Consider the following 576,716-nt stretch of genomic DNA (forward strand, 5'->3'; position numbering starts at 1 on the left):
GACCCTGATAATCTGCATGGTACATATGCAACTCTTTGTAAATAAGTGAATAATTCAGGAACCAGGCTAATGATATCCTCTGATAAAAAGAATGCTAAAATAAAAGTATTATTGTATTTTACAAAGACAGACAGACAAAGCTGGTTTCAAGGCTCAAACCAAAAATAGTCCAAATTTAATTTAAGAATAGACGTACAGAGGGAGAATTTTTCTCGGTGTGGATTTTTTATGGATCGGAATCCATATGCTGTATGTAGCCAGAATCAATTTGTTTGTGTTTAGGAAATATATGGTATGGAGATCAGTCCTGTGAAGTTTGTTGACGGATGTTAACATCAACATGCCATCAAATAAACTCATTCACTGCTGTTACTAGTTTGAGGAATCAGTCCATCTCAACCACCTTGAATGCTTCATTTGCTTTGCTGAACATTTTAACACGAAGAAGGGGGTTATTGGTTTTGGCATACTGATGAAATACTCGGCCTCTTGGCAACTGCAGAGCATCCTACTCCAGAAATTGCATTATGCTCTTTAACATTCCAGCTGCAATGTTGTGGAAATTGTATATTCTGTAAACCCCAGTTAGCCAGGTGTCCTCCCAGCTACTCCTAATAAAGGAGTCTTGCCAACATAATAATAAAGTCTCACGATGCTGCAGCACTGCTTGTCTTTTTCCAGCGGCTCCATGCCTGCAGAGAAATGGGCTTTCTCAGGCTTAATTACGCCAACATTTGGCAAGAAGCACCTCAATATGTAGAAACCTCTTCTCCAGAAATGTGCAATCAAATTCTCTCTCTGAAAACATAGGAGAAACACTTCAGGAAATAGGACTGGGCACAGACTTCATGAATACGACCCCAAAAGCACGGGCAACCAAAGGAAAAATAAACAAATGGGATTATATCAAACTAAAAAGCTTCTGCACAGCAAAAGAAACAATTAAAAGAGTTAAAAGACAACCAACAGAGTGGGAGAAAATATTTGCAAAATATACATCTGACAAAGGATTAATATCCAGAATATACAAGGAACTCAAACAACTTTACAAGAAGAAAACAAGCAACCCAATTAAAAAATGGGCAAAAGAGCTAAGTAGGCATTTCTCTAAGGAAGATACCCAAATGGCCAACAGACATATGAAAAAATGCTCAGCATCACTCAGCATCCGGGAAATGCAAATCAAAACCACATTGAGATACCATCTAACCCCAGTTAGGATGGCTAAAATCCAAAAGACTATTAACGATAAATGCTGGCGAGGCTGTGGAGAAAAAGGAACTCTCATACATTGTTGGTGGGACTGCAAAATGGTGCAGCCTCTATGGAAAATGGTATGGAGGTTCCTTAAACAATTGCAAATAGATCTACCATACGACCCAGCCATCCCACTGTTGGGAATATACCCAGAGGAATGGAAATCATCAAGTCGAAGGTATACCTGTTCCCCAATGTTCATCGCAGCACTCTTTACAATAGCCAAGAGTTGGAACCAGCCCAAATGCCCATCATCAGATGAGTGGATACGGAAAATGTGGTACATCTACACAATGGAATACTACTCAGCTATAAAAACGAATGAAATACTGCCATTTGCAACAACATGGATGGACCTTGAGAGAATTATATTAAGTGAAACAAGTCAGGCACAGAAAGAGAAATACCACATGTTCTCACTTATTGGAGGGAGCTAAAAATTAATATATAAATTCACACACACACATACACACACACACACACAAACCGGGGGGGGGGGGGGGGAAGAAGATATAACAACCACAATTATTTGAAGTTGATACAACAAGCAAACAGAAAGGACATTGTTGGGGGGGAGGGGGGGAGGGAGAAGGGAGGGAGGTTTTGGTGATGGGGAGCAATAATCAGCTACAATGTATATCGACAAAATAAAATTAAAAAAAAAAAATTCTCTCTCTGTATAGTTTCTGCAACAATCCTTCAGAATAAAGTTCCAATGAGGCTTATTATTTTTTATGTTTCCATTTTTATTCAGTTTGCAAAAATCACCTTGAGAATTTGAAGAGAAGAGACAGATTTCTTGCATTTCAGGATGAAAAGTATATTCTTGGTCTTTGGTATGTAAGGCACTGGTATCACAAACAGCTTCCTCATAGAGTTGGCAGGAATTCAAACCCAACATGTAGTTATGGTCCTACTCTGGCATTTTTTCCAACAGCTATTCTTAGTCTTTCCTATTTGGTGAATAAACTGAAAATGATAACCTTATGTTATTGAATTAGTGAGGGTCCTCCAGAGAAACAGAACCAGTGTATGTGTGTGTGTGTGTGGGGTGTGTGTGTGTGTGTGTGTGTGTGTGTGGTGTGTGTGTGTGTGTGTATGTGGTGTGTGTGTGTGTGTGTGTTGTGTGTTGTGTGTGTGTGTGTGGTGTGTGTGTGTGTGTGTGTGTGTGTTGTGTGTTGTGTGTGTGTGTGTGTGTGTGATTTATTATAAGAAATTAGCTTATGCAGTTATGGAGGCTAGCAAATCCAAATTCTGCACTGTGGTGCAGAGTGGTCTGGCAGGCAGAGACCTAGGAGAACTGATGGAGCAGATAAAATGTAAAGGCAGTCTTCTGGAGAATTCCCTCTTGTTTGGGGAGGTCTGTCTTTTTCTATTCAAGCCATCAACTGATTGAATAAAGCCCTCAACTGACTGGGTAATTCCCACCCACATTATGGAGGTCAATCTACTTTATTCTAAATTTACTGATTTCAGTGTTAATGTTATCCAAAAACACCCTCAAGTTGGTACAAAAAATTAACCATCACACACCCACCCCTTATTAATTTTGCACCCACATACATCTTGTAAACTGTACTTGATATCCCAGTAGAGACAATAACAAGGTCATACTTCCACCTAACATGATGTAACTATCTGGTATACAAATGAAAACTCACTAACCCTTTCCCCAGAACAGGACACAAAGTACTTGGTTAATGTTCACTCTTCTTGATATACTGCAAATTAAATACTATGATGCAAAGTTAACAATATTTAAATTCTATTAAGTCAATGCATCTTACATCACCTGATAAGGGGATAAGAAAGGAAAGAAAACAAAGATACTTGCTTTACATAAATATATGTGTTTGTGCAAACAAATATACTCACACATTTGTAACAAAATAAGAAGGAAATATTCTTGAGAACTGTGACAACTACAGTCCTTGTTTTTATAACTGGTCATGTGATCATAGCTGATATTTATTACTACCTTCTTCCAGTGCCCATTCTGTATTCCCTTTGCCCTTAGCAAGCTCTTCAGCTGGCCGTGGTTCTTTACCTAGTGGGATAACCCAAATATTCATTCCTGAAGGACCTGGTCCATTAGAAGTCCTGCCTGATTGGGTCATTGTAGTTTTCCAATGACTTTAATCACAGGGTGTGGTAATACTGAAAGATGTCCTAGGAGATCTGTATTTCATATATACTCTTTCATACTTCCATTGCAGAATAGCAGTTCAATTTCCCCTTGGTAGTCAGGATCAGTCACCCAAACCAGCATAGTAACTCCCTTCCTTGCCTGTTGATTCAAAGGCATGAGTTGTCCAGAATGGCTTGGTGGCCATCTTAACTTTCAGCTCAATGAAATAATTATTATGTTTTGCCATGGAAGTATACCTTCCTTCAGAACTAAGAGCTCTAGGTCATCAGAGTATAAGGTCATGGGGACAAGAAGAACACATTTTGCAACTGCACCACCAGTAGTAATAGTGAGTAGTGCCGCTCCCATTTCCACCCCTTGATTCCTGGGTTTGTGAATTTTGGTTATGGGAGAAACAGCATCAAGTACTGGACATCGATTCAGGGCATATTTGGCCTCCTGGAGAACCTTGCTGCTGCCCTGAAAGGTATTTCCTACTTGGTGACATTGTAACTTAGTCTTTAAAAGGGAATTCTATGGTTATTTAAAGCCAGTTGCTTAAAACATGGTAAGACCAGTAAATTCCATGAGCATAAGCCTATTGCCTTACTTCATCTACTGTAAAGTGAGTTCCTTGATCAAAAGCAATACTGTGTGGAATACCATAATGATGGATAAAATATCCCGTAAGTCCACAAATGGTAGTTTTGGAAGGAACATTGAGGGCAGGGAAGGCAAATGCCTACACAGAGTAAATACTTATTTCAGTAATAAACAAACACTGCTTCCTCCATGATAGAAGTGGTCTAATGTAATAAATGTGCCACCACGTAGGAACTGGGACCATACTGGGGACTCAGTGTTGGTCTCTGCTGCTGGCAGATTGGGCACTCAGCAGTGATTGTAGTCAGGTTGGCCTTGGTGAGTGGAAGTCCATGTTGTTGAGGTCACGTTCATCCCTGCCACCATGGGCACTTTGTTCATGAGTCCATTGGACAATGACAGAGGTGACTGGGAAAAGAAGTTGACTGGTATCCACAGAACAGGTCATCATATCCACTTGATTATTTAGATACTCTTCTGCAGAGGTCACCTTTTGTTAAGCATTCATTTGGGATACCAATGTGTTTATGTTTCTTGCCCATTCAGAGAGCTGTACCCACATACTTCTTCCCCCGACTTTCTTGTCACCAATTTTCCAGTGAGGTTCCTAAGTCTTTGACCATCTAGGCAGACTAATGGCCACAGCCAATGATCAGTGTCTAATCACACCTGTTCATTTGTTCTACTAAGTAAAATTTAAAAATTAGGTGTACTTGGTGGGCCATGGTTAAACATATCAAGACTCAGTAGCAGGACAAAAGCTGCTTTTCATAAAAAGATTCTTTATCTACAGAGGATGCAGGACACAGCTCCACAATCCTAAGGGCCTGCACTGTGACTTACCTGCAGAAGTCTGCCATTGGGTCCAATCAGCATGTTGTCTGCCATTGGCAATTAGCACAGCATTGGATCTGTTAAATTATGTGGCCCAAGTGTCAGAACAGCTTGTGCAGCAGAGTGGTCCTGTTGCAGACCCTTCCCTTATTCTTGGTCCCATCCATAACTAGTAGCTTTTCAGGTCACTTGGTAAATGTGCCAGAGTAACACACCTAAATGAGGACTATGTTTCTTTCAAATTTCAAATAAGCTGACAGGCATTGCCCCTCTTTTTCGTTTGTAGGAGAAACCAGATACAAAACTTATCCTTCCCCTTAGGAGGTATGTCTTGACGTGCCCCACACCACTGGACCCCTAAAATTTTTACTTTGGTACAAGGCCCCTGAATTCTAGTTGGATTTTTTTTTTACCCTCTGACATGAAAATGTCTTAGCAGTAGGTCTAGAGTGTTGGTACTTGTCACTAACTGGATCCAAACAGCATAATATCATCAATGTAATGCACCTGTGTGGTATCTTTTGAAAGAGAAAAGTGATCGGGATTCCTGCAAACTAAATTATGACATAGGGAGAGAGAGTTGATATAGCCCTGAGGTAGGACAGTGAAGGTATATTGATGGTATTGCCAGCTGAAAGCAAACTGCTTCTAATGGATCTTATAGAGAGGCATGGGGAAAATATCATTTCCCAGATTGAAAGGTGCATACCAGTTACCAGAGGATGAGTTAATTTGTTGGAGCAATGAATTCATATCTTATATAGTAGCTAAAATTGGAATCACTATTCGGTTATGCTTATCATAATCTGGTGTCATTCTCCAAGACGCATCTATCTTCCACACAGGCCAATTAGAAGAGTTGAAGGAGGATATGATAAGAATCACCACCCCTGCATCTTTCTAGTCCTTGATGGTGGCACTAATAATACCTGAAATCCTTCCAGGGATACAGTATTACTTTTGATTTACTATTTTCCTAGGTAGAGGCAGTTCTAACGGCTTCCACTTGGCCTTTCCCACCATAACAGCCCTCATTCTGCAATTCAGGGAACGAAAGTGAAGATTCTGCCAACTTCTGAGTATATTGTCTTCAACTGTATATTCTGTAACTGGGGGAATAACCACAGGATATGTGTGTAGAACCACTGGGCCCACTGTGAGATGGATATCAGCATCTATTAATCATTTGACCTCCATAAGCCCCAGCTCTTACTGGTGGACCACAGTGATACATTTGGTCTCCTGGAATTGAAGTCAGTTCAGAGCCAGTGTTCACTAGTCCCCCAAAGTTCTGATTATTTCTTTTTCCAATGCATAGTAACCCTGCTAGAAGGTAATGGGTCCCTTTGGGGAGGCTGGGAGAATAAATAACTATAAATTTTTAGTAGCATACTCATGTTCTTCCTCAAGGGGACCTGGCTTCACCTTCATTCAAGTAGTCCTGAGTCTATAAACTAACTCAAGTCTGGGAATTGAGTAAAGGGATACAACTCTGTTTTTATGATCAAGGTTAGACTTTTCTCACTTGACTTACAACTTTCCTGCTTATACAGATCAAATAAGAATTTAGTGGGTTTTCTATTTCACTTTCAGGAAAACCATGATCACCTAGCCAATACCACAGGTGTTCCTGCATCAGACTATTCTGACTGCTGCTTTGATTTTGCCATCTATTATTATAACCATGTCCACCTTTCCTTTGGAGGTTGAGCACTGCCACTTGGCCCCTGCCACCTTGGAATCCAATTACTTCCATTCCATTTAGGTCTCCCAGTTGAGTGCCTGCACTCTCACTTTAGGTTCTGTCCTGCAAAGAAGAGCAGTAACAGAGCTCTTCAGGAATGTTGGGCACAAATTTCTCAGTGTTGATGAAAGCTGTGTCTTCTGGACATTCCCAGGGTCGATAAGTACGTCTTACGTGACAAATCCACTCTAACATTTCAATCACCCTCAGCCTCTGAATATTTCTCTGTACAGTAAACCAAGCAGATCTAGCATTTCTAACTCACTTCCTGTTAGCTACCTTTTAGTCTGTTTTAGCCTACCAACCAACCAAACTGTGAGAGCCTTTTTAGCTCCCTAAGCTGCAACATTAAATGCAGAAACTCTGCTTACTGTATCCATATCTATAAATTCTGCCTGATCCAACTTTATATTCCTTCCACTATTATTTTTTACTATTCTTTCCCACATATATCCCCCAGATTTCTGTCTATATCAATTAGAAAATTCAAGTAGTTCTTTTTGGAGAGCTAGTCCCCAAAGAACTTCCTCATGGATCACACGTCATTCCTCATTTTTGGGTATCTGCTGGAACTTGAGTCTAGAATCAAAGAGGAGTTGTGGAAATGTGTATTAGTCCATTTTCTGTTGCTCATTAACAGAATATCTGAAACTGGGTAATTTATAAGGAAATGAAATTTATTTCTTATAGTTTAGGAGGCTAGAAATTCTGTGGTCGAGGGGGCACATCTGGTGAGGGCCTTCTTCTAGGTGGAACTTTCTACAGTCTCCTGAGAGAGCACAGGCAATCACATGTCAAGGATGGCAAGAGCTCTTTAACATGCTCACTTGCTCTCCTTATAAAGCCACAAGTGCCACTCCCATGACACACCTATTACACCACAAATGGATTCATCCATTCACAATGGCGTAGTCTTCACAACCCAATCATCTCTTTATGGCCCCACCTTTCAACACTGCCACAGACTGGTTTTCCACCCTTTTAACACTGTTACAATGGGGACCAAGCTTCACTGACTTCTGCAGGATCATTTAATCTACAGCAGGGCGGATCCTGAGGAACTCCACATTGCCTTGCAACACTGATGTTTTAGAGGAAGCCACCATAGTTTCCTATATTCTGTATTTCTCTGCATTCTTCAGGCAATACAGAGTTAATCCCCTAAAATTAGAGTGGGGAGGCTGCTTCTAAATGGGAGTGATTCTTCAGAATATAGGAGCTTAATGTCGCCTGCTTCATCTAGTCTTCCCACAATTCCTTATTCCAACTTTCAGGATCCATTTTATTCCCAGTCAGTGCCCTCACTTTAATAGGAGACACCCTATGAGCCTGAGAATTCAATTTGCATCATAAATCAGTCACTCCTGTGATGGGTTCTAGGTTTGGTTGTCAGCAATTTCAACCCTGCAGCTGTAGGAGATAAGGGTCTCTTAGGCACATTAAAAGTTTAAAGAGTTTGAGCATTCAGCAACTGAGGAGTTGGGCAGCACCAGACCACAGTCAACTTAGTATTTCACCGGACGGGGAGAGAGGAGAAAGCATTTTTGTAAATTGTTTGCAGAAGCAGACAAAACATATTTGATTGGTTAGAGTGAAAAGTCCCTAGTTACAAATTAGTTGGTTGTTTCTAATCGGTTAAGCTTAAGTTTTGTTTTACTGTTCACATTTGTTTTGCTTATGTAGTAATCTAAAATTAGGGGCCATCTCAACCTAATGACCTCCCAATTAAAAAAAAAAAATTAAAGGAGCCAATCACATTATATTCATTATTTTGACAAAAATGTTTGAAACTCTCATATGCATGATCACTTGGATCCTTGCTTCTTATAAGTGTTTGATTAGGGTTATTCATTTTTGATATTGTGCATATCTGTATTGCCAGATCATGCCTTGGACTATCAATGCCATTTTTACTACTAAAAATTGAGTGTTTCGTGACTTTATATCTAATCAGATTTTAGAAACCTCAGAACCAATTCAGAAAGTTAATCTTTAATAATCTGTTCCTCTAGTACCACTCTGATAGTACCAAAATCTGTATTAGCCACGGTTCTCCAGAGACACAGAACCAACTGAATGTGAATGTATGTGTATACATGGAGACATTATAAAAACTTAGCTCATATTTATGGAGGCTGGCAAGTCTGAAATCTGCAGCGTTGGCCAGCGTACAGAGACCCAGGGGAGCCAATGGTGCAAACGCGTTCACAGGCAGTCTGATGAAGAACTCCTTCTTACTGAGGGAGGTGGTTGTTTTCTTCTATCCAAGTCGTTAACTGATTAGATGAGGCTTACCCACATTATAGAGGGCAATCTTCTTTACTGAAAGTTCACTTATTTAAGTGTTACTCTCATCCAAAAATATCCTCCAACTTAATACATAAAAGTAATCATCACAACTTCTATATTTTGAAAGTTATAAAAGGCATCTTGTAGCCCAATGAGCATGCTAATTTCTGTTGGATTCTCAAATCTGGTTCTTCTCACTTCTAATGCCTATCTTTTTTAGCTAGTGGAATTGTCTTTTTTATATTTTAAGTTAAAAATATTTTTCTTAAGAACATATTTAATAGAAAAAAACTACTAATAGAGATCACTAGTGGTAATTATGCAACAGTTTGTGTGTGTGTGTGTGTGTGTGTGTACTTAAGAATTTAGTGAACTGATGAGCATGCAGTTATAGATATATTAATATGGACATGTTTGTGGAAAAAGGCTTTTAACTGTAGGGGACAATAGCATTTTCTTCTGCCTCTTTCAAGGGCACCTCTTTCTTAATTCACTCATTAAAAGTTGACACTCTTTAGCTTTCTGTTCACACTGTACATGCCCAGGTTTCAACTGTCCTTTTATTCATTCAGAAAAGTCTAAGTATCTACTGTATGCTGGGTACTATAAGCTGGGCAAACAATGTCAAAAAAAAGGGGGGGGAGACAGTTTTTCTGCCTTGTAAAGCTTATGCATTAGAAAGGAAGACAGCAATAAATTTTTAAAAGTCATGCAAATGAATGTCCTTTCTATGAAGGAAAGGTATATCATGTTTTAACAGAATATAACAGAATTGTACCTACGCTGGAGAAATTAGGGAAATCGTAACTGAATAAACATTTTGTACAAGCAAAGATATAAATATAGTGTAGAATTTACTCACACAAAGTATTAGAGGAGCTCAGAAGTATGTTTCAGCAATGGAATAGCATGTGTAATATCACTGCAGCATTAGGATGTATTACCATTATGTTCTTATTTGCTATTATTTTTATTATTATTATCTTCCTTCTCTTTCTATTTCTACTTCTACTATTACTATTATCACTACTACTAGCTACATGTTTATAATTTCTAATCTATATCTCTAACCCATATGTCAAACTTGAGCTATAGATCAATATTTCCCACTTCCTATTTCTTGGACATTTTTATCTTGAGATAACATCCTCGGCAAGGGCAGGCCTAGCTCAGCCTTCCACAGGGAATAATTACAGAAGAACTTGAGAGGTGACTTGAGGAATTCTAGAGATGATGTGTGTATGCCGTGGTGGCTTTTTATGTGATCTCTGCCCAGCCAGGTTCATGGCTGGATTCCTAAATATTCTGAAAGTGTTTCAGATTCAGTGTGCTTTTACTATTGCCTAAGCAATGCAGGCTAATAAACAGAATGAAGATTTTGGAATCAGAGTCCTTCAATATGTTTAACCTTGCATAAGTTATCTTACCTGATTCTTCATTTTATAAAATGGGTATTATAATATCTGCTTCATGGGAGTGCTGTAAAAAGCAAAATAGATAATTGATGAATGTCACTTAGACCAGCACCTGGCACAAAACAGGCACACAAAAATGTCAGTTCTTTTCACTTCTTCCTGTTTTCACTGCTGGACAAAAAGCATGCTCTTCTTTTCAAAAAGAGCTCATATCTCATCCCACCTCTGTGGCCACTTCAACTGTATTCTTCATAGCACTTTATTAAACTTTCTTTTAATACATTTTGTTATTGTTATATGCTTTCCAGTCTGCCACCCAATTATTCGGGAAGTTTCTCAAGGGCAAGGCTTACATCAAGCACATTGTGTTATCCCGGTAACTAGTTCCATATTTGCCATCTAATCAGTGCTTCTTATTTGTTAAATTGGATTAAACAGCTTTCACTCACATCTTATATTTGACTAAAATCTTTAAGTGAATGGCATAAGCTCTGATACCCATGTTCTAGTTTGCTTTTAACATGTTTCATATATTTCAATAATTTCTGGACTACTTTCTTACTGTCTAAAATTAAAATCGTGTCTGTGACTACATTCTCTGTCCCCTCACAACTAATACCGTGACAGTGGAAGCCACTCTCCAGGACGGCCCTCACTATGGCTGTGAGGAGAGCGGACTTGGTTTGCTCAGGCCGTCTAACCGCACGTGCGGCTATAAACAAGTTACTACGAGTATAGTGCGCACGCGCGCCCTGTGCTGCTTGGCTGGTTGCTGCTATCATGGACGTTCGCTAAGGAAGGCAGCAGCTGTGGACGATTGGTCAGCAGAGCTGGCCTCTGAAGACTAAAGCATGTCCACTTTGCCGGGAGCTTTTTCTTTCGCTTACTTGACTCAGGACCTGCACAGGAAGGGGCAGAGGGGTCTGTGAGCCAGCCCCACCACACCCCACTCCAGGTATTTAAGTCCTTGTGCATTTTCCCGACACGTTGAATCTGGACTGGCCCTGTGACTTGTGTTGACTCGTAGAATGTTCCTAAAGTACTGCTGTGTGACTCTGGCACGTGGGTCTTAAGAGATCTGCAGTTTTTGGAGCACTCCTTCTTTAAACTCAGGTACCATGCTGTTTCAGGGAACCCCTGCAGCCACCTGGGAGGCACATGAAGGAAAATTGATCCTCGGCTGCTCTTCTGGCTGCTGGCCATTACTAACTGCCAGCTACGTGAGTGAGGCTGTTTTGGACCTTCTAACCTTTCCAACACCTTGAATGACACAATTTTAAGCAGGAGATCCTCCAGCCGACCCACCAAATTGTAAGAAATAAAAAATTATTGTTGTAAGCTACCGAGTTTGGGGATGATTTGTTATGCAAGAATAAGTAACCTAAACAGTGAACAATGCAATAACAATGGTCTTCCATAGCAGCCCTTCAAAATCAGAATGACAGGAATCATAGCAGCCATACAATCTGATTACCCATCTGATTCGGTTCTCTTTACTGCTTTCCTGTCAGATGGCAATTTAACCTCTGCTTCATCTCAAATTAGCCAGTAAGCTCGTTTTTGGATAACTTTTGGATAACTCTACTCAAATGCACTCATTTTCATCTGGAAAATCTTTTTTCCTGTAACTGCTGCTCATTTAGATCTATCTCTATGCCTACAGTCGACTATCATAAATCACTGTACTCCCCGTCACCCACCACATCTTTTCATTTTTGTGACTCGATTAGAGGTCTTTTGCTTTCCTAGTTTTTAACCTTAGAATATGCTCTAGTTGTCTACATGACTCTTAAAAGAGAAAATAGTTCTCTAGGAGTGGCCAATTGTGTACTGAATAGAATCAGACTGTTATTTACTTAGGGATAAGTGCATTAGTATGGTGCTTTATGCTCTTCAAAACATTCCACATATTAACTCACATGATTCTGAGGACAATTCTCTAAAGTAGGGTTGGGCAGTTCTTCATATCCTTGTAGAAAAAGATAAAGGAACTGAGACCAAAGAATGCTGAGAAACACTTTTAGACTGTAATCAGGGATTTCTAGGCTAGAGTTTTATTTTGTGTTGCTTTGATTTGTTTTCATCTTAGTTCGTCAAATGTAACTACATCAAATGTAAATAGGTGTCTGCCTCCTTGGGCAGTCATGCATCTGACTAAAAGCATGGATCAATAGATGTTCAAAATATTTGGAGGCAGACAACCAAAGGTTCTGGAATACACGTAGTAGTAGTTTCACCTTCATCTAGACTGAACAAATCATAAAGTAAAATGACCTTAGTATTTTACCTGCAACCTATATAAAATATAATCATTGCTTGGTGAGGGTACAGCTGAGGAAGAGTGTCTCTTCACTACTATTTCTTACCATTTGATGAACTAAGATGGAAACAAATTAATTCTTTCTCGGAAGAAAAAACACTCAACTTGTCTTCCTAGAGTTATCTTCTGGCAGTCCCAATTCAATAAATAGAATAAGATGTTCAAAGTAGATTTTTTTCTGGCTGTTAGATCATTGGTCATGATATCATGTTGTAAGGGAACCAAATGATTGCATATTAATGATGATTATTTAAGATGTATAAGAGACCATTTTTCATTTTCATACCTCAAGATTACCTGGACATGTGTATAAATACTGAAATTATAAAGATTAAGCAAGAAACATCTATCTAGTAAGTCTGGGTGGCTTTGTAAGTGGTGCAATCCAAGACAGTCATACATATGTAATTCGTTAAAATACTCAAATGCATATTTAGTTTTATAAATTCATCTATCATTTTAAATTTTAGCTCTTTCAAATTGCTTGAGCAATATTTTATAGAACAAAATAATGGAGTTTAATATTTGTAGACAAATAATTTTTTTTTACGTGAGGACTGAAATAATACTTTTTAGAAAATTTGGGGGGAGAGATTTGATAGAATCTTATTTATATTTTGAGAACATTTTCAAGAGAATATAAAAATTTATATTGTCTTATGTAAAGAAACTCATATAAAGCTATCTTGAACACCATTCTGTGTACCTGGGTACCTCTTTTGCATTTGGATAACTGAATTTTTTTTTTTTCTTCTGTCATGTTCACGTACTTTTAAATATTTCTCCATTTTTCCATTGCTTCACCTTACTTTGAGATATTCTTCTTTAAATTATTTTTCTGGCATTCTATAGTTTCTTTAATTGAACATATGGCCAGCTTTTACATCAGTATTTCATTAAGACTAGCAGATCACTGGCAAATCACCAGCTCAGAATGCCTAATGATTCCAAGCCAGCTCCCAATTATACTGTAATTAGTTTTACCTCTCCTCAATCTTTAATCAATTTTATTTTTTAAAAAAATGACAAGATTCAACACAATATTCAAATAATAGCCCCAAATCATTTGTGGTGTAGACAAAGTTTGGTGACTTCGCCAAACTGAATTGATGTAATGTGGGGAAAATGTGTTAATTAGTTAGTAAATAATGCCCCCATTCATTTTAGGAAAAGTTAAATGGTGTTCATATGTAGAAGTAAACGTTACACAAATACAGTGGCCTTTTGCAACCACTTTTAGATTCCTACTATGTAGCAGGATGTATATCAGGTGCTCTCAAACAGTATTGGATGTTATTTTTTGATATATCAAATAAGGACACTGAGCTCTGAGATGTTAAATGTGGTGCATAAAAGCACATAGCCAGTAAATGGCAGAGTTGAAAGTCAAAACAAATTCCTGAGCCTAGAACTCCACTTGTTTTTCTATACTTTCCATCCTAAGTAGAGGTCAAGAGACCTAGCCCTTATTTTACTGTTAAAGCTGTCAACTCTTAACTGGCTATGGGATCATCCATAAGACACTTAACCCCAAGCTTCTTTTGCATGATAAAGTAGTGTTTAGATGTGATCAATCTAGATTTTATGGAAGTGTCTTGGAGGATACAGCCTGTAGTGGTGGCCATCAACCATTTACTTCTGTTCCAAATGCACTTATCAGTTTTAGTTCCTGGGGCCCAACAAACTATTACATTTGAAGAAAGAATTCCACTGCCAATTAACAAAATCATGGATGATCCATTTTTGCATTTACTAATCATGCCCACTCTTCAAGGGCCAGTTAATTGTTAAATCAATGAAACATTTCTGATAGTGCCTGTTAGATGAAAACATTCCTTGCTCTGAATTACCAGAAATTTAATTCTCAGAGTATTTACCGTGTTCCAGCTAGTATTTTATAACATTTTTATTCTTATGTAGATATTCCCTAAGAATAGAATACTTATCTATTCTCTAAGACATAGAACTGACAACCCATAAATATTACTTGAGTGAACAAATGAATCAATGAATGATCACAAAAGTCTGAAACTAAATACATGTTAATCTGATTCTCAGATCAGTAACAGTTCTTTCTCATAGCAAAATATACTAGGTTTGCAAGTAAATGTGTGCTTTTAAAAATATGTAATTACATATTTCTTAGAATTTGGATTTAAAGTACATAATTTAGAAACAATAAGCTTAGGAAAGTTGAAAAAATGTCAGATACTTTATTTTTTATCTTAAATCCATACCTCTATTGGACAAAAATAAATGTAAAAGAACAGGAAATGGATCAATCTATTTTAATGGTCTCATCATAAATCACATTGAGTTACATATATGACATATATCACAAAATTTTCTTAAGACTGATTAAATATTATCAGGGCTTTTGCATTCTGTTTCTCAATGGATATGTATCTATATTGATTTCTGCATCTATGTCTATATGTGTACGTGTATAAGTTTACATACATACATATATGCATACATGTATATAAGTGTATGCATATCTATCATCTGTCTTATGTAGCAAGCCCACAAAGCTATTTCTGGTAGAACATGGCCGGAAGTCGGGTGCCCAAATTTACCTCGTTTCTGTGGTTGGATATCTAAGTTTTCCTGTATGAATAGATATCCCATGTCATTCCTTCATTCTTGATATCTGTAGCGCTGATGGCCATCAGCAACCATGGAGAAGGTCATTACCTGCTCTACATTGGATTTCACCTGCCTTGCTCAAGCCAGTTCACAAAGATGCCTATGAAATTTTTAGGGTTTCTACAGGAAAATATTAAGGAAATTGTTTCAAAGTCTTACAGCATCCAGATGTGTGTGTGGAGTGAACTGGGCAGCAGCCAGCAGCATTTGCTTTGTGGTTTTAGGGTCACACCCTCATGTCTCATCTTTGTTCCTTTTATTCTCACCTCTCATCACCATTTCCCTTAGCTTCATTCACTACTCCATTTCTTTTTCCTGGGGCCTACAATCTTTCCTGTAAAAGGATGATAGAAGACCAGAGCAGCTAGAGAAGAGGGCAAGGTGAAGGGTGGTTCAAGGTAATGATGGAGAGGAAGGTGAGGTGCTGGCCTTAAAGGAGCTGTAGGTCATGTCAAGAAGATGTTTCATCTGAGAAGATTGTTGCAGTCTTCAAATATTTAAACGAGAGCAGTGACAGAGGAGATTTTATTTTACGAGATAACTCTGGCTGCGTGTGGAAATTAGAAAGGTGCAAGGTTATTGGGAAGAAGAAATTGAAAGTCAAGGAGACTAACTGAAGATGTTTGAATGGAAAAATGGCATGACTAAAGGTATTGTTTAAGTTGTATGAGTGTAGGATTTCCCTCCCCCCTCATTGATCACTATCTTTTAACAATCAAAAATGAGGGGAATATGGCTAATTGAAATTTCAGGGAAGTCAGGTATCAGTAAATTGAGTTTTACTGCTTTTGTACCATCAATTTTCAATGCTTTTAATGAAATATGATATGCTGTTTTTGGAATTTAAATGCATCTATGTATTCAAACTGTATCATATTGCATTTTTCCCACAGATTCCATATGTAAAGCTTCTGTAAAAGTTCTTCTAAAAATGACCAATAATATGTATCATTTTTTTTCCCAGTGGAGAAACTATTAGCCCATTTTTATTATTGTTGTTGTTATAAATAAACTGTGGAATCAAGGGAAAAAATAGAGAATTAAAGCCCTCTTTTCAATGAATTGTAGGGCACTAAGAGCAATAGCATGTATTCCATACAAGTTTATTTTAAAAACACTTCTAACATCTTAATTAATTATCATCAGATTACACAGTATTCTGTAGTTTTCTACAAGGCAATACATAGCAGTAGAATCTAAATTAAAACTGAGATAATAAAATAGCCTGTCTTAGTCTGTTTTCTGCTGCTATAGCAGGTGACCTTAGGCTGAGTAATTTACAAAGAACAGAAGTTTATTTGGCTGATGGTTCTGGAGGCTGGCAAGTCCAAGAGCATGACACCAGCATCTGGCAATGGTTATCCCACAGCAGAACGCATCACACAAACAAACATATGAGACAGAGAGAAAATTGGGTCAAACTCATCCTTTTTATCCAAAACTCACTACTGCAAAAAGTACTACTCACACAATAATAGCATTTATCTGTTCATTAGGGCAGAGTCCTCATAGCCTAATCTCCTCTTATAGGCCCGCCTCTAAAATGGTGATTAAGTTTCCAACCATGATCTTTGGAGGGGGGACACATTCAAACCACAGCTTAGACATTCACAGTTATTTTTATTTTGTTGCACAATTTGAAAATACCTGAATATAAAAAGCAGATTAACCTTTTTTCCTCATTAAATGGAGGAAAAATAAAATCAATAAAAGCTATAGAATTTGTTTTTAGTCTTACAGAGATCAATTCTCTTACTGAAAATTTACAGCTATATTTTTCTGATTAAGACAATTGTAACCATACTGTAGAAATAAGCTGAAGTCAGCATGCAATAGTTCTTCTTGAGAGCTTAGGTCAAGTTGAATGACAGTTGTTAATAATACTAGTGGAAATCTCCCCGGAGATGGAGTACTGATAGCCACCTGTCCAGTAAGGTTAAAGAACAACTCCATCTGGAATCAGAGAGATGGACTTCAGAGTACCTGAATGTCACTACTAATCCAGAAAATCTCTTCTGATCTCACAAATGTCTTCCCCTGTTGTCAGACACTGAATATAATTTATGCTGCCTAGAAGTGTCACAAGAAGAAAGTTTGCTGTTTATTAAGTCGATGTTTACATAATTAAATTATTTTTTCCTTTCTTTATCTTTGCTGTATTGTAGTTTTACTATACTTTGGTCACTACTCAGATTAGCAGATAGAGAAACTGAATCTTGGAACAATTATAATTTTTTTGCTCCTCCAATCAGTGATAAAATGAAACAAATTTTTGTCACAAAGCAGAATATACCAAAAAAAAAAAAAAAAAAAAAAACTTATCTACCTGTGTGGAGTGGGACATTTAGACTCTTGTAATAATCTTTCATGCATGCGCTGCTCTATGTCACACTGTGAATGGTACAAGCTCCTATTTTATGATACATAGAATCGTTTATTTTTAGGCACAGCTCCCCACTTATTATTTTGAGTGCTTTTTTGAGCAAGATCTATGCTTTTTATTTTCATTTCACGAGTAATTAGCACAATGCTTCACAATAGTAGGTTGACATATAAGTTCATTTATTAATATTAACTATTAGAAAGGCACTGTCCTAAGGCTAAAGAATATAAAGTTGAAATAAGTTCTGGTACCTGTCCTCAAGCAATATAGGGTTCTCTGAGACATGTACAGACAGGATTATATTTCCATGACAAGAGATTTGCATATCCAGCCACAAAAGCCTGAAAATTGTACAGTCAATATTTAGGGAATGATAGGGAAGACATTCCAGAGCAAAGGCCAGCTGCATAGGGTGAAGAGAAGTTTATGTTAAATAGAATGACCCATTTGGAATTGCTAGTATACAAGGGGGAGCAAAGACATGTGAAGGTAGTTCTAAAAGATCATGGGAAAGTTAGAATTAAAAGATAATATAAATCTTTCTATGAACTTTTTGATGTATCCTTGTATATTGGCATTAAAAGTGGTTTAAGCAAGACTGTGATGGTTAGTTTTATGTGTCAGCTTGGCTAGATTACAGTTCCCAGATATTTGGTCAAACACTAACTAGAAATTGCTGTGAAGTATTTTTTTAGATGTAATTAACATTAAAATCAGTAGACTTTGTGTAAAGCAGTTTGCCACCCATAATATGAATAGGCCTCATTAAGTCAGTTGAAAACCTTAAAAAAAGATCAAAGTCTTCCAGGGAGGAAGGAATTCTGCCTCCAGACTCCCTTCTGACTTGAGACAGCAGCATTAATTATCCCTGGGTCTCCAGCTTGCCAGCCTAACTTGTGGATTTAGGATTTGCCAGCTCAGTCGCTTAGAATCTTTCTTTCTTACACACACACACACACACACACACACACACACACACACACACACACACACACACACACACACATCCTTTCACACACACACACATCCTTTCACACACACACACACACACATCTTTTCTCACACACACACACACACACACACACACATCCTTTTGGTTCTTTCTTTCTCTGGAAAACCTTGACTAACATCAAGGGTCTCCGTTGACCCCTCTTGTTTCAGTGATCTATTTGATTAGCACCCTCTTCTTTTTACTTTGAAATATATCTTAGTATGGCTGATACATTATATGAATAAGGGTGGCATAAAAATATATTAATAAAGTAGAATATTTCATACTGGACACTGTGTCTGGGGTAGGAGGATGGATATGGCTGCAAGAGAGATGAATGGAATAAGTTTCAGTTTTCTTGCTTAAGTGTCTGAGCACGTGCTTGTGTTTTTCACCAAAATAAGAAATAGAAGAAGAGGAGGAAGATTACAATTCAGTTTGAAACATATGAATGTGGAATTTCTAGTGGAGATCTACAACAGGCAATAGATAAATGGGGGAACTCAAATATGAGATAGATGTGGGGATCATTAGTATCTAATTGATAATTCCAATGGAATTAAATGGGTCCACCCATAGAGAACATATAGAGTGACTAAAATGAGGAGTAGAGGGCGAGTCTTATGGGAAACACAAACATTTAAATATAAATGGAGTCAGAGGAGATCCTGAAATGCTTGACAAGCTTCCAGAATGACAGAAAAAAAATAATAATAGTGAATTTTATCTCATAAACCAAGAAAGAAGAGCACTTCATCTAACTATGAGACTTTCAAACTCTCAGTAGTTTCAATCAAGCCATAGAAATAGAGGCCATATTTGCCTCTATAGCTCCAGGAGAGCAGGAATCATGATGATAGGAGGAATGTGAGGTGATAATACTTGAAGGTCTAGGGTGATCACCTGCCCCTGTTTGTCTGCCACTGAAGAGTTTCCCAGGGTGCAAGACTTTCAATGTAAAAACAGGAATAGTTTCAGGCAAACAGTGATGCTTAGTCATCCTACAAAGGAAGTGTCTTGCATGACTGTTAAAAGGAATAATTTTGAAGGAGTGAGAATTATCAGAAAAAAGCTGAAACTGCTGTTCTCCCCTACCTCCCCCATATCTCTGATTTCTCTGCATATACAGAATTGAAGAATGAACCTTCTTTCATCACTCAGTATATTTGTAATGACCCCGATTGTCTTGAGGGAGAGAAAGATTTTATTTAAAGCAAGGAGTAGTCAGTGAATATGCTGGTGCCATATAATTTTGTGTTGTTTTGCTTTTTTATTGGTTCACTGGTGGTCTAGATGGCTCCGTAGAATGCACTGTCAAGGAAGACTGCAGTGAGAGTTAAATCAGAGGGGAGGAGGTAGAAAGCAGCTTATGAGCAAGAGTGTAGTAGAGACAGATGACAGGAGTGACCGGAGTGACTCGCATTTAGAGAATGATATAGATGATAGACCTGATGGACGTTATACCATTTGCTATAGTTAAACTTTATGTTTGAATTCTTGTGTAATGACAGTTTTTCAACCTAGAGAGAGGAATCAGTGTTACTTATCAAGGCTTGATTATATATTCTGTCTCAAATACAGTAAAAACGTTGTGGTTTTGCTTAAAGTTTCACACAAAGCTTTTGTTAAAAGACAGAAAAACAGATATGACTCTACCACAAATAACCAAACCAAACAAACAACAATCAGAAACAAGTCACTCTGATTAATAACTCGACAAAGCTCAGTTTTGGCTTGGGGTTTTACCTCAGTACAGTTCCACAACAGGTAAAATTTTAGACTCAAATCAGAATTTAAGGATTTGTACTCATGCACTGCATTCCTTAGAATTGTTCAGGTTGAAGAAGCTTAATCAAGCTAACTTATTTAGGGCAACATTTTAAGGAGTAGTGGGGAAGTAAAGAAGACAGGAAACTCTATCAATGATTGTACAGTCACACCATGTACAAAAAATGTCATTCTAGATAAAACCTGAATCTAATGAGTCACGATTATGGTGACTCGACCACTTTCTTTTCCACTTACAGCTCTTTTCTCCCCCTACAACACAGCTCCCATTTAATAATGGGTTCTGCTGACTACCATCTCTCTTAATATCATTATTCTACATCACACCAGTGTCTGCTGAGTTTCTCTGAATTTCTCATATTTAAACTCCCTCCACCCCTACAAAAATAAACAAACAAAACCCACATATATCCAGCATAAGGAATTCCTTTATAAGAGAGGTTTTGAAACAAACCACTTCATAACTACAGAAAAACCTAGGTGCCTATCTTAAGTCCAAGGAGATATGCTAAGAGGAACAGAGTGATAAAGTTGAAACTATGATGAGCTGCAGTTCAAAAGTATAAGTATAAAAAAGAAATCTGTCCAAAGAATGCTTTGGAGATGATACTTACCTCTCTGGATAGAGCATTTGTAGTATATGTTTGCCTCAGATACATGCAGGTGTCAGTGGGGACCTAGGGTATACATGAAGTTGGATATGAGAGGATAGAGATCACCTGAGATTTGAGACTCAGGCATGTTTAGTCCAAATATAATGGGTCTGGATTAATGAGTTATGGAGTTGTTATGTTTTCAGCATCTTGATTGATTCAATTTTTATCTTTTTATCATGTTGTATATTTCACATTAACCTTGTCAATCATTTTGAGGCCCATATTTAATATCCTAGTTGGGCCATGGTGCATACATTTTACTTTTGCCCTAGATATCTACCTTCCATAGATAAGTGATGTCTGCTCTATACTTTCCTTTTTATTTATTTATATTTTTCTCACAGCTTTTTCTGGTATTTGGCAAATGAATCCAATTAATAATTCTTTTTTTTTTTACCTCAAGGAGGTCAGTGCTACAAATTCAGTATAATCGCTTTTTCCTTTATTTGTGTCTAATTTCTCACACCTATAAGTCCATAATCATACTCCCTTGGTAATAATGATAACAGAGTTGCATGTAAAATATGTAATTATTATAGCAGAGATATTATATAAAATCATCTCTGCCATATTTTCTATAATCTGCACAAGCAAGGTTATTCCAACAGCCCTTGCTATTTTTTTGTTTAACCTCTGTGATTAGCTAGAAAGAATAAATTACTCAGAGTTGGGGACATGACAGAAATAAAAAAATATATCTAATAGGCAATTTTCTATTAATTTTATATATGTATTCTTGACCTTACCCAGAGATGGGGGCAAATTTGTTTTAAAAAATTATTTCCTTCACTTGCAATACATTTCTCTTTAATAATTCACACACAAAGATGAATTTATGAGATGTAGTACTGAAGAAAGCATGTCAGCAGAGTTAAAATAATTATTCTCATTTAATTTTCAGCAAACCTGATTCAAAAGTAACAATTTGTTAAAACTTGTCGTGATTGGAGAGGGATACAATTGGCAAGATTGAAACTGAAATTCATTTTTGGATTTAGCATCATCATCTCAGGACCCTGTTATTCCTTGTAATCAAATCAGGGCAAACATGACAGGGTAAGAATAAAGATATTTAGAACAATAAGTGCCTATATAGGCTATATTATCTGACCCATGCCTTTATACATGTGTAGATTCATGGCCAGAAAGTAAAAATAACATAGCCAAATGTTATGTTTTGAATGTTTGTGTCCTCCCCCACCAAAAAAAAAAAAAAAAATGTATTTGTTGAAACATAAATCCCAATGTGATGCCACTAACAGCTGGGGCCTTTGAGAAGTAGCTGGTGTCCTTAAATGGGATTAGTACCCTTATAAAAGGGACCCCAGAGAGCTAGATAGACTCTTCTTTCATGTGTGATTACAGAGAGAAGACATCTGTCCGTGAAAGAAGTGGGTCCTTACCAGAACCTGACCATGCTGACAACCTAATCTTGGACTTCCCAGTCTCCAGAACTGTGAGAAATAAATTCTGTTGTTTATAAACTACATAGCTTAGTATATTTTGTTATAGCAGCAAAACAGACTAAGACACAAAGTGTGTAAGATAGGAATGTTTTTTAACTGCAGGTAACAGAACACCATTTATACTTGCTTAAACAAATGAGGGGTATTTTTGCTCACATGACAAGTATATACAAGTTAAATATTGGAATTTGTTACCCCTCTTCCCCTGGGTGACAGAGCCTCAAAGGATTACTCAAAGCACATCTCTTCCAAGCAGTGAGAAGCCCCAAAGGGGTTAATCTCCCAGAACCCTCAAGAGAGAGGCATTCCTTCCTTTTGGAAAATTAACCATGAATTGGGGTTCTCACCCTGCATTTATTCTCCAGACCAGGAAGTTACAGAAAAAGAACATAGGTGTGGTTATGGCTAATTATATTTTAACAGTAGAGACTGGTAACATTCAGTGAAACACTCAAGGTTACATTCCATAATGCAATTTGAAAAACATTAGGTCAATCCACCAACAAAAGCTTGATCTTAGCAAACATTATCTTTCCCGACAGTAATGCCCCAGTATCTTTACAGATTAATCAGTAACTTGTCTGTCCTTGAGCCAGCAACCTTGCTGTGCTACAATTTTTTATCTTACAACAGAGACTTTAGCCTTGGGAAAATTTCCTATCTATTGCAAGGTTAACATTTTTATATGTACTTTTAAAAAGTTAGGCTAAGGGCTGACCCTGTGGCACACTGGGGAGAGTGCAGTGCTGGGAGTGCAGTGGCGCTCCCACCGTGGGTTTGGATCCTATATAGGGATGGCCGGTGCGCTCACTGGCTGAGCGCGGTGCAGATGACACCAAGCTAAGGGTTGTGATCCCCTTACCGGGCATAGAAAAGAAAAAAAAAAGTTAGGCTAAACTTGAAACTACGGGGAACTAGACTCTGTGAAATATACTTGCTTTATAATATACTCCACAAAAGTCAATGCTGAAAAAGTTAACACAGGTAAAAAGAGCATCAGAAGGTTGGGATAAAACATAAGGGATGAAAAAGCAAAATTCACATGCTAGTTTTTCTTAAGTTCAGTAAAAATATATATTAGATGGTTGCTTCCTTTAAGGAAATAAGACAACTTACTAAGAACAGTTTTGAGCAGAATTAAAACAACATAAATTCCTTGTATAGGGATACCAGTACTTGGATATATAGCATTTCCTTGACTTTCTGTGGGAGATTCACGTAAATAAAACTATGGAGAGTTTCCTGTAAATTATTACCAGCCTTAAGTTCAATGTGTCATGATCACTAGCCCTGGTACCCAACAAAAAAAGAGCAGCTGCAGCTCCAATTTACTGCTCATCTCCTCTGCTCTAGGAGTATATGCCATCTTAATTAATACTTACATGTCGGTACTAGTATTCACTTTTAACAATTGAAAGCATGAGATCCTAGGGGGATTAATTAACCCAACGATATTCATGAGGCTAGGATTCTTATAGCTAATATAACCCAGGTATATCTGATTCTAAAGGCAATGGTGTTTTCAACTTTATCTTCATTTAAAGGAAAGGATATATGATGCTTCAAAGTGCACTTCAGAGACTTTAACATATTTTACTGCACCTTTAAAATAAATCATACATTATACTTTTGTTAACTAACACAATTCTAACATTGGGATTTTTAGAGAGAGGAAAAAAGATCTAGAAATATTGAATTACAACAATTAATCATTACCAAATAAAAGATTCTAAAAAGTATCATGTTGGTAAATTAAATAATCAGTACTAAAAGGCAGACCAAAATATTGAACTCTGTACTCAGAAACTCACAACCCTCAAACTTTGAAATTCTCTTCATACATCCCCAGAAGCTCTTTGCAATCCATTTCTTCCTTCTCTTATTGCCATCTACCACACTTTATTCTTTTTCTGAGAAAACACTTCCATCATAATCCCTTAGCATGCTTTAACTATTGGTTTTTCACACTGTTCAAATTGTCTTTATAGACCATTTCCTGCTGGATAGTCACTTTTCACTAATTTTTCCATTTCTTACACTCTTTTTCCACCTACTAGAACTTCCATTTGCTTGACCAACAGTTGACTAATACTTAGTTGAAGTTCTCAGATGTCAAGGTCTTCGGGACCTTCCTTCAGTTTTAAGACGTGCAAAGTGCTGTGAATGTCTGTTGTTCTATAATAAATAATATCACTTACAAAATAAATGGCACTCATAATTTGAAGAAAGCCTTTAAGTTGTCATTCCATATCTCTTAGCTGATATACTGTATAATTAGGAGTCTCTAAGTGCAATTCTTCAAAGAAAAGCTGGAAACAGAGCTTATATATTTGTCAGTGAGTAATACATAGTCCATTCAGCTCCCTTATGGTTAAAAAGCAGTCTGTTCTTCCCCCCAAAAGTGCAATAGACACTAGACCACAAGTCATTTGCTGAAACGAATGTGATCTCTACATGATTCACCCCTTCAAAGAGGCTTAGGGTGTCTGCCATGAGACGTTTTTTAAACGACTTTGTTTTTCCAGGGGAAATACATACTTTTACCCATGTACTATAATTTGAATGAGGCTGTTCTTACAAAATTTATGTTGAAACTTAATCCCCAGTGCAACAGTATTAAGAAGTGTAGCCTTTGGGAAGTGATGAAGTCATGAGAGTTCTGCCCACATAAATGGGTTTAGAACCCTCACAAAAGGGCTTGAGATTGAAGGGTGCACTCCTGCCTTCTGCATGTAAGGATGCAGCAACAAGCCACTGTTTTGGAAGCAGAGAGCAATTCTCCCCAGACACCACTGTCAGTGCTTTGATCTTGGACTTCACAGTCTCCAGAATTCTAAGAAATCAATTTCTGTTCTTTATAAATTACCTAGTCTAAGGTATTTTGTGACAGCAGTACAAACATACTGAGACACCACGTTGCCTGAACTCTTTAATGAATTTGAGTGAAAAACAATGAAAGAGAAAAAACAGCAGTTCTTCAGGCAGATGCCGACATTCTATTTATAAAACGTAAGCCACACGTATTACTTTCCCCAGGGGTCAGTTAATTATGGCCAACAATTACGAACTCAAATCTAGAGGAAGAAATTTAATGAGCAACTTGTTTCTTAAAAACAGTTCCTCTTTTGGTCCAACCATGGGAAGCTGTCTCAGATGCATGCTCTTAGATAATGTTAGCTGTCATGATCTTCACACATTGATGGGATATGGGAGAGATGCTATAAGTAAGATGTTAAATAAATAATAAAAATAATTTGAAGTAGCTTCGGCCCCACCCACACAATGTTATAAAAGAATAGCTCTTGAAGTATCAGCCCAAATGTGCCTAGATTAACTCTTTACTTAAATGTCAGTGTCAAGGTTATATGCAATAGCAAAGCCACTTGCCTTTACTCCTTCAAGACTTTTTTTTTTTTTGCAAAAGACATGTTCCTATCTGCCATCTACTCTTTTAATTTTGTTTCATTTATTTTTTTTCAAAACTCTCTTTTAAACCTTCTCTCTGATCTTCATAAAGATCCCTCTGAAAATTCAAAGCTATAATAATTATTTGCCTATAACTTCAACTATAGAGATCATATTAATGAGATTACTATAAGAATTAATTTATTATGTATCTATTATATATATATATGTATATGTGTATATATATATGCCTCCTTATTATGTTAATACTGTCACAAATAGTCAATATTCTTGCATAGTTACACTGTTGTCCTATGATGTAAAAAAGTAAGGACTTGGGGAATTAAAAAAAAAAACTTTTCTTATTCTCATATATATTTTACATGACATATTCTCTAAATAAATAACACCTAATATGTACTCTAATGTGAGCAAAAATATATTTTTTCTGTTATAAAAGCAACTACATGTGGATATACCTATATATTACAGCATTATTTACTTAGAGAAATTGTAATAATACATATAGTTAAGAATGTTTTAAATTTGGAATCACATATCAGTATATATAATTATGTATCAAAACTAGAACACATATCAGTTTTGTATTAATCGGGTTATACCTTTTAATGGGCTATTGGAATTTAACGTGCATGGTACTTTCTGCCACTTTGGGGTTGTCAAAAAAATGCATTGAATGAGTTAAACAGGCAAGTCTTTATTCAAGACCACTGCAGTGAGAGAGAGATTGAACTTGATTCTACTGAAACAAAAGTAAGGAGAGTTTTTAAATTCTGGAATGATCTAGTGGAAAATTACTGGGGAACATTAGGGAAGATATTGGTCAACGTGATTAGGCCATCTGTGTTTGCAAATTGGCACATATGAAAGTTAAGCCCTTATCCTCCCACAGAGACGAGAAGATAGGGGCCCTCCCTTTCTCGATGATTACATTACTTTTCTCTCTCTCTCTCTCTCTCTCTCTCTCTCTCTCTCAGGTCTCTTTTTCAAATTATTGAAACTTAATTGTACATATCTGTGGGGTACAGCATTTAATATCAATTACTATATACAATATGTGGTGCTCAAATCAGGATAATTAGTACAGTCAACATTATACAATGTAATCATTTTTTGTGGCCCTTTACCAATTTCTCACCAACCCCATTTCCCCTTCCCCCTGTCCCACCTCTATAATGGCTCCCAGGTCCCTGAGACAGCCTTAGGTTGTAAAACTGGCAAGAGGCTGGGAGAAAATTTACTTCTGAACGGGGCAGAGGAAGAGTTTACAATTACAAGTTTCCTAAAGAAAATGTTCTAAGAAAAAGGAAATCAGCAGCCTGTAGTTAGGAAGAAGTCTGCCTAAAGCTTACTCAAGCTGAGGGGGAAGTTGAGGCCATCAGCCATCTTGCTCAGGGTGTATTAGCCCTGGAGGGACTACTACATATTCCCAAATTAATCCTTCTCTGAAGTTGACCTGGACATAAATTCACGTGTGTCATCACCAAAATACAGACGAATATGAGAGTCAAAGTAAAACAAGTCTTGCTACACTCCTCTTTTATACAACCTGCATGCAGAAACCACAGTCCTTTCTTGCCTTACTCTCCCCCTCTGAGTTAAAGAGAATGTGTTTGAAGAACAGTCTATGGTGGATGTTTTCACCTTCAAAATACCAACTTACAAGCTACACAAATTTTAGAGACGTGAAGGGGTAGATTACCTGTTTTTACGTATAAAAACCCTCCTACTAGGAAAATGTAGTTTTTATAAAGAGGTCAATATCTTCCAAACAATTTTACTACTGTCATGTTCAAAACAATCCTAATGTGATCCTAATTGTCTCTCTTTTAATCATTGTTCACTTACTGAAATTTATGGAGGTATCACGAGAGAAACACAGGATCTCTCAATTTCATAAGTGGAAAAGACCTTAGAGAGTATTGGGTCCAACCAGTTTATTTATTTATTTGTGTATTTATTTTTTATTGGTTATGAATATCGTGGGGTACAAAGCTGATCATCACCACTCATGTGCAAGATGTGATGGCCAGATCCATACAGACAGCATGCCGATTACCACAAAATTGTGATTATACCCCAGTCCCCCACCTGTTATCCCTGAAATCCCTCCCCACCCCCTTCCCCCACTCCACTTTGTATCCCTAGGTCTGCTCTCTCCCTCTGCAAGTCCAATGCACCACTGTGGTCTTTCTTTCCTTCCTTCTTCCTCTCTTAGCTCCCACTTATGAGTGAGCACATGCAGTATTTATACCTATATGCTTTGCTTATTTCACTCAACATAAACAGGTTGTAAAAGAAAAAATAAATAGCCAGTCAGCCAGTTTATTTTAAAGATGAAGTACTAAGATAAAACAACTTGCTCACTGCATTTATCTCTTACTCCTCCTCCTACACACAAACACACACACACACACACACACACACACACACACACACAAACACTAAATGTGTCGGAATATTTTCATTGTAAATTTTTGTAACCCTAAATTTTATTATAATGCTATATCCCATAAAGATCAGTTTATACTATTATGATTTATGGTTACATTTTATTTAAAACTTCCATACTGTATTTTGCATGGGGCAGAAATTAGGATAAATGCTCATTTTAAATATGCTCTACATTCTGTTAATAAAAGATTAATTAAATATTTTAAATTATTCTTCAGTTACCACAACTTATATTATGTGGAAAGAATAAAATCACTAATGGATTTCATTCTCATTCAGGTAAAATGAGCTTTGTGACCTGGGCAATGAGAAACAGCATTCTCGAATTGCTCAGTATAATGAATTCATATGTTTCTGTACTAATGCAATTTTTAATTAGCCCTCATTTAAATTTTTAGAAAACAAGGCAGTCTTTATAAGTACCTTTTAAGAGAGAAACTGTCTTTTAAAAAGATATTGCATATTTGCTAAATCTTTTAGATTTTGTGGAAACAAAAATTGAATCATATTTTTCTGATTTAAACAGGTATTATTAAATGAATGTTTTTATGATTTAAACAGGTGTTTGCCTCCTCGCCCACCCCCAGTTCATATAAATCCTAACTGCCAATGTGATGGTATTAGGAAGTGTGGCATTTGGGACGTAATTCAGTCATGAGTGTGGAAGCTTCATGAATGGGTTTAGTGTCCTTATAAGAGACATGACTTATTCCTCCTAATTGTAATTTTGTACCCACTGGACAACCTCTCCCTGTTTTTCCTTCCCTTCTTCTCCCAAGTCACTGGTAGATACTGTTCTATTCTCTGTCTCTATAATATCTACTTTTTAAAATTTAGATTCTGCATATGAGTAAGATCCTGTGGAATTTGTCTTTCTGTGCCTGTCTACTATGATTAACAAAATGACTTCCAAGTCCATCCGTGTTGTTGTAAATGACAGGATTTCATTCTGTTTTATGGCTGAATAGCATTCCACTGTGATATACACCACACTTGTTTTTGGACACTTAGGTTGATCCCATTTCTTGGCTATTGAAAATTGTTTAGAAATGGATAAGACTAAATCATAGTGTTTGAGATGAATCCTTGGGTGAGAAACCTGTAAGGAAAACAAGGAACCCAGTGACAGACTTACATTAGGGGTGGGGTGGGGACTGGGAAAGGGCTCATGAAGAAAGCTTCTGGGGTGGTGACCTAGGTAGTAGTTACAAGGGTGTCTGCCTTATAACAACTCATTAATCATTAAAAATGTATTTTGTGTAAAAAAAGAAAAGAAAAGAAGAAACAAGAGAGCTTGCTTACACTTTCTGCCCTCCACCATATGAGGATACAACAAGAAGATGGCCATCTGCAAACCAGGAAGAGACTGGTTTGCAGACATTCAACCTGCCAGTACCTTCATCTTGGACCACCCAGCCTCCAAAACTAGGAGAACCAAATGTTTGTTGTTTAAGCCACCCAGCCTATGGTAATTTGTTATGGCAGCCTGAACCAAGAAAACAGGTAAAACTGCTATGAAGTATCTATAATTAACAATTTTAAAAGTATCACATAACTTATATGAAAGTAAAATAACAAGAGTCTTATGTATTAGGTTGTATTTCCCCATAATCAAATATTGGTTTAAAACAAATACTATACGATATTATACTTTCAAAACAGTTGTTTAAAAATTAATGGGGATGGATAATAATCAGCTACCTTCTACACCATGCCAAAATACACTTGGCCTAAACTTCTCATTAACATTCATTTCCAAAAAGTTAAATTATTCTCAACTTTTCCAGTTTTTTTTTAAACTTGAGACATAGATCGGTTAGTTTAAAAATAAACAAAACCTTCCTGCTGAACATAATACAAATGTGAGCATCACACTTATCTCTGAAATACAGCAAAATAAAATGTTTTAATTCTGAAAACAGATACTAATTTTAGATTCGTCCAGCTAATTAAAAAATATGGAAGTTTGTGTAGTCACTGTCTGTCTCTTTCATCAATTTTATTAGTACAGATCATACCATTTAAAGCTGATTCTTAGTATTAAAGAGAACTAACATTTCCAATCTATAAAAAACATTAACTCTTTGAACTTTTTTTATAAAAACTGAATTGATTGTACATATCTGTGGGGTACTGTGTTGAATGTCAATACCTGTGTGCAATGTGTGATGCTGTAACAGGGATAATTAGTATATTCAGCTTTACACAATGCAATCAATTTTTTTTGGTGGCCCTTTACCAATTTCTCACTGACTCTCCTCCCCTCTCCCTCCCCCACTTTTGATAACCTCAGTTCTGTTCTCTTCTTTGGAATATTCAACATATTATTGTGATTGTTGAATCTTTCTTTTTTTTTTAAACTCCCACTCATGAGTGAGTACATGCAGTATTTCTCTTTCTGTGCCTGGCTTACTTCACTTGACATAATTTTCTCTAAGCTCATCTATGAAAGGAAAACACTTCAAGTAGTAAGATTGGGCAAAAACTCTATGAATAAGACCACAAAAACACAGGCAATAGAAGAAAAAAAATGAGATTATATCAAATTAAAAAGCTTCTGCACAACAAAATAAACAGTTGACAGAATGAAAAGACAACCTACACAATGGCAGAAAATACTGCAAACTATGCATCTGACAAGGAATTAATATCCAGAACATACAAGAAACTCAAACAACTGAACAGAAAAAAGCCAAGTACCCTGGTTGTAAAATGGGCAAAGGAGCTGAATAGGCATTTCTCAAAGGAAGATATGCAAACGGCCAATAGACACAAAAAAATTCTCAGCATCACTAAGCATCAGGGAAATGCAAATCAAAACCACACTGAAATATCATCTCTCCCCAGTTAGACTGCTTATTATCAAAAACCAGAGAACAACAAATGCTGGTGAGAATGTGGAAAAAGGAGAACCCTCCTACACTGTTACTGGGACTTCAAATTAATGCAGCCATTATGCAAAATGGTATGGAAGTTCCTCACATAACTACAGGTAGAACTGCCATACAATCCAGCGGTCCCACTGCTGGGTGTATTCCCAAAGAAATGGATATCATCATGGTGAAGGGATACCTGCACTTCCATGTTTATTGCAGCTCTATTTACAGCAGCCAAGAGTTGGAACTAATCTAAATGTCCATTGATGGGTGACTGGGTAAGGAAAATGTGGTATATATACATGATGGAATGCTACTCCGCCATCAAAACAAATGGAATTCTGCCATTCACAGCAACATGGATAACTTAGAGAAAATTATGTTACGTCAAATCAGCCAGACACAGAAAGAGAAATACCACATGTCCTCACTCCTAAGTGGGAGCTAAAAAAAAAAACAAATAAATAATTAAAGATACAATAGTAATAATTCATTGAAATTTTAAAAGGAAAAAATAGAACTGAGGCTACCAGAGGTGGGAAAGAGGGAGAGGAAGGGGTAGAGAGGTTAAGGAGAAACTGGTAAAAGGGACACAAAAAGTGATTATGGCATGTAAGGTTGAATATACTAATTGTCCTGATTTGAGCATCACATATTGCCCACAGGTGTTGATATTCAATGTACCTTGCAGACATGTGCAATCGATTCTGTTTCAATAATAATAATAATAATAATAATAATAATGAAGGAAATGAAGTCAGACCAATCAGAATTTGATCTGTCTTTACTCTTATTAGTTATGAAAACTTGGGTAATGTTTTGTTCATCTCCAAACTTCTACATACTTACTTAAATATTTGAATAAGTGCTGCAAAACCTAACTTTCAAAGTTGAGGTGGGGAAATGAAAATAATTTAGGCAAGGAATATTAAGAATGTAGCATTGTAGACACCTATGAAATTGAAGCTTTTATTACCACTGTTAGATCGAAATTGAAATGGATAATTATTAATAAAATATACAGAACAGTTGTTGTTGTGCATGATTTGGATTATATTGATTGCCAGTATGAAGACTAGGTTGGCTATATTTTTGATATGGTTAATGTGTGTCCTGGTATCCTAAATATGGCTTGTAGAAATGAAAAGAAAAATTTATATGAAACATTTTCTTTACTTACTGTAAGTAATGAAGTTGACTTCTCTTGAAAGAATTCTTTTAAATATAAATTTATGAAATATTAGTAATGATCCCACCATGTGGAAATTTATTCTATAACAATTTTGATTACTTTAAATTTGTATATATATTTTACACTGGTTCAGTTGTCAAGTACATAGAAATTTTATATTCGTGTGTGTGTGTACGTACACAAATATTCAGAAGGTGGTTTACAGAATTTGTTTTTACTTATTCTTGGTTCATAAAGTATTCTCACCTTAATATTGGTCCAGGCAAAATCCCTTTTCTTATTCATTTGTTCAGTTTTTCCATAATATGTTAGGAAACAGTCATGAAATCATGAACACTAGAATATTTATAAAAACTTATGCTAATTTATAAGATCGACTCTCCTGTCTTGTTGTCATTTGTAATTTTTAGTCCTTTGCTTTCATTTTTATATAATTTTATCATGTCTACACATAGTCTTAAGCATTGGAATTTTTGGTTTTATTTTTTTAACTTCATAGAAACTATTTAATCTATATAATTTTATGTGACCTATTAATTTCACTAAAAATTATACGGCTAATATTGTTGCATGCTGCAGATAGTTTATTAATTTTAACTGCTGTGTAATATTTTACTGTAAAAATTTAGCGCAATATATTAATCTGTTCTCCTGCCAATCATTTTTTAGAATGTTTTCAGTTTTTTTGATATTTAAAACTATGCTGTTCTAAATATTTGCATAACTAGAATACATGTAATTCTATACATTGTTTTATCAACTACTGTTAAATTATTTTAATGTTTCCTGGTTTCAAGAAAATCCATTTTATAAATACACAAATACTTTAATTTATAAACTTACTTTGAGTATTTGTAACATACAGACTGATTATTGCAAGAATATCAATATGATGGAATAGGCAGTCCCCAGAATCATTCTCTCCACACCTGATCAATTTGCAACTACTATAAAACAAAAACTGCCAACCTGGGACCACTGGAGCTTGGGGGAAGAGGAGGAGAAACCTGAGGAGTTCATGAAGGTGGGAGAAGCTGTGGGGAAAGGGAGAAAGGACCTCTTTGACCTATTTGAGCCCTTGCCAACCTGGTGAGGGGGCAGAAGAAGTTGGAGCATGTGGAACAGGAGCTGGCAAAAACCACAGCTAAATCCTTTGTGTGAAGTTTCTCAGAGTTTGCATAGGAGAAGAGGGCTTCAGAGCACATCATACCAGACCAGAAAGACCACTGACAGGGTTTCTGTGGACCCACATAGATGTGAGGGGCCACAGCTGACTGAAGAAAGGAGACACAGAAAGCCAGTGAGTCATCATGAGGGACCCCTGCATGGCCTACCCCATGTGAAGTGTTTGGAGTGCAGGGTGGGTGGAGACTGGCCCTCTGGGGAAAAGTTGGGACACAGTGTGGGAAGCTGATCTCCCCTCCATTTGGCACAGGCCCACTCAGTGGACACTGGTCAGGGTGACAAAATTGCAGGGAGCCACAGTTTGCTGGACAGACTCAGTCTCAGACAAGAATTTACACATAGCCCAGGAAGTGATTAAAACCTGGAAGTGATTAAAAGGCCAACAATTAAAATCTAATCTGCACAAAAATCTTCCCTAGAGAATGAGCATAAGAGCAGAAATTTAGCTCTACCACAGGGCTCAAGTGCTTGTTCCCACAAGAAGATGCTCCAATTTTGGAGTTAAGCAAAGGATAACAAATTAGCTCCAGTGTAGAGTTTAAGTGGTGATGGTAGATAATAATGAGGAACTGAAGAAAACAAAAAACAAAAACACAGACTGGAGACAAAGCTCTGATATTAACAATTAAAGATCTAACACCACCAGTGAATGCCTATAAAACCTAGAAGAGGTAGCAGTTTCTTCAAATGCCCAAGCACCAGTGTAAAGACACAAAGATAGAGAAGGAACAGAAAAATAAAACACCATCAAAGGGAATAAACAAAGCACCAGCAATGGACCCAGAGGAATAATTAATTTATGAAATGTCTGACAGAGACAAAGGAAGAGATGGATGAAACATATTCAAGAAAATAAGGGCTGAAAATTTCCTAAGTATGGAGAAATGTGTTAGGTACAGGAAGCCCAGAGGTCACCAATCAAATTCAGTCCAAAGAAAAACATCCCAAGACACATCATAATCACATTATTAAAAACCAAAGGAACATAACATTCAATGGAGTTCCATTATATATCTCAGCATATTTCTCAGTAGAAACTGAACAGGCCAGAAGAGAATAGGATAATATATTCAGAGTGCTGAAGGAATAAGACTCTCAGCCAAGAATTCTATATCTGGAAAAACTAACCTTCAAATATGAGGGAGAAATAAAGTCTTTCCCAGACAAACAAATCCTAAGGGAATTTACCAGCACTAGACCTGCCTGCCAAGAAATGCTAAAGAGAGTTCCTGAGTCTGAAAGATGACTATGCTAAGGAGTAGGAAGAAACATTTGAAGGTATGTAACTCATTAGTAAAGTAAGTTCACAGACAACCTCAGAATACTCCAATATTATAAGAGTGGTTAATATACCACTCACACCCTTAGAATGGAGACTAAAGGACAAACCAAACAAGACATAAACATATACAACAACCATATAAGAGATAGGCAATATTAAAAGATGTAACTTGAAATAACAAAATGTCAAAAAGTGGGAAGAATGATGCCAAAACATAGCATTGGCTTTGTTTTTTTCTTTTTTGTTAGATTTCAAAGTTAAGTTGTCATCAGTCTCAAAAATTTGTTATAACTGTAGCATGATTTTGTAAGCCCCATGGTAATCATAACAGAAAAATTTATGAGATATACTAAAAATTAATAGCAATACACTGTTAGAGAAAGCCACTCAACCACAAAGGAAGACAGTAAGATCGTAAAAGAGAGAAAAAGGACCACCAAAACAAGCAGAAAAAAGTAACAAAATGGCAATAACAAGTCCCTATATATCAATAATAACCCTCAATGTAAGTGAATTAAACATCCCAATTAAAAGACACACAGTGGCTGAATGGATTACAAAACCATACCCAACAATATGCTGTCTACAAGAAACCCACTTAACCAATAAAGACACACACTGGCTGAAAGTGAAGGGATGGAAGAAGATATTTCACACAAATGGAAACAAAAAAGAACAGCATTTGCTATACCCATATCAGATAAAATAGACTTCAAGCCAAGGAAGGTTAAAAAAAAAAAATAAGAATAGCCATTATATAATGGAAAGAGAACAATTCAACAATAGGCTATAAGAATTCTAAATATATACACACCCAACTCCAGAACACCCAGTTATATAAAGCAATTGCTGTTAGACCTAATAGTAGAGATAGACTACAGCAAAGTACTAGTCAGGAACTTTAAAACCCCAGTTTCAGCAAAGGACATATTGCCTAGATAGAAAATTAACCAGAAAACAGTAGACTTAGTCACTACTATAGGCCAACTTGACTTAATGGACATTTATAGAACCATTTATCCAAATGCTGTAGAATACACATTCTTCTTAGCAGCACATGAAACCTTCTCTAGAATAGACCATATGTCAGGTCAGAAAACAAATTTCAACAACTTTCAAAAAATCAAAATCATAACAACTGCCTTATCTAACTGTGATGGAATAAAACTAGAAATCAAGAACAAAAGGGACACCAGAAACCATATGAATACATGGAACTTAGACAGTATGCTCCTAAACAACAAATCGGTCCAGGAAGAAATCACAAGGAAAATTTAAAACTTCCTAGAGATAAATAAAAATGAAAACACAACATACTAAAACCTATGGGATACAGCAAAAACAGTTTGAAGAGGAAAGTTTATAGCACTAAATGCTTACATCAGAAAAGAAGAAAGGGGCCAAACCCATGGCGCACTTGGGAGAGTGCTGCGCTGGGAGCGCGGTGACGCTCCCGCCGCGGGTTCGGATCCTATATAGGAATGATGGCCGGTGCACTCACTGGCTGAGTGCCAGTCATGAAAAAGACAAAAAAAAAAGAAAAGAAGAAAGACTTCAAATGAATGACTTAACATTACACCTTACAGAACTAGAAAAACAAGAGCAAACGCACCCCAAAATTAGTAGAAGCAGAGGAATAACAAAGATCAGGGCAGAAATGAATTAGAAAATAAAAAGAAAAAAATACAAAGATAAAACAATGTTGGCTTTATGAAAAGATAAATAAAAGTGATTAACCTTTACCTTGACTGAGGAAGAAAAAAAGAGAGAAGACTCAAATAAGTAAAATCAGAAATGACAAAGGAGGCATTACAACTGATACCACAGAAATACAAACAATCAAAGAGGCTACTACAAACAACTAACTGCAAACAGGAAAATCTAGAAGAAATGTATAAATTCCTGGACACACACAACTTACCAAGACTGAATCATGAAGAACTAGAAAACCTAAAAAGTTCAATAACTAGTAATGAGATTGAAGCAGTAATAAAAAGTCTCTCAACAAAGAAAACCCTAGGACCAGAGGGCTTTACTGCCAAATTCTATCAAACTTTTAAAGTAGAACTGATATCAATTCTTCTCAAACTCTTACAAAAAATTGAGGAGGAGCGAATACTTCCAAACTCATTCTATGAGGCCAACATTAACCTTATACCAAAAATAGAAGAAGATACAACAAAAAAAGAAAACTAAAGGCCAATAACCCTAAAAAACACAAATGTGAAGATCCTCAACAAAATACTAGAAAACACTATCCAACAACACACTAACAAGATCACTCACCATCATCAAGTGGGATTCATCCCAGGGAAGCAAGGATGGTTCAACATATGCAAATCAGTAAATATGATACATCACATCAACAGAATAAAGGAAGAAAAAAAAAACAATTGATCATTTCCATAGATGCAGAAGAAGGTTTTAGATGGAATCCAATGCTCCTTCATAATGAAAATGCTAGCTTCCCTGGTGGTCTAGTGGTTAGGATTTGGCGCTCTCATAATGAAAATGCTCAACAAACTAGGTACAGAAAGAATACATCTCAACACAATAAATTCCATATATGACAAACCCACAGCTAATATCATACTGAATGGACAAAAATTGAAGTTTTTTCCTTTAATATCTGGAATAAGGCAAGAATGTGCACTTTCTCCACTCTTATTCCACTTAGTCTTGGAAATACTATCTGGTACAATAAGGCAATAGAAAGCAATAAAGGGCATCCAAATTGGAAAGGAGGAAGTCAAACTATCCCTATTTGCAGAGGATAATATACATAGAAAACCCTAAAGACCACTAAAAAATACTAGGACTAATAAATAAACTCAGTATATAGTGTGAAGATGCAAAATCAACACACAAAAATCAGTAGCATTCCTTTATGCCAGTAATGAAATAGCTGAAGAAGAAATCAAGGAAGTAATCCCATTTCACTACCAAAAAAATGAAATACCTAAGAATAAATTTGATGAAGGAAGTGAAAGACCTCTAACAATGAAAACTATAAAACACTCATGAAAAAAAATGAAGAAGACAAAAATAAATGGAAAGATATCTCATGTTCATGGGTTGGAGGTGTTAACATCATCAAACATCATCATCATTAACATCATATCACCCAAAGCAAGCTGTATATTCAATGCAATCCTTGTGAAAATACCGATGACATTCTTCACAGAAATAGAAAAAAAATGATCTTAAAATTTGTATGGAACCATAAAAGACACTGTTTAGCTAAAGCAATCTTGAACAAAAAGAAGAAAGTTGGAGGCATCAAACTTCCTGACATCAAAATATATTCTAAAGCTATAGTAACCAAAACATCATGGTGCTGTCACAAAAACAGACAAATAGACCAATGAAATAGAATAGAGAGCCCCAAAATAAATCCACACTTATAGCCAGCTAATTTTCAACATAGGTGCCAAGAAAATACATTGGGGAAAGAAAAGCCTCTTCAATAAATGGCGTTAGGGAAACGATATCCACATGCAGAAGATTGAAACTAGACCCCTATGTCTCACCATACATGAAAATCAACTCTAAATGAATTAAAGACCTAAATTTAAGACTCAAAACTATGAAACTACTAGAAGATAACATAGGGGAAACACTACACAAAATGGGAATGGACAGGTCTTTTTTGAACAAGACTACAAGGGTCCAGGAAACTAAAGCAAAAATAACCAGGGGGACTACATCAGACTGAAAAGCTATACAACAACAGACACTATCAACAAAATGAAGAGAGAATCCACAGAGTGGGAGAAAGTGTTTGCAAACTACATATCAGACAAAAGGCTAATATCCAGAATAAGGAACTCAACAGCAAAAAAAAAAAAAAAGACAAATAGCTTGATTAAAAAATCGTCAAAGGATCTGAATAGACATTTCTCAAAAGAAGATATACAAATGGCCAACAAGCACATGAAAAAATACTATCACTAATCATCAGGGAAATGCAAATTAAAACCACATTGAGATATCATCTCATTCCAGTTAGGAAGGCTATCTCAACAGGTAATAACAAATAAATAACAAATAACAAATGCTGGTGAAAACAAAGAGAAAAAGGAACCTTCCTACATTGTTGGTGGGAATGCAAATTGATGAAGCCATTGTGGCAAACAGTATGGAGCTTCCTCAGAACTAAAAGTAGATCTACCTCATGATCCAGCTATGCCACTACTGGGTATATACCTAGAGGAAATGAAATCAATATATATCAAAAAGACACCTGCACTCCCATATTCACTGCAGGATTATTCACAATAGCCAAGAGGTGGAATCCACCTAAATGCCCATCAACAGATGGATGAATTAAAATAATAATAATAATAATTAAATTTAATTTAAAAATTAAAAAATTGTGGTATATGTACACAATGGAATACTACTCAGCTATAAAATAAATGATATCCTATCATTTGCAAAAACATGGATGGAACTGGAAAACTGGAAACCATCACATTAAGTGAAGTAAGTCAGGTACAGAAAGACACACATTGCATGATCTCATTCATATGTGGAATAAAATTTTAAGAGTGGTTCTCTCAGAAGTAGAAAGTAGAATCATGGTTACCAGAGGCTGGGAGGGGAAGAAGATGGAGAGAAAGAAGAAGCGGTGGGACTAATGGGTTTACAAAACTATGCTATCTACCCTAAGTGAATCACTGTGTAGTCTATGCATGTACTGAAACAACACACTGTACCCCACAAAATAAATATAAATAAAATTGAAAAAAATCATTTTAAGTGTCTGAGAATCTTATATAGTTTAATCTTGCTTTTATCTAATCTGACAATCTCTGCCTTTTAATCTGGGTGTTTAGACTATTTTAACTAAATGTACTTAATCATATGGTTGGGTTTAAATATATAATCGATAGATTTTTTGTTTGTCTGTTTTTAATATTTCTCCTATCAGTTTTTGTTTGTAGTGGGATTTCACTGCCTCTAAGACTTCATAGCAGACATAACAAGGAAGTATATGTATGCATATTAAACCACATATATACATATATATTTCTATATTTCTATATCTCTATATTTGCATATATAATAAAATAAACATTAGCACATACCGATCTCTCCAATTCTAATCTAGTACAAAGTGTTGATTCTAGCAACACAACCCAGACTCACTTTCTTATTTTTAACTTCCACTTCTGACAGTAAGAAAGTGGTTCTCACAAAGTATAATTTTTTTACCTATGTGTTCAGTCCTAGTATACATGTAAAGAGGTTTCAGAATTGGGAAACCATAACATTGTTAAAAACAAATTTAACAACAGAGTGTTAACAAGCATTTTTTTTTTTTTTTCCGTCTTTAGCTTTACAGTATCAAGTCAAAGCATTGTTTTCCAAAGTTACTTAGGTCAGTTACTTTGGCATCCTCTCCAGGAAGGCAATGCTGTATGTTATACTACCATACTACTGTTAGATTCATCTGTTATAGTCTGCACTCCATCCTGCGATCAACCTATCATCTTGGTTGATTTTTTTTTTTAAATTTTCTCACAGTTAAATTCATTCTTGCATTGTTAAATTTTAGGGATTTTGACAAATGCATAAAGTAAGGTATCCACCGACACAGTACCATCCAGAACAGTTTCGTCTCTTTAAAAATCCCCTTTTGTGACTCCTTAATAGTAAATATCTCCCATCTCTCCTATTCCCTAGAAACCGCTGATATGTTTTCTGTACCTGTAATTTTGTCTTTTTTAGAATGGCATCATACATGTCTTTTTGCTCTGACTTCTTTGACTAAGCAAAATGAATTCAAGCCTAATCTATGTAGTTGAGTGAATCAGTACGTCAGATTTTTGTTGCTGTTTCAGTTTGGCTTGTTTGTTTGTTCATGTTTGTGTTTTTAATTGCTTAGTAGTATTCCACATTATGATGAATCACAGTTTATCCATTTACCTGTCAAGGGACATCTTGGTTGTTTCTAGATTTGGGTGATTAGGAACAGAGCTGTCAAACATCCATATGAAGATATTTATGTGAACTTAAGTTTCCCATGCATTTCCATGGACACCTTGGCCTGGGATTGCTATGCTGCATGGTAAGAGTATTTTTAAATTTGTAAGAATCTGTCAAAGTTTTTCAGAGTGCTTGTACCATTTCCCAACCCCGCCAACAATAAATGAGAGTTTCTTGTGCTCCTCATCCTTGTCAGAATTTGGAATTTCACTTTTTTTTCTTTTATTTTAGGCATTTTACTAGCTGTGTAGAGATGATTATGATCTTTCTTCATGCTTATGTGTCATCTGTATTTCTTGCTTATTATAGTGTCTCTATATTTTGTCTATTTTCATTGTTTTTTTTTTTTTTTTTTTAGTTGAGTTTACCTGGAAATAATCTCTTCCAATTTGGGGCCTTTAAAAAATTTATTTAACAGTGTGTTTTGCCAAGCAAAAATGTTTAGTTTTGATCAAGTTCAGTTTTTTTTTTTTTTTTTTTTCTTTATGGATTGTGATTTTGGTGTTTTATCCAAAAACAATCTTTGTCAAAGCCAGGGTTGCACAGATTTTCCATTATGTATTCCCCAAGAAGTTTTATAGTTTTATTTTTTATATTCAGGTCTATAATTTCTTTTTTCTTTTTCTTTTTCTTTCTTTTTTTTTTTTTTTTTGGCAGGAGGCAGGGAGTGGCAGCTGGCCAGTACAAGGATCTGAACCCTTGACCTTGGTGTTGTAACACTGTACTTCAACCAACTTAGCTAACAGGCCAGCCTCTATGACCCATAGTTTATTAAAATTTATATATGTGAAGCCTGTAAAAGTTCTTATTTTGCATAGAGATATCCAATTGTTTCTGTGTTATTTGTTGAAAAGATTATCTTTTCTCCAATAAATTCCCTGTGTATTTATATCACAAATTGGTTAACTATTTTTCTGTGTGTCTATGACTTGGCTTGCTATACAAGTACTTTTCATTGATCTATGTGGGCTGATATTACCTTGAACTTAGTGTGGTGCCTAAGTACATGATAAGTTTTACCTGCGTAAAAGTCCATTCTTAGCTTTCAGGAGTCCATGCATACCTACACCAGTCACAGAAGGGTCTCCCCAAACTCTTGCCCCTCCCCGACCTGAAGCCTCCTGCTTATTACTTGATTGCGATTGGATTGAATGAGTTCTTAGTTTCCCTGGTCTAGCCTCAGTCTTAGTGAGGGCTTGTAGCCAAGCCTTGGGTTTGAGACATCCTCTGACTTCCTGCCTTTCTCCTTATCTAGCAGTCAAACACTTTGTTACATATGTGGTGGGTCTCAGGTGGGAAAGGATTTCTCGTACCTCCCAAATTATAGCAGACCTCTTTTTGGTAACAAATCCTGCTCCCCCCAATTTTTTCTCTCCTTTTTGAGGGACAGAGGATTTTAACTTATCTTCCCATCAAAGTAGTGGGTAGGGGTGGAGGAAATTTGTGGCCTAGAAGCAGGGGAGTTTCCTGGCCGTCTGTGCGGATGGATTTTGCCCCATTTCCAAAATTCTTACTGTGGTACTTAGCAATATTCACTGTGAAAATGATAGAAATTGAGCATCCCAAAGTTTCTCGTATCTTTAAGCTTAAGTTTTATTTCCTAGAGAAGAGAATGTCTCATGCTGTTCAGCTGGGTCACAGACCTTTCACACCCACCCTATGCTGGTTGTGAGCCAGGCAGCTGGAAAAAGATTCTGGAAGCCGTTGGGAAGTTTGACATGCTTTATTTGGATGCCAGCTCAGCCAGCCAGTGGATCAGAGCTGTTGTCTTTTTATACCAGAGTACATAATAGTGGCAGATAGCCAAAAAGTACATGGGCATACATGTGCAGTTATACCACTCTTGCATACTTACAACAGCCGTGCTGAGTCATGTGAGCCAGACAGGAGGTGAGGGAACCTGACCAGACTGTCTCCATTTTTTTCACAAATCCCCTCCCCCAAAATAAAAACTCTCACCTTATGGAAGAATTTAACAGGTGGCCAATCAATTGAATATAATTGTAGCATATTTGTTTAAACTGTGCCTTATTTAGATCACATTTTTTTGATGTTATTGAAAATGATTCCTTGATAGGTTAACTAAAAACTTTATTTTCCCTGCCATTTAGATACTTAGTAGAAAAGATAAATTAAAATTCTATTATACAGAATGAAAGCCAAACTGAGCAGAAAATGGAATTGTTTTGCAAAATATTAATTTTCAATTGCATAGTATAAATAAGTACTATGTTTTTATTTTACATTATATTTCTTATTTGATCCTAACTGCAAATGAAATCAACAGTGAGTTTTCCTACAGACACATAAGCGAATGCTATTACAATAAATAGTTTTAAAATATTCACTAATTTATAAAATTATTCACACTTAAACATTAAAAGTTGATTTTAAAAATACATTTTTTACTGTTTTATAGAATAAATCTTAGTGTTTTTCAATCAATTCACTGACAGTTTTAGAGCATTTAATATTTTATTAGCAGTGTTCTTATCACGGTGTTCTTACCCCTTCTTTCTTTCTTTCTTTCTTTCAGCAATGATGACAGCAAGCAGTGTCATTTCAAAATTATGTCAAGTTTTTGTTTCTTCCCATCTCTTGCCTCACAACTTCTCAGGAGCTATGCATCTCTTTCTCTCTCTCTCTTTCTCTCTCTCTCTCTCTCTCTCTCTCTCTCTCTCTCTCTCTCTCTCTTTCTCCCCCTCCCTCCCTCCCTCCCTTCCTTCTTTTTTTCTTTCATTAACTTTTGGAAATTCTCAATAATTATTTCCCCAAATATTTCTTTTGCCCCAGTTTCTCTCATACCTATTTCCAGAACTCCAATTACACTTATGTTATACTGCTTGATATTGTCCCACAGCTATTAGATGCTCTGTTCTCTTTCATTTTCTTTTCTTTTTTGTTTCAGTGTGAATAATTTCTATTGACGCCTGCTGTGTGTGATGACTTATCATTCTTCATCTTTGATAATTTTTTTATTTCTAGATTTTTTATAAAATCTTTCTTAATTTCATCTCTGCTCAAATTCTTCAGCTGTTTGTGAACATTGTTTGATTTTTTTGATAAATCCTTTAATATATTCACATATTGATAGTAGTTGTTTTGCAGTTTCTGATAGCTCCAATATCTCTCTGCAATCTCTGAGTCTGATTCTGTTGATAACTTTTTCTCTTGACAAGTTTTTTTATTATTTCTTGCTTTTTTAGTTTCTCATAATTTTTTGAGTGTCAGTTATCTTATATAGAAGAGCAGAAAAAGAGGTAAAATTTACCTCCATCTGTGGATGCTCAACTTCTGTCAGGCTTTTAATACGGGTGAGTTGATTCAATCTAGTCAATTTAGGTTTTGTTGTTGCTACGGTCACCTTTAATGCGTCAAAGCCTTTGGGTTCCTCCAACAGTGGGTTGATCATTACCTGTTACCATCTGAGATACAGTTTACTTAGTACTAGAGTCTGAGACAGAGAGTCTTGAACAGATCTTTTATTGAGGAGTGTTGTCAGAAGAAGGGAATGAGTAAAACAGGATAATGTTGGAGAAAAGGTGGGCAAAGATATGGTTTCAAGAGAAATATAGTGTATGATTCTGTGGGAGAACCTGGAGTATGAATTTCATGACAGGCACTGTCTTACCTAGAGACAAGCTGTTATATTCCTAACTGACTCAGACATTGGCTAGTGGTCACCCTGTAGGAAGAGGGCACCTACCACTGGGACAGCTGCATTTGCTGTGGTCAAGCCTCTGGGAAAGAGTAGAGTTGCAACAGCTGAAGAATGGATGCATTAACCAAATCACTTGAATCTAGTCAGGTCGCCCAAAGCATGTGATACACCTAAATTATAACCAAATTCTGTATTTATTAACCACAAGCACACCAGACAGTGCTTCAAAATACCTGAGTCCTATTCTACAAATGATTAGTAACAAATTCTGAGACTTCGGGCAAGTCACTTCTCTTAGCCATGATTTCCTTATCATAATAGGTGGATGAGAAAGACAACACATAATTTTAGAATTCAATTTGGCTCAGAGAAATTTTATTCGTTAAGAATATATAGTAGGTGCCTTTCCTTTATTGCTAACAGCAAAATGATATTGTGAAATGCAGACTCTCCCCTATGTAAATTAGCAGTGATTTGAAATACCATGATGAGATATTCCAAAATATGCTTAAGTAGACAAATTTACGCCTGCGTTTTTAACCTTCACATATATGTGTGTGTGTGTGTATGTGTGTTTATATATACATATATATATCTTGCAAGACATAAATAAAATCATCAAATCATCCTAAAAAAGTAAAGAAAATTAGTAAAAATTGCAAGTCAGGAGATATGTGGTTGAAGGAAGGGGATGATCAAGGAGATCGAGTTAGATGAAAGCATGGCCATTTTTTAAACTAATAGAAGTGCAAATTTAGGGATTTATAAAACATTTATAATTATATGCATTTTGGAGAAGGAAGGTTCTTAATTTCTCCTTTAATTCTTTTAATTTTAGAAATGAGAACACTAAGGTGAAAATTGTTAGGGATGAAATGGGCAGGAGCTTTGATGAAAACTGAAAGTACTTTTCAGGACTCTGATGAAATTAAAGGTGTCTGTTTTCTATTTTTCCAAAAATTTGGGTATGACTGTATTCTTAATCACTCTGGATTTCCTCAGCAGTAGAGATGGTCACTCTGGATAAACTTAGCTATCATTTGGCTTGATTTCAATTTTTACATTTCCCCTAATTTGTAAGTAAGATCTATATAGATGTATTTTTCTGGTTATCTATTGATAATGTACATAGGGAAGACCCAAGTAAAGCCTTTGGTGAAAGATGAAGGGAAAAGACATAATTCAACAGTAAACTTTATGTGGTCAGAGGCAAATATTGTAGTTTTTAAAAGGCCATAGAAACCCAAGAAGATAATATTACCCTATCAGATAAAGTTGGAAACAAAAATCACGTTTGCAGATACTCTCTCCATCTTTGCTTTACAAGTACTTATTATATGGTACAGGATAGGACTTCTTATGGTTATAGAACAGAAGAAACAATGGGGTAGATAATATACAATGGAAGAACAGCTTCTGATCCATAAGTCTTCCTTTTTTCTGAATCCTTCTTGAGGTCATACAAGACATCAATAAAATACCCAAGTATACCTCAAGTCGGACAGACGTATGTTTTATGCTATACCAGTACTCCAAAGTCTCACAGTGTTAGAAGAGGAAGGTAACTATCAGTAAGCAAGGAGGTTAAAGATTTCCTCAAGTACAGATCTATATGGACTAATGTAATAAATGTACACTATAATTTTTTTTTTCCAAATTGTTAACATTCTGGAAAAAAATTAAATAAATCACAAACAGTGAGATCTCTTTGGGCTGATCTGACGGGTGACATCCATAGATACAATACTCAACTCTAACACAGCCTATTTAACAGTGATTTTTTTTCTTTTGCTTGTTTTGTTTTATTTTGTTTTTTACTTTTATTTTTCTACATAGTCAACAATCCAATGTATCATTGAGTAACTTAGGAAATTGCACCTGAACATCAATTTGCATTAGAATCACATTTTTTAAAAATTTTACATATTTTTATTATAGGCTGGGTATTTTAACTTTTTATTTGATGAAATAAACTATTCCTCAGTCTTACTAAAGCAGTGACAATTAGATATTTTCAAATGACAAGTTTGATAAGTGAATTTGCCTGGAAATAGATTTGGAATCCTGAAAACAAATAAAAACTAACTAGAGCTTTAATCATAACTATAACCATAATTACAGTCATCCTTTTATTTCTATGTCAATAATTCTTTAGGAAAACAGTATTGTTGTTATATATATGTGTGTGTGTGTGTGTGTGTGTGTGTGTGTGTGTGTGTATAAAATATCAATGACTTCATTGCTCTAAAATGTATATTAACATCCAAAAGAGCAATGAAATTATTACACACAATATTAATATGACAAACATGACAAGAAAAATAATATATTTCTTTTTCATCCTTCATATTGTATTCATTCTCAACTATGAAATCTTTCAAATTCCTTCACAAAAATCAGTCTATTCCTTGTTAACTAATTTCTGTTTTACATATTTTATGTCCAAAACAATTCAATTGTGCCCTCAGTTATTTTTAAAGAATATTATGGAGTACAAAAAATGCCTGTATATTTCACAGAACTGCATTTTTAATTTTTAGTGACTATTGGAGATTGTCTAGTTAAACTTCTCATTTCACAGGGAAACTTGCAGGTTTGCTAGTTTTGATTTTTTTTCCCCCAGGGCTAAGGAATTTTGAAAACAACAGAAAAGGCAGATAATTGACTTCCTATATACTTAGTCCTATTGGAAGTTGCTATTCTGACCAGAGATGCAGAATCTCAGACATCACTTTAGATTCACTGAATTGGAATCTGCAATTTAGTAAAATTCTTGGTGATTTGTTAACACATTAAAGTGTTAGTTAAAGTGCTTGTTAAAGCACTTCTCATTAAGAAAGTTTTGGGATGGAATGAGATTTTCTACAATGGTCTCTGCTTACTTCAATATCCTACTTTACTTCTTGGCTCTAAAACAATGTTCACCAATGTAGAATGCTCAAATAATCATTCCTTTTCAGTGTGGGAGAAATACTAAATTCTATTGAATTTAATAGATGATTTTAAAGTTACATATAATTTTACAATAATAATTAAAATTTTAAAAATCTTATTAAATTTGTCATTCTCTCTTTGTTTCCCAAGATCCATTCTCCACCCTCTTGCCTTGCTTGTGTGCCATAGGGAAGCTGTCCTCTAGGAACAAATCATACGGGCTCTTTTTTTTTTTTGATTATTGTGTTTATTACTATTGTAATCAATAGAATTATAAATATTCCTTTGGTTGCCCGTGCTTTTGGGGTCGTATTCATGAAGTCTGTGCCCAGTCCTATTTCCTGAAGTGTTTCCCCTATGTTTTCTTTAAGAAGTTTTATTGTCTCAGGGTGTATATTTAAATCCTTAATCCATTTTGAGTTGATTTTAGTATACGGTGAGAGGTATGGATCTAGTTTCATTCTCCTGCATATCGATATCCAGTTTTCCCAGCACCACTTGCTGAAGAGGCAGTCCCTTCCCCAGTGAATAGGGATTATATCAAACTAAAAAGCTTCTGCACAGCAAAAGAAACAATTAAAAGAGTTAAAAGACAACCAACAGAGTGGGAGAAAATATTTGCAAAATATACATCTGACAAAGGATTAATATCCAGAATATATAAGGAACTCAAACAACTTTACAAGAAGAAAACAAGCAACCCAATTAAAAAATGGGCAAAAGAGCTAAGTAGGCATTTCTCTAAGGAAGATATCCAAATGGCCAACAGACATATGAAAAAATGCTCAACATCACTCAGCATCCGGGAAATGCAAATCAAAACCACATTGAGATACCATCTAACCCCAGTTAGGATGGCTAAAATCCAAAAGACTATGAACGATAAATGCTGGCGAGGCTGCGGAGAAAAAGGAACTCTCATACATTGTTGGTGGGACTGCAAAATGGTGCAGCCTCTATGGAAAATGGTATGGAGGTTCCTTAAACAATTGCAAATAGATCTACCATACGACCCAGCCATCCCACTGTTGGGAATATACCCAGAGGAATGGAAATCATCAAGTCGAAGGTATACCTGTTCCCCAATGTTCATCGCAGCACTCTTTACAATAGCCAAGAGTTGGAACCAGCCCAAATGCCCATCATCAGATGAGTGGATACGGAAAATGTGGTACATCTACACAATGGAATACTACTCAGCTATAAAAACGAATGAAATACTGCCATTTGCAACAACATGGATGGACCTTGAGAGAATTATATTAAGTGAAACAAGTCAGGCACAGAAAGAGAAATACCACATGTTCTCACTTATTGGAGGGAGCTAAAAATTAATATATAAATTCACACACACACACATACACACACACACACACAAACCGGGAGGGGGGGAAGAAGATATAACAACAACAATTATTTGAAGTTGATACAACAAGCAAAGAGAAAGGACATTGTTGGGGGGGAGGGGGGAGGGAGAAGGGAGGGAGGTTTTGGTGATGGGGAGCATTAATCAGCTACAATGTATATCGACAAAATAAAATTTTAAAAAAAAAAAAAAAAAAAAAAAAAGAATTATAAATATTCCCTTGAATGAATTAATGAATTAATATGCCTTACTATACTTAATCATGCCCCTTAATCATCCCTGTTTATATCAGGATATCACAAGAAGCCTTAGTTAGACTCTTATGTTACCCATCATCTCTTATACTCTAATTCCTCTAAGACTATGCATGTATGTTTATCTCTCCCTTATTACACTTCCCAACTTCCAAAACAATTTCCCTAGCTGGGAAAGAGAAATGCACCCCCTGATAGGCAGGAGATGACCTAGAACTCACAGCTAAGACCTGATGTTCTCCCATTGAACATAAAATAAAATCCACATAGCCTCAACTTCAGACAAGAATACTCAGTGTGACCAGATGGATAAAGAAAAAAACTAGACAACCCACAAGTCATGTATCAACACAGAATAAAGCAGTAATTTTGTTCAATACACCAAAATGGCTAAATATTCTTTTATACTAGCTAATATGAGTGCTTTTTACCAATCAGATTTAGCCTTTCTCTGCTCTTCTGGTGTTCTAGATAGGAATTATTAAGAAACCCAGTAAAAGGATTTGGTTGTTTTTGGCTTAAGGGTATTGACAATGGTCTCTGAACTTGAACGTCCATCCGAAACAGCATCCACTATATCCTCAGAACCTTCTCTGAACCATCTCTTTATGTTTGAACTGAAAATCTTAATCTCTTTTGAGTGCACTGCTTCCTCTGCAACTCCCTCACATGTTGTCTGACTTTTCTTCCCAAGTCTTTCTATCACTGAGCCCACAGTTGGAAAGATGTCCTTTTTGTTCTATATTGTCCCTTACAGACAATTCTTCCACCTCCATTAACTGACTCCAGCTTTGAATCATGTATCATGTGATTATTTCACCCTCTTCCTTCAGTTTTTCCATATGGGCCTCCTCGTGATGGCTTCAAGAAGTTTTGGAGGCTGGGAAGTCCAAAGTTCAGAGAACACAAATGGTGAGGGCTTTCTTCTCGGTGGGGTGACTCTCTACAGCAACTCGGTATCACATGGCAAGGATGGGCTGAGCAAGAGAAGATGTGGACTCCTAGCTGTTAGGATTCTGGTTGGATTTATCCAATTGGAAGGACCAGGTAGAGAACAGAAGATGAACGGTGGTGTTAAGGTATTTTTTTCCTGGCTCCCATTTCCTCTGTGCTTGGACATCAAGATCATAAAAATGGCTGCTTTTCTCTACAGTTACAGCTGCTGTTGGGCAGCTACTTTTCCAAGAATCCTGCTTCCTCCTGGGTCTAGTAACATTAGTTCATTCCTTGGTCCCTTTGGGGCTAGGAATGATTTCCTTTTCTGGTGTTTATGGTCCATGCTTACATCAACAATTTTTGCTGATTCCTTTAACACACACAAAATTTGTAAATAATACCTTCATTGTTTTCAAAATTCCAAAATAATCTCTTTCTTGCAAGGACTAATACATCTATCTTTTCTTGTTTATTTGCCTACTTTATAATGTTTTATAATTCATCCAAATATATGTGTGTGTGCGATATGTGTATGTACATACACTGATAGAGTAGGGTATGATATATGGTATATAGTCAAATATATTTAGAGATCTCTGCTAACATCATCCAAAGTTGATAATTAATATATTAAAAATTTTGGCCTTATAGAGAATTTATTGTTCAATAAGGGTAACTGAAGTCTCATACAGAAATGTCTAGTCAGTTAAAACCCTACTCATATTTTTCCTAGATAAACCTCATAGCATTTCTCTTATCCTTGTGATTGGCACCATCAATTGGTTGATTCTTGTTTTTAACAAAACATTAAGTAAAGGGAGAAGTTATACATATATGCATTAATAACAAAAGTAATGTATTTTAACTTGATTAACTTGTTAATTTTTAAACAAACATTTATCTGCTAATTGACAAAACCCTCAGCTTTCTTTCTCCATTTGGTGTTAAGAAAGTTGGCAGCCAGACTTTCTCACTCCCATCACTACCAGGAAAGAAACTGCCAGTAGTCAAGGAAATCAGTAGTCAAAGAAAATGACTTATTAAAACTGAAAGGGGGGGCCCTCCACCAGCAATTGCCAAGCCACTCTACTCAAGAAAGCACAGGAATCTACTGAACATGCAAATGGTAGGTGCATCCAGCTGATTTTTAAATGTCTCATTTTTTTATGAGTAAATTGATGGCCAATGATCAGCTCTTCGATAATCATGTGAAAGACAGAGGACAGAACAAACAGTGGTGATGATTGCCGAAAAGATTTAAACTAAAGGCAATGCTGAGAAGAGAAGAAAACCAAGAAACCAAAATCAAAGTCATCAAATAGCTTAGGCAAGCTACTACTGCATCTATGAAATGAAAAGAAATATTTAAAAATCTCATTCAGAGAATAAGCTTACTTCTTTAAAAGTAAAGTGAACTTGCAGTAATATAAACCTCAATAGAAGATAAAGGGAAGAAAATCTTTCAAAAAGAGAACATACAAAGAGTTGGAGTGAAAGAGAGAAAACAGGAAAATTTTAAAAAACTATCTAGGAAACCCAAAGTCAAATAATAAAACTATCAGGAATAGAAAACAGAGGAAATAAAGGTGAAATTTTTTCAACGAAAAATTCAGATATGTTATACAAAATTAAAGCACGTGAGTTTCCATACTGAAAGGGTCCACTCAGTGTTCAGTAGAATTGATGAAAAAGAGCTATACCAAAGTTCATCACTGAAATCTAAGAAAACTTGTGCCTATCGGGAGGTCGTAAATACTTTCAGCGATGGGAGATAGAAACAAAATACTATAAAGAGAAGATGGTAAGTCAAAATACCACCAATTTTCTCAAATAGCCAAAATGGAAGCTTGAGGACCATGAATTATTGCCTGAAAATTTAATGGAAATTACCTCCTATGCAGAATTTTTACCTAGCCAAGTAACCCAAACTGCCAGGACATTGTCAGACATGTGTGCTCAAAAATGTCATCAAGCAGACACTCATTCTCAGAGACTACTGAAAGGATGTGCACTGCCAAAATGAGAGAATATGCCAAGACAATGGGAGTCATGGGAATCAGAAAACACGGGATCCAACACAGAAAAATAGCTTGACGATGTTGCAAATGATAGTGAAGACAGATTATAGAAGAACAACTGTGTAGCAGGCCTAAAGAATTAAAGAAAGAAACTTCAAGAAGGATGCTGCCAAGTAAAAAAAAAAAAAAAGGAAAGAAAAAGAAACATAGATCATCTCATGCATTTGAAAGTATTAAAAGGTTGGGTATTAAAAGGAAATTTATATTTTTGGAAGATGAAAAATCAAACCAAAAAAATTAGCAGCTATTAACCCAAGAAATGGAACATATATATAGTGGTATATAATTTATCTTTAATATCTCAATAAAATGTAATCATTGAAAATAGATCTAATAAAAAGTATAGTAAAATACATTGACTACAAAGAGCAAAATTCTGACCTTCCTTGGTGAAAATTGTCATCTAACAGCTGTCTAACACTAAGAAACAAAGCAATTTCCATACAAGGGTTCTTCAAAAAGTTTGTGGAAAAATAGAATTAAAAGATAGTACAAATCTTTCCATGAGCTTTTTGAAAACCCCTTGTATTAGCAAGTTATTGAGAAATATATAGGTGAACTCCACAAAAGTAAAACGACTAAAAGCATAGAAAGTGGTTGCTTCTGGGAGGCAGCGATAATTAATATCTCACATATTTTTCTTCTGCTGTCATCCAAATACACTCAGTTGACTGCAACCATTACTGACCTAGCGCAAAATAAAACATTTTTAAACTACACTTTTTTACAATCCCAGATTTCAAGACCCCTACACAATTACTCAGCATCCGCATAACTAAATAAATAGTCGGAGCTGTTTAGGCACCGTGTAGTCTAGAGCACAAATTTTTAGTGAACTGTCAACTGTCAGCAGGCGTTATAAGAGTCACTGGAATAAAAATGCTAAAATCTTGAATATAAACAAAGGCACAGACTCTTCATTTTCTCTGGGCCTCACCTCAATTTCTACTCTTCCCACGTCTCTATTGTGACTCAGGCCTCTTCCCAAGACTATGCAGCTTCCTCAATAATTATGTTTATGTTTTAAGAATATGGTTTTCAAAAGAGGAGTTCTCAAAATGCTTCATAAAAAATCTCAATCATAAAATCTCCACATTTTCCTAATTTCAGTCAGTCAATGTGGCATTCTATAAATTTGTATTCTTTACTGAGCACTCTGTAGTGTGGGCCATGTAGTTTTCTTCTCTATTTAAAAATTCCCTACATATCATTTCTTACATGCATACTTCCTAATGTTATCTGGGAAGCCTTGGTATGTTCTCCCATTTGGATCTGAGGATATCATTCCTTTTTTCCCTATTCCCAACTCATTAACATATTTATCATTATAAAATAAATGACATGAATATGTCCTGATATATTCTGATATATTTCTGTTCTTTTCCTATTTCTCTGTCTCGTACCTGCTGTCTTGGACTACAACTTCCTAGAATAGAAGGTCATATCTTTATTCAGAACCTAGTCTAGACAACCCGCAGAAGAATTCTTAATATAGATTGATTCTTGCTGGTCCCAGTTAGATCTTCTGTCCCATTTATTTTTCTGAAAATTATTTTTTTTCTGTCAGTACTATCTTATATTGTTTGATATTTTTCATTGGGGTAAATATTTACCTTGATAATTCCTTAAAGTAGACAAACTGATGGGTGAGAGAGAGCAAAGCCAGGTAGAAGGTTTTGTTACACCTGATGCATATTTTCTTATAATTCTGGCAAAATGTATTAAATTATTTTACTATTTATTATGGATTTTTAAAATATCAGTTTTTTATCCAATATTAGATTGAGTATATGTATATGACAAGAAGTATCACAGTGACCATTAGAAAAATATTATAATATAAATGAATGACAAAATAATTATAACAAATCCAATGCACTCAGACTATAAGCCCTTTGTTATTGTCATCTGTTTTACTCTGTCATTAGACTTATGATTCACATTTGTTGAAAGGTGAAGAACACACATAATATAAAAAGGCAATCAAATGGAATCTAGATGATTAATAGAATGTAAGACATTTGATCGGACCAAGTTGGCTGGATTATAAAACGTCATGGGTAGACAATTGCATGACATATGAAAAAAGATGATTACCAGGCTAAAATGATATTAAAGACAATTCTGAATATTTTGACCTTTGCACAACTAAAACAATAAAGATAGCACTGAAAATTGTCTTGTTCTAAAATGGAAAATATGTCATTCAAACGGTCTGTTATCTCATGCCTTTATATTTCTATAACAAATTGTGCTAGATAGACTCAGACGAACAATTGAAACGAGGTTATTGTTTTTCATTAAAAAAATCATAATTCTGACTGCATGAAACTATTATTAAAAAATATAAACTATTGAGAATATGTTTAAGCTTTTTAAAAATAAATGAACTTTTTAAAGGTGTTAATTGTGCATAAATTTGTTCTTATTAAAAAATATATTTTTTGGCCATTTGATAAACACTAACCATTTTTCAGAAGAGGAAACTGAGGCTGAGAAGGCTAAATGATTATCCAGAAGTTGCACATTAAATTAGTGGGGCAAGAAACAACTAACCCAGTCCCCTGTTTCTTAGCTAGGGCTTATTTCTTCTAATGTGTTTGTTTCTCAAATATTTTTGTTACCGGAGGAGATGGCCTGGGGTGGTTGGATAGCCAACCTCAACCCACCCCGTCTGTCCTCTACCAGGTTCTTGACTCTGCCATAGGAAAGAATTCAAAAGCAGAGTCACAGTAGAAAGTGAAAACAGCTTTAATGTAAAGAGTAAGAAATACAGACTTTATAGGGAAGGTGTAGCCTAGCCCCAGAAACTGAGAAGTGGCTGCACCAAGTTTGATAAGTAAGAAATGCACCCTAAAGACAAAGGGCAGACTGGCTCCAGAGCAAACAGCCTGCAAAAGGCAAGTTTAACACACAAAAATAAAGTATACACACTTCACAGGTGAACTGCGGGCTGACTCCAGAGAGACCTAGCAACAACCCCACCTTCATCCTGGATTCAACTTTCATAGTTTGGCTATCTATGCATATTCATGTTATGTAATGAATATTCAACTAAAAGGGCAGTTCCCAGTCATGTAACAGGTGTGCGCATGCTCAGTTAGTCTCCTTTAGAGCATGCTCATTGGCCCAATTTCACTGCATGCAGTGAATACACTTAGAATACTGTAGGTGCTCTCTAGTGCCCTTAGTGGGAGGTCATTGAAGGGATAAACTCCTTTATACTGAGCATGCTTGGTCACCACGATTACACAAGTCTGCCTCCTGTTGCCTCAAGCTCCACATGCTGGTACCGAAAATAGGTGCTACAAGCAACAGTAGCTTGGGACTCAGAGGAGGGACTAGAGTCCTAGGGGAGTGTTTGAGACCCAGGAAAGTGTCCTGAAACTCAGGGGAGTGGCCTGAAACCGGAACCCAGTGAGACTGAGCACTTCCTATATTATTTTGAACATTTTTGTGAATTCATTTTTAGAACTAAAAGAATATATAAATATCTCTACCTAGTAATAATTGTATTTACAATATTTATGGATTAAAACTGTCACTATATGCAGTGTCATTCACAGTATTCTTCCATACTTATGAATTAAAAGATATAAAACTTGGACTTACATTTTATCAGAGATAAAAGCATATAATCAGAAAATATGTTATCTTATAACCTTATAATACTGTAATATTTTGATAACTTTAAGGGCTAAGAATAAAGAGCAGGAAAATATAGGAGAAGAAACAGAGAGCTCAAGGACAGCTTCACCAAAAAAGGAGGGAGAGCATTTCAGCAAAAACAGAAATACAGGAGAACGAGTGTAGTTGGGATCTCCATAGCATAACACACGAAATTTGGAAGCCATAGAAGATTGGGCTGGTGAAACAATCAGAACTTAGAGGGCTTTCAGTGCTATACATTAAAATATAGCTTTCTATATGAAGACAATGGGGAACAACTGGAGAATTCTGAGACTAGAACAAGATCCTATTTGGATGTAAGAAGCAACACACTCATGGCAGAGAGTAGGGCAAGAGTAGAGGGACATGAGAGTAGAGAAGAAAAGATAACAATGAAAAGGTAACGATGAAAAGACGATTAACATTTTTCAAACAAGGTATAGTGAATGCCCAAACTGATGCAGTACATGCAAGTTAGGACATGGTAGCATGAACAGATATCTAAAAACTGTATAAACAAGTTTAACCACTAATTGGTTTTTAAGATAAGCAAAGTTAAAAAAAAAAAAAAACTACCAATCAATTAATGTCTGTAAGTGAGATAAAATTCATTTGGCTACTATAAATATAGATTGTAGTTGCTCCTTGAATGTAGATCAATTCCCAGGAAGAATATAGTGTGATAAGACGTGTTTAAAATATAGAATCCTTCAAAATGTTGGCATGAGATGCATAGCAAAAGAGGAATGCACAGAGCAGATTTAGAAGTGGACAGAGGTGTATAACTATCCCCAAAAACAGAGGAGAAAAAAAATGTTTGACGGAGGAGGAACTGGTCAGTAGTGACAAATGTCAAGAAGTCAAGAAAAATGAAGATGGAAAGATCATCATTGGATTTCCATACCATGAATTTAGTGAGAATATTTTCAGTGAGCTGATGAAGTAAAACTTCTGGTTAAAATAAATCACTTAGTGAACAGAAAGTACTGAATTTGGAATTAATAGTGTAGGCTATTCTTTCTCAAAAGTTTTGGAGAAAAATGGGATGACATACTGAAAGAATTTAATACCAAAGTGGTCTATTTTGTAAAGGGAAGGATTCTCAACACGATTATATTCAGAGAGGAAGGATGTACAGGAAGATATTAGAGGTTATCTGATGAAATAAAGATGCTGAGTATTTGGAAAGAGTGTATGATCCAAATCAAAGATTAAAGAATAATTCTGTGATATCTGACTATCACTTCGAAGTCTGAATGTCTCTTTCTGTAACTTGGATAGATATTTGGGTGGTTAAAGGTACAGATAAACCAAAGGTTAAAATTACAGGTATACACATCTAGCATAGGAGTGTAACTGATAGGCTGTATTGTTTTTACGAAATGAGAAGGAAAGTGGTGTGAAAGAGATTGAGACAAGGTAGCATATTTGAGAAAAATCATAAGACTGAAGAATTAATGCCCTAGGAATGAGATAATAAGACTAAGACTGTATGTAGTTTCCCAACCCTGTTGTAATCCTGGGAGTACCCACATATGGGTGAGCAGAGATGTTTCAATAACATACTTAATTTAATGTTCTTAGGCTCAAGTCAATTAGTAAAAAAAAATATATTATTTTAAAGACAGAAACATTAGTCATCTACAAAGGTTCATTTCAAATTAACAAGTCAACACTAAAATGAAGTTCCTGGTACCAAGCTTAACAGAATTTTCATCTCGTTTTCAGTTATATAACTCATCCCTAATTCAATCAATGTATCAACTACAAAGAATTTTTTTAAGTATAAAATATGTGCATGACATTATTCTAGAGGTGATGTAGGAACATTTTAAAAAATTATCCTTACCTTCAAGATTCTCAGGCTCCAGAGCAGTAAATCATACAAGAAGAAGAGACAAATAAGATAAATATGTATTTTTCAAAATTCATACCTGGACTGCTAATTATAAATTGGTATAGAAGTTAAATCAAGCCTGAATAGTTAAGCACTTATTAAACTGTGAAGTATGAGCTGAAGTCTTTGACTTCAAGTACTTTGTATTATAAGTTAGAAGAAAAAATAAATACAATAAAATTATTTTTAACAATAGAAGGCAACACTTGTCAAGTGACAAATGACAGAAATAAAATATTTATAGTATGATCTGGATAATGTTGAAATAGGTAATAGTTGATAAAATATTAAATAAGTTTAATGTTATATGAGAAGAAGATGCATAAGTAATTAGACAAAAGAAGCAGATTTGAAAAAAAAAATATATATCAGGCCCAATAGACAAATCCATATCCATATAGTATAAGACTACGGACTACAGTTGAATTAAATATATGAATTCCTAGTTATAACTAAACCAAGATTACATTTGTGTTGACCCTTGCTCATGTGCAGATAATGCATTCCATACTATCATTCCTGCCAGCGGATAAATGGTGCAGGATGGGGCGATTGTGAAGTCAAGGTCTTAGGAAGCATGGAAGATTTAGAGCACTATTTGGAGTATTCCACTTAGTAGAAGGGATTTGCGGGGAAGGCAACATGAGTGAAGTCATCAACATTCAGGACTAAGAAATGGTGCCCCATTTACCAATAATAATAGCACTGGTTAAATCCAAGCATATGATATGATTTGCAGCAGAGAAAAATAAGATTTATTAGATAGGATGGTATATACAATGGGTGGCTTTGAATGTCAGAGAAGAGATTAGATTTAAGGTTATTAAAATTAAGAATCTACTAAAATGCTTTGGATTAAGGAAGTAGTAAAAACAGTTTGTCAGAGAATCTACCAACTCCTGGGGTAAAGGAACTTTTAAAAGTAATTAACTACACCTTTCACGGGAATTAAAGTGTTGTTCAGCATAAATTGGATAGAGGTGGAACTGCAAAGAGGAAAATCAACTTGGAGGATGAGAGAGTAAAACAGTGCTTTTATGCTTTGGGAACAGAATTATGTCAAATCAATGCAAAATTGAGAATTATGATAGATTATTAACATAACTTTCTAGTTGACTTTTAGGACATAGTAAGAAAATAAGAAAAAAGACACATCAATTCAACGGTGCCTTTAAACTCTCCAGAGAAATAAAATCAATAGGATATATAGGGAGAGATATGAACCAGAAGACTGACAATGGGAATTGACTTACACGATTAAGGAAACCAAGAATTCCCATGAAAGACATCTGCAACAGGGAGAACCAAGAAAGCTGGTGGTGTAATTCAGTCCAAGGTCAAAGGCCTGAGAACCAGGGAAGCTGATGGTGTAACTCCCAGTCTGAGGATGAAGGCCTGAGAACTTGGTGAGGGGTTGAGGGAACTGGCCTAAGTCCTGGAGACTGAAAGTCAGAAGCATCATTGTCTGAGGGCAGCAGAACACGGGTGTCCCAGCTCAAGGAGAGTGAATTCAACTTTCTCTGTCTTTTTCTTCTACTCAGGCCCTCAATAGATTGGACAATGCCCACCCACATTTATTATTTAGTCTACTGATTCAAATGCTGATGTCTTCCAGAAACACCCTCACAGACACACCCAGATAGCTGAAAAAGTATGCTGTGGCAATTACCTTGTTCCATCTAACACCCCCAAACCTCGTGGCTTACTGCAAGAATTTATCATTTGTCACAATTCTGCTTTGGACAGAAACATATTTCTTTTAAAATTCAACCTGCAAACTGAACAGTTCCTTCATGAGTTTACCACTCTTTTACCCTACCTTATCATAGACAGATCTAAAAAGAAAACAAAAACACAGGATGCTATCAACAGTCTGCCTGAAATTCCTCTAAACCGACACAGGTTCCCAACATACATTTATATTTTTAGTTACCACTAGTAACATTTTACCATTTTTTTCTCCTTCTACATGGGTGTCCCTTTTTTGGCCTCCAGCAGCAGTTTTCTCACTGTCCTTCTAGCCTACACTAACAATCTCCTTCTTAGTCTTTTGTCTCCATTCCTGACCAATCACTAAGTCAATGCCCCATGCTTTAGGTTTTTAAAATGATGGCACTAATCCCGATTTAAGGTATTTTAGTCTTCCATTTCTATGTAATAAGCCATCCCAAATCCTTACTGCTTAGAATAACAATTTATTTTATTCACGGTTCTGCAGATGAGCTGCTGATTCCTCTGTTGGTTTTTCTGGGAGACTCTCACTCTCACGTGGTTGCATTCAGGTGGAGTGTTGTCTGAGTTGGAAGGTTCAAGAAGGCTTCACTTAGGTGTCAGCTTTTTGGTGGCTGCCATCTGCTGGGATGCCTTATTTTTTTCTACGTGGAGTTCAGACTGTTTTCATTTTCCTCTCTGCCTCCTCACTGACATTCAAAAGATAGGCTTAGTTTCCTCAAATGTATCCATATTGCAAAGTACTAAATATTTCCCGGTATGTAACAGAGGGGTGATACCGTTTCCCAGAGGCAATTTTGAATATTTGTGGAGGCATTAATGTCCTCTGATAAGAGATGTTCCTGAGAAGTTACATATAGCAATTGCATATTTTTTACATATACATTACTTTGCTCATAGGTACTTTCAAGCTTCAGTTCTACATTGTATTGACATTTTATTATCCATGCTTTGAGATAGAGCTTATGTGCAATAAAATACAGCAACATTCAGCATGCAATTCATTGAATTTTATAAATGTACAGTCATGTACCACCACCGACAAAATCATGAATAAACATAGCTTTATTTTGACCTTGGAAAGTTCCCTCATGCACTTTTCTTTTCAATCTCTTTCCCCACCTCTGGTCTCTGGCAATCAGTGATCTGCTGTCTGCCACTTCAGTTTCACCGAAATGTTTGGCATCATCTGAGCCACATTTTTTTCAGTGGATCATGTATAGTGTGTATATTGTGGTGAAAAATAAGATCATATTGGGAAGAATCTTAAGTAACATGCTTAAAGTTTTAGCTTTACCTCAAAGGTAGTGAGGAGCTCTGAGTGCATATTTAATAAGCAAGATTCTTGCAGTTTGTGTTTCTAAATCTTGCAGAGGCAGTAGGGAGAACTGATGGGAGAAATGTGAGATGGGAAGTAGGGAGACCAGTTAGAAGGCTGCTGCTACAGTTCAGGGCATAAATGATGAAAACTGAACTAAGCCCTGGGAGATACTTAGCAGGGAGATCTAAACCGAAATTGGGGAAAATTGGATGTCAAGGGTGGAGTTACGGGAATTAACAAAGCATTATATCCAGAGTTTTGACTTCAAAAACTTGATGGATAGTAGAGCTTTTAACCACAGAAGTAAACAGAGAAGCAGGATTAAGGTACAAAAGGAGGATGAGGGAGCTGAACTTTGATCATATTTAGTCTGAGGTATCTGTGAAATATTCAGGGAAAACTAATCATTTTCAAGACCAAAAAAAAAAAAAAGTCTAGATCAAGGTTACAGATTTAGAAGTCATACATATATATCAAAAGCAGCATGATTTGGAGTCCTATTCTGTTAACAAAATTTGATGAAAATGTATTCTCTCTCCTGCATTTTTTTCTTGGTGCTAGAAATATTCTCCTTTTGTAATATCTGTACCCTTCTATCTGTTTCTGCTTGCACTTACCTTTTTCAGGCTTTGGTTATTTCCAACAAACAGAACCACTTCCTTCCTTAAGTTCCCCACCTAACACAGCTTAAACACTGCTTGCACACGTCTTTGCCCCTGCTATTCTTTTTGCTTACAAGGCCTTTCTACTAATCATTACTTGTAAAATTGCTTTCCATCTTACAAAATCCAATTCTAAATAATCTCTTCATTTAACCCCTTTCTGGTTCTTTCCCTACACAAAAACACATGCAATTTCTTTCTGTGAATCTCTTTATAGTTATTTATTTATTTATTGCTTTAAAAATTTTTACTGAGGTATAATTCACAAATAGGGAATTGAATGCATCTTCAGTGTGCAGTTTGACCTATTTTTTATTTTCTTCCAAATTTTATTTTGTCAATATACAATGTGGTGGATTATTGTGGCCAATTACTGAAACCACCCCTCTCCCTCACAACAACCTCATATCTGTTCACTTGTCATATCAACTTCAAGGAATTGTAATTGTTATGTCTTCTTCCCTCCTTCCCCCACCCCCCTGATTTTTTTGTGTATTTATTTATTTATTTTTAGCTCCCACAAATAAGTGAGAACATGTGATATTTCTCTTTCTTTGCCTGACTTGTTTCACTTAATATAATTCTCTCTAGGTCCATCCATGTCATTGCAAATGGCAGTATTTCATTCTTTTTTACAGCTGAGAAGTATTCCATTGTGTAGATATTCCACCTTTTCCGTATCCACTCATCTTATTATGGACACTTGGGCTGGTTCCAACTCTTGGCTATTGTAAAGAGTGCTGCAATGAATATTGGGGAACAGGTATACCTTCGACTTGATGATTTCCATTCCTCTGGGTATATTTCCAGCAGTGGGATAGCTGGGTCATATGGTAGATCTGTCTGCAATTGTTTGAGGAACCTCCATACCATTTTCCATAGAGGTTGCACCATTTTGCAGTCCTACCAACAATGTATGAGAGTTCCTTTTTCTCCACAACTTCACCAGCATTTATCGTTCACAGTTAACCAAGGATGTGAAAAATCTCTATAATGAGAACTACAAACCACTGCTGAGAGAAATTAGAGAGGATACAAGAAGATGGAAAGATATCCCATGCTTTTGGATTGGAAGAATCAACATTGTGAAAATGTCCATACTACCCAAAGTGATATACAAATTCAATGCAATCCCCATCAAAATTCCAATGACATTTTTCTCAGAAATGGAAAAAACTACCCAGACATTTATATAGAATAACAAAAGACCACACATAGACAAAGCAATGCTGAGCAAAAAAAAATAAAGGTGGATGCATAACACTACCTGACTTTAAACTATACTACAAAGCTATAATAACCAAAACAGCATGGTACTGGCATAGAAATAGACACACTGGTCAATGGAATAGAATAGAGAATCCAGAAATCAACCCACACACCTACAGCCATCTGATCTTTGACAAAGGCACCAAGCCTATACACTGGGGAAGAGACTGCCTCTTCAGCAAATGGTGCTGGGATAACTGGATATCAATATGCAAGAGAATGAAACTAGACCCATACCTTTCACCATATACTAAAGTCAACTCAAAATGGATTAAAGAATTAAATATACACCCTGAAACAATAAAACTTCTTAAAGAAAACATAGGAGAAACACTTCAGGAAGTAGGGCTGGACACAGACTTCATGAATACGACCCCAAAAGCACATGCAACAAAAGGAAAAATAAACAAATGGGATTATATTATACTGAAAAGTTTCTGCACAGCAAAAGAAACAATTAACAGAGTTAAAAGACAACCAACAGAGTGGGAGAAAATATTTGCAAAATATACATCTGACAAAGGATTAATATCCAGAATATACAAGGAACTCAAACAAGTTTAGAAGAAAAAAACAAGCAACCCAATTAAAAAATGGGCAAAAGAGCTAAATAGGCACTTCTCAAAGGAAGATATACGAATGGCCAACAGACATATGAAAAAATGCTCAACATCACTCAGCATTTGTTAAATGCAAATCAACACCACACTGAAATACCATCTAACCCCAGTTAGGATGGCTAATGTCCAAAAGACTGTGAACAGTTTGACCTGTTTTGACAAAGGTTAGCACTCATGGAACCCACACTCCTACCAAGGTATACAGTGTTTCCATCAGTTCAGAAACTTTCCTCTTGCCCATCCTCCTCACACCCTGCCAGCCTCAGGAAGGAGCAGTTGTTCTAATTTGTTTCACCATACAGTTCAGCTCGTTCTACACTTCATAGCAATGACTCCAGTGCACATTAGTGTCTGGCTTCTTCACTCATCATGCTGAATTTGATACTCATCCCTGTCATTGCCTGGATCAGTCATTCATTCTTTTCCATTGCTGAGTACTGCTCCGTTGTGTGGATATAACCCACAGTTCATTCAATCATCCTCCTATGTTTTGTGTATTTACATATTTATAGCCTATCTTTGAATGTCAATGAGGAGGCAGAGAGAAAAATGAAAACAGCCCAGACTCCATGTAGAAAAAATCAAGGCATCCCAGCAGACACCAGGGCTACATGTAGTCTTTGGCTGTTATGAATAAAGCTAGTAGGAACACTCTTTTGAGAGCATATGTCTTTATTTCCTTTGGGTAAATATCTAAAAATTGGAATTGTTAGATCATAGGGTTGATGCACATTTAACTGCCAGTTTTCCAAAGTGGTGGTAATATTTTGTCCTCCCAGCAGCAATTTTGGAGAGTTCCAGTTGTTCCACATCATTGCCAAAATGTGGAGATAGCAATATCCTTCAATTTATTTTTTTAATTTAATTTAATTTAATTTTTATCCGTAAAAGAAATCTTAATGTATTTAAAAGGACTAAGATCATAGAAAATATTTTATCTGACCAAAATAACAAAAGGAAATTTAGAGAATTCACAAATGTGTAGAAATTAAACAACGTTCTCCTAAATAAACAATGGGTAAAAAGAATAGTCATAGGGAAATTAGAGAGTACTTTGAAATAAAAATCAAGGTGCAACATATCAAAATTTATAGGATGGAGGATTTATATGCTTAGATGAAAATTTATATTTGTAAACACCTATATTAGAAATAAGAAAAATCTCTAATCAATAATGTAAACTTCTACCTTAAAAAAAAAAATAAAAAAAGAAGAGCAAACTAAACCAAAAGCAAACGTAAGTAGGAAATAACAAAGATTACAGCGGAAATATATGAAAGAGGAAATTTAAAAACAATAGAGAAAAACAACAAAACCAAAAGCTGATTCTTTAAAAAGATCAACAAAATTTGAAAACCTTTATTTACACTGACCAAGAAAAAAAGAGGAAGACAAACATTACTAAAATCAGAAATAAAGCAGGGGGAATTAATAGATTGTCATTATGGGTTTTTGTGGTTGCAAGATTTAGCTTCTTTCTCTTTCTTGCTTGCATTAATGTTCTACCAACGTGTTTTGTTCTTTCTTGTATATTCATGGTAGTGATTATCATTTTTCAGATTACAGATACAGGACTTCCTTGAGGATTTCTTGTAGGGTTGGTCATGTGGTGGTGAACACCTGTAGTTTTTGTCTGTCTGGAAAATACACAATTTCTCCCTTGTTTCTGAAGGATGCCCTTGCTGGGTATAGTATTCTTGGCTGGCATTTTTTTTACTTTTTCTTTTTTATCTTAGCATCTTGCTCATTTTCTTCTGGCCTGTAGAGTTTCTTTCTTTCTTTTTTTTTTTTTTTGTTTTCAATTACCAATATACAATGTACTTGATTTTCATGTCCCTTTACCAGTTCCTCTTTCCCCCACTCCTTCTCCCTCTCCCCCCATTAACATCATATCTGTTCACTTGTCTTAACAAGTTCAAGGAATTACTGTGATTGTGTCTTCTTCCCCCCCCACACCATTTGTTTGTATATGTGTTTGTTTATTTATTTTTAGCTTCCACAAATAAGTGAGAACATGTGTTATCTCTTTCTGTGACTGACTCATTTCACTTAATATAATTTTCTCCAAGTCCATCCATGTTGCTGCGAATGGTACTATTTCATTCTTTTTACAGCAGAGTAGTATTCCATTGTGTAGATATACCACAGTTTCCTTTTCCACTTATCAGATGATGGATATTTGGGCTGGTTCAAACTCTAAGCTATTGTAAATAGTGCTGCAATAAACATGGGGGTATGAGTATCCTTTAAACATGATGATTTCCATTCATCTGGGTATATTCCCAGCAGTGGGATAGCTGGGTCACACGGTAGATCTATCTGCAGTTGTTTGAGGAACCTCCATACCATTTTCCATAGAGGCTGCACCATTTTGCAATCCCACCAACAATGTATGAGAGTTCCTTTTTATCCGCAGCCTCACCAGCATTTACCATTCTTAGTCTTTTGGATATTAGCCATCTTGAATGGAGTGAGATGGTATCTCAAAGTGGTTTTGATTTGCATTTCCTGAATGCCGAGTGGTGTTGAGCATTTTTTCCTGTGTCTGTTGTTCATTCGTATATCTTCTTTTGAGAAATGCCTATTCAGCTCCTTTGCCCATTTTTTAATTGGGTTATTTGTTTATTTGCTCTAAAGTTGTTTCAGTTCCTTGTATATTCTGTATATTAATCTTCTGTCAGGTGTATATTTTTCAAATATTTTCTTCCACTCTGTTGGCTATCTTTTCTCTCTGTTAATTGCTTCTTTTGCTGTGCAGAAGCTTCTTAATTTGATATAATCCCATTTGTTTATTTTCCCCTTGGTTGCCTGTGCGCTTGGGGTCATATTCATGAAGTCTGTACCCAATGCTACTTCCTGGAGTGTTTCCCTTAGGTTTTCTTTAAGGGGGTTTATTGTTTCAGGATGGATATTTAATTCTTTAATCCATTTTGAGTTGATTTTGATACATGGTGAGAGGTACGGGTCTATTTTCATTCTACATATGAATATCCAGTTATCTCAGCATCATTTGCTGAAGAAGCAGTCTCTTCCCTGATGTGCAGACTTGGTGCCTTTGTCAAAGATCAGATGGTTGTAGGTGTATGGTTTGATTTCTGGATTCTCTATTCTATTCCATTGATCCATGTATCTGTTTTTATGCCAGTACCATCCTGTTCTGATTATTATAGCTGTGTAGTATACTTTTTAAGTCAGGTAGTATTATGCCTCCAGCTTTATTTTTTTGTTCAGGATAGCTTTGGCTATTCATGGTCTTTTGTTACTCCAAATAAATGTCTGAATAGTTTTTTAGTTTCTAAAAACTAAAAAAAACTTTCATTGGAATTTTGATGGGGATTGAATTGAATCTGTAGATCACTTTGGGTGATATGGACATTTTCACAATGTTAATTCTTCCAATCCAAGAGCATGGGATATCTTTCCATCTTCTGTGTCCTCTTTAATTTCTCTCAAAAGAGGTTTGTAGTTCTCTTCACAGAGATTTTTCACCTCCTTGTTTCCCTTTATTCCTAAGCATTTTCTTTGTTTTGGTGGCTGTTGTAAATGAGCTAGCTTTCTTGATTTTGTTTTCTACATGTTCACTGTTGAGGTATAGAAATGCTACTGATTATCATGTGTTGATTTTGTATCCTGCAACTTTGCTGAAATCATTCATGAACTCTAAGAATTTTTTTTTAGAGGATTTAGGCTGTTCAATATATAGGATCATGTCATCTGCAAACAGGGACAGTTTGACTTCATCTTTTCCAATCAGGACGTTCTGCATTTCCTTCCCTTCCCTGATTGCTCTGGCTAGTACTTCCAATACTATGTTGAGTAGGAGTGGCGGGAGTGGGTATCCTTGTCTTTTTCTTGTTCTTAAGGGAAAAGATTTCAGCTTTTCCCCATTCAGGATGATATTGGCAGTGGACTTATCATATATGGCTTTAATTGAGTTGAGACACTTTCCATCCATACCTAATTTGTAGAGAGAGTCTTTATCATGACTGAATGTTGAATTTTGTCAAATGCTTTTTCAGTTTTTGTAGAGATGATTGCATGGTCTTTGTATTTGCTTTTATTGATGTGGTGTATCACATTTATTGATTTGCATAAGTTGAATCAAACTTCCATCCCTGGGATGAATCCCACTTGATCACGGTGTATAATTTTTTGTATGTGTTGCTGTGTTCTGTTAGCTAGTATTTTATTGAGGATTTTTGCTTCTATATTCGTCAATGTTATTGGCCTGTAGTTTTCTTTTTTGTTGTCACATCTTTGTCTGGTTTTGGTATCAGGATGATGTTTGCCTCATAGAATGAGTTTGGGAGAGTGGCCTCTGTTTCAATCTTTGGGAATACTTTGTACAGAATTTTTATCAATTCCTCCATTAAGGTTTGGTAGAATTCTTCAGTGAACCCATCCTGTCCTGGTTTTTTCTTTGTTGGGAGACTTCTGATAACAGCTTCAATTCCATTTATTGTAATTGATCTGTTCAGATTTTCTATATCTTCTTGGCTCAGTTTTGGTAGTTTGTATGTGTCCAGAAATTTATCTATTTCCTGCAAATTTTCCAATTTGTTTGCAAATAGTTGTTTATTTCTGAGGTATCAGTTGTAATATCACTTTTTTCATTTCTAATTTTGGTTATTTGCATCTCTCTCTTTTAGTTAGCTTTGCTAAAGGTTTGTCAATTTTATTTATGTTTTCAAAAAACCACTTTTTGTTTCATTAATCTTTTGTATCATTCTGAGTGTTTTTATTTCATTAAGTTCTGCTCGTATCTTAATTATTTTTTCCATCTACTAATTTTGGGTTTGGATTGTTCTTGTTTTTCTAGTTCTTTAAGGTGAAGTGTTAGGTTGCTTGCTTGACATTTTTCCATTCTTCTGAAGCAAGCATTTAATGTGATAAATTTCCCCTTTGCAGTATCCCACCTGGCCTGTAGAGTTTCTGTTGAAAAGTCTGCTGTTAGTGTAATAGGGGCTCCTTTGTAGGTTACTTGATGCTTTTCTCTTGCTTCTTTTAAGATTCTCTCTTTGTCTTTAAGCTTTGCCAGTTTGACTATACTGTGTCTTGGAGAAGATCTTTTTGAATTGAATCTGTTTGGGGTTATTTGAGCCTCCTGGATCTGAAAATCCATGTCTCTCCTATGCCTGGGAAACTTTCCATTATTATTTCATTGAAAGGTTTTCCATGCCTTTCCTTTCTGTTCCCCTTCGGGAACACCCATGATTCAAATGTATGTGCACTTAAGGTTGTCTGATATCTCTCTTAGATTGTCTTCATTTTTTAAATTCTTTTTTTCCTTTTTTGTTGTCTGCCTGGGTTATTTCAATAAGTCTATCTTCAAGATCAGAAATTCTTTCTTCTGCTTGTTCTAGCCTGCTACTTAAGCTTTCAGTGTGTGTTTTTTTATTTTCATTGAGTGAATCTTTCAGTTCCGTGAGTTATGCTAAATTGTTTTTTAAGGTATAAATATCTTTGTAAATTTTCTCCTTTGTATCCTGGATTTTTTTTCTCATTTCATCATACTGTGTAATTGAGTCTTCTCATATTTCAGTGAGTTTCCTTCAGATTGTTGCTCAGAATTCCTTTTCAGCCATTTCAATGGTTTCCTGCTCTATAGGATGTGGTATTTGATAATTAATGTATGCTTTTGGTGGTGCCATGTTTTCTTAGGTTTTCATATTTCTAGTAGCTCTACACTGATGTCTGGTTATCTAGTAGAGGAGTTGCTTCTTCTGTTACGCTGGAGTGGGATATGGGGAGAGAGACATCTTTTTATTCTGGTCTCTGCTGGTGAATCTGTTTGTGTCGATGGAGTTGAGTGTCTGGTGGGCCACCTGCACTATGGCTGTGGCTACTGCTGTGGCAGTTTTGCAGCAGCTATGGCTGTGACAGTGGCTGTCGTGAGCCACCCTTGCCAAAGTGGTGATTCAGGATGCTGCTTGCCTACTTTCAGGCTGAGGGGGCTGCCATTGCCTCCTGCCTAGGGCCCCAGGTGTGCTCTATTTCTTCTCATTTTTTAAAATATTGCTTACTTTGCACAACTTACTGTCTTATAGTTAGTTATTACTATTTTATTAATTATCTGTATTATATTGTAGGCTTTAAGGATATAGTTTGGGCATTACACACATTTTCTAGAGAAGCACACAAATGCTTCTTTACGTGTGGAAGGAACTCAGAAACATCCACCAGTAAACATTGGTAAAATGTTTTGTTTATTTTACTTATGAACAAAATATAATTACTGGTCCTAATATGGTTCCCAAACTGAGATATCAGTTATATTTTTAAAAGACTATGACACCCACAACACTCTGAAATGAGCACAACTTGAATAGTTATCAAGAAGGAAAATGGGAATTCTAAATTCTGAATATTTATTTTTTTAAAAATGTAGAAAATGGAATACCCAGGTCCTTAAAATTTATTTCTTAGTACTTTATGGATTATTACTTGCTCAAATTACACAGTAGAAAGCAGAATTGTTAGTTTCACCTATTAGTGACTAATAAGTTAATTCTCAAAGGCTTATTCAGTTAGCTATTTTATTAACTTGATCTAGACATAATTTAGTCTATAGTAACTTGGACAATGGATAATTTGAGCTGTGCAATTTTTCATGACAAAAAGTCAAATTCAAATTTAGGATAACTGTCTTCTAAAAAGCCATGATTCAAAATTACAATTAGGAGCAGTGAAAGAAATGAAAAATGGATATTTTCAAATGCTATTGAGATGATCTAGAATTGTTCCAGAATTTTAAATAGTTATACTAGAATTTGTTTTGGTCATGAAAGATGAGTATTCTTGATGGTTCACGATATGTGTTAAATAATCAAAGATATGAAAATGAAGATGATCTGTAAATAAGAAAACAACCATTTGTCCTAGACCATTTACATTTTATTTTGTCTAGAGATTTGAAGGTAGTCCAGAGGGTTTCTTTCCATAATCCAGAATGCCCATTAATTGTTAAATATCTAAACCAGCTATGCAAACAACAAGAACAAAAAATTTTTTAAAATATATTAATCATAAGCCACAGTTTATGAAGTTAATGTTAGGGAAAAGATAAAGCTGAGCTAGTTTCATAGGATGGTAAAATGGGATGGAATAGATAGAACTGATAGAAGTGTTTTAATGTCAAATATCCTAGAAAAATATTGGCAATGCTTTAATATATAAAAGTTATATTTTTCTTTTTTCTTAGAAAAATGTTCAATCTTTTAATTTTTAGTAATATGTAAAGGCAATTACTGTATCCACTTTTGTTCAATTAATATGAAAAATTACATCATTTCTTTACATCTCTGTATTACAGATCTAGACATTATCCTTATCCAATGGTTTCTTTCTCTAGCTGAAAAATGGTCTGAGACTTGCCAATTGCAGATTGAAATAACAGCTGTGAATTACCTGCCTACATAATAGGTTTATATAGTCTAACTTCTTGATGTTCTTCCTAAACTGAGAGACAAAGAAAAAATAATTTTACCCACAAAGATAATAGGCGTTTCCTATCCTTTTCTTTCATACCAAACATCAGGTAGAAACATTGCTTTATTTCTAGAAGTATGATAATGACTCCTAAAATTAATTTTTTTCTGAGATTGTTAGAATTCATATCTGAAAAGTTCTGAGTAATTAGAAACAATGTGATTGAAACATAACTTCAGATTTCTGTGGTAGTATTCACTAATGGTTAGGGGAGTTTGAAATAACTAGTACATAATATTAATTATGCTTTAGAACATTTTATACTAACTCTGAAGCTTCCTGTATAATGCATATTGTTCAATTTATTTATCTTTCACTGTTTAATAGAACCATATCGCATTTTACAAAGACTCTGTGCTTCAGAAATATGTTATTATTGACTTAGAGTAGTCAGGTCTTGTTTATGAGCTCCAACTGAAAACCAAATATTCTCCTGTTCATGCTGCCCTCAATCATTAGCAGGTCAGCTTCTCTAGATGTGCCAATTCCATTACCTACCAAATGAGAATCATAAGAAATAAACTTGAATGATTATAAGCACATGACCTTATTATTTAGCTAATGTAAGCAATGTGTTTTTTCATGGCATAAATAAGTGAGCTATTATCATACAAAATTTGTTTTATAAAACGAAAAAGAAGAAACTGAAAAAGAATTTATCAAACACATTTTTTGCAGATATTCTTTTACTATCATTTATCGGTGTTTGTTAAAAGCTTTAAATTTAGTTTGAAAATGTCAGGAGATTTAGGTTGTAATCAAAGTATATGTTTTATTATTCTCATATTTCTACCAATAAGAATAGCAATTCTGGAGTTGAGTTATAGTCTCAGAGATAAGCTGGAAATAGTCTTTCATTTTTAATATATTTATACATGTTATATAGTTTAATAAATTCATTCGATTTGGTATGTAGAGCATAGGAGCAGGGGCCAATAGATTTGAATTGAACTTCTGGCTCTATATTTTATGTTTGCTTTGCTTGCCTTTTGGAATTATCAGACCTGTTTGACATGAATAATCTCATTGTCTGTCAGTACGATAAGATTCATTAAAGCAAAAACAAATGGAAATTCTATTTGAAAGACGGTGCATGTATTTTGGAGGAAGAGACTATGCAAAAGCCATTGGTGATGCGTAGTAGTAAACCTTATGAGCTCAGTACATCAATTTTGTAAACATCGGTAGAGCTATATTGCATGTTGAGAAACGTATTTTTATTTTAAATATGGTCCATAACAGAGCTACTCAAATTGTCTGTTCACTGTATGAAATTTAATAAAATTATAATTTAGATGCAGATTCAAAAAAAAATTGTTTCAGATTAACAGAAAAGCTGCAAAGATAGTGAAGAGAGTTACCATGTATTCTTTACTCAATATGTTCTTATATAATATCTTGTATAACTACTGTATACTTGTCAAACTGAGAAATTAACATTGGTGTACTATTATTAATTTATCTACTGACTTTAGACAGATTTCTCCAGTTTTTTTCACTAATTACATTTTTTTGTTCTAATGTCTTATCTAGAATACCACTTGCATTTACTATTCCAGTCTCCTGGGATCTATGACAGTTTTTCAGTATTTCCTTATGTTTATGACCTTGAGAATTTGAAGAGTACTGACTAGGTATTTTGTTGAATGTTCCTCAGTTTGTGGTTGCCTGATATTTTTTCTTGTGATTACACTGAGGTTATGAATTTGGGGAAAAAAATACCGCAGAAATGATACACCTTTCTCATTACGTTGAACTGGGAGGTACGTGATAGTAACAAAACTTATTACTTATGATGTTAACCTTGATCACTTGGTCAGGTGTTTGCGATGTTTCTTTTTTCTAAAGTCTCTGTTTTTCCTTTTTCTATATTCTATTCTTCCAAAGAAAGTCATCAAGTCCAGCCCATACTCAAGGGGAAAGAAATTATATATCACCTCAGAAAGAGAAAGTTTCTGTATATATTATTCGAAATTCTTTTTTAAGGAAAATTTGTCCATTCTCCCCAGTTTTGAGATGGGTTGATTGAATCATTTATTTATATAAGTATAGACCCATGAATGTTCATTTTATATCTTAGGCCATAAATCAACCATGCATTATTTATTTTGTTAATCAAATTATTCTAGCTTTGGCCATCGGGAGCTCTCCAGGTTGGTTCCTGTGTCCCCCTTGCATGACCCATCCTGGTTTTTTCTTTTTCTTTTTTCTTTTTTTTAACACTTCTATTAATATAAGATGCTACAGGCTTATCTACCCCAACCTTAATGTCAGCCATTTTTCCTAGTTTCTAGCCCTGTTTTTAAATATTAAGTAATTTAATCACTTTAGGTCTTTATTACTTCCACTGGTAAATAAAAATATTCTAATAAAATTCAGTGATCTTTGATCTTGTTTGAATCATAGGCCTTTAGGAGAAATCTAATAAAAATGTATGTAATCTCTCCTTGGAGAAGTACAAATACACACACAGTAAAATATTGTTGAAAAAGTTTCAGAGGGGTTAATGACAGTAAACCTTATCAATGAATATTCCGTAAGGATCTGCACAAAGTGATGCATGATGTTCTTTGTAACTCTAAAATTCACTCATTATAAAATAATTTCTCCTGAAATTGGTAAGAGGTCTGTACAATTTCAGATAAAATAGCATTGCAACACAAATATAAGTTTTGCCCACGTTAAATTGTGACTTTGGATAATTTACATAATTTCTGTGGACCTGTGTTTACCCATTTTAAAGTGGGGTTAATAATCCACACCTCAAAGAAATATTGCAATGTTTAACTGAAGAGGAGTATCTAAAATGCTCTGGAGAGGTTCTGCCACATGAGGACTCTCAGGAATTGGTCATTGCCATTGCTGCTATTGTAATGGAACACCAAATCCCGATTTTGTAATTCTAAAAGTAATTTACTTAAGACTTGATTCACCCTCCTGTGCACAAAATGGGATTTATTTTTACATATTTGAACCAGAAACTAGAAACTTACCTTTCAAAAATGCAGTCATACAGTTGTTAGAGGACTAGAAAATCAGCTTGTGCTCTATTAACATAAACAGCTCATAAACAGCCATTAGTGTGTGGTCCCACAGTGTACATTTAAGACCATGACCAAGGCTCTCCAACTGTTGAAAACTCTATCCCATTGTTGCTCACATCTAGTTTTTAGATGGCAGTTATTCACATTGAGTTACAATTTTCGCCCTTATAAATTCTATCCGGGAGTCCTATGTCCCCCTTCTTGAATAAATACTATAAAACAAATCTTTTTTTTTTCCTACATATAAGCACTTCATAAACAATGGTAATGTTTTGAAAAGTAATACTGTCATTTTTATAATAATATTCTGACAATGCTAATACCTTATTTATGATGACTTTTTAGCAAGGTAATATTTAATTATCAAAAGTTAGAGACAGCACATTATTTGTGAATCCAATGCCAGTCAGAGATAAAAAAAAAAAAAAAAATGTCATTAACAATCTCATTTCTTTTTTTTCTTTCTTTTTTTTTTTTTTTTGATGGGTAAGGGGATCGCAACCCTTGGCACGGTGTGGTCTGGACCACGCTCAGCCAGTGAGCGCACCGGCCATCCCTATATAGGATCCGAACCCGCGGCCTCGGTGCTACCAGCGCTGCACTCTCCCAAGTGAGCCACGCGGCCGGCCGTCTCGTTTATTTCTAAAGTGATATGTGCTATTTCAGAAATAATAAAGAGACTATCTGTGATGTTTAATTTATGTGTCAGCTTGACTGGGCCACAAGGTGTGCAGACATCTGGTCAAACACTTTTCTGTGTGTGTCTATGAAGGTGTTTTCAGATAAGACTAACATTTCAGGCAGTAGACTGAGTAGAGCAGATCGCCCTCCTAATGTGGGCTGGCCTCAGTCAATCACTTGAAACTCTGAATAGAAAAAAAAGGCTGACGCTCCTGTAAGTAAGAGGGAACTCCTTCCACCTTGCTGCCTTGGGCTGGGTCATTGTGTTTTTTTGTTTGTTTGTTTGTTTTGTTTTTTCTTCCTGCCTTCAATCTGAAACTGAAACATCAGTTTTTTCCGCTCCTCAAGTCAGCTGGCATTCAAATTAGACCTACCCCATGCAATCCTGATTCTCAGGCCTTCGTACTCAGACTGAAACTACATCATCAGCTCTTCGTCTCCAGCTTGCCAACTAGAGATCTTGGAACTTGTCAACCTCCATAACTGCATGAGCCAATTCCTTACAACGAATCTCTTTCCTCATATATCTGGAAATATGTGTGTATTTATGTGATGGTACTTGACAAAGTTGATTCAAAAATGGTATTAGAATACGAATCTTTCCATGAACCTTTCTGAAGTTCCCTCATGTGTTTTTGTGCATACACACATACATACCCATGCATCATATTGTTTGTTTCTCTGGAGAACCCTCACTTGTACACTATCTAAATTGTTAATATCTAAATATCTTCTTGATGATTAAAGGCAGTATTGTTGGGCACATTCATTCTAAATATAAATCAGAACTAAATAAGTGGAACTGTACAGTGCATTAGGGAATGTAGTCACCAAGTTGCATAACTGGGTCATGTAGTCTTTAATATCCAGGCAACTCATAATATCTCTCATTCCAAAAATAAATGCAAAGTATTTGCATATTAACTATAAAAAAGTAATGTTAAGCTAAATATGTCCAGACAAATTTATATGCACAGAACCACATAGATATAAAAAACTCTCACTCACTTGATTCATTATCAGATGGTGCTAATTAAGTTAAACTTCAGAACAGGTAATCAAATAAGAATAAAATTATGTAAATGTGGTGAGAGAAAAAAGTGCATTAAGTTTAAGATAATTATTAAGTTCTAGAATATAAATACCATCAAATCATATTTCCCATGGATAAATATTTCTGGTAGTTATGAATGAGTCATATACAAAGGTAAGAGATCAACTTCTGGTTTAAAAAATAGTATTTTCATTCCTGAAACAACTGCTGACAGCATTTTCACAGCTTAAACAATCTTCATATGGCTTATATTATATTCATATAATAAAAGGCACCTTTAAATGAACACTGGAACATTTTACTTGCTTTCAATCTCTTAGGATATTAGTGTACTTTTACTAGTCCATACTTACTCTTAGCAAAAGAATGGAAACATGAGCAAATATTTTATTTTAATCTTCTCCCATAGCAGTGAGCACAATTTTTATCAATATATGGTAAAGGTTTTCAAATATATTGTACTATTTTCCTCCAAGTTGTTTTTAATAAATTTTTTTTTTACTGCTTATAAATAAAATGGACACAGATTTATCATTTCTATAGGCAGTAATTCTTTTATTGGATATGACTAACCATACACCAGCTTTGATTAATTGTTATATAAAGAGAAGTATGTGTTCCAGATGGAGAGAACTCCTTAGGAGCAAGAGCCATGCTTTTTTTTTTAAAAAATGTTTGTTAATTGCGTCGACTTTCTGTGATACGTTTATAGCAACATCATCATTATAACATCAGTGACTTACAGACTTCTAAGGTACTGCACTCTTGTATTTGAATTCTCAACTTATTTGGCCTCTTTTGAACACATCCTTATTCTTAAAACTCTATTCACTTCCACACCCTCCTGATTTTCCCCTATGTATTAAATAATACCAATTTCAAACCTTTTTCTTCTGTAGAGACTATAAGCAGAGATCTCTCCACAATAAGATTTTTTTAGTGGTTTACAACTTGTTTCTTAGAAGAAATTTTATTTGTAAATATAGTGATTTTACAAATGTGTACATTAAATTATGAATATATTTTGTACCTACATTTATTTAATGAATCTCCAAATTTTAGCAGAGAATATAAATGTGTAAACAAAAATAAAACTGTAATAAAAATACATACATTAGTGGCATGGCCATGATTTTAATATGCTTAAGTGCTTCATGATATTTGCATTGCATGTCATTGTGAATCCATGTATATTATTGCTCACATAATGCACACCCTCACTTAGACATATTTGATCAGCTGGGTTATGTTCATACCTATGCTGTCAAATATTTATCAATCATCCTGTGCTATTAACAACAATAACTAGTGTTTTTCTTCCAGCATGGACTAAATAGTGATACCACTGAGATAATTACAGCTACAAACAACACGTTTGACCTAACCAACACAGTCATATTGTAGGAAATTAACATATTTCATCAAGCTTTAAAAAAATCTTTAAAATCCTTTAATAACTCTGTACAAGATTAATTGTAAAGATGTGGATCAAGTTCTGGTGATGCTTGGATAAGCCTGGCTGGCTCCTAAAGAAAACCCCACAGGGTAGCAGTTCCTGAGTGAATTTACTAGAGTTTAACCCCAGGCTATGCAGTTTGCAGGCTAAGAAAACCGATTTGTCATTACATGAGAGCAGATCCAACTTTGCTGAAGGACAGAGTTATTAACTTCTCTCACAGAGACTAATGTATGAAGGCCAGAATATCAATATATTAATTTACTTTGAGAATTATAAATTCCAAAGAGGGGAGTAGATGTTGGAGTTTTCCAGTCAGTGCATTCTCTGTCTATGGGCAAGATTGATGGGAGATGAAAATTTAATAGGCAGGTTGCTTAGTGAGCCAACATCCAGAATAAAAGGATTAATTTTAATTTTAATGTTTAATGCCACAGCTAAAGATAGTCTGCTGAGTTTATCTCCACAATAGAGATACACCTGCCTGCCACAAGTGAAATATTTGGACCAAAACATCTCTTCTCTGCATAATAATTAGTTGTAAGCTTCACAGTGTTCCCTCTCCTTTCTGTATTTCCAGTTCACCAATCCACAAATACTTTTTGATGGATATTCTTTCTTTAGCAACAACTGGGAGACATAGAACCCCTTTAGGGTAAATTTTTGTTATCCTGATTAGATTATTTATATATTGATTTACTCATTTTATTCTACTTTAATGATTTCACTTACCTTATTTTAAGACTCTTGATTAAGCTCTCAGAAGATTTCATGTTGCCTCATTACCTCAGTTCATTTGTTCTGCTATAAAAGCTATAACAAAATATCTGAGACTGGGTAATTTATAAAGAATAGAAATTTATTTTCTCACAGTTCTGAAGGCCTCCATACTGTGAACCTATCCCCTTAAGCCCTTTAGAAAGGGCCCCAAACCCATCCATGAGGTCTCCACCCTCATGACTTAACCACCTCCTAATGGCCCTCACCTCTTGGTGATATTACATTGGTGATTAAGTATCAACATATGAATTTTGGGGGACCCATTCAGACCATAACACCAATGGATTAGGCATTTACAATGGCATATGTGGCGCTGGGTCTCAGATCATTCTGGCCCTTCCTGTGCAGGCTAATTGAAAGAAGATTCCGGCAGTTTTATGCAAGGTAGACATACTTTATTCTTCAGATGTGAGCTTCACAGACATGCTTTATTTTCAGACATGAGCTCTGCCTCTACTCCACTGACCCTCCATGCTCTGCCGTTGTCTTCTGTAACTCTGCTGACCAGCATTTCAGAACAGTTACCTTTATACTTTTCATACACAATAATGGCCACAGCCAAGCATTACATAATTACAACAATCATACTGAATCAGTAAATGGGCATGCATGCACAGTTACACTACTTTTATAACTGTTTCTAGTGAACGAGCTGAATCTTGCCCATTTGTAACAGATGTGAGGTGAGTGAGCCTGACTAACCTTTTCTGCTTTCCTTACAGCATATGTTTCCCTTTACTCTCTCCTGTCTATGTCATTGTCTACCATTCTCCTTTCACTCACACATTCTACTTTCTAGTTCCTCACTGTCTTTAACAACTCCCAATGCTGTATATCCACTTCTTCTCCTACCATGACTTTTGTTATTTTGCAAATACCAATTATTCATAAACAAAAATACATTTAATGAGTTATGTACTGTGCCATGCACTGTGCTAAAAGTTTTACATAAATTATTAAAATTTATACCAAAACCCCCCTATGTGTTTATATGATTATTGTTCTCATTTTACAGATTAAGAAATTATGACTCAGAGATAATAAATTGCCTGAAGTCTCATAGCTGGTAATTTATACAACATAGATTTGAGCCCAGTCATAAGAATTAATACTTTCAATCACTACAGAAAATAAAATGTACCTATCAGTTTAAGATAGAGAACTCATAAGAATTAAATATTAAAATTTTACCATTGACATTAAAAACTCAGATAAAATAGATAAATGGCTCAAAATGAAAAAGATTAAACGTGTGAATTATTTTAAAATGAGTTAGCATGAATAATAAAAATAAACAATTCAACATGGGATTTATGAAATAAATAAAATGTATACTGTATGGTTGTAGTAGAAAATCTCTATTATAAAGAGAAAATACGTACCATGATTAATAATGGCTCTATTATGTCAAAGAAGTTATTGGGATCATAAAAGACATATCACTATTTCTTGTAACTTTAATGTTCAGCTCAACTTTCACTCTTAGATGTTATTTAAAAAAACATAAAAACATATTGTTACAATAGATGATCTTTTAGAAATCATCAGGGCATAGAAAGTAAATTAAAAAATCACTTTCAATGTTTTTACTGAAATCCAATATCCCATACTAGTATTTATAGCTGAATGAAGCCTAAAATATTTTTCCAAAAACACAGTAGTATATATTTTAATACATTACAGCAGACTTGTAAACCAATGCAGTCCCACCGGCCCAAGACCTTGGAGAAATTTAGGACTGAGATTGAAAAGCCATTTGTCATTCACCAAGTCACACAGATTGGCTGTATCCCTGTGTAGTTCGAGTGTGCTTTAGAGAGCAAATTCTGTTCATCACAATTAATTTGTAAAGACCTGTGGTAAGCCTTGTTTTTCTGTTTTCTGTTTTTTTTAAAGACAGGATGAAAATATCAATGAATGTGCTAAAAAAAATCTTCTATAACTTGGCAGCTACCTTCACTTGCTGTTTCAGGGCATCCACAGAAAATGGAAACATTTCTAACACAGGTAACCATATTTGGTTGTAGATCTAGTCTAGGACTAGGACAGTCCTAGCTGCAATCTGCCCATCTGCTTCTACAGGGAGATAATCATCAGGCAGGGGGTTCCTTTTAGCCGTGTACTCGTCGATAATAAAACGCTAGTGAAGTCTCCACATCCTTTGCGGGAGGAGTTTGTTCCATACCTGCTTCAGATACTGGTTCGCTTAACTTTCCTTTGTAAAGAAACTTGAGGAAGGTCGTGCAGTTTTGTTTGTTTGTGAAATTAATCTTGCCAATGATGCAGAGAATTCAAGGTGAGGACTGGTGGAGATACTGGAGTTTGAGGACTTGTCCTATGCCCTGGTTTATCTACTTTGCATAATACTTCACAGCGTATGCCTAAAAGCTGTTTGATCATGTGCATTGCCTTCTAACCCTCAGACTCTACTTATTTTGCATTGCTCAGTCCTATGGAAGCTTTCCCTCTCTATCCCATGCCTCCCATTTCCTGGGTTCTGTCCACTCCTCCTGTTGACATAATCGCATCTCAGTTTCCTTCAAGCCCTTCCTGCTTCTTACCAAATGTTTCAACCTCTTGAATCTGCTTCCATCGAATACTTTGATGCTGTGAAGGTTGGTGTCTCCGTCCAGCGCTATTGGCTCTCCTGGAGGTGGGAAGATGAGCTTCGTGTAATAGAGAAGTGGGGGACAAGGCCGGCCATGGTGGGAAGACCAGGGTCTCTTCTTTGTGGTGTGCCTGGGTTTCTCTACAATAACTATCATTGTGAAACATACTTTAATCTCTGAAGATTTATTTTATCTTCCAACACTTTCCTTATGATCTATGTGAAAAATCTCTCCTAATAATATCTTGTTGGTCCCATTTCTGACCAAACACTAACCCTGACTTAATTTCCTTAAACAGCATGTCTCCTTTTCCTTGCTTCAATTACATTACAAAACTTCTTCGATGACAACAAAAGGTGCTGGGCCCAGGTGACTTTTCTCTAGTAACTAAATATCTCTTTAACCAGAATATGAGACAGAAGAGGTAAAGGTAGGATATGAACTGTGACTGTCACATGGAGCTGCATGTGGCTTAGGCCTCTCACAGAAGAGCAAAGGGGTCCTGAGATGGATCCTCACAAGAGGAAATGTCCTGAGAACAAGTGATCCTCAAGCAATGAACAGAAGTGGTATGGCCTTTACTGGGTGCAGGAGAGAGAGAAACAGACTCTCTTCTTTCTTCTTTTAAAGCCTTCAGAACCATGCCCCTGACCACAATTTTTAATCCATTCACTACTGCATGGTCCTGCAAACTGATCACCTCTTCAGGGCTCCACCTTTCAATTACCATAATAGGATTTCCCACCCTCCTAGCAGTCACAGTGGGGGCATTTCTCAAAGGAAGATATATGAATGGCCAACAGACACATGAAAAAGTGCTCAATATCTCTCAACATCTGAGAAATGCAAATCAAAACCATACTGAGATACCATCTCACTCCAGTTAGGATGGCTAACATCTAAAAGACTGAGAACAATAAGTGCTGGAGAGATTGCAGAGAAAAAGGAACTCTCATCCACCGTTGGTGGGGCTGGAAAATGGTGCAGCCTCTATGGAAAATGGTATGGAGGTTCCTCAAACAATTGCAGATAGATCTGCCATATGACCCAGCAATTCCACTGCTGGGAATATACCCAGAGGAATGGAAATCATCATGCCGAAGGGATACCTGTTCCCCAATGTTTCTTGCAGCTCTATATACAATAGCCAAGAGCTGGAACCAGCCCAAATGTCCATCATCTGATGAGTAGATAAGGAAACTGTGGTGGTACATCTACAGAATGAAATACTACTCTGCTATAAAAAAGAACAAATTAATACCATTTACAAAAACATGGATGGACTCAGAGAAAATTATATTAATTGAAACAAGTCAAGCACAGAATGAGAAATACCACATGTTATCACTTATTTGTGGGAGCCAAAAATTAATAAATAAATAAACACAAAAACAAATAAAGGATGGGGGAAAGAAGACAGAATAACCACAAAAAATCCTTGAACTATTTAAGCTAAGTGCACAGATATGATGTGGGGGTGGGGTGGGGAGGGGGTGGAGAGGAATGGGTAAAGGGGTGTGAAAATCAAGTACAATGTATTTTGAGAAGTAAAATAAAATAAATTTAAAATTTAAAAAAGTACCTATGGCATAAGGTCACATATTCCTTTCAATGCATGTTTGTATGTGGGTGGTGTGTGTAGACACAAAATTATGTATAATAGATTATAGTATAGCAAACTACTCTTGGTTTTAGGAAAAAACATGTTTATTTGAAATTAAATTTTATACAATTACAAAAATTAAATATATAGCTATATATACTGTATATGAAACTACCTACAAAAATTATTTCAAGAACTGCTTTTGCTTCAGACTGAAAAATATTGTGACTATTGTCCCATGCCAATAGTTACAGAAATGCCCTAATATTCTTAGTCATTTTATAGTGTAGTAGTCAATGGCACCAGTAGTCTGGGCTCATAACTATTTACCTCCACCTTCTATTTTTGGTGTGACATTGGACAAATTAATTAACCTCGTTGAGTTTTAGCTTCCTCCTCTGTAAAATAATGATAATAATAATTCTGAAAATCAAGAGGGAATGCATGTAACAATTTACTTTACAATTGTGTGCATCTGGATTGTTTCCAGCTTTTCACTATTGTAAACACCACTTGTTAGGCATGTTTTTATGCACATCTTTTTTATTTATGTACTTAGCACTTATTTTTCAAAATAAAATTTTAGAGAAAATTAATGCATGTTTTAAAGACTTTTGATCCATATAGTCAATTGCCATCCAATTTTCACTCTCCCTAGCAATGTTCAAAATGGGAAATTGAAGTATAATATATCTTCAGTTAAAATATTTTAAAGTAGTTTTCAAATATTTTGAGTAATATTGTTTTAAATTTTAATATACATGAGGGGAATTTTTTAATGACCCTATTAGTCCATTTCTATTGCTTGTAACAAAATACCTGGAACTGGGTGATTTATAAGTAAACAAAATTTATTGCTTTACAGCTAGGAAGTCCAAGTCCAGAGAACATATCTGGTGAAGGCTTTCTTTAGTGGTGACTTCAGTGACAGTGAGGTATAACATTGTGAAATGGCACAGCAGAGAGAGCAAGACAGAGCAAGACAGAGAATGACTCTCCACTCTTTTCTTTTAAAGTCAGAACCACACCCTTGACCACCATTTTTAATCCATTCACTATGATGTGGTCCTGCAATCTAATCACCTGTTCAAGACTCCACTTTTCAATTACCATAATAGGATTTCCCACCCTCTTCACAGTCACAGTGGGGCTAAGTTTCTAATACATAAAACTTGGTGGACACAATTCAAGCTTTGGTGAATTTTGGAGGGACATAATTCAATCCACTACATTCCACTGTGGCCCCCCAAAACTCATGTCCTTTTCACATACAAATACATTCATTCCATGCCCAAGGTCTTAACTTGTTTCAACTCAAAAGTCCAAAGTTCAAAGTCCCATCTGTGATATTTAAAACAAGTTACTTCCAGGATACAATGGTGGGACAAGCATAGGGTACATACTCCCATTCAAAAAGGGAGAAATAGGGCAAAAGAAAGGGGTAACAGGTCCCAAACAAGTCAGAAACCCAGCAGGGCAGGCATTAAATCTCAAAGCTGGCAAATCAGGTTCCTTCACTCTATGCTTGATGTCCTCTGCACGCTGGTGTGGGGCTTGGATCCCCAAGTCCTTGGACAGCTCTGCTCCTATGGTTTTCTGGGTCACAGGCCACACTTAAGCTCTCCCAGGGCTGGCTTTCCACTCTGGTAGCTCCACAAGTCTGGGGTGTCCATGATGGTCCTGCTCCCATGACTCCACAAGGCATGGCACTGTTTGAGTTTCTCTGCTGCACCTTCAACCCCATGCTTCTGCTTGGCATTGCTCTAGTGAAGGCCTCTGTGACAAAGCTCTTCCTGTGCTCCCAGGCTTTCCCATACATCCATAGAAATTGGGGTAGAGGCTCCCAAGCCTCCACAGCTCTGGCATCCTGTGAGCCTGAAGACCTAACATCACGTGGATGCCACCAAGGTTTCCAGCTTGTATTTTCCAAAGTTACATGTCCATCCACACCTGGGGCCAATGTAGCCAGGGCAGGAGCAGCCAAAGCAGCTGGGGTACTGATGCTGGAAGCAGCTTCCCAAGGTGGCCCTGAGCAGTGAGCCTGTGGAGGGTGCCTCAGGCCTGTTCCCCAAGACCATTCTGTCTCCCTAGGCCTTTGGGCCTGCCGTGGAAGGGTTGGCCCCAGAGGCTTCTGCAATGTCTTCAGGGCCTTTTCCCCTTTCTCTTGATAATCCCATTTTTTTGGATTAATTTTCTTAGTACTACTGAATTTTTCTTCTGAAAATGCTCACATGGCCAGGCTGCAAATTTTCCAAATCTTTATGCTCTGCTTTCCTTTTTTTTTTTTTTTTTTTTGTCTTTTTCGTGACCAGCACTCAGCCAGTGAGTACACCGGCCATTCCTATATAGGATCCGAACCCGCGGCGGGAGCGTCACTGTGCTCCCAGCGCTGCACTCTCCCCAGTGCGCCACGGGCTCAGCCCTCTGCTTTCCTTTTAAAGTCTGGCTTTTTGCCATGCATTTGCCACCACATCTCAATGTAGGCTGTTACAAGCAGCCATACAGCTTCCTTACAGCTTTGCTGCTTAGACATTTCTTCCACCAAATACTGAGGTTCACAGCTCCTAAGTTCCAACTTCCACAAAGTCCTAGGTCATGGACACAATGCAGCCAAGTTCCTTGCCAGTTTGTAGCAAGGTTGATCTTTGCTCCAGTTTCCAGTAAGTCCCTTCTCATTTACATCTGAGACCTTCTCAGAATGGCTTTTACTGTCCATATTTCTATGAGAATTCTGGTCACCACCATTTATCCAATCTCTAAAACTTTCCCTGGCTTTCTTTTCTTCTAAACTTTGACCAGCATCTAGGCTTTTCCTAGCCTGTAGCTCCAAATTCTTCCAGCCTCTCCTCAACACCCAGTTCCAAAGCTACTTCCACATTTTCAAGTATTTGTTATAAGCAACACCCCACTTCTCTGGTACCAATTTCCTGTATTAAGTCTGTTTCTGTTCCTTATAACAAAATACCTGGAACTGGGTGACTTATAAGAAAATAAAATTTATTGCTTACCATTTCAGAGGCTAGGAAGTCCAAAGTCCAGGGAGCACATCAGGTGAAGGTTTTCTTTAGTGGAAACTTCAGTGATGGCAGGTGTCACACTGTGAAATGGCAGAGCAGAGAGAGAGCAGAGGGTGCAGGAGAGAGAGAAACAGACTCTCTTTCTTCTTTTAAAGCCTTCAGAACCATGCCCCTGACCACAATTTTTAATCCATTCACTACTGCATGGTCCTGCAACCTGATCACCTCTTCAGGGCTCCACCTTTCAATTACCATAATAGGATTTCCCACCCTCCTAACAGTCACAGTGGGGCTAAGTTTCTAATACATAAAACTTGGAGGACACAATTCAAGCTTCAGTGAGTTTTGACAGGACGTAATTCAATCCACTACAACGACTTAAGAAAAATGCTATACATTTTGGTTGATATTTAAATAATTCAATGATGCTGACTAGTTTTCAATTTACACATAAATTATTCATTTTGTTGACGACTACCAGAACATTGTTCAATTCCAGTTGGTTGTGCTATAAAAGCCTCTCAGCATGTACTTGGGCCAATTGTCCATAGTTGTTAGTGATTATGGGATCAGAACAGAAGACATATTTTAAATTTTACATAAACCAATAATAACTGTTAAGTAAATCAACTGCCAGAATTGTCATGGATTCTGGCATCTCATAACTAAATAATGCACTAAAGATTTGGAGTCACATGCTATTAGAATCTATTTATGCCCCTAGTCCCTTTGTTCCCATGATGGCTGGGAATTACAGATACTGATTTTATTAAATCTTTAGCCTTCAGGATGCATTCACTACAATTAGACTACCTGCCACTGCTTCCTTCTTCTCCTCCCCATCAATGTTTAAAACCACTTTCCACACACCAATCAAAAGACACATTACTTGAAAAAGCTTTCAGATTCAGTTTGGAACAACAAAAACATTTAATATGAGCGTATGAAATAGTCTCAATTTTGTCATTATTGCTGGTCTTTCCCCATGCTTCTTGATTTAGTGGTCATCATAAAATTTTAAAGTGAGTTGACTGTTTTATGACATACAGCACAGGTAGTAACTTCACTTTAAAGAGAACTCTTTAAAAGAAGAAACAACCAGAGAACCCTGAGACAGCCATTAAAATGAGTCGAACTGGAAAGTTTACACTCTTCCTGGCGTCTTCCTTTTCTGCTGGTTACCAGGTGCTAGAACATCTGCTCTGGAAGTTGTCGATGTCACACAGCAGCAGGGGAAGAACACTTGGTTTTCCATAATTGATTTTATTCTTCATGATGTGGATATCTGCCTCAGTACTTTTGTAGGAGGACTTAATGGAGTTTATAGATATTTTTTTAAATGCAGACACACGCTTACATTTTGATGCACTCTGATTGCCAGAGGTTGAATTGTCAGGGTAAACAGGAGGCTAATAGGGGCCAACCTTGTACTGTCAGTGCCTGAAGGGAACTAGTCAAGAGACCAAATAATTAGTGGTTACTTGTGCATGTCAGAAACTCTAGCGAACATACAGTCAATTATTAAATGAGTTTTGCCCCAGGTGAATGTACTTCAGTGTAGGCAATATGAAATAGCAATTGAGCTGATCAAATGCAGGTGTTTTTGCTGAAAAGTAAAATAGGGAATTGGTGGAGAACTGTGTCTGCAAGCTAAACCAAAATGATCATCAGCTTGACATGAATAAATTACTTACTTTTTCTTTTTTTCTTAAGAAGAAACTGATCAACTCAGCATGAATGAACTTCTTAAGGCTTGTCAGGGAGTTCAAGTAAAATACATTAAAATTTCCTATGTTACCATTGAATTGTTTAAAAAAAAAAAATAGAATAAAATAAAATAAACAATTAAACCAGGGCCTGCCATTTGGCAGCAAGCCACTGACATTTATCCTCTTCTGTTTGGCCTTCGACACGCTTGGCTGTCCTAATAACAAGCATCATTTTAATGAATCGCTGACTACTTTATTGACTGACCTCAGAACCCGGTCAATTCTTACTAGATTGAAATCATTAATTTGGGAAGTATGCATTACAGTTCAGACTAATACAAATTAAAAACATTAATAAGGACAGTAATAACATCCCTGCCCTCATTAGAATCCATCAAATCTGAATTGCTTAATAAGGCTCTATTTGTAAAAACTAGAAGGCAATAGCACTTAAATCCTGAGAAAATGAGAAACTAGGCAAGTGTATTTTAGTAATAGCCGTAGTTTTACCTGATGAAGCGCAGAGAGAAGAAAACACAGCTCCCAACTCATATAGTGCTGTTTCTTTGTTAGGACTGCAAGAGTGTCATGCCAAAAAATGGGGTCCTAGAAGAAGATTGTGAACTTATATCTGACTTGCTTAAGTAGTTTCTACCTTACTGAAATTTAAAAATTTAATGGATGAGATCTTAATCATCTCACTCTCTTAGCTGCACCATAGTGGCAATTTTGCTGTTTAAGAGAATATTTTTTTAAGGAAGAATCTCTTAGCTGGTGACAAAATAAACTGATTTTAGGCAAAACTAACTTGGAGAAAATAAACAGATGATCATTCAGTGTACTTTTAAACTTAATCCTTTTCATTTATGGTAAATGTCACAGAAAATTGTCCACTATTCTTTTTCTCAAAACTGGGAAGGAGAAAAACAAGATTTTATGACTAAATATTTTCAACCTCCACCTCTGAAATTTGTGTCTTGTCTGGGCTGCTTCCATCTAGCACAAAGATCAGTACATCCAAGAAGAATTCATTTAATAACAAATGAAAATATAGGGATACTTTAGAAATATCATGTAGAAGTTTAAAAAGAGAATATTTCAGAATTCTGAATCATGCAAATAGAAGATGCCTTTTCATTATCTTGAAAATAATTTTTAATCAATAACTAAAAAAAAGCAAAGTAAAACAAATAAAAACTATATTGTTATAATCAAACCTCAGTAATTTATAATAAAAGGAAATTCAATTCCAACACTATAGGCTTAATAATAAACATTTTTAATAAAATGTTGCTGTATTTTTATCAATACCTACCATACCTGCTTTGTTGAATGCAAGTAATATCTAGCAAAAGAATAATTATTATGAATAGAGAGTTCAGATTACTTGTGAAACATTTTGTTTTAGTAGAAAACAAATTGATAGTATTATCTGTTATGTATATTTGTTATTTTTAATTACAAATAGTATAGATCACATAAAAGAAATTTAGGAAGATACTGCAAAGGGTAAAATTACAAAGCATAATCTTTACTTTTACATGGATATAATCAGAAGTGGTGTTCAAGATATTAAATCACTAGTAAGTTAGTATAATTGAAATCTTTAAAACTGTATCTTATTTTTTATTATTTTGTATTTTATTTTATATTGTCAAATTATAGTTGCATATATTTATGGAGTGCAAAGTGCTGCACATTTCAAAATTTCTAATGTTCTCATCACAAAAAAATATGTTAAGTATTTGAGGTGATAAAATTGTGTCTTATTTGTATAATGAAGGTTTGTCATTGCCCAAAGAGAGGTCTGGCCTTTGCCTTCACCTTATGGGAGGTAATCTCTGGGCCCTGCAATGTTTTGCATGATAAGAGTACTTGGCTTTCTTGAGGGCTTTGGGTCATACTGGATAGTCTTAACAATGTGACTTCAGGTGGGTGTCATTTGGTATGAATCAACATGGAGACTAAAATCAACCATGTGGGCAATCAACCAATTAATCAATCAATCATGTCTACTTAATGGAAGCCTAGTAAAATCTCTGAGCATTGACATTTGGATGAGCTTCTCTAGTTGGTAACAATTTGTGCATATTGGTACACATCTCTGCTGGAGGAATAATGAGCCCTGACTCCAGGGTGAAAGGCCAACGAAAGGACCTTGTTTACAATCTTCCTGAACTCTGCCCTATGCAGTTCTCATTTTAGCTTACTTTAATCTGTATCCTTTCCCTGTAACAAACCATAAAAGTGGGTATAACTGCTTTCAGTGTGTTCTGCAATTTTCTCTAATCAATTATCGAAACTGAGTGTGATTTGGGGAACCTTTAGAACTTGCAATTTGTGTCAGAAGTGAGGGTAATCTTGGGGACTCTGGCCTTTCATTTTGTAGTTGGCCTACACTCATAATTTCTAAATATGCTACATGCCTTTAAATGATATCTATTTTAATGTAACGCATCCATAAAGTCAGTTTGATAATTTCTAAATTATTGTAAATTTTTGTCGGCTGTTTGTATGATATATTTGGACACAGCTGTCACTATCCCAGTAATACCCTGTTTGAGCTATGCTTTGGTATATGGAACTACTCTAAATTTTTAAAAAGATTTCTCCAAATTGATAGTCATTGTATGACAATTTATAAAATATAGAACTCTCTTAATATCAGCAATACTCATCATAATCTATCCTCTCTCAGCTTTAGCAGAACTAATAGCACTTGCATTAAAACTTTTCTACCTCTTACAATGTTGTCTGTGATTTTATAAGTTCCACATTTCTAGCATCAACATTATCATATTCCATCACAAATGTTTACCACACTGCATAAAAAATGAACCGTGTTACTTGTGGTGTAAGGACTGCAATTAAGATCCAGTATTATGTGCTCCCTCAATACGTGGTGAAACCCAGAGGGCCCTGAATGGCCTAACCACAAGTTTTCCACTGCCCTAGCAAAACAGCACAATTCCCACTTATCCCTGAGTAGTGTTTCTAGTTCCCCCAGCCTGCAAAGTGATTTTTATGTTAACTACATCCTTGGGTGTGAACCTGGGTGCACCTCTTTCTCTTGATATTGCAAAGCTTGCCTCTCAAATCTCTGGCTTTCCCCTCTGTTCCTGACTGCAGCCCCTGTAAGAATAGGTGACGGATAAGCGCTCTCAATCTCCTCTGTCTCGTATCAACTTCTATGTGTTTGGCTACCCCCATAAAACTAGAGTGGGAATCCCTACCTCACCAAGGATTAATAGGAGGTGATTAAAACAAAACTGCTCCTTCACTTTTAAATACCGTCTTTGGGCCTCAGCTTCTCATCAGAACAATGAGGATGATAGTAATAATTGTAGTATTAATAAGATTAATTATATGTTTGAAATTGTGCGCTACATAGATTGAACACTATATAAGCATTATCTTTCATTTTTAATAATTATGTTTTAATGCTCAAAATGGGTGGGCATTCAGTTGGTTTTAATAAACTGTAGCATTAAATGACAATAAAATTCAACTCACAGTAAAAAGGGCTGCCCACATCCTGTGTGTCTCCCAATCCCCAACAACCCCCAAAATCTTGTTTGCTACTAATGCTGATTTTCCAATGCTCACACTCCTCTTTGCAGGATCACTCTGCATCTGTATAATGCACCATTTGTCCCTCATTACTGTCTGTGGCTTCATTCCCAGTCTCCCTGGCTCCGTTAAGACAAATCTTATGTAGGCTGCAGTTTATATTAGTGACAAGAAGAGGGTGGCTGTGAGTGAGAGCTGCCTAATGGCACGTGGCCATAGTCTGTGGGTATGCAAAAGAAGACTGAGAATTTGCTCTCTGATGCTCTGTCATCACCACCATGGAAGACACTCCTTTTCTTGTATCTGGGTCTACTCCTACCATGAAGAATAACGGAAACAGGTGTTCAAGAACCATGTTGAGCTGGCCAATTCACAGGCATGGGACAAGAGAGAGAAAGAGCGAACAAGAGTCTCTGCAAGTTGGGACTCTTGAGGCTGCCTAACAAGAATATCAACAGTAAGAACCAGCAGTAGACACAGCTGGAACAAGATCCTGTAGGTCCCCTGTGTGGAGGTTCAAGAATTCTATAAAAATTTTGCCCTTGTGCTTAAATGACTAAAAGTTAAAACGTAGAGTGATGCAAAATAGTGACATTTTACTAGTTTGTAGAAAGATCTTAATGTATCCTAACAAAGTAAATTTGCTAATAAGAAAGGAATCTCCAAAATTTTGTTTCCTAAAAAGACCTCCAGGGTCAAGCTAGGACAGCATGTGGGTAGGATCACTGCCAGCAAACACAGCTGCTACTGAAACACTTTTTTCAGATAAAGGAAGATCACCCTCTGAATCATCTGAAATTACAACTCTATCACAATCTTGTATGTGTGTTTTAATTAAAGGTCCAATCGTTAGCAACTCTGGACATAATCTCAAGGTAACAATGCAACCATTCGAACATTCAAGTCAGAGAATAAATACCACCTATCTGTGGTTAAGAAAATAATAAATTCCAAGGGATTACCCACAGACTGCGCAATACCCCATCCAGGGTTATCATCTCCTGTCAGGTCTTCTCCGTGCTGTCTGGTGATAATGCACACAGCATCAGCTCTATTTTTCCCACTGTCTTTGCATTTCTGGGTAATATTGAAATATCATCAATGGGTTAAATGAAGGGAGACACTTTGGAAGGAATGGATGCACAAGTCGTAGTACTCTGAATAAGACTATTGAACCTAAGAGTGAGCCTATACCTTGAGAAAAGAAAATTGTATTTCATTGTGAAAGTGGATGCACAGAAACATAAGCGAATGTGAAACTTGGAAGGAGCCCAATTAAAAAATAGTGGGAAGATTTTCTCCTATCCCTAGGGTGGATAATATTGATCTGGGAAGGCCCATTGTGAGCAGGCATCCTTGACCCTGGAATCATAAAATAAATGTGTAAGGAATTGTACAATACATACAAATTTTACAAGATAGCCATAATAGAGCTCTATTGGTTTACTGAGAATAGTGTAAAAGTAAAGATATGTTGCCATATTATTTCAGAGAAATTCTGACCTAAGCGTAAAGGAACTTGCTTGCTAACAAAATAATATACATTTATTGTATCTTAAAGGATAAGGTTCACATCTTTTAAACTTGGCTTAAGCCACACATGGGGCATTAGCATGTAGGACAATGAGACCTTTAGTTTTAACTTTTTGTTAACTAAGCATGTTCGGTTTTACCATATTTTGTTGGTTTCTAATTGGGAAGGTTAACACTACAGGATATATGAAGCAAAATAATAATAATAGTAACAAAAACAACAAATTACTAACACATTTTGCCCTTATCAATTATGCTCAAAGCTCACACAGGTAATAGATGCAGAAGTTGGAATTCAAACATAGTACAGATGATTTTATACCTTGTACTTTTTCCACTAACCCTTGCTGCTTACCAAACAGTTCTATGTGATTCTAATCAGAAGAAAATGATATGTCCTCCTAAGTGAGCAAAAGATAAAGAAAACTATGGCATCCCTGAGTAAAATGGTAAAGGAAGCTAACTAGAATATATTTTAAGTTCCATGTTTTATATTGAAATCTAAATATGTAAGCTCAAAGATCAAATGCTGTCACAGATACTTTTTTATTTTACTGCCTAAATTCTTAATACTTTTGTATATACCTTTACAAAATTAAAAACTTATCTAAAATGTGTACTATGCTCATGATTTTTGGATAATTAACTAAGTTTAGATGCTTCAAAATTGTATACCTTATGAATTTATTTTAATTTGAGGCAGAATATAACTTCATCCAAGTAAAAATTGGAGCTTCATTAAAAATTTTCCCACAGGTTTCAATACTCCAAAAACAAGTATGAAATTTCAAAATTATAATGTGTTTATCATTTGTGGCCTCATTGTTTAATTTGTAGCATTCTGCATTTATAGAGGTAAATGTCAGTGTCTTCTTGTTTGCAAATGTTTTTTAAATAATTGCAATTTGATAAAAGGTTTAAAAGTGAAGTTTTTTGGTTCTCCATTCATTGAAAGATTTGATTAAATATTTTTAAAGACTAAAGTCAAAATGCAATCAAAATTTTAAAAATCCATTTGCAAAACTTCAGTGAAATTGTAAAGCATTTAGTTTGACTTACAAAAGACGATTTCAAAGGCTCAAAATTTCTAAAGTACAAATAACAGGCATCAATGAAAGAATGTGTTTGCTGTCATGCTGAAATATTTTCTCTATTCAACATCAACTTGGTCACAAATATTTTATAGTTCAGTGTTTCTGTGTACTTATAAAAATAATCACACATTTTGACAACTAAAGTTTCTACTTGGATTGAGAGAATATTGTGACTTGATTGTAATTAATGTTAAATTATGTGTGCACTTCAACCAAATCTAAGCAAATTTCTGTGTCCTAGGTTGCTTAATTTCACGAGAACATTGTTTTTAATGCAACACAATGCTCCATCAAACTGTATATTTGTATTATCACCATATAGGAAAATAATTTGATTTTTAATATTTGACTTTTTATCTAAACTTACAGTAGTATTGACAATGATGTAAGATGCATTAAGTTTGACTACAAAAAAAATTGCAAAAAAATATGGATTTTTTGAATTGAATTTAAAAAGCCAACATTTATTGGAAGTAAATAATTTTTCTTTGAAGTTTCCAGTTACACTGATACAGTTGATGAGACTAACACCTTAAGCGCCACCACATCACTTTTGTATGTGTAAAAAACAACAATAACAACAAACAGAGGCCATTCTCCCAAACTCATTCTATGAGGCCAGCATCACCTTAATACAAAAACCAGACAAAGATTCAACGACAGCAACAAAAAACTACAGACCAATATCTTTGATGAACATAGACACAAAAATCCTCGACAAAATATTAGCAGTCAGAATACAGCAACACATCAAAAAAATTATACCATGATCAAGTGCAAGAATGTTCAATATATGCAAGTCAATAAATGTGATATACCACATCAACAAAATCTAGGACAAAAACCATATTATTATCTCAATAGATGCAGACAAAGCATTTGACAAAATTCAACATCACTTCATGATAAAGGAATTAGGTATAGAAGGAAAGTATCTCAACACAATAAAAACCATATATAACAAACCCACTGCCAATAGCTTCCTTAATGGGGAAAAGCTGTTCCCTTAAGAACAGGAACAAGAAAAGAATTCCTACTCTCACCACTTTTGTTTAACATAGTATTGGAAGTTCTAGCCAGAACATTCAGGCAAGAAAAAGAAATAAAGAGTATCCAGATTGGAAAAGATGAAGTCAAACTTTAACTGTTGCAGGTGACATGATCCTATATATGAAAAATCATAAAGACTACACCAAAAAACTCTTACAGCTGATCAACAATTTCAGTAAAGTTGCAGGACACAAAATCAACACCCCCAAATAAGCAGCATTTTAATATTCTAATAATGAACTAGCAGAAAAATAAATCAAAAAAGCAAGCCCATTTATAATACTCACCAAAAAATAAAATACCTATCAACACATTTAATTGAGATGGTGAAAGATCCTTACATTGAGAACTGCAAATCACTGCTGAAAGAAATTAAAGAGGACACAAAAAGATGGAAAGACATTCCATACTCTTGGACTGAAAGAATCAACATTGTGAAAATGTCCATACTACTTAAAGCAACCTACAGGTGAAATCTAATCCCCGTCAAAATACCAAAGACACTCTTCACAGAAATAGAAAAAAAAGCAATCCTAACATTCATATGGAACAATGAAAGACCCTGAATAGCCAAAGCAATCCTGAACAAACAAACAAACAAAAAAAGCCAGAGGTATAACACTCCCTGACTTCAAATTATACTACAAAGCTATAGTAACTCAAACAGTATGGTACTAGCATAAAAATAGTCACTTGGACCAATGGAACTCAGACCAATGAAACAGAAAAGAGAACCAGAAGTCGACCCACTATAGTCAACTGCTCTTTGACAAAGGCAACAAGATCATACATTGGGGAAAAGACTGCCTCTTCAATAAATGATGTTGGGAAACTGGACATCCATATTTAGAAGAATGAAACTAAATCCTTACCTCTTGCCACATACCAAAAGCAACACAAAATAAATTAAAGACTTAAAAATAAGACCTAAAACTATAAAACTCCTAAAAGAAAACATAGGGGAAACACTTCAAGATGTAGGACTGGGTAAAGACTTTATGAGTAATACCCCATTAGCACAGGCAACAAAAGAAAAAATAATGGTATTATGTCAAACTAAAAATTTTCTGCAGAGCAAAAGAAGCAATTAGCAGAGAAAAGACAACCTACAAAATGGGAGAAAATATCTGCAAACTATGCACCCAACAAGAGATTAATATCCAGAATATACAAAGAGCTCAAATCAAAAGTAAGAAAACTAGTAACCCAATTAAAAAATGTGGAAAGGAAGTGAATAGACATTTTTCAAAGGAAGATATACAAATAGCCAACAGACATATGAAAAAAAAATGCTCAACATCACTAATCATCAGGGAAATACAGATCAAAACCACACTGAGATATTATCTTGTAGAGGATGCATAAAGCAAATGTACTTCACAGGGCCTGGTTTTCCAAAGCCTTGCAGTTTCAAATATTGACCTTACAAAAAAACAGGAAATTTTCCCCAGGCTATTTAGTCTGTGTTGTAAGATAAAGAGTTGTAACACAGAAAGGCTGCTGGTTCAAAGACAGACTAGTTACTGATTGATATGTAAAGTTACTGGGAAGCTGCTGGAGGGAGAAGGAATGTTTGCTAAAATCAAGCTTTTGTTAATGGATCACTTAATTCCCTAATAGAATGTCATCTGACTTGTTTTTACTGAATGCTACCAGCTTCTATTGTTAAACCTGTTAAAACTCTTCCTGTAACTTCCCGGGCTGGAGAATAAATGCAGGAAGAGAACCCCAATTCAGGGTTAATTTCCCAAGGAAGGAATGCCTCTCTCTTGAGGGTTCTGAGATATTAACCACTTCAGGGCTTCTCACTGCTCAGAAGAGATGGGCTTTGAATAATCCTTTGCAGCTCCATTATCCAAGGGAAGAGGGGTGACACATCTGTTGGGGGCAAAGCAACATTATCTCACCCCAGTTAGACTGGTTATTACTAGAAAGAGGGAGAATAACAAATGTTGGTGAGGATGTAGAGAAAGGGGGACCCTCACACACTGTTGTTGGGACTGTAAATTAATGCCGCCATTATGGAGAACAGTATGGTGGTTCCTCAAACATCTACAGACACAATTTGCCATATGATCCAGCAAGTTCACTGCTGGGTATATACCCAAAGGAATGGAAATGAACATGTAGAAGAGATACCTGCACTCCCATGTTTATTGCAGCTCTATTTATAGTAGCCAAGACATGGAACCAACCTATATGTCCATCAACAGAAAACTGGATAAGGAAAATATGGTATATATACTCAATGGAATTCTATTCAGTCGTAAAAAAGAATGAAATTCTACCATTTGTGGTAACATGGATGAAGTTAGAGACAATCATGCTAATGAAAAAAGCCAGGCACAGAAAGAGAAATACCACATGTCCTCATCTTAAGTGGGAGAAGGAAGGAAGGAAGGAAAGGAGGGAGGGAGGGAGGGAGGAAAAGAAAGAAAGAAAGAAGGAAGGAGGAACAGAGGAAGGAATGAAGGAAAGAAAAGAGAGGAAAGAAAGAAAGAAAAAGGAAAAGAATCACAATAATCCATTGAGCTTTCAAAAAAACAGAACAAAATTGTGGTTATTAGAGATGGGAAAAAAGGAGGGGGAGGCAGATTAGCAAGAAATTGGTTGAGTCACGAAGACTCATTACATTTTGTAAACATGAGTATACTAATTATCCTGATTCTTTCACCATATATTGTACACATGTATTGATATTCAAATCCATACTCCACAAATATATATATAATCAATTATATTTCAATAAAGAAACTATCAAAAAATAAATAAAAGAAGCAAGAGATGAGAAGAGATAAGTTACAGTAAAATGTGGGCATTGTTCCAGTCCTCAGGTTGGTAAATACCAGGCCAGCATATCATTTCTCTTTATAAAAAAAAATGAAAGAAACATTTTTTAAATAAAAAATAGTTATGCTTCTTGGAATTAAACATAAAGTTATCTTCTGTAGCTACATGTGTTAAAACATAACCTTCAGCTTCGGCCTTCTTTAAAAACCTACATACCTTGATGTAGATGCAGAGGTTTCTTCAGCACATTTGTGTCTTCTGGTTTTCATGTGTTAGTGAAATCAATATCGACCCCAGGGGTGGATGATAAAAGCCAGCAAACATTTTGTTAAAATTGCATGTTTATCATCAACTTTTTGAGAAACTACAATTCAGTCAACAATTTTTCATTACATGTGTACTTTCAATTTTCAGCTCATTGATACAGACAGGATTATTGTTAAACAACCAAACAAACAAAAAAGCATCACAAAATAAAGCAAACTCCCTGGAATATTGTTCTCTGTAACTCAAATCTATATCCCATCCCCATATCTCTAAATCTAACCAAAATTTCCCATTTTCCCACTGACCTCATCAATTAGCAGCCTGGAGGGTTGGTGCATTTTGCAGGTCACAGCATGGATCACACAAGCTCACTGGCTGGTACACTGAGTTGTGAGCAGGGTGGCAGCATCATAAACTTACTCACCTCTGGGAGCAGAGGTTAGCTGTCCCTAGCCATCAGAGTCCCAGAGTCCCAGAACATTTTACCAGCAAAGCACTTCTTGCTGTCCTTGATGGTGTGTAATTATTGTAATGATAGTATGAGTTTTTAGTAGTAAGATAATGGCAAACAATATAAATATTGATTATAATAGCTGAGACGTGATTTCAAAATCTATAATAAGAATAAATTGAAGAATAACGTTTTTTTGCCAACACATCAAACTTTAAATAAGAAATAAAGAATTGAAAATGGTCAACATTCAGGATAATACACGAGTAGATGTATGAATGTAAAAGTTACCATTTTTTTAGCATTAATCATAAAATAAAGAAAAATACCAATACTTTTGTCTAAATTTTTGCAGATAACTTAATAATAACACAGCTATGCTTAATTTATGTAGTTATGTGATTAAACTACACACCGTATTCCAGGAAGAAAAAGCCAGCTTTCCAAAAGAAGGTAATAAATTGAAGCAAAATTATGATAAAAATATAAAAAATAATATAAAGCCAAATGTGGCATCAAAACTCAGAATGCATAAGTCTTCAGTGGTTGCTATGTATGTTTAATAAATTAAGTTCTTGAGTTAATATAAAGTTCCAAGTTAATATAAAGATAAAAATAATGAATACGTATGGCTTCACATTTTTCACAAGCCAATGACAAGCTAGATTCTCTGGAGAAATGTGCCTCTTTTTGGTGTTAATACCAGTGAAAAAAGATTCTTGGAAAGCTACAGACCACTTATCAACGTTAAATATTTCCTCTTCTATGTCTTCCAATAAGTAGCCCAGATCTACAGTAAGTGCAAAGTAGCTTGAAACCAACAATGCCGGGAGTTAGAGTAAAGCAGAATTGATGGGTGTTTACCCTGTACAGAATACATTCTTATAGTTGTTAGCAGACAATAACTAACTAGGCTGTATTCATCAAGAGTAAGATGTATCATTTATCCAGTTTTGTCTCTCAAGCTAAAATCCAACACTACCAGGTCTGTTCCTTAAGTAAACATATAGGGACTTTTTGATATAGAGAATGTATAATGTATAACTTTGTAAAGATTAATTCACTGGAAACAATTGCTTCATACTCAACCTGTTCCAAGTACGACCCGGTAGAACTTGTGGTAAAAGCAAATAATTTTCTAAGAACACATTCATAACTAAATTATATAGAATACATAAAAATTTATTTCTATATAATTATATGTATATAAATAAATTTAAGAGCACGTGTATATATATATAAATATACATTGATATAAATTAATATAGCTGGGTATGTGTATATAGCAGACATAAATGTACATTTTGGTGTCCTATGGCATAAAGTAAGTTATAGAGCTCCTTATGTGTGTGTATGCGATATTTATGTATGCATGTATTGTGTATACACACGCACATATATTCACATGTTCACATAGAGAGTTTGTTTCCTTACAAGAGATTGGCACTGTTAAGGAAAATCATATCCAGTATATAATCCTGAATATAGAAACAAATGCATGAAGCATCCTTAATCAAACACATCTAGTTTACCCGTAGTCAAACATACACGGTACACACACTGATAGGATGCGCTGTCTTTTTCTCAGCAGCTGATGTGCATGGACTAGAACACGTCAACACATGGAGAGCTAGCTTTCAGTCTGACTGAGGGGAAGCTAACCCCACAGCTCTTTCAGGCTTCTGTTAAAATGGGAAGGGCATCATAAAGTTTAGTTGATGAATGCATTATTGAAAATGCTACAGTGAAGCTAACCTTTTAAGTAGTGTACCTTTACTTATCCAGGCACAAAATTTTTGAGAATATTTGGATTGGATATTTTGAAGACTATAGGAATGCCTACACCTTGTATTTGGTTAATTTATTTATTACTTCTCCTGAAAAACATAAAGGCCAATGTCTCAAAGTAAAGTCTTTAAGAGAAAAGAAGAAAAAAAAAATTATTTCGTATTTCTTAGTGTTTTAGTTGAATTCTTTAAGAGTTTTCTTGCTCTTCTGTGAAAAGAGCTCAAAACATACTTTGAAGTTCTGGAAATCCACATTGCAGATTCCGGTGCCTTTGTTACCATTTAAGTACCTATTAATGTGACATCCCAACTCTAGTGAATATACATTTAATCAATGGATTTAATTATTTATTGTCCTTCAAATGCATTTTTAAATTTCAGTTTTGAGTTTTCATTTGAAATTTGGTTTATAATTTTAGCTGCACTTTGCAATCCAGGTGCCAGGTAAAACCCAAGTTTCTAAACTGTCCCAAGATAAATGGATTTTCCTTTTGCATACAGTTAAAATTTATTTCAAATTGTTATTTATAGGTTGTACATACATTATTACAAGAATATATATGTATTTACAAAAATATGTACATTTAAAATTTTAATTGAGTTTTTATGACATAAAAAGAGTCAACTTTTCTACATTAACTTAATAGTGAAAGAAAATCAAAATAAGGCTAGGATCACGACAGTACTAGAAAAAAGAGCTTACTAAACCTTTGCCAAAAGTGGAGAATTATTTCCATTAGCTCCATAGAGCTAAATAGGAAGAAAAGGCCACATGGGAAGTGAGAAACAGAGACGGTAAGAGCAGATTTCAACTCCTCCTCATTATCTATCCCTGGTTTGGTAGCACAGAATTCAAATAAACATTTAGCAAATACCACTCCTCTATTGTGTCATATCATTTTATGAAGTAACCAGGAACTTTAACCAATTTTCTCACCACTGTCAACCATACGAAGAGTTAACTTGAGTCTTTGAACGGTAGAGATCATGCTAAGCACATCTCTCTTACTTACTCCTACTCTGAACTCTAGACACGTATTTAAAAGGCTTGTGAGATTAGATCAAACCCATTTGGATAATCTTTCTACCTTAAGGCCAACTGTCTGGGGCCTTAGTTATATCTACAAAATCCCTTTGCATAACACCAGGGAACATAGTTCATGAGATCACGGGGGCCATTTTAAAAATTTTATCACTATAAATTTTATATGTGGATAAAATCTGATAGAAAAAAAAAATCTCTATTCTTTGCCTAGTTTTGAAAACTATGTGTTTGTTCAAACATAGAACACATTGATGGGAGAAGCAGTCATGCTGCTGGGGGGTTAGTTTGAACCCGTCAGCAACACAGTGAAAATATACTGTAATGATTTCTATTGTTCTTTCCCAAAGATACATATGGCCTTTTATCTGGTTGCTATATTAATGGGAAATGGGAATACCCAAGTATTTTCTGAGGACAGTAGAACATGGACTCTTAGTTGATAGGAGTGCTGAAGAGCCATCATGACTCCCTGAGAGAGGGGAGGCATATGGAAGCCAAAAAATAAATTGAGTCCTAGCCTGTGTCTGATTTCAGTGTATCCAATGAGTCCTCGGACCAACCCAGTAGTTGTTTCCCCAGTCCATGCATGTTTATCTGAGATTCATAAACTTGGAAAGTGGAGTAACCCGTACAGTAAATTCTTGGCCTTCAGGATAAAAGTTTATTTGGAAAAGACCATGTAGAAAGCTCTGAAAATAACCCCCAACCAAGGGAAGATAGTAAATCAAAAACAACATCACACAGAAGGGGAGTTGTTGTGACTGGTTTCAACCTGAAAGATCTGAGGGATGCAGGGGTGATGTTTCTACCCTACGTTTGTTTAATTCACCTGTATGACCCTACAAAAAACATATTTGGGAATGACTACAGTCTACCATACTATCATAAGCTAAAGTAAGAAATAGCTGCTTTCAAGCTGAGGTCATCCTCTTCCCAGTCAGTCCTTAGCCAGTGGCTTAAGCACAGCAGAATAACTAGGGCCTGGGCATCCTGTTCAATACGGGACTTCTCTACCAGTAATCTTTGTTCTGCAGCTCTGGGTTGGCTGTGCAAGACTATGTTAGATCAACACTCTAGTCTGATGCTTTTCATACCCAATCCTGCTTCCGCCTTGTGTTATCTCTCACAAGAGTTAACCCCAATAGGTGTCTTGAAATACTAACTCTGTCAACATCTGTTTCCTGAAAAACCCAACTGAAGCAATAATAAGTAGTTGAAACTCATCAAATATGTTTCAATCCATGAGTCCGTAATGTCACACACAGAGAGTTCTCTCTGGTCTCCTTTGAAGGATCCCAATAAAGCAATTAAGTTTTGAAAGTGGTAAATAGAATGGGAAATCAAGCATTATTTTCTTGACTTTCTGACTTTAAATTTACATCAGTATTGCCAAATAGTTCATGAAGGGAAATCGTTTCATTATGTATAGAAATGTTCTATTTACAGAAATAGTCTAGCTACCAAATGAAAAATAAATGAGGACATTACCATTTTAATATCACTTTAATTAAATGCATCAAAACTGTTCATCAATGTGATAACAGCACAAAAGGTACAGCCAGACTTTACATGTCTCCTGATGGAAATATATAAGACCACCTATGAAGGTTTCCTGCAACAAAATCAAATCATATCTAATTGAGCCTCTAGCTATAACTACTAATTTATAAGACCTGTGGGAGTGATAAAATATGTTAAATGTCACCATGAATGTAATCAGCAGTATCCATACTCTGGTAAACTACAGAACAAATGACTCAATTTATTTGATAAATAAATCTCTATGAGAGGGAGAGAGAAAAGCAAGCCTGTATATATAAAGAGTTAAGACCACAGAACACTACCAGTTTCAATTTCAGTATATGGGCCTTAAAATTATTTGTATCATTGCTTCAAAATAATCTGTAGAGTTGAGTAGAGATAAAAGGAAAACAAGGATAGCCAACAGATGATTATTATTGAAGTTAAGTGAAAGGTATAAGAGGGTTCATGATACTGTTCTGTAGTATATGGTTAAAACAACACCTTGTAAGAATTTAATTATAAAAGAAGACAAAATCTGTTTCTTTGAGAAGATAATAAATCTTTATGGATTGAGCCAGTGTCATTAGTGCTATTAACTAACCCAAAAGTAATGGCTTTATAATTATATAAATATTGGTCCAGTGCACATAGTAACCCCTTTGGGCATGAATCTCTCAGTCTCCCTATATTTTTGTAAAATTAGGAACTTTAAAAAGGACAAATCAGCTGAATTTTCAGAGAAAGGAGGTTACTTCTGCAATATTTTTAATGACTAGAAAGTCCAACATCCTTGACTTTTTACATTTCCATGACCTTGGCTCAGCAAAAGCCATCTTGAAACCTAGCTACCTCTACCCTTTAACTCCCCACTATGTCCACCATCTCTTTCTTGCCAACTTCTCTCTCCACTCAGCCACTCCAGCCATTTCTTATCCTGTATCAAATCAGCTAAGTGTTGTGGGATAAAAACTGCACCTATTAGAATAATATATGTATATATTCATGATTACCAACTTCAGTGTTAATTACTGCCTGAGACTGTCTTTCTGTGTTTGTCTAGGACACTAAACTATCACCACTTCTTCACCACCACCATATCAACCCCATCCTCACAATGGTCAGAGTAACAGATCATAACATTTTCCTGCTTAGAAACTGTCAATGGCTTATCAGTCATATAAAATCCAAAGTGTCATTTATGGTACTATGTGACCTCTGGTTGTATCTCCGCCATCAACTTCTGCTATTATGCCCTCCTCTCCAGCCACATTAGGTTTCTCTAAATTTCCCAAGAGCCTTAAAATGTATTTGGAGTGTTCTTCCCATACTTTGTGACTGGATAACTTGTACTTTTCAGTTCTTAAATAAAACATACTCAGATTTCTTCCCAGTCTTATTCGGGACCCATAGCTTAGCACATTGACTCACCCAAAGTAGGTGTAACAAAATAAAGAATAAGATTTCCAACTAGAGAAGCAGGTTTTCTAGATTTATATCTTGGCTTCAACCATTACTAATTGTGTAATTATGCAAATTTCTCAATCTGTCTCTAAATCTCACTGTTTATATATGCAAAATGGTGATAATAATAACACCAATTATATAAAGTGATGTGAGAATAGAACAAGACAACACTTACAGAACTTTTAGAGCAATGACCAGCATCTTATAAAACACTTAATAAATGTCAGTGAAACAAAAATATTTTGATATATTAATGAGCTTACGAAAATACTCTAAAATTCCTAATTGTTCTCTTCAATATTTTTTTCCAAAGAAGCTTGTTACACATTTTCTCCTGTTGTTTTTTACAATTTTTATGCAACTCTCCCTTTGCAGGAGAGGGTAATAGGTATAAAGAAATAAAGAGAGATACAAGCTATGGAATAAAAGTACCTGCCAGATATTATTCTGTTAGTCCAACATGGGTCTTCATTAAACAAGACAGTTGTAATGTTATGAAGAAACCCAGTATCTGAATTCAGAATTTGCCAACATGTAGTTCCAAACACATGGCAGAGATGTTCCCAGGTAACTGCATTCTCAAAGAAAATATTCTAATGCATATAAATTGTCAGTTTGAAGACTGTGTGGGAAGATTTTTTTGAGCTGTGATTTTTCTGATGTTGCTTGTTTATTTCTAATATATTAATGGTCCATTTCCACATTACCATGCCAGAATACAGAGCATCTGTAGTTAGTTTTGCTTAGTAATACACAGCCAAACCCACCTTCTTGATCTTCAAGCTACAAATTTAACTAAATGATAGGTGAGGATATAAGTTTGGAATGCTCTAATATACCTATATCCGCTTACCATAATGGAGACTCAGTATATTGTTTTAAAAACATCTTTGTGATCACCACAGTATAGAACATTTAATTGCTTGAACATGAAATTTAACTACATGGAAAGGCCATCTTCCCCTTATTCATTAAGTAAAATCTTTCAAGTGGCAACTTGATCAACCTCTATGAAGTATTTTTTAAATTTCCTCTGCAAATTTAATTACTTTTCTTTGTGCCTATCTGGAAACTTAATCATATCCTTTTTAAAGCACATATTATGTTATTTTATTCTCATCTGACTGGAATATGAATTCCACAGAATCATGAATTTCCCATGACTAGAGGTTGAGAGCATTGAAGGAAGTATACTATAAATAAGTGTTCAGTAAAATTTATTGAAACAATGAGTGAATGTATGTGCTATTAATCTGTTCACAATTTTTACACTGTAGGGGATTCGGAAAATCAAAATTTACTACTCTTTTTTTCAATTGGTAGCTTATGACATTTAATAATGTCTGTATTTTTAATAAAACATTGTCAGCTAGGTTTTAAATTCTTGTATGATCATATACATGTGATTATATACACATGACTTTATGTATACACGATCATGAAGTGCAAGCTTAAGGAAGGAAGATTCATTTTCTATTAAAAAGATCAGTATCAGGTAACAAATATATATAATTAAAATACTGATAGCAAGATTGTAGAAATTTTCCAATTTTGGAAAAATTGTGTAATACACTTCTACATAAGAAAGAGATCATAGAAAAAATTACAAGGAAAAAAGAAAATGTTTTGAACTTAATAATATTGAAAATGTATCAAAAGATTGGAGTGTAGCTAAATGACCATTTAGAATAAAAGTTGCAGCTTCTAAAACAGTTGTTGTGTTCTAACGATCACTTTTAATTTTACATGAGTACAAGTAAGGCAGATTGACCAAAGGCAACATCTCTCAGACAAGTCACGTTTTAACTATCCTTTGCCAATGGTACTTCCACTTGCACTTGGAGATGTGTAACTGATTTTATCTCAGGTAGCAATGTGCCTGGCTAAACACTGAGATTTTATCACTAAGGAGGACAAAGATGATCAATGTTTGGGTAGGCAATCAGTTGTCTCTGCCAAAATTTCAACTTCAGGGAAAACAAAATATAGCATAATAAAGAATATGCAATCATATGTTAATTGGCTAGATTTAGTCATTCCACAGTGTATATATACTTCAAAACATCATATTGTACATGGTAAATACATACAATTTTATGTCACTAAAAAAAATTTAAAAGAATAAGCAATCATAATCTACAATGTAGTTTAAATGCAATAATACTTGTATAGTCATTTATGCAAACTGAATTTTTATTTAAATATAATTATAGTAAAAATATATTGGTTATGTTCAGGAATGTGAAAGAGAGATAGAATGACAGGAGCAGTAGAAAGGGTACTTTCCTCATCTGCAAATAATTAAGTTAAAGAGAAGGAAAATCCTATACAGAACAGCAGAAATTGGTTGGATAGAAAGAGAACTGTTTTTTTAAGACTTGGAACATTATTTTATATGTAAATTATGTAAACATAATTTTTTAAATATAGGATTTAAATTAAGAATATGTTCAACTGGAAAGTCTGCATAATATTTAGGATGTGTAAAAGATCATGTGCTCTCTCTTCCAATGCCTGAAGTTAAAAAGTAATACAATGTCCCATCAATAACCAGAAAAAGGAAAAGGATAAATCTCTACAAATGCATTTGCAAAGTGGAGGCAATGGGGAAAATATACAGAGAAATTCCTAACATTACCACTAATCCTGCCCTTATGAACAGTGATGTCTATAATATGCACACCTGAAAATTTACTTAGAAAAGGCAATAGGTGACAACATTTAGAGAGAGGACTTTTGCTTCTAGCCATAAATTTGTAGCTAAAATCAGGCTTGCCTTCTCTTAAAAAAAAACTGCAAAACTAGACAAAATACATGGAAAAATCTGTGTGCAGAGATTAGTTATCAGCCAGTACAGGATTGGGATCCCTGAAAAAATAAAAAGAAATGAAATGAGCCCGGCTATTGTCCTGGCTTGCTGCCGAGGCACCCTGTGGACTGCAGGTCAGGGTAAGAATCAAATCACAGCATGAGGGTCTGAGTTGAGGATATAGCATGTGAACTATGGGGAGGCTGGATCGGTGTACTTTACGGGCTATACTAACAGAGATATGCACAGAAAGATCTGTATGGGGTACCAATGACCGTTGAGTCTTTGGCTGAATGGCAAGCTACATATGTGTATAGTGAAAGTCAATGAGCCTGGTTAAGAACTATCACGAATTTATAAACTAACTAATTCTGAGTGCTCACAGAAGGCTCAGCAATAATCAATTTTTTAACCAGTTAGATTTGGCAAAAAAAAAAAAAAAAAAAAAAAAACCTTAACTTTTTAACATTAAGTTTGAAAACTTACATGACGTGGACAGTTCATAGGGCGGCAAAAAAAAAAAAAAAAACCTAACAAAACTGACACACGTGAAAATGCAAGTGATTTTATATCCATTTTAAAAACTGAAGAAGTTATAGATAGAAACACTATCAAATAAAACTCTTCCCTAGGTGTCTTGAATTATTTCAAGTATTTAAGGAAAATATAGTACCTTCATTACATAAATTATTTCAGAATAAAGAAAAGGAGATAAAATTTGTTAATTAATAGTATAAGACCAGAAAAACTTTGGTAGCAAAAATCAACAAGGACATTACAAGAATGGAAAATACACACCAATATTTCTCACGAACATTAATCCAAAATTATGAAATAAAATATTAAGAAATCACATTCTGTTTCTCTGATATTTAATGTGGTTAATATGTCAAGTCCAAGCATTCCAGAAATAAAAATTTTGTGTAATAATTGAAACTCAGCAATGTAATTCTCTTTACTTGCAGAATAAGAATATTTCAAAAGACTCAGAAAAAAATTGATAAAATTTGACATCCATGCATAATAAAAGACTGTTAGCAATAAGAAATAAATTTAAGAATATGTAAGAGCTCTTTCTAAATTATATAAAAAGTATCTAAAGACAACATCATGCTTAATGGAGTTGTGTCAGGACAGCATACCATTATCATGTCTATTCATCATCATATTGGAATTCTTAGCCTATGAAGAGGTCATGAAAAAGAAATAAAAGTTATTAGTATGCAGTAGAAGAAATAAAATTTCTGTTATTTGCAAGCATCATTATTTTGTACATAAGGAATAAAAGAATATACAAATATTGATAAAATTGCTAAGAGAATATAGGAAGAATACTGAAAAACAAGGTCAGCATCCAATATTAATTTTATTTTTTATACTAGAAATTTAAAAAATGCTGTGACATTTATCTTTTACTTTTATCTTTGAATAACCTAACTAAATATGTGCAAGATCTCTACACAGAAAACTACTTAGTAAAATAAGTTAAAGAAGCAGACATGTATCCCCTTCATGGATTGGAATATTGGAAAACTCAGTACTATAAAGACAGCAATTGCTTCCCAATAGAGTTACAGATTCTATGCAATCCCTATTAGAATCTGTCAGGTTTTTAATGAAAATAATAAGCTCATTCTAAAGTTATAAATAAAAGCATAAAATTATATATAAAATCAGGGCAATGTTGAATGATCTATACTACCAGATATTAAATTATCATAAAATTACAATAAATCAGCCAGTGTGATATTAGTGAAAGGTTAGACAAATGGCCCAATGTAACAGAATTGAGTCTAGAAATTGGTACATACACATTACTTAATTTTTGACAGGGCTGAAACTGCAGTGCAGTTGAAAAAAAAAGTAGTGTGTTTAATAAATTGCACTGGATCAATTGAATATTCATATAAAAAAAACATTAACTTTACTCCCCACATTACATTATGTCAAAATATCGTATTTTTCATGTAAAGATTTTAAAGAAAAATATGATGATCATTACTATCTTTGTGTTCTCGTGGCACACAACAATTTCTTAAATAGAACATAAAAACACTTACTGTGATTAAATTACTTACCCAATATTACTCTTAAAAGAAACTGGAAGTTTATGGACCACTATTAGACTTGAATAGAAATAAATGATTAGAATCATCTTATTCTAGTTACCTGACTATTTTTTTCCCCATAAAATTGCATTAAAGTTTAACACATATACAGAAAAGTACACAGATTATTTAGAGTACAAATTGCTGAATTTGGACAAAGTGAACATATACTTTAACAAGACTCCAGATCTAAAAACATGACCAAGACCCCAGGAACCCTTACACCCACTACCTTCCCAAGGATGACCACTAACCTGACTTGTATAAATCAATTTTGCCTGTTTTGTATTTTATGTAAATTGAATCATACATGATGCACTCTTTTGTGTACGGCTCTTTTCACCCAGCGTTATGTTTGTGAGATTGATCCATTCCATTTGTATGGGTATTTGAGTAGCTTTCAATCTCCAGTTTGTGGCTATTATACATAGCGCTGTTCTAATCATTCTAGCTTACATCTTCTGGTGAACATATGCGTTTTTGTGAGGTATATACTCAAGAGTGATGTGCAACAACTAATGGACATTTAAGTGGCTCCTACTTTCTGTTTATTATGAATAATGTTGCTGTAAATAATTGTGTACAAATTTCTGTGTGAACATATTTTCACTTTTCTTGGGTATATAACTGGGGTGGAACTGTTTGGTATATAACTCTATGCTTAACATTTTGAGAAACTGCTAAAATGTTTTTCAAAGTGACTACACCATTTTACATTTCCACCAGCAATATATGAATGTTCCAATTTCTCCACATCATTGTCAACAGTTGTTATTGTTCATCTTTTGATTATAGCCATCTTAGTGGGTTTGAAGTGGTATCTTATTATGAATTTTATTTGCATTCCCTAGTGGCTAATTATGATGATGTTGAACATCTGTTCATGGGCTTACTGCACAGTTGCATATCTTTTCTGGCAAAATGTCTATTCAGATCATTTGCCCATTTCTAATTGAGTTATCTATATTTTATTGTTGAGTAAGTATTCTTTATGTATTCAGTATAATAACTTATATATATCATTTGAAAATATTCTGAGTTTACATTTTCTTTCTTTTTTATTGAAACATAATCGATTATACATATTTGTGGGGTACAGAGTTGAATATCAATACATGCGTGCAATGCGTGGTGATGAAATAAGGATAACTAGCATGTTCACCGTCACAAAACATAATCATTCCTGTGTCAATTAACCAATTTCTCACTAACCCCCCTTTCCTTAGTTATCTAACCATTGATTACACCATTATTTTAACCTTTGGAGAGGATACTGCAAATAAGTTTTAATTTTTTTTACAGATTTATTGATGTATAATTGATATAAAGTAAGTTGCACATATTTAAAGTGCATAGTTTTATAAATTTGACATATGAATCCACCCAAGATAATGAACATATACATCACTCTGGAAAGTTTCCTTGTGCCTTTTTGTAAGTCACCTCTCCATTTCTCAGTTCCCCTGCGTAGTAATTTCTTTTGTGTTGCTTTGGCATCCATTTTGAATATGGGTATAACTTTCTCATACTAGAAGCAGGGCTTAGTAGCCCTTGACTTCCCAGTCCCAGGAATAAAGCATCAGGGGGAGAGAGAGAGAGAGAGAGAGAGAGAGAGAGCGTGAGAGAGCAAGAGAGAGAGAGAGAGAGAGAGAGAGAACAAGTGTGGATCACTTGAAGTTCTCGGGCAAATGCCTGGATGGTCAAAGCCCAAACAAGCCCCATGTTAGATCAGAGGTTTTGACTCCAATTAAAAATGATTTGTGTAACAACTTTGACATTCTCTTCTTCCCATCACACAGTGACAAGAGAAATTAATAAACTATTTTTTCTTGCTGCCAGCTAGATGTCTCCTCATTTGCTGGCTCAGCTGCAAGTGCATGCTCTCCTGGAGAATGATTATGTAAGAGCTGAGAATGAAACTTACAAAATCCCAGCAGACTAAATTCAAAGGATACTCTACCCGAGGCAGAGTAACATATTGCTAAGTACACGGGTCATCAGTTGTGCACTGCCTGCATCCCAAGCCCTTCTCCACCACCTAATAGTTGTGTGGCCTTAAGAAATGCACCTCATATTGTGTCTCTGTTTCCTCATCTGTCAAACAGGACTGATAATAGCACCTAATTAACAAACATTTGTGAAGATAAAATGAGTCAATATACATAAAGCAGTTATAGTGCCTGACACATAGTTAGCACAATGCAAGTAGCTGTTGTTACTGGAAGTGGCTGTTGTGATGCTGTTGACAGCATTTTTCCACAGGCGACACATAACTCCTGATCCGCATCAATGTTGATGAAGCACAAATGGATTTTAAGCTTTTGCAACAGCAGGAGTTTTTAAAAGTTTTTGCTATTATAGAGAAAAGAATGTTTTCGGAAAAGCATGTGTTCTGGAGAGGAAGAAGGCATCCAAGCAAAGCTTTATTGAAATTTATGAGTGATTCTGAATACAGGAGACAAGCTCTCCTTTTTCATTAATTCATGTTTTCATTCATAAAACGTCTATGCCCACTAGATGACAGGTACTGTCCTAGATTCTGAAGATAGAGCAGTTAAAAAAATAAAATCCTTGTCCTCATGGGGCTTCAGTTCCAGAGGAGTGACTAGCAATAAATACATAAGGCAAAAAAATTACTACGGAGTGAACAGAATAATTGTCAAATGGCATAGAGAGAAATGAAGCAGGGTACAGTGGATATGGTGAACTAGTGACAGAGTGGGCTGCTATTTTATAGAATAATCAGACAACCCTTAATTCAGTTTATTTTTGAGCAGAGCCCTACATACAAATGAGGAGAGAGCCATACTGTTATCTGGGGGAAGAGTGTTTAAGGTAGAGAGAAAACAAAGGGCAAAGATCGTGATGTTGAATCGAGTTCCATGAACAGTGAAGAGACTAGTCTAAAACTTGGGAAAGATGGAGAGTGGCAGAAGAGATTGGAAAAAAGATGAGAAACAACGACATGAAGGACATAGTATGTTTTTGGCTTTTACTCAAAATCAAATGGAAAGCTGTTAAGAGTCTTTTAAGAGGAGGAATGGCATGATCTGACTTAGGCTAATAAACAATTGGCAGAAATCAAAGGCAGAAGAGAAGACATCCAGAAAAGCCTTGCAGTAATCCAGGGAGCTGTTGCTGGAGGTTCCTAAGAAGCAAAAACTGTAGGTGCCTTTGGTACTGTGAAATGATGAAGGAAGAATAACAGAGAGGTGAACTACCACAGCCAAGTAGAGGCTTGCAAAAATAAATAACTCATAGCAGAAAAATAAAGAGAATTCCATTTTGCACACAGCAGATCTTCTATTCATGCTGTATTATTACTCTTTCCTGCCTACCTGCCTTCCAGTCATCCACACTTCTCCTCTGAGTATACTGGGATAAAATACAGGGGAATTAAGTCATGGCTTAGATCCTGCCCTCGAGATCCTGCCATAGTCCAGTGAAGGAGAGTTAAATATTGATATGTAATGACAATATAGAATGGTAGGCACCGTCACAGTGTTATGGAGAGCGGGCTTTCTTGAGCTATTTGTAGATCTCTTCGTGTGTTAGCACAATCTCTTGGCACAATTTTTTCCTTTAAAATGACTGACTCCATGTCGCAATATTTGTTGTCTCCCCTAGTTGCTAAATATACAAATAAATATCCAGAAGATCAGTAGTTAAATTCTACTAAACGTATATTATTAGATATATTTAATAGAATTTTGCTAAAACTATTCTGTAGATTTATCTATTAGTAGTCTATTAGTTATTTAGTTTGGTAGTTTTACATATCATTTATTCTGAGGTAGATTATTTTCTACAGATATTTGTCTAAGGAAATCTCATTTTCCTTCAATTTTGTCTGGAGCCCTAAGAGACAAGAATCACATCTTTAGTTCATTTTGAATTAATGAAAAAATACCATGTATTTCATTAATAACAAATAGCAATCACGGTGATTTTCATTTCAGTATTTCATCCAGACAAAGGCATTTAAAATTATTTCTCATATTCCACCATGCTCATGCTATCATTTTTCTATGCAAACTAACAGCTGCATGGAATAATTTTTCTGCAACAGTGTTTTTCCACAGAAATTACTCTGAGCTTCTTGAAAGAAGAAAAAATAACTCATGGGTGTTTGGATTCCTGACTCAATCATGGATTTATAATTTTCTTAAATGATCAAATTGTCTAATATTACAAACTTGTAATGAATTAATATTACTGGCCAACTTCCCCATTGGCACTATCAATATATTTGAGACTTCTCATTTTATTTGTAAAAGATATCCTTTAATTTACAAAATATACATACAATAAGCAAAAACACAATCTTTTAAAATATTTATTACATCCAGAAGAAGTACAGAAGAGCCAGGACCTTTTTGAGCATATTTTCTTCTCCTTGAACATTGTCATTTGCTTTGAGCTTAAATAATCTTACTCTGTGGTAAATGTAATAAGTTTTTCATTTATGAAAGAATCTAATGCCTGTCTAACTCACTAGCCTTTTTGGAACACACTTTTGGATATGAAGTTCCTTTTTTTTTTTTTTTTTTTTTTTTTTTTACTGTGTACCCTTTAATATGGAGGTAAACTAACTATGTGAACTGCCTGGTAACTGAAGGCATCTTAAGTATACAATTATTGAATCGACTTATACCAAATCCACTGCATTACATTTTAGCCATTCATAATGATTTTTGCAGAAAGCAGTTACAAATAAGTATTTTGGATTTTGAATTTTTATTTATTTATTATTATTATTTTTTTTTAGAATACAGCTGTCTCTTTATTTAAACCAGACATCAAAAAGATATATGCAAAACTGTAAATCAATGCTATTCTTCCCACTAACACATTTGTTTTAAAAAATAGTTATTTTAATAAAGATATGTTTATATTAATATGGAATCATTTATTTTTGTTACTTTTTAATTTTTTTATTATTTATTATTTATTTATTTTTTAATTTTACTTCTCGAAATACATTGTACTTGATTTTCATACCCTTTTACCCATCCCTCTTTTCCCCTCCCCTCCCCCCATCGTATCTGTTCACTTGACTTAAACAAATAAATACATAAACACACAAACAAATAAAGGTGGGGAGGTGAAGAAAACAGAATAACCACAAAAATTCCTTGAACTATTTAAGTCAAGGATTTTGAATTTTTAAAATTCTCTGGCTTCATTATTAATATGAAACAAAAATCTCCCTGAAATATAGTTAGTAATATATCAGTAGGTTAATAGGCATTGTGCTTTGCACACGAAATTATGAGGAAATTTTTTGCATTTTTCATTTCTAAATAACTAAAAATAAATTGAAAATGCCAAAAGGACAGTGATGTGTGTCTGAAAATAAGGACAAAAGAGGCTGTGATTAATAGCTGGTGGTAGATTCTTTCTTTTTTATTTTATCATTATACAATGTAAACGTTTTTTTATGTCCCTTTGCCAATTTCTTCCCCCCTCCACTCCCCCTTATCCTTTCCCTCCTCTAGTGGTAGATTCATAGGGTCTGCAGGGTAGCTTCTGAGAGGTGGCCTCTTATTCTGGTGTCATTTCTGAGAGGAAGGGCCCTTCCTAATTTTCTTTGTGCAGAAAGTATTAGGAATTTCATGTGAGTGTGCATCTGGAATATCATTTACCAGCTCTGCAATTGTGGGTATTCTTGTTCCATTTTTGAGTATTCAACATACATTCATGGTCCTAATAAATCGGTTTTGACTTATTTACACAAAAGTTATAATATTATTCAAGGAAGAAGAAAGGGAAGCTTTTTCCTATACTCCTTGCAAAAGTTGCACTGTCTCTCAAATTGCTTAAGGATCAAAATCCTAAAGTAAAACTGGCAAAGCAGTTACTTTTTTTCTCCTAATTCAATAGGCATTTCTCTTTTTTTTTCTTTGTTATTCACTCAGGGTTAGCATTTCAGCCTAAATTCAGTGCAGAATCACTATTCTGTTTGGTAAGAAATAGTTTATCCAATTCTTTATATTTTATTCATTTATTTTAATATCTGGAGAGAATATGTTAATATTAATAGGGTAAACGACTGATAACTGTCCCTTTGAAGTCATTTTGGTCAAATGAAACTTTGTAGTGGTTTAAAGGAAGGCACAGATAATATGTGTTGAATCTCAACTCCCTTCTGTCATGCCCCCGGAAGGTGCACTGGTGTTTTCTGCTCAAAGTTATTCTTTTCGTGGGCAGTATTAACAGAATTTTGCCTGAAAATTCTGGTGTACCAGTATCCGTAGTTTATATATGCAATCAGACTCAATAAAATTTCAGAAGTGGAATATTTGTCTGGTACAATTGTCAGGGCTGTGAAGTTTTGGCGCTGGCTTGGTTCTCACTTCTTTAGAAAATCACCAACTATAAAAGCCATTTCCCAGAAATTTTGTGCAAAAGTGAAAAAAGAAATGAGAATTCAATAGCAAGAAGTAAAAATAAAAGTCAAATGTCAGTGCCTTCATTTTTTAATCTACAGCCAATTCTTCAATTCTAACTGACTGCCTGTCTCACTTAAGAATCTACAGTTGAGTTAAGAACCCCAGTGGTCCCCAATCCCTTACCTCTACGTTTACTAGTGTTAATTTCTAATTTAGACCCAAGAATTGACTTCTCTGGACTTTCCTGGTCATAACAATAAGGCCTGTCCAAGAGTGATCACTCAAGTTCCTCCTTGCAACATTATAAATTTAATGAACAGATAGTTGGTGGAAGTTGTATTCTTAATCCCAAATGCTATGTTCCACATATTCTAGCTCTATTCAGAGCAAGAATCTGGAAAATAACAGAAACAAACGTGCAAAACAAAACAAAAAAATGAGAAACAAGATATTGGTACTGAAATACCAAGACATAAACAATTTTTTTGCATGAGATCAAGGAAAAAATATGTTAGGAAACTTTAGAAGGGTCATGGCCACTTTATTCCTGCATGGTCAATCTCTCAGTCAAAATAAATAGTAAAAGGTGGGCCTGGTTATTCCTTTTACAAGAGCCTTAAGAAAGGTCAAAAGAAGGTTAAACAGAAAGCACAGACTGTTGTAAATATATGCAGTCTCATAGGGTATTGAGTAAAGATTGCATGAGTTGAAAGTTAAAGTAGATGCAAAATTTAGTAAAGTTTAGTAGTTAACACTTGATCGATGAAATGGAGAATTACCATATCATTACAGCAGGAGAAAAGAAACAAAAAGAAAATTATAGACCTGATGGTCTTTGTATCTGGTTTGTATAAACAATTACTTCATATTTTCTGCAAATCTCTTATTATTTTGGCTTAGAAATAATTTGAGGTAGAATTACTGATTACAAATTCTTTGATCTATTTGGAATGCTAACATTTGTGACAATCAGAGAATGATTGGCTCCCTCTCTTTCATCAGCAGATTTTTAGCTATTTCTTAGGCTTCAGATCCTGGAACTATTTTAGAAGAAATTTTGCCTATTTTTGCTTTTACAGATGGAGAAATAAGAACACTGAGAAATTAACATACCTTTGGGCAATTAATTGAAGAGGAATACTATTGAGTTTTTTTCTAAGGCCAGGGTTTTTTTTCCATTGCATCATGACTCTTGCAATTACACCACACAGGGAAGTTGTTTCTTAGACTGTTTGGGGAGGAAACTTAGGAGATATGAAAGCTAAAAATCTGTTTGAGAAAATAAACCTACCATAGGTTTCAGTTGTACGTGATATCCAGACCATTGGCATATGCCCATCCATGCCTTTTCATTGGCTTTCAAATATATCCTGGAATCCTCAGCACACCATGATGTGCCCCTGGCCCCCATGGACTGTCCTCACTATTAAATCTCACTCTCCTTACCTATCAAATGTCCAATTAAACAGGACTTGTCATGCTTCTGATTATCACACTCCTTCATTTCTGTAGTCAACTCTAAACTTTCATTCATTTTCCACATCTCAATGCTACTTATTTATGGATCACTGCCAGATATCTTCACCAGAAGGACCCGTCTGTGCTTTGAATTTTCATAATTCAATCTGTGAAGATCTTTTTTATGATACATCTCTTCTAGTCTTCTTGAAATGAGGGTATGCATGTAAATGTTATTTTTTCTGCTAGTGCATATTAATGTGTAATAACAGAATCTGTCTCTTCAATATTCAAAAAGTAATTGGAAAAAAACTGTTTAGTAAATAAGAGATATTCTAGAAGTAAAATATTCTGCAATGTTATATAACGTGAGCCAAAATTTTAAACTGTCTTGTGATGGGAACATAGTAGAAACAGGTTACAGATATAGGAATTACTTCTTACCCCTGATCTAAAATGACTGATCTTAAAAATCTATCTAAATAAAATTGTCAATGTTAGTAAATAAAGAATAAAAAATTTTGAGGCAAATTTGTATATGAATATATGCTACATATAAATAATTATAATTAAAATTATCTATTAAAACACCTAATTTATAAAACATATTTATAACATGAAAACAAAATCATTAGGCCCATAGAAACCATATAGTGAAGTGTACAAAGCACTTATTAAGAGTTAGAAGACCTGACTCAACTTTGCACCACTTACAATTTTAACTTGTGCAAACAATTACACATTTAAACTTCAATTTCTTGAAAGGAGCAGAGCAAGATGGTGAACTAGAGGTGCCCAATTATGCACAATCCTTCTACAGAAAAGTACCAGACCAGAGAATGGACATCTCAGTACAGGAAAGAACATCAGGGGGAAAGTGTTGGAGGGCAGCAGGAGCCTAGTGATGACCTGGTGGAGCACAAAAACCAAGCAGGTTTATCTAAAGTAGAAAGAGGCATGCAGCTTTAGCCACCACCACATCTCCAACACCAGCATCAGCCAAGAGGAATTATGTCTTGCAGCAGAAAAAATCTGCTTGACTGTGAGAGCTTGACTGTGAGGGTTATAGTAGTAACCCTCCTCCTATTCCTGCCACCCCCCCCCACCACCTATGTCATTGTGTAGTCCCAGAGCCATGGCCCTTCTTCCCACACAGGAGTTTATCCTGAATATTACACACAACTATGTGGCCCACACAGGGCCCATCTGTCCATCTGCCCACACAGCCCCAGCTGCCCAGCCACATATGCAGCCCCAACTGCTGGTTTGGGCCCGGCCATCGAGCCACCCATGCAGCCTGAGCTGCCCCAGCTGCCCACATGGCCCACAACCATGTGTGCAAGCCCAGTCACAGACATACCTACAAGTGCCACTAGTTCTACTCGAAACTACTGAGTCCACCCAGAACTACTGAACCTACCCAGAACTACTGAAACTACTGACTCTACCCAGAACCAAAACTAAAACACCCCACCCAATGGGCAATATGTAACAAATCTACAGGAGGGAGTATTGGTAGAGATACCAACTTCTAGATCCAAGCGGTTCAAAGATCCCCAAACACATTCAATCCAAAAAGATCCTCTCTGAGGCACATCAGAGTCAAACTTTCAAAAGTCAAAACAAATGAAGAACACTAAAAACAGTAAGAGAGAAGCATCAAGTTACCTATAAGGTAATCCCCATCAGATTAACATCAGACTTCTTAGCAGAATCCCTACGGGTCAGAAGAGAATAGGGTGATATATTCAAAATATTAAAGGAAAAAACTGCCAGCCAAGAATACTATAACCAGCAAGGCTATCCTTCAGAACTGAAGGTGAACTAGCATATTTCCCAGACAAAAAAGCTGCAGGATTTCACCAACACATGTCCAGCTCTACAAGAAATCCCTAAGGAAGCCCAGCACCTAGAACTCCCACCCCCCACAAAAAATTATTGCTACCATGGAAGCATGAGAAAGAACAAACACCACTGGTAGAGTAGATATGCAAATGAGAACAAGAAAGAAACTACACCACACCACGCCAAAAAACCAATGAACGTCAAATCAAACAATAAAAGGGGAAGAAAGAAACAGAAGATATTTAAAGCAACCATACAAAAAGGAGTAAGATGATGCTTTCAATAACAACCCTAAATGTGAATGGTTTAAATTCCCCAATCAAAAGATACAGACTGACTGATTAGATTAAAAAGCTAGCCCCAATTATATGCTATCTACAAGAGACACACTCAAAGTAATGGTGAAGGGATGGAAAAAGATATACTATGCAAATGCAAACCAAAATGAGCAGGAATAAATATTCTCATACTGGATAAAATAGACTTTATGCCAAAACCCATAAAAAGTCACAAAAGACTACTACACAATGATAAAGTGATTTATTCAAGAAGAAGACAGAACAATCATATATATGCGCCCAACACCAAAGCACCAAAGACATATAAAGCAAACACTATTGGATCTAAAGAAAGAGATAGACCCCAAACTGCTAATAGTTGGGGACCTGAATACCCCTCTCTCGGCACTAGACAGATCATGCAGGCAACACATAAATAGAGAAACACAGGATTTAAACTATACTTTAGACCAATTGAACATGGCAGATATCTATAGAACATTTCATCCAACAACTATAGAATACACATTCTTCTCATCAGCACATGGAACATTCTCTAGGATAGAAAACAATTTAGGTCACAAATCAAATCTTGACAAATTTTTTAAAAATTGAAATAATTTCAAGTATCTTTTCAATCACAATGGATTAAAAGTAGAAATCAAACACAAGCAAAACTATGGAAAACATACAAAAATGTGAAAATTAAACAACATGCTCTTCAATGACCTATAGGTCCAAGAAGAAATAAAATAGGAAATCAAATAATCTCTAGAAACTAATAAAAATAAGGACACATCATATCAAAACCTGAGGGACGCTGCAAAAGCCATGTGAAGAGGGAGGTTTATTGCAATAAATGCTTACAGTAAAATAATAGATTTCAACTAAACAACCTAATGCTACAACTCAGAAAACTAGAAAAACAAGAACAATTCAATCCAAAAATTAGTAAATTAAAATAAATAATTTAGATCAGCACAGCACTGAATGAAATAGAGGCCCAAAACAATACACAAAAGATCAATGAAACAAAATGTTGGTATACTGAGAAGATTTTTTAAAAGTCTAGGCTAACTAAACAAAGAATAAGGAAGACCTAAATAACAAAAATCAGAAATGAAAAAGGAGACATTGCAACCAATACAACAGAAATACAAAGATTCATTACAGACTGTTATAAAAAACTATGTGCCCACAAATTTGAAAACCAGGAGGAAATGGATAAATTTCTGGACACATACAAACAACCAAGACTGGACCACAAAGAAATAGAAAACCAGAACAGACCAATAAAAAACAATGAGATTGAAGCAGTAATCACCAGTATCACCCCCACCCCCTGGGGAAAAAAAAAAAAACAGCCTAGGACCAGATTGCTTTACTGCTGAATTCTACCAAATCTTTAAAGAGTTATTAATACCAATTCTCATCAAACTATTCCAAAAAATTGAAAGAGAGGCAATTCTCCCAAACTCATCCTATGAGGCCAGCATTACCCTGATACTAACAGCAGACAAAGATAAAAAAAGAAAACAACAAGCCAATATATCTGAAGAACATAGACACAAAAATCCTCAACAAAATATTAGCAATCAGAACACAGCAACACATCAAAAAAATTATAAGCCATGATCAAGTAGGGTTCACCACAGGAAATCAAGGATGGTCCAATATATGCAGGTCAATAAATATGATTCACCACACCAACAAAATCAAGGACAAAAATCAAATGACTATCACATGAGAGACAAAAAAGCATTTGACAAAATTCAACATCCCTTCATGATAAAGATTCTCAGCAAATTAGGTATACAAGGATCTATATAGTATCTCAACACAATAAAAGCCATATACAAGAAACCCACTGCCAGTATTATCCTGAATGACAGGACCAAAACAAAGATGCCCCCTCTCACCATTCCTATGTAATGTAGAATTATATAAGTACTAGTCAGAGCAATCAGGGAAGAGAAAGAAATAAAGGGCATCCAGATTAGAAAAGATAAAGTCAAACTGTCCCTGTTTGCAGATGACATGATCCTATATATGGAAAAACCAGTAGACTCTACAAAAAATACTCTTAGTGCTGATATATGATTTCAGTAAAATTTCAGGATATAAAATCAACATGCAAAAATCAGTAGCATTTTTATACTCTAATAACAAAGTAACAGAAAAATAAATCAAGAGAAGTAGCCCATTTACAATAGTCACACACACAAAAAAAAACAACTTAGAAATACATTTAACCAAGATGGTGAAAGATCTCTACAATGAGAATAAAAATCACTGCTGAAAGAAATTAAAGAGCACACAAAAAGGTGTAAAGACATTCTATGCTCTTAGATTGGGAGAATTAACATTGTGAAAATTTCCATACTACCCAAAGCAATCTACAGCTTCAGTGCAATCCCCATTGAAATACCAGTGACATTCTTCACACAAATAGAAAAAAAAAACTCTAACATTCAAATGAAACAACAAAAGACCCAAATAGCCAAAGCAATACTGAGCAAAAATAAACAAATAAGTAGAATAAAGCTGGAAGCATTACACTACCTAACTTCAAATTATACTACAAAACTATAGTAACCAAAACAGCATGGTACTATCATAAAAACAGACACTCAGACCAATGGAACTCAGACCAAAGGAACAGAAAAGAGAACCAGAAATCAACCCATTTACAGCCAGTTGATCTTTGACAAAGGTTCCAAGCACATACACTGGGGAAAAACTATCTTTTCAATAAATGATGCTAGGAAAACTGGACATCTATATGTAAAAGAATGAAACTAGCCCCATGCATCTGGCCATATACCAAGATCAACTTAAAATGGATTAAAGACTTAAATATAAGACTTGAAACTATAAAACTTTTCTTCCCTATAGAAGAAAACATAGGCAAAACACTTCAGAATTGAGCAAAGACTTTACGAACAATATCCTAAAAGCACAGGCAACAAAAGAACAAAAAAAAAGCAACTATGTCAAGCCCAAAACTTTTGCACAGCAAAATAAATATTTGAGAGAGAAAAGAAAACCTACAGAACAGGAGAAAATATTCGCAAACTATGCATCTGACACGGGATTAATATCCAGAATATACAAGTAACTCAAACAACTTAACCGTGAAAAAACAAATAAACCAATTAAAAAATGGGCAAAGAAGCTGAACAGGCACTTCTCAAAGGAAGATATACAAACAGCCAATAGACACATGAAAAAAATGCTCAACATAATTAAGCATCAAGGAAGTGAAAATCAAAACCACATTGAGATATCATCTCACCCCAGTTAGACTGGCCATTGAGAATAAGACAGAATAGCAAATGTTGGTGAGCATGTGGGGAAAGGAGAACCCTCCTACACTGTTACAGGGACTATAAATTAGTTGAACTATTATGGAAGACAGTATGGAGTTTCCTCAAACAAATACAGATACAAATGCCATACAATCCATCAATCCCACTGCTGCGTATGAACCCAAAGGAATGAAAATAATCATGTTGAAGGGACACTTGCACTCTCATGTTTATTTCAGCTCTTCTTTTTTTTCAATAGCCAAGTGTTAGAACCAACCTAAATGTCTATTGATGAAAGACTGGATAAGGAAAAAGTGATATATATATATACACAACAGAATACTACTCTGCCATAGAAAAGAGTGAAATTCTGCCATTCACAGTAACATGGATGAAGTTAGAGAAAATGATGTTAAGTGAAATAAACCAGGCACAGAAAGAGAAATACCACATGTCCTCACTCATAAGTGGGAGCTAAAAAAAAAATAAAGAAATGAAAAGAAAGAAAGAAAGATACAATTATTGCATTAATGCATTGGTCTTTTAAAAGGAGAGAACAGAAGTGAGGTTACCAGAGATGGGAAAGGGGGAAGGGTTAGCGAGAAATTATTAAATGGCCACAAAAAATGATTACATTGTGTAATGTTGAATACACTAATTATCCTGATTTGAGCATCACATATTGCACACAGATGTTGATATTCAATGTGGTACCCCACAGATATGCAAAATCAATTATATTTCAATAAAAGTACATAAATAAAGTAAACAAAATTTTAAAAAATTCAGTTTCTTTATATGGATTTTGCAGATAGTATCACATGTCTTACAGACCAGATTTCCTGAAAACACTGAATAAATTATAAATTAAAATTCACCTATTACTTTATTTAACAAATAAATACTAACACTACTTTTAAATAAAGACAACTTCAAAAAATGGACATACCTGTAAACTTTGGTTCCATGCTACTTAATTGTATATAAAACATGTATGTTAGAAGTATAAACTGCTTTTCTGTCTCTCATGTCTCCTATGAACATTTATGGAGGAACCTCTATTACTGTTTTAGGATTTTTCTTCCCTAATATTGCAGTACGTCATTTTCATAAAAATCTCAAATTCCAACATTCTAGATAGAGACTCTGGTGCTAATGAGTTTGAAAGGAAGAATTGGTGAAATATTTATTATTCTCAAAATTATAGTTAAGTATTAATAATAATTTAATACCTACAATTGAGAATGGTAGAAAATTCATGGAAAAAAATAGATCCTCAGGTCCTCTTTCCAAAATTCATCCATTATTCAACAAAAATATTTTTACTTTTCCTTACTCACTCTTAAATGATAGCTTAGTATATTATCCTGTATTGATATTTATTTTCACTCACACTTTGGAAATATTCTAATATCATTTGGTCTCTAATTTTTTCTTTCAAGATGTTGGTTTTTAGGCTGGAGTTCTAACATTTCACTTTTAAGATTGACTAAATGCTTTTGTTATCTTCAAGATTTACTGGCATTTCTAAGTGTGGATTGATTTTTATTTTGTTGCTCAGAAATTGTCATACTTCCTAGATCCAAGAACATTTTTTTTTTCTTAACCTCATATCTTTTCCATTTCTTCACATCACTAGACTGCCTTATAAAACAGTTTTCAATATCTATCTTGCAGTGGATATATTCTTCCTTTGGATTCTGATCTATATCCTCTTATGTCTTTATTTTTAAATCTCTTAAATAATATTTATGGAATTTCTATACTATTAATTCTTAATCTGCTTGTCCTTTTAAAGAATGATTTTTTCCTTTTTATAAATGGTTTTAATTCCTTCTGTCATTTATATAATTCTTATAAAAGTAATAATTTTATATTCTATTCATATGTAAATTATTTTAATAAATATCTAAGTCTCCTATTTATCTGCTGACAGGAAGGTATACTGATTCTTTCTGTGTTTTAAAATATTTTGCTACAAGCTCCTCTTTGATTGGGATTATTTTCCTTCAGTTTTTCCTATGAGAATCCATTGTGCTTGGGCTGCAAGAGTATCTGTTTAGGATGCTTTTGCATTTGATTCATCCAGAAGCCCAGCCTAGATCAAATGTTATGCTAATTTTATGGCTTGGGAATCAGAAACAATGCAGAAGATCTAAACCTGAAAAAAAAAAATCAAAATAAAAGTAATATAAAACAAAAAAACTGTGCTCTTTAAAACTAGCTGAGAAATTATCAGTAATGCAGAATATGCAATTGTGGAGTGTGGTGAAAGCATTAATAAAAGCGGAATGAAATATGGATACCATTAAATTATCAGAACATGGTATGTTTAAATTAAACACTGAGGCTCTATTAGCAATATGTGTATATGTGCATGTGTGGGGTTTTATTCTGTGTGAAAATGCATGTGTACAAGAGATTTGTGTAATTTGAGACGCTAGAGGGAATTGGTAATTCTATAACAGTGTGTGTATGACAAAGTAGAACTGCAAACTTTACCCGTTATACAAATGGAAACCCAGAGATATCTCCAATGAGTATAGAAAGTGCCTAGAAAGTGATAGGCAAATAGTAGTTATTTATCACATGATTAAATTATTTAGCATAAGATTGGAATAACGTTAATTGCCTTATCAAATGATAGTGTGGCGGTTGTAAACTGCAAGGTAGTAAATACGAGTGTGGTAAAGTACCTTTCCCAACAGAAGGTGTGGAAATGGGGGCCGTATGTAATCCAGAAGTTATGGTTTAAGCAACAGCAAAGCAAAATTTACTTGCAAACTAAAGAGAAGGAGGAAAAAGGCCACAGTAGTTAAACACCGAGGTGAACGACGACGGTGGTCCATTAGTCATCTCAAATGTAGCGTGCTCGCTCTCTTTGGCACCTGACTTGGCTCTTACTGTGCATTGGATGTGGAATAAGCTTTCTTCACTTCCAAGTGAGGTACGCACCTTCTGGACAGAGACCCAATCTTGCAATGTTAAAGAGAGTGAAGGCACAGCATGCACCCTACATCAAGAACTATCATTGAGACGTGAAAAAAAAAACAGGATTTTTCTACTTAAGGAACCCTGATATTTTGGCACTGAATATGATAAGTGTATATGCTATCCCAGCTGCTAATGCTCAATATGATTGTAGATCTTATATATATAAGATATAATTTACATATATATATGTAAATTAGCTTAAAATGTCTTGATCAATTTAAGATGAGGGATATCCTTCATTGGAGGCAGTCAGCTCTTAGTGGACTGTTAAGATATAATCTATATACACTGTATTACCACCACATAATATATAAACAGAAACACCACAGACACATAACTAACGCACCAAACAGAGAAAAGTTAATGTTGAAATAGGGGAAAGAAGAGAAATAATCGAGGAAATAAATTACCAGAAGAATGGGGTATGAAATGAGTTATAATGCATAGATTGAGAACTAAGTTTTAGAGAGGACTAAGGATAGCCCCCTTTATAGGAGTTGAAAAATGGAATATTACAAAAGTTAAGTCTGGGCCAGATTGTGTGAACCCGAGAGATGTCATATATAACAGTTTTCACTTTTCTGAAGAGGCAGAAAAAATTCCATCAGCTAAAAGAGAGGGGTCAGGTGAGTGGAGAACAGTGGATGGTGAGAAGAGTGGAAAAGACTTTGGCACAAAGGACACAAGAAGAATCGGGTGAGTGGCAAGTAAAATAATGGCCCTATAAATTAAGAGACTATGAATGAAGAGACTGGTGCCAGTGAGCATGGTGATGACATTTTCTCCAACAAAACCTACTATTATAGGGTTAAGAATTAAGCAAATAGTCATGAGACTAAAGTTCAAGACCTTTATGTAAAGCTGGAATTTTTCACCTCATAAGCTTTGTCGAGGGTGAATGCAATTTTCAGCTATTTCATGAAACCCTGTGCATTACACACAGCCGAAGAAATAACCAGAGAATGGATTTATTATGTCTAATTATATTTTTAAATAATTAAAAATATCAATTTATTCATTTGATAAGGTATTTTTTAAAATGCATCATTTAATCCTAAATCTGCATTCTAAAATTTATACATGATTTTCATAAATACCTTAAATTAATTCTGAAGCTTCATATGACTTAGCAATGTAATATGAAATAGAATGGTAAACTCTTCTGGGAATAGAAAAAACATCTGTTTGTAACATTTTGTCATTACTACTTTTATACGGAAGACTCCACTGAGGAAGAAAAATGAAACTCTCATATGCTATAGAAACATCAGTGTGGTTCGTATTTCCAAAGTGTCATTTACGAATGTGCTAGAAAAATGATTTAGAGTAAAAGTGACAGATAAGTTAATATGGAGAAGTAAAATATTAACATATGCTTCAAATGGACTTGACCATGTACACAAGAGAAAATCAGAGAAAAAAAAAAACAAAACATTACATTCTCTAGGAAATTAAAATGAAAAACTTAATTTTCAAATAAGTTTAAAATGATTTCTTGTTTATTTTTACTTAATATGTTTTGCTACATATATGCTAGTTTGTAACTCATTAAAACTAGACACAATCTATGCTCTACACAATCCATGTTGATTCAACACACAGACCTACAACTACATAAAATTAACAAAACAACATTTGTATAAAAAAGTCATAATAGACATTTAAAATAAGCAAATATATTGGAAGAAAATGTTTTCCATCTTACAGATAATCAAAATCCAAATTTGTAGAATACATTCAAATATAAAACTGCAAAGAACCCAAACAGATAGATGGGCGTGGCCAATGACTACAAATTACAAAAGAAATACAAACTGCGTATAAACATTTAAATTTCCTTGTTCCCATATTTAGCAAGCGGCCAAAGGGCTGAGTAAAGGAATACTTAACAATATTGTAAGGGGGTACATGTACTCAGTATTTCTGAATGGAAATTTGGAAGGCCTACCAACATTTAAACTGTGTATAAACTTATACCTATCAATTTCTAGATAATTTCTTTTGAACAGAAATACTAAGTACACAGATCTTGCTTTTAGCTTCTTCTGTTCATGAGCATCTACATTGTATCAAAATTTTAGCTATTATGAATGAAGTGGCAAAACATTTTTATGCTAATCTTTTTGTAGACATAATTTTTCATTTCTGAGTAATTGCCAAGTAACATTGATGAATCAAAGGTACATACATATTTTAACTTTGTAAGAAACTGCCAAATGACTTTACAAGGTGCTTTTAAACTATTTCACATTACCATCACGTATGAGAGTTCCACTTGCGCTGCATCCTCTTCAACATTTAGTATTACTAATGTTTTCAATTTTAAGTATTTTGTGGATGTGCAATGGTATCTCATTTTTGGTTTTAATCGGCATTTTCTTGTTGTCTAGAGATTTTGCACATCTTTTCATGTAGTTTTTGCCATTCATATATCCTCTTTCTTAAAGTTTCTATCCAAGACTTTTGCCCATTTTTGTTGGATTTTTTGATATTTTATTATAGTTTCATAGGAGTGTTTTATATATTCTTCATGCAAGTTCTCATTTGAATATATGCATTATAAATATTTCTGTTTGTGGCTTTTAAAATTTTTTTTTTCTTTTTAATTATTTTCCCCAGCTTTGTTGAGGTATAGTTGACAAATAAAAATTGTACATATTTAAGGTATACAAAGTGATGTTTTGACATACGTATACATTGTGAAGTGATTACCAAAATCAAGCTAATTAATGTATCCATTACATCACATAGTTACAATTTTTTTTGTTTTTGTGGAAAGAACAAAGATTTGCTCTCAACTCTTCAAGTGTACAATAATACAGTATTATTAACAGTAGTCACCATGCTGTAACATCAGACCTCCAGAACTTACTCATCTTATAACTGAATATTTGCACCCTTTGACCGAAATCCGCCATATCTCCCACATGAGAAGTTTTGATGAAGTATATAGGTATTTTTTAGTCAATATTTGAAAAACTAACTGTTCATCAATATGGCAATGTGTAGAAAAGCTGCATTATATCCATAATATGGAAAATATGGAGCAATTTAAAATGATATAGTAGGTTTCAAGTACTGACATGGAAAAGTTTTCAAGATTAGGACAAGTAAAAAATAAGGTGATGAACAATACGTAGTCAACTACTCTTTAAGAGACATTTGTATATCTTTATGTGCACAACACACACATAAATGCAAATGTGTAATAAATGACATCCCAGTACATAAAGTTCTTAACAGTGGTTATTTCTGGGGAAAGGAATAAGATGGGGGTGGTATTCTACAACATAGTTTACTTGAGTGTTTATGTTATTGCCTGGAAATTTTTAGAGAATATTTTATATAGTGTATTTTTAAATACTGAGGAGTAAAAATTATTAAAATTATTATAAGATAGCTTAGTTAAAATCCAATGACAGAAATATGAATATATGATGATAGCAGTTTAAACACTTGTTATTTAAATGGATTTAATAAATACTTATTCTTGAAATTTCAACTATAAAACTTAAGCATAGAGGTGGAAATATGCAAGGCCTTTTTGAGAAACAACAAATTCTTTTGGTTGAGTAAACAGGCAATGAATCTTGGAAAATAGTTTGGGGTCACATGTTTATAATATCAAATTTTTTTTAATTTAATATAGTTCAAGTGTTAGGTAATACCATGTCTCAGTGGAAATCACATGTCAATTAGAGCTACACGCCATAAGAATGAATCTGACATTAGAATGCCCACTGGGTTGAAATAAACAAATAGTGAAGCAGCAGGGAGAAACTTCAGCATTTATAGTCTAAACAAAAACACAAACTATGGTGGAACCATAGAAAATTTTTAAAAAGCAGATGTGGTCAATGGAATGAACAGTGATGTTATCTAAAATGATGAACAAGAGAAGTTTGAAGAAGACTTGTAGGTAATACTTTATACTCATATATACAGTTTCTCATAACAGACATTTTTTTTTTTTCAAAAGCTACCAAATTCTGTTTAAAACTTTTTCTGTTTCCATATCTTAGTGGATAGTGGATGTCATCTTCTTGTTCAAAACAGAAATTATTGGAATTATATAAGATGCTTCTTCTCTGTTAATTCTATATCCAGTCAACAATAAGTCTTGTAAATTTTATAACCTAGTGATGTCTCAAACCTCTTCACTACTCCCTATAATCATTGCAACTTCCTAAAATAATGTTTTCACCACTTTTTGCCTAGGCAACTCTAATACCTTCCCTACTGTGTCTCTTATATCTACTGCTTCTTTCACTCTAATCTGCTTTCCACATGGTTGCCAAAATATTTTCTCTAAAATGCAAAACTGATTATGTCACTCTGAAGTTTATATAATCCCAGTGCCCCCAATATACTTCTGAATAATGTTCAACCACCTTTCAAGACTCTTTTTGATGAACTCTTCAGCTCGGATTTCACATCTCTCAGCATATTTTCTCTGCAATAAAGCCATTACAAAATACTGACAATTCCTCAACAGAATCTTCTGCATTCATTACTTTTTGTGATCTTCCCTTTGCTTGCAATGCATATCTTTGTCTCTTCACCAACTTATTCACCAAGATACAAGTTAGGTTATACAGCAAGAGTCACGTCTTCCACTCAGGATTTCTTTAGCTATTCGGGATCTTTTTTGGTTCTGTATGAGTTTGGGGATTGTTTTTTTCTATTTCTGTGACTAATGTCATTGGTATTTTGAAAGGAATTGCATTGAATTTGAAGATTGCTCTGGGTAGTATGGTCATTTTGACAATATTAATTCTTTCAATTCATGAATAAGGAATGTCTTTCCATTTTTTGTGTATGTCCTATTAATTACTTTTATCATGTTTTGTAGATATCATTGTAGAGATCTTTCACCTCATTGGTTAATTTATTACTAGGCTTTTAAGATTTTTCTGGTAGCTATTATAAATGGAATTGCTGTCTTGATTTATTTTTCTGCTAGCTCATTGTTGCTGTATAGAAATGCTATAGATTTTTGTATGTGGATTTTATATCCTGAAACTTTTACTGAATTCATTTGTCACTTCTAAGTGTTTCTTTTTTTGGTGGAGTCTTTATGTTGTTCTATATTTAAGATGCCATCTGCAATTTGATTTCCTCTTTTCCAGTTTGTATGCTCTTTGTTTCTCTTGCCTAATTGCTCTGGCTAGGACTTCAAGTACTATGTTGAATAAGAGTGTTGAAAGTGGGCATTTTTGTTTTGTTCTTGTTCTTAGAAGAAAAGTTCTCAACTTTTCCCTGTTGAGGATGATATTAGCTGTGGGTTTGTCATATGGCCTTTATTGTATGGATATTCTTTCCTTCTATACCCAATTTGTTAAAAGAGTTTTCATCATGAAGAGACATTGAATTTTATTGAACACTTTTTTTGCATCTATTGAGATGATCATATGGTATTTGTCCTTCATTTTCTTGATGTGATGTATCACAGTTATTGATTTACTTATGTTGAACCATCGTTGCATTCCTGTGATAAATCCCCCTTGATCATGAAGTATAATCTTTTTGATGTGCCTTTGAATTCAGTTTGCTAGTATTTTCTTGATAATTTTGGCATCCATATTCATCAGGGATGTTAACCTGTCATTTTCTTTTTGTGTTGTGTCCTTGTCTGATTTTGGTATCAAGGTGATGCTGGCCTCATAAAATGAATTTGAGAGAATACCCTCTTTTTGATTTTTTTAAATAATTACAAAAGAACTGGTATTTATTCTTCTTTAAAAGGTTTGTAGAACTCTGAAGTGAAGTCATTTGGTCCTGGGCTTTTCTTCATTGGGAGATTGATGATTACTGATTCAATCTTATATCTCATTACTGATTTGTTCTATTTCTTCTTGATTCAGTCTTAGCAGATTCTATGTGTCCAGAAATGTATCCATTTCCTCTAGGTTTTCCAATTTATCTGCATATAGATGTTCATAATAGGATGTAATGATTCTTTGTATTTCTGTGGTCTCAATTGTAATGTCTCCTTTTTTTATTTCTGATTTTATTTATTTTAGTCTTTTTTTATTGTTAGGCAGTCTTGCTAATGGTTTGTCAATTTTTTTTTTTACCATTTCAAAAAGTTCACTTTTTGTTTCATTGAACCTTTGTATAGTTTTTTTGGTCTCTACTTCATCTAGTTTCATTCTGATCATTATTGTTTTTTTACCTCTACTAATTTTGAGATTGGATCGGCAAAAAGCACAAAGCTGGAAGCTATCTGACTTCAAAATATACTGCAAAGAAAAACCACATGGTACTGGCATAAAATAGACACATGGACCAATGGAACAAAATACCCAGAAATAAGTCCATGTATCCAAGCTAACTGATTTTTGACAAAGGCTCCAAGAACATACATTGGATAAAGTATAGCCTCCTCAGTAAATGGTGCTGGGAAAAATTTGTATGTTCATATGCAGAAGAAACTAGACCCTTATCTTTCACCATGTACAAAAATCAACTCAAAATGGATTAAAGACTTAAATGTAAGACCTGAGACAATAAAAACAAAAGAAGACAATATAGTGGAAATGCTTCAAGACATCGGTCTGGGCAAAAATTTTATGGCAAAGACTTCTAAAGCATAGGCAACAAAAGCAAAAATAGACAAGAAGGATTACATCAAACTAAAAGGCTTCTGTTCAACAAAAGAAACAATCAACAGAGTGAAGAGACAACTGGCAAACTATTTGCTAACTATTCATCTGACAAGGTATTAATATCCAGAATATACAAGGAACTCTAACAAATCAATAGCAAAAGAAAAAAAAAAAAGATTAAACAATGCGCAATTGACCTGAATAGACATTTCTCAAAAGAATATTTACAAATAGCCAACAGGTATTTGAAAAAATGCTCAACATCACTAATCAACAGGGAAATGCAAATCAAAACCACAATGAAATATCAACTCACCATAGTTAAAATGACTATTATCAACAAGACAAAAAAAAAAATAGTAAATGCTGGTAAGGATGCAGAGAAAAGGGAACTCTTACACACTATTGGTGGGAATGTAAATTAGTACAGCCATTATGGAAAACCGTATGAAGATTCCTCAAAAAATTAAAAATAGAACTATCGAATGATCCAGCAATCCCACTGCTGAGTATTTATTCAAAGGAAGAAAATCGGCATACCAAAGAGATATCTGCATGTCCATTTTTATTCTGTCACTATTTGAAATAGCCAAGATATTGAATCAACATAGGTGACCATCCCCACAATGGGTAAAGGAAATGTGGTATATATACACAATGGAATACTACTCATCCATGAACCTGGATGAAATCCTGTTATTTGGAGGGCAGATCAGCTGTCCATACTGTGCCCCAGTGTTCCCCGTGTGGGCCCATCTCCCCCACCACCTGAACTCCAAATACTTCCCATGGGATGGGCCATGCACCAGTCCCTTGTGATGACTCACTGGCCTCTGAGTGGTTCCTTTTTTCAGTTGTCTGTAGTCCCTCACCTCTATGTGAGTCCACAGGAACCCTGGTAGTTTTCTTGCTGGCCTGGGAGCTGACAAAGCCCTCTTCTCCTCTGCAATCTCCAAGTACCTTTACACAAAGGTCACAGCAATGGCTTTTGCCAGCTCTCACTCCATGTGCTCACCAGGGCCAGTCTTGAAGTGGTCGGGACTCAAAAAGGTCGAAGTGCTCCTTCCTTTTTCTCATTGTGGCTTCTCCTGCCTCCAGGAATTCTGTAGGTTCTCTCTTCCTCTTCCCCTGAGCTCTAGTGGCCCCAGTTTGGCTGTCATTGCTTTTTAATAATTGTAAATTGGTTGATTGTGGGAGACGGTGATGCTGGGGACCATCTATTCCTCGATCTTGATGGGAAGTCTGGGAACTTATTCTTTTCCCAGTCTAGATTCCCTGTTTTGGCATATAAATTGTCATATTTTAAATGACTGATAAATATCTTGATTACATGAATAATTTATAAAAGGATACTTTCATTAAGTTGATCCCAGGCATATTCTGTAGAGATATTTCTAGAATTAAGTATTTAAATGTATAGATTGGCCTGTGTTGCACTTACACATCTCCAGGGACACTGGTATCTTTGCTGTTTCCTAACATACCGAGTGCACTCCACCAGGTGACATTTCTATCTGGAATGTTTTTCCTCAGGTTGCCTCATAGTTACTTTCCCTACTATCCCCCAATTTTGCTTAAATCTCACCTTTTCAATAAGAACCACCAATTATTCCTCTGTTCAAAATTTCAACCAGTCCTCTCCCCCATCCCAGCACTCTTGTCCTCCCTAAACTTACTCAACATTTCTACTTTTGTTTTAATTTTCCACAGCACATATTACCACCAAATATACTACATTTTTGTTGTTGTTGTTGTTATTTTTGTTGCTGTTTAGATTTTCCCCACCAAAAGATAAGCTCCATGAGGGCTGATAATTATGCATTTATAATTTTAGAACAGTACTTCATATATAGTCAATGCTAAATAAATATTTATCAATTGAATATATGGAAGAATCTCCACCACTTTAACCTCACTGGACTTTTTCCTGCTTATGTCATTCTTTATTTTATTTCTTTCTTTACCATTTAGATACTCCATACAGAGGAAAAATTACGGAAGTGACATGTGTGGCATTCAACATATAACCTCACTGAACTGGCTAACTTAGGGAATGCAATTTCCATTTTAGTGTTTCTTTGCACTCTTAATACATCTGTTTCTTTAGACATATCTATATAGAAAATATTTTCTTGACTATGTTCAATTATTTCCTTTCTGCAAAACATTGTACATAAGAATCTGCAACCACAACTTTGAAAGTAAAGGTTAATTGATTACCACAGTCTTAAAAAAAAAAAAAAAAAGAAAAAAAAACCTAACCAAGTGTGATTAGCAGAAGTCGTTGATAGCTTAGTGCAAAATATATATTTAAGGACTGGGAGTTTATGACCATATATTTACCATATGTATTAGGAGTTTTCTGAGATACCGAATAAATACTCTGAACTGTGCTGAATATAACTTTGTAAGATTTGTAAGTGAAGCTGGAATATGAAAAAGCTCTTGGAGATTGTAAATCTGAGGAAATGTTAACCAACTTGTTTACCATTCAAGCCTTTCAAAAGATCTAGTTTGAAGTCAGTTCAAAAAGGAATAGGCATTAACTAAAAGAAAATATTACACTGATAGAATGTGGTTTTGATTTTCATTTCCATGATGCTTAGCTATGTTGAGCATTTTTTTCACGTGTCTCTTGGCCATTTGTATATCATCTTTGAGAAGTGCCTGTTCAGCTCCTTTGCCCATTTTTTAATTGGGTTACTTGTTTATTCACTGTTAAGTCATTTGAGTTCATAGTGTATTTTGGATATTAATCCCTTGTCAGATGCATAGTTTGCAAATATTTTCTACCATTCTATAGGTTGTCTTTTCACTCTCTTAAATGTTTTTTTCTTTTTGTTTTGCTGTGCAGAAGCTTTTTCCACTGATGGTTAGCAAAGCAGTCATTTTCATTGCAAATCTGTGGAACTTAACATTCTAATTTTTGTGATTATGATAATCACCTGTAATGACTCTATTTCAAATTTAGCATAAAACACTAGTTTTAAACTACTACTTTCAATTCACCTCTGTTACTTTACTTTTTATTTTGAGAGCCAGGTAGACATAAATTTACTTTGGCAGCTGGTGAAATGTTCATAAATCATCAGAAGAAGGCTAATCAAAATTTAACTCAATATACCTGTATCTCAAAAGTAATAAGACTAGTACATGATATAAATTTCATATCACAGAAGAGCCAAATTAAAGCAATCTTGGTTAAAATGAGAACTTCTCTGCATATCCTTCCTTTTTAATCGATTTGAGGGATTGATTTCCTTTGAAAAATGAAATTTTTTGGAGCTTTTAAAAATTATTTTATGATGTGTTTACATATATCAGTGACAAATCCTAACTTGCATTACTTTAAGTTGTGATACATTTTATTTTAAACTAGAAATAAAATAATTGTTCAAAAGTGATTGTTCTGTTCATTTTAGTCAACTTGAAGAAAGAATGCCACACAAAACATAGCTTGGTCTTGGTGGTGATAGCTGGAGGAAGGTTCACTGCCTCGTTAAAGGCAAGTATCCTATTTATCTTATATTATATAAAAAATGGATTGAGGTAATGTGATTAATTATTTTGGCACATTGAACATCAGAAGTTGAGAAGATTTGCAACTTACCAAAGATTTGCACCTTCAAAGAAGTTTTGGAATGACCATGATCACGTAGAAGACTGTGCCTGTTATGCCAGTGTTTCAAAGGGCTGTTTTGAATCCTCCTCCAGAAAGTACAATGAAAGAGTTTATTTAAAACAAATGCTGGATGTTTTTAATTTTCTCCCCCTAGTTTTATCTACCAGTTGGAGACCCAAAATGACTATTTTTGAAAACTGATTGTCACCTGGGTCGGACTAATATAACTAATATCATAATACTGTCCTTGCAATTTATTGCCTCTTTAGTCTTGAGCAAGTCACTTTGGCTTTGAGTTTATTTATTGGGGATTTGAGAAAGACAACAATACCTAACTTACTGGAATGTTTTGAGACTTAATGAAATAATGTTTACAAAGTATTTGGAAGGGCAGAAAAAGTATTGTAGGGGCAGAAAGGAGGTGAACCATTTCCTTCCCATGACTCCTTTTATGAAAAGGGTTATGACTGTCACCCCTATAACAAAAGACAGGTTAACAAGAGAAAAAGTATAAATTATGTGTACATGTGTGCACAGAAGTCATACAAAATATGAAAAAGAAAGGGCCAGATGGTTGATGCTTAAATATCCTTTTTGCTGGGGAGAGGGGAGATGGGAAGTGTAGGAATAAATGACTTTCAGGGAAAATGAATAAGCCCAAAGCACAATGGCCTAGGACCAAGCTTCCCTGAGCTGTGGGGAGGAGGCTTCACAGGCTGTTGGTGAGTGAAGGGAACAGAGTATGTCAAACAAAGGCTGTCTTGTTATGCAGGCACTTAAAACCTCATAGATAGCAGCTCTCAGAAAGTATAGATGGTAGCCTGAGGCAGAAGTGTTTCTCTTAGACCTTTAAAATGTCAGACATTAACCTGTTTTTCCTGTGAGTTAATCTTTCCTAGATCCAAATAAGGAAGGGCCTCAGAGAAAGCCTGTTTTCATCTGCTGTTTACTTTGCTGTAGATATTCTCCACAGATGCAAGTCTTCCCCACAAATGATACCTTTTCAAAGCTATTCCTGTGTTTGCAGCCCCTCTGAATAGCCATATTGGAATATTTCAAAAAAGCATATTTTGGGGTGAAATATTCTGATTTCCTTCAGTACACTCCAGGTTTCTGTAAATAAGTCAATATATGTTAGCTATGATTTGATTGTAAGAGAATTCCTCCGCCTTTCCCCTTACTACTACCAAAAAAGATATAGCCCCATGACCCACAATGTCATTTTAAAAAGGGGAGGGGAATATTTAAACTCAAGCCTTTTGAAAAGACTTACTGATGAACTTTAAGAAACAAAAATCAGCCAATGTAAGGTTGATTCTACTTTCACTCTAGGGACGTCATTGATATAAAGTCATTGGTATAGCTGTATAACCCTCCTTGGCTATGTGCTTCGTGCTGTTTTTCCAAGCTACTGTTATGGCCCCTTTATAACATATTTTTTTTATTTCAATGCAGGAGCATAATAATCACTGTTTTGAAGATTATGCTATCACAACATGTACCCCTGAAGAGTTCAAATTAGTACAGATCATTTAGATTTTTTGTAGTTATTGAGATTTTTTTTCTCCTGCAGATGCTCAACTACAAACTTTGCTTTTCCTGGGAAAATTATCTACTATGGCAGAACAGATCCTTGGCATTCTCATATAGCACATTAACAACTGTCTCCCCCCTGCTTTTTAAAAATATGTTTCTGTCTTTAACTGTCTTGTGCAGAGGGTGAAGGTGATTCTCTCCCACATTTTCCCGTATCAGTTTCTCTTAAATTTATGTGCTAATCCACCAGTAGTTACATCACCATTATAGAATTAATTGTACTGCACCTAATAGTACAGTCAGTTATGCACAAGTTTCTTTCTTCAGTGAGATTGTAACTTCCTATGTATAAGGAGTGAATTAATCATTTTGATTCCCCTGAAAACAATTGGAAGTTGTCCAAGATACTGAAATCTGGGTGAAATTGTGTTTATATACTAGTAATGATAGGACTTGTGTATGGTTGATTTAGGGACAAATGTCAAGGACTTCATTCGTTATAGAGATAATCTAGTTCTAAACTCTGTTATATCTATTCAATTTACCACTATTAAGGTATTTTACCAGAAAATGTTACTGGTCATGAAGAGGATGGATGGATATTAGTCTAACAGCACTTGGGTGTCCTATTATGTACTTGGTATTATTGATGTAGTGACTTCCTCATTTTGGAAGACTCTTAAGATATGGGGCAGCAAAATGAGCATTGTGAATAGTTTTTGTTTTGTTTCTTAAAACCCACTCACTGTCTTTTTGGTAACTCCTACCAAACTTGTATATATCCACTTCCTCACTCAGTCTTAACAAATGTATATTGTTTAGGTAAAACTTTAGCCTTAGCTCAGGTACTGAGCGTGTCACGAAGGCTGTTGGAGTTTGGATGTGTTGCCCCACCAAAACTCATGTGGAAACCTGATCTCCAATGCGGCAGTGCTGGAAGCTGTTTGAGTCATGGGGGTGGATCCCTCTTGCATGGATTAATGCTCTCTCTGGGGGACGGGGGTCCTGAGTGAGTTCTTGCTCTATTAGTTCCCGTGAGAGCTGGTTGTTTAATAGACCCTGGCACCTCCTCTCTCTCTCTTGCTTCCTCTCACCATGTGATGTGCTTGTATAGCTGGCTGGCTGCCACTTTCTGCCATGAGTAGAAGCAGCCTTAGGCCCATGCCAGATGCAGCTGTCCCAGAATGGTAAGCAAAATAAACCTTGTTCTTTATAAATTACCCAATCTCAGGTATTTCTGTTATAGCAACACAAAATGGACTAATACAAAGGCCAAAGTCAATTAGATTATCATGTCCCCTCGATGAAAGAAAAAACTTTAGACAAATTAAATTTAACAAACTTTAACTGAGCAAGAAAAAAAATGAGTATGGAGGCTATCTCAGGGCTAATTTTAGTTTGATTTAATACACTGTTTATTATGAATAATTCTGGGATGGATAAATGGCCTAAAATGAAGCAATAAAAAAACTCATATTTTCTTTGACTGCCCCAACAGTCAGGTACATTCCCAGCTGGCATGGCATCTAAAAGAATATGAACTCTAAAGTTGCTGTGTATATTAGTCCATTTTTGTGGCTTATTACAAAATATCCGGGACTGAGTAATTTATAAAGAAAACAAAATTTATTGCTTACAGTTCGAAGTCTAGGAAGTCCAAAGTCCAGGGAACACATCTGGTGAGGGTCTTCTTGGGTAGTGGCTTTGGAGCAAGGCAGGGGTCTCACATGACAGAAAATGGTGGAGCAGAGAGAGAGAGTTCCTCATGCACTCTCCTTTTAAGGCCCTCAGGACCACATCTACTGTTCTAAAAATGGATCAATCCTCTCAGGGAGAGTGCAGTCCTCATAATACAATCACCTCTCCAAGGCCCCACCGTTCAATTACCATAATAGGATTTCCTACCCTCGGCAGTTACGGTGAGAATTAGCTTCTAATATATGAACTTTGGGGACACAATTCAATCAACCCACCGCACTGTGGCCATCTTGCTTCCTCCAAGGGAGAGATTGTTTGAAACTAAAGCCAATTCAAAAAACATAAATGCAAGAGATATAAAGACGAAATGGAAGAAAACAGATTAAGTGCCACATTTTTAAAGCCTTTGAATCAAGCCATAACTAAAGTTAGAACTGTTGCTAACCTATTCGGGTATGTTAACTAATAAATTGCTATTATTCTTAAGGCATGTTACGTTGGGCTTTCAGCCACTTGCAATTTATTAGTCATCACTGATACAATGATGTAATTAAATGTAACTGTTTAGGAAAGGGCTTTGATGTCTTTGGATCATAATTAGGTATAATAGGTTTATGATTTATAAACCCTATTATTAAAATCAATCTAAAGGGCTCAGACCTATGCGTCTGTGAGGCACAGTGTACCTCCCTCTCTCTTCCCATTTGTAATCGCAACTCATTGCTAGGAAATATGCTTGAAATTAGTATTTTTCCAGATACTAATGCCCTCTGAATTTAAAAGACTTCTTTTGACCAAAATGTCACAGTGACTTCACAATCTATATCATTTATTATAGCAGTCAGACATCTACAAAAGCAGCATAATGCATTGTGGTAGAAGCAAAATGTGATTTGAAACTGAGTGGATTTGGGTGTGAATTTCAATTGTACCCAATGGATATAGGACCAGAGATGTTTTAGTTTACCTATTTGTGTTTAGTTTCTTCATGTATAAAATTAGGGTAAAATATCAAGGTTGTTTAAGGTTGTATAAGGTTGTTTTATTGACTATATAGTACCATGTTTGTTAAAACACTAGCACCGTGTCTGAGATATTTTAGGTAAAATTAGAACCCTTTCCCTGTTGTTGGGATTAATTTTATCTCTTAGCTAAAGGACAAATTCTTTACCTTCTGGTTAATACTAACAATTTTCAGTGGAAGAAAAAAATCAAAAGTAGTTTTACTTCAAAGAAAGCAACATATATGCAGAGAAAAGTGAGACTCGAAAAAGATAGCATAGTTATATCTGCAAAACCTAAAATAATCATTGATAAAGTACCACTTTAATAAACTAGCAAGGTGATGTAATATAACAAAATTCACAGCTTTTGTATATAAAGACAATACCTTTGCAAAATACCTATGCAAAAATTTAACAAGAAATTTGCAAAAGAACTATGTTTTGGGGGGGAAAGACTCAACATAAAGAAAAAATGAATTCAAATTGACTTATAACTTTAGAGTAATTTTAATAAAAGTTTTTTTTTTCTGGAGTTAGATAAGTGGATTGTACATTATTTGGAAAAAAATATACACACAGAATATTTTTTAAAATCTTAAAAAACATATTGATTGGAGTTTGGAGTTGTCCTTCTTGGGTATTGTCAAAACAAAAACTTCATCAGATAAATTTAAACAAGCAAGGAAGAATTTGTTCAAGGATATTGCAATAGGGGAGCAAGGCCAGAACTCAGTGTGAGCTCAATTTTGATAAAACAAAGGGTGGGAGAGTTTCTAAGAGCAGAAGTGAGGGGGGTCATGGCCACTGGTGTGAAAGAAAGTGAGGAAGGAAAAAGGGAAGAGCTGATTTGAGAGAGTATGTTGCTCCAATACTGCAGCTTCAAATTGATTGTTCAGTCTCATGCTATTTGTTTAAAGAAACTAAATCAAGTAGAGCACTTGGGAATAGTCTACCTGGGAGAATACAAAATAAATCATTTATCCTCAGTTGTTTTTGTCTCCAATTTGCCAATGGCATCAATTCTCCTGCCTTTCTCTGTTGCATCACCTGACCACCTCTGGCAGCAGGAATTGAACCACTGGAAAGCCAGGGTCCCTACAAGTCCAACAAGGCAAGAGCCTGAGTAACAGTCTCCCTCTTGGCCAGGAAGAAACTTGGAGTTTCTTCCATATGTAGTACTGGAAACATTAGCCAAATTATCTCTCTATTAGCCAACTATTTTCGCAGATATAGAACAACACATGCCATGGCACAGACAGCCCCAGATGGCATCCAAAATAATTGAAGATAAGAAGGAGTTGTGTAAGTGATGTAGGGACAACTGGATAGTCATATGAAAAAAAAATTGGATTCATTCTTTACAGTGTAAAACAGGATAAAATTTAAACAGATTAAGAGATCTAAATGGAAAGATTGAAACCATAGAAGTAATGAAATAAAACATGGGTAGGTTTCCTATAATCAAGACAAGGAGAAAATTATTTATTATGATTTTAATCTAGAAAAAAAAATTAAAAAATTTGACTACATTTAAGAAAAATTTTCACATGACAAAAAATGAACAAAATCAAAAGATAAGTAACAAACTGATATATATCCCAGTGACACACTGGCAAAAAAAAAGAGCTCTTCTCCACCATTTTCTGCCATGCGAGATCCCTGTATTGCCATAAAGCAAACACCAAAGAAGACCCCCACCAGATGTGTTCCCTGCACTTTGTACTTTCCAGCTTCTAAAACTATAAGCAACATATTTTATTTTCTTACAAATCACCCAGTTACAAGTATTTTGTTGTAAGTAATAGAAATAAACTAATAGAGAAAATTGGGACCAGCAAAGTGAGATGTTGCTTATAACAAATACTTGAGAATGTGGAAGCAGTTTTGGAACTGGGTGTTGAGGAGAGGCTGGAAGAATTTGAAGGAGCAGGCTAGAAAAAAGTCTAGCTGCTAGTGGGAGTTTAGATGACAAGAAAAAAAAAAAAAAAACAGGGAAGGTTCAAAATGTTTTAGAGACTGGTTAAATGGTGGCAATCACATTTATTTATTTTTGGTTTTGAATGTGCTTTTGGGCTCTTATTCATGAAGTCTTTGTCCAGTCCTACTTCCTGAAGTGTTTCCCCTATATTTCTGATTAATAAATTTATAGTTTCAGGTCATATACTAAAGTCTTTAATCCATTTTGAGTTGATTTTGATATATGGTGAGAGGTGAAGGTCTACTTTCATTCTTATGCATATGGACGTCCAGTTTTCCCAGCACTATTTATTGAAGAGGTGGTCTTTGCTACAATGCATGTTCTTGTTGCCTTTGTCAAAGATCAGTTTGCTGTAAGTCTGTGGGTTGATTTCTGGGTTCTGTATTCTGTTCCATTGTTCAGAGTGTTTGTTTTTATACCAGTACCATTCGGTTTTGGTGACTATAGCTTTGTAATGTAATTTGAAGTCAGGTAGTGTTATGCCTCCAGTTATTATTTACTTATTTATTTTTTGCTTAGAATTCTTTTGGCTATTTAGGGTTTTTGTTCTTTCATATGAATATAAGGATCTTTTTTTCTATTTCAGTTAATAATGTCATGGGTATTTTGATGGGGATTGCATTGAATCTGTAGATTGCTTTGGGTAGTATGGACATTTTCACAATGTTAGTTCTTCCAGTCTAAGAGCATGGAGTGTCTTTCCATCTTTTTTGTTTCTAATTTCTCTAATTTCTTTCATAGTGATTTGTAGTTTTCATTGTAAAGATCTTTCTTTCACCTCCTTGGTTAAATTGATTCCTAGATTTCTTTTTCTTCTTTTTTTTTTTTTTTTTTTTGGTGACTATTGTAAATGGGCTTACTTTCTTGATTTCCCTTTCTGTTAGTTCTTTATTGGAGAATATATCTGCAACTGATTTGGGAGCATGGATTTTACATCTTGCAACATTATTGAAATTGTTAATCGGCTCTAATAGCTTCTTTTTGTAGAGTCTTTAGGTTTTTCTATACATAGGATCATATCATCTGCAAACAGGGATAGATTGACTTGTCTTTTCAAATCTGGATGATATTTATTTTTTTTTTTTGTTTGTTTGCCTGATTTTTCTTGCTAGTACTTCTAATACTATGTTAAATAGGAATGGTGATAGATAACATCTTTGTCTTGTTCCCGTTCTTAAGGGAAAATCCTTCAGTTTTTCCTCATTCAGGATGATATTGGTTGTGGGATTGCCATAGCTTTTATTGTGTTGAGATAATTTTCTTCTACACCTAATTTGCTGAGTCTTTATCATGAAGGGATGTTGAATTTTATCAAATGCTTTTTCTGCATCTATTGAGATAATCATTTGGGTTTTGTCCTTGATTTTATACGCATGGTGTATCATACTTATTGACTTGTTCATGTTGAACCATCCTTGCATCCCTGAGATGAATCCAACTTTATCATGGTGTTGCTGTATTCTGATTGCTAGTATTTTGTTGAGGATTTTTGCATCTATGTTCATTGATATTGGCCTGTAGTTTTCTTTTCTTTTCTTTTCTTTTCTTTCTTTCTTTCTTTCTTTCTTTCTTTCTTTCTTTCTTTCTTTCTTTCTTTCTTTCTTTCTTTCTTTCTTTCTTTCTTTCTTTCTTTCTTTCTTTCTTTCTTTCTTTCTTTCTTTCTTTCTTTCTTTCTTTCTTTCTTTCTTTCTTTCTTTCTTTCTTTCTTTCTTTCTATCTTTGTATGGTTTTGGTATCAGGGTGATACTGACTGGCCTCATAGAGTGAGTTTTGGAGAGTGACCTCTGTTTAAATTTTTTGGAATAGCTGAGGAAAATTGGTACAAATTCCTCTTTAAAGGTTTGGTAGAAATCAGCGGTAAAGCCATTCAGTCTTGGGCTTTTTTTTTTTTTTGGTGGGACATTGCTGATTACTGCTTCAATCTTATTGCTTGCTATTGGCCTGCTTAGGTTTTCTGTGTCTTTTTGGTTCAGTCTTGGTAGTTTGTATGTGTCCAGAAGTTTTTCCATTTCCTCCAGGTTTTCAGATTTGTTGGCATATGGTTGGCTGTAATAGTCTCTAATCATATTTTGTATTTCTGTGGTGTCAGTTATAATGTCTCCTTTTTCATTTCTGAGTTTTGTAATTTGGGTCTTTTTTATAAATCTAGCTAATGGTTTGTATATTTTGTTTATCTTCTCAAAACCAACTTTTTGTTTCATTGATCTTTTGTATCATGTTGGGGGGTCTCTATTTCATTTAGTTCTGCTTTGATCTTAATTATTTCTTTCCACCTACTAACTTTGGGATTAGATTGTTCTTGTTTTTATAGTTCTTTGAGCTTTAACATTAGATTGTTTACATGAAATCTTACTATTTTTTGATGTAAGCCTTTATTGTTATAAACTTTCCTCTTATACTGCTTTGCAGTATCACACAGATTTTAATATGATGTGTCTTTATTTTCATTGGTTTCTAGACATTTTTGATTTCTTGTTTAATTTTTTCTTGAACCCACATGTCATTCAGGAGCCTGTTTAATTTCCATGTATTTGTACAGAGTCCTGAGTTTCACTTTTTATTAATTTCTAGTTTTAATACATTGTGGTCTGAAAAGGTATTTGAGATGATTTTGATTTTTTTAAAAGTTATTGAGACTTGATTTGTGACCTAACAGGTGGTCTAAACACGGAGAATGTTCCATGTGCTGATGAGAAGAATGTATATTCGGTAATCATTGGATGAAATGTTTTGTAAATATCTGCCAGGTCCAGTTGGTCTTAAGTGTAGTTAAATTCCTGTATTTCTCTGTCTAATTGTTGCCTGGATGATCTGTTCAATGATGAGAGAGCGATGTACCCCAACATTATTGTATTGGGGTCTATCTCTTTCTTTAGGTCTAATGGTGCTTCCTTTATATATCTGAGTGCTCCAGTGCTGGGTACATATATATTTATGATTTTTATGTCTTCTTGCTGAATAGATCCCTTTATCATTATATAGTGGCCTTCTTTGCCTCTTTTTATGGTTTGTGGTTTAAAGTCTATCTTATTCAATATAAGAATAGCTGCTCCTGCTCATTTTTGGTTCACATTTGTGTGGTATATCTTTTTCCATACCTTCACTATTAGTCTGTGTGCATGTTTACAGGTGAAGTGTGTCTGTACAAGACAGTACATAGTTGGGTCTAGCTTACTGATCCAGTCCACCAGTCTGTGTCTTTTGAGTGGAAGTTTATTCCATTTACATTTAGGGTTATTATTGAGAGTTATTGTCTTACTCCTGGCATTTTATCACTTTTTGTTTGAATGTTTTAAATATATTTTTTCTTTCTTCCTCTTTTATTATTCATCTTCAACGTTCATTTTTTTTTTTTTTTTGATGTGGTAAGATTTAGTTTCTTTTTTCTTTATTAATTACATTTGTTTTTCACTAGTGGGTTTTGTTGCTTCTTGTGTATTCATTGCAGTGATTGCTGTTGTTCAGATTCCAGATGTGGGACTACCTTGCAGCGCTGATTGTGTGGTGATGAACTCATGGAGTTTTTGTTTGTCTGGAAAATACACTATTTCTTCCTGATTTCTGAAGTATAGCCTCGCTGGGTATAGTACTCTTGTCTTGGCTGGAAGTTTTTTGTTTTTTTTCTTTTAGTATTTTTGTATATGTCATCCTATTTTCTTCTCACCTGTAGAGATTCAGTCAAGAAGTCTGCTGTTAGTCTGATGGGGGCACCCTTATAAATGACTTGTTGCTTTTCTCTTGCTGGTTTTAAGATACTCTCTTTGTCTTTAAGCTTTGTCAGTTTAACTATTAAGTGTCAATTTTGAATTGAACCTGTTTGGGGATCTTTGAACTTCCTTGATCTAAAGGTCTGTGTCTCTTCCTATACCTGGGACATTTTCTGTTGTTTTTTCATTGAATAGATTTTAAATGCCTTTACCTTTGTCCTCCCCTTCTGGAACATCCATGACCCAGATGTTTGTGTGATTAAGGCTGTCTGCTAGCTCTCTTAGACTTTTTTCACCTCTTAAATTTCTTTTTCCTTTTTTTTTTTTTTTTTTTGTCTGCCTAGGTTATTTCATAAAGACCAATCTTTGGGTTCAGAAGATCCTTTTTCTGCTTGCTCTAATCTGTTGCTTAACTCTCAGTTGTATTTTTTATTTCATTGAAAAAGTCTTTCAGTTTCAAGAGTTCTGCTACATTCTTTTTTAAGGTATTAATCTCTTTGTAAATTTTATCCTTCATATCTTGGATATTTTTTCTCATTTCATTATGTTGTCTAACTGTTAAAATTGTGTCATATTTATATTGTGTTGTCCTCTCTTATCTCACTGAGTTTCTTTCAGATACTTACTCAGAAACCCTTTTCAGTCACTTCAAGGGTTTCCTATTCTGTAGGGTCTGGTACTTGAGAGTAAATTCTTTTGGTGGTGTCATATTTTCTGGGTGTTTTTTTTTTTCATATTTGCAGTATCTCTACCTTCTATTCATCTGGTAGATCAATAGCTTCTTCTATTACTCTGGAGTGGTCTTTGAAGAGAAAGACTTCTTCCTTTTTTTCTAGGCTCCTCAACTGACTCTCCTTGTGTCAATGAGGTCAAATATGTGGTGGGCCACCTGCATGGCAGTCATGGATTTACTATGGCAGAATGCTGTCCTTGCAGCAGTAGAAGCTGTGGTGGTGGCTGCTGTGGACAACTTCCATAGAAGCTGTACGAGGCCTCCCTAGTTGCAGTGGCACAGGGTCCTGCCTTATTTGTGGTTGGGGTAGAATGGGGTGGTGGCTTCCCAGGTTTTCTGCCTAACTAGAGCTTCCCTGGTGGCAGTGGCATAGAGTCCTGCTTTCTGTACTTCTGTATTTTTATTTTTAAAAAGAAAATAACAAAAACAACAAAAATGTAATAATTTCTACCAAATGAAGAGAACAATACCAATAGAATACAGCTAAAGGCTAGATCACACTAAACCCTGTCAATATCTTAAATAACTAAATTATAAATTTAACCTTTCTAAAAAGCAGTTAGTTAAATTGAAAAATAACTTAAAAATTTGAGTTTAATTGTCTGTCAATTTGGTAGTATAGTCATGAGGAGAATAATGTTAAAGTAACTGTAAAACGGCATTTTGCTTTTCCATATGTAGTGGTACATACCTTTATGTAAATAATAGCAATATTGAAATCTAAAACTACATTTCTGCATTCATAAATATTATTTGTAATATTGATATTCAATATCTCCCATATATTCTTTGTGTGTGTGCATGCATATATAAAGACTGCAGCATAAGGTAAAGAAATGTAGATAAACAAACAGCATAATCAAAAATTTTGTAATCTTAAATTATGAACTGAAAATATCAGTATGAGCATGTGATCAATTTTTTTCTTTCTAAAAAATTGCATTGTTTCTATGTCCCCAGACAGAAAAGACATCAGTAACAACCGAGTAACATTCAGCAACCCTCAGCTCAAGTCACATTAGCATCAGATTATGGTCTGTAAATACCAATTCCCATTAAAAGGAGCTGGTACCTTTTGGAAAATTACCTGTTTTTGTTTGTTTGTTCATTTTGAGCAGGATGTGAACAAAATGAAGCTGAAATGTTTTGTCTGGCTTGAAAGCCAGAATGCTATAAAGCCCTAGTGATGTCTACAGAGACAAGGAAATAACTTGAAAAGGCTGTCACTGAGAAAAGATGAGACAATTTTACTATCAAACATAAAAATAACTACAGTGAATAATAATCGTCCAAAAATATATTTTTTAAAAAGACTTCATTCGTGACTTTTGGAATTAATTAAATCACCAACCCATTATTCTGAAAATGTAATAAAATGAAATAATCAAACATTATGTCTTTCTTGTACAGACTATAAGAGAAACCAAATAGTTAACAAGGAAAATCCATTTTTTTTTTTTTTCTGGAAGGATAGTAACTAGTAAATGCAAGAGAGATGTCAGAATTAGAAAAGCAAGCCTTTCATAATCTATTCAGGGATGCTAAAATCGCTAAGTAAATGTTGACAGAAAACTTTACAATGGATGGATCAGATTGACAACATTTCAATCAATCTTAACATTATTTAAATTGGAATGACCAGAGTTTATGTGCCTCATAATGTGTTTTAATAATGTGTACATAGCAAATCCTATGAAGTATGCTTGTCAAAAGGAAGAAAGAAAGGGAGGCAAAGAGGTATAAAGGAGTGTAAGAAGGAGAAAGGGAGGGAGGAAATGCGAATCAAATAAATTCTAAATACAAGTTTATAGAAATTTATGAAATAAGACAATATGATAGAAGTCTACAGATGATATGATGAGCTAAATGCAGAATGCAAGAAAGATACATGGAGTGAAGAAAGCTGTCATATATTAAAATACTATTAAAGGAACTATCAAACCAAATGGGTAGACTTTGGATACTGATGTGAGAAAACCAACAGGAAAAAAAAAGTTTTGTGATTAATCAGAGAAAATTGAACATACACTAAACATTAGATGGTATCAAGGAATTATTATTCATTTTGTATTATGGTTATGTTTTCAAAGACTTGATTTATTAGAGACATAATAAAATATTCCAGAAGAAATGATTGGAAGGCGTATTTTAAAGCTTCAGCAGAAATAATGGGTGAGATACAACAAGAATTGCAGGTACTGGTATTTATTGAGGTTGGGTAAAATTATAAGGGGGTAGATTTTCTCTGTCTTTGTGTATATTAGAAAATTTTTATAATAAATTTTTAAACTAAAAATAAGTAAATAAAATTTAAATACCTGCAAAGTAATTGAAAAGACTGAATATCCTCAGAAAGTCCTAATTAAGTTACTAGGGGTGTCTTTGCATCCATGATGCAGAAAAGACTGTATTGGAGAGTAGGGCTGATTATTTGTCTAATAAGTTTTATGTCTCATTTTGTATCATGTTTATAAGAAATTCTTTCCTTTTCAGATTTAACTCTGGTTATAAGGAAGTAAAAGAACCTTCTTTTTGTTTCTTTTTAAAATTTTTTAAAAGGGCCACTGCCCTGTTAGCTCTGTACCTGTGATTTTAAAGGCATTGTAATTTAAAAATTCTTTAAACAAGGTTTTAAATTTGAAAGTGTAATATATATTACCTTAATATGGTTTACTGATAAGATGTTTTAATCCGTAAAGATATTTTAGTCATAGGAATATGTACATAAGTAATTATTTTCTCCTGTCATAACAGGCAATGGAAGTTAAAAAACCACAGGGGATAATGACTTTTGACCCATGATTCCAGGAAATCTGTTCAAAACCTATTTTCATTGATTCCAAAGAAAAGTAAAATCTTGTCTAATGCAGTATGAAGAACTATTTTTAAATCCAGTCAATAATAGACAGCTCCTTGGTTAACTGTGCTAAATAAAAGAAGCATTCTTTCAAAATTAAACAATATTATAGGGTTTATTTATCTTTCATAAAATAGTTTATATTTTTGTTTTATCTTTTCAGGAAACAGTTAAAATTGCATATTTCATAAATCTTTGGCACTATAAATTAACTGTGGAATGATTTAAACTCTTCACACTTATCTTTCATGCTTGTTACATTGTCTAATACTTTATTTTTCTCCCTAATTTCGCAAGACTTAGAAAAAAATATAGACTTTGAATTTAAACAAATGAAGTCACTAAATACAACACATTCAGTACTCTCCATAAGATATTAAATTCATATGTTATTAGAAAATTACTACTATTTAAATGAAATCATCATTTGTATAGATTTACATTGTTTTCCAAAAAAATCCTGTAAGAATATATACTTTAATGAACAAAAGTGTTTCTGTATCTTCACTGACTTTCTCCTGAGCTCTACACCTGAATATCCACTTGTCTAAGTTTTCCTCCAAATCAAAATTCTGCTTCCCTATAAACCTCTGTTTCTTCCTGAAATCTCTGCCTCTGTGAATGCACTGTAATGCTTCTACATGCCTAAAAGAGAAAATAAGTGCCCATCCTGTCATTTCTGCTATTTCCCATTCAAAAAAATTAAAGTCTCAGTCTGGTTAATTCAGTTCCTTGATCTTTTTCTGTCCTACTTAACTTTCAAAATGTAATTATGGCCCTCCCTATATTATGTCCATGTCCTACAACAAATAGGTTGGTGCCTCACTGCCAAATCATTCACTTATTCATTTAAGAAATATTTATTAAACATTGACTATATGTCAAGCACTATTATAGATGCTAGAATACAGCAGTTTCAAAAATGGACAAAAGTTCCTGCCATCGTAGACTTTACATTCTTGTGGACGTATAATAAAGAGGAAGTGGAAAAGAGGGAGGAAGAAGAAAATTCTTTAACATGACAAACCTTTAATGTAATTTCTTACTTTTCTTTTCTTGTACTATATACTTTAACACCCTGAAACTACTCGCCCATTTTAGCAATATATGCTTTATTTTCTCCAGTTACAATGCTTTCTTTTACTACAGAAAGCCCATAGCCATTTGTAGTAGATAGAATAATTCCCTCCAAGATGTCCATGCTTTAATTCCTGAAATGGTAAAAGAGACTTCACAAATGTAGTTAAGGGCTGAGACACAGAGATAGGGAGGTTGTCTCAGACTGTCTAAGTGAGTTCAATGTAATTATAAATCCCTAAAAGGCAGAATAGTAGAAGAAAAAATTGCAGTGTAAGAAGGCCTTGACTCATGGTTGTTGGCTGTGGTCAGTTGAATAATGGCCCCACAAACATGTCTTCCCCAGAACCTGTGAATATGTTACTTAAATGGGGGAGGAAAAGGATTTTGCTAGTGTGATGAAATTAAGCTTCTTGAGAAGGGAAGATTATCTTGGGTTATCTGGGTAGGCCCAATGTAATCCCATGGATTCTTATGAGAGGAAGGCTGGAGAATCAATGTGACAAGATGTGACAATAGATCCAGAGGTTGGATTGATGTACTTTGAAGACAGAGAAAGAGACTACAAGCCAAGGAATGAAGGCAGCCTCTAGAAACCAGTGAAGACAAGGAAGTAGATTCTTCCCTATAGCCTCTATGAGAGATGCAGCCCTGCCAACACCTTGATTTTAAAGAATAAGTTTGTGTTGTTTTAAGCCACCAAGTTTATGGGAATTAATTATAGCAACAAAAAGAAGCTATCACACTGGCTTCGAAGATGGAAGAAGAGGCCATAACATGAGGAATGTGACAGTCTCTAGAAGCTGGGAACGACCCCCACTGATAGCTAGTAAGAAAATGGGATTTTGGTCCTATATTCACAAGAGACTAAATTCTGCTAAAGACTCAGATAAGCTAGAAATTTATTCTTCCTTGGAGCTTCAAGAAAGCAACACAGCCCTAAAGACTCCTTGATTTAACTCAATGAGATCTGTACTGGACTTCAGACCTTTGAAACTGTAAGATAATAACATAGTGTTGTTTTATGCCCACGATACACCATTAATCTTCCCCCAAATTCCAACAGACACACACCACACACACACACACTCCACACACACACACACACACACACACACACACACACACACACACCACACACACACACACACACACACACACACACACACCACCCCTCTGCACCCTTCTTTACTAGGTGAACTTCAACTCATTCATCAGGATTCAACCCAGATATTCCAGTCTTCAAGACTTCCCTGTGGTCTCTAACCCTACAATCTAGATTGTGTCCTACTTGTGTTCCTCAGTAATGATCTGTGAATAGATCTAATATAGCACTTAATTTACAGAATTGCAAAACCTTCTTTGTCTGCCTTTCTTACTACACTTCAAATCTTCTAGGAACAGAGGCTACATGCCTTCTTTACTGCTGCTTTCAAAATTTCTAACATAGCAGTTGTCAGTTTATAGTGAATGAAAAATAAATGAATGTGTAGAATAATTAAAGAGATTTAATCAGCTTGCTTCTTCCAATACAGTTTTTAACATCATTCTATAGCAAGCTATTAATTATTTAAATATTTGATCTAAAAGTAAACTTAAAAATGCTTAGTTCTATTGTAAACTGGTAATGCTATTACTTACTGATTGGTCAACCTCAATGGTTGCCCTCTATTTCCATTATATAAATTTAAATATATTTACTAGTCTTTCAAGTTTTTCCGGAATTTCTCTGTATCTTCATTAGGCAAATGCAGTCCTCACAAATTCAAATATTTTCACTAGTTCTATCTTTATGTATACTCTCATATTTTTTCCTAATAACACTCATAGATCATTAATACCATCTCTTATCAATCCCTTTAGCAGTGACAGTTTACAACTGTTAAGCAGTTAATGATATATTCAGTATTTTACTTGTAAGTTTAAGTATTTAAATTTTGTCATTTCTATCAGAGAGTAAGCATTGCTTAATTTCCATAATACCATGGATATAGTTTTATTTGAATATAAGTATTATATTTTTAGCTTTATTTTTTTATCAACAAACAAATGAAAAAAGGTCTACTACACATATTCCATGTTTAATACAATTCAGCAGGAAACCATGTGATCATAAACTCAAAATTATTGAATAATACTACAGATACTATTATTGACAAAGTATTATTTGTTATCATTTCAAGGCTGAAAAAGCTTTGCATGAATTATCTCATTGTATACCACGTTTTAAATAAGTTACATTTTTCAGTTCTGGAAATAATAAAAGAGCTCCAGCCAAACTCTTATTTAACATTGAAATAATTCAACTTTAGGTATATGTGGAAGCTGCTATTCCAAAAGATACTCACGTTATTACTGCTCAAATACATTTTGGGAGTATGTTTCTCTAATGGATACAGTAAACAATCATTTTAAATGATTTTGTGACTTCAAGGATATCCTGTGTCTTAAACAGGCTCCGAGATGCACCCACCCTCAACTCCCTGCTTCCTGGTCAGTGTGCTCTTAATCCCAACCCACATTATATCAAGATTAGTCTGTGTGATCAGTGGACTACGCCTGCTGAAGTGCTGGTATATCCCCACCAATATTAGGTTATGAAATAAATTATGCAGATTCTCGCCCTCTCTCTCTCTTTTTCACTCTCTCTGGGAGAAGCCATAAGTATTAGTTTTTTATTGCTGCCGGAACAAATTACCACACATTTAGTGGTTTAAAATGAGTGGTTTAAAACTTTAAAGTGAAAAGTTTCACTGAAATTTCATGAGACACTGTGAACAAGAAACAACCAGATAAGACATTTCTGGATTCTTGACCCTGAGAAACTTAAATAATAATAAATGTTTGTTGTTTAAAGCTGCTAAGTTTTGTGGTGATTTGTTGTACAGCAATCGATAATTAATAAACCCAAAAATGCTAAGAGGGAGAGTTGGTATCTGGTTAAACTCATCAGCTTTTGAGATTTTCTTGAGGAAAAAATATGTTAGGTGAATTTCTAATGAGATAATATTTCATCAGAATTCACTACTTTGTCCAACGTTTTTAAAACATTTTCTATAATCAAATTAGAATACGAAATATCATGGCACTTATTTACAATTGTGTTCTTATGTTATCGCAATCAAAAACCAAAACAAAGCTCAAACTACCAAAAGTGTAAAATTTTTTTAAAAATTGTAAATTTTAATTCTGTCTGTTATTAATTCTTTTTTGTTGGGGGAGGACATAGTTGGTTGTACATATCTGTGGGGTTCAGCATTGAATATCAATACCAGTGCAGTATGTGATGTTCAAATCAGGATAATTAGTATATTCATTGTTACACAATGTAATCAATTTTCATGGTGCTTTACCAATTCCTCCCTTTCCTCCCTCCTTCTCCTTTCTCAGCCCTGGCAACCTCAGTTCTGTTCTCTTCTCTTAAAAAGTTCAATGTATTATTGTGATTATTCTATCTTTTCTTTTTCTTTTTCTCTTTGTTTATTTATTTATGATTGTTTTATTAGCACCCACATATAAGTGAGGACATGAGATATTTCTCTTTATGTGCCTGGCTTATTTCACTTAACATCATTTCCTGTAAGTTCATCCATGTCACTGCAAATGGCACTATTTTGTTCTTTTTTATAGCAGAATAGTATTCCATTGTATAAATATAGCACATTTTCTTTATCTACTCATCCTGTGATGGGCACTTAGGTTGGTCCAACTCCTGGCTATTGTAAATAGAACTGCAATAAATATGGGAGTACAGGTGTCCCTTCAACATGATGATTTCCATTCCTTTGGTTATATACCCAGCAGTGGGATTGCAGGATCATATGGCAGTTGTATCTGTATTTCTTTGAGGAAACTCCATACTGTTTTCCATAACGGTTCAACTAATTTACATTCCCTGTAATGGTGCAGGAGGGTTCTCCGTTCTCCACGTCCTCACCAGCATTTGTTATTCTGTCTTGTTGATAATGGCCAGTCTGACTGGAGTGAAATGATACGTCAATGTACTTTTTGATTTTCATATCCTGGTTGCTGAGTGATGTTGAGCATTTTTTCATGTATCTGTTGGCTATTCTTATATTTTCCTTTGAGAAATGCTTATTCAGCTCCTTTGCCCTTTTTTTAATCGTTATTTTTCTTTACTGTTAAGATGTTTGAGTTCTTTGTATATTCTGGACATTAGTCCTTTGTCAGATGCTTATTTGCAAATATTTTCTCCCACTCTGTTGATTGCCTTTCACTCTGTTAATTGCTTCTTTTGCTGTGCAGAAGCTTTTTAGCTTCATATAATCCTATTTGTTTATTTTTTTCTTTTATTGTCTGTGCTTTTAGGGTCTTATTCACGAAGTCTTTGCCCAGTCTTATTACCTGAAGCATTTCCCCTTCATAGAAGAACTTAGAGAAAATTATGTTAAATGAAATAATCCAGGCACAGAAAGAGAAATACCACATGTCCTCACTCATAAGTGGGAGCTAAAAAAATGAATAAATTAAAAAGAAAGAGAGAAAGATACTTCATCTTTATATAGGGGAAGACTCAGATCTTTTCCTCCCTCCTACTCCTTTCAGCTAGCCCTTAGAGTTTATCTAGTAACTCAGAATTAGAAGATATGCTCTTAAAGAATGCATCTGATTCTTTTAGTCTAATTCTAAAGCCAGCAATTAATCTTCCTTTATTAATGAAGTACTTAAAACGATTCTTCATTCTTTTGAAGCTGCAAAGTTTTAAGGTAAATGAGAAAATATTTGGAGAACAGAAGGACAAGTGTGATGATTATTTACCTAAAATAAGATTCCAGTATAGTAAGAATAGCTAATATTTCCTGAGTGTTATGAGCTTTGAACTACATTAAGCACATTACACATTTTTTCTCTCTGCAAGCCTTTCCCGTAGGTACTACCATTATTTTATATTATTTTATTTTATTGAATTAATCTAATTCCTAAGAGATTATTAAATGTCACAGGAAATATGTCTAGGAGCTGATAGAACAGGATTCTGACTAAGTCTTCCCAGTTACAAAGATTTTAGTACTCTCCTCAAATTAATGGGCATATTCTATGTGCTATCTGGCTTCCAACTCTAGGCAAGGAAGAGCTCCAGGGCTCAATATAATACACCAATTATAGCAGGTCACCACTAGTCAATGGCCTTTCCCATCACACAAACAATTTAATCCCAGTCAATGACTCTAGCATGGCCCCTGGCTGTCCTCTAACCTCATTTGTTACTACTTTCTCTCTCATGCCCACAATGCTCCCATCACATGGCTCTTCCATTCCGTAATATTGCCAAACTAAGTCCCACCTTGAGATTTTTGCACTAGCTGGTCCCTTACTCAGAGGGCTCTTTCCTTTGACCTTTGCAGGTCTTTATAGTACAGGTTAAGTCTTTGGAAGTCTGAGTCCAAAAAGAGAAAACCTTCTAAAACAAGAGATTTGGAAACATCAAGTCCGTGGCAGCCGGCGAAGAATATAAAACAGATCTAAGAGAAAAGTCTGCTTCAATGGAAAACTAAAACTGAAGATAATGTAGGCTCTCCATCTAGGATTGAGGGCTTGAGTTTGCCAGGATTATCCTAATAACTCAAAACTGGATTGATCTTGGTGCAAGAGCTATGCTACTTTCAGGTTATGCTTACCTCTAAGGTGCAGCCCTTTCTGCTCTCAGCCTAAATAACAGGGAATATTGTCAGTGTTTCCTCTCTTGATGGGCCTGAGCACTTTTATCTCTCTGGCACTTTAGACTGTAGAAGGTGAAATATCCTTTTAGCATACTTTTTCAAACTTAAAGTGATACCAAATGCCAGATTCATCTCTCTGGATATTGGATTTTGACAGGGTTGGTTCCTACTATCTTATATTTTTAAAAATTAATCAGTGATTATTGTGCCCCATTACCAAAACCTCCCTCCCTCCTCTTTCTCCCCCCTCCCTCCCAATGGGCCACAATAATCAACCACATTGTATATTGACAAAGTAAAATAAAAATAAAAATAAATAAATAAATAAAAATTAATCAGTGAGAGTAATTGTCCAAATACCCACTGTGCTAAATTCAGAAGGACTAAAAAACTAAATGTACAAAATACTTAGGAAAATGTCTGGCTCATAGTAAGAGCTATGAAATTTTAGCTTTTGATATTGATGCATTAATCGTGTGCTTTTCTGTTGTTGAAGCGTTTCTGTATAACTTCCATCGCATGTCCTGTGTAGACAGCACTATCTCAAAATAGTGTTAAGTTTAATTTTGCATCTCTCTTGATATTTCTATTTCTTTTCTTGCTACATTGGCAAGAAATTGCAGGAAGAGCATAGGTCCTAGTGGTGATTACACACTAATTGAAACATAGTAAGTGCTCGATAACTATGTGTGTAATTGAATTAATATGCTGCATTACATTTAATACCATGTGTGATTGGTCCCCAATATTTTTACATTTTGGAGAATTGTATTCACTACTTCTTTAATGGTGCTATTTTTGTTGTCTAACAGAGTGTCTGTCACATTTTAACTGTGGATAAATGTCAAATTAATTAAAATGTATAACAGAGTAACTATGAAGGGATTCTAAATATCCACTTAGAATAAAATATTTACATCAAAAATGTAAATTACACTGAAATGATTTCTTAATAATTTCAAGAACTTTTGTATGTGATAGAATTTTTAAAAACCTGATTTTCTAAAATTCACTTTGTTTTGATTTAAAATAAACATGAAAATAAGCTGATTCTTTTAGATACCTAACTTTAAAAAAATCTATGTTTTGAAAGACTTGGTTTTAAAATATATCCTCAGCTACAACATAATTACTTATAAATTATTATTTTAACCTCTAATAATAACTCCCTCTGCTTATAGTCCAGTTCAAATCCAAAAGAAGTTTCCTGGAAGAATGGTAAAAATAATTTTTTGCTCATTTCTTTTTCTATTTGAAACTGACTTTTGCCCTGCTTGGTTTTCTCTTGTTCCAATACGCTATGCATGTAGTTCTGCGGTGCACTGACTCTTAACCTCCAACTGGGAGCCAAGTGTCACATAAATAATTGATTTGTGCAGCTGACTTATAACCGACAGGATTTGTAGGTTTCATATCACTAGCGTAAACATATTATTTACTTTCTAAATCAGGAAATATATATTTGAGAGTAAGCCCTAAACATACTTAAAGATTTTATAATTTTTAAAATTAAAGATTTTATATAATAATATAATTTTTAAAATTTATATAATATTTAAGATATTTATTTACCAAATTTTGTTTTATTTAATACCATCTAAAGATATTTAGGTTGATTTACAAAGTAATTTCTTTAAGTACAAAACAACTTTAAACAACTGATGAGCAGCATAGAAATACATTCGATCATTCTAAACAATATTTTATATTTGCCAGTAGCTTTATCACAAAAATTTTGTAGCTCAGTTACTCTAACTTTGTATATTAAAATTTTATCAATTTGATTATATACAGATTCTCATTTGGTAGAATGTTGCACTTTTTATGCAATTATTAATTATATATGTATCACAACTAAGCCCAAGTACATTTCTTATCCACAGGTTTCTTAAGTTAGAGTATTGTTTGTAACAAAGAACATACTTCACCAAAAATTATATTCATATTATCAGCATGAACCAAATAATTTATGTTTAATGTGCTAATTCATTAAAAAAGTCTGATATCTTTGACAGATACATTTTTAAAACCTTTATTTTAGGAATTTGCCTCAGTAAATGTAACAATATTGAAATTAACTTAAATTGCCGTTTGAAGCTTCGAATAATACTTGTGATGATTGATTATGTGTCAACTTGATTGGTAAGTAATGTGCTCAGATATTTGATTAAACATTATTCCTGGGTGTGTTGTATGCTTTTAGGTTAGATTAACATTAAAATCAGTAGGCTGAGTAAAGCAAATTGCTCTCCCCAGTGTGGATAGATCCCCATCCAAACTAGTGAAGGCCAGAAAAGAATAAAAGGCCAAGCAAGAAAGACTTTGTTCTCTCCGCCTGACTGTCTTCAAGCTGGGACATTGGTCTTTGGCCTTCAGACTTGGATTTGGGCTGAAAATATCTCATTAGCTCTCCTGGGGAATTCAGACCACTACAATGCTGAAAAGAGGGTGGTATTATTTAATTACCTGCCAAATTTCTACCAATGGTAAAAGCTTTAATAACTATTGCTTGGTTTTTCATTAAGTGCATAAGCAAACCTGGAATTGAAAAGGAATAAAATTAATTTGGGACAAGTCATTTGATCTAAAAGCAAAATCTAAATAGAAAAAGAAAGGGACATTCAGTATTTACTTTCCATTGGCATAACTTTTATTTTTTGCACCCATTGCAGGCAAAAAAGTTGATAATTTAAAACATTGCCCCAAAATAGGATAAATAAAATAGTGGTTGAACCTGCTTGGTTCCCTATTTCACCTGAATGTAAAATAATTTTCTACATTCCATATTGCCAGTTAGTAACCTAGCAGTTTCCTGGGTCTTATAACTTCCAACAAAGGCCATGGCACAATTGATTGGTACACCAAACAGCTGACAGGGGCAGCAGAATCAAATAGTTATCCCTCGTTACTTACATCTGAGCATACCTCAGTGTTACTCAGATATGAACAAATAGGGATAACTAGTTGTTAAAAAGAATAGACTAGGGTAGAATAGGACTAAGAAGTGTTAAGTTATCCAGAACTTTTTTTATACAGATTGGAAATTTAAAATGAAGATCAACTAAACCTATCTTTGTTTATTTATAGAATAATATTAATAATGATGATTAAAATTAGTAGTCTATTAATACACTATGTGTCTGAACTATTTTAAAATAATAACACCTTTTTAAATGAAATCATATGGGACAGATGTTGAACAAGTTAGGATATTGGGGCAAGGCTGTTTATTTGACTTCTAAACCTAATAGGCTTATATGGTTTCTTATGTATAAAGAAATCCAACCTGAGCTATTGCAAGGACAAAAGGGGAATTTTATTAACAAGGTACAGGGGTGGCACCTAAATCAACTAGACATAGACATTAGGAATTAGAGTTGGAAACTAGAAGAATTCGGAGGGTGGGGGGATGAGGGGTAGGGATATAACCTGTCACATATTTTTTGCTTCTCTTTGTATATCTGCATTATTTTATCTTTGCTTTAAAAACAGGCCTTATCTGTTTTAAAACTACATCTTAGAAAGAGTGCACTCCACTACATCAGGATTGTATATTTAAGTTCCACTCATGTACAAGCACTCGCTGATTTTCTTTCAGTCCATGTTCCATAGTCCTGAGAGAGAACATCTGATAATTCCAGCTAGGTTTGTGTGCCCCCACCCCTATCCAACAACCAATGCCCACACCAAGAGACTGTGATCACACCTTGCAAGTATGACCAATGCCTGAAGATCAGGGTGCACTTTTTAAAGAAGAAGGGATATTTAATGGACTGGATCACTATTGAAAAAGAAGTTCCCAATTATACACACACATGTCGGGGAATTTTGAATCACATTATATTCATTGTATTACATTATAAAATTATAATATAATGCAATATGCATTATATATAATATAATTTATAACATAATTATATTCAAATTAATTAATTTTGAAGAATATTATATTAGTTTAACAGATCTCCCAAAACATTAGTCACTGTTTTTTAGAATTAAGTGCACCATGAAAATTTTCATCTTTTATGTAGACATGATTCTAAATTGGACTTTTAAACGAGTGACATGTGGACACCTGCTAAAATAGAGATGATCACTACAGTCAACTTGGGTTCAGAAAGAAAAATAATTTTCCAAACAAATTTGGCTGTTTTATTAGACAGAATTAATAAATAACATTAGGAATGATATTACAGATAGAAAATATAGCTAGGATTTGAGAACGTTTTCTCAGATGGCTTGGTAGCCAATGTAAAGAGATTTAGAATGCATAACCAAGAAAAATTTTAACAGATATATTATAGAGACCTCTGTCCATTAGTAACAATGATGAATTTTTCTTTTTTACATCAGATACTCATGAATTATATTTAGAATTTGAATTTTACAGTTAAAATTATAAAGAAAATCAATCTTTGCTATGATTAATCATAAAAGGAAATTGCAGGAATAAAAAACAGTGGTGTCTAGTAAATGGCCAATAATAAACATAATGGATGTAAATCCGATTGTTACTCCATAATGACAGGAAACATATGCAATCTTTCTATTCATTAAAAACATTCATTTATGCTACTATTCATATTATTTATTCAAATACAGTCAAGACAAAGACTGAAAAAGGAAAGCACTTTTTTCCTGCTTGCTTACTTCAACATTTTCTCTAATCACCTTTCAGTTTTTTTGTACGTTTCACTTTTACAAAATTTTTATGGACATTCGCTTGTCCTTAATCGGTAAGGACATATGTCCACCAGTAGTTAGTGTCAAGAATTTTACCTAACTTGATATCAGGTAATAATAAGGAGCAAAAGCTGTGTTTCCTGAATGTGCTCTCTCTTTACCAGGTATGGTAGAGGTGTGACTAATGATTACTGGTTCCTGCTGTTTCTTGCTTAGTTTGTTAATTAGCCCCCTCAGCTGTTCTCATTGTAAATGAAGGATTCCTAGTGAGGCATTAAACGAGGTTGAATGAATGGAAGATCCATCATGCAGTCTTTTTGAAAAAGCTCATTTACAGGGGAAGGCACCCTAGGTGGTAAGTAAGATTCAACAGGACAGCTTGTCAAAACATGGTCTGGCTTTGTTTGCATTCAAAATGTTGCAAGTCAAATCTTAGGGCCTGTTATTTGGAGTTTAGGTCCTTTTTTCCTTCACCTTAATGTGAATAACAATAGAGCAAAAAAGTCTGGTGATTAAAACATACGCATGTCAAATTTTTGAATTTTTGACTATAATACTACTTTATTATAGCAGATGCTAGGCAAAAAAGAAATTGTGTAATGTTGAAAAAACTTAGTCTGCTAAATGTGTTAGAAACAACTGAAAATTTGCAAATCTGCTCTAAAAGATAAAGGACTAGTGTGTCTTTGAGAAACTATCAACTCATTTAGTATGTTTTTGTGTCTTTGCTTGTTCTGTTTTTAACTACTTATAGCATGTTTCTTTTTGCTTCTGGATTTTGTGCAAATGCTGCAAGATTTTCTCAGTGGAATTGGGAATGGAAGATAATGCATATCAGAGCAAAAATTGCACCTAAAAAAGTTAAACAGGTAAGGAAGACTTTACTCAAGGTTATTGCAATAGGGGAGAAAGGTTAGAACTAAGTCTGAACTCAATTTCAATAAAGCAGGTGAGTCTGAACTCAACTCTGCTGAAGCAGGTAGTGGTAGGGATTTAAGGGCTGAGGGTGAGCTAGTAGAAAAGTACTGGAAGACATTAGGCCATCTGAATTTGCTGATTGACTTTATCGTTATGACAGGAGGTAGTTTTGCAACGTGTAGCAATGTACCCTCTGAATTTAGGCTCCTACCCTCCGACAGAAGCTGGTAGACAGTGGTGCTATCTCCTTTTATGATTACATTTCAAAATGATCGCTCCTAGGTCTTCGAGGAAGACATTCTGGGCTGTAAAACTGGCAAAAAGCTCTTATGTTTTTTTAAGTTTTATATATATCGCAAAGGAGCAGAAAAAAAAGTTACAAATATTCTAAAGTAAATGTGCAAAAAAAAAAAAAAAAAAAAGAGAGAGAGAGAGATCAGAGGCCCATTGTCAAGAAAACACTTTTCTGTAGTTTGGTAAAGATGAGGCTAACATTCAGGTCATCTTGTTCATGGTATTGAAGAAGAGTACACTGGATATTTCAATTTTATTTTTATCTTTTAATTAAAAATGTTAGAAATATATGGTCAAATTTTAAGATTCGTGAACATTTTGTGATGTTGATTATATTATTCACTTGTGGTCATTATAGTGGTAACTATTGTATATATTTCAATATTACAAAGTACTTAATGTTGCAATTTTCCTTGGAAACTTAAAATGGTAGAAGCTCACCTTATTCTGACAAATGCTTTGCAGTTATAAATAACTTCTATTAATTGGGATTATATTTAATTTGTTGATTATACTTAATTTGGGAAATTTATTTGGCTATTTGACATTTGGAAATATTATTAAAGGCAGATATTGTGTGTTAAATACTTTCTACAGTTAGCTTCTTTTTTTATTGAAACAGTCGATTGTACAAATCTGTGGGGTACAGAGTTGAATATCAATACCTGTGTGCAATGAGTGATGCCCAAATCAGGATAATTAGTATATGCACCATTATACAATGTAGGAATTGGTAAAAGGCTACGAAAAATGATGACAGTTAGCTTCTACAATAGTTGACCAGTGTTGCCTCACTTAATCATTATAATAAATACCATTCCAGATTACTGATGAGAAGCCTAGGCTTAGAGAAATTAAATCTTGTCCAAGGTTACAAAGGTAATAAAGAGAATTATCTCACTCGTCTTCAGCTTTCTTGACTACACAATACCCTGTCTCCACACACCACCTTCTTTCTTTTGGAATAGCTGAACTTTATATTTAGAATCTTAAAAATATATCTCAGCCCAATCAATGATAAAACACATCTAGGTTCTATGCAATTAAATTATTAAGACATGCTTCTTAATTCTGAATGCATTATCTGTCTCAAAGAATAGACTGATGTTTATCTTTACAACTTTTAAAAAGAGTTAAATTCTACTTTATGCTTAACCAATTAAAAAATATTCTCGGAGCATATTATAATAAAAATTGAGTACAAACTAAAAATTGCACTAGAATCTCACTGCTTTATTAGAGTAGGACAATCAGACCTTAAATTATTTGATATACAGAATCTTAAGTTCAAAAATCAGAAATCTTAAGTTCAAAAACTCTAACATTCAGATCATTTCTGGAAGACATGCAGGATGGTGGAGCAATTAGCATATGATCCAGACAATTTAACCTTTTTACATTAATGCTGTGGACATCATCTAGGTCTAGGTAAGACTCATGGCTGCTGTCGATATTTCTTTCTTTTACTGGTATAGCATAAACAATTATATTTAAAACTAGTTCAGAGTCAAGTATTCTCTCTGTGGACAAAAAAGGCATTCAAATTTGTCGAATGAAAAATATTTGCTCTCTTGTTGGCTCGTATAGATAAGTCAACAGATGGGAAAAATCACTGAGTAACTTCTTGGAGATTATTAGATATTGTGAATGCTTGAGAGCTGTTTGAACAAATATTCAACAATGTAGATATTTTAGAGTCACTAATGATTGAATGAGGATGAAATGAAGGTTATGTTACATGCAGCAATCAGCGATATGGTATTTATTTCTGAACAAATATATTATGTACCCTCTGAAATGAAAAGGCAGTGGTAGCAGGCTACGTGAATGCTGGAGAATTTATTACACAAAAACAAAATACGATTTGTGAAGAGGGAGTGAAAGTTTGATGAGCAGTTAGAATTAGCAGTTCTAAATGCACCTGTGTCTTGGATTGTCAATGTCCTCATTCAGAGGGCAGCCTCATGAAAACATTCGAATGGTCCTGAGTCTCAGTACCTGTTCCGTATTTTACTTCTAAGTCTCAATAGCTACCTCTTTTAAATAGTAATACATTAGTCACTGTCTCAGAGATTGCTTTGAGAGTTAAATGAGATAATATGTTGAAAGTACCTGGCACAGTGTCTTATGTATTGTTTTCAATAAATATCAGCCATTACTTTTTAATTTTTTGGGTGGCTGGCTGGTACAGGGATCCAAACCTGTGACATTTCTGTTACAAGGCCGTGCTCTATATTACTATATTGAATACAGATGACAATCTTTGTCTCAGTATTTAATAACATTTTGCAGAAGTTCCTTGACAAAAATGGATTTCAATCTGGCTTATAATATGAGGGGAATGTTATAATGGAAAGTATTTTTAAAATCATCTTTCTTGTTAAATTTCTATTTAGTTGAAACCCTATTTATTCAACTTTCTATGGGGCAGATCATGTATTCTTTTTAGTCAGTCTAACAAGATTTATGTCAGGAAATGTATACTAAATCGAAATGTTAAAATATGATGATTTTACCATAATTAGCCAGTTTTTAAAATAAGTCTCTGTTGGAATACTTTGGTCAATTTAGCTCCTCTAATTAAATGATGTTTTTTCTCTCACTGTTCGTGAAGTGTTACTTCTGTAGTATTCAGCAGTAACAACTTTAACTAGGGCACTTAAATGGAATACTTAACTATCCTTTAGACACTCTTTGTGTTTAAATAGCTAATATACTTCATACGGAGACCCAAATTCTTTATGATGAGAACTAATTAGTTGCATTTTCACTAATAGTTTCATATGAAATATTAATAAGGGGAATAGAAAAAAAGGAATTAAAGTGAAAGTGAAAACCTATTTATCTTATAGATGTGATAGATAGTATTTATAGTAACGTGGCTGGATAAAAATAGAATACTTGTGTAAAAGGAGTTTAGACTTGATTCTAAAAAGCAATGATAAGCTACTGAAAGATTTTCTCAGAAGAGTGACATAATATGAGAACTTTACTTGTTATAGTCAGTGCCCCCCTACGTAGTTACCATGGATGGGAAAAGGCACAAAAATGGTACCTGATTTTCCAAAAGTTTATGTGAAAACCAGCATCCCCATATTAGAAAAAATCACTATCTTGCTGTTGCTGTCACTGGAGGTGAATGAATTGACTTCAGTTCTAGTTTCCTTCACCTCCAGAATATTGTAATAAGAAATTTAAATATTGGAAAAATAAAACCATTCGCAAAGAATTATTAGTAGTTATTAAAAAAAAGTAGATGAAAAAGACATCTTATTCCACTAATAAAAATTAATAGTTGTTAAGAACATCTATTGTATTTGTATAATCTTTGATGATACTAATGAAATAAACATAACAAGGGATAATAATTTTCAGCATTATAACATTCTCTTATTTTTATACATAGTGTATGACTCTGTAGGACAGCTGTTTAGCCATATCCTGAGATCTTCCCATTCTCCCTTTATCATGTATAGTTAAGTATTATTTGTAAAATATGATGCAACAAACACAAGCACAAGCATTTGTTCCAGGGCTGAGCATCTGATGGAGAGGAATACCAAAAAAGGAGGACAGGCATTTGTAATAGATTTATGCCCATTTATTATAGTTTGTTACATTTCATACAAATTGACTAAACTGTTTACAAATTAACATTGTTTTGGATTTCCTCCAAGTTGCAGTTGATATATTTTTTCAATTTATGTACTATAAAATTCACATGGTGCTGTATAATTCTGTGGGTTTTCATAACATGTAAAGAATCCACCACAAGAATCTTGTTACAGGACAGTTCAATCACTCCAAAAATGTTCCTCTGCTGCCCCTTCGTAGTTGACACAGCTCTGTACCCAGTATCCTGGAAAACATTGTTTCTCAACCCTATACCTTCACCCTTTTTTTCAGAATATCATATAAATGTGATCTACAATATGTAACTTTTGTGGTCAATCTTCTTTCACTTAGCAAAATACAGTTAAGATTTATTCATGTTGTTATATGGATCAATAGTTTTATCAGTTTTTATTACTGCATGATATTCCATTGTGTAGATATACCACAGTTTCACTGTTCCATAGTTAAAGGGCATGTGGATTGTTCCAAGTTTGGGGCACTTATACGTAATACTACTGTTAATATTCACATATAGTTTTTTATATGAGCATAAGTCTTCACTTTCTTTTGGAAAAATATGTAGGCATGGGATTGCTGGACCTTAGGGTCAATGTATATTTAACTTTATAAGAAAATGCTAAAATGGTTTCCGAAGAGTTTCCACTGTTTTTCTTTCCCATCAGAAATGTATGAAAGTCCTAGAACTCAGCACTACACAAGCACTTGGAATTCTCGGGGTAGCTGTGTAGTAGTATTTCATTGTGGTTTTAATGTGCAATTCTTTAATGACTGCTGATGCTGAGTTTATGTTCACATGCTTATTTGCCATCTGTATATTTTCTTTGAAGTGTCTGTAAGATATTTTTCTAAATTTTTAATTGGGTTCTTTGATTTCTCATTTTGTATTGAATTTTGAGTGTTCTTTATACATTCTGGATTCATTGCCAGAAGTGTGGTTTGTAAATTATTTCTCTCCATTTCTGGTCTGTCTTTTCATTCTCATAACAGTATTTGTCACATAGCAAAGACTTTCAATTTTTATAAAATCCAGTTTATCATTTTTAATGAATATGTGAAAACTCTTTGGCGAGCTCAATAGGACAGATATTTTCTGCTATATTTACTTCTGTACAAAAAGTTGTACATTTTTCACATAGGTCTAGGATCCATTGAGTTAGTTTTTGTAAAAGTGGTAAGATATGGTTGAGTTTTATTATATTTAATTGCTTATGTTCAACTGTTCCAGCACAATTTGTTAAAGTCCTTATCTGTTCTTTACTTGACTGACTTCAATCTTTATCAAAAATCAGTTGACCATGTTTGTGTGTGTCTATTTCTAGGTCATCTGCTCTGTTCCTTGTACCACGTGTGCCTATTTTTTCAACAGTACCTTACCATCTTTATTACTATAGCTTTATGGATTTTTTGTTTTCTTCTGTTCATCATTTCATCCTTTATGTTTATTTTTCATTTAATTCCCCCTTCCCCTTTTTCTTTAGTTTCTTAAGGTACAACAACCAATCAGAAAAAATGGTAAAAAACATTATGTTTGCAGTAGAAATAAATACTATAAATTGTGTATTTATAAAAAAAAAAATACTAGGTTACAAAACAGATAAGGTCCAGACTTTCCATGGAGAAATCAAAATGGTTTTATTGTTGTGTATATACAGAATAGAATTTAAAAGAGGGCAAAATTTATTGAATTGTGGCTACTGTTTCAGCAGGGTGAATTAAAGAAGAAACATATTGAATAGAACAAATCCAAATACTTGGATAAGTGGGAGAAGTAGCAATCAGGAAATTGATGGCTAGGGTGTCTGAAAGATTACCAGTCCTGATAGAGGCATGTTGGTAAATGCAGAGGCTGAAACAGCAGTGTTTGAGTTAAAAATTCATGAATTTGCAGCCTCTTTCTGGCTTTCGGTAACTAGCTATGAAATCAACAGATGGAACAGAGAACAGCATCCGAGAAAGATAAGGGTGGCAAAAACTTGTGAGGGGCTTTTATTTTTTAATGAATGAAAACATGAGTGAGAAATAGAATTCATTATTGAAATAATCATACAAAATTCACTGTTAAGAGACTATGTCATTCTTTTCAAATTGTTGGCATGTGCATTATCTTTAAATTTTAGTTTCACAAATCCCCTGTAACACATTTCAAACTGACGGTGTTATGTAATTTTTTATATGTCACTTGATCTGTTCCCTAGGTTAGATATTTACACAGCTATCACTAAAATCTATGTCCAATTAACTTGTGGGGTAGTGAATTTATTTCACCTTACCATGAAATTCTAAATTTCTCAACCTAAATCTGTCAAAATCTGACAAATTTATGTATCAACATTTCCCTTTTAAATGTGCAGCACAGTGTATTTGGATTTTTAATTAGCAATGTGTTTAGGGGCCGGCCCGTGGCTCGCTCGGGAGAGTACGGTGCTGATAATTAGCAATGTGTTTTAACAACAAAAATTTTATTGAAGAAATTTTGACAATGCTCTTAATCTACTATTTGGCGTTACTCATATATGATTAAAATCTAACTGTTAATGATCATATTTTTCAAACTGATAATTCATTCCCCTAATTTCTACTGTATGTCGGTTGTTGCTGTTACCTATTTCTTCTCTTGCTCTAGATGCTGAACGGCAGACAGTAAACACAGATGTGCAACTAGTGACATGCTGGCATTCACCACTCTCATTTTCTGAGAAAGTACATTAAGTCTTGTTTTCTGTTAATAAAGGTGTTTAGATGTAATAACCTCATTATTGCTGGGCACTCTAATTCATCATTATGCTTCTTTGTCTTTCAAACTCTTTTCTTTTTTTTTTTTTGTGGATAATTTCTTTTATTTATTTTTTAAATTAATTAATTTATTTATTTTTAATTCTATTTTCTCGATATACATTGTGGCTGATTATTGCTCCCCATCACCAAAACCTCCCTCTCTTCTCCCTCCCCCCTCCCCCCCAACAATGTCCTTTCTGTTTGCTTGTCGTATCAACTTCAAGTAATTGTGGTTGTTATATCCTCTTCCCCCCCCCCCGTTTTGAGTGTGTGTGTGTGTGTGTGTCTGTATGTGTGTGTGTGTGTGTGTGAATTTATATATTAATTTTTAGCTCCCACCAATAAGTGAGAACATGTGGTATTTCTCTTTCTGTGCCTGACTTGTTTCACTTAATATAATTCTCTCAAGGTCCATCCATGTTGTTGCAAATGGCAGTATTTCATTCGTTTTTATGGCTAAGTAGTATTCCATTGTGTAGATGTGCCACATTTTCCGTATCCACTCATCTGATGATGGACATTTGGGCTGGTTCCAACTCTTGGCTATTGTAAAGAGTGCTGCGATGAACATTGGGGAACAGGTATACCTTCGACTTGATGATTTCCATTCCTCTGGGTATATTCCCAACAGTGGGATAGCTGGGTCGTATGGTAGATCTATCTGCAATTGTTTGAGGAACCTCCATACCATTTTCCATAGAGGCTGCACCATTTTGCAGTCCCACCAACAATGTATGAGAGTTCCTTTTTCTCCGCAACCTCGCCAGCATTTATCGTTCAGTCTTTTGGATTTTAGCCATCCTAACTGGGGTTAGGTGGTATCTCAGTGTGGTTTTGATTTGCATTTCCCGGATGCTGAGTAATGTTGAGCCTTTTTCATATGTCTGTTGGCCATTTGTATATCTTCCTTAGAGAAATGCCTGCTTAACTCCTTTGCCCATTTTTTAATTGGGTTGCTTGTTTTCTTCTTGTAAAGTTGTTTGAGTTCCTCGTATATTCTGGATATTAATCCTTTGTCAGATGTATATTTTGCAAATATTTTCTCCCACTCTGTTGGTTGTCTTTTAACTCTGTTAATTGTTTCTTTTGCTGTGCAGAAGCTTTTTAGTTTGATATAATCCCATTTGTTTATTTTTCCTTTGGTTGCCCATGCTTTTGGGGTCGTGTTCATGAAGTCTGTGTCCAGTCCTATTTCCTGAAGTGTTTCTCCTATGTTTTCTTTAAGAAGTTTTATTGTTTCAGGGTGTATATTTAAATCCTTAATCCATTTTGAGTTGATTTTAGTATACGGTGAGAGGTATGGATCTAGTTTCATTCTCCTGCATATGGATATCCAGTTATCCCAGCACCATTTGCTGAAGAGGCAGTCCCTTCCCCAGTGAATAGGCTTGGTGCCTTTGTCAAAGATCAGATGGCAGTAAGTGTGTGGGTTGATTTCTGGATTCTCTATTCTATTCCAATGATCACTGTCTCTGTTTTTTATGCCAGTACCATACTGTTTTGGTTATTATAGCTTTGTAGTATAGCTTAAAGTCAGGTAGTGTTATGCCTCCAGCTTTATTTTTTTTGCTCAGCATTGCTTTGGCTATGCGTGGTCTTTTATTGTTCCATATAGTAGAACTGGGTAGTTTTTTCCATTTCTGAGAAAAATGTCTTTGGAATTTTGATGGGGATTGCATTGAATTTGTATATCACTTTGGGTAGTATGGACATTTTCACTATGTTGATTCTTCCAATCCAAGAGCATGAAATATCTTTCCATCTTCTTGTATCCTCTCTAATTTCTCTCAGCACTGGTTTGTAGTTCTCATTATAGAGATTTTTCACCTCCTTGATTAACTCAATTCCTAAGTATTTAATTTTTTTGGTGGCTATTGTAAATGGGCAGGCTTTCTTGATTTCTCATTCTGCATGTTCACTATTGGAGAAAAGAAATGCTAATGATTTTTGTGTGTTGATTTTGTATCCTGCTACTGTGCTGAAATCATTTATCAATTCCAAGAGTTTTTTTGTAGAGGTTTTAGGCTGTTCGATATATAGGATCATGTCATCTGCAAACAGGGACAGTTTGACTTCATCTTTTCCAATTTGGATGCCCTTTATTTCCTTCTCTTCTCTGATTGCTCTGGCTAGTACTTCCAACACTATGTTGAATAGGAGTGGTGAGAGTAGGCATCCTTGTCTAGTTCCTGTTCTTAAAGGAAAAGCTTTCAGCTTTTCCCCATTCAGGATGATATTGGCAGTGGGTTTGGCATATATGGCTTTAATTATGTTGAGATACTTTCCCTCTATACCTAACTTATAGAGGGTCTTTGTCAAGAATGAGAACTGAACTTTATCAAATGCATCTATAGAGATGATCATATGGTCCTTGTGTTTGAGTTTATTAATATGGTGTATCACATTTATTGATTTGCGTATGTTGAACCAACCTTGCATCCCTGGGATGAATCCCACTTGATCGTGATGAATAATTTTTCGTATGTGTTGCTGTATTCTGTTTGCTAGTATTTTAGTGAGGATTTTTGCATCTATATTCATCAAGGATATTGGCCTGTAGTTTTCTTTTTTGGTTATATCTTTTCCTGGTTTTGGTATCAGGATGATGTTTGCTTCATAGAATGAGTTTGGGAGATTTGCGTCCATTTCAATCTTTTGGAATAGTTTGTAAAGAATTGGTGTCAATTCCTCTTTGAATGTTTGATAAAATTCTGCTGTGAATCCATCTGGTCCTGGGCTTTTCTTTGTTGGGAGCCTTCTGATAACAGCTTCAATCTCCTTTATTGTTATTGGTCTGTTCAAATTTTCTACGTCTTCATGGTTCAGTTTTGGGAGCTTGTGTGTGTCCAGAAATTTATCCATTTCCTCCAGATTTTCAAATTTGTTGGCGTATAGTTGTTTGTAGTAGTCTCGAATGATTCCTTGTATTTCAGATGAATCAGTTGTAATATCGCCTTTTTCATTTCTAATTTTTGTTATTTGAGTCTTCTCTCTTCTTTTTTTTGTTGGCCATGCTAATGGTTTGTCAATTTTATTTATCTTTTCAAAAAACCAACTTTTTGATTCGTTGATCTTTTGAATTGTTTTTTGGTTTTCAATTTCATTCAGTTCTGCTCTGATCTTAGTGATTTCTTTCTGTCTGCTAACTTTAGGTTTGGATTGTTCTTGTTTTTCTAGTTCTTTAAGGTGAAGTTTTAGGTTGTTCACTTGCCATCTTTCCATTCTTCTGAAGTGAGCATTTAATGCAATAAATTTCCCCCTCAATACTGCTTTTGCAATATCCCACAGGTTTTGGTATGATGTATCATTGTTTTCATTAGTTTCAATAAATTTTTTGATTTCCTGCTTGATTTCTTCTTGGACCCATATGTCATTAAGTAGAATGCTGTTTAATTTCCATGTGTTTGTATAGTTTCCAGAGTTTCGTTTGTTATTAATTTCTAGTTTTAATCCATTGTGGTCTGAGAAGATACATGGGATAATTCCAATTTTTTTGAATTTATTGAGACTTGATTTGTGACCTAATATGTGATCTATCCTGGAGAATGATCCATGTGCTGTTGAGAAGAATGAATATTCTTAGGTTGTTGGGTAGAATGTTCTGTAGATATCTGCCAATTCCAATTGGTCTAGTCTTGTTTAGATCTTGTGTTTCTCTACTGATTCTTTGCCTAGATGATCTGTCTAATATTGACAGTGGCGTGTTCAGGTCCCCTGCTATTATGGTATTAGTGTCTATTTCCTTCTTTAGGTCTAATAGAGTTTATTTTATAAATCTGGCTGCTCCAACATTGGGTGCGTACATATTTATGATTGTTATGTCTTCTTGATGGATCAGTCCTTTTATCATTAAGTAGTGTCCCTTATTGTCTCTTTTTATGGTTTTTAGTTTAAAGTCTATTTTGTCAGATATAAGAATAGCTACTCCAGCTCGTTTTTCTTTTTTGTTTGCATGGTAAATCTTTTCCATCCTTTCACTCTTAGTCTGTGTGAATCTTTATGGGTGAGGTGGGTCTCTTGTAGGCCGCATATAGTTGGGTCCTCCTTTTTGATCCAGTCAGCCAATCTGTGTCTTTTGATTGGGGAATTTAAGCCTTTTATATTAAGAGTTGTTATTGAAAGGTGTTGATTTATTCCTAGCATTTTGTTGGTTGTTTGGTTGTCTTAGGTGTCTTTTGTTCCTTGCTTTCTGATTTACTGTTTGGTTTCTGTGTTTGTTGGTTCCTTAGGTTGTAGATAGCGTTTTTGTTTGCTTGTTTTCTTTTCATGAATGTCATTTTTATTATACTAGTGGGTATTGATTTTTCTTGGGTTTTTATGGCAGTGGTAGTTATTTTTCAGGAACCAAACCCAATACTCTCTTGAGGATTTCTTGTAAGGGTGGTCGTGTGGTAGTGAACTCCCGCAGTTTTTGTTTGTCTGAGAAATATACTATTTGCCCTTCATTTCGGAAGGATAGCCTTGCAGGGTAGAGTATTCTTAGCTGGCAATCTTTGTCTTTTAGTATTTTGAAAATATCATCCCATTCCTTTCTAGCTTTTAGGGTTTGTGATGAAAAGTCTGATGTTAGCCTGATTGGGGCTCCCTTATAGGTGATTTGACGCTTCTCTCTTGCAGCTTTTAAGATTCTCTCTTTGTCTCTGAGTTTTGCCAATTTGACTATAACATGTCTTGGAGAAGGCCTTTTTAGCTTGAATATGTTTGGAGATCGTTGAGCTTCCTGGATCTGAAGATCTGTGATTTTTCCTATACCTGGGAAGTTTTCTGCCACTATTTTGTTGAATATGTTTTCAATGGAATCTCCATTTTCCTCCCCTTCTGGAATACCCATGATTCGGATATTTGAGCGCTTAAGGTTGTCTGATATCTCTCTCAGATTTTCTTCAATGTCTTTGATTCTTTTTTTTTTTCTTTTTGCCTGCTTGTGTTATTTCAAACAGCCCTTCTTCAAGTTCAGAGGTTCTCTCTTCAACTTCGACAAGCCTGCTGGTTAAACTCTCTGTTGTGTTTTTTATTTCGCTGAATAACTTCTTCAGTTCAGCAAGTTCTGCTACATTTTTTTTCAGGACATTGATTTCCTTGTACATTTCCTCTTTCAGGTCCTGTATACTTTTCCTCATTTCATCATAATGTCTAGCTGAGTTTTCTTGTATCTCATTCAGTTTCCTTAGAATTATCACTCGAAATTCCTTGTCAGTTATTTCAAGGGCTTCTTGTTCTATAGGATCTAGAGTTTGAGATTTATTAACTTTTGGTGGTGTACTTTCTTGATTTTTTGTATTTCTGGTATCTTTTTTTTGATGTTTATTCATTGTGGCAGGGGTTTTCACAGTCCACCGGTTTGAGACTAATGAATAAGTAGGATGTTGCTGTGGTTGCCAATTTCGTATGGCTCCCTCCGTGACTGCTCAGTTGGCCTCTAGTGCCTTGTGTGTGTGGTTGCCTCGGGTCTTGGGCTTCTCCGGGGAGCCACCTTTCTGGTCAGCTTGGACTCTGCTGGGCTGGTGGATCACGTACTACAGGGTGTGTGATCGCTGTTGAGCTTTCACTTCCTGTGCAGGACTTCTCCCTGTTCTGTGTGCTCTGGCCCAGGCTGTTGGATCGTGCAGTGGCGACCCCACCGGGTGTGTGGTTTCTGTCGAGTCTCCGCCTCCCTGGCCGCACGTCTCCCCACTCTGTGCACACTGTGCTGGGCTGGGGCGTGTCTTCTGCAACCCTCGTCTATCAGCTGGGCCTTCAATTCCCTGCTCGGCACCGCCTCGTCCAGGAAGTCTACCAGGTTTCTGCTAGGCACAGACGACCGGTCGCTCTGGGTGCCTTTGTAGCACTGTGTAGATCTTTCTCGGGACTTGTTCACCTTTGTATCCCCCCGGTATAAACCGAGTCTAGCGCCCGCCTGCAGCCAGCTCTCCGGCAGGTTCAAGCAGACCTGGGAACTCTCCTACCACACTATTCCCAACCAGAAATTCGTTAGGCTTTTTTCCGAACTGGTGGCCACAGAGATGGTAACTGCCTCCCAGTAACAGGAAGTTTACCAGGGGCCGGAGTCCAGGGTGTGGTGGAGTGACAGTCGGCCTGCCCGTACTTCCTTGCCCTCCCAACACTAGCCGGGGACACCCCACGCCACCAACCCACCAGAGAACCGCGGAGGGAGTGGGAGGGGAAGCCGGCCCGCAGGCTCTGGAAAGCCCCGTGCGGGGCCAAGCAAGTGGGAGGGCTCAGTGATGGCCGAGCCTGGCAGAGCTGCCCGGACCTGGGAAAATGGAGGGAGGCCCGGGGCGGTGAGTGGCCTGGTGATGCAGGCGGGAGTCGGGTGGGCGTCCGCCACCCACAGGACTGGTCCAGGGGTCACTCACAGGGTTGTGCCAGGTCGGGTGCTCACTCTCTGTCTCTGGTTTGCCGCCTTCCCCGTTCTTGGCCGCTGCTACCTCGGGCTGTTCAGTCGCGGCGCGGCTTGGGCGCTCCCAGGGATCTTCTTTAATGCCGGCCTGAAACCTCGAATCCTGAGTAGGGCAGCTGGCCGCCTTCAGCATGGCCCCGGCCTCCGGGATCCTGGCTGCATCCACAGCAGCGCTGGCGCCGTGTTCCCTGTTTCGAGACTCGCTTTTGCAGCTAAGAAACAGTTCTTTTCCTGCTCCACACTTCAAAGCTGTTGCCTGTAAGTGAGGCAGCCTCTCCTGCCGGGGGCAAAGTGGCGGTCACCCCCCACGACCGGCCAGCAGCAGCGGTCCTCCCTTAAGAGATGGCAAGAGGAAGGTCCACAAGTTTCCGGGCTGCCTGAGGCCCAGTGGCTGCCTTTTCCACCTCAGCTACTCCGCGCCAGCCACCGCAGCCGCCGCCATCTTGAAAGTCCCGCCATCTTGAAAGTCCCGTTGCTGACTTCTCTCAAACTCTTTTCTTCGGTGACTGAAGTCACTGTTTTTATAAAAATGATACATGTATCTTTTTATCAACCAAGACAGAAAAAGTACAAAATTAAAACAGCAAATTACTCAAAATCTTAACTACATACTAGAGTATTTTTCTAGAGTATCTGTGTGTGTTTAAGAACACAGAGCAATAGATGACCAGATGAATGAAAGGATGAAACGGACAGGTCCTCCCATGGCAACCACAGGAGATCTCGCCCAGACTTGTGACTTTAAATTGCATTTAATTTCTACAGACACCTAAATGTATACCTTTCAGTAAAGAGACCTTATTTTTCCTGATAAATGCCACCAATAATCCTAAATTCCCACAAGGGTTTCTTCTGAACAGCTTCAAATCCCTCTGGTCTCCTTACTTTATCTGTTTCTCACTTTCACGATACTTTTCCACAGTGGCAAGAATTACCATTAGACACAAAAAATCAGCTGCTCTTAGCCGCTTGCTTAAAACACTAGAATTACTTCCCATCACATTTACAATGAAATGTAACTCCTCATTGTGGCCTTGTAGCCCTACCTGATCTGACCCAATCACACTGAACTTGCTATTCTAGAATGATCCTGGGTCATTTTCCCTCAGGTCTTGGCACTTGCCCTTTCCTTCATGAAGGGTGTTCTTCTCCAAGGATTTTGCATGTATTAGTCCTATATTTTAGTTAGATCTGTGATAAAATATCAGTTTTGAGAGGAATTCCCTGTCTGTCCTAAAACAGCCAGCTTCATATCCTATTCCTTACTCCACCTTGTTTCTTTTCATCACACTTACATTTACTGAGAGTTATATTACATGACTATTTGGGTAATTTTCTGAGTGCACCCACTGTTTGTTCCTTGTATTTATAGACTTACCTGCAAAACCAAAGTGGAACTTAGTAGATATAAATAAATATTTGTTGATTGTATGAATTTAAAGATAGTCTAATCCACTGTTCAAGATATTTTTAAAATAAAAGTTATTAAATTAAATTTTAATTTAACTAAAGTACATGTGAATTAAAACAGTTGCTAAAATAAAGCTATAATTATTTTTTAAATTGAAACATATCAGTGATACATATCTGTGCAGTACAGCATTGAATATCAATACCAATGTGCGATATGTAATGCTCAAGTCAGGATAATTAGTATATTCAACATTATACAATTTAATCATATTATGTGGTCCTTTACCAATTTCTCACTAACTCCCTTCTCCTCCCCCTTTCCCCTATCTGGTGACCTCAGTTCTGTTCTCACCTTTTGTAACTTTAACATATTATTATGATTGTTGTATCTATCTTTTGTTTTTTATTTATTTGTTTATTTTTCAGCTCCCACTTAGGAGTGAGGACATGTGGTATTTCTCTTTCTATTCCTGGCTTAATTCACTTAACATAATTTTCTCTGACTTCATCCAAATTTCTGCAAATGGTAGAATGTCATTATTTTTTTTTGACTGAGTAGTATTCCATTGTGTATATATATACATTTTCCTTATCCAGTCATCCATTCATGGACATTTAGGTTGGTTTCAAGAGCTGCAATGAAGATGGGAGTGCAGGTATCTCTTCAACATGATGGTTTCCTTTCTGTTTGGTATATACCCAGGAATGGGATTGGTGGATTGTGTGGTGGTTCCATCTGCAGTTGTTTGAGGAAAATCCATACTGTTTTCCCTAATGTCTGTATTAATTTAGAGTCTCACCAACAGGGTAGGTGGGTTCCCCTTTCTCCACATCCTCACCAGCATTTGATATTCTGTCTTTTTGATAAACAATCTAACTAGGATGAGATGACATCTCAATGGGGTCTTGATTTGCATTTCCCTGACGATTAGCAATGTTAAGCATTTTTTCATGTATCTGTTCACCATTTGTACGTCGTCCTTTGAGAAATGTCTATTTGGTTCCTTTCCTTATTTTTTTTAAATTGGGTTACTTTTTTTTACTCATTATGCTGTTTGAGTTCCTTGAATATTCTGGATATTAATCCCTTGTCGGATGCAGTTTGCAAATATTTTCTCCCATTCTGTAGGTCGTCTTTTTATTCTGCTAATTGTGTCTTTTGCTGGGTAGAAGCTTTTCAGTTTGATATAATCCCATTCATTTGTTGTTGTTTTGTATTTACTGTGCTTTTGGGGTCTTATTCATAAATAATTCCATGCCCAGTCTTACTTACTGAAGTATTTCCCCTATGTTTTCTTTTAGGAGTTTTGTGATTTCAGGACTTATATCTAAACCTTTAATCCATTTTGAGTTGATTTTGGTATATGGTGAGAGGTACAGGTCTAGTTTCATTTTTCTACGTATGGATGTCTAGTTTTCCCAGCACTATTTATTGAAGAGGCAGGCTTTTCCCCAATGTATGTTCTTATTGCCTTTGTCAAAGATCAGTTGGCTCTGAGTCTGTGGGTTGATTTCTGGGTCTTCTATTCTGTTATTATTGGTCCGTTATGTCAGTACCACACTTTCCTTCTATACCTTCTATACTATAGCTTTGTAGCATAATTTGAAGTCAGGTAGTGTAATTCCTCCAGCTTTCTTTCTTTCTTTATTTTTTGCTCAGGATTGTTTTGGCTATTTGGGGTCTTTTGTTGTTTCATGTGAATGAAAGATTGAATGATAGATTGAAGTGAATGCAGAATGATTTTTTTCTATTTCTGTGAAGAATGTCATTGGTATTTTGATAGGAATTGCACTGAATCTGTAGATTTCTTTGGGCAGTATGGACATTTTCACAATGTTGATTCTTCCAATCCAAGAGCATGAGTGTCTTTCCATCTTTTTGTGTCCTCTTTAATTTCTTTCAGTAGTGATTTGTAGTTCTCATTGTAGCAATCTTTCACGTCTTTTGTTAAATTGATCCCTAGCTACTTTATTTGATTTTATTTGATAGCTATTGTAAATGGGCTTGATTTCTTGATTTCTTTTGCTGCTAGTCTGTTATGGGAGTATAAAAATGCTACTGGATTTTGAATGTTGATTTCATATCCTGCAATTTTATTAAATTTGTTTATCAACTCGAAGAGTTTTTTGGCAGAGTTTTTAGGATTTTCAATATACAGGATCATGTCATCTGCAAACAAGGACAGTTTGAGTTTGTCCTTTCCAATCTTGATGCCCTTCTTTTCTTTCTTCTGCCTGATTGCTCTGGCTAGTACTGCCAATACCAAGTTAAATAAGAGTGGTGAGAGTGGGCATCCTTGTCTTGTTTCTGTGCAGAATGATATTGGCGGTGGGTTTGTCATGTATGGCTTTTTTTGTGTTGAGATACTTTCCTTCTATACCTAATTTGCTGAGAGCCTTTATCATGAAGGGATGTCAAATTTTATCAAATGTTTTTTTGTCTCTCATGAGATAATCATATGGTTTTTGTCCTTGATGTTGTTGATGTGGTACATCCCATTTATTGACTTGCATATTTTGAAATGTTCTTGCTTTCTTGGGATGAATCCCACTTGGTCATGGTGTGTAATTTTTTTGATGTGTTTCTGTATTACGTTTGTTAATACTTTGTTGAGGATTTTTGTGTCTGTTTATCAGAAATATTGGCCCATAATTTTGTTTTTTTGTTGTATCTTTGTCTGGTTTTGTTATCAGGGTTAAGCTGGCCTCATAGAATGAGTTTTGGAGAATGGTCTCAATTTTTTGGAATAGTTTGAAGAGAATTGGTTTCATTTCTCTTTAAAAGTCTGTTAGAATTTAGCAGTAAAGCAATCCAGTACTTGGCTTTTCTTTGGGGGACTGCCGATTACTGCTTCAATCTCTTTGCTTGTTATTGTCTGTTCAGGTTCTCTGTTTCTTCTTGGTTCAGTCTTGGTAGTTTGCATGTGTCCAGAAATTATACGTCTCCTCCAGGTTTTCAAATTTGTTAGCATCTAGTTATTTATAACAGTCTTTAATGATTCTTCGTATTTCTGTGGTATCAGTTGTAATGTTTCCTTTTTCATTCCTGATTTTTGTTATTTGGGTCTTCTCTCTCTTTCTCTCTTTTTTTTTTTAAGTTAGCCTCACTAATGGTTGGTCTATTATGTTTATCTTCTCAAAAAACCAACTCCTACAGTTTTTCCATTAGTTATTGACTAAGTAGACTAAAACATACCTAACAAAGACTGTCAACATCATAAGTAATCATGCTTTTTTTTTTCCAAATAGCCCCGTGAATAATGTTTCTCAAACTATCTGTTCTAAGCACTTTTTAGTGCTTTTTTTTCTTTAAATGTATACTCCATAGAAGATTAATAATTTTGAAAACTACAATTAGATTAATTATGAGAAAAATGTGAATGCTCCTGGATTCTATCACAATGGCAGAATGCTGTGAAAGTTTCTAAACACTAACTCTCAATTTCTGTTTTTATTTTACTGTTACCTGGAACAAGAATAATATTCTCAGTTTGGCATCGGTCTGTGGACGGACTACATTTTGAGTAGCTCTGCAGTAGAGCATACTTTTTATTTGATGGGAAGGAGAAATTCAACTTGCTGCAAGGAATAATGTTTGTCCACAAATTCACAATGTATTTTTATGTTAGCTACATGAAAACACTACATGAAAACATCAAAAGTAAATCTTGATCCTGATAGATGATCAAAATGCTGCCACACGATTATAAAGATGGTAAAATTTTATGAATTGAATCTAATTAGATATATATCTATATATATATTATTTATATATTATATGTATCTTTATATGTATATTTATACATTATATATATATATATATAAAATGACAGGATACTAAACACAGTATATAGGGATAAATAATCATACATGGTGAATCTAACTAGAATAGGGGAAGTTTAATGATTCTGAGCTCAGGTACATAATTCATATCCCAAATTTTTCACCCTGTCTCTTTGATCTTGTTAATGTGACTTAACATTTCTGACTTTTTCTCATCTTTGTGTCTACATAACAGAATGATTGTAAGAAGTGAGGTAACTTAAAACTTCTTTCAAATTGCTTAATATTTATTAGATATTTCATAGTTGTCACTAATTTTTATTATTTATTAGGAAATGATATTTCCTAAACACCAGACAGCCCCATTCTTTACTTCCCTTTATATCACCACTTCTGAAAACAGTCATCTATATCCCCAGTCTCTTATGCCCTCCATTTCTTGCTCTCTCTCTTTCTTTTTGTCCTTGAAACATTCTTTTTCCCCATCCATTTGATGTTTCATTTCTACCTTTCTAGTGAAATAGCTTTTCACAAGGCCATGAGAAATGTCTATTTTTCCAAAGCCAATGATCTTAACATCTCTGTCTTCACTTCACATCTCAATAGCATTTGACACATCTGGCCACTCTCTCTTTCTTGAAATATTTTCTTCAGTTTTCCAAGGCACCTGACTCTTCTTTTTTTTCTCTATTTGTGTTTGTACTTCTCTTTATTTGTGTTATTTCTTCTCTTACATCATTGGCAGCGCCTTCTGGCTCCTCTGTTAACTCTTTCTCTTCTCTTCCAGAACTCAGACCTAGCTACACATTTTCACTGAGTGATCTCACTCAAGCTAATGGCTTAAACTACTACTTTGGAGACTTGTAAATTTATATTTTGAATGCTGCCAACTCCTTTGAGAACTATATTTGTATATCCAACTTTGTACTTTTTGTCCTTGGATATTTAATAGGGATTTTAAACTTAAATATATTGAGAACAGAACATTAAATTCCAACCTCTTTTCCCTTCCCAAACTCAGAAGGAAGAATCTAGTTCCTTTCCCAGCCATCTACACCATAGTGCATGTCATAACCACTCATCTACTGAGTTGTTCAGAAGAAAATCCTAAGAGTAATCTGTGGTTTCTTACTTTCTCTCAGTCCTTCATCCATCTTTTTCATGGTGATGTCTCTAGCGCCTAACATCGAGGCTAGTTCATAGGAGAATTCCAAAAATATTTGGTTAATGAATAAATGAGCAAATATATGAGAGATTCATACTGTTTTGATTATTGTACTCACTTTTGTTTATATTTAAAGCTCAGCAACCTCTAATATTAAGCAGTTAGCCAGCTGTCTGCCTCAAAGCCTTGACTATGCACCAAAGAGTCTTGTTTATGTAAGGAAGAAGCAAAACAAATGAAGTATGGTTGTATAACAAGCCAACTTGTTTCCCTTTAACACAGTCATTAAAGTTTTATAAATATCAGAATGGTTTTAAGAGGACACAAAGTTCTTTACATGTAGTCTCATTCTTTATACACTTCCTATTTTAAGAATTCAGATACTGTGGACTGTATCATTGAAAGCAGTTTTATTCTGACATAAATTTAATTTCACAAAGTATTGTTTTAGTATATACCTCCTTGTGTGTTTTTGTCTGCTTGTAGCCCATTCGCAAGCACGCTTTTCTTATATTGTGACATATATTTGAAATGCAAATATTTTGTTTTATTTTATTTTATTTTATTTTATTTTATTTTTTTAGGAAAGTGGAATTATTTTATTTTAGTTTCTTTAAATTTAATTTAATTTTTCTTCTCAAAATACATTGTACTTGATTTTCATGCCCCTTTACCTGTCCCTATATCCCCCACCCCCCCACCCCCATACACATCGTATCTGTGCACTTGGCTTAAATAGTTCAAGGAATTTTTGTGGTTATTCTGTCTTCTTCCCCCCACCCTTTATTTGTTTGTGTGTTTATTTATTTATTAATTTTTAGCTCCCACAAATAAGTGAGAACATGTGGTATTTCTCTTTCTGTGCCTGAGTTGTTTCACTTAATATAATTTTCTCTAAGTCCATCCATGCTTTTGCAAATAGTAGTATTTCATTCTTTTTTATAGCAGAGTAGTATTCCATTGTGTAGATGTACCACAGTTTCCTTATCCACCCAACAGATGATGGACATTTCAGCTAGTTCTAGCTCTTGGCTACAAATATTTTTAAAGTTGCTATCTATCTGTTGTCATTCTCTCTCTGGTTGGGTATATAGTCAGAGTTTAAGATAATTGCATAAAGTCAATTTAATATTATTATTTCCATGAAAGATTTCCTATATCTATCTGTCATGAAGATATTGGATATTTTTAAAAAAAAATTGAGTGCATTTTATCAGAAATATAAAACAAGTATGCCAGATGAGAGAAACTCACTTTCTTACTTGTCCTACCAAGATAGAGGAAATTTGGTAAGCACCTACTCATCGAAGACATGTAATCAGATACTACTTACTTTAATAACTCCTAAATTCTGGCTTAAATTTTTATTCACTGTAATTTAATATGAAAAAGTTATCCAGTTTTAAAATGTAATATTTCTTAAAACAAGAATTGGGTTTTTCCCCAATGTTTCAATTTATATAGAAGATAGAATCTTTTTTTGAGTCCTATTTTCATTGTCTTCCTTTTTCCCAACATTAAAATCAAATTTCTTGTGAAATTTCTATTGCTTGTGAAAGAGTAGAAATAGGTGAAGATTTTAGAATGTGTGAGTCTCATCTCCCAACATACTTAGATTGAAGAAGCCTCAAGTAAAATAACTACAGTAATGGAGTGGGGACATCTCTATTCTACCTTCGCAGTTAGAGCTTTCTCTGACACACTCTCTTAACAAAGGGACTTGGCTAAATCCAATGTGAGATTTTAGAAGCCATGTGGTCTCCACGGGCGAGGATTTTTAAACTCAATCTGATCGTATCCTTCTCAGTCTTAATACTTTGAGGGTAAACACAAACAATAAAATGGTAGAACTGAAAAAGGCCTCACCTTCATGCCTGAAAAGAGGTAGTATCTTTCTCCAACTGCTTGTTTCATTCTCTTTGGACCCCACTCTGATCTGTAATAACTTCTCAAAGAAAAAAGTGGCCTGGACCCAAGCCATAGCTAGTCATGTGGGAGAAACAGCATATACACATGTCCTATTAGAACAAAACCCTCCATGCTGCAACATAATAAGATTTAAAATTTTTGTTTCCTTCAGTTCTGACTTTGAAGAGTATCGATGCTCTTTCTCCTTCTAAGTAGATTAAAGACAAGTATATTACCATTCTGTCTCACAAGAAGTGATCAATTTCCTCTTTCTCCATCTTCACATTTAATCAGTAACTAGTTTGTTGACTGTGCTAAACACCTCGTCAATAAAACTTTATTGGGACATGTTTTACAAATCATGTAATTAACTTATTTCAAGTGTACAGTTAATACAAAAGTGTAAATTTACCGAGTTGTACAATAATCATCATAAATTAGTTTAAGAACATTTCCATTATCCCAATAAGATCCCTCATGTCCATTACATTTTAATCACTGTGCCCTTGTCCTACCTCAGGCAACCAGATCTCTTTTCTTTCTCTGTAGATCTGTCTTTTGTGGTCATTTAATATAAATAAAAATCATATAACATGTAAGGCCTCTTGTTTTTGGCTTCTGCACTGAGTACATTTTTTTTAGGTTCAGACATGTCATAGCATGTTTCAGAAGTTTTGGATTTTTAGAAAATTATATTGCTAAATAGTATTCCATTGCCTGGATATACCATATTTTGTGTATCCATTCACCAGCTGATGTACATTTAGGTTGTTCCTAATCTTTTGGCTGCTGCAGATTTATATAGGTATTATTATATAGGTATAATACATATGGCATAAAATTTATAATTGTAAATATTTTTCAGTTACATGTGGCCTTAGGTGCAGTTATATTGTTGTGCAACTCTCTTAGTAAGTTCCAGCTGCTGTAACAGAAATACCATAAACCAGGTAGCTTACAAACAACAGAAATTTATTTCTCACAGTTCTAGAGGCTGCATTTTACAGGAACATGGTATATTTTAGAAGTAGCATCACTAGGAGATAAACTATTAAAATATAAAAGGTTTGGGAACAAGTTGTTACGTATGTAAAATAATAGACAAGAATAAAATTCTTTCAGTTTACAAAATTAAATACTAAAGTTGCAATAGTAAAAATCTAATGCTATTAGTATAAGAAAATATGAAAAATGTATTTATGACCCCTACGTAGGAAAAATTCCTTATGCAAGATGGCAAAAGCATTAACAATAAATCAAAGTTAAATGATTGGCAAGACAAGACAGTATCACAAGGTTAATATGTAGCTACGGATCATGGAAATATGCTTGCAATTCATATACAGACAATCAATGTACAGAATTGAGAGGAAAAAATGCAAACAGTTTCTCGCATTATATTCTAACAATATGCTTCTGATATCAGAGGTGTGGGCATTTGTCCTCACCAGCAAGTGAGCAATCAATTCTGTAGTGAACACCAGCTGGGTGCCCTCCAATTCAATTCCAACACCGTCTACCTAGAGATAACATCAGATCCCACAGGTTGAGAGCTCAGTTCTCAAGACTCATCTTGCCTCCTTCAGGTGCCAATCACGTGCCCTAGGTTGTTTTACCTGTGCTTCTGATAAGCTAGCTATAAATTTGGGTTACCACAACACCCTCCTTGGGTTCAATTAGTTTGCTAGAGCAGCTCACAGAATTCAGGGCAAGTTTCTTATATTTATCAGTTTATTATAAAAGATATTACAAAGAATACAGATGAGAAGATGCATAAGGTGGAGTATGGGGGAAGGGGCTTTTATATCTTCCCCAGACACACCATCCTCCAGGAACCTCCACATGTTGAGCTATCCCAGAAGCTCTTTGAACCCAGTTCTTTTGGGTTTTTATGGAAGCTTTATTATTTAGGCATGACTGAAGCATGGACAACCAGGTAGAAATGTGATTAGATGAAAAGATTGTGACCTTATTCTGATGGACTGAGTGTTCAGCAAAGCCTGTTTGTTCAGATTCTTTTTGACTTCTCTGTGCAGCATTCCTTCCTCCCAGGTGTAGAGCAGAACCCCTTCTGAAATGGGGTCTTATGACCTACACTCAGACAAAGTAAGAGAATTTCTTTATGGCTAACTCAAAGATAGAAAGGCAGGGGAAGTACAGAGTCCTGCCTTGGGGAGAAAAAAGAGGAAGTGAAAGGAAGGCAAGAGACGATCAGAGAGTAGTCACTTAGGAAAAAAAGGCTATGGGAGTTATAAGCCAGAAACCATGGAACAAAACCAAAAAATATATATCATAATGTCATAAGAAGATATACAATATTCCTATTGTGAATAAATATAAGAAAAATCAAAAGACAAGTAGCTATGGATACAAGAAAGCAGTTTACATAAAAGCTTAAAAATCAGTATGAGTAAAGATGTTCAACTCTTCTGATTGTAGAATAAACAATTTTTTAAAGATTGAGATGCTATTTTTCAGCTACTAAATCAAGAAAAAAAAGAAGCCAAAAATGAAAGCTTGTATTTGTCCTGTGGAAAGAAATTGGTAATTTGAATACACTGTTGCCTGAAGGTGAACTGATACAGCTGGGGCAGGACAGTTGACAATGTGCATACTCTCAATCTTAGAATTATGCTTTGGAGGATTGTATATTAATGAAGCTTTCTTACAGTTTCATATAGAGATATAAACTAGATATTTGTTGCACTATTATTTGTAATAGAGAAAAACAGAAATAATGGAATTACTTTGCAGTAGAAAAGGTGATGAATAAATAGAGATACAATGAAATAAAATATGTAAGTTAAAAGTACTGATCTACACCTGTGTTTATCAAAGTAGGTAAATCCTGTATGTTACAGTGTCAAAAAGTAACATAAATTATACACAGAATATGATTTTATGTAAATTAAGCACAAAAATAAAATATTTTTATGAATTTATCTTTGTAGCTATATATGTACTTATGTGTTTATATATCTACCTACTGATTTAAGGAACAGATTGATTTTTAAAAGGTACAATGGTAGGATCTATAAGTAGCTCACTATAAAATTGGTCACTATACGATTGTTAACTCTGAGTGCTGGTAAATGGACAACACTTATTTTATTTCTTTTAGTAATTTCCAAAGTACCCTAAAATAGTTCAAATCATTAAGGAGAGTATTCGTCAATAGTACTTTTTTACTTAGATTTTAAAGGACACAAGTTGAAAAATACTGTTTCTGTTGTCTTTCAATTACAATATTTCATTCATAACCTTTGATCTTATTTCCTAAGTGAGCCAATATTTATAAGAAGGATTACTGAAATTAACAAGAAAAATCATACAAGCATACTTATTTGAAAAAAAATTACTATTAAGTTATTGTGAATTGAGTTCTGGCTTCAATTAAGATAGCTAATTTAGAAAAGAAGAAACTGTAATTCCTTTTTTATTTTTAAAGCTTCCATTTATTAAAGTCTTTATATTTCGGCTGTTATCCTCATCATTTCCATAATGTCACAAGCGTATTTTTTCTAGCAAAAGTCCTATTGTTTCACTTACCTATCGCAAAATTGCAAAGCGCTCTGTAACTCTGTGGCTTAAAATAACCATTTTATGAACTCTTAGTTCTGTGAGTCAGGAGACTGTGGGCAGGGCTTGCCTGGGCAGCTCTTCTTTCCCACATGGCACTGCCTGGTACCTTTCACTCCATTCCATCCACCTTCCAGCTGGCCGTGGCTGGACAGTCCTAGAAAGCTGTACTGTATATTGAGCTAAAAATTGTCTATTAGTTCTTTCCACTTTCTTCCTGTATATATTGTTATCCTATTCCACACATTGTTTTCATTATGTTTTCTATCTTCCATGTTATTATGGGTGCTGGTTTTACTATTTCTAATGTTAGAACAAAATTTAGAGTGCTTTTACCCAGTCTCTAATAGCAATTTTCTTACTGTTTTTCCAGCCTCCAGTACAAATTTTCTTATCAACCTCTGACCGTTCCAAAGATATAAACTTAATGCCACATATTTTAGATTTCTTTTACAACAGCAACCCACCTTTAACTATCAAGTTTTTTTCCATAATATATTGCTTTGTAACAAATTATTCCAAAACATAGTAGCTTTAAAAAAGAATCATTTTATTGACCCATGGTTCTTTGGGTCAGAAATGTGGATATGGCTCTGCTGATGGTTCTTTTGTTTCACATGCCATCAGCTTGGATTATGCACTTAGCTACTTATAGCTGGTGCCTGAACTGAAGTGGAAGGTTCTAGTAGGCCTACTTCACATGCCCAATTCCTTGATGTTCTTTCACAGCTCTTCTTTAACACTTTGTCTCTTTCCCCACATGGCTAGATTGTGCTTCCTCACAGCATTGCATTCTAAGAGTAGTCAGGCATCTTAAATGGTTGCTTTCTTCTAAGAAAGGATTTTCCATGAAAAGTGAAAGTAAAGATTTATATCTTTTAAAGTCCAGCCTCAGAGGCTAGCAAGGATCATTTCTGTTATATTCTATTGGTTAAAACAAATCACAGGTCTGCAGAATTTCAAAAAGGAGGGAAATAAACCTTGTCCTTTCAATGGAAGAAGGGATCAAAAAAATTTATATATTTGTATATGTATATGTACAATCCAAGTGACAACTTCACCCTTAAATTCACCCCCTAAAGCTTCAGTAATAAAAATTACTGACAAATTTAGATCAATAGGAAGAAAAGGCATCACAAATTTTATTACTTAACATACTAGGAGAAGGAGAAGCAAAGAGGAATCATAAGAGAGTAATGTTCCAATTTCCACTGGGGTACAGACATTATATACCCATATCCATAGGCAAAGGGGAGATGGGGGTATAGAAATAGAAGATTCTTAGGGGGATACAATGGGCCTGGAGAACATGCAATGGGCCTGGAGAACATACAATGGCTCAGGACAAAGTCTATATGACCTGTAAAGCAGACAGTGACTGGTAAATGATTTTCTTTAAAATACTGAATGGTAGCCCAGGTGTGTTGACAGACTCCAGTCTTCCATCCTGTGACACGAGTTAAGTTAATGACAATTCAGGGAAAGGATCAGAGGTAATTGTCGTCTTTGGTGGGCCCAGCCTTTAGGCAGATAAGGGAACAGTTTCATCCTGTGCTTTGGAGGGTGACAGAGGATTGAAAGACGGGACAGGCGAAGAAGGGTAGTCAGAGAGAGATCTTGAGGCTGCTTCTTTATTCCAGCATGTCAAAGCACCAAATTTTGGAGTAACAGCTTTTTGTACTCTAACACACACATGCACACATACATAATGTGTTAATCTTTAAGTGCTATTGCCTCTCTGTAGCATATGGACCTGTGAAGATTCCCTTTTCATGATGCTCAATTTTCCTCAAACGTGACTACCAAATTCTTTCCACATTTTTGCTACTAATCCTACTCTATCATTTTAGTTGATCTCTCTCCTCTTCACACTTCTTGTATTCCTCATTAATCTAATATTTCTTCCATAATATTCTTTTTATTTGGTGATCTTTATAAATTGGTGGTTTACACAACCTCTGATGTTCTACAGCTGCTTTCTTACATGCTTATGGGACAGTGTTATTTGAAATATCCCACAGCAAAATGCTGTGTCCTTAACTGAAATTTAAGCACATGGGAGTTTGTTTTTCTATACAATTACACATACATTATAAATCATTTGCCTGTGTTTAATTTGTAAATTAGCTGTATGTTTAAAACATAAAAGAGAAAAAATTTAGAAAAATTACAATAAAAGAAGAAAAATAATTATCAATTATTAATAATTATCAAAGGTAATATAACAAAATATGGAGTAGATATTTTAAAAAATATTCCTTATTTTCAAATGCATCAGGATGTATGTATTGAATATGTACTTTTCAATAGTACCTTAATTTTTTTAAAAAAGTCTCAAGGCTTAAAAAAATAAATGATGATATTAAAAAAAGGAAAAGAAATTGAGGCTTAACCTTATTGAAAAATATAGACATACAGCTTCTAGGTGTGCATATTCTGCAGTAGGGAGATGTTCTTCCTGTTCCAAGTAATCTAGCTCAGAATGTTCTAGGTAAAATTGTGGCATGTAGGTCATTTTTATATAAAATCTATTATTGTAGCAAAAATCTCAAAGAGCAAATTCGTTATGCTTGTTACTATTAAAGGTTATTTAAGCAAGTGTTCTTTCAAATTATAGTCTTTAGTGAATTAACATTTATTTTCAATTTTTAAAATCCCAGAGTTTTAATGAATACATATAAATGGCTTGCTGAAATCTTGAAAGTTCTTTGTGTACTATTTTATTCTTTATACTTTTATTTATTTTCATTGTAAGTATACATTACTTTGATAATCAGAAAACACATACACACATGAGGATAATATTAATTTTCCCATAAAGTCTTAAAAATCTGAAGCTGAAAGACTTTGGAGCCATCTATTTTGCCTCCTTCATTTTACATTTTAAAGATGATGTTTTACATTTTTCAGAAACAAACATGTTTTACTTACCAGTATTTTTATTAAATGTTATTTTTACTTCCTTAAAATCCAAGAAACTCAGGTTTTTATATTAAATGCCCACTGAGTATTGTATACATACTTTTCAAGCTAAGGGATTCTCACAGTTAGGTGGTAAAAGATATGGACTTATAGAAATTAAATGTCTAGATAGTCTGCATTTTGTCTGCTAGAAGCATACAATAACTCTGGAAAAGCAATTGGAATTTAAATAATTTGCACCCTTTCTCTCCAGTTCACATTTAAATGAGTTATTGACCTGCTGTCACTTCCTGCTTCTCAACCCTGACGGATTCCCTGAATTGCCCACAGATTTTTATGTCATCTATTTTTATGTTCTGCTTATCAAATAAAAGGACAATGACAGGAAAGTTGAAGTCACTCTGAAATAGTTAGAAACATGAGTTAAAGTTGGTTAAAGTGAGGTAAAGTAACATGCCTTTTTACCACTCAAAGCACTGAGGATTTACAGGTTTTTCTGCATGTTGATGCCTTATAGGTAGTAGTGTCTAGGAAAATTTCATGTCCTTTCACTTGTAAGAGTAAAAAAAGGACAAAATTTTCCCAGGAAGTAATAAGCGGGAAGTTAGTGGGGACATTTGCATTTGTCTAAATAATCCTATTAGACCAAGTTTCAGAAAATCCCAAAATCAACTTAGCAAGTTTCTTATCAGTTATTGTGTTTAGATTACCCCTTATAGAAAATGACTGTTTTAATATATTATTTTCAACTTGCCCTATTTATAATACCATAAAACTTTCTTTCTGTTCAATAAATATAGTTTGATCAACCGCCATAACGACAACATGCCATCAGAAGATACAGTGGATATCAGAAAGAGTAAAACACTGCTCTGCCCTCCACCTGTTAATATGCTTTTACTGATAAATTCAAACCATCCTATAAAAGGAGTTTCAATTTAATCAGATGGCTTAAGGTGATTCTCCTGATTTTTAATAATATTTGATCAGTACAGTCCAGTTACATGTTGACTTTTGAGAATGCAATTTCACATTGAAATTTTTAAGACCCATTTACATTTTTTTTAAATCTAGCTTTTGTATTTGTAATTGTATTTCTCATTACAAGATATCTTTCTTTTCACTGGGTTACCAAGCTAGAAATCATAAATGTTTGATAAAATTTTTCCTATGATTATTTAAATTATGCTGTATAACAAATGATAAGAGAAACTCTAATGACTGTATTTAAAAATTTACTTCCTCCATAACATTGTTCTTAGTATTAAGCTGAACACAATTTGAATCTAGGACGTCCCTGCCATGCAAAAACTAAAAATCTTTATATTGGGGAGACAATCATAAGTAAGATACAGGATGGACATCTTTGTCTCTTGCTCCAGAGTTTCTCTGCTTTCTCCTCACTGTTGTGGCATGAAGAAGTGCTGTGTTTGTCCTGTAGATACTTCTCTCTGAAGAATTGTAAGAATCCAAAGCAAACAGGACTTGCTGTTATGTATACAATATGTAATATGACTCTTGCTGGCTCAAGCACAAGGTGTCATGTGGGATGGATTCAGGGTTCAGGGATGGGTAGAGGACCAGCTGGAAAGTTAAAGAACTAAATTGAGCAGGAAGAAGAAATGTCTGCACATTTGTACTTTGCAGACTGAGAACTGACTGAATTCCAAAGGCAAAATAAGAAAACATTTGCACCATTATCCAAAGTCCAAATATGCTGAGAATCTGTTTGTTGAACTAATGGTAAGATTGGGTTAGTTTTGCTATAGGATAGAATTAGATGTAGTAGATGGGTTTCGTATGCAGAAAAAAAAGGGACCTGTGTAAGTGTCAAAATGTATGGTACATATAATAATTACCAAAAATGTGTAGAATGATATCTGATTTATATTCCATAATTTTATTGATAGGGGACATCCAAATGTTTTACACTGAATTTTAAAGACTGTGTTGGGTGTTTCTCATGATATACTTTCACAAAAACGGATAGGCGAAAAGTAGGCTAAAATAAGCTCTAGTTCTAGTGTCTCAGAAGTGAACTGTGAAGTGGAAAGAAATGCCTTGAGTATGATAGTAAATGGAGCAGATACCAGGCTCACCTCCCGGCCAAAGTTATCATCATCTATTTAACTCCTGGCCAGTGATTCATTTGTTTTTCTCTTACGAGGTTATTTTAAATTTGAAGTGGATTTTGTTTAGATGATTAGATATCAGGTTTTATAGATAACTGATATTTAATGACAGAATAAGTAATTTTAAAAGCTTAGTTACAGACAACCTTTCCTTTTTTGACACTTAAAATAAATTGTATACTATCCAAACAGCATACTATCAAGTTATTTTATAATAAAGATTGATTGTTAGGAAAAAAAGAGAAACATATTTTCAAATTTCAATCTAACAGAATTTAAAGAATTTGATAAACAATGCAAATTTACAAGGATCATCTCTGGATTACTTGTTTATACATTTATTTATTCATTTTTTGAAACAAGTATTAGATACCTGTTAGGTACCAGATATTATGTGAGTCATGGGAGACAAAAAAGATGAATAGGTTATTATCTTTGGATAAGTGATAGTTTATCAGGGAAAGAGAAATTTGTAAAGAATCATGGACAGTAGAGTGATTTATGACTAAAAGAGAAAAATTGTTAACAATACTGAGAGTGCACAAAGCAAAAAAAAGAAGAAAAATAAAAAAGCTGACATTACTTAGTTGAGAAGGAAGTGTGTCAGGAAAGGTTGAACAGAGATGGTAATACTTGAATGGGATCCTAAAAATCCTGAGCAAGTTTGCCAGTTTGCCAGATAAATATTAAGCTGAGCAACCAGATGTAACTGAACTAATTTAGTTTATGCAAATGGAGAAAATTGTGACATAATATCAAGGAAAATTCCTTTTGGTATGTAGGGAAAATTCGCAGCATGAAAGGATCCCTATTCTTCATAAACCCATAGCTAGAATAGTTGCACCTTTGTGTGAAGGGAAAGTGGAAATACACAAGGTCTTAAATGTCAGAAAGAACCTTAGTATTCATATACTACTAATCTTCACTTTATGAAGAAATATGCAAAATTAGATTATTTCTGTGAAAAGCCAGAAAATTATCTGTATATAAGATATATGATTTTGTAGCTTTTCACAGAAATAATCCATTTAATATTGTGGATTGTGAAAATTATTACAAAATTCTATAAGAAAATTTTAGTATATAACTTGACTAATTATTTGAGTGTAAGTCCACCCTATGGAGTCACACTTGAATATATACCCAAATTTTCTTTCCTTAGGCTATTATAATATAATATATAATACAATACCAAATATAATATTATATATTATATAACTAATATAATATATAATATAATATTAGTTATATAATACAATATATAGAATATAACTAATATACTATATTATACTGAAAAACACATATTTAAAAACAAATATCTTCCTAGACATTTATGTTGTTAAAATCTTTATGCATTGTGTACGTGCTACTTTAAAATTTATCCAGAATGTAGCACAGGTTCAAATTTGTGATAGCATAATTAATCTTAATTTCTAAACACTGACTATATTTTTAAGATTTTTTTTTATTATTAACCAAATGCTGACATGAAAATAAAAGATTTATTCTGGTAATTTCTTATAACTGTTTCTAATATTGAATAGACTAAATATATTAGATCTCTAAAATTTTTATTTAAATATTTGTCCATCTATGAATAAAAAGCACTGACTTTCTAGAAATAAATCAGAATATTTATTTTAAAATATAAACTTTAAAAATTACGGGACATTTATAGATTAAAAAACTAAAATTATCTTTCAAAATATTTATGGACGTGTTTAAATAGAAGTTCTTAAAAAAATAGGTTTTCCCACAAATTTAAAAAAAAAAAATCATACTATGTGAGGTGATGTATTTGTTAATTAGCTTGATTGTAATAATCATTTCACAATGTATCCATATCTCAAAACATCATGTTCTACACCTGAAATATATATAATTTTTATTTGTCAAGTATACTTTAATAAAACTGTAAAACATATAAAATAAAATTGAAAAGAAATATGTCAAGAATATACTTGCAAAAGAAAATAAACAATATACCTATTAAGAATACATGTTTCTCTCCATAAAGTCTTTTAAAAGCAAGCTCAACATTATTTCAAGAACCATAATTCTGAATCCATTAACACAAATCCCGTGATAAATGTGAATACAGATGAAGTTTGTTTATTAATTGACCAAATCAGTGGGGACTGCGAATTTCGGAGTGAGGTAGTTGGGTAAGTGCTAGACTTCAGATGATTTACTAGAAATTCAGTGTCTGCAACCTGCCTATAAATTTATAAGTTTAGGTTTTAAAATCTTTTGGATACTTATGCTGAATTTCTTGGGATAGATGCTTAGAATTGAGAAGAATGGATGATCATGATGAACTGATCTCTTCAAGACGCTGTTAATGTGCTAAAGACACGTGATTCCACATATTCACACTACGTCCTGGCCTACCTGGAAGAACTCTGAGAATTATCAGCCTTCGATAAACAAATCTCCGATTCTGCTTCCTTTGGAACAGTATTGCTCAAAAGAGAAACTCCTTGGCCACATTATGCCTGCAATTCAGTGTCCGCCTTTTTGACTTTGGGTTGAGTTCAGTCTGAAACTGCTCTTCACGGTGTCAGAAGTTAAGGGAATTTCTCCTGATCAGTATTACACAGGCTTCTCATTATATCCAACCATGTGTCCTCCTGCAGGATAACAACATGTCTCCTGAAGTGCTCCCAAAGGCCCCAAAGGAATTTCCAATGCATCATTAGGATTACACTTTAAATCTGGCTGTCCCACACAAAGGCTGAAAAATTGATAACCACTTGTTCAGCCATTGTTACATGATACTGAGGCTAAACACAGCAAGCAGGAGCTGCATTACAAAATAAAACATTTAGATTCTGTTGCCTTATTAACTGAAGAGTTCTTCTTGTGGTGTCTTACGGCATACAAAATATAAATTTAGCTAAAAAGTTACACTACTCAAATAAGTGGAGAAAACAATGAAAAATTTTTTTAATGTTTTACTTAAAAAGTCAGAAAACATGAAAGCTCGTTTTGCAGGAGTATACGATGCAAAATTCTACATCATAATGGCACTTTTTATTGTCTCTCTCATCGAAAAGTGCCCTTTCCCCTCACCCTCCTTACATTCTTCTTAAAATACCCATGTGACTAACATAAAGAGTGACCTCAATTTGAGTGATCAAATTGAGTCATAGGCAGCTTTTTTTCCTAGCTGTCTCTACATCTAAATCTAGCCAAATAATTAATTTTTCTCCCAAAGTAAAGGATTCAGCATGTTTTGCTGCTGAAATTTTGCAAGACCTCCAGTACAATTGCAATAATTTAAAAACCCTCATCAAATAAATAACCATCAAGTAAATATGCAATAATAAAATCTAAGCTTCTAAGACATTATTTCCCCATCTCTGTCCATCACTATCCTTCTTTTTCTTTATCTTTCTCCATTTTTCTTTCCCTCAAGCTCTCTTTCTCTCCATCCACACACAATTAGAAAACCTTCAGGTAAAGTATCTTCATTCCCTCTTTTAATGACAAATATAAAGTAAATCCCCAAACTAAAAGTCAATCTTAAAGCAACACTATCTTATCACAGTGCCTGATACACAGTGGATGTTTGATGTCCATTTAATGAATAGTAGATGTAGTTTACGTAGGGTAAAATAAGTTAAAGAGATTCACAAAAGAGGGCCATAGAAACTGATACCCTGCAGACATAGGCATCAGAACACGGAGACCAGAGAAGCACCTAGTTAACATTAATGGATAAATTATGCCTTGGAGACTATTTGTAGTGTTCTTGGAGATTATTTCTATTGTTTTGTTATTAGATATTTAACAATCAGTGCTTTGTGATACCTCTGCCATCTTATTCATTTTACTTCATTGAGAATGAATTAGTGTTCACTGTTGTTGTGGCAAACATTATATTTTCCCCATTTGGATAATGTCTGGAGGGATATTTACTATTACAAGTGGGGTGTTACCAACGTTTTGGGGATGTGTCAGGAGATGAGATAAACTAAGACAATAGTGATACATGTCTCCTTGGGTTGACTCATAATTTACCATTTTTATTTTTGATTTTATGAAGCTTTGCAATTTTTACAAATTCAAAAAACAGAGTCATGATGTATTCCTTACTTACTGCACCTTATCTGATGTCTATTATATTTCATGTTCTGTCATAATTTCTAAAGGTACTTAAAGTCATCATGAAGTTATATTCAGAAATTAGGTTGCACAGAGACATCTGCCACATGCCCATTCTGATACCCTCCTGCTGTACACTTAGGGCAGGCATTGTGCGAGACACTATGACCATGCAGGTAGCATAAGCTCCTGGGAGAAATACTGTTGCAGAATATGGAAAAAGCATTGTGGCCACTTTGCCAAACAAGGGAAAGGCAAATCATTCAATCGAGCCTCATTTTTATCATTCTGTAATCAGATTTATATGTAACCCTGGAAGCAGTCCTTCAGAAGCTAGTGTTATTCATCATTAGTATAAGAAGAAAAAAAGTATTGGCTATTGCTAAGAACACATTCCACTGGGCAATGAAATATTAATAGAATAAAGGACATACAAAGTATACATAATGACTAAATAGTGCTATTTAAGTAAAGAGAAATAAATCATCACAGAATTAAATATATTTATTGCCTGACTTTGAAGATGAATCTGCTGATCCCTTTGGATATTTGACACATCTATGCTTTGATTCAGTTTTTTTTTTTTTTTTTAAATTACAGTTGTATTTCTCATAATTCATTCCCATTCTTTCCCCCTTGATTTCTATGATGCATATTTGTGTGTATCAACCTGGGTTCCAGAATATAACTTATGCTCCGATAATAGAATATTTACTGGACCTCCAGCAAATATAGGATACACATTGGACCTTAATGAGATTGAACCACCTAACATAATCATATTCATAATGAAGTTGTAAACTCCTGATTCACTTGGTCACGTGTAGACACAGGTGATTTATCTTAAATGCAATGTAAGGTACAAGTATGTTGGTGTCTGTGACAGGATATCCTACTATTTAATATAAGAAAAGAAAAAAACAAAAACCACAAAGTAATAAGTAGAAAAGTTTACTTTAAATTGTGCGAAGAACTTGGATCTCACTTTTTTTACATTCCATAAACCAGATCAATAATCAATATCCCCACCTCTATCATTACATCTCTTCTTTTTGCACCAAAACAGAAAAAAAAGAGGCTGATGAAAGGGATAATAGTATTTTGTATCAGTGTCAACTTGAAGAAGGACGTGTAGATAGGGGCTTTATATGTACTTTTAAGAATACATAATTTACGCATTGAAAAGGGTCCAAAAACTACAGTTCTAACTAGCGTTTCATCCAGAGAACTATGTTTTGTAACAGAAATTGGTATGTATGAGGTACATCTTGGCCATTAACTTAATATGTGTGCAATTCTGATATGTAAATTTTGTTTCAATAAATTAGAATTTAAAAGTTTTAACTGCTTCAATTGCAGTTGACTGAATAGATGACCCACAGTGTTTTCTGTTTCTGCTCCACATTAATGGAACCTACCCTCACTTCCCTTAGACGGTGGCCAAGGAAAGAGCTGACACTTTCCACGGAGAACAAGATCTGTATAAGACTGAAGGGAGAGTCACAACTTTAAGTGGCCTTGCTCTGAAAAGCTTTGAGGTAGAGATTACTAAGCAAACACCCTGATAAAACTTGAATGTGACAACAACAACAAAAAAACTCTCCCTCTTTTCTAAATTTCTCCTTTTTTTTGAGTCTATCCTAGTTACTAAATCAAATATACCTCCAAATGGAATACAGTGAAAATTATTAGATATGCTTGTTACATCAGTTTTTAAAAAGCCACACATTAGACATACACATATATAGACACTGATCTTTATCAAAGAAGCAAAGACAATATAATGGAGCAAAGGTAGCCTTTCTGACAAATGGTCCTGGAACAACTGGACATCTACATGTAAAAAAATGAATCTAGACATAGACCTTTACACTCTTCACAAAAATTAACACACAATGGATTATAGAATTAAATATTCCCTGAAGTCCGCAGTCAGCCCAGTGGTGACCAAGCCAGGCCTGGAAGCCCCCGGGCTTCCCTGCCAGAATGCGGGGGGAGCCATAAGCCTCGACCATACACCTCCTTTCCCCTCCTACAACCCTAACCCCCTCCCCTTGCCCATCTCCCCCTCCCCCCAACTGCTCTGCAACATCTTAGAATGTAAAAATAATAATAATAAATAAATAATTTTTTTAAGAAAAAACTAAATATAAAACACAAACTATAAATCTCCTGGAAGGTAACAGGAGAAAATTTATATGACCTTCAGTTTGTTGACAACTTTTTACATTCAATACCGAAAGCATGATCTGTAAAAGAAATGATAAACTGAGCTTTGTTAAAATTAAAAACTCCTCTGTGAAAGATACTGTCAAGAGAATGAGAAGACCAGCCACAGACAGGGAGACAATATTTGCAAAACATGTGTCCAATAATGGTTTGTTATCTAAAATAAACAAAGAACTTTGAAAACAGCCTGATTAAGAAATGGGCAGAAGATCTGAACACACTTCACCAAAGAAGATATACAGATGGCAAATAAGCATATGAAAAGATGTCATTTTTAGGGAATTTCAAATTAAAGCAACAATCAGAAACAATTACACACCTATTAGAATGGCTAAAATCCAAAACACTGACAACACCAAATGCTAATGAGGATGGGGAGCAACAGGTGGAAATTTCATTGCTGGTGGAAATGAAACGTAGAACAGCCACTTTGGAAGACGGTTTGGTAGTTTCACACAAAAATAAACATAGCTTATACAATCCAGCAATTTTGCTCTTATGTACCTAAATGAGTTGAAAACTTATGTCCACACACCAGAATATTCACATGGATGTTTATAGAAGAATAAAGATTCACATTTGCAAAAACTGAGAAGCAACCAAGATGTTTTCAGGAGGTGAATGGACAAGTAAACTGGTACATCCAGACAATGAAATATTCAGTTCTAGTGGTGATGATTACACAGTGCATTATTTGTTTATGTGCTTCTCTGAGAAACAAATATAAAATAAAGTGCTTAAACTTCTGTTCCTTACCTCTCCCACTTTAGATATTTTCTCTAAATATTTCCCTTTTAAGATGAAAATTTTCAGACTCCTACCTTTTCCTACAAACTCTTCATCCACCATTTATCCATGGAACTTTTGTTGCCTGTACATTTACTTGATAGTATCTGTGTTCTGTTCTGTGATGACATGTAAGTCCTCTCACTTCATCTATAGGTTATTTACAAATTTTAAAAACAGTATATGTATATAAATATATATAGTAACTTTCTAAGAAACATTGTCCTTTAGTTCCCCATTACATTTTAATTCTAATTAGCTGTTACTATTTTTTTCTTTTTAAGACTATTTTTTATTGTTGTCCTGTACTCCAAATTATTTTTCTACCTCCATTATGAAATCAACATTTTTATTGACACTTCTTTAATTTTCTCTCTTTTGCTACTGGTGTTACTTGATTGAGGGTTCAAGGCAAAAATAAAGAACCCTGTTGATGTTTTTCCTACTAAGTTATTGTGGAATCTTCTTCCCTTCTGTAGACAAAGCCAGAGTTAAGAGCACTTACCTCAGAGGTGCTGACTCCAATACTAGGAACCAAATATTTCACTAAATTTCTCAGAGAAAGCCCCTTTATTTTTTTATAATAAACTAGCTGCTCTGTTCTCATGTCTAGGAAGGTGTGTATAGGATGGCTGAATTGTGTAGCTGTTCCATAGTTAGATACTTGTTTAATCCTCCTTTTTTAGCCCCACCTGCCTTACCTGCCTTGCCCATTTCCTGCACCTGGTATCCTGGGAAGTGGCTTACCTCTCTCATTTTCATCCCATCAACTTTAAGTATTCTGTTTTCCAGAAATTTATTGAGAATTCTCATCTGTGATAACCACATCTTATATTTTCTGTTTGGTTTTATGTGTTTATTCATTTTTGTAGTTTTCACTGAATGATAATGGGGTTTTAGAAGGGAGAGGAGACAAATGATTGCTCTCTAGAAATGATTTAAATAGAAAAATTTAAACTTTTATATTCTTATTTTGAGTAGAAATAATGTCAATCCAATTTACGTATAAAATTTTCTGTTGTATAAAACAATGTTTTCCCCATTAACTTCACTTGTCTCCTAAAAGTTATTTGCATCAAAATACATTCCTTTTAAAGTGATATTTTAAAATTAATGTGTACTACTTTTAAGTAGAATGAGATGAGTAAGGATTCTCTTGGTAATCAATTTACTTGGTGGAAAACAGCACTTCTGAAGTGATTTATTTAATTTGCATATTATTGTGCAATATTATAAAATAAACCTTGCTAAAAAGCTTTTTTCAAATATTTTCCCCAGAAGAATTTTGTCTACCTCAGGGCATGTATTCAATTTGGAGGTTTTTCTTTGCTTTCTTTATAACAGAGTTCATAGATCAAGTTGATGGACCATCAAACATTAATTAGTTATTATATAAACACACTTTGCAGCTGCATTTACTTTATAAACAAAGGCAGGTCAAATATGTCATCGCAAAAATGGGTCTACAGTAGTTGTACATAACCTGTACTTTATTATGCAGATATGAAAAATGATTTTGATAATGAATTTCACATAAAACTAATCAAGTTTATTTTCTGAACTCTGAAGAAAACATTAATTTGCCTTGTTATAGTAATCTATTTTAATGGGGCTTTTCAGAACTCCCTATATGGCTACAAATGACTTTAAATATAAAAGTCATCTCATGTTTCATGTATTTCTAGTTTTATTTTCATTAATCATTATGGAATCATTGAAGCACTGACATTTTTCTAAACAAATCAGCAGCTGAGCACATCTATAATGAAAAATTTGTATAAAGCTGAAGAGCCCTCCCAGAAAGGAATAAAAAAAGCAACTCCCAAGCATGGCAACTCTTTGATGAGGAAAGATTTAAAATGGACCTGTCAGAAGTCACTTAATGCTAGGTATTCTCAGGTCCCTGAAACTTCAGAAGAATTTTAAGAAACTCTGAGTCTTCATTGGGAAGAAATACTTCATTGGGAAGTAGGCCCTTCTAGTTCCACATCTGAAGATTCAACCAACTGCAGATGAAAATTATTCATAAAAAAAATAACAATAAGAAATAAGAAAAATAAGAAACAATATGTTATAACAACTATTTACCTAGCATTTACATTATATTAGGTATTATAATTGCAGTAATTTAGAGATGAATTTAAAGTATACAGAGAATGTGCATTGGTTATATGCAAATACTACGCCATTTAAAACAAAATATGGAGAATCCTCTGATTTTGGTATTCATAAGGGTCCTGGAACTGTGAATACAAAGAGATGACTATGTATGTCAGAAAGCCAATTGTCAGTGTAGCATACTGACATGTTTCCAATAGTAATAACTGGTCCATGATATTATGGCACTAGCAAACATGACCGTACCAATTCACAACAATCAGCTTCCTACTCACTTACTTGGGATCCTTTTGCCTCACAATTATTTTCTTTTAACAGAGTGATTATGGTTTAATAAAAATGTATTTTTGTATTTCAATTGCCAGGCCACTTGAGCTTGATTATGGTTCTGGGTCATTTATCTAGGACCTGTTTCTATATCTGTAAAATTACTGTTGGTCTACCCAGGTATGTTTTTTTAAAAAAAATTTATGAACTTTCCTTAATTATCATCAAAATTTTGATGACCCAGATTACATTCCAATTTTTCTTTGTTTTAGATGTTTCCTTTGTAACTTTATCAGCATTACAAAGGGGATTTTCCCAGAAAATAAAAAGCAGGGGGAATATGTAAGTTTGATAAAGTAATTGTTTTCAAATTGTAAATAATGGAGACAATATAATATTAAAATAGTTTAACACAATTATCCTTTCAGTGCACATTTTATTGTATACATATTACTACTAACAATTTTGTTTATGACTTAGAATATTAAATTTAGTGGCATATGCTTTTTGGTACCTAATGCAAATCTGCAGTGACCCAGCATCTCTTTTAGACACTGCAGATATAGTAATGCACAAATCTGATGCGGTCCCTGTCCTCATAGAGCATATACACTGTGAAGCCATATATTTTAGAAGTGAATTCTTTCCCCATGGTGTTGTTTTTACTCAATACTCTTATTGGCATAATATCTACCTGTCAAACTCATGCTTTAGGGCCCATCTTAAGTTTTATATCTTCTATAAAATAACCTTGAGTTGACTTTTCCTTAGCCCTTAAACATTCCTCAATATAAATTTTATGAAACGGTGTATTTTCCAATTGAGATGCAATATAGTGTAGAGTTTCAAATGAAGGTCTTGGAACTATAGTGGTCTAATTTGAATACTCTTTCTGTCACTTACTGGTTACATATGCTTTGGCAATATTTTATTTAACCACTTGGTAACTCAGGTGTCTTATAGATAAAATGAAGAAAATAAGAATATCTGCTTCATAAGAACTTGTGAGGATAAACTGAGTTATATATGCAAAGCTTGCAGGAAAGTGCTATTACAAAGCACTGAAGAATGTGAGTTGTGATTATATCTATTTTTACCATTTCTATTAATACTGTTATCATTGTAACACATTGTTAGATGGTTTTGTTCTCTAAGTAAAACAGTTAGTTGTGAGAAAAGTAATGTTTTATTTATTTTTTGTTCTACCAGCACCAGGTACGGTTCTTGGCACCAAATAATGCTCAAAAAAAATTTATTAATTTGAATTTAATTCTTATGTATATTAAAGTCAATGAGACAATACAAGAGGGAGGCAATGACACAAAGAAGACAGAAATATAAAAAACTGAATCCTTTACTTTGCAAGGTAGAATGTTGGAGTCTAAAAATAAAGAAAATACGGGGTCCTGGAAATTAAGAGGATGGTGATTTAAGACCAGCTTCACTGACCCTGATACATTAGGCAGACTTGTTAAACTATTGGAACCCAAACTCTCTCATGTGCCAATGGGGGTTTTAACAGAAATAAATTTTATTGTGAAAGTGTTTTACACCGAACAACAAAAAAGGGCAAAAACAAGCAAAAAAATCATTGTGACAGGATTCTTAAAATGTCAAAAAATGTGATTTTATTTATTCACTTAGCACATATTTATTAAGAATTTATAATACATAAAACAGAGAGTTGCACATCTATAGACACTGAAGGTGGATCTATCCATGACATAAAAATATGGATAAAGGTTCTGACTGACAGTCCATCTACTCCTGATATGGAAGACCCTCCCAACCCCTGAATTCATTGCAATTAGAGTGTATTCTTCTTACATGTTCTCAGGGCATGGATCTGCTTGGCCTATACTAAGCCTGACAAATATTTGTTCAATACAAGAGAAATAACATTTTTAATGTACTGATTTACTTCCTTGTATAGTTAAGCTGGGGACAAGTCTGCAAGAATATAAAGGATAGAATTAGGTATTTATCAATTCAGAATGAGATTAAATACTATAACATAGAAAATAAATGATTAATATAAATCAGAAGTAGAATCAGCTAAGGCAGTCTTTTCAGCTTACTGAAAACACAGCAATAGCTTAGTGGTATCCAGACCATGATCTCTTGGTAAGGTAAGTCTACCAATAAATCAATGGCATGAATATTTTGGTGTCATAAGATGAGCATCTAGTCAATTTGGAGCACACATTGTTTATTTGTTGTTTGAAATTACATATTGCTTCTTTAGCACCTGAGATCAAACTCAAGTATCCTGGGTATATAATACATTAATGCTCAGTTTTTGTCATATCTTTATGGCCACAATGACAATGCATTAGCTTTTTCTAGACACCATGATAGTTAACCCAAATAAGATTAACATAAAAACACAGAATATAGCATACCATCAGTTTCATAGATATTTGTTCCTTTACTAGCCAATCTTGGTAAAATTATTAGTACAGGAAGATTAAACTCCATTATACCAAAAGGCCATGTTGAAATAAGAGAGACTTTGTGTCTCACATGTAAAATCTATGTCATTATATAAAAAACAAAACAAAAACTCTGCACAAATATTGTATAGAAGTTACCTCTAAATACTAACAAATTAATAAAGGTTTTATAAATATGCAATCTGCTTAGGAAGTATCTGTGTTTTTCTTGAAAATTGGGATGTAGAAATGATGATGATGGTGATACAGCTGATAATAAAGATAATGATGTTGACCCCAAAATGCTGATTAAATGTAGAAACTTAAGAATAAAATCCAAAAGATATCTCTTTCTATAACATGTACTGACTGAAATGGCAATGCTTTAATAACAGGAGCAACAATGATCACAGTTTGAACAGGCATGAAATTACTACTAAATTATTTTTAATTTGGTTTATGACACAGTAAAATAAAACTTTATAAAACTGACCTATTTGAGATTATTGTTTTGACTAAAATAAGTAACATAATAATAATGACATTTATTCCCACTGCAATTGAATTTAGATATTTAGATTCTGAATAATAACCTTTTGTTTTAATATTTAATGTGATTTTTTCCCTTAGTTTTTTAAAAATTATATTTACGGTTTGTATGGGTGCCCTGAAATTCCATCTTTTAAGAATTCAAAGAGGACATTTTTCCTCAGTTATTTCTCCCATCATTATTATGTTTAGAAATTTCTTCTCCAACCTGAAATCTCTAAAGCGTCTATTTTTCAGTCTTTCTCATCCAAATAATTTGGTAGTATTTCCAAAATCCTGATCTGTCTCTAAAACAATTTGTTTATAATATTTTATTTAGCATACTAGTATGTGTATAATTTCCTATAAATACTGTGTTTATCCATTTCTGTCACTTATAACAGAATACCTGAAACTGGGTAATTTTTAAAGAAGGAAAATTTACTTTTTATTGTTCCAGAGGTTGGGAAGTCCAAAGTCTAGGGAACACATCTGGTGAGGGCCTTCTTGGTGATGGCTCTACAGAGATGCAGTGTGTCACATTGTAAATGTGAGCGAGAGAAAGCGAAGCTTCTTACTTGTTCTTCTTATAGAACCATCATAGACACACCAATGACCACCCATTAAATCATCAATGGATTAATCCATTCGTGAGGGTGCAGTCTTCACAATATAATCACCAATAAAGGCCCCATCTTTTAATTACCATAATAAGATTTCCCACCCTCTTAATATCCTTACAATATAGATTAGGTTTTCAATACATGAACCTTTGGGGGACACATTTAACTCATAGCATTCTGCCTCTGGCCCCTAAAGTTCATGTCCTTCTCACAGGTAAATGCATTCATTGCATTCCCAAAATCTTAACATGTTTCAGCTCAAAAGTCCAAAGTTTCATCTGTGAAATCAAACAAGTCATCTAATAGGCATAAGAGAAATTCTCATTCCAAAATGGAGAAATGAGCCAAAAGAAAGGGGTGACAGGTCTCAAACAAGTCTGAAACCCAGCAGGGCAACCATCAAATCTCAAAGCTGAAGAATAGCCTCCTTTAACTCCATGTCTGCCAGCATCCTCTGCACACTGGTGTGGGGGTTGGGTCTCCAAATCTTCGGGCACTCCACTCCTGTTGCTTTCGTAGTCTCAATCCATGCTTTGGCTCTCCCAGGCTGGCACTGCACACTGGTAGATCTAAAGTTCTGGAGTCTTCATGGTGGTGGTCCCACTCTCCTGGCTCCACTAGGAATGGCCCTGGTGGGGCTTATGTGCTGCAGACCTGACATCACATTTCCGTTTGACATTGCTCTAGTGAAGGCTCTCTATGGTGACTCTGTCTCTGTGACTGATCTTGTCTCTGGTCCTGAGGCTTTTCAATCCATTCTTTGAAATTGGGATCAGGGCTCTCTTGCACAGCTGTGGCATTCTTCTAGCCTACAGACTTAATATCACATGGGCACTACCAAGGCTTCCAGCTGTGTCGGGTCTGCCGCCGGCCGACCCGAACAGCCCTAGCATCGTTCCTTTCGGTGGGCGAGCAAATGGCCCGGGATTCCCATTTCCCTCCTGTCCCCTTTGGAAGGAGATGGGGGAAGAGAGCCGTGAAGAGAGGTGAGCACACCGCCGGCCCCAAAAACAGCCTGGTTAAAGGACACTCAGATGCAGCGGGGGTTCTGTCGAGCAGTTCCGTTTATTATCACACAAGCACTTGCTTTTAAAGGCAAATGGGGAAGGGAGGTCTTTTACATAATCTTATCAGCCTAAAGGTCAAGAGAGCATGCATCCTGTCTCAATGCCTAGCTATTGCAACCACGAGCACAGAAGCACGTATTTGGCCAATAAGGGCTAAGGCAAGGTTCCCGCAGACACCCCCACCCTACTTCCTCCTGGCGCCGTCTTAGGCTGCCACATTAATACGCCCTTGTGGGCCCATAATGGCACCGCTTGTAATGTCACTTAAGGTGGCGTTAGTTTTTAAGGCCCGACACAGCTGGTATCTGGTCCAGCAGCACATGGGGTCAATTTAGCCATGGATGGAGCAGCCAGAGCAGCTGGGATGTGAGAAGCAGAATCCCAGTGAACCTGTGAAGGACACCTTGGTCCTGTTCCCTGGAACCATTCTGTCTCTCTAGGCCTCTGGGTCTATGATGAGAGGGGCAGCCTCAAAGATCTCTGAAATGTCTTTAAGATCTTTTTTCCATTCTCTTGATGATTCCTCTTTTCTGTTGTGATCTCCTTAGCAAGTGTGGTCCTTGGGCTACACCATCGGTTTCCTCTCCCCAAAATACCTTTTAACTCTTTCATGGCCAGGCTGAGAGCTTCCAATTTTTTATCCTGTGCTTCCCTTTTAATTACAAATTTTGGTTTTACACCATGCATTTGTTGCCTTAACTCTCAGTAGGTTGTTAGAAATATCCACACAGCTGCCCAAATGCTTTGTGGCTTAGAAATTTCTTCTGTGAAATACCCTGGTTTATGACTTTTAAGTTGCACATTCCATAAAACTTTTGGGCACAAACAGAATGAAACCAAGTTTTTTGTAACTGTATAGTGTGACTTCAGCTCAAGTTTCCAATAAGCTCTTCCTCATTTCTATCTGAGACCTCAGAATAACCTTTACTATCTATATTTCTATCAGCGTTCTGGTCATCACCATTTAACCAATATCTAAGAAGTTCCAAACTTTCCCTTGTATTCTTGCCTTCTAAACCCTCACCAGCATCTAGGCTTTTTCTAGCCTGTTTTTCCAAATTCTTGTAGCTTCTGCCCATCACCAAGTTCCAAAGCTGCTTCCACATTTTCAGGTATTTGTTATGAGCAACACCCCACGTTTCAGTACCAATTTTCTGTATTTGTCTGTTTCTCTTGCTTGTCACAGAATACTTGAAATTGGATAACTTATAAAGAAATAAAATTTATTTCTTAGGGTTCAAAGACTGCAAAGTCCATGGGCCTGGGGGCACATCTAGTGAAGGCCTTGTTCTTCAGCAACTCAGCATGTCACATGGTGAGAATGAGCTGAGCAAGACAGAGCTAAGCTTTTCACTCGCTCTCCTTATAAATCCATGACAGCCGCACTCACGACAACCCTTTAAACCATCAGTGAATTAATTCATTCACAAGGGTACAGTCCTCACAATCTAATCATCTCCTAAAGTCCCCAGCTTTCAATTGCTGTAATAAGATTTCCCACCCTCTTAATACTGTTACAATGTAGATAGTCTCTAATACATGAGCTTCTGAGGGACACATTTAACCCATAACAAATAACAAGATAATTTTCTGTAGAATGTTCCCAATCTTGAAAAATTACACATAAACAATGTTTCCATTTGCTGGGAATTGCTAACTGTATTCCTCTCTTGAAGATTTGTAGTATATATTTCTATATTTGATAATGTAAAGTGTTTAAATTATGCTTATTCTGTTTTCCAAAATCATTTGGATTTAGAGCTTTTCCCTCAATTCAAGCCTCCTCCAAAAAATAGTTTTTAAAAAGTACTCCTAATGAAACATCAGAGAACACATTTGGTCATATAGTAGGTTTTATTTCAGGGCTAAGTATTCAATTCCATTGATCTCTCTATGAATTCTTCTTTGTTAGTAAAACTGTTCACTCTGTTTTAATTGTTAGTTGTATAAAACACCGTATTATCTCAGAGAGTATGTCTGTAATCACTAATCTTCCATTTTTAATTTGCTCAGTTTTCCCAGTTTATTTTCAATTTTATATTAATTCAGGAAACAAGTTCTCATGTTTCAACAAGATGCCATCAAAATTTTAATTGAAATTTTGTTAAGCCTTAATTAAACTTTGAAGGATTTTGATCTTTCTTTACTAGAGTATGCTATGCTATTCTACTTATTAAAATCTACTTTTACATTTCTCAGTGAACTTGGTAGTTTTCTTTATATAGTTTCTCTGTATTTCTTGTTAGATACTTCTGAACATTTCACATTTTTTATTAATATTGTGAATGGGATATTATCCTCCTTCCTATTATATTTTCTACCTAGTTATTGCTGAGGTATAAAAAAGCTATTTTTTTTTGCATATTTTACTTGCATCTAGATGTTCACTGGACTCGTTATTTTTAGTAATTTATTATTTTCAATATCCAAAGTTCTTTTGGGACTGAGGACATAATCATGATGACTGAAAAAATGATAATTCTGTCTTTCTAATCACAACTTTTCCATTTTTTAAAATTTCTTAATGCTGAAAACTTTTGAAATAAATAGGTAAAAATAGCATTATGTGACATAATTCTCTTATTCTCAATTTTTAATGATACACTTTCTATTGTTTTATCCTTAAATAAAATCCCCTCAAAAAAGTTTATAAATAGACTTCAAGAACTCCTTGAATGCATAAATTATTTGCAATATTTTGTGTATACATGCATTTTTCAGGGAGAAAACTCTTAACTTTTATAGAATTCCTGATGGTCTAGATACTAAAAAGGAGACTGAGAATCTCTGTATTATAAACATTTTACTCTTAGTTAGGAATTATGTTTCTCTTATGAAGTTATTTTAATTGATAAAAACTATATATCTATTGTGTATAACATGATGTTTTAGCTGTATCAATCAAATTAACATATTCATTATCTCACATAATGGTGAGAGCACTTAAAATATACTCAGTAACTTTCAAGAATGCAATACACTGTTACTAATGATAGTCACTGTGTGTACAATATATCTTTTGAATGCATTCCTTCTACCTAACTAAAATTTTGTATTTTTATTTCTTATTAATTTTAAAATGTTATGAATATATTTATAACTTTTATATGTATACGAATATATTTAGAATATATAAAGAAGAATCAGTTTTCCTTCTTTGAACTCTGCATTACATTAATGGATATATTGTTCTTAAATCATTGATTAATTGCTTGGATTATAGATGCCTAATTTTGGTGGTTTCAAAATATGAGCATGGTTTAACTCAATTGGTATATAACTTGATTTTTTCATGTTTTTTTGTCAATTAGATTTTTAAATTCTTTTTTTAAGTATTTCATTTTAGAATAGTTCTAGACTTACATAAATATTGCAGAAATGTTATAGAAAGTTTTGTATAGTACACACCCAACTTTCTATATTGTCAACATCTTACATTAGTATGGTAAATTTGTAACAATAGATTAACCAATATTGATACATTTTTATAAATAAATTTATTCTATATTCAAATGTCCTTAGCATTTATTTGCCAAATGTCTTCTCTTTCAGAATCCTACCACATCTCATTTAGTCTTTGTGACTCTTTAAGTTCTTTGTTACTATGACTATTTTCCACATCTTCCTTGTTTTCAATGACCTTGACAGATTTAAGGAGTACTGGTCAGGTATTTTGTAGAATATTCTTCATTTGGGATTTGTGTCTGAGGTTTTTCTCATGATTAGATGGGTTTGTGGATTTTTGGAAAGAAGACCACAGAGTTGAGATGCCACTCCCATCACATAATGTCAAAGATACATACTGTCATTAAGACTTATATTCTCTCCCTTTTCCATACAGCACTTTTTCAAAGGAAGTCAGTCTATGCAGCCCACACATAAAGAGCATGGGGTCATTCTTTATCTCTTTGAGATCAGAGTATCTGCAGAAATCATTTGAAATTTTTCTGCATAGGAATTTGTTTATTCTCCACATGAATTTTATTGCTCAATTATTTACTTATGTCAGTAGAACTCATATAAATTTATTTTATATATCAGGTTATACTCGAATAGTACATTATTTATTTTGATACTCATATTTTATTTTGTCATTGACCATTGGGGTTGGCTCCTGTGTCCTTGTGACATACCCCCATTATAATGTGTGTGTGTGTGTGTGTGTGTTAACACTTCTTGATACTAAAAGATGCTACAGGCTTGTATATTCCCTTCCCCAGTCCTACAACTAGTCATTTCTCTAGAGACTCCTAGTTCTTTTTATTAGAAAATGGTATTAGTAAACAAGATCTGGGTGCTAGGTGTGCCCATGACTATTAGGGTATTGTTGCTTTTAGGCCCTCTCAGCTGACAGATCAAGTAAATATGTGTGTGTGTACTAACACTAGTATACACATATCTGTAAATATTTCTATTTTTAATCATTTGTTTCTATGTTAAACTAAACATGAGTTCACACTTAACTTAAATCGGCCTCAGTCTATCACCAACTTACATCAGCTTCAATCTATTACCACATTGATCATTGTGTCTTCTCCTCTTGCTTGTCTGTATCCTACCACACCAACAGTGAGAAATCTGGCTTTGACCATGAACAATTTATTTACTTAATTTTTAAATTACAGGACACATGTAGAGTGGCCTCAGAATTGTTAAACTATTTCCCAATGGGACACAACTTTATCAGAGTATAATGCTCATGTACAGTTCCTTTTGTCTTTAGTCTTAAAATTACTGCTCATTTCCAAAATTATTTCAGTAAGTACATTTCCCCACTCCTTTCAGTGAGCTTATTTCTGTATTTTCATATTGGGATTCCCTGCTTTCCTAAATGATTTCTAAAATGTTTTCGTACGCTCTAGTTTTATTCTTTGTGCTGTAAAGTACTATGGATTTTCACTATAGCATAGTGTCATTGTCTACCATTACAGTATCATATAGAATAGATATCAGAACCTCATGTTTATTGCAGCACTATTCACAATAGCCAAGATGTGGAATCAACGTAGGTGTTTATCTTCAGATAAATGAAAAAAGAAGATGTGGTATATATACACAATGGAATACTACTCAGCCATAAAACAGAATGAAATCTTGTCATTTGTATCAACATGGATTGTCCGGAGCCATAGAGCCTGGCTGTTGCCTCGAGGCCTCAGAGCCTTGTCTGCTGTTATCTTCCATCCAACTTGCCATAGATAACAGGGGAATTTTCCGTTTACTGGAACAACCCGCCCTGTGGTTTTCTCAGTAAACCATCTGCTGCTCACTTTCTTATCTGCTGATTCCCTCCTGCTGGCTATAGAAGCTGTGACCTTCTGGCTAATAAACGAGACTTGATCAGAATACTGTCTTGTCTCCATTTCTCTCATCTTTTGTCCCATCCAATTCCCATTCCCCCCTCCAGGATCTGCACTGAATATCCCACGGGTCGGGACAATGGATGAGCCTGGAAGACATTACGTTAAGTGAAATAAGACAGATGCAGAATGATGAATATTGCATGTTCTCACTGATATATGGGAGCTAAAAAAAAAAAAGTTGAGCTTATAAAAATAGAGAGTAGAATCATGGTTACTAGAGTCTGGGAAGGGTAGTGGGAGGAGGGGATAGGGAGAAGTAATAGATACAAAATTACAGCTGGATAGGAAAAAATAAATTCCAGTGATCTACATTAGTACTAGGCATTTACATTTAATAATAATTTATTGTGTGTTTTCAAATAGCTAGAAGAGAGCTCAAATGCTGTCATCACAAAGAAATGGTAAACTTTTGCACTGATGACTATGCTAATTACCCTGATTTGATCATCACACATTGTATACACGTATTGAGATAAATTCTGCACCACATAAATATGTACAATTATTATGTGTCAAAAATTATACAGAAAGGCAAGAACCTAAAATAGCCAACAGAGGACTAAAGAAGAATAAAGTTGGAGTACTGGCACTACCCATTTTCAAGACTTCCTATAAAGCTTACTGGAGCTTTCTATAAATCTACAGTAATCAAAATAGTGTTGATGAAAGAATAGCACATAGATGAATGGAACAGAATAGAGTACTCAGAAATAGACCCATATGAATATTGTCAACTGATTTTGGACAAAGGTCCAGAGGCAATTCAATGAGAAAGAAAGATTTTCAATAACTGGATGTCCATTTAAAAAAAATAAAATAAAAAGAACACAGATACAGATTTTACACTTCACACAAATACCAACACAAAATATTTATGGACCAAAATAATAAATGAAAAATCATAAAATTCTATAAGAAAACATGGGAGAAAATCCGTGTGAACATAGGTTTGGTGATGAGTTTTTAGAGAGAGCACCAAAAGCACAATTCATGAAAGAAAAAACAATGTTAGACTTTACTGAAAACTTTTCTATCTGGGAAAAGCACTGGTAAGTGAATGAAAAGACAAGTCACATAAGATCGGAACAGATACTTCATCAAAGTAAAGGGGCAGGTAGCGAATGAACATATAAAAAGATACTCGGTATCATTTGTTATTAGGGAATTGCAAATTAAAACAACCAAGACATACTGACTGATTCAGTCAGAATGACTGAAATCCCGAAATTTAGCAATATAATATCTGACAAGGATGCATATCAACAAAAACTCTTATCATTGCTGGTGGAAATGTAATGTGGTATAGGTATTTTGATGCAGTTTAGCAGTTTTTTATAAAGCTAAATGTAATTTTACAATTCAGAAATTGTGCTGCTGGGTATTTACTCAACTAGTTTGAGAACTTATTTCCACACAAAAATAGGCACATAAATAGTTAGAACAGATTATTTATAAACACCCCAAATCGGAAGCAACCAAAATATCCTTCAGAGGTGATTGGTTAAACAAATGTGGTATATCCATACAATAGAAAACTATTCAGTGATAAAAAAAGAAATGAGTAATCATAACTTACAAATACATAAATAATTCATAAATGCATATTGCTAAGTGAATTTAGTCAGTCTGGAAAGGATACATAGTTTATCATTCTAGTTAGCTGATATGCTGGGAAATGCAAAACTACAGAAATGGATTAAAGAGATTACTGGTTGCCAGGGATCTGGGAGAGGGAGAGTTGAATAGGTAAACTACAGCGAGTTTTTCAGAGCAGTAGAATTATTCTATAAGATTTCTTAATTCTAATTTTTAAATTTACCTCTCCATCTTAAATTGCTTTTTTATATAAATTTTTACATTTCATGTCAAAGAAATCTATCCCTAATTTCTAACATGAGATCTATAAAAGGTTATATTCCTGTGTGGGTTATAGTGCCTATGTCAAATTTATTTGTTTTATCTTCACAGCTTAATTACTTTGCCAGACTTTAGTATATTGAATTGTTAATTTGCCTGTCCTTTGATATATTTATTAAGTCCTATTATTTTATCTAAATTATGACTTCTCATTTATTTTTGTTTTCCTCATGTGAGTTTTTTTCTTCCTGTTTAAATTTTTGATGTAGATGATGGATTAATTTATTTTTTTCTTTTATATTAAATATTGAAATGGTGGGGGGCTATCCATTTTTCCTAGAGCATATCCTTCAGTGCATTCCATAAACTGAGATGCATCACATTCCCATTATAGTTTTTGTTTGTTTGTTTGTTTTGTGTTCTCTCATAGACATTCTCCATTTGCCCCTCCATATCCACTCTCACCTTTCCCCTTGCTCTGCTCTGTGCCCCAACGTGGCTGATCATTGGGCATCCTTACCTTCGAGCTCCAGTGAGTTCAGCCAGTAGGGAAATACTAGCAGACAGATGGGAGGGAGGAGCGTGAGGCTGAGGGATCAGTTTCTCTGGATCTTTCTCTGTAGGGTCCTTAGGAGCTGAGTATATCCCTCAATCAAAACCGCAGCTTCTGCGTAGCAGTGCATTCCCAAAGAGACCCCTCTGTGTCCAGTTTCTGGTAAGTTCTCCCTCCCTTACAGTTGCAGCATGGAAGAGATTATGGTTCTCCTGATGGAATAGCATTGAACTCCAATACATTATGGTTTTCCTACACCCTTGTTGGGAAACTAGAACAGTTTAGTCAGGGCCCTCGCCTCGGGTCCAGTTGGATGTGGTTCAGCAGCCCATTGTAAGCAAATTGTGTGTGTGTGGAGTTAGTGCACATGCGCGCCAATGTGTCTTTTTAGTTTTGTTGCTATTCTTGTGTTCTTCAAAGAGAGAGAGAGAGAGAGAGAGAGGAGTTTGAGTGAAGTAAGCAGGCAGGAGTCAGCCTCAGGAGTCCGCCCAGCACAGCCATGCTTTCCAACCCACAGCTTCCAGGGACCTTTTGGTTGGTCATCTAGCTCATAGACCTGCGTGTGAGGGGTCTGGTGACCCAGTCTGATGTGTGAGGGATCTGGGGACCCAGGGTTTGTGATCCAGTCTGTGAACAGGCTTGAGGGGTCTGTGGGCTCCAGATCCAGCCCTAGCTTAACAATCGGCCCAGTCGGTGCAGGATTACCAGCAAGTAAAAGAGCCCGACAACTAGCGTGAGCATGGTTGCCTAGCTTTACAATTGGTGTCACGAACAGGATTAAGAGCTAGATAATTGGTGCTGTGAGCATTCCAGGCCTTAGCCTAGCTGGACAAATCTGCGCTCACTTTACAGATAGTTTTCCTTAGGGAATTCTTAGATTATCCCAGTTTGAGTGTGCAATCGTTGATGTTGTGTCACAGTTTTATCACTATTTAAAAATAAACTATTTTTAATAATTTTCTTCTTAAATCCAAAGGTATGTTGAGGGCGGTTTTGTGTGTATGGTTTTGTATGATATCACATTTTATTTACTCCTCATTGACTGAATGGTCTGAGTCTTAATTTTTGCTAACAATAGTTTCTTTTTATTGTGATTAGAACAGAACAGGAGTCTGTTGTTACTGCAATTTTTTTCTTTTATTTTTTTTAATGACTTAATTATGTTCCTTTTGGTCAAAGGCATGATGGACCATTGTAAAGCAACTAACTGCAATTGAGTCTGTCGCCACTGCCATTGACACTTGTCATAGTTTCCACTCAAGAACTGAGACCGTCTGTGTCAACATGGCTCAGACTAGACCATTGATCACATTATGCCAACATAGCTTAATTGTCCCAGGCAAGTTTTACCTGAGAAATATGAGATTTCACATCAACTAACTTTACTTTTTGCTTCAGGAATTCTTACAGATGGATTCACTGAAGATAGCAGTCTGCTTACCTGGTGAAACAGCTCACTTACCAAGCAAATTTTACTCATCAAGACTAGCTTCAAGACCTACTAGCTGGATCCACTTATGCTAAATTATTATACTATTAACTTTGCGCAATATCAGTCATCTCTCTGCCTTGAAAAATCTACCTCAAACCACTTCACCCAGACCTCAAAGTCTTATCTATCCTACTTGGGATTTTTCCCTTTGGTGACAACTGTGTAATCTCTAAAACTATTATTCTTCCTCATTGCAATGAGTGAGAGTAACTATTGTTTTAACTAATCAGCACGTAGTGATCTTTCTGGGAGTTCAGTACAATTAACCATAAGAGTTTAAGGAAAAATAGGACACCCATAAGACTAACTACAGAGACTGGAGGACACCGTTGCCACTCTCAACATCTGAAGCATGTGGAAATAGCTGAGACCGCCTCCCTCTGAGTGACCCAACTTGGAAGTGAGCCCTCTTGTTGCAGACAAGTCTTCAGGTGACTGCAGCTCTAGCTGACATCTGACAGCAACCTCATGGGAGACACAGAACCAGCCAAGCTGCTCTAGAATTTCTGGCCTACAGAAATGATAAAAGGTAATAGATATCATTGGCATTAAACAGTAAATTTTAGGATAACTTTTTACACAGCAATAGCTAACTAATATTAATAGAATACTACATATATTCTATATTTTTTGCTGAGTTTTATTGCTGCCAATAGTGGTTTCAATTTTTCTGTATCACACTTCATTATAATTAAAATTTGGTTTTCCTTCTTGAGTTGGTCATTCAGATACACAACCATCATGCCTTGAATTTTTGAGTCAGTTAATTCCACGGTGTAAGTGATCGAGTTGTCATCGATTGAAGTTGTCATTAACAAGCAAGCAGGCAAAAGTCCTTGATTCCGGAACAAGCAAGTGGAATTTTCAACACGTAATTTTAAAGGTGCCACGCATAAGCACCAATTTCTTTAATAAATCAGGCATTTTTACTGTTAAGAAAGTTCCACTGGTATGAAAGTCCTAGAGAATCTGAAAGTTAAGCTGCTTCTATAATTATTTGTACAGAGGGTTTTACATACCCTATCTTTTCTGATCTTCACAGCAGTCCTGTCTCTCCAGTAAACTGAGGAAACAGGATCAAAAGGGTGAGACCACTCTGTATAAAGTTTTTCAGCTAATAATTTGTGCAGCTGAGGTTTAAATCAGGGTCTTCTTTATAGCCTGTGATTTTTCTACACACTGCATTGTCTTTTATTTCTTTCCTTTTACTATAATACTCTACCTGTTAGAGGTGACTAATTGCCTAATGTTTGTGACTTAGAATACTACAAAGGTTTTCATGAATTTGGCTAAAGAACTTACGTAGTACTAGACCATTAACTTCATTATTATTATTGCTGTTACCTTAACTATGAAATAATGACAACTTGGAAGACAATAACACCTAGGTAATAATTAAAACATCAATAATTCTCTATCTGAAAGCTTTCCAACTAAATTCATAATCTGTAGGGAACAAATTTCATTAAATATAGGGCCTGAGTGTAAAGTTGTACATTTTATCAAAGAAACTCGATTTTGAAATGATAACCTAGCAACTGTTTATCAAAAACACTGTCTCGTACGAGACCTCTCTCATCAGGTGCACTGAGGATCTAGGTTGCCCTCCCCTAGGGCCTCTTCGAACTCTCCAACATCTACAGCACAGGCAGAGCATGCCAAGGCTGGCCTTTTGAAAATGTTCTTTGGGAGACTTTTATTTGACATTGCTGATGCCAGAGCATCAGTTGTTGCTTTGCTACCTTGGAGCAAACTCACTCTATACAGTAGGGAACTGCCGCTGTGCCCTCTTATGCTTTGTTAGGCTGTCAGAGGTAGGATGCCAACCCCCCTTGAAACATGTCAGCACACAGTTTTACTGCTATCCTGTAGTGTGGTCGTTTCCCAGCTAACCACATAGGTACTCAATTGCCACCTTGAACGTTCCTGTTGCATCTGGGATCATCGGTTTAAAATCTGTATATACACCTTCTATCTGAAGAGCCTGCATACAGTATAGCAGAGACAGTGACTTTTTTAAAAAAAAAATAGTTTTAGTGGATATAACTAGGCCTTGCCTTATGAATTAAAAATTAAAGAATACCATAGAAATTGTTATTTAAAACTGAGCATAATAAATTTTTTTATAGCTTCATAAGCATTTCTGAGAGACAGAAAAATGCTTAGGGATCTTAGTCTCATTTTTCAGCTCCAAATGTTTTAGGCTCCATTTCTTGCAAACATGTTGATATCCTCCACTACTGGAACTAATTGCAAATCAGGTCTAATTAAATCCCTCGCATGATCTCTAAACCATCTCTACTGTCTTCATGAGAATGGCATGTAGAAGAATGGATATATACATATAATTAGAAAGAAAAGGATAACATATTACAAATGAAAACGTTGGCTAAATGTAAAGCGATCTTTAAAATATTAAAACTTCCACATATTATTCAACTATATAAAATACATAATGCTAGGTATTTAAAATTTAGGAGTTTCTCAGTTTTGCTTATGTTTTTATCCTTTATATATATATATATATATATGTATAATATTATTTTAGAATGATAGATAAAGAGAAATAAAATCTAACCAGGGTAATAACACTTATTAAAGACTTATTTTTTTAAAGCAACAATTTTGTCTAGAACAATCAAAAAGATTCACTATGTCATTAAACAGACTGTTCTACTTGCATTGCTTTTTTTCTTTTTAAGAATTCTGAGAGGCAACTGAGAAAGTTCTTAATTACTAAATAATATGTAAATGACTACTTTGGAAGAGACTAACAGAAAAACCATAGTCTGAAGATAAATTCTGTGTAGAAATTTTGTGTGCTAACAAATGCATTTTGATATGCTTTAAGTTGGTTTCCTAAATATATTCGCTCAGGAATACTACACAAAAAGATTCCTCAATAGTTTATAAATATTACAAATTTGCAGTGATTGAGATAAGCTATCCTGAAAGGATGAAGAGTATGAATTAAATAGCAATATAATAGAAATCAACTTTTTTTTTCCCCAACTCCATTTGGAAACTTGAACTGAGCTAATAAAGTGCTATCTGTAGGGAAATCTTCTTTTTTTGGCGAGGGGGGGGGGGGGGAATCTTCTTTACAAAAAATTCTGCAGGGAATCTTCTTTACAAAAAGGTTTTTGCAAATGAGTTTTACTTTACCTTAAATGGGTTAAACATCTCTACATGCAAATTTGGGTGTTCTATTTGTTTACTTAGGAGAAGGATTGTTTTGTTGTTGTTGCTTTTGTTTTTGTTTCCCTGTGGCAAGAGTAATGAGAAACTTCAGCTTAAACTTCCTGAATTTTCATAATGTTAGTAGTAGAATCCAAATGAATCAGATTGGGGGATTCTCTTCAGAATATGAAAGCTGACAAATTTACTGTTTAGATATTTAATATGAGCATTGACTTATATTGCAGCCAAACTGATTCCAAGAAATAGAGTAGATCTCTTCTCCAGGGTCTGACCTGTTTCAAGTTAACAGTATTCCCAGAATTTCACTACCCTAATTCCAAAGAAGCTTAAATAATTGCAAAAAGGAAAATTTTACTTCATATTTTTATTTATTTATTTATTTATTATAATTGACAAACTATAATTTTACATATTCATGGCATACAATCTGATGTTTTGATACATATATATGTTTCATAATGATCAGGTCAGTGTAGTTAGTGTACCCATCATCTCATGCATTTGTCGTTTCTTTGTGGTGAAAACACTTAAAGCCTTTCTACTAGTTATTATGTAAAATACAAAACTTAACTTTTACCCGTAGTCACCCTACTATGCAATAGAACACCAGAACTTATTCCTCCTATCTAATCATAATTTTGTACTCACTGGCCAACCTCTCCCTGTTTTCTCTTCTTCCCCCCCAACTCCCCAGTCTCTAGTAACTTCTGTTCTACTCTCTGACTTTATAATATCAATTTTCTTTCCTTTTTTTTTTTTTTTTTTTTAGATTGCACATATGAATATTGACTTCATTTCCTTTGGGTATATACCTAGTAGTGAGATTGCTGGATCATATGGTAGCTCTATTTTCAAGTTTTTGAAGAAACTCCATACTGGTTTCCATAATGGCTGTACTAGTTTAGCCTCCCACCAGTGGTGTGCATGTGTTCCTTTTCCTCCATATCCTCTGCAACAATTATTTTCTTTTGTCTTTTTGATATTAGCCACTCTAACTGGAGCGAAGTGGTATTTCATTGCGATTTTGATTTGCACTTCATTGATGATTAGTGATGTAGAGCATTTTTTATATGCCTATTGGCCATATTTATATATTTAATCTCTTTTTGAGCAATGTCTAGGCCCTTTGCCCATTTCTCAATTGGGTTATTTGTGTCTTTCTACTCTTTCTTTCTCTCTCTTTCTTTCTCTCTTTCTTTCTTTCTTTCTTTCTTTCTTTCTTTCTTTCTTTCTTTCTTTCTTTCTTTCTTTCTTTCTTTCTTTCTTTCTTTCTTTCTTTCTTTCTTTCTTTCTTTCTTTCTTTCTTTCTTTCTTTCTTCTGCTAAGATGTTTAAATTTCTTATATGTCCTTGATATTAACTCTTTGTCAGATGTTACTTTGCAAATATTTTTTCCCATTTTGTATATTGTCTCTTCACTCTGTTTACAGTTTCCTTTGATGTGCAAAGAATTTTTGGTCTGATGTAATCATGCTTGTCTATTTTTGCTTTAATTTCTTGTGCCTTTGTAGTCTTATTTTAAAAATCATTGCCCAAACCCATATCATGAATCATGTCCCATATATTTTCTTCTAATAGTTTCATAGCTTTGTGTTTTGTACTTAAATCTTTAATCCATTTTGAATTGACTTTTGTACATGATGAAGGGATCTAGTCTCATTCTTCTGCATGTGAATATCCAGTTTTCCAGCACCATTTCTTGAGGAGACTATCAGTTACTTACTATGTGTTCTTTGTCAAAGATCAGTAGGCCATTGATGCATGAATTTATTCCTGGGTTCTCTATTCTGTTCCATTATTCAATGTGTCTATTTTTATGCCAGTGCCATGCAGTTTTGGTTACTGTAGCTTTGTAGTATAATTTGAAGTAAGATAGTATGATGTTTTCAGCTTTGTTCATCTTTTTCAGGATTGCTTTAGCTATTTGGGGTCATTTTTGATTCCATATAAATAGACGAAGGATTGCTCCTCTTATTCCTATGAAGAATGTCATTGGTATAATGATAGATATTGCATTAAATCTGTAGATTCCTTTGGGTAGAATGGCCATTTTAACAATATTAACTTTTCCAATCCATGAACACGGGTTATCTTTCCATTTATTTCTGTTCTCTTCAATTTCTTTCTTCATGTTTTGTAGTTTTCAGTGTAGAGGGAGGTCTTTCATTTCCTTGGTTAAGGTTATTCCTAGGTACTTTATGTTTTTGTAGTTATCATAAAAGGCATTTTCTTGATTTGTTATTCAGGTAGTTTGCTAATAGTATATAGAACTGCTATGACTTTTGTATGTTGAATTTGTATCCTGCAACTTTACAAAATTTGCATATTAGTTCCAATAGATTTTTGGTGGAGTCTTTAGGGTTTTCTTTATCTAAAAACATGTCATTTGTAAACAGGGACAGTTTGACTTTTTTTTTTCCCAATTTGAATGCCTTTTATTTCTTTCTCTTGTCTAATTGCTCTGGCTAGGACTTCCAGGACTACATTAAATAGAAGTGGTAAAAGTGTGAATCCTTATCCTGTGTTTGACTTAAGAGGAAAAGTTTTTCCCCTTTCAGTATGATATTAACTATGGGTTTGTCTTAAATGGCTATTATTGTGTTGAGATGCATACCTTCTATACCTAGTCTGATGAGAGTTTTTATTATGAAGGAATGTTGAATTTTGTACAATGCTTTTTCTGCATCAGTTGAAATAATCCCATGTTTTTTGTCTTTCTATTAATGTGGTATATCACAGTTATTGTTAATTGTTTTCTGTTTGCTTTTTAGATCTTTATTTTCTCTCTTTTTTTCTCTTGTTATTTACCTCGGCAGATTGGTAGTTTTCTGGGATGCTAAACTTTGTTTTCTTTCTCATTCCCATTTTTATATCTCATGTAATTTCTTTTACTTTTTTAATTTTTTCCTTTTGTTACCTTAGGGCTAATATAAAGTCTTGTCATTCTAACAAACTATTTTAAGCTGATAGCCACTTAACTTTGTATGCATAAAAGTACTCTGGACTTCTGCACACATACAATTTATACTTTTGTTACCTTAATTTAATTTGTACCTATTCTATGATCCTTAGGCACTAATTGTAGCTATTGTTGTTTTTTGATTACTTTAACTTTAAACCTTCATACTGGAGTATTGAAAACTTTACATATCACCATTATATCATTGGGATATTCTGAGTTTGAATTATGAATTTACCTTTACTGGTGAGTTTTTTACTTTTTTGCATTATTATGATAGTAATTATCATCTTTCCATTTCCAGTTGTAGTGCTCCCTTAAGCATTTTTTGTAACACCAGTCTAGTGGTAATGAATTTCCTCAGCTTTTGCTTGTCTGGGAAGGTCTTTATTTCTCCCTCAATTCTGAAGGACAGATTTGCTAGAAAAAGTATTCTTGGCTGACAGTTTTTTGTTTTTGTTTTTCTTTCAGCACTTTGAATATATTATCCCATTCTCTCCTGGTCTGAAAGATTTCTTTTGTGAAATCTGTTAATATAGTCTAATAGGGATTCCCTTACTTGTGAATTGACACTTTTATTTTGCAGCTTTTAGAATTCTCTTTTTGTCTTTGACATTTGAAAAAGGTCATAACCTGTGGTTATAATGTGCCTTGGAGAGAATCTTTTCGGGTTGAGTCTAATTGGAGACCTTTGCACTTCCTGAATCTGAATGTCCATTTCAATCCCTTTACTTCAAAAGTTTTCAGCTGTTATTTTATTAAATAATGTTTCTGAATCTTTCTCAGTCTCTTCTCCCTCTGGAACACATATTATTCAAACATTTGTTTGCTTAATAGTGTCCCATAAGTCTCATAGGCTTTCTTCATTATTTTTTATTCTTATTTATTTGTTTATTTTTCCTTCTTTTTTTTGTTTTTTGTTTTGTTTTGTTTTGTTTTGTTTCTTCTTTTGTGACTGGTAAGGGGATCGTAACCCTTGGCTTGGTGTCATCTGCACCACACTCAGCCAGTGAGCACACCGGCCATCCCTATATAGGATCTGAACCCGCGGCGGGAGCACCACTGCGCTCCCAGCGCTGCACTCTCCCAATTGAGCCATGGGGTCGGCCCTTAGTTTTCCTCCTGATTGGGTTATTTCAAAAGATGTGTCTTCAAGTTAAGAAATTCAATCTTCTGCTTGACCTAGTCTTTTGTTGAAGTTTTCAATTTTATTTTTTTATTTCATTCATTGAATTCTTTATCTGCAAGATTTCTGTTTATGTTATGATATGTCTCTGTTAAATTTCTCCCCCAGATCATAAATTCTTTTATAATTTTATTGAATTGTTTGTGTTCTCTTACATCCCATTGAGTCTCCTTTAGATAATTTTTTGAAATTTCTTTATACGCATTACATGTCTGTCTTTTTGCTTAGCATCTGTTACTCCAGAATTATTGTGTTCCTTTGGGAGCATCATTTTCCCTTGATTTTTCTTCTTTCTTTTGTATCTATGTTGATATCTGTGCCTCTAGTAGAGTTGTTGCTTTTCCTGATTTTGTGGACTAGATTATGTGCAAATGACATTTTCTTGTAGGTGGGTCTTAGGGCTTCTCTTAAATATGTTGTGTTGACTTTGGTTTTGGGTGGACTCAGTAGCATAGTATCTGTGCAGTTTCTTTGGTTGTAATCCTCTTCAATGATGTCTTCAAAAGCCTTAGTGACTTAGTATGAGGGGGTTGGTGCCAGTATCGGTACTGTTTTGTGGGGGGTGGAGATTCCAGGCTGGATATTAAGCCATGCATGTGTGGGTGCAGAGGGCCAACAAGTTGTTCAGTGGTCTCTCTGAGGTACAGATTTGCTGCTCAACTGGCTTTCAGGCTAAGCATGAGTACACAGCTTTGGGGCTCTCTCCCAGTGGGAGGTGCACTGCCTGACCAGCTTTTGGGCTGGAAGCAGTTGAGCATAGGCACAACGTGTGTGGGGAGATCAAGTAGCTCTGCAAAGGCCTCTCAGGGGAGATAAAGCTGCTGCCTGGCTAGGAGCTAGCACGTGTGGTTACCGCAGTTCAGGTGGCTCTATGGAGACCTGCCAGTGGAGGCAGAGCCACTGCTGGATCAGCTATCACACCTGGAGTAGGTGTGCACTGGTGCAAAAGGTCAGGGAAGCTCTGTGAAAGTGAGGAAGGTGAAGCCACCGTTCAATTAGCTGTTTAACCTGGAGCAGCATGCGTGAGTGCAGCAGGGCCTTCCAGCCCTGTGGAGAGTCTGCTGGATCAACTATTGAGTTTTAAGAAAGCCTGCAAGGGTGCATCAGGGTCCAGCAGCTACATGGAAGAGATGGATCTGCTGCCTGAGGGAGCAGGCATGAAAGGGTGCAACAGTGTTAGACGACTCTGTGGAGGACTGATAAATCACCTGTTGAGCCTGCAAGAATCCTGCAGGGGTGCAGCAGAGCCCAGCAGCTCTGAGGAGGCCTGCAGGGGGAAGCAGAGCCACTGTCAGCCTGGCTGTCAGGCTGGCAAGGCACCCATGGGCTCAGTGAGCCAGGGAGTCATGCAGGGAAAGTGCACTCACTTGGGGTGGACAGGTTGCTGCTTGGTGGCTTCCCCACTGGGCAGGCCTGCCTATTTGCCTTCTGGGGAATGCTGCATGAGTTCAGACCGTGGGGTCTTAGTCGTTCTGTGTGACCTAGGCTCCAGGCAGCTGAGTTTGTGGTCTGCAGGTGCCTGTGTGAATGTGGTAGAATAAAAGTGGGGCCTTGGGGATGGACCGGGTCAGTTTCCACTGGCCCCCAGTCCAGGACATACTCTAGCACTGGTTTCAGTTTCAAGATAGCACTGTGCCTTATCCACTTAGGTTAAGAGAGTGGGGGTTACTCTACATGGGCTTCTACTATGAGGCCTTGCAGCTGCACAAACTCCCAGCTACTCTCCGAACTGGGTGTGGGGACTATAAGGATTGGAGGACTCTTGGGCCAGGTTTGCTGGTAGTTGTGGCAGCAGTTGAAACAGCCACGTTTTTCCAGCCTACCTTTTCTCTGTAAGGAGATGTCCTGCTTGACTTTGAGCCAGTCCCTGTGGGAAAACAATGTCAAAGAGGCAGGATGCCCTGCTCTGCTCTCTGTGGTGCTATCCTGGTCTTCTCTGCTCCACAGGGATTTCATCACTGCCCTGATGCTCTGCAGCACACCTCTTAAATCATTCCAGTCAAAACATAGTTTTTTATCTTCTGTTTTGGTCCCTTTCTGTGGGGGAAAATTCCAGACAACTCTAGTTGGCCATTTTGCTCTATCCTGTAACCTCATATTTTGAGATGCATTCTTTCAGTTATTTTATTCTTATTATAAGATGTAATTTATAGGGTATATATGAGTAATATCCTGCACAATTGAATGTATATACTTTAAATAATAGTTTGTAAGCTACCCACATATGTAAAGAGCAAAGACATCAAAATTACCACTACCAGAAAATCACCTGACATCATTGTAAGTGTTCCGTACAATAAGCCTCAGTGATAACACCAGCCAGTCACTCATAGACTTGAAATCATCACATTATTCTCACTCAATCATTAGTACTTCTTGAGTAACTAAATAAGTGACATTTTAAATGAATGATCATATAAGTTTTTTTTTTCTTCCAATACTGAGAAGTAAACTTCTACTAGAGGGTGGTATTCAACAAATCCCTGTTACTTGGGGATCAGGTCTGGTTGCTTAGCAAGGGTGGAAAATGAAATGGTTACTCTTGATATGAAATGGTGGTGCAAAAAATCACAGAACAGTTCTGAATCTGGTCCTCTAAAATTTTGGGCTTAGAGGGCATGCTCCACTCCTAACTCTGTCCCACTTTTTAAATTCTTCCATGGAGATGGCACATCTCCCTCACTCAGCCAGTGTCGGGCCTTAAAAACTAACGCCACCTTAAGTGACATTACAAGTGGCTCCATTATAGGCCCACAAGGGAGTATTAACGTGGCAGCCTAAGACGGTGCCGGGAGGAAGTAAGGTGGGGGTGTCTGCGGGAACCTTGCCTTAGCCCTTATTGGCCAAATACATGCTTCTGCGCTCGTGAACACTGCATGGTTGCAATAGCTAGGCATTGAGACAGGATGCATGCTCTTGACCTTTAAGCTGATAGGATTATGTAAAAAACCTCCCTTCCCCATTTGCCTTTAAAAGCAAGTGCTTGTGTGATAATAAACGGAACTGCTCAATGGAACCCCCACAGCCTCTGAGTGTCCTTTAACCTGGCTGGTTGGGGCCGGAGGTGTGCTCACCTCTCTTCACGGCTCTCTTCCCCCGTCTCCTTCCAAAGGGGACCAGAGGGAAAGAGTAATTCAGGCCATTCGCTCGCCCACCGAAAGAAACGAGGCTAGGGCTGTTCAGGTCAGCTGGCGGCGGACCCGACAGAGTGGTGCCCTGTGTGAGGCATTTTTAAAACTCGTGGGTGAAAGGCGAGCAAGGGAGGCCCCCAGCTGCTCGGTCCTGAAAGAAGGTTGACGAAGGGTGATCAACCAGCGCAGTGGCCCCTGCAACCGCGGTAGTCGCGTGAAGTAATCCGCCTGCGTGTCAGGGTGAGTACCATAACATGGGGAAGTCCCTGCACTTCTCTGCCCTGTTGCTCCCTTTGTCCCTTCCTCACGGGGCAACATGGGAGGTGTGTGTGGAAAGAGTGATGAGACAGCCTGCAAGGCTCTAAAGTACATGTTAAAAAGCAGAGGCCTAGAAATATCTGACTAACGAGATTAGTCATGGGCTAGACCCCCACTTAGGGTTCTACCCAACCATCTCTGCCCTAAAGCTTTGCTTCTGCCCCGACCATCAGGAAGGGGCAGAAAGGGATTGGCCACAGTTCAGTGAGGAGAGAAAAAAGGAAACAAAGCTGCCAATGCAAGGCCCTGAGCCATTCAGTGATACCTATGCCCCTACCCTGTACCCTTCTCTCCCGGCATACTCACCCCGCCAAAGTTTAGCCGAAGGAGAGAAAGCAGCACCTGAAGAAGTGGAGGAGGCTAGCCCACCTTTAAAAACATCCCCGGCAGAGCCACAGGTTTTTCCTGCCATGGCTCGCTGGGAACCCCCAGCCGTCCGCAGCCCGTGGGGGAAGCAGCCCCTCAGGCCTATCCGGTCAACATTGCTCCCCGGTGGAAATAGGCCGGCCGCTTGGTACCCTTGGGAAGCTCATGACCTTAAAGAGCTGAAAAAGGCTGTCGCAGAGGCTGGGCCCAATTCCACATGGACAGAAACCATCCTCCAGGGCTTAGCACAACAACCCTGCACAACCCAAGATTGGAAAATGCTCTGTAAGGTTGTCCTCCCCCCAAACTTGTTTGTCAAGTTCTCCGCCTTCTTTAAAGGTCATGTGCAGGCAGAGAGAAATCAAGCAGTAGCGTTGCCCAATGCCACTCTGCTAGGTGTAAACGCTAGCCAATGTGTACGCAGCACTGTGGCAAATCTCACTGCCCCCAAAACGGAGCGGGTACCGGGACCGCCAGAATAGTCTTGGCACATCAACAGGTAGCTTCCCTTAGGGAGGCAGTGTACATAGATTTTGGCCGCTTGGAGGTGTCTACATCACATTTAAAAAAAAATCACTAACATCACTTTCTGAAGTTGTTTTACAGAATCGACGTGGACTAGACCTGTTGTTCTTACAGCAAGGAGGATTATGTGCTGCCCTATCTGCCTATAAAAGCAAGTGCTTGTGTGCTAATAAACAGAACTGCTCGACAGAACCCCCGCCGCGTCTGAGTGTCCTTTAACCGGGCTGGTTGGGGCCGGAGGTGTGCTCACCTCTCTTCACGGCTCTCTTCCCCCATCTCCTTCCAAAGGGGACCGAAGGGAAAGAGTAATCTGGGCCATTCGCTCACCCACTGAAAAGAACGAGGCTAGGGCTGTTCGGGTTGGCCGGAGGCAGACCCAACAAGCCAGGCCACTCATATGCCAGTCCTTACACAGTCTGTTAAGTTGGCTCTCTGAGCTTGATTTTCTCTCACCCCAGCAGCATACAGTTCTGGCAGAGTGTGGCTGAGCAGTCACAGATGCCATCTTAGATATTTCTAGCCCAGTCTAGAAATACACTGTGTCCCCCAGTGTCCCACAAACAGAGCACCGAAACTGCCCCCTCCTCTAATTCTTCTGTTTAAACCTGTTGGCAAGCTGCACCAATTCAGTTGAGAAAGATTCCCTTACTGTTGTTGGTGGAGTAGCAGAGATTTCTTGTCTATTGTCAGGTCCCTAGTAGTCTGGTTCTTTGTTTGGGTTAGGGGATGCACCCATAGTGGGCCCTCCTCACCTCCCTCAATGATAATGTCCTTCTCCTCTAACACGTCATTATCCCATAGGGTTCATAGTTTGAGATCTGTAGTAGTCCGCTTGTGTTGCTTATAACAAAATGTGTGGAACTGGGTGATTTATAAAGTAAATGAAATTTATTGCTTACAGTTTCTGAGGCTGGGAAGTCCAAAGTCCATCTGGTGATGGAGACAGTGACCCAGGGGTCTCACATTGCAAGATGGTGGAAGCAGAGAGAGCAGGAGAGAGCAAGACAGACTCTCCTCTTCTTTTAAAGTCCTCAGAACCATGCCCCTGACCACCATTATTAATCCATTCACTACTGCATGGTCCTACAGCCCAATCACCTCTTCAAGGCTCCACCTTACCATCCAATCACCATAATAGGATTTCCCACCCTCTTAACAGTCACAGTGGGGGCTAAGTTTCTAATACATAAAACTTAGACACAATTCTAGCTTCAGGGAGTTTTGGGGGACATAATTCAGTCCACTACATTCTGTCCCTGGCCCCTCAAAACTCATGTCCTTTTCACATACAAATACATTCATTTCGTCCCAAAAGTCTTAACTTGTTCCAACCCAGAGTCCAAAGTTCAAAGTCCAGTCTGAAAACAATACAAGTTATCTACTTCCAAGATAAAATGGTGGGACAAACATAGGGTATATATTCCCATTCCAAAAGGGAGAAATAGGCTGAAAGAGAGGGGTAACAGATCCCAAACAAGTCTGAAACCCAGCAGGGCAGGCATTAAATCTTAAAGCTGGTGAACCTTGTAACTTGACTCCATGTTCAATGTCCTCTGCACGCTGGTGTGGGGGTTAGGTCCCCAAGTCCTCTGGCAGCTCCACTCCTATGGCTTTCCTGGTCTCAGGTGATACTTTAGCTCTCGCAGGCTGGCACTGCACACTGGTAGCTCCACAGGTCTGGGGTCTCCATGGCAGTCCCACTCTCACGGCTCCACTAGACATGGTGTTGATGGGGTTTCTCTGTTGCAACTCCAACCCCACGTTTCTGCTCGGCATTGCTCTATCAAAGGTTGTCTGTAGTGATTTTGCCCCTGAGACAGATCTCTTCCTGGGCCCCCAGACTTTCCATACATCCTCTGAAATCTGGGTAGAGGCTCCCAAGCCTTCCCAGCTCTGGCATTCTGCAAGCCTGCAGACCTAACACCACGTGGACGCTGCCAAGACTTCCAGCTTGTATTTTCCAAAGCTGCAGGTACAGCCACAGTTGGGACCAATTTACCCACAGCTGGAACAGCCAAAGCAGCTGGGGTGCTGGTGCTGGAAGCAGCTTCCCGAGGTGGTCCTGAGTGGTGAGCTTTGGAAAAGGGTGCCTCAGTCCTTTTCTCCAACACCGTTTTGTCTCCCTAGGTCTTTGGGCCTATATAATGGAAGGGTTAGCGCCTGAGGCTTCTGTAATAATGCCATCAGGGCCTTTTTCTCCTTTTCTTGATAATCCTTTGTACTAATCCTTTGTACTAATTTTCTTAGCTAGTGGTCACTGGGCTGCACCATTGCATGCATGCTCTCTGCTTCTTAACCACATGGCCAGGCTGCAAATTTTCCAAATCTTTACACTCTGCTTCTGTTTTAAATTTTGGCTTTATGTCATGCTTTTGCCACCATAACTCAGCATAGGCTGTTGCAAGTAGCCACGCAGTTTCCTTAATGTTTTGCTGCTTAGAAATATCTTCCGCCACATACTCTGGTTCACAACTCCTAAGTTCCAACTTCCGCAAAGTCCTAGGGCATGGACCAAATGCAGCCAAATTCCTTGCCATTTCACAACAAGGGTGATCTGTGCCCTGATTTCCAATAAACTCCTTCTTATTTCTTTCTGAGACCTCCTTAGAATGATCTTTACAGTCCATATTTCTATCAGCATTCTGCTCGCCACCATTTAACCAGTCTCTAAAACATTTCAAATCTTCCCTGCTTTTCTTGTCTTCTACACTTTCACTAGCATCTGGGCTATTTTTTGCCTGTTCCTCCAAATTCCAACAGCCTCTCTTCAACACCCAGTTCCAAAGTAGTTTCCACATTTTCAAGTATTTGTTATATGCAACACCCCACTTTTCTGGTACCAATTTTCTGTATTAGTCTGTTTGTGTTGCTTATAGCAAAATATGTGGAACTGGGTAATTTATAAAGTAAATGAAATTTATTGCTTACAGTTTCTGAGGCTGGGAAGTCCAAAGTCCATCTGGTGGTGGCGGTAGTGACCCAGGGGTCTCACATTGCAAGATGGTGGAAGCAGAGAGAGCAGGAGAGAGCAAGACAGACTCTTCTCTTCTTTTAAAGTCCTCAGAATCAAGCCCCTAACCACCATTTTTAATCTATTCACTACTGCAGGGTCCTACACAATCCAATCACCTCTTCAAGGCCCCAACTTACAATCACCATAATAGGATTTCCCACCCTCTTAACAGTCACAGTGGGGGCTAAGTTTCTACTACATAAAATTTGGGGGACACAATTCTAGCTTCAGGGAGTTTGGGGGGACATAATTCAAACCAATACAAGATCCCAATCCTTGTGGGAGAGTATATTTATTTTTGCATGAGGCAGCTTTCAGCGCTGACTGTTGGCAACCATACAAGCCATCATTTCAAAGTATTCTTTTGCTGTTGTACTTTTTCGGACAATTAGTCAGCATTAGCTGACTGGGCAGCTCTAACTTTCCACTCCAAAGCTAAAGATTCCCTAACCTTTTCCAGCTCTTTCTGGGTTTGTAGTTACTTGTCTGTGCTGATTTTAAGTGCACAGAAAAGGGGTCAAGCCAGTGCTACTATAGCCTGTTTACTTTTTTCTATTTCCAACCACTTTGGTAAGAGTTTCCAGTAACATTTTGGCATTTGGAGGAGCATCCCCATATGTACACATGAGTCTGAAGAGTTCAATAAACCTAGCCAGGTTCCCATACATGGTGGTCTCTGGACAGACTGGGATTTCCCCCATGAACCCTGGATTTGCCATTGAGACAACTCCTCTGCACTTTCCTGTTTTGTATTTGGTCTTCTCCTGGCTGGTTCATAAACTGTCCGATGGTGAGCCAAAACTAAAGTGCCCAACAAATTGAAAAGGTATTTTAAGATTGAAAAACAAAGCAGGTACTTCCATGAAGTAAAGCAAAGAATTTTATAAAAAGGGTAATTTACTTACAGGCTGATGGATCAGGTGAATGATGACCCAGAAGTGTACAAAAAAGTTTTTCCATGCCACCTCCTAGTTAATCACAAGTTTATATAGGCAGTTTACACAAAGCAGTGGAAAAAGTCAAGACACAATTCTTAAGAAAGAAGCTAGTGTCGCTAACTCCAAATGTCTTTTTTTTTTTTTTTTTTTTTTGTCGTTTTTTCGTGACCAGCACTCAGCCAGTGAGTGCACCGGTCATTCCTATATAGGATCCGAACCCGCGGTGGGAGCGTCGCCGCGCTCCCAGCGCAGCACTCTACCGAGTGCGCCACGGGCTCGGCCCAACTCCAAATGTCTTATGACAATGATTACTATCTTGTGATGCAGGTATCTGAACCATTGTTGCCACCCTGGTACTAAATCATTAAATCCCTTCTTTGAAGCTGTTTCTACCTGTTCTAACTACCTTACATCTAGTTACCGGATAACTCTTGTGGGCTGGGTTCACACAAAGGACAGAGCAAGTGGTGAGGACTTTGAGATGGAGTAAGTTAGGCTCATGGTCTCAATGGTTTATTTCAAAAAACAACAGAGTAAGATAGTTAAAATACTCCAAAGAAGAAAATGTGAGACAACAATTTTATATTAAGAAAAATTGACCTTCACATATACAGGGTACAATCAAACAGCTAACAAGAAGCGTGATCTCAGAGAATTCTGTTCCCATGAATCCTCCCTAAGGAATTTACTGAATAAGCTGCAGACAATTAAAATAACTAGAAAGACTGCAATATGAACACTGGGAGAGAGAATATGTAGATACATGTACAACTTACACTGAATGTGGCTTAAAAGGAAAAGAATATGAATATAATGTCTGTATGTGGACATATGAAAAGGAAAAAATAAAGACAATATATTCAAATATAAAAAAACTTTTTATTAATCAAAATAAATGATGGTAGTATTAGTATCGTTATTTGAGACTAATATCATTTACATGAGACTAATATTGTTTATTTGGGACTAATATCATTTATATGTAAGGTGGAACTTTTGGTGTAAACCAGAGATGACAAATGCAATGTAAAAGAGGTTAAGTAAAAAGTCTGTAGTCTTGAATTTGGATTGGAAATATGAGAATAAGCTATTTATTTCCCAGCTGTGTCACTGAAAAAGCCAAGAAACAATGGGCCATCCCATAGCAGGTAGTGTCCCTTGCATTCTAGCAGACAGAATGCCATCTTCAAGTATCATTTTCCATTTGAAGGAAGGAAAGAAGGAAGGAAGGAAAAAAACAAAAACCTAGGCATCTTTGAGAAATAATTGAACCATTGTCTGTGATAGGAGATATACAAAATGATTCTGGAACATACTGATATACCAAATAGAAAGAAATCTCTCAAGGTTTACTGGGATCATATAGAAAGGACTAAGGACCAAGACTGAAGAGAATTCCATTAACAATATGGGAGAATTTAAGTTTCAATGAAATTAATATTTGAGATTTATTGAAACTACCAATTATGTTTAAAGCCATGAGGTTATAATGATATTAAGAAAAAAACTAAACTATTTTTTCATCTTCTGAATATGAGACAGAAATGATAAATTATATTGAAAACTGGATAAATAAAGCAAAGAAGCATTTGCTGTGCACTTCCTGTATAAACACAACTACTGGGTTACCCAATATTACATGAAGAAAAATGTCTTCTTATGAATTTGCATCAATTAATAATTTCAATTTTATTATATAGTTAGATATCACCATCTTCCAATTCCCAAATGATTTAATGGAACTAGGCTTTAAGCAAAAATTGCTGCTAATATATATTTTTAAGTGTGAACCAGACATCATATGCCCCTGATAAAAGAACACATCACAACCTGTAATCTTGCCAGTATGATTAAATCTGAGTCTGATCAAGCCTCTTGATCTAGCTGCCTGTTTGCAGGAAACACACAGAACAGAGAAACCTGGGGAAGTGTTCCTTGTGTATACAATCACAAAAATTCAGACTATGGGCAAATCTACAGGTCACAAAGCCCCTGGGTCTTCAGCAGATAAATTGCTGGGACAAGAAAAAGTTGGTGGGAGAATCTACAGATTAAAGAGATCCAAAATATATAGCAAATTTTAAAAATGGGCAGGACTAAATTACAGCATCCCAGAATGTACACTTGGGTGGTAAAACTATAAATAAATCAAAGGAAGTTTGCTGTTTTGGAAATCGATTGCCTGTAGAAAGAAGAAGGGGCTGTGATTATGATGAGGAATATAGAGGGGCTTCTGGGATGGCTGACAATATTATATTTCTTCATATGGCTGTCATTAATAATTCAGTAAACATTACTCTTTTTGCATAGTCTTCATTTGGGGTTTTTATTTTACAATAAAATAATAGAATAATAATGCAAATGTATTGTGCTTTTGGCTTGGTGCAAATGCAAACAGCTCAGCCCTAGTTTTCTTATACATTGTGTATCCCAATCCCATGAATTTATGTTACCTCTGGTCTCTAAGTTTTTAAGCTTGGGATCCTTGCCCTAGCCTTTCCATATGTTTTGATTTTTCAGAGTCTTGGTGAAATTTGTCTTGACCATCTGCTGGATAGAGAGTTCTGTCCTTTCTGTGACTGTGAAAGAGTGGTTATCTCCATAACACTCATATAGGTATTCACAATGAGTGAGGTAAGTTAATCTATCACATATGTCTGAAGATCTCAACTGTATTTAAACATCCTTATGAACAGTCTATATGTTTTATGCATATTTTATCGTGATAAATGGCTAGCCAAGTCCCTTCTACATTAGATATCTGTTAATTTCATTACATGAAATCTGGATGTCACAATGTCTGCTCATGGTAATGTATCAGACTATCCCCAAAAATAGTTAAATAGAAAGTATCTTTTCAAAGATATGTTCCCCAAATGGAAATTATCTACATACTTGTATATGTAAGCTTATTTATTCTAAAACCACATTAAATCTAGAATAATATGACATATTTATATTCACATATCTTCAATTTGAGTGTACATATATGCAATTCACAATTTACCAAAGTTGAGTGCAGAGATAAAAAGGTAACACCTTATCAATAAAAGCACAATAAACACAGACAAATGTTAATATTAATAGTTATAACAGAAAAAGATGATGAATATGTTTTCAAAAAAAGACAATGCAATAGAGAACTAAGATATGATAGAGATGACTAAAAATCAAGTTTTGTTGGAAAAAAAAGGGAGTATGAGTAAGTACACTTGGACTATTTACAAGTGTGCTATTACTAGTACAATTACATAGATGCTAACAAGAGACAAAAATGGGTTTAATATATTTAAAATATATTTCAAAGATGATTTAGAATGGTGAAAATGCTAAGTTGAAAAGAATTATTAAAAACTAAGGATAAACTTTACAATGGAAGCAAACTACTGAAACTAATAAAAAAGATAAAATATACGACATGCTCAGGATAATACCTAACCATAATAAATGCTCGCTAAAGGTCCCTGTTGTTAGTCATTATTAATAATGAAAAACATAAAATTTACAAGAGGAATTTGGTATTGGATTTTACTTTTGATGAAGAAAATAATGAACTAGAGTGGTTCAAGTTAAAGACAATAAATAAATGTAGTACAGGGTTTTCCTTAAACATTTATTCAGTTCTTTGATGAAAACTGCTTCTTCAGTAAACAGTGCTGGGAAAACTGAACATGAATACTTAAAAGAATGAAACTAGACCTGTACCTCTAGCCATATACAAAAATCAACTCAAAATGGATTAAAGACTTAAACATAAGACCTGAAACTACAAAACTCCTAAAAGAAAACATACGGCAAACACTTCTGGAAGTAGTAGTGGGAAAAGACTTTATGAACATGACTTCCAAAGCACAGGCAGCAAAAAGAAAAATAAGCAAAGGGGATTATATTGAACTACAAAGATTCTGCACATCAATAGCAACAAATAACAGAGCAAAAAGTCAACCTACAAAGTGGGAGAAAATATTTGAAAACTATGCATCCAACAAAGGATTAATATCCAGAATATACAAGGAACTCAAACAACTTAACAGTATAAAAAGAAATGACCCAATTAAAAAAATGGGCAAAAGAGCTGAATAGGCATTTCTCAAAGGAACTGATGCAAATGGACAACAGACACATGGAAAAATGCTCAACATCACTCAGAATCAGGAAAATGAAAATCAAAGCCACACTGATCTATCATCTCAACCCAGTTAAACAGCTTATTATTGAAAAAGAGAATAACAAAATCCTGGCAAGGATGCAGAGAAAGGGGAACTCTTCTATGTGGTTGGTGAGACGGTAAATTGGTGTGGCCATTATGGAAAATGGTGTGGAGATTCCTCAAACAGCTGCAGATAGAGCTGTCATACAATTCAGCAATTCTACTGCTGGGTATATATCCAAAAGAGTGGAAATCATCATTTTGAAGGGATGTCTGCACCCCCATATTTATTGCAGCTCTGTTTAGAGTAGCAAAGAGTTGGAACCAACCTAAATGTCCATCACTGGATGACTGGATAAGAGAAATCTGGTCTATATACACAATGGAATACTATTCTGCCATTGAAAAGAGTGAAATTCTGCCATTTGCAGTGACATAGATGAACTTAGAGAAAATCATGTTAGGTGAAATCAGGCACAGAAAGAGAAGTACCACATGTCCTCACTCATAAGTGAGAGCTAAAAAAAACAAACAAATAAGTTAATTTAAAAAAAGAGAAAGATACAACAATCACAATACTATGTTGAACTTTCAAAAGGAGAGCGCTGAGGTTACCAGAAGTGGGAAAGGTGGATGGGGAGGGAGGTAAGGGAGGAATTGGTAGAGGGCCACGAAAAATGATTACATTATACAATCTTGAATATACTAATCATCGTGATTTGACCATCATATATCGCACACAGGTATTGATAAAAAACTCTGTACCCCACAGATATGTACAATTAACTATGTTACAATTGAGAAAAAAAAAAAAAAGAAGAAAAAAAGGAGAGAACAGAACTGAAGCCACCAGAGGTGGGAAAGGGAGAGGAGGGGACAGGGAGTTAGTGAGAAATTGGTAAAGGGCCTCAAAAAAAAAAAAATAATAATAATAATTACCATGTGTAAGTGCATATACTAATTATCCTGATTTGAGCATCACATATTGCACACCAGTATTGACATTCAATGCTGTACCCCACAGATATATACAATCAATTATTTTTTCAGTTTAAAAAAATGAAGTTCTTAAAAAATATGTTCAGTTCTTAATATATTTTCTGATTTGTGAAACATAAAGAATTGAGACGGCTTTATCTGAAATGAGGAAATGTTAATTGAATGCACATATTGTCAATTTTCTGAAATTGAATAATTATATTGATTTATTCTCTCAGTTCAGCCTTACCACAAGAACAAGAGTGACAGTTCCTCCCTCCAGGATCCTCCTGGTTCTTACTTGCTTGCAGAGGGCCCAGTGATGAGTGTATTGATGGAGGAACTGGACAAGCGGAGGGAAGATCTGCTTAGACACAGGCCAGAGGACAAATATCCCCTCAATCCTTCTCAACATTTGGTAAGGTATCTCCTGAAGCAGAGGAATAAAAGATAGGCACCCATGCAGAGTAGATGACAGACCCGCACAGGCCTTAGATACAGATTTTGTGGAAGTGCATTTGGTTGTGTGAGTGGTTGGCTGCTCAGGACTTCTGGCCTTTGGGTTAGCCCTTCCTTCTTCTTTGCTAATCAGTTTCCTCTGGTTTTTGCCCTGCCTCTTTTATTCTTTCTCATGACAGGCCTAGACAGCCTTCCTGGGCATTTTGAGAAGCACCACATAGAGCTTACTATGATATAAGCCCAAGATACCCATGGCTGAAACCATTCATCCCTCTAAGAGCAGCTTATGAAGTGCAGTGGCCTGGAGGAGGAGAGGGTGACACTTGGACTCCAGGCTGGGAAAGTCTTTCACTCACAAAATGAGAAAAGAAAGCCCAAACAAGTTAAATTGTTCATATCAAAACAGGTGGTACTTTACATTCTGCCACAGGCCCATTAATACAGTTAAGGGAATATTTAATAATAATAATAATAATACACATAACAAGAAATTAAGTAGCAACATTTAATTAGAAAGAAGTTTTCCACATTTATGCACAATTACTTAAGAGAAACATATTGTATACACATAAGTTTACAATTTACAAAATTTTGACATTTTATCTTTATGATTATTTGGGAGTTAGAGAAGACAAGTGTTATTTATATATTCCTAGGTGGCAATACACGGTATTAATTGTTCCCAGTCAGACAGAGGTTTAATCTCCTATTTGTTCTTAGGAAATAATAATGGTTAAAATTTCTTGAGTATTTAATAAATTCCTGGTACTTCTCTAAGTTCTTCACATGAATTTACTCACTTAATTCTAAACCAGTGAAGTAGGCATTATTTTTGTATTTCCTGACTGATAGGGAAACTGAGGCATACAGAGATGAAGAAATATTTGCTGAATGATTTGGACCCTAAGCATCCTGATTGTAAAACTCCTGTTTATTAAGTTTATACTCTGCTTACCTTCTGGTAAATTGCTACCTTTCTGATCCTCTGTTCCCTTCTATACGATAACCTTATAGACCTGTGAGGAAAAACAGTAAGAGACATCATGTAAAACAGTTAACACCATGTCTGGTATTTAGTAAATGATTATTAAATAGTTGCACTATCATTTAGAAATCTAAAGAAATTACAACTCAAAAATTTAAGTTTTGACTTAAATTTAAGAAACTTACATGATGGAAAGTAGGGTAGCTTAGTCTAAAATCGTAGTCGTATGAACTAAAATCCGATACTCCAAATCATACTGAATTTTAACACTCAACATAATTTTAAGAGCAGTAACATGTTAACAGACAGGTGTGTTTGAAAGGGTGGCCGCCAGACTGACACCTCGATACTGTGAGAGTATCGGGAATTATGGTTTTACTTGTGAAACCTCACGTTTAGAGTGAAGCCCTACACCTACATACAGGCACGTATTTAAGAGTTGGTGAACTAATAGAATTAAATGTCTTGAGGCAGCATTTCTTTAGGTCTCTGCTGCCTCAGTTCACTGCTAGGGTCACTTACTATCTTTGATGTAAAATGTCTTTGACCCTTGCCTTGACAGTGTGGCCAAGAATGCTTCAGTATGGAAACCAACTGACTTTTTCCCAGGAAACACAAAATGCCCGAAATAAGTGCTTGGTGGCTTGATCTTTCATGTTATTCTGTTATTTCTTTTCATGGGACAAATGTTTTAGATATAAAGCAAAAGAAAAAAAAAGAAGAAGAAAATCAGGTTTCTATAGTAACAAATACATACTCTATTCATCAGAAAATTGAATATGTGACTTCTCAGGAAAGACAGCCAGAGCCAGGAAAGTCAATATTAGTAACTGGACATTAATGTGTCAGCAGTGGAAAGGTGTAAATCTCTTGGTAATAATGGTAGAAGAGAAGTTTTTCCAAATATTGCAGTAGCTATTTTGTTGCAGGAAATTAATGGATAACCAATGAGTCAAAGTAAGCCCACATTGTAAACCTGCCATTTAGGGAACTTTGGATTTTCATTTACGTGATGACCTTCAAAGTAATACAAGTTTATTCAGGATTTTTTGGTGTATACCTTAAAATCAGACACTGCCATGTATGTCATTCCTTAAGTTCCATATGTGTATGAATTCATTTGGGATACAGCAGTTAAACTTGTTAGTAGAGAACAACCTAGACAGGCACAACACCTAAATAATGTTTGGGGTTCAAAGCAAATCACTTTGCTGTTTGATTTATGATAGCATGCAGCAGATTGCTAAAGCAAGCAGAAATAATAAGATTATGAAATTAAAGGAAATGTGATACTCTTTAAGGCCATGACTTCTTTGTTGGTTTCTCTTTGTGGAGAGGATTGGGTGACTCAAGAAATTATAAAATAAAGCTATTACTATACATCTATTTTATAGTTTTTGTAAAAATTTATTCAGAATTTTGCTCATATGTTTTAAATCCAATGCTTTGCAAATTTGATATATAATAAATTTGGGGGGGGGGTTATTTTCAGAAAATAATATTTTTACAATTCCCCCCAAAATTGCAAGTCCTAGTAAGATTGATTTGCTAAAATTCGATTAAATTCAATCCAGCTATTAAATAGGTTCTCAGTATGAGACTAATTTTGTTGAGAGGCACTTAAATCTACAAAGTAGAAAAGGCAGAATAAAGAATGAAAAATGGAATTATTCCTTGCTTCTAAAAGCCAAAAATTAGCAGTGACAGCAAGAAATAGGTGTCATTAGCAATTTATGAGAATAAGATAGAATGAATCTCAGTGGTTGAATTGCCTCAGCAAGATATGAAAACATGAGGTACAATCTTTCCATGAACTTTTGAAGTACCCTTGTATTGTTTTGAACAAAAAAACTATTCCAATATTGTTTTCTCACTTAAACTTGCTAAGTAAACCAAGAAAAACTAAAGGCATATTAACTGATCAGGAAAAAAGAGAGAGAAAGAGACTGAAAAAAAATTTAAATCTGCCTAGTGCAACAGAGAGGTGTTTTATTTAAGGTTGTGCACTTTGCTGCCTGTCTCTGATGACTGATGTGACAAAGGATTGCTATTGAATTCCAAATTCCAAGTTTTAATAATGACCTACAAATGACAGTTGTCTTTGGCAGCAAAAGAAGGTTCTCCCCTGGTATTCTACACCTTTGGTTGCTGCCAGGTAAGGCTGAGGGTGCTTGGATTTAATGCTAGTTGTCATGGTTAATTTTAATGTATCAACTTAATTGGTCTATGGGGTGCCAAGATATTTCATTAGACAGTATTCTGAGTGTGTCTGTCAGGGTGTTTCTGGATGAGATTAACATCTGAATCAGTAGCCTAAGTAATGTAGATTGCCCTCCCCAATGTGGGCTCACCTCACCTCATTCGTTGAAAGTCTAAATAAGACAAAAGGCTGAATAAGAGAGAATCAGCTCTTTCTGCCTGACGGTCTTCAAGCTAGGACTTCAGTCTTCTGCCTTTGGACTCAGACTGGAACTTATACTAGCAGCTCTTCTGGCTCTCAGGCCTTCAAACTACAGATATCAGGACTGCTCAGCGTACACTAGCGCCATGATGATTTGAGGGATACAAGACAGCTTATTCAAAAGGTAACTCCATGGCAATTTGGGTAATTTAAAGAAACTGTGCCAACTAGAGTGTCAATAGTGTCATCTGTGGGCAAATAAAGAACCAACGAATGCCCGGCGATGAGAAATATCTGAGACTGAGGAAAAGTAATAAATATTTTAACAAATGAAAAATTGTGATATTTCATTTAAACAAAAAGAAAGAAATATGTTTTACTATTTTAATACATAGGGCGCTATATGGTAAGGCTGATATACAGGAGCTTAAAAGATTCATTTTGTTAAATAGCCTTCTCCTTCTTAGAAGTATATCCCAATAAAGTTGATTTATTTAGCAAAATATAGCAGCTTACATGCAAACAGGTATAAGCTGGGGGCGTATGAAGACAGTGCATGGCTGATTTTCAAATCAAAGAAATCTGGGGCCAAAAGTGAGAGTAAAAATAAGATGGTAGTCCTGCAGGACACCTCTTCTGAGATTACACCTGGCAGTTTTGCTCTATCTGTCTAGATTGACGCTGTTAAAGATGATCCCTATCGATTAGGAATTCATTTGGAATGAAATGCTCACACTGTCATACAGGAGAGCAGCAAGTCCACAGAGAGTGAAGCAGAAGTGATAAATCAGCTTTCTATCTTAGACTCAGTATCTGTGTGCTCTCTCTAAGTAAAATTGATGTCCTTGAAAAGAGACATGAATTTTGAATTACGATTCTTGAAACAACTACTGAAACAGGCTGACTTTTGCTTTAAAGAAACTTTCTTTTTTATTGCAAGCGTTTCAAAACAAACAATATGCTAAACAATGCACACAATGCCTACATTCTATAGGGAACATGAAGGACAATACGTTTTCAATTAATTTTCATTACTTCTTGAATACTTTCTCATGAGTCAGTGGTATTTTATTATTAAATCATGCAAATTTTGAAGGGAAAGCCAAATGATACAATGAATATTAAGCATTTTTTGAAAATTGGTATTAATAATTTTTAGCACCTACCATGGTGCCTTTACAGAATAGAAAATGAAAATGTAACTTAGCAGTTTAATGTGACAAATATTTATCTGAACTCCTACCGTATGCCAGATGCTGTGTAAGGTTAGACAGACAAAAATGAATAAGACATAATTACTCTCCTCCAGGAGCTAGGACAGGAAACCTAAGGGTGGGCACAGTCGTAAGGAGGACATGGAAATTCCTTGTGAGAAAAAAAATTAACCAGAGCCCTGGCCTGACTGATATGGATGTATTTCTTCTGTTTGGAGAGGACACATTTTCACTTGAGTCTAACAATTAACACCTTTTAAAACATACTTAGTCTACTCCATTTTCACATTTGTCATCCCTCAAACTCTGTATTTCAGACCTATGTTAGTCAGCTCAGGCTGCCATAACAAAATACTGTGCACTGGATGGCTTAAATAAAAGAAACTTACTTTTGAACAGTTCAGGAGGCTGGAAGTCTGAGAGGTTAGGGTGCCAGCACGGTCAGGTTCTGATAAGGGCTTTCTTCCTGACTTGCAGATGGCCTTCTCATGGTATTTCATACAACACAGAGAGAGAGAGAGAGAGAGTTTCCAGGTATCTCAAAACAGGTACTAATTCCTTCATGAGGGCCCCACGCTCATAACGTCATTCAACCTAATTATACCCCAAAGGCACCATCTCCCAATGCCATCCAACACTGGGGGTTAGGACTTCAACATAGGAATTTTTGAGGGGAGATGGTTTAGTTAACAGCAAGACCTTTTTCCTTACGGTTCCCCTGCTGTCTTCAGGGCTATTTTCTTTCTATTGTTCAAACCCTCAAGTTTTGCTTCTTTTCTTAGAAAGCAGTCAAGTAAACAGGCATTCTAACTTGAGCCCTAGAGCTAGTAAGTAATCCAAGGCTCATCCCTCTTCCCCCCCTCATATCATGTATGCAGCACCAGAGGTACAGAAATATAACGCAACTTTTGTAAAGTCACACATTTTTAATGCAAAGTAAGGACTAAGCTGTTTAAGTCCCAGCTCAGACTTTTGGGAGCTCTACCAACTTACTTCCAAGTGGAGGGAAGACTAATAGAAACATAGTTCCAAAGGTAAAAGTTAGGACTTTAAGTACTGAATTTGGAAAGCATTTAATGTTACAATTTCAAACATTTACAATCAAATTTCCAATATACAATGGTCATTCCCAACAATAGATAAAAAATAGCACCTTTGTTCCAATTTTCACTTTTGTGCATTTTCTTAGTATGGTTTTACTTGAAACAAACTGGGATAACTCCTGCCTGACTTCATTTCTAGCTTTTTAAGTACTGCCTATAGGGCAGGTGAAACTTCAAAGGGAGTCACTCTATAGAGCTATCAATGAATCTGAGAAAATTGACTCATGACGCAGATGGAGAAAATTATTCCAATGAGAACTGTTCAGCACAATAGAGAAGTGTGTCTGAAGCTGTACACTTAATATGCACTAGTTTAATTTAACTATTTGAGAATGGAAATAGGCCTAAATTAAAGATGCATCTAAACTGTGAGAAAGTTGAATATGCCAGACCAAAATGTTTGAGTGTATCTCTACTTCTAAGTAACGTAGGAGTAGCAGAGTCTATTCTAAGCCTATGCCTTCCACCTAGGAACTATGTGAAACAACGTCAAATTACTTTAGTTCAGTGCATCTCACCCTGGGGCCCAATCACAGATAGAATTCACAAGGATTTCAGAGTTCTGAGAGAATTTGGATATCTTAAAAAGCATTTATTTATCTCACAAACATCCAAGTGAATTTAGCATTTCCTTCAGTTATGAATGTTGGCAACAAACTATCGTAGTGTTAGTGGTATCTATTAATTTTCACTAGTCAAAATTACAGATATTTCTAAGTCATATCATAGCTGCTGCAAGTATCTTGAAATATTAATAGGTAATTACAGTACTAATTAGACCCATAATTATAGCTTATTATTTAATGAGCTAATAAAAAAGCAATCATATTAACATATTACATTTATTAGAATATAATCATAACTATATTTCAGTGTATTTCTTTCTTTTTATATATAGTTTCTTTTAATTTATGTATTTTATCTTGTGCATTTAAAAACACTGTTATGAGTTTGAGAAGGAGACTAGCAGGACATTGTTTTAGTTGTCAAAAATACACACATGCACATATACAGATTTGTACATTACGTTTCAAATATAGACATACCAATTGAGCACTTGTCCCAGACATTCTGGGGCCTCAGTAATGTGGATAAGTTCATTGGAAGGAGGAGGAGGCTGAAATGTAGAAGTAGAAACCAATGTTTCTGATACATAGCTCCTGAGTGCAGCTATGTACGTGTGGCACAGTGTGCACATTCATTTAGCAAACATAAATGTATTTCAGAGAGAAGTTTCTGTGTGAGGATGTCTAATCCAATAGGTGGGTTATAACAATAGGAATAAGGGTAGCAAAAAATCCTTGAAATGAGATGTTCTTGACAGAATCTTAGTTCTGGATACTCATCCTATTCAAAGAAATGACTCAAGCCAATATCTATTGGATACATCAAGATCTAGTCACTCTGACACCAGAAAGGAAAAAGAAAAGATATTGCATGAACTAGGTCCTGAATATACAATTGGTAATAATTTTAAAATACAATTCTGATTCTGAACGTGAGTCAAGATAATATTTATTGAGTGCAAACCATGAGCAGATATTGCCCTTTATATCTGTATTTCCTCATTTAATCATTATAATAATCACATGAGGAAGATTTTATTCTTTCCATCCATTTGACAGGTGAGGAATCTGAAACTAGAAAGATAAGTTATTTATTCGAGGTCATAAAATAGTAAATGGAGTTACCAGAATCAGCATTTAAATCTCCCAGATTCCAGAACTCATGGCCTTAATTGTTCTAACAGATCCTTTCCCAGGACCACAGATTCTTAGGCACCTCCAGTCTGAGTGGGAAGCAGAAGTGCTAAGCATAAGAAATCCAGGGGGAGTACAAATACTCTGGATTGACAAGATGGACAGACAACCCTGTACCATTAGTTCCCCATCCCCAGGAATATCTGACACTATTTGGAGACATTTTTGTGGTTACCAAATTGAATGGATGGTGCTTTAGTGGGTAGAGTTTGCTAAAGCATCCTACAGTGCATAGGACATTCTCCTTTTCCAAAAAAAAAATATTACTGTTGTTAAGGTTGAGGTTGACAAACCCTGGGCTCGCCCCATTTACTTCAGGCATTCCCCAGAAGCTGGTCATGCCTGCTAAAAATGGGGTTGAGTCATGAGAATGTTCTTGGCACATGGGGCCAGGCTGTGCCCATGCAGTAAATGCTGCTCATGTGACTACTTTGGAAAGCCCAAGTGCCAAGTGAAATGAGAACAATTAGCAGTGAACTCACTGTATTTAGCTGCTTTTCAAAAGCTTACAAGATTTGTAAAGGTTTTCTATCAAGAAATATAAAACTTACAATATATCATTATAGATTTTCAAGTGTTATCAGCCTTTAATACTCTCAGATGACCTAGGAGTCATCTGTAATAGTTATGCATTATCATCCTAAGTCTTATTTTCATACCAAATTACAATACCCTTTGAAAATAGGTGAGAAGCATGTTTTATTTGCTTTACTTGCTAACCAATATAATATGGAATTACTACTAACAAATTCATGGTTTTAACATGAAAATAACTAGGCAGTAAAGTTGTATACATTTTCTTTTAGTTTTATTCCATGTGCACAGCATTTTGTTTTTATTTTACATAGATGATAGTATTTTGAGTTAAGCTCTTTCCTTTAATCATAATCTCCTACAGGGTATGAATTTGGTCTTTCTCATCCCTTACGTAAATCTACAAGGATATAAATAGACAAAAGGCTGAGTAAATGCCATTCAAGTTGTAATCTGAACATTATATTTACTCTGTTCAAAAATTTTCATCAATGATAAAGAGCAAGCAATGATGTATACCTATTTGGCACTATAAGAACACTGTGAGCTCTTCAAGGCCTCGACTAAATAAATGACATAAAAATATGCATTTACTTCAGAACACAAAAAACAGCACTTACCAATCAAAATGAACTAAGTGTAATTAAATTTTAATAATTTTAATATTATATCAACTTCACTAATATTAACATAGTATTCATAAATGTGTTACTATAGTTGCCAAATATTTGTTAGTTTTTTTTTTTTTGCTTATCATAAATGTCTTTGCTTATAAAGAAGTGAAAAATATCAAACACAAGTTAAAATACATTTAAAGACCAAGCTGTAAAATAATTTTATTTTTTCCAGCAAAAATATATTTAGGAGGGTATAGTTTAAAATATTTGATATGAAAGCTGAAATTTAAAGTGTCTGTGTCCTCAAGGGTCTTAAAATGACAACAAAATGGAGCCTTTTGTTTGTTTTTCTGCCTCTTTTCATTATTTTACAGAGATTACCTCCTAAATTTACAGGAAAACCTAACTGATAACATTTAAATAACATCACCATCTTTTGCATATCAAATACAGAAGACACCTGTAGTCACAAAACACAAATCCCTTTCAAGTCCCATTGGGAATCAGAAAAACAAAATGTTTAGACATGATTTTCCTTCCTGTGGTAACCCTTATTATTTTCTGAGTCAAGAGCCAACATTTCCCATTGCTAACAGATAACACATCTGCGTTCACTTGATAAATTAGGAGTTAACCTTTGTTTCTTTAAAATTGGGTTATATTTTCAATCAGGGAAAAAATAATTTTGAGTGATGGGTCAATTATTACTGGCTTGTTTGAGTGAATATATTGAATGAAAATTAGTGTATTAAAATATTCATGTAGCTTAATAATTAAAGAGCTAGTCACAATGGTAGATCATTTATGTCTGCAGAGAGCCTGAGTTGATAGTCAAAAAAAAAAAGTATATGCAAATGTCAAGTACAGTTCTGATTTGGAATTATATCCAGAATGTGGACAGCCCTGATAACTTACTTTAAAAGATACCTTATCCCACCTTCCCTAGGAAACAGAATTTAAAACAATTTTAGGAAAAACACTAAGTGTACATGCTTTGCTGGGTGTTACAATTTTTCAGAGCAACGAGAGTTCAGAAAATACAGTGAATAAGTCAAGAATGAGAAGCAAAACAAGGGCACTCATTGTCCCTGTAGCCATTGCTTTAAGACAAGCTGCAAGGTGCACTGTGGAAGAATAGGGAGAAAATTGATGTGCCAGTAAACTTGCTCCTTGTTTCCTACTTCCCATTAGTCAAAATTTGCCACATGGATACTTACTGAATTTTCAGGTTGTCTTATCTTGCCTCTTTAGCAGCTACTGGGAAAAATGTCACCCTGCAAAAGTAGTAATAGCAGGAGAGACCATGGGCTCCCAGATGGTTGGCCTCTGGAGGAACAGTGCTGCACACATGGCATGCAGACCAGCAGCTGAGGGGAGCTAAGTTGCCCCATGTCTGGGAAACAGAGAAAGCTGAGAAAATCTGAGGACACGTACTGTAAGAGGTAGATCTTGTGTGAATTACGTCACTTAGTATACTTTTGTTGTGTGTGCAAGTATGGTGTTTTGTGTTTTTTAAAATAAACAATATGGAACAGTAGCTGCCCCTGAGAGAGGAACTTTGATGGTGTCAGACATTGTTAACTTTGAAAAGCCTTGTGGATATAGAGAGTTGATAGATAGTTGAGTCTGCCCTCAAGAGTATTACAGTATAGCTGGAAAGAAGGAAAATGACTTTTGAAGTAATAAGTGGTCAGGGATCACCAACTACTAAAATAGTAACATAAAGGATAAGTGCTAAAGGATTACTGATGACATAAGAGATGAATTCAAATGTATTAGGTAAGAACTTTTCGGTAAGCAAGCTACTTCACAGCAAAATGATTTAACTTATATGCTGTTAGGTTAACTATAAGCAAGGTATTTATTCAGTTGTTTCAAAGAGCTTAACCCTTCCAAACAGAGAAAGCCAAAACACCCAACAACTGCAGCACTATTATTCCTCATAAAAAAAATATGCTAATTGTGAATGGATAATTTTTAAAGGTAATATATCTACCCATTTAACAAAGGGAGAAAATGCTAATTTTTTACCTTGGTGTAAGCTTGGATTAGCATTTTTAAAAATATCTGTAATAGCCCACTTTCTGGCTGTGTTTTGGTACAACATTACTTAAATGTTTGCATATGTGTAGAGAGAACAGTTCATCCAAATAATTGTCTGACATATGTTTCCATGTGGAGGTTTAACATATAATTTAGGCCCAACTCTATGTGTTTAGAGGAAAAATTGCATATTAGCTTAAAAGTTATTACATTAATTCAGTAAATGTAAATCATTGATCTAAATAATTATATTTTCCAATTCCATCATTCACTTGCACACAAATACAGACTGGGAATGTATAAATTATTGCCTAAAATTTTCTCCTTGCTCTTCTGAGTAAATAGGTGTGTGTGATTCATATATATTATGTATTAGGAATCTATATAGAACATATATTAGGAATATAGTTATGTTTTTATAGAAACAATGTAATTTTTAACTTGTAGGAGATTTTGTTTTCTGACTTAATTAGGACTATATGACATCTAAGACCACAGGCTATTCCTAATTATTTTACAGATTTTGATTTGTAAATTTAGTTGAAATATTATCTAAATTTTACTTTTACATTGATACAATCTCTGAAACTTTGTACACATGTGTCACTTTTTAGTAAGGTAAACATTTACTATGTAAAGGCATATGCAGAAAATGTGACAAATGAACAATGTGCCTTTTGAAACCTAAACAACTGCCATGGGTTCCATTCATGCACGTTTTTTGTCTAGGAGTATTCCTGTTGTAGGTTAGAAAATATTAGTTATTCAGAAATTCTTTGTTGGGCTGTTGCTCAACATTCTCATACTTTTTAAGATGAATCCATCAGAAAGCTAAAATGTATGTGTGACCCGTCCTTAAAACAACTCCAGCAAAGATAACCTCAGGACTGTGATTTGCTTCCAGAGAAATAAACAATGATCACAATTAAAGCTTCGTAATAGCTTGAAGTACCCTGGGAAATCTTTTTGTCCAAAAACAAATGCTTTCAGAAAAGATGCTATGATCATAAAAAATCTGAAAGAAAATCTTTCATTTGTTTTTCTGTTTGGACAATTATAATTGTACCTAGATTTTTCTATTTGCTATTTAATTCTCTGTCATTCATTAAATTTTATTTTCAGAGTTTCCTCTCTACTGGGTTATTTTCAAGAGGCTAAAATAGTAGAAGAAATATTTTACATTAATGAAAATATTTATTAATTGAAAAAAAATTTGTGTATATATCTTTAGTTAAAGACGTTTGATACTACAAACCTTACTTTTTTTTTTTTTTTAGATTTAAGGTGATGGAGTGGGGAAGAATTTAGAGATGGTGAGATTAGTTGGTATGGGGATATTTTACATAGGATGCATGAAATTAAATGAAATACTTTACACTATGCACATTTTAACTATGCTTCTATATAAAATATCTGCATATAGTATTTATTTTTAATAAATTTTATTGTGTATACTTAAGGTATACAACATGATGTTATCTGATAAGTGTATATAATAAAATTAGTATGGTGGAACAAATGAACATACCCATCATGTCACATAGTTACCTGGTCATTCCCCCTGTGGCAAGAGCAGCTATCGTTTACTCATTTAGTAAAAATCCTGAATACAGTACACTATTAACTATAGTCTTCATGTTATACATTAGATCTTTGGACTTGTTCATCTTACGTATCTGCTACTTTGTATCCTTTGGCTTACATCTCCCCATTTTCCTGCCCCCCTCAACCTTTCCAGTACTGGTAACGACTGTTTTATTCTGTATCATCAGTGAAATGCAAATCAAAACCAAACCACTATGACTTAGCCTACTAGGATGTCGGGCTTTAAAAACTAACGCCACCTTAAGTGAGATTACAAGCGGCGCCATTATGGGCCCACAAGGGCATAGTAACGTGGCAGCCTAAGATGGCTCCGGGAGGAAGTAGGGTGGGGGTGTCTGCGGGAACCTTGCCTTAGCCCTTATTGGCCAAAATATACGTGCAATAGCTAGGCATTGAGACAGGATGCATGCTCTCTTGACCTTTAGGCTGATAAGATTTTGTAAAAAATCTCCCTTCCCCATTTGCATTTAAAAGCAAGTGCTTGTGTGATAATAAACGGAACTGCTCGACAAAACCCCCGCTGCATCTGAGTGTCCTTTAAACCAGGCTGTTTGGGGCCTGCGGTGTGCTCACCTCTCTTCACGGCTCTCTTCCCCCATCTCCTTCCAAAGGGGACAGGAGGGAAAGAGGAATCCTGGGCCATTCGCTCGCCCACCAAAAGGAACGAGGCTAGGGCTGTTTGGGTCGGCCGGCGGCAGACCCGACAGAATGGTTCCCCATGTGAGGAGTTTTTTAAAAAAACTCGTGGGTGAAAGGTGAGCGAGTGACGCCCCCAGCTGCTCGGTCCTGAAAGAAGGTCAACGAAGGGTGATCAACCAGCAGAGTGGCCCCTGCAACCGCGGTAGTCGCCGTGAAGTAATCCGCCTGCGTGTCAGGGTGAGTACCATAACAGGGGGAAGTCCCTGCACTTCTCTGCCCTGTTGCTCCCTTTGTCCCTTCCTCACAGGGCAACATGGGAGGCGTGTGTGGAAAGAGTGACGAGACAGCCTGCAAGGCTCTAAAGTACATGTTAAAAAGCAGAGGCCTAGAAATATCTGACTCCACGGCCACCAATGCCTGGCGTCATGTGGTGAAGGTGGCCCCTTGGGCACCTTCATCCAACTTGTTCTCGTATGAGACTTGGGACCGGGTTCAGATCCTGGCCAGAAAGAACGAGATTAGTCACGGGCTAGACCCCCTTAGGGTTCTACCCAACCATCTGCCCTAAAGCTTTGCTTCCGTCCCGAGCATCAGGAAGGGGCAGAAAGGGATTGGGCGCAGTTCGATGAGGAGAGAAAAAAGGAAACAAAGCTGCCAATGCAAGGCCCTGAGCAAAGTTTAGCCAAAGGAGAGAGAGCGGCACCTGAAGAAGTGGAGGAGGCTAGCCCACCTTTAAAAACATCCCCGGCAGAGCCGCAGGTTTTCCCTGCCATGACTCGCTGGGAACCCCCAGCCATCTGCAGCCCGTGGGGGGAAGCGGCCCCTCAGGCCTATCCGGTCAACGCTGTAAAAGAACGAAAAGAGGCTGTTGCCGAGGCCGGGACTTTATCCTCAGCCTTGCAGGCTCAGACACAAAACTTAACCTAAGCCTTCAAGGTGTTTACCGCCCTGATCCTCTCAGGAAACAATACTTCCCCACCCTTCAAGGGACAATGTTTTGGTTGCGGAAGACAAGGTCATTTTAAAAGCCAATGTCCCAAGGCTAAAGGCAAAAAACCCCCACGCACCACATCACAGGCAGCCCCCACTACTCATTTTCACCCCTGTAATGGGTCGGCACAATACAAAGAGCTGCTCGCTATACTCCTTGCCCTGCAAAAGGTGCCAGACCCCATTAACCTTTTTACAGGCAGCTTATATGCGGCCAATCTTCTCCCTGGGCTTCCAGGAGCCCACATTCACTGAGATTGTAATCCCTTCTCCTCCCTTATGATACAAGTAAGGAGTACCTTACAAGGCTGCAATAATCCTATTTTTGTTCAACACCTTCGGGGTCATCAAGGGATGCCAGGATTTCTAACCACTGGAAATGCCCAGGCAGACACCCTTGCCTCTCAGGGCCCTAAAATATATACAATAGATAGTCCTAGCCAACTGCACACTTTAACTCATGTAAACTGCTGAGGTCTACATGCCAGATTTCCAAATATACCTATTTCACAGCTAAAAAGGATTGTACACACATGCAAGTCATGCCTTCCTTATCTGCAAGTACCCCCCTTACAACCGCCAGGGGTCAATCCTAGGGGACTCAAGCCTAATGTGCTGTGGCAAACTGATGTAACTCACTTCCCACCATTTGGAAAACTCAAATATGTTTTTGTGTCCGTTGACACCTATTCACACGCGTGTTGGGCCACAGCACACGCAGGTGAAGCTGCCAAGCATGCAAAAAATCACCTGCTGCAGTGTTTTGCCACCTTAGGGCTGCCAGCACAAATTAAAACAGATAATGGGCCTTGTTTTTCTAGCAGAGCCTTACAAGAATTCTTAAGACAGTGGAACATTAAACATACTACAGGAATTGCCTATAACCCCCAAGGACAAGCCATTGTTGAACGGCATCACCAATGCCTAAAAAATCAATATTAAAACAAAAAGGGGGAGTCACCAGCCCTCATCAGCAGTTGGGACAGGCACTCCTAACTTTAAACATCCTAAATTTTTCCAAAAATGAACCCCTGTCTGCCTTCCAGAAACACTGGTCGGAAGTCTAAGTGTGGTGGAAAGACCCCTTAACAGGCCAGTGGAGGGGCCCTGACCCGTTGCTAACTATGGGTCGAGGGTTTGGTTGTGTCTTCTCCCTCAGTGAGTCAACCCCTATATGGGTCCCAGCCAAAAATCTTAAGTTCTTGCCAGACACCCAGGGTACTGAGGACCCTGAAGAGTTTATTGTTTGTATGTTTCAGACTGCATTATGAACCCTTTGTGGATGCTCCAAGTGGCCGCCCTCCTCGGACCGGGGAAGGTCCCCAGGAGCCAGCCAACCAAACCTGGGAGGTCATACAAGCCGCTTGGAGGTGTCTGTTATCACATTTTAAAAAATCACTAACATCACTTTTTGAAGCTGTTTTACAGAATCAACGTGGACTAGACCTGTTGTTCTTACAGCAAGGAGGATTAAGTGCTGCCCTCAAAGAAGAGTGCTGCTTCTATGCCAACTACTCTGGAGTGGTCAAGGATTCCCTAGCTAAGCTTAGAGAAGGGCTAGAAAAGTGCAAAAAAAGAACACGAAGCTAATAGTAATTGGTTCCAAAGCTGGCTTTCAAGTTCCCCTTGGCTCACCACCCTGCTGTCCTCCCTGGCGGGCTCCCTAGCATCTTGGGGCCTTATGCCATTCGCCAGATTGTGTCCCTTTTAAGGCGCAACACCACTTCTCTTGTAATGCTCACCCAGGTGGTAGAGGAGGTGGCCCATGAAAGCCCTGACAGCCCTTGGGTCAATATGGCCCTTCAAGAAATCAACGCCAATCTGTAAGGCTCTGCCCCACCCCCGCTTGGATGGACAGTCAATGACGGGTAAGATTTCCAGAGGGAAACAACCTAAGACAGGCACAGCCACCAGAGGGAATGGAGGCAAGGTTGGGAAGGTTAGCCGCCTCCAGCTGCCTTATTAAAACAGAAAGGGGAGATGTCGGGCTTTAAAAACTAACGCCACCTTAAGTGACATTACAAGTGGCGCCATTATGGGCCCACAAGGGCATATTAATGTGGCAGCCTAAGACGGCATCGGGAAGTGCTTGTGTGATAATAAGCGGAACTGCTCGACAGAACCCTCGCCGCAACTGAGTGTCCTTTAACTGGGCTGGGTTGGGGCCAGAGGTGTGCTCACCTCTCTTCACGGCTCTCTTCCCCCGTCTCCTTCCAAAGGGGACAGGAGGGAAAGAGGAATCCCAGGCCATTCGCTCGCCCACCGAAAGGAACGAGGCTAGGGCTGTTCAGGTTGGCTGGCGGCGGACCCGACACTAGGATGGCTATTATAAAAAAGATGAGAGATAACAAATGTTGGCAAGGTTGTACAGAAAAGGGAACCCGTGCATGCTTACTTACAGTAATACCTTGCATCAAGAGTAGAAGTAAGATTATACAATAAAGTAATGAGCAATATAAAGAGGCTAGCTCACTGTATGAGAAACTGCGAAAGAACACATTGACAAAAATCTCTGCTCTATTTCTATGTGTTTTAGAACACTTCTATATTATTTAACTTATTGTAGAAAATTTGACGTGTCTGTTGGCTGTTGTTTACCTTCTTAGGAAAGCTTAAGAAAGCCATAATTGAAAAATGACGGTAAGTGGGGAGACAAACTCAGTCAACCAGAGCAGAAAATAAGAGGTGAAGCTGGTGTGAATGGCATCTACGTGAAGGTAGGACTGCCCAGTTTCTCACATAAAGTATAGGCTCAATACAGTTCAATTTAAATTTCATATCAACACCACTTTTTTAATATGGTTGTGTCATGGGAAATATTTAGCATATACTGATACTAAAAAAATTGTCTATCTAAGTTCAAATTTTACTAGACATGCTTTTCAAAGCTTGCATCCCTACATAAGGGTCAGCCTGGTGGGGGGAGTCTCAGCCCAACCATTAGGAAGAGTGTGTCCTTTAAGGGGACATCAGACCACTGGGAGTCAAAGCCCATTGCAGGCAGGCTGCTGTGGGATATCAGAGCCATAACAGTGTGGGCGGGATGTCCAAGTGCTCAAAAACACTATTTTCTGAGCACCATTTTTTAAAATATTATTTCCCACTGAAAGGAACCAGGACTGTTTGAGAAATAACTGAAAAATACATGCTAAAGTGTTCTGGGATGTTGAACTATCAAGGTGGAAATTTCTTCTATGATTCATTAGAAAAAAAAGTCAAGCCTCTTTGTCCTGTATCTCTGATATTAAGTGATTAAGCTTGTGGTTATTTTACATAAAAAAGAAGCATAAAATTATATAAGCATATATAAAATTTGAAATACGTAGCAAATTGAAGGAATTCAGTTCATAAGAAAGCAATAAGTGATTTATGTATTTTAGATAGGTTCAAAAATAATGCTTAAATAGGTCAACAATATCAGTTGGAGATTTCAATATACTACTTTCAATAATTGATAGAACAACTGGAAAGACAATCAGCAGAGTTCAAGAAGACTTAAGCAATGTCAAACAACTTGACTTAGCTGACATTTATGGAACAGTACTCAATGACTACAGAATGCACATTCTTTTCAAGCACACATATAAAATTCTCCAAAACATACCATGTGCTGTGTCATAAAATAATATTCTCTGAGAGCAATGGAATTATAGGTCCACAAACAGAATTTTCTATTTGGAAATTAAATGACACACTCCTAAGTAACACATAGGTCAAAAAAATTCCAAAGGGGGATTAGAAAATACTTTGAGCTAAATAACAAAAGCATCATATCAAAAGTGATTGGAGGCAGTTAAGGCAGTGTTTGATGGAAATATATAGCTCTAAAGACCTGTCTTTTTAAAAAATCCCCCTTACTAAACTTATACATTAAGAAACTAGAAAAATACTAAATATGAAGCAAGCAGAAGTAAGGTAGTTAAGATTAGAGTACAAATCGATTACATACAACAGAAAAACACTAGAAAATCAGTGAAACTAAAATTCAGCTATTTGAAAATATCAACAGAATAGATAAACCTTTAGATAGACTGACAAAATAAGACAAGACAGAGAATTCCAAAATTAGAAATTAAAGAGGCATTGCTACTGAACCTACAACTAACTAAAGAATTTAATATCTATCAAATAACGTTTTTTTCAGTCTCATAACTTCAATATTCTGACATTCTCCCAGTGAACTTTTCATTGATTGTAAATGAATATACTTGTGTCGAGTTATTAAAAATGAGATGTGTACAGCACTTTAAATCATAAACTGAGCATGTACGGTCATGTATTGTCAATTGAGAGATTTTTTAAATTGATTTTAAAAGCTGAGGTAGTAAATATTCCATGACTGCTTTTATCTAAGATGGTTTAGAATGGCAGTCAGCTAATTCATTGAAAAAAACAGCTAGAGGTAAATTAAAAAAAAAAAAAAAAAGCATGTTCATTAAACATTTTATCTAAAGTCAAAACATAAAGGCACATTGATTTCTTAAATTTAGGAGTACATTCAAAGCCTTTTCTTTGTGCAGAATTGCTATTTAGATATCTACATATGACATGTTCATAATAGTTTGTGATTTATGTTTCCATTTATTTTATATTAGCAATCTACAGCTAAGATTAAAACATCCTTCTATATGTTCATAAATTTTTGTAGTTGTTGAATCACCCACACCAAATTTGACAGGAATGTTTTAACTACTCTTATTGATTAAGGTTTTTTCTAAGTATTCTACTTATTTTTCATAGAAGCAACTCTTTCTAGAAGCAACTCATATTTCATCTTTTAACATAATATATGAGTTACACAATTACAGTAAACTACTTCCAAAACAGGTGACTGTTGGTAACGATAGGACTCAACACATAGAACTGGATGTGCCTGGGCACAAGATAGTGATCTATTACAAGACAGTCAGTTTGTTATGGTTGTAATTTAGTATGACTACCTGAGAAAGGGAAACAGTTAATCCAGTGAACTGTTTAACTGGATGTCATGTCAACGAAGAGAGTGGATTGTACACATTTATCCTTACTGTAAAAATTTTCATATAACACAGATAAACAGAATCCTGCTTGAAATACTTCTTTGACTTCCCCCATCTCAAGACTTCTCTCACAAGTAACTGTGATCAGTTTGATGTTTCTCTCTAGACTTTTCCAATGCACAAGTGCACACACACAACACACACACACGTGCATATATGTTTTATTACTTTTTATAAAAACAGCAACATAAGTTATATATGTATTATTTTTTAACATTTTAATCCAATTATTAGGAAGAGTTTTCTTTTTGTTTATAGTTGAGTGTTAAATCTGTACTAAACACTATCTAATTATTTTAGCAATAATCTGGGAAAGAAAGATGAGGGCTAGAACAAGGTTTCTTTCTGTTTAGAAAGAAAAGGATAAAAGTAGTGACTATTGAAAAAGTAAAATTGCTTGGAGTTACTGTATGTCATTGGGTGATGGAGAGAAAGCCATCTAGGATAAATATGAAGTTTCCCATCTGGGTACCTGATAGATAATTAATTGAGTAAGAGAAATTGTATGATGCAAAGTTTGGTTGAGGAAAATAATTCTGTTTGTATCATATTGGATTTTACATGTTTATGGCATGTGCAAGTGGAAAGGCAGCCTGGGAAATGAGATAGATCTATGGACTGGTGATATAGCTATGGAACTCAGAAAATCCTTTTGCTTTGTCCACTACACAATGTTTTTGTATCTTTGTAAACATGTTTATGAATTCTTGTTACTCTATGTTGATAGTATTTTTCTGGACATTGACTAATGTTTCTCCTTAAAAGGGAAATGAGTTTAGTTTAACATTATAGTTATAGTAAGCAGGTTAAAAGTTATGCAAGTTTTAATCAAAAGTCAAGCCTTTCAAAGGAGGGTTCCATTGTGTAATGGTTAGCACTCTGGACTCTGAAAAGTCAAGCCTTTCAAAATTCAGAAATTAAGCATGTGGTTCTAACATACTTTTATAATATTTTTATTTAGATTATTGCACCACGTTGAAAATACTTGAACACTTTTACAGTAAAATATGTGAGCTTTAAATACTGTAGACAAAATCCAGAGCCCCCAAATGTAGATCTACCTACTGATGCCTCAGTTTTCTGAATTTTGCCATTAATATCAATCTCATCCCATGAAAACCAAACTATACATATGTCACATACAGATTGGTCTCTGACTTATATTGGCTCAATTTTCTATTTTTACTATAATGGAAAAGCAATACACATTCAGTAGAAACCATACTTCAAGTACTCATACAACCATTCTGTTTTTCATTTTCAGTACAGTATTCAATACATTATATGAGATATAAAACACTTTATTATGAAATAGGCTTTGCATTAGATGATTTTGCCCAACTTTAGGCTAAGTGTTCTGAGCATGTTTAAGGTAGGCTAGGCTAAACTATGGTGTTTGGTAGGTTAGCTATATTAAATATATTTTCAACTTACAATATTTTTAACTTACCATGGGTTTTTCAGGATGTATCTGTATATACACATATATAGTCCTTGAGTACTCTTTTTTTGTTTGTTTCTCCATTTAAATACTTATTTATTAAAAAAATATTTTAACTATAGGAATTGAGATCTGCTGCATACGCTAATTGTTCTATGAGGATAATTTAGAATCATTGGTGAACAGAGCAAGTGATTGTTGTGGCCCAGGCAATGTATGATAACTACTGATTTCATTGACTTTTATGTAAGCTTTTGCCTGCCTTACCAAAAGTTAATCTGCTTCATATGTAAAGAATCTAATTTAACATTAACATTCTCAGTAAGTCTATGATTCTACTGGCGTTACATTCTAGAACCACCTCTTTCAAAACCTGAAAATAAACAAAAACTTCAGAAAATAATAAATTGTAATATTTATTATGTGCTTAAAAGCTATCAGGCACTGGAGTTGGCATTCATTTTCTCTTTTATTCTTCTCAACAACACTATGGTGTAGGCAGTATTTTATCATCTAAGTGTGATGGAAATTAGGTTTAGAAAGTTAAATTTACCAATATCACACATATTGTATAAACAGTGTGGCTGGGCAATCCAACTCTAAATTGTGTTCTCTGAACCACTATGCTGTACTTCCTCTGCATGTGCATGTAAGTTTTGTGGAGAAAAACATTAAAACATTTTTATAGTTTTCTACTAAGAACAGTGTAGCTCTTTTTTTTTTTTTTTTTATGAATACATAGGGAAAGAAGAGAACAAATATATAGGAGTAGGTTTAGTAGGTTGTTAATGAATAAACAAATCAAGATGATTTGCAAGAAAATTCAGTTGGGCTTATTAATTTGAAACTAACATATAATTAATTTATCTTTTTACAAATAATTGTTTTGTGTGAGATTAAGCCTTTGTACATGCGTCAATCTATTTTACTCTATCAATATTCAAAAAGGTTTACTTAGGTTATTGTAAGAAGTGCTGAAGTAGCTGCCACTGTAAATCAGCTTTGTACTGTGTATTGTATATTTCAAGGTGATGGATTATCAGGTGAGAAATTATGATGATCACTGGATATCACCACTGATAGGCTAGGGTCAGTCCAAAGTCATCCAAATATCTTTGAACATTAATCAGTGCAAATCTCATAGACTAAAAGGTGAAAACTAACATCGCCAATTATAAATAATCACTATCTTATATAGTGACAATTTAAATTCATCAATAGGGAAGAGAAAGTAAAATACAACTAATATACAAAAGAAATTGCTGCAATATACTATCATTAATTGACTTCAGTTTAGTCCACAGTTTATCCCAGGAAAATTTTAGACAGATATTATAGGTACACAATAAAAGTTATATTCAAAGACATTACATCTCTATTTGGGTTTTCAGTTTTCAAGATTGAGACATTATTTACATGCAGTGAAATGCAGAGGAACGTTCGATGAGTTTTGAGATGTATATATGGTATACATACATGGATGGATGTATACTATATGTACACTATATATGTATAGACTAGTGTAATCAACCCCACAATCAACATGTGAGATATTTCCATTGCCCTACAAACTGTGTGCCCTTTTGTAGTCAACCTGCTGGCTTCCTTCCATCGTCCACCACTACTGCTACCAAACCCAGCTCCAGGCAACAACTGTTCTGATTTTTATCAAGTTACATTAGTAATGCCTACTAGAACTTCACATAAATTAAATCTTTTTTTTTTTTTTTTTTTTTTTTTTTGTGGCTGGCTTTTTTTCCCCAGCATAATGTTTTGTAGATGAATTCATGCTTCAAGCTTCAGTAGTTTGTTTTTTTTATTGCTAAATAGCTTCCCAGTCTATAAATTTACCTCAATTTCTTTACCCATCTGTCAACTAACATCTGGATTGTTTTCAGTTATTTTCAGTTGATCTATTATGAATAATACTGATGAGATTTTTCTTGTAAAAATCTTTTTGTGTACATACATTCTTGTTTATTTTAAGTATTTAGAAGTGGATTTACTGGGTCATACGGTTAATGTATGTGTACTTTTATAAGAAACTGCTAAACAGTATTCTGAAATAGTTCTATCATTTTACATTCTCACCAGCAATGCGTGAGCATTCTTGTTGTTGCACAACATGACTATTATTTGAGGTTGTCAGACTTTTAAATTTTACCTTTTCTATTGGGGGTGTAGTAGTATTTGACTGTGCTTTCGCTTTGTATATCCTGATGTCTAATTACATTGAATGTGTTTTTATGAGCTTACTGGCTCTTCATATATTTTCTATTGTTAAATATCTGTACAAATATTTTGTCCATTTTTAGGGACTGTCTTCCCATTATTACTTTTTTTCCAACTTAACTTCCATTTTTTTGGTCTCCTGAAATAATCAAATGTGATTTTCTTAAAATTTTTATTTTTATTGTAACATAGTTGATTATACATATCTGTGGAGTACAGAGTTGAATATCAACATCTGTGTGCAATATGTGATGCTGAAATCAGAATAATTATTATATTCGACAATATACAATGTCATCATTTTTTCGTGGCCCTTTACTAACTCCTGCCTACCCCTCTTCCCTCTTCTGGTAACCTCAGTTCTCCTTCTGAAATTTAAATGTATTATTGTGAGAGTTGTATCTTTGTTTGTTTGTTTCTTTTTTATTTATGTTTATTTTTTAGCTCCCACTTATGAGTGAGGACATGCCATATTTCTCTTTCTAAGCCTGGCCTATTTCACTTAACATAATTTTCACTAAGTCCATCCATGTTTCTGTGAATAGCAATATTTCATTCTTTTTTATGGCAGAGTAGTATTTTGTACCACATTTTCCTTATCCAGTCATCTGATGATGGGCACTTAAATTGGTTCCAACACTTGGCTACTGTAAACAGAGCTGTGATAAACATGGGGGTGCAGATCTCTCTTCAACATGATGCTTTCCATTCCTTTGTGTATATATCCAGAAGTAGAATTGCTGGACTGTATGGCAGTTCTATTTGATGTTGTTAGAGGAATCTCCATACCGTTTTCCGTAATGGCTGCACTAATTTACAGTCCCACCAACAGTGGGACTCACCAGCATTTGTTGTTCTCCATCTTTTTGATAATGTTGAGTCTAACTGGTATGAGATGGTATCTCAATGTGGTTTTAATTTGCATTTCCCTGATGCTGAACGATGTTGAGCATTTTTTCGTGTGTCTGTTGGCCATTTGTATATCTTCCTTTGAGAAATGCCTATTCAATTCCTTTGCCCATTTTTAAAATCAGGTTATTTATATTTTTACTGTAAAGTTGTTTGAGTTCCTTGTATATTCTGGATATTTATCCTTTGTCAGATGCATAGTTTGAAGATATTTTCTCCAACTCTGTAGGTTGCCTTTTCATTTTAATTGTTTCTTTTGCTGTGCAGAAGCTTTTTAGTTTGATATAATCCCATTTGTTTATTTTTCCTTTTCTTGCCTGAGCTTTGGGGGTCAAATTCATAAAGTCTTTGCCCAGTCCTACTTCCTCAAGTATTTCTCCATGTTTTCTTTTAGTAATTTTATTGTTTTGAGTCACTTATATTTGAATGTCACTCTCCTCCTCTGAACTTAGGATACACAATACCTAGCTGACTAGCTGTGTAATTTTAAATCTGCTTCTCTGATTCTCAATTTCTAACTTCTAAAATAGATATTTAAAAATGTCTCCTTTGTCAAATTTACCAGGTTGGTAAGTTTCAAATGAGAAAATATATGGAAAAATGTTTGGAAAAATGTTATGTTCTATGAATGTTTTTATTATTATTATTTTTTTTTTTTAATTTTATTTTGTCGATATACATTGTAGCTGATTAATGCTCCCCATCACCAAAACCTCCCTCCCTTCTCCCTCCCCCCCCTCCCCCCCAACAATGTCCTTTCTGTTTGCTTGTTGTATCAACTTCAAGGAATTGTGGTTGTTATATCTTCTTCCTCCCCCCCCCCGATTTGTGTGTGTGTGTGTGTATGTGTGTGTGTGAATTTATATATTAATGTTTAGCTCCCTCCAATAAGTGAGAACATGTGGTATTTCTCTTTCTGTGCCTGACTTGTTTCACTTAATATAATTCTCTCAAGGTCCATCCATGTTGTTGCAAATGGCAGTATTTCATTCGTTTTTATAGCTGAGTAGTATTCCATTGTGTAGATGTACCACATTTTCCGTATCCACTCATCTGATGATGGGCATTTGGGCTGGTTCCAACTCTTGGCTATTGTAAAGAGTGCTGCGATAAACATTGGGGAACAGGTATACCTTCGACTTGATGATTTCCATTCCTCTGGGTATATTCCCAACAGTGGGATGGCTGGGTCGTATGGTAGATCTATTTGCAATTGTTTAAGGAACCTCCATACCATTTTCCATAGAGGCTGCACCATTTTGCAGTCCCACCAACAATGTATGAGAGTTCCTTTTTCTCTGCAGCCTCGCCAGCATTTATCGTTCATAGTCTTTTGGATTTTAGCCATCCTAACTGGGGTTAGATGGTATCTCAATGTGGTTTTGATTTGCATTTCCCGGATGTTGAGTGATGTTGAGCATTTTTTCATATGTCTGTTGGCCATTTGTATATCTTCCTTAGAGAAATGCCTACTTAGCTCTTTTGCCCATTTTTTAATTGGGTTGCTTGTTTTCTTCTTGTAAAGTTGTTTGTGTTCCTTATATATTCTGGATATTAATCCTTTGTCAGATGTATATTTTGCAAATATTTTCTCCCACTCTGTTGGTTGTCTTTTAACTCTTTTAATTGTTTCTTTTGCTGTGCAGAAGCTTTTTAGTTTGATATAATCCCATTTGTTTATTTTTCCTTTGGTTGCCCGTGCTTTTGGGGTCGTATTCATGAAGTCTGTGCCCAGTCCTATTTCCTGAAGTGTTTCCCCTATGTTTTCTTTAAGAAGTTTTATTGTCTCAGGGTGTATATTTAAATCCTTAATCCATTTTGAGTTGATTTTAGTATACGGTGAGAGGTATGGATCTAGTTTCATTCTCCTGCATATCGATATCCAGTTATCCCAACACCACTTGCTGAAGAGGCAGTCCCTTCCCCAGTGAATAGGCTTGGTGCCTTTGTCAAAGATCAGATGGCAGTAAGTGTGTGGGTTGATTTCTGGATTCTCTATTCTATTCCATTGGTCAGTGTGTCTGTTTTTATGCCAGTACCATACTGTTTTGGTTATTATAGCTTTGTAGTATAGCTTAAAGTCAGGTAGTGTTATGCCTCCAGCTTTATTTTTTTTGCTGAGCATTGCTTTGGCTATTCGTAGTCTTTTATTGTTCCATATAAATGTCTGAATAGTTTTTTCCATTTCTGAGAAAAATGTCTTTGGAATTTTGATGGGGATTGCATTGAATTTGTATATCACTTTGGGTAGTATGGACATTTTCACTATGTTGATTCTTCCAATCCAAGAGCATGGAATATCTTTCCATCTTCTTGTATCCTCTCTAATTTCTCTCAGCAGTGGTTTGTAGTTCTCATTATAGAGATTTTTCACCTCCTTGGTTAACTCAATTCCTAAGTATTTTATTTTTTTGGTGGCTATTGTAAATGGGCAGGCTTTCTTGATTTCTCCTTCTGCATGTTCACTATTGGAGAAAGGAAATGCTACTGATTTTTGTGTGTTGATTTTGTATCCTGCTACTGTGCTGAAATCATTTATCAATTCCAACAGTTTTTTTGTAGAGGTTTTAGGCTGTTCGATATATAGGATCATGTCATCTGCAAACAGGGACAGTTTGACTTCATCTTTTCCAATCTGGATGCCCTTTATTTCCTTCTCTTCTCTGATTGCTCTGGCTAGTACTTCCTTGTTCTTATCATTATAGCAGCAATTTGCTAACTGTTCTAAAACTTACATTGTTTTGTTTTTCAGCAAGATGGCTGACTAGAAGCAGCCAGCCCTCACCTGTAATGCAAAAAATGTCCAAAGCAATAAGTAGATAGTCACGTGTAGAGTAGAATTTCTAGGAGAAAACAATAGAATCCAGCAAAACAGCAAAGGAAATCCCCCAAGATCTGGAAACTTGAGACAGCAACATAGAATGACAGGGAATTACCCAATGAAGACCTGCATGGAGACTGGAGAGACCCAGCACTTAAGTACTGGATCTTGTGCTTAAGTCTAGCATCCGTTTTGAATTGATTTTGTCATATGGTGAGAAGTATGGGTCTAGTTTTATTCTTCTGCGTATGGATATCCAGTTTTCCCAGTACCGTTCATTGAAGAGGCAGACTTTTCCCCAACATATGTTCTTGTGCCTTTGTCAAAGATCAGTTGACTGTAGGCTTGTGGATTGATTTCTGGGTTCTCTATTATGTTCCATTGGTCCAGGGTCTGTTTTTATGCCAGCATCATGGTGTTTTGGTTACTGTAGCTTTGTACTATAGTTTGAAGTTGGGTAGTGTTATGCTTCTAGCTTTATTTATTTTGTTGTTGTTGTTGCTCAGGATTGCCTTGGCTATTCAGGATCTTTTGTTGATCTGTATGAATGTTATGACTGTTTTTTGCTGTTTCCGTGAAGGATATCATTGGTATTTTGACGGGGATTTCATTGAATCTGTAGATCATTTTGGGTAGTATGGAAATTTTTACAATGTTAATTCTTCCAATCCAAGAGCATGGAATGAATGTCTTCACATCTTTTGGTGTCCTCTTAAATTTCTTTCAACAGTGTTTTGTAGTTCTTGTTGTAGAGATCTTTCACCTGCTTGGTTAAATTGATTCCTGGTTTATTTTTGGTGACTATTGTAAATGGTCTAGCTTTCTTGATTTCTTTTTCTGCTAGTTCATTGTTGGATTGTTTTTTATGTTAATATTGTATCCTGCAACTTCAGTGAAACCATTTATCAACTGTAAGTGTTTTTCAGTATAACCTTGAGTCTTTTCTATGTATGGAATCACATCATCTGCAAACAGAGACAGTTTGACTTTGTCTTTTCCAATCTGCATGCCTTTTATTTCTTTCTCTTGCTGATCACTCTGGCTAATACTTCCAATACTATGTTAAATAAGAGTGGTGAGAGCGGGCATCCTTGACTTGTTCTTATTGTTTGTTGAGAGAAAAGCTTTCAGCTTTTTACCCATTCTGGATGATATTTGTGGTCAGTTTGTTGTGTATGGCTTTTGCTGTGTTGAGATAATTTCCTCCCATACTTAATTTGCTGTGTACCCTTATCATGAAGTGATGTTAAATTTTGTCAATTTCTTTTTCTGTGTTTATTGAGATAATCATATGCTTTTTGTCCTTGATTTTGCTGATGTTGTGTATCACATTTATTGACTTGCATGTGTTGAACCATTCCCTACATTCCTGGGATGAATCCTACTTAATCATGGTGTATAAGTTTTTTTGATCTGTTGCTGTATTCAGTTTGCCAATATTTTTTGAGGATTTTTTTGCATCTATGTTCATCAAAAATACTGGCCTGTAGTTTTATTTTTTTGTTGGGTCTTTTTCTGGTTTTGGCATCAAGGTGTTACTGGCCTCATAGAATGAGTCTGGGAGAATGGCCTCCGTTTCAATATTTTTTTAATTGTTTGAAGAAAATTTGTATGAATTCCTCTTTAAAAGTTTGGTAGAATTCATCAGTAAAGTCATCTAGTCCTGTACTTTTCTTTTTTGGGAGACTGCTAATTACTGTTTCATTTTCTTTGCTTGTTATTTTTATGTTCAGGTTTTCTATTTTTCCTGGGTTCAGTCATGATGGTTTGCATGTGTTCCGAAATTTATCTGTTTCATCCAGGTTTCAAATTTGTTGGCATACAGTTGTTTGTACTAGTCTTTAATGATTTTTTGTATTTCTGTGGTATTGTTTGTTATGTCTCCTTTTTTATTTCTAATTTTTGTTATTTGGGTCTTCTCTTTTGGTCTGGCCAATAGTTTGTCTATTTTATTCATCTTCTCAAAAAACTCCCTTTTGTTTCATTGATTTTTTATATCATTTTGGGGGTTCTATTTCATTTAGTTCTGCTCTGATCTTAATTATTTCTTTCCATCTACTAATTTTGGAATTGTTCTTGTTATTCTAAATCTTTGAGGTTCAGTGTTAGGTTGTTTATTTGAAATATTTCTGTCTTTTTATGTGTTTATTATAACAAACTTCCCTTTTAAAACCACTTTTGCAGCAACCCACTTGTTTTGGTATGATGCATCTTTATTTTTATTATTGTTGAGAAATTTGTTGATCTTCTGTTTAATTTTTTCTTGGATTCATAGGTCATTCAGGAGCATGTTCAATTTCTGTGTGTTTTTATAGTTTCCAGAGTTTTGAATGTTATTGATTTTTAGTCTTAATCTGTTGTGATCTGAGAAGATACTTGAAATGATTTCAGTTTTTAAAAATTTGTTGAGGTTTCATTTGTGACCTAGCATGTGTCATGTCCTAGAGAATGTTCCATGTGTTGGTGAGAAGAATGCATATTCTGTATTTATTGGATGAAATGTTCTGTAGATATATGCCAAATCCAATTGGTCTAAAGTTTGGTTTAAATCCTGTGTGTCTCTGTTGATTTGTTGCCTAGATGATCTGTCCAATATTGAGAAAGGGGTATCAGGTCCTCTCATTATAATATTGGGGTCTACCTCTTTCCTTAAGTCTAATAATGTTTGCTTTATATATCTGGGAGTTCCAATGATGAGTGCATAAATATTTAAGATCACTATGTCTTCTTGCTGGATAGATCCCTTTAGCATTATACAGTGACCTTCGTTTTTGTCTCCTTCAATAATTTTTGGTTTAAGGTATATTTTATCCGATATAAGAATAGCTACTCCTGCTCACTTTTTGATTTCCATTTGCTTGGTATATTTTTTCCCATCCCTTCACTTTCAGTCTGTGTGTGCCTTTACAGGTGAGGTGCATCTCTTGTAGACAGCATATAGTTGGATTCAGCTTTTTAATCTAATCAGCCAGTCTGTCTTTTGAGTGGGGAATTGAATTTATTTACATTTAAGGTTGTCACTGAGAGGTACTTTCTTTCTTCTGGCATTTTGCTGACTTTTATTTGGATGTTTTAAATATCTTTTGTTTCTTTTTCTCCTTTTTATTGTTCATCTTCAGTTTTTGTTGGTTTTTGAGGTGGTAAGATACAGTTTCTTTCTCTACCTTGCTTTCCTTTTTATTCTACCAGTGGATATTGTTCTTTCTTGTATATTCATGGAAGTGATTATTGTTTTTTGGATTCCAGATGCAGCACTCCCTTGAGGATTTCTAGTAGGGATGGTTGAATGGTGGTGAACTCTCGTAGTTATTATTTGCCTGGGAAATACACTATTTCTTCTTCATTTCTGAATGATAGCCTTGCTGGGTATAGTATTCCTGGCTGGCAGTTTTTTTCTTTTAGTATTTTTAAAATATCATCCCATTCTCTTCTGGCCTGTAGAGTTTCTGTTGAGAAGTCTGCTGTCAGTCTGATGAGGACTCCCTTATAGGTGACTTGATACTTTTCTCTTGCTGTTTTTAGGATTCTCTCTTCATCTTTGAGTTTTGCCACTTTGACTATAATGTGCCGTGGATAGGATCTTTTTGGGTTGAATATGTTTGGGGGTCTTTGAGCCTCCTGAATCTGAATGTCTGTGTCTCTCCCTAATCCTGGGATGTGTTTCACTATTATTTCATTGAACATATTCTCAATGTCTTTTTCTTTCTCCTCCTCTTCAGGAAAACCCATGATTCAGATGTTTGTGCACTTAAGCATACCTGCTATCTCTCTTAGATTTTCTTCTTCTTTTTTCCATTTTCTTTTTTTGTCTGTCCTTAATATCAGAAATTCTTCTGCTTGCTCTAGCCTGCTGCCTATGCTCTCAGTTGTGTTTTCTATTTTGTTGAATGACTCTTTCAGTTCCATGAGTTCTACTACATTCTTTTTTAAAGTATACCTCTCTTTGTAGATTTCCTCCTTCATATCCTGCTGGATAGTTTTGCTCAGTTCATTGTGTCATGTAACTATGTTTTCTTGTATCTCATAGAGTTTCCTTAAGACTTTTACTCAGAATTCCTTTTCAGTCATTTGGTGGGTTTCCAGCTCAATGGGGTCTGGCTCTTGAGAGTTATTGTATTCCTTTGGTGGACTCATATTTTCTTTTTTTTTTTTCATATTTTTATTATTTCTACATTGATGTCTAGTCATCTGGTAGAGCAGTTGCTTCTATCACTCTCCTTCCCTGGACTCTGCTGGTGACCATCCTTGTGTCAATTCAGTTGAGTGATTGGCATTCCAGCTGCACAGCAGCAGTGGCTGCTGCAGCTGCTGCTGTGGCAGCAAACCACCTTCACAGTGGCAGTGGTTGTGGTATTGGCTTTGGCAGGTTCCCCACAGGGTAGTAGTGGTAGCTTCAGCATTGGTGGGCTGCTCGCACAGTGAAGAGGGCTGTCTGGTGGTGCCAGTGGTGGCAGAAACTGCAGAAGTTGCAGTTGCAACAGCCACCTGCTTGGCTATGTTGTCCAGACACAGCTGGGTTTACTTGCGGAGGCAGAAGCAGCAGCAGTAGCTGCACCTGCCTCCCTGGAGTTTGTGGTGTCTCCAGTGACAGCGGAGTTACCTCCTGGGGGCAGAAGAGGTGCTGGCAGGTTTAACAGCCTCTGACACATCTGGAGCATTCACAGTGGTGGGGGTTTTTCATGAGGGAATAGCTATGCCAGTGGCTGCAAATGACTCCCTCTCGTGTGGTGTCCTTGCTGTTGTCCTAGGTGGCATCAGGTTTACCTTGTGGGGACAGCAGTGGCAGCAATGGCTGGAACTGGCTCAGTCACTTCTGCAGCACCCTTAGCAATTACAGAGTTAATTCCTGGTGACAGCAGCAGCACGAATGGCTGCAATTGCCTCACTCACATTCTCAATGTCCTCGACAGCAATGAGGTTAATTCACAGCAGTGGCACCAGGTATTTTGCTTATGTCTGCAGCATCCTTGGCAGCCATGGGGTTAATTCATGATGACAGCAGCAGCATGGACAGCTGTAACTGCCTCACTCATGTCTGCAGCATTCTCTGCAGCCATGGAGTTAGTTCACAGTGGTATCCGTGGCACAGGCAGCTGCAACTGCCTCACTCAACTCCTCAGCCTCCTCAGCAACTGAAGGGTTAATTTGCAGCAGCAGCAAATGGGGGCGGTGGTTGCAGCCTACTCTCTTGTGTGTGCTTCGGAGTCAGAGTCTGCCATCCTAGAGATGGTCCTCCTGCAGGATTGCTGCTCTGTGGGAAGCTGCTCTGCGATGGGTGATGGTTCTGGGACCAGACAATGGCTTTGGCAACTGCGATGGCAGGGGCCTGGGGCCCGTTTTGCTCTTCTTCTCTGGGAGAAATGTGCCCTGGGCACCTCTAAGCTGCCGTTGGTCCTGCTTATTCCTGTATTCCCATTATGTTGTAGGAGATTTTTGTGTACTGTGGCTAGGTCCTTCATCGAATACATATATATTTCCTAATTGTGGTTTTCCCAATCTGTCTTTTGTTGATCTCATGTCCTGAAATCTATTTGCTCACCTCAATGTCACAAATATATTTCCCTTTGTTTACTTTTAGAAGTCTCATATTTTTAACTTCTACATTTAGGGCCATGACCCATCTCAACTTATTTTTCTCACACAATGTGAAATACGAAGCAAAGTTTTTGTGTGTGTTTGTTTCTTTCTTTGTTTTTATACAAATATTCAACTTTCCAGTGTAGTTTCTTGAAAAGACTTTACTTTCCCCAGTTGAATTGCTTTGATGTCTTAGATCTATTTCTAGATTCTCTGTTCTGATGCAACAATTTGTCTATTTTTATGCCACCACCCACATTGTTTTGAAATCAGGATGAGTGCTACAATTTTGTTCTCTTTTTAAGAGTTATCTTGGTATTTTAAAGTCTTTTAAATTTCTATATAAATTGTATAAAGAGCTTGACAATTTCTACCAAAAAAAAAAAAAGGGTGCAGAGCTTTAATTTGTATTAAATCTATTCCAATGCAAGAAGCTTTTTCTCCATTTTCAGATCATTTTTAATCTTTTTCAGCCGAGATCTAGTGTATCTTTCTTCAAATATACTTCATATGTGTGAGTTCTTTGATGAAATGAAAATGGAATTTTTAAAATTTTATTTTCCAATTATTCCTTGCTAGTTTAGAAAAACAAAAATTTGTCGTAATGTTCTGTAAGCTCACAATTTTTAACTTAAAATTTGAGTTGATATTTAGATTTCCTAGGATTTTCTATGTATGAAATCATAAATCCTGTGAATAAAGACAGTTTTGTGTCTTTCTTTTCAATTGTTACATCTTTCACTTATATTTATTCTCTTATTGCACTTTCTAAGACCTCTGATGAAATACTGAATAGATGTGATGAGAGCCGAATTTTTGCCTCATTTCAAATCTCAGGGGAAAGTGTCTAGTGTTGCAATATGAGAATAAAATGTAATCTATGTTGTATTTTAATTTATTTCTTTATGCCGTTTAGAGGATTGAGGACATTTTCTTCTATTTCCAGTTTTATGATAATTTTACTAAAAAAGAATGTTGAATTATTTTTAAGTACATTTTGTGCCTCACTGAGATGATTATATGATTTTCTTTTTTTATCCACTTAATTCAATAAATAATATTGATTTATTTTCCCATATTAAAACAAACATGAAATCCTGTGATAAACGCTACTTGTTCATGAAGTATTATTGTTTTTGTATGTTGCTGGGTTTAATTATCTAAATTATATAAAGGAATTTTGCATCTACATTCATGAGAGATATTGTTTGGTAATTTTCTTCTCCTCTAATATTTAAATGTTGTTTATCAAGGTTATATAGCTCTAGAAAATGATTTGAAAAGTGTTTACCCTATCGATATTTTCTGACAATGTTTTTATAAAATTGTTATTTTTTTTCTTAAATGTTTAATTGAACTCCCCACTAAAGCCATTTTGGCCTAAAGTTTTCTTTGTGGGAAAGTCTTTTGCTACAAATTCAATACTTTTAAAAATATAGGGCTATTTTAATTCTCTGTTTTTTTCCAGTGTAAGTTTTGATAATTTGTCTTCTAGGAATTTTTGAATTTTATGTTATCAAATTATACTGCCATAAAGTTGTTTATAGAGTTTTTTATAATATTCCTTTTTTATCCTCTTATTCCTTTAGAATATGTGGACTCACATGCTCTTTCATGCATCATATTGGTAATATTTTTTTCTTCTTTCTGCATCATTGTACTAATATTTAGCTTAATTTGCAAATATTTGGGGATTTTCCAGATTGTTTTGTTATCAATTTCTAATTTAATTCAATTTTGGTACAATAACATCACTACATAATTTTATATTTAAAAATTTAGTAAGACATTCTATGGCACATTAAATAAACTACTTTACTGAATATCCATGTACTATGGTAATAAATGTATATTCTGCATGTGTTCAGTTTATTGTCTTGTAAACACCAATTAAATTAATTCGTATGACAGGTGTTTAAATCTTCCCTCTCTTTTCTGATCTTTTGTCTGCTTTGTATTTGGTCAGGGATAGTAAAATTACCTTCTATAATTGTCAATTTATCCTTTCATTTTATTAATTCTGTCAGGTTTTTTTTGCTTCAAGTGTTTTTAATCTCTTTTAATTGATTCATACACATTTAGAATTATGATATTTTCTTAATTAAACTGGCCTTCTTTTTAAAATTATTTTTAATTTTTTAAATTTTTTTTATGGCTGGTCGTTAGGGGGATCTGAACCCTTGACCTTAGTGTTAAAAGAGAGCACTATAACCAACTGAGCTAACCAAACAGCCTTTGAACTGGCCTTTTTAACAGTATAAAATGTCCTACTTAATCTACAGTAGATTTATTCCCTAATATTTAATATAAATAGAACAATAAAATATTGTTCCATCTTTTATATTTATATATATTATTTGGTGAGCTGACCATCCAAATCTCACCTCCATCACCACTTTTTCTGATAGGTTGTTTCTCTCTTTATTGAGTAGTTAGAGTTGATTACATATTCCAAACACAAGTTCCTTATGAGACATGTGCTTTGAATTTTCTTATCTTCGCCTTACCTCTTTTATTTTCTTTATAGTGTCTGTTAAGATACAAGTTATGGGTCATGTTTTATATGTCATATCTAAAATGTTCTCCAATGTTTTTTTCCAAAAATTTTCAGAGTTTTATGCCTTACTTTTAAGCATTAGTTTCATTTTAAGTTAATTTTGTACATGGTATGAAAGAGCCAATGTTCATACTTTTTCTGTAGATATACAAATTTTTAAGCACATTTTAAAAATTGCGTTGGCATTTTGTCAAAAATCAAATGACTGTATACATTTGGGCCTTTTTTTTGGCAGTTATTCTGTGTTATTGACCTATATATTTAACATTGTCCTACCACTGCACTGCTTTGATTACTGTAACATTAATTTTGAAATCAGGGTGTGTAAGTCCTCCAACTTTGTTTTTATTTTTTCAAAATTGTTTTAGCTATTTTAGGTTATTTGTGTTTCTATACACATTTAAAAATAAGCTTATTAGTTTGTGTAAAAAAAAAAAGACAACTTGCTTGAATTTTGAATGGGATTATTTTGAAATACTACAAAATTGAAAAAAAATATTACTTTAACTATCTTAAGTATTCCAAGGTATAAACTGAATATGTCTGTCCATGTGTTTAGGTCTTTCTTAATTTCTATCAGCAACATTTTGTAGGTTTCAGTGAATAGATCTTGTGCATATTTGTAGTTTATTTCTCAATATTCCACTTTTTAATTATTTTATTTTATTTTATTTTAAATCCCAAATGTTTGTAGCTAATACAGAGATATGTGATTTATATCTGTATATAACCTTGTAGTCAGAAAAGTTTCTAAAGTCACTTAGTTCACGCAGCTCTTAAGTAAGCTTTCTTAGGATAATCTTCATACAAAATTATGTTGAAAGTGAATAAAGAAAATTTTACTTTTATGTATTTTTTAATTACTTTTTCTTTCCTTATTACATTGTCTAGGAGGTCTCAGATATGGAGAAAACATTTCAAAATTAGACAATGAGGAAAAAATTAGAAACTTTGTGTTATTATGTGTGTCTCTTAGAAGAGAAATAACATTTTAATAGCCAGGTATGGAAGGATAATTTTAGACAGAGTGAAGTGTGGGAAAACATAGAAGTGAGGGACAGGATGAGTTCTCTAGTTTGTTTTTAAGTAAGACAGAAATTGGAACAATGTGTCAATTCCATGTAACTTTCAGCCAAATACACTTGAAATTGCTGACCTCATTTTCACTAGTGAGGGAGAAATTATTCTTCACCACTATAGAAAATAGTGGGGTATGATGCTGAATAGAAATAGTAAAAGTGAACATTCTTGACTTGTTCCTGATTTAAGGAAAAGATATTTAGTTTTCACCAATTTTCATGATTTTAGCTGTATAAATATTTGTAGATGGCTTTTATCATCATAAATTTTCTTCTATTCCTTGTTTACTGACAGTTTTTAACATGAATAACTTTGGAATTGTGTTCAACCATATATCTGCATCTTTCTGAGATTATATTTGTATTTCTACTTTTAGTCCATTAATATGGTATATTACATTTATAGTTTTTTAAATATTAAATCAATCTTGAACTCTGGTTAAGCCCCATTATTTTCTATCTATAAAATTAAAATGTTATTTCTCTTCTAAGAGACACACATAATAACACAAACTATCTAATTTTTTCCTTATTGTCTAATTTTGAAATGTTTTCTTCATATCTGAGACCTCTAGACTTATGCTTGGACCACCTTTGAAATCATATAATCTGTTCTCTTGTTTTGTATGCATGCATATTTATGCATATTTTAGTTGCTCATTTGGCCCCCTATTTTCCCCCTTCAGCCAACATCCCTTCTGCTGTCTTCTGGTAATAGATCTTATTTTCTTCTTTTCTTCTTTTCGAGACACCCATCCTTTGAATATCAAGGATGAACATGAGATTCAAACCAATCAGAATATTCAGTATCTCAGACACAACTCATGTACGGCTGAACTTTAGTTTCTCTGTGCTTAGATAAGGGATGATAAACCTGGAGCTTCTGGGGTCAAAGCAATAACCACCTTAATTAAGCAAAGAGTGTTGGAAGCAGAGCTCTGGAACAGAAAACAAGACCCTTTCAGTATTATTATTTGAGCTCTGCATTCCATGTATGCCTGAAGCCAGATGTACCTCTCCCATCCAAGCTGGAAAATTCTTTCTATTTTATGTTATGGCCTAACAAATTTGTTTTGGGTTTTGGTTACTTAAAGATGTAGAGTCTAGAGTTAATAAGTTGGGGCCTTCTTTTTTTTTTTTTTTTAAATACTTAAATAATATCTCACACAGGACCTACATGTCGTGTACTAGAAAAATATATATTTAGTAGCATTAATAAATGAGAAAAATATTTTCATTTAATCTAGGAGAAGGAAATAATATGTGCAAACTATTATTTAATACTTATTGCCAGAATTTTACCACTAACCTGATAATTTTTAGTCCAGTAAAGTACATTTAAGGTTTTCTTTTATCAACTTCTTACTAACAGATATTGTAAACATTACTCTTTAAAATATTACCAACTCTGTTTTCTAGGAATTCTCTTCTTCAAAGTCAGATACTGCCTCTAGCTAATTGACACTGCTATCTTAAAATAAAGAGCATTTGGCTCATTTTTGTGTACTTCTTTTTATGCTGCTTTCTAAATGATAGCATCTATATTTGGAGGAGTTAGTTGTATCTTCACAGATTTTAGGATGTGATTTAAGATGGGGCTAGAGGCTAAATTCTTTACTACCAAGTCAATGTTATTATTTCTCCTGACTTTATTAAATATTTTTAAATATTTCATTTAAGGTATAGTTTGTATTATACTTATGCAAAAACAGTACCTATCATTTTGGAAGCATTTACTTCACTTTTAGTGAAATGCATAACAATATTTCTGGAGTTGTCTTAATTCAAGTATTAAATAATATTGTTAGAAATTTTATATATTGAGCTGGGTGCTAGATGTGAGGTTTCAGAAATGTAAACCCCCATTCTCATTCTTACAGTAAATATAAACCAAAATTAAGGCTAAGAGCAAGATAAACTGCACATGTAAGTAATTAAGGCTGACAATTCTGATTGTCATTGAATAGTGTAGTAAATCTGGAAAACATAATTTAATCCATTTTGAAGTAATTAAATTATAGAATTATTACTTTTACAGAAAGTAAGCATTTTTATTGTGATTTTTTAATAACATTAAATTTATCATCTTAACCATTTTTAAGTGCAATTTAGTCATGTTAATTATATTTCTATTGTTGTATAACAGATTTCTAGAACTTTTTCATCTTGCAAAATCAAAACCCATTAAATACGAATTCCCCACCCTTCCTTGGCAACCACCTTTCTACTTTCTGTTTCTACTACCTTGACTACACTAGATTTCATATGAGTGAAATAATACAGTATCTGTCCTTTTGTTACTGGCCAATTTTACTTAGCATAATGTCCTTGAGGTCCATTCGTGTTCTAGCATGTGACAAGATTTTCTTCTTTTTTAAGGATGCATAATATTCCATTGCATGCATACAGAGCGTTTTCTTTTATCCATTTATTTATCAATGGATATTTGGGTTGCTTCCACTTTTTCACCATTCTGCAAAGGCTATAATGAACACAGATGTGCAAATATCTCTGAGAAAATAAGCCTGTTTTGATTGGTTCAAACATGACTGGTTCACCCCCGTTTTAAAAAAAAGAAAAGAAAAAGAAAAAAGAAACCTAAACACTTATCCACTGTTGAAAGATATACAATGAACACGGACCTAGTGAAAAGAAAGACTTTGGAGAAAGGCTTTTTCAGTCCTGTGTGCAGACCACAATGATGACAACCTGCAGGGGTTAGAAATGTTCTAAAGTTGGCCACAGCCATAGGCATTCATATATAGTAAAGGGCTGCCTCGTATGGGAGATGGTGATTAAAAGCATCTTCCCTTATCTCTCTCAGTTATTCTCCTACAACCCATTAATGTCACACTATAGGCATACATAGTGTTATTGCCACACGAAGACTCAAGAAAAATCCACTCGTGTCACCTTTCTATCTCTGCTATCAATGTTAAAGATCTCCTGAACCTTTACTGTTAGGGCTTCTACTATGTTAGAGCTAGCTTCCTGCTATATTTATTTCATAGCACCTTTGTGTCCTCTGGTCTTGAATTTCTTTTCACGGCTATTACATAAGCTGACATTTATGGTTCTAATATATGATTTCAAGTATTTAAAATAATTGCATACAACAAAGCATAAATTAATGATTTATTCCATAGATGATGGAGTTTGGATGTGTCATCCCCTCCAAAACTCATGTGTAAGTTTTATCTCCAATGTGGCAGTGTTGGAAACTGATTGAGTCATGGAGGTGATCCCTCATGGGTGGATTAATGCTCTCCCTGGGGGTAGGGGTGATTAATGAGTGAGTTCTCGCTCTATTAGCTCCCGCGAGAGCTCGTTGCTAAAAAGACCCTGCACCTTCTCTCTCTCTCTTGCTTCCTCTCTCTCGCTTCATGTCGCCATGTGATCTGCTTGTACCCACTGGTTGCCTGCCACTTTTCCACCATGAGTAGCAGCAGCCTGCGGCCCATGCCAGATGCAGCTGTCCCAGAATCGTAAGCCAAATAAACCTCTCTTTTTTATAGATTACTCATTCTCAGGTATATCTGTTATAGCAACACAAAATGGACTAAAACGATAGACTTATCTTTTGCATGTGTAAAAATGCTCACCTGAGAAATCCTATAAATAATTTTCTTCACTAATCAAATGAAGCATAACATTTTAAAATAAAGGAGAAAAATGTGCCATTTTTCTTAATGCCGTTAAGTACAAGATATCATGCATGTTGTCATACTACCCTATGCCTTATTAATTTAAATGTTTGAAATAGCATTGTCAAAGGTCATAAAAGTAAAACCAGTCCTTTTCTCAACAACATATTAAGATTGTCTGTCTAAAACAGCTGCCTTTTCTACCCTAGTTTCATAAGTTTGGGAAAAAAAACTATTACATTTAAAAAATATACTGTCTCTTTAAGACATCTACCATTTAATGTTATAGTGTGTCTCATATAACTTGGGTTACATGATGCTTTTAAGAGATAAACAAATTAATTATATTTAGGTTTATTGCATATTTAATTTTCATACTGCAAAAATAAATGTGAATTTCATTATTATAATATTACCCATTAGAATTTAAGCTACATCTTAAGGACAGAGACTTTGTTTTACCAACTTCAACGTCCTGTATTGTCAAGAAGAGAGTGTATCAAACAGTAGCAGTCAGTGAATTTTTAAATAAATAATTTAATGAGTGTATTACTATGACTCAGAAATAATCTTTGCTGTTATTTTTGGCATATTATTCTATAGTCTATAGCTGGTTTTGCTAAGTATATTCCAAGTATCCTTCCATGTGAAAATTTCATCAGTTCATTATATGTATATATATATATATATATATATATATGTGAGGACATGGTGAGAAGCCACCATCTTTGAAGCCTGGAACAACTCCTCACCAGACACCAATCTGCTGTCACCTTGATCTTGAACTTTCCACACTTCAGAACCGTAAGCAACATATTTATAATGTTTATATATTAGCCAGTCAAAAACGCCTTATTATAGTAGCCTGGATGGACTAAGACATCCCACATCTCCATTTTCTACAGAAATATTTTATTTCATGATTTTTAAAAATTTGTAATACATACCACTTATATTGGAAAAATGGAAATATATAATATTGTGTTGTCAACTCTAGAATACTTTTTAATTTTTATCTGATATCTTAATAAACACACAATGGCTGCTCTCTTTTCTTTTCTTATCATTTGTAAACAAATTATAAAGATTGTCCCCATACATTTACACACTAATCTGATTAGTTACATTAAATAACTTTGTAACATTTTTGGTCAAATATTATGAAGAAGTAGCTTCTCCAAATTTAGATAGAATTATAGTGTAATAGATAAAGTCTCCTCAAAATTATACATGCTAAATATTTAAATGGAAATACACTGTGGTCCTTTCAAATTGTCATTTGTACTTCATTCCTATAGCTGATAAAACAATTAAAGGGACTGTCCTCCCCTTTCCTAAACAATATCATCAGATCTTCTTCCTACCCCTCGAGTATTAGAAGGCAGCTGCTCAGTTAACATCAGAAAGCACTTTTGGAGGTGGTCTAGTGGTATACCCATGTGTAAGGAAAGGAATTGTGGTAGTCACCCTGTCTGTCACTGGCTAATGACTACTCTCTTTTGTTATCTGAATGCAGTTTTTATTAAATGATATACCTTTATTTTAAATTCTGAGTTTGAATGAAAATAAATATTGTCAAAATTATCTGCATTTAGAGTTATTTGGTGATTTGAATTCAGAAAAAAAAAAAATTAAAAGTGGATGAGTAACTACAAGCATCAGAAAATATAAAATGTTTTATAGAAAGAAATACACTGTATCTGTTGGTTTTCTAGTGCTTCAGTAACAAAGTACAACAAACTGTGTGACTTAGACAAAAAAAAGGAATTGTCGTGCAGTTTGGGAGGCCAGAAGTCCAAAATCAAGGTATTGGTGAGGGCTGCTTCCTCTGAAGGCTCTAGCTAAGGATCTGTTCCAGGTTTTCTTCTAGCTTCTGGTAGCCTGAGGTGTTCCTTGTCTTGAAGATGGCAGTCTTCTCTCTGTGTTTCTTCACGTTGTCTTCTCTCTACATGTTTATCTCTAATGCCCAAATTTCTCCTTTTTATGAGGACACCAGTCATATTGTGTTAAGTCATATTGTCTAATAATCTCATCTTAAACTTCACTACATGTGCCAAACTCTTATTTCCAAATAAGGTCACATTCTGAGATACATGGGTTTAGATATTCAACATCTATTTTTGGGGAGACACAATTCAGCCCATGATAGTATACACCCTGGTTTAGCTGTAAATAGTGTGATTACATGGTCTTGAAAATGCAAACAATTAATATTGTTTTAACCGAGGAGAAGTAGTTATCTCCCTCCATAGCAATTCTGGTGAACCCCCAAGTGACTTCATGACCTGCACAGAGATTTGGTATATTATATTGTTGTACCAGGAGTGGGGAGTTGCCAAAGCACAAACTCTAAAATATGTGGCATCAGCTCTAGGGCCAGGTGGTGGGCAGCAAGAAAACGGTTACCAAAAGCTGGAAAGATGGTCATTTATGTTATGTAGTGGTGAAGTACTTGGTAATGCCTTTATATGAATGACTTGGAAAGCAGACCATGTACGAAGGAGCTTGTGACTTAAGGTGAAACGATTTGGAAACAGAATGTTAGTAGCAAGTCTTGGTTATTATTGTAAGAAAGAGATGACTTCAGAAAAGAATTGGCTAATTTTTAAGCAGGTATGAAAAGGAACAGAGAGAGTACAGGAATTCTTGGACTCAGAGGGTTGAAAGATAAAACTGCTTCCCATCTCCCACCAATACAAGATAAAACTGAGTTGGCCTTTGGAGACAATGCCAATTAGAAGTCATGGTTAGGACCTAATTAAGAGTGCAGCTGTCATAATCTTTTTAAAAGTTATTGTCTAGTAAGTCCTTCAAGTGGATAAAATGGCTTAGGAAAAAAAAGAATAAAAATATAGTTCTTTTTTTAGACACCTGACAGCCTTGTACACATACTTAAGCCAAGAGAGAAAAGCATGTGTCTGAAACGGTTGTGGTATGGTTATTGCCTCTTGGAATAAAACAATAAAACAATTTTTAAGTTTTTAAGTATTTTCAGAAGAGCTCGCAGCCCTGTATAGACTATCCCCAATTTGCAATTGTTCTACTTATGATTTTCTGACTTTACAATGGTTTTTTCAGGGTATTAAATAAATATTCTGCCATTTCTTTCTGCCCTACATGGTTTCTGAAGAGAAATTCTATCATTCAAACTGATTTACTCTGTTAAGTAAGATGTCATTTTTCTCTGTCTGCTTTAAATATATATATATATATTTTTTTTCTTTAGTTTTCAGAAGTTAATTATGTACAGCATATCTTGGCCGGTATTTCATTGGGTTATTCTGTTTGGGGTTTCTTCATCTTCTTGAAACTGTAGTTTTATGCCACTTGCCAAATTTGGGAAATTTTTAGCCATTATTTCTCCTAGTACTTTTCAGCCCTGCCCTCTTCTTCCTGTTTCCAGAACTCCAAAGACATAAATTTAGATTTTTTATTATAGTCCCACAGGTCCCTGAGAATCTGTCTTATTCTCTCTCTCCTTCTCTCATTTTTTTTAAAAATCTGTTTTCTCTCTTTTGAGCTTGGGGAATTTTTATTTTTCTTTATACAATTTCACAGATATATTTCTCTGTTACTTCCATTCTGCTTTTAAGCCTACCCACTGAACAATTATTCAGTTATTACACTTTTGTTCTAAATTTTCCATTTGGCTCATCTGTATATCTTCCAATTCTTTGTTAGGTGTCTACATTTTTGTTTCAAGCGTGTTCATAGTTGCTTGCCAGAGTATTTTCATAATGGTTGCTTTAAAATCTTTGCCAGGTAATCCTGTCTGTTGATGTTGGCATCTTTTATTTTGTTTTATTTATTTTTTTATCTGTTTTGAAATCTTCCTGATTCTTGGCCTGATGAGAAACTTTTTTTTTAATTGAAACTGTAAAGTTAGTACTTGTATTAGTCTGTTTTTTTTTTGTTGCTATAACAGAATACCTGACACTGGGTAACTTGTAAAGAACAGAGGTTTATTGCTTATGATTCTGGGACAGCTGCATCTGGTGTGGGCCTCAGGCTGCTTCTATTCATGGCAGAAAGTGGCAGGGAACAGACAGGTACAAACAGATCACATGGCGAGAGGAAGCAAGAGAGAGAGGGGGGAGGTGCCAGGATCTTTTAAACAACCAGCTCTTGTGGGAACGAATAGAGTGAGAGCTCACCCACTACCTCCACCCCAAGGGAGAATATTAGTCCATTCATGAGAGATCTGCCCCCATGACTCAAACAGCTCCCAACACTGCCACACTGTTGATCAGATTTCCATGAGTTCTGGGAGGAAAATACATCCAAACTCCATCAGTATTTTTTATTGTAAAATGAATTCTTTTTAGTGCACAGTTCCATGAGCTTTAACAAATGCATGCAGTCCTGTAACTACAAAATCAAGAAATACATGTCATTCTCCCTTCACCAAAATGTCCCATGCTGTTTTGTACTCACCCCTTCTGTTCCTCCCCTCCTCCCTAATAGCCCCTGGCAAATACTGATCTGGTTTTCATCCCTATGAATTTGCCTTGTTGAGAATGTCTGAGAATGTCTTATAAGTGGTATCATACACTATGTAGCCTTTGAATTAGGCTTTTTTTTCACTTGGAGTACTGTCTTTGATATTGATCCATGTTTTTGCATATATCAATAGTTTATTACTTTGTATTTTGAAGTAGGATAGTATTATAGGAGTATATATGAGCCATGGTTTGTTGATCCATTCACCAGATGAAAGGTATTTGGGTTGTTTTCAGTTTTAGGTAATTATGACTAAAGTCACTATAAAAATTTCATATCGGGCCTTATGGCCAAAAAAAGTTATTTTTCTTGAGTAAAGAACTAGGAGTGGGATTTCTTGGTCATATGGAAAATATATGTTTACTTTTATGATAAAGTTCCAAACTGTTTTCCAAATGTGTGTATCATTTTGCATTTCTACCACCAATATATGAGTTCTTCACATCTTCACCAGCACTTGGTATCGTCTGCTGTTATGTTGTTTTGTTTTTCAATTTTAGCCATTCTAATGGATGTAGAGTGGTATTTCATTGTGATTTTAATTCGCATTTTCCTAATTACTGATGACGTTGACCAACTTTTTATATGCCTATTTGCCATCCATATATCTTAGGAAAAGTGTCTATTTAGCTCTTTTACTAATATTTTTATAGCACTATTTTCATATAATTTAGTTTTAGGGTATTTTATACATCCTGGATACAAAATTTATATTGTGATTTTTTTCCATTCTTTTGTTTTTCTTTTCCTAATCATAAGTGTCTTTTGAAAATCAACATTTTTAATTTATATGAAGTTCAATTTGGCAGTTATTTCTTTTATGGATCCTTTTTCGTTGTCATGGCTTAAAAAAATCTTGTCTAATATAAGTTCATAAATATATCCCCTATGTTTTTTGTTTTCTCAGTGTTTTGTAGGTTTAGGTTTTCCATTTTAGTCTGAAATACATTTTGAGGATTCTGAAATAATCAAACTCATTGAAGTGGAGATTAGAATGGTAGTTGCCAGGGGCTGAGGGAGTGGGAAATGGCGAGGTATTAGTCAAAGGCTATAAAACTTCAGTTAGGCAAGATAAATAAGTCCTAGAGATCTATTGTACAGCATAGTCCCTGTATAAAAATACTGTATTGCATACCTAAAAATATAAGTCAGATTCTGAGTTAAGTGTTCTTATCACACACAAAAAAATGATAATTATATACTAAATAAAGAGGGCAGGAGGAAACTTTTGGATATGTTTATGTCATAGATTGTGATGATAGTTTCTCAAGTATATATGTATCTCCAAACTCTAAACTATAAAATTGTATATATTAAATATGGGCAACTTTTTGTACATATAATGGCTGAAAGGAAGAAAAAAGGAAAGAAACTCTTTCTGACTGAATGAAAGAAGTATATTGATCAATTTTGATAAAAAATTTAAATGAAAAATAAAATAAAATACATTTTGATGTAATTTTCATGTATGGTATGCAGTATGACTTGAGATTTTTGTTCTTTTCATATAGACATCCAACCATTCCAGCATCATTAGTTGAAAATACTATTGTTTGTATTTTCATCAAAAATCGGTTGCACCATACATGCATGGATCTATTTCTGAACTTTTTATTCTGTTCTATGATCTATGTGTCCATGCTCTCCTGATTACTATATCTTATTAGTAAGTCTTAAGAATCAGTTGGTATGAGTCCTTCAACATTTTAAAAATTAGTTCTATCTTTTCTAATTCCTTTGCTTTTCCATTTAAATTGAGTCATTTTGTAACTTCTGAAAAAAAAAAAACAAGCAAAAAAACCCTGCAAATAATTTTTTTTGAGATTTCATTTAATCTACAGATCAATTTGGAAGAGTTAACATCTTAACTATGTTAGCCCTCCAACACAGGAACAATGTATATTTTTCCATCAGGACTTTTTCAATGTCTTTTATTAGGGTTTTATAATTTTAAGCACAAAAGTCATAAAAGTCATCCACATATCTTGTTAAATTTATATATTGGTATTTCAGGTTTTTTGATGCTAATATAAATGATACTTGTTTTGTTATTATTTTTGTTGCTGTTTTTTTGTTTTAGTTTCAATTTCCAATTGTTCATTAAAAATTTACTTTTGTATGTTGACCTTGTATTCTGAGTACATCCTAAATGCAATTGTTAGTTCCAGCAGCATTTTTGTGTGAACTCTTTGGATGTTTTTATGTGGACAGTTATATATTCTATAAATACAATCTTATTTCTTTTTCTCAAATGATTGCACTGAGACCTCTATTACCATGTTGAATAGGATCAGTGAAAGCAACTTCCTTGCCTTTTTCCTGATCCTAAGAGGAAAGGATTAAATTTTCACATAAGATGTTTACATGGTTTCATACCAGAGGAGAGGGTATGGGGAAGCCTGATAACTGGTCTCAACCCATCCTGTCCTCTCACCAGGTTCTTGACTCCACCACAGGAAATAATTAAAGAGCACAATCACAGTAGAAAGTGAGAACAGGTTTAATGTCATGAATAAGAGATACAGATTTCACAGAGAAAGTGGGACTAAACTCCAGAAACTGAGCACAGCCCACATAAAGTTTAATACACAAGTAAGAAATACATTCACAGACAAAGTGCAGGCTGGCTCTAGAGTGAACAGCAGCCTGCTAAAGGCAAGTTTTATAGAACAAGTAAGAAATACACACCTCAAAGTGTGGGCTGCTCCAAGAGAGTAGGAAACAGCCCTGCCTTCTACTGGGATTCAGTTTCTATAATTTCTCTGTCTAATAAATATTCATGCTATCTAATGAATATTCAACTAAGGGGATAGTTCCCAGTTACATAACAGATGATGTAACAGGTTTGCACATGCTCAGTTGGTCTCTTTTTAGGGCATACTCCTTGGACAAATTCTATCACATGCACTAAACATATTCAAGAATATTCTGTGCTCTTTAGTGTCTCCCAGTGGAGGATCATTCAAAAGATAAATCTTCTTTACTGAGCATGCTCTGCTACTAGAGTTATATAACTCCTTTGTACTGAGCATGCTCAGCCACTAGGTTTGCATCAGTCTGCCCTTTGTGGCCTCAATTCCCTTGTATTGGTATAATTTCCTTGTGTGAGTACTTCGTGCTGGTACTCAGTTTCCTTGTGTTAGTACCTTATTGTAGGTGCAATAAGCAACAGTAATTCTCCTCTATGGGATGGCCTAAAGGAAGGTCTCAAGACCATGAGTAGTAGCTTGAAACCCAGAGGTGTGTCTTGTAACCTGAACCATGGAAACTGAGCACTGTCTATCTCAGTTTTATGTTATAATCTGTTGATACAGTGAATTACATTGAGTGATTGTCCTATGAAGAACCACTATTGCATTCCTTGGATAAAACCCCACTCGTCACATGTGTCACTATTTCATATTTTTTTCGAATGATTTTGGCATGTCTTTTCCTCAATTTGTTTGTTAAGTGTCTTAGAACTATTTTTAACATTGTAGTTGTAAGCCTCCTTTTTCTAGTGTCTAATATCAAGATAATTTTTTTTCAATTTACTAATTTTTAAGAAAAAATCTATTAGAATGTGAAAAAGGTAAAGGTGGCAAGAACAACCAAAGTGCCATGTTGAACAGTGCTGAGCCACTAGAAACATGCAATGAGTACTTCTTAAAGTTTAAAACATTGTTCACTAAAAACATGCATTGTTCACTATAAACAGGTTCAGAGAACCTCCTCAGAACCACTTACACTAGCCCCCAAGACTGGCTCCAAGTTCTTCACCCTGGTGTATGTGTCCTTCCATGGCATGGCTCGTACCTACTTCCACTACCAGCATTCTGCTTCATAAATTCTACACACCAGCCTCAATGCAGTTTTAGCACTCAAAACAGCAGTTTACACTTATCTTAATGTTTTCTACATTTCTTGTGTGTGCTCTGTACTGTTTCTTAGCTAATTCTTATTTTTCTTCCAAAACTGAGCAATGGTGTCTCATTGTCTGAAAAAAAAAATCATGATTCCCTTCTAACACATACACTCTGTATGTAATGGTGTTAAATATCCTATATAATGTGCATAGTTCTAAATACCCTATAATACAACCACTTTTTTTTTTTTTTGTCCTTTTTCGTGACCGATAAGGGGATCACAACCCTTGGCTTGGTGTTGCTTGCACCGCGCTCAGCCAGTGAGCGCACCAGCCATCCCTATATAGGATCCGAACCCGCGGCGGGAGTGCCACTGCGCTCCCAGTGCCCACTCTCCGGAGTGAGCCACGGGGTCAGCCCTAATACAAGCACTTTTTGCTTTTACTTACTTATCTGTGTCACTAAATTGTAAAGCTGTTAAGAGAGAACAAACAAATAAACGAAATAAGCTGCTCTGATTCATTTTATTTTGCTCAGGACCTAGCACAATACCAATCATATACACAGTGCTGAAAAATAAAAAGGTTGTGGAATGACTGATCGATTAATGACTGATGGCTTAATCTGGGTATAATTAAATTATACTGGTTAGAATTTTCTTAGGGATGCATAGTCTAGCTTATTGATATAAAATATAATCATTCACTTCTGGGATAATTATGAGTTTTGATTAGAAGAAAATTGAAAAACATTTGGATGAGACACTTTTCTAGTCATCTAAGATCTTTGAACTAATGTCAGCTTATCGATGTTGTTTTGCTAGTGAAAGGAGACAAAAAAAGTCTCTTCCAAAAATATTTTCAATATGAACCTTTTTTAATATGTAGAAAGTGACAGTCATGATTGTCATGGTTGAGGAATTTTAATACTGCTTCAAATTTAGCCTCGTGTTAAAAAATTTATGATTAGTTATTTTATGAGTGGATAGTAAAGGAAAACTGGACAACCAAATCTAATAAATAAAACAAATGTGAATCTGATAAACCCAACAGTATCTTTACATATATCTGGCTTTAAAAAATAGATAATTTCTTTTAGTCCTTTCTTTTGTCTGCTTTATTTCTCAGGACTTATCAGTGGCAGACATATAGCTCTCAAGTTTATTTTCTCTTCAATATTCTGTACATTTATGAAGATTCATTAAGCTCATCATTACTCTGTATTTATCTGTGTTACACATTCATTTCCAGGAGTAGATCCTTCTCTATCACCATTATTCTTTGGTAATTCTGTGTGAGAAAAATTAAATTATATTATGTTATATATAATAAAACTGAATAAATATATAATTCTAAGCATACAAATCCTAATATTATTGAAATACCTTTGTGCTATAATATTAATATTTACACTGGATTAAAAATATACAATTATTTCTAAATTTCAGATTGGCCTTTTTGTCTGTATATTTTAAATAGAGAATTGTCTAGTTGCCAGACATTATTAAGAAACAAAACCAATACAAGTCTCTGAGCATGAGTAATCAAATAAAATAACAAATTAAAATTGATGGCAATTGTGAAGCATGTGTAAAATCCTACCCTCAGAAATCTCTAAGGAATTTTTTAAGTGAATTGGAATATTTCCTAGGCTTGATTTTCAATACCGAAAGAGCTCTCCAATTATTTCAACTACTATTCCTATCATTATTTTTTATTTAACTTGGAAAAAATAAGCCCTGTTCCAAAAAGCATCTTTTTGATGAGGATAGTGGCAAGGACGGGATAATGGTGAGAAATCAAATCACATGTCATTTCTGAGATGAGATCTGTTTAATTAGCTTTGTAGAACCAACCCAGAGGCCCAAAACCATAAGGACGACAGCAACAACAGTAATAATGATAATATGTTGGTGGTCACTTAGGACTGGCATTTCGATGATGACAAATAAAAATAAAATTCAGAGCACTCTATTATGCAACTTGGCAAGAGTTTCTTCATTGTAATTGCCTGTAAACTATTCATATTTGTGCAAACACGACTTGATATGCTGGTAGCTACTTTTCAGACATAAATACCACATGTTCTGAAAAGTCTAAAACTGGTGGTATCAGCTTTCACTGCCAACTATATTTTCGCCCTCTGCCAAATCTAATAGTAAAATCAATTGAAATTGTTGCTTTGTTTGCTTAGCTTGTATAATATGTATGCTGCTTGAATATAAAGAGCATCCATTGGTCTACTAGGTATTCATACAAAATATGTCTTGTTTTTATTAATATCCAATGAAAGAAAACCCTCAAAAACCTAGATAAACAAGCCCCACTATTCATCAGCTGATGAATAAAATGTGTAACAAAATATCATTATGGATAATATGGAAAATTAAGATTTCAGAAAATTTTGAGTAGAAACCATAAACATTCATATTTAAAAATTTCAAACGATGTTTTTCTTTATAAGAGGTGAAGGCCTCAGTTTAAGAAAACTATCCCTTAATTCTGGATAAAATGCTTATAATATATATTTATTTCAGTCATATTAATATGTAACCAGTGCCTACACAGCTTGTGGAAGGTAGACCCCGATGCAGTAAAATAACTTGAATAATGCTTGACATATATAGCATTATTTTGCAAATATAAGTTGAATGATATTTATTTGAAATAGATTTCCATATATTTTGAGCTTTTCTTCAGGAGAAGAGCTACTTATCTAGTTAGATTTATATTACCATATATATTATTATATCCACTTCTCTGAGTACATTATGTAAGTGGAATCATACAGTATTTGTCCTTTTGTGGCTGGCTTATTTCACTCAGCTAACGTCTTAAGGGTTTATCTATGTTGTTGCTTGAGTCCAAAGTCCTTCCTTTTAAGGAGTAACACTCCATATTATGTATATATATATTACATTCTGTTTATCCACTCACATATCAATGGACATTTGATATAATGAATTGGATCTTGTTTTTATTTAAGGAGAATTTTAAATTTTGTTTCTTTTTCTTTTTTTCCTCACTTTAAGTATGTGTGTTTGAATATGGGTATTTTTCTTTTATCTTTGTGCTGGGTTTATTACTCAGAAGACATTAAGTAGAAATGTTGAGAAGTGCAAGATAAGAATAGAGGCTTTTCTGCACTGGATGGAGAGACTTTAGAGAGGAATCAGACCTCATAGTTCAGGGTAGGATGGCCCATTCTCAGAGATGCCGTCTGAATGAATGATGTCCACCCTGCCTTAATTCGGTGTCTTCTGCTTATTTTTATATTTAAAAACTTCTTTATGTTCTTTTATTTTTCCCTAAAAATAAATCCCTATTTATTTTTATGTTAGTTCTTTGATAGCATTGAAATAGAATTACTGAAATTTACATGTGCAGATCATAAAGGACTCTTACTTTGTGTCTATTACTGTCCTTACTGTGCTCTTGAGATTTAAATGGTACAATCGTTGGGAACTAAACTATTAGTTTTCTAAGCATGGTGCTATATAAAACTGCTTCACGTGTTATTTATTCTTTCCCTGGAGTCTTTTGGCTGTCTCTTCTCTCTGTTGATTGTTTTCTTTGCTGTGCAGAAGCTTTATAGTTTGAAAAAATCCTATTTGTTTATTTTTGCTTTTGCTGTCTCTGCTTTTGAGGTCTTATTCATAAAAATCTTTGCCCAGTCCTATGTTCTAGAGCATTTCCTCTGTGTTTTCCTCAGGAAGTTTTATAGTTTTTGATCTTTAAGTATTTCATTCATTTTGATTTGAATATTATATATGGTGAGAGAGAAGGGTCTAGGTTCATTCTTCAACACATAGATATACAGAACCATTTATTGAAGAGGCTGTCGTTTCCCTAATATATATTTTTAGTACCTTTGTCAAAGATCAGTTGGTTATATCCACGTGGGTTTATTTCTGGGTTTTCTATTCTGTTTCATTGGTCTGAACATGTTTTTTTCATGCCAGTACCAGGATATTTTGGTTACTATAGCTATATATCATCATTTGAAGTCAGGTAGTGTAATGCCTCTCACTTTATTCGTTTTGTTCAGGATTACTTTGACTATTTGAGGTCTTTTGTTTTTCCATATGAATGTTAGGATTTTTTTTTTTTTTCTATTTCAGTGAAGAATGTCATTGTTATTTATTCAGTTTTTTCTTTTTGACCAGTAAGGGGATCACAACCCTCAGCCAGTGAGTGCACTGTCCATCCCTATGTAGGATCCGAACCCTCAGCCTCAGCGCTACTAGTGCGACACTCACCCAAGTGAGTCATGGGGCTGGCCAAGAATGTCATTGTTATTTTGATAGTGATTGCATTGAGTTTACAGGTCACATGGGGTTGTATGGACATTTTCATAACACTAATTCTTTCAATCCAAGAGCATGAAATGTCTTTCCATTTTTGTGTGTCTTCTAATTTCTTTCACTAGTTTTTTGTAGTTTTCATTGTAGAGATCCTTCACTTCCTTGGTTAGAATTATTCCTACATATTTTGTTTTTAGTAGCTATTGTAAATGGGATTTCTTTTCCTGCTTGTTAATGTTGCTGCAGAAAAACTGTTGACATTTGCATATTGATTTTATATCCTGTAACTTTACTGAATTTATCTATCAGCTCTAAGTTTTATAGAGGGTCTTTTGGTTTTTCTATCCGTATATAAGATAATATCATCTTCAAACAAGTACAACTTCATGTCCTCTTTTCCAACTTGGATGCCCTTCATTCCTCTTCCCTAATTGCTCTGGCTGGAACTTCCAATGCTATGGTAAAAAGGAGTGTTGAGACTGGGCATCCTTTTTTTGTTCCTGTTCGTAGAGGGAAAGTGTTCAACTCTTCCCCATTCAGGTTGATGTTGGCTGTGGATCTGTCAACATTATGGTGTTGAGTACTTTACTTCTATACCTAATTCGTTTAGCATTTTTGTCACAAAGTGATGTTGGATTTTATCAAATGTTTTTTTCTGCATCCATTGAGATGATCAAATGGTTTTTGTCTTTCAATTTGTTGATATGGTGTATCACATTTATTGATTTGCATATGTTGAACAATCCTTGCATCCCTGGGATGAATCACAATTGACCATGGTGTATAATCTTTTTGATGTGCTGTTGGATTCTTTATGATAGCACTTTGTTGAGAATTTTGTGTCTATGATAGCCAAGGCCTGTAGTTTTCTCTTTTTTGTGTGTCATCTGGTTTTGATATCAGGGTAATGTTGGCCTCACAGGATAAGTTTGGGAGAATGTCCTCTGCTTCTATTTTATTGTAACAGTTTAAGGAGAACTGATATTAGTTATTTAAAAGCTTGGTAGAATTTGGCCATGAAGCCATCTAGTCTTGGGCTTTTCTTTTTGGAGAGAATACTGATTATAGATTTAATCTTCTTGCCCATTGTTAGTCTGTTCAGGTTTTCAATTTCTTCTTGGTTCAGACTTGCTAAGTTGTATATGCCCAGAAATGTATGTATTTTCTCTATATTTTCAAATTGTTGGCTTGTAAGTTGTTCATAATAGTCTTTAATTATTCTTTGTATTTTGGGGGAATCAGTTGTTATGTCTCCTTTTTTCACTTCTGATTTTTGATATTTAGGTCCTATCTCTTTTCTTTTTTTCTTTGTTAGTCTAGCTAAAGGTTTGTCCATTTTGTTTATATCCTCAAAAAATTTCTTTCATTAATCTTTTGCATATATGTTCATCTCTATTTTATTTAGTTCTACTCTGATCTTTATTGTTTCTTTCCATCCACTAATTTTGGGGTTTTATTATTCTTTCTCTGAAGGAATCTTCAGGAGTAATGTTAGGTTGTGTATTTGGGATCTTTCAACTTTTTGGTGTAATTTCTTATTGTAGTAATCTTCCCTCTTAGTACTGCTTTTGCAGTATTCCATAGTTTTTGGTATGTTGTGCTTGCTTTTTCATTTGTTTCAAGGAATTTTTTGATTTCTTGATTTATTTTGTCTTTGACCCAATGGTCATTCAGGAGTATGTTGTTTTATTTCCACTTATTTGTATAGTTTCCAATGTTGAACTTGTGGTTGATTTCTAGTTTTATTTCATTATGGTCTGAAAAATACTTAATATGATTTAGATCTTTTAAAATTTGTTGAGATTTGATTTGTGGCCTAACATGAGGTCTATCCTGGAGAATGATCCATGTGCTAACAAGAAGAATATATATTTTGCAGTCATTAGATGAAATGTTCTGTAGATATCTGTCAAGTCCATTTAATATAAAGTACTGTTTAAATCCAATATTTCTATGCAAATTTTTTGTCTAGAGTTTTTGTCCAAAGCTGAGAGTCAGGTGTTGAAGTCCTCAACTATTACTGTATTAGGGTCTATCTTTACCTTAAGATATGATTGTGATTGTTTTATATATATGGGTGTTCCATGTTGGGTGTATTAATATTTATGATGGTTATATCTTTTTGCTGCATTGATCCCTTCATCATTATGTAATGTCCTTCTTTGTCTTTTTTTTTTCAGTTCTTGATTTCAAGTCAGTTTACCCAATATAACTATAGCAACTGCTTCTCATTTTTGCTTTTCATTTGTGTGGAATATTTTTTTTCAATCACTTCACTATTAGTCTATGTGTGTCTTTACTGCTGAAGTAAGTTTCTTGCAAGTAGCATATAGTTGGGCTTAGTTTTTTAATACATTCAGGCAGTCTATATATTTTAAGATGGTAATTTAATCCATTTACATTCAGAGATGTTGTTGAATGGTATTGCCTAACTGCTGCCATTTTATTAATTTTGTATGGTTGTTTTATTTTTGTTTTGCTCATTTATTCCCCTCTTATTGTTTGTCTTTGCTGTTACTGTTTATTTGTAGTAAGAAGATGTAGTTTCTTTCTTTTTCTCATTTCTGTATTTTCTCTACTAGTGGTTTTTATTCTTTCTCATGTATTCACCATGATAGTTATCACTCTTTTGATTACAGATGTAGGACTCGCGTGAGGTATTTTGTACGGCTGTTCTTGTGGCAGTGAATTCCCACAATTTTTTTTTCTTTTTTTGTCTTTTTAAGACACTATTTCTCCTTCATTTCTGAAGGGTAGCTTTGCTAGATATAGTATTCTTGGCTGTCAGGTTTTTTCTTGTCGTTAGCACTTTTAATACATCATCCCACTCTCTCCTGGCCTGTAAGGTTTCTGCTGAGTAGTCTGCTGTTAGTCTGATGGGGATTTCCTTATAAATGACTTGGTGCTTTTCTCTTGCTGTTTTTAGAATTCTTTCTTTGTCTTTGACTTTTGATGATAGTGTGTCTTGGGGAGAACCTTTTTCGATTGATGTATGTCTTCTTTTGGGAAATGTCTATTGAGATTATTTGCCCTTTTCTCAATTCAGTTGGCTTATTTGCTTGTTTTTTGTTTGTTTATTTGTTTTGTTTGTTTTGCTATTAAGTTCCTTATATGTCCTTGATATAACCTTTTGTTGGATATATAGTTTGCAGATATCTTCTCACATTCTATAGGCTCTTTCTTCACTCTGTTTAAAGTTTCCTTTGATGTGCAAAAGCCTTTTAGTTTTTTGTAATCTCATTTGTCTAGTTTTGCTTTTATTGTTCATGCTTTTGAATTATTATTTAAAAATACTTGCTCAGCCCCATGTTTTGAAACATTTTCCCTGTTTTCTTCTAGTGGTTACATAATTTTAGGTTTTCTATTTAAATGTTTTAATCCATTTTGAGATGATTATTGTATATGGTGAGAGGTAGTGGTCTAGTCTCGTTCTTCTGCATATTGATATCTAGTTTTCTCAGCACCATTTAATGAAGAGACTTGCTTTTCCTCAATATGTATTCTTGGTATCTTATCCAAAAATCAGTTGGCTGTAGATGTGTGAATTTATTTCTAGGCTCTCTGTTCTTTTTCACTGGTCTATGTGTCTGTTTTTATGGAAATATTATGCCATTTGGTTACTATAGTTTTGTAGTATAATTTGAAGTCAGGTAGTGTGATGACTCTAATTTTGTTTTTTCAGGATTGCTTTGGCTATTTGGGGTCTTTTTTGGTTTCACATAATATTTTTTTTTATATTCATTGAAGAATATTATTGGTATTTTGATAGGGATTTCATTAAATCTGTAGATCACTTTAGCAGAACAGTGGTTACCAGAGACTGGGGAGGGGAAGGGGGATGGAAAAACAGGGAGAGGTTGACCAGCAGGTACAAAGTTATCATTAGATAGAAGGAATATGTTATGATGTTCTATTGGCCACTACGGTGACTATGGTTAATAGTTTTTTATATTACATGATAGTTAGAGGATAGGCTTTAGAATGTTTTCACCACACAAAAAAAAAAAAATGATAAATGCCTGAGGCAATGGTTACATTAACTACCATAACCTGATCATTATACAAAATACATATGTATCGAAACATCAGATTATACCCCATAGGCATGTGCAATTACAATGTGTTGATTAAAATAAATAAGTAAAATGAAATAAATAAAAATCAATAAAAATCAGAAAAAATGGTAGATTACGTCAACTCTTAAATCTATAACATCTGAGAATATAATAACTCTTAACTTAAAGAAGCACATTAGAATATGCTCTAAAAACAATAAAAATTAATTAAAAATAAATGTTTATTGCCTGTGAGATTTTGAAATTTTAGAGCCAGTTAGAGATGTTTTTTTTTCCTCCTCTTGATAGACTAATACATTTAAAACTATAGACTAGATATATATAACTTAAATGGATATTTTATTATGTTTTATGTACATAGAGATTCCAATTAGTGAGAACCCTAATACAAGCAAATTCTTCTCTATGTAGAATACAATTAATATTTTAAGCACTCAAAATAGAACACAAGAATCCAAAATAGTAAGAAGTAAGATTTCCATTTTGTTTTAGTTGTTGAGATAATACATTTCAATTAATACATACTTGTAATTTGAATAATTATATAAAATTGAGTTTGTGATTTTTTTTTTGCAATGTGGTATACTGCTGTCTTTGACATTTAAAGACTTGCTATTACTAATTTTTAAATATTATATACCATTTTATTCAAGAGTAAGTTTTTAAGATTAAGAACTTGTTTTCACATTTCAATAAATCCTAAGTTGCACTGAGATAACATAGCATGTCACTACCAACAGTCCTTTAGTGGATTTTTACTGAACTTCAAATAAAATTAAGCCTACTGATCGTTTGGCATCTACTCACAGAATAGCTTGGTTGAACTAAACTCTGTTATCTAATAATACATTATATATAAAAATACATAATATAAAATAAATTAATATGGTTTATCTCAGGAATATGAAGTTGATTTAACATTTGAAAGTCAACTAATGTAATTTATGACATTAACTAGATAAGACAACAATGACCCCATTTTATCACTTCAAGAGACCAAATTAACAGACTAAATAAAACAACCACAATATTTTATCACCTCAATACTTGCCAAAAAAATACACTTTTCAAAATAGAACACCAAATCATAATAAAAATTCTCAAGTATCTGGGAATAAAACACATGCTTTGGTATTACTAAAGGCACCTAACAACAAATAACAACGAATACTGCAGTTAATATCATACCTAATGATGAGAGAAAGAATATTTTACTCCCAAGATTAGGACTCCTTAACAATGTCTGTTCTTGGCTCTTTTACTCAAAATTATATTGAAGGTTCTAAGCATTGTAACAAGGAAAGGAAAAGAAATAATTGGTAAAAAATTGATATAATAAAGAAAAATAAACTGTCTCCTTTCTTAGATGGCATACTTATTTATGCACAGAAACCTAAAAGAGTAACATTAAAAACTGCCTGAACTAATACGTGAGTTTATAATGTCTCAGAGTCCAAGTCCATATGCAAAAAATAAGTGTATTTCTATAAAGCAGAAATACACTTTTTCTTTCATTTTCAGTTTGGTTGAATCTATCTTTACATTCATTGAATAACTCTTTCTATTATCTGCATTCAGTATTTAAGCTCTCAGATGAATTTATTTCAGATATTGCATTTTTTAATTCTGTATTTCCACTGAGAATTTCTACAGTTGATAATGGAATCTTCTATTATTTTTTCATTGAAAACATGTTTCATCTACTTAATTTGAGCAAATAATAGCTGTTACAAAATCCTTGTCTGCTTATTCCAGTATATGGTTCATCATAGCTTTTCTGTTGACAGTAGGTTATATTTTCTTAGTTTTTTGTATGTTGGGTAATTGTAGATTGTGTCTTGGAATTGTAAATACCATGTTGCTGAAGTTCTGAATTCTGTTACACAACCTAGAAAAATATTGATACTTTCATCTTAGCTGTCAATTAACGTGGTTAGATTCCAGTTGCAACCTGTGTTTCTCAATTAGCAAATCAAATATGAGTTCGTTTGTTTACTCTTTAACTGTACTGCTTTGATCCTACCCTATACATTCATAGTCCAGGTGTCAGCAAGAAACTTCAGTAAATTTTACATGTAGAATTTTAGCTTCTCTACTCTAGATCTCTTCTTTCCAGGATTTCACTTTCACTTTCTAGCATCTGTGTCTGTCCTGACTTTTTTCTTTGTTTTTTCAGGCCATAAAGACAGGAAGTTTTCCATCAGACTTTTAGCCAAACTATGTGGTGCCTACTTAACCTGTCCTTGGGCTAAAAGCCATGAACTAGATAACACCCTGATGTGGTCTCTTTTTCCAAGTGTCAATTTTAGGTCCAGAATACATCTGCTTTTTCATTCTCTACTATCTTTAAATTCTTTTTTTTTTTTTTTTTCTTTTCATTGAGTTTATTGCTATTCTATGGCAGGATGTGTTTTAGTTAGAACTTACTAGTCCATACTAAAGACAGAAATTTTTATAGGAATTATACTACCTGAATTCAAGTTTTACCAAAAAAATCTATAGTACTTATCAGAGTATAGTATCAAAATAAGAATAGAAAAACAGTTTAGTGTGAGCAGGCTACTGCAAGAGAACCACAAATATATGTTCAGTTGATTTTCAACAAAGGAAACAACACAATTCAGTGGAAGAATAGTCTTTGCAATAAATGGTACTGAAACAACTGAATATCCATATGGATAAAATGGGACATTTTAATATATGTCACACTATACACAGCTATTAACTTGTGATGGATTATTGATTAATATGCATAAACTTAAACTATTCAGTTATTACGTTTGGATTTTCACACCTTGAATGGGAAAAAATCTGCAAGACAGGACAAAAAAGCAGTAAATGTAAAAGAAAAATTATAAATTAGATTTTATCAAAATGAAAAACTGCTACCTATTCAAAGATACCATAAGAAACAATCCATAGGCACGGAGAAAATATTTATTGTACATATATCTGACAAAGGACTTGTATCCAGAATACACGAAAAAACTCCTATATCTCAATGATAAAGATGGCAACTAAATAAAAAATGGCAAAAGATTTGCACAAACACTGCAAAAAGGATGATTTACAAAATTTTAATAAGTGTTTAATAAATAATAAAGATATTATCTTTAGTGATCAAGAAAGTGAAAAATAAAAGCAAAAAGAACTGCTACCCAGAAGTGTTGCAAAAATTATTAACACCCAGAAGCATTGCTAAATTTAAAAAGTCTAACTATACCAAATTTGGCAAGAAAGTGAAGCAACCAAAACTCTTTTCCATTGCCAGGGAGAGTGTAAAACAACTCATCCACTTTAGAACGTTGTTTAGCAGTTTCTTATACACTTCAATATACTTAAATCCTAGGAACTAGCAATTGCATTTCTAAATATTTGCCGATAGAAAATTTTAAAACATATGTTCATAACAATACTTAGAATAATCACAGCAATTTCATTTATAATGCAAAATTGAAAGCAACTTAAATTTTCACCAGCAGGAAATGGATAAACTGTGGTATATTCATACGAGGATATGCTACTTGGAAATTAGAAAAGCTTTACCTCCTGATACATTCAACAAAAGGAGTAAATTCCAACACCATTTTTGACAGCAAACAATGCCAAACGCAGAAGAGTATATAATGTGGGATTACATTGATGCAATATTCTAGAACAGGCAAAACTATTATATGGTGAAAAAAAATGAAAACAGAGTTTGCCTCTGTGTGTGTGTATGGGGAGGGTGTAGACTCAGAAAAAGCAAGGAAGGAGGAAGTTTATGAGGTGATGTTAATGATGTATTCTATCAAAGTTACACAGTTAACTTTGGGCATTTAAATGTTTTATAAATGTTACTCCAAATTAATTAAGTAAGCTGGGGGAATGGATGGAATCAGAGATCACACAAAAATGCAAAATGTTGATAAGTCCTTGAAGCTGGCTGATTGGTGCATGAAATACATATACATATATACATATGTATATATAGTGTGTACATATGTGTGTGTGTGATATATATGGCTTTCTTCACAATGAAAACTTTAAAAGTCAGGATGCTCATATATTTTTTAAAAATCTAGTTATGGTCTTTCAAGTCTTGCATGAAGTTGTCTGTACATCACTTCTTGCATACTTTGCTCCATCAATTACAACTCAACAGTCGCACTGATCTTTCAGTTTTCTGGAATTGCAAATCTCTCCTTGCCTCAAAAACTTTGCACATGCAGTTGTTCTCTCTTTCTGAAATACATTGCTGTGAACACCTAGATTATCTCAGGGCTAGTTTATACATCCTCAGACAAATCTTTGGCCATTTTATTTTAATTCCGTCTTGCATTCTTTTCACATCAGCAAATCTTATTTTATCTCTCATAATATGCGTCCTTTTTTGTTACCATTGTAAAAAATTGTTTATTTTGTAATAATTTGAAATTTACAAATTACAACTCAGAAATGCAGAAAAAATAGGTTTTCTTTTATTTCCATAAAGTTTGTTATATTACTCTTAACACATTAACTTGATGGCCATGAGAATGGGTATGGAAAAATTTATTTTTTCAATGAAAGAAAACCGAATTTATTTTCAATGACCTTTAAATAAGTCCACTTATCTATAATATTTGAGATTATCCTGGAATACAGTCATTTTTACTGTGAATTAAAGTTGGCAGAGTGAAGTCGTTTTTATCTCACTCCCCCATTTGAAACTGGTCTAAAACAACACAAAGAATGTCAAATGCTTATTATCAGTTTTCAGTAAATTGTTTTTTGTTTTGTCTTCATGAGACTGAGCTTCCTGTAGCATTACTATTATATTTCTTCCCTGCTACAAAATAAATAAATTTGCCTTCAATATGAAAATCAGTTTATACAAATTCCTTAGCCTCATACTTTTGTCCCTCTACAGGCTGCTGCCAATTTACTTTTTCAACAGGATAATCCTTCAGTATTTTCCCTTGTATTCTCTCCTCAATATAAAATGGCACTCATGCTCTTAGCCATGTTACACCCTCTGCTTAGAATTCTATTATTCCCACTTACTTGGATTAATGTACATCTTTAAAGGCAGGAATAATATTAAAAATCAACAAATACTACTTCTAAGGCACACTCTAATAAAAATGGACAAAGGATCATAGGCATACCTGCTTTCCAGGCATTAACCTTTTCATTTATAGATCTTGGAAAATTTTAGAGTCTTAGGGGTAAATCCAGGGCATCTGGGTGGAAAGAGGAGGGTGTAATGAGAGGGCTTGGGGCAGCAGCTACTTAGCAAATGCAACTTCAGCATTTTGATATTGGGTGGGGTCCTGTAGGCATGTCTACGCTGGAGAGCAGCTGTGCTTGAAGGAGAAGCTGACATTCTATCAGCTCTGTCAAACCTACCTCATCACACACACACACACACACACACACACACACACACACACACACACACACACACACACACACACACACACACACAGTGTTCTGCCCCTCCTTACTTATACATACTATGTAGCTATTTTTGTAATGGGACCTAACACCACATATAGGGGATATAATAATGAGGAATCAACTGCTTGAGTTCAGGGATGATGCTTAATGCATTTTCTTTAACTTCCTACGCCTTTAGAATGAAGCCTAGTACTGGGTAGGTAACCAATTAAAATATTTGTTGATTTAATGAAAACATCTCATTTTGTGAGAAGTATGATTTTTCTCTCCTAAATTTCATGTGTTGGTTTCTTTAATAACTGAAAATGCTCTATTTATTTTTCCACCTTGAATAAATGCATGATTTATTTTTTCCACCTAATCCTCCAACTGCTCATGGAATTGCATCCTCGTGTTTAACACCTGCAAAATATTGATATGCCTGTTATTCTTCCCATTAAATAAAACCAAGCATTCTGCTAGTTATCTCACCTTGAAATGCAGTGTGAAGTCAAAATTCAAAGAACTGATAATGCCAACAAGCTATGAGGTCTGCCAGCCACACTAATACAAAGTTTTATTCTCAAACTCACCTCCATTTTGACTAAAAAAGACCATATTATAATCATTTAAAACATGACAATTTATAAAGTAATATGCTATGATTAGATAAAGCAGCCCTTTCAACCAGCACTGCTTATAGAATAGAATGCAATATGGGAGACTGTTATTTGTCATAAATGAAAGCTACCCTGAAGACTATGTCCATATCCTCAATAGAATTGATTTTCTTAAAAACTATATTCTCAGAGAATTAAATCGGTGAATCTGTTTTGGTTCCTAATTTCATTCTTAATGTTTGTCCTCTTTACTCCTACTTTTACAGATCTCTCCACCTAATTAAATTCTTACATATATTATTTAAGTTACATTCAGATCATTAGAAGTATTCAGTAGATATTGACAAATTTTGACATATTTCATGGAACAAAGAGAAAGCGATATTTTGTACAATTTTTTGTTGTGTGCCTGCGTGTGAAAATCAGGTGTATGTATACAGTGAGATACACAGATCTTAATTGCACACTTTGAATAATTTAGTTTTGAGAAATGTGTACCTTTTTATTTTTTCAGTTGGCACATAATAATTGTACATATGTATGGACTACTGACTAATATTTTGATATGTGTGTACAATGTGTGATGATCAAATCAGGCTGATGAGCACATCTGTCACCGCAAAAATTTATCATTTCTTTATGATGAGAACATTTAAACACTTCCCTTCTAGATATTTGCAAATACAGAATAAGTTATTATTTAGGGACAGCTAGCACTAATATATAATACTAGAACTTATTTTTCCTACCTAAGTGTGATTTTTATATTCATTAATCAATCTCTCCCTCTCCCCTCTCTACCCTTCCCAGCCTCTAATAATCTCATTTCTACTCTCTACTTCTATGAGCTCACTTTTTTAGCTCCAACATATGAGTCAGAACATGTGGTATTTATCTTTCCATACCTGACTTATTTCACTTAAGATAATGTCTTCCAGGCATTACGTTGCCACAAATGACATGACCTTGTTCTTTTTTATGACCAGGTAGTATTTCACTGTGTAAATATACCACACTTTCTTTATCTATTTATCTGTTGATGGACAGTTAGGTTGATTCTCTATCTTAGCTATTATAATTAGGGTTGCAGTAAACATACAGGTACAGATATCTGTTTGGTACACTGATTTTCTTTCCTTTGGATAAATACTCAGTAGAGGGATTGCTGGATCATATAGTACTTCTACTTTTTGTTTTTTCAGAAACCTCCATACTGTTTTATAGTGGATGGACTAATTTACATTTGCAGCAGCAGTGATGAGAGTGCCCTTTTCCTCACTTGCTCACCAGGAATTTTTATTTTTGTCTTTTTGATAATAGCCATTCTAATGAGTGAGATGATATCTCATATGGTTTTGATTTACATTTCCCTGATGATTAGTCATGTTGAGCATTTTTTCAAATATGTGTTGGCCATTTGTATATCTTCTTTTGAGAAGTATCATTTTGAGAAATGTCAGGTTATTTGCTCAGTTTTTAATCAGACTTTTTGTTTTGCTTTGTTTGCTATTGAGATGTCAGAGTTTCTTATACATTCTGGATATTAATCCCTTGTTGGATGAATATTTTGCAAATAATTTCTCCCATTTTGCTTGTTGACTCTTCTCTCTGTTTGTTTTCTTTACTATGTAGCAACTTTGTAGTTTGATGCAATCCCATTTGTCTATTTTTGCTTTAGAATTCTTCTCCACAAAATTTTTGCCTACACCAATGTCTTGAAGCATTTCCCCTAAGTTTTCTTCTAGTATTTTTATTGTTTAAGGTCTGACTTTTAAGTCCTTAATGAATTTTGAGTTGCTTTTTGTATGTGGTGAGAAATAGGCGTCTAGTTTCATTTTCCTGCATATGAATAACTAGTTTTCCCAACACAATTTATTGAAGAGGCTGTCCTTTCCCCAGTGTGTCTTCTTGGTGCTTTTGTTGAAAATAAGGTGGCTGTAGATACGTGGACTTAATTCTGAGTTATTCATACTGTTCTATTTGTTCATGTGTCTATTTTTATGCCAGTACCATGCTGTTTTAGTTACTATAACTTTGTAGTATGAGGAGTCTTCAAAAAGTTCATGGAAAGATTTATATTATATTTTAATTCTAATTTTTATGAACTTTTTGAAGTACACTTGTGTATTATAAAATCAGCTAATGTGATGCCTCCAGCTTTGTTCTTTTTTTCTCAGGATTTCTTTAGCTATTTGAGGTCTTTCTTTGACTCCATATGAGTTTTGAGATTGTTTTTACTACTTCTGTGAGGAATGTCATTGGTATTTTGATAGGAATTCTATTGAATCTGTAAATTGCTTTGGATAGTATGGTAATTTTGACAATATTAATTCTTCCAATACATGAACATGGGATGCATTTCCTTTTTTGTGTGTCCTCTTTAATTTCTTTCAACAGTGTTTTGTAGTTTTCATTGTAGAGATCTTTCACCTCTTTGGTTAAATTTATTCCTAGGTATTTTATTTTGTTGTATTATATTTGTAGAATAAGAGTTCCAGTGAACCAAGCTTGCCTTTACAGACAGAAAAAAAGGCTGAAGAAAGCAGAAACAAAAAATAGAAAGTGAATTAGTCATTTCTCAGTTACTTTCTTGTAAGGCAGTGACATTTAACACAAGATTTACCCTCATCAACCTTGAAGGGCATAATACTATATTGTTGACTATCAGCAATTTTTGTTTTTGAGCAGATCTTTATATGTCATTTATCTAGTTTAACTGAAACTTATACTCATAGAACAACAACACTCCATTTCTCCTAACCCCTAGATCCTGGGAATCACTATTGTATTTTCTGCTTTTATGAGTTTGAGTAGTACAGACACCTCATATAAATGGAATCATGAATTATTTTTCCTTCTGTGACTGTTTAATTTCACTTAGCATAATGTCCTCCAGATACATGTATGTTGTACTAAATGGCAGGATTCCTTTCTCTTTGAAGGCCAAATAATATTCCATTATATGTAGATACAACATTTTATTTATCCATTCATCTGTTGGTGGACACTTGGGTAGTTTCCATGCATTGGTTATTATGAATAAAGCTGCAGTGAACATGAAAGTTCAGATATCTTTTTTGACATACTGATTTTAATTATTTTGAATATATACCCAGAAGTGGGATTGCTGGCTCTTATTGTAGTTCTGTTTTTATTTATTTTTATTTTTTTGAGAAACTTTCATAGTATTTTCCATAGTGGCTGTACCATTTTACAATTTTACATTCTTTTTTTTTTTTTTAAAAGATGACCGGTAAGGGGATCTTAACCCTTGACTTGGTGTTGTCAGCACCACACTCAGCTAGTGAGCGAACCGGCCATCCGTATATGGGATCCGAACCCGGGGCCTTGGTGTTATCAGCACCGCACTCTCCCGAGTGAGCCACGGGCCGGCCCGAATTTTACATTCTTTTAAAAAAAAAAAATTTATTGTATCATAATTGATTATACATATTTTGGGGGTTCAACATTGACATATGTTGATCAAATCAATATTACTAGCATATATATTGTTACAAATCATACTTATTCTTTATGCCCCTTGTCCAATCTCTCTCCATCCCCCTTTCTCTCCCTCCTCCCCCCTCTAATTACCCTAGATTTCTTCTCTCCTTCTAAAAGAGTAATGGTTACTCTGTTGATTTTTTGCCTAGATGATCATCTGTCCAATGCTGAGAGGTGTGTTCTGGTCCCCCAATATTATCATAGAGAGAAGTTGGAACCCTTGTATGCTGTTGATAAGAATGTAAAAAAACTCCCACTACCATTTTACATTCTTATCAACAGCATAAAATCGTTCCAATTTCTCTCTACACCCTTAACAATACTTGCTATTTTTTGTTGCTTTGATAATAGACGTCCTAACAGATGTGAGGTGCTATTATAATTTTGATTTAAATTTCCCTGATAACTAATCATTTTGAACATCTTTTCATATTGTTATTGGCCATGTGTATATCTTCTTTAATGTTCACTTAGAACATTCATAATGATAGAATACATACAAGACCATGAAACTATTCTCAATAATTAAAAAAGACTGCAATCAGTAAAATAGGGATCAGATGGATTTAAATTAAATTGGTCTATGATCTGAATGATTGTATTACCCCAATATATATATATATGTTGAAATCTTAACCCCCAAGGTGAGGGTATTAGGAGGTGGAGCCTTTGGAAGATGACCAGGTCATATGGGCAGAGCCTTCATGAATGGGATTACTGCCCTTATAAAAGAGACTCCAGAAAGCTTGTTTGCTTCTTTCACCATGTGAGAGCAGAGAAGGAAGGCACTGTCTATGAACCAGGAAGGAGGCCCTCGCCAAACATCAAACCTGTGTTGCCTTCACCTTGAACTTCCCAACCTCCAGAACTGTGAGAAAAATTTTTTTATTATTTGTAAGCCACCCAATCTATACTATTTTATTATAGCAACCTGATCGGATTAAGACAAATAGCATGTAGAAGTTTGTGTTATCTCCAAATATTTAAGGATTAAAACAACTCACTTCTAAATATATATCATGCTGCAGAGAAGGAATCACATGATAATTAGAAAATATTTTAACTGAATAAAAACAAGAACGCAGCATATCAAAATGTATGGAATGCAACTGAAGTCATGCATAGACATACATTTTTAGCTTAAAATGCACATATTAGAAAATAAATGTATCTGAAAATAAGAAATTTTATTTTAAGTAATGTATACTTCTACATAAGAAACTAGAAAAACAAGAGTAAGAAACCTGAAGCAAGGAGAAGGAAGAAAATAAATATCAGATCAGAGATCATTGAAATAGGAAACAAACAAAAATGATGGGGAAATATCAATAAAATTAAAGGTTGGTTCTTTTAAAAATATCAACAAATCTGATACATCTTTAGCTAAACTACCCCCCCCCCCGAAAGATATGCAAATTATCAAAATCTGGAATTAAAGAGAGTGTATCCAAAGCAACCCTACAGAAATTAAATGAATTATGAAATAATAGTATAAGGAATATTTTGCCAACAAATTATACAATAGAAGTGAAATGGATAAAGTTCAAGAAAGACACAAATTATAAAAAATGACTTAGTAAGAAATAAGGAATACTAATAGACACATAAAATATAAATACATTGAATTTGTAGTTAAAATAAATTCTACTCATAAAAAAGCCAGGCCAAGGTGACGTCATTGATGAGCTCTATCAGATATTTAAAGAACAAGTAAAAACAATCCTACAAAAACGCTTTCAGGAAACAATGAATGAGGGAACACAACTTATAATATGAGGTTGGTATTAACCTAATAACAAAGCCAGTCAAAATAAAGACCAATAGTGTCACAAACATGTACGTATAATACTTAACAAAATACTAGCAAGTGCAATCCAAAACCAAAATAAATAGAAGAATTACACAACCATGAGCAAGTCATACAGGACAAACCCACAAAACTCAATTCATGTAATACACCATATTGATAGAGTAAAGGATAAAACAGCACGATGATCTCAATAGATGCAGAAAAAGCATTTGACTAAATCTGATATCCATTCACAATAAATTAGGATTTGAGAGAAACTTCTTAAAATGATGAAGGATAGATATGAAAATTCTGTAGCTAACTTTATACTTATTGGGGAATGACTGAATTATTACACTCTAAGCTCAGAACACAAAAAGTATTTCCAAACTCATCGGTGTTTTTCAACATTTTACTGAATCAATGCAATAATGCCAGAAAAAGAAATTGGAGTCACCTGGATAAGAAAGAAGCAAAACTCTTGTTAATCATAGATGTCATGCTCCTGAATCTAGAAAGTCCTAAGAAGTCTGGACAATTACTACTAGACCTAATAAATAAATTTGGCAAGGTCTAAGGATTCATGATTTCCATAAAAAATCAATTATATGTTTATGAGCATTCCAAAAATAAAATTAAGGAAATAATTCAATTAAAATATCATCAACGAAAATGCAATACCTAGAAAAAAATTTGAACACAATAAATGCAAGTCTTGTACAGTAAAATATACAAAACATTACTAGAAAAATTAAAGATAATGTGGCTAAATATGGAGACATTTCTTCTTAATGTATAGGAAAACTTTGTAATGTTAGGATGGCAGTTCTCCCCAAATTTATCTATAGAACCAGAAAATTCTTAACTGAATCGAACAGCATTTTTATATTGAAAATAAAAAGCTAATAATAAAGTTAATACAGAAATGAAAATAAGGATGATTAAAATTATTTAGAAAAAGAACAGTTGGAGGATGATGGAGTTTGGATGTGTTGTCCCCTCCAAAACTCACGTGGAAATTTGATCCCCAATGTGGCAGTGTTGGAACCTGATTGAGTCATGGGGGCGGATCCCTCATGAATGGATTAATGCTCTCCATGGGGGAAGGGAGATTAATGAGTGACTTCTCACTAGATTAGTTCCTGCTAGAGCTCGTTGCTTAACAAGACCCTGACACCCTCTCTCTCTCTCTCTCTCTCTCTCTCTCTCTCTCTCTCTCTCTCTCTCTCTCTCTCTCTCTCTCTCTCTCTCTCGCTTCCTCTCACCATGTGATCTGCTTGTACCCGCCGGCTGCCTGCCACTTTTCCGCCATGAGTGGAAGCAGCCTGAGGCCCATGGCAGATGCAGCTGTCCCAGAATCGTAAGCCAAATAAACGTCTCATTTTTATACATTACCCAGTCTCAGGTATTTCTGTTATAGCAACACAAAAGGGACTAAAGCAGAGGACTTTCACTATCTAACTTCAGATATACTTCAAAATTAAGTATAAAGCAACCATAATCTAGACAATGTGGTCTTGTAAAAACAGACATGTATAAATCAGTGGAAAAGAATACAAAAACTCAGAAATGAATCTTTACATTTTTCTTCAATTGATTTTTGACAAAGATTTTAAGGAAATTCAATGGTAAAAAGATCAATTTACAAAAAATTGATTCTGGCATAATTGGATAATCATATGCCAAAAAAAAAAAATCAACTTAGATCCTACCTTACAACATTCATGAAAATTTACTCAAAATGGATCATAACCTAAATATATGAGCTAAAATTATAAAACTTCTAAAAGAAACAGTGAAATCCTTTGTGATCACTGATTAGTTTAGATTTGCTGGGTGATCTCTTGCAAATTTTTAGAGAATGACTAGTAGATCTAGCTGAATAACAAATATTAGATATTTAAATTTGTGAAGAATTAAACTAGGCACAGAATACATAAATGAAGATGCAGTTTGACTTTTATTCTTGTATATGGGATTAACTAACACAATGCTTTAATTCCTGGAATACTGAGAAAGGTAAATTGGCAGAAGAAGAATCTCAGATGGGGTAGTTGATTATGCCACATCCCAGTCATTAACAATGAGCTTAATTTGACTGTAAAATTATCTGGCAGATGAAATGTTTTTACCACTGTTGAAGTTTGGACAAAGACTATATTTTATTTGCCTGAATAAGAAATGTTGTACTATATTCTAATAACAGAGACTGATTATTTAGTTTATCTTGACATTACCAAAGTGCATCCTATTTTTTTCTCTTGTACTACTATAAATCAAGATTTAATCAACTGATAAACTGTAATAGTATAAGGGCATATAGTCATGCATCAACAGACTTAGTTTCTCATCTGTATTGAGATTTTCTGTTTTCATCTCTGTAATAATAGCTACACAGCATAGGAAGGACAAATTGTTTCAGCTAAGTGGTATGTGGAGGAAGTCCAAAAGTAAAAGATTCTAATTAAATAGTTCAGATTATAAAAAGGCTTCATCAAAATTTAATGTTTTAATTCTGGAGGCTACCTTTTTGTCCCAGATGGTGACTGTTAAGGTTTACTCTCTGGAGTTGAATTAGAACCCACCTAAATGGCACGGTGTGTTTTAATCAACAAAAGTCCAGCTGTAGAAGTAGTGTACTCATTCTAGTTTTTGACTTAAATTTCCACAGTCTTATTGTTTTCTAGGAACATGATTCTTTCATCAGCCCATGTGGTATATTTTATGACTGCAGTTTTACAGATGAGAAAACTGAGGTTTAGAAACAGTCACTTACATGAATTTAATTTAATAGCCAGATAAATAGTACAGCTGGGCTTATATCAAGGTCTGTTCCACATCAAAATAGGAACTATTATGTAACACTTTCACTTATGAATGGTTATTAGTTGCAGATGCATTTATATATAAAATAAGAAACATTATTAAGTTTCACCTTAGAAAAGATTATTTGATTCTGCCTCTAGCCTTGTGCATATACTGAACATTCCAGTATTGTCAAATTCCAGCTCCCAAATTCCTCTCCAGATTTTGGAGCTGCTTTTCAATTATTTTTTTCCAGTCCAATTGATTAAGAAAATATTTTGATATTTCAGATATTGAGCCATTAACTTTTCTGGAATTGTTCATTTTTTATTAGATAGCTCATTTGCAATGCTTTCCAGAGTCTCTCTGCAGCTGCTATGTTGACTTAAAAGCAAGAGATGTATAGGATAGTTTATTTCATGTTAATATTTCATATTGATACGAATATTGGTTAAATCAACTTATCCAGAAAGAACATTGAACGTTGACATTTTGGTAAATTTCATTCCCAAAGTTATCTTAAATACTAGAATAGAAAATAATAAATTAGCTTCATTTTTAAATCTTATAGGCAATCCTGGAGGAAGAAAAAAAATTCTCCTTGTAGAATATCAAAACCCAAGATACAGAATTATAATAATAAAACATTAATTGGTCACCTGATTATTCTGGCCCATGAACAAAAGTTGGATGAAAAGTTGGCAGTTATTTCAGTAACAATTGCAGTTTTCACCAATTGAAGTCCAATCTACAATGCATTCATTTTACATTTCATTCTAATTTAGAATTATTGTACTTGCAGGGCATGTGTGAATTGCTTCAGCAACCTTATATGCTTTGAACCCAAAGGGGAACAGTTTAGCAAAACATCTTAAGCTTAAAATCTAATTCAGGCTTGATATTTCAAAAATGTAACTAATGTCTCTTCTGATACTGTGAAGTTGGGTTAGTTATTACTAAGATATTACCTCAGGCAGCTAACATTTGGTTTTGAAATTATCTTATTTTTTTTTTTATTTATTTGAAAACCGAGAACTGTATTTTTTTTAATACATATCTATGGAGTATATAGTTGACTATCAGTATTTGTGTACAGTATGTGATGAACGAATCAGTATTATTAGTATGTTCATCATTACAAATCATAATTATTCTTTGAGTCCCTTACCCAATTGCTCCCTAACTACCCTCTTTAAATATGGCTTTAACCATATTTAAAGAGTTATAAAGCGTGAGAAGACTAGATTTCCAATTAGTATTTAATGGGGACATTTCATATTTTATTTAATCTATAAAGGGAATATCAAAATGGAGGTAAAGAAAAATTTACAACAGTGAATAGTTTACTAATTCAGTTCAGAATATGTTAAATATATAAGAAATATCAGAGAGTCTAGATTCACCAGACATAGGCAAGGAAAAATAATACAGTAGTTGTTGGAGATAATTAACTAAATCTTATGCTGCCCTTCACTTTCCTTCTATCCCAAAAAGCCTCATAAATGATACACATTTAAAATTTTGCAGATATAATCAAATTTCCCACCAAGCATTATTAAAAAATTTACAATATCACCAAGACTGTATTAGTATTCATTCTCCTCCATACCCTCATCAATACTTGGCATAACTAAATCCTAACTTGTGCTAATATAGCAAATAAACTATGATATTACTTTGTTTTAATTAATGTTGCCTTCACGTTTATGTTGCATGACTATAAAAGGTAATTTTACACCTTTATTTATGGTCAAAAACTCTAATTAAGTGAGAAAAAACAAGGAGCTTATACTTTTGAGGTATTTGAAATATTTACTCATAATGTACATTATAGTAATATATTTCAATATAAAAATAGATCACGAGAACAATCTACTATTAATTTTTGGATTTAATGGAATTTTGAAGAGTTTTAGATCCTTGAGTTTTAAGTCATGATTCAAAGAAAAAAAATAATAATGTTGCCTTTATTATTTTGAGGTTCAATAACATATCAAATGTTTAGTGGCCAACTATATTTATTCTCCTGGATAATACATGTTCATATCATCAGCAAATTCTCTAATGATCATGTTTTAGTATTTTATTAGATTTTATAGATATTGGCAATGTGTTAAAAAATGGGATAACATAAATTACCAATATCAAAGATATATTTTGTTTGACCTTAAATTAAGTTAATGTCCTATACTCACTGAAAATGTTTAGTTACTATTAAATTCAATAGCTTAAATAAAGTTGGTAAAGTCCTTGAAAACACAAATTTACCAAACTGAAACAAGATGAAATAGAAAAGTCTAAATAGCCCTTGTGAAATAAAGAGAGATACATTGCCTCCATCCACCTTCAAGTATTGAGCTGTTACAAGTACAGTCATCAGACAACCTTCAGCTGTCAGCTCTCTCCTAATCGTTTAGCTTCAGGGTCATCTCCTCAAGGTTGAGCCCTTGCCTGGAGGGACATAATCCAGTGATGGGAGGGTGGGGATGGTGGGTGAAGGCTCTGCCATTTTGACCCAATGTTGAACAGTTCTGTGTGTCATCTATGCTCAAGGTAAGGACTGCATCAGTACTTGATTTATTCTCTACCCAAACCTGTATTTTTTCCTGCTCCCTCCCACAAATAAACATGCTTCACACCAAGTCTAGTTCAGAGTCTGCTTCCCAGAGAAATCAAGATGCAACTCCCCTGTATGTATTAAAGACACCAAATTTATTATTATAAAAAAAACTTTTGTACAATAAAAAATTCAGTTGCTGTTTGTTTTACTTGTAAATTCTGTTATATAATAGAAAAAGCAATAACACCACTCTGACGTAAACTTTGCAAAAATGGAAGGATAGGGAATATTTCCTTACTTGTTTAATGAGTCTCAAATAACAACAAAAACTGATAAAGTTTTAAAAAAGGGAAGAAGATTATAGACTAGCATTCCAATGAAAATAGACTCCTTAATCAAATGTAAGTAAATCAAATCTATCTATATATATGATATTACATTGTAACCAAGTGGCATTTATACCAATAATCTGAGATTGATTTGCCATTTGAAAATCAACTAATAAAATTCACGGTATAAATGAAAGGAGACAAATATGATCATCACAATATATACCATAAAAGCATTTGAGAAAATTCAGCAACCGTGATGTACTTATATTCTATGACTTTGAGAGTTATAATAGAGCTACAGTTTTCAAAATTGTGTGGCAGTGGCATAATGATAGTCAATTAGAAGAATGCGATGGAATAATAAGCCCGAATGTAGGCTTACACTTCAACAGTTTTTGATACTTTAGCAATGGTCCAAAGCAATCCTATGAACAAAGGAATGTCCTTTTCACTAATGGTGTTCGAAAAACTGGATATTCATATAAACAAAAAATAAAACACGTTTTACATCTCACACCATAGACAAAAAAAAAAAAAAAAGATACACCATTGTTCTAAATTATAAAACTTAAAGCTATAAAACTTCTAGAAAAAAAATTGACAATATTTTTGTAACTTGAGAGTAGAGAACATACTCTTAGATGGATCACAGAAAGCAATAAGTATAAAATACAAAATGTTAAATTATACTTAATCAAAAATTTTTAAAGTTCTGTTTATCAAAAGGCTACATTAATAGAGAAGCCACATATCATGGGAGATACTGGAAATACATGTATCTGCCAAAATAATTGTATCTGGAGTATAAAAAGAACTCACAAATCAATAAAAAGGAATCATTCAGTAAAAAAACAGGAAAATGCTCACAGAGAAAATTTTATAGACTGCCAATAACTACATGAAAAAGTGTTCAATGTCATTATTCATCAGGAAATACAAACTATAATGAAATACAATTGCACCAATACCAGAATAGCTTATACTGAAAAGTGACAATACCAGATTTGACAAGTCTACAAAATAGTGCTGCCCAATGGTACTTTCTAGAATGATAAAAATGTTTATATCTGTGATGTCTAATAGAGTAGCCACTGGGCACATACTGTGTCTAGTGTGATTGAAGCAGTAAGCTTTTAATATTATTTAATTTAAACTTAGACATATGTAGATATTGGAGCAACTAGAATTCTTAAACATCATATATGAGAATGAGAAACTAAATGACCACTTTGGTAAATTTCTGACCGTTTCTTGCAAAACACCCCTAGACATTTATAAGTAGAAATGTACGTTTACCAGAAAGCCAAGAAGATTTGAACAAGGATGCTCATAAGAACTTTATGCATAATAATCCCAAAGTGGAAAGAACTCAAATGCCTGTCAAATAGCAAATGGTTAAAAGACTAATATATTGATACTATTCAGCAAGTAAAAAGAACGAGGAACAACATACCTGAATCTCAGAAACATTATGCTAAGTAGAGAAAGAGTTAGAGAAAATATTATATTCTATATGATTACATTTATATGAATTTCTGGAATAGACAAAACTAATCTATGGTTGAAAAAATAAAACAGGTTTCCTTTGGGAGTCAGAAGCAGAGATTTACTGAAAAGGGATGTGAGGGAATTTCTAAGATGAGGATAAGTTTCTGCACTTTGATAGATGTGTATGTTGCACAAGTGTATGCATTTTTCAGAACTTATCAAATTGTACAATTACTATTTAGGTATTTCATTATATGTAAACTTTACTTCAAAAGAAAAATGTAATCTTAAACAAATATAAGACACTAGTTATTAGACACTAGTTAATGATATGTGTACAGAAGTATTTTGGTGGATGTTTACTGCTAACTGTAGTTTATTTTAAGACCATATAAAGAAAGATTGATAAATGAGTAAAGGGATGAACAATTGGATAACTATGTGATAAAGCAAGAATAACAAAATACTAGGTGTAGGTACATAGGTGTTTAAGATTTTTTTCAACTTTATGTTTGAATATTTTCATAATAAAACACTAAAATATTAAGCTCACAATATATACAAATGTTATTTTTCTAATTACATTTTGCTAATTTTACAATTCTTATCACTCTAAAGCTGATAGTGTTTTCTAATCTATAAAATATTTTTTGAATTAAATTTCTCAAAGGACTATCCTGAAAAAATAATTATTTGCAGAGATAAAACATTTTGACTGTGATATCTTCTATTAGTCTTTAGTTGCATCTGTGTCAAGAAATACAAAATAAAGAGGTTACTTCCCACAATGGACTGATGTACTAGCTAAACTGAGTCTGTAGGAGTTTCATCAGACATGAACATAAACATTATGGACTGTCAAATAGATGAAATTTTGGTGGATCTTTGATTACCCTGATTATTTCAATTCACAAAACATAAAATTGTGCATTATTATAAAACCCAGGCATTTAATATAAACCCTACTAAATAAAGAAAAATTAGAGAATAAATACTAGATTTTTCTTGCTTGATAGTTATAGATTCGAAGTGTCAAAGCTGAAATTATAATTCTCAGAGAGAAAGAAGAGCAGATTTTTAGTCTTATCTAATTTATGCTAAAGTTCCTTTATAATAATTAATTTATTGGGAAAAAATGTATTTGTAACCCACATTAGCCAGGAATACTGCATTCAATAGCTAAAATATAGATTTTGAGCAGCATGTAAATAAAAAACAAATAGACAAAAAGTCAGAACTCATTAAAGAAAAAAAATGATTGAGCCAAATTCGGTTTATTCAAACAACTAAATTACCATTGCCAATGGATGTTTTATCAGCTTTGATAATGTAGTGACTTTTGTAGAAAATGCAACTATAGTATATTATGTAAAGTGGTCTAGTGCATCATTTTGCAATACAAATGAAAGCACCATAAGTCGGATACAGCATGTTTAATTTGTGAAGGGTCTCAATGAATCCCTAGAATAAAACATTGCTATGGTACGTTCTCAAAGCTCTCTAACTATCCATTTATGTGACTAGAGTTTAAAACATAAAAGCTTTTATCTTTGTTTCTCTCACATACTGAAATCATTGGGTCATGATACACAATGTAATACAAGACATTTCCAAGCACATTTGGTTTAGATGGTAAATGCCAGAATCCTGTTATCCTAATTATGCACAAACAATGAATAATTAATGGTGCAGCTCTAATTACAATGATTGAACACATAAATATACAGTGGACTCTTGCGGAGAAGATATATTTTCTAGACAAGACTAAACAAATACAAACTGAAAATGCAACTGTATTAATAATATAGAAATTTTGGTGTATAAATAAACTTATAGGCAGACCATGATTTTGTTGTTAAGAATTTCTGGAAACTGCATCAAAAATTTAAAATAAAATATTATTTTTCTATGCATTTTAGAAACACTATAATAAAATTTTGTAAAAAAGAGATATCAAATGTCTTATTTTCATATGATTATTTGGAAAATAAGATAATCAATGGAAGAACTACATGATTTAAAAAAAGTAAAAGACCTTCTGTGTAGTCAGTTATGAAATAAATGATTCTAATCTGTTAGAAAGAGACTTCATTTTTTTCTTCTCTGAAAATTACCTCCAAACAACAAAAAGAACAAGAAATAAGAATGTACCTATAATCCTAAATTTTAAGTTTTGCCCAATGCAATAGATATTCAATGTGGATGTAGGAAGACATAAAGAACAAACACTTTGGGCTGCTGAACTCTAAGATTATTGGCAGATCAATTTTTTTTTAAAGTGGCACAACCTAAGATATCAATTTAACAGTTCCTTTGTTAGCACAATAAGTACAACAGTTCCAGCTGATGACGGAACCTCTGTGGACTTTATTTGGCATCATGGAATAATATATTAAAAGAAAGAAAGACAAAAACAATCAAGGAAAAATAAATCAGATGAAGAATACTCAACTCCTTCCCCAAAAATGTTGCTACTAAGCCAAAAAAAAAAAAAAAAAGTGTGACTAAACATGTTGCTATAAAATAAGTAACTCAATAAAGACACAAATATTTCAGGGCTGAAGAAAAGAGCTCAAAGAAACATAAAGTGGTGAAACCAGAACGGGCAGTGTTAAAGAAGTTAGAGAGAAATATAAATTATCACAAAAATATTCCACACTTGAAGCAGCCTGTAGACACTAAATAATGCTGAAAACAATGACAGAGGTGGAAAAGTATATTCTATAAAATGGGTGAAATGTTTCGGGAATGATCGTATTGTTAGAAAGGTTTATAGATGAACTGATAGCTATTAAATGGGATGCTGGAGCATCAGTATTTCATAAATGGTGATAAAGTGAGTGGAAAAAGTGGAAATAAAAATCACACACACACACACACACACACACACCTTCCAGAAAAATATAAGGAATCAAAAGACAGAAAACTTGCACGGAGTCTATGGATAAGTTGAGATGAGATCTATGTCAATGATGAGATCTATCTCAGTTATAATCTTGGCAGAAGGAAGGATGGAAGGAAGGAAGGGGATGGGAAGGAGGCAGGGAGAGAAAGAGAAAGAATGAAACTGAAAAAAAGAAAGAAAGAAAAAGAGATTCTTTGTTATTTAGGCAGAGGTTTGGAAATCAGGCTGGCCAGAAGCTTTTGTTCGACATTTTTCTCTAGGAGAGAGTATAATCATGCCTCCGATGTCTTCAGGGGTAGAAAAGTGTGATCCAGGATATTATGCATAACCTACAAATATGACACTGGAGTATAAAGACAACAGACACAATTTTCAAGTTAGCAAACATTCTTCTAAAAGTTGTATACAGACAAGTAAAATATAAATAGAAAAAAATGGGCAACAGTATACCTATTCAAATATGGGGCCTCATGTTAAGCTGTTGCTGAACTTATAAAACAAAACGTAAAATTTATAAGCCATGGCAAATAAAAAATTCTATAGCAAAAATGATGGAAGAAATAGAAGGGAAAAAAGGTGGTCAGTAGTTAAGTGTGCCAATTTCCTATGTTGTTGTTTGGGTTAAGGACTAATCCAGTTGTTTACAGGTGATAATTAAAATAATATGTTAGTATATTTTAAAGTATAAATTTAAAGGCTATATGTTCTAATTGACAAATAATAGTTGTATATATTTGTGAAATACACTGGGATGTTTTGCTACATGTATACATTATATAATGATTAAGTTAAGCTAATACCATATCCATCATCTCACATACTTATCATGATCTCACATATGTGAAGTATAAAAAAGTCAAATTCATAGAAGCAGAGAGTAGACTGGTGGTTACCAGAGGCTGGCAGGAAGGAGGGTGAGCATTTGGGAATGAGGAGATGTTGGTAAAGGGTACAGGGCTTCAGTTAGACTGGAAGAATATGTTTTAGATATCTATTGCACAGAATGGTGACCACAGTTAATAATAATGTACTGTACATTTGAAAATTGCTAGGAAATCAGATATCCAATGTTTTTGCTACAACAAAAACTTACAAGATACATTCAAAATGAATAGCAAAAAAAAAATCAAAATAAGTCATGCACAGGAAAACAAACATTGCATGGTTTCTCATAGAAGTAGGGAGTAGAATAGTGATTACCAGAGGCTGGGAAGAAACGTGGGTGAGGGGGAGGAGAAGAAATGGGCTAACAGGTTATAGGTACAACACTACGCTATCTACCCTAAGTGAGTCATCATGCACTATATGCACATATCAGAATAACACATTGTATCACACAAAAATAAATATAAATAAAATTGAAAAAAAAAAAAAAAAAGCTGTTCTCCATTTTAAAATGTCATATGCAGAATCAACTGTGAAATCTGTCTTAGTTTTGGTGTTCCAGGATCAAGCTCTGAGATGAAGTTTCAAGTGTAAGTTGGGTATTTAGGAATTGATCCCAAGAGAGATTAGTAGTGGAGTTAGTAAAGAAACATGAAATGAATGAAAGACAATAAAAGATCTGTACCATTGTGGGCAACTGGTGTAGAATCTCACAGAAGGCCGCTGGAGATGGTGCCAGACACACCACAGAATTATCCAAATAGTGACACAAGAGACGGAGCATAGAAAGCACCTTCCACGCACTGCTGAAGCTGTTTCTGGGGATATTAACCCTCAAAAAGAGATATTAAGCCAGTAATTTCCAAAACCCCAAGAAATTTATAATAAATTTCTATTTCCTCCAATTAAGAATGGATTTTAGCTCTCCGAGGAGGCTATTTTAGAGATGGTTTTGTTGTATGCTGCTATTAAGGGTATTGTATTTTACCACCCACTTCACTAAGGGAAGAGACTGTCAGTTATTTTGAATTTCAGATAATGAGTTTTTTTTTAGTTTAAGTATTTTCCAAATATTGCATAGGACATACTTACACTAAAAATAATTTGTTGCTTAACAGAAATTCAAATTTAAGTGAGCACATTTTCATTTGCTAAATATGACAACCCTAACCCCAGAGAAAAGTTGCATAAAGAACTTGATCTGAGCAAGAATTTAACTTGTGGGTTTTTCAGTGGGTTTGCATGATAGTGAGCTAGTGTCTGGTGCACACTAATAAAATAATATCTTGAACAAAGGGCCTGCTCTCTGCTCTGTGAATGTAGAGGGCAATCCCAAAATTTTAGTAGCAAAAAATTCTTTAAGTGTTCTGAGTATTTAATGGGGACTAAATGTTTTCATCCCAGGGTAGAATAAAAGTCCTGACAGAGTTGACTTAAAGGGAAAGTGGGAGCTAAAAATATAATTATTATATGAGTAAATTTGAGGACTCAACAGCTATTCGATACAGTGGTTAGTTTGACCTGCTAGATTGCCCAGACATATCTTTTGATAAACTATGACCCACCAGTTCCAGGAACACTTCTATGAACACTGCCTCCCTTGCCATTCTACTCACAGAATACAGAAAATTTGAGAATACCTGGTAATGTTTTTACAATGTACATTTTCTTTATATGTAGTATTTAATTAAATCTATGATACTACTAGTTGTATATCTCCAGTTTCTGAACAAATAATGGTAGAAAATGCTGCAACTCAAATATAGTATTATAGATTAAAGATGCAACCAATTTTAATATATTAAAATGTAAAAAAGTGCATTCTAGAACTACAGAAATATCAGATAAATAGAAAAAAGTTAGATGATAGATATAGACATACATGTAGAATTAGGCATAGACATAGATATGGACAGAGACATAAATATATCTATTCTACATACTTATAGAAATAATGGTTTGCCTCTGGCTTTTTTAATTTTGCATAATAAATTTGAGATCCATTCATGTATTTTTTAAAAATATTTCATTTTACACATACATAGACCACAATTTTATTTTTCATTTATTAGTAGATGAGCATTTGGATCTTTGGATCCATACCAATTTTTAGCTATTATTTATATAACTGCTATGAACATTTAAGTACAAGATTTTGTGTCACCATATGTTTTCCTTTCTGTTGTTGATATTATAGCTACGAATGGGATTTCTGGTTCTTAGAAAAATGTTCCAAACTGTTCTACAAAGTAACTGTTATATTTTACATTCCTACCGGCAATGTATGAGAATTCCAGTTGCTCCACATTATCACCGACACTTGGTATTATTAACATTTTGTTTTGTTTTGTTTTGTTGTCTTTAATTTTAGCAATTCTAAGTGGTGTGTGGTGGCATACCCTTGTGATTTTAATTAACATTCTCTAAGATGTTAGGCATCTATTAATGGCTTCTTGACCTTTCATATATTCCCTTTGCTAAAGTGTTTCTTTAAATCTTTTACTTGCTTACTTTACTGGATTTGCTTCTAATTACAGAGGTTTAAGAATTCTTTATTCTGAATACAAATCCTCGATATGATTTGCAAATATTACTCCCCGTCTTTGTTTTAACTTTTTCTTAACAGTGTCTTTTAAAGAGCAAAGTTTTTAATTTGATTAACATTAATTTATCATTTTTGTTTATACTCTGTGGGTTTTGTGTATCAAGAACTATTTACTTAACAAAAGTTTTTTCTATGCTTTCTAGAAGAGTTTATAGTGTGTACCTGTATAGACAGATAAATAGGTACATAGAAGATATTTTGATAGACTATTTTGAGTCGATTTATGTATATTGTGTGAAGTAATGAAATGTCATTTCATTTTTTAACAGAATATGCAATATGTAGTTGCAGCAATGTTTGTTGAACAGATTATTCATTCCCTATGAAATTACTTTGCTTTCTTTGTCAAAAATCAATTGATTACATAAACGAGTCAGTTTCTATACTCTGTGTAATTCCATTGATCTATATGTTTGTTTTTTCATAAGTTACAGACTCACCTGATTGCTATGTTTTTATATTGTCTTGAATTCAGGCTATATAAGTTCTCTGGGATTGTTTTTTCAAAATTATTTTACATGTTCTAGATCCTTTATAAATTTTGGGGTTATGTAAACTTTACAGTTAGCTTGTCAATTTCAACAAAAATATCTACTGAGATTTTATTTGGGATTTCATTATTCTACACACTGATTTTTGAAGAATTGATATGCTAATATCAAGTCTTAGAATCAATAAACAAATATATTTCCATTTATTTAGCTGTGAAATTTCTCAGAAATTTTTGGTAGTATTCAGTTTAAAAGTCTTTCATGCACTATGCATAACTCATTATTAAATATTTCATATTTATAATGCTTTTGGAAATGGAATTCTCGCAATTTCAATTTTCAATTGATTATTGTCAGTGCATAGAAAACATATACAGCATCTGTTGATTTTTGTACATTTGATAGATATCCTCCAGCCTAGCTATTCTTTCTTTTTAATTATAAAACCTTTTCTATAGATCCTCAAAATTCCTCAATAAAAAATTTTGTCCTCTGAAAACAAACACAGTTTTTCATCTTCTTTTTCAATTGGATGTATTTTATTTGTTTTTCTTTCCTTCCTGATTAGGACCTCCAGTATAATGCTAAATTGAAGTAGTGACAGTACATGTTTTTGCCTTTTTCTTGAGAAAGCATTCAGTTTCAGTTTTCATCATAAAATATTATGTTAGCTATACTTTTGTCATTAATGTCCCTTTCATAGGTGTGAAAGTTGCATTTGATTCCTAGATTTTTGAATTTTTTAAGCCTGAATATTGGATTTTGAGAATATCTGCCAAAAAATAGTTTTTTGTGGTCTATTTAGGTGAACATTGACTTTCAAATATTAAACCAAACTTGTATTCTTGGGATAAACCTCACTGGGCCATAATATACTATCCTATTTAAATATTGTTAGATTCAATTTGCTAATATTTTAGAGATTTTATGGCTATGTTCATGAGGGATACTAATCTTTGGGTTTTCTTTTCATCTAAAGTCTGTCTTAGAATGATGTCAAGGTATTGATGGAATCCTAAAATGAGTTAAGATGAATGCCTTCCTCTGTCTACAAAAATATTTTGTATACAGTCACTACTGGCTTTTGTTGTTTCTTTTTTCCCTGAAATGTTTTGTAGAATTCACAGGAAAAACATCAGGGCTTAGAGATCTTAGGGAAGAATTTTTTTTTTAACTGCAAAATCAGTATTTTTAATACATATTTAACAATTAATATGATCTATTTATCCTCGAGTTGAATTTGGTACTTTGTTTTTCAGTAAATGTTCCCATTTTTTCTAAGCTAACAAATATTTGGTCAATATTTTTCATAATATTCATTTATATTCATCTTAATATCTTCACAATCTGTAATAATGTCCTCTTTTTCATTGCTGATATCGGTTATTTGTATTTTCTTTCCTTCTGTATTAATCTACCTGTAAGGATAGAGTAAAGCAAATAACAATTGCCTTGACTCTTGGCTGCAACATTTGGGACATCATAAGGTTTACTTAATGACTCTTTTTTTTTTTTTTTACCAAATAGTAAAATGAGAATAATATGACTACTTACTTCATAGGTTTAATCTGAGGGTCAAATAAGATGATCTGTATAAAATGTTTATTAAAACATCTGACAAAAAGGCACTCAATAGCCAGTTTTAAAAATAGAACTACTAAACATGATTTTTTCTAAGTCCATCCATGTTGCTGCAAATGGGAGTATTTCATTCTTTTTTATAGCAGAGTAGTATTCCATTGTCTAGATACACTACACTTTCCGTATCCATTCATCTGATGATGGACATTTGGGCCAGTTCCAACTCTTGACTATTGTAAATAGTGCTCCAATAAACATGGGAGTACAGGTATTCCTTCAACTTGATGATTTCCATTCCTCTGGGTATATTCCCAGCAGTGGGATAGCTGGGTCAAATGATAGATCTATCTGTAATTGTTTGAGGAACCTCCAAACCATTTTCCATAAAGGCTGCGCCATTTTGCAATCCCACCAACAGTGTAGGAGGGCTCCTTTCTCCACAACCTCGCCAGCATTTATCATTCTCAGTCTTTTGGATATTAGTCATCCTAACTGGAGTGAGATGGTATCTCAGTGTGGTTTTGATTTGCATTTCCCTAATGCTTAGTGATGTTGAGCATTTTTTCATGTGTCTGTTAATTATATTAAGTGCAACAAGTCAAGCACAGAAAGAGAAATACCACATGTCCTCACTTATTTGTGGGAGTTAAAATAAATAAATAAATAAATAAATAAATACACAAACAAATGGGGGGGCAGGGAAGAAGACACAACAATCACAATTCCTTGAACTTGTTAAGACAAGTGAACAGATATGATGTTGATTGGTGATAGGGGGAGAGAAAGGGGGAAGGAGGAATTGGAAAAGGGACAAGAAAAACAACTACATTGTATATTGATAAAATTTTTTAAAAAATAGAACTACAGCAATCCCTCCTCTGGGTATATCCCAAAGGAAATGAAATTACCACTCCTTTAAGATATCTACACCCCCATGTATATTGCAGCATTATTCACAGTATCCAAGATATAGAAACAACTGAAGTGTCCATCAATAGACAATGAAGGGATAAAGAAATTGTAACACATACACACACACTCACACACACTCTAGAATATCATTCAGCCTTAAAGAAGGAGATACTTCCATTTACAGAAACATGGATGAAACTAGAGGCCATTATGCTTAGTGAAATAAGCCAGACACAGAAAGAAAAATGCTGCAGGATCTCACTCACATGTGGAATTAAAAAATCAAATATATAGAAATGTAGAGTGGTTACCAGGGGTGGGAGAAACGGTGAGATGTGGGTCAAAGAGTATAAAGTTGCAGTCATGTAGGATGAATAAGTCTAGAGTCCTAATATAAAACATGACAACTATAGTTAGTAATATTTCATTGCACACTGGAAATTTACTAAGAGTTGATTTTAGGTACTGTTATCCCATACTTATAACACTCAAAGATAGAAAACTGTGAGATGAATATGTTGATTTGTTTTACTGTAGTGATCACTTTAATATGTTTATCAACACATCATATTGTATTCTTCAAACACATACCACAAAAATAGCCAATTTTTATCATTTACATTATTACTAAAAAGTATAAATTTCCTAGTGCCCTATTTGCATTCCTTAAATTGTATTTGTTATTTTATACTATCATTATTAAAATTCAAAGTCAGATCATAAAATCTCAAGTGTCTTAAAGTAATCAATGTTTAAGTGTATACATACATGTGTGCATATATATATGCACACACACACAAACACACATATACATATTCCTTTAGAGACAGAGATAGGTAAATAAAAGAAAGCAAAAAAAAAAAAAAAAAAAGAAGAAGAAGAAAAGAGCCAAAATGTTATAATGTTATATTGTCTCTGGATGGTGAAATTTGGTCATGTTTTATTTACAGGTATATGGTTTTAATTTTCCAAATTTTATTCCATGAACATGTATTATGCTTTCAATCAGAAAGTACACTTTAAAAAATCAATTCAGATACTGTGAAAGGTTCAAAATTTTATACTCTTTGTAAGCTAACAAGTCATTCTATCATGAGCAGTGTACACACGTGTGTGTGTGTATGTGTGTGTGTGTGAGAGAGAGAATGTATTTCTCTATACAAGTATATATATATATGCACACATGTATACGTATATAGATATAGATGTAGAGAGATGTACAGAACAGGAGACCTCTGAGTCAGAGGCAAAGACAGTTTATAACTTACAGCAAATGCAGCAGCCAGAGCAGCACCACAGTGCTTGTCTCCTAAGCCTCAGATCCCACAGTGTAAATCGATGGTGAAGAACCAGTGGTATCTGCACACACAGAGGGAGCAAGTTACAGGAGAGGAACCTCAAGTTTAGTGGTTTCTAATTTTATATAGGGACTACTGACAAATCTGTCCAAACCTGCCCATCCTCCTTTCCAGAGAAAGGTTATTTTTATTGCTCTAGAATATAAGCAAATGTCTCCATGAGGGATGTCTCTAAATGTCACTACAGGAAGTCACTATCGTTCTCTTAAGTTGTGTAAAAATGTAAGAGGGATTTCCTGTCTTGATCGTTCCAGGGCTCTATGTTTCCACATATGTTCCTGAAAATATAGCTCCAGAGTTCATTGTCTTTTAACTACCTGACATGTAGAAATGCCACAGATTCATGGAGAATTCTCTCACAATAAGTCTAGAAGCTTATTTTTCTTTCCATTATCATTGCCTTTTATGACTCATTATTCCCTTTTAAATTTAGTGGATAAAATTATAAACATAATTGTACTGCATTTGATAGTTTTTAACTGAAGGAAACTAATGGCAGAAGCAGCTCCTGAAAACCCTGCTCCTTGTCACATTGCCTATGATTGGGAGTGGGTAGTCACTCTGAGCATCCAAATATTTAGAGAAGGCTCGAGGTGATCTGCAGGCGTGGCTGTCGGCCCCTCTCCATTATATTCCCAATTGCTGGTCAGTCTAGAGTAAGTGAATGAGGTAAATACCACGAGCATCTTATTCTTCAGGTACTTGATATTACATTTCAAAATCTGTGTTATGGCTGCCAGGTGTCTGTGAAATGATTAGAAATGACATGAATCAAGAAACAGGATCTTGGACTTTCTATACAACTAGCAACAAGCTTATGTTTTGTTCTTGCTATCACTTTTAACCAACATTACTTAAATGTCCTACTTTTTTACAATTTCCAACAGGGACCAAATAGAAGCATTATATTTTTATGTGTATGGTGCTTTAAATTATAATTTCTAACTGTAAAAGTAGGAAGAATTCTGAGAAAATATGCACAATTGATTGATGTGGAGGTAATTTTGTAGCTGTAGAAACAGACTTCCTGTTTGCTATTTATGAGAGCTGTTATTCACGCAGGCACTATACCCGAGACCCACTCTCTATGTCTCACACAACACAGGTTGCTCCTCCCCTTTGAGTATCTCATGTGCTTCTTGGACCTCCAGATCCTGACTCATCATGCTAAACTCTAAACCAGGGGCTTGCACATGTTTTCTGGAAAGGGTTAGAAAGTAAATAAGTTGAGCTTTGTAGGGCAGATATCTCTGTCACAATTAGTTAAATCTGCCATTGCAGTGTAAAGCAGCCATATATGACATGTAAATGAACAAGCGTGGCTGTGCTCTGATATAACTTTTATTATGGATACTGTGTTAGTTTTCTTGGGCTGCCTGAACAAATGACCACAAACTTGGTGACTTCAAACAACAGAAATTTATTCTCTCAGAATTTTGCAGGCCAGAATTCTGAAATCAAGGTGCTGGCAGGTCCAGGCTACTTTGAAGGCTTCAGAGAAGAATCCTTCTTTGGCTCCCTCCTCCTCGATTCTGGAGGTCACCTGCAGTCCCTGGCATTCCTTGGCTTGTAGCTGCATTGCTCCTCTCTCTGCTTCTATCTTTGCACTTCTCTCTTTCCTCTGTGTAATTATCCAAATCTCTTTCCATACCTTAAAAGGACAGGAGTCATTGAATTTTGAGCCCCTCCTAATCAAATGTGCCTCATCTTATCTAATTACATCTATAAATACTCTATTTCCAAATAAGGTCACATTCATAGATACCAGATACTAGGGCTTCAACATATATTTTGGGGGGATACAATTCAATGCATATATTCAAATTTGAATTTCTATATTTTCATATGTAATGAAATACTATACATTTTGTACTTCTTTTCTGACCATTTAAATTATAAAAAACATTCTTAACTTGCAGGCCTTATGAAAACAGGCAGCAAGTCAGATTTGGCCCATGGGCCATAGTTTGTTAATCTCTGCTTTGGATGAAAAATGGTAATTCCATTTCCTTACCAGTGTTTAATGTAAAGAGTAGAATGGTAAATAATTCTGGTCGGTTACCTAAGAAGGAAAGACTGGTGGAGAAAGGAGAGTTCTGGGGAACATTTTTTTTCACTTTTAAAAAAGAGTAAATATAAAGGCCTTTTAAAAAAAAAATTATTTTGTTTCTGAATACTGTGTGAGGATGTTGGATGAGGTCCATTTATGACCCCAAGGAAATAGGACTGATGCAGAAGATCAGTTGTTGAGGGTAGCAAAGTGATAAGACTAGGAAGACATATGAAGACACGGTGAAACTCCGGACTTTATCAGAGAAGCCTTTGGACTTCATTTTATAGAAGTTCATATATTTGAGCAAGTAATTATAGAGCACCTACTTTGTGGCAGGTATTATCTTAGTCCCTGGGGTGGGGGATTGCTTGCTCAATCCCACATGAATCTCTTTAATTTGGTCTTCTCCAAAAGCACGAGATTATCAGCGTGAGATGTGGACTCTGGTTCTAACCTTAAGAAATCCTTATGACATCTGTACCATTTGCCATTTCTTTTATAACCCAGAACATACTTCTGAAAAAACTGTATCACTCATACATCTTTAGGTTAGTTTCTAAAACATCCTAAGATTATATGGTTACATAAGATAAAGTTTCTGGACAATTCTGAATGTTGACAATTTTACATAAAATGGTGACTTGTTTTAAGAACATATCATAGAGTATAAATACTGTAGTAATATGAGGTCTGTGATAATTTAAATAATTTTCAGTGCCTAGGTTTTTTCCATATCTGGGGAAATGTATTATAGGAAATCAGGACTGGTGATAGGTATGCCTTTTTTTTTTTCCAGTGGAAAAGTGTAACTGGTGAAAGAAGAAATGGGAAAAATAATATATTAGTTCTTAAGCAATATCTCTATTTAGAAATAAAACACACATGACTTTGTTTTAGCATCAACGTGTAAAAAACTTGTAAGTCATAACTCCCAACCTAATAACAAGAAATAGCTGAGAAAACTGTAAATCAATTACTTTTCTTGGATCTATCAGAGAACGGAAGAGGCAGGAAAAAACACCATTCCAAAATCTGGAAAGAGGCAAATCCAGAGACTTGGAAACAGAAACCACTGGTGCCATAAAATGGTAGGAGCACTTAAATGGTTACTTTGATGAATTGTTTGATGTTGAGTATGATAGTGTGAGAGTGAGACACTCCTGGGGGCTGTGGTCTCAGGGGAACCCCCCACATTCACATCATGGGCTTTATCTCGAGGAACCAGACCATGTTCACACAGTAAAGTTCTGAAAGAGACGTCGTTGTGACTGTGCCAGAGGGAGGACTCATCGTTATAAAGTGCACACAGAGCCTTCTTCATAACGAAGGCTTACTCTGTAGGGGAAAAGATATTGCCAGAGCCTGTCCTCATTGGGAGAAGACGCTCAGCTCTCATTCTAGTTCATTTCATTTTCCTATTGCCTAAGGGGGCAGTGGGTGGGTGCATAGTCATCAGGTGTCAGGGCATCAAGAAAATAAACGGGACATACTGTAGACAGGGATGGGTGTAAGGTCAGGAGGAAAAAGTATCACTGGACTAACATTTACAAAGGTCATAAGCCCAAAACATAAGCCCACAAAAAGACTGACATTAAATTAAAAAATTAAGGAACTCTCCCTCTGTGCCACACACCTTACCACCACATCAACAGGACTCCAGTATGAAAACAGTGGATTACAGCTAAACGAGATGCAGTGCATGGACTCTTTCTGAGGAGGAGTACTTAGAGAAGTCCAAAGCCAACAGAGGAGACAAAAACAAGGATGCTAGGAGAATTAGAAGTTTTTGGTACTTTTAGGTAGAAAAAAACATTAAACGTAGTTCAACTCTGAACACATTAGCATAAATACACTAAACCTCCATTTGCCTCAGTTCCTATTACACAGTACAAACATTTCTTGCTTTTAACAAAAAATTACAAGGCATTCCAAAAGGCAAGAAAAAACACAGTCTGAAGAGACAAAGCAAAGCATTAGAAACAGACTGAAGTGTCACACAGATGCTGGAATTAGGAGTTATTCGTTTTTTGTTGTTTTTAAAACTAAGATTAAGATGTTAATTGTGCTAGTAAAAAAAAAAAAGGACAACATGGAATGGGTAACATGAGGAGAGAAATGGAAACTGTAAGAAAAACATATCAAGAAAATGCTAGAAATCAAAAGTGCCAATACGGAAGTGAAGGATGCCTTATATGGCCTCATGGGTAGACTCAACACAAGCAAAGGGAAAAAACTGTGAGGTTAAAGATAGTAAATAGGATCTTCCCAAATTGAAATAACACAACAGAAAGGACATTGTTGGGGGGGAGGGAGGAGGGGGAGGAGGGAGGGAGGTTTTGGTGATGGGGCAACAATAATCAACCACAATGTATATCAACAAAATAAAAGTAAAAAAAAAAAGAAAGAAAGAAACAACAGAACATCCAAGTACTGTGTGACAGTGTGAAAAGGAGCAATATGTAATACTGGAAAACCAAAGAGAGAGAGAGAGAGAATGGAGCAGAATAAATATTTGAAGTAATAATGGCTGAGCACGTTCCCAAAAGAATGACAGACAACAAACCTCAGAGCAAGGTGCTAAGAGAACAGATATCAAGCAGGATAAATAATAACAATAAAAAAACCCACTAATGAATATAATATACAAACTATAGAAAGCCACAGAAAGAAATTTTTGAAAGACAAAATATTATATTATACATATATTATATTATGTATTATAATATTATATTACATTACATATTATATATTATCTATAGAAAATAAGGATAAAAATTACAGCAGATTTCTTGTCAGAATACATGCAAACAAGAAGAGAATGAAATATTTAAAGTATTAAAAGGAAAAACACTTTGGAATTCTACATCGAGTGAAATTACACATTCAAGTGAAGGAGAAGGAAAAATACATATTTTATGGAACATACAAAAATTGAGAAAATTCATTTCCAGCAGATCTGCCATGCAAAAAATGTTGAGAAATTTTTCTGGAGGAAAGATAATGATATAAGCCAGAAACTTGAGTTTACATCAAGAAAGGAAGAGCATTGGAAAAGAATAAGTGAAGCTAAAAAAAATTTTTTTATTGTAAATGTATTTAAAAATAAATGTGGGAAACAATAATAGTAGCAATATATTGGTGATTGCAGCATTTGGATAAGTGAAATAAATAACAATGTCACAAGCCACAGGAGGGAGAAATTGGGAAGACTCTGTTATAACTAGCTGCATTACACACGAAGGGGTAGAGTGTTATTGGAAGGTGGATTTATATTAGCTGAAAATGCATATTACAATCTCTAGGTAAACACATTTTTTAAAAAGTATAATTAATATCATAATAAAAATGATAAGTTAGAATAATGTAAATGATCAATTATAACCAGATAAAGCCAAAAAAAGAGAAAAAAAGAGCAAATACAATGCTCAATAAATAAAAAGACAGTTACTAATAATGTAGATATTACGCCAAAGATACCAATGAACACTTTAAATGTAAGTAGCCTAAATATGTCAATTAAATACAGAGTTGTCTGATTGGATTAAAAAACAATGTCATGCTAACTGTCATAAAGAGAAAGCAGAAGTAGCTATATTAATTTGGTAAAGGGCCACAAAAAATGATCACATTGTATATTGTTGAATATATTAATTATCCTGATTTGAGCATCACATATTGCACACAGGTATTGATATTCAACTCTGTACCCCACAGATATGTGCAGTCAACTATGTTACAATAAAAAAATAATAATTTCAAACAGAGCAGACTTTAGAACAAACAAAAATTATCAGGGATAAAAAGATGAGTGACATAATGCCAAAGTAGTCAATTCTCCATGAAGACATAATAATCCTAAATATGTATGCAGCTAACAGAACATCAAAATAAGTGAGTCAAAGCTGATAGAACTGCACAGAGAAACAGGTAAATCCTCTGTTTTACTTGCAGACATCTATACCACCTTTAAGTGACTGATACACCAAGAAAGAAGAAAATCAGTAAGGACATAGTGTATATAATGCATTCTATTAAGCAACTTTATCTAAATTGATATTTATAGAGTACTTTACACCAACTGTAGAATATACATTCTTCTCATGGTTATATAAAACATTCAGCAAAATAGACCACTTCTTGAGCCATAAAGCACACATTACCAAATTTAACACAATAGAAATCATACAAAGTATGTTTTGTAAATGACACTGGAATTAAACTAAAGATCAATAATAGAAAGATAATTGAAAAATACACCCAGGAAACTAAAAAGGAGAGAAATTTAAGCCTAAAACAAGCAGAATACAAGAAATAAGAGAACAGAGTAGAAATCAGAGAACAGGAAAAAAAAAATAGAGAAAATTAGTAAAATCAAAACCTGGTTCTTTGGGGAAACAAATCAATAGAATTAATAAACCTGTAGTTTAACCAAGAACAAATGACAGAAAACACAAATTACCAGTATGAAAAATGAAACTGGGGTCATCATCATTGTCCTAATGGACATTAACAAGATAATAATAGAGTACTATGAATATGACATTAATGAAATTGACTAATTATTTAAAAGACATAAAGTAATAAAATTCACACAAGGAAAAACAGGTAAGCAGAATAGCCCTATATCTATTAAAAAATGAAATAGATAATAAAACTTCAGAAAAGAAAACATCAGGGCCAGGTGGTTTCAGTGGCAAATTCTACCTACCATATAAGGAAGAAATAATGTGAATTTCCCAAATTCTCTTCCAGAAAATACAAGCAGAGGGAATTCTTCCTAACTCATTCTGTGAGGAGAGCATCATCCTAATAACAAAGCCAAATAACATTTCAAGAAAATTCAAATATTTTCATGAACATAGATGCAAAAATCTTTAATAAAGGATTAGCAAATCAAATTCATTTCTGGTGGGACTGTGAAATGATACAGCCCCTGTGAAAGATAGTTAGTAGGTTTTACCAAGCTGCGGTCTTATATACAACTCAGCAGTAACCCTTATAGGTATTTACCCAGCTCATTTTTAAATGCAAGTCCACAAAAACCTGCAGGATGAGTGTTGAATCAGCTTTCATAATAACCAAAACTGGAAGCAACCCATGTGTCCTTTAATATGAGAATAGATAAACTGTGGTACCTCTATACAATGGAATATAATTCAGTGAATTATAAAATGAGTTACTGTGCCTCAAAAAGACATGCATGGAGCATAAAGGCCTAGTGCCAAATAGGTTACATACTGTATGATTCAGATTACATGGCATTCTGAGAAGGCCAAAACTATTAAGGCAGTAAACAAATGAATGATTGCCAGAGATTTGGGAGTGGTGGTAAACAGGTGAAGCTCAGGGGATTTTTAGGATAACAAAACTCTTCTGTAAGATACTGTATAACACTATCAATTTGTCAAAACCCAGAGAACTTTACATCACAAAGAGAGAACCTTAAAATATGAAAATTAGAAAAAATAATCTAACTATAATTATTAATATATGAAATGACTTCACTGAAAGGGAAGAAGTAACTTTGGAAATGAGTAGAGCCTTAAGACTAAAAGCAAATGGAGCTATACATAAGCGTTTTAATCTAGTTGATAAAGCTACGCCCCAAGGAAGTTTTTTGTTGTTGTTGTTTTGATAGCACTTCTCATGTATACTGGAATTGAACAATTAGGTAAATGTATGACAAATGGTGGGTGTCTGATTTTTTGTCATGGAATTTACAGATAAGCAAAGGGAGGAGGCTAGAATGACCCTTGTAATAATAAAATAGTGTTGGAGACATTAGTATAAACTCATGATTAATTTAATATAGATATATATAGCTACATATAAAATGTATTTACATATGTCTATATACAAGGATTGCTATGGACACATATATTTCCTTGCTCTGTCACCTGAAAGAGCCTAAAGGAAATGGCACCTAGTAGCAGCTAGCACACCTAGCACTCAGATCTTGACTTCTGATACCATTCTCCAGTAAATGAAACCAGAGCACCTTGGAGAAATGCCTAAATCTAGGTCAGGGCAAGAAATCTACAAGATAAGCACAGAGCATCTTGAAGTGCCAAGAAGTAAGGATGTACTCAAAACAAACATTGGGGGGAGTATGTCAAAGAGACACAGGAGCCGATTGAAAGAGTTCCCAGTGGCCAAAGCCAGAAAAATCGGAGCAACAAAATAAATTAGTATTAGACTGTAATTCAAAGTAGAAAATAAATATCCATGAGTTTATACTCATATAAATAAGTTATAGCACATATAAATTTCTGGAAAAAATAGACAAATCTCCCATGCAAAATAATTCCAGATAAATTCTGTAGACACTTTGCTCTCGAGCAAAACCCCCACTTCTTCATTGTTGGCTGAAAATAGTGACTTCCTCTTATAAAATACAATATAGAAAATGGGGGGGAAAGAATAAGAATAACTATGAAGTGGTGAAATCTGACAAGTACTACCTCAGCCAGGTGACTAAGATCAACAGCAGCAATGATAAGTCATGCTAATAGTAGGTACCTTTTATATAACTTGATGAGACTGTCACTCAACCTCTGTTATCTTCCTCCCCCAAACCCATAACACTAGTCTAATCATGAGAAAAAATATCAAATAGATTTCAATAGATTTTTACTAAACACTTGGCCAGTATTCCTCAAAACTGTCAAGATCTTCTGAAACAAAAGTCTGAGCAATTCATTGCCAAGAGGAGCCAAAAGAAATACAAAGAGTAAATGTAATGTGGTATCCTGAATGAGAACCTGAAAAAGGATCAAAAATAAATTCATTTCATCAAAGAAAGGTAGTTATAACAAGCAGGATATAAATTTTTAAGAAATTACTTTATAAACATTTCTCCTTCCCATGGAAAAAATTACTCAAACCTTTATTTTCCACTGAGAAATAGCTTAGTATTTAGATTTGTGTACTGGCAAGGGCACAGAAATTCCAGCCAGAATATACAGGTTCTAATTATAGTGCTTTCCCATTTCTTGAATAGTGCCTTCTCTGAAAATCAGCTTCTTATAGGTATTAGAGAAATTATCCAAGTCTTAAAAATAAGACTAAAAAGTGAGTAACATTTTCTTTTGATAATATGTGGGGGATGCAGGTGCCCAAGATTATCTATGATTCTAAGGGTATGTTTTTAATGAAGCTCATTGCTAACTCTTGATTACAGGTCCCAGACTTGGTTAATTTGCATACTAACTTAGATTTTACCAATTAGATATACAAATAATTGTTTTCCAGTGAACATACCAGTTTATATCCCAGATAGGCATTAGCCAGCTGATTAACTAAATCTAGTAATGGTACCATCATATATATATATCCAAGTTTTTAAAACTAGTTATCATACCTCACTGTTTTCCTCATTAATTAATAAATTAATTAAATTTTGACGTGTTTATTTTCTATTAGTATGAAAGTTGTGATATTGTTTCTTCTTTATACTTTGACAATCATAACATGGGGAAAGAACTTTAAAATTTACTTTGAAGAACTAAAGGGGATTGTATTAGTGTCACTGATCCAAATGCCTATAGGGATTAGGCAACTAATTTAAATGAGTTATTGTGTTAAGTGAGAAGTCTTCTATGAAATGAGTAGGAAATGGTGGGCCCAAATGGATCTGCAAAGCGTATGAGAAGATGGGAATATCTATGGAAAATTATTCAGAAAAAGTGGATCGACTGTCTTCGTGTAACAGCTAAAGGTTTTTTTTTTATTTTTTTTCCAATTTTGTCAATTCTTTCTAATCACGGTTGGGTTTTATTACCACCTTAAAGTAAAAAACAAAAACAAAACAAAACAAAAACTCTAATAAAAAATGAGATTCTGGGACTGGAATCAATCCTCAGGCCATCAAATAAACACATTAAAATGCACTTTAATTTGTGCCTTCTCTCAACCAAAAAGATTTATATTACAAATATCTTTATCATGATTTTTAAAATGCATTGGAGCAAGCTCATACAATAGTCACCAAAAAAAAAAAAACCTAGAACTCAATTTAACCTAGGAAGTGAAAGATCTCTATAACAAGAACTACAAAACACTACTGAAAGAAGTTAAGGAGGACACAAAAAGGTTGAAGGACATTCCATGCTCTTGGATTGGAAGAATTAACATCATGAAAATATCCATTCTACCCAAAACTATCTACTGATTCAATGCAATTCCCATCACAATACCAATGACATTCTTCACAGAAATAGGAAAAACAAAAACAATCCCAGCATTCATATGAAACAACAAAAGACCCTGAATAGCCAAAGCAATCCTGAGCAAAAAAAAAAAATGAAGCTGGAGGCATAAGACTAACTGACTTCAAATTATACTACAAAGCTATTGTAACTACAACAGCATCATGCCGGCATAAAAAGAGACACTCAGCATAAGAATGGAACACAACAGAAAACACAGAAATCAACCCACATACTTATGGCCAACTGAACTTTGACAAAAGCAGCAAGGACATAAATTGGGGAAAAGATTACCTCTTCAATAAATGGTGCTGGGAAATTGACGTCTATATGTAGAAGAATGAAACTAGACCTATACCTCTTACCATATACCAAAATCAATCAAAATGGATTAAAAACTTAAGTACAAGACCTGAAACCTTGAAATTACTAAAAGAAAACATAGGGGAAACACTTCAAGAAGTAGGTCTGGGCAAAGTCTTTATGGATAAGACCTCAAAAGCACACACAACAAAAGAAAAAATAAGCAATTTGGATAATATAAAATTAAAAACCTTCTACACAGCAAAGGAAAAAGTCAACAGACCAAAAAGACAAACTATGGAATGGAAGAAAATATTTGCAAACTATACATCTGACAAGAGATTAATACTTGGAATATACAAAGAACTCAAACAACTTCACAGTAAAAAAATAACAATAATAAGCCAATTAAAAAATCTGCAAAAGAGCTGAATAGACATTTTTCAAAGGAAAACAGAAATGGCCAACAGTTACATGAAAAAATGTTCAATAACACTAACTATCAGGGAAATGCAAATTAAGCTACATTGAGACATCATCTCTTCCCAGTTTGGCTGGTCAGTATTAAAAAGACAGAGAATAACAAGTGCTCGCAAGGATGTGGAGAAAAGGGAGCACTCCTACTCTGTTGGTGGGACTGTAAATTAGTGCAGCTAATATGGAAGTTTCTGAAACAACTACAGATAGAACTGCCACACAATCCAGCAATGACACTTCTGGGTGTATACCTAAAGAAATGGAAATCATCATGTCAAAGGGATACCTGTACTCCCACGTTCATTGCAGTTCTATTTAGAATAGGATAAATATGGAACCCACCTAAATGACCAATGACAGACACGACAGATGACTGGATAAGGAAAATGTGGTATGTATACTCAATGAAATATTACTCAGCCATAAAAAAGAACAAAATTCTGCTATTTGCAGCAACATGAATGAAGTTATAGAAAATTCCATTAAGTGAAATAAGCCAGACAAGTAAAGAGAAATATTCCATGTCCTCACTCATAACTGGGTGCTAAGAAGGAAATAAGGAAGGAAGGAAGGAAGGAAGGAAGGAAAAAAGAAAGGCCCACAATAATACATTGGTCTTGCAGAAGGAGAGAAGAAATCTGTGGTTACTAGAGGTGGGAGTGGAGGAGTGAGTGGGGAATGAGAAGAGACTAGGTAAAGGGCATAAAGAATAATTATGATTTGTAATAATGGAATAAGCTAATAACATTGATTTGATCAACACATGTTGTACACAGGTGCTAGCAGTCAACACTGTAACCCCAAAATATGTATAATAAATTATGCTTCAATAAAAAAATAATAAAAGATAAAAAATAAATAAAATGTGTTGGGAAAGTTTTGCTTATGCAATATGTTGATTTCTCTAAATACAATGTTGGATTTCATAAAAAGACAATTTTAACGTTTAAGGAAATCTGTAACACAGAAAACAATATTTCAAACATGCTACATTAACATTATACTCACCAAATGTCCACTGGCCTGAATACTACGCAGACACAGCAACAGCATTGAACAATGTAGTGTTGAAATGTTGCTGATTGCTCTTTCCAGATTTCTGAGCAGCTGACAGAAGAGGAATACAGTTTTCAGTTTAAAACCCCTTGATAATTGAAAATGAGTGCTTTGTTACTCTTGTCACTGCAGCAAGCAGTTTTGGAGTCATTTGGGGCCTCACATTCGTGCATTTGACAACAAATTGCTGGATTGAAATTCCCAACAGTGCTACTCCTGAACTTCTCCCTTGTTGCCCTAGACTGTGGTGAAGTTTCTCAGTACTCGACAGGTAAAAACTCTCTCAGTATTGAAATATGTGAAAGCATTATTTATTTATATGAGATGAGAACCAATTTTTCACTTAAGATTGTTCAGGTAAAAGGAACAAGTCAAATGTTAGATCCTTCCTTTAAATTACATGAAATGATGCCAGAGACATTAGATGTTCTGTACTTATAAAATGAGCACACACAAAAAAAGGTTTTATAACACTGTATCTCTGTTCATCTCCTCTGCATGACATACCCCTAAGCAGTTTTCAGAATGAACTGTGCTGTATAAACACCAACTTAAACAGGAGTTGGTCTAGAAGCATTTTGACTAGTAGAGGGAAATATGGTTTAAAAAAAGACATGTAATTCTTTCTGCTCAAGTCCTTCAACTTTCATTGCAGAACCATTTAGAAAGACAGCCATTCAATCAGATTATTATTTTTCAACTAATGTGTGTGTACTGATTGGAGGGAAATTTCTAGTGATGTGCTGTCTTTATTCTTACCAAGTTCAACATTCTCATAAATGGCATTGCTGCAATATTTATCAAATCTGCATATTATATAAAGCTGGAAAGAGGAGTGATCAGTTAAAGGACTAAAATACAGACTAACCTAACTTTTTCAGCTAGAATAATCAGCTGAATTTAATGAGACAAAATGCAAACAAGTTATAAATATGTAGCTATAGATATAGACATACACATATAGAAAGATATTCCACATGTACATATATGAACGTTCTGACTTAAAGAGGAGTTATTTTAGAAACGTTTTGATTAGTAGGGGGAAATACAGTTTTTAAAAAACTTGTATTTCTTCCTTTTCTAATCATCCAACTTTATACTCATGTATGTATATACATATTCCATAATGCATATTCAATATATACATATATATATAGTGTGTGTATGTGTGTGTGTATATATATCATGCTTGATATTCAAATCAGTAGAAGAAAGTTTCCTGTACCCACTAGGCAAAAAGAGATGAAAGGTGAACAAATAAAACCAAAAATTCATATGTGGAAAATTAAAACTAAAATGATTAGAGAAGAATCAGAACAGAAACAAATAAATTGAGAAATAATTGTCTCCAAAGCATTATTAAACAATCAAGGAATATTATTCAGAGTTATTCCAAACATGGTCATCAATAGATTCTTTTTTTATCATTTAACAATTAAAGTTTTATTAAACTAATAACTATATTTAATATATTTATGACCATTTTTCTTGGAACATAATTGATTATATGTATTTGTGGGGTACAGATTTGAATATCAATGCATGTGTACAATATGTGGTGATCAAATCAGGATAATTAGTATACTTATGAATACAAAAAGTAATCAATCTTTGTGATCCTTAACTAATTTCTCGCTAAGACACTTCACACTTCCCCTTTCCCACTTTAAAAAAACACAGTTCTGTCCTCTTTTTTTTTTTTTTTTTCTGAATGTTCAATGTGTTATTGTGATTCTTTTTCTTTTCTTTCATTCTTTATTTTAGCTCCCACTTTTAAGTGAGAACAAGCAATATTTCCCTCTTTCTGTGCCTGGCTTATTTCACTTAACATAATTTTCTCTAACTTCATCCATGTTGCTGCAAATGGAAGAATTTCATTCTTTTTTGTTACACTTCTCACTGTGTAACAGAGATGAAAAAAGGATTACTCAAAGCACCATGAATGCGATGAGAAGCCTAAAGGGTCTGTACCGCAGCAACTCCTCTGTTAGGAGAAAAATGGGTACAGCACCAATTCAAAATTAGCTTCTGTTTTTCAGTGTAAAGACAAGGAAGTTTTCACAAGAAAATTCAGTTGATTCAATCACTGCAAAAGGACACAAGGACATGGGCAGTGTTACAAAAGTTATTTATAGCTAAATATAGTTTAAACAATGAAACTAGTAACATCAGTAAAATTAACAGTGTGACACTGCAAGGTACAATTTGTGAAAAGTTAGGTTGGTCAAACTGGCTCATTATCTAAAGTATAACCTCTCCTTAAACAAAAGTTACATTCTTATGATAAAATCTAAGTACAATTATCTCTAAAGTTTCCCGCAACAGACAGCTTGCCCCTGGCCCCAGGTCTCGTCCTTTAGCCAGCACTCTTCTCTGAGTTCTCAAATCCAGTTTTATCATACACTAGTAGAGTCCTGTGCATGATAGTACCTCATGATACCATTTGGCCAACCTCTGCTCAAACTCCCTGCATACACTTATTCTTTGTTCACCTCTCAGGACTATAATTACTGAAACCAGCTAATGATCTGTCATGGGAAGACAGATGCAGGGAAGAAGCCCACAGCAGAACTAGAAGACTTGGAGCCCTTAAGGGAATCTCAATAGCTTGTGGACTTGGACTTTGGTCTAGAAGATAGAATGCAAACTTTTGGTTAACCCATCACCTTAGCCCTATGAACTCCTTTCATGGGGAGGGATTTGGCTAGAAGAGAGCCAAATAGAGCCTTTGACTCCTAGGGCCCAAGTCAGGGACCATCTAAGGGTGTAATTATATATAACTGATAATCGTGTTCATCATTCCACTATAATGTCAATTTATTTAGTCATCACGATATCATTTGCATTGTTTTCATTGATTTCTTTTGTGTCTATTCCATTGGGTCATCTTGCACAAAGGTTGAATTGGGTAAACATTGATTCTGGTTCATCCTTTGGTTTGTGATCAGAGTCTTAAGTGTAATATCATTAAAGAGTTTATGGTTGAATCACATAAGAGCAGAATCAACCTTCTATTATAGAATAATTAATGAAACAATACTAAATTTTATGATAGTAAATACTATCTTTTAAAAGTAATTGTTTTATCATAAGAGTATATAAGCTCTATGAGGGCAAAGATTTTTGTCTCCTTTGCTGCTAGATGCTAAGTAGCCTTGAACAAGTTCTGCTAGGCATGTGGTGGTTGTATATAAATACTTGTTTAATAAAATATTGAGGTCAGAAATGCTGAAAATATTTTCACATTATGATTTACAGTTTTACAGGAATAAATAAACATTGTAAAGAAGGAATTACCTGAAATTCATTTAGTTAATTTTTTAAGGTGTTTTCAGCAGAAAACTGCTTTAAAATGTGTAAAGAAGAGTCTTCTTGTCAAGATGAACACACTGTTGAATCTGAACAACTTACAAATTTTAGTTTGCCTGAATGTAAGGCTTTGAATATAGTTTGATTTTGTTTTCTAATTTACCAATTGTTTTCATGTCTGGATAATAGGCGACTTAAATGACACTTTGACTTTTCCCTCCAAATAATTGAATCTGAAAGCCACTGCTCATACAGAAAGCTCACGGAAAGTTTTGTTTCTCTCAGATAATTCCCTTGAAATAGTGGAGGGATCTATAGCACTCAAAGAAGAGATGAAAGATAGAGGAAATGATTAGGAAATGAAACATGGCAAGGAAAACTTAAATAATTTCTTATTTAATTTCTAATTTTTGCTTAATGTTAGATTTCCCAGGATCACCAACAGTTCTTGGACTAAGAAGGAGTGAATTCACCCCAAAGAAAAGAAATAATTTCTACCCCAATTAATACTTAAAACTATACTATCTGAAAGAGATGTCAAAAGGTTTGACATGGAAGGACACTGTTGCTCTCCTTGACATTAAACCTGGTCATAAAGGAATTGCCTTTATTTATATTCACCTTAATCAATACCACACACAAATTTAGTTAAATGATATGTAAGTTTTTTAAAAATAATCTTTTATTTACCTTAGAAAAAGAAAACTGAAAGGGGATTATCACGTTATTTAACACTATTTTTCCATCTCACTAAATTCTATACATTCCATATGAAGTATATGTCTAAATGTTCTTTTATAGCGTCTTAGTGGTTACTTTACTTGAGCTTATGTCACTTGCTTGAACATTTTATGTGCTTTTTCCTAATATTTGTCTCTCCGGAAATTTTAATATATCTATTACATTTCAAAATAGGCTATAGCACTATTGTGCATATTGAAGTCATTCTTCTATAACCTTAGAATATGTTGAGATCCTCTTAATAGAGGAACTTTGATCATTTTGGGGGATGTATATTATCATGCTGTTTGTGGGATAGATTTTTATTCCTTCTGTAAATAAAACAAAATGTGGATAATAATATTTCCAAGACTCCTGGTAAGTTTCAAACTGAATTTTTACACTAAAATATAGATAGATATAATGCACAAAATAGCTGGTGCATACATGTAGGAGTTGAAAATTTCAGAATAGGTCAGCATACATTTTTGTATCAGTATGCTCACACATAATTATGTTGAGAAAATGTTATTTTGAATCGATGGTAAAAAAAAGAATCATTCAAGGTTCCTTAATGTGGGGTCCATATTTCTGCCAAATTAATTTCTATCCCTATACACATTTAAACAAAACCAGTGCATTAGATTATATTATCAAAAGAGAATCTGGTTCTTATTATAATATAAGTAATGACAGGCCATTTTCTTACTGCATCAGGTAAAAAATTTCAATTGTTGCAAATCATATTTTTAAAGACATTTAACAGCTGTGAAGGAAAAAAGGATTACATGAACAAAATTTCACAAAGAGACGAGCCTTTCTTATGTGAACAATCTGTCATTAGCTCTTTTCTTTCCTCGGGTCATTTGCTAATTCTAATTCTGGGATGCATATTGGGCCTGGCCCACAAACAGAGACATACGACTTGGCACATCCTGGAAACTTAAATAGCTCTAAATATGGTGCCTATTTCCCCATGGTGCATGTATTCTTTTGAAATCCCCTGTAGCAAATGTACCATGGCCTCCTCCACAAGAAACGTACATAATTTGGAAGTGGAGTGAGGTAGGGAGCCGATGATTAAAGGTCCAGATCGCTGAAGGGCTGACAAGGCTAAGAAGGAGAGAAGGAAGTGCCAGACTCTCAACAGCCAGCCCAAGTGTCCTATGCCCAAGGAACAAGGGACAGAGGCAGGCGGACTCTCATCAAACCTGCAACGTACCTTCAAACCAGTCCAATCCCTTACTGAATTGAGGCAATCATACTTTTTATCTTTATCCGCTTATCCATGTAAAAAAGAACCCTATCTGCTAGAAGATAAAATTATCCAGAGTCGCTAGTTTTCTTATACAGAGTCTGACAGACAATTAAAAATTAATAGTACACATATAAAAAGAAAATGTAACTACAGTCAGCCCTTCATATCCACAGATGCAGAACCCATAAATATGGAGGGTCCACTGTACTTTGCATGCGTGGCTAGTTCAATCTGTGGATGCAAAACTCCCAGATATGGATGTACTACAGCATTTTAGATCAGGTACTTGAATAAACTCATATTTTGGTATATATTTGGGGTGCTGGAATCAACCTTCCCCCACCCCCATACCAAGGAGGAGAAGAGAATAGAAAAAAAAAGATGAAGAATTCCACAGATGCTTGAAATTTGTAAAATCGTTGGCATTTAAAACTCATTGGATGAGTTTAACAGCAAACCACACACACACACACACACACACACACACACACACACAGCTTGAGCTAACAATGTAATAGGACATAAAAGAAAGAGTTAATCCCACAACATTATCATAGCAAGTATAAAATTTATATGATAATCTCAGTAAACCAAAATCTAATTTCAAAAATTTAAACATTGAAATTCATTTGTGGTTCATTTTAAAACTTTCTGAGAAAATTAGGAAAATGGGTAGATTTTCTTTAATTGATTTGAGAGCATCTAAGAAAAAACCTCCAATTAACATCAAACATAATGTTGAAATTGTAAATACTTTTCCCCTGAGGACAAGAATAAAACAGGGGTTCCACTATCCCTTTAGGTTAACATTGTACTGGAAATTCTAACCGGCACAACAAGGTGTAAGAAATAAAATAAAGACATACAGACTTGAAAGGAAGAATGAAAAACTGGCAGTATTCATTGATGACATAATTGTACAACTGGAAAAATCCATCTAGAACTACTAAAATTAAACATGAATTTAGCAAGGTTGCCATTTACAAGATAAATATATAAAAATTAATTATATTTGTACACATTAGTAGCAAACAATTGGGTATCTAGAATTCAAACTAATGAAAGTTATATAAGACCCCTGCAATGAAAAGTACAGAACATCACTGAGAGAAATTAAAGATGATATAAATAAATGGAAGAGTATGTCATGCTCGTGCTTCACAATGCCCAATATTATTAAGATGACAAATTGTTCTATAAATCTAATAAAATTCTAATTAAAATCCCAACAAGCACTTCTGCTGAAATTAACCTCTTCCTAGAATTTATATGGTACTGAATGGCAATCTTGAAGAAAGTTTCAAAGGCAACCTTGAAAAAGAGAAAATTCGGAAATTTTACACTAATTTATATCAAGACTTTTCAAAAAGATACTGTATATAGGACAGTAAGTATTGGTGTAAGGATAGACATCACAGATCAATAAAATACATTCATGGCGATCCCCCAGACAGCCTCCTCTTCATATCTCCAGTCATATGATCTACAGCAAAAGCACTATTGTGATTTAGTGGAGAGAGGATATCACTTTTCAATAAATGGTGCCTTTGGGTGTGTATTACAAAACAATGTGTCTAGACCGGTTCTTGAAGTTTTACATAAAAAAATTTTAGATGATAAGTAAATCCAACTGTAGAATGCAAAGTAAAAAAAAAAAGCTTTTAGAGGAAAAGACAAGAGGGGAGAATATGTTTATGCATGTGGGATAAGCAAAGATTTCTTAAACAGGACACAAAATGCAGTAAACAGCTTTTAAAAGATGGTAAATTAATTTTCATTAATATTAAAATTTATGCTTATCAAAAGACAGTATTAAGGACAAAAAAGGCAAGTTTCAGCCTGGGAAGAGATATTGGTCATGCATATATATGAAAAAGAACTCATATATAATATAAATCTTCCTATAAAATTAATGAAATAATTGACAGGACAATAAAATGATGAGTGAAAAAACTAGGATAGGCAGTTTGCAATAGAACATAAAACATAGCAATTAACATAAAAGATAATTACTCATGAGAGAAATTCCTATTAAAATCATAGCATTCTTTCATTACACACCATCAGAATATTTAAAATTAATCTTATGACATAACAAAGTTCTGTTGAAAACATAGGCAACTGGAATTTCTCTGCATTACTGGTAGAAAAGTGAATTGATACAAGTAATCTCGAAAATCTTTATAATACCTGTTGATCTATACTTATAGGTACCTTATGAACAAGACATTTAATTCCTGGGCATATATCCTATAAAAATGAAAGCATGTATTCATGAAAGACTTATATAAAAATATTTGTAGCAATATCATTTACAATGACCGAAAATTGGTTAAAGTCTAAATAACGTTCAAACTAGATTGGACCAATAAACTTGTGATACATCCACCCAGTAGAATACTGCACAGCAATAAGAAAAAACAAACTGCTGATGCAGTCATCAACATGAATGGATTTCATAGTCATCAGGCTAAGTAAAAAAAGCTAGACACATTAGAGTACATTCTATACAATTATATTAATTTGGAAATTCCAAAGGGAACAAATTTGACCGAAAGATATAGAAGTTATAAGAAGAGTTACATCTCGAGGAGCACAAGAGCATTTTGAGTGTTAGCTATATTCTGTAACTCAATATGGATGGTATTTTACATGGTGGTATACATATGCAAAATATAATCATTAAAATTTAGTGCAATTTATCATTTGTAAACTACACATAAATAAAACGAATTCTTTCACATGACTATGAATCATAGTTTTAAAACCACAAATAAAATCAATAGTTGGTGATATTCCCTTTCACTTACCAGAGCTGTGCTTTCTTTTCCAACATTGTAATTTTTTGTCTTTCTTAAATGGTAATGTTGAAGATTTATCTTTTTTAGTGATTCTGTAATGCAACCTTTCATAATGATTATTTAGTTAAAGTAAAGACCAAGATGTAAAGACCAACATTCAGGTATAAGGCAAATAAAATAGAAGTTTTCAGTACATGTGCTTAAGCAGAGGTAGATTTTGGAGGGAATTCATAGTTGAAAATCTCTGAGAACGCCATCAAACAACAAATACAATGTTTCAAACACCTTGCATCATTGAAACTCTTCATATGAAGATGCTCTGAAGCAGGATATTTCTGAAAACTATAATACTTACAATTCTTTTTTTGGTTTTTTTTTTTTTTTTTTGGTGGCTGGCTGGTACACGGATTGAACACTGGACCTTGATATTATCAGCACTACACTTTAACCAACAGAGCTAATTGGCCAATCTCTAGTATTTGCACTTCCTTTGGATCTAGCGGATGACAATGGAGGTAGTGTCATTACATCTGGTTCCAATAATTTCACCAATGCATTTAAATGGTAAAAATATTTCTTTTTACCTAGTGAAGGGAAATAAATGGGAATCAAATATATTACCGAACAAAATGTTTTGAATTAAAGACATATTGTCAGGTTACTTAAATTATACCAAAATAATCTCCAGTTTTCTGAAATTTAAGCTCTAAAAAGATATTGAATTAAGACTTTAAAAACTATGAAGTTAATAAAAATAAAGCATATCAGATGAACCAGAAACTTTTTAGAAAAGTATAAATTTTCCACTAACTTGTAACCTGATCAATAAAAATCAGAAAGAAAAGGAATACATTATGGACTTATGCTTGTTACTTAGAAAACACTGTTGACATATTACAGACAAAATCTACCCCAAAGAACTACACTTCACTCCACACTAGTGGAAACAAAAGTGATAGTAACAAAAGTTGAAGCAGTCATCTTTATAAGTTTTATCCAAACATTACATTTAAAAAAAGAACATGATTTACTTAAGCAAAACACAAGAGATTCCCAAGAATGAATTATAGGTATTTGAAAAAAAAATAGGCTGAATTGTCTGCATTTTATTCCAGAGTATTTGCTCTAATCATATAGTGATTAAACAGCATTTTTCTAAGGGCACCAAGTAATTCTATGCCCACTGATTTAACAAAAAAGCCCCTTTGTATAAGAGATGTTGCTGGATAAAAATTTTATCTAAGGGGAAAAAAGTGCTAGCAAAACTAGATTATGCTGAGAAGCAATATTATCCAGTGTGGTGTTCATATGTTCTGTTTTAGTACCTATAATTGTATATTAGGTGTATGTTTAGTTATAGAATTCATATTGTAAAATACATTCAAAGTGCATGCACACACACACACATACACAAACACCCCCCTCCAGATATTTTGTGCTTCTTCTCGTTTGTAAAATGGGGACTCATTCACTTATTGAAGTGATACTTGTTGAGTATAGACTCTCAAGATACAGTAGTGAACAAAATACAAAGTATCTTTTAATACCGTGTCTTAACCTGAGAAAACTCTGTGAGAGTATTGCAAAGAGTTAAGTATCCAAGTTTTCATCCTTATTTAATATCCAGGATCTCATCTTTCATCCTGTGGTTTTCGTTTCCATACTTTATATCTAATCTTAAATTTATGTACATAAATCAATTAGTTGAAAATAGCAAGATTAGTAGAATACACATTTACACACATGCAGGTGTGAGTGTGTGTGTGTGTGTGTGTATACTGCATCCACACATAAGACAAACTATATATAAAACAAATAATATTTGTCTTTTTTTTAAAGGAGTACAGAAATTGTCGTTTTTTAAAATAAATACATCCCTTTCATCTTATTCATGTCTTGCTTAATTGATTTTGGATGTTTAAAGTCTATAAGTGTTTTCTTTACCTTTTTAGCATAAAACTAAATCTGAAATAATTTTCTTATATTCTGTTACATTCTGTACCACTATAGCAGATGCATATAATCTAATTAAACTTATATTTTTTCTATTAGCAAAATATATTCTTAAATGTTCAGCAGTACCCAATTCAATCTTTTCAAAGTTCCCATCTCTGGTATAATTATCTAATGTTTTAGAATGCATAAGGAAAAGTCAAACAATGTTCAGTTTTCTCACATAATTTTCTTCACAGTAGGCGTACTTAGTTTGCAAACTTCACCTAGGCAAATGTGTTCATCTGGTGATTATTTTAGGACAAAACATTAAAACTATAATAATTAAGTCTAATTGCTAATTTTAACTTTAATATCTCTGCTGTTAAAAAAAATATGTGTATTTCTCTCTACATTTTCTTTAGTTTTAGTTTAACATGTTAATTGATATTTATTTATTTATTTATTTATTTATTTAGGCATCTTCCCAGTATGAGAATCTGATCCCTTGACCTCAGCGTTAGCACCGTTCTCAAAAGTATTGATAATCTTGTAAGAAAATAATGATGATCATTTTGAAAACTATCTGATAGTAATAAGTAATTAAGATTAGGCACAGTGTCATGAGGCCCAGTGATGATTCCACAGAAAGAACTGTGTTCTTAGAATCAAAAATCCCAAACTTGAATCCCAGTCCCATCACATTACCTTGTTTAATCTTCTAAACTTTTTGAAACCTCCGTTTTTCACCATTAAACAATAATTTCAACTGTTTATAAAGAAAAACAGAGAGAAAGGGGCAAGGGAGAGATACTTATTACCTGGAAATGACCTAACACAATTCATGAAAATTATTAGATGATGAATAAAATATATTGACAATGTATTTGAATTAGACAATTCTTTGAATAAGGCTAACTAAACTAGTATGAATAAAGTATGTTCTGAATAGAATATTTCTTTACTCAGCATACCCTCTTTAATTATGTGGTCAGGGAGAAAAAACTCATTAGATTAAAAAAAATTGCATTCTGGATGCTCTGATAATTTTACAAGAATCACTTTAATTTTATTAAAAATAACACTAAAATTTACATCATCTTTCCATAGTTCTCCCAAGTTAAATGTATTACTTTATGGAATGTTAAACACAAATTAGTATCTGAGGCCCTCACATTTCTAATCAAAAGAATAAATATTTCATTTATTTATGTCAAATGAATTATCATGTTAAACACTGTGAGAAAGGTGTAAATATAAATTATATAGTAACTGGAGAAAATTATTGCTTATTTTACAGTGATATGAAATTCAGCATATTTACAGAGATTGTTTTTTCTACTAACTCAGCAAGTTATATTTACAAGCAAGAATGTCTAAAAGTTAGATTCAATTTGGATCCCCAGTCATTACAAAATATTTGATTACCCAGACTTCCAATCAATATGGCAGAAGAGATGGTACCCAGCATTACCCTCTCCCACAATAAGGTGTAATTACAGCCTGGTGCTTTGCTCTGCCTGTCAGATCACCAGCTTCAAAGATGAGCTAGCTACATGCCAGTTGTTCAGGGTCAACCATTTTGAAACTTTTGAAATTGGTTTCTGCATTTAGTGTCTGTTGTTTGCCAAATACATATTTTCAAATGAACGTTATATTCAATTTTATATTTTAAAAATGGAAAGGCACATGAAAATGCCCAGGATGAAATATATTAAAAGATTCAAACATCTCAGTGCATTCATTTGCTGTCTTCAAAATCATCATCATTGGATTCGGAATCAAGATGGCAGAATACTAGGTCCCCAGCATCACTTTTTCCCACAATATGTAATTACCCCCTGGTCGTCTGCTCTCACAACTATTGAAAAGCAAAGACTGCCAAGCTGGGGCCACTAGAGATCCGGGGAAGAGGAGGAGAGGCCTACAGAGTTCATGAAGGCAGGAGAAGCCACGAAGAAAAAAAGAAAGGACTGTTCTGAACATTTCAAGCCCCAGTGCTTCAAGCCTGGCCCTGGTGAGCACATGGAGCAAGAGCTGGCAAAAGCCACAGCTCTGCCTTTCGTATGAAGTTGCTCAGAGGCTGCAGGGGAGAGAAGTGCCTTGGTGGCCCCCAGGTCAGCAAGACCATTAATAGGGTTCCTGTGGACCACAGATGACTGAAAAAAGGAGGCACTCAGAGATCAATCAGTCATTGCAAGGGACCAGCACATGGCCCATCGCATGGGAATTGTTTGGAGTGTGGGGAGTGGGAGAGACTGTCCCACTGGGGGAATACTGGGGCACAGCATGGACAGCTGATCTGCCCTCCAATCAGCACAGCACCACTCAATGGAGACTGGTCAGGAATATAGAACTGCAGGGGTGCAGTTTGCTGAAAAGACTCAGGCCCAGACAGGAGTTTCCATACAACCGAGATGTACTGTACCTCAGAAGACCCAGAAGTGCTTACAAGGTCAACAGTGAAACCCTGAGCTGCACAAAAAGCCTTCCCCAGAGAATCAACAGCAAAGCAGAAATTTAACTCAACCACAGGGCTCAAGTGCTAGTCCCCACAGGAAGTTCCCCCATTTTAGAAGCAAGCAAAGGACAACAAATTAGTTCCAGTGCAGAGTTTAAGTGGTGGAAGCAGTGAATAATTCAACACAGAACTGAAAGAAAAAAAGTCCACAGATCAGAGACAAAGTTCTGATATTAACTAGTAAAGGTATAACACCACCAAAGAACACCTATAAAGCCTGGAGGACTAGGAGGCCCCCGGCTCTCAAGCTGGGGACGGGAAAAGGCTTAGGGCCTCAGCCATGCCCCCTGATGTCTGCATCCTGCCCAGCGATGACCACTGAGCCACCACTGGAAGGGACCTGGGCTCCTGATCTTGGAAAATGGGGGGCCAAGGGCCTCTGCCACGCCTTCCCCACCTCTGCATTCAGCCAAGAGATGACCACAGACCTGCCACCAGAAGTGCTCTGGGCTCCTGAACTGGGGAGGTGGGGGGCCAAGGGTCTCAGCTACACCCCCTGCCATCCACACCCAGACCAGTGATGACCACCAAGCCACAGCCAGAAGTACCCCAGGCTCCTGGAGTCGGGGGGGACTGAAGGCCTCAGCCATGCCCCCCCCCAACTGCCTCCAGAAGCCTCCTGGGCTCCCCTGCCAGAATGAGGGGGCTGCTGTGGGCCTTGACCATGTCCCCCTCCTTTCTCCTCCTCCTACCTTATCCCCCCTCCTTTCCTCTCTCCCCTGCCCAACTGCTACACAGCAACATCTTAAAATGTAAAACAATAATAATAAGTACATAAATTTAAAAAAAACTTGATCACCTACTATGTTCTAGGTAGTATGTGTGACAGGTGTAATAGGAGGAGACACGGTACTGTATGGACTGACCCATTAGGTGTTAAAGGGAGGTCGGTTGTATGAAGCCATATTGGAACCTAAAACTTCCTGGGCTGTAGAAAGATTTTTAAAAGACACAGTTTTTTTCCTCCTCTCTTTCTTCTGATCCCCTTTCTTATCTTGCTTGCTAAGTAGAAAAAACAAGGCTGTTGAAAGCTAATCAGTATTTTGCAAAACTAACAGTTCTTCTTTGAGGCTTGAAGAGTTCCAAGGCTAGCAGAGCCTTGCAAAGCTACACAGAGACTTTGAAAAGAAGCCAATTCAACACCAAAGCTAATGAAAATCCTGCAGGACCCTATGATAACATCAAGGACCAGAACAGGAACCAGACAGAGCCTTGGCAAGACCTTGCACCTGGATCCGCCCATGTCACCCCAGAGCTCACATCCCCTTCCGTCCTGTTTTTCACTTCCCATTTCTTACCACATAAAACTCCTTGGTGAAACTGAACCTTTGAGATGGTTTCGGTCTGACAATCTCCTTCAAGGTTACTGGGGAAATGAGTTAGCCTAACATCTTCGTGAGGTCGCCAGTATTCCTGAATAAAGCTGACTTCCTATTTCACCAACTATTTGACTTCATTGGTCATTTGTTTCTGTTTTGGAGGTGGGCAGCCGGACCTGGGTTCAGTAACAGTAGACAGCCTCCAAGTAGCACTCCAGTAATCCTGCCTCTTGGTATTCATGTCCTTGTGTAGGTGCCTACCACATTGTATCAGAGATGGTCCTCTACTTGATTGACAGAATATGTTGAAGTGATAGCATGCTGCTTCTGACAGTAGGTTATGAAAGACTGCAAGTTCTGTCTTGTTTACTCTCATTCTTGGATCTTTCTCATAGTGGGGGAAGCCAGCTCCCATGCCATGAGCAAACTTATATGACAGGGAACTTAAATCTGCTCCCAACAGGTCAAACTTTCAAATGACTAGAACTCTAGCCAGCAGCTTGACTGCACTTCATAAGAGACCCTGAGCCAGACCATTGGGCTAAACTGTTTTAGGATCTCTAACCCTCAAAAACTGTATGAGATAACAAATAGTTGTAGTTTTAAGCTGTTAATTTTGGTTTTAAATTGTTATGCCGAAACAGATAACTAATAAAATGGATATTCAGAAGCAAACAATAACGTTCTTTAGCCATGGCACAGCATAATAAATTATTGGTGTATAGTATAATTCTTACACACTAGGATATTTTTATACTCCTGTATAGATACAGCATATGTTAGGGTTCTGGAAATTTGCCCAGTCTAGTTTTAAATAGGTTACAAAACTCATTTATTGCAAGGTCATTTTTCCAAGGCTAATTCCCTGCAGGCTTAATTTTTAGATGAGAAATTAGCCTTTTGCAAAGCTTCATGGAAAATGACTAGAACCCAGTGTTTAAGGCTATCATTTCTCAGTCTATCAGAATCCCTTTACTCCAGCTACTGATGATACCAGGAAGAGCTCTTGATTCACCAACAATAAATGTCTTCATGGTCAATCCTGCTGCTGACTTGATACATGATAAACCGGAATTGGAAGTCTTTGGCCCATGACCGTGACCATAGAGGGAGCGGACAGTTGTTCCTTACAACTCAGCTGGCAGAATGGGAGTGAAAACAAACTTTGTCATATTGTATTGGTATTAACATCCTGGACACTGATAAATGCAAGGCCGCAAGAGAGGCATGGTATTTCTCTAACCATGTATATTAAAAGCTCTGTTGCCCAATAATTGGTGTTTTTTCCCCAGTGTCTGTGTCTAATCCTGATAGATCTTAGTGCACCTTTCTAGAATATAGTGGGCATACTTCTGAGTCTATGAGGGAATAACAGAGACTAATCTGGAAAAAAAAAATGCATGAACACTATTTCTATGTTTTGCACAACAGAGAGTACAGGTTTACAAACGTAAGAATATAAAAACAAACAAGGTGATCTTTATCATCACTCCAGCTTCTACTTGAGGCGATTTCCAGACTACAGCAAAGGAATGAAAAGGCCAAACAAAGCAGAAGGAGTTTTTGAGTTTGGGACGGTCAAGATGGTTAGAAGTTGCATAGCCACGTAACAGACATGTGGAGCTATACAGAGAAAAAACCTGCAGAAACTGGCATAGGGGACACCCTAACTCTTTAACTTAATGCATAAATAGAGTGAAAATTCACTTAGTCCTACCAAAGATCAGCTTCAAGGAAAAAAAAATGACTTGGTACCTGCCATCTAAAAAATTCCCAAAGCTTATAAATGGCAGGAAATAATTCAAACTTTCACCATCCACAGTAAAGAAACTATAATAAATTCAAGGGTCTTTATGTAGCAATCCCAGAAGCATAATTACCTTAGTAGTGGGCATAAAGTGCCCCGGGATAAAAACTCTCCTAGAACTGCCTCCTCCCTGCCCACCCCCAAGAAAAAAACACCTTAAAAGCAAGAACAGGTCGCAAATAATAAAACTGATCCAAAAGTGACTTAACTGTCTTAACTCTGACAAAGACCAACACTCTTGAAAAGAGTAGAGCAAAACAGAGAAAAATGTAAAATTTATAATGGCCAGCCTCCAAGAAAAACATTAATGCATATATGAGGAAGCAAGAAAGTATGACCAGGAGAAAAATCAGTTAATACAAGCAGATACAGAAATGAAAAAAATGATAAAAATAGCAGACAAAGATAATATTTTTTTTCTTTTTTGTTGGAATATGAAGACAGCTTTTATTTATGAATACCAGTGATGTGAGGAGAGATATTAGGCTAACCCATCTCTCCAGTAGACCTGAAGGAAAATGGCCAGACTAAACTCATTTCAAAAACTCGGATTTACTAAGGGGTTTTTAAAGAGGGGGCTGATGAAACGGAATGTGAGAAATGAAAAGCAGGAAGGAGGGGGACATGAGCTGTGGGAACTCCATGAAACGAGTCAGGTGCAAGGTCTCACCAAGGCTCCTTCTGGTTTCTTTTTCCAACCTTGATGTTGTCTTAGGGTCCTGCTGGATTTTGATGTGCTTCAGGGTGAAATCAGCGTAGCTTTATTGATGTCTTCTTTGGTTTCTCAGGGTCTGGATAGTATGTGTCTCATGGCAAGTTTGCAACTCCATGCTAACTGGAAAACAACATTATTCTTTCATACCATTGCCTCCCTACTCTTTGTTTGTTTGTTTGTTTGTTAAGATAATTTATTATACATATATGTGAGGTACAAAGTTGACTTTCAATAGTTGTGTGCAATGTGTGATGGTCAGATCAGGGTAGTTAGCATATTCATAGAGTTAGCATATTCATAGAGTTAGCATATTCATAGAGTTAGCTCACCTTTTCTGTCTCTGGTAACCACAGTTCTTGTCTCTCCTGAGGGGAGAAGAAAAGCAATATAAAAGTTTAAAGTCAGTGAAATACTTTTCAAAATTCAGAAAAAAATGTAACCTTTTCAGACAGCAAAAACTGAGAGAACTTGTACTAAAAATTGTACTAAAAAATAAAAACATTTAAGTAAATACAACAGGCATTAAAAAAAAAAAACAACTTAGGTCCACAAAATGGAATGAAGAACAAAGGGATAGTAAATTGGTGAAGAGGCAAAGCATTTTTTTCTCATTAAAAATTACTTAAAAAACAATTATTTAAAGCAAGTGTAATTATAATTCATTATGAAATTTATAACAATTGTAGAAGGAAGTGGCACAATATTATTTGAAAGTAGATTGTTGTAAGTTTAAAAAAATCATATAATGAATTATTCCTAAGACAAATGACCCAAACTGTCTCTATAAAATATGTGAATATTTTTATAACAATTAAATAAATTATATTTATATATAGAATTTTACTATAAGGAATATTCCATATCTTGGTGGCTCACCACTGAATTCTTTCAAATTTTTGTGAAATATATAACATCTTTACATAAACTAGTGTAAATAGTATGGGAGGACAATATAATCCCTAGCTTAATTTTTGAGGCCCATTACATTTATGCCCCAATGTAAATGAAGATATTATAAAAAAAGAAAATTATAGATAGATATCTCATATAATCATAAATAAAATTCTTAGAAAGGTATTATTGAATCAAAGTCGGCAATACATAAAAGAATAATACATCTTTAATAAGTAGAATTTATTACAGAAACTCAAAGTTGGTTTAAAATTTTCAAAACCAATCAATTTAATTCACCATAGTAACAGATTTTTTAAAACGTGATTATCTCAATAAATAAAAAGAAAATATCTCACAAAGCTCAGCATAAGCCTCATGATAAAAATTCTCAGCAAGCTATTAACAAAAAGAAATTTCCTTAACCTGATAACAGCATCTATGATAAACCCACTGCAAACTTCATCATTAATAGTTAAATACTCAATGCTTTCTGCCTAAGGTCTACAATAATCACTTCAGTTCTACATAGTAATGGAATCCCTACTTCGTGCCATAATATAACTAAAAGAAAAAAAAATATGCACACTGGAAAAAAAGAAGTGCAGCTCTCTTTATTGAACATATATGTACAAAATCCTACATAATATATGCAAAAAAGCTATTAGAACTGGTTAGTTATAGTAGTAAGTTTGTAGGACACCAATACAAAGAAAAAAATCAATATATGCATTTAAAATAGAATCCAAAATAGTGATAAATTTAACAAAATACACAGATATTGTGTACTGAAAACTATAAAACATTGCTGAAATTTTTAAAAAATCCTAAATAAATGGAGCTATATGAGATGTTTATGCATGAGAAGACATTGTCAAGATGTCAACTGTCAACTTTCTAAAAATTGCATCCATAAATTGATTGCAATTTCAATCAACATCACAGCAGGCATTTTTGTACACTATGCCAAGCTGATTCTAAAATTTATATTCAGATGTAAATTAGTTAAAATAGCTAAAAATAATTTTGAAAACAAAGAAAAATTTACAAAATTAAAACTATCTGATTCCAAAATGATCTTAGATCTTTGTTATTGATTACAAGGACTTACTGGCATAAGGATAAACATGTAAATCAAAAAAACTGAATTCAGAAACAGACAATAAAATTAAAGTGATTTGCAACCTGGTGCCAAGTTTATTCAGTGTAAAATACATTATCCAACAACTTAATAGTCACAAGAAAAATAACTAACCTTGACCTTTATCCCATGCCATACATGAAATTAAGTCAACAGGATTATAAACCTAAATAAAAAAGCAAAAAAAAAAAAAATTAAAATTTAGAGAGGAAAACATAGGATTAAACTTTGAGATACTAGCGTAGGCATAGATTTCTTAGATAGGACTCTAAAATCACAAACAATAAAATAACAATTGATAAATCCAAACTCATTAAAATTTAAAATCTGGTAAAAATTATTTTTAAGTAAATAAATAATTCATAGACTGGGAAAAAGTGTATTATGTTTGTCAAAGGACATATATCCAGAGTATATAAAAGTTTTTTACAAATCAATGAGAAGACAAAGAACCCATCAAAATGGGAGAAATGTTTAAACAGACATTTAACAAAAGGAGTTAAATGAATGACCTAAAAGCACAAGAAAAGAAAATGAACATAATCAGAGAAATTCAAGTTAAGACCACAGGTATCACAATACATCATTCGAATGAATGAAATTAAAGAATGACAACACCAAATGTTTATGAAGATATGCAGCATCTACAACTCTTATATTTCTGGTGAGAACAGAAAACATTATTGTCAATTTAAAAATCATTTTATCTGTTTCTTGAAAAGTTAACAATTCACTTATCGTATAATCTACCTGTTCTATTCTTGGGTATTTACCCAGAAGTATAAGGCATGTCCTCTCAAAGATGTACACACAAAAGTTCTTAGCAGCTTTATTGGTAATAGCTCCAATCTAGAAGTAACCCAAATATCCATCACTAGGTCAATAGATAAACTGAGTATGATATATGGAATGACATATATTTCATGTGGTATGCTCCCACAGAATGAGATCAGTACTAAAAAGATCAATCTAATATGTACAATAACATGAATGAATCATAAAAAACAAGCAAAACACAAGGTATCAGGCTCAGAAGAGTACAAATTGTGTGATTCCATTTATAAGAAATTTTGGGCTACTCAAATCAAATCTATAGTTACATAAAACAGATCCATGGAGCTGACAGAAAGGAGTGACTGGGAAAGAAATTATGTCAATATTATACTTCTTGACTGTGACGGTAAGGACACAAGTACGTCAAATTGTCATAACTCATAGAACTCATCAAATAGTTGCATTTTGTTTCATGTAAATTATAATTCAGTAAAGTAGATTAAAATAGGCAATAGAAAATGTGGGACCTGTGCATGCTCTGCCAGTTGTCCTTCTTTGAAAACATATATATAGTTTTTTTTTTCATTGACAATAAACAGGACAATAAAAAAGCAGCAAATAGCATGAATGAAAGAAATACAAATTTTCTGTGTTATAAAGCTTAAATGTCCTACCCCCAGAAACATTTCTTAAGAGCTCCTTCCTGTAATCTGAAATTTCTAATTTTTGTTCCAGTTATTCCAAGACAACTCAGAGAACCATGCATTCAAATTTAGTTTCTCCTGAGCAAACACAGTCTTGATATTCTTCCCTTACCCTGAAAGTTGGTAAGGCAGTTAAGTCAGAAAAAAAAATAGGATTCTTTTTTCATAGATTATCCTTATTTTTGGTCTGGTTGTTCTGGATATTTTACAGAATAATTTAACTAGAATTTAAACTGTGATCTAAAGTGTAATAGTAGAAGCTAATATTTATTGAGTCCTTAAGCCTAGGCACTGTGCTTTTACATGTTTTAAGTCATTACCCATTTAGCAGCCAAAATGATTAGAAATAGTATAGTCACAATGTAATTTAGCTACACTAGAACACTACGCTTTCTAAAAAGACAAAAATGTGCAGATTTGGTATTCTGTTCGCCTAATTCTTTCTCTAGCAGAATTCCATGAATTCAATAGAAATGTAAAATTGTATTATAGTTGTTAAGTCAGTGTGAATTTATTCCTTATAGTTAGATACTATTTATATCAAAAAAGTAAATTTGTGCTCTTTTAATGCATATATTTAATTAAACTTGAAAACAATATTTAAAAAATCTGAAAAACAGTTACAAATTTTCAGATAAAGATTCCTTATCACAAGAAATATTGTTTCCAACCTAGTTTCTCTACTTTAAGTAAAACTGATTATGAAAAGTATTAAGAAGTTAAGGACATTTTTAAAAAATCTATATTTCTATTTTAGAGAATATTGATTGACTTTCTCTTATGAAAGACGTGCAAGTTTATACTTTATACTTTCTCTTGCCTCTCCTCCAGTTTGTGTACTCTTATATAAAACAAAAATATTTATTGATTCGTACATTTGCTTTTCTTAGGCAATGACTTTTCTTGCCTCTTAAATTGAAGAACTTTTCATAGTAATTATAATTAGTTAAACTTCTCCAATGAAAGCACAAAATGTAATTTCCAAATCAAAGTGTTACAAATCCTAATATTCATAACACATGAGTGATTTGGTGATAAGTATCTAATTTTTTGTTATTCAGGAAATTGTTTTAATGTTTCAGTTGATTCTTCAATATTTCCCTTTTGTATATAGAAACTAAAATGTCTCCCACATAAGTAGATTAAAACTATTTTAGAATGAGTTAACAACTAAATTATCATAAGATAATGGTTATTCAATAACTTTGGTTTACATATTCAAATTGTGTGCATTTATCTGGATTAAAATATGATTATTTGCTCTATAAACAGATTTACCAGATTTCTTTCAAAATCATCCTGTCCTACGACACTGAAAATTTGTTTTGATTCTTACAATGTGGCAAGTTTACATCTACAATTTAATAATCACAAATATGATTTAAACAGCACACTAAAGTACACAAAACATTTTTTCACATCTCGTGTCTGTCACAGTGACAACATGACGTTGGTATTAATATAATTCTCATTTTACATACAAGGAAACTGACACTCAAGAAGATTAAAGAAACTAGACAAAGTTAGGCATTTAATTCATCAAATGTAATTCTGAATCCAAATCTTGTATCATTACCAAAGCTCTATGCTAATTAAAATCCTCATTCTTAGATACATTGTCATTCTGTATCCACCCTTGTATTGATAACTTGTAGACTTCCTCAGCCTTTCTATTTTTTAAGTTTGAAGATCAGTTTAGATCTATTAACTAAAAACATAGGTTCTTATTGTACAAATAGAGGAAATTATGGTAAATTTGTATAGGCACAAATGAGCTCTGATAGGCCTTCTATTGATATTAAAATAGTGATACTTGTATCAATAAGTTGGGCAGATTGAGGTAAGGTGGGGAAGATCAGAAGTACATATAAACAAAAAATAAATATCAGTACTCTTTTAGCAACAGTATTCACGGTGTTTTACATGATGTATACATTGGCTTTTCACATTTACTATTTTATTTGATTTTTACATACGAGTAAGTCCTGTGAAATACATAAAGCACAAATATTCAATTTTACAGAAAAGAAAGCTGATAGTCTGGGAAGTAAAATGTCTCATTACCAAGGTAAGTACAATGTCACTAGTTGGGATGTAAAGGCAAACAGACCCTGTTTTGAAAAACTGACTCTAAAACTTATCTGGGAGTATAAAATTCAAAAATTGTCAATAGCTGTTGAACAACAATTTGGGGAAATTGCTAAGGTCTTTTCAAGTAGTACAGAAATAGACAAATAGGCAGATGGAACAGTAAAGAGAGTACAAGAGCTAACTCATACAAGCACAAAAATTTTATTTAGGTTTATGATAATTAAATAATATTTATTTATATTTAAGCACTGCAAAATAATCAGAAAAGAATGGGCCATTTGATAATTTGTCCTAAAATAATATGTTCTGTGTGTGTATATGCATATATATACATATATATTTATGTATAAAACTTATCTCTAATTATAAAATATAAATTTCACATGGATTTTAAATTTAAATTTGAAAGGCAAAATATTTTTTCGAAAGTCTCTATAATTTGGGGAATTACAGCGATTTCTTAAGCAAGACTTAATTTGTGCAAACCATAAGAGAAAGATTAATAAACTCAACTGCATTAAAATTAGAGATTTTTGTTCATCAAAAAGCACTATAAAATGAAAAGATAGTTAAAAACTGATAGAATTTGTTTGTAACACCTTCTAATCCAAGGATTAATATTTAGAATATAGAAAGAAACTTTAAAATTTAGTTAGATAAAGACAATAATAATTAGGAAGGAAAGGGCAAAAGACATGGGCAGGTGTTTCACAGACTAATACTTAAACATAAAAAGATACTGAAGGTTCATTAGTAATTAGGGACATGAAACTTAAAACCACATTAAAGTATTATCACACCATTTGGCTAACTTAAAAAAATACTGATAGTATCAAGTGATGTAAAGAAAGTAGAGCTTTGAATTTTTTAATAACTGATAGCCAATTCATGAAATTTATTTTTAATTTACTTACTGAAATCAAACATTTGCACTCCCTAAAATCCAGAAATTATACCTATAGGTATATAGACTCCTAGAGATACTCTTATACAACTATACCAGGAAACATGAATGGTATTTACAGCAAGCAGCTCTGTGACAAAAACAACCCAAATATACACGGGCAAGATAGTGGATAAATATTGTGTGCTATATGACTACTATATAGCAATGACAATGAATGAACTATAATCAAGTTACAAAATGCATAAAACTAGAAAAAAATTAATGTTGAAAACCAGATACAATCACAGATGTCTCCATACTGAAGACTCTATATAAATCTTTTTTTTAAATGTTTTGTTTCATTTTTATTGGTTATGAATATTCATGGATTACAAAGCAAATTGTCATGACTCATGCCTAAGATGTGATGGCCAGATCCATACTGGCAGCATGTCCATTACCACAAATTGTGATTATACCCCGTGTCCTCCACCCAGTTATCCCCTCAATTAACCCTGACCTGCCTCCCCATCCCCCTTTCCCCACTCCACTTTGTATCCCTAGGTATGTTCTCTCCCTCTGCAAGTCCAACACACCACTGTGGTCTTTCTTTCCTTTCTTCTTTCTCTCTTAGCTCCCATTTATGAGAGAGCACATATGGTATTTATCCCTCTGTGCTTTGCTTATTTCACTCAACATAGGTTTAGTGAATGCTCCTACACTGTTTGTTTTTTTTTTTTTTTTTTTTTTGTCTTTTTCGTGGCCGGCACTCAGCCAGTGAGTGCACCGGCCAGTCCTATATAGGATCGGAACCCGCGGCGGGAGCGTCGCTGCGCTCCCAGCGCTGCACTCTCCCAAGTGTGCCACGGGCTCGGCCCACTCCTACACTGTTGATGGGACTGTAAATTAGTACAACCACTAGGGAAAACAGTATGGAGGTTTCTCAAACAACTACAGATAGATCCTCCATATGATCCAGCAATCCCACTTCTGGGTATATACCCAGAGGAATGGAAATCATCAGCTCAAAGGGATACCTGTACTCCCATATTCATCGCAGCTCTGTTTATATAAATCTTTAAAAAATAAAATTATTTGGCTTAGGGATATACATCATTACCTATCTGTCTATAGGTACCATGGATATAGGTAGAAGTATCATATATATAATCTATCACCTATCATATATGTAATCTATCATCTATCTATCTATCTATCTAAAGAAACAAAGAGAGAGAGAGAGAAAATGCATAATACCAAGTCATCATCCTGGTTAACTTAGGGTTGTAGGGAGGGATGGGGCTGTGGTGTGGGAAAAGAAGACACTGGGCTTCTAGGGTGCTAATAAAATTGTTTCTTAAAGTGAATAATAGATACTTGGGTTTTCAATTGTTATTATTATTTAAATATACATATGCATTTTAGACCTATATTTTACAGTAAAACCATTCTAATCCTAAATTTTGAAGAAAAGATTGATTTTAACTTTAAATGGAGGCAATGTGGTGTAGCAGAAAGAATGCACAGGTTTTGGAGCTGGATATACCTAGGCTCGAATTTCCATTTGACAATTTTTATCATTTTTAGTAGCAAAACCTCAGGAAAAATACTCACTTAGCTTTAGTTCTCCAGAGTGTCGTGAGAATGAGGTGATGTAAATCGCCTATGTAAATCGCTTAGAACAATGCCTGGCCAATAGCAGCTACTTTTCAATAAAATTTATTGTTATTTCTTTCTCCTACAGTTTCCCTCCCATGTTCTCTACAAGTTTCCTTGGTAGCGATCCTTTCTCAAGTCAATAGAGAATGTGTAAAAGTAAAATCCACTTAAATAATATGCTCAGAACCCCATAAAGCAATTGCATCAACTACCGAGTTCCACTAAAGTTAAAAGTCAGAACTTCATATAGTCAAAAGTATAGTTAAATGTGTAATTTCTTTTAGCATAAATCTATGATTGCTAACTTCAAGTCATAAGCATCTTTGAAAGACGACGCATGAATATTCTCAAATCAAATACACATATAAATGTGTATATGTAATTGTTTGCATAATTTCATTGGGCTTAATAAATACTTATGGTTCATGATCTCCATACAAGAACCTCCAGTTCAAATTATTTGTTGAAAACCATTTCAAAATCTTAAAATTTAAAAAGACAGAAGCAATAAACATGACAACTTTATCAATAAGGTAAGTTGATATTGACTGCAACTATCTTTTTGTTTTCAAACATTTCAAGTATGATTAATTAGGAGAGGAGAGAAGGCAAATGGAGTTTACTAGTATGCCTTTATACTTCTGTAATGGTAATAACCAAGAGAAATAAAAATTCATGGAATTTTACTGTATTGCTATGTATATATTAAATTATCCCATGTGAAAGGTTGATGAAATCTAATCAGTTATTAAGGAAATCAAAAGCACTTTAATAAGGATACATTTTGATGACCTCTTTATTGTTGATAGTTATTTAAACACCATATTCTTTTAAGGGCTTGGCTTATTTGATAATGTCATTACTAATCAATATGCAAATTATGGTAATAACTGCAATCTCTGATTGAAGATTTTATTAGAAATGAGAAAACTCACAAGAATCATATGTAGAAAATAGAAAATGTGGCATAATTATTTTGCCAACATTCTTTGAACAGTTTCCTTCCACAGGGGTTAGTTTAAAAGTCAGAAAAATGATTGGCTAATGATATTCTGTAACTCAGTTATTGTCTTTAAAAGAATACACTTTAGTTAATGTTCTTGTAGACTACATTCAAAAATTTACTTATTCTCTTTGATAAAAAATAATTTTTTGCTTGTCATTTAAAAAATTAAGGTAATATAAATACAACAAAACATAGTCATCTATTCATTTACTCAATGTTATTAAAATATTAGATATGTGTGTGTATGTGTGTGTGTGTGTTTATATACACACATATACATACACACATACATACACACATATATACATATATATACACACACACACACATACATCTGTCTATACACTCATACACACACACATACACACATATGTGTACCTTTCAGGAAACCATAGCCACATATCTGGAAAACTAGGTGAAGGTAGATGTGATGAATGAGATTGGAGATATTCTTGGAAATAAAAGTCATATATCAAGCAAAGCCATTTGTCCTGTATTCTATAAGTAATTAAGAATAAATAACAGGTATCAAGCAAAAGAGTTACAGGATTGTTTTCATGTTTTAGGAGGAAAATAGTTTCATCCTATTGGGGAAAATTTAATAAATATGAAATGGCAGAAGGAAAACCATTAAGAATACTACTCAAGTCCTAGTTGGAGAGTAGAAGAAATTTCTCTAAGTCCACAGGCAGGAAAAGAAACAATAGAAATGACAGAATTGAGAAACATGTTATTTCATGGGTAGATACAACTTAACCTGAGAAAAAAGGCTTAAGAAACTGAGAAAATCCCACACTGTTTTATTTAAAAATCAGGATGTTGATGGTAGCATGAACACAAATAATTAATATCATGGGAGCCCAAGTTCAGCAGAGAAGGTGAGTGTAATAGGGACTTGCAGTTGTGCCAGAGTATGGTTTATGTTCACCGTATTTCATTTAATTTGTTATGGAGTTATTATATTAAAAACATTAATGCAAAGAATTGCAGTAATATTATCAGTGTATTAGCTTTTATATATAGACCAATACCTGTATGTGTGGATTGATAATTACAAGCATAATTTCAAATATTTCTTGAAACATTTCATTAACTTTTATTTTATATAAGCTTCTGTGACTTGATTGCTATTTAAAAAAAATTTTTAAAACATAATCAATGTCCTTATCAGCAGGAAAGATGAAGTTCCGTATTTCACATGATCTTGAGCCTCAAGATCCAAGGACAAGGGCATTGTAGAGGCTCAAATTATTGTGATTGTTGAAATTATGTTAGTGATAAGATAATTGGTTTCTTATTCCTTAGGTAGCAGCATGTTTTTATTCAGTCATGCATATACAGAGTTTTGAGACCACTTAATTATTTCATGTGAAAAAACCATGAAGAAGAGCCTGTCAAAACAAAAGTATGCAACTATCAGTATTTTGGCTATATAACGTTTTTAATAAAAATGTATTCATTTTCTGAATAGTGTAACTCTTCATAATTTTCAGTGAAACACTTATAAATGAAACTTTGTTTTCCAATAAATAAATTAATAATAAATGAATAAATAAATTAATAAGTGGCACAACTTTGTGTTAGTCTTTCTTGTTTGTTTGTGTTTTGTGGTATGCATAATCACTTAGCAATAGAAAGGCTCAATAAATATTTGTCAAGTGAATGATTAAATGTAGGAAGAAATAAATGAATTAATTAATTAATTAATGCTAGAAGGACACAGATGCTATTTAAACTCATTATCCCTGAACAAACATTTAATTTTATATTTTTCTAAGCTTAAAGGAACACTGTTGTGTAGAAGATCAGAGATGACTGTTTCATATCTTATAATCTGGACTCATAATTTCATTTTTAAATGAGTACCTACTTCATGTCAATTGTAAAAAGAAGACATCCTTCATAGAAACCATAGTCTAGTTTCATATTAATTCTGTGTAAAGCTTAGCACTTGTTTTATTTAAATATAGATAAACTTTAATATAGAATTTTTATGAATTTTAGAAGCAATACTGCTGAATGAGATGCATTCACAGACACACAGACACACACACACACACACACACATATATATATATATGTGTGTGTATATATATATATATATATGTAGCCCATTTTTATTCCATGAACAATATCTAAACTAATGGTAAGTTCCCAGCAGTTAAAAGTCAAAATAGGCCCTCTGAAATATATGTTGAGCCAAAAAAGATAATTTATGACAATCACATACTATAAAAATGAATGAAATACTGCCATTTGCAACAACATGGATGGACCTCGAGAGAATTATATTAAGTGAAACAAGTCAGGCACAGAAAGAGAAATACCACATGTTCTCACTTATTGGAGGGAGCTAATAATTAATATATAAATTCACACACACACACATACACACACACAAAACCGGGGGGGGGGAAGAAGATATAACAACCACAATTACTTGAAGTTGATACGACAAGCAAACAGAAAGGACATTGTTGGGGGGGAGGGGGGGAGGGAGAAGGGAGGGAGGTTTTGGTGATGGGGAGCAATAATCAGCCACAATGTATATCAACAAAATAAAATTAAAAAAAAAAAAAAGATTTGGGGCTGCTAATAAAGACAACCTTAAAATCTAAATAACAGCAAATATAATAGAAAAACTTTTACTAAGATTATTAACAAAGACAATTTCTTACAAAGAGCTGATATGAAAATTCCTCTTTAATTTTAACTTTATTCATTCTAAGCTTCTTCACAATTTCTCAGTAGAGGTAGAATAATATGATTTCAGAACTGAAAGAACTTTAGGGATGATTAGTCCTAAGCTATCTCTTTTCCATTTGAGATAAGAAGGCCAAGTAAATTGGCCAGCTGTCCTGAGTGAACTTAGGGTTAGATCTAAGTCTGAAGATAATTTCCTGACTCATACTCAACAGTTGTATGTGAATTTTTGTATCAGTCAGTGTAGGGTAGAATGTGCTACATAACAAAAACTGTACCTGTTCCTCTCACCATATACCAAAACCAACTCAAAATGGATTAAAGACTTAAATATAAGACCTGAAACCATCAATTTACTAAAAGAAAATATAGGGGAAACACTAGGTAATAGGACTGGGTAAAGACCTTATGAATAAGACCCCAAAAGCAAAAGCAACAATAGAAAAAATAAACAAATGGGATTATATCAAACTAAAAGGCCTGTTCACAGCAAAGGAAACAATCAACAGAGCAGAAAGACAACCTACAGAATGGAAGAAAATATTTGCAAACTATACATCCAACAAGGGATTAATATCCAGAATATATAAAGAACTCAAACAACTATAGAGTAAAAAAACAAATAATTCAACTTAAAAACGGGTAAAGGAGATGAATAGACATTTTTCAAAGGAAGACATACAAATGGCCAACATCACTAGTCATCACAGAAATGCAAATCAAAACCGCACTGAGATGTAATCTCACCCTGGTTAGACTGGCCATTATTAAAAAGACTGAGAATAACAAATGCTGAAGGGGATGCAGAGAAAGTGGAACTCTTCTACACTATTGGTGGGAATGTAAATTAGTACAACCATTATGAAAAACAGTATGGAGTTTTCTCAAACAACTATCGATAGAGCTATCATAGGATCCAGCAATCCCACTACTGGGTATATATCCAAAGGAATGGAAATCATCATGTCAAAGGGATACCTGCACTCCCATGTTCATGTAGCTGTATTTACAATAGCCAAAATATGGAACCCACCTAAGTGTCCATCGACAAATGACTGGATAAAGAAAATATGGTATATATACATAATGGACTACTACTCAGTCATAAAAAAGAATGAAATTCTGCCATTTGCAACAACATGGATGAGTCTGGAGAAAATCATGTTAAGTGAAATAAGCCAGACAAAGAAACAGAAATACCACAGGTTCTCACTCATAACTGGCCATTAGGAAGGAAGGAAGGGTGTGAAGGAGGGAAGGAGGAAAGATGGAAGGAATGAAGGAAAGAAAGAAAGAAAAGACCACAGAAATATGTTGAACTTTCAGAAGGAGAGAACAAACCTAAGGATGCTAGAGATGGGGGGAAAGAGGGAGGGAGGGTATTTGGGAAGTGATAGGTTGGGTAAAGGGCATAAAGAAATATCATGATTTGTAAGAATGAATATGCTAATAATAAATTAATTAATTAATAATAAAAACAAGAAGTGGGTGGAAGTACCCATTTCAGGATTCAGACTGGAAAAGAGCCTATGCTAGATAGTTCAATGGAGGAAATTTAATAATGCCAGCAATTGGGGGATTAGCAAGAGTGGGAGACAGCAAACAGCCACACAGCTGGAGAAACTAAGGGAGCAATGTTCTAACTTGAGGCCAGGAGCTGGAGGCTAGACATGTGCCATCAGATGGGGCTGGGATATAGTGGGAGAGCCTACTCAGCAGGGGCTAGAATCACAGAGGAAACACAGTCAGTGTCAGAGACTTTGCTAGAAGCAGGAGGAGAGAATAATCTGCCTTCTCCATCTCAAGCCTTCATTTTCATAACTGCACATTGTTCTAATATTGGCAATTTTTATGGAAGACTAGATGAATACCAGGGAGTAATAGCCTTCATCTGAGTACCTGCTCTGTGCAGACATTTTGTATTTGTATGTGCATAGGTCAGGGTTTAGACTTATTGGGTTCAAATCCAAGGTCTCTGTGAATTTAGGCAAGTTACTTTAAACTATTTAATCTTCAGGGTGCTTGTCTAAAAATGATATAAAGGTAGTATAATAACAGTTATCATAGATTGGTTGTGAATACAAAATGAGCTCATTCATGTGAAGTACCTCAATGTGTAGTAGAGAGTAAGTGCATACTTGTATTTTATGTATATATCATATAATTACACACATGAGTGCATATGTTGGTAAATAACTTAAATACCCAGGAGAATGGTAAGATCATTGAAACATTTTGCATTTTGTTTTACTGATGTTTCACAAATGGAAGTTTAGATTCTGAGCTTACATATGACTACATAGTCAAGTTTAATATTATGTATCTATACATACAGCAATTGTATGCCCATTTAATCCACAGTAACACAGCCTAAATTTTATTCTTTTCAGATTAAGAGAAGTGTCAAGAAATGAGTTAATGTGACCGTTATGAGATCTATTTAAGTTAGTGACAGCAGACTTTGTTATAAATGACTTAGTGAAGTACCTTTGTGTTAGAAGCATTTGAAAGGTCTCGTTCAACTTGGGGATGAATTACTTTACTGTGTTTTTTCCCATAAACTTCGAGAACTAAGATTAAATTGTTGTGAATATTTCAAAGCCTGTAATTAAGCCCTTAAATAGATATGATGCTGTATTAGAAACTAAAAAAAGCCTTAGGGTAAGAATTCAAGTACTACAATTGTATACCTGTAATATGCATTATAACAAATAGACAATATGAAACCCAGCTAGGCCTTGCACACAGCATCCAGCAAATTGCATTGTTAAATTTATATTATAAAAATTTACCCCCTTTCTGACATTAGAATCCCTCTTTCTGCAGACTCAGACATTTATATAACTGCTCATTTTAATAATTCTACCAAATTAAAAACCTATGATCTAATAACATTTAATTTTTATACACTAATTCTAATGTGTCTTTATTGAAATCAACATAGGCCTAGATGATTATATAGAAAGAAAACATAGTGGTCATCTGTTTCAAGTGAGAAAATTATAAATTTGAAAGGGAAGCAGACTGCCTGAGATCATAGATGTAGGTATTGCTCAATCAGAGACTGTGACATGTGTCCCTTTGCTCAAGCAGCATGGACTCTGCCTGGCTGCATTCCTTGGGACATATAAAAAGCAAGTATGCAAAGTTATGTTCATGCAAAAAACATCTGGCCATTTATTTTCATTCAGCATAGTGAAGAAATGAAAAGTGCTTTGTTAGACAATGATAACCAAGTCCATATACAGAATTAATTAAAAGCCAAGCCTGGAACCTCAGTTAAGTCACTTACTTTGCAGTTAAGTCTTTACCTTATTCATCATCTGTCTTTCAAGTATTTAACCGTGCCTGCCATATGGTAAGTATGAAAAATGTTTGCTGAATGAAACTGCCTAAATTTGAACTCTCATGGTGCCTCGCAGTTGTCAGATTTAGGATTTCGTCATAATTTCTGACAGCTGTTCAGGTTTTCCGACCATTTTGCAGATGCTTGTCCTATCTCCTTAACTTATTTCTGAGCTAGTGAAAAATGATTTTTTTTTCCTAAGAAAAAAAAGCCACCAAACTCAAATAAAGTGGTACATATAGCATACTAATAATTCTGATCTCTGGTTCACCAAATAATTTCAAATTAAAGATTTCCACATATCGATATGTACTACAACCAGATTAGTGGACCAAACACTATCAAATACTTGCTAAATAATTCAGGACTACTCCTAGAATACTTGTTGTAACTGATTTTTCTATGGGAAATATGTAGCATACCCTAAAGAAAGGTTCCAAACTTCTGTTAATCTCAGAAAGCATGCACAGCAGCCAGGGTAAATACTTCAAAGTGTAGCAAGGAAATTTGCCATGGTCCTTGAAAAATCAGTTCTGCTAAATTATAGGAAACCTCACAACTAATAAATTTGAGGGATTTTTAATGAAAATATTGCATTTATTGAAGGTCATTCTCCTTGTCAAATATACTAGGAAGCATATTTCTATAGCAAAGTCAGTTTATATGTTATTGATAAATAGGAGAAATATATGTATAATGCAGATACCAGGTTGGTTCACCTTTGATATTTCCAAGAATTCAAGTGAATGCTAAGCATGTTAACACAGCTGGGTGTTGAATGGAGAAATGCAATCTTGTACACAATGACAATTCACCTTATATTATTTTTGCAGTATTTGGCCATGTGCTTAGTAAGAAGTACGTATTGCCCTGTTCTGTTCTCCGTGTGATTTTGTGCTTCTTCCCCTGTCTTCTTATTTCAGCAGCCTCAAACTTACCTTACATTCTCTCTATCAAGCTAATTTTACCTTTTATTTTTAAAGAAAAAAAAATATTGCTTAAAATGGCTTATTCTAAATATTAGGATTTTAATATTACTTTAAAAATGTTTTAGAAGCAAAACATAATTGCCAGACCCTTACAAACCCATACAATTTTGTTTTCTGTTAGTACTTGATAAAGAAGTTTCATTGGTGTTCAGAGGCCTATCCAACTATTATCGACCCATTAGCTCTGTTATTTGTAGTGCATAATTTTGCAGGATGCAAGATTTTGTAGGAATTTATTTATTCTGCTATTACCCAGTAGTAAGCCACAATTTGGGGAAACTAAGATAATTAAAATGTAGCCAGGGTTTTAAAAGGAATTTAAGGTTTTATAAAACACTTAGATGCTACAAATATAGCTCTGTAAGCAAGGTATTATGAGAACACAGAAAAGGAAAAAGCTAAAGGTCTAGAGGTGGGGGAGTCATCAAAATTTTCCGGGAGGTGTTGCCAGCTGGTTTAGTGATTCAGAATGTGTAGGTGAGAAATAGAATACCTAACAGAACAAGGCATTCCAAACATGATCACAGACACCAGACATCACAAAAATGAAACAGCATTTTAGCATAAAGAGGGTTTTTCTATTTCTCAGGATATCTATCCCAGGGCTAGAAACATAGTTATAGATTCATCACCTATCTATTGGTCTGAGTTCTATAGGTTATCCAAAAATTATACTATCAAGATCACATCAATGACATTGAAGGGTTATCAGCTTCAAGAAGAAAGATCAAGACAGTAGCTAATGGAAACAAAAATTAGTATAAAAGAAAATATAACCCTATTGTACAAACAAAAAATATTTCACAAAATGTGGATTTAATAATAAAGCATATAGGTTTTTTGTTGATAACATCGACTTCACAGAAAAGACAGGAAAAATGCTAGAAACAAAAACTATTCCAAGAGTTCACAGCCTAAGGAGTGTAACTCACAAAAGAAATATTAGCATAAAATTTGGAGCCAGTGGAGTGCAGAGCGGCCAGTTTTTCTAACATCACACAGAGAACTAACAGATTGACATTTGCATTATTTCCCGAGAAAAAAAAACAGTGGATTAATCTGCAGTGAACATATTCAGAATTTCATTACAAAGAAAAGCCAAAACATGAAGCCCACTTCAAAAATCAGAGGTGCAAACATGCAGTGAAAAGACCTGTGACAAGTCGCGTGTATAGAGGCGCAAGTCAGTAACCACAGCTTTGGCTGGGCTCACAGAGGCAATGTAAGGAAACACAATTGATTTCTGTTGTTATAAAGAAAGGATGCATTTCTCCTGGGCTTTTAATGTTCTTATAATTCTATAATTAGGGATTATAGAATTAGGAAATTTCAGGTAACCACAGTGTGGTTTTGAAAGTACAATATAAACTCGGAGAAGTACAAAAAAAGGTGAGTCTTTGTGGACACCTTGTGATTTTGATTCTTTGTGGTTATTCAATTCAAATGAACAGTTTATTTTTAACGCACTACTCTATGAAATTCAAAAACCAAGAGGGTATAAGTGATTATTTATAAAATATGTGATCGAATAGGTGGCCAACAAGAAATGCATGGCTTTTCTAAATAACCAATGGTTTTGTGTAAATGAAACCATTATAACTCTGTGGGGAAAAAACAAAAGCACTTCCATCTTTCCTAAAGGATTAAAGTGGAGACGACACAATAAAAGAAGGAAAAAAGGTAAAATATTATTTGGAGCAGATCATTCTGTCATTATAATTTGATTATTTTTCAGAAGATAATCTAGGCTCTATTTTAACATGTCGACTGTGTTTTCAGCATTAAAATTGGAAAATAGTTTAATATTTCCACAAAGACGATATGCATTGTTTACAGTGTGCTTCTCAATTTATTCATTTCTGCAACATTTATTAGGTGCTTATTGTATAGAAAAGCATGAAGGAAAATATGATCGCTGGCTTTAAGAATCTAAGATACTCATAGATAAATGTATAAGAAAACAGGGTGTGGAAATGGTGAATGTATGATGAATGAAGTATGGGAACACAGACGAAAAATCACTGGTGCTCGAGGAAATAAAAAGAAAGCATTTTAGAAGAAATGGCTTTTGAGCTGGGCCTTAATGGTTTGGGGAGGAATTTCACAGGGTCCTAGGGGAAGATGGAGAAGAAGGAAACTGGAATGAACAAATGTCTGAAGGCAGGAAATTACCATGGGTATTCAAGGCCCTCTGAGTATATAGTGAGGTCTGGAGTATGTCTGGGAAGGAATGAAGTTTAAGAATAGACTTGATTTGACAAAGATCACAGAGAGACTGGAGTAACGTTATGAAGAATTTAGACTATGTTTCGCTGGTAATAAAGACACTTCAAGAATTGTTGATTATAGGTGAGCATGTCCGAGCTTTTCCTTGGGAAAATTACATGAATATAATGTGGCATCTGGCTGAGCCACACAGAATAAAGCTTTTTGAACTGAGCAGAGTTGTGGGAAATGGAAAACAGTTACATAAATTACCAACATCTCATAATTGGGTAAACAGTATATATCAAATTTATTTTGGAAAAAACATACTTACTTTTAAAAGTTCTTAATGAAACACATACAAATAATATTACGGTGATTGCTACAAAACTGCCACTAATCAACTGATTTTGATTCACAAAAATAACAATTTCATAAGGTTCAACTGAATGTAAACTTTGACTTGATGACTCTGGTGCTGTAAAGTTAATGCATTTATCAAGGTGTTTGATTTGTTTCCAACAGAATACATGTAACCTATATTTTAGGGGAAAAAAATCTTTAATAGAGAAAGTGAGAAAAAGCTAAGAAAACAAGAGAGAGACGTATGTTTTCAGAAACATGGTGGACTGAGGCAAGAGACCTTCTCTCATCTTCCACTGACCATTAACAAAACAAAAATGATGAATAAAATCAAATTACTAAAGAACATTAAGCTTATAAAAAAGCCATAAACAAAGAAAGGAAATTCTCCAAGAACCAGAAATAAAGGGGAACAAGAGCAACACGTCAGGTAGGCTGCAGACTGGTGTTTTTTACACTGGAGTTAGCGCCGTGGGTCCCTGCAAGGTGGAGACCTGGGGGTGAGACTGCTGCACAAGGAGAAAGATGGCAAATATAATGAATATCATGCCTACCGTTATTGATGTAAGTGTATTTCTCTTGTAATCCTTAGGACATCTCAGTGAGGTAAGTCTGATTATTATCATCTGTTTTACAAATGAGGAAACTGAGGCATAGAAAGGTTAAGATATATAGATAAACTTACACTGCTAGTAAGTACAGTGATTCAAACCTGACAGTTTGGGTTTGTAGTCCAAGTTATTATATATTTCATTATTAATGCTTCTTCAGTATCAGGTAGACTAGTGTGTGTTCTTATTCGTATGTGGGAGCTACAAAAGAAAAAAGTTGAGCTTATAGAAGTAGACAATAGAATTGTGGTTACTAGAGGCTGGAAAGGCGATGGGAGAGATAGGAAGAGGTTTGTTAAAGGATGCAAAATTACAGCTAGATAGGAAAAGTAAGTTTCGGTGGTCCGCAGGAGAGCTAGGCTTGTATAATTAGCAGTAACTTATTGTATGTTTTCAAAAGGCCAAAAGAGGAGCTCAAATGTTCTCATCACAAAGAAATTTTTTTTTCAGTCATAGGTATTCTAATTATCCTGATTTGATCATCACACATTGTAGACCCATATTGAATTATAAATCTATACCCCATAAATCTGTACTATATGTGTCAATTAAAACATAAATTTATTTTTAAAACTGTATTAGTTAAAAAGAAACCAAAAGTTAAAAAGAAACCAAACTTCGGTAAGAGAAAACTCATCTTAAAGTAGGTAAAAATACAACACATAGACAAGGAGAAGATATTCACAATGCATACAATTGACAAAAACTAATAGCCAGAATATGTGATGTGTGTGTCTCAATTTTTAAAAATAGGTAAGGAGGGAAATCAATAGAAAAATGGAAAGGTTATAAACATTTAGTTAATAAAATTCTGATCGCTAAGTATCTTATTAAATGATGGTCAATATCATCAGTAGTACAAAGGGAAATTCAGATTTAAATAACAATGCTTTACCACTTCACACATCAGATCAGAACAAAAAAATAAGTCTGAAAATATCAAGATTCTGAGACAATATAGGTAGGAAAATGTCTGATTGTGGGAGTACAACTTGGTAAAATACCCTACAACCTAATGCTTTTACTCCTCATTAAATACCTTAGTGTAGAGCTCCCCAACCAGAGTGCCTTAAATAGATTGCTGACTTGTTGAGATAATGATCACCTTGGCCTGAGGGGTGGCCGAGAGGGGTCTGGGGTGATGGAGAAAAGGAATAATGAAACTATGGCCTAGCGATACAGTAGAATTCAGCAGGTAATATGAATGAACTTAACTGCTCTTAGCAGTATGGATAAATCTAAAAAATCTAATTTTGAATGTTAAATAAGTTTTTAGACAGCTAAAATAATTTATGTTCATTGACAAACACAAAATAATACTCCTACTTGTTAGAGATATGTAATAAATGTATAAAATATGCATGTTCTTGAAGAAGGCACACTATCTTCTAATTATCATGTATTAGTTTATTTTTCTGAGAAGGAAAAAGAAGAAGAAAGGAGATTAGTTCTGTCTGATTTGATTTGTAAAAAAAAGGACATGAAGCAAATATGGCAAAATGTCACTATTTGTTAAATCTGGGTCAAGAATGAGTATATGGGTGTCCCATATATGGTTTTATATATTCTTCAAGCTTTTTAAATATTGTGTGATTAGAAAGTTTTATTTGAAGTAAAAATTTTAAAGAGTGAACAACTATTTCAGTTGTTAGATCTAACTTCACTCACTGCAGTTTTTAATTCAGGATAATATGTAGTGGATTTAAAAGACAACAACTCAAGCAACATCCAGAAAGTATGCAAATCTTTACTTTTTTAAAATATGATTACTATTTACTGCATGTCAACTTCTACTAAATAGATACTACATTAGAATACATGAATTTCACAAGATGTAAGGAGAAAAAAACTGAGTGAAAACCATTTCAATCAGCACTATTCTACATCATCACCCTTCTGTTATATGACTCTAGCCTATATAAACTCATTATGTCTTATCCCAAATATAACTAGTATAAATTGGCAATTCCAAATCAAATGTGCACCATTATAAGTTAATTTTTAGTAGAACTGAATGTTCTTTATTAGTCTCAGTTTCTATGTGTTATAGAAAACATAAAGGTATTTCAAGGTATTTTAAAATTTTAGTCTATTTCAGATTTTGAAAATCAGTAAAATTCAAATCAGATTAATCAAATCAATGTTTAAAGCTCTCTCTGAACATTTTTTTCTTCATGAAAGATCTTCAAATCTCTTTACTCCTGGTTTTGTTCCTAATTTTACTGGCCTCACCTGAGCCCCAGCCTGACTGTAGCTTGTGTGTCAGTGTTAGCTTACATTTTTCCCCAAAACTCAGTTTCCATTTGTAGGGTTTTCTGAGTTTGACAGTCTCTGACTGCCTCAATCTTGTGGCTACTAGATGAGTTGAATGCACTCTAATTGGTCCCCTAGCAGATTCCTGACACAGAAATTCTCACAAAAACACCAACGCTCCTGCTCCCAGTGGGCCTAATTGGTGGACTCCTGTGGAGCTGGGTAGGCACTCTAAGCTTCTATCAACTCCTGGAGCCTATTCTCAGTTCTGAGAAATTAGTCCATTTTAGTTCCATATTACTACCGAAAACTGGGTAATTTATAAGAAAATGAAATTTATGTCTTACAGTTTTGGAGGCTGGGAAGTCCAAGGTGCAGGCGGCATATCTGGCAAGAGCATTCTTCTTGGTGGGGACTCTTTACAGAGTCCCATGGCAATGCAGGCGATCTCATGAGGAGAATGGCAAGAAAACTTGTTAGTGTGCTCACCTGATCTCCTTATAAAGCCACCAGTCTATACCCATGATAACCTATTAAACCATTAACCTATTACTTGATGATGAATGGATTAATTCATTCGTGAGAGCATAGTCCTTATGATCCAATCATTTCTTAAAGGCCCCGCCTTTGTAACACTGCCACATTAGGAATCAAGCTTCCATGTGAGCTCTGGAGGGAACAAACATTGATCAAAGTATTCCACCCTTGACTCCCAAAGCTCATGTCCTGCTCACATGTGAATACATTCATTCTATTCCCATAGTTCCGCAGTCTTGTTTCAGCACCAACTCAAAATTCCAAAGTCCCATCTGTGAAATCAAACCAAGTTATCTACTTCCAAGATATAATGGTATATCATGTATGAGATAGAAATTCTTATTCTAAAAGGGAGAAATGAACCAAAAGGAAGAGGTAACAGGTCCTAAATAAGTCCAAAACCCAAGAGGGCAAACATTCAGTCCTAAGACTCCAGAATTATTTCCTTTTACTCCTTGTCTGGCATCCTCTGCTCACTGGTAGGGGTGTTTGGGTCCCCAAGTCCTCAGCCAGCCCTGTCCCTATAGCTTTCCTGGGCGCAGCCAATGCTTTAGCTCTCCCAGGCTGACAATGCAGGCTGGAAGTTATACAGTTCTCGGGGGTTGGTGGTGGTCTCACCCCTACAGCCCCACTAGGCATGGCCCTGGTGGGGGCTCTCTGCTGCAACCCTGACTCCACATTTCCACTTGGTATTACTCTAGTAGAGGCTCTCTGCAGTTTCCTCCTTCCAAATTGATCTCCATAAGAAACTATAACCAGCCTTATCTTCTCCCATCAAGATATGGTCCTGAGCTGTGGTTCCAAGCTTCTTTCCTGGCATCACACAAATGCTGTGCTTTTCTGAGGGTTTGGCTGCTCAGAGAACTTTGGAAACTGGGCATGGTTCAAGATCCCCCAGCTCACCAGCATCATGGATGGGTTATCTGGCCTACCACTCCTTCACTTACATGAAAGGAACTGCTTACAAAATTACCCTCTTCGCCATTGTCTCCAACTTTTACCTAAAACTCTCCAACCTAAAACCTATTTTTTATATCTGTTTAAAGGGCAAAAATGGTGCTTCCTGTCTTTGTATGGGTCAGAAGAATTTATAAATTGAACATGGATAAAGACCATTTTCACTTTAACCTTTGTAATAAATGTCTTTCTTCTCAGCAGTCATTGTTGGTGTGAAAAAAATTTGGAAAGGAAACGGGAAGAAAAATGATTACACATCGTCCTACTACATTTTTAAGAGTTACTAGTAGAAGCACAATCTATTAAATCAAAGAAGGAAAAGAAGGAGTGGAAGGAACTGAATGAAAGTGGAGAAAAAGGAAGCAGTGGAGGAGGAGGAAGTAAAGAAGAAAGAGCAAAAAAAGAGAGAACCCTCAGCTGAGTGCGTTTTTACATTACAGGAAAAGTGTGCCAGTGGGGTAAAAATATTTTTCTTGGAAGGATTATTCATGTATTTCAAGAAAAAAAAAAAGTGAGGAGTGGAAAGTAGGAATCATACTATAAAGAAAAAATATAAAATACTTATGTCTCAAGGTTTCTGTATTTTTCATCATAAATAGGGTTTTACTTGATTATGCATCAATGGTACAGATATTGCTAGTTGTAAAATTCATGCGGTATATAATTCTCTGTGTAAAATGTAAAGAAGTAGTGTTACTTGTGGTTTAGCTAAACCTGAATCAGACTTTAGCTAATTAAAACATTACCATGTCTATGAGTTAAATTCTAACTTGTCAAGTACTTAAAAAATCTTTTTAAAAAGTTCATAATGTAAAACAAAATAGTCTACTAAGAAATAGCATTTGATAAAAATTATCATTTGGTTGATTGTATTAGTTAGGATTCTCCAGAGATATAGAACCAATTTTATACACACACACACACATGCATACGCATCTCTATAGAGAGAGATATAAATTTTAGCTGGCCAGTTAGCTCAGTTGTTTAGAGTGTGGCTTTGTAACACCAAGGTTAAGGGTTCAGATCCCTGTACTGGCCAGCTGCCCCCCACCTTTAAATTCACATATAAAGAGAGAGAGATGATGTAGATAGATATCAATATAAACATAGATATACATATAGATATAGATAAAAGTATAGATATAGACACAGATATAGAAAGAGATTTATTATAAAAAATTGGCTCCTATGATTTTGAAGACAGAAATCCCACAATCTGCCATCTGCAAACTGGAGACTCAGAAAAGTAAATGATGCAATCCAAAGGCCCGAAAGCTGGAGAGCTGATGGTGTAGATTTCTGACCAAGTCTAAAGACCTGAGAACAAGAAATGCCAAGGGTAGAAGATCAGTGTCCCACTTCAAGCAGTCAGGCAGAGAATGAATTCAACCTTCCTTTGCCTTTTTATCTGTCAAGGCACTTTTTGTTCTGTTAAAGGATTGGATGATGCTAACCCACATTAGGGAGGGCGATCTGCTTTACTCAGTTCAATTCAGATATCTGGGCATGCCATGGTCCTGTCAAGTTGATACATAAAATTAACTACTGCATTTATGTAGATACGAGAAAGAATAATGATTTACTCTTCTTTAGGTATTATCAGCTTAAATTCTTAATAATTTACATACAGTTATAAAACATTAGATAGCTCTTTAATATTTGCATTTATAATTTATTTGTTGCCATCATAGCAGTCTGTGTGCAAGCATGTAGTTATAGGTGTAAACAAGAAGAAAGTGATTAAAATATGAACAGTTAAGCCAACAGAAAATTTCCTATTGCAGAATTAAGCTTTTTCAGTCATTAGGACAATTCAAATTAGTTAACAAAACGAAGACAGAAAAACACACTAAAAAGTCCAACTTTTTAGTTAACTTCTGGAAATAAATAAAATAGATTATCAACTATTTCACCAAATATTGTAAAAAAGTATGTTTTTCAATTATGGTTTGATTTTTCTCTCAGGCTTTGCTATTTCTTCATATTTGATTGATTAAATTCAATATTCACCACGAATAACCTAAAAACAAATATTATATCTGGTTGTTTATTTAATATCTAAATTTTGGGCAACTAGTGTTAGAATCACTGAGAGCATGTCAAAGTTAGAAACAAACAAAAAAAATGGGTTCTAATATAAGAACACATGCTGTCTAACTAGATTCTTCCATTTCCCTAATGAAGCATATGTAAATTTTTATATTCCTAAGTTACTTAAAATATACCATATGCCTCATCTTTTGATTATCTGAATTTAGTATCAAGATCTTCCTACTATAAAACTTCCATGTGTTTATATAACAAAGAGTATTTATGATCAGTTCACTTCCCCTTTTTTAAGGAGGCATTCAGAACCTCCAAAGTTATTCCACTTTTTTCAAAATACCAAGGATCAGCTCAGTAAACACACACACACACACACACACACACACACACACACACACACACACACACACACACACACACACAAGAACGCTTCCAACTGCACCCTCTGACACTCAAGTTCTAATACCAGCAAAACCCTCTATCCTCTATACCCTCAGCTCTTCTTCAATATCCCCTTAGCCCTTTAACCCAAACTTAAATTTAGTGCTCCCCTTAGTTTTTGCTGCAGCTTTCTTAAATGGTAGCTGCATTCTCTCGCATATCAAGGAATAGCATTGGACCTAGGTGTTGGTTAGAACTTCCTTACCTGTATTACAGCCCTAGACCATTATTCTTTATCCTCTATTAAAATACAAAATGAAACAACAGCAAAGAATAGTTTATAAGCACATGCCATGAGATGTAGTTGGATTTCACAGAACTATTCCTTCCATTCTAGAGAGTTTAACTTTCAGCACACTCTAATTCTTTCCAATCTGTCTATAACTATCATATTTCTTGGTCATTTCAATCTACCCAGACAGGATCCAGTCTTTCAATTCTTTGACTTATTCTGTGATCCTGAGATCCCCACTTCAGCAAGACATTCTCATAACAAATACCAACATTTGTTGGTACTGATAATTACACTTCTAACATAACTTCATTTCTAAGTGTCCAACTCATTGCTTACCAATTCCTACTTTTCCAGCCTATTCCTTGAGAATATCAAGATTCCAACAATGCTTCCTTTTCACTCGTACTTGAGATTTATTGATCCCACAACTATCCTTGACCATCTAACATCTTTCATGATCCAGTTAGGCCCATGCTCCATTGTAATAATGATGATAATTATTTCTTTTCATGCCATTCATTCCTTACTTTCCTCTCCCTTCTGAATACTCAAGAGACAAAACCCTAGGCCCGTTGAATCCACCACTTTCTGCTTCACACGTGTGCTCTTACAGCTGACTATAACTGAAGAAAACCCCAGAACTCATTCGACTGGCCTCAATTAAATTAATCATTTCTAACTTTAGGTGGATTCTCAGTGCTACCTAGCAATCTTACTACTTTTCCATAGAGTAGTAGTTTTTTTATACTGGAAATTGGATAGACACATATGTCAAAACTTATCTTAACTCAAACCTGCATATATCTCCCAGCCTCTGAGTTTTCAGCTAATGACTTGAATTCCTATTTCTCAGAAAAAAATTGACAGAACCAAGAGAACATCTGCACGTTTCCATCAACATTTTACCAGCCTGTGTATCTACATTTATACTCTGCCTCTCCTCTTACTGCTGTAGATAAACTGTTCTTTCTCTTGTCTAAAGCCAGTGTCTCTACTTGTAGAGTGAAACATAACGTTTCATTTACTCATGTTTATTATTCTAGTAAATCTCCTCTCTGTCTCTTACATTCTCACCCTTCTCCATAGACCATTTCTATAAAATAAAGAGATAAGGAAACAGGGAATTTGTATAGTAATGGAGGCAAGATATTGCATAATTTTCTTTTTTAAATTTAATTTTTAATTGACAAACAACAATTGTGCATATTTATAATGTACAACATAGTGTTTTGAAATATGCATACTCATACATTGTGGAATGTGTGGCCAAATCCAGGCATAATATGTTTTTGAAACCTTATAGAACTCCACCAACTAGAATGTGATTTGCATGACAAAGTCTATAAAGAAAACAGGCGTCACAGCAAGAAGTTGGTCAGTTTTTTTTTTTTTTTTTTGGTCACACAATTAACTTTAGCTCATTATTTTATTTCTTCTCTTTCCTCATTTATTTTCTCCCAAAAATGATGTGCAGGAGTTATTTGACTACTGATTAAGATCTATGTTGATAATATAGATCTTGTTTTAAGATATCACGGACAGTTTGCATTTACAGATATCTTTTTATTCTGTGAGAAACTATAGTTATTTCACCATTAAAACCTATCAGTTTATGTATATTACACACACACACACACAAATAAGATTATTTTCTCCAAAATTTAATCAATATATTTTTAAGCATAATTTATATCTCACTTTGCTGAATGTCACATAATAGATGATTGACTGCTGCAACAGAAAATTGCCAGATATTTAATTTTGAACTGAAGATAAATTGAAGGGCTAAACTTATTTTTCCTTCAATAGAATACATACCATTTTATATTTAAGTGTGACATTATGGGAACAGTTGTGGTAATTTGAATAGAGAGTGCATATTTGATAATAGTAGCTTGTGAATGTTAAACTTCCTGGAGTGCCATAATTTATTATAGTTATGTGAAAAATGACCTTGTTCTTAGGAGAACCAATTCTAAAATAGTTCAGAAAAAAAGAAAAGAAATCTGAATCCAGTATGATGAAATGTTAGCAAAATGGGGGGTATTCATTGAATTATTCTTACAGATTTCATATACATTTGGAAATTTTAAAAATAAAAATTGGGAGAAAAATGTAATAAAACTAAAGAAATAAAGCATTATGAGGTTTAATTTTAGCCTATTTCTTTGATCAAAAGATTTTCTATATGCCCAAAGTAAGGCAATATCAGGTTTATACAAACAGTTTTCTGTGTGTGTGTGTGTGTGTGTGTGTGTGTGTGTGTGTGTGTGTGTGTGTGCAAAGTTTCATTTCTAGCTCAGTTTGTATGTTGCATTTATTTTTTTAGTTATTATTGAAATTACATTTTAAATATATAAAAAAATCTTAAGAAAAAGTCTGATTGCCTACAAAAACATGATATGTAAATACCCATTCTTTAGTATATTTGGAGATCATTTTTTTAACTTAAATATTATTTTAAGAAATTACTACCATCAAAAACAACAATATCCTTCTGTTTTGGAATATATTTTTACTTTGGGAGGTATTTAAGATCTGTTATATACATATGTATATATGAGTGTGTGACATACATTTATGTATACTCCACACACATATATACACACACTTTATTTTACGTATAATATATATTAATTTCTGTAAAGTTGTCCCCCCCCTTATCTTTGGTTTCAGTTACCCACAGTACAGTACAATAAGATATTTTGAGAGAGAGAAAGAGAAAGAGACCACATTACATAACTCTTATTACTGTATATTGTTATAATTGTTCTATCATATTATTATTGTTGTTAGTATCTTACTGTACCTAATTTACAAGTTAAAATTTATTGTAGGTATAAATATATAGGGGAAAAAGTAAAGTTGACCCTTGAACAATGCAATGGTTAGGGGCACTGAGTATAACTTTGGATCTCCCGAAAACTTAACTACTTAGCTACTAACAGCTTACTGTTAGGTAGACTACTTACCTGCTTGGTTATGAATACATGACAACCTGACCAAAATTTAATATATTTATTGAAAAAAATCTGTGTATAAGTGAACCCATGCAGTTCAAAACCCTGCTGTTCAAGGGTTTGGTAATACCCAGTTTCAGACATCCACTGGGGATCTTGGAACACACCCCAGAGGATAAGAGGGGGCTGCTGTAATAAGAATACCATAGACTGGGTGGCTTCAAAAACTTAGCTTTACTCCTTACAGTTCTGGAAGTTGGGAGTCCAAGATCAAGGTGCCAGTAGATCTGGTGTCCAGCAAGAGCATTCTTCTTGCTTTGCCAATGGCCTCCTTCTCACATTGTAGATAGAGACCTCAACTTTCATTCTCTCTCTCTCTCTCTCTCTCTCTCTCTCTCATAGGCATTAATCTCATCATGAGGTCTCCACCCTCATGACCTCATTACCAAATGCTCTATGTTTTGAAACAATCACAGTGGGAGTTAGGTTTTCAACATAAGAATTATTGAGATGAACAAGCATTCACTCTGTAGCAATATCTTTATGTGTTAGCATTATATAAATGGAATTATTCAGGTTAACTCAATGTTCATTTTTAACACCTTTATTGAGATAAATTTACAAACAAATCACCCATTTAAAGTATACAATTCAGTGGTTTTTAGAATACTCAGGACTTATGCAACCATCACCACAATCTAATTTTAAAATACTGTCATCTTCCCAAAAAGAAGTCCCACATCTATTAGCAGCAACTTTCCGTTCTCATTTCTCCCCTCCAAGCTCCCTTCATAGCTCTGGGCAACCACTAATCTACTTTCACATAGCATAATGTTTTCAGTGTTTGTATCAGGGTTCTCCGGAGAGACAGAATCAATAGGGTATGTTATAATTATATGAGAGGGATTTATTAGGGGAATTAGCTCACTATGAAGAAAAGTCCCACAATGGAAATAGTCCCACCATAGCAATAGAAAAGTCCAAAAGGCCTTAAAACCAGGGAAGCTGGTGGTGTCCTTGGTGTAAGTCCTGGAACCCAAAAGCTGAAGAGTCTCAAGCTCTGATGTCCATGGACAGAACAGAAGAGTGTATCCCAGCTCCAGCAGATGGAGAAAGAGCTTCACCTCTTTCCTCTGTCTTTTGTTCTCTCTGGACTCCCAGTGGATTAGATGGTTCCCACCCACACTGAGGGTGAGTCTTTCCCACCCAGGCCACTCAGACTGTCATACTAATCTCTGCTGGAAACACCCTCACCTAAAAAGATAGCTTTACCAGGTTTCTCAGCATTCCTTCGTCTAACCAAGTTGACACCTACAATTAACCTTCACAGAGTTTATCTATATTGTAGAATGTTTTAGTACTTTTCTTTTGTATTGCTTAATAATATCACATTGTATTTATCTATAAAGCAGTTGATGGACATTTGAGTTGTTTTCATTTGGGGGCAATTATAACTAATTCTGCCATGAACATTTGTGTACAAGGTTTTTGTGGATATATGTTTTCATTTCTCTCGGGAATGGAATTTCTGTGTCACACAGTACCTTTTTGTTTGACATTTTGAGGAAGAGTTAAACTGTTTCCCATAGGTACAATATTTTTAAGAGTAATCATGTAAATTAATGATGGATGGATAGATAGATAGATAGATAGATAGATAGATAGATAGATAGATAGATAGATAGATAGATAGATAGAGTAGATAAATGGGTAGACAGATGTCCTTGAGGCCTTAAGATTTGTATTCCAGCCACAATTTTGTGTATTAATCACAATTGCGACTTTAACCATAGGATATTTCTTGGCTCATATCAACTTATCTTTCCCAATTTTAATTATTTTATGTTTTGGGGGTGATAATAGTTACTTCTATTTACTGACTTCTAGAAAGCATCCCATAATTTTATACTGCTTATGATTAAGAAGCTAACAGGTTAGGAAAAAAAATCTTTAAATTGGGATTTAAAAAAAATAAAATATTAAAGATGGTGGAATATACGGTCCCCAGCATCACTCTCTCCCACAATCAACCAATTTACAACTATTAAAAAGCAAAGACTGCAAAGCTGGGGCCACTAGAGCTCAAGGGAAGAGGAGGAGAGACCTACAAAGTTCACAAAAGCCAGAGAAACGATAATAGGAGAAAGAAAGAATCCTTTAGACTGTTTCAAGCCCCAGCCATTTCAAGGCTGGCCTAGGTGAGCACACAGAGCAAGAGTGGCAAAAACCACAGCTGTGCCCTTTGTGAGAAGTTGCATGGAGACTGCAGGGGAGAAGAGCCAGCAAGACCACTGACAGGGTTCCCATGGACCCATATATTAGTGAGGGGCCACTGACAACTGAAAACAGGACTTTCTCAAATACCGGTGAGTCATCCCAAGGGACTGTCACATGGCCCGCAGCATGGGAAGTGTTTAGAGTGTGGGAGGTGGAAGAGACTGGCCCACTGGGGGAATATTGGGGCACAGCATGGACAGCTAATCTGCCCTCCAGTCAGCACAGGACCACTCAGTGTTGACTGGTCAGGATTATAGAACTGCAGGGAATGCAATTTGTTGAAAAGACTCAGGCCCAGACCAGAGTTTCCATACAACCCAGATGTATGCCATCTCACAAGGCCCAGAAGTGCTTACATGGTCAATAATTAAAACCTGAGCTGCACAAAAACCCTTCCCCAGAGAACCAGCAGCAAAGCGGCAATTTAGCTCAACCCAGGGCTCAAGTGCTGGTCTCCACAGGAAGTTCCCCCATTTTAGAAGTAAGCAAAGGACAACAGATTAGTTCCATCGCCCAGTTTAAGTGGTGGGGTTAGCTAAAAATCAAACACAGAAGTGAAAGAAAACACAGAAAACCCATAGATCAGAGACAAACTTCTGATATTAACCAGAAAAGGTCTAACACCACCAAAGAACACCTATAAAACCTAGAAAAGCTGGAAGCCCCCTGGGCTCCTGAGCTATGGGGGGGGGGGGGTCCGAAGGCCTCAGCTACATATCCCTGACTCTGCATCTGGCCCAGTGAGGACCGAGTCTCTGCAGAAGTCCCCTGGGCTCCCAAGTCAGGGTGAGGGGGTGCGAGGGCCTCAGCCATGCTCCCTCCGATGTCCACATCCAGTCCAGCAATGACTGACCCACTGCCAGAGCCCCCTGGGTCCTCAAGCTGGGGTGTGGGGGCCAAGGGTCTCAGCCATGGCCCCTGATGTTCATATCCAGCAAAGCAATAACTGAGACACTGCCAGAAACCCCCGGGGCTATCAAGCCAGAGTCGGGGGAGCCCACAGGCCTCAGCCATTCCTCCTCACCCTCTGCAACCAGACCAGTGACCTGATCCCCACCTAACCTCTGTCTACCTCCACCTCCCCCCCATTCCTCCACAGTGACACCTTAGAATGTAAAACAATAATAATAATAAAAACATTAAATGAAGAAATAAATAAAATAAAATATCAAGCAATATCAAATAAATTTGACAGTTTTTTTTTCTTCATATATTACATAACTTTGGACTAGATTGTGGACACAGATAAATTAAGAAGGTTTATATTATTAAGGGCATTAGAAAGAGCTTTACTCTCAAAGTAGACTTTTTTATGGGAAAACACATTGGTATCCTTTTAGCCTTGAGGGTTACATGTGTATCTTAATAACCATAAGGAGATTAATTTTCTATATTACACTCTTAAGCATTATCATTTTAAATTCTATTTTATGTGGTGTAATCAAATAAGATGTGATCAGATAGAAAGCTTGAAATTAAGAATTTTAAAAATCCCAGTCTCTTTCCTAAATAACATGCTGGCTATAAAAGCAAGTCTCTGTGTTAATTTGCAAATGAACAAGGACTTTTGTAGTTATAACCACATTGGTCCCAGGCTGCTATTGTATTAATTATTAGAAAGATTAACTACACACTGAGCTGGCACTTTTCACTAAACAGCTGCTAAAACATGAGGGATGAACAATGCCTTGTGCTTTAGCTTCAGATGCATGCACCCTAAGGCTGTTTAATATGCCTTAATAAGCTACTGTTTTCCAGGCAGAAAATTTTTATTTAGTTGGAGAGTGTTCTGAAACACCACAGGTCAGAATTTATCAGTGTCTGTCCCCAACTTTCCAATAACAAAAATGCCAAATATTTATGCTTACTTAACTTTCTAAATCATATTAAAATATTTTAATTAAATTTAAGCTGTACAAATAAAAGAATAAATACATTACAATATCAAAAACCAATAAAGAAACTGGCAGTTGTTATACAATTAGGAGAAAACAAATATGAGGGTACTTCAAAAAGTTTGTGGAAAAATAGAATTAAAAGATAATATGAATCTTTCCATGAGTTTTTTGAACTACCCTCATCTATGTGTTTATTATAGCCAACCATAAATTTCATTGTTAATTTTAATCTCTTTGTTTATATTTTCCCACAAATAATTTATATTTAAGATGCCACCATCTTAAATAATTTGTTTCCAGTAATATCTCTGAAGTAAAAAAAATCTCCCATCTCTTAACTTAAAATTTCTATAGCTATATGTATCAGAGGTTAGAATCCATGTAAAGATTAAAGACAATAGTTTATATTAAAACCTAAAAGCTCCCCTCTCCCAAATTTTGAAGCTGAAGTCATTTTTTAGCATCACTCTTTGAACATTGATATGGTTCTCTATTAAAAACTCTTTGCTCTCATTTTAAGTATCTTTAATACACTCATGAATCTTAAGTCTGTATCTTTAGCCTTAAGGGATAATTTTCAAAAAAGTTAGAATCATGACTCATAAAATGAGCACATATTATAAATTTTAATTCATTATTAACGAGGAAAATAATAACATGTTACAACCAATTCAAAGGACAATTCAAAGAAGATACATACATATAGATCAGGAATATTGCAATGAATGTGCAAATGGAGGCTAAACTATTTTCTCCCACAGTGGAAGAGGGACATCAACTGACTCTCCACTGTAGCAGACAGAACTCTACGTCTGGTAGACAGAATAACGGCCCTACAAGGATGTCCATTTCCTAATCCCCAGAACCTGTGAGCATGTTGTTCTACATGACAAAAAATACTTTGCAGATGTGTTTACTTGGTTGCATAGAGTTGGGAGATTAACCTAGACTATCTGGGAGTGTCCAGTGTAATCACAAGGTTCTTCTGAAAGGGAGGCAGGAGTGTAAATTGAGAAAGAAGATGTGATGATGGAAGCAGAAGTTGGAGGAATGTTATTTGAAGATGGAAGGAAGCACCCTGAGTCCAGCAACACAACTGGCCTAGAGAAGGCAGAAATAGCAAGGAAATGGATTCTCTCATATACCCTCTAAAAGAAATGCTGTCCTGCCAGCACCTTGATTTTAGATCTTCTGACCTCCAGAACCACAGTGTATTAAATTTGTTTTGTTTTAAGTCTCTCAATTTGTGGTGATTTGTTATATCAGCAATAGAAAACTAATACACATGCCAATAGACAAAAATTATATTGCATTGCTATCAGTTATCTACAATTAATGGAGCTGTGAAATATCTCAAATGTGCTATGGACTGAATGTGTGTCCTTTAAAAATTCATATGTTGAACCCCCAGTGTGGCTATATTTGGAGATGGGACTATTAGAGAAGTAAGTAAATTTAAATGAGGTCATCAGTGTGGAGCCCTGATCCAACAGTATAATAGGATTAGTGCCCTTATAAAAGGAGACACCAGTGTGCTCTCTCTCTGTCTCTGTCTCTGTCTCTCTATCTCCTTCCCTCCTTCCCTCCACAGGCACATACTGAAGAAAGGCCATGTGAGGATACAGAAGGTAGCCATCTGTCAGCCAGGAGGAGAGACATCACCAGAAACCAAATCAGCCAGAATTTGATCTTGGATTTATAACCTCCAGAACTGTCAGAAAGTAAATGTGTGTTGTTCAAGCCACCCAGTCAATGTATTGAAGTCTTTCAAAAGACAAAATTACAGCGAATTTAGTTTAAAGATCTCATTGGTTTTTATTTGTAATTTATAAGGATAAGTGTTCCAATAATCTGAGCAGAGGAGTTTGGATTTATAGGTAGAAAGGACTGAAGAAAGCAGAAACAGAAAACAAAAAACAGATTGACCATTTCAAAGTTACTTTCCTTATAGAGTTAAAATGAAGGACTTCTTTATTAAGCTCCAGTTGCTAGTATCTCCTGTTTCTTGGAAAACTGGCTCAATTCAGCGTTCTGTTTATTTAGGTGGAACTTGGCACAAGTGACTCCATTCTGGTTTGGTCTAGTCATCTATGGCCTAGTGTAGGAAGCTAGTCCAAGACGATGGCCTCCCGTAAGCCCAAGCAGACTAATACACAGTGAAAGATGTAACACCTCTGTAGAGTAAGAATCAGATATCAGGAAGTGTGGGATCTAAACAACACTTAGTTGTATTAGTCTGTGTGTTGCTATAATAGAATACCTGAAACTGAGTAATTTATAAAGAAAAGACATTTATTTGGCTCACAATTCTGGGACAGCTGCATCTGGTATGGGCCTCAGGCTGCTTCTACTCATGGCAGAAAGCAGCAGGCAGCCAGTGAGCACAGGATCACATGACAAGAGGAAGCAAAAAAGAGAGAAGGGGAGGTGCCAGGATCTTTTAAACAACCAGCTCTTCCAGAAACTAACAGAGTGATGACTCACTCACTACCTGCCCCCACCAGGAAGAATATTAATCTTTTCATAAGGGATCCACCCCCTATGACCAAGACCACTCCCAACATTGCCAAGTTGGGAATGAAATTTTGACACAAGCTTTGGGGGAGACAACATAACCCAACTCTATCATTCTGCCCCTGAACCTCCAAAACTCATGTCCCTCTCACATACAAAATGCAATCATTCCATCCCAATAGTCCCAAAAGTCTTAGCTCATTCCTGCAACGACTTAAATGTCCAAATGTCCAACGACTTCAGTCCATCTGAGACTGAAGGCAAAACTCCCTCCAGCTGTGAACCTATAAAAGTCAAAAACAAATTCATCTACTTCCAAGATACACTGGTAGAACAGACATTGGGTGCACACTCCCGTTTCGAAAGGGAGGAATAGGCCAGGAGAAAGGTTACACAGGCTACAAACAAGTCAGAAACTCAGCAGGGCGGATATTAAATCTTAAAGTTCCAAAATAATCTCCTTTGTCTCCAAGTCCTGCATCCTGGGCGCAGTGGGGAATTTGGTCCCCCAAAGCCTCAGGCAGCCCCATGCCTATGGATCTGCCAGGCTCAGCCCACTGGGCTGCCCTGGTATCTGCAGCTTTTCCAGGATGCTGTTTCACTTTGCCAGTGGCCATATATTTCTGGGGTCATGGTGGTGGCCCCGCTCCCTTGGCTTCACAAGACGTTGCTTTGATGGGGTCTGTCTGTGGGGGCTATGACCCCATGTTTCTGCTCTGCATTGCTCTAGTAGATGCCTTGTGCAGTGGCTCTGCTCCTGTGGCATATCTCTGCCTGGGCTGCCCGGCTTTACCAATAGTTTTCTGTTAAAACACAATTTTTTTTGCTAATGTAGCACTGACTCCTTGCTTTGAACTTCAGTGTTGTGTATTTAAAGTACTGCTGAATAGACTTAGCTAGAACTCCCCAAAAAGCCCCAATCTTGTCATATCTAATCCTGAACTTACTTACTTAGTGCTCTCCCAAATAACCTCCCTTCTCGTTTATTTACTATCAAAATTTATGGCACCGTTATTGTCCTACTCATCTTGACTCTTCCTTTTTTTCTTTCTTGGTCATTCATTCATTCATTCATTCAACTATCCAATTTTACCAGCTCCACAAACTTTTAAATCTGCCTCCACTCCCATAATAAGCACTTTGTCACTTCCTAAACTGTTAAGTTAATATATATATTTTTTAAATATTAGTATTAAATACAGGGTACTTACAAAAGAAAAGTGTAATGTGTAGTTCAAACTTACATTTTACTTATTCTTCCAACTTATTTTGGATAAATTAATAAACAATATGATGATTATAATTAATAACAGTGTAATGTATAGTTGAAAACTGCTGAGAGTAGATTTTAAATATTCTCACCACAAATCAATATATAAGGTAATGCATATATTAATAGCTTGATTCAGCCATTCCACAATGCATACATATTTCAAATCATCATGTTGTATACTATAAGTATATATAATTTTTATTTATCAATTAAAAATTAAGTAAAAAAAAAAATTAAAATGCCAAGGAAGAAGAGCAAGGACATGCATTCTAGACAGATAACTGAATGCCCATAATTTCCTACCACTTACACCATTCCTCTGTAAGTTTATGAACAAGAGAGATTTACCTGCATATGTGCATAGTAATGATAAATCTCACCATAGACAGCATCACGTATAATCACTTTAATAACTCCTGTTGTGCTGATAATTGGTTTGTATCACCCACCACGTTCCTGCGGACCTAGTCTCTCTCTTTTGTAATAAAGTTGATAAAAAAAACTTTAGGAGGATATTTTATGCCTATGGGTTTTTCTTTTTCTATTCTTCCTTTCATGCAAAGGTGGTTGATAATTGCAACATTTCAGCCAAGAAGTTATTATTAGTTATTATTAGATATTATTAGTAGTAGTTATTGTTAGTAATTATTAGTAGTTATTATATCTCTAAATAATTAAATAAACAAGTATTAAATTCTCTAGAAAGTCACTAGTTGTCCTTATATTCAAAACATAACACCATTCACAGGTAATTGCAGCTCACTCTGAAGCAATGTATTTCACATGCAAAACTGGTATGTTAGAATATTTTTATTGTTATATCTATCTAGCTAGCTGAGTTTTCATGATGAATGGGTGTTAGATTTTGTCAGATGCTTTACTGTATTAGCTGATATGACTATATTATGTTTTTTTCATATGTGGTCAATATATTTTTGACAAATGTGCAGAGGGAATTTAATGGAGAAAAAGATACTCATTTTAACAAATGGTGCCAAAAATGCGGATGTTCGCATGCACAAACATGAACTTTAATCCATGTATTGTACCACATACAAAAATCAACTCACAACACATCATAGACCTATATGTAGAGGAAGCATCAGTTATAAAAATTCTAGAAGAAAACATAGGAAACTATAAAAGAAAATTTTTGAAACTGAGCAAGTCAAAGAATCTTTTTATGCCCAAATCAGGATAATATTTATCATTATACAATTTGATAATTTTTTGTGTCCCTTTACCAATTTCTCACTCACCCACCTCCCCCTTTCCATCCTCTGGTGGCCTCAGTTCTGTACTTTTCTTCTGAAAATTCAACAAATTATGGGGATTGTTGTATCTTTCTTTCTTTTTTCTTTTTTCTTTTTTCTATTTATTTGTTTATTTTTTTAGCTCCCACTTAAGAGTGAGGACATGCAATATTTCTCTTTCTGTTCCTCGCTTATTCCACTTAGCATAATTTTCTCTAAGTTAATCTACGATGCTGCAAATGGTAGAATTTCATTCTATTTTATGGATAGGTAATATTCCATTGTGTACATATACCACATTTTCCTTATCCAGTCATCTGTCAATGGACATTTAGGTTGGTTCCAACTCTTGGCTACAAATAAATAGAACTGCAATAAACATGGGAGTACAGGTATCCCTTCAACATGATGATTTCCATTCCTTTGGGTATAGACCCAGCAGTGGGATTGTTGGATTGTATGGCAGTTCTATCTGGAGTAGTTTGAGAAACCTCCATACATTTTTTCCATAATGACCACACTAATTGACAGTCCCACCAACAGTGTAGGAGTGCTCCCCTTTTTCTGTATCCTTGTCAGTATTTGTTATTCTCTGTCTTTTTTATAATGTCTAGTCTAATGGTCCTAAGATAACTCAATGCAGTTTTGATTTTCATTTCCACGATGCTTAGTGATGTTGAGAATTTTTCATGTGTCTGTTGGCTATTTGTATGTCATCCATTAAGAAATACCTATTTTTTAATCAGGTTATTTGTTTTTTTACTGTTCAGTTGTTTGAGTTACTTGTATATTCTGGATATTAATCCTTGTCAGATGTATAGTTTGCAAGTATTTTCTCCTGTTCCGTAGGTTGTCTGTTCACTATGTTAATAGTTGCTTTTTCTGTGCAGAAGCTTCTTAGTTTGATATAACACACTGTTGTTATTAGTGTTGTTGTTGTTGTTGTTGCCTGCGCTCTGGGTGTATTATTCATAAAGTCTATGCCTAGTTCTATTTCTTGAAGTGTTTCCTCTATGATTTCTTCCATGAGTTTTAAACTTTCAGGTCTTATATTTAAGTCTTAAATCTATTTTGAGTTGATTTTGCCATATGGCAAGGAGTACAAGTCTAGTTTTATTCTTCTACATATGAAATCCCATTTTCCCATCACCATTTATTGAAGAGGCAGTCCTATCTCCAATATGTGTTCTTGATGTCTTTGTCAAAGACCAGTCAGGTTAAGTACCTGGGTTGATTTCTAGGTTTTCTCTTCTGTTACATTGGTCCAAGTGTCTGTTTTAATGCCAGCACCATGCTGTTTTGATTACTATTGCTTTGTAGTATAATTTGAAGTCAGGTAATGTTATGCCTCCTGCTTTATTTATTATTTATTTTTTTGTTCAGGATTGCTTTGGCTATTCAGGGTTGTTTGTTGTTGCATATAAATATTAGGATTGTTTATCTTGTTTCTGTGAAGAATATCATTTTTATATTGATGGGGATTGCATTGAATCTGTAGATAGCTTTGGGTAGTATGGACATTTTCACAATGTTGATTCTTCCAATCCGAGAGCATGGAATGTCTTTCCATCTTTTTGTGTCCTGTAATTTCTTTTAGCAGTGATTTGCAGTTCTAGTTGTAGTGATCTTTCACCTCCTTGGTTAAATTGACTCCTAGGTATTTTATTTTTGTTGGTGATTATTTGTTAATAGGTTCACTTTACTGACTTCTCTTTCTGATAGTTTGTTATTGCATAAAAACACTACTGATTTTTGTGTGTTGATTTTACATCCTAAAATTTTACTGAAATTGTTTACTAGATGAAGGAGCTTTTTGGCAGAGTCTTTAGGTTTTCTGTTTACAAATCATGCTGTCTGCAAACAGGGACAGTTTGACTTTGTCCTTTCCAATTTTTTCTCTTGACTGATTGCTCTGGCTAGTACTTCCAATGCTATATTAAATACGGGTGGTGAGAGTGGTCATCTTTGTCTTGTTCCTGTTCAGGATGATAGTGGTAATTGGTTTGTCATATATGGCTTTTACTGTATTGAGATAATTTCTTTCTATACCTAATTCACTGAGAGTCTTTATCATAAAGTGATGTTAAATATTGTCAAATGCCTTTTCTACATCTATTGAAATAATCATATGGTTTTTGTCCTTGTTTTTGTTGATGTGGTGTATCACGTGTATTCACTTGCATATGTTGAAACATCCTTGCATTTCTGGAATAAATCCCACTTGATCATGGTGTATAATTTTTTGATGTGCTGCTCGATTATGATTGCTAGTATTTTGCTGAGGATTTTTGCTTCTATGTTCATTAAGGATATTGGCCTGAAATTTTCTTTGTTTGTTGTGTCTTTATCTGGTTTTGGTATCAGGGTGATGCTGGCTTTATAGAATGAGTTTGGGAGAATGGCTTCTGTTTCAATTTTTGGAATAGTTTTACAAGAATTGGTGCTAACTAATCTTCAAAGTTTTGATGAAATTCAGCTGTAACATCATTTGGTCCTGGGTGTTTATTTATTTATTTTTTTGGAAGATTGCAGATAACTGCTTCAATCTTGATGTTCATTATTAGTTTGTTCAGGTTTTCTATTTATCATTGGTTCAGACTTGTTTGCTTGTATGTGTCCAGAAATTTGTCTGTTTCCTCCAGCTTTTCAAATTTGTTGTTGTACAGTTGTTTATACTAGTCTATAATGATTCTTCATATTTCTGTGATAGTGATTGTAGTATTTCCCTTTTCACTTCTGATTTTTGTTATTTGGGTCTTCTCTCTTCTTCTTCTTTTTTTTTTTTTTTTTTTTTTTTGTTAACCTAGCTACTGGTTTGTCTATTTTATTAATCTTCTCAAAAAAAACTTTTTGTTTCATTGATCTTTCATAACATTTTTGGCAGTCTCTATTTCATTTAGTTCTGTTCTCACCTTATTTCTTTCCATCTACTACTTTTAGTATTGGATTATAGTTGTTTCTCCAGTTCTTTGAGGTCATTTATTTGCAGTCTTTCTATTCTCTTGATGTAATCATTTATTGCAATAAACTTCCCTCTTAGAACTGCTTTTGAAGTATCCCACAGGTTTTGGTGTGATTTATTTTTATTTTATTAGTTTCAAGAACTTTTAAAGTTTTCTGTTTAATTTTTTCTTGGACCCATAGGTCAATCAGAAGCTTTTTGTTTATTTTCTGTGCATTTGTATAGTTTCCAGGGTTTTACTTGTTATTGATTTCCAGTTTTAATCCATTGTGGTCTGAAAAGATACTTGGAATTCTTTTGATTTTTTAAAATTTGCTGAGACTTGATTTGTGACCAAATATGTGGTCTATCCTGGAGAATGTTCCATGTGTGGATGAGAAGAAAGTATGTTCTGTAGTCATTGGATGAAATGTTCTGTAGATATCTGCCAGGTCCGGTAGCATTGAGGCTACTGTTTTGCACTTAAGATTGGATGGTTGAGAATGGCCTTGCTAAGATGATATTTAGATGAAGATTTGACAGGTAAGAAGGTGCCATCAAGTAAAACCGAGAAATACTTTTTCATGCAGTAGGAGAAGCGTATGTAGACTCCTGGGAAGAGAAAGACCTTCATGTTTACTAGGAACTGATAGAAAGTTTATAGAACAGAAGGATAATGGGGGTGGGGGAGTTGAAAACTGGACAAGATTATGCATTTGGAAAGGTGTGCAGGAACTATATGATCAAGATATGGCAGGGCAAGAGCATTGCTTACTTCTGAGGCATTGTATACATTTTATTCTAGATGCAATGTGAAGCCGTATCTATGGTGTTCATGTTCTTTGCACACAAGCACACACTAAATTCATGTAATCCAAATCCAAGGCATTTTCCTAACTCTCTATTATTATTTATGGATTACTTAATTGATTTTTCTATTAATATCATAAAAATATTGAGAGAAGGAAGGAAAGTGGAGGACAAATGTTACTGAGAAGAATGATGGCAGGAAAAAAATTTTTCCCACCTCAAAATTCTATATCTGGCTGACAGAGCTAATAATACCCTGATAATATAACAAAATATTGAGCACATCTCTCATGGCTACAAGCAGAGGGGGAAATTTACATTTAAAAGTAAATATAAATTCTACTCTTGCAAAACTACAAGGCAACAGGTCACTGGTGATGACAACGTTAAGGTGTTCATATGAGCCAGTGCTCTGTCTCTACCCAATTTTTCCTTAGGAAAGATTTTCTTTGAGAATTTCTCTAAGTCAATGAAGCTGAATGCTGTAGCTCATTCCTAATTGCTTTCTTTTCTCTCCCCTAAGGAGGTAGAATGAGGTGGTTGAAAAGAATGACATTTAGAATTACAGAGTAAAATTCCTAGTTCTCCTAATTTTTGTTTGTTTGCTATTTTTTTTAGAATTATTTGAGATTGTTAGTGTTTAATAACTGTTATTACTTCACATTATAATCCTTTTACTTTTTTAAGAGATTTCTAAGAGGTTTTGAGTTCGTGTGTATTTGCTTAATTATACATATGTATGTGTGCACAAATGAATATATCAGAAGTTACATACATATAACTTGATATATATTGGAATATATACAAATACACATACATAATGTATGCATATATGAGAAAAATATTCTGCTCTCCCTTTTCTCAAAACAAATCTGTATTTTGTTTAGGTGTACACACAGTGAAGACCCCATCTCGAGCCTATTGTATTACTCTGGATTTTCTTCAGGACTTAATGCACTTTTCAATCATCTAACAAATAACCACCCTAGAAAATTTCAAAAGTAAGTAAACTATTAAGTAAAAAGAAAGTGTTCTTTTTGCACATACATCTTCTAAAGATTAATACTTTAAACAGAATGGCTCTGAAACTGTACAAGTTTGAAGAAAAGCCTAACTAGAACTTTATTCAACTTCTGACACCCATTATCAAATTCGGTGAAAAAGCTAATGAAAAAAAATCATAGGATTTTGAGCAACATAAATGAATTAAGACCCATGTAGTTACATGAGCCTTAGGTAGAATTACTAATGGTAAAGTATTTAGTTTTTATCATACCACACATGAAAATTTAAAGGCCCACTCTAGGAAATCAACCTTGAGCCTTGACATACTTTATTACCTAAGGATTACAGTAAATTTTTGGTTAAGCATATTTTATAGTAGTTAAAAGCTGTAACTTTTGAATGTAAGAGTTGTAGATTAAAATCCTGATACTATCACTTTCTAACTATGGCTTTGGAGAATTTACTGGCCTCTCTGACTCAGCTTTATTTACTACAAAATTAAATACCTTTGGCAAATGAATGAGTGTGTCATCATGTTTTATATTATCAATGTCAAATGAACATTAGTAATAATTAATTTTACAAAGATCAAAATGTTAAAAATATTTATATATATTTTTGAATGATATCATAATAGTGAAAATACTTTGGAAATCTGTCATGTAATTTGTGAGTATTCATTATTTTCTTCTTGAAATGAAAAGCAATTCCAAATAAACAATATTTGAAACATATATGAAAAACTGAATTCTGCATTGCTCACTAAAGGTCATTGAAGAGAAGCTCTGCTTATTTAAAATGAGTCAAAGAGCCTCCTAAGTGGGTGGTTAGATATAAAGGAAATGTGAAAAATAAATAAAATCTACATATTTTCTCCATTTTTGCAGTAAGCAGTTTAAAATGTAATACTTAAAATTTTGTGCTATTGAAAATGAAAAATGTAGTACTAGTAATGAATTTAATAAGACTTATAAGATAATATTATTAAAGTTTACCAATGGACACAAAAGTTGCCCACATATATTGAAATACCTAATGTGTTACTGGACAGGATAATTTAATATTGTGAAGATGCCAATTTCCTTTAAATTAATTACCAGTTTTTTAGAATTACAACCGATATCAGAACAGCATTTTTAAAATAGAACTTGCAAATTATCTGCAGGACATCTGACATGTAAGGAGCTTAGAAGTTGCCATTCTCTCTTAACAAGTAAAAAGCTGAACAAACTGAAAAATCAACAACTCTTCTTTGACCTGTCAGAGAATTAAGGTCATGGGGCAAACTGCTGCCTCCAAAACTAGAGAGACAGGTGGGTACAGAGATTCACAACTTAGTCCAGAATATACTTTTCAAGTTCTATTTAAAAATGCTGTTATGAGGTTGATTGGAAATCTAAAAAAATTGGTAATTAATTTGAAGGTAGTTAGTGTCTTCACAGTATTAAATCTCTGTGGGAACAGGTGCCAGAGTAGGAAAACCTGAACTGAATTGCTGGAGGCTCAGTGTCGACAACTTTGAGAATTTGAAACTCCAGGAAACACAATCACAGGGAAACCCTCACACTTTTGTGAGTTTTACCTCCTGGAGCTCTACCACGTCCTCAAAGCGAATAGCAGAGAGAAAAATCCCCTAGTGCTTCTGGCAGGAGAAGGAGAAATGGAACCATTTTATAATATGTCAGAGTGTTGCTTTTTTGTCTTAACAAGGACTGCCCTCAGGAGAAACTATTTACTACAACCTATCCTGCTGGGGTTATATCAAAGACAAATCGACATGGTGGAGAACAAATTCCCAAATCAAACTCCTGTACCCTTTCATATGGGGAGAGAAAGGAAAAAAGAAAAACACTTCAGCCCCTTCCAGCCATTGTGTTCTACCTGAGGAGGGAAAATACCAGAGAAACACTGGTGACATTCACAGTCCAGGGTCACAGACTCAACAGAAGACTGACACCAGTTCTTTACAGTCTCTCTCAGAAGATAGAAGCATAGGGAATACATGCTAACTCATTCTTTGAAGCCAGTTGTGTTAGTCCTTTTTGTGTTGCTATAACAGAATACCCAAGACTGGGTAATTTATAAAGAACGGAGGTTTCTTTGGCTTAGGATTGATTCTGGGACAGCTGCATCTGGCACTGGCCTCAAGCTACTTCTATTCATGGTGGAAAGTGGCAGGCAGCTGGCAGGTACAAGTAGACCACATGGCAGGAGGATGCAAGAGAGAGAGAGAAGAGACATGCTAGGGTCATTTAAACAGCCAGCTCTCTACCCGGGAACTAATAGAGTGAGAACTCACTCACTACACCCGTCCCCCAGGGAGAGCATTAATCCATTCATGAGAGTTGCTCCCTATGACTCAAACAGCTCCTAACACTGCCACACTGGGGATCGGATTTCTATATGAGTTTTGGGTGTACAACATATCCATACCCTATCACCAGTATTATCTAATATTCAAACCATATGAAGATGTTACTAGAAAATTGCAGTTTGATATCTCTCATGAACGTAGATCAAAAATTCTCAATAAAATGAGTAAATTGAATCCAGTAACATATAAAAAGAATTATACACATAGGCAAGACTGGTTAAACATTTGAAAATGAATTAATGTAATCTGTTACCTCAACAAGCTAAAAATGAAAAATCATATGATGATATGAATAGATGCAGAAAAAGAATTTGACAAACTTCAACATCCATTCATGATCAAGAAAACTCTTAGCAAACTAGGAATAGAGGGGAACTTTCTCAACTTTATAAAGAATCTTAAAAAAACTAAAACACAAAAGTACAGATAACGCCACACTTTATGGTAAGAAACTCAAAGCTTTCCTGCTAAAATTAACAACAAGGCAAGGATATTTTCTCTTACCACTGTTCTTTGACATCATACTGGAAGCCCAGTTAAAGCAATAAGACAAGAAATGGAAATAAGAGAAATATAGTTTGGAAAAAAAGAAATAAAATTGTCTTTGTTCACAGATGACATCACTGTCTAGGTATGAAATCCAAAGCAACAGACAAAAACAAAATTCTGGAGCTAAAAAGTGACTACAGAAATGTTGGAGGATACAAGATTAATATAAAAAGTCAATTACTTTCCTGTATCACGGCCATAAATTTGAAACTAAAGACAGATTACCAGTTACATTAGCACTCCAAAAAATAAAATACTTATGTAGAAATCTGACAAAATATGTGCAAGGTTGATATAAGGAAAAGTAAAAAACTGATCAAAGCTATCAAAGAACTGAATAAATGGAGAAATATTCTTTGTTCATGGATAGGAAGACTCAATATTGTCCAATGTTAATACTTCCCAACTTACTCTATAGATTCAATGCAATTCCAATGAAATTCACACCAAGTTATTTTGTGGCTGTCAACAAACTGGTTCCATAGTTATGTAGAGTGGCAAAAGATCCCAAATAACCAAGTCAATACGGAAGAGAAACAAAATCAGAGAATTTACAGTGGCTGACTTACTATAAAGCTGCTTTAACCAAGACAGTGTAGTATTGGTAACAGAATAGACAAATAGATCAGTGGAACAGAATAAGGAGCTCCCAAATAGATCCACATAAATATAGTCGACTGATCATTGACAAATAAGCAAAAGCAATTAACACTGGAGAAAAGATAGTCTTTTCAATGGATGGAGCTACAACAACTGGACATCCACACATACACACTCAAGAAACCAAAAACAGTATGTAGAACTTACTCCCTTCACAAAATTAACTCAAAATAAGTTATGTAACTAAACTATAAAGCATATAGAATATGACATAGGAGACAAGCTAGCTGAACCTAAAATAAGAAAATAACTTTTTATATACAAAACCAAGGCATGATCCACGAAATAAGTAATGAATGGGCTGATCTTTATTAAAATCAAAAACTTGTGTTCTGCCAAAGACAATGTCAAGGGAATAAGAAAACAAGCCACAGACTGGGAGAAACTGTTTGCAAATGACACATGTGATAGAGGACACTAATCAAAAATATTCAATGTCCTATTAAATCGCAACAGTGAGAAAATGAACAACCCATTAACAAATGGGTAAAGGACCTGAACAGACACATCACCAAAGAAGATATGCAGATGCAAGTAAGGATATGAAAGAAAGTTCCACATAATAAGTTATTAGAAAGTTGCAAAATAAAACAATGAGATATCACTATGTACCTATTAGAATGACTCAGATTCAAAACACTGACAACACCCAATGCTGACAAGGATGTGGAGCAACAGGAACGCTCATTCATCTCTGGTGGAAATGCAAAATAGTACCACACTTTGGAAGACACCTTGGTAGTTTTTTATAAAACTGCATATACTCTTAAAATAAGATTTAGCAATAACACTCTTGGTATTTACCCAAATTAATTGAAAATTTATGTTCACACAAAAACCTACACACAGATGTTTATAGCAGCTTTATTGATAATTGCTAAAACTTGGAGGCAACCAAGATGTGCTTCAGTAGACGAATGGATAAATATACGGTGGTATGTTCAGGCAAAGGAATATTAGTCAACCCTAGAAAATGAGCTATCAAGCCATGAAAAACATGGAGTAAACTTAAATGCATATTACTTAGTGAAAGAAGCCAATCTGAAAAGGCTCTATCCTGTATGATTCCAAATGTATGGCATTCTGGAAAAGGCAAAACAATAGAGACAGTAAAATGATTAGTGGTTACCAAGAAGTTAGGGGGCAGGGACTGATAAATATTTTATATGACACTATAATAGTGGATACATGTCACTCTACATTTGTCAAACCCATAAAATGTACCAAGTGAACTGTAACATATATTATGGACTTGGGGTGACAATGATGTGTTAACCTAGGTTCGTTGACTTTATAAAGTGACCACTGTGGTGCAGGATGTTGATAATGGGAGAGGTTGTGAATTTGTGGGGACAGGGTTACTTGGGAGCTCTCTACTTACCACTAAATTTTGTTGTGAGCCTAAAACTGCTCTAAAAAATAAAGTTTATCAATTAAAAAAAAAATGCATGCTAAATATAATATGAAATAAAGAATTGAAAAGAGTTCAAGAACACCCTGTAATTAAGTAATCTACTACTTAATACAGTATTTGCACTTTTTGTATATATTTATGGTGTACAGCATGATCTTTTGTTATACACATACATGTAAAATAATTAGTAGTCTGGCAAATTAGCATATCCTTCTCCTCACATAGTTATCTTGTGTGTGTGTGGTAAGAGCACCTGAAATCTACTCTCTTAGCAAATTTGCAGTATGCAGCACAATACTATTAACTGCCATCATCATGCTTTACTTTAGATTTCTGGACTTATTCATCCTACACAACTGTATCTTTTTACCCCATAACCTACATCTTCCCATTCCACCCCTATTCCCCATCCCTGGTAACCATCTTTCTATGCTCTGTTTCTATATAATCCACTATCTTATCTTATCTTATCTTATCTTATCTTATCTTATCTTATCTTATGTTTACTATTTTATTTTATTTTATTTTTATTTTATTGACATAATAATTGTATCTAAATGTGCAAAGAAAATGCGGTATTTTTGCACAATGGAATACAATGTATTCAACTTTTTAAAAGTCTGCATATGTGGAAGAATAAGCAAGATCACACAGTATTTCTTTTGTGTCTGGCTTGTTTCACTTTGCACAATGTCCTCCAGGTTCATCCATGTTTTCACAAGTGGCAGGATCTCCTTTCTTTAAGATTGAATAATATTTCATTGTGTGTGTGTGTTCATGCATATAACAATTTCTTTATCCATTCATCTGTTGATTAACACATAGGTTGTTTCCATATCTTGGCTATTGTGAATAATACTGCAATGAACATGGAAGTGCAGACATTGTTATACGTGCTAATTCTTTCTTTGAGTATGTACTCAACAGAGAGATTTCCGAATAATATGGTAGTTCTATTTTTAATTTTTTGAGGAAACTCCATACTGTTTTTCATAATGGCTGTACCAATTTACATCCCCACCAACAGTACACAAGGGTTCCCTTACTCTTCAAGTATTTTGCCAGCACTTATTATCTCTTGTCTTTTTGATAATAGCCACTCTAACAGGTGTGAGGTGAAATCCCAGTGTGGTTTTCATCTGCATTTCCTTACGAATTGTGAGATATTTGTGCACCATGTATCAGATAAAGTTTAATAACCAAAATATATAAGGAACTCACACAACTCAACAGCAAAAAGGAAAAAAAAAACCTAATTTATAAAATGGCCAAAGGATCTAAATAGGCATTTTTCCAGAGAAGACACAAAAATAGCCACCAGTTATATAAAAAGGTGCTTAATCAAGTGTTATCAAGTACATAAAATATTTTCAAATATATAAAGCAAGATGCATATAAATAATTACTATTCTTTTACTTCCTCCATATTTATGAATAACACATTCTTAGAATAGTTTACTAATACATTCAGGGTATTTTTTTTTCACTGTGATTATAAATAAAAGCAGGTTGCAATAACCAATTTTTCAAAAACTTTTAAGAAAAACACTAACCATTTTTTCACATCCCTTTATTATATTTAACTTAATTTTTAAAACATGTACATTTCATATGAACTGTTGATAGCCAAGAAATTTCATCTTTGTTTTAAATGTTTACAAGTATTTTGAGAATCCACAGTAAACTATACAAGTATAATGTGAATTTTCTCATTCATAATAGTAATAATATTATGAACTAATACCATAAAAGTAACTACTATCAAGTTCTCAAACTCCTACTCAAAGGACTGTCTTAAAATAGATATAATAATCCTCTTACCAAAATATGTCAGGATCAAAGAAAAGGATGGAAAGATTTTTGAAAATAACATTAGCAAATATTTACTACTTTTCTTGATCCTAAGAATATCTAAAGAGCTGAAGAAATTATGCAAAGTGAGCTAAAACAGGGTTTTATTTGCCTCCATTAATGCCTGTACTGAAAGCTGTTTATTTGCCTTTGCATTTCAGTATCTCAAGAGAGTCATTAAAGCATTTGGAATAATCATAAATGTTATTGACAGGCAATAACTGCTTTTGAAAATATCCATCCCAAATTACAATAATAATCTTATTTGCATCACAATGGAACTACCTAAGGTCTCAGACTATTTAGAGGAGAGAAAAAAATGTGTTGGATCCATTGTTGCCCATATATAATATTTTACTTGATATTAATTTTTATCAAGGTGGAATATTATAAGGGATTTGAACAGGAAATAACACACTGAAAATGAGATTTTAATTGTAAAAACCATCTTCTATAAATCCATCAAGACTTCAGTACAAGTGATAGGAAAAGCACTTTTTATCTTTTCTCTGTATCCAACAAAATATCCTTCATTTTCCACTACTTCCCAAATGTTCCGTTTCTTTACTCTCACTTTTTCAGGGCAGCCTGAATTTTTCTTCAACTATCCTCATGTTACATGCACTTTACCCTCAATTAAAAGTGTATTCCTCTTTATGGCATTAGCCATTTGTATTTAATAAGTATATGAAGGTACTTCCCAAAGTTAGTGGAAAAATAGAATTGAAAAATTATACAAATCTTTTCACAAGCCTTGGAAAGTAGCAGTCTCTGCTCCTGGCAGGTTGGGTATTCCATGGTGAAAGTAGCTCCATCAGTCCTAATAAGAGTTAACCATGTTTTGGAGTTCATCATTCGTGCCACCTGATCATGAGCCCATTAGCTCCTACACAGGGATAGGTGAGGAATAGAAGTGGTCAAAGTACTCATGTGAAGTTTTCGAGTGCCTCTTCTTAAGTAGGTGTTTTCTGATGACATTAACATGCGATGCAAAGATTCACACACTTCTACCCACTCCCATAAATAAATCCACATACTTCTTCCTGAGATCTTGCCTCTGAAGTTTCACTCTTGTTTCTTGAAGATCCAGATAAATGAGCTACTGCGTGAGGGACAGTTCTCCAGATGCCCTTGGACTGACCCAGCCACCACTGCTCTTCCCCCCTCCTTCTGCATGTACATCTCAGAAATGTAGAATGTGCTAAGAATGCAATCTCCTGAGATAAGGAGGAGAGAGGGAGAAACTGCCTAAACAACCCAGGCCTTGTACTGTCCCTCTTAGGGAAATGTAACATCTTGAGTTAGAGAGGAACCGCCCAGAGACAACCCTGGCTTTGTTCCTCTCTCTTCTGGAAACAGATGCCCTTCAAAGCTTTTCCCAGTGTGTCACATTGCCCCTAAGGTATGTAACCAGGGCTCAGCTGTAGTGCAAGTGGAGCCTACACAGTCAAGAATCCATCCATTCTGGGCAGCTTTCTCAAGCCAGAGGACAATGAATCTGAGACTTCTTTTGTACCTTGCTGTCTATCTGTAAATAAGAAACCCAGTTCACATACTTTGCTACACGTGCACGTGTTCTGTCTCACAGGACTCAGGCAAGTGATAAAACTATAGGCAAAGATACAGTGGGTGGAAATGTTTGGACTCTTTTTCCCAGTGCTTGGCATAGTGAAGACATTTGCTGTTCTCCATGTAATGGGAGGCCTCTCTTGGGGTTGGTAATTAGGAAATCTGCCCTGCACTGCACAGAAGTCAGGACAGAGTAAATTCATACTTCAGGATATTTCTCTCTATACTGCTCAAAACAGTGGGAAGATCTTCTTTCACCACTGTCTTTCAGGGCTACCCACGGGTGGGTCTCCACAGCAGTCCATTCCTGGTTAGTATCAACATATTGTACTGTACTCTGTATGGGCAAAGTTTGAGTCCTTCATTCCTCTAATGTCAAAGGAAATCGTGACAAGCCTCTAGGTACATGTTGAAGGAGGAGCATCAGAACTATAGAAATCGGTGATTTGTTTATATAATTTTCCTGTGTCTTTTAGACATGCTCAAGCCTAATCCTGAGTGCACAACTTTCAATCTAAAATGGATTACTGCTGTGTCTTGCTGGCTTTTTGACTCAGTGTATTCTATTAACATTCTGCTCAGGATAAGAAGATCATGTCACATAGACAATTAGTACCCATAGTCAGGATCTCATTTTTTTCTGGAATTGTAAATGAAAAGTAGTTATGTATCATATACCTTGCTCTGAAAATATATGGGTCTATGCTGAGACTGTCCTAATGAGGAAGACCAGAGACACCCACAAATCATTTTTATCTACTTAAGACACCTCCAGAAAGTTTATCCTAGAGGCTGGAGTCGTTACACTGCACTCTGTTATTCTAGCCCCACTTGAAACTAGCAGCCTTCCAAGTCACCTGATAAGTGGGTGAGAGCAGTATTCCTAAGATTATTATGTGAGCCTCTAAAATCCAAAGAGGACCAACAAATGCTGTGGATCTTCTTAAAATGTGAGGTGTGATACCATTTTTACCTTTGCTTTAGAGAGGACAACAAAATGCCTGGAGCTACTGAAACCCAAACACTGGATTGGCAGAAACCTAAAGTTTCACAAGGTTTTTATTCAGCTTCTGGCATGCAATTGTATTATTGTATTATTAGCACATCTAGGTTTCTTGAAGATTTTTGTTGGGCAAGTTCAATTTGCTTAATATCAACAGTCTAAGCGAGGATGATATTCTCCCACTTGTCAAGATGATCAAGATCCCCGTCCATATTTTTAAGTAATGTCGTTATCAGGGTACCTGTTAGAAATTTAAGATCTCATATCCCACCCCAGAACTCCTAAATCAGAATCTTCATTTTAACAAAACCTCCAGAAGATTTATATGCACACTAAAATGTCGATGCAGTGGAACACAACATGACAGAGAGCAGAAGAGTTAACATAGCCTGGATGCAAGACAGTGAAAGTACAATACTGTCTTTGCCAGGTGAGTGTCTTCCTTAAGACCTGCCCTACTGATGGGTATTGAGAAGAAGGCTTCGTCAAATCAATAGCTACTTACTAAGTGCCAGAGACAGTGTTGCTCTGCTCCAGTAAACATAAAAGTCTTGAAAGAGCATTTTTGATTCGAGCAAGTACCTTGTTAAGTTTACAGTAGTCAGTTACGATCTCAACATTACCCATCTGCTTTTTGCAAAGGCTGGTGAGGCGAGGTGAATGAGGCATATGATGGAAGCCACAACCTCCATGTGCTAAGGTTTCCTAATATCCATGTTAATATATCTGCCCATTACAAGAATTATGGCCATCTTGATTCTGATAAAAATGCTGCCACCGGTGTCTGTCATTCCAGAATCACATAATCATCATTGATGACCATCAATCGTGGGCTGCATCATATTACTATCATTTACCACTGGGCTTCTTAAACAGGCTAGTACCTTCCCCCTGAGCATTCTTCCTTACCTTGGCTAAGGGAGTTCCCTTTCTTTATCAGTAGAGAGGAACATAGTTTGGCGCTGAATACCTCAACTTATATAGCGAATCCATTCTAACGGGATTGACTTTAGTGCTCCAACACAAATCCTTTATTACAAATGAGCATTCCCCTATCAATGAGTTCTCCTTTAAATATCCTTAGGTTTTGTTTTTTTTCTGGCCTATCATCCTAAAAACTCACACTCATGTTCTGTCACTTTTTGTCTGGTCCTGCCACTGCTTGGCCTGTAGGCTTTTTCTTCTTGAAGCACAACCTATATTTCACCCCAGATCCACTTTCTTTTCTCCTCTGTCAGGATCTAATCCTGATAAATGTCATCACCCAGTTTCTCTTGCTCTCCATTATCCCATTTGTTGCAGCCAGTAGAAAGTACTAACAGGAGCTTGGAAGGCATTAAGACATTAGACTATTTCTTTTTTTTTTTTTTTTTTTTTTGTCTTTTTCGTGACCGGCACTCAGCCAGTGAGTGCACCGGCCATTCCCATATAGGATCCGAACCCATGGCGTGAGCGTCGCTGCGCTCCCAGCGCCGCACTCTCCCGAGTGCGCCACGGGCTCGGCCCAACATTAGAATATTTCTTGTCCTGTTCAGTCCCTGTATCTACTTAAAAGTTTGACAGCATCAACGAGAAGTCCTGGCAGTCCCCAGTTCTACCAGGAGCCCTATGAGAGCTGGAGTTAAGAAGGTTCAAATGACATCATAAACTAAAAGAAAAAGTATGGCCCCAAACTGGGAGAAGACATTTGCAGTACATAAAATGGACAGTGTGTTAGTATAAAAAAATATATAACAATTCTTATGAGTGAAATATCATGATGATTGATACGTATTGGATATGAAGAAAGGAAAAATATTTCATGTAGAGAAACATGATGGATTTAATGTTCTATTTCTCAATCTGGGCAGTAGGTATACTGGAGATTATTTTTTTATTTATTTATATCTGTTTGTATTTTACATATATTATTTTGTATGCACTAAATATTGAATAATGAAGCAGAAAAACAAGGCATAGCTTGATAAAGATGTAAATTATGTCCCAGGATGTATTTTTTTCTCTCTCATGTCTGTTGTCTGCCATGTTGGCTCCTTTTGTAGATATCCCTTCACAAACGATTTTCATAAGGTTGCAAAAATTCCAGAGGATCAAATCCAGCAGAAAAGAGACAACATGCCTACTTGAAAATTTAAAAACCTTTTCATTGGTCTTGCTGGCTCTGACCCTCCTGAACTGGGCTGTATGTGCATCCCATGGTTGAAGCAATTACAGGATGAGAGTACTGTACCTGAAGTACTTAGAGTAAGAGAAGGATAGTTTCTGGGAAAAAAGAGCAAGATACTTTAATAAAAAGATGGGGTGCAAATGAAAGGTGGAAAAATAACAAACAAGAAATGTACCTTACAATGCCTGTGCTCCACATCTGTGCCCGTGCTCAAAGAAGAATGTGTTAGAATCCAGAGAATATTGTACTTTGAAATAAGGAGATGCAGAGCAGTCTCTAGAATGATTTTGGTATTGGACTGAGGACTATTATATTTACATAATTGCTTTTCATGGAAACTGGGTTTTTTTTTTTTTTTTAATGTGTATGGGGGTGGGGTGGAGGTGGAGGACGACTTAGTTAAAGCAGCTTGCACATTCTAGGGGCCTGGATGTGGCTAGAACTGCTGTGGAGAGAGATTTGTGCTGGAGCAAGGAAAAGACAGACTTGTTGAGTTGGCAGAAATCTATGCGGTTCGGGATATAAGCCATACCACCGTCTTTAAATCTTCAGGAAAGTTGCCAGTTCTCAAGCTATAGACAGGTTTTTGTCTTAGCTTGTTTTGTGCTGCTATAACAAAATACTGAGACTGGATAATTTGCAACAAACAAAAAGTTATTTCTTGTAGTACTAGAAGCTGGGAAGTCCAAGGTCGAGGAGCCTGAATCTGGCAAGGCCCTTTTTGCTGCATCATTCAATGGTATGAGATGGAGGGACAAGAGAGCATATCTGACAGTAAGAAAAACGGGGCAGAATGTATCCTTTTACCAGGAGTTCACTCTTGGGATGACTAACCCATTCCTGCAGTGACAACACTAATCCATTCGTGAAGGTGGAGACTTTGTGATCTAATCACCTCTTAAAAGCCCCTTTTTCTTATTTCTCTTATTTCTGTTACAATGACAATTAAGTTTCAACATAAGGTTTTGAGGGGTTATTCAAACCATAGCAGTTGCCATCAGCCTTTGGACCTGAATGAAGAGAAGTTGAAACCCAGGAGTGTAAATACTCAACCAAAGCCTGGTTTCTGAGCGATTCCTGGGCACTTACATCAGTAGAATTCAAGGATTGTGGGAAGAAATTTTGACTAAAAGAAGTTATGGATTTGGGCATTTGACCTGAGTTTATTAGATCACTGAGTATAGTATTGTTTGAGGGTACAATTCTTTGTTCAGTGAAGTGAGTATTGGAGACGACTAAACACTCAATATTGTGTGTCAAAAGGTTGCCATAAAAGCAATATGACAAGCTTCTCTAAAAAGAAGCTTGAAGTTGAATCCCAGGATTTCTAATCATTACCTGTGTGACCTCGCATCCATTATTTAGCCTACTTAACGTCAGTTTCCCAATTGGTAAAATTTGTCCATTTCACTTTTAACAGGAGCTTTGGCCCTAATCATGACTATTTCTCCCAAAGTACTTATCAAATTATTTTTTTAAAGATAGCGCTCTACTTGTAAAGCGTTTGCAGAAACTTAAATAAATATAACCCTCCAGCTTCATTGGCTAGCATTTAATAAGCCCTTAGTAATTATAATCATTCTTCTTTATAGATAAAAATTACAGAAAAATATTTTCTTATAAACATTATTATTCAATTACAATAAAGATCATAGAATAAACATAGAATTAATAAATTTGTTTGAATTTGTTAAAGTTATATTTAGGTAATCAGATAAGGACAAAAAAATAGAAAAGAAAAAAATATGTCTTTTGATATTTATATACTGCCACTGCTATAGAATTTCTGAGATGTCCTTTGTATTTCATTTTAGTTTAACATATTTTTTGTTGTTGAATGGCAATTTTTAAGGTGTAAATATTCAATAATCTTACTGTCTTAACATGTCATTTTTTAAAATTATGTTCTACTTCAGTATTATTAAAATATATATTCACATATTTTCAGGGAACTATTTTTTTAGGTTTTATTTTCATTTTAATTTAAGAATATTTAAAAATATTAAATCTTGTATTTTTTTCTATTGTGAATTTTTTGATGATATTTCAGACTTTTTTTCTCAATTTATAGCAAATATTTTTTCATCCATTTCAAACTTTGCTTTATCAAGATCAAGTTACATACAATTGATTGGAGATTTTATATTTCATAAAACCATGTATAATAATATTGTTTATAATTGCTTTTATTTCTCAGGAAAAGAGAAAGTCTCATAATAAAACAGTTATGTATCAAGTGGCAAGTAAAAAGAAGAATCAAATACACAATCCCTACAATAGGTAGAGCGAATTGTGTTTCACATTCTTGGACAGAAAGCAATGGCAAAAATTTCTTCATAACAATTGAGTATATTAACAGCTTTGCATTGGGTAAATATGGGAAAGATAAAAGCTTATTTTTTTTATTATTGAATAGTCCCCAAATCCTCTTGAATATTAAAGTTTATTTTGAAAGAAATGTTTCTGTAAAAAATATTATATTTACAAAAACTTGTCTCTAACTGTCCATTTGAAATTAAAACAGAATAGCCTAAGCTATTAACCAGAAGGTAACTACTTATGAGATGATAAAGTGTTTCACAACTATTAAACTAATGATATTTTAGCAACATTAGTTTAGAAACACTTTCATAAATATCACTTATTCATTCATTTTTTTCAACTAATATGATTTTGGGCTTAATATAAATAAGGTAAAGTTCTAAATAAAAAGTTGGTCTAACTCACAGTTCTTTCTTCAAGGCAAGGCATTTGGGGAGAGGGTACAGAAAGGAAGACACGGACAGCATGAAATTTTATAATGTAATGTATTAAGTGCATCAGGCAATGAAAACGGGTATAAAGCCCAATCCACAAACTCAACTTCAGACATTAATTTTCTTGTACTTTTTATATTTTTATTATTAATTTCCACTATTTTGAGAGACTCTTTAAGAAATCTTTCCAGAACCCTGCAATCCCCCCAAATAAAATTAAGTCTTGGTTCCAGAATCTTATATTGTATATGGCATCCATTTAAATTATGGCGAGTGACGTATCTTTCCATTCAGTTGGCTCTTTAAGTTGCATGGCACTCTGGTTTTTCCCTCATCAATGCTTGGGTCACAGGAATTTTCAAGGGACCACAGATTGTCCTGAGAGACTCTTATCCTATCACATATCCCTTTTCTCTTAAAGTTTTGCCAACATACTGGCTGTTCCACCAGGAAGTTTCACAGCCATGCCAAGCATAAGATTTTTCTTTTTTATTTTTTGAGCTGAGGGAAACTTTTCTTCATTATTTACAGTCGAAAAAATATTTTCTTATCCATCTATCTTTCTTGCTTGCTTTTGACTAATACTTTTTTTTCCCCTATGCCATATATAGCTTTTGTCCTCTGAAGCTTGAGGTTTCAGAACAAAAAGACATGAATAGTCACAGGTTCTTTCACTTTATTCACTATATCATCCATATTCTTATGTTATCTTATCCTTACTGGTTGGTTGTTCCTTTGCTCTAACAATGAGATGGGTAGAAATATGAGAGAGAATTATCTCTCAACAAAACCTGGATATAAAATTTAGAACTACAAATCTTTTGAAAGAAAACAAAGGAAAAATATCTGTGACCTTGAGTTAGGCAATGAATTTTGAGATGTAACACTAAAGCCGGATCCTAAAAGACAATCAAAGAGACAGATTGTAGTTTATAAGTATTAAAATATTTTGCTCTGTGAAAAAAATTGCTTTTTTAAACATTTTTAAATTTTACTTCTGAAAATACATTGTACTTGATTTCCATGCCACTTTACCTGTTCCTCTCCACCGTCTCCCCTCCACCCCCACATCATATCTGTTCACTTGACTTAAACACTTCAAGGAATTTTTGTGGTTATTCTGTCTTCTTCCCCCCCTCACCATTTATTTGTTCGTGTGTTTATTTATTTATTAATTTTTAGCTCCCACAAATAAGTGAGAATATTGTTTCACTTAATATAATTTTCTCTAAGTCCATCCATGTTATTGCAAATGGTAGTATTTTGTTCTTTTTTATAGCAGAGTAGTATTTCATTGTGTAGATGTACCACAGTTTCCTTATCCACTCATCAGATGATGTACATTTGGGCTGGTTCCAGCTCTTTGCTCTTGTATATAGAGCTGCAAGAAACACTGGAGTACAGGTATCCCTTCGGCATGATGATGTCCACTCCTCTGGGTATATCCCCAGCAGTAGAATTGCTGGGTCATATGGTAGATCTATCTGTAATTGTTTGAGGAAACTCCATATCATTTTCCATAAAGGCTGCACCATTTTGCAGCCCCAACAACAGAGGATGAGAGTTCCTTTTTAACCACAACCTCTCCAGCACTTATCATTCTCAATCTTTTGGATATTAGCCATCCTAACAGGAGTGAGATGGTATCTCAGTGTGGTTTTAATTGGCATTTCCTGGATGCTGAGTGATGTTGAGCATTTCTTCATGTGTCTGTTGGCCATTCATATATCTTCCTTTGAGAAATGCCTGTTCAGCTCATTTACCCATTTCTTAATTTGGTTATTTATTTTTTTGCTGTAAAGTTGTTTGAGTTCCTTATATATTCTGGATATTAACCCTTTGTCAGATGTATATTTTGCAAATATTTTCTCCCACTCTGTTGGCTGTTTTTTTACTCTGTTAATTGTTCCTTTTGCTGTGCAGAAGCTTTTTAGTTTGATATAATCCCATTTGTTTATTTTACCTTTCATTGCTTGTGCTTTGGGGGTCCAATTGATGAATTCTGTACCCACTCCTACTTCCTGGAGTGTTTTCCCTATGTTTTCTTCAAGTTGTTTTATTGTTTCAGTGTGAATATTTAATTCTTTAATCCATTTTGAGTTGATTTTGGTATACGGTGAAAGGTACAGGTCTAGTTTCATTCCCGTACATATGAGGATCCAGTTTTCGCAGCACCATTTGCTAAAGAGTCAATCTTTTCCCCAGTGTGTAGATTTGCTGCCTTAGTCAAAGATCAGATGGCTGTAGGTGTATGATTTGATTTCTGGGTTCCCTATTCTATTCCATTGATCTGTGTGTCTGTTTTTTATGCCAGTACCATGCTGTTTTAGTTATTATAGCTTTGTAATACAGTTTAAAGTCAAGTAGTGTTATGCCTCCAGCTTTATTTTTTTTACTCAGGATTGCTATGGTTATGTGTGGTCTTTTGTTGTTCCATATAAATGTCTGCATAGCTTATTCCATCTCAGAGAAAAATGTCATTGGAATTTTGATGGGGATTGCACTGAATTTGTAGCTCACTTTGAGTAGTATGGACATTTTCACAATGTTACTTCTTCCAATTCCAAAGCATGGAATATCTTTACATCTTCTTGTGTACTCTTTAATTTCTCTGAACAGTGGTTTGTAGTTCTCTTCATAGAGATTTTCGATATCCTTGGTTAACTTTATTCCTAAGTATTTTATTTTTTTGTTGGCTATTGTAAATGGGCAAGCTTTCTTGATTTCTTTTCGTGCATGATCATTGTTGGAGTACAGAAATGCTACTGATTTTTGTGTGTTGATTTTGTATCCTGCAACTTTGCAGAAATTGTTCGTCTACTCTAAGAGTTTTTTTGTGGAGGCTTTACATTGTTCAGTATATAGGATCATATCATCTGCAAACAAGGACAGTTTGACTTCATTTTTGCGAGTCTGGATTCCCTTTATTTCCTTCTCTTCTCTGATTGCTCTGGCTAGTACTTCCAATGCTATGTTGAATAGGAGTGGTGAGAGTGGGCATCCTTGTCTAGTTCCTGTTCTTAAGATGATATTGGCAGTTCAAGATGATATTGGCAGTGGATTTATCATATATGGCTTTAAGTGTGTTTAGATACTTTCTGTTTATGCCTAACTTATAGAGAGTCTTTATCATGAAAGGATGTTGAATTTTGTCAAATGCTTTTTCAGCATCAATAGAGATAATCATGTGATTTTTGTCTTTGCTTTTATTAATGTGATGTATCACATTTATTGATTTGTGTATGTTGAACCAACCTTGCATCCCTGGGATGAATCCCACTTGATCATGGTGTATAATTTTCTGTATGTGTTGCTGTATTCTGATAGCTAGTATTCTATTGAGGATTTTTGCATCTATGTTCATCAAGGATATTGGCCTGTAGTTTTCTATTTTTGATGAATCTTTGTCTGGTTTTGGTATCAGGGTGATGTTTGCCTCATAGAATGAATTTGGAAGAATGGCCTCTGTTTCAATCTTTTGGAACAGTTTTTAGAGAATTGGTATCAGTTCCTCTTCGAAGATTTGGTAGACCTCTGCAGTGAACCCATCTGGTCCTGGGCTTGTCTTTGTTAGGAACCTTCTGATAACAGCTTCAATCTCATTTATTGTAATTGGTCTCTTCAGATATTCTATCTCTTCTTGGCTCAGTTCTGGTAATTTGTATGCATCCATAAATTTATCCATTTCCTCCAGATTTTCAAGCTTGTTTGCATATAAATGTTTATTGTAGTCTCTAATGATTCCTTGTATTTCTGATACACCTTTTTCATTTCTAGTTTTTGTTATTTGGGTCTTCTCTCTTCTTTGTTAATCTTGATAAAGGTTTATTGATTTTATTTATCTTTTCAAAAAAAAACAACTTTCTGTTTCATTGATCTTTCATATTATTTTTTGTGTTTCTAATTCATTTAGTTCTGCTCTGATCTTAATTATTTCTTTCCATCTACTAACTTTAGGTTTGGATTGTTCTTGTTTTTCTAGATCTTTAAGGTGAAGTGTTAGGCTATTTATTTGCCTTCTTTCCATTATTCTGCAGTAAGCATTTAATGAGATAAATTTCTCCCTTAATACTGCTTTTGCAGTATCCTATAGGTTTTGGTATGATGTGTCATTATTTTCATTAATTTCAAGAAATTTTTTGATTACCTGTTTAATTTCTCCTTGGACCCCCATGTCATTAAGTAGAATGTTGTTTAATTTCCATGAGTTTGTATAGGTTTTATAATTTAGTTTTTATTGGTTTCTAATCTTAATCCATTGTGATCAGAAAAAAATACATGGAATAATTCCAATATTTTTTAATTTGATAAGACTTGTTTTGTGACCTAACATGTGGTCTATCTGGAGAATGTTCCATGTGCTGATGAGAAGAATGAATATTCTGAGGTTGTTGGATGGAATGTTCTGCAGATATCTGCCAAGTCCAACTGGTTAAAAGTATTGTTTAGATCTTGTGTTCCTCTGTTGTTTTTTTGCCTAGATGATCTGTTCAAGGATGAGAGTGGGGTGTTCAGGTCCCCTGCTATTATGGTGTGAGTGTCTGTTTCTATCTTTAGATCTAGTAGTGTTTGCTTTGTAAATCTGGCTGCTCTGACAATAGGTGCATATATATTTATGATTGTTATGTCTTTTTGATGTATAGATCTTTTTATCACTATATAGTAGCCTTCTTTATCTCCTTTAATGGTTTTTGCTTTAAAGTCTATTTTATCTGATATAAGAATAGCTACTCCAGCTCATTTTTCATTTCTATTTGCATGATACGTCTTTTTCCATCCTTTCACTCTACATCTATGTGTGTCTTTACAGGTCAAGTGAGTCTCTTGGAGACAGCATATTGTTGGGTCCATCTTTTTAATCCAGTCAGTAAGTCTGTATCTTTTGAATGGGGGATTTAATCCCTTTCCATTTAGAATTATTATTGAAAGTTGTCAATTTACTTCTAGCATTATACTGATTTTTGTTTAGATGTCTTAAGTATCTTTTGTTCCTTTCTAATTTTCTGTTTGTCTTCTGTATATGTCGGTTTCTTGGGGTGATAGACAAACTATTTTTTTGTCTTTTGTTAGCATTTTTGTTTTGCTGATAGATATTGTTCTTTCTTGCATATTCATGGCAGTGATGGTTGTTTTTGTGGTATCAAACCCAGTACTTCCTTGAGAATTTCTTGTAGGGCTGAATGTGTGGTAGTGAACTCTTGCAGTTTTTGTTTGTCTGAGAAATATACTATTTGTCCTTCATTTCAGAAGGATAGCCTTGCTGGGTAAAGTATTCTTGGCTGGGAATTTTTGTCCTTTAGTGTTTTGAATATATTATCCCATTCTTTTCTGGCTTTTAGAGTATCTGATGAAAAGTCTGATGTTATTGTTATTGGGGCTCCCTTATAGGTGACTTGCCACTTCTCTCTTGCAGCTTTTAAGATTCTCTCTTTGTCTTTGAGTTTTGTCAGTTTGATTATCACATGTCTTGGAGAGGACCTGTTTGGGTTGAATGTGTTTGGAGATCTCTGGGCTTCCTGAATTTGGTGATCTGTGACTTTCCTTATACCTGGGAAGTTTTCTGCTATTATTTCATTGAATATGTTTTTGATGCCATTTCCTTTTTCTTACCCTTCTGGAATACCCATCGTTCGGATATTTGAGGACTTAAGGTTGTCAGTTGTCTCTCTTAGATTTTCTTCGAATTTTGATTCTTTGTTTTTTTTTCTGGTCTGCCTGTGATAATTCAAACAGCCTGTCTTCAAAGTCAGAAATTCTCTCTTCAGCTTGTTCAAGGCTGCTGGTTAAACTCTCTGTTGTGTTTTTTATTTCATTGAATGAATCTTTTAGCTCCACAAGCTCAGCTGCATTCTTTTTCAAGGCATTGATTTTTTTGTACATTTCTTCTTTCAGATCCTGAATATTTTTTCTCATTTCATTGTGTTGTCTCACTGAGTTTTCTTATATCTCATTTAGTTTCCTTAGAATAGTTAAATTGCTTGTCTGTCATTTCAAAGACTTCCTGTTCTATAGGATCTAGCACTTGAAAGTTATTAATTCCTTTAGTGGTGATGTACTTTCTTGATTTTTCACATTTTTCATATTTCTGGTTTCTTTCCATTGGTGTTTTGTCATTGTGGCCAGGGGTATCACAGTCCACTCTTTTCACCCTGATATCTGGCATGGGTCCTGAAGGGACTGCTGCTTCAAGATAGCAGAAGCTAGCCTGGACTGGAAGTCCCACCTTGCCTGCCTTTGCCAGCTCATTTGCCTTGGGGCTTGGGGGGCCAGAGCCTCTCAAGTCTCTCTCAGAGATAGGGACAGCCTGGGCCAGAAGTCCCACCCCAGCTGCCTTCACTGGCTTGTCTGGCTCAGGGAGTGGGGGCCAGAGCCTCTCAAGTCACTCTTGGAGACGGTGACAGCCTGGGTGAGAATTCCAGCCCTGCCTGCCTTCTCTGGCCTGGCAGGCTCGGGGCGTGTGGGCCCTGAAGCTCTAAAGTCTCTCTATGGAATGCAGAGCAACTTGAACTGGGGTCCCACGGTGGTTGGCTCCTGTCTGCTCCAGCACAAATCCTGGGTCCTCTGTAGCTGCTCCTCAATAGCTGCAAATTGGCTGCTCTGTGGGAGAGAGTGACACAAGGAACCGACTACTCCGCCATCTTGACTGGAACCGTGAATCAAAATATTGGTAAAGAATGTAACCAAAAGTCACAGGCAGGGATAAACTATTCTAAAACCACACTTCTTAGAAAGAACTGATTTCCAAGATATATGAAGAACACTCAAGACTCAATAAAAGAAAAATTATAATAAATGGGCAAAAGATCTAAACAAATGCATTACCAAATTAGATATATGGAGGACAAAAAAAAGTAGGTAATGATGTTCAACATAATTAATCATTAGATAAATACAAATTAAAATCAATTGAGGTGCTATTACACATTTATTATAATGGCTAAAAATAAGAAATGTAAACACATTATGCTAAAAGGAAGAAGTCTAACATCCAAGGCAACATATTATGTGATCCCATATATACAATATTCTGGAAATGATAAAACTATAGAAATGGAAAAAGCAGTTAGTGGTTTTCAGAGATCTGACATGGGGAAAGTGCTAACTGCAAAAAGGAGGCACTAGGGAGGGGGCAGAGCAAGATGGCAGAGAAGGATGCATCACTCCTCTCTCCCACAGACAGAGTACATTGAATGTGCAGATACGCATGGATGAGAAAAATGAAAGTAGAGAGCTGGAACACGTCAAAGGAGCAGTGAAGACATGGATGAGGGAAGAAACTTAGGATAATCAAAAAGAGAACAGAAGAAAAATTCCTGGCTACCACCACCTCATTCCCCAACCTGGAGGAGTAGTGAGGATTCAGGAGGAATTTCTGACCATAGGAAGGTGAGTGGGCCAGTGGGCCAACCCACAGGGGAGTCCACGCTGCACACCTTTTGTTAGAAACTGCTGTGGGCACGTGCAGCTGTGTGGGTCTGGGGAAGGACATACATGAAGACACTCCCAAACCCTAGGTCCCAGTCTGCTGAGGTAAACTTGGGACTGTGATAAGTACCAACACCCTCTATTTGGCTTAAGCCCTGTGCCCTGGGAATGGGCAGTTCAGTGCAGCAAGGGCACTACCCTCAGGATAGGAGGAATTGGTGTGCATCCTCTCTAGACCCAAAAAGCTTATTCAGGTTCTTTATCTATAGCAAGTGACACGGCTTATATTGGCAGGATTCCTCTATAATACTTATAGCTATGAGTAGGGGGAGGAGAATCCGTATGCCTCTCTCAGGGGCAGCCTCTGCAGCAATGCACCCAGTGCTTGGAAATCCTGGTGGCGCATGCAACTGAATTAATCTGGGAAGTGACAAATGCAAAACTAGCACAAGCCCCCAGGCCCCAGGCTACTGAAGCAATCACAGATTTGAGATTGGCCCGAACACCTAAGAACATCTTGCTCTGGCCCTGGCAGCAGTCTCACTTCCCTGAGACCACACCATTGTGCTGAGTTGCTCACATCTACGTCTCTGGAGCATCCTATGCCCTGGGAACAGGAGGTCCAGTGCAGTGAGGGTGCCCCAATCAGGATAGAGAGAGTAGGCATGCATACTTTACAGAGTCAGAAAGCCACCTAGTTGTTTCCTATAGATACTACTGGCAACCCCATCTTCTCTGGTGACGTGTTGTTGCAATTCTTGCAGCCATGGAAAGGTAGTGGAAGACTCTTATACCTCTCCTAGGCACAGATGCATGCCCACAGCAGCAGTGAGCCCATTCAGGGCTGCCTGTCCCAGCAAGGCAGCTTCAGAGGGACCCAGCATCTCTCTTGGGGGCACAGCAGCCCAATCACAGCCCCAGCAACCTTGCCCATCTCAGCTGAGGAGATCTAAAGTGTCCTAGTAGTGCTCTTAGGGTCACAAGGGCCTGTCCACAATATCAGCGGCCTCATTCAGAGTGGCCACTACAGCTGCTGAACAGCTACAGAGGGCCCCAGCAACCCTCTTGGGAGCAAAAGTTCCCACTCAAAACTGTTCACACCTCATCCAGAGGGCCCCAGTTCAACAGTGGTATTTTGGACCATCCCAATGTCCCTCCTGAGAGTGCAGGGCCTTACACACAAATCCAGTGACCCATTCAGTGTCACCCACTTCAACAGTGAAGCTATTGCAATTCCTCTCTTGGGGATACAGGGCTCTTTCCCAGTTGTACCTTTGAGTCCCCCACTCTAGCTGAGGGGCTACTGAGAACCTCAGTATCCCCCTCAAAGCCTAAAGTTCTAATCCCAACCTCCTGAAAACCCACCAAAGGTCATCTGTTTAAACTGTTAACCTTCAGATCACCCCAGTGTACCTATCAGGGTCATGGGAAGCTAGCTGGGGTGACAGCAAGATTGCTCAGGGTCACCCACTTCAACCAAGGAGGAACGGGGTACACAGGGGCTTCTCTCAAGAGCTCAAGATCTCACCCACATCCTGTGTGACCCAACTCATTGTCACTCAATTCAGCCCAAAACTACTAAGTTCTCCGGTGGTTAGGCCATGGCAACACTCACAAAGAACTAAAACGCTGAATATTGTTGAAGGAACCACTATAGTACTGCATCTACTGAGAAACAAAACTAAAACACCATACCCAACAGTCAATATAAAACACATCTAATGGATGGAGTTCCTCTCTTCAAAAGCCACTCTAAGTATTAGAAGAAGAAACTACTCAACCAGGTTCCCAGATATCAATGTAGGGATACTATAAACACACACACACACACACACACACACACACACACACACACACACACACACACACACACACATGACACCCCGAATGAATACATAATATTCCAGTACCAGACCTCAAAGAACAAGAGACCTATGAAATGACTGACAAGTAATTCCAAGCAACTAACTTAAGGAAACTCAATGAGATACAAGAAAACACAGATGACACAACAAAATGAGAAAAACAATTCAGGATGTGAAGAAGGAGATTTATAAAGACAGAGATATCTTTAAAAAGAATGCAATAAAAATCTTGAAAGTGAAAGATTCATTCAACAAAATAAGAAATACACCTGACAGCATAATCAATGGGTTGGAATAAGCAGAAGAAAAAATTTATAACCTTGAAGACAAGCTTTCTGAAATAACACAAATGGACAAAAAAGAAGAAAAAATAATTTAAAAAATGAATACCTATGAGAGCTGCCAGAAAACTTTAGGTGTAAAAACATCCAAATTATTGGTGTTCTGGAAGGAGAGGAAAAGGGAAAAGACATTGAAAACATATTCAACAAAATAAGAGTGGGAAACTCCCCAGGTACTGGGAAAGATATAGACTTCTAGGTCAAAGAGGCTCAAAGATACCCAATAACATTCAATACAAAAAAGTGTTCTCCACAACATACTGTAGTCACTTTCAAAAGTCAAGACAAAGAAAGGCTTTTTTCTCAAAAGAGGAAAGTGTCAAGATACTTATAAGGGAGTCCCTATCAGACTAAGAGCAGATTTCTTAACAGAAACCTAACAAGCCATGATAGAATGGGGCAATATTTTAAAAGTACTAAAACAAACAAACAAACAAGCAAAAACCAAAAAACTGAAAGCCAAGAATAATATACACAGCAGTGTGGATATCCCTCAGAAAGAAAGGCGAAATAATGTATTTCCCAGACAAACAAAAACTGTGGGTGTTCACCACCACACAATCAGTGCTACAATACATGCTCAAGGCAGTCACCCTGCATCTGGAATCCAAAGTGTGATAATCATCACCATGCATACATGTGAAATAACAAAACTCACTGGGAGAGCAGAAAAGTAAATGAGAAAGAGAGAGAAACTATATCAAAAAACAACAAAAACCAAAGACAAGCAATGAAAGAGAAAGAAACGGACAAAAAGTACTTAAAATATTTTTAAAAACCAATAAAATACAAGGAGTAAGACAATGCCTGTCAGTAATAACCCTGAAAGTAAGTGAATTGAATTCCCCCCTCAAAAGACATAGACAGGATGAAAGAATTAAAAAACTAGACCCAAATTTATGCTGCCTGCAAGAAACTCACCTCACGTGTAAAGACTCACACAGACTAATAGTGAAAGGATGGCAAATGATATGTCATGCAAATGAAAATCAAAAACAAGCAGGAGTAGCTATTCTTAAATCAGATCAATTAGACTTTAAACTAATAACTATAACAAAAGGTCAAAGAAGGTCTTTATATAATGATAAAGGGATCTGTCCAGGAAGAGGATAAAACAATCATAAATATATATGCACTAACATTGGACCACCAAGATATATAGAGCAAACACTATTAGACCTAAAGAGAGAAATAGTTCCCAATACAATAATAGTTGGGGACTTCATCACTCCTCTGTCAGCACTGGACAGATCATGTAGACAACAAATCAGCAGAGAAACATAAGATTTAGACTACATTATAGACCAAATGGACTTTGCAGACATATACAGAACATTTCATTCAAAAACTGCTAATATACTTTCTTCTTATCAGCACATGGAACATTCTCCATTATAGATCACATGTTAGGCCACAAACCAATTCTCAATGAATTTAAAAAATTGAAATAATGTCAAGTATCTTTGCATACAACAATGGATTAAAACTAGAAATCAATAACAAGCAAAACTTCAGAAACTATACAAATACAGGAAAATTAGACAATATATTTCAGAAAGACCCATGGGTCAAAAAAGAAATTAAACAGGAGATCAAAAGGTTTCTTATAACTAATGAAAATAAAACATAACTAATGAAAACAAAACTTACAGGATACTGCAAAAGCAGTATTAAAATGGAAATGTATTGTAATATATGCTTAATTCAAAAGAATAGAAAGACTTTAAATAAACAATCTAATATTACACCTCAAAGAGCTAGAAAAACAAGAACAAGCCAGTCCCCAAATTAGTAGATGGAAAAATATAATTAAGATCAGAACAGAACTAAATGCAGTAGAGACCAAAAAATGTTACAAAAGATCAACAAAAGAAAGTTGTTTTTTTGAGAAGACAAAATAGAAAATTAGCTAGACTAACTACAAAAAGAAAAGAGAATACCGAAATAACAAAAATCAGAAATGAAGAAGGAGACATTGCAACTGATGCCACAGAAATATGAGGAATCCTTAGAGACTCTTATGATCAACTATACACCAACAAATTTGAAAATACACAAAGAAGCATTTGATAAAATTCAGCATCTCTTCATCATACACACTCTCAACAAATTAGGTATAGAAGGAAAGTATCTCAACACAATAAAAGCCATATATGACAAACCCACAGCAAACATCATCCTGAATGGGGAAAGCTAACTTTTCTTTCAAGAACAAGAAAAGACAAAGATGCTCACTCTCACCACTCCTATTCAAACTAACATTGAAAGTATTATCTACAGCTATCAGGCAAGAGAAGGAAATAAAGGGCATCCAAATTGGAAAATATGGAGTCAGTTGTCCCTGTTTACAGATGAGATGGTGCTATAAAAATAAAAATCTAAAGACTCTTTCAAAAAAGCTAATTAATAAAGTTGCAGGATATGAAATCAATATGCATAAATCTGTAATATTTTTGTACAGAAATGATGAACTATTAGAAAAAGAAATCAAGAAAGCATTTACAATAGCTACCAAAAACCGAAAATGCCTAGGAATGAATTTAACCATGGAGATGAGAGATGTCTGCAATGAGAACTACAAAATACTGCTTGAAGAAATTAAAGAGTACACAAAAAGATGGAAAGATATTCCATGTTCATGCATTGGAAGAATTAACGCTGTGAGAAGGTCCATAGTACCCAAAGCGATCTACAGGTTCAATGCAATCCCCATGAAAATACCAAGGACATTCCTCACAGAAATAGAAAAAACAACCCTAAAATTCATATGGAACAACAAAAGACCCCAAATAGCCAAAGATTCCTGAGCGAAAAAAATAAATAAATAAAACCAGAGGCATTAAACTACCTGACTTCAAACTATACTACAAAGATATAGTAAACAATACAGCATGGTACTGGCACAAAAACAGACACATGGAACAATGGAACAGAATAGAGAACCCAGAAATCAACCCAGGTACTTACAGACAACTGATCTTTGACAAAGGTGCCAAGAACATACATTGGTGAACAGATAGCCTCTTCAACAAATGGTGCTGGGAAAACTGGACATCCATATGTAGAACAATGAATCTAGACCCATACCTCATGCCACATTCAAAAATCAACTCAAAATGGATAAAAGACTTAAGTATAAGAACTGAAATATAAAACTCCTGGAAGAAAACATACAGAAAACACTTTAGGATGTAGGACTGAGGAAAGAGCTTACGAATAAGACCTCAAAAGCACAGACAACAAAAGAAAGAAAATGAACAAGAGGAATTATATCACATTAAAAAGCTTCTGCACACTAAAGGAAGCAATCAATGGAGTGAAAAGAAAACTACAGAATGGGAGAAAATATTTGCACACTATTTATCTGACAGGGGATTAATATCCCAAATATACAAGAAACTCAAAAAACTTAACAGTTAAAAAATAAATAATCTGATTAAAAATGGGCAAAGAAGCTGGATAGACATTTCTCACAAGAAGACATAGAAATTTCAACAGGTTTATGAAAAATGCTCAACATCACTAATTATCAGGCAAATGCAAATCAAAACCATATTGAGATATCATCTCACTCCTGTTAGACTGGCTATCACAAAAATGAAAATAAATGCTAGTGAGTAAGTGGAGAAAAGGGAACCCTTCTGCACTACTGGTGGATCTGTAAATTAGTATAATCATCATGAAAAATAGTATGGAGATTTCTCAAACAATTAGAGATAGAACTGCCATACAATCCAGCTATCCCACTACTGGGTATATAACCAAAGGAATGGAAATCATGTTAAAGAGTTACCTGCACTCATGTTTATCACAGCTCTATTTACAATAGCTAAGATATGGAACCAACCTAAATGTTTTTTAGTGAACCACTGGATAAGGAAAATGTGGTACATATGCACAATGGAATACTACTCTGTCTTTAAAAAAAAAAAAAAATGGATTTCTGACATTTGTAGCAGCATGGCTTAGCTTGGAGAAAATTATGTTAAGTGAAATAAGCCAGGCACAGAAAGAGAAATACTGCAAGTCCTCAGTCATAAGTGGGAGCAAATAAATAAATAAATAAACAAACAAATAAATAAGAAAGTGAGAAAGAACAATCACAATAACATGTTGAATTTTCGGAATGAGAGATTAGGTTACTAGATTACTAGAGGAGGGACTGGGGAGGGGGAGGGAGGTTAGAAAGAAATTGATAATGGACGCAAAGAATGATTACATTTTGTAATCATGAATATGCTAATTATCTTGATTGGGTCATCAAACATTGTACACAGGTATTGATATTTAACTCTGTACCCCCAATATATATATAATCAATTGTTTAAATAAATAAACAAATAAAAATAAAAAGTAAAAAGGAGGCACTAGGGAAATTTCGATAAGATGAAACTTGTATATTGTGGATGTTTAGTGGATTTACGGCTGTTTGCATATGTCAAAATTTTGAGATTTATAAGCCATAAAGATAGAATTTCCTCTATGTACATTTTAAAAAGTAACCATATTTTACAATTTTACAATTGTAACCACATTGAAGGAGGTGGGCATTTAAAAATCTATCCCAGGTCACTTTGGAAACTTGTATTTTGAATCTGCAATATAACACAAAAGACAAAGAAGACTGTACAAATGTTTGTCTCTTGAGAAGGCCTAGATATAATGACATATCAACAATTGGTTTTCTAAATCATTTTTTTCAATCTGAGCCAGAGCTAAGACAGAAAAAAATGATCCTGGAGAATAGTGTGATGCCAAAATTAAAAAGTGCACAATAAAGAATGGGGACATATCAAAAGGGACATAACAACAGGACATATCAAAAAGGCAGGCACAAAACTCAAGAATTCCCAAAAGCTGAAGTTAGCATATTTGTCAAAAACAACAACAAAATAATGATAGTATTGGTTTATAACCCTTAGAATAAAATTAATTGTCATAAGTTCACACTTACATAAATAAATAATAGAATAAATAAATGGGGGAGAAGGGACAGCTCTTCACGTCCAAAGAATTTAAATTATTAAATGTAGAATGAATATGAAAAATAAAAATTACATGAAGAACATCACAGTAATAACTGTTGCAGACAAGATCCAATGATATAGGCAAACTTTACTGGTCAAAATATTGAGGAAAAATAAAATACTTGTATGGTCACAAACTATCTCCCCCAAATATGTATTAATAACAGTGGAAAAAATAGTAAATTTTTATTGAAGAAATCTGGCAGAGACTACCTTAACCAGTGATTGAGATTAACATCACCAGTAGTAAGACACATTGACATTATATAACTTCAATATGCTACAGTGAGAAGAGCACATCATTTGGGCAATATGCTTGCCAAAAATGCGAAATGTTAATCTACATTAGAAAACATCAGGTAAGCCCAAACAGAGGAGCAGTCTATAAAATAACATAGAAGTATACTTCAAAAGTTTAAAAGTCACAGAAGATAGATTTTGAGGAACTGTCACAGATTGATAGAAACTAAGGAGACATGACAACTAAATGTAATGTGAAATCCTGGATTAAATTCTGGAATAGAAAAAGGAAATTAATAGAAAAATTGGTAAAATCCAAATAAAGTCTGTAAGTTAGTTAATAGTATTGTACCTGTGTTAACTTTTTAGTTTTAATAATTGCACTATGATTATGCAAGACGTTAACATTAGGGGAAGCTAGGTAGAGGGAATGTTTTGAACTCTCTGCATTGTTTTTGCAACTTTCTGTAAATCTACAATTAATTAAAAGTTTACTTTAGCATTTTAAAAAATTTATTTATTTATTTATTTATTTACATTCTAAGATGTTGTTGTGGAGCAGTTGGGTGGGAAGAGCAGTGGGAAAAAGAGGAGGGTAATAGAGGAGGAAGAAGGAAAGAGGGAGACAGGGTCAAGGCCCCTGGCACCACCTCATTCCAGCAAGGGAACCCATGGACCTTGTGGCAGCAGCTTGGTCATGGCTGGGCTGGATGCAGACTTTGGGGGTGGGGCATGGCTGAGGCCTTTGGCCCACCCCCACTCCAGGATCCTGGGTGCTTCCAGCAGCAGCTCAGTGGTCGTCACTGGGCTGGGTGTGGAGATCAGGGGGTGTGGCCAAGGCTCTTGGTTCCCCTGCCCCCAGCTTGGGAGCCTGTGGCGCTTCCAGCGGTGGCTCGATGATAATGGCTGGGTGGGATGCAGATGTTGGGGTGTTGTGGCTGAAGCCCTTGCTTCCCCGCACCCCAGCTGTTGGGCCCAGGGCACTTCTGACAGCAGCCTGTTGATCATTGCTGGGCTGGATGCAGATGTAGGGGGAGCATGGCTGATGCCCTTGGCCCCCCAACTTTAGCATTTTTATGAGACCAATAATTGCACTTGGGAGGCAATCATATGAAAATTAGGTATATATACATATATGTAATTATCATTAATATCTTAAATATATGTAATATATATTAATACATCAAATATATAATAAATATACGTATATATGCATAATAAAAATATATACAATGTCTGGACTGGGAAAGATGGCAGAGAAAAATAGAATTATTAGGTATCTAGACAGCAAAAATGATGGGGCTTGTTGATCTTAGTGATATGGAGTGAGAGAGTGAATAAAATTGAAACTGATTTTCAGGTTTCTTACTTCACCAAATAGATGTTTATGATATTATCAATTATAGTTTAAAAACAAAAACTACATCTTAGGAAAAGAAAATGAAGTTAATACCAGAGATGTTCATTTAAGGTGCATGTGAGATATATAAATATACTAGAGAAAGTCAAAAGTCGGGTCTGAAGAACACCACAGTAAAAGTATTACATGAGTAAGGTTAAGAGTAATTTTATCTCCTCACACAGCTGGAAAGAATTGGAACCAACGTCTTCTTTCTGATAGTCTTGTGGTAGTTTATGAAATGATAATTTCCTGCAGAAAGAAATACTGAACGAAAATTAAAAGTGAATGGGAAATGTTTTAATGATGAACTGTTACCTAGAATCAATGAAATCCCTAGAGGAATCCATTCAAAATACAAGTAATCAGGTCTGCAGGGAAATGTATATAATTATTATAGTAATGTTTGACTTGAAGAACAAATAATATATGATTAAAGATAAGAGTCCAATGAAAAGATAACAAATGAGAACATAATATTTTTATAAACTTTAAAAGAAGATGTTTTCATATGAATAAACAGCTTTTTCTAGAGCTTCATGTTTTAATTCTACCAGATACTATAAATACTATGGTGAGAACAGTTATTTTCTCAGTCGGTGTCATATATGCATGCCAACACACACTAGGATGGCTAACAATAATAGAAGCATGTTAATTATTGTGATAACCTTATGTTATGCTGTCTTTTACAGAGGACATTAGAACCTAGAACCACGAAAAGATATTTATTAACCAAGAGAAATGCACATCAGAGTGGGTTCTAGTGGAAAGAATATACAAAGGAGCTCCTGCTTTATATCTAGCTCTGCTACACTTACTTGTCCATTATCTCAAACAGTGGTATAAGAGACTGTTAATCTTGCCAATGCTGTATCCACCAGTCTTTCAACATATGTGATTTGAGCCGGGTCAATCATTATCTTCTAACTTCTTGTCCATCTAATTGCGAGGCTTTACCAAAAGTATTGGAAAGGAGTAGTTTTCTTCTTGCTGGGATTGCTAAAGTGTTAGGATGAAAGCCTGAGGAGTTGAGGCCAAAATTTGAATGAGGCATGCTGCTGAGGAAAACTTCTATCTCCATCTAAGCGAAGTAATGACATGGAAAACACACACACACACACACACACACACACATGCACACGCACACGTGACAGAGAGAGAGAGAGAAGAGGAGGAACATATCGTGGCCATGTAAAAGTGCAAATTGGGCAGCCACTTCCTCAAGGAAGTCTTTTCTGCCTCCCCCACACTTCCCAGCCCCAGTCCCAGTCCAAGTCCAGTAGCATCTAACACAAGTATAATTACATCATTATTTTTCCCTCACATTATTTCCATTTCTACTAGCTCCTTAGCCTCATAAAGTCTGTCTTATTCATCATGGAATTCTCAGGACACGCAAGCTCCTGTCAGTTAGAATACAGTCAATATATGTGGAAAATATGGATTAGTTTAGTTTGGGTTTCCACAGAAGCAGACCCTGAACAAAGATTTGAGAGTGTGGTTAATGTGGAGGTGAAGAAATTACCAGTAAGGGAAAGAGAAGAGCAGAAGGCAGCTTAAAAAGCTGCGTTATTGAGCCCATCACCACCGCAGTTGACTGGAGCTTAATCCTGCTGGGGAACTCTGGAAGCCAGGATAGAACTCATAGCCCAGAGTTACTTCTCCTGAGTGTGGAGTGTGGAAGGAGCTGGGATGTTTGTTACCGTCTCCTGTGACTTAGTAGTGGGGTACTCATAGAGGTCATTTATTCCCCCACCCACCTCTGATATTTTGGCAAAGTAAGCTCCAGTGTGCAGAGAAAGTGCTGCAAGTTCAATGTTAGGCAATGTGCACCGAGATGGTAAGAAGAGCAAAGAATGGGTACTAACACCTAACACCACTTACTCCATAGAATAGTTAATTAAATGAATGTCTCCAGTAAGAGTCAACCCCAAAGTCCCTACTGTATAAGTTTTCTAGGGCTTCTGTAACAAAGTACTACAACTTGAGTGGCGTGAGCAACAAAAATGTATTGTCTCACAGTTTTAGAGGCTAAGCGTCTAAAATCAAGGTATCAACAAAGCTGGTTCCTTCTGAGGACTGTGAAAGAGAATCTGATGCATTCTTCTTGCCTAGCTTCTGGTAGCCTCAGGCATTCCATAGATGACAGATGGCATTTTCCCTGTGTCTTCACATCCCCTTCATCTATGGGCATCTGTCTCTGTGATAAAATTTCCCTCTTTTATAAAGACACCAGTCACATTGCATTAGGACTTACCCTAATGATCTCATCTTAACTTGATCATCTATCAGACCTATTGCTAATAATCCATATGAAGATCCATATGTAGGCCTCTGGTCTACATTTCTCCTCACAAGTACAGTGTAATAATACAACCCATTTGTTGCTAAAATCCAGACAAACCATTCATACCTTTTAGTGTTGTCTATGAATTCCAATCATGTACTAAAGGAAATCAATATAATTTGAAATGAAGTCTTCGTTGTGGACTCTCACTAGCTCTTTATCCAAGGATTAGGATCATTGACTTTAGAATTAAACAGACGTGCCTCATTTTCACAATTTCTTACCATTTTCTTAGAAATATGTATACACTTTGGTAACTTTCTACTTTTGATAGAGATGTGGATATAATAGATATTTTACTTCCCTCTGATCTTTCTATTAAAAATGACATTCAGCATCAATTAATGTAACATACCACATCAAGAGAATAAATGGCAAAAGTCACATGACCACCTCAGTAGACAGAAAAAGCATTTGGCAAAATGTAACAGCATTTATTAAAAAAAAAAATACTCCACAAGTATTTTCGAGAATTGAAGAGAACTTCCTCAATCTGATAAAAAGTATCTACAAAAAACCTACAAGTAACATCATGTTTAAATATTTTCCCTCTAAAACTAGGAAGAAGACAAGGATGTCCCCTCCCACTTCTATTTAACATTGTTTTAATCAAGGTGAATAAACAAGAATATGAAATAAGTGACACCCGGCTAAAAAACAAGAAAGAAAATTCCATTTGCAGATAACATAATCTTGTATATAGGTAATCACAAGGAAGCCACAAAAAAATGATTAGAGCAAATAAACTAACAAACGAGTTCAGCAAGGTTGCACAGTGCACCCACAATATACAAAAATCAGTTGTGTTTATGTAAGTAGCAATAGGCAAACTGAAAATGAAATTAAGATAACAATTCCATTTACAATAGCACCAAAAATTAAATAATTAGGAATAAAGTTAACAAAAGGCATGCAAAACTTATACTCTGTAAACTACATAACACTGTGAAAAGAAATTAAAGGAGACCTAAATAAATGGAAAGATACCCCATATTCATGGATCAGAGGACTTAATACTATAGAGATGGCAATATTACATAAATTAATATACAGACTAAATGCAACCCTCATCAACATTCCAAGTGACTTTGCAGAAATTGCAACCTGGTAATAAAATTTATATGGAAATTCAAGGGACCCAGAATAGCAAAACAATCTTGAAAAGGAAAACAAAGAACAAAGAACATTTTCTGATTTCAAATTTTACAATAAAGCCACCGTAATGAAGACAGTGTAGTATAGGTATAAGGATAAAAATAAATCAATGGAATGAGATTGAGTGTCCAGAAACACACGCGTATTTTTCGTGAATTAATTTTCAACAACAGTTCCAAGACAATTAAATGGGGAAAGAATATTCTCTTCAACAATGTTTCCGAGTCAATTAGATAACCCACGTTAAAATAAGAAAGTTGTATCACTATGTCACAAAAATTAAGTAAAAATGTATTGAAGACTTAGGTATAAGAAGTGAACTGTAATACACTTAGAAGAAAACATGAGGATAAGTCTTCATGACCTTGTATTAAGCAATGGTTTCTAATATATGACACCAAAAGTACAAGCAGGAAAAGGAAAAAAAAAAAAAAGGAGAGAGAGAGATAAAATGGACCTCATGAATATTAACATTTTTTGTGCTCCAAATAAAAATCATAAAGTCAAAAGATAACCCACAGTTTGGGTGAATATTTTTTAAAATCATATGTCTCATAAAGAATTTGCATCTGGAATATAAAAATACAACTCAATAATGAAGAGATAAATAATCCAACTAAAAATGGGGAAACAATCTGAATAAATACTTCTCCAAAGGATGTGTACAAATGGCTAATAAGCACTTAAACTGATACTCACCATCATTAGGCATTAGAGACATGCAAATAAAAACTATGATGAGATACCACTTCACACATACTAGATTGGCTAGAATAAAAACATAGAGTGACCATCTGACAATTTCACTCCTAGGTCCACACGGAAACTTTTACACTAGTATTTACAGCAGTGGTTCATAATAGCCCCGAAGTGGTAACAAGCAAAATGGTCAATAACTGAGGAATGAATAAGAAAAGTGGGATATATCCATACAATGGAATATCACTCAGCAGTTAAACTAAATTAAGTACCGATGCATGCTACAACATGGATGAACCTTGAAAACATTATGTTAAGTAGAAGAAGCTAGTCACAAAGTACCACATACTGAATGATTCCATTTATATGAAATATTCAAAAAAGGCAGTACTGAGACAGAAAGTAAATTAGTGGTCGCTTAGGGCTGGAAGTTAGGGGGACTGCAGTTGACAGGTAAGAGATATGGGATTGTTCAGTGGGTAGTGAAAATGTTCTAGGATTGAGTATGATGATGAATGCACAACTCTATGAATACACTAAATGCCACTGAATTGAATACTTTTGTGTGTGTGTGTGTGTGTGTGTGTGTGTGTGTGTGTGTGTGTGTGTGTGTGTGTGTGTGTGTGTGTGTGTGTGTGTGTCTGGCTGGCTGGCTGGTATGGGGATCGGAATCTGGGACCCAAGTGTTGCAAGGTGGTGCTCTACATAACTGAGCCGACTGGCCAGCCTGAATTGTGTGTTTTGAACAGGTAAATTGTTTATTATGAATTACATTTCAATGAAACTTTTTAAAAATAACAGTCAAATGTTAAGAATAACAGCTGGCAGCCTTAGTGCTGGGAATTAATAAGGAACGGTGGAGATTGCAAAGACGTGGAGAACGTAAGTCCTACATAAATGGGGACCGCTGTAGTTCTATTTGAGCCTATTTTTGTCAACCAGGGTTAGGGTCAATGTTACTAAATTTTTTAGTTAATTAAAAAAGAAATCAAATGGAAAATCCTGATGTTAATGTAAACTCTCCCAATTTAAAAATGTTGGTGACTAATTCAACATTGGCCAAACAACACATCTGAAGCCAAGATTCATGATGTAGGCAGCAGTGCTGCAACAACTGTTAAAATGTCTAGTGTGCTAGACATTCTAGCGTACCGTCTCTTCCAGTGTTTGTGATCGCAGGGGAGAGTGTATACATGTTAACATATCCTTGCAATGACTATTTTAAGCATCTATTATAATAACTGTCAATAATAGTTAAGCATTTATAATACTGCAGACACATATAATATTATAATAAATATGAACTCATTTTCACGACAATTCTGTTAGTTAGGTCCTATTATTATTCCCATTCAACAGATGAGAAATGTGTGCTCCAGAAAGTTAAATGACGTGGCTGACCCGAGATCTGAAAGTAGGCAACTGATGCCAGAGTCTGCTCCTCACCATTACGCTGTGCTGTGTATATGCGGTAGACTTCCCGAGGGCACATGATTCCTTCAGTCAAGGCCCTTATAATCAAATGGGAGAAAGATATGTGCACAAATCCAGTGTGATATGGTATATGCACCAATGAAAAGGTTAGAAGAAGAAGTGCCTAAACTTATGTGCAGAGGTTGGCAATTTAGCTGATTTTATTTTATTTTTGATGAAGAAATGTGAATTTGCCAGGATGAAAAGAGGAACTATTCAAAATAGGAAATGCTCATCCCAAGCAAAGGTAGAAATAAAGAGTTAGATGCAAGCTCAGAACCATGTATACTATGGTGTTAGCAGAAAATGATGAGAATGCACTTGGAAATCAGGTTAGTGATATGTGGGGTCAAATCATAAAAGAAGTCATTAAATATTATATTATAAGGGGTGAGAAGCCTTTGAACTTTCATGTTTTAGAAGAAACAGCATGACATTAGGGTAGAGCCTGGTTTAAAAAGAAAAAAGCAGGAGGATCATTTAGATCCAGTAAGAGATGTTAACAGTACTGGTAAGAGATGATAAATAGTGAAAGAGCAGCAAAAAATGCAAATTTGTCTTTAAATGGATGATTAACTGGTTAATGATGCCATTGTGTGTGTGTGTGTTCCTATTAATTGCTGCTGAGATATATTTAAGATAGTTCTTAGAAAAGTATTTGTGCACATCAAAATATTAATTATTTAGATTGTATTTGTAACATAAGCATCTGTAAATTAAATCTGAAAAGGCATAATGAAAATTTTCAAACAGCAATGGTAAGTGAACAAAAAATTCATAATTTCAGATGCTGAGGCAAATGCAATAATGACTAACATAGATATAAATATAAGCAGCGCCACTGTAGCTTAATTCAATTTCATATCTCTATTGAGAAGTGAAATTTTCCTCTCACCATTAGAAAGACTCCAGATTGTAAGGTAAAGTCTTACAAATTGTACAAAACCCGAATGAGCATATATAAACATAATTTGAAATATACTCATTGAATGCTTGATTCATAACCTGTAAAATGCATTCCTCTTTTTATAACATGTTACATAATTGTGAATAGAACACCTAGAATGTAAACTTTCTGGTGGGCAAATACATTTTGGAAACGTCTGCCAAATTTTAATTAAATTATCTTCTCATAAATACTTTATATTCTATTATGCACTAGCAGAACACAAATTCAGTTTTTTACTTTTCATTTTTTATTTTCCAAAAGGAAAACAGTGCCACCTAATGTTAACTATCACTGGTAATATATGTGGACGTTTGCATAACCACACCGAGAGATAGATCTTTTCAAAGATTTTTCTTAAAATAATTTTATGATTAATTAAATTACAACCTGAGATTTATATGAAGGGGAAAAAATGTTTATATTTGAAATTCTATTTCATTTATAATTAAAATAACTTTTCTGACATTTTCATCAAGCCCTCCCCTTCATGTTTAACATATTTGAAATACTAAGTTAAGTACTCTCTGAGGATGAATATTTGTATTAGGCGCTTCTGCATTCCTTGAGAACATCATTAGCTTTCCAGAGAACCCTCCTTAGGCCTTCTTTTAATCACTACACAGCCCCAGCCACCCCACCCCTCAAACACACACACACTCACTCTTCTGATATATAACATCACAAATGACCAGTTAATAAGTGGAATTCTAAAATTTGTACATATATATGTCTGACTTTTTTACTCAAAAATTTATGCGATTCATCCATGTTGATGCATGTAGTTGTAGTTTGTTCATTATCACTGATCTCTAATATTACATTGTTTAAATATGCCATACTTTTATTTTTATCTAAGCCACAGGTAAGAAACTATGAATCATAGGCCAAATCTGACCAGCCACCTGTTCTTTGTGAATAAAGTTTTATTTAAACACAGCTATGCCAATTTATTTACATATTTTCTATGGTTGCTTTTAAACTAAAATGGCAAAGTTGAGTATTTATAACAAAGACAGTATGGCCTGCAAAGCCTAAATTATTTACTTTCTGGCCTCCTGCAGGGAAGATTTGCTGACCCCTGAACTCTTCTGCATATATTGGACATTTGGTTTATTTCTAGCTTGGAGCTTTTATGAGTAGCGCTGCTATAAACATTATTTTAAATATATTTTTGTGAACATATGAACACATTTCTGCAGAGTTTATATCAAGGAGTAGAATCCTAGTTCAGCAGCACTGGTTATGTTTAGTTTTAGATAATACTGGAAGTGTGTTTCCACTGATTTGCCTCTGCATCCAGGCCAGGTGATATGTCCTTTTCATTTTCACCGTTCTGCTGGGTGTGTAATGGTGTCACATTGTGATTTTAATTTGCATTTCTTTAATAACTAACAAAGTTGAGCACCTTTTAATATGTTTACTGGCCATTGGGTGATCTTCCATCATGAAATTTCTATTAAAGTCTTTTCTCTTTCCCTATTGGGTTATCTTCCCTTTCTCTTTGGTAGAAATAAACAATGGACACAAGTCCTTTGCAAATATGTTTATTGCAGCATATATTCTCCTACTGTGGTTTGCCTTCTCATTCTCTAAGTTATGTCTCTTAAAAGAATAGAAATTGACAACTTTACTGAGCTCCAATTTATTTTTTTCTTAAATATTTGTAAATGTCAGTGTCCTTTTTGGGAAAACTTTGCCTACTTTTATTTCTTCAGGAGATTCCCCTATGTTTTCACTTAAAAGATGTATTATGTTACCTGTACATTTAGATCCTGAAATTGACTTTGCTGTGTTATATGAGGTAGGGACCACAGCCTTTCTTTTCTTTCTTTTTTTTTTTTTTTGAAGTCTGAATGTTCAATTCATCCAATATCTTTTTCTGAAAACACAATTCTTTTCCCACTGCATTGCAAGGTCACCTTTACGACATTGGATTCCAATGCCTTTTCATCCACATATTAAACTTTCTTGTATTGTTGGGCCTATTTTCGGGTTCTTGATTATATTCCATTGTTGCTCATTTGTGCTAGTACTATAGCTTGACCAGTCTCAATATCTGTTAAGACAAGTAACCATACATAATTTCTTAAAATTGTGTTACATATTTTTACAAAGATATTAATGCTCAGTAAGTATTCCATCCACTATCTTTCATTTCTCTAACTTCTTGAAGTTATCCAAGGCCATACGGTTAGTCTTGCAGAGCAGGTTATAAGCAAACATGTCACTTCTGGGACAAGGCATCAAGGAGGAGTTCCAAGTAGTCCATGCACCTTGCTCACCTCTGCCAGTGAGTGAGAGGCCCATTGCAGATTTGGGAAAACAACAAAATGAAAAAAACCTAAATTTCTAAGTCATCACAAGACAATTACTCTAGAGAGTCACCAAACCTACGAGACTTTGCATGCACAAGAAAATTTGGTGGGGAGAATAAGCCACTGAGATATTAGGGAGGTTTGCTATCTTAGCATAATCCTATACTAATCTGACTAATATAACTATTCTTGGTAGAGTTTTTATTTGTAAAAGAAAGGGCATCACTATTTATCGAAGTCTAATTCCACGCTAGTTAAAGAAATCGATGCTTTATTTAATTACAATAGCCATTTCGGCCAGAAAGATTATGCTGCCATCTTGCTTGAGAAGCCAGTGCTGGTAAATAAAGTTAATATGTGTGTCAAGAACAAAAATAATCAGCCTATCACATTTTGTAAACGGTGTGGCACTATTTATTTTACATAGACATAGAGTCATTTGCTTTTCTGGAACCTGACTTTTAGCACTACATGAATTCACCTCTATCGTAGGGCCCTTTTGGTATCCTGGTTCGTAACTCAAACAAAATCTTAGGAGATGCTGTTTTTCATAAGATTTTCCCCCTTCCTGCAGCATGATATAGAAGTCAAGCAAAGCCTCTGCTGGATCTCAACACAGAATTAGAGTTTTTCACAAGGACTTTATAACGTAAACTTTCTTGGACTTCACTCTTCACTCTTAGTTTTTCCACCTTGACCAGCAGGACACTATAAATCATTTTTTTCCTGTGATGCACCTTCTAGGAGTAATATCACATATTTTTGTTGACATCACACCATATATTTTTGTCTTCTTTTCTGTACATCTCATCATATATTTTTGTCTTCTTTTCTGTACATCTCATCATATATTTTTGTCTTCTTTTCTGTACATCTCATCATATATTTTTGTCTTCTTTTCTATGTGAAATAGTTCTTGAACAGATTGATTTGGTGGTCCAAATTGTAGATAAAAAATCTGAATCATGCATATAATATAGAGAGGACAGCCACTTATCCACTTACGTTGGGTGCAGGAGCAGAAATTCACTCTAAGCAAATAGATCCTTGGTCTTCACATAACTGTACTATAGTTTAGGTAAAGTGGCTTTAAGATAATTTTGGAAAAAAACTCACATATGTCCAGAATTTTAAAATCATTCTGTATTACAAAAAGGCCATTTAGTAATAGAACAAACTTGCCTACCTTCTCAGATCTCCTCTTAACGCCAGGCCTCTGTGTTATTATTATTATTAATATATCCCAATTTTAGCAATTATTTACTCAGAGACAAGACACTGGAGCATAGAATGATGTTTGCTAGATGAATTTTACCTTGTCATCCACAAATGATTCTCCAATTCAACACAGTGCTTGTCAACTAATACAGCAAAGTCTCTCTTAGGAGTGAGGTAATCAGGTACATGAAGTTCCATGTAATCTAGCCCGCTTCACTTTACTCAAGAAAAAAAAAAAAAAGCACAATTTCAAGAATCTGCTTGAGCTGAGTCATAAATTAGCAAGAACAATTCTACTGTTACTATAGAAACCAACACAGAAATGTGTCACTTTTTTGTATTCTCCTTCCTCCCGTTCCAAATCCCCAGAGCCTTTAGGCACAGTCATGAACTAAATCCCAGCCACCAAGGTTACAAAGTCTGATGATAAGTGAGGGGGACACTGAGTTGGCTGGACCACTGATCCACACCTCACACTGGGACAGTGTAGCACGTTCAGGCACTGATAAGGGGGAAACAGGGTTTCTGAGGAATGAGCTATAAAAAGAAGCAGCTAAAGCAAGAACGCAATATATATTATACTACAACTACTGGCAAAGCAAACTCAGCCAGTTACTTCGCTCTAAACCAACCGTGTATTAAATTTAAAGAACAAAAGCATCAAAATATTTAAAAATGAAATAGCCTAGTGAAATAAGCTTTTTAGGAAAAAATATACTACTTATATGAATTAGTAACAGTTATTCTTTGCTTTCTTCTTTGCTTCCCTTTAAGGAAAAATAAGAAGAAAACACAAAAATATCGCTGTATATCCAAAAAGATGAAATGAGAAATTTTAGGAAATTAAGTTGTTTCACACATGGGAGAAAAGAAAAAGATTAAAGGAAATATTTTAATAAACTTTACTTTAATAAAATATAAACATATACACGTTATATATACATACTTTAATAAAATATTACATATACACATATTTAGATATATAAATTTTGTATTTTTAGTTGAAAAGCTTTCCACTCAGGTCCATGCATGTTCTTCTGGTGATCTTTGACTAGAAATAAAACAAATGAAATGTGTTAAGACATAAGTTATTTGATGAATGTTCCTTATGGAATCAGGTGCCTTTTTAAGACCTCTACAACCGGGCTCATTTGAGCTGAGAACCACCTATTTATGCCTCAGTTATATATATTTTTCTTATGTACCACCAGATATATGTGCATAATTTGTTTCACCTTTTTCCTGGAGGATTCCTGGGCTGTAATGATGTGTACTAGGGCTCTTCTGATTTGAGTTAGACTTTCAGATTAGTGTAGGGCAGGTAGCTGAAGTAACCCTGTCAGAACATCTGACTACGAATACATTAAAGATACCATTTGATTCTACATTTTGAAACACCATCGAAGCCTTGCTTCCTTCCATGGTTGCATTTCTATAGTCCATATTCTCAGACTGCCTTACTGTATATGTGATGCTGATAACACAATTCAATTTACCCAACATTTATGGAGTGGTAAAAAACACAAAAAGCCTATACTCATTACTATGCGGATATAAATACCAGGTAGAAGGAAATAAATCCTATCATGGAAATGTGAGGAAATACTATAATACAAAAGTGGACATTAAGTCTTGTGGTGGTATCAGAAATGGATCTACAGATGTAGCTTTTTAAAGGTGTTTGAAGTATAAGCCAGAGTTTGATAGAACAGAAAGGTAGAAGTTTCACGTAACAGAACAGCATAAACGACAAGAGGATATAATGTTACTTAAATCCCTTAATAATAAAGACTTTCCTAGCTCCAATTATATATCGATGTTGGGAAAATATAAAAAATTGGTCAGGGCCCCTCGGACGTTCAAATTCCTGCTGAGTACCTGCTGTGGGCGGGGCCGGCGGTCAAGTTGAGGCCCCGCCTTTCCCTTCCCACGGCTTCTGCTCTGGGCCGCAGCCACTGCTGGTGGTGCTTTTGGATTATGGACTTGAGTATAACGGACTGACGGCTCTGATGGAGGAAACTTCTGGAAACGCTCTGGGAAGCCACTAGGGGGGCTGCTCCTAGCACTGACTAAAGCCTGTTATTTCTTCACCCACGGCTCCCAGGACCTTTTCCTATTACCCAGCTCGTAGACCTGCGTGTGGAGGGTTTGTGACCCAGTCTGGACAACGGGCTCAAGGGGTCTGTGAGCCCTAGCCCTAGCTCTACAATCTATTTTCAGTATTTCTGACCTCACATTATTGTGAGTTTTAGTGATTTAGATGCACTTTACATATTTTCCTCCAAGAAAAATTAATTTGGGTTCTGGAGTTACATAACACGTATTTCACTCTGGGTTACGTTACTGATCCATGTCTGCTTCATAAAATTTCCATTTTTTTCCTGCTTACTAACCTGAGGATATTTGCAGAATATTTTGTAAGTTTAAAACTTGATTTTTAATCCTAGCTTATTTTAAAATCTTTAGCAGTCTGTTTGCCTTTTATTTTCCTTTTTATTTGAAGTGGCTGCTTATTTTGCTCTGTTCTCAAATGCAAAACATTGCACATTAATATTTCAATAGATAAAAGATGCAAAAGCTCAGATATGGGCCAAATATTTAAGAAATGCCAGACTTTATAGATAAAATATCACCTGACATATAATGCATTTCAATAATTGTTAAAATTTCTGCACATAAACTTAATATTTTTGCTTAAAGTCATAAAAAATAGTTTGTAATAAATTTCATAGGAAAAATTCATTGTAAGAATGTAAAAATCTTGATATCATTAGTAATTAATTATGGATTTTTTAATGTATGACATATTTACTGTATATAATTTTCATTATTTTAACTGTAGGTATGCATACTCTTCTATAATTTTAAATTTAGAAATATGCATCTTGACTGATTCCTTGTACTGTGAAAAACATCTAAACCGCTTAGTTTGAAACCCCAAACTTTTCATAATTCGGTCTCAAAGGACTTTCCAAAATTTACCTCGCTTTTACTTGCATGCGTTTTCTAATTCTTTTGAAGAGGTTTACAGAAACTTTAATCATTTTTCATCTATGTATTGATTAGGAGAAGTGTCAATAATTAATCGTTTTCACCTTCCAATTAGTGCTGCACAGATAATAAAATAAACCAGAATGGCCATTTTCTTCTTTAATATTATACCAGACTAACTCATCTTTTATAATCCAACATCTATTGTGATTTCCACTGTTCCTCTACTGTCATGTAGCATGCTTATGTAGAAGTCATTTCCATCATTAATAGTATATTGCTACCAGTTGTAACATAAATTAGTTTGTTGACCAGGCACAATCCTAGGGTATTTTAGTTTTACCCTTTTCTCACACACCTATTGAATATGTCTTGGCAGTAATGTTGAGAACCTCTGGTATATAGGAGGGATCTTCAAAAAGATCATGGAAGGATGTGTATCACCTTTTATTATATTTCTCCACAAACTTTTTGATGTACCTTTGTATATCTAATTGCTATTTATTTTTGCTCTGCTGTGGCAACTTTCATACTATTTTCCTGCTTTATTTAAACATAGAATGTGTTTATACATTAGCTATCTATACTAAACATCTTATTAAATATCTATTATATATTGTTGTTATATTAAACATTATATATATATATAGTAGGATGTATCCATGCTTGACATTATAATGGTGGTAAATTTTCTCTGTTCAACTAAAGATACTTGATTTTACAAAAGCAATTTAATTTATGATTTTTCAGTGAGTAACTGTTGCCTACCAAAGTACCATGAAAGTTGTGTCAGGAGTGTGCACAGGTATAAGGACAAAGCTCTTGCCATTAAGAAGCTTGCAATCGAATTAATCTTGGCATCTCAGCAACAGCAGAAAATTAAATATTTTTTCAGGTACTTGAACTTCCCTTCCATAATGATGGTTCATGAAGTGTTTGGGGAAAGAAAGTAAATGAAGACAATAATCTATAGGGATTGTATTTCCTCATGATGTCTATGAATATTAAGGGAATAGACAATGTGATACTTCAAGTCTTTCTCAAAATTTGAGCAAGTTTTATTTTTATCATTAAAAAAGCACACTTTTCTCTTTGAAGCAATCTAAATTCCTCTTTAAGTTTCTCATTACTTTCATTAATATATTCACTATCGTGGGCCGACCCCGTGGCTCACTCGGGAGAGTGCAGCGCTGAGAGCGCCGAGGCCACGGGTTCGGATCCTATATAGGGATGGCCGGTGCGCTCACTGGCTGAGCGCGGTGCGGGCGACACCAAGCCAAGGGTTACGATCCCTTTACCAGTCACACACACACACACTATATATATATATTCACTATCCTGTGAAAAAGGAAAAAGAGAATGGAAGTTGAGTGTGTTTAACTTGTTACTGACACTTTTCCTAATTTGAAGAGGTTAAATTTGCAGATCTCTTCAGCATTCTGTTTGAGAATTAAATACATTTCAACGTAGAACATCTGCCCAAGAGCATCTGCAATCTTAAACAACTATATGAGCATCATTTGGGTTCATGGCCAGCATTAATAGAACAGAGGAATGCAAATTTTGTATAGATGATGCATATTAAGCAAAAGAAATGTGAATGCAAAATAAAATGAGACAAAAGAGCTCAGGTACTATTTTATATGTTTATGTTGATATACTATAATTTTGTTGCCTAAAACAACCATATACATCGAAATAACGACTGTAACATGTAATCTCAAAGAATAGAAGTAATATATATTCATCATTACCAATTTTACTCCAAATTTTTAATACTAAAGCAGGAAATAAGTGAAAAAAATAAACCCCCTAAAATTTATTTTCCCTTTATTGAGACTTCTTAAAAAATAACAGTCAGACAGTATAAGAACTATCACAAAGCACAAATGTCACAAGGCTGATTACTTGCCAAATGATGTTACTAACAATTAGTGTCAAAAGAATCTGGAATTCAGCATATTGTGTTTATGAAAGATATGTTAATATGCATGCCTATTAATTCTCTTTTGTGTATTTTATCTGACATCAAAAACATATTATCAACCAGACAGCATTGATAATATGAAAATGGAACAAATCCCATACATTACCATTTCTGAATATTACTGCTACTCTTTGCAATCTGTTCCGGCTAAATCTCTAGTTCTTTAAAGATGAAGGTTAGTTTAGGTAAATCAAATAATTATGGCATTTATATATTAAGAATAAGAAATCTCATGATCAAAAACGCTATTTATAAAGAGTTTCAAATAACTCATAAAGAAGTTTAGAGTATAATATTTACTAGAAAAAATGCATAGTTGAAATGCATATACTTTTATTTATTGTAAAAGAAATCATCTAAGTCATGCACTGTATTAGTCCATTTTTGTGTTCCTATAGCAGAATACTTGAAATTGGGTAATTTATAAAGAACACAGGTTTATTTGGTTTAGGATTCTGGGACAGCTGCATCTGGCGTGGGCCTCAGGCTGTTTCGCCTCATGGAGGAAAATGTCAGCCAGACCCCAGGTACAAGCAGATCACATGGTGAGAGGAAGCAAGAGGCTGGGGGGGCGGGGGTGCAGTGCCAGGGCCTTTTAAACAACCAGCTGTCTGGGAACTAATAGAGTGAGAAATCACTCACTACCCTTACCCCCCAGGGAGAGCATTAATCCATTCATGAGGGATCCTCCCCCATGACTCAAACAGCTCCCAACACTGCCACACTGGGGATCAGACTTCCACATGAGTTTTGGGGGGACAACACATCCAAACTCTACATATAGATGATGTACATATGTACACATGATTAAAAGATGTGAAGTTACTTGAGGTAAGGATACCAAAATAGAATTAGCAGTTGAAATCTGAATACTTCTGATAATCATTGTAATAATAACTAACAATGATTACCAGATTTAAATATATTTAATTTTCAGAACAGCACTGCAAAGTTATGGTTACTCTGCTTATATAGATAAACTTCACCAGCCTCCCACCCCTATAGCAGCTACAATATTGAAAAATGTGACCCTGTTTCTGTCCTCACAGTGAGATGGACTTAGGCTGAGCACTGGTCCAAACTTGGGTTAATCGGAATTCTTTCCAAAGTTATTTTTTCTCTGATTTAAGAGCTAGAGAAAAAAAAAAAAAAAATGAGGTTATACATGCCAAGAAAAGTAGAAGTGAGAATTGCTGAATGGATTATTCCTTCATTTGCAGATCCCCTGCAATCCAGTTTTCACCTTTTTAGGGTCCTGCTATATTCCCATATCTGAATCTATGAAACACCCTACTTGTATACTTATAATTTTTATGAATATGCTCCTGTGAAATTGAAATGATTTATTTATTACCTGCAGTTTTAACTGATACAATTGCTCTAACTACTTATTATTGGAGGAAATCAAGGTTCAGGGAAGCTAAGCATCATTCCTCAAAGTCATACAGCAGCTGGGAGTTAGAGGTGTCTTAGAATTAAATCTGACTCCAAAGTCCAAGATCAGAATGAGTGAGGGCTCATTGAGGATTTTCACAACATTCAAAATTTTTTTCTGTTTTCCAAGTTTTATACAGTAACCATATATTTATAAATGAAAGTATAAAAGTAATTTATTTTTTTAAATTACGTAAACCTGTACATTCTATTATTAAAAGACGACAGCTTAGGCACAAGATAGGAATCTGGGGTAGGAGGGATGGTATTGACTTCTGTGAAGAGGGCAAGGGATATTGAAGTAACATGAGAAACAAATTTAATCTATTTTACCTCTGTTTGCTTTATATTTCATGGTCAATTGTTGGATGTATTTTCTGTTTGCCTAAGAGTATATACTCTGCAGGTGTTGGGTGTCCTGATGTTTATTATATTCAAAAGTCAAGTAAATTAACCATATTCAAATCATGTTTAACTATATCAAATTTTTGTTTGCTTATGCTAGCAGGTACAGAGAGAGGATTGTGTGAACTTTCACTTGAATTTTAATTTTTTCTCCTCCATACAATTCTGCAATTTTGGCTGTATATATTTTGAGGCTGAGTTATTAGATACATATAGATTTATAATGGATATGTTTTCCAGGTGAATTAAAGCATTATCATTATATAATGTCCTTCTTTCTCTCTATTAATGCTTTTTACCTTAAAGTCTGATTTGGCTGTATTAATATAACTATATCAACTTTCTACAGATTGCTGTTTTCATAATACATACTATTTCGCTTTTTAAAAAATTTTAAACATTCTGTATACTTATATTTTAATATGTTTATTGTAAAGAGCAAAGATTTTTTAAAAGTTAGAATACTCTTTCACATATTACTGGACTCCGATCTGTGCATTTATTCACTCTTGTATTGATGTATTTGTTATAAATCAAATTTCTTTTGGTGTTTTTTTTTTTCTTTTTGATGCCTCTATCTGTTCTTTCTTCTCTCATTTCTTATTTCTCTTTGATTGATTTTTGTTATCCTTCCATATTTTGTGCTCTGTTAATCTGAAATTTATACTCCATGACTATCATTAGCAATTCCCCTAAAAATTACAGTGATTCCCAGCTTATCAAAACCTAACATCAATCAGCATTTTTATCCTTTCTACAAAAAAAAAAAATGCAACAGCCTTAGAAAAATAGTTTTTTTATGCCTTCCTGATTTTTCTCCTGCATTCCACCACTCAATGGGAGAATTTTCATTCTACCTAAAGGGTACCCTTAGTACTTTCTTTCGTGACATCTGCTGAAACAATTTTTCTTAGTTTTTTTAGTTTCTATTTGTCTGAAAATGCCTTTATTGTACCTTTATCATTGTAGATTGTTTTTTTTTCTTTCTATAGAACTCTTGATCAATAGTTTTGTGGTGTTGCTGTTTCTTTAAGTTTTTGGAAGACATCGTTTCATTGTCTCTGACTCTATTTCTCATGAGAAGTCACAGAATGTCAGTCTAATGGTTGGTACTTTAAGGAGAATATGACTATGTTCTCGGGCTGATTTTAATATATTTTCTTTGTTTTTAATACTCAAAAGTTTTATTTTGTTATACCTACATTTAAGTAACTTCGTATTTATTCTGTTTTAATTTTGTATGTCATCTTGAGTTTGTGAATTTAAGTCTTTAAGTTATTTTTGAAAGTTTTCAACAATTGTGTCTTCATATATTTCTTTGACCTCATTATTTTTTCCTGTCTTTCTGGGATTCCAATTTTATATACCAGACCTTCGTACTGTATACTCTATGTATTTTACTCTAGCTTTCATTTTTTTTCCTGCCCTTTTATCTCTCCGTGCTTCTTATTGAATATTTTCTTATGTTTCTAATGCTAAAGTCTTATAAAACTATAGAACAATATCACAACTAGGATATTGACATTTTACATAATCAATATACAGAATATTTGCATTAACATAAGGATTCCTCCTGCTGCCAAATCTACTTTTCCCCTGTCTCCATCCCCTCCTTAACCGCTGGCAACAACTAATCTGTTCTCCATTCCGCAATTTTGTCATGTCAAAAACATTATATGAATGGATACAGACAGCATGTAAACTTTTCGGGTTTTCACTCAGTAAAACTATTTGGAGATTCATCCAGTTCGTTGCATGTATCAATAAAGGGTTTGTACCTTTTTATTTCTGAATGGTATCCAATGGTAGGGATGCACCACAATCTCTTCAACCATTCCCACATTAAAAGATATCTGGGTTGTTTCCAGGTTTGGGCTATTAAGAATAAAGCTGCTATAAACATGTGTTTACATGTAAACATAGTTACACTGATTGGTGTAACCATAAGTTTTGATTTCTCTGTGATAAATATACAGGTGTGTAGTTGGTAGTCATATAATATTTGCATATTCAGATTTTTTTTAATGGCCAGTCTTTTTTTAAAGGGTCTGTGTCAATGTACATTCCCACCAGCAATGAATGAGTTCTAGTCTCTCTGCATCCTTGCCAATATTGGGGTTGTCATGATTCTTTTAAAATTTTTGCCACTCTGGTAAGTTTGTAGTAATATTTATGATTTTAATTTGCATTTCCCTAATGGCTGATGATTTTAACATATTTTCGGCTCTTTTCCATTTGTGTATTCTCTTCAGGAAATGTTGTAATATCTTTTGCCCATTTTCTAATTTGATGTTTTTAAAATGTTGAGTTTTAAGAATTATTTATACATTCTAGATACAGGTTCTTAGTCAGATATGTTGTTGGTAAATTCTTCTCTGGTTTTGGTCTCAGGGTAATTCATACTTCCTGAAATAATTTGGAAATATTCCCTCCTCTTCTATTTTTCTGGAAGAGACTTGTTGAAGTTCTATTACTCTTCTTTAAACTTTTGGTAGGATACTCAGCTGAAATTATTTGGGCTTGGAAATTTCTTTTTTGGGAGTTTTTAAACTTCAGATTCAATATTCTTAATACTTACAGGGTTATTTATATTACCTATTACATCTTTGTTGAACTTTCGCTGTTTGCTAGTTTTGAAAAATTTCTGGAATATTTTTAAGTTGCTGAACTCCTGTCTACAGACTTAATCGTACTATTTTTTTTAATGTTTTGTTTTGTTTTTATTGGCTATGAATATTCGTGGGGTACAAAACAAATTGTCACCACTCGAGCCTGAGATGTGATGGCCGGATCCATACTGGCAGCATGTCCATTACGAGAAATTGTGATTTTTTTACCCCATGTCCCCCACCCAATTATCCCCTCAATTATCACCAACCTCCCTCCCCCTCCCCTTTTCCCCACTCCACTTTGTATCCCTAGGTATGTTCTCTCCCTCTGCAAGTTCAACGCACCACTGTGGTCTTTCTTTCCTTTCTTTTTTATCTCTTAGCTCCCACTTATGAGAGAGTACAGATGGTATTTATCCTTCTGTGCTTTGCTTATTTCACTCAACATAAGTTTTTCCAAGCTCATCCATGTTGTTGCAACTGGAGAATTTCATTCTTTTTTATGATAGAGTAGTATTCCATGGTGTATATATACCACAGTTTCCTTATCCAATCATCCATTGATGGACATTTAGGTTGGTTCCATATCTTGGCTGTTGTGAACAGAGGTGTGATGAACATGGGAGTGCAGGTATCCCTTCAACATGATGATTTCCATTCCTTTGGGTATGTACGTAGAAGTAGAATTGGTGGATCATATGGAAGATCTATCTGTAGTAGTTTGAAAAACCTCCATACTGTTTTCCATAGTGGTTGCACTAATTTACAGTCCCACTCACTGTGCAGGAGTGTTCCCTTCCTTCCACACCCTCACCAGCATTTGTTGTTCTCATTCTTTTTGATCATAGCCAGTCTAACTGGGGTGAGGTGATATCTCAATGGGCTTTTAATTTGCATTTCCCTGATAACTAGCTGTTTTCAGCATTTTTTCATGTACCTATTGGCTATTTTTGTATCTTCTTTTCAAAAATATCTATTCAGCTCCTTTGCCCATTTTAAAATTGGATTTTTTTTTTTTTTTTTACTGTATGATTGCTTATGTTCCTTGTATATTATGGATATTAATCCCCTGTTGGATGCATAGTTAGGAAAAATTTTCTCCCACTCTGTAGGCTGTCGTTTCACTCTGGTGATTGTTTCCTTCACTGTGCAGAAGCTTTTTAGTTTGATATAATCCCATTTGTTTATTTTTTCTTTTTGCATGTGCTTTTGGGCTCATGTTCATGAAGTCTGTGCCCAGACCTAGTTCCTGAAGTGTTTCACCTGTATTTTCCCTTAGTAATTTTACAGTTTCAGGTCTTATACTTAAATCTTTACCCATTTTGGGTTGATTTTAGTATATGGTGAGAGATGCATGTCTAGTTTCATTCTTCTGCATATGGATATCCAAGTTTCCCAGCATCATTTATTGAAGGCGTTCTTTTCCCCAATGTATGTTTTTGTTCCCTTTGTCAAATATCAGATGGCTTTAACCTTGAGGGAGTGATTACTGGGTTCTCTATTCTGCTCCACTGGTCCAAGTGTCTATTTTTATGCCAGTACCATGCTGTTTCGGTTACTATAGCTTTGTAGTATAATTTGAAGTTGAGTAGTGTTATGCTTCTGGATTTATGTTTTTTGCTCAGGATTGCTTTGGCTATTTGGGGTATTTTGTTTTCCATATGAATGTTTAGATTTTTTTCACATTTATGTGAAGAATGTCATTGGTATTTTGATGGGGATTGCATTGAATCTGTAGATCACTTAAGGTAGTATAGACCTTTTCACAATATTAATTCTTCCAATCCAAGAGCACGAATGTCTTTCCATTGTTTTGTGTCTTCTTTTATTTCTTTCAATAGTGGTTTGTAGTTCTCACTGTAGAGATCTATCACCTCCTTGGTTAAATTGATTCCTAGGTATTTTAATTTTTTGGTGTGACAGTTGTAAATGGGCTTACTTTCTTGATTTCTCTTTCTGTTAGCTCATTATTGGAGAATATAAATGCAACTGATTTTAGGGCATTTATTCTGTATCTTGCAATGTTATTGAAATTATTAACCAGCTCTAGGAGTTTTTTGATAAAGTCTTTAGGTTTTTCTATATATAGTATCATGTCATCAACAAATAGGGACAGTTTGATTTCATCTTTTCCAGTCTTGATGCCCTTTATTTCTTTCTCTTGCTTGATTACTGTGGCATGCCTCCAGTACTCTGTTAATAGAAGTGAGAGTGGGCATCCTTGTCTGGTTCCTGTTCTTAAGGGAAAAGCCTTCAGTTTTTCCCCATTCAGAATGATAATGGTGGTGGGCTTGTCATAGATGGCTTTTATTGTCTTGAGTTACTTTCCTTTTATACCTAATTTGTTGAGACTCTTTATCATGAAGAGATGTTGAATTTTGTCAAATCCTTTTTCAGCAACTATTGAGATAATCACATGGTCTTTGTCCTTGAGTTTATTGATATGATATATCATATTAATTGACTTTCATATGTTGAAACATCTTTGCATCCCTGGGATGAATCCCACTTGATCATGATGTATAATTTTTTTGCTGTATTGCTTTATTCTGATTACTAATATTTTGTTGAGGATTTTTGCATCTATGTTCATCAAGAATATTAGCCTGTAACTTTCTTTCTTTTTTATGTCTTTATCTGGTTTTGGTATCAGATTTATATTGGCCTCATAGACTGAGTTTGGGAGAATGGCTTCTGCTTCAATTTTTTGGAATAGTTTGAGGAGAATTCATATTAATTCCTCTTTAAAGGTTTGGTAATTCAGCTGTAAAGCAATCCGGACCAAGGATTTTCTTTGTTGGAAGATTGCTGGTTACTGCTTCAATCTCCTTGCTTGTTATTGGTCCGTTCAGGTTTCCTACCTCTTCTTGGTTCAGTCTGGGTAGTTGGTAAGTGTCTAGAAACTTATCCATATCTTCCAGGTTTTCATATTTGCTGTCATAAAGTTGTTTATAATAGTCTCTAGTGATTCTTCATATTTTTGTGGTTTCAGTTGTAATGTCTTCTTTTTCATTTCTGAATTGTGTTATTTGGGTCTTCTCTCTTCTTTTTATTGTTAACCTAGCTAATGGTTTATTTATCTTCTCAAAAAAACAACTTTTTGTTTCATTGATCGTTTGTATCATTTTTTGGGTCTCTATTTCATTTAGTTCTGCTCCTTAATTATTTCTTTCCATTTATTACCTTTAGGATTGGATTGTTGTTGTTATTCAAGTTCTTTGTGGCTTAGTGTTAGGTTGTTTATTTGAAGTCTTTCAATTCTTTTGATGTAAGTGTTTATTGTGATAAATTTGCCGCTTAGCACTGCTTTTGCAGTATCCCACAGGTTTTGGTCTGGTGTATCTTTATTTTCATTAGTTTCAAGAATTTTTTTGATTTCCTGTTTAATTTCTTCTTGGACTCATAGGTCATTCAGAATCCTATTGTTCAGTTTCCATGTATTTGTATAATTTCCAGAGTTTCGCTTATTATTAATCTCCAGTTTTAGTCCACTGTGGTCTGAAAAGATACTTGGAATTATTTCAATTTTTAAAATTTGCTGTGATTAGATTTTTGACCTAATATGTGGTCTATCCTGGAGAATGTTCCATGAGCTGATGAGAAGAAAGTATATTATTTACTTGTTGGATAAAATGTTCTGTATATACCTTCCAAGACCAGTTGTTCTAAGGTGTGGATTAAATTCTGTGTCTCTTTGTTGATTTCTTGCCTGGAAGATCTGTCCCATACTAAGAGAGGGGTGTTCAGGTCATCCACTATTAATGTATTAGGACCTATTTCTTTCTTTAGGTCTAAGTGAGTTTGCTTTATATATCTGGGTGCTCCAGAATTGGGTGCATATATATTTATGACTGTTATGTCTTCTAACTGGATAGATCCTTTTATCATTATGAAGTGGCCTTCTTTGTCTTTTTCTATGTTTTTTGGTTTAAAGTCTATTTTGTCCAATATAAGAATAGCCACTCCTGCTCGTTTTGGATTTCCATTTGCGTGGTATATCTTTTTTTCCATCCTTTCACTTTTAGTCTGCGTGTGTCTCTACAGGTGAGGTGGGTCTCTTGAAGACAGGGTATACTTGAGTCTAGCTTTGTAACCCACTCAGTCAGTCTGTGTCTTTTGAATGGGGAGTTTAATTCAATTCACATTTAGAGTAGTTATTGACAGGTATTGTTTAATTCCTGTTATTTAATTGCTTTTGTTTAGATGTTTTAAATATCTTTTGATCCTTACTTCCCCTTTTATTTTTCTTCTTTAATGTTAGTTGGATATTTGAGGTGGCATGATTTAGCTTCATGATCATTCTCACTGGAATTTTTGTTTTAACAACAGGTTTTGCTCTTTCTTGCATATCCATGGTAGCGACATTCATTATTCAGATTCCAGATACAGGACTCCCTTAAGAATTTCTTGCAGGGCTAGTTATGTGGTGGTGAACTCCCACAATTTTTGTTTTTCTTGGAAATACACTATTTCTCCCTCATTTCTGAAGGAGAGCCTTGCTGAGTAAAGAATTCTCAGCTGGCAGTTTTTTTCTTTTAGTGTTTTGAATATATCATTCCACTTTCTTCTGGCCTGTAGGGTTTCAGTTGAGGAGTCTGCTGTTAGTCTGATGGGGGTTCCCTTCTAGGTGACTTGACACTTTTCTCTTGATACTTTTAGAATTTTCTTTTTGTCTTTGAGCTTTGCAAATCTGACTATAATTTGTCTTGGAGAGGATCTTTTCGGATTGAATCTGTTCAGGGACCTTTGAGCTTCCTGGATCTGAAGGTCTGCATGTCTCCCTACCCCTGGGAAGTTTTCTGTTATTATTTCCTTGAATAGGTTTTCAATACTTTTTCCTTTCTCTTCCCCTTCTGGAATACCCATGATTTGGATGTTAAAGAGCTTGAGATTGTTTGCTATCTCTCTTAGATTTTCCTCATGATTTTAAATTCTTTTTTCCTTTTTTTTTTGTCTGCCTGGGTTATTTTGAAAAGACCATCTTCGAGATCTGAAATTCTTTCTTCTGCTTGCTCTAGCCTGCTGATTAAGCTCTCTGTTATGTTTTTTATTTCAATGAGTGAATCTTTCATCTCTAGGAGTTCTGCTACTATCTTTTTTAAGGTATTAATCTCTTTGTAAATTTCTTTCTTCATATTCTGGATATTTTTTCTTGTTTCCTTTTGTTCTCTAATTGAGTCATCTTTTTTGTTCTTCAAGCTTTCTTAAGATCATTGCTGGGAATTCTTTTGCAGAAATTTCAAGGATTCCCTGTTGTGTGGAGTCTGGAATTTGAGCATTACTGTATTCCTTTGGTAGTGTGATATCTTCTTGTTTATTTGTAGTTCTAGTATTTTTTTGTTGATGTTTAATCATCTGGTAAAGGACTTGCTTCTTCTGTTAATCTGGGGTTGGCTGTGAGGATAAAGACTTCCTCCTCTATTTGCAGGCTCTACTGATGACTCTTCTTATATCAATGTAGTCAAGTGAGTGGCAGGGTGCCTGTAGAGTGGCCCTGGCTGCTATTGTGGTGATGAACTGTCCTTTTGTGGCAGAAGGTGTGGTGGTGTCTATGTTACCCCGCGTTGGCTCCTGTTCTAGCTTTCCACGGCTGTAGACTGAGCCCCTAGTGCTGTGCAGGTCTCAGCTCACTTCAGTGCCTACTGTGCTATGTGTGCTTCCCTTCCCTGAACCCCAAGGCCTTAGACTGGACCCCGATGCCACACAGGTCTTGGCTCACTTTGGTGGCTGCTGGGCTGTGTATACTTCCTTCTGGGCCTTAGACTGAGCCCTGGTGATGCAAGGGTCTGGACTGAGCTGACCTTGGTGGCTGCTGGGCTCAATCATACTATTTCTTATTTTCATTTTTATTTCAGTGGGCCCTGTCACTTATTCCCTGTTTAATCTCAGATGTTGGTAATCTCTTTTTTGCATTTTCTTTCTTGGTAGATTTGTCAATTTTACTGATCTTTTCATGGAACCATTTATTTGTTTAATTGATTTTCACTACTGTAGTTCTTTCAATATAAATTATTTCTCTTATATTCATTATTTCCTTCTTCTCTTTGTTTTGGGTTTATTTTGCTCTTACTTTCCTAGGTTCTTAAACTGGGATCTTAGATTACTGATTTGTTTTACCTTTTTTTTTTTAAAAAAAGTATGCTATACATTTTCCTCTCAGCACTGCTTTGTGTCCCACAAATATGAACAACTGAAAAGAGAAAAGTCAATTGTATTTGCACACATTTTTATTTACCATGCTCCTAATGATCCAAGATTTCTTTATTTATATTTTCTTTTATGTTCAGAGGACCTCATTTAGCCATTCATTTATAGTAGGTCTGCTGGTGACAAATTCTCTTAGTTATTTTTAATCTGAAAATATATTGATTTCTTCATTCTTGAAGTGCATTTCTATTAGATGTAAAATTCTGGGTTGACAGATTTTTTCTTTTAGCACTTAAAAATGCTGTGTCATTTCTTTCTGACCTTCATGGTTTTTGATGAGAAATCCACTGCCATTCATAATGGTGCTTCCCATACAGGTAAGGTGTTATTTTTATCTTGCTGCTTTAAAGATTTTATCTTCACCTTTTGTTTTCAGGAGTTTGACTGTCATGCATCTTGGTAGAGATTTCTTTGAGTGTATCATATCTGGGTTTGCTGAGTTTTTTACATCTGTAGGTTTATATCTTTTGCCAAGTTTAAGAATTTTTTAGCCATTTATTTCTTCAAGTACTTTTTCAGACCCATCTTTCTCCTCTATTTCTAAGATAGATTACATTAATGTTAGGTCCTGTGTTTTAGTTCCACAAGTCCTTAAGTCTCTTTGTTGTTGTTGTTGTTGTTGCTGTTGTTGTTGTTTGTTTTTGTTTTTTCATGTTTTTCAGTCTATTTTCTCTTTGTTCTTCTGATAACTCTATTTCTATTGTTCCATCTTCTAGTGCCCTGATTTTTTCCTCTTTCTCTTCCATTCTGTTGTTGAGACATACATTGAGTATTTTTTCTTTTCTTTCTTAATTTCAGTTTCTGTATTTTTCTATTTTAAAATTTCCATTTGCTTTTTCCTTATGCCTTCTCTTTCTTTGTTGAGACTGTCAATTCTTTATTTATTACAAATATGCTTGGAATTGTTTTTTGAATCTTTAAAAACTTTAAAGCTTTAAAATCTTTGTCAGATACTTTAAGATCTTTAAAGTCTTTTTCAGATAGTTCTAACATCTCAGCCATGTTGATGCTGGCATTTATTATTTATTTATTTATTTTTCATTCTGTTTGAGATATTTCTTGTTTTTGTTGTGATGAGTAATTTTTCATTAAAACCTGGAAATTTGGGGTATTATGTTATGAAGCTCTAAATCTTATATAAACCTTCTGTTTTAGTTAGCTTTTCTGATGCTCCAGCAGGGAAGTTAAATGTGCTGCTTTGTTACTGCAAAGTGATGGTAGAGATCCAAATTTCCCACTTGGCCTCTGTTGACACCCAATGGGAGTGCCCCTTGTCACTACTGGTGGAAGCTCTGCTTCCCAAGTAGGCTTCCACTGATACCTTCTGTATTAGTCCCTCTCTGTTGCTTTTAACAAAATACCTGGAACTGGGTAATTTATAAGAAAACAAAATTTATTGCTTACAGTTTTGGAGGCTGGGAAGTCCAAAATCCAGTGAACACATCTGGTGAGGGTCTTTGTGGTGGCAACAGTGACCAAGGGGTTTCACATGGCAGAAGTTGGTGGAGCAGACAGAGACTAACCTCTCATGTATTCTTCTTTTAAAGCCCTCAGAACCAAATCCCTCCCAACCACTATTAATCCATTCACTATGACATAGTCCTGCAATCTAATTATCTTTTCAAGGCCCCACCTTTCAGTTACCATAATACGATTTCCCACCCTCAACAGTTACAGTGGGAATTAAGCTTCTAATATATGAACTTTGGGGGACACAATTCAATTAATCCACAGCATTCTACCCCTGGCCCCCAAAGTTCATGTCCTTCTCACGGGTAAACAAATTCGTTACATCCCCAACATCTTCACTTATTTCAAATCAAAAGATCCAACATCTCCTCTGTAAAATCAAAACAAGTTATCTACTGCCAAGTTAAAATGGTGGGACAAGTATAAGGTACATATCCCCTTTTAAAATGGGAGAAATAGGCCAAAGGAATGGGATAACAGGTTCCAGACAAGTACAGACCCAACAGGGAATGCATTCAATTCCCAAAGCTAGTGAATTGTGTACCTTGACTCCATATTTTACATCCTTTGCAGGTGGGTGTGGGGGTTGGGTTCTCAAGTCTTCAGGCAACTCCACTCTATGGTTTTCCTTGTCTCAGGTCACACTTGAGCTCTCCCAGGCTGATGTTCCATGCTGGTAGCTCCACAAATCTGGAGTCTCCATGGCAGTCCCACTCCCACAGATGCCCTAGGCATGGTGCTGTTGTTTTACTGCTGCAACTCCGACCCTACATGTCCACTTGGCATTGCTCTAGTGAAGACTATATGTGGTGAATCTGTCCCTGCTACAAAACTCTCCCTGTATCCCCAGGCTTTTCCATACATCCTTTGAAATCAGGGTGGAGGCTCCTAAGCCTTCACAGCTCTGGTATTCTGTGAGCCTGCAGACCTAACACCACGTGGCGCCTGGAAGACATCTGGCTTGTATTTTCCAAAGCTGTAGGTCTAGCCATACCTGTGGCCAATTTAGCCACAGCTGGAGCAGCCAAAGCAGCTGGGGTGCTGGTGTGGGGAACATCATCCCAAACTGACCCTCAGCAGCAAGCCCATGGAAGGTGCCTCAGGCCTGTTCTTCAAGACCATTCTGTCTACCTAGTCTACCTAGGCCTCTAGACCTATAATGGATGGGTTAGCTCCAGATACTCCTGCAATTCCTTCAGGGCTTTTCCCCTTTTCTCTTGATAATCCCTTTCTTTTGCACTAATATTTTTAGCACTATTGCATTTTTTCCTGAAATTGCTTCCTCCTTCTCTACCACATGTCCAGGCTGAAAGTATTCCAAATCTTTACACTCTATATTCCCTTTAAATTCTGGATTTATGTCATGCCTTTGACACCATAATCCAGTGTAGCCTGTTGCAAGTAATCATACAACTTCCTTAATGCCTTGCTGCTTAGAAATTTCTTCCACCAAATACTCTGGGTCAGCACCTTGAAGTTGCACATTCCATAATTCTTTGGGGCAGGAAGAGAATGCAGCCAAGTTCCTTGCCAGTTCATAGCAAGGGTGATTTTTAACCCAGTTTTCAATAAGTCCCTTCTGAGACCTCCTTAGAATGGTATTTACCATACATATTTCTACAAGTATTCTGGTCACCACCATTTAACCAGTCTCTAAAATATTCCAAACTTTCCCTTGTTTTCTTGTCTTCTAAAGTTTCTCCATCATGTAGGCTTTTTCTAGCCTGTTCCTCCATATTCTTCCAGCCTCTCCTCAACCCCCAGTTCCAAAGCAATTGTGTGTTTTCAAGTACTTGTTATAAGCAACACCCCATTCCTGGTACCAATTTCCTGTATTAGTCTGTTTCTGTTGCTTATAACAAAATACTTGGAACTAGGAAATTTATAAAGAAAATGAAATTTATTGCTTATAATTTTGGAAGCTTGGAAGTCCAAAGTCCAGGGAACACATCTGGTGAAGGCCTTGGTGGTGGTGACAGTGACCCAGTGGTCTCACTTGGCTGAAAATGGTGGAGCAGACAGGGACTAACCTCTCATGTAGTCTTTTAAAGCCCTCAGATCCACACCCCTGATCATCATTATTAATCCATTTACTATAGCATAGTCTTGCAGTCTAAACACCCCTACAAGGCCTCAGCTTTCAATTACCGTAATAGGTTTTCTCAGCCTCAACAGTTACAGTGGGAATTAAACTTCTAATATATGAACTTTGGGGGACACAATTCAATCAACCCACAGCATTCCACCCCTGCGTATTAGTCAGATTTCTCCAGAGAGACAGAATCAATAGGATAAATATATGAGAAGGGATTTATTATAGGAATTAGCTCACATGATTGTGATGAGAAGCCCGATAATAGGCTAAGTGCAAACTGGATGCTGGTAGTCCAAAGGCCTCAAAACCATGGAAGCCAATTGTGTCCTGGGTGTAAGTGCTAAAATCCAAAAATTGAAGAGTCTCAAGCTCTGATGTCCACAGACAAGAGAGAAGAGTGTATCTCAGCTTCAGTGGATAGAGAGAGATTCTCCTTTTTCTCCATTTTTGTTGTCTCTAGGCCCCCAGTGTATTGGATGTTTCCCACCCTTATTGAGAGTGGATCTTTCCCACACAGTCCACTTGGGGACTCATGCTAATCTATTCTGGAAACACCCTCATAGACACACCTAAAAAGGTAGCTTTACCAGGTTTCTCAGCATTCCTTAATCTAATCAAGTTGACCACTAAAATTAACCTCAAAACTCCACCCTTTGTCTAGTTGGTGTCCATGTTATCTCCTTAGGCAAAACAGAACTAAGGTAAAGATCCTAGTTTCCCACTTGGACTCTGATGACACCCAAGAAGGGTTCCCCTTGTCACTGTTGGTGGAAGTTCTGCTTCCTGATTAGGCCTCCACTGATACCTTCTAAGTTTGGAGTGTTATGGGTGTCTTGTTACTGCTCCCCATGTGTTCCAAACTGACTCCATGGGGGTGATGGTATTCTTGTTACCAAAGAGCAGTAGTAAAGGTATGGACCTTTCACTATGCCTACTCTGACACCTTTCCAGTGGGGTGTAGGAGATTCACCTTGTTATTGCCAAGTGGGGGTGAAGTCCAGGAACTCTGAGCTTCCCACCAACACTGTGGGAAGGATGACTTATTACCACCCATGGGGATCAAATTCCTGGCTCTCTACTTCACATTCTCTGATACTACCTCAGTCTGAGGTTAAGGTACCTTGTTACAGCCTCGCAAGTGTGGACATCTCGGCTCTTCACCTGGCCTTTGCAGGTGGGGCTAGTGAAGAAAACAGTTTTTTTTTTTTTACTTTGATGCTTGGCTGGAGTATACCAACTACTGTCTGAAAGTCTTCTAGCTTTCTACATTGTCCTTTTCATGGACTTTTAGCTAGAGAATGCAGGCTTTGAGGAGGAAGTGGGGTTGCCTATATCCACTGGTGTTTCTCAGCTTCCAGATTCTCTAGCTCTACATATGGAATATACGAGGCAAAAAGAAACCGAGAGAACTCACTACCATTGTCTGACAGTGGAGCAAAGGCAAAATGCCCACCAAACTGAGAAGGTATCTCAAGACCAAAAAACAATGCAGGAACTTCTATGCAGTAAGGCAAAGAATTTTAATAAAGAAGGTAATTTAATTACAGGATAATGGATTGGGCAGGTGATGACCCAGGAGCATGTGCAAAATTTCTCTGCACCATCTCCTGATTGAGCCTGAGTTTATATAAGCAATTCACACAGCGCAGTGGGAAAAGCCAAGAAACAATCACTAACAAATACACAAGCTAGCATCACTATTAATGACAATGATAATTACCTTTGTTGGTCTTGTGATGTGGGTAGCCAGACTGTCTACTACCATAGCAGTACTTAATTATTAGGTCCCTTGTTTATAGTCAGCAAACTTTTTCTGCCTTTCTAACTACCTTACCCTTAGTTACTATATAACTTCTGTGGGCAGGGCTCACATAAAGGACAAAGCTAGTAGTGAGGACTTTCAAGATGGAGTAAGTTTTGTTCACAGTCTCATGACCATGTTGTTCCTTGGGTCCCAAGATGCCTAGACAGTTTGTTTTTCCCCGTCAGCCTTTCAGAGTCTTCCTGTGCTTGTTTTGGGTGTCTGGGTTGTATGTAGTGAGAGACATTGGGAAAAGCTGGCTGCTCTGGAATGGCCTTGGCTGGAATGACTCAGCTCTGTTTCTCATGGTAGCTCATCCTTCAGCAGATTAGCCTGGGTTAGTTCAATCATAGTAGCAGGGTTCCAAGAGAGAGAATGGAAATTTGAAATTTCTTTTGAATCCTAGGCTTAGAATTGGCTGCCACTTCTGCCAAATTACTTTAACCAAAGCAAACTCCAAGTCCAGAACAGATTCACATTGCAAAGAAAAAGATTCCATCTCCTACTGGGAAGAAAAATAAAAAGGGTACAGATAAGAAAGGGATAAGAAATTTGGACCATTTTTATAATTAATCTACTGTACCTACTAATTCATTAGGAACTTATTAGTACTCCCATTGCCTTTGAGCTGATATTCGGCTATATCTTATCTCAATTTTCTGGTTATCCTCTGAGGAAGAGTTGATCTGATTTAGTCTGCTATTACTGGAATATTGTTATTTCTGTTTCTAGGAACCTTTATGATACAGATTGGTACAGCTAACAGTAGTGGAACTATTATATTTCTGCTATGAAAGACAATAATTATGTAAGCTGCATTATATTTTTCTTTCCCCTAAGCAGTAATGTTCATTCACAGTCACATAACATGCTCTGGTTGGGAGGTCAGGCAGTTGCTTAGTGATACCCAATTTGTCCGCAAGGAGTTCATGTACCAGCATGCTTTGTTGTTTGCTTCAAGTGGATGTGTCATGTAAATTTAGTCCTCGACATGCAATTCAGGAAATTGAGTCTCTTTTATACAGTTCACTGGTTGTAAAGTCCATGAACAGTTTATTGGATAGTTTCCACTCAATCAGCCTGTCTGGTGTAATTTTTCCCAAGGGATTGAAACTTCATGTTGTTATTTCAATCCCAAGTAGATCTACTTACATTGCAATAGTTGGGAACTCGTGATTACCCTTTACAGTGACTTTCACAGACTTGTTATTAAATTGTTGTTTCTCATTCCCTGCTATTTCAACAGCAACTCCAGAAAAAAAAAGCAATTGTAAATAAAGCAAGACTATGCAGTGTATGCTCCATTAAACAAGAACTGCTGGGAATATTTCCTGTTATTTTTCTTTTATTCTACAGAAAGAACCAAATTCTAATTTTGTACAAAATGTTTCCTGTTTTCTCTTTCACAATGCCACCATTTTTAAACCTGGAACAACCTCAGTGACATCACTTTCTCAACTTATTACTAAATCAGTGATATTTACCACAGATTGAGACTGCCTAACTCATCTCAATACCCCCTTAACTAAAGATTAATGTTGTTTTCAAACTCCATGTGGTATTATTCAGCACATTTATGCTTTCATCTTTGTAATATTTATTTTTCTAAATCTGATTCACTGATAAACAATTAGCAAATATTTATTGACCTGCTGCTCTATGACCAGCACTAGACTCTGCACTATCAGAAATATAGACAAAGAGCATGAAAAATATTGCTCTTTAGAAGGCAGAGGTAGAAAAATACTAACAATTAAAAAAATCAGAATAAATATCAGACTAATTAAATGCAAGCACATTCACATTTTTGCAATATTTGTTCAGGAAATTCATGCCCCAAGGTTGCTTTTTGAGAACCATATAAAACACAATAATTTCTGTCATGTCTTCCCTGTTCCTTTAGATCCAGCAGAAATATCTACCTTCCCAGAACTTGCAAAGAAGTATATTTATAACACTTTTATCATGATCAACCTTCCTTTGTAGTTATTAATTACCACATAATACTTTTATTCAGGAAAATGAATATTTTGGTTAGCAGAGTCAGTGTTCTATTTATTTGAATATGCTTCATAATACTCAACATAATTATCTGTACATAATAGATGTTCAATTAATAGCTGTGAATAATTAAATAGTTATTGAATAAAAAGGTAAAACTCAGTGAATATTGAGTAATTTGAAAGTTATTTGAAGGTATTGTAGGCTAGAAAACAAATAGTAACTGAATAAGCAAATTACTGAGAAGAGCATTGTAGAAATGCAGAATGTATAAAAAAGATGCAGTAACTGGGAGACAGTAAATACATTTCCTAGCTGAAATAAAAAGAGGCCATTGTGAATTACAGTAGATGGAACAGATAATTTGAAGGATTTCTATGCAGGGATCTGAATAACTTGTCAGGCTTTAGGCTTTATTTGACAAATAACTAGTAGTTAGTCTTTATTAGCGGCAATTTTACAACATTCTGAAGTCAAATCAACGCATCAGTCTCCTCTTTACTAACCACCAGCTGAACCTGTTTCTCTTAACAGGTTATGTGATGTAATTACTGTGAACTAATTAATCTCAGCCCGACTGATGAGATTTTCTCAAAGCATTATTATTATTATTATTATTATTATTATTATTATTATTATTATTATTATTATCATCATCATCATCATCATCATTATTATTATTTTTCTCTAGAAGACCCATCCTTTATTCTTTCTTTTGATAACACCTGCTGAAGTCTCGTTTTAGCCCTAAATTCCTCTAAGAAATTCTCTTTGCTACAACATTAACCTCCCAAGGCCTAAGTCATAGGCTCCTCTCTAATGTATCACTTGGTTTTATTAATACAATTCTTTCTACCAGGAAAATCTACAAGCCTCCTTAAAGCATCCACAATTCCCTCCTTTTGTTTTAACAATAAATTCTAACATAGAGCCTGGCACATTTTATGGCCTAATGTATGATGTTATTAACAAGTGTCTGCTATGGGTATGGCCCTTTGCTATTGCCTTGGGTGCTATTTAGCAAAATCATGACATCTACCCACCTGATTTCTGATTTATACAGTGAAGTTAGACAAGAAAGAGAATCTTAATCTGAAAATAAAGTCAAATAACAATAAAAAGCACATAATCAATATCAAATTATAAAATGTTTCCTGTTTAATGATTAGCATAGATGATGAGTTTTTGGCTTTTAGAGATGGAGGAAGCTGTGCAATCTGTAGTTTTAGACAGGAGTCACAAATAAGATAGTATTTGACCTGAGTTAAAGGATTTATTGGATAAACTCGGGACACAGGAGGACAAAAGTGAGATTTAATGTTAAAAAGGGAAAAAAAAAAGCAGAAAAGAAGGATTTACAAAGTATATTCCCTGAGTGCAGAGGAGACTGGTTTTGCAATGAAGTTTATAGAAAGAGTAGTAGATGGCTATACTAGCTAATAAAATTGGGGATAGATTATGGACACTCTGTTAATGGCTCTAGGATGTAAGATTCAGGTAGAAGCTTCTTTAAGGTGTGAAATGGGGAGCCCAGAGGATCAGAGCCTCAGTCCTTTAAAATATCACCTGCACGAACTGCGAGCCTTGTTGTTATCAATCAAGGTCAGCCATATTTTCTTTTTAATTTTCAGTCTTTATTTTTTTTTTATTAATGAATAATAATTTGTTCTTATTGGGTCCATGAGATAATTTGTTACATATGCACAATGTGCAATGATAAAATCAGGGTAATCGAGACATCTATCACCTCATACGTTTATCATTTCTTTGTGTTGGGAACATTTTGAATCTTCTGTTCTGGCTATTTTGAAATATACAATAAATTATTACTGTCTATATTCACCCTACTGTGCTATTCAACACTAGAATTTATTCCCTCTATCTAACTGCATTAATCAACCTTTCTGCACTCTGGACTCCCCCCCTCCACTCTGGTAACCACTATTCTACCATCTACTTCCATAATATCAACTTTTTTAGCTTCCACCTAAGTGAAAACAGTGGTATTTGTCATTCTGTGCCTGGATTATTTCTTGATTTGCTCCCTTGATGTTTGACTCTATGCCAATCCAGAGAATTTTGTTTTTTCACTATTTTCCACCTAAAATGTGGCATTTGTTATTGCAGTAGTTAGTATTTAACCTTGTTCCCACTGGTGTCCCCATTTCTGCCTCACAATTAAGTACTATTTCCTGCTCATCCTTTTATAATATTCAGACCTTCATGTATTTGCAATTTAATTTTCTTTGGGTTTTTTTTGTTTGTTTCATTTGTTTTGTTTTCTTGTTGTCTTATCATCATTAATCCAACTCTTTCCACTTTTAGTACATGCCTATAAAGGTCAACAAACAAAACTATCCAGGTTTTAACTCATGTACAATTAGTAATAGAGAATTTTGAAAACAGTCAGGTTTTGATAAAAAATTTTCCATGAGCATTAATTTACAGCCGTACATGAGACAGACTAAAAGAGAAGTTTTAGAGAAGAAATATCTATCTGATATTGGTATGGTGCTATGGTCTGAATATCTCCCCCCAAATTCAGATGTTGAAACCATCACCAATGTAATAGTAGTAAAAGATGAGGTCTTTATCAGGTTGTTCATTAATTAATGATGGTGAAGCCTTCATGAATGGGATTAGGGACCTCATAAAAGGTTTTTTTTTTTTTTTGGCAGGAGGATAGCTAAGCCTTTTTTGCCCCGTTGGCCCTTCTGTTCTTTTTACCACATGAGAAAAGAGCATTCAATGTGCCATCTTGGAAGCAGAGAATATGACCTCCCAGACACCAAACCTGCCAGCACCTTGATGTTGGACTTTCCAGCCTCCAGAACTGTAGGAAATAAATTTCTATTATTTGTAATGTACTCAGTTTGAGATATTTTGTTATAGAAGCACAAACAGACTACTACAGATGGAAAGGATTAGATAGCAAAGTCAGGGAGGAAGGAGATTGATAGTCTTGGTTAAGAAAAAAAATCAATTTACTAATGATAGAGAAGTGGCAGTAATGAAAGAGGGGAAGAGAGCAAAAAATCAAAGATGACTATAAATGTTAATGAAAACAACAGAGAAATGCATATCTTAACCAGATATGTAGGAAACAAAATGGGACATTCACGTTAGATGATGACATTGTACTGAAATGTTAAGTTTGAGACAATTGTAAAATATTCTGATGAATATTTCTAGTAAGAAGTGAAATAAATATGTGGAAAAATATAGACACATATATAGAAAACAGAGTTTTGACAAAGAAGCAAAGGAAATTCAGTGGAGAAATAATAGTGCTCTGAAAAATGGTGTCAGAACATTTCAATATTCATGTGCAAAAGGTGTGAACTTCTAACTTCCTCTTGCACCTACAGAAAAGTTAATTCACAATGGATCATATACCTAAATTAAAACCTAAAACTATAAAACTTCTAGGAGAAAATATCGGGAAAAATATTTGTGACACTGGGTTATGACAATATTCCTTAGCTACAACACAAAACCATAATCAATAAAAGAAAATAAATGATAGGTTAGAGTTTATAAAAATTAAAAATTTCTTCTCTTTGTAAGATACTGTTATAAAATGAAAAGAAATTCTACAGGTTGTTCTAAAGTAATTGCAAGCCATATATTTGATAAAGGTCTTGCATTCAGATTATTGAGAGAACTCTAAAAGTTCAATAACCAAATAACCCAATAAAAATGGACCAGACATTTAAACAGACACCTAAATAAAAATATATATGTGGATGGCAAATAAGCAAATGAAAAGATGTTCAACATTTTTAGTCACTGGAAAAACTCAAACTAAAATCACAATGAAACATCACTAAACAGGATGAGAATAGCTAAAATTAAGACACTGACCACACTGAGTGTTGGCAAGAGTATGGAGGAACTGGAACTCTCATGCTTCTCTGGTTGGAATAGAAAAAGATACAACTACTTTGGAAAACAATTTGGTGGTTCTTAAAAAGTTAAACATACACCTACAATTTGATCTAGTTATTCCATTTCTAGATATTTACCCAAGAAAAAAAGCATATGTCTATACACAGATTTGTGCATGAACACTCATAGCAACTTTCTTTGTCATGACCCCAATCTGGAAAAAACCTAAATATCCTTCGACAGGTTAATGAAAAAAGTATAGCATACAAAAAAGAATAAACTATTTACACATGCAATGACCTGGATAAGTCAAATTAAATATGCTGAGTGAAAGAAGCGAGACCAAAACGAATACATACCATATGATTCCATTTTTATGAAACTCTAGAAAAGGTAAACTAATACAGAGTGACAGAATGCAGATCAATGTTTGCCTGGAAGAGGTAGCAGTGAGAAATGGGAAGGGAGAATTACAAAGGGCCCAAGCCGCTTTGGGGAAGATGGATATTTTCACTATTTTGACTACATTCATGATTTCATGGCAGTATATATGTCAAAATTAATCAAATTATACAGTTTAAATATGTGCAATTTGCTGTACATAAATTACAATTTGATAAAAATATTTAAATTAAAAAATAAAATAATAAGTGTGATCAGGAATAGAAAGTGTGTGGGGGTGTTGAAATTATTTTCAATAAAAGTGATATTTGAACCTTGATAACTGACTCAGATCTCAGAAGAAAAAAGACTATCACATTTCCTCTCTTTTCTTTTCTCTTTCTCACTTTCTTTTTCATCTTGCCTTCCTGTGTTCTTCTTTCTTTCCTTTCTTTCCCTTTAATTTTAATTTTAATTTTTAGGAAATAAAATAAGTAGTGGTTGACTGATTAGCCTGATTTTACAATTTCTAGTTTTGCACCTTTCAGTACGTCTGCAATGTGTAATCTCGATCAAATATTTTCTATATCCAAGCCAGTTCTTGACATTCAGCAAATATTATCATTATTGTATTCAGCAAATAAGTAATAGCAGAAAAATAAAACCATTTTAAAAACAAAATACAAAGTTTGATATTGTTTATTTAATTAATCTGAATTTATTTTGTGAGATCTTAATTTGTTTTCTATTGCAGAGAAGAACTCTGTGCTTACGAATGTATTTTTTTTCTTTCATAGTATTCTATTGTTAAATTTTATTTCTATATAAAATAATGAAAATTAAAGATATATGGATCTTGACTGAATGGCATATTACCTAGATGTTGAGATATTATGGACATATCATTCTGTTTTGTTTATTTTTTCATTTCACATATTTATGGGGTACAGTTTATGGTATAAAGATCCAATCAGAGTAGTTAGCATATCTATCACCTAAACATTTATCATTTCTTTATAGTTATGACAGTCAAGATCCTCTTTTCTGGCTATCTTGAAAGATACAATGCAATACTATTAGCTATTGTCACCCGAGAGCACCAGAACTTATTCTATCTAACTGTAACTTTGTAACTTTGTACCAGTCTACCAAATTTTCCTCATACCTCTCTTCCTTTGCCTGCCTCTGGCAACCACTATTCTATTCTCTATTAAATCCACTTGTTTTATTCATTTTACAAATCTAATAGGCATTTCTTTATTTTTTCACTTAGCTCACATAAGACAGGTATGATTTCTCTCAGATGAATCTTACATAAAATGGCTGTTGCTAATCTAAAATTAATTGTCTGTCTTTATAAACTGGGGTCAAGAGATCTCTGGTTGGAAAGATCTTCCTTGACAGCTTAAACCAGAATTTGTTATTCAGAAAGTCATCAATGTAGCTAAAAATGAAAATACAATTTGGCTGAAGTCTGTGGGATGAAATGTTTGTCTCTGTGAATAGAGCATTCTTCATATCACCCAAACATATTCATCTTCAAAAGGGCCTTAATTCCCTTTATTTTTCTATAAATCAACTTCATATTTGGAACAGAAAAATATAAATTCAATCATTTTATCTGGTGAGTGTCATTCAGAGAAACCTTATGTGAATTGATGCTAAGTTCATTTTGCTGCACAGAAATGATAAATGATCAAATTTATGGCGTTACCTAATTTAAGTAGTATTTTTCTCTACCCTGAGCTGACAGAATGGTGAATCAAGACTTCAACATTTTCATATGTTTGAAAACACTTTTCTAAGTTTATTTAAAGCAATTTATGAGATTCAAGCTTTTTTCCCCGATACAGAGAAAAGAACTTTTAAAATATTATAATCTTTCCCTTCTAAAAATAACTATTACTAACATTTGGTGCATTCACTCTCCATAGCTGTAGCTGCAAGTGTAGAGTAGATATGGATTGATAAGTTGCCAATTGAAAAGCTGATCTTACTTAGGGCAGTTTTTGTTAAAATGATATAAATATTAACAAATAGAGGTTTACACCATAATGCAATGTATTGGCAGAACTGACCATAAATTCCATGTCTAAGGCTGACCTTGTAGTTGATTTATTAATGTCCTTAATGACATTGTATCTTCCCATTCTTCCACTATGCCTTTGGCAGTGCAAGGAGAATTCTGTTTCCATTCGTTTTTGTTTGAAATCTGGCTGCAAACAGCTCTGGTCAAGGTGCTTACTTGGCCAGATGGGAGGAGAGGGGAAAGAAGAGAGAGAGAGGAAAAGAAAGAGAGAGATTGATTTTCTCCCATAAAGAATGAAACAAAAAATTCTGCTTTCTTATTCAGATTCAACTAATCTGAACCAGTTACCCAGTGACCAGTGATTGTGGACAGGGAAATGCTAAGCAACAATTGCCTTAAATATGACTTCAATCCCAAATCAAATGACTCCAAGCCATTGGTCTGGGCAAAAACTTTATGCAGAAAACTTCTAGAGCACAGGCAACAAAAATCAAAATAGACATATGGGATTACATCAAACTAAAACAATTATACACAGCAAAAGAAACAAGCAACAGAGTAAAGAGTCAACTGGCAGAATGGGAGAAAATGTTTGCCAACTATTCATTTAACGAGGGATTAACATCCAGAATACAAAAGAAACTTAAACAACTCAACCAGAAAAAAAACCCAAAAAATCAAATTACAAAATTGGCAAAGGCCATGAATAAACATTTCTCAAAAGAAGACAGAGAAATGGCCAACAGGTACATGAAAAAATGCTCAACATCATTAAACATCACGAATACAAATGAAAACTATAATGACATATCATCTTACCCCAGTTAGAATGGCTATTATCAAAAAGACAGAATAACCAATGCTGGCAAGGATGCTATCATATATTGTGTGTGGGAATATAAATTAGTACAAACCATTACGAAAAATTGTATGTTGTTTCCTCAAAACACTATAAACAGAACTACCATATGACCTGGCAAACCCACTGCTGGGTATTCATCCAAAGGAAGGGGAATTAACACACCAAAGAGATAACAGTGCTAATGTTCATCACAGCACTATTTACAACCTAGGTGTCCACTGACAAAAGAATGGAAAAAGGAAAGCAGCTTATACAAGCAGTGGAATACTGCACAGCCATGAAAAAGAATGAAATCCTATCTTTTATGTCAACATGGTTGAGCCTGGAAGACATTTTGTTAAATGAAATAAGTCAGGCACAGAAAGATAAATACTTACATCTGTGGGAGGTAAAAAATAAAAAGTTGAACTTGTAGAAGTGGAGAGCAGAATTGTGTTTACTAGAGGCTGGAAGGGCACAAGGGATGGGGGATAGTGAAAGGTTGGTTAATGGACACAAAATTAAACCTAGATAGGAAAAATAAGTTTTAGTGGTGTACAGTAATGCTAGGCATCTATAATTAATAATTTATGTTGTTAAATGGCTAAAAGAGAGGAGTTCAAATGTTCTCATCACAAAGAAACAATGAATGTTTGTGATGATGAATTTGCTAACTATCCTGATTTGATCATTACACATTGTATACATGTATTGAAATGTAACTCTGTACTTGATAATATGTATAATCAATATGTTTCAGTTAGAAAGTAAATAAATTTCTTTAAAAATTTTAAAAATGATTATGGAAAAGGGTATAGATTTATTCCACTTAAAGTGTGCCTTTTTAACAAAGTATTTTAAAGAGTTCATAATGTATTTTCTTTTTTCTGGAAGTTAATAGGATTTATATTTAAAATTTCTCTGTATGTGTGTATATACATGCAATATATACCCTCAGTTTATTTTTCAAAGGTTGGCATATTTATAGTCAAAAGTGCCATGTATTTTAGTTGCCCTGGCTTCTTTTTCAGAAACCTCTAGAATGTGAGTTATATGCTCTGTATTTGTAGTCTGTAGGTTTTACCACCCCCATAATTTTCTTGACTTTGTTCTTCTATTCACGCTTATGCTTTCTGTACACATTACTGATCGAAGGTACGATGTCAATTCTGCATTTTCATGGATATGATGTAAAATGTGGTTCTGCTTTTGAGTTTTAGCTGCCTTGTAAACCTTCATTACTTCATCTTGTCTCTTTTTGTTTTGTCCTGGGTCTTTTTATCTCAGCCAATTCCCTCCTGAGGATTTTGTGTTTGTGTTTCTATTTCATAATAAAAAATATTTTGTATTATATTATTGACTCCAGGTATTTTTTTCTGTTTAGGAATGTTTTTTTTCTTTTGAGGTTTTAGGATCATTTCAATGTCTTTTGTTTTTGTTTTGTTTTGTTTTTATGGTAAGTTCCATTTTTCCCATTGCTTACTTATTGTGAAATAAATAAATAAATGTACATTCATATATATATGTGCATACATATACATATACACATATACATACATACATCTAAACACACGCACACACACATATAAATATCCAGATTCAGTGTTTGTCAATAAACAAAGTGTTTGGCATGCCGTGGTACCATATACCTATTACTAATATTAGCATACATTTATCAATAACTATGTATATTGTCATATTGTATATACAAGGGGCCTTAAAAATGTTCATGAAAAGATTCATATTATCTGTAGTTGTATTTATCCATGAACTTTTCGAAAAACCCTCACACTTTCGCTGTAGTAATTCTGTATAACAAACAAATCTAAATGTCACTAGCTTTAGAATGGCTCTTTTTTTTTTGTCATTTTGCTCATACTCATATATCAGCTGTGGGTTGCTGTGACGGTATTGAAAGTTTGTTGCTATATTGTTCTTTTCAAGGCTGCAGATTAACTGTAGTTGTGTTCCATGTGTCTTATTTTAACATGAAAGTCTGCTCCCTCATGACTAAGGAGAAAAACAAAAGCACCCAAGGTAAAACTATGTGATTACTAAAGCTTCTGCCAGGATAGAGCATAATTTATTGTACTTCCATCCCACTGGCCAAATTACGTCATAGTACCACACCCTAAATCAATGAAGCAAGAATGTATATATCATGGCCCAGTTGGCTCATGAACAGAGTGGCCATGGTGGCAGGGATGAAGGCTATGCATGAGCTTGGCAGTGTGGACTTCCACCAGGGCTGACCTGGCTATGGCAACTCCTGAGTGCCCAGTATGCCAGCAGCAGAAACCAACACGGAGCCCCCATATGGCCACTCTTTGGGATTATCAGCCACCTACATGGTGGGAGGTTTGTTACATTAGACTGCTTCCACTCATTTCTGTTGCTTATAACAGAATATATGAAACTAGCTAATTTATAAAGAAATGAAATTTATTTCTTATTGTTTCTGAAGGTGAGAAGTCCAAAGTCCGGGTTTTAAGGGGCAGCCAGTGCCCAGCGGGCTGGTGGCAAGGCCGGCTATTCTCTATTCTTTGCCTTAACTAAGAATCAGAAACCAAAGCACAGTTAGAGTTGAAGCTTTACTATAAGGCATGAAAGAGGAGTTTAAGGAAAGGGGAAAGGAAAGTGCTCTGTGCTGTGCAGAAACGGATCAGACCATAACAGGGCCAAACTCCGAGCAGAGAGTGGCCCCTGCATGCCTGTTTGTGGCTTTTTATCTATCTGGTTTGCATAAACATGAGCTGGCTTGATTGGCATTTTGATTGACATTTAAGGGTTATACTTTTCCTATTGTGCATGTTTTTACACATAATGCATGCAGAAAAACACACGGGGGGGGGGGGGAGGTTAAACCACAATGTGAATGTTATTTTAATGCCCTGTTAATAACTATTAGGTTAACTCTATGCTAATGTACTATACTTATGTGCATGTTCCAAACAGTGGAAAGTCCCTACCCACAAGCTGTGGTCAAAATGTGGTGGAAGTTTATCCTGTTCTGACCGCCAAATGGGTATCCCATGGGCAGGCCAGGGCGGATCAGCTCAGGCCTGGGACAGGTGTTTTCAGACCACTATATCTGTTATTTTCCTTCCCCTTTTTCCCCCTCTTCTCTACCTGCTCATGTCTGACTAACTACCGAACACAAGGGACACATCTGATGAGAGCATTTTACTTGATGGTGACTCTCCCTGGCAACTCGGGGTTTTACCTGGTGAGAATGTGTTGAGCAAGAGAGCTAAACTGTTGGCTTGCTCTCCATATAAAGCTAACAGAACCACACCCATTAACTCCATGAATGAATCAATCCATTCACTAGAGCACAGTCATCAGAATCTAATGACCTCTTAAAGGCCCCACCTTTCAACTATCATAATAGGATTTGCCAGATTCTTAAGACTGTTACCATGAGGATCAAGTTTACAATGTATGAACTTTTTGGGGACATATTTAACCGATAGTATGCAACTCCCATTAGATGCACAGGCAATTCACATGGAAATGGGTGAAGAGATTTAATTCTATTACAGAGAGAACAAATAGTTGGGGATAATATCTGGTTTACATCCATCAATTTTTAGGATGAATTTTAAAATCCTGGTTAAATTAAATTTAAAAAGACTAGTTCTGCTTTTGAGAACATGAGAAAGTTTTATAGTATTTTAGAAACCTTAAAAAATATTATAGGTGCCACTATATTTACTCTGAAAAATGGAACAATTTATTTCATGAGAATAATTCAAAAAAAACATATTGAACATGCTTCATATATAAAAGAATGAAGTCCTCTCTCCCATTTCAAAATAACAAAATTCCTTCCAGTTTCAATTCTATCCCAACACTGTAAAATCCCATTACACATTTTGTGATAAAGATAGGAGAGTTTTTAAAGAAAAAAATTGCAAAACTCTGACATGCTGATATTCACCCTTAAGTCAGAAACTCTAGTCCTGCACGTTACTTCTTATTTTCCCTTGTGAGTTTGACTAATGTAAATATGATTAAATCACTTCTTTACATACAGATTTTCAGGTTCTATATAACTATATACCAACATCTATAAAGATAAAGATGATTATTCTAAGGCATTTGAAATACCTGGGATATTAAAAAAAGAATAAAAAAGAATAAAATATTTCCAGGGGCCCTATTTAACATCAATTAAATTAGTATCTCTGAGGGTGAGGTTCTAGCCAGTGATTCAAATGTACTTTCATGGCTGAGAAACACTTTTCTGAGAAAATCACAGTTACAAGATATCACCAGGTGACTCTGTCTATTAGTTTAAAAACTGCAGATATTATGGAGAAAAGGTTAGTCGTTGCTTAATCCTAAAGCAATGCTGACTTCTGGGACCTCAGCTAACTCCTCCATTTCAAATTAAGGCTACTTTTATCACTCTGTACGGCTCTTGGATACTAGCTGTATACCCTTTTCATGATCTACAGCTGATGTATGAATATATCTCCTAAATCCCCATATAATATGTACAAAAGTTTTGGAAAAACCCAAAAGGCCCACAGCATAGAGGGTTCACTCCCTAGGTTATTTCTTCGGGAAATTACATGTGCTGGGCTGATGAGGTCTACCACAAGCCACCTTATGACAGAAACACTATAACTGGAAGATAATGTCCAACTGACAAATTCAGATTTACTCTGCATCTACACATGCATTATCTCTGGGTAGGCACAAAAAAGGTAATGTGCAAAAACTCATGCATCTTAGAAGACTTTGTTTTTAGATTACAATCTCTACCACAGCCTGGCATTTCAAGAGGGCAGCAATAGAAATCACAATGTTTGCCCAGTGCTTAATAAGTTTTGGAAAATGCATTAAATTATTTTAAATAACCTAAGTCAAATCAGTAGTAGTTATCTTCCTTTTCCTTCAATATATCTCACAACTCATTCAGCTTAGAATGGGGAAAGTCATTTGGTAGCTGCACACTGACTAGCCATAGGAATTGCTTTTCCTCCTTGCAGTGGTTGCAATTAGAGGATACTATCAACACTGAGTTAAAGTCTATGTGAGAAAACAATAAAAACAACAACAAAAAAAACTGACTACTGATTCTATAACCTCTAAAATAAGGTATATTCTGAGAGGGATCAATTGACAAGATTTCCTCAGTTCAGCCTCAACTGTTCCTAGACCAGTGGTTTGCAACCCCAGATGCATATAAGAAATACCTGTGGAACTTTTAAAAATTGAAGATGCTTAGGCCCCAAGCTCAGACAGGTATAGTAAGTTTAGTGTGGGGATGAGGCAAATTTATTTTGTATAAGTTCAATAGTGAATTGTTTCTTTTCTTCAGTTTTATTTTATTTCTAATCGACACATAATAATTGTACATATTTATGAGATACAGCGTGATGTTTTAACACAGGGGAATCACGATGATCAAATTAAAGCAGAAAATGCATCACCTCAAACACTTATCATTTCTGTGTGATGAGAACATTCAAAATCCTCACTTCTAGCTATTTTGAAATGTATAATTCATTATTGTTAACTACAGTCATCCTCTGTGCATTAGAACACCAGAACTTATTCCTTCTCCCTAAATGTAACTTTGCACGCATTGACCAACTCCTCCCTGTTCTCCCTCCCCCATCTCCTCCCAGCCTCTGGTAACCACTATCCTACTTTGTATGTCTATGAGATCAACTGTTTTAGATTCCACATGTGAGTGAGATCATATGATATTTGTCTTTCTCTGTCTGGCTTATTTCTCTTAATATAATATCCTCCAGGCTCATCCACGTTGTCGCAAATGACAAAATTTCCTTCTTTTTAATAGCTGAATAGTATTCCCTTGTATTAATATATCAAATTTTCTTTGTCTATTCATCTGTTGTTGGACATTTAAGTTGATTCCATATATTGGCTATTGTAAATAGTACTGCAGTAAACATTAAAGTGCAGATATCTCTTTGACAAACCGATTTTATTTTCGTCAGATATATACCCAGTAGTGGGATCGCCAGGTCATATGGTAGTTCTATCTTTAATTTTGGGGGGTAACTCCATACTGTTTTCCATAATGGATGTATTTAATTTATATTCTCACCAATACTGTGTAATCATTTCCTTTCTCCACATCCTCACCAACACTTGTTATCTTTTGTCTTTTGAACAGGGCTATTCTAACTGGACTGAGGTTTTGATTTGCATTTACCTGATGCTGAGTGGTGCTGAGCATTTTTTCCTATATCTGTTGCACATTTGTATGTCTTCTTTTGAGAAATGTCTATTTATGTCCTTTGCCCATTTTAAAATTTGGTTATTTTTTTTTCTATTGAGATGATTGAATTCCTCATATATTCTGGATATTAACTCCTTGCTAGATGTATAGTTTAAAATATTTTCTCCAGTTCTCTGAGTTATCCCTTCATTCTTTTGTTTCCTTTGCTGTGCAGAAGTTTTTTTTTTTTTTTTTTCAGTTCAATGTAATCCCATTTTATATATTTTTTCTTTGCCTGTGGTTTTGAAGTCATATTTAAAAAGTCCTTGACAGACCAATGTCAAAAAGCATTTCTTTTATTTTTTATTCTAGTAGTTTTATACTTTTGGGTCTTAAGTTTAAGTCTTTAATCCATTTCAAGTTGATTTTTGTATATGATGAGAGATAAGGGTCTAGTTTTAATCTTCTGCATGTGGATATCCAATTTGCCTAGTACCACTTCTTAAAGAGACTTCCCTTTCCCCAATGTGTGTTCTTGGGGCCTTTGTCAAAATTCATTTTGATGTGGATGTGTGGACTTATTTATTTATGGGCTCTATATTATGTTCCATTTGTCTATGTGTCTGTTTCTATGTCAGTATTATCCTGCTTTGGTTACCATAACTTTGTGATGTATTTTGATGTCAAGTACTGTGATCCCTCTAGCTTTGTTCTTTTTGCTCAAGATTATTTTGGCTATTCAGGGTCTTTTGTAGTTCTATACAAATTCTAGGATTGTTTTTTCTATTTCTGTGAAGATTGTCATTGGTATTTTGACAGTGATTGCATTGAATTTTTAGATAACTTGGGGTAGTAGTGAGATTTTAACAATACTAATTCTTCCAATCCATAAACAGAAAGTATCTTCTCATTTATTTATGTCCCTTTCAATTTCTTTCTTTCTTTCTTTCCTTATTTCAAATATTCATGAAATACAAAGCTGGTTGTCCCCCCTCCAGCCCATGATGTGGGGGCCAGTTTCATATTGGGGGCATACCATTACCAGAAATTACTTTTATACCCTTTGTCCTCTTCCAATTATCCCCCAACCTCTCTCCCCTTCCCCCTCTCCCCTCAGCTTCAATTTTTAGCCCTAGGAATGTTCATTCCTTCCCTCTGTTGGATCATGGCACTACTGTGGTCTTTCTTTCCTGCCTTCCTTTCTCTCTTAGCTCCCACATATGAGTGAGCACATGTGGCATTTATCCATCTGTGCTTTGCTTGTTTCACTCAACATAAGTTTCTCCAGGTTCATCCATGTTGTTGCAAATGGGAGTATTTCATTCTTTTTTATGGCAGAGTAGTATTCCATAGTGTGTACGTACCACAGTTTCCTTATCCAGTCATCTATTAATGGACATTTAGGTTGGTTCCATATCTTGGCTATTGTAAACAGAAGTGCAATAAACATGGGAGTGCGGGTATCTCTTCGACATGAAAATTTCCATTCCTCTTGATAAATATCCAGAAGTGGGATTGCTGGATCATATGGAAAATCTATCTGTAGTTGTTTGAGAAACCTCCAAATTGTTTTCCAAAGTGGTTGTACTAATTTACAGTCCCACCAACAGTGTAGAAGTGTTCCCTTCTCTCCACACCCTCACCAGCATTTGTTATTCACCATCTTTTTCATCATAGCCAGTCTAACTAGAGTGAGGTGTTATCTCAATGTGGTTTTAATTTGCATTTCCCTGGTGGCTAGTGATGTTGAGCATTTTTTCATGTATCTGTTGGTCATTTGTATGTCTTCCTTTGAAAAAATGTCTATTCAGTTCCTTTGCCCATTTTTTAATTGGGTCATTTATTTTTTTACTGTATAATTGCTTGAGTTCTATGTATATTCTGGATATTAGTCCCTTGTCGGATGCATAGTTGGCAAAATTTTTCTCCCACTCTGTAGGTTGTCTTTTCACTCTGTTGATTGTTACTTTTACTGTGCAGAAACTTTTTAGTTTGATATATTCCCACTTATTTATTTTTTTCTTTTACTGCTTGTGCTTTTGGGCTCATGTTCATAAAGCCTGTGCCCTGACCTAACTGCTGAAGTGTTTCACCTATATTTTCCCTTAGTAATTTTACAGTTTCATTTCTTATACCTAGGTCTTTAACCCATTTTGAGTTGATTTTAGTGTATGGTGAGAGATGCATATCTAGTTTCATTCTTCTGCATATGGATATCCAGTTTTCCCAGCACCACTTGTTGAAGAGGCAATCTTTTCCCCAATGTAGATTTCTGTTGCCTTTGTCTAATATTAGATGGCTATAAGACTGAGGAGTGATTTATCGGTTCTCTATTCTACTCCACTGGTCTGAATGTCTATTTTTATACCAATACTGTGCTGTTTTGGTTACAACAGCTTTGCAGTATAATTTGAAGTCAGACAGAGTTATGCCTCCAGCTTTGTTTTTTTTAGCTCAGGATTGCATTGGATATTGGGGCCTTTTGTTTTTCCATATGAAAGGTAAGATTGTTTTTTCCCATTTCTGTGAAGAATGTCATTGGTATTTTGATGGGGATTGCATTAAAACTGTAGATAACTTTGGGTTGTATAGACATTTTCATAATGTTAATTCTTCCAATCCAAAAGCATGTAATATCTTTCTGTCTTTTTGTATCTTCTTTAATTTCTTTCACAAGTGGTTTGTAATTCTCATTGTAGAGGTCTTTAACCTCCTTGGTTAAGTTGATCCCTAGGTATCATATTTTTTTGGTGACAATTGTAAATGGGCTTACTTTCTTGATTTCTCTTTCTCTTAATTCATTATTTGAGTACATAAATGCTACCAATTTCTGGGCATTTATTTTGTATCCTGCAATGTTACTGAAGTTATTAACCAGCTCTAGGGGTTTTTTGATAGAGTCTTTAGGTTTTTCTATATATAGTATCATGTCATCTATAAATAGGGAAAGTTTGATTTCATCTTCTCTAATCTGGATTCCCTTTATTTCTTTCTCTTGCCTGATTGCTTTAGCTAGTACCTCCAGCACTATGTTGAATAGAAGTGGTGAGAGTGGACATCCTCGTCTTGTTCTTTTCCTAAAGGAGAAGGCCTTCAATTTTTCCCCATTCAGAGTAATACTGGCAGTGGGCTTGTCATAAATGGCTTTTATTGTGTTAAGATTCCTTCTATACCTAATTTGCCAAGAGTCTTTATCATGAAGGAATGTTGAATTTTGTCAAATACTTTTTCAGCATCTACTGAGATAATCATAAGGTCTTTGTCCTTGAGCTTCTTGATGTGATGTATCACATTTATTGACTTTCGTATGTTGAACCATCCTTGCATCCCTGGGATGAATCCCACTTGATCATAGTGTATATTTTTTAAATATGTTGCTGTATTCTAATTGATAATACTTTGTTGAGGATTTTAGCATCTAGGTTCATCAAGGATATTAGCCTGTAATTTTCTTTATTTGTTGTGTCTTTATCTGGTTTTGGTATCAGAGGTATGTTGATCTCATATAATGAGTTTGGGAGAGTAGAGTCTGTTTCAATTGTTTGGAACAGTTTCATGAGAATTGGTATTAACTCCTCTTTAAAAGTTTGATAGAATCCAGCTGTAAAGCCATCTGTACCCGAACTTTTTTGTTGGAAGATAGCTAATTACCACTTCAGTCTCCTTGCTTGTTATTGGTCTGTTCAGATTTTCTGTCTCTTCTTGATTCAGTCTTGGTAATTTATATGTGTCTAAAAACTTATCCATGCCTTCCAGATTTTCAGATTTGTTGTCATACAGTTGTTTATAATAGTCTCTAATGATTCTTTGTATTTCTGTGGTGTCAGTTGTAATGTCTCCCTTTTCATTTCCGATTTTTGTTTTTTGGGTCTTTTATCTTCTCTTTTTTGTTAGTCAAGCTAATGGTTTGTCTATTTTGTTGACCATCTCAAAAAACCAACTTTTATTTCTGTTAATCTTTTCTATTTTTTTTCAGTCTCTATTTCATCCAGTTCTGCTCTGATCTTAATTATTTCTTTCCATCTACTGCCCTTAAGTTTGGATTGTTGTTGTTTTTCAAGTTCTTTGAGGCATAGCATCAGGTTGTTTATTTGGAGTCTTTCCTTTTTTATATATATATATAAGCATTTACTGAAATAAATTTCCTTCTTAGTACTGCTTTTGCAGTATCCCACAAGTTTTGGTCTGATGTATCTTTATTTTCATTATTTTCTAGAATTTTTTTTGATTTCCTCTTTAATTTCTTCTTGGACTCATAGGTCATTCAGGAGTCTATTATTTATTTTCTTTGTATTTGTATATCTTCCAGCAATTTGCTTAATGTTTATCTCCAGTTTTTGTCCATTGTGTTTTGAAAAGATTGTTGGAATGATTTCAATTTTTTAAAATTTGCTGATACTAGATTTGTGGCCTAATATGTGGTCTGTCCTGGAGAATGTACCATGAGCTGATGAGAAGAAAGTGTATTCTTTACCTGTTGGGTGAAATGTTCTGTATGTATCTGCCAAGTCCAGTTGGTCTAGGGTGTAGACTAAATCCTATGTCTCTTTGTTGATTTGTGGCTTGGAAGTCTGGTCCCATACTGATAGAGGGTTTTCAGGTCACCCACTGTTAACATATTAGGACTTATCTCCTTCTTTAGGTCTAACGGTGTTTGCTTGATATATCTGGGTGCTCCAGTATTGGGTGCATACATGATTGTTACGTCTTCTAGATGGATAGTTCCCTTTATCATTATATAATGGCCTTCTTTGTCTTTTTTAATGTTTTTTGGTTTAATATCTATTTTGTCCAATATAAGAATAGCTAATCCTGCTTGTTTTGGGTTTTCATTTGTATGGTATGTCTTTTTCCATCCCTTCACTTTTAGTTCTGAGTGTCATTACAGGTGAGGTGGGTCTCTTGAGGACAGCATATACTTGGGTCTATCTTTTTAATCTAGTCAGGTAGTCTGTGTCTTTTGAATGGGGAGTTTAGTCCATTCACATTTAGAGTAGTTATTGAGAAGTGTTGCTTAATTCCTGTCATTTAATTGCTATTTAGGTGGTTTAAATATCTTTTGATCATTATTTCCCCTTTTATTTCTCTTCTTCAATGTGAGTTGGAGATTTAAGGTAGAATGATTTAGCTTCTTTCTCTTTCTTGCTATTATTTTTGTTTTAACTGTGGGTTTTGCCCTTTCTTGTGTACTCATGATGATGGTCACCATTATACAGATTCTAGATGAATGACCACCTTGAGAATTTCTTGCAGGATGGGTCGTGTGGTGGTGAACTCCCACAACTTTTGTTTGTCTGGGAAATACACTATTTCTCCCTCATTTCTGAAGGAGAGCCTTGCTGGGTAAAGAATTCTTGACTGGCAGTTTTTTTTTTTTTCTTTTAGTATTTTGAACATATCATTCCACTTTCTTCTGGCCTGTAGGGTTTTGGTTGAGAAGTCTGCTATTAGTTTGATGGGGGTTCCCCTATAAGTGACCTGATGCTTTCCTCTTTCTGCTTGTAGAATTCTCTCTTTGTCTTTGAGCTTTGAAAATTTAACTATAGTATGTCTTGGAGAGGATCTCTTTGGGGTGAATCTGTTTGGGGATCTTTGAGCTTCCTGGATCTGAAGGTCTGTATCTCACCCTACACCTGGGAAGTTTTCTGTTGCTATTTCCTTGAGTAGGTTTTTGATACCTTTTCCCTTCTCCTGCTCTTCAGGAATACCCACAATTCAGATGTTAGAGCACTTGAGATTATCTGCTATCTCTCTTATGTTTTCCTCATTATTTTTAATTCTTTTTTTCCTTTTTTGATCTGCCTGAGTTATTTCAAAAAGACCATCTTCAATCTCTGAAATTCTTTCTTCTGCTTGCTCTACCCTGCTGCTCAAGCTCTCAGTTGTGTTTTTTATTTTGTTGAGTGAGTCTTTCATTTCCAGAAGTTCTGCTACACTCTTTTTATGGTATTAATCTCTTTGTAGATTTCCTCCTTCATATTCTGGATGTTTTTTCTTGTTTCATTGTGTTCTCTAATTGAGTCTTCCTTTATTTCTTCAAGTTTTCTTAAGATCATTCCTCAAAACTCTGTTTCAGACATTTCAAGGATACCCTGTTCCTTGGAGTCTGACTTTGGATCATTACTGTATCCTTTTGGTGGTGTCATTTCTTCTTTATTGTTTGTACTTCTAGTGTTTTGTTGTTGTTGTTGTTTGTCTGTTTGTTTTGCTGGTGCTTGGTCATTTGGTAGGGGTTTTGCTTCTTCTATTACACTGTGGTTGGCTGTGGAGTGGCCTTGGTTTCTACTGAAGGTGGTGAACTGTCTTACTTGACAGTAGGTGTGGTTGTGGTCATGTTAAACCAACTTGGTTCCCACTCAAGACTCTGTGGTCATAGAATGAGCCCCCAATGCATGGAGTTCTGCTGAGTCAAACTCGGTGGGTCAGATCCATAGGCTGATGCTCCCCCTGGGTCTGCGGCAGGATGAGAGGCTACATGGAGCCACGCAGTTCTGCTGGCTGTCTCACTCTGGCAGGCTCATCTGCATGGTGCTGATTTGGGGCAGCAGGGCAGTTCCTGGAGTTCCCCTGCTGCCTGGGTCCAAGGTGGTGGGGTGGGGGGACTACATGGTTCCACTGCCTGGCTGGCACCAGCAGGCTCACCTGCTTTCAATTTCTTTCATCAATGTTTTATAGATTTTAGTGTAGAGCTGTTTCACCTCTTTGGTTAAATTTATTTCTTGGTATCTTTTTTCTTTTCTTTTTTTTTCTTTTTTCTTTTTTTTTTTTTTTTTTTTGCATCTATTGTAAATGGGATTATTTTCTTGATTTCTTTTTCAGGTAGTTCACTATTAGTGTATAGGAATGTTGCTGATTTTTATATGTTGATTTTGTACCGTGAAACTTTACTATATTTGTTTATTAGTTCTAAAACTCCAGAAAATTGAAGAGGTTAGAATTCTTTCAGACTCATTCTGTGAGGATAGCATTACCTGATACCACAACCAGAAAAGGACACAAAAAGAAAAAAAGAAAAAGAAAGAAAAGAAAAAAGAAAAGAAAACTACAGGTCAATATCTCTGATAAACATAGATGCAAAAGTCCTCAGCAAAATACTAGCAAACTATATTCAACAGCACATGAGAAAAGATCATTCACCATGATCAAGTGGAATTCATCCCAGGATGTAAGGAGGTTTCAAAATATGCAATTTAATACATGTGATTCATCATTAGTGGAATGAAGAGCAAAAACATATAATCATTTCAATAGATGGAGGAAAAGCATTGGGCAAACTTTAACATTCCTATCAGCAAATTAGGCATATAAGGTACATACTTCAACACAATAAAAATCATGCATGACAAACCCAAAGCTAATATCATACTGAAAAAGGAAAAGCTGACAGATTTCCCTCTAAGATCTGGAATAAGACAAGGATGCCCACTTTTACCACTCCTATTTAATATAGTACTGAAAGTCCTAGCCAGAGCAATTAGGCAATAGAAAGAAATAAAAAGCATTCATTGTCCCATTTGCAGGTGACACGATCTTCTATACAGAAAACCTAAGACTCCAAAAATAATAATAATAATAACTGTTAGAACTAATAAGTGGAATCTTTCTTACAATCAGTCAAATTGAGAACCACTGAACTTCAACTTACTGAAATTTTTCTTATACCCCTGGCTCGTGCTTCTGATGCATTAAGAATGATACTAAGTTCAAGCAAGTGTGGGGTAGATAAAGTCTGGGAGAAAGCAGATGTTTAGATGTGTAGCTGAATATGTACTTTCTTCCTAGGCTCGAGGCTCTTGGTTTATCCCAATTTATGTGTCATCTGTTATCCTCCATTAAAGGTAAAAAGTCCTACATGGTTTTCTCTTCTAAATCAGGGGGTGCCCTTTGGATTTGGAGCTGAATAAAATCAAGCCTAGTATTCCAACACATATGCTTCTAAGTGAGCCATAAACACAGTGAGTTTCTCATGTGACACCAAATACCGAGGTGGTCCTGGGGGCTATTTCAATGGGTTGAGAGTGGTTTCCAGTTTTGGTTATGGACCATTTTTAAAGCTCCCTCCAGGCCCTTTTCTAGAAAATTCTTGTGTACTCATAAAGTCTTTTTTTATAGAAAAATGTCCAGGAGTGATTTTGGGATAAAGATAGAAGTGTTTTATGTGCATGTAAAATCCAAATTTATATCTGAGAGGAAGTGGGGCTGACTTTAAAAAGATTAGGTGCTAAGAATAAAAAGAAAAAAATCGGTCAGCCTGTCCATAAAAGATTATGGTAGACTAAAGGGATGTCCTCATTAGGGAAACACTTTTCTCATCGTTTGTAACTCTAATTGGCTCTCCAGACTATTCCTTTCCTTCATCCTCAGATGAAACATGAGTGGTAGTTTTAGATAACATCTTTCCTCTCAAGACCTGTACTGGCTACAGTGGCCACTCACAGCATGGCCAGAATGGCTGACATCCTGAGAGCCTCATAGATCATAGCCTAGGATAATAATGTGAAATTGAACTTGCCTCCATTTAAGTAAAAGCAGAATGATTTTCTGGTTAAAAATATACAACCAGTTTAAGTCACAGCATAAATAACTTCATTCTTATTTTATAAATCACAACTTCAAGATAATATCCAGAAAAAGTTGGTTTAGAGGTAGAGTGCGCTGTTCCACGTAACATTTGAGTAGCACCAGGACATTACTCCTTATATGGGCAATTCAAGTTGCTTTATTTTCACTTTTTTTTTTTTTTTTTCCAAACTTGCTTAGAGGAATGCTCAATCATCTCCTTGCTGTCTCAAACTAGCAAGTCAACTCTCATTTTTATTTTATTCATTCTATTTGAAACTATTTTGTGAATTGTCTGACATTTGTTTACTGCATTTAAAAAATGCTATTTCTAGCTGCAATTATCAAGTAATATGTCTTCTGTCAATATTCCTCCTTTTTTGTAAGCTTACACAAATACACAGTCACACAGGCAGTTTCCATCTTTTCTTATCTCACACCTCATTCCTGTCCTGACATATTTGTCTGTGCTCAACTTTAAAAAACAATCTTAAGCAGTTTGGCTCAATCAGTTTTTCACATAATTACACACATAGTTAAAAGCAAAATAAAACTGTAAATTAAAGGCGAATGTGTAAGTTTCAATCTCATTAAAATCATTCTTTCTGAAAAAAATTGTTATCAATGTTTCCTTGAAAGCAAGAAAAAATGATCACTAAACACCAAAGTATGGATGACTAAAAATTGATGGAAAAAAAAAAAAAACATTGAAGTTAATATGATGTACCAACAATGTATTTCAATTTATATTTGACCCACACTTAGCACAGTTATTAAATGCCAAACTTAGTTGCTTTTCTAAAAAACTGAATTCAGTATATTATCATATCATTATTTGATTATGAATTTTAAAAAATTTTCTCACTCTCCATCTCAGAAGCTGATTCCTTCATAATTTTTTTAAAAGTATTGACATAAAATTAATAAAACTACATGAATTTAAAACATAAGCTTTTTGGGTTTTTTTAACTGTAGGTGGCATAGAACACTTAATAATTACATTAACTAATATGCGTATGCTCTTGTCAAGCACCAGGCGTGTAAAGGTGCTCTATGTATACACCTTGCAGGTGCACCTGATCTTCACATGCCCCAGTTAACCCCTGCTCATCACGTGCATCTCAGTTCCAATCTTATATCCTCAGAGAAGACTTCAAAACCCCTCCATTTTCATTCTAGGCCAGATTCTTTTCTTAGAGATTTGCAATGCACTGAATTTCCTTTTATCGGAATTATTAATGCTGTTAGAAATTATACACTCATTACTGCATTTTTTTTTCCAATTCCATACATCACTTTTCAAGTAGACTATAAACTCCCTCAAAAACAGATGAACAATTCTCTCTCTCTCTCATTCTCTCATAACTCTAGTATCTAGTACATTGTTAAGGTTACAGCAGATGCCTATTAAATATTTATCAATTTATTTAATTAGTTAATACATTTGCCTTAAAAACTCCTTGGTCATAAGACTCAATGCAGATGTAAATTTTTTACTTACTTTTCTATTATTTTTACCTTATTTCATATGATGTGTTGATATTTTGCAAAAAATATCAACAAGTTTATGATTTTTTGAAGTTTATAAATATATAATTATATTAATCTCCAACTTATAATTGTTAATCTACTTTTTATGTAACTATATTCTTTATTTCATCCAAATAAAATGTGTATTCCCAAGTATTATATATTATATAAATTTCTCAAAACACATATCATTGAATAATATTGCTTGTTTTAAACTTTATTTCTGTTTTGTCATTTTTTGTCATGCTTTTAAAAGCTGAATATGCTGAACATTTGCCTATGTTAGGAGATGCTTTATTTATTTTCTACCTGTTTCATAATTATTCAAATTGATACAGTTTTTTTATCATGACACCTTGGCCACTTTAGGAAGGTTTTGAATCTTAATACCGTAGTATTGTTTATCTATTCTCTCAAAGTCCTTAATCATTTGACTTATTTTTCATTCCTATTTTTTAAATTTTAGTGAAATGCACTTATAAAGGTGCACATAATTTTTTTCTTTTTTGAATTTATTAAGGTTTTTCAAAAATTTGATAACCAAGATATTGTCAATGTTTGTGAATATTACATGAGTGTTTGAAAAAATGGCCATTTCTTATCTTGCTACAGTTTTGGGGAATTTTGATATACATAGTATATATACGCTTATGGATGACACAATTATTTCAAGAATATCTGTTTGTTTTTAGTTTCCCTTATTATTTGAGAACAAGGTGTGTTGAAATTTCCCACTATCTCATGAGACACTGTGATGTAGCTTTACAGCAGTCTAACTCTTGAGACTTCAAAATTAGTGCTGGGCTTTAGAAATTAATAGGAAAGAAAATGCACCTCTATGTTCTTGGATAATTTGTCATAATATTTACTGTATTAAGATATTTTATATTATTTGATTATTAAAATGTAAGATGCTACAAAAATTAAATTATAATAATTTTAGATCTATTCTTCATTTTGATTGTGTCTACATTTTTGAAAGGAAAGCTATTGATGAGATAATATGAGATATAAGGGACGTAAGCCTCAAGTTTACTCTGAAAACTACAAGGTAAGTTTTTTTGCTGATTTCAATATTACTAAAACAAGAACTTCCAATAGCTATTTTTCGACAAAAATACTTTGACAATTTTAATAAACGAAGAATCTTCAGTTTAATACTGATTTCCTCATGAAGTTAAGCTATCTGCTTAGGGTACATTTATTGTCTATTACTGTGCATTTCAAGAATTAAGAAATTTATCTTGACATTTTACCCATAAAATAATTAAACACATAGATGTCTTCACAAAGTGACCCTTGGTTAAAGAGTGATTCTAATTAATACTTTAAATGTTAATAAGATCAACTGTCAAAATTTACTTTTGATTTATAAGCAAGCATATTGTCTACCTATTGCCATATAAGTCTGATATCTGTATTCAAATCCATGTCTAAAAAACGTGATGCTCCCTTTTAAATATTCAAAGGGTCATATTACTCATTGTGCATTTTTATTATATGCTTGACTCTATTCTCTTGCAAGCTCTACACTAGTCAAATACCTCTTGATTTTACCTGTACGTAGCTGATATATATTTTAGCCATTTGGCTTTTCTTTAAGCTAGTATCACCATCCTGCGCCTCAAATACCCTAGCCTGTGATAAAATCTCAAGCATTATTCAGGCTTATCTCAAAATATTTCAGTATTAACAGTCTTACCTTACCTCCTAGTTAAAAATTATATTTATCTATTCTAAATTTTCTTAAAATAAATCTCAACATATATGGTTTGACTCGTCGTTTTTCTATATATGTGTATACATATCTGTACAATTAGTGGTTTAGAAGGCATCGACTTCATTTTGACTATTTGGACTTTAGCCAATGCTGCAACTAAAACGTTTATTTATATATTTTAAAATATATAATTCTAAGTTTTTAACAGAAATTTGATAGTATTTGACTTTATGCATGGATTAAAACAGAAAATTTCTTTGACCTTGGTTCATTTAAAAGGTTGATTTTTCAATCCAACTTGACCAATTTAACTATCTCTGCACCATCTACTTCATTTCCTGAACAGCAAAATGAATTCACTAAGTAGATTATACATATCAGGTTAAAACTGTATGTAGACACCTCAATTATTTTATTTGTAGTTATTTTTCCTATGAATTTTCAATAAAATTAATTAAAGTTTAATACTGGAAGAAAAGATCAGACTAACATTTGCTGTATTGTTCGCCAATGTTTGGTGTTAGAGACTTATTAATGCAAACTGCAGTTTTCATAGATCATACATGCAAAAATTGCCAACACAATAAATTGAAAAGTTTATATAAAGTAATCAACAAAAGGAAAAATATTTTTTAGGCTAGATAAAATATGAACACAATTAGGATTTTATAAAAGATATTGTTTGATTTAAACACATGCATATAGTCTTTTTTTTTGTTTGTTTGTTTATCTTTTTGTGACCGGTAAGGGGAACACAACCCTTGGCTTGGTGTCGCCCGCACCGTGCTCAGCCAGTGAGCGCACCGGCCATCCCTATATAGGATCCGAACCTGGGGGGAGCTCCGCTTCGCACCCAAGCGCTGCACTCTCCCGAGTGTGCCACGGGCCGGCCCTATAGTCTTTAAAACACTCTTAATTTAGCTAAAGTAACATGTGTAACTCCATTCTTAATTACCTCCTTTTTAATCACGAAAAATATCACTAAAGATGTTTTTTGTATCAAGTAGGCAAAAAAAGCCTTTCTATTCAGAGTTGTTTTTACAGGTTTTAGTGAGAGCAACTCTTTCTTCAAAGGATTCAAGAAAATAGAATCTAATTTAAGTTCTGGTAATGTGAATGGAAAATAATTTACACTGAAGAGAACTAAAGATATCAAATTTACTTTGGGAGCATTGTGAATGAACTAGTTTAAGACTTGAAATTAAGGGCATGCTTAAATCAAATACTTTATTCATAAATGCACAGCAAATTTATTTATTACCAATGATTTTGAAATTAGCAATCTTCATTCTTTAGCTTAAATATTGGAAAAGCTGAATTTAAAAAAAATGATTTGGCAAAGTCCTAAATACATTATCATAAGAACAATGTTTTTTAATCAAAATGTAAGAAACACTATTTAATCCAAACTTAGAAGTCCAGAAATTATTTACTACATTTTCAAGTGTGACTAGAAATCAATTAATTTCAGTTCATAAGATATCATAAAACATTAGTTATAGCACAAACATAGTAAGTGCATAGCAAGGTTTTAGTAATATTCTGTGGTATCTCACATACAAACAAAAACCAACACAATATAATAAAATAAATTAATTAATTTAATATGGGTTAGAAAAAAAACAAATATTAAACTGGAGCCATTTGAAGGTAATACGAATATTTGTGTTAAGAATAACAAAGAGTACAACTAAAATTTTAGAAGGAATAAGAAAGTTTAGATAGGTTGATGGATACGAAGTAGTACTTAGGCCAGCAAATACAGATGATATTTTTAAAAAGACATTTTTTAAACATAAAAATAATATTTCTTAGAAAATCTAATAAAAAGTCAATAATATTTATTTTAAAAATGTATCAAAGAATATTTTAAAACACAAAATATTCTTTATACATATAAATAATAACAGGTTCTTGGACAGGAAGCTGGATATCCTAAAATCCACACTTGTTGCTGCCTTTGAAATAAACCAATCAATATTTTTTTTAAATTTTAAGTTGATTCAGAAAATTATAAGAAATTGTGAAAGTGAACACATGGAAAAGATGCTGTTGAGGAAGAAGAATACAGTGTGGGTCCTTGTATTAGATATCACCACTTATTATAGAACCATTATAATTAAGTCAGGGAGTAGTAATGATGTATTGATATACAACTAGATCAATGAAACAGACTAGAAAGCTTAGATACAAACTCACACATATATGAATGCATTGTGTGTGACAAAAATGGTATCATATGTCACTTTGAAAGCATGAACCCGTCAATAAATATTCCTGAGATAAGTGGTTACTTATATAGTGCAAGAGAGAAAGAAGGAAGGAAGGAAGGAAGGAAGGAAGGAAGGAAGGAAGGAAGGAAGGAAGGAAGGAAGGAAGGAAGGAAGGAGTGAAGGAGTGAAGGAAGGAAGGAGGGAAGGAAAGTAGGAAGGAAGGAAGGAAAGAAGGAAGGAAGGAAGGAAAGTAGGAAGGAATGAAGGAACAGAGGGAAAGGGAAGAAGAAAGAAACTGGATCATTACCTGTTACTCCTCAAAAAATTTAGTTCTGCATGGGTTAAAATCTAAATGTGAAAGAAAAAAACAACCTTTTTAGAAAAAAAATAAATTGCTTATGTTGTCTTAGTAGAAGGAGATAACAATACAATGAAATTAATCTACATTAAAATTAGAAATTTCTGTTCACCAGATACATGATAAATATCCATATCAGCATGTACATATATATATATATGAACAAGAATTATTAACCACAAGATACAAAAACTTTTATGAACGCATGAAAATAAAACCCCACAAAACCAAAATAAAAAAAGGGAATAAATAAATAAGAATTGTGAAAGTACAAATAGTCAATAAACATTTAAGATGAGAAAATGGACATTCGTAGAAAATAGCCCTATATAAAATTGTAATATCACAAATCTAGTATCCATTTCAGTTAGGATTCTAAAACCTGTAATCATAATAACTATCTTGTATAGAATAGTTTACTGTTTAGAAACTCTTTATCTGCTTGATGGTTGTTTTAATAATATTTATTAGAAAGGAAACTCAAATTTACTTAATGCTTATCGTGTGGTGGCAACTTTGCTGCTGGAAACTCTTTTCTTTAATTTATGTACTGAGTTTCCCCCCTGCTGAAACTTCTCTTCTTTACTGGATTCCTTATATTAGATATGAAGAGATACACATTCTATATTACTCAGCATTTTTCTAGTTAGATTCTCTTGGTTGTTAGTAAAAACAAGTCATTTTCACTTTGTAATCACGTTGAGTTCACATGTGCAGATAGTGAAGTACATATAAGACAAATAGCAAGAGAATGTATAGTGCAAACTCAATCACTGACAAAAATATTTATTGTTAGCATTTCCCAATGATATCTCATTCCTAAAATATGTCTCTTATTAATCATATATAATGCATTAACTCTAAAATAAACTTAAAACTTTGAAAAATAAACCAGGTTAGAGATATTTTAGCAAGTATGTTTTGTTCCCTATTTTTTAAAAAAAACACTCTTTTTATTCCTTAACCAAAGTATAACTTTCTTTATGTCATTGCTTATTAACTACATCTTAGAGTTAAAAAGTAGTACGTAGTCTATGATTTTTCTTCAACTTTTGTTAAATTCTCCTGCAGTTGATTGACATGATTACAGTTATGGCGATAATCGTTTTTCACAAAATTTGGTTTTTCAGTTTATTCGAAAGCATGCATAATTTATTCTATTATTAACAATGCTACCATTAATAACATATCCTATTGTTTATGCTGTAAATAAATCTGTCTTAATGGTTAAAAACAAGAAAACTAATAAATGGTAAATACCTTGTATGAAAAGCCTCACATCATGTTCTTAAATACATTTCTCTACTCATGAGTTCAATGTTGAGTAAAAAGGCATCAAATTACTTTTCTTCTTGACATTGCATAAACCATTTGGTTGCTTGCTAAAGTTATAGTTAAGTGTAAGACTGGCGAATAGATTACATTATACCCTGCTTGTGAAATGTATCTAGCAAAATCTTGTACAAACCATAATAGCATTTTAATGATAATATCTGAAATTAAGGCTGCAGGGATTTTTAGAATTTTTAATGCTACATCAAGGAAGACATTTTTTAAAGATGGAAAGATTCACATTAACTTTTAATTCCATTTTTCCATGAACTTTTTGAAATTCTCTCATACATAGCTATTAAATCATCAGTTTTTCCTTTAAGTGTTACCTTCGATGGAAGTTATGAAATACATATTTCATTTCTCCAGAATTTTTAAAGGAGATAATCATATTACTAGAGTTTTATACAGTCCTAAAGAAGTACTAAAATAATATAAAATATTCTATGTTTGCCTTTATGATATAAGTTTGTTTTGGGGGAGATTTTTGCATTTAATACTCACCAACACCCTATGATTCATGGAGTTTAGAACACTGAGGTAGAGAGAAATTAATTCACCTTGCTACCCAAATTTAGGATGAAAGGCCATAGCATAAGCTCTTTGCAAGTGCAAAATCTCACACCTCATCCCAGACCTACCAGGCTCAAATTTGTATTTTAGCAAGATTTAGCAACGTGATTTATTGCACATTGAATTTTCACAGGCATTTGCCAGCATCACAAAGTTAGTATGTTTTGTGTCTGGGATTTGGACCTGAAAAATTCTGGCTCCTGCCATCTTCACCACTTTCTTATTTTGCTTCATCAACATCTTTTTTTAGAGATCCTAACAAAGTATCTACCTTTTGTTTAGCTCCCCCCAATATTAGGGAAGTACAAGAAAATGCATCTTATTTTTGACCGGGCAGAATTATTGTTATCTCATGGAACAGGAAATCAACCTTTCTCTGACTTCTACTTAGTATTTTCCATTGTTTATTCTATAGACAGAAAAAGGAAATCTAACCTCTTTTCCATAGGACAGTCCTGTAAATATTTGAAGACAATCATTATGTTACTATTAATTTTTTTCTAAGATAGTTAATTTCTTTAACCTAATTCTAATGATTTTTATATTTTTTATTCATCCTTCTCTCAGGTGTTTTCTGTTTTTGCCATTTTGGAATCTTAAAATGGCTTAATTCACTAATTATTTAAGATACTTTTATTGAGAATCTATTATGTGCTTGTGCTAGATGCTAGAGATAGAATAAGGAGCAAGATCTATATACTGCTACCTTTATGGATATTGGTGATTGAACCCAATAAATTAGATTGAGACTTTAGTCCATAAAACTATTATTTCTTTTGTTCTGGCTGTTATACTTCTATTAATGGAGACAGTCATTGTTTAGTTTTGTTTTTGTTTTTGTTTTTTGTTTTGTCACTATGACAATAGGGTAAGTATCCATCACTCAATTTTGAGAGATGTTTGTTTTTTTTTTCCACTATTTTCTGGACTTTAAATATAACCTGCATATATATAATAAAAGTGTTCTGTAAAAACACTTTACGATTTTTCAAAATAATACCATATGTATATATATACACACTCACAGAACATCCTGAAGAGTAGTCTACAGAGGATTTGGAAGATAAACTCCATTTTAAAACTAAGGAAATTTATGTTCAGAAAAAATAAATGATCTGAACAAGCTCAGAGTTAGTTATTACTGGTCCTATCTTCAGAATCCTAGTTTAAGGCTATTTCTCACTCTCTTATGCTGCTATTTTTGAAAGAAAGTTAACAGTGTTCATCATTTCCTTTCCCTCCCCTCATTTTTAGTTTCTTTTATTTTTGTTTAATTATTTTTTGTTTACCTACAGTATTTATATTAGTAAAATATTCTATGTGAATATAGCTGAGTGGACAAAAATTAAATGACCATTATTTCAACCTGCTGAGAGAGACATGTCACTGGTGTCTTTGTAAGTCATATCTTGCACATTCTATGGCTTTGGCCAAACTCATAATGACATATATCAACCATTGTGGCACCATACGGAACAGGTGCACTTCTGAAAAAAACACCCTGAGCACCTCCTATTCTTTGTTGTTATATTTTATGTGAAGAATAGATTAAATTTTGCATAACATGTATGTTCAAGAAGAACAGGTTAAGCTAGGAAAGTTTGTAGCTGCACAGAGATACAAGAGTTGATAAATCAAAAGCCAAAAAAACCAAAGAAAATTTTTCAGTCTACTCGTTACTATGCAATTTTTATTTCTCTGTCATTTTTCTATAATGTTAAAAATAAGAGAAATTCAAAAGAATACATTGCTTGAGAAAGTTTATTCTACTGAATGTATTCACTGTATGGATAAAATTTTCTACTTGATAAATGAATATGTTATTGGTAAGACTTTAAACTTCAATAAAGTCTAGAAAATTGTATAGTTTATACATGTATTTCTATTGTGAGCCTTTTGCTATTTTTACCTTAGATCTTCCATTTTATTTAACTTCTCCTGTCTCATCAACATATTTGTTTACTGGTTGGCATTATCTTCTGAAAATGTGTATTTTGTATGTATTCCTAATTGTATTTACCTAAACTTAAAGAAAAATTTGCAAAGTGATGTAACAGTGTTTTAAAAAATAAATTTACAAAGAAATGTATGTCTTCCTGTCATCAAGGTATGATATAAACACACAAACGTATACATATATGTATCTGTGTGAGTGTATTCCATAAAGAATAATCCAGAGAATTATACAAACTATATTAAGCATATCTTAGTATGTTGTTACTTTTGTTTCAGATAATTTTCTTTGTGTAAGTAATTGCAGATATACTTCAAGTTTTCTGTGCCCAGACGTATTCCTAGTTATATTCTGAAGGAAACCAAATTTTGCAAACAATATGATTTTTTCACGTGGCATAATACGCAACTCCCTAGAAGTAAACACTGTCCTATTTTCTTGAAGATCCAAGATCCCCCAAATTAATATTTGCATCACATATCTCAGTAGTAGCATTAAAAGCTTAAAGACAGTAAAGCAATGCCTTTGTAATTCAGAGGAAAAATTACTTCGAATTTAGAATTTTAATTACAGACAAATTATCAAATAAGATAAGAAAATATTCATTTAAAATAGTACCTAAATTCAGCATATATATTTTTTTAAATGCATAAAAGATTGAGGAAAACAAAGAATACAAGAATACAATACAAAGAAATGCATAGATGGTGTTTGGCCACCAGAGAAAGCAGATCACTCTCTCCTATGAAAATATGTGCAAAAATCTTACACGAATTATTAACAAAATTAAGGCACCACTTCATAAATAGCATATTATATCATGCCCCAGCTGAGTTTAACCCACAAATGCTAGATTGTTTCAGCATTTTAAAATCAATTAACATAATACACATTAGTAGATAAAGGAGAAAAATCATGTAATAACCTTAATAGTTGTCTAACTTAGTTGGTAATATTAAATATCTATTCGTAATAAAGAAAAATGTATCTTAGAATATCCGTAGGAAATAGAAGGAAATATCTTTAATGTAATATGGTGTATCTACATAAAACCCACAGAAAGCATTGCATTTTATAATGAAATATTAAAAGCTGTGCGTTGAAATGGAAAAAGGCAAAGATGGCTGTCATCCCCATTTCTATTCCTAATTGTATGGGCAGTTTAACCAATGCAGGAAGGTAAGAAAAATAAAGAAAATAAAAAATATATGGAATGGGAGAAATAAAATTGTTATTTGCAGATGACATAATTTCATTTATAAAAATGTTTAAAATCATAACTACTAGAATCAATGACAATATATTATGGATGTTTATAATAATGTGTGTGTGTATGCAAAAACTTTGCAAACAGTAAGTAGTACTTAAAAGTATTAAAAATATAAAAGAAGATTATGAAAAGATAATAGCCATGGTAGCAGTTTTGCATCTTCCCGAATCTCCACGTGTAAACACAGAAACAAGACAATTGTGCCAAAAGTGTAAATTTGAGTCTGATCCAACTTCCATATCCAGCAGCCTATGTGCACTAAATAAAGAGTAATTAGGAATATGTTGAATTTTACCGTGAGTATGAAATAAGCAAAATTGAGACAATGGGAAATCTACAGGTTAAATGGTACAGGTTCTTCAACAGATGCATTCTAAGATAAAGAAAGGAATGGGTGGTACTGTAAATTAAGAGGAATTTGAAAGGTATGTAGGGTTTAAAAATGCATAAAACTAAATGATTTGATAGTGATGCACATTTGTATGATAAAAAAGAAAGTTTTTCTCATAATAGGAAAGTGATTACTTTGGAAGGGAGAAAAATTACTGAGTATATTCCCAAAGGAATGGAAATCATCATGTCAAAATGATACCTGCACTGTCATGTTTATCACAGCCTATTTACAATAGCAAGACTTGGAACCAACCTAAATGTCCATGGATGGCTGGATAAGGAAAATCTGGTATATCTACCTACACAGTAGAATACTATTCAGCCATAAAAAGAATGAAATTCTAACATTTACAGCTACATGGATGAGCTTGGAGAAAATTATGTTAAGTGAATCAAACCAGGTACAGAAGGAAAAAGCAACACATGTTCTCACTCATAAATAGGAGCTAAAAAAAATAAGAAAGGAAGGAAGGGAGGGAGGAAAAGAAAGAAAGAGGAAGAAAGAAAGAAAGAAAGGAACAGGGAAGGAAGGAAGATCACAGTCATGATCTTTAAGAAGGAGAAAAAAGGGCTGTGATTACTAGAGGTGGGAATGGTTAATGTGATAATTACCCTGATTTGATCACTGTACCTTGTACACAGGTATTGATATTCAACTCTGTACCCCACAGATATGTTTAATCAAATATTTTTCAATAAAAATAAAATACAATAAAAAGTCTGAAACTAAATAATAGAAAAATATGGAAAAGATGTAAATAGGCATGTTTAAAAAGCCAATAAATATTGTGAACCTTATTTGTAATCAAAGAAATGTGAAATAAAACCACAATGAGGTGTTACTACTTACTCACCAGTAAAACATTTTGGGCATGGCGATGCTGTATTTGGTTTTGGCCTTGGGAGTAGACATATATGAAGCTTATAAAACATTGGAAATGTATCCATGTTTTAAATAAGACTAAAGGACAACACATTTCCACAAGACAATGGTGATTATAATTTATATACATATGTTTAGTATAATGTTAATTATAATTTATGTTTATTATATTTATGTTTATTACAACTTATTTTTAAAATTGTAATGCATGCCTTATGTAGTTTCATGAATATATACTATAGTTAAGAATTTAAATGAGTTAAATTATGTTTCATCAAAAAATTCAAAATACATATTGCTTTGTGATGAACAAAAATAAACAAGAAACTTTCAAAACTGGACTTTTAGTAGGATATGAGGAGAAGGAATAAAGAGAGATCTTTTTAATTCTGAATTAGCTTTCTGTTGAATTTCAACATGTATTTCTATGACCAAGTATCACTTTCATTAAGGTAAATACAATTATAAAAAGTGTAATATTTACTGAAATAATTATCTTCTCAGTAAGCAAACTGATAAGAAACTGCACAAAAACTGTAAAAAATTCTATATTTAACAGTATATAAGCTTGAGAATGAACTAATGTGTACAAATAAACTTGCCAGGTGTCCCTCTGTTTTGACCTACAAAAATGGAAAATTGACATTTCAAGCTACTATGTATATATTACAAAAAAGTTTTTAAGATGAAAGTAAACATAATTCTAGAGCCTACATAGTTCATAACACACACAGATGTACAAACAAACATATATACAGTTGATCTTCATTATTTGAAGATTCCATATTTGTGAATTTGCCTTTTCTCTAAAATTTATTTGTAATCTTTAAATCTATACCTGTGATGTCCCTTACAGAGAAAATACACGTGTTAGATAAGTTTCCTTTAGACATAAGTTATAGTGTTGTTGGCTATGAGTTCACTGCTAATAAACCCATAATATATATCAAGTATGGTGTCATTAAACAGAAACATGCATAAAACAAGGTTAAATATTGATTGACTGAATATTGTGATCCAAGGCCTTTAGGAAACTAATCCTGTATTTCCCCAAGAACAATAGTTTAGTATTTGCTGATTCAATTTTCCTAATGTCTTTTTTTAATTGTTGTTATTATACATACATGTGGGGTATAACATTGATTTTCAATAATTGTGTACAATGTGTGATGGTTAGATCAGGATAGTTAGTTTATTCATCATTACAAAACGCAATCACTCTTTCTGTTCGTTGACCAATTCCTCATTAACCCCCTCCCTATCCCTCCCCCTCCCCTTTTTCCACCTCTAGTTTTCTAAAAGTTCAGCATATTACTGTGATTGTTTTCTTTCTTTCTTTCTCTCTGTCTCTCTTTATTGCTCATTTATTTATTTAAGGATTCAGTTCCTGGTTATGAGTGAGAACATGTGGTATATCTCTTTCTGTACCTGGGTTGTTTCACTTAGAATAACTTTCTCCAGGTTCATCCACACTGCTGCAAATGGTAAAATTTCATTCTTTTTTTATGGCTGAGTAGTATTCCATTGTGTATATATATTCCATCGTGTGCGTATATATATATTTATATATATATAATTATTTATTTATTATAATAAATAATATATATTATATAAAATATAATATATAATGTATATTATTAATATAATAAATATATATATATTTATTTATTTATTTACATCCACATTGCTACAAATGGTAAAATTTCATTCTTTTTTTATGGCTGAGTAGTATTCCATTGTGTGTGTGTATATATATATATATATATATATATATATATTCCATTGTGTGTATATATATAGATAGATATATGTATAGATATCTATATAGATATATAGAGATATAGATGTATAGATATATAGAGATATACAGAGAATATAACTTCCATGAATAAAAAGAATTGGCTGGATTCATAGAAGATGGATAGATAGATATCTGATAAATAACAAGAATTGATAGTGCGTGTCTGTCTGTCTGTCTACCTAGAAGCCATACGTACAAAATTAAGTGCTTTTGTAATACATATGTTATCATCTGATATTAAGTATGTACTAAGCAATTTTTTTCTTTATAACATTTGACTGGATATTTTTGAACATGTAACATAATAAAAAATTATTTATTATTTCTCATTATTTCAAAATACCACGAGATTCATGGCTAGAAGCCCTTTAAATACATATGTAAAATAAAAACTGTGCATCCAAGATTTTAGACTACTTTTCTCTCCATGTAAAGTCATCTTTAAAATTTTTCACTAAAGTTTTACACATTTTCCTGAAAATCACAAAAATTATATAGGTATCAGTTATTGACATTCTAAAGTAAATACAAGATTTCTTTTTTCTTTAAATGGAGAAAAATATGAATGTTGTCATTAAAATAGCTTCATAAGTACCTGGAAAAATTAATGTAGGGGACAAACATCTAAACACGTCAGATAATAGTCTTGAAGAAAAGACAATCTTCTACCAGCAATTTTAGGTATACAAATAAAATCATCTTTTTTTTCCTGATAATTGAGGTTTTTTCTTCAATTTTAAACATTATGTATGTTTTAATGTATTGATGAATAAATTCAGAGTACTTTAAATGTATGAATAAAAACAACTTACAGGCACGCAATCAGTCTTAATGAAAAAAATAATGCATTTTAAAATTGATGGCTTTTAAGTGTTCTAATATAGAAAAGTATTACGTATGTCAAAATTTGGTTATTCAATAGTTTGGAAACTTTATATGTGACTTTATTGTACTAGGTTTATAACCAAGACAAATACAAACCAAGTAATTCATGACTCATGCTACTTTTGAATTTAGTATACATTTATCTAACCAGAAACATTACTGAATATACAACTATTTTGATACAAAATCATTCAATGAGGGCATTTTATTAGTTCCGTCATAAAAATTCAGGGCTTCAAACTCAAATGTATGCATTATTTAAATGTAAGTGACTAAGATATAGCACATGTTTAAAAATTTTATTACTTATGTTCTAATTCTGTAGGGAAAACTTGACTATAATTAATAGCTTAACAGCAAAAAACAAAAAAGATTCAAACTGATCAGACATCTTTTGGGCAAAAATTTAGAAGCTATTCGTATTAACTATTTAAAAATCAATTACTGCTTCATTGCCCCAAAAATGAAAAACTATGAAAGCGTTCAAATGAAAATTCCAAGGCCTCTCTCTGGAAAGACTTCCAGAAATGTATTCACAGCATGCCATCTAACTCTTAAACCAGTACTTCTGCTTGTAAATGTCATCTCTAAGGATTTGAAATCATATACATTTGGTCTTACATTAAAACCTTAGGCTGGGAATTTAATGCCATTTATAAAGTTCTTTCATTTTAACAAGAGAGACTTTAAGAGTGTGTGTGTGTGTGTGTGTGTGTGTGTGTGTGTTTTCTCTAAATATGTATTTATATTTAAACTTAGACCTGGTCTTGTTCGAGTTCTTACAAAAGAAGCCCCTGAGGCAGAAAATTAAATAGTCCTACTTAATACAGGAGGTTCAATTAGAACAGGGAAGTGGTAACTGGAAGCGAAGGCAGCCAACAAGGAAGTGATAGTAAGGGCCCTGTCACCACACAGCATGAAATTATTATAGTCCCAGGCAAGCACCAATTTGCAGGAATCATTTGCTGAGGGCTGCTAACAGGAGGTGTTAATTCACCACAACAACAGCCTGAGGCACTCAGGAGTATATCAGTCCCCCAGTGGTTTGATTCCAGGAGAGGCCACTGCCCCAGAGATGTAGGCACTGGCAGTCCTCAGGAACAAAGCAAATCGAAGTGTTTAGGATAAGGTTAAGCACAACGTCTGTTATAATTGCTACCCCACATTATTTCAGCGAAAGATGTGAACTTGACTTGCACCCAATTTCTAGAAGTCATTCAAATTTGTAAAAAAAAAATCACAATGTTGATAATGGATGGTAGTATCACATACATTTGATTTATACAGTAAGTATAGTTTTTTAGTGGTTAAAATGATAAATTTTAGGTCATGTTTATTTTACCACAATAAAACAGAACAAGAAGACACAATAATACCTCTCTGCCCTTTTTCAGTTTCCTGCGGGCTGCCCCCTTTTCTACTGCCTCATTTTTTCCCCTTAAAAAATGTATTTATTTATTTTTGATTACGCATATTTATGGAGTACAGAGTTGACCATCAGTATTTGTGTACAGTGTGTGATGATCAAATCAATATTATTGGTATGTTCATTACTGCAAATCTTAATTATTCTTTGTGTCCTTTACTCAATTACTCCCTAACCTCCCTCCCCTCCTTTCCTACCTCTGGTAGCTACAGGTCTGTTCTCTCCTTCTGAGAGTTCAGTGATGTATTGTGGTCTGTCTTTCTTTTCTCTTACTTATGAGTGAGCACATAATGGTATTTCTCTCTCTGCCTGACTTATAATCATAGAAATTATATGTGCACAAAACCAGAAAAAAATAAAGAAATTCAAAGAACTTTAGAAAAGAATAGAAAATAGAAAATCTCCATCATCTTTATCTTTATTCTTTCTCTCCAGATACGACAACTTTGTCTACCATTTAACCTTTACCATTTGTTTACACATCTGTAACTTGAAATATAAATGTTACAAAATATGTACCAAAATATTTTAGTGTTTTCTTTTTTTTTATAGATATACTGATGTTTTATTTCGTTTTAGCATATGATTTGTAGTTTTGTTTTGTTTTTTTTAAATTTTATTTTGTCAATATACATTGTGGCTGATAGTGTTTTCTTTTTATTATTTGGTTCTAAAATTTTACAAAATTAAGTCTCTGGGTGGGTCTTTTTTGCTTATCATATGATTTGATATTTTTAGTCAGAGGTCTACTATCTTTCTTCAGCTCTATGAATTTTTATCCTAACTTTTTATTTTGTTTCTCTCAATTCCATTTAATTTGTTTTAATTTTACGGGAATCCTGATATATGAATATATTCCTTTCTAGACTTATATTTTATTTCATGTAATATTTTAGTAAATATTCACTGGTTTTCTATATACACTCTGGTCTATGTTCAATTTTCACCCATATTTCTCATTTCACATTCATCCTTTAACATTTTATTGTTCATTATATCCAGTGAGTTTTTCATACCAGTCGTCAGTCTAATATTCCCAGGACTGTTTTTTTCTTTTATTTTGCTTATCTTTATAGCAGCCTCTTTGTATTTTATGTATAAAATATTTTCTCAATATTTCTAGGAATACCGAATATAAACTTATGTTATTTTCCAGCCCTCTAATAATGTCAATTTCCCAAAAGTCGGTTTTTTGTTTGAGTTCTTTTTGTTAATGTTGTTGTTTTAAGTATCTGTTGCTTGTGTTCCCCTTTGCTTTTCCATACAGACATATGAAAGCAGGAGTCCCTCAGTCTGTACAGATGCCTAATGTCACTTACCTCTGTAGCTGTGCTAAGTGTATTTCCATAAGGAGCTTCTCCAAGAATAAGAGTGTCGATGGACCAGCTACCCAGAGAGAGTGCATTTGACATCAGCAGTTGGATAAAATCCTCAAGACTGCTCTGTTAAAGAGGGTCCTACAGGACCACTTCAGCTTATTTCACTTTGGGCAAAAGATTTATTCCCTCTCTCTTCCTCCTTCTCCACACGTCCATCAGTCCCTGAATCCCTTAGGATTTTTCTGTTTTTTGTTTTTTGTTTTTTTATTGGTTATGCATATTCATGGGGTACAAAGTTGGCTGTCACCACTCGTGCCCAAGATGTGATGGCCAGATTCATACTGGCATCATGCCCATTACTATAAACCAATTATACCCCATTTCCCCCACCCAATTAATCCCTGACCTCTCTCCCCAACCCCCTTTTCCCCACTCCACTTTGTATCCCCAGGTATGTTCTCTCCCTCTGCAAGCCCAACGCACCTCTGTGGTCTTTCTTTCCTTCCTTCTTTCTCCCTTAGCTCCCACTTATGAGTGAGGACATGAAGTATTTATCTCTCTGTTCTTTGCTTATTTCACTCAACATAGGTTTCTCCAAGTTCATCCATGCTGTTGCAATTGGCAGAATTTCATTCTTCATATGGCAGAGCAGTGTTCTTGACACAGGAACTAATACTCTTTCTTAGATTTTTTTCTCTGGTAAAGTGAAATTTCTTCCAAAAAAGGATCTTGGACTTTACCTAGGAAGCAGAGGCCATCATTCCCAGCTGTGAGTTCTGTGGAGGAAAAGCATAGGACCACATCTGCAGCAATTCACAGATACATTTCTCACCACCCATGTCCTTCTCTGATGTTGGTAGAGCTGATTACGGGTTTGGAGCTTCTCTGGTGGCTCCTTTAGAAAACCATGGACTTCACAGAGTTTCAAGATGGCGGCGGCTGCGGCGGCTGGCGCGGAGTAGCTGAGGTGGAAAAGGTGGCCACTGGGCCTCAGGCAGCCGGGAAACTTGTGGACCTTTCTCTGGCCATCTCTTAAGGGAGGACTGCTGCTGCTGGCCGGTCGTGGGGGCTCAACGCCACTTTGCCCCCGGCAGGAGAGGCTGCCTCATTTACAGGCAACAGCTTTGAAGTGTGGAGCAGGAAAAGAACTGATTCTTAGCTGCAAAAGCGAGTCTTGAAACAGGGAACACGGCACCAGGGCTGCTGTGGATGCAGCCAGGATCCCGGAGGCTGGGGCCGCACTGAAGGAGGCCAGCTGCCCTATCCAGGATTCGAGGTTTCAGGCCGGCATTAAAGAAGACTCCTGGGAGCGCCCGAGCGGCGCCGCGACTGAACAGCCCGAGGCGGCAGCGCCGAGAACACGGAAGGCAACAAACCAGAGACAGAGCGAGCGCCCGACCTGGCACAGCACTGTGAGTGATCCCTGGCAAAGCTCTGTTCGGGGGGTGGATGCCCACGCGGCTCCCCTCCTGCACCACCAGGCCACTCATTGCCCCGGTGCTGCCTCCATTTTCCCAGGTGCGGGCAGCTCCGCCCTGCTCGGCCATCACTGAGCCCATTTGCTTGGCCTGGCGCGGGGCTTTCCGGACCCTGCGGGCCGGCCTCCTCTACCACTCCCTCCGCGGTTCTCTGGCAGGGCTGGGGGTGTGGGGCGTCCCGACCAGTTTTGGGAGGGCTAGGAAGTACGGGCGGGCCGACTGTCACTCCACCACACCCTGGACTCCGGCCCCGGTAAACTTCCTGTTACTGGGAGGCAGATACCATCTCTGCGACCACCAGTTTGGAAAAAAGCCTAACGAATTTCTGGTTGGGAATAGTGTGGTAGGAGAGTTCCCAGGTCTGCTTGAACCTGCCGGAGAGCAGGCTGCAGGCGGGCACTAGACTCGGTTTATACCGGGGGGATACAAAGGTGAACAAGACCCGAGAAAGATCTACACAGTGCTACAAAGGCACCCAGAGAGACTGGTCGTCTGTGCCTAGCAGAAACCTGGTAGACTTCCTGGGCGAGGCGGTGCTGAGCAGGGTCTTGAAGGCCCAGCTGATAGACGAGGGGTGCAGAAGACACGCCCCAACCCAGCACAGTGTGCACAGAGGGGGGAGACGTGCGGCCAGGGAGGCGGAGACTCGACAGAAACCACACACCCGGTGGGGTCGCCACTGCACGATCTAACAGCCTGGGCCAGAGCACACTGAACGGGGAGAAGTCCTGTACAGAAAGTGAAAGCTCAACAGAGATCACACACCCTGTGGTACGTGATCCACCAGCCCAGCAGAGTACAAGCTGACCAGAAAGGTGGATCCCCGGAGAAGCCCAAGACCCGAGGCAACCACACACACAAGACACTAGAGGCCAACTGAGCAGTCACGGCGGGAGCCATACCAAATTGGCAACCACAGCAACATCCTAGTTAGTCATTAGTCTTAAACCGGTGGACTGTGAAACCCCCTGCCACAATGAATAAACACCAAAAAAAAGACACCAGAAATACAAAAAATCAAGAAAGTACACCACCAAAAGTTAATAAATCTCATACTCTAGATCCTATAGAACAAGAAGCCCTTGAAATAACTGATAAGGAATTTCGAGTGATAATTCTAAGGAAACTGAATGAGATACAAGAAAACTCAGCTAGACATCATGATGAAATGAGGAAGAGTATACAGGATCTGAAAGAGGAAATATACAAGGAAATCAATGTCCTGAAAAAAAATGTAGCAGAACTTGCTGAACTGAAGAAGTTATTCAGCGAAATAAAAAACACAACGGAGAGTTTAACCAGCAGGCTTGTCGAAGTTGAAGAGAGAACCTCTGAACTTGAAGATGGGCTGTTTGAAATAACACAAGCAGACAAAAAGAAAGAAAAAAGAATCAAGGACATGGAAGAAAATCTGAGAGAGATATCAGACAACCTCAAGCGCTCAAATATCCGAGTCATGGGTATTCCAGAAGGGGAGGAAAATGGAGATTCCATTGAAAACATATTCAACAAAATAGTGGCAGAAAACTTCCCAGGTATAGGAAAAATCACAGATCTTCAGATCCAGGAAGCTCAACGATCTCCAAACGTATTCAACCCAAAAAGGCCTTCTCCAAGACATGTCATAGTCAAATTGGCAAAACTCAGAGACAAAGAGAGAATCTTAAAAGCTGCAAGAGAGAAGCGTCAAATCACCTATAAGGGAGCCCCAATCAGGTTAACATCAGACTTTTCATCACAAACCCTAAAAGCTAGAAAGGAATGGGATGATATTTTCAAAATACTAAAAGACAAAGATTGCCAGCCAAGAATACTCTACCCTGCAAGGCTATCCTTCCGAAATGAGGGGCAAATAGTATATTTCTCAGACAAACAAAAACTGCGGGAGTTCACTACCACAAGACCACCCTTACAAGAAATCCTCAAGGGAGTACTGGGTTTGGTTCCTGAAAAATAACTACCACTGCCATAAAAACCTAAGAAAAATCTAAACCCGCTAGTACAATAAAAATGGCATTCATGAAGAGAAAACAAGCTAACAAAAACACTATCTACAACCTAAGGAACCAACAAACAAAGAAACCAAACAGTAAATCAGAAATCAAGGAACAAAAGACACCTAAGACAACCAAACAACCAATAAAATGCTAGGAATAAATCAACACCTTTCAATAACAACTCTTAATGTTAAAGGCTTAAATTCCCCAATTAAAAGACACAGACTGGCTGACTGGATCAAAAAGCAGGACCCAACTATATGCTGCCTACAAGAGACCCACCTCACCCATAAAGATTCACACAGACTAAGAGTAAAAGGATGGAAAAAGATTTACCATGCAAACAGAAAAGAAAAACGAGCTGGAGTGGCTATTCTTATATCTGACAAAATAGACTTTAAACTAAAAACCATAAAAAGAGACAATGAGGGACACTACTTAATGATAAAAGGACTGATCCATCAAGAAGACATAACAATCATAAATATGTACGCACCCAATGTTGGAGCAGCCAGATTTATAAAACAAACTCTATTAGACCTAAAGAAGGAAATAGACACTAATACCATAATAGCAGGGGACCTGAACACTCCACTGTCAATATTAGACAGATCATCTAGGCAAAGAATCAGTAGAGAAACACAAGATCTAAACAAGACTCTAGACCAATTGGAATTGGCAGATATCTACAGAACATTCCACCCAACAACCTCAGAATATTCATTCTTCTCATCAGCACATGGATCATTCTCCAAGATAGATCACATATTAGGTCACAAATCAAGTCTCAATAAATTCAAAAAAATTGGAATTATCCCATGTATCTTCTCAGACCACAATGGATTAAAACTAGAAATTAATAACAAACAAAACTCTGGAAACTATACAAACACATGGAAATTAAACAGCATTCTACTTAATGACATATGGGTCCAAGAAGAAATCAAGCAGGAAATCAAAAAGTTTATTGAAACTAATGAAAACAATGATACATCATACCAAAACCTGTGGGATACTGCAAAAGCAGTATTGAGGGGAAAATTTATTGCATTAAATGCTCACTTCAGAAGAATGGAAAGATGGCAAGTGAACAACCTAACACTTCACCTTAAAGAACTAGAAAAACAAGAACAATCCAATCCTAAAGTTAGCAGACGGAAAGAAATCATTAAGATCAGAGCAGAACTGAATGAAATTGAAAACCAAAAAACAATTCAAAAGATCAACGAATCAAAAAGTTGGTTTTTTGAAAAGATAAATAAAATTGACAAACCATTAGCATGGCTAACAAAAAAAAGAAGAGAGAAGACTCAAATAACAAAAATTAGAAATGAAAAAGGCGATATTACAACTGATTCATCTGAAATACAAGGAATCATTCGAGACTACTATAAACAACTATACGCCAACAAATTTGAAAATCTGGAGGAAATGGATAAATTTCTGGACACACACAAGCTCCCAAAACTGAACCGTGAAGACGTAGAAAATTTGAACAGACCAATAACAATAAAGGAGATTGAAGCTGTTATCAGAAGGCTCCCAACAAAGAAAAGCCCAGGACCAGATGGATTCACAGCAGAATTTTACCAAACATTCAAAGAGGAATTGACACCGATTCTTTACAAACTATTCCAAAAGATTGAAACGGACGCAAATCTCCCAAACTCATTCTATGAAGCAAACATCATCCTGATACCAAAACCAGGTAAAGATATAACCAAAAAAGAAAACTACAGGCCGATATCCTTGATGAATATAGATGCAAAAATCCTCACTAAAATACTAGCAAACAGAATACAGCAACACATACGAAAAATTATTCATCACGATCAAGTGGGATTCATCCCAGGGATGCAAGGTTGGTTCAACATACGCAAATCAATAAATGTGATACACCATATTAATAAACTCAAACACAAGGACCATATGATCATCTCTATAGATGCTGAAAAAGCATTTGATAAAGTTCAGCACTCATTCATGACAAAGACCCTCTATAAGTTAGGTATAGAGGGAAAGTATCTCAACATAATTAAAGCCATATATGCCAAACCCACTGCCAATATCATCCTGAATGGGGAAAAGCTGAAAGCTTTTCCTTTAAGAACAGGCACTAGACAAGGATGCCCACTCTCACCACTCCTATTCAACATAGTGTTGGAAGTACTAGCCAGAGCAATCAGAGAAGAGAAGGAAATAAAGGGCATCCAGATTGGAAAAGATGAAGTCAAACTGTCCCTGTTTGCAGATGACATGATCCTATACATCGAACAGCCTAAAACCTCTACAAAAAAACTGTTGGAATTGATAAATGATTTCAGCACAGTAGCAGGATACAAAATCAACACACAAAAATCAGTAGCATTTCTTTTCTCCAATAGTGAACATGCAGAAGGAGAAATCAAGAAAGCCTGCCCATTTACAATAGCCACCAAAAAAATAAAATACTTAGGAATTGAGTTAACCAAGGAGGTGAAAAATCTCTATAATGAGAACTACAAACCACTGCTGAGAGAAATTAGAGAGGATACAAGAAGATGGAAAGATATCCCATGCTCTTGGATTGGAAGAATCAACATAGTGAAAATGTCCATACTACCCAAAGTGATATACAAATTCAATGCAATCCCCATCAAAATTCCAAAGACATTTTTCTCAGAAATGGAAAAAACTATTCAGACATTTATATGGAACAATAAAAGACCACGAATAGCCAAAGCAATGCTCAGCAAAAAAAATAAAGCTGGAGGCATAACACTACCTGACTTTAAGCTATACTACAAAGCTATAATAACCAAAACAGTATGGTACTGGCATAAAAACAGACACACTGACCAATGGAATAGAATAGAGAATCCAGAAATCAACCCTCACACTTACTGCCATCTGATCTTTGACAAAGGAACCAAGCCTATTCACTGGGGAAGGGACTGCCTCTTCAGCAAGTGGTGCTGGGATAACTGGATATCGTTATGCAGGAGAATGAAACTAGATCCATACCTCTCACCATATACTAAAATCAACTCAAAATGGATTAAGGATTTAAATATACACCCTGAGACAATAAAACTTCTTAAAGAAAACATAGGGGAAACACTTCAGGAAATAGGACTGGGCACAGACTTCATGAATACGACCCCAAAAGCACGGGCAACCAAAGGAAAAATAAACAAATGGGATTATATCAAACTAAAAAGCTTCTGCACAGCAAAAGAAACAATTAAAAGAGTTAAAAGACAACCAACAGAGTGGGAGAAAATTTTTGCAAAATATACATCTGACAAAGGATTAATATCCAGAATATATAAGGAACTCAAACAACTTTACAAGAAGAAAACAAGCAACCCAATTAAAAAATGGGCAAAAGAGCTAAGTAGGCATTTCTCTAAGGAAGATATCCAAATGGCCAACAGACATATGAAAAAATGCTCAACATCACTCAGCATCCGGGAAATGCAAATCAAAACCACATTGAGATACCATCTAACCCCAGTTAGGATGGCTAAAATCCAAAAGACTATGAACGATAAATGCTGGCGAGGCTGCGGAGAAAAAGGAACTCTCATACATTGTTGGTGGGACTGCAAAATGGTGCAGCCTCTATGGAAAATGGTATGGAGGTTCCTTAAACAATTGCAAATAGATCTACCATACGACCCAGCCATCCCACTGTTGGGAATATACCCAGAGGAATGGAAATCATCAAGTCGAAGGTATACCTGTTCCCCAATGTTCATCGCAGCACTCTTTACAATAGCCAAGAGTTGGAACCAGCCCAAATGCCCATCATCAGATGAGTGGATACGGAAAATGTGGTACATCTACACAATGGAATACTACTCAGCTATAAAAACGAATGAAATACTGCCATTTGCAACAACATGGATGGACCTCGAGAGAATTATATTAAGTGAAACAAGTCAGGCACAGAAAGAGAAATACCACATGTTCTCACTTATTGGTGGGAGCTAAAAATTAATATATAAATTCACACACACACATACACACATACACACACAAACGGGGGGGGTAAGAAGATATAACAACCACAATTATTTGAAGTTGATACAACAAACAAACAGAAAGGACATGGTTGGGGGGGAGGGGGGGAGGGAGAAGGGAGGGAGGTTTTGGTGATGGGGAGCATTAATCAGCTACAATGTATATCGACAAAATAAAATTTAAAAAAAAAAATAAATAAATAAAAAAATAAATAAATAAATAAAAATAAAATAAAAAAATAAAATAAAATAAAAAAAAAAAAAAAAGAAAACCATGGACTTCACCGTTGTCTTAGATTTGTGTTTCCTCCATTCTTTTTATACCATCTGCTTTCTCTTTTACAAAATCTCAACAGCATTTCTAGTATACTGATATAACAACTTCTTAAAAAAATTTATACGATAGCTATTTCTTAATTATTTTTACATTATTTTTTAAATTAATATACTTCATTTGTTAGAGAAATTTTAAATTTACAAAAAAAAAAATTGAGTTGAAAGTAAAGAGAATCCCCATATACATCCCCCTCCCCCTGCACATAGTTCACAGTCTACTCTATTATTAGTATCTTGCATGAGTGTAGTACATTCATTACAACTAATGAAACAATATTAATAAATTATTAACTGAAGCCTTAGTTTATATTAGAGTTCACTGTTTGTGTTGTACATTCTATGGCTTTTGGCAAATGCAAAATGACATGTGACCACCATTTCAGGATTTTCTATTTATTTTTATTTTTCACTTTATTTTTTTATTTTTATTTTTTTGAATTAAAACATAATTGATTATACATATTTATGGTACAGAGTTAATTATGGGTATTTGTGTGCAGTATGTGATGATCAAATATACATTATTAGCATACTCATAATTACAAATCGTAATTATTCTTTGTGTCCCTTACTCACTTACTCCTTAACCCTCCTCCCCATCCCCCTTCCCACCTCTAATAAATAATTCTGTTAACTCCATTTGAACAGAAAACATTATTGTGGCCTTTCTTTCTTTCTCTCTTTCTTTCTTAGCTCCCACTTATGAGTGAGGACATGCAATATTTTTCTTTCTGTGCTTGACTTATTTCACTTAACATAATTTTCTCCAAGTCATCCATGTTGCTGATGAATGGCAGAATTTCATTCTTGTTTATGGCTGAGTAATATTTTGTTGTATATATACTACATTTTTCCTATCCTGTCATCCATCGATGTACATTTAGGTTGGTTCCATCTCTTGGCTATTGTAAATAGAGCTGCAATAAATATGGGAGTGCAGGTATCATGATGATTTCCATTCCTTTGGGTAGATACCCAGTAGTGGGATTGCTGGATCATATGCCAGTTCTACCTGTAGCCGTTTAAGAAAACTCCACCCTGTTTTCCATAATGACTGCACTAATTTGCAGTTGCACCAACAGTGCAGCAGGGTTTGCCTTTCCCTGCATCCTTGCCAGCAATTGTTATTCTTTGTCTTTTCCATAACAGACAATCTTGCAATCTACCTTAGTGTGGTTTTGATTTGCATTTCCCTAATGTTGAGTGATGCTGAGCATTTTTCCATGTATCTATTGGCCATTTGTATATCTTCCTTTGAGAAATGTTTACCCAGCTCTTTTGCCCTTTTTTAAAAATCAGGTTGCTTGTTTTCTTCACTAAGTTGTTTGAGTTCCTTATATATTCTGGATATCAATCGCCTGTTGGATGCATAGTTTGCAAACATTTTCTCCTATTCCATAGGCTCTCTTTTCATCCCACTGACTATTTCCTTTGCTGTGCAGAAACTTCTTAGTTTGATATAATCCCATTTGTGTATTTTTTCTTTTGTGGCCTGTGCTTTTGAGATCTCACCCATAAAGTCTTTGCTCAGCCCTACCTCCTGGAGTGTTTCTGCTATGTTTTCTTCTAGGAGTTTTTTAGTTTCTGGTCTTACATTTAAGTCTTTAATCCATTTTGAGTGGATTTTTTTATATGGTGAGAGGTACAGGTCTAGATTCATTCTTCTTCACATGGATATCCAGTTTCCCAGCACCATTTATTGAAGAGGCTGTCCTTTCCCCAATGTATGTTCTCCGTGCCTTTGTTGATGTTCAGTTAGCTATAAGTACGTGGATTGATTTCTGGGTTCTCTATTGTGTTCCATTGGTCTGTGTGTCTCTTTTTATAAAGGCAAAATTTCTTTTTCTGTAGATACCAATATTACTCTTGAGAAATCACCTTGCGATTCTTTATATACAATGTTAACTTTTGCCCTTGAAACAGCATTGTTTCGTCATTCTTGACACATGAATTTGGTGTTTATTTTGCTCTTTTATCATTGATTTTTCTCATACAGCTGAGTTTTTTCAGGTTGGAAACATAATCATTTAGTTTGGACAAAGCATTGTAATATTCTTTGCTAATTCTTAACTATTCAGTTTTTGCCTTACCTATTTCTGGAAGTATTATCAACTGGACCTTGGACCTACTAGATTCATACTACAATTTTGCCATGTTTTCTTCTGTACACTAAAACTTTACATTTTTGTTCTAGATTTTGAAAAGTTTCTTCAAATTTATTATTCATAGTATCATAGTTTTAATTTCTAAGAGTTATTTCTTACAATTAGGATATTCTTATTTCATAAAAACTTGATCTTTTTTCATAAATGTCGTGGTTATTCCCAGCTCTATAGAGGTTCTTACAGGTTCCATTGACATCTTCTTCTGTCCTCCACATTTTCACAATTTCCTGTGAGTTCTTGGTTTTGTGTATATACAACTCCTCATGATAAGGTAATATTCAAACTGCATTTCAGTCTTGGATCTATATTCATATACATAAATAGGGCTTTAAAATATGGTGGGAAGCTCTGTGGACACAGTCGGAGCTTATACAATAGAAGGCATCACTTTGTCCTAAAGAGGCAGTTAATTGGGAGTACACCCAAAAGCCATTATTGGTAGATGTTTTCTCTTGGTTAATTTCTCAGAGAAAATTTGACCAATTTCTTACCCAGGGGCAAGGGGAAGTTTGGAGCTTGGGGAGAAATTCCAAGTCTCAATGACAGCATTAAGGCAGCTGAGCTATCACTTAATTCCTCTTTGTTTTGGTCCTGGTGCCTCAAATGTGGAACCTCTTTACCTGTTGCTAGTTTCTCCAGAAAGTAAACCTCTTGCTCCCTGCTCTGTAGAGTAGTGTTTATCAGGCTATGGAAAATGAGAAATAAGAAATGGGATTTGGGGGATCTAATTGTTCCTTAGACAGAATTTAAACTAATACTTATGCTTTCAACCCCAACTGCCACCACTAGCTTTGGAAATATTTGGTATCTCTCACTGCAGATTATTTTGGGGTTGTAAAGGTGCAAATGGCTTTCTTCTTGTTGAGTTTTCATTATTCTAATACATTCTACTATTAAATGTGTGGTCCATACGTTTTCTAATTTTTCTATTTTCCAAAATTAGTGGTCATCCCTCATCTAATATCAGTGCATTACACACACATACATGCACACACACACAAATATATTCTTTTATAGTTATTTTACAGGAGTCACTAGAAATGGATTTATGTTTTTAATCATTCGTTTTAAGCCATATATTCTCCATGATATTCTTCTACAGAAAGTACAATTTCTATTTAATTGAAAACATTTTTACTCTGTGTTAGCTCTGTTCGCAATAAAGAACATTAAAATACTTGAGAAAATTATATTTCAGTTAAAATAAATATTAAGAGTACACAACAAAAATTAACAAAACAAAAACACTTAAAACAGTCAATTAAAATCTAGAAATGAAGTTTTTTTAAAAAAAAGACAAAACTGGAATGATGGTAGAGTTACGTCATCACTGAAATTTACTTATAGTCAGTATTAAGGTACTATCGATCACAGAGCTCTACCTCAGGTTGTTTCCTAATGGTGAGAATAAATTAAGACAGACAGTCAGTGATGAATCAAACATGCTGAACAGATATGAGGTAATGTGAGATTCAATCTTAGGCTTGTCAGTAATATTCTTTGTGATCCTGGCAAATACACTTAATGTCTATGCATCTCATTATGTTATCTACAAAATGAGAGAGATTGTATGGTGTCTAAATTCCTTTCTGAGTGTTAATTGTTATAAATCTAACACGTTTCCCATGTGAAAAATTATTTGAAATGTTGAAAACTAGATCAACTATTTTTATAAGTATTCACTTGATGCTTAAAAAACTAGAGTATTTTAAAATTTTTATTTCTTTGATCACTCTTTATAGTACCAAAAATAACTAAAAAGTAATAATATTTTTATAATATCATGCTAATAATTATTGAATACTTTATATTTAGCAAATATAGGATGTATACCAGGATATTGTTATTAACCTCATTTTATAATGATGGAAGTAAATTTGGGTAATTAACCAATAAATGGTAGATATAAACCCATGTGTAATTATTAATTACAGAAGAATGCACATATTGTAACATCTTTTCTATACAGGTTTACGGGATTTGCACTCATTGTATCTATTCTCTATCCAGATTTATTATCTGTCTTTTATAGTGTAAGAAGCAGTTTTATTTGCTTTAACTATTATTTCTTACAATGGTAAAGTGATTTTCGAAAAATATCTTTCTTTATGCCTTCTGAATTAATTTTGAAAATTACATGAATTGATATAGTCATTGTTCCTTATAGCTAAGAGCAATACATATTTGCTAGTTCCCTCTTCACATTACAGTAAAATAAGTAAACAAATATATTTTTACATTAAAAATACACTGATAACTGAAAACCATCTTCTTGTCATTATTTTCAATGCTTTCCAGTAAAAGTATTAATAGTAATAATAATAGTATTAATAATAAATAGTAATAATAATAATGAATAATTTTGAGTATGTTCTCACTTTGCTCTCTTTGTTACTGTCATATTTATACAACAATCAGTTATGTATAATTTTCTTATTTACAAATGGGAACACTGAAACAAAGAAGGATTATGTTAAATAACCCGCCCATTTTCCAAAACTAGTGTTTGAAATAGCTATAATTTAAGCCCAAGTCTGTCTAATTCTAAATTCTGCATCCTTGAATATGCTACTGTGCTTGTCAATTAATAAGTAGTGATGCAAAGACTTCTAAAAATAGAAAAAAATAATCTATTCAAATAGACCTTCAACATCAGATAAATGAAGACCTATATGCACAAATTCTGTTGTTTCAAAAACCATCTATTATACAAGGCAGCTACTTATCATGCCAGTGAAAGGCCAATATGATGATAGAATTAAATATAATTAGTCTAAACACATAATCTACTCAGATGGCTGAGTAAATGATTACTGCATTTAAGTTATTTTTGAAGGCATAATATATTAAATATATATACATATAAATTTCAAATGTATAACTCTTGTCAAGTGTGGCTTAGGAATTATCAAATGCCTCGATAGGAAAAACAACAGAAAATATCTGGATCACTCTAATTTCAGTATGCTTTCTTTTCTCTCTGTGATCTTAAAACCTCAAGTCTTTCCTGCCTTGGTCACTCCCCAAAGACTTCGACTTATCTAGCTTTTATAGTTGTTCTTAAATGGAAAGTAAACATGTTAGAAATTGAAAATATGAGGTCCAATTAACTCATGACATGATAGAATTATGCCAATTGATTATATAGAAGCAAACAAAACATGACCGAAAAATAATCAGTAGGAGTTTGATTTACCATAGGGAAAAAATGTTAATTGTCCAGGGTTCAATTTCAAACAGGTTAAAGATGTATTCAAATTTATGCAATTTAGCACAGTAAAGAAGGGTGTTCTATGATGTCTGAGAAGTGTTCCTGTACATCCAAAGCAGTCCAGAGATTTTACAGGATTTCAGAATAAAATAAGAGATAATGAATACTTTATTGTGCAATACATATGGCGGCAATCTAACAAGTGAATACTTGAATTGGTTTTGTAAAATTCATCATCTAAGTGCAAAAAATCTGAAATGCATAACCAAAAAAAATTTAGAAAATAATGTGCTGATACCATACAAAAGAAATTACGATGCTTCACGTTCCACATTACATAAATCTATTCAAGTAAGAAAGGTAAGTAGGTGTAATCTCAAAACTCTTCATGGAAATCTGAAAACAGTAATCTTTATATATAGTTATCATCCAGAAGATCCTTCTGATGATGACTGTAATGTACTTGGAAATGATCTTCAAGAGATTAATATGAAATATTGGTATAATTTGTAGTTATTGTCCACTATTGGGGTAAATATAAACTTTCCTCGGAGAGAGAGAGAGAAAATATTCCATGTTCTCTAACATTTCTAATTTGTAAATGTCCCAGAAAAATAATAGAAAAGAGAAAATTTACTGAACACAAAAAGGGAAAACATTGAATAAATTTAATAAAACACACACCTGATTGATTGCCAATGAACACATAAAGTTTATAAAAGAAAATGATGCAGTGCTATCATTCCACAACTATTGATAACCAAAGCAGACAGTTAATCAACAAGAAATGTTAGTTGCTCCTCAGTGAATGAGTGCAATATGGACAGAATTTCATTGAGTGAACATATTGCAAACCACAAAATCTGGAAGTATGTAGTAATTAAGTAAGTGAGTAAACTACACACAACAAAAAGATAATCCAAGATTATACAACTTGCAATCAATGCAACAGATGGCCCATACGCCTGGCCAAATTACCTAAAGGCAAAAATTGTGATTTCATGAACATTGAAGAATATTGTTGATATTTGGTTATTCCAAAATTTATGGAACTCTGAAGTGCTAACTCCACTCTATAATTCAGTAATAACTACAAACTTCAAAGCTCATATTTGTAAATGCCATAAAAGTCTATCTCCTCCCCTCAAAAATGTTAAGAAATTAATTAAATATTGGAATAAGCTAGATAATTTTATGAAAGAGAAAGCCTTTCATTATTTTTTAGGGAATGACTTTGTAAAACCAAACTAGGTGTCAACGAAAATTCAGCTAAATGTATTATACTTTTAATTTTAGACAAATATTTTAGAAAGGGTTTTTCAAAATTATTATAATAGAAAATCCTATTGTTAAACTGTACACACTTTTAGATGAGATCGGGCGCGTTCAGGGTGGTATGGCCGTAGACAACTGTACACACTTTTAATTTTCTCCTAATATTGGAAATTTTTTACAATGTTATGTTCATTTAAATATTTATTAAGCAAATATTAAAAAGTTATACTTCTTTTAATATAAAACAACTTTCCTTTCAAATAACAATAAATATGCACAATAGTAAAAATCATGCAAACAACTAAATCAATGTCTGATGGACAATTCTTAGGGATTTCACAGCAAAAACACAAATTCATGACTTTAGAGGATATATAAATATATACACACATATATGTAAATTTTAAGTTCCTGAACTTCAAAAATCAAAAAGACAAAACATGTTACTTCTAATTGTTGCCATCTTTATGGCAAGCAAATAAAATCAATTTGAAAATGAATTTTTTTTTTGGAACTCTATTTGTAAGAAAACTTGATCATGTACAAAATACAAACAAATATCTTTGAAACCCTACACTATACAGTATAAATATGATTAGAATTCCACAACAAGCTCTAATCAATGAAGTTATGTTGATGTCAACACTTTAAAGTTCTTATTTTCATTTTCATCTTCGATCACATGATCTTTCATTTACTGTAATGTAATCCACTCTTCTCATAAGTCTTTCAAGGGACCCATGTGTGTTCATAAACCTACTTTTCAGTGTAGTCACCAAGTAGCTTCTTCCACATTCTGCTTTTCTCTGAGACAAATGAAGTTTTCTCAAGTTTCACTGATGATAATGCTCTTTGTATTCTCTTTCTAGTGCATGCATAGCGTGCACTAGATTGCTCCTCCAAGATTTACCAGGCATTGAGACTCTTTACCAGTGCTGAGTTACATGCAAAATTGAGGAAAGAGTTCCTTTCCTCCCTTAAACCTGCACTTTATATTTAGACCCCAGAGAATTACCATTAATTATGAAAGTTCCTCTAATCTTTCATGAAAAATCTCCTTTATCTTCTACTAAATGAATCTAGCAAAGACTTCACTCAGCCATATGCATCAGTAAGTACAGATTTCTGCAGAAAAAAAATATTTTTTGAGGTAGAAACAGAAAAAAATAGACTCCAGCAGAAAATATATATATATATATATTTTGAGGTAGAAACAAAACAAAACAAAATATTCTAAAAGCAGATTTCTAGAGAGATTTTTAACAAAGAAAACTAGTTACCTTCTCAACCTGAACATTATTCCCCTAGGAACCTCAGTGTCTCCAAAATTTTTCATTTGTAATCATGACAAATCCCCAAACTTTACAACATCTGATAGATATTAATCTGCTTGCTGTTTCTAAATACTATTTTTCTAGATTCTACCATTTTCATCAAACAAATTGGATCTAAATTTCAATGAAAACTTCTGTTCAAGGTATTCTTCTGGTAGCATAAGGCTATTTCTCTCTTTTACTTCTTTTCTAGTTTTATTTTATTTTTAGTTGACAATTATATATATTTATAGGGTACAATGTGATATTTCAATCACTTTTACTTTTGTCAAGCATATCCAATTTTCTTGCAAGGCTTTCATTCTGCTCTCTTCTATTTTTTTTTTTTTTCCTAGTAAACAAATTTCCTCCAGTCTCTACTCATGTAATTTAGAGAGGGGTGACCCTATTTCAGGTCTGGTACTACATATACCTTGGATTTAACCAATGGATCATTCCATTTCCCTGTTTCAGGCATCCAAGAATGACTCCAGAGAATGAATGAGACTCAATCCCAGCATTTACTGGAAGTACTTTGAATGAAAATCCCTCTTTCTACTGTAACCACCGGCTATCAAATTAGCAAGGATCTGTAGGGGGCTACCATGTTTGGAGAACTGCTGCTTGATGGTGAAACAAACCAAAATGAATGCACAGACAAGAGATTGAAAAAATGGGCCAAATCTTTACAACCTTGTACAACCCTGTACAACCCTGAACATCTGGCCATGCCTGGAATTAAACATATCTCTGAAATTTTCATTTGTATGAACCAATATCTTCCCTTATCTGTGTAAGCCAAGTTGAGTTGAATTTCTCTTATATGGCAATAGAATAAACTATTAAATTTGGTTATGTCAATCACTTTCCTTTTCCAGTGCAATAATCTCTGTTTTTAAAAAGGTGAAAAAATTGAAAAGTTTTATGTTAATCACTTAATTAAAGAATCATTAAATCATTACAATGCTGTATATAAGCATGTATATTTATCTTATAGAAATATATTATGGCTTTTGCCACAAACAAGGGAAAAGGCAGTTCATGAAATGAAAAGCCCAAAGTATCTACTCAAAGCAAACTGAGATGGTCTAAATGAGATCAAAGTTGGAAATTATTATTGTGAATTTAAGATCTGATGTTTGACAAGCAAACTAATTCAACAAAACCTGCTAATTTTGCTAAGTATCATTGGAATTTCTTTTCTTTTTTTGCTCACCACAGAATCAAACATGGGCGTCAAACACGGATAGAGCATTATGAAGATTTCCTCAATGTAAGAAAACACAGTAGAAATGTTCATCTTGGAAATTTCTTTAAATGAACTCATACAATACAAGTATGGAGTTTCTCTGGCTTCATTGTCAGCCACAGCTTTTTGAATGGTGCTTTCAGTGAGACAGATTTTTTTAGGGACAAATATTTAGAATATTACCCTCAATCTCTGGAATACTTGGGAGATCAGTGCAGACATTTATTAAATGATGTATTCTTCAATAGGAATTGACATATGTCAGGTGCTGGAATAGCTGGGAGAGCATCTGGTTTGTTACCTTTCTGTTTACTGTCTTTGTAACTTTTTAACCAGGCCCCAAATTAGTTTCCTAGTCAGTTTGAAATTTGCCTTAATTCAGAAGTCAGCACAATCTAGACTTGAAGGGCTCTGAAGGCTGCATGTACATGCTTCTTACTGGCTGCATGGGAATGCCAGGGAAGCTAACATAGAGGGAAGTCAGTGGTTACATTTCAGGTTTTCAGGAATGCTTTGATTGGAGGTTGTTGGCGTAAAGCTGGAAGTGAGCTAACTATGCATGAGGCCTCTAATATAATTGGTTTGGAGAGCATATTTGGCTTTGTTGAATTGGTTCATAGTTGGAAGTAGGGTCAAAAAGTGGTGAAGATGTCTGTCATTGACTAAGTCCTGACCAATCTGGGCCAATTGCTGTGGAGTTTGTGGTTTGACTTCCTAGGCTGGTTGCTGTAGAAGTTCTGTTTTGTCTTCTCATGCTGATTGCTGCAGAGGCTGCAGGCCAGAATTCTACTGTTGTTTATGCTCAGGCAATTGTTTGTTTGTGTATTCAGTCATTTGACATTTACTGAATCATAGAGCACTTACCTCAATACTAAAGTTTCTTTTCAGAAACATAATAAATGATGTTATGTTCTTGCTTTTCTTAAAACACACCCACACAACATAACATATTTTCCTTAGCACTTTCTGTAGAAATCACTTTAATTCTCATAACAATGCTATGGTATACTATTACACTAATTTTACAGATTATGGCTACACTGCAAAAGCCAGAGCCCTCTGGGGAATCATCATTGTAGGATTTGATAGTAATTTATGTTAACTTTTATTCAAGGCTTCCAAAGCCACTCTTGAAAAGTTTGTGTCCCCAAATCAATAGTCTTTCTTTTGATCTTCTTTAAAACTGAGATCAGAAAATTTCAACAATTTTATACATAAAACTTTACATATAACAAAATGCAAAGTCCAGACTTCTGTGATAGCCCAGAGAGAATTTAGGATAGTCATGATATTGGCCATCTACTTGCTCATCGATTAATATTATTTAGAATCATAATGATCTACTCTATGTGTTTATTGTATATTATCTACTCTTGGCATATACCAAAAAATGTCAAAATAAAATATTTTAAAATAACAGCAATTATTTTCATTGTTCACACTTCTCCAAATTTCTCTCAGTGGATGTATGCTAAATGTATAATCAGAATAAAAACAATACGCAGTATAAAAATAAAGTATATTTTATTTGTTTTACATATTCATTTTTTATGTCTATTACAGCATATAATCAATGTGATTTGTAATATGCTTGGCAAAATACTTTTGTCTCTAAAATCAGAAACATCTGGCCATAGCAAGTAAAAACAAGCCCTTTCAAAGCATGTAAACATGATTTGTTTGCACAGAAGAGAGAAGTGGAAAATCTCCACTAAAAATATCCCACTACTGTCAATGGGAGCATCACAATAATCTCATGCTATTCCCCAAATGCATTTCCTTTACTGGATACTTTCAAGGATACTACTCTGTGGGGTGTGGTCAAGGAGAAAAGAGGAGGGACGACAGGTAATAAAGACCCAGTATGAAATAATTATTCTAAGGCTTCAACATTTAGGATTCTAGGTTATGTAAAACAATACACAACACAGAAAATGAGATAAAAATGCCATAAAAGCTAAGTAGTATAGTGTTTATTTCTTCCTTCCCTCCTCTACCTCCCTCCTGCTTTCTCTCCTTCCTTCTTTCTTCCCTTCCTCCCTCACCTATTGTGAATCAAACACTGTTTTAGGCACTTGGGAAACACTTAGGAGCAAAGCACACAAAATATCATCTTCAAAGGGGTAATATATGTAAGTTATTAAAATCTTGGCTTCAGATCTGATTTAGCATCATGACTATGAAGTAACCTTTCTATGATTTTGACAAAATTTTCTTAAGTTTTCTGAACCTTAATTTCCTCACCTATAAAATGTGCATAATAATGGTAGCCCTTTGTAGAGATACAATATATACATATATTTTAATGCTAGTATTAAAAGACTCTTCCTTTGTTTCCTTACAGACGAAGAGCACAGGGGCTTTAATTAGTGTTCATATTCTTTTCCTCACTTAAAATTACAAAAATTAATAAAAAATATATAAAATCCTTATGCAAAGTTAAAAGCATCAAACCCAAATTGACTTGGACCAAATTATTCATTTTTTTTAATAGCAATTTGGCCTTGTTGGAAGGTAAGCACATCTAAACATCTCCTTTTTTTTATTAATTCATTTTTTAGCATTTTTTTGAGGGTCAGCCAACATTGGATTGGATAAGAGAAAAAGAACAAGATCCATCACCACAGAGAGTTTGAGAAGCATTGACATAGTGAGTCAGTCCACAGACCTCAAAGTGATATTTCGTTGTTCAACATTAGCTTTTCAGTGTATCTGTTTACCTCACTGAGAGTAAACTCATTACTGGCACAGAATTACAGAGAACATGATGAATGAATGCTACCTGATGCTACCTCAATCATGGGATAAAGAAACTTAGTATGAGCAGGCTTGTGGTTGCCACTGGTAAACCCCAGAAACTCAAGCCCCAATGGACCATTTGTGCCCTGCGTTTAAAGCCATGGTTCACAACCAGGATCATTTTGCATCCCAAAGGACATTTAGCAATGTTTGGAGACATTTTGATCATCCCAAGTGGAGGGGTACTACTGGCATCTTGTGGGTAGAGTCTGCAAACATCATAGAATGCTCAGGACATCCTCCCCACCCCACCCCACCCCGACACACACACACACACACACACACACACACACACACACACACACACACACACACACACACACACAAAGAATAAGCAAGCCCTAATCATCAATAGTGCTGAGACTGAGAAACCGTATTGTAGAGCAGGGTAGCAACGAGAGAAACAGAAATGGTCTTAACGCTGATCAGCAACCCAAGCTAAACAGAATATTTGTTTTCTAATATTTGATGTGCAACTTTTCCCATCGGTCCATTTTCACTCATTCAGCCATGCTTTTATTCAACAAATATTCAAGGCTAATACAGACTCTGTACTGAATTATAGCAATAAGAAAGACAAAATTCATAAAATTCTCTATTACACTCTGTGATTGACCAAAAACTGGACAGTAAGTATATTAACAATTATTCTAAACTATGTGCTCCTGTGAGATTAGAATACAAATAGAGAGCTCTTTCTAACCATTTGTTCCAGAAACAGAGGTAAGGATCTACTGGCATTCTAAAACTAGGATGACTAAAAATCCCCCACAGTTCAAATGACTTTTTCCTCTTATACAAATTTTTCTCTACTTAATATTTGGGTGTAGAAAGAGGATGTGATTATAGAAGTTCAGAAAAAGAGACTGGGGAAAGTCAGATGAATCAATCAGTTGCAGAGGAAGCTATCTGAAAAAAATATTAACAAAGAAGCAGAAGGGAGAAATTATTTAGTGTTTGCTTATTTCTCCTACTTTCCACACTGCTTCTGTGTCACTTCCATGTGTAAATAAGGCAGGGAGCTTCAAATGCATGTATAATCATCAACGACACACTGTTAGGAAAAAATCATAATCAAATTTTCTGTAAAGCACAAAAGAGACTGAAATGTGGCACTATCTTTGACAGTATACTTTAGCAATTAAGTCTGATGGATTCAGCAAAATGTCAAATACACTAAAGGACTATATTTTGAATCACTCAAAAATAAGCAATTTAGTTCATCAGAAGTATTTCTTTTCTTCCAGGGATCCTCAAATTCTCATAAGTTTTTACAATTTCTTTTGTTTACTTGACCTTTGTATTGTTTTTTTCTTTTGCATCATATGCCATTCATTCAAAATAGACTTTATTCCAAACACAAATGTTATTCGTAATCGAAACAAACAAATAAGCAAACAGAAAAAATTAGTTTTGACATTACATACCAAGTTTCCTTAGAAAGACAAATTTGGAGTATTCAAGTCTCCTTAGTATCTAAATTCTCCTTGTGGAAAATGAATTATTGTGGGCCCTATTTGTTCCTAATAGCATTAACCAATATCTAAGTAGTAGACAGAGGTTATATTAAGCATTTTTCATAAGATAAATCAATCTGTATACATCTATATGTATAATAGATATCTCTATATCGATATGTATATATAGATATATCCTCAGAAATGTTCATTCTATATACACATCAGGAATGATAATGCAACTTGTGGTTTAATGAAAGGAAAACATGGTTTTAGTTGTTCTAGGTGGCATTTTCTTTTTTTTTTTCTTTTTCTTTTTTTTTTTTTTTTGTCGTTTTTTCGTGACCGGCACTCAGCCAGTGAGTGCACCGGTCAGTCCTATATAGGATCCGAACCCGCGGCGGGAGCGTCACCGCGCTGCCAGCGCAGCACTCTACCAAGTGCGCCACGGGCTCGGCCCCTAGGTGGCATTTTCTAATGAAGACAAAAATCCCAATAATTTAGGCTTTCATTTTTTCCCAGGAGATGTTTACAGATACTTATGAGAGAATGAGCAGCTTTTGCAAATAAATAAGCAAACAGAAAAAGAGTTAGGAGGACTAAAAGTTAGAGTTGAATAACTGACAGGGTGTGGCTTGGAAAACCAAAAGAGAAATTATAGTTTGGAAAGATAAAATAGCTGTATCCTTTTAGTAAGGGCGAACTGCGAGTGGAGCATCCTGGGTATGGAGTGCATCTCACATTTTAGTCATCAGCAGATGTCAGAAAATCTCAACACGTGAAAATGGATTAAGGTGACCCTAGAGTACCAGTGTGCAAGAGAACAGTCAAAGCAAAGGGATGTCCTCTCCTAAGGAAAAGAAGAGCGTAGGCCACACATTATTTCTATGAATAATTTTTCAAACACAAGTACAGAACAAAGTCAAAGATAATCATTTATAAAGATAAAAAAAATAACATGAATGGAAACCAGCAAACAACATGACTATGTAAAAAGACCCACGGATATTTCAGAGAGTAGAATTAGCAAACATGGGTTATTTTTCTTATTCGTCCTACGGAAGTACACCCACACTTAAATATTTCAGCAAAGTACTAGAACTAGAAAAAAATAAAATAGCATATTTTCTAAAAAAACTAAAATTTGTTGAAATAAAAAATACAATAGACAAGAACCTAAAGTATAAATTTAACAGAAGAACCAATGCAGCTAAAGAGAATTCATGTATAAAATATGGTTAAAAGGAAATTATTTGTTAAAAATCAAGGAAAAGAAAGGATAGAAAGTACGAAATAGAGAAAGCAGAAGACATAGAGGGTACGGTAAGAATGACTAGCATATGTTTAAGAAAAGTCTCTGATGAGAGAGATCTAAGCTTCAAAAAGTCCATTGTATTTCAAGTAACAATAAAGAAGAAAAATAAAGAATAATAAACAATAAAGAAATTCAACTCAAGAAACAATAGAGTTTATCTGCATAAAAATAAAATAGACATACACACACAAACACACACACACACACACACTCTCACTATCCTAAAAGCACTAAAAGCTTGTGCAAAGTAGGTAGAAAATAGGTAGAGGAAGGGGAGAAAGATTATCATCAAATGAGTAAAATTTAGACTGACAGTTCACCTATCAAAAGTAGTAATGTAAGCCAGAATACCGTAGAAGGATGTTTTTAATATACTAAAAACTAATAATTTCTAAATTATAATTCTACACCTGGTAAAAATACTCCTCAACTATGGGAGTAAAATAAAGACATCATTAGATTAATTTTAACAATTGAGAGAATACACAATCAGCATACCTGCATTAAAGGAAATAATAAAAGTTAACTACAGGCATGAAGTTAGTTTCAGGAAATGATTCTTGACAGATATGAAAGAAGAAATGAAGAGAAAGAAAAGTTAATTTAAATTAAAATTGGCTGTTAAAATATACATAGATACATAAATACTGAAAAAATAGCATATTTATGCCAGGAGAGGAGGAAATAGAGTCAGAGTGTTCTAAGATCTTTGCATTTTTCTAGCAGGGTGAAGATGCCAATTAATATTGGGCTTTTATAAGTCAAGGATTGCCTTGTAATATCACTTACAATAATTAATTTAATAACAAATAAATCACTTATCAACTATTATAAAAATAAGGATAATAAAACATACTAAAACAGAACAATGAGGAGAAATAGATAAATAAGAAACCATAACATAATATTTAAACACATCTCTCAGTTTCTGATAAAACCATCAGATTAAACATTACTAGGGTATATAAAAGTTTTGAACAACACAGTAGCAAATAGGACCTATTGGATCTAAATAGAACATTAGACCCAACAACTTCAGGACACACATTCTTTTCTAGCACATGTAAAACATTTTTCCATGACCTATATTGGGCCGCCAAGCAAGAAATAATGTATTTCAGTGATTAGAATCCTTAAAAAACAAGGGTCAGCAAAGATTTTATGTAAACAGACAGGGTAAATATCCTAGGTTTTGTGGGCAATATGGCCTCTGCCATTGTAGTGTGAAGGCAGCTATATACAATAAAAAAAAAAGAGCATGATTGTGTACCAATGTTATATACAAATAATACTTTATTTTAAAAAGAGGGGAGGGGCCCGGATGGCCACCAGGCCATGGTTTACTAATCTCTTATATAGAGCATGCTCCCTAATTACAACACAATTAGGTTAGAAAACAACAGCAAAAAGAAAGTTAGAATATCCTCATACATATATCCTCATCCAGTTAACCATTTGAATGAATGGTTAACTTTGGAAGATGATGTCAATTCATGAATCACAAATTGGTGACAAAAAGGAAAGAATTAAATATTTTCCTGCCCTTTCCTGTATGAATTGTACATCAGGATAATAAACAAAGAGTGATTAATAATACTATATTTTTATCTTACAACCTCACTAAAATAACAGATATAGTGGATAACTATCAATGGCCACAAAATCTGTAGATGAAACCGTGATAGAAAAATTTATTATAATGGATAAATAGAACAGGCAACAACTAAACCAGATCATCACTTTTCACATTCCAAATAAAGAGACAACCAGAAAATATATGTCTTGGTAAGGAAGTAGTCAACATCATCTATGAAGCAGTCCTTCCAAAAATTTAGACCTTCATCTGATCACATTCTACATCTAACTACTGTTTTACAAGAAATTCAGAGGAATTAGAAATATGTTAAAGGCAGCACAAGGTGTAGTGAGAAAATTCCCATATTTAGGAATACCTATGGAATGAATGGCATAATATCTTCAACAAATAAATTGAAAGTGGAAAAACTGAGAAGTAAAAATGATAGTTAAAAAGACATCTAAAAAATGCATAACAAACCAATCAATTCAATGTATGGAACTTTTATTTAAATTCAGATTTAACCAAACAGATTATAAAAAGAAGCAGATTATAAAAAGATTATAGAAATCTGTTTTATATAGATTATAAAAAGAAAGATGAAAAACTTAGGAAAGTTCGGATATTGACTGGAGATTTGAGCATATTAAGAAGGAGGTATGAAAAATGTTAAATGGTGAGAATGTATTGTCATTATGTTTTAAGAAGTATTCTGTCCTTTAGTGATAAATACTGTAATGTTTATAAACAAAATTATGTGATATATATAAACATTCCTAAAATATTTAACAGTGGAGGAAATGTGGATAGATATCAACCAATATTGGCCATGAATTAATAGTGATGTAGATTGGAATTTGTGTACATGGGAGGAAAGTATAATTTTACTACTGTATCTAATTTGTATATGTTTGAAAGATTTTTTAATACAATATTTTAAAACCTTAAAAAAATGTGTGAGAAGCAGCCAGAGCTATGCTAGAGGAAATAATATTGCCTAAAGTTCATATATAAGAATGTATATATAAAAATGTAAAAGATGTATGTAAATTAAAAAGTTAGCATACATATTAAAAGGTTAGAAGAAAAAACACCAAATAAAATATAATATATATTAGCAGTTAATAAAATAAAATGGAAACATAAAGAGAATAAAAAAGATAAGAAAATATTTTTGAAAATATAATTGAATTGATGTTTCTCTATTTTTTTAATTAAAATGTACTGATTGAACATATTATGGGGTACTTAGTAATATTTCAATAGATGTATACAATGTGTGATGATTGATCAGGGTAAACAGCGTATTCATTAGCATATCATTTGTCATGGGAACATTTGATTTCCTTCCTCTCTTCTAGCCATTTGAGAACTTACAAGTTATTGTTAATGATAGTTGCCTAGCACTCTTGTACATCTGTAGAACTTATTTTTCCTATCTAGCTTTAATTTTGTATGCATTAACCAACCTCTCCCTATCCCCCTTCCTCCTCTTCTTCCAGGCTTCTAGTAACCACATGAATTGATATGTGAGATTGGCTAATCAAATGTGAGAAAAACCACAATGAGTGAAAGCCAGTGTCAGGAATTAAAGAGAGGTGTGACAACAGATTCTGTGGATATTACAAAAAACAATAAAAGTTGATTATAAAAACATAACAGCAATTTTTAAAAGAACTGGATCTAATTTTAAAATTTGTAAAAAAAATTTTTAATTGTAAAATATAAACTTACCAATTATGACACGCACACACAAAAATACTCCTGAGCATTGTATATTATTTTAAATGCTGAATTTATAATTTCAAAGTTTTCAAGATGTTTTATTTAAGAATTATATCAATTATTTAAAAAAGTACAGTCAATCTTACAAAAATTTTCTAGAGAATGAAATATTTAAGAAGAGTGACAAACTCATGAGTCCAGCATAACCTTTATGCCAAATGGACCGAGAATAGTAAAAAAACAGAAAATCACTGGTCTCTCTCCTTATGAATATTGAAACAAAAATCTGAAATTCAACAAGACTCAAAGCGAATAATAAATGAGCAACATGTTGGATGTGTTCAAGGAATTTGTGTTTAGGTTAATATTCAAAAAACAGTCATTATACTTTGCCACATCAATAGATTAAAGAAGCCAAATTGATACAAATAACATGCTTGATAAAATTCAACATTCATTTGTAATAAAACATAACTAGGAGTAGAAAGGAATTTTCCTTGATTTGATACAGCATATCTTCACAAACTATAGAGCAAACACTGTATGGTGAAACATAGAAAGTTTTGTTTTTAAGCTCTGGGACCTTACCTGCGGTAAATATCAGCTTGATTTTCAGCTTCCAGCCTGTGCATTTCATTGCCTGAGGCCTTTCTCCTGCTGCTGCAGCCAGCTTTGTTGGCCCTGTGGCAGTCCAGATGTGCCAGGGAATGAATGGCCCTAGGAGCTGCTCTCCTTGTGGCTGACAGGAGCTAGTGCACACACACCCCACCATATGCACCCTGGCCCTCGGGTGGGAGAACTGTAAGGCACATGTCCTATGCTGACTCCTGGAGTTTCTCTTCAGTGCAAAGTTCTACAAGCCCATGGCAGAAACAGGCACTCTTTGTTGGCTAGCTTACCTTTCCTTCTTTTTCCCATTTCCTTAAAAAACTATTTGCACTAGAATTCTTGTCTAAGTGTCTGCTTCTGGGGGAATCCAAACTAATTTGTAATATAATATTTGAAGATCTGTATACTCTGATAATAAATTCCTTTCTAAAAATAACATCTACAATTTTAATCATTATTTCTCCTGCTTTCTCTTCTAATCATCAAAAAAAAAAAAAAAAGCGAAACATAAAATGCCTAATAGTCTCACTCATTTAGGTTAAACAAAAATGCACTCTGCTTTAGCACAATATTTAACAAGGTCAAGCTTTTTACAGAAACGTAATTCAACAATTTCACCTGCACATATGAATATACAAATCTGTTCTTGTAATGTTTTTGTTGTTGTTGTTTTATAGCAGGGACTAATTGTAATACAAACAATAGGTATAAAATCACTATAGAATACTGTGGCAATGGAGATGGCTTCTTATCCTATATCCTAAATGTTGTACATGTAACATTGCTGGTTGCTCCTTGTGTCTTACTCTTCTTCCTGGGAGGAGAGATGTATCTTATACATCGGTGTGGGAGGAGGAACTGATCCTCATTAGTTCACCAGCTTTTCCTTCTGAGTCAGAATATTCATAAGATGCACAAATTCCACTAAAGAACTTCCTCTTCAGAAGAGTCCTGGGACTGATTGTACTGCAGGTGTCAGGTTGGGGGTGTCTGGCCAATTCAGGAGTAAAGTACAGGTAAACCCAGTTAGCAGCATTCTTAATAACACTATCAGTTAAAACAGATATTTTTATCCCTATCTGTTCAACCCTTACATGTATCTCTCAGTTTGTTTTGAATGCAGGAGGAAAAACTGGGGTGCTATTTATTGGTCCCCTAAAATCTCAAACTACTGAAAAACAATCTCTGGGGGTGAATTCAGACATTTATATTTAACATGCTCCACAGATGATTCTAATGCACGCAATTTTGAGAATACTTAGAGACCATGAAAACACAAGTTGCTTTCCCTAGAATAATTTTAAATAATTTCAAAATTTTAAAATTGCAATTTTAGAAACTTTCATTTAAGTTTTCATTAAGTATGGGATAGGATTTTTTAAAAGTCTGTACTTTAAAATTACGATATTGTAAATCAAAGAACAATGTAATTTTGTTTAATTCAATTAAATATAATTTAGCAAAGCAAAATATTTAATAATGATATTTTCAGTTTTTCATTAAATTAAATAATAATAAAAATATTAAAACATGTATAACTCCATCATTGGGTTTAGTGATATGCCAGCATACTGGGAAATTCTCCCTACAGGTTCTGTTCCGTGTTATCTTGACTGAGGAAAAGATTTTCCTTTAATGACCACATGTAGACTCAACATGTCCAGGTTTCACATACTCTGCTCAGTGGGCTTCCATTTAGCCAAGTGTCCAGGGCAGAGTTAATCAGTTGGGATGAACTAACAATGGGATAGTGGTTTTGTGTGGATATTCACAAAGCAGAAAATCCGGAAGTTGAACTCTCCTATCTGTGCCCAGAGCTTACTTTCCTTTCCTAGTTGAAGTATCCTTTCCTCTTAATCTTCCTCTTTACTTTTTCCCTCTTCTAGTGTGGGAATGGACAAGCTAGCTCTGTAGGCATGAATCCAAATTTTTCTATCTCATACTAAAGCCAGTGCTTTTTGAAACATTTTTTTTTTCTTTGTGTTATCTGGTAAAGTAAAAATAACACTGAAGTAACTAATGGGAGAGGGGAGGGGAGGAAATTTTTAGAAAATACATAAATTCATAATTTAGAATATAGCACAACCAGGCTACAGAAAAGCTAAAAATAAGAAAATAGTCTTGCCCTATAAATTTCAAAATATATTCAAGATGAATGAAAAAGAACAAAAAATGAAAACCAATCCCTGTGTGTGTGCGCACGTGTGCGTGTGTGCACGTGAGTGTGCAGTCACATGGCGGGTTAGAAATCTTGATTCTCATTTGATTTTAGAACAGGGCTTTTAGGTAAATGCATACATAGGGCAAAAGCCCTCAGATAGGAGACCAAAGTCTACAGATAGAGGGCAAAAGCCCATTTAATCAATTCTAATTAAATAATGTTGATTCTCATTTGATTTTTAGAGTAGAGTTTTTAGGTAAATATATATTGGGGCAAAAGCCCTCAAGTAGGAGGTGATGGCCTATAGCCAGAGGGCAACAGCCCATCTAATCAACTCTAATCACTGCTTAGGTATGGGATTGTATACTTTAATGATTTTAGAGCTAACAGGTGGTTGTCATACCGATCCTGCTAAGAGAATTTAAGAATTGCTGAAGGAAAAGATGTGAAAAAAATATTTGCTAGGGGCAAGCTGTCTTGTTGGGAGAAACTTTAGAGATAATCGTACTTAGATTTTATCATAAGAATGTAACTTTTGCTTAAGGAGAGGTTATACTGTAGATAATGAGCCAGTTTGACCAACTTAGCTTTTCACTAATTGTACTTTGGCATGTCACATTGTTAATTTTACTGATGTTACTAGTTTCCATTGCTTAAACTATACTTAGCTGTAGATAACTTTTGTAACACTGCCCATGTCCTTGTGTCCTTGTGTAATTGAATCAACTGAATTTTCTTCTGAAACTTCCTTGTCTTTACAGTAAAAAAAAAAAAAAAAAAAAAAAACGGAATCTAACTTTGAATCAAGGCTGTTACCCTCAGCTTTCTTCTTCTAAGAGAGGAATTGCTGGGGCACAGTCACTCTGGGCTTCTCAATGCATTCATAGTGCTTTGAGTAATCCTTTTTTGCACCTCCATTACACAGAGAGAAGTGTAACACACTCAGGCAGGCAGCCATGCCTGTAAACCTCCATCTCTCTTCTTTCTCTTTCTCTCCCTCTTGCTCTCGTTTTCTCTTACTCCTTCATTCTGTGCACTCTTCTGCACTGCTCTCTTCCATATGCCTTGCTCACAAGTCAGCAAAGGGCTAGATAGTAAATATTTTAGTATTTACAAGCAGTTCTTGTCTCTACAACTTACCTCTGCTTTGTAATGCAAAAGTAGCCATACACAATATGTAAACAAATAAGCATGGCTGTGTTCCAATAAAACTTTATTTTCTAAAGTAGGTTGTGGGGTGGATTTTTCTGATTTTTGGTATAATTTAATATCAGACAAGGAAAAGGGATGGACTGTTCAGTAACTGGCATGGTACAATTTTTTAAATCTCCATTAAATCCCCCCCAAGTAACTTTCAGATGGCATTGAAAACTCAAAACTCTGATTTTAAAACATATTATCCATTTTCAAAAACATATAGAAGAAACAGTAGGAGAGACTGCTATTTTAAAACATATGTAGGAAATAGTAGAATAGGAAAATAGAAAATATTTTCCTAAGAAAATTTTGTATGGCCTCATTTAAAAATTGAACATGTGTTTTTGTTTGTTTGTTTGTTTGTTTGTTTGTTTTTATGCTTGACAATGAGTATATCTATAGTGCAGTTTGGAAATAAAAATAAAACACACACAAAAAAACATGAAAGTAAAACCATTAAAAACAAACAATGTAATTGTCCTACACTGAATTTTAATGCTTTCTATATTTAATGCTTCAGTGGTTACTTACCTGCTCCACACTGTCTTAAGACCAACTCAGAACACCTTCATTCTAGATATGAAATTCATTTGGTTATGTTTCCACAGGTATTTTGATATTGTCATAATAATCAGTATTAAACATTGATGAAAAGCTTTCAGAACATATATGCTCTTGGTTTTATCAGTACACTATCTAGAAATATAAAAAAACAAGTTAGAATTGCAGACAATCTCATTATCTCATTATTTCATTAATTTGGTGTGCGTTTTTAGAATATCAATAAATTTTATTCTACTATTCAAACAGAAAGGCTCAAAAGGGCATTAGTAATTAGTAAAACCAAGATTTAATTTTATGAGAACAAAATTGTAGAGTGTTTTCTCTAAGGTCTAGTCCCTTGTTTTGACTAAGAGTGCCATCTACAGTTGTGAATCTAGATGCTCTCAAAGTAAGCTCCTTATGTCAGATAATCACAGCAAGGTTATGCCTTTCCGGTGAAGGAAGCTGTCTTCCAAAATTAGGCAAATCAAGTTATTCAAACTCAAGTCAGTTGACCCTTCAAAACAGACAATGTTATCTCACATATATTTCTTTTACTATAATTTTAAGGCAATTTATTTGAAATATTAATTTACTTTGAAACATGTGAATTGCATCTTTCACATCTGACAAGATACCACTTTTGAACACCAACCAAAGGTAAGGTAATGTAGTTATAAATATAGCACCAGCTACCTGAGGACTGATATACATCTATTTTACAATTGGAATAAGGTTTATTATGAGGGGAGCAATCCATAGAAAGCATTTCTCCATCATGAAAATCACCCTAATTGCTAGTACCTACTTGGTAGATTTTAAAATATAGCTCTGCAATGACATAGGAATGGGAATGGTCATTGTAAACCCAGAGTAAGAAGAGTCAGTGCCTTTGTAATTAAACAAGAAAGAAACTGGGTGTATGCTACAGTTTTCTAATTTTACCTCTTTGTTAAAGTCATCTGAGATAATTGTTTCAAATGCACATTCCCAAGCCCTTTCTCTAGAGACTCTGATTAAGTAATACTGCAACGGATCCAAGAAATCTTTTTTTTTTTTTTATCAAGGCATATATATATATATTTCAATGGTCAGGCAGGTTTGGAAAATATTGACTTATAGTCTTCATTTTAGTAAACGTTTATAAATACAGTGATTCAAATGTTACTGCATTTGAACTGAAGTAAAATTTCAAGTACGAAAAATGGAACACTACTTGGTCACACACAGGAAATTTATCTATGTTTGGTACTACCAATGGTGTATCGGACTTGAAATATGCTCAACTAATCTCTTCTTTTCATTGGTAAAACATATTCAGGACTTAAGAAATTCCATCATCTTCCTTGCAGTTTCCTACTTAGAGACAAACATTAGAATCAATTTTGAGGGCCGACCCCATGGCACACTCGGGAGAGGGAGGGGCTGGAAGCGCAGCGACGCTCCTGCCGCGGGTTCGGATCCTATATAGGACTGGCTGGTGCGCTCACTGGCTGAGTACTGGTCATGAAAAGGACAAAAAAAAAAAAAAGAGTCAATTTTGACACCTTTCTAAAAAGATTTGCCTAAGAAATCAATTGTCAACATATGATAATATTATAAAAAGAAAACAGTAATTATTCATTTTTCAAGTATATTAATATTTCTCCTGATGAAAGAATGTAACACCTCCTATGTTTTCCTCAAGGGAGACCAGAAGAGCATATTATCTGACTCTACAAAGATGAAAACAGCAAAATCTGAATAGTGCAAACAATATAAGACAATCATGCTGGCTTTGTTAACAAATAAAATGATACGATAAAGTGGAAAGAAACTTATGGATAACAAAAACTTGAGAAACTTTAGACTTTACTTTGGCTATAATTTATACAAACCAAAAAAAAAAAAAAAAAAAAAAGGATCCATTGAAACTTTAACATGTATAAGGTATTTGAAAATATTAAGAAATTAGTTTTATTTATTTTTGGTATAATCATGGTATTGTGATGATGTAAGAGAGTCTATTTTTTAGAGGTGTGTATAAAAATATTTGTGGAGTAAACAGTATGAGAACTTCAAGTATTCCGAGAAGGAGGAAGTAAATAGGTTGTGGATGCAGGAAGTATTAACAATGGACAGGTGGTGGCTGGGGAATAATGGGTATATGAGGGTGCATTTTGAAGTCCTTCTACTTTTAACTATATTCAAAACTCTTCATAATAGAAAGTTAAAGATAATAAATACACCTAGGCTCATCTCTGGCAGTACTGACTCAGCAGTTCCATAGTAAACCCTAGGCATCTACCTTTTTAAGATGCACAAATGTATCTGATGCACAACTATGGGTTAAATATACTATATAAGTTAATATTTATATTTTCCCTATAATCATACTTCAACTATTTTAATTATTTATATACGGGGCATCAATAAATCCTATCTGGGGTGAATCATCTAAGTAATTAAGTAAGCTGGATATGTTTTGTTTTTAGACTTGAAAAATTTGATTCAGTAAATTGCTTGCAGACATGCCTGTGATTCTATAAATACAGATAATAAAAAAAAGCAGATATTAAGCTTGCTATTTTTATGCAATTCAGGATTCCAGACAATAAGACATTTTATCCCTAAAATGTTACAATAAATAAGCTTGGGAAAGAACATTTTGCATCAATAGAAGTATTCTGTTGGGAGAGAGAAGAAAAAAAATGCTCACACATAACTGAGTAAATATGGAGACCTACAACTTGGAAAAGAAAGAGAAAATAATATTTAAACATCTATATTGGACACTTGGAGAAAATGAAATGGGTAACACACATTGATAGAAGAAGAAAGTCACGTCCAACTAGAGTCAGTGATCCTCAGGTCCAACTATATCCCAATTGCTTGAAGAGATTTTTTAAAACTACCAATGCCCACACCCCAAATCTGAATATTTGGACGCCATTGGCCAGAGTGGGGTCTGAACATCGATAATTGTTTTTAAAATTCTTCGGATAATTCTAATATGCTTCCTGAGTTGAATAGACAAAACAACCCTCTAGGAGAGTAACAACTTTGAGAATTTTGCTCATGGTATTTATTCCAAGAACAATGTAGCCTGGTTAAAAATAGTGGGAGGATTTCACAATCCATTCAACACCTGAGGAGTGTTAATTAATGATTACGTTTCCATCTGGCCCTTGATGTTGACTTTTTTTCTTACTACTGCCCTGTGTATATTGTAACAAAATATTTACTAAATGCATGCGCTGGCTAAATAACTCTATTGAATGTTACATGTTAGAAGAAGATAAGTCAAACCCATCCTTTGCCTCTATGGAAATTTTAATCAAGGATAAATTTAGACATGTAATCTGCAACCAGCCAACATATAGGTATTGATTAACTACTACTTGTGGGATCTTCTATCAGGAGCTAGGAGACACCACAATGAATGAGAGCTTAAATTACAGTGGATTTAATTCCAACTGATGAAATTAGCAAGAACACAAGGAGGAAGGCAGCGATTGCAGATTCTGATATTTGTAGGTGGCATGATGGAGACTGCCGGGATAGAGCGTTGTTTTGCACTGAGTGCTGAGAAAAAGCTTCACTTGAAGATACTGTCCAAACTGAAACAGAAATGAATGGGTCAGCTGTGTAGAGATATAGGGAATTGTTTTCCAAGCAGAGGGAAGTGCCTCATCCAACTGCCGAGGAAGAGCGGAGGAGAACAGTGTGGATGGAGCCTATTGAACAAAAGCAAGAGGGAGACAGACAAGAAGAGGCCAGAAAAGTAATCAGAAATCAAATCAAGTAGTGTCTTTAAGCCACTGTAAGGATGTTTTATTTGTTTTGTTTTGTTTTGTTTTGTTTTGTTTTTCCTCAAGGGCAGTGGGAAGCCTTTAAGAGTTCTAGGCAGGGAAGTAACAGGATTTGATTTATACTTTCAAAAGGTCACTGGATGCTGTGCAGAAAAAGGATTATAAGGCAAGAGTGGAAATAGGGATCCCAGGCCAGAGATAATTGCTGGATTCCAAGGAGAAATGATAAGTCTATTATATAACATGATGAAATGAGAAAAAATATGAAAGCCAAAGTCTACATTAGCATGACTAGAAAAGAAATTATCAAATTTGCAGACTATACAAATCAAGAGAACAGAACTATTAGTTGATTTATTATCTAGCCCCAATTTCTTGTTATTGTTAAATTCAATCTCGTTGATAACTATGAGCAATTGTTCTGCACTTTTGAAAGCTTATAAAAACTTAACTCTTTTATCAAATGGTTAGAACAGTCTTCCACAGCTTTGTATCAGTTCACATGTAAGTGTTATGAGATGAGGACAGATACCTTGGCATAAATTTAGATTTTATAAAAACATAGTGAAAATCACCTGGGGATTTTTAAGTAGAGAAGTTATATGATTTGATTTCCTCTTTAACAATGTCACTCTTGCAATCATCTAAGATAGTCAAGAACAAAAACAAAAGACTAGTTAGATCATTGCCTTTTGAAACTATAAATCCGATCATGTCACTTCCCTGCTTAGAATTCTTAAATACAGATGAGATGACGTTATGTTAGGCAACTGTGGGGATGATAAGTAATGGGATACGTTTTGGAGGAAGATCTAAATAGATCACAAGTAGGAAAGAAAGGAAAGCAAAAAATCAAAGAGAACTCCTTGGGTTTTGTACTAAGCAACTGGATGACTACTAATGCCATAAACTGGAAAAAGAAACAGTTTTCAAGGAGAAATAAAAAATTCTATTTGGGGAATGTTAAATTTATACTATCTTAAGGACCAAGTGGAGATGTTAAGAGTTGGTGTAAAGGAAGATATTAGGGATCTCAGAGGTATACTAAAGCCCAGGGCAGAAGTAATGACCAAGAGGAAACCTGAAGCCTTATGTTATATTAGAGGGTACTCTAACATTTAGGGTGGATGGGATACCAGCAAAAATGCCTGAAAAGAACCAGCCTATGACATAGATGGAGAGGCTGAGAAGTTTGTTTGCACAGAATTCTGGAGATAAAAATAGTTCAAGAAGCCAGTGATAGTAAAACATATCAAATACTGGTAAGATATAAATAAATCTTGTGAATTCCCCATCCAAGGACAGAGTCTGAATAAGAATTAACTTGGAATGTTTCGAAGAAATTGATGCTTAATATGTAAAGTGAACACAAATTGCATTAGTTAAGGTAGGTCATCTGCTGACAACAACAGGCCTAAATATCTCAGGGGTCTGTCATGCAGAGGGAACACACTCTCTCTGTTTAGTGGCTCCAGCAGTCCCTGAGGTCTAGAGAACTCTATGGATTATTTGCATCTGGACAACAAGGGGAGGAGAGAAGAGACAGAAATAGAGAATAAGTAAGGGCTTTTAACTGCCTTGACCAGGAAATGATACATCAGTTTGGTCAACTTTGCATTGGAAAGAACTAATCAATATGGCAAGACGGGAGAGACATTTATTGGTTTGCTTGCAGCAGAAAGTTCAGTAGTTTCTAGCCAGTCTCTACTACATAAATATTTTTCAAAATCACTTCAATATCTCTAATTATTTTATTCTATGTGATATTGAACCATTATTTCCTTGATCATTTAAGTACCTTAATTCTGTGCATCTGGTCTCTTTGCTTTCCTTTTCCCAATTACAGACCTTCCTAATGATGTTAGTATGCAATTAAAATGGTTTGGTTTGTTAATTAATTTACCAGGTACTCTAGAATTTATTTAATTCACATGTAAAATATAGTTTGTACTTTTTTATCAGATATATTAGTTATTCAAAGTATCCTTTATATCATAAAAATATAACATACTAAAAAAGATGATCAGAATATTATATATTAATTTTACAATACCTTTGCTTTTCTATCACCGTATTGTATTTAACACATCTGAGTACTAACTGCAAGTCTATTTACTTATTTCAACCAAATATACTAAGACATTAAATATTAACATGCAAATATAGACATTTTAATTGTAGTATTATGTTCTATTTAGCCCATTTAGAAATTCATTACATTATGGGAAATTTAATAAATGGTAAATAAAAATAGAAAAGTAGGAAAAATTTTATTGGTTAATGTTTATTTAAATTATAATTTTTAATAAAACTGCCTGCATATTCACTATTAAATAGATTGCATCCCTGGTAATTGCACTAATAACAAATTAGATAAATTTAAAATAACCTATCTGCTGACTCCTATCTGCACATAACTAGAATATAAATGGTGACTATTTTAACATGCAGCACATAATTACTTTGAATTATGATATTTGAAAAAAAATTATTTTAAAGTGTCACTGTTACATTGGTGTGAACTATCCTAAAAAGAATTAGTTACATGAATGATGATACTATTGACCTGCTGAGAGTGCTTGGAATAATTATAACTAACATTAATGAATTAGCTTTACCTGTCCGAACAGCAGCTAGTCTTTCCCATATGATTTTTCAAAATAATTAGCAAAAGCTACAGGGGCAACCTACACCTATGATATGCATTGTATGTTATGAATTAATCATATCAGGCTAATACTGGTCTCACTAATAATATGCTCACACCATGTCAATTATTAGAGCTACCTAAGAACTGCAGAATGGATTTATATAGATTAGCCAATGTACTATGCTTCAGTTTTTTTCTGACTCTAAATTTATTTTCAGTTTGTGTTGATTTAAGAATTGGCATACTCAATTAGTTTTAGAACGTCAAATATTCACTTGGTCAGGTATTAACATTTTTAAACACTTGGAAAGTACAAAATTAAGTACTTTATTTAAAAAAAATTATTTGGAAAAATTTGTTCACAAAATGAGTTAAATATTAAACACATCTATTTATACCCATATTTATGTCTGTGTGTAAATGTGTGTATATATATACACACACATGCACACACACATTAATGTATATACACATATACATATACACAATATACATGTGTGTACACAGATATTTAAATAAGCATATATGTGTATTGTGTATGGATGTGTGTGTGTGTGTGTGTGTGTGTGTGTGTGTGTGTACATACTCAAATAAAGGTCACTATTATGCCAGAATAAATCATCACAAAAGATTGGGTTAAGTAGAGACCAGGCAACTATGTAATGCTTTCACCTGAAATTCCATGAAATGACAGACTAAATCTAAAAGAGAGCAAATAAATTTAAAGCAGCACAGGGAACATAAAACAGTGTCATTTTAAAAAAAGAGAGAGAGATTGAAAGGAAATAGAATCAGATATTCACATATTCAAAAAATGGAAGCTATAAAGGCACAAACACATTAAGGATAAAACCCATTTAGAATAAACTCCTTAGCACTAAAGCAAGCTGGAATCCTAGCACAACTCATACAGGCAGTGGCAGAGGGCCCATTTGGAAAAACAAACTGGTTGACCTCCTCCTCTCTTGGATTTGCACTAAGCAATAAGTAAAAATGTCATTAACCCAGAGGTTAAGCAATTAGTGTGGAAACTGGAATAGCAGAATGAGGGTAGTGTCTCCAATAGCTGCAAGTAGGTAACAACCACCCTGAGAAGACAATCACCAAGAAACCGAGCCTAAATCATGCAGCATTCCTTACTGCTGTTTCTACTCCACTGTGGAATAGAAAGATATATAACTTATAACCATCATTTAAAACAATATGCAAACAATCAAGAATTGCAAAATAATGGAATAAAACAATGAAAGAGAGGCACCAAACCAGACAAATCCAACCAAGTATAAAGGAAAAGAATTTTCAGTGAAAACAGGTTATTGATACAATAAATATCAATATTATTCAAATTAAATTAATTCCCTACTTCAAACCTCACCCAAACACCAATGCAAGAGAAATTGCGGACTATGTGTGAAATATAAAACAATTAAGTTTTCAGGTAAAAATGTAAGAAAATATATTTTTGGCCATAGGGTAGGCAATTATCATTTAAATAGGATCAAATGTAGAAACTATAAAGGAAAAGTTGGTAAGGTGGTATTAATCTAAAATTTAGAAAAATATCAAAAAACAAAATAACCAAAGTGAAAATGCAAACCAAAGTCTGGGAGGTGTCATTTGTAATACTGATATTTGACAAAGAAAATATATCCAGAATATATCAAGAAATCTTACAAGTTAGTAAGATAGCCTGGCAAAAATGGATGAAATCTTGATGAGGTACTTAATCACAGAAGACAGCGTATGGCCAATAGGATATAAAGAAAGAGAAAACTCAAGGTGTGGGCAAAGATATGCAACAAGTAGAACTCTCATACAATGCTAGTGCTTTTCTTAAAGGCAAACACACACAAAGCCTCTGACCCAGCAGCAATTCCATTCTTGCTACACACCACACAGAAATATGTAGAAATATGGAAACATGTTCAGAGGTGTGTTGTTTATAATAGCATTTTGATTATTGCATCTTTTTTCTATCACCAAATAGCAAATGGAGAAAATCCCACAGAAGGGGGAAAATGTCACTTGGATATATTAGAAATTTTGAGCTATCTTATTATTATAATATTGGTATAGATGAATATCTTTCTTTTTATGAACTAACTGACAATACTAGTTCTCTCTCTTCCTTCTCCCTCCCTCTTTTCTCTCGCTCTCTCTTCCCAAAATAAAAATTTATTAATCTATTTATCATTCATTTTTTGCTCAGCCTTTAAAAAATAGTGAAACATATAAATTTTGCCTTTCTTATTTACTACCATAACTGTGTCTTAGCACAATGCCTTGCATATATCAAGGACTTAATAAACATTTGTTAAATAAAAGTATTTTTAAATAAGTGACTATGGATAGATGTGGAAAAAGTTGCAAAGCAGAGTTTTAAAATGAATACTCACTTTACTCAGCTTGGATTTCTATTCAAGTCTTTCTATCTTCTCTGTCTGCTTTATTTTTTCCAAACTGAGGCACAAATGACCAGACATTGGCTTCTGTGTCTTTCTGTAGTTCATTGATCATACCCAGAAGCTGTTTACATTAAATACACTCATCCCATGCTTACGATATAGCAAGATGTGTTCACTACTCTGGTGCTCTTGACAAGTTTGTCCCCAGTGAGGTGAGCAAACCCACTGAAAGGCAAGATGCTGAAGAGTCAACTGATCACTTCAATAACTGCAATCACCATGTCCGTGCTTGTCAAACCACCTTTACAAGAACCAGCTTTAGTTGATTTTTAAAATTTTCTTAACTATCATGGATTGATACAATGAAAAAAAAATTACTAGAATTATAACTGCAAGTTTGAATGTTGTGACAAAGTCAAATTGCTATAAAAGTTTCTCAGTACTCTCCCTTTTGGGACATATGCCTTCATAGACACTTTCTTCATAGTCATGTGAGCAGTTTGCAGACACAGGTCCATGGACCATGCTTTGAGTGTTCATGCTCTAAATTTCATGGGAGAGGGTCAAGATCAAGTTCTCAGCAGAAAAGAGATGCCATAATAAAATTAGGTTATTTGGGGAGGTTTTAGTATAGGGGTTATTTGCAAATGTACGGCCAAGTAAGAGAAGAAAAAAAGAGATAGTAACAAGAACCTCTATCACAGATGAGAGTTCTTAGTCTCCCAGAAGTTAAGTGCATGATGTCTCACAGCAGATAAACTCTTCGTGCAAGATTTAAGGCCAATCAGGCTGTGCTCCAAGAAAATATAGGGGCTGATCTTTTGAGGGAGCTTTAATTGGACACCCGGAACATACAAAGATTAGAGGTGATACCACTTAGTTGATGAGTAAGTATAAAATAATATGGGCTGGACACATAAGTACTAGAGAGACCGAGGAAGAATGATCAGAAGAAAATAGTGAAACTAATCAACATATATCCACTGGAGAGAATTATTGAGTTCCGCAATATGTCAGGAAGAAAGTATTGAACTTGTAACATTGAGGAAAAAGAGTATTGAGGGAGTGAAATGAAGCATGAGAAAAGTCATTGAAGTGTCATCCAGCAATTTGTATTTGGAAATGTGCAAAACCTCCATCAATGAAAGGAGTATATGCTGGAAGTAATGTGAGATGACTGAGAAGTAACTCTCTACCATCGTTTAGGGACTTGTACAGCAGCAGATCAGAGATTAAAGAAGTATTTTTTAGAAGATCACTGACATAAGGACTTTTTTCAGGCGTACATAATATCTTATGTTCTATTGGTGAATAGTAAAAAGAACTATGCAGGCTTCATGTTCAAAATAAATCAGAGAGAATGGAAAATTGTTACTGCTCCCACTTCAATAATTAGCTAAGAAAATTCATTCTGAGGTATAATGGAGCCTTTTTAAAAAGTTTGTTAAAAAGCAGAATCATCACCTTTTAAAGTTCACCATTTTCCATCTGTCACGCTACCATAAATACCTCTTCATTTATATTAATTTTGCAAAATTAGACATAAAACATTTGTTGTGGGTAATAGTGTCTGTCTCAATTTATTAGCCAAACTGTAAAATAAACCCAAATATGCAGTTAATTGATATTTAATAAAAGTTGCATTTTTGTTAAATAATGAATCGCAAGGACTTTGAATCAAAGCCTTTCACCAGGCAAGTACATAATGAACTTTTAACATGGATTAATTTTCCAGTCTTGAGGACTTGAAAAAACCTATTAGGCAAACACACCATCGTTCAATATATTCCAGCTAAAAACGTTATAAAATTTCCACCAGGATTTTCAAATTAGAAGACACATGAAAAGGTAGCCCTTCTTTTCTGCAGTTTATCCTTATAAAATGTTACAATCAATTCCAAAGATTATTTTCAATTATCAGCCTACATGCCCTAAGCTACAATAAGTTATGGTGTAGTAGAGGTATTATAAAAAAACTTTACATATTTAAATATTTTAGTTAATATTAAAGGCTTTCAATTTTAGCCCCTTTTAAATTGTTGACTTATGCAGATATTCTTTCAAGATATATTAATTTGGTCCTAATAAAATAGTGAATTGTAAAACAACATTTTAAGGTGTGTTGGTTGAATGGTTTTTAATCTTTTCCCCTTCATCAGTAGTTCTTGCTTCGTAACCTAAACGAAGAATTATCAGTAAAATTTTGCTTTTACAAATATATGGTGCTGAATGGATACATGAATGCAACTGCCAGAATGACACACTCTCAGATTTTCTATTTCATAGTATTTTTTTAACTTTAAAAAATACACATCCTAAAAAATTAAACATATTAAAACAATTAAAAATGTAACTAAACATAAAACCAGCCAGGTGATATTACAAATCATGTGTTTACAATTAGATACCTATAGTGTGCTAGTTAATTTAGTTAGACCAATGTATCTGCATCATCAACAAAAATATTCATCATCATTATAACTTTTCAGCTGGCAGAAATTAGCAGCAGATGTTATGGAAGTTTTCCATGTTTATATTCAGAGATGTTCAACATTCCCCTGTGAATTCAAAATAGGAAAACACAATGAATCATATCCCCGCAGTCACAGCAAACCATATTTTGCATCATAATAACCATTTGTCTAACGGAAATTCATCTCAGATCTGTTTCCCCTCAAAAGTGAGGAAGTTAGAGAACAGTTGGGCCTCAATAAAAATGTTGTTCGTATTGCTCAGACAAAAAAATAGGAAATAACTTTGTTTATAAAGTGTTCTCTGGCATCCAATAAAATAACCAGAAGATCTCTGTATTGGGCCATTTTATTGTTCAACTTATATAATAGTGCAATATTTATCTATTTAAGATTTATAATATTTGGTCACCACATACTTCCAAATTAATGGAGACCATTTCTTTTGTTTTTAAAGTAGTGAAGTTACTTTATTCAAATACAGTATGGAACAGAACAAGTAAACATTAAAAAAGAGCAAAAATAAATACTATAATGTTATAATAGACCTAAAATGAGATTGTAAACGAAATTTAACATTGCAGTTAGCACTGGATTTACTCATAGTAAAGCCAAAAAGGAGCTTATTTTATAAAAATAAACATTTCTCTAATATCCAATCTGAGCAGTAATTACTGCCTGGGTCTTGTAAGAAATGGGAGTAATACGATAGAAGACATTTTCAACTAAGTTTGCAGTAGATATTAAAGCAGTTTTTAAATGAAATAACTTACACTGGCATTGATAAACACTGAAAAAAAATGGCATTTAATTATAAACCCTAAAGGCATTGGAAGATGTGAGGGCATTAGACTGAGTTTGTACTCATAAATTTCCAGTGACGCTGGTAAATAGAACATTAGAGAGTTCTAGTTAGTGAGTTCTAGAATGGCTTCCCAAAGTAATTTCGTGGAGCAGTAAATCACCAAGATATTCTGTGATAAAAATGCCCCTTCCTTAAATAATGTTGGGAGTCATTAGATGCTATCTGATCCTCTAAATTTTCAGAATTTTTATTAGTATCTTTGAGAAGTTATGTCACAAACAAATCTGGTTATATATTTACACTTTGTACTTTTAAAGTCATTTAAGCAGAAAACTCATTTTTCATGTAACATGTATTAAACTGGTGACGTTTTCCTTAAAGAATATTGCAGAGGACAGATTTTGTAACTTCCTTATATGGCAGGATTAATAACTGACATGTGCCCAAATAAAGTAAGTCAACTAGAATAGTTGACAAACCTGACTATTACATCACAGCTGTTGCCTCTGATGAATGCCTGAAAGGTCAGAATTATATTTGTTGTTTTTCAGAGTGATTAAGAAGCTTTATATAGCACCCATATGAAACACAACATGAACATGTGTTAGGGAAATTAAGAACTGGCATTCGAACTCAAATGGAAGGCCAATGTATTCTTTTGCCCAAAATTCAACCAAGGGTAGGACTGTTAGGAGTACTTTGAGTTTGTTTTTGTTTTCTAATTAAAAAGGGTTTTTTTTTAACTTGCTTAAATCCTCTGGGATAAGAAATGGCTGAAAGTATCATAGGTTGGATTCCAAAAATCAGAACCTGATATGAGGATTCTTCTCCAAGTGCTGTTAGAAAGTGAAGAAAGCAGAACAGGGTGGGGCCAAAAGCTAAAGAAAGATGTCCTTTTGACCCAAAAATCTAAACTCATACTGATCCTGCCAAGGACTCTATAATGTGTTTTGGGGGTGAGAGGAGGGAGTGTGGACTTACCTGCAGGAACGCAGCCTGGGCAATCCTCTGCAGAAGGGTGGAGCTGTAAAGCAGAAAAGCCAACACTCACTACCGGGTAAAGGGATATAAGAGATACCAGCAGCGAACAGCATCTACTACAGGTGTATTTCAGTCTGTTAAATTTTAAAAATTTAGCAGTCTCTTTTATAAATAGTGCCATTGTTAATTTATTAACGATATAAAGTTCAGAAAATGATTATAAAGCAATTATCTAAGCCTAGGTCACCTCCAGTTCCTCACATACAACATGTTTATATATTTCTATCCAAAGTCCATAAGGTTCACTAAATTCAACGAATTGAAAAGTAAGCTAATGAGCTACATATGCCAATTAGTTGAAGCCTCCTCTGTTGCTCCACGTCTCAGTAAATGACACTGCCACCTAACCTGCTATCCGAACCCAGTAATGCAGGAGATTCCTTGTTTCCTTTCTCTCAGTCCATATATCCAATCTGTGACCAAAGCTCTCTTTGTTTTACCTCTGAAATATCTCTTGAATCCATTTACTTTCTTTTGTTGAATTTTTTTCCAACTTTATTGAGGAACAATTGATAAAATTGTGTACATTCATGGTGTACAATGTGGTATTTTGGTACATGTATACATTACTACATGAATTGAATCCATTTACTTTTCTTCATTTCTTACTTACAAAAATTCAGTCCAAACTACCATCTCTAGCTTAGATTTTTATATCTCCTTATGTATTTTATTGTATTTGCTCTTAAACCTCTTTAATACATTTCCACACTGCAGCTGGAGCTATCTTTCAAAAGTAAATCTAATTAAATATCCCTCCTTTGTAAAATCTACTGTTGAATTTTCCTTGTTCTTAGGACAAATACCCAAATCATTAACAGGGCCTAGAAGGCTTCTGTGGGGTAATTCTTGCCTCTTCTAGTTTTCTTTTTTCCCCATTCTGTGTATCTTAACCACTCTGGCTTTCCTTTAAGTCAAATAGCATATATTCTCTCCCACTTCATAGTCTTCATTCATATTGTTTCCATCTACCAGGCATTCTAATTCTCTACTCATGAATCCAAACACACACTCACACACACACACACACACACACACACACACACACACACACACACACGAATATATGTCCTGCCAGTGCATTCCTGAAAGTTAACTCTTTGATGTACTTCACATCTAATCTGAATCATCATTTCTTCAGGACGGATACCAGAGACCTCTTGGCCACCCACTCACATCCTCTTGGACTTACCTCTGTCACGTTTTGATCACTTTTACCTCAAATATTCATGTCCTGATGACACAATATGGAGTTTTACTAGAGACACACTGCACTCACATATGCACAACCAAAAACTGTGGGGGAGTTAACACTACACAAGGAAACCATCAACCTGTTCTCCTCCTACTGTTTCAGAATAGATAATTCTGAGGCCCAAAGGGTACAGCTCCTGGTAGGGGAAAAATGAGGATTGTTTTCAAAGCCGTGAACAGATATATAACACCCCCTTTAATCAGCTTTCTCTTCTTCCTTTGCTTCAGTCTCACTTACTCCTGTTCCCTAGCATGACTCTCCCAAAATAACACCTCGATTGAGTCTCTGAATTTGGGGATAGACAGTTGATATCAAGGTAGCTTTTGAAAACAGCTGCTCAGATGAGATGTTGCAAGTGAATCAGTCAAACCTACACAGCAACATGGGCAGCGTGACTGGTGATAAGTTGGGAGGTGATAACACTTGGCATGCAGTAACTTCATATCATAAGACTCTCACTGGTGGAGGTTCTGGATGAGGGGAAGCTCAAAAGTGAAGCATTGTCTTATAAGGTAGTGGTGGCATCTGAACAGTATGGGCTACCTTATCAAGGTCATTATCATCTCCACATCACCACATGTGATTGTCAGTTCTCAGTCTTATCTTGGACTGACAGCATTATCTGGTATAGTAGATCACTAGTTCCATCTTGGCCTCTAGCAGTTCTTACAAATCATTATCCCTATCTCTCATATTTTACAAGCACTTTTCCTGATAATTTATGGTTCTTGTGAATTTGACCAACCTCAAAATATCAGAAAGTCCCGGAGATCAAGGCACAGCCCTATTCTTTTCTCTATCTTCACACACTTCCTAGATGACTTCACATAGTCTCATGGATTCTACTACCAGTTCTATGCTGGGGATACGTAATTTTATCTCTCTAGTCCTTCTTTCACCTTTAAACTCCAGACTTATACTCATATATCCAAATCGCCTACTCAACATCTCTGCTGGCTATTTAGTAGGCATTGCAATATCTATTTTTTTATATCTTTTTTTTCTTTTTTCATCTATAAAAAGTCCATTAATGCTCTTCTCAGCTTTTCTTTGGAGATATATTCAGAATCTGATTACTTTTCATTACCTTACCACCCTAGTCCAAACCACCATTATTGTTCATCTGTATTTTTGTGTCATAAATGGTCCCCAAATTCTATTCTTGCCCCTTTACATACCCTTTTCTACACAGTCACCACCATGATCATCTTAAACTCAAATGAACTATGTTATTCCTTTACTCAAAACCCTCCAATTTATCTGCACCTTGATCCATCTAATTCCTTATTATTGTTTAAATGGCTGTACAAGTTCTACTCCCAGATAACTCTTTGCCTTACCTCTCATAATTTCCCTATATTCATGCTGTTCTAACCATACTTAATGTTTTGCTGTTCCTCTACCATATTTTCCCAGAATGTCCAAATGACCCACCACTCTCTTTCTGTCATATAATTGACCAAATATTACCTTTAGAAAAAGGCACCATTCTATAGCATTGCTCTATATCACATTACTCCTTTAATTTGGTTCGTAATTATTATCAGCTCCAGGTATGTATTTATGTTTGGATTGACTCCATAATGTACTATACATTCTTTGAAAGCAAGATCTTCATTTCATTTAATTTTCATTCCCTGGTACTTAAAACAGTACCCAAAACATAGTATGTGTAAAACAATTATTTTTTGATAGAATCTGCCAATGCTGGGCCAATTTCTATTTATTCAGCTAAGCCAATATAACCTTTTTCATCTTCCTTAAATATGTGTCAAGACCTCTACACACATATTCTTTCTCTTGCCTCCCTTATCTTTCTTGAAGTTCGAACACTTCCATTCAACAAAAACAGCATATGTGTGTGTGTGCGTGTGTGTGTGTGTGCATGTGTGTGTGAAATTACATGTTCTATACTCTGCATATGAGTTTCACATCAAAAGTAACTTTTCCTTTTCTTTCTTTTCTATTCTTTAACCTACTAGAATAAGGAGTGAATGGAGTGGGTACTTAACAAATGGTCCTCAATGACAAAAGGAAAATATTACTGATTTTGGTAAAACACTACCATTGTAAACTACTTACTGCAAGTTAACTTGAATCAACAATACCAATTTATTATACTATTTGTTCTAAAGTTTCACTCAATAAAATTTTATTGTGGAACATTGCTATAATACAAAAATTTAAATCAACATTATAGCAGATTGCTTCATTTCATTTATGGCAGCACTAAAATGTCCAACAGGATCACGATGTTAAATTCCTATGGCTGGATCTCAAAGCCATCCATTCTGCAGCTCCACCTCACCTTCCACCACCTACAAACTTTATTTCACATTCTTCTACAGTGTAGTACAAGGGTTAGTTTTACCTGCACAATAACGCACCCATTCCCATGCCTTTTTAATTGTGGCCCAAACTATGTCGGCCACACACTGAAAAATAAATTAGGCTAAAAGTGACATAAACTGCACAGTGGTAATGATGAAATAGAGGTTTATTTTATTTATTTTTTTTACATTATATTAATGCTAAAGGTCAACAGCTCAGGACAGGAACTGTGTATGAATGGCATCAGTATCCCAGGTATGTTCTATCTTACCTCTCCACAATCTTTACTGTCCTGGCTTTTTTCTTCCTGATTGTTGCCTTATGGTTTCAGGATGGCTGGAAACCCATCACACTTCAAATACACATTTCAGGTAGGACAAAGAGAAAAAAAACAAAAAACAAAAAAACAACAAAAAAAAGGAGAAGTGCAGAGGCTAAAGAACTTTCCCCTAGAAGAAGCCTTTTGGTGTACTGGGAAGGATGCCATCTCCAAGGACCTTTGCCTACATAATATTGACACAAACTATGACTACTGACCACTCCTAGTGCATTTCTACCACATTCCAGGAGTGGGCCATGGACCACACTCTTAGCAACAAATTTTATACTATTCTTAAAAAAATCATACTATCATCTAAGACCTGCTCAGATTCATATAAAGACTTACCTCTTAGCTGGTCAAGTGACTCTGGGCAATATATTTAACCTTTGTTTCTTCATCTCTAATTTGGGGATAATGCTAGAACCAATTTTATAGGTCTTTAAAGGAAATTAAATTACATAATCCATATGAAGAACTTATTGGCTATCCCCAAAAGAAATATTCAATTTCTTTTTAGCAATTTCTTATATATGTATCATTACAATCTGAAGTTAGCATTTTTCAAAATGTTTCAATGATATATTCAAAGTTGTTACCTAAAAATACAATAATAAAAATGTGTTTGGATAAATCCTGTGTTAAGAAAGATTTAACTAAATAAAGTATCTAAACAACTCATCCATTAATAAAATTTTGGCACATCCTATAATTTACTGATATTATTTATGAATCTTCAAGAAAGAATATGATATTTAGCATTTCAAAAAACTATCAACAAATGAAACCATTTTTGTGAGTAGAGCCCAAGAAGTTATTGCAAAACCATAATGTTGTCAAAATCCCTCTTTGTTTACATGGCAATTCTCCCTGGACTTGCTCAGGTACAGCCTTTATGCAGCAACTCTGCACCAGTGCCTGCTCTCAGAACATAGCTTGAAAAACACCTCAGGAGACAGTGGACATAATTTAGGTGAGGGATTCCACTAGTTACAGATGTGTCTTCAAGAGGAGAGTCATGAAGACTTTATAGAAATACTGAAGAAGAAAAGGAAGGAAGAGGAAGACCAGAAGGAGGAAGTATAATATTAACCCCAAAAAGTTTTATAGACACTTCTTTGTCGGGCTTTAAAAACTAACACCACCTTAAGTGACATTACAAGTGGATTAACCTGGCAGCCTAAGAGGGCACCGGGAGGAAGTAGGGTGGGACTGTCTGCAGGAAACTTGCCTTAGCCCTTAATTGGCTGCACTTGTGAACACTGCGTGATTGCAATAGATAGGCATTGAGACAGGACCCTTAAGCTGATTGGAGGATGTAAAAAACCTCCCTTCCCCATTTGCCTTTAAAAGCAAGTGCTTGTGTGATAATAAACGGAACTGCTTGATAGAACCCTGGCCGCGTCTGAGTGTCCTTTAACCGGGCTGGTTGGGGCCGGTGGCTGTGCTCACCTCTCTTCACGGCTCTCTTCCCCCGTCTCCTTCCAAAGGGGAAAGGAGGGAAAGAGGAATCCGAGCCATTCGCTCGCCCACCAAAAGGAACGAGGTTAGGGCTGTTCGGGTCGGCCGGCAGCAGACCCGACACTTCTTGATTTTTGTGCATCATTAAATCTTAAAATAAGAGCAAAACAATTCTTCTAAATAAAACTTTATCAAAGATGCTGTAATGAACAACATGATTGTTCTTTATGTAGTTCAGAATGAATTGTTTCACAGGCTTTCTTTTACTAAGAAAAATGAATAAATGATCAATGAATTGGTTGTATTGTGTCATAGCATGAACTTATATTTATAAACATTCATATAAGACACACAAATACTGAGCTAATGTGTAATTGAATAGAAGTGTTAAGTATGATGTCAAAAGCAAGACCATTGATAAAACAAGCTGATATGCATTAATTAAAATTGATTCTCCAGGAAATCTTCCTTTCCTCTTTCTTGAACATGAAGCCCAATAAATCTGTGATTATTTTTTGAAAACTACATTTTTCCCTTTCAAAACACAGTATCACCCAGAGTAGCAGAAAGGACAAGTGCTTCAGAATTAAAACACGTATCCAGACACCTCTCCAGACAAATATCATTATTGACACTAAAAGTTCAGATATTTGTTAGTAAACTTGGGTGGTATAAAAATTGAAATTAACACTTGGAAAATGGCTTCTCAAAACACCCTTGTAATCTTATCTGATGAAACTTAAATGTTTTTAAAAGAGTACTCAGAAAGGGCATTAAAAGGAAAAACTAATACCAAGATGAAAGACACTTTATACTCATAAAATGTGAACACTGTTCTTAGAACCTGAGAACTGATATATAATCACTATAAAGTCCCTGATATTCTCCCAGAAGTATATACATTATTGAAATGATTTCAGATACCAACTAGAAGCTATAGGTATTAAAAGATAGTATGCCATAAATACTATCCATTGACAATCAGTTACCTGCCAATTCACATCAACAATGTTTAAAAGGCAATACCTTAAATCTGATTATCCACTGAGTACTGGAAAACATTATGATCACAAGATTCTTGGAGGAAATACGTTCACCGGAAGAGACATGAACCTAAATTAATATTTTCTTCAAAGATTCTGAAAGTTGATTGCTTATGAGGACTCTGTCCAGGGGAAAAAAACAAAAACAAACCAAAAAAACCCAATATTTTTTTTCAAGAAAACTTTTGCACAAAATTCACTGGGTATAAAAATAAATCCTAGTATTTTCTAGAAAATAATGCAATTCACTAATAGTCATATAGTAGTTATTACTGGATATTTTATGAGAAACACCCTTTTTTATGCCAGATCTGTCCATTTCTGCAAAAATAGTTAAAATAGGCTTCTTTTTAAACTGAGTTTCCATCCTAAACTAAATAATACAATCTACAAACAAAATAAATGAATCATATAGGCACCAAAATGTTATTATAAGAATGTACAATTTACTTAAAGTCACCAATACGATTAGAAGGATTAATTAAAAATGAAATAATAAGCCTCCTCAGAGAATCTGTATAAAATTAGGAACATTACCATTTTTGAAGAAGAGTGATTAAAATACTTCCAGATAGATACAACAAAGTATGCGGGGGAACTTATAGTACTTTTGGACTCTAGAGACAGAACATTTCCCTGTCTCCACCCTGGCACAAAACTCTAGTACATTTTAAGTAATTTCTTGAAGACTGCAAGGCAGAAGCTTTCTCTTCACCACTTCTTATGGTGGATTCCCCAAGAACAGCTCTGAGAAGAGTGACCCCAGTCAATCTAGTGAGAAAATACCTTTTGAATACTCTCTCTCAAAATGTTTGTATCTCAATTTCAATCTTTCTATCCTGTCCTCATAAAAAATACAGAGAAAGAAGGTATTTGGAAGTAGGTTGGAGTTAGAATATGCTGCAGTAAGGTTTTACATAATTTAGAAAAAGTACTCAACCTAGAGAGGTAGCCCGGACTCAGTAGCAGGACCTGAGTGTTACAAGGAAGTCACTTTTACTGATACAGTATAACTTGGTTTTGAAGCCACCTCAACACAGTTTTAATATCCCCTATTTCTCAGCACTTGAGAACCAACAGAGTACTATGTTAACTCTACAAGGCTGATACTTCTAGGATCCTCAGCCATTATACTCTGTGACCCAGGTGCCAGAAAGAAACACCAGAACAAGAAAGTGTGTTCTCTGTGGAGAAAAGAGGAGTTCATGCTGGACATCTGCAAGCAAAGGGTAAGAAATGCTAGACAGCAAATCTTTGGGAGTAATCATCTAAGGCATCTGAGAAGCAGTGCCACCAGGTGGACAGCAAAACATGGCATGGAAGCAGCAGATAGCAGAAATAGAGCAATAAATATCAACAAGAGAATCAATACAGTGTGGGGTAGTCACACAGTGGAATACTATTCAGTAGTGATAGTAAACAATCTACTGCTACACATACATGGAGCAGAAGTTGGACAAAGAAGTGTACCTCTGTGTAATTTTGTACCAAGAACAAAGCCAGATAAAATTGTTCATACTGAAGATATGAGAAAAGTAGTTACTCTTGGGAGAGTGTAGTGTCAGAAAGGGGGCACAAGAGAAGCTTCTAGAACATTCTGTTTCTTGAACGGAGTACTAATTATACAAGAGGTTATATTTGTGATAATATACTGAGCCATATATCAGTGATGTGTAGGTTTCTTATAAGTATGCTAAACCGTCTTGGCCCTAAGCAGCCTCTGCACTTGGGTAATAAATTTGGCTTAAAGCAGCTTCCATATACAGTGAACTACAATCTAGTTTAATGTGCAAGCAAGATGTAACCTAACCTTGGAGTATACCCTCATAACCAAGAAACTAAATCTCAGCTAATCTTAGCAAATGAATCTCTATTCAATCAGAAGCTGAAAGTTACCAAAACATGACCATATAAGGCAAATGCCCACTGTAGTCCATGTAGATTATTTCTGTTCATTCCCTCTTTTTCTCTGGCTATGAATATGACCTGCATATGAGTTGGAGTGGGACATTCTGAACTATTTTTGGTCCAGAGTGGTACTCAGTTCGGTTCTAGAACCTACCTTTTACTCAAACTTTGATAAATTTAACTAGTCTCAGGTTTTTTATTTAACAGGTATATTATAGTTCACTAAGATCTTAATATAAGCTCGAGAGTATTTTTAAAAGGCTGATAGAGTCTCAGAGAGAAACAGCAAGCAAAGGCTATTAGAGTCTCACAGAGAAAGTAGGAGAGAGTAAGATCCTATCACATAGCACGTAGGGAATCTGAATCTAATCTGCTTAGGTACTTTTTACCCCAAGCTGATGTTTTCTCACAGTCACTCGGCCTCATAGCTCAGTTATTATTCCTTTCAGAAAAATTAAAAATCACCATCACTTTTTATAAGGTTCTTTGTGATAAAACAGATTAAAAAAATCTTTCAGAATGAGTAGAATATCTCACTTTACATAAAGTAAAACTAAGGCAAATATGTTATTCCAAAATAAAAGAAAAAAAACCATCATTCCATATGTAAATATATAAAGTGGAATAAATGGCAGTTTTATCCACTTCTACAGATATAAAAATATCTCTCTAGTAAATATATTAAATAAATATATATTATTGGTTTTAAGAAGGAAAACAATCATTAAACAGTAAAATGATAACATCAATTTTCTTCTAAGGAGAAAATGAGAAAGTAAGTAATGTAAAATGAATTATAAATTCTCTCAGTGGGTTTAAAATAATCTTTCTGATTTTACCATAAAATAAACAAGCAAACAAAAAAAAATAAACACTCTGACATCATCAGATTATAATATTATCTTCAAATTACAATGGTTTCTTGGTCCATTTCCAGGTTTGGATGATGTGGTTATGACTACACTAAAAACAAATTTTAAAAAAGTAAGGAATTCATACGGAGGGGATATTAAAAACACAAAGCTATTCAAAGCTATAGACCCTAATTTCATCTATCAATATTGCGTTTTCTCTAGGATTTTAGGAAGTTTAGAAGTATTCTAAGTGTTAAATTAAATAGTGAGTATAGATATTTTGACCATTGTCAGGCAAATTGGAAAATTAAGTTGAACGTTTTTCCAATAATCATTTAACTGTTAATATCTCTAAATAACAGTTTGCAGTTTTTCAGCAACCCTAAAAAATATGGTCTTGGACATGAATTCTTGAAAAAGATTTGTTGAGTCTTTTTGTGTCTGATGGCATTATATAACCCATTTACTCACGAGAAATAGAATTATGAGAGCAGTCATTTCCACTGAGTAAATCAGCTTTCACAGATGCCATCCTTACAACTTTGCTTCCTTGTTGCCATGTGCAAATGTGTTCAAATAAAATAAACTACTCAAAAATTTAGTTTAAACATATAAAAAGCTTGTATGTCATTTGAAGATATATGCTGTATTGAGGATATTAATTATGTATTTGTGGTTTGTGTTAAAATAACTTCCAGGACTTTTTCTTTTTTGTTTCATTTGTGTGGTTACAGTGCATCTTCAAATATATATTTTAAAGATATAGGCAAATTAATCAACATATTATTTTCTGGTTTCTCAGTTTGGGGTCATACTTGGAAGCTGTTTACATTTAAGTTCGTTATACATAAAATAAAAAATTTTCTTCTAACGCATAGAGATTTTTGTTTTGTTTTGTTGTTTACATCTCTGATCCATCTGGAGGTTATTTCTGTAAGGAGTGGGATAGGAATAAACTTTACCTTTTGTCCTGATAGGTACCCTATAGTTCCAGGGATATATTTTAAATAATATGATCCTTCCTCGACGCCCCCCCCACACCAAATTTTAATGGCAAATGTTTGCATTGGGTACATTTATTGATTCTTAATTCTATATCATTGATCTATGTGATGTAATTACACTAACTTATTTTCTATGACTTTATTATGTTTTATTATCCCGCTTGGGATTACATCCCCTAATCGCTTAACGTTTCACATGGAAAATTCAACTTTACAAATTTAACATTAGTAAGTACTGACATTTTTCTTTGTTAATAAATATAGAACTACATCATCATTTCAGACACAGATTACAAGCAGCGTGTATAGTATGATTCCTCACCGCAGCAGAAAAACAGTGAGATGTTGAAATTGAATATTAGAAACATATCCTGCAATACACCCAAAATGCTAGCACAGACTCTCTCTAGGTTATAGGTTGGTGGTAGAATAGGTGTACTTATCTTTGTTTTTCTGTTTTCTCTATTTTCTAAATTATTTATTCTTGATGATTTAATTATATGACCTTTAAATGGGGGGGGGGCATTTTTTTCTCTTTTCTGAAATCCAAATTGACCCCTTGCTCTCCTGATCCAAAATGTGATATTTTTAATGTGATCTTTCAAGAATATTTCTTTACCATTTGGCCAAGAAATACCTCTTCACGCACATGAATTTTTTACATTAACCTGAATTCTCCATGACCTTCTATGTCTCTGTGAACTTCAATGCCTTTCTTCTAACTCATTTTCTTTTCTCTTTTCTCCAAACTATTTTTAAAGTTTTATAATTATTTGCTCCTTTTTCACGTAATTTTGTGGAAACTTTATAGATCACCCATCTAAACATCTAATAATTATGTTGCGTCACACATTTTTTCTATACATGACTATTTCTTCGAATAAATTGAGTTCCTCAGGACAGGGCCTTCTTTAATTCTCCTCTGTATTCCCATCAGTGTACTCAACTGCTAACAAGTAGGCAAAATTTGTTGAATGAGTAAATGAATGAATAAATGCATGAGCTCAAAACAAGACACAGATAATTTTAATCTGAGGTCTACAGGTTGGACTACAGTGATGAGAAATAAAAGGTTAGTCCCCCGAATGACATCAACTAATGAACATGAATTTTAAAATTTAATGTAGCAATTGAAGAGTCAGATTTGTAAATATCACTGATATTTTTTAACCCTCTGTAATTTGAGTGCAAAAAATGCTAAACCATGAGGGGGAAAAAATGACAGCATTCATTAATTTATTAGGTTACGTGTTAAGCAAATGTGAATTGAATATCTAACAGATTTTTTTAAAGATGAAAACTTAAAAAACTTTTTCTGAAGGGCTCAAACTCTTGTAGATGGTCAGAAAACCAGAATCAGACTGCCCAAGAATTTTTATCTCAATATGCTATTAAATAATTAGAAGACTAAACGGCAAAGCTTCAAGACCAGACAGAGTTAACTCACTTGTTCCTATTTTTCAATCAAATAGCCTTATGGCATGGACTTGTCATCAAACAAGTAACATCTCTGGAATGAATTATATCCACTTCACCAGCTCAAATCTAAATTCTTAAGGAACATGGATAGTGTTTCTTTTCTCTACACCTTTCTATCCTCAAGCCTATCAGAGTTCCTAGATCCCAGAGGTGTTTGATAAACATTTGTTGAATAAATGAAGAATGACTGAATGAATGAACCGTACTCTCACTATCTTAAATTTTTGGACATAAATGCCAATTCTATTTTCACATTAATACTGCACAACTGCTAGGAAAGGAATAGAGGAAATATAGACAAATAATAGTGTATTAGAAAATAAATATGAATATATATTACATATATTAAAAATACAGTGAAACTCTGTAAAGTAACTCACTTTTTACCTAGGCTCTATCGTGCTGTTTTAAATGTGAGCTTAATTCATGGGTAAATTTGTCCTAATATGGGATAACTTGGTAACACAAAATATCATGAGGATAAAGTTTGAATAAATCATTCATACAATGATTTTTTCTCTTAAATAGCTTGAAAGAATGTCACAAAAGATTTGTGAAATCAATTCTCCTCTCACCTTGAGCTGGATTATGGGATCTGAGGTAGGGGGGCAGCACATTAACTTCTTTGAATTTGAAAATAATACAAATATAATTGCCTACTTAAGACTAACTTTTTTCTATCTCTGGCATAAAAATAAGCAGCAATACACACCTTAAGTTTCCTTTTTGTGTAAATAAATTTATAATAAATTATTATTTGCAAAATTGCAAGGATTAAATGTTTGAGTCATCAAAAGTGTTCTTAAAAGAGAAAGTTAAACTCAAAAGAATGTATGTGTCAGAAAAGAAGCTTATTCTTTACTTTAATGCATTTCTGTAATGGTGCTGTAACTTTTATTACCAATATATAATATTACTATAGTTGGTATCACATAATTGTATTTTAATTTTAGCTCTTGACACATAAAACCTATTAAAATATTACTTATAACTAGAGTGTTCTACTGGCCAATATAAGTCTCTTATTTACTGCTTTATTGCAATGTATTACATGCATTCATACTAATATTTAATTTTTTAAGCCTTTGAGCAATGTATCGTCTAATATTCACTACTTCCCTAGAAATTAAATGTATCTTGGTGATTGCAGACATAAGCACACTTGCACCAGACCTTCAGCTGGTCTGATAAATCATCTAGTGTTTTTTCCAAATCAGCTGGGACAAGTCAGGTGACAAATGATTTCCATTAGCTTCAGCAGAATGGAAACAAAACAGATCAATACAAATGATTTGCAGCAAGTTTAGATCATAAATTTTCTTTTGCCCTCTTTCATCATTTTAATATAGAAGCTTTTTCTTTTCATAGAAGAGAAAAAAAGTCATTAGAGAATTAAAAATTCTAGTTCCAGCAAACTGTCCCTGATTTAAGGTGAGACCATTTTAATGCACTATTAATTTTATTCAATGGTACATAACAATATTATTTTAAAATATGACAAACAATAAAAATGTTAATGAGCCATGTTCCAGAAAATTAATTTTACCTCTAAGTTATGTAAAAACTATAAAATGCTTAAGTCTACAAAGTGAGATTTTTGTTTATATTTTAATTTAAAACCTTCACTAGTTATTTTTTTCTTTTGTTCTATTTCTTAAGCATTTATATTATAATTTTTGTTTGTTCTGCAAATGTATCTTTACTTCATTGCTTCACATTCAATAGATGTGTTTTAAATCCATACATTATGTTTTAATAGTAGCAAATTATAGAAAGAAAGAAAGAAAAAAATCAAACACAAAAAAAGCAAATTAGGGTTACTTTTCCTTTTACCTGAATTATTCCAAAATAAATAGCTTCTCATACAGTAGTGGAGAAATTTGCAAAGACCCATAAGACCACACGCAGTGATTACCAAGGGAGTCTCGGCAGTTAATAGAATTGTATATTCATACAACTTTGTGGACCCATAAAGATCTGAGCATAAAACTGTCAGTCATGCTATATGCACCAAGAGCATCCATTCTGAATAGTGTTCTGCCATACCCAGGGAAAATGTATGAAGCCATTCATTGCACCCACGGGACTCTTCTCACTGCTGTAATGAGCAGGTAATTTTTACCTCAACATAGAAAAGGAAGTTCAAACCCAACACCAATAGTAAGAAATATAGAAAGAGGAGAGAGGTCTGGATGCATGGGACCCCTTGCAGCTGACCATTACTGCTGCATAAACAAGGGCAAAGGGGCAGTATCCCAGCTTCACAGACTTCCTTTTTTTTTTTTTTTTTTAAATTTTATTTTGTCGATATACATTGTAGCTGATTATTGCTCCCCATCACCAAAACCTCCCTCCCTTCTCCCTCCCCCCTCCCCCCCAACAATGTCCTTTCTGTTTGCTTGTTGTATCAACTTCAAATAATTGTGGTTGTTATATCTTCTTCCCCCCCCCCCGGTTTGTGTGTGTGTGTGTGTATGTGTGTGTGTGAATTTATATATTAATTTTTAGCTCCCACCAATAAGTGAGAACATGTGGTATTTCTCTTTCTGTGCCTGACTTGTTTCACTTAATATAATTCTCTCAAGGTCCATCCATGTTGTTGCAAATGGCAGTATTTCATTCGTTTTTATAGCTGAGTAGTATTCCATTGTGTAGATGTACCACATTTTCCGTATCCACTCATCTGATGATGGGCATTTGGGCTGGTTCCAACTCTTGGCTATTGTAAAGAGTGCTGCGATGAACATTGGGGAACAGGTATACCTTCGACTTGATGATTTCCATTCCTCTGGGTATATTCCCAGCAGTGGGATGGCTGGGTCGTATGGTAGATCTATTTGCAATTGTTTAAGTAACCTCCATACCATTTTCCATAGAGGCTGCACCATTTTGCAGTCCCACCAACAATGTATGAGAGTTCCTTTTTCTCCGCAGCCTCGCCAGCATTTATCGTTCATAGTCTTTTGGATTTTAGCCATCCTAACTGGGGTTAGATGGTATCTCAATGTGGTTTTGATTTGCATTTCCCGGATGCTGAGTGATGTTGAGCATTTTTTCATATGTCTGTTGGCCATTTGTATATCTTCCTTAGAGAAATGCCTACTTAGCTCTTTTGCCCATTTTTTAATTGGGTTGCTTGTTTTCTTCTTGTAAAGTTGTTTGAGTTCCTTATATATTCTGGATATTAATCCTTTGTCAGATGTATATTTTGCAAATATTTTCTCCCACTCTGTTGGTTGTCTTTTAACTCTTTTAATTGTTTCTTTTGCTGTGCAGAAGCTTTTTAGTTTGATATAATCCCATTTGTTTATTTTTCCTTTGGTTGCCCGTGCTTTTGGGGTCGTATTCATGAAGTCTGTGCCCAGTCCTATTTCCTGAAGTGTTTCTCCTATGTTTTCTTTAAGAAATTTTATTGTCTCAGGGTGTATATTTAAATCCTTAATCCATTTTGAGTTGATTTTAGTATACGGTGAGAGGTATGGATCTAGTTTCATTCTCCTGCATATCGATATCCAGTTATCCCAGCACCACTTGCTGAAGAGGCAGTCCCTTCCCCAGTGAATAGGCTTGGTGCCTTTGTCAAAGATCAGATGGCAGTAAGTGTGTGGGTTGATTTCTGGATTCTCTATTCTATTCCATTGGTCAGTGTGTCTGTTTTTATGCCAGTACCATACTGTTTTGGTTATTATAGCTTTGTAGTATAGCTTAAAGTCAGGTAGTGTTATGCCTCCAGCTTTATTTTTTTTGCTGAGCATTGCTTTGGCTATTCGTGGTCTTTGATTGTTCCATATAAATGTCTGGATAATTTTTTCCATTTCTGAGAAAAATGTCTTTGGAATTTTGATGGGGATTGCATTGAATTTGTATATCACTTTGGGTAGTATGGACATTTTCACTATGTTGATTCTTCCAATCCAAGAGCATGGAATATCTTTCCATCTTCTTGTATCCTCTCTAATTTCTCTCAGCAGTGGTTTGTAGTTCTCATTATAGAGATTTTTCACCTCCTTGGTTAACTCAATTCCTAAGTATTTTATTTTTTTGGTGGCTATTGTAAATGGGCAGGCTTTCTTGATTTCTCCTTCTGCATGTTCACTATTGGAGAAAAGAAATGCTACTGAGTTTTGTGTGTTGATTTTGTATCCTGCTACTGTGCTGAAATCATTTATCAATTCCAACAGTTTTTTTGTAGAGGTTTTAGGCTGTTCGATATATAGGATCATGTCATCTGCAAACAGGGACAGTTTGACTTCATCTTTTCCAATCTGGATGCCCTTTATTTCCTTCTCTTCTCTGATTGCTCTGGCTAGTACTTCCAACACTATGTTGAATAGGAGTGGTGAGAGTGGGCATCCTTGTCTAGTGCCTGTTCTTAAAGGAAAAGCTTTCAGCTTTTCCCCATTCAGGATGATATTGGCAGTGGGTTTGGCATATATGGCTTTAATTATGTTGAGATACTTTCCCTCTATACCTAACTTATACAGGGTCTTTGTCATGAATGAGTGCTGAACTTTATCAAATGCTTTTTCAGCATCTATAGAGATGATCATATGGTCCTTCTGTTTGAGTTTATTAATATGGTGTATCACATTTATTGATTTGCGTATGTTGAACCAACCTTGCATCCCTGGGATGAATCCCACTTGATCGTGATGAATAATTTTTCGTATGTGTTGCTGTATTCTGTTTGCTAGTATTTTAGTGAGGATTTTTGCATCTATATTCATCAAGGATATCGGCCTGTAGTTTTCTTTTTTGGTTATATCTTTACCTGGTTTTGGTATCAGGATGATGTTTGCTTCATAGAATGACTTTGGGAGATTTGCATCCGTTTCAATCTTTTGGAATAGTTTGTAAAGAATCGGTGTCAATTCCTCTTTGAATGTTTGGTAAAATTCTGCTGTGAATCCATCTGGTCCTGGGCTTTTCTTTGTTGGGAGCCTTCTGATAACAGCTTCAATCTCCTTTATTGTTATTGGTCTGTTCAAATTTTCTACGTCTTCACGGTTCAGTTTTGGGAGCTTGTGTGTGTCCAGAAATTTATCCATTTCCTCCAGATTTTCAAATTTGTTGGCGTATAGTTGTTTATAGTAGTCTCGAATGATTCCTTGTATTTCAGATGAATCAGTTGTAATATCGCCTTTTTCATTTCTAATTTTTGTTATTTGAGTCTTCTCTCTTCTTTTTTTTGTTAGCCATGCTAATGGTTTGTCAATTTTATTTATCTTTTCAAAAAACCAACTTTTTGATTCGTTGATCTTTTGAATTGTTTTTTGGTTTTCAATTTCATTCAGTTCTGCTCTGATCTTAATGATTTCTTTCCGTCTGCTAACTTTAGGATTGGATTGTTCTTGTTTTTCTAGTTCTTTAAGGTGAAGTGTTAGGTTGTTCACTTGCCATCTTTCCATTCTTCTGAAGTGAGCATTTAATGCAATAAATTTTCCCCTCAATACTGCTTTTGCAGTATCCCACAGGTTTTGGTATGATGTATCATTGTTTTCATTAGTTTCAATAAACTTTTTGATTTCTTGCTTGATTTCTTCTTGGACCCATATGTCATTAAGTAGAATGCTATTTAATTTCCATGTGTTTGTATAGTTTCCAGAGTTTCGTTTGTTATTAATTTCTAGTTTTAATCCATTGTGGTCTGAGAAGATACATGGGATAATTGCAATTTTTTTGAATTTATTGAGACTTGATTTGTGACCTAATATGTGATCTATCCTGGAGAATGATCCATGTGCTGATGAGAAGAATGAATATTCTGAGGTTGTTGGGTGGAATGTTCTGTAGATATCTGCCAATTCCAATTGGTCTAGAGTCTTGTTTAGATCTTGTGTTTCTCTACTGATTCTTTGCCTAGATGATCTGTCTAATATTGACAGTGGGGTGTTCAGGTCCCCTGCTATTATGGTATTAGTGTCTATTTCCTTCTTTAGGTCTAATAGAGTTTGTTTTATAAATCTGGCTGCTCCAACATTGGGTGCGTACATATTTATGATCGTTATGTCTTCTTGATGGATCAGTCCTTTTATCATTAAGTAGTGTCCCTCATTGTCTCTTTTTATGGTTTTTAGTTTAAAGTCTATTTTGTCAGATATAAGAATAGCCACTCCAGCTCGTTTTTCTTTTCTGTTTGCATGGTAAATCTTTTTCCATCCTTTCACTCTTAGTCTGTGTGAATCTTTATGGGTGAGGTGGGTCTCTTGTAGGCAGCATATAGTTGGGTCCTGCTTTTTGATCCAGTCAGCCAGTCTATGTCTTTTAATTGGGGAATTTAAGCCTTTAACATTAAGAGTTGTTATTGAAAGGTGTTGATTTATTCCTGGCATTTTATTGGTTGTTTGGTTGTCTTAGGTGTCTTTTGTTCCTTGCTTTCTGATTTACTGTTTGGTTTCTTTGTTTGGTGGTTCCTTAGGTTGTAGATAGTGTTTTTGTTAGCTTGTTTTCTCTTCATGAATGCCATTTTTATTGTACTATCGGGTTTAGATTTTTCTTAGGTTTTTATGGCAGTGGTAGTTATTTTTCAGGAACCAAACCCAGTACTCCCTTGAGGATTTCTTGTAAGGGTGGTCTTGTGGTAGTGAACTCCCGCAGTTTTTGTTTGTCTGAGAAATATACTATTTGCCCCTCATTTCGGAAGGATAGCCTTGCAGGGTAGAGTATTCTTGGCTGGCAATCTTTGTCTTTTAGTATTTTGAAAATATCATCCCATTCCTTTCTAGCTTTTAGGGTTTGTGATGAAAAGTCTGATGTTAACCTGATTGGGGCTCCCTTATAGGTGATTTGACGCTTCTCTCTTGCAGCTTTTAAGATTCTCTCTTTGTCTCTGAGTTTTGCCAATTTGACTATGACATGTCTTGGAGAAGGCCTTTTTGGGTTGAATACGTTTGGAGATCGTTGAGCTTCCTGGATCTGAAGATCTGTGATTTTTCCTATACCTGGGAAGTTTTCTGCCACTATTTTGTTGAATATGTTTTCAATGGAATCTCCATTTTCCTCCCCTTCTGGAATACCCATGACTCGGATATTTGAGCGCTTGAGGTTGTCTGATATCTCTCTCAGATTTTCTTCCATGTCCTTGATTCTTTTTTCTTTCTTTTTGTCTGCTTGTGTTATTTCAAACAGCCCATCTTCAAGTTCAGAGGTTCTCTCTTCAACTTCGACAAGCCTGCTGGTTAAACTCTCCGTTGTGTTTTTTATTTCGCTGAATAACTTCTTCAGTTCAGCAAGTTCTGCTACATTTTTTTTCAGGACATTGATTTCCTTGTATATTTCCTCTTTCAGATCCTGTATACTTTTCCTCATTTCATCATGATGTCTAGCTGAGTTTTCTTGTATCTCATTCAGTTTCCTTAGAATTATCACTCGAAATTCCTTGTCAGTTATTTCAAGGGCTTCTTGTTCTATAGGATCTAGAGTATGAGATTTATTAACTTTTGGTGGTGTACTTTCTTGAATTTTTGTATTTCTGGTGTCTTTTTTTTGGTGTTTATTCATTGTGGCAGGGGGTTTCACAGTCCACCGGTTTGAGACTAATGACTAACTAGGATGTTGCTGTGGTTGCCAATTTGGTATGGCTCCCGCCGTGACTGCTCAGTTGGCCTCTAGTGTCTTGTGTGTGTGGTTGCCTCGGGTCTTGGGCTTCTCCGGGGATCCACCTTTCTGGTCAGCTTGGACTCTGCTGGGCTGGTGGATCACGTACCACAGGGTGTGTGATCTCTGTTGAGCTTTCACTTTCTGTACAGGACTTCTCCTCGTTCCGTGTGCTCTGGCCCAGGCTGTTAGATCGTGCAGTGGCGACCCCACCGGGTGTGTGGGTTCTGTCGAGTCTCCGCCTCCCTGGCCGCACGTCTCCCCCCTCTGTGCACACTGTGCTGGGCTGGGGTGTGTCTTCTGCACCCCTCGTCTATCAGCTGGGCCTTCAAGACCCTGCTCAGCACCTCCTCGCCCAGGAAGTCTACCAGGTTTCTGCTAGGCACAGACGACCGGTCTCTCTGGGTGCCTTTGTAGCACTGTGTAGATCTTTCTCGGGTCTTGTTCACCTTTGTATCCCCCCGGTATAAACCTAGTCTAGTGCCCGCCTGCAGCCTGCTCTCCGGCAGGTTCAAGCAGACCTGGGAACTCTCCTACCACACTATTCCCCACCAGAAATTCGTTAGGCTTTTTTTCCAAACTGGTGGTCGCAGAGATGGTATCTGCCTCCCAGTAACAGGAAGTTTACCGGGGCGGAGTCCAGGGTGTGGTGGAGTGACAGTCGGCCCGCCCGTACTTCCTAGCCCTCCCAACACTGGTCGGGACGCCCAACACCCCCAGCCCCGCCAGAGAACCGCGGAGGGAGTGGGAGAGGAGGCCGGCCCGCAGGGTCCGGAAAGCCCCGCGCCAGGCCAAGCAAATGGGCTCAGTGATGGCCGAGCAGGGAGGAGCTGCCCGCACCTGGGAAAATGGAGGCAGCACCGGGGCAGTGAGTGGCCTGGTGGTGCAGGCGGGGAGCCGCGTGGGCATCCACCCCCCGAACAGAGCTGTGCCAGGGATCACTCACAGTGCTGTGCCAGGTCGGGCGCTCGCTCTGTCTCTGGTTTGTTGCCTTCCGTGTTCTCGGCGCTGCCGCCTCGGGCTGTTCAGTCGCGGCGCCACTCGGGCGCTCCCAGGAATCTTCTTTAATGCCGGCCTGAAACCTCGAATCCTGAATAGGGCAGCTGGCCGCCTTCAGTGCGGCCCCAGCCTCCGGGATCCTGGCTGCATCCACAGCAGCCCTGGCACCGTGTTCCCTGTTTCAAGACTCGCTCTTGCAGCTAAGAATCAGTTCTTTTCCTGCTCCACACTTCAAAGCTGTTGCCTGTAAATGAGGCAGCCTCTCCTGCCGGGGGCAAAGTGGCGTTGAGCCCCCACGACCGGCCAGCAGCAGCAGTCCTCCCTTAAGAGATGGCCAGAGGAAGGTCCACAAGTTTCCCGGCTGCCTGAGGCCCAGTGGCCACCTTTTCCACCTCAGCTACTCCGCGCCAGCCGCCGCAGCCGCCGCCATCTTGAAACTCTGTCACAGACTTCCTAATAAGTTAGTTAACCTTTCTTAAGAGGATCAGAAATTATTTTATAATTTAAATCACAAGGATACAAGAGAAGAAAGTCAATTTGGGATTGGAGACAGGAAAGGAACAACCGGTAACCTCCTTGCTTTTGTCATTCAAATAGCTTTAAAGAGTTCCAAACTTTTCTTTTTGGTGGGGGTGGAGTGCATTGAGGAGTTTACATGGGAGCAAGGTCAGGACCAGGGTATGTCTCTGCCTCGAAGAGCAGATCTTAGAGGAAAGCTTCAAAATTTACCTAATTTTTCTTAGTTCTCTAGACTTTTGATACGATTCATAGAGTTCTAGTCCCTGACTGAAAACCTGGGTTCCAATCCTGACTCCATTCTTTACTGTCTGTATGAGCTCTAAAAATCATTTAAATCGTTTGTCTTCAGACTATTTGAAAATCAGGCAAAATAATATCCATTGTGTCTAGACCTTAAAGCCTATAAGCATTTGGTTTCTAGCCTGTCCTAATGGGTCCAAAGTGTATATCAGTATAGCATAGTGCCTGAAAGTATGGATCAGTATAGCATAGGGCCTAAGAGTATGGATGTAGAGACAGACTACCTGGATTCAAATCTATGCTTTGCACCTTACCAGCTTTGTGATCTCAGGCAAGTTATTTAACCTGTCTGTGACTCAGTTTCCTCAACTTTGAAATAAAGATAACAATCCATAATAAAATTGTGATGAGGAATAAGGAGTTAATATATAGCTTATAACAGCATCTAGATCATGTTAAATTCTATTTATTTTAGCCACTACTACAACTACTGTTATTTTTATCATTATTATTGGTTTATGTATAATAGTAGCAGACAATTTGAAAATAGGAGTTGAATACTTAGGAGAAGGCAAAAAAGAAGAAGAAAAAATATTTTTGCCAGGAGAGAAATGCTACAATCTGCAGACCTTCCAGGCACTCACTGACATTTGGTTCTCCTGAGAAGTGAGCCATCATCTAAGAAACCTGACTACCATGAGACTGCTATGTTAAAAAGGACTTGGGTAGGCTCTTTTGTCACCAGCTTCAGCTGAGCTCCCGGGCAATAGACAGCTTTAGCAGCCATGAAAATGAGTTATATTAGATGTCTGGTCTACTCCAAAAAGCAGATGACAGTAGGCCAGCTGACAACTGACAGCACCACGTGACATACTCCAAGCAGGAGCTGCCCAGCTGAAGCTTTCTTGAACTCCACACGTACGTATAACAACATGAGCAAAATAAAATGGTTTATAGTTTGATGTTTTGTTTTATTTTGTTGTTTGAGGATATTTATTATGCAGTAATAGCAACCAGAACAACATCATCTGTGTTCCCTGTTCCTACCTTCTTTCCAGGAACCCACCTTCAAGTCACCAACTTTTTGTCTTTTCGGTCCTTTAGTTTATCTGCCTTTTACCTACATCTGTGGCCCACCAGCTAAGCTGTTTGCCTGGAATCTAAGTCCATTACCTTGTAACCAACATTTGGAAATTCCCTGAAAAGAATGTAGCTCATATTTCCAATGTTCATCTTTCCAAGATATCCTACACTGAAAACTTGGTCTCATTTTATTCCCATATTTCTTGACTGCCTTTAAATAATTGTGTTTTGTTCTGTTTTGTTTTAAATGTCATATGGCTTTTCTAGTTGTTCTCAGTGAAAACACTGGGCTACTACTTTTTGTAAGCCAGAAGCAAAATTATTCTTTGCCTGAAGTAACTGGGATTGGATTTTAAAATCATTATTGATTCAATTCCTTAATCATAAACAAAGGAACTGTAATTTCACTCATATTTGAATTCAAAATATTTTATATTAACCAAAAATTATTTAGAAGTGCTCTACTTCATAAACCTTACACTTCAATAACATTCTTTCTGAACACACAACCCAGCTCCTCCAAAATTTCTTTCTTTAGAACTACTATCAAACCACTTATCACCATCAGGACTTCCTCTGCATCTTCCCTTACTTGGAGTCATCTAACGTGCTTCAGAAAAAGAGCATTTACTTTCCTGTGGAGGCAGCATTCCATGGGTGACCACCCAAAGTAATCCCTTGCCAGAATCTTTCTATCATCAGCCTTTCCTGCAAATCACCAAAATATGATTAAGCACATATTTTTCTTTTCTCTTTTACTTGGGATTTCAAGTAAATTCAAGAAATGCAACTGTAAATTGGTACTAAGGCAAACTTACAGTTCTGGGTTTATTTACAGAGCTGGATCTTCTGTACTCTACAAGTTTTTGAGTTTTATACATTCCATATAATCCTGGAGGTCCTAGGTAGTGAAATAAGCCAAAGGAAAAAAAGATACAGATACTGAAAAGGATGAAAGAAAATTTCACTTGTGCAAAATAATGTAGAGTTTGTATAAAATCCAAAAGAATACTCATAATTTTCAAATGAATGTGACTTTTTGCAAGGTGGTACATAAGAGGAAACAAATGGCCATATACTGCATTAGTCTATTGCAATTACAAACAGTTGAAAATTAATATTAAAAAATACCATTTAAAATATTATAAAAATATAAAATATATAGGAATTAATAAAAAAAAAAGTAACAAATCACCTATTTGAACAAACTATAAAATATTACTTAGAGAAATTTTAAAATATCTGAAATAATGAAGAGCTATGTTGTGGTCAGCATTTTAAGATTTCATTTGTAAAGATATCAAATTCATACAAATTGACACACAATTCAAAATTATAATAGATTTTTAAATTATTTTCAAGCTTATTTAATTTATTTATGAAAACTGAGAGATCAGAATTAGCTAAGATTTTCTTGAAGACTAACAATGTGGTAAGACTTGTTCTATAGAGACAATTCCTTAATATAATGTTACTTTATTTAGGAAAGTATGATGGTGTTGGAATGACAGACAAATTGGCCAATGGAATTGAATTCATCTACCCAAGGACACTGTACACGTATGGACATCTGATTTAAAACAATGGGAGCACTTCAGATAAGTGGAGAAGCATAATATTTTTATTAAATTGTAATTAGGTATTCTTATCTGGGGAAAAAAAAAAAAAGGAAATGGATCCCCAGTTCAAATGACTCAAATGTGAGTCATGAGAAAGTGTAATAAAATATAAAGAGCAAAACATTAAAGGATCTAGAAGTTAATACTGATTAATATATTAATGAGTTCAGGGTGCATAAACATTTTAAACAGAACATAAATACCACTAATCATAAAGCTTATTAATGTTAAGTTTTGTCATAAAAATTTAATCATGAAAGAATTTAAGGTCTAAAACCATATTTAAAACTTAAATAAAAACCACATCAACAGAAAATCGAAAGAATTACGAACCGGTAAGAAAAATATAAACACACCAAAAAAAGGTAAGAAATTTGAATGAAAAGGAAATTCGAATGTGTAATAAATAATTTAAAAGTTTTCAACATCATCTGTCATCAAGAAAAGCAGATTAAAGTTCCAATGAATTGCACCAAAATGAAAGGATAAAATGAAATTCTAGGTTTTTATTTGAATGTAGAGACACTCATACTATTGCTTTGAGGGAATGTAAATTCATGCAATCATTTTGCATAGCAGATTGATATATTCTAGAAATTTAAAGTCTTGAAAAACTCAACAATTCTTCTCTTAGGTACATATACAACAGGAATGTGTTCGTATGTGAACCCAGAGACATATGTAAGAATATTCATAGCATTAATCATAAAAATCCTGGAAACTATCCAAATGGCCATTAAAAAACAAACAAAAAAACTCGTGTATAAGTTGTGAGTGTGTACATAAACTTAAATACTTTGTAATGATCACAAGAAATAGAATTACAGTTATGCATAATAATTTGGAGTAGTGTCACAAGTATAATGTTGAACAAGAGAATCCAGACTCAAACTAATATATAATGTGTTATTTCATTCATATAATGTTCCAAAATAAACAAAATTGAACTATTTTATTTAGGTATATATTTTTAGGTAGTAATACTACAAAGAAAGTGAGCAGATGACTATCTTTAAATTGAGGATAGTGGTTGCCTTTAGAAGAAAAGGAGCGGTTTGTGACAAGGATGGCATTTTCAGGGTACTCCTCCAAGTTTACTTCTTGACCTTGAAAATGGTTATGGGGACATTCACTGTGTAACATAATGTTTAGCTGTGCACTTATATTGTATGAAGTTTTCTCTAGTGTTTTTAATCCAGTATTTAAAAAGGTTTAAAAAATATTGTCAACATCCCACTTCCTTTATATTTTGCATCATTTTCTTTATCAACCTCTGCCAATTACAATTTTATTTAAACATATGATCAGTAAATTTAATTAGAGAAGAAGGAAAAGGATAGAGGCCATTAAAGTGATGTTGTAGAAACTCCTCGTGCTAAAGGAAATTTCAAGATGAATACTCACTGCTGGTTCAGTTAAGGGAGGTCATGTTTAACCACCCTTCTGAAATTATTTGAAAATATTACATCCATAATAGATGATAGAAATTCAATGATGTAGGACCCTTGTATTTTTCTCCAGGCAAAAAGGCATGTTACACATGAGAGATTAATGACTAAGGTAACAAGTTTTTGAATAAGAGGTTAGAAATAGAGCTGGACAGAAAAATGACAAAAGTATTTATTTCACTCAATGACTAAAGCCACAGTACACTTTCTCTAGTGTCTTTTTCTGGAATATTCTAAATATAAGAGGCCAGCCATCCTGCTGGAACTTATGAAACACTGAGAACTGAAGGATCATGGAAGCCAAGATTCATTTAACACTCGACCCGCGGGGCCACTCCATTCAAAACTTTTCTCTCCTCTCTTCCCCTTTCCTTATCTTCTTCAATTATTCCTTTCTCTTTCCCATTCATATATGTTTCCATCTCCCTATCGGGAGAGAAAGGTGAGGGGAGTTTTCTAGCCAGAGGGAAATATTATTTGGCAGGCATTTAGTAATTCTGTTCTTAGAATCTCAAGATATTGTGAGTAAAGAGTTTGAAAGTAGAATCATCTATCCTACTTCTGAAATTTAGAGACTCAGACATAATTTGAGTGACAAGACCAAAAATTCAGTAAAATCGTATTTAGTGTCATAAGTTATAATGGTCATTTTCTTAGAGAAGGAAAGTAAGAGATATGTCATTTAAGCAATTTGGTTTAATGAAACACGGAAAAACACGATATTTGGCAATCATCTAAGTAATTTAGAAAAGCGCATTTTTAATAGAAACTGGTTTTGCCAGCATTGTTCAGTTTGGTGGTGTTGGGGCTCAGAAAATAATACCCCATGCTGCGTACTTTGAACCAAAGGACATTGGAAGGCCTCAGAAATGGCCTCAGAACCAAGGTCTCTCTGACTCTTGCTCTCCTGTCTGTCGCATCTCATCTCCCTTTGCAGTGAGCCATAGAAACCAGAACCCTTCTTCCCCAAAGCCAGCCATAAAACCTACAAATATTTCTCTACCCTTCCCCCACCTTTCTGTGTAAGAGCTGGCCATAAAGAAATTCTCTGATTTACCTTGTCTAAAAATGGAGCCCTCATTCCAGAAGGGGTCCTGCCCTATACCTGGGAGGAAAGCATACCATACAGACACTCGAAGAAGAATCCAGACAGACTGGTCCTGGTAGGTTTCCCCACTCGATCTGTTACTATCAGATCATTCTCTTTTTGTCCAATCACGTTTCTATACAGCTATCCATTCTTCATTGAACCTAAGCATAAAAATGAACAGTTTTTGCTGAGTCTTTGGGTCTTCATTTTTGAAAGCTCCTGTGACACTTAAAACTTTCATTAAATAAATGTGCTTTGCTTTTCTCTTGTTAACCCATCTTTTGTCATAACAGTATCAGCTATGACCCTTGTAATGAGTGAGGAAATGTATCACAAGCTTTCTACCCTACAGTGGTCTATAGTAATCACCATAACCAGATCATTGTCAAGTCCACATTTTTATCTTTGCTTCCAAGACTGGTCTTTGGAATCTATTGGTTACGGCTTAAACACACACACACACACACACACACACACACGCATGCACATACACACACACACACACACTCACACACACGCATGCACATACACGCACACACACACACACGCATGCACATACACACATCTGCAAACATATAATGTACTAAGAAACCTCTTATAAGAAACATTATAAATGTTATATTCATTTTGTCACAATATTTCAGACTAATACTGAGGACAAACTTAATCATAACAGAGCTAACTTTTTCTACACATTTTGAATGAAACCATCTTGAAGCATTGACAGGTTTTACTCACATATTACTTGTTTTTCTAGTGCCTTAATGATTGATTTGGCAACACTGATTTGCATTAGAAAATTAATTGATTCATAAATATAAATTATTGTTGCTAATAATAATTTGAAGTAAATGTTTTACACCAGTGAGCATAAATATCAAAATTTCAAAATTAATCAGAGGTTTCCTGTGTATATATCATATATGGAGAATGAGAGGATATCACTTCTAGGACTATTCCCTAGCACCCAAGTCTGGGTAAGTTGCTTCTGCTTTTATACCATTTATCATTTTAGTATTAATGTCTATTATTTTCCACTTTCCCAACAGACCAGCACTATCCAGTGGAACACTCTGTGATGATGAAACTGCTCTATATCTGCACAGTCCAATAGGTTAGCTGCTAGCCACATGTGGCTATCAAGCATTTGAAATATGGCTAGTCCCAATTGGAATACACTGCAATCAAATTACACATCATATTTCAAAAACCTAGTGCAAAAAAATGGAATGTAAAATATATCATTACTTTTACATAGAATGCATAATATTTTGCATATATAGGTTTATATAAATAATATAACTAGTTACACTCATTTCTTCATATGCTTTCAATAGTGACTACAAAAAAAATTAGAATTAAATATGTGGCTAGAATGTGTGGTGTTTTGTATTTCTACTGGACAGAGCTCTTTTATAATATCTTTGAAAAAAATTTTTTTCTACATACAATATTTTGTAATACCGTATTCTAAAATTCATGTTTTTAACCTTTATATTCTATTATTTGGGGCCTGTTTTTCTTTCTTAGTGTTTTTTTTTTTTCTTTGTTAATGCTTCTTATAATCAATTATAAGTTGAACCAACAAACAGTGTTTTATAATAAGCTTGCCACATGGAAATGCAGTGCAAATCAGTTGCTTTCTAGTCCATTGGAAATATCTCCCATCAACTTTATGGAAAGTAAAATCTTTTGAAACTGCTTGAGTTAGCATGTGCTTGCCAAAAGGATAATTATTTCAGAACAGAGTATTAGCAAGTACTCAAATAAAATGCTTCTCTCTGGGAAAATAACTGAGGGGGATTATCTCTTCTTCCCTAGGAATATTATTATAATTACTTCAAATAAGTCTACAGTATTTACTTTAGTCAGAGAATTTCAATAATGCCTAGAAGTTTGCTGATGATAATACTTCTGGCAAACAATCATATAACAGGTATGTATCGCATGCTTATGCTGATGTGAAGGAAGGAAGGGCTGAGAAATTTTAAGGAAAGAAAGAACGTAAGAAAAAGTATAATCCTGCAAATGTACTTCAATGCTAATATTTCTTGTTTCCTTAAATATGATATATCTGAAATAAAAAGTAATAAGTACAAATCAAATAATTCTAATAAAATACTACGGCCCATCTCAATGCACCTCCAATTTCACTCCCCAGTGGCACTTCCTTCAATCTCTGTCACTTTAATATTTCTGGTGGTTTCCATATAACTCTACATCGTATGTTGATATCTCCACTTTATAATGTATTAAATTGAGCAAAAATCTAATTAAAAATAGAGAAAAACCTGAATCATATTGACCCCTATTTCCCCCTGAAATACTCCCACAGTCAAGTTATATGTGTTTAGTTATATGTAGATTACCTTTGCATCTTGATGAAAAACTGTGTTTGAGTATAATACATTTATTAATTGTCCTATTAACTGATGACAGTACCTCTTAACTCACCACATACTCATACTAGAAAATAAGGGTTTTAGTAATTTTATCAATTCTTCCTGCTCTTTGTATCTTCCTTCTCCTTTCTAATTTCCATTATGCACATTGTAAATTGGTATTCGATAAATGTATTCCATATTTATTTTCTTTCCTGCAACCATAACCAAGTTTCTCAAACACTCACTCCTGTATGGGGTATAAAGTTAAAACCCAATAGCAACGTTTACACTTGTATGAATGTGTAAATATTATCCACAGCCAAACCATATCAAACTCTAAGGCTACATATGTCTACCTTCACCTAAAATGCATTGATCTCAAAAAGATGAAAGTAATTGTTTGTATTTTTTAATAAAATGCATATAACTTGCAAGCACACTATTAGAATAGTTTGGGATATCTCGTTTTAGTAAAAATTTCCTGGGGGCTTTGTTCCACAAATAATCCACTTTGAAAAATGCAGTTCCATTCACCCCTCAGAGCCCTGAAGAGAACACCATGGAGCCAGAACCAAAAACCCCCTAACCAAACGTCCCTGAGACCCTGAGATGTTGGGCCAAGGGCCTTAGGCCCTTCCCCTTTTCCCTCCTCCCCACAACAACTCCTTAGAGTGCACCTATTGGACACAAGTGTTTCTGTGGGGTGTGTGGTTCTTCCAATCATGTCCTTCACCGGGTTTCTGCTCAGATTGTTCTGATTCATTTTTAAGAGTTCTGTTTTCTTTAAGGATGTTGATCTTTGTTTTAAATGTGTTCCCTATCAATTGACATAAAAATTAATAAAAAAAGAAAAAAGAATGTAGTTCCATGTGGCTTGAATTATCAGTGTTAGTAATATACATTGCTCAAACAACAGCATTTTTTCTGGATGAAATAGTAACAGTGTTGGGTTTGTAGTAAATACTGAACAAGTATTTGTTAAATAAACACATTAATTTTTCTAACTATTTTCCAATATCTAAATGTGTAAACATTTTAAATTCAGGAGTAATGTTCCATTGCACTGAATGCAGCAGGTGAGAATAAAGTATTAAAATGATTAAGATGCTTTTGATGTAAGGAGACTAAGGAATAAATGAATTTTTTTAAGTCAATGATTTTAATTACATTTTTCAAAACAGAACCACATTTCAATTATAAATGTGAATAAATCAAATATGAGAATAAACACAGTATTGTCTAATTAAAATAAATTAGATTTCTAATCATCAAATACACATATAAATTAAACCTAAATTTAAGAGAACTTTGTGACTCAAGCAGTACAAGATATCACTTTTTTAAGAAAGACAAATTCTTGATCTTCAAACAAGGCATAGTTGAGGCAGATGCCAGATAGCGGCTACTTTGAAAGAGAGAAAATGTAATTATTCTATTGCTTTTTAAATCAAATATATACTTAAATTCTTGATGGTTTTACAAATTAGTAAAATATCTGATAAATATAAATTTTTATAAAAGGAACATTAATAATAATAAGATCACTCTTATGTTTTTCATGAGAAAAAGTCTGAATGAGATTATGGAAAGATAAAGCATTTTTCTCTAAAACTATTCTACTGAAATGACTCCTGAACAGTTTCAGAGTTATGGACCCTCCATCAAAGGTAAACCTCTATGAGTTTCTCTGTGATGCAGATGGGACCACCAGATGGAGGAGAGGGTATAAAAGAATGATCTTTTCACATCTTTCTTGTTATTAATGGAAAAATCTATAAATGCCCTCAAAATAAATGGTAAATAAATGCCCATAAAATAAAGGGAAAATTATTTTCTGTGTGATATGGAGTACTCCTGCAATCATTGTCATTTCACTTCCATACAATGAGTTTTAAAGAATTTCAGCTGTCCCGATGTCTTCTCTATTGCTGTCATCTTCAAAAACCTGATCTATATTAACTCATTTTAATTGATTTGATTCGTTACTAAAACAGGACTTAGAAGAATAGCGTGGATATATCTATAACTGAGCTACCATTTATTCGAAGAAATGTTTATTTTCACTTTGGGGTTTTTAGAAACCTAAGAGGAAACTCTAAGAGGATAAGATGGTACATGAAGCATATGGAGAGATTAGGGCAAATGAAAGAAATGTAAAATCACTAGGGGAAACAGCTGTATTTTAACATCCTCTATCATGAAATTGTGTTATAGATGCTCTCACTCACCAAACCAGTATGGTGCTCCATGCACAGCGGGCACTCAATAAAGGCTGTTGACAGACTGGAAACAAACTTCCAAACTCTGGAATTCATTTAGCATGTCAAATTAAGAATTTATCTCTAGATACTACATTTGTGATTTAATGCTACTCAGGTATTCAAAAATCACAGTCATAACAACTCCTTAAGAAAATATTTCTTCACACAAATGAATCTTTATCTGGCCTTATTTTATTTTAGTGTGTCACAGAGTTATAGACTAAAACGGAGTTATTCTGTAGCTGACTATTTTACGTAGTGGTCAATGGCCAAGAGATACTTCTACAAATGATAGTACTTTAATTACAAAAAATTGTTAAAATTGCCTTTAAAATTTTGATTAACAGTATGAGTATAAAACAGCAAAAACTAGGAGAAAATTTCATGTGCTTTAGATCAAATACTAATCATTGTTGCATTCTGGCATACAGAATATACATAAACATAAAATAGCAAATCCAAGTTTTGGATTTATCAAACACTGTAGTTTCTATAACTCATCACAATCATAGAAACACCTGCACAGAATCACATCCTGCCAATATTCTATATAATGTGTAGAATGTTTACTTATTCTATTTTTTTTTATGTTAGCTAAAATATTGGTTTGCTAAAGACAACAGAACCCATGAGAGCATGCAAATACTTACTCACATATAAGTTCCTGTTTTCTGGCACTGATTCTAGGAATGTTTCCCAGATTTCCTTAAAATCAGCACTATAAAAAAAACATATGTAAGTATACCGAAATCAGGTAGTATCTGCCACTATTCAATAAATATTTAATGTCAATTGGCAATCCAAACATTCTATTGATGTCTTAGTATTGTGACAATAGACAATTTATAATTGGATATTATTACCTACTTTTGCCGTGTAAAAAATGACCCCAAAACTCAATGGCTGAAAACAGCAATCATTTATTAGCTCACAATTCTGTGGGTTGTCAGTATGGGTGTGAATCGGTTGGGTAGTTTTTCTGCTGGTATTGCTTGGGCTTGCACATTCACCATCAGTGAGCTAGGGACTGAATTGTCTAGAATGAACTAACTCATGGGTCAGGAAGGTGGTGCTCACTATCGCATGTGGTTATGACCAGCACACTAGCCTGGGCTTATTCACATTGTGCTGGCCACAGTTTTCAAAGGAGCAGCAAAGCAAAACAAGTACCAAAACATAAGCACTTCTGAAGTCGTCTTTCTGTCACGTACACTGTTACCCCATTGTCCAAAGCAAGTCACATGATCAAGCCAAATGTAAATGGACTTTAGTCTTTCCAAGAGCATGGATATAGACAGTTTCGAATAAACTGAGGTATATTTCTGTAACAATCTGTGAAGTCAGAATAATGTTTTGCTAATAAAATTTTAAAAATCAGATCTTCATATTGTCCTAGTTGAATCTAAATAATATATAAATTAATACATGAACTTTTCTTTATCTATTAATTTACTAATGCATTCAAATACTTATTCATTTAGTTATGATAAAAGGTAGAATTAAAATAGATGATTAAATTCAAGTTCTAAGAAAGGTTTTGTTTTGTTTTGTTTTCCTTCCCCACCCCAATTTAAATATTTGGAACAGAATGTTTAAGAATACAGCAGAGAGAGAAAAAGATAACTTGTCCTCAAGAGGCACTCTGAGTCCACACGCATGGCCATATGAAATTAGAATAGAGAAAGCCATGATAAAAGACAGGAAGAAGAACTGTAAGACGCAGATCTGAAGAATGCATCTTAATTTTAAATATTTTATTTTATGTTTTTCTATTCTTTTTATTTTAACATAGTTGATTGTACATATCTGTGGGATACAGAGTTGAATATCATTTCCCATGTGCAATATGTGATGCTCAAATCAGAATAATTAGTATACACAATAACTCTATACACTATTATCTGTGCCCCTATCCAATTAGAAATTCCTTTTCACGTGTAAGAACAAAAGAACATGTACAAAGTGGAACTAGTTTTGAGAGAGACATAAAAAATTCCAATTAAAAATAATTTAATATCTAATATTTTTAAATGATAAAAGCCAGTGCTGTAGGTATATTCCGCTCAGGTAAAATGGTAAAATACATGTAAAATGTAATAGTGATCCACTGAAATGATGAGGAAAATGTTACTATATACTTATAATTTCACACTTAAGAAATTATCCTAAGGAAATCATTCAACATAATGTTCTCCATTCATAATAAACTGTGTTGAGAAGCCAAAGATATTACAGATAAATGGCTTAAATTATATAACATACAGATAATTGTGTAGCTATTAAAATAGTAATTATTTATGAGGATAATTTCAAACAGAAATTATCAAAAATAATTATGAGGATATTTTCAAACAGAAAATATTTAATATATAAGTAACATTGAGTAAAAATGCCCCTACATATTATTGTCACCATGTGCTTTATATACACACAAATACACATGTATGCATGTAAAAAAGATGTAAAGTCTGAATTAGAGCGGTTGACTTAATGAATAATTATTTTAAAGTAGCAAGTATTTATAGCCCTACGTATTAAATCTGATATACAATAACACTTCTTATAATAACTATATCCTGAATTTGTTTAAGAAAAGTGCAAAAACAATCTGAAATAAAAGCAAAATATATGATATCAGTTTTATGCTTTAGCTATCAATTATTTTAATTCAAAGTCATTGTCCTTGGCCTGTGCATTAATAAGTCACATAGCAGAATGGGACTATACTCTATTAAGGTTTATGTGTTCTTTTGGTAAAAAGTTACTAAAAAGATGAAGTAGGAAACACAAATATTATTTTTTAATATAAATTACATTTATATTAAAAACTAAAAAGTGTCTCAATGGTCCAAATCAAGCAAAAATGCATATATAATATGAATAACCACAATAATTGATTTAATACCTTGCTTTTCAGTGTACACACAGTCCAAGAAGAAAATACAGTGTACTCGATGTTTTAGTTGTCTCAGGAATCACGTTATTTATGACTCATCTATTTCTAGGTGAAATATATTTCTCAAATATTACTAGGTAAATTTTAACTTGACTTTCAAACCAAATTATTAGTATTTCTGGAATATCCATTTTCTTTGCCCTGCTATAGAATTACTCAAAATGTAGCTCTAAGTTATCATGCCTAGGAAATTGAAATGGAAATTTAGCTGTAGTCTGCTTTCAGCTCAGTTAGGAAGCATGCAATTGCAACTGAATGCTCAGCAGCAGACGCTGCTTGAGCCTGAAGGCCTTTCAAATTTTTGTTAAGGCAGCTCACGTAAATGATTAAAACATGTGGCAGTGCTGTCTTTTCTTTCCTCCATAAATAAAAGAAATGTTAGTAGTATTTAACTTTGACCCAGAAACACAAATGCAATTCTCACTGCAAAATGTCAGTTCCATTTACGAAGTTTAAGTGAGTTACATCAGGTGGGACGTGCATCGTATTTTTTTAATTGAAGAGAAACACTGAGCAATAGATACCAGGATGAATGAAAACAAAAACTCTGGAGTTTTTTGAAAATAATCATGTTAATTTGCTATTTGATTTTAAAAACTTGTAAACTTTATTGACTATGGTGTATAGTTATGTCTCAAAAGAAGAAATGAAACTGAAAATGAGCCAAGTGAATAGGAAAGTCACTAAGCTGTGGTGAAGCTTCAGAGGGTTTTCCATCTTTCATGTAGGTTGTGAGACATCTCCAAACACCACAAAATTATACTTGCTAATACCATTCCCAGAATTTCGATGTATCAAATTCCTGATATTGTACGAACTCCTGAGGAAATTGAAAGAATTTAAATAACAACTCATTAAACATTGCTTGATATAAACAAACAAACATAAAAGTGACACAAAGTGAGCTTTATAATACGGATATCTGATAGAGTAGGAAGAAGGGGGAAAAAAGGAAAAAAAGTTGTAACAGTAGATATTTCACATTTTCTCACACGCTCTGAATTTGAAACTCATTGCACATTTGAGAAACCTTTCATTATTTAGATACAAAGTATGATTATGATGGTAGTTCTGACCTCGTAGTTTCTATTATCTCCTGCTCTTTTTATAAACTTTGCTCCATAAATCCCCCAAAATTATTTGAGAATTACCATGTTTTTGTAAAAGGCGAAAGATTTATACGATCTGAAGAGAAACCAGAGTGTGAGAATTACCATGTTTTTGAATACATTTCTCTTCTGTTTCATCAGAATTGTTCATCAGAATTGTTTTACTTTTGTTTGCATCCAAAACTATGAATTTGAAAACTTTATGTTACAGTGGATTGCAGGCAGTTGACCTGGAATTTAGCATTGGTCACTGGCCTAGGTGAGAATGAAAAGTAAAATCTAGTTACTGTTAAGAAAATGGGATCAGGCAGCCTATAGCCTGCAAGGCAAAACAGTTAATAAAATTATCTGTAACAGACTGTGAAAGCCACATCTTGAGGATGGCTAGGATGGAATTGCCGCTACTATAAGAAAATATGCACATGAAGAACACCAGCTCTATGGGGTGACAGGGCTTAAACCAACAGATCCAAACAGCTTAAAGAAATAAAATGACAAGTTCAAATTACTAAGTTTTAGAATCAAGGTACAGAATGAAATCCAGCAATTTCTCTGTGCTGAAAGAATGACTTACCTCTTATGACATGGAATGACCCAGGTTCTATTCTAGTTATGGAACAAACAGCAATGACCCCGACAACTGTAGAACTGGTACTTTTGTAGGGAAAACAGATACTAACAAAATTGTCATGAGGGATAGATGGATGGATAGATAGATAGATTTAGAGATGAATGAAAAAAGAAAGAGCATCAGAGAGGAGTGAGTGTGTGTGCATGTGTGCATAATTAGGGAGTGTCAGAGATGGGAGCTTTCTTTTTTGTATAGTAGTTTAAGGTACCACTGGTAATTTGACATTTAAGAAAGACTAAAGGAAGTATTAGAATAAACCCTATGGCTATCTGGCAAAAGATTGTCAGAGGCAAATGAATTAGCATATACAAGTCTAAAGGTGGAATCCTGTCTGACATTTTATAGGGAAAGCAAATAGGCCAGCAGAGTTGGAGCAAAGTAAGTGAGATGGAGAGCTGCAGGCAAAGAATAACTTTATAGGCTGTTCCCAGAGCTTCAGTTTTTACTCAAACTGTGTGAGATTGGAAGCTATTAGAGCATTTAGAGCAAAGGACTGATATGATCTGATTTACATTTTTAAAAGGTCAACCTGACTGCTGGTGGTCAATGTGGAAACTGGTATTTGCCGAGAAGAAAATAAGGGCTCTCTAAGGTTTTCGGCCCAAGAAATCAAAAGAATAGAGACATGACTTACAATGAAGGGGAAGTGTGTAAGTGATAAAAATCAGTGGAGGATCAAAAATCATAAATTTTGTATTGGACATTGGTGATGGTTAATTATATGTGTCATTTCGATTGGGCTAAGGAAGGCCAAGACAGCTGGTACAATATTGTATCTGAATGTGTTTGTGAGAGTGTTTCAACAAGATTACATTTAAATCTATAGACTGAGTAATATCTGCCCTCCCCATTGTGGGTGTGCATCAACCAATCTGTTCAGGGCCTAAACAGAACAGAAAGGGAGAGAAAGGGAAAGTTTTCTCTCTGCTTTAAGCTAGACATTGATCTCTTTTGCCTTTGGACATTGGGGTTCATGGATCTTGAGCCTCCAGATTTGAACCAAGACTTACACCATCAGTCCCCCAGTTCTCAAGCCTTCAAACTTCGACTGGGACTCCCCTTATTCGCAGGCCTTTAGATGTAGACTACAACTATTTAAAGTAGCACTTTGGCTTTCCTGGGACTCCACCTTGCAGACAGCAGATTGTGGGACTTCTGAGCCTTCATAACTGTGCGCCAATCTCTCATAATAAATCTTTATATATAGAGAGAGAGAGTGACATAATCAAGATGGTAGAATAGACAGCATCCACTGTCACTCTCCCCCACAACTGACCAATGTACAACTATTAAAAGGCAAAGATTTCCAATGTGGGACCACTGGAGCTCAGGAGAAGAGGAGGAGAGAACTGCAAAGTTCATGAAGGTGGGAGGAGCCACAGTGAGAGGAAGTAACTGCACCAGTTGTTTCAAGCCCAGGCCATATCAGGGCCAACCCTGTGAGATGCTGGAAGAAGTGGCAGCACACACAAAGCAGGAGCCAGCAAAAGCCTCAGCTGAGCCCTTTGGGTGAAGTTTCCTGGACTCTACAGGAAAGAAGAGGGACTCGGATTTCACCCTACCAGCCACAAGACCAGTGAGACACTTGCAGGGTTCCCAGGGACCCACATTGGAGCAAGGGCCACAGCTGACATAAAGAAACACCCAGAGGCTAGTGAGTCATCAGGAAGGATCCATGCATAGCCCACCCCCACAGGAAGCATTTGGAATGTGGGAATGAGGCTGGCTCAACAGGAGAATACTGGGGTGCAGAGTGCACAGGTGACCTGTCTTCTAATCAGCACAGGCACACTCAATGGAGACTAGTCAGGTCAATAGAATGGCAGGGGGTGAAGTTTTCTGGAAAGACTCAGTACCAGGTCAGAATTTCCACACGGCCCAGGTTTATCTGACCTCATAAGACCTAGAAGTGATTAAAAGGCTAGCAATTAAAATCCGGTCTGCACAAAAAGCCATCCCCAGAAAATCAACAACCAACTAGCCATTTAGCACAACTACAGAGGTCAAGTACTGATCTCCGCAGGAAATACCCCCAGTTTTGGAATTAACCAAAACCACAGACCAGAGACAAAGTTCAGACATTAACCAGTAAAGGTCTAACACCATCAAAAAAACACTTATAAAACCTAGAAGAGGTAGCAATCTCCTTAAATGACCAGACATCACCATAAAGACACAAAGATCAAGCAAGAACAGAAACAGAACAAGAAGAGAGAGTTGGGGACTAAAGAGGTAACTTGCAGAGGTTTTAGCATTTAGACAGTATTTAGAGATATAAAATTGAATGAGATCACTGACAGAAAAGGTCAAAAAAGTTGATGCTGCGGTCATATAATGTTTAGAAGAAAGGAAGATGTGAAGAAACCATCTAAGGACTGAAAAGCATCAGCTAATGAGTTAGAAAGAGAATATTGAGGCCGTGGGATCTCAGAAGTCAAGTGAGAAAATAAAGAACAATAAAATGAAGACCGAGATTTCACCATTTGTAATACATTGAATTTTTTTAGTTGAAACATAGA

The sequence above is a fragment of the Cynocephalus volans genome, chromosome 7, assembly GCF_027409185.1.
Source record: "Cynocephalus volans isolate mCynVol1 chromosome 7, mCynVol1.pri, whole genome shotgun sequence".
Lineage (NCBI taxonomy): Eukaryota > Metazoa > Chordata > Mammalia > Dermoptera > Cynocephalidae > Cynocephalus > Cynocephalus volans.